General features: G+C 45.8%; 4 protein-coding genes and 1 pseudogene across 17 annotated transcripts; 3 read left to right on the top strand and 2 right to left on the bottom strand.

The window, feature by feature from the left end:
• The first annotated feature begins 57,765 nt into the window (after positions 1–57,765).
• CUX2 (cut like homeobox 2) lies at positions 57,766–336,408 on the top strand. Its single transcript, XM_055549878.1, has 22 exons — positions 57,766–57,869; positions 234,434–234,544; positions 238,154–238,201; positions 278,069–278,147; positions 298,317–298,451; positions 301,516–301,639; positions 304,076–304,152; positions 305,030–305,096; positions 306,847–306,895; positions 310,567–310,671; positions 316,033–316,224; positions 316,325–316,383; positions 317,087–317,135; positions 317,229–317,328; positions 318,394–319,068; positions 320,008–320,109; positions 324,697–325,481; positions 326,257–326,416; positions 328,556–328,828; positions 330,077–330,265; positions 331,415–331,688; positions 335,254–336,408. The coding sequence occupies exons 1-22, from the start codon at positions 57,807–57,809 to the stop codon at positions 336,044–336,046; spliced, it is 4,509 nt and encodes a 1,502-aa protein (XP_055405853.1). The 5' UTR covers positions 57,766–57,806; the 3' UTR covers positions 336,047–336,408.
• Positions 336,409–344,270: 7,862 nt separating this feature from the next.
• Positions 344,271–353,509, bottom strand: PHETA1 (PH domain containing endocytic trafficking adaptor 1). 3 transcript variants are annotated; one of them, XR_008703473.1, is made up of 5 exons: positions 353,250–353,509; positions 351,862–351,944; positions 350,640–350,784; positions 345,888–346,003; positions 344,271–344,942 (listed from the first exon to the last, which is right to left on the bottom strand). XR_008703473.1 is itself a non-coding variant. In XM_055550305.1 (4 exons), exon 4 carries the CDS (start codon positions 348,718–348,720, stop codon positions 347,986–347,988), a length of 735 nt encoding a protein of 244 aa, XP_055406280.1. In that variant the 5' UTR covers positions 348,721–348,736; positions 350,640–350,784; positions 351,862–351,944; positions 353,250–353,509; the 3' UTR covers positions 346,070–347,985. The 3 variants fall into 3 exon arrangements, 2 of the variants coding, with proteins under 2 accessions (XP_055406280.1, XP_055406281.1); XM_055550305.1 differs by lacking the exons at positions 344,271–344,942; positions 345,888–346,003 and adding an exon at positions 346,070–348,736; XM_055550306.1 differs by lacking the exons at positions 344,271–344,942; positions 345,888–346,003 and adding an exon at positions 346,070–348,736 and having other exon boundaries at positions 350,640–351,321.
• Positions 353,510–383,344: 29,835 nt separating this feature from the next.
• On the top strand, positions 383,345–421,381 carry SH2B3 (SH2B adaptor protein 3). 4 transcript variants are annotated; one of them, XM_055549751.1, is made up of 8 exons: positions 383,345–383,696; positions 393,616–394,428; positions 416,541–416,642; positions 416,701–416,813; positions 416,898–416,992; positions 417,093–417,307; positions 417,399–417,570; positions 417,697–421,381. In XM_055549751.1, the coding sequence occupies exons 2-8, from the start codon at positions 393,643–393,645 to the stop codon at positions 417,990–417,992; spliced, it is 1,779 nt and encodes a 592-aa protein (XP_055405726.1). In that variant the 5' UTR covers positions 383,345–383,696; positions 393,616–393,642; the 3' UTR covers positions 417,993–421,381. The 4 variants fall into 4 exon arrangements, with proteins under 4 accessions (XP_055405726.1, XP_055405727.1, XP_055405724.1 ...); XM_055549752.1 differs by having other exon boundaries at positions 416,722–416,813; XM_055549749.1 differs by having other exon boundaries at positions 417,399–421,381.
• Positions 421,382–421,573: 192 nt separating this feature from the next.
• ATXN2 (ataxin 2) lies at positions 421,574–523,555 on the bottom strand. 9 transcript variants are annotated; one of them, XM_055549748.1, is made up of 25 exons: positions 523,412–523,555; positions 493,431–493,467; positions 491,224–491,283; positions 490,682–490,753; positions 489,970–490,120; positions 469,041–469,165; positions 466,769–466,860; positions 465,810–466,007; positions 464,183–464,361; positions 462,115–462,324; positions 459,485–459,667; positions 457,399–457,596; positions 456,666–456,773; positions 456,307–456,377; positions 450,129–450,430; positions 449,125–449,188; positions 448,355–448,507; positions 447,534–447,600; positions 435,157–435,341; positions 434,690–434,822; positions 430,730–430,783; positions 426,145–426,290; positions 425,411–425,638; positions 423,050–423,218; positions 421,574–422,194 (listed from the first exon to the last, which is right to left on the bottom strand). In XM_055549748.1, exons 3-25 carry the CDS (start codon positions 491,254–491,256, stop codon positions 422,166–422,168), a joined length of 3,150 nt encoding a protein of 1,049 aa, XP_055405723.1. In that variant the 5' UTR covers positions 491,257–491,283; positions 493,431–493,467; positions 523,412–523,555; the 3' UTR covers positions 421,574–422,165. The 9 variants fall into 9 exon arrangements, with proteins under 9 accessions (XP_055405723.1, XP_055405714.1, XP_055405716.1 ...); XM_055549739.1 differs by lacking the exon at positions 523,412–523,555 and adding an exon at positions 522,654–523,099; XM_055549741.1 differs by lacking the exon at positions 523,412–523,555 and adding an exon at positions 522,654–523,098 and having other exon boundaries at positions 447,540–447,600.
• Positions 469,385–483,562, top strand: LOC129630278 (E3 SUMO-protein ligase NSE2-like; annotated as a pseudogene).
• Positions 523,556–555,339: the final 31,784 nt, after the last annotated feature.

The following is a 555,339-nucleotide window of genomic DNA, read 5'->3' on the forward strand; positions in this document are numbered from 1 at the left end:
ATAGCATTAAGTCAGCCTGTCTTAACTGTCTCATATTGTCAGATGGCACCATTAAGTGGCAAAAAAAGAGATTAGGTGCCTGTGACAGTCATTGCCAGTGGGCGTACCTCTGCCCACACTGGGGTCATCTGCGCACAGATTTGGTACAAGTGTTTCTTCCAAATGCCTGCCTAAGGGGCTTTTTCCCATGCATGGGACAGGCCAGAGGCTGGGGAGCTGATGCTGCTCTCAACTAACAAGGGAAAAGGGGTGGTAAATAAATACTCCAGCTTCTCATCCCAGTGAGACAACTCTGAGCTGTGATCTGCCTTGGGGGTGGGGGCACCAAATTAAGACAGAGACTCTCTTTCAGGCTTTCTCAGACCTCTAGATTTTCTTTATATCATTGTTCATATCTAGTTGCCATTGTTTGCTTCAATGTTTGTTCTCCCTGTTACTCTAGGGGCAGAGACTGCATTTATCTAGCTTATTCTCCATTGTATCCACAGTGCCTGTCGCCTCATACTTAATTAACATTTGTGATGTTAACATTGTAAGATTCTCCTGGCTTCCCTTCCCGCCAGCTATGAGATCGTTAGCAAAACACTAACACGTCTCAACTTCATCCATCCAGTCATTTATAGCAGGTGGACAGTAATATGTCTTGTCTACTTCATGGAGTTGCGTGTGTGTGCTCAGTTGTGTCTGACTCTTTGAGACCCCATGGACTGAATACTGGAGTGGGTTGCCATTTCCTCCTCTAGGGGATCTTCCTGACCCAGGGATCGAACCTATGTCTCCTGTGTCTCCCTCGTTGGCAGGCAGATTCTTTACAACTGGCAAGCCCTCATGGAGTTGCTTGCAGTGGAGATTAGATAAAAGAATCATGGGGAGAGACTTCTTTGGTGGTCCAGTGGTTTAGAATCTGCCTTCCAATGCAGGGGACACAGGTTTGATCCCTGGTTGAGGAAGTAAAATCCCACATGTTGCAGGGCAACTAACCCCTACCCCGCAATGAAGACCCCAAACAGCCAAAATGTGAAAAAAGAAAAGAGTCATGGAGGAAAATCTTAATAAATTCTGAAATGCTAAGTAAAATAATGACCCTACTAGGTCAGAATTTCTAAAAGTATCACCTTGCTCTTTTTTATATGTTAATTTCACATGGTACCCCAAAGCAATTTTATTTGAAAAACTGTGTATTTACTTGAATTAAAGTAGGGGGGAAAAAGCAGCCCATCAAACTCAAATGTATTAATTGGGGTGTATTTGGCTCCAAATAACTGAAAACTCAACCAACAGTCACTTAATTTTTTTTAAATCACCAAGATTTTTGGGTAGCTGCAGCCCAAGGCTAGTGTAGCTATCCAAGGCTATTGTGAAAGATCCAGGCTCCTTCTAACTTCCTGCTTTCTTCGTTGGCATGGGGGCTTTTATGCTCATGGCCTCAAAATGGTTGCTGTACTCTAGGCATTGCACCCTGATTCCAGGCGGGAAGAAGGGAAAGATGAGAGAGAAAAGGCTGTACCAGTTGAGTCTGTTTAACACCACCACCATAACACCACCACTACCACCATCCGTTTTTCAATTAGGAAAGCAAAAAGCTTTCTGGGAACTCTACTGAACAGACCTACATTTCATGGGCCTGAGTTAAGTTCCCTGACCACTCTTAGCTGCATGAGAATCAAAGGAAGAATTTTTAGCTGGCGCATTACTTGCCTGACAAAATTAACAAGGGCACTGTGACTTCAGAAATTGCTTAGTAAAATAAAATGAATCGGCCTAAAGAAAAATATCAAACAATAATACTACTGGAACCAAATCTGAGAAACTTCTACTCCCTTTGCTCCATCCCTCTCTTCTTTATTGCTCAGAATTATACTTTTGACTTTTTTCCTTCTGGCTATGATGCCTGGGAACCCCTTGAGAACAGGACTGCTTTATTCAACCTTATGCTTGTATCCCCAGCACCCAGCACATTGCCCAGCACCAAGCAGTGTGAAACACATACTAATATTCATTGTTTCATTTATTTGTTCTTACTTATTTTTCTTAACAGGCTGCTAAAACACTTGGACCAATTCTTACAGCTTTCTTAAAATAAAAATCAATCAAAATATTATATTGAGTGAAAGAAGCCTTACACGAGAGTCCATGTCATATGATTCTGTATATCTGAGGTTCCAGAATAGGCTAAACTAACCTATATTAAGAAAAATCGGGACAGCAGTATCTTCTTAGGAAAGCAAATGTGGGAATTGACTAGGAGGTGACATGAGAGAGCTTTGTGGGTTTGGTGATGATCTTTACCTTGATAAAGGTTTAGGTTACATGGTTTAGACATTTGCCACAACTCATGAAATACACACAAAAGATCTGTGCATTTCACTATATTTCAATTTCATCTAAAAAAGAGAAAACATATATTGAACTCTAGTTCATGGTACATAAGTTTGAAGTGTTTACAGATGGAATGTATGGTGACTGCAACTTTGAAAAAAAAAAAAGGATGGACTCATAGACAGAAAGATGGAGAGATTGACAGCAATATAATTAAACAAACATAACGTAATTGTAGAATGTGGGAGGTGAGTACATGAGTGTTTTTTGTATAGGTGGTATCTTTCATAATAAAATTTTGGAAAAGAAAGACCAAAAAACCACTGACAATAGCAAAATGAGATTGAAGAAGTATTCGATTGTTAGGGCTGCCATAACAAAGTACCGCCAACTGGATGACTTCTTACACGGTAGTTCAAGGCTCCAAGCATGAGGGTCCCAGTGAATAAGGTGAAAGCCAATGGCCTTTTATGACCCAGCCTCAGAAAATCAGAGAGCATCACTTCCTGCAGACTCCATGGGGCCAAGCAGTCACCAACCCATGCAGATTTAAGTGGAGAGGACAGAAAGCCTCCATCTCAAAGTGAAAACCTTCTAAGAATTTGCAGTCATGTTTTAAAACCACCATACCCATGTAGAGAGACAACATCTTCTCTCATCAAGGAGAAGGAGAAAGAAGTTTCTGATCTCTCTGTTGACAAAAAGAAAAATGAAACTGAGTCCTTATTCAGAGAACACACTGCTCTGTTTTTGTCCCAGGCAGTGAGGTCTTCCTCTGGCACACGCCAGAGCTGGGAGAGCCGGTGGATCCTGGGTGGTCACCACACTGGACACCGGACACCACTGCAGCTGATTCTCCACCTCGGCTCCATCCATGTCCCTGACCTCTTGACTTTGGGTGTCCTACCCACCCATCTGCACGGTCCTTCCCATTGCTGCTCAGCCCAGCCTCCGCCCTCGGTCGCAGGACTGAACAAACTCTCTCACTTGGGGACAATGGAGGCCTTTGTTATCTTTCCCTTCTTCGAGTGGGCCACTGTCTGTATGAGAATCCAGATTACCCTTGTTGGTGGCGCTGGTGATTACCTCTGAGAATCTGTTCGTACAGGCCTCTCCAGGCAGGCTGGGGGTGAATCGGGGGCTGCACAAAGCCAAGAATGTTATCACGGTGAACCAGGACAGGCCCTGCTTGGCTCTGTTGCAGAAAACACACTTCACTCATGCAGAACACGCCAAATTGAAAAGATTGTGGGTTAATCAAATCCTTTTCTCCTCTGTTTTTATCAAACTCAAGAGGGGCTGGCCTATTAATTAGAAACGCTTTTTCATGTAAAACACGGGTGCTTTGGAGATAAGGAAGGAAGACCCTTGATTCTGCAGTCACAGTGATGTTTCAGTTATTTCATTACAAGGCACCACATTCACCACCAGCCCCATGGACACAGCGCAGACCTCCCATCGCTCTCATGGAAAAACTCCCTGAGACTCAGAAAGTTTCCTTGCCAGCAGACAAGGGCGGGAGACTTTCTTTTTCTGAAGTCACGAGGCATGGAAGACCTCACATTTCTATACGCTGCTACCAGAAAAATTTATCAGGCTTTGCTTCTGTGTTATCTAACTACAGTAGCCACTAATCTCATGAGGTAATTTAAATTAATTGAAATTAAAAATTCAGTTTTCCAGTCCCACTAGCCACATTTCAAGTGCTCGACACAGAGGCCAATGTCTTCTGTATTGGACGGCGTCACTACAGAAGGTTCAATTGTACTGCACTGCTTCTTTCAACAAGCTCCCAAAGCGTCCTGTTTGTCATTTGGGAAAAATAAGAAAAGAATGGTCATGTCCTCTACTAGAAAAAAAAAACAGACCCTTACTGTATTTCTGTAGTGACACTTGTCAGTGCTTCCTGGCCAGCACTATCCCCCTTCTTTCGGAAGAAGCACCTTGCTTTTCCTTTGGGAGTCACCGCTCTCCTACTACCCCATCTCGTGTGGTTCAAGCCGGGTTGACTTCACTGCCCAGCCTGAGGGGCGGGACTGACACCTGACCAATATTTCTTTTTCTTGTCCTTGGTGATCAATTCAGTCGTGTTGGCCATTAGGAATAAACTCTGAGACTTTGGTCGGAATCTGTCTGAAATTGTTCCTTCTTCCTGTTGGGGATATGTGCCAGGAACCGCAGGCAGCCATCATATCTTATCTGGGGAGAGCTGGCCTGAAAATAACTTCATTGCGGAAGAAGGCAGAGAGGGTAAGGGAGAGTCTTGGTGACAGAGTAGGCCTCTTAGATACAGCTGTGTTTGATGGCAGATCTAGCCCTGAGCTTCCCAGTAACATGAAGCTGTTGCTATTAAAACCTTGGTGCTGATGAGTCCTCCAAAGCCTCTTCCACATCTTCATGTTTAGTCCTGTGAACTGGGATTCTGTTGCTTACAACCAAAAGAATTCTGATTAACATATGCTCCGAGAATGGCAATCCGTTCACAAAGGAAAATGAAACTGTGTTTTCTCTGCTGATACTTTTCTGTTCTTACTGTTATTAAAAGCCACTTCATGGGATAGGAGGGGTCCATTTCCCAATGAGCCTCTTCCTGTTACTACCTGACTCCAGGGAGGCTCTTCCTGGATCATGAAGCTCCCTGACTTAGGAGAGCCAGTTCCACAGGCCAAGACTGCCACAACCAGATTCCCTCTTTGTTGAGAATTTGGATGAAGTTGAAACAAGGACTGATTGAGTTGATGGTGTGGTCCTCTTAGCGGGAGCACTAGACTGAAAGGCCATGCACTTTGCCTGCTGAGAACTCTCCAGTTGTTCTGCTCTCACTCTGCCTGAGGCCCGTGTTCTTTTAATAAACCACCCTTAACCTGAGACAGTTCAAGTTGGTCTCTATTTCTGACAACCAAATATGCCTGATTAAGAGTATCAAAAGCCTGCAAGGGGTTTTATTTGGACCAAGCCACTCTACTTCCAAGAATTTACTTCCAGAAAATTATCTATCTATCTATCTATCGATATAGATATACACACAAAGGTTTAGCTATGAGGATATTAAGAGCAGTGTTCTATTAGAAATTGGGATGAACCTAGATACAGTAATAGAGGGTCAGTCAAATAGATTCAGAAACACAATTTTTAGGCAAATATTTACTGAGGGAATGAATGACATACTAGATGACCATAAATTTACATTGGATAAATATACCTTGGGCTTCCCTGGTGGCTCAGACGCTAAAGAATCTGCCTGCAATGCATAAGATGTGGGTTCAATCCCTGGGTCTGATCCCTGGGTCAGGAACATCCCCTGGAGAAGGAAATGGCAACCCATTGCAGTATTATTGCCTGGAGAATTCTATTAACAAGGAATGTATTGGGACTTCCCTGATGGTCCAGTAGCTAAGACTCCATGCTCCTAATGCAGGGGGCCTGGGTTCAATCCCTGGTCAGGGAACATAGCACATACCACAGCTAAAAGTTTGCATGCTGCAACTAAGACCCAGCACAGCCAAATAAATAAATAAATATTTTTTAAAAAACAAAGAATAGAGTTGTAATATATTAAATGAGAAAACATGTTAAGAAATTACATACCCTGTATGATCTCATTAAAAAGAAAATCATCATATATGCGTATACACATAAAGAAGGGTTTGGAAGAGTCAGTAGCTTCAAGGTGTTAATAATAATAGTTTTTGGGTAGGTGCAACTGTAGTTTGGGGGGGTTGTTTTTAATGTTTTCTTCTTCTTGCTTATTTGCTTCATTTTCATTTTGATTTTTAGTAATGAACATTGCTGTCCTTGCAAGATAACCCCACACCAGGTCTGGTTAAGATCTTTTCTTTAGATGTAAGCATGCTGTGGAAAGTCATTGAAAGAGCTAACACTGGGAAATGACATGTTACAATATTTTTAAAAAGACTTTCTTTCAGAGTTAACAAAATGAGATATTATTAGCCAGAGTGGCTAGGGAAATTGCTTTAAAAAACCCACAGGCACAATTTTTGACTTGACAGTGCTTTGCAGACATTCTGGAGCCTTTTTTTGAAAAAATTCATTATGCTGACACTAACTATCAAACCCCATTCCCTTTAAGCTCAGCTGTGTTGTAGCTGAAAACTTGCTCAGTATGTTTACTCCACACAGAACCCAATTTTCCAAATCTCTGCAAATTTGCCCTTAACAGTAAAATACTGGGTACAGAGCATCTACCCACTCCACCCAAATTATCCCCCTTGGCATGTGCTAACAGTCTGATGCTGTGATTATTGTTACGATGAAAAAGACTGGCGCCATGTCTTATTTGTAAGCTTTTCTGGAGGAACCCTGAGAGTTTTCTGTTTTCAACTTGTTGATGTCACAGATTGGGGTCACTGGGCAATTCATTCACCCTCTGCAACAGTCAGGATGAGACTGGATTATGTTGCAGTAACAAACATCTCCTAAATCTCCATGGCTTACCACAATGTAAGTTTATTTCTCACTTATATTACATGCAATCATGGGCAGGCTGTGCCTCTGTTCCATATTATCCTCTTGTTGAGATTCAGGTCGGCAGAGTGACCTCTGTCTGGAACGTCACTGGTCGCATGGCAGGAGGAATGGAGAACATGGTGAATCATGTGTTTCCTCTTACCTTCTGCTGAAAAGAAAACTGAACTCATCATCTTCCCATCCCTTTCAGTTCAGTTCAGTTCATGCACTCAGTCATGTCTGACTCTGAGACCCCATGAACCACAGCACGCCAGGCCTCCCTGTCCATTACCAACTCCCGGAGTCCACGCAAACCCATGTCCGTTGAGTCCGTGATGCCATCCAACCATCTCATCCTCTGTCATCGCCTTCTTCCTCATGCCTTCAATCTTTCCCAGCATCAGGATCTTTTCTAGTGAGTCAGTTCTTTGTATCAGGTGGCCAAAGTATTGGAGTTTCAGCTTTAGCATCAATCCTTCCAATGACTATTCAGGGCTGATTTCCTTTAGGACTGATTTCCTTTACTCTCCCTCTATTGACTGTCTTTTAAGCATTCTTAATTTAATGGCTCCGCAGGTAAAGAATCCGCCTGCAATGCAGGAATCCCAAGAGACACAGGTTCCATCCCTGGGTTAGGAAGATCCCCTGGAGAAGGAAGTTGCAACCCACTCCAGTATTCTTGCTTGGAAAACCCCATGGACAGAGGAGCCTGGCAGGCTACAGTCCAAAGAGTCGCAAAAGCCAGACCCGACTGAGCGACTAAGCACACACACACAGTATGAACGTGAATAATGATAATGAAAATAATTATACTAAATCTTACTGATTGGGACCTCCCTGGCAGTCCAGTGGCTAAGAAGGCTAAGACTTTGCACTCCCAACGCAGGGGGCCTGGGTTCAATCCCTGGTCAGATGTGGATCTAGATCCCCCATGCCGCAGCTAAGAGTTTGCATGCTGCAACTGCAAAGGAAGATCAAAGATCTCGCATGCTGCAACTGAGACCTGACACAGCTAAATAAATAAAAATAAATCTCATTAATTGAGGACCTGCTGAATTACACATGTTATGATGACACCTTATGGGCCTAACCTCATTTAATTCTACACAGTTCAGTTCAGTTGCTCAGTCATGTCCAACTCTTTGCAACCCCATGGACTGCGACGCGCCAGGCTTCCCTGTCCATCACCAACTCCCAGAGCATGTTCAAACTCATGTCCATAGAGTTGGTGATGCCATCCAACCATCTCATCCTCTGTCGTCCCCTTTTCCTCCTGCCTTCAATCGTTCTCAGCATCAGGGTCTTCTCTAATGAGTCAGTTCTTTGCATCAGGTGGCCAAACTATTGGAGTTTCAGCTTTAGCATCAGTCCTTCCAGTAAAGATTCAGGAATGATTTCCTTTAGGATGGACTGGTTGGATGTCCTTGCAGTCCAAGGGACTCTCAAGAGTCAACACCGCAGTTCAAAAGCATCAATTCTTCGGTGCTCAGCTTCCTTTACAGTCCAACTCTCATATCCATATATGACTACTGGAAAAACCATAGCTCTAACTAGATGGACCTTTGTCAGCAAAGTAATGCCCTGCTTTTTAATATTCTGTCTAGGTTGGTCATAGCTTTTCTTCCAAGGAGCAGCAATTTCATGGCTGCAGTCACCATCTACTGTAGTGATTTTGGAGCCCAAAAAATAAGTCTGTCACTGTTTACATTGTTTCCCCATCTATTTGCCATGAAGTGATGGGACCGGATGCCATGATCTTAGTTTCTTGAATGTTGAGTTTTAAACCAGCTTTTCATTCTCCTCTTTCACCCTCATCAAGAGGCTCTTCAGTTCCTCTTCACTTCCTGCCATAAGGGTGGTGTCATCTGCATATGTGACGTTATTGATATTTCTTCCAACAATCTTGATTCCAGCTTGTGCTTCACCCAGCCCAGCATTTTGCATGATGTACTCTGTATATAAGCTAAATAAGCAGGGTGACAATATACAGCCTTGATGTACTCCTTTCTCGATTTGAAACCAGTCTGTTGTTCCATGTCTGGTTCTAACTGTTGCTTCCTGATTTGCATACAGATTTCTCAGGAGGCAGGTAAGGTGGTCTGGTATTCCTATCTCTTGAAGAATTTTCCACAGTGTTGTGATCCACACAGTCAAAGGCTTTGGTGTAATCAATAAAGCAGAAGTAGATGTTTTTCTGGAATTCTCTTGCTTTTTCTATGATCCAATGGATGTTGGCAATTTGATCTCTAAACCAGAGATCAAACCCTACACAACAGGTGTTTTATTATCACCAATTCAAATGCAGGAGTTGGTGGTGGACAGAGGAGCCTGGAGTGCTATGGTCCATGGGGTCGCAGAGTTGGACACAACTGAGTGACTGAACTGAACTGAACTGAATTCAAATACAAGAAGCTGGAAACTTTGTGAGATTAAGAGACTTGCTTAAAATGAACAGCTTGTATGTAGGGGAAGCTGGGATTCAAGTTCAGGTGATCTCACTCCAGACCCCATGTTCCCAATTACCAAGCTTTTGTGCTCTTCTTTTTATCAACTCCTCTCTCTTCCTTGACCTCTGTCCCCAGTGATCATATTATTTATGACACCTATCATCTAGTTCTCTTACTGTCTCAAGCCCCATTATTCTCTGCTAGGACTATTGCAGTATCCTTTTAACTGGTTTCACAGCCTTTAGGCTCTGCTTTGTCTTGGTCACACTACCATATTTCTCTTTGGAAAGCATGAGTTTGATCATGTTCCCCTTCAGCTCAGAAAACCCTAACAGTTCTCCCACTGCCTACTACTACAAACTGTAGCTTGGCATCTAAACCTTCCATGTCTGACTCCAGCTTAATGGAATCCCAGTTTGTTCTTCCTATGTTCCAACTACATGGGACTAATTGTGCTGAGAACATTCTTTACATTATGTTCATTCTTAGGGGTTCTCACCCCCTTCCCCACAATTCCCACTGAAACTCTCCTTTACTGTTACTTGAGTATGAGTCTTAGCTTTCCTTCTGGATGATGAGCACTAATGGGGGAGTAATATCACGATGGGGGAGGGCAGTCTATAAAAGTAACCTAATAGTGTTCCTTAAAAACAAGTTGGCAGGAGCAAAGAACAATACTTCTCTTCCAATAAAGCAAAGCCAGTAGTACAAAAGACAGCAGAAAATAGATTTTAGCACTAACTCGCATAGGAAAGAGACTAACTGTCGTGTGTTTTTTAAAATTCAGGTATAATGCATGTAAAGAGCACATATCTTAAGTGTCCAGTTCACTGCATGTTGGCCGAGGTATATGCCTGCGTAATGACCCACTGATCTCAAGATTCTGAACATGCCCATCATCCCAGAAGGTTCCCTCATGTTACCCCTTAATACTCACCCCCACCTCATCAGAGAAAATCATTATTTTAACCTTGATTCATTTTGCCTGTTCTTACCCTTCGCATAAGTGAATTCATAGAGTAGCTGGCTTCTTTCTTTCAACATAATGTCTGTCTCGCATGGTTTTGATTACTGCATAAAGCATAAAATAATTTGCACATACTTAAAAGAAAGACAGTTATTAAAATTATGTTTTTCCCCAAGAAAGGACACAGAGGACTCAAACCAACCTAAAGACACTTAATCCTGCCCTCCATGGCATGATGATGCAGGGGTGGAAGGAACCAGAAATTTGGGCTTAATTTAACCCCAGGGCAAATAGCACGTTACAGCTTTGCCAGAGAAGGTTAAGGGTGGGAACTGGGTGGAGGAAAGAGAGGGAACAGAGGAAAGAAGATGTATCAGTCAGGGTTCTTTAGAGAAACAGAACTGGTCAATGTATACAAGATTTATCGTGATGAATCGGTTCACACCATAATGGAGGCTGAGAAGTCCCACAGTCTGCTGTCTGCAAGCTGGAAACCCAGGCATGTCAGGGGTCTAATTCAGTCTGAATCTGAGGGCCTGAGAACCTGGGAAGCCAATGGTTTAAATCTAGTTGGAAGACAGGAAAAGATGGAAAGAGTTGTCCTAACTCAGCAGTCAGGCAGGAAGCAAAAAAGGGAATAAATTCTTCCTTCCTCCACCTTTTGTTCTGTTTAGACCCTCAAAGGATTGGACAATGCCCACCCACATTTGGGGGGGCTATCAATTTATTGGGGCTTCCCAGGTGGCTTAGTGGGTAAAGAATCTGCCTGCAGTGTAGGAGACGCAGGCAGACATGGGTTCAATTACTGGGTTGGGAAGATCCTCTAGAGGAGGGCATGGCAACCCTCTCCAGTATTCATCCCTGGAAAATACCATGGACAGAGGAACCCAGTGGGCTACAGTCTATAGGGTCGCAAATAGCTGGACACGACTGAAGCGACGGAGCACACGCATGCACGCACATCAGTTTATTGAGTCCACTGATTCAGATCCTAATCTCATCCTGAAACACCCTCACAGACGCACTCAGAGATAATGCTTAATCAGACAAGTTGACACATAAAATTAATCATCACAGAGGGGTTTGTAATTTGGTGTGTAAGGTTTAAATGCAAGTGTGGTCCAAAGACTTAGAAGGAAACATTTTCTTTATCTGAGCCACCAACTCATGCAGATTCAATAAAGGAGGGAAATCCCAGCTATAACTAGAACCACTAGGATCCAGGATGAACTCCGGAGGAAAAGAGGAACAAGACTTGCAAAGCAGATGCCCCCGACCCTGCCTTGTCTGAGCCTGCTTAGTTATTGCAAGCCTGGCAAAAGGCCATGTCTCCCATCCTGCTCACTAGCTCTTTCTTAAGTATAAATGATGGTATTTCAGAGTCGAAATTACCGAGGAGGGACAAAGTGCAAAGCCCGGGTTAGTTTTCCAGCTAATTTCGAGTGATTGTGTCTGGAGGGTAATTATCATTAGCTTTGCAGAAACTCATTGTATTTCTTTACTGTAAAGCCAGCTTTCTGCAGATCTGGAAGCTTCAATGGGAAACGCAACCCGGCATTCAGATGGGCGAAGGATGCCATACTCAGGGCCCAGTCTGGTGATGCACACAGAGTAGGTCCTCACTAAGAGCTTCTGGAGTGGGAGAGAGAGAAAGGGACAAAGAGAAATGAGAAATAGATGGTGGAGGGAAGGAAGGTGTTGGAGGGGCGGAGAAGGAAGGGGGAGAAAATGCAGGGACAGACGTGAGGAAGAAATGGGGTAGAGAAGGCAGAGGGTCACGAGCCCAGAGGCAGAGCCAGGAGCGCTGGGCCAGTGGCTGCTCCCACCTCCACCCCTCAGAAGCGCAGACCTCTTCTGCCTTTTGGTAGGGCTGGCAATGCTCTCACTTTCCCCTGAAGAAGTTCCCAGAATGAAGAAGACGTCCTGGTCCAAATCACTTTGAGACCTGGAGCAGGTCATTCCCTTCCCTGAGCCTTTGTTTTCTCATTTGTAAGCTGGACATCAGGGGGCCCAGCTCCTCATTCTCCTCAATTTCCTTTTATCGTTGGACCACCTTTGTTGTCTAGTTGCTCAGTCATGTCTGATTCTTTGCGACCCCATGAATGGCAGCACACCAGGCTTCCCTGTCCTTCACTATCTCCCAGAGTTTGCTCAAGCTCATGTCCATTGAGTCGGTGATGCCAGCCAACCATCTCATCCTCTGTCGTCCCCTTCTCCTGCTGCCCTCAGTCTTTCCCAGCATCAGTCTTTTCCAGTGAGTTGGCTCTTCACATCAGGTGGCCAAAGTATTGGAGCTTCAGCTTCAGCATCAGTCCTTCCAATGAACATTCAGGGTTGATTTCCTTTAGGACTGACTGGTTTGATCTTCTTGCAGTCCAAGGGACTCTCAAGAGTTCTCCAGCACCACAGTTTGAAAGCATCAATTCTTCGGCGTTCAGCCTTCTTTATGGTCCAACTCTCACATCTGTACATGACCAGTGGAAAAACCATAACTTTGATTATACAGATCTTTGTCAGCAAAACGTGCACAGTTCCTGCTGGCCCCCGCAGGTACCTGGGGCCTGGACCTGTCATCTAGAGTTTTCATGGTGCTTTTTATTCTCTACTGGATGTGGACATGGGTGTCAAGGTGTTATTTCTGAGCTCCACAGAGATTGCGCACCTGATTCCTGATGATACACACGGTATCTTGGGACATGTGGAAGTAGTCAAGGCTATAGGTGGTGTGTGTAAATTGTCCTCGGCACCTTTCATCGTCCACTAAGGCACTGGCCGACCCCCACCCCTTCATCATCGACAGACTGGTGCTCTGCATAGCACTGGAGCAAGTGTCGATCAGGCTTTCATCCCCTTGAGAAGGGATCCTCTTCTGTCCCGTGGCATGGTTAGACCTCAGGCATAAAGAACTAAGGAAGGAGGGAATTTCCTGGTGATCCAGTGGTTAGGACTCCATGTTTTCACTGCCAGCCTGAGGGCTCAGTTTCAGTCCCTGGTCTGGGAACTAAGATCCCACAGGCCTCTTGGTGCAGCCAAACAAAAACAAAACAAATATAAAAAACAAACAAAACAATGAAGGGACCACATTAAAAAAACTACAATCCCCAGCATGCACCCTGTGTCTGTTCCTCCCTTACCTGTAGTACTCCTGGAAGCTGTTCCTCTCAGGATACAAAATGCTGTTGACATTCTTCCCTCCCTCCCTTCCATCCCCCACCCCCACCCCCCCAACATATTGCCTTCTGGAAACTTCAGTCTCTAAATGGTAGAAGTACAGGCCAGCAAAAAGGAAAGTACTTTGCCTACAGAAGTGTCCCATTCCGTGGAGAAAACCCCCTCCCCTCTCACCACCCCATTTTCTGACTGGCACAGACTGTGGGTCTCAGAGTCCTGGGTTGTAAGTGGGGAGGGGGGGTTGAGTATTTTCCTATCTCCTTTTACCCTGGAGGAGTGCCCTATTTCAGAAGATAAAACTTGAATAGGTTCCCGATTGTTTATCTCAACCCAGCTCCATCTGCCTTGTATTTATGGAAATTCCTCCCAGATTCTGGCAACAGGCGCCTGTCAGTCTTGGGTGTCAGCACTGTGAGCTTTGGATTTTGCTGCCTTCTTAGGTATTTTAGTGGAAAGCTGGGAAAATATGTCTCAGGGGCTGCTACTCTGGTGCCAGAGTAAATCAACCACACCCAGCCTCTTCCTTTTACAGCTTCACCTACTTTTTCACTCATTCACTCATTTAATCAACAAACATTTATGGAGCACCTTAATTGTGCTGGGTACCATGCCAGGCACTGGGAACAAGAGGGTAAATGAAAGCTTCTCCTTGCTCTTGAAAAGGACTATCTTTGGGAGGAAGCAGATTCATAATCATAGCATACGAGTGGTGGGTGATGCTGAGACCTGTTTAAACAAGAGAGGTTAGGGGACCTACTCAAGGATGCACAGTGAATTGGAGCGAGATCCAGAGAAGAGGCCAGTTCTCCTGGTTCTCCAGTTCCTTTCTGCCTCCTCCTCTCTGTCACCTTGAGTTTCCTTCTTCAGCTCCCTCCCCTGCCAGGATAACCCTAGCTTCTCCCTTCCTTATAGATATTTATACTTTATCCCTAGTTTTCACCCCAGCCCTGACCTTTTCACCCTAGAGCTCCTTCCAGGTTATGAACATGTCTCACAACTAGAGAAGTTGTCCAGTGATCTCTATTCCCCTCCTCCCCATTTGGTGGCCTGAGGCTTGACCCATTTGCTTTTCTCCATTGACCAGGAAGCCCTTAGAGCACACAGAGTGAAGCCTGTGGCTTCAGTATCCACAGAATTTGACTCCAACTCCTACTCTGCCACTCTTTGCTGTGTGCCCTTGATCAAGTTGCTTACTGTCTCTGAACTTCCTGTCTTCACCTGTAAAATGGGAATAATAACACTGATCTGTCTATTGAGATGTTTAAATAAGCTCTTTTAAATACCCATTAAGAACTGTGCCTGGCTTATAGTGAGTGCCCAATAAATGATACCTGCTATTCTTGCTATTGTTATTATTGATAGTATTCCCCCTGTTAGATTGTATTCTCCTTGAGGGCAGGGACTGTGTCTTTTCCGGTCTGCCTCCCTAGCACCAATAAAGTAAATCATTGATGAGTGTTCATTCAGTGATTTGATTGACACATCCAAGTCTAGCTGATGATCGGGTGGCACCATTAATTGTAAGAAAGAAAACTTGAATATGAAGTTGTAATCCAATGATTCCCAAAGGGAGATCCCTAAAGCCCTATTTCTGTATCTTGATATGGAGAAAAAAGGGTCACATCAGTTTAGGAAACCCTGAATCCTGTATCCCTTTCTGGGAAAGTCAAATGAAACTTAGGATGTTAAAGGCTCTGACAATTCCTGCATAAAAGAAACCTTTGATTCTCCTGTTGCCCAAACTTAACTGACCCATGAACTCTTTTTTCATGATATGTCTATTGTCAACCCACTGACTTTGTGTACTGGAGGACACTTTCTAAGAGCCCCAGTGCACACCATTCATGAATCTGCCACCCTGCCACCCTCCCACAGCTGCTACCCTGAAGGAATACACCAATCTAGTTGGTTTCCAGAATTTCTGAAGGGGCTAAGTGCACATTCTATATACCCTCCATGGGACACTGCTATGAAATGCTCTGCCAGCTTCCCTAAACAACAGGATAGTCATCAATGTGTATGTTTTTAAAACTCTCCATTTATTGTACAAACAACAATGCATAATTGGCTTTCTATAATGACAGAAGGGAGAGAGTTCATATACGCTCACCAAAGATTACTTGAAACAATGGGACATTAGCAACTGACCCAAACCTTACAGTCATCACAGTCTCTTTAAAAACATGAGACACATTCGAGTTCCTGGAAGAATGGTATTTTCCTTGTTTGGTAAGAAATGTGACATGGAATCTACATATTTATTCTTTGTGATAAATGTTATGGTCAGATGAGATCTGAAGACGCCCAGAATTCCCTTTTAGCATGTAAAGTGGAATCTAGAGAGAGGCTCGTCTCACCTTCCTCTCCTTCAACCTACGGGCATCTCCAGCCCAACCAAGCACTGTGCTGTTTACAGCCTGTTCCATATTCTCTTCTAAATCTCTGCGTTTGCCATCGCTGTTCCCCTTGCCTTGAACTCCTTTTCCCTCACCAATAATAATAACAACATCAACCACCATCTGTTGATCACTTACCACAGGCCAGGTTCTGCTAAGAGCTTTATGACTATTACCTGATTTAATCATTCTGGCAACCCTATGAGGTGGAAGTTTATTACCTCCAATTGACTGAGGAGGAAACTGAGGTGCCACGAGGTTATGTAATCAGCTTCTCTTCACACAGCAAGGCAGGGATGGGCTAGGATTTGATCCCAGGAAGTTGAGGTCCAGATTCCCTACATTTGCCCTTAAGTGCCCGGAGTTGATTTTTTGCTTTTATTGACATGAAATTCAAGTAATGCAAGATACCATTAGAAAGTGTATGATTCAGGGACTCCTGTGGTGGTCCAGTGGCTAAGACTTCAAGCCCCCAATGCAGGAGGCCTGGGTTTGATCCCTGGTTGGGGAACTGGATCCCACACGCTGCAACAAGGAGTTCATATGTTGCAATGAAGAACACACGCAGCCAAATAAATAAAATTAAAAAGACAACAAACAAGCAAAGTGTATGGCTCTGTGGCATGAACATCATGTGGCATGATGTTGTGCAACTGTTGCCTCTAATTCTAAAATATTTTCATCACCCCAAAAGGAACACCTGTATCCATTAAGCACTCACTCCCCATTCTCCCCCCTCCCCGAGCTCCTGGCAACCTCCAGCCTGAATTCTCCTCGCTATTATGCCTGCCTTTTCCAGCACCCAGGTATGTTTTTGGAACAACACACTGCTCTTTCCTCACACACAAAACAGCCTGGACTCAAGCTCCTGGAGGGGAGCAACTGTGTCTCCCTCACTAATCCACTCCCAGCCATCAGCTCTGAGTCTGGTACATACTTGTGGAAGCTCCGCCTCATTTTCTATTGTTGGTTGTTTTTTTTACCATCTATTGGATTTCTTGAGGCCCTACTACGTACCACTATGCAAATGCTCAGAATAATTCTGTGAGGGGGCAGGAAAGATAATGCCGATCACAGGGAACAGAGGCTGAGAAAGTTTAAACTATCTTCTCTCCTTGCTCTGTGCCTTTGTAATTGCTCTTCCCCTGTCTTGAAAACCCTTCCACCAGAGTCTTCCATGCTCAATGTCCTTGCCATCCCTCTCCTGTCTGTTTGGCTTTGCTCCTGTGTTAGAAAAGCAAAAATCCAACACACGAAGGGAATTCACACATTTGTCTTCCATAAGGCCACCTGGGCTTGCTCAGACACCCACCTTTCTCTGATCTTGGCTGGGAGTCTTTCAGTTCCAGGAGCCTTCTGCTAATCGAAAGCCCTGGTCTACAGTTTGTGCATCTTTGATGAATAAAAAATGGGGAAATGAATTAATTATTACTTAATAAATTCAGTTTGGTTGACAAAAATCTTTCAAAACATAAGGCCCCCACGTTGGAACCTGCCCAGATGTCCATCAACGGGTAGCTGGTGAAATAGATGATGCCTTCTAACAGGGGCATGCCAGGTGGGGAGACCCACAGGCACTAACACGGAAGAATGGACAAGATGTAGTATTAGAAGGGAAAAGAAAACAGCAGAAGCATTTTGGATGGCACAAACTCATTCTTGAGTATAGAGAAGAAATGCACAGGTGGGTGAATATAAATATAGATGTATTCATGGAGAAAATTCTGAAAGAAAACCAGGATTTTTTTTTGTTATGGTAAAATATACATAAGATAAAATTTACCATCTCAGCCATTTTTAAGTGTACAGTTCTTTAAAAAATTTTTTAATTTATTTATTTTTGGTTGTGCTGGGTCTTTGTTGCTGTGCAGGCTTTCTCTAGTTGCAGAGAGTAGGGGCTCCTCCCTTGTTGCAGAGCCTGGGCTCTAGGGCACACGGGCTTCAGTAGTTGTGGCGCATGGGCTTAGTTGTTTCATGGCATGTAGAATCTTCCCAGATCAGGGACTGAATCTGTGTCTCCTGCACTGGCAGGCAGATTCTTTATTCCTGAGCCACCAGGGAAGCCCAAGTGTACATTTGGTATCAAATACATTCCCAGTGTTGCTACTATAACCACTATCCATCTCTGGTACTCTTTTCATCTGCAAACTGAAACTCTGGACGCCTTAAACATTAACTTCCTACTACTTGCTTCCTCCCAGCCCCTGGCAACCCACCAATTTATTTTGTGTCTCTATGAGTTTGACTATTTGAAGTACCTCTTTTTTTTTTTTCCAAGTAAGAAGAGCATGTCATTTTATTAAGTGTTGGTAGATTTCCCTCCCACATTTTTTTTAAACACCATGCATAACTCTCACCAAGACAGGGACTTTGCAGACTAAATTATTCTCTTATAAGTGAAATTATACAGTATTTGTCTTTTTGTAACTGGCTCATTTCATTCAGTATTGTGTCCTCAAAGTTCATTCATGTCTGTGTCAGGATTTCCTCCCTTTTAAGGCATCAGGATTTCCTCCTTTTTAAGGCAATAATATTCCATTGTGTGGATAGACCACATATTGCTTGTCCATTCAGCCATTGGTGGACACCTGGGTTGCTTTTAGCTACTGTGAATGATGCTGCAAGGGACAGGATTTAAAAAAAGAAAAAAAACCCAGCATATTTTTAGCGAAACTAATCTCTGGGCAAGAGGGTGGAATTATGGGGAAATTTTACTTCCTTTCCCTCACTACACACAATTTAATTTTAAAACGTATTAAAATGTATAAAATCTAGGGAAAGCCCTGATCCTCATATACATCTTAGAGAAGTGTAACCACAGTTTGGGGTATGTTCTCCCCCAGGTTTTTCTTTGCACAGGTGAACATATAATATGCACATAAATACTCTTAGAAAGTGAAAACTGAATTGCAGAATTACATAGTTTGCTCTGTCTGTGGAGTGCTATATCATGGGCATCCTTTCAAGTCAGTTCACATGGGTCTATTTCATTCTTTGTAACTGCTTCCTACTCTTCTGTTGCCTATATGCTCCAAGTGTATTTAACCAATCCTCTATTGTGGACACTGAACACTAAATTTAGGTTGTTTTTAGCTTTTTCCTGTTATATCTATGGTGGTAAATATCCTTGAATGAATAACGTTGCACAGGTGAGCGTAACTGCTTGCAAGATAAATTCCCAAAAGCAGAATTGCTTCTCCAAAGAGTATATACTTTAAAAAAATTTTTGGCAATACTGCACATGGCATGTGAGTTCTTACTTCCCCAACCAGGGATTGAACCAGTGCCCCCTGCAGTGGAAGTATGGAGTCTTAACACTGGAGCTTCAGGGAAGTCCCTCCAAAGGGTGTATACTTTTGAAATGCGGGTGGGTATTGCCAAGTTGTCTTCCAAACTAGTTGAAAGAATCACCCCATCAACAGTGGAGACAGGAATATTTTCCACACATCCTCAACCAAACCCAGATAACCACCCTTGTGTTAATTTTTTAAAGATGAAGCTTATTACAGCCACCTTCAGTTATGAGGGCAGTTGGATTATTTCCAAGTTTACTGGTCAGTTGTTTTTCTTCTCTGAGTATTTATATGTTTTGCCCACTTCTTAAGTGGGAGCCTTTTCTGTTTCCTTAAGGCTTTCGCTTTCACTACACTGTGTCATCTTTTTTTTTTTTTTATTACAACCAGCAAGTTCAAGTGTACAATCCTTTATCTGAGACCCTTGGGGAAGATGTGTTTCCGAATTCAGAATCCGTTTGGCTCTGGGAAAGGAATCAGGGTCCATGCTCCTTATCTAGCACTGTCAGCAAGGTCTGGGGCAGCCCCCCTATAATCAAACACATTAATACTTCTGCTGTGAAAGTATAAATGTTCCCACAAAGTGGGATGAGTAAGGAATATAAATAGATTTGAAATCTCTGGTCAAATCTGGTTTTGCTACTAAATGTGTTAGCAATAAAAACTCACAGTTTTCAGAGCTTTGTGGACTTTAAAATTTTGTTTAATGGATTGTGGACCTGTATCACTTTTGTGTACAGGGAGAAAAAAAATAAAGATAACTTTAAAATTAAATAAATAAGGCTCACACAGGGAAGTTAACGTCAAGTGACAAGGTCTGAATTCTTTCTTCCATCTCTAGGCTTTGAGAGGATTTGGGCAGGTGGGACAAGATAGGGATGTTTACACTTAGCCTGAGCTCTTAGAGACAGGGTTACATCCACCTCTGTTGCTGTCAGCTTTAGCTAGCTAGCTTCAGCCCTCTCCCTTGCACACACTTATTCCTTTTCTGACAGGAAAGGGCCCTAACCCTTCCATGTATCCCCGGTTGCTGATATGGACCCAGCCAGGACCGCCTTCCCAGTAGCCCCTTCTCGTCTGACTGCTTCACACAGCTTCCTTTGCTCCACGCCCAAATGCAGGTGAAATTAACTCAGTCCCACGGAGCATCCCAGCATGGAGTCTTCTCATCTCCCACCCCTAAGTCAGTGATTTCCACGAGGAGGGCCTGATGCTAATTCTTCTCCCAATATATAAAAACCAGGTGCTTCCAGGAACTGTAAATATGAATCTACTTTAGGCTTTTAGAGCTACTGTGGAATTGAATAATCATAAAGGATACTTCTTCCGTGGAAATTTATGCCCTCCTTGCACCCCCACTCCCGGTGCCCAACCGATAAAAAAACCGTATTTTACCAAAATATATCTCCCATCAGCAGTCCTGGAACACCTCACTAACCGACTATATTTATTGGGAAATGATTCACATTAATTTCAGGCGTCATCCTAATATTATATTTATGACAGACTGTGTGAGCGCCAGCAAGGGCCCTCGCCTCGTTCCTGGCATACATTCTGTTTCTGCAAATACATATTGTAAACACTGCCTGGAGAGATAGAATCATAAAACCAAAATAGGTTATCTTTGGAAAATCTGTTAATCCTAATCAAATAAGACAACTGCTTGCCTGATTTGAGAAGCTGAGAGGCTTAATCCAAGGTTTGTGAGGTTTTTTTTTCTCTTAGAACTTTCTTATTCCAATTCTCCCCCCACCTCTAAGATGTGATGCAACTTTTTAATGCTGGAGGGGGGGGGAACCCTCATAGTGATGAAGGAGGCTGGGCTTAGAAATCCTGCCAAGTGAATAGTTGCTTGTTGTGCAAAAGGAGAAACTAAAGGCAGAGAAGAGACCAGGGGCAGGAGAAGGTGGAAGAAAGTTTGTTCAGAATCTATTTTATGTGACCTGACACAGCAAGACATGAGTATGGACTCAGAGAGAGAAAATGCAACGTGCCTGCCTATAGAGATACTCTTACTTTGGACAAGCCAGAGGAAGAGGAGCAAGGCCATTCTTTGAGGCCTCTGGGAGGGAAAGCCTGGAGGGCTTTTAAGAATTGAGAGGTCTAATATTTAACCTTCAGTTGTGTACACAGTGTGATGTGGCCACACATACACCATTGAAGCTGTTATGTCCAGTAAAAGCCACCATACAGGACAATCTTGAGTGGGAGGTGTTCTGGGGGAAAGCAACAAAGGGCTTTGTTCCACTTTGGGATTGCTGTTGTTTGAAGTAGCTGTTTGCACCTGCCCTCATCCATTCCTACATCTGGGAACAGAAACCCCTCCCCTCTTTCACCAAAGCCTAAGCACTTGGGTGAAGTCTACTTCACTCTTGGCCCCAGGGATGGGCACATGACTTAGTGCTGACCAATCAGAGCATTTTTATCTCCCTAGATCAGAGGATTCATTCCTGATAATCATGTGACTCAGGCCCACCAATCAGAGCATTTTATTCTCTTGAACACAATGATTGGTGTCAGACCTGACCAATCAGAGCATGCTGTCCTTCTGACTACAGTGATTGCTTCCCAGATTGACACATGACCTACCATTAGCTAATATGAACAGCCCATCTCCCTGGTTCCAGATACTGTTACAGTAAAGGGCAAAGCTCAAAGCTAGGTTGAAGAAAGCCACTCCAGTATTTCTGCTGGAATTCTGGGGAAGGAAAAGACCAGTTCTCTTTAGACCAGGACTTTTGAGGGATGGGATGTAAGCTTGAGTGCCTGGCAGCCATTTTGTCACTGTGAGGGAGAGCCCGTCTGAGAACAAAGACCATAGAGGAAAGCTGAGTGGAGTGATAAGGAAAGCTAGATTCCTGATGATAAAGATGATGACAATAAGTTTAATGCTAATGATGAACAACTCATGCTGTGCTTACCATGTCAAGCTCTAGAAACTATACCTAGAGTGGTCATTTATTCCTCTTAACAAGTCTATGTTCTGGATGCTTTTAGTACTTCCATTTAACAGATGAGAAAATGAAGGCAGAGTGGCCACCCAGTCAGAAGTAGAGCCAGAATTTGGACCCAAGTAATTTGACTCCAGAGACATCATTTTACGGACAAAGGTTTGTGTCATCAAAGCTATGGTTTTTCCAGTAGTCATATACAGATGAGAGGGTTGGCCCATCAAGAAGTCTGTGCTGAAGGATTGGTGCTTTCTAATTGTGGTGCTGTAGAAGATTCTTGAGAGTCCCTTGGACTGCAAGGAGATCAAACCAGTCAATCCTAAAGGAAATCATCCCTGAATATTCACTGAAAGGACTGATGCTGAAGCTGAAACTCCAGTACTTTGGCCCCATAATGATAAGAGCTGACTCATTGGAAAAGACCCTGATGCTGGAAAAGATTAAAGGCAAAAGGAGAAGAGGACTGCAGAGGATAAGATGGTTGGATAACATCACTGACTCAGTGAACACAAATCTGAGCAAACTCCAGGAGATAGTGGAGGACAGAGGAGCCTGGCGTGCTATAGTCCATGGGGTTGCAAAGACACAGTTTAGCGAATGAACAACAGCAATTTGGCTCCAGAGTCCCTGTTCATAACTGCTGTGTATCATTCAGCAAACATTTATTGAGCCCCTACTGTATGCCAGGCTGTGTGAGGACGTGGTGATGCATGATCCCTGATCCCTAATCTCCAGGAGCTCAGAGTCAGGGAGGGATGTCAGGAAAGCAGACAAGCCCATCCACTGGGTGTAACCAAGCTGTGACTGAGGTAATAGCTGCCCTCAGCCTGGACTGCTACACCACCTGCATCGATTTGCAGAGAAACTCACAACCTTAAGGAGAGCAGCTCCAGCCCTAACAGGCCTTCAAAAATGTCAAGGGTATTTTTAGCCTGGAGAGTTGGTTCATCCGGTGACAGATTGGAGAAACAAGCCTGTGCTCTGGGGAGATGTAATGTGAAGCCACAAGAAACTCCATTTCAGGAGAGAGGTTGGGCTCAGGGAGGCCTGGGGGCTTCAGGGAGACACAGAGAGGAGAGCCAGGTTGCTGGATACCTGGAACTGGGGTGGAGGAGTCATACATGGAGAGCTTGGGCCTGGAACCTCCCCTGGTCCACTCCCAGGAAGGTATGAAGATCTTTCAGAAAGTGCTAGCTTAGCAGGTATACACGGGGGAGTAGCACTCACAGTGAGATGGCCAGGGGGGCACAGAACTCGGGGAGGGCCCTTTAGTCATTCAACAAAGCCACATGCTAATTCACCAGAGCCTGACATACTGTCAGTGCTCAAAATATTTTGTTGAACAAATGAGCACCCAGTCTATGAGCAAACATCCATGCTGGTTCGGGGCTGTACCAGGAGCCAGGGGTACAAATGAGAAGGCACAACCTCTACCCTGTGTTAGATGGGAGGAGAAAGTTATAGAATTGTGTGGTCAGATCTACAGCAGTTTGGTAACCCCAATGGACTGTGGAAACTCCACAGAAGGCACTTAGCAAGGTCATGGAAGCCTTCCTAGAGGAGGTCACCCTTGAATTGGAGGCTTGAAACATAATCTGAAGTAAACCAGGTAGAGAAAGCAATGAAGTACAAAGCCATAGAGCTGTATCAAGCCAAAAAAATAAAATAATAAAAGAACAGCTCCCTTTTACTGACCCCTCCATGAGGGCCAGTCACTGTGCTATGCTTGTAAAGGTTGGGTTTTATTTAATCTTCCCAACAACCATAGGAGGAAAGGAAATCTTCCAATTTGCAGAGAGGAAACCTGGCCCCCAAACGTTGAGAGCATGGACTCTGGGGCCAGGTGGCCCAGACTTGAATCCTCACTTTTTCACTAACCAGCTGTGTCACTGGGGCGGTGACTTTCTCTCGCCGGTCCTCAACTCCCTACCTGTAAAATGGAGATAATAACCATACCTACCTTGTTTAAGGTTGTTGTAGAAATCCCATGAATTGCTACAGGTCAAGTACTTGAAAGATTGCTTGGCATAAGGTCATTGTTCAGTAAGTGTTGCATGAATAAATGGGGAAATGAATGAATGGAAATTAGGGCTAGAAGAAGTATAATAACCTTCTACGGCCACATAGAAAGTAACATCAGAATTTGGACCCAGGTCTGACTCTGGATTCTAAGCCTCTGTTCTTTGTTGCCAACTTGGGGTTTAGTAAAATTAGGGAGGAAATTTGCAATCCCTGAGACTCTCATGGATGGACGGAGTGAATATCATGTGCCAAGAACTGGCCTGAGCGCTTTACATGCAGCAGCCCCTCACTTGGCCCTCATGACAACCCCACTGGGCACATCCTAATACTTTTCTGATTTTATAGATGAAGATATTGAGGGTTGGAGTGGCTATGAGACTTGGCTGAGCTGCACAGCTAGCAAGTGGCCACCCTGGGATTTGAACCCAGCTTTTATGGCCAATTCATGATCCAGTTACACACAAGCCATAAAGAAACTGATAAATGATTGTACTCGAGGTGACTCACTTGCATTTCTAGTTTAGTTCTCACTCCAGCCTTATGAAGAAAGTGGTGGATTGTCAGTCCCATGTTAAAGAGGAGGAAGCTAAGGATCAGAGAGGCTGATTAACTTGCCTAAGTCCACACAGCTGGTTGGCAACCATGCCTTCACTGAGGAGCAGAAGGGTTGTTGCAGCTTATCAGACCAGCAGCCTCCCTACCTGAACAATCCACAGGGCCCAGCCCTCCATTGTATTAATACAAACTGCTTCACTGGATCCAGCTACACCCAGAGGCTCCCTGCCCCATTCCTCCTCTCACTGCCGTGGCTGACCCCACCAGCCATGCGTGCTCTGCGTTCTCAGTCCTCAAATGCAGGTGCTTGCAGCCACCACAAGTCATCTGTTTGCTGGTGCCCACCTCCTCAGTCTGTTGTAAAACCAATGTCAGTTAATTTGAGGCTGATTCCCAGGTACATGGCCCACACTGAATATGGTTCCATGCTGGCCAGAGAGCCTCTGTGCCTGTTGACAGAGCTCTGGGGCTTATGTCACTTTCAGGGTCCCACATCTGGTGGCCACAGCTGGCAGGCCCGAGGGAAGAAATCCCCTTCGCCTTGTCTGTCTCCTCTTCCAAAACATTCCCCTGCTGTCCATCTTGCTGACACTGTCACAATCCAGGCCTGCGTGGTCCCTTACCTGGATGGCTGCTGCAGCCAGCTCCCTGGGCTCCTGCTGGGATGCGCCCTACACACACACACACACACACACACACACACACACACACACATACACACTCAAAGACAACTCACCACCCACACATGAGCCCTGCTTAAAACCCACCAGTGCCATAGAGACCCAGAGAGTTGAAAAACAGATACTCAAACAAATACATGAGTACACATGTTCATAGGAACACTATGCACTGTAGCCAAAGGTGGGAACAACCCACACGTCCATCAATAGATGAATAGATAAACCAATTGCAGCCTATCCATACAGTGAAATATTATTCAGCTGTAAGAAGGAGTGATAGATGCGGCACCGTAGATAAACCTCGCAAACATTATGTGGAGTGATTGACAGAAACCAGACACAAGAGGCCACATATCTGATTCTATGTATGTGAACTGTCCAGAACAGGTAAATTCATAGAGACAGAAAGCTGACTGGTGGTTGCCAGGGGCTGGTGGGGAGAAGGGAATGGGGAGTGATTGTTAATGGGTGTGGAGTTTCCACTTGAAGTAATGAAAATGTTCTGGAACTAGATAGAGGTGGTTATATAACATTGTGAATGTATTAAATAACACTACCATTCACTTTTACGTGGCCAAGTGTGTGTGTATGTAAAACTCTCACCTTTAAAAAAGTTTTTGACTATTGATTAAAATATTTACTGTTCTAAACCATTTTCGTGCTCACACATGCTCAGTCCTGTCCGACTCTTTGTGACCCCATGGACTGTAGCCCACCAGGCTCCTCTGTTCATGGGATTTTTTTCAGGCAAGACTACTAGAGTGGGTTGCCATTTCCTCCTCCAGGGGATCTTCCCAACCGAGGGATCGATCCTGCGTCTCCTGCGCTGGCAGGTGGATTTTAACCACTGAGCCAGCTGGGAAGCCCTGAACCATTTTCATCACCCGCAAAAGAAACATATTTGTTTGAATATCTGCTTTCCAGTTCTTTAGGATGGGTACTTAGGTGTGGAGTTGCCAGGTTGTATGGTAACTTTATGTTTAAAGTTTTAAGAAACTGCCAGACCATTTTCCACAGTGGCTGCACAATTTTGCATTCCCACCAGCAGTGTATAAGGGCAGAGAGAGGTTTTGAGGCTTGAATGCAATAATACATGTACAGGGTTTCACTCAATATGTACAGGTACACATTGAAACACAATAAATGCTCCAAAAATATGAGCAATTATGATTATTCTTATTAACCATCATTACTATGTACCTTCTCTAGGCCAGGGCCTGGTGTAGGTACCGGTGGTACAGCTGCTGCTGCTGCTAAGTCGCTTCAGTCGTGTCCGACTCTGTGTGACCCCATAGACGGCAGCCCACCAGGCTCCCCCATCCCTGGGATTCTCCAGGCAAGAACACTGGAGTGGGTTGCCATTTCCTCTCCAATGCATGAAAGTGAAAAGTGAAAGGGAAATCGTTCAGTCGTGTTTCACTCTTTGCGACCCCATGGACTGCAGCCTACCAGGCTCCTCCGTCCATGGGATTTTCCAGGCAAGAGTACTGGAGTGGGGTGCCATTGCCTTCTCCTATTGGTGGTACAGAGATGAATGCAAAATGATTCCTACTTTCAAGGAGCCCCTGTTCACCTGAATGACTTTTCATCAGGCTGTTCCGAGTAACTAGTTTGATTAACAACAATAATAATAGCTACAAATGTAATGACTGCTTATAACGTGCCTGGCATTATGCCAAGTTCTTTATTCACTTCCTTCCTGTGGTTCTCACAACAACAAGGGAGTAAGCAATATTAAGACAATATTACTATCCCCTTCTACAGATGAGAAGACTCAGAGTGGGGTGGGTGTTCCCAAGCACCACGACCAGCATCCAGCAGCGATTAAATGCGAAGCCTGTGTCCTTACCCACTGCCCTTCCTGGACTCAAATGTGAATCTGTTTCCTTTCCATTCTGCCAAAATCCTGAAATTAACCCAGGTTTTCCTTGCACTGACCTACCTGGATTCTAGCTGTAGATGCCAGCGTGGCAGGGGCATCCAGTGGGCAACTTCTGGGCACAAGTTTCAAGTGTTGGTCAGGGCCTGAAAGGACAATCTTTCTTGCAGTTCAAGGGGCCACTTTTGAGGGCTAAGCCAGGCAGCATCTGGGCCTCTGATACCCCAAGAACAAGTACCAAGTTGGATTTGCTTTTTCCTCCCAGGCTGCAGGTCTTTCCCTCAAAATCTGGCCGCTGCTTGGTGGCCCTGCTGCCTCAAGTATTCATGGTCCCTTGTGAGACCCGCACCAGCGGTTTGTGTCCAGAAGAGCAACACCTGGTCTGGCTTCCATGTTGTCCACAGCTCTGATTCTACAAGGGACTGGGAGGGCCTCTTTCTGCAGGATGCTAGTCTGTATGGATTGTTGAGTGGGTTTCCATGAACCAGTGGGTTTTCTGTGAATCCCCAGGGCCTCCCAGAGCAGCTGGTGGCTCCCCTGGCAGTGCCAGGTAGGGGAGACTGAAGTGATCATCCTCAAGTCCACCTGCCCAGGCCTGCAAGGCCAGACAGAAACTAGAGGCAGGGACTACAGGCCCAGGGAGAGGAGGAGGCACTGAACAGCATAGAAATCACTCTGAGTCTCTGAAGACCCCAGGAATTCCCTCTCCTCTCTCCTGTATTTCCTTGAAATGACCGTCCCCATACTTGGCAGGTTAAACATTTACTATCCTGTGTCCCTAAAACAGGCTTCCTTGGTGGTTCAGATGGTAAAGAATCTGCCAGCAATGCAGGAGACCTGTGTTTGATCCCTGGGTCGGGAGGATCCCCTGAAGAAGAGAATGGATACCACCCTGGCGTGTTCCAGGGACTAAAGAGACTGGTGGCTACAGTCCATGGGGTCGCAAAGAGCTGGACATGACTGAGTCACTAAAACAGCCATTTGAGTACCCCACGTCACAGTATTTTGCCATATCCACAAACCACCATTATTGTCACTTATTTTATACTTTTCTTGAAATTGACTCACTTTTTTTTTTACTTTAAATACGTGTTTTGAAGAAAGAAATTTTATTTTGCAACTGTAAATGAAACATTAAAGTTTTCCTTTGCAGAAACAAAATGGAACATAAAAGTAAATATGTACCTCCCACACAGATTTCTTACTAATTACAAAGGGAAAAAATTAGAGTGGAGAAACCTGACAGATACCACCCTATCCAAGAAGTCAGAGTTTACAACACCAGAAACAGGACAAACAGCCATCAGGGGCCTCCTGATACGATGCACTGAGAAGGGTACAGCATTACTTCAGTGCTGTTCTGGCCAAAAGTATGTAACTTGAATCTTCATTGTTTATTTATTTTTGGCTGCGCTGGGTCTTCATCGCTGCGTGTGGACTCTTAGTTGCAGCGAGGGGAAGCTGCTCTCTAGTTGCACACGCTTCTCGTTGCGGTGGCTTCTCTTGTTGGGGAGCACGGGCTCCAGGTGCATGGGCTCAGTAGTTGTGGTGCACGGATTTTGTTGCCCTGTGGTATCTTCCCAGACCAGGGATCAAACCCATGTCCCCTGTATCCACAGGCAGATTCTTAACCATTGGAACACCAGGGAAATCCCCATAACTTGAATCTAATCCGAGGAAACACCAGACAAACCCAAACTGAGAGATGGTCTCCAAAATGGACTCTTCAAAAATATCAGCCTTGAGAAAGACAAAAGAAGGCTGAAGTACAAGTCCAGGTTAAAGGAAGCTAAAAGAAGGGACAGTTAATTTCAATGTGTGATCCTGGATAAGATGGAAAAATGGATAAGATGGATAGAATGGAAAATGGAAAATGGAAAGATGGATAAGAATGGAAAAATCATGATTATAAACTACGGTTCAATTTTATGTCACTATTTCATTTGGTGAAATTTCAACACGGAATCTTAAAACTCGGATTCTAGATCCGTATTACTGCTAAGTTTCCTGCGTGTGACGGTTGTATGATAGTTACGAATGAGAATGACCTTGTTCTTAGGAGACAAACACTGATCTCTTGTGTGTAAAGGACTGTGCTGGTGATTGCATTAACTCTCAAATGGTTCAGGGGGAAACATATATATAGAAAGATATATATACACATACAGACGGAGAGAAAAATAAAGCAAATGTGGCAAAATGTCAACATTTGGCAAATCTGGAGAAGTTCAGAGAGTTCACGGTACTCTTCTTATAACTCTTCTGTTGTAATTTTTTTCCAAATAAAAAGTTTTGAAAAATGTCCATCTGCAGAGAGCAACAGCAACTCACATATCACTGAGGGAGAGGTCCCACACTTTGGGAAATGGAACTCAGGGCAGTTTCTCCTTCTCTAAGTCTCTCCGTATTGTAGTTCTTTCCTTCAGCCTCCTCCTGGGTAGGTTCAGTTCAGTTCAGTTCAGTCACTCAGTCGTGTCCAACTCTTCACAACCGACCCTGTGAGAAGGTTTATCTGCCTACTTATCCCCTCTTTAGGGATTCGGGACTCACATTAGCGTGTTAAAGGCTCTGAAAAGTGGTGAGTGCTTTTTGTTGGTGAGGGTCTGTGTCTGTTGTGCTCCTGCCATGTCTATGGGCTGTAGGAGATAGATGCTGTCGTTATACCTATTTAACAGATGAAGGAACTGAGGCCTAAAGAGACAAAGTCACTTATCCAAAGTTTCCTCAGAAGCCAGAGAACAGGGATTAGATACCTCCCTGAATTACCCCAATGTACTCGAAGCCACCCCTGGTGGCTCAGAGGGTAACGAACCTGCCTTCAACACAGAAGACCTGGGTTCAATCCCTGGGTCGAGAAGATCCCCTGGAGAAGGAAATGGCAACCTGCTCCAGTATTCTTGCCTGGAGAATTCCATGGACAGAGAAGTCTGGCAGGCTACAGTCCATGGGGTCACAAAGAGTCGGACCACTGAGTGACCACACACTTCACACTTTACATAGAATTACTGGAGACAGTCTGGTGGCTGAGATCTAGAGGGATTTGGGGTTCAAATCCCAGCTCTACCACTCTGCTAGCTGTGTGATCTGGAACAAGACACTTGATGATTAAATAAATCAGTATATGGAAAGTACGTAGTCTTTGACGTAATACCTGGGATTAACAGAGACTCAGAGAGGCTAAGTGACTTGGCGAAGGACACACAGAAAGTGGTAGGTTCAAGGTTTGAACTCTGGGAGACCCCAGAGCCCCAGCTGTGATCCTGTGTCCTGCTGACCCTGAGCTCTGGGTTTAGCTCACCTGCTTCTGGTCCCTTTTTGCCCCCCATAACGTAGCTCCCTTCCAGCTTCTCCTGCCGCAGTCAAAGCCTACATTTTCCTGGTCTGGGTGCAGCTCCAGTCAGTCCTCATGAGGCCTTCTGGGCCCTTTGCTTGGATCTCCAGCTCATATCCCACACCCAGCCTTGGTAGGGAAGGTGAACACACCTTACCTGCCACCAAAGGAGTCTTAACTGCTGCAGAAGTCAACAATCCACAAACCAGAGGGTTACCAGAATGTTCCTCAGGCTCACCCACCTGCCTTCCTTCACAGGAACTAGGCTACACTAAAGCGAGCATGGGAAATATTTATTCAGCCAAAGAGAATAAAACAACAACAACAACAACAAACAGGGTTGGAATCCATTTCAGCCTAACCGATATTTTACACAATTGGTTACGTTTGACTAAACTAATACATATGTATGGAGACTGGCGCATTTCCATTCAAAGCAATGTAAATTACCTTTGACCAATATATTTTCCTGGAAATCAATGCATTTTAACACGAGATAATATTTATGAAATTGAATTTTTTATTGAAGCTAATGCAATTCTATTCTATTTTATGCATTTTTATTAAACTAATGCATTTTAAATTAATCCATTGTATATTAAGTACAACAGACATTGGTACTTACAGTAAAATAATATATGCCCACTGAAATCAATACAGTTTCAAAACCTGGTGTTTTCCATTTAACTGAAGGATGTCAAGAATACGCAGCAACGAGTTCGGGGCCTATGAATGTAAAAATTGTCTTTTCTTTTTTTCCCCCAAAACCATTATCATGTAAAAAATATTGTGCCTCAGGATATGGCCAGAAGCCCAAAGATTTAGATTTAATTCATGATTATAACAGCCAACTCAATCAAACATCCCACTTGACTGACTTTTTGACCAAGAGGACTGGTGATTCTTAATCATGAAGTGTGACACAAATCACTTGTCACTACTAATAAAATACTGAAGTTTGCAAATAATTTACTTTGGAAAAAAAAAAAAAAAGCTTGTGTTTTGAATCAGTCTAGCTCCTGGCAGGAAAAGATAATGCACTCAAACTGGTATTTCAAGAAGTGTTGAATAAAGAGACTAATTACTAAGGTGAGGGCAGGTTTAGAAAAACAATGGAGCCACACCCTGAGACTAGTAACCTTAAGGAGCTATTACCCAGTGGGCATTACCAGGCAGTTGGCAGAGAGAAAGAAGCTGTGGCCATCACTAGAGAAACAGCCTCCCTCAGCAGTACCACAGAGAAGGAGCGAGGGGGATAAATACTCAACTTCTCTATCTTCCCTCTTGAGCTCCTGTTGATAATATACTTCCCATTGGCCAAATCAACCAAAAGCCAGAGGAAAAGAAAGATGGTTGTTGCAGTCCTGAGGCATCACAGAATAAGCTGGAGACAGATTAAGAAGGGTGAATATGGTAAGGAAATGGAAGATACCAGCACAGCTCCTGAGTGCTTACTGGACACGAAGTATATTCTCATTTAATTCTTGCAACACCCTCTGAGGAAGGTACTACTATTATCCCCATTTCCATGATGGGAAAATTGAGGCTCAGAGAGATAAAGCAGGAGAGCTAAGGTTTGGAGAGAGGTCCATCTAACTTTGTGGAGTAAGGGGACAGTTTCTGGAAAAGATCTTTCTCTTTAATTTAAGAATACAAGATTCTCTTTTGCATAATCTTATCCCTTTCCTTACTGCTTGAGACTGTGACATGAGGACCTGATATCTGGAGCTGTGGAAGCTATCTTGTGACCATGACAGGAGACATTACCTACACACTGAGTAGGGCAAGGCAGAAAGAGCAGAGGGGTCTGAGTTCTTATTGATATTAAGTCCTTAAACCAAGTCCTGGGGCTTCCCAGGTGGCGCTAGTGGTAAAGAACCTGCCTGCCAATGAAGCAAACATAAGAGACACGGTTTCATTCACTGAGTCAGGAATATCCCCTGGAGGAGGGCGTGGTAACCCATTCCACTATTCTTGCCTGGAGAATCCCCATGGACAGAGGACCCTGGCAGGCTACAGTCCATAGGGTCCCAAAGAGTCGGACATGACTGAGTGACTGAGAATAGTCCAGAACCTCCTACCTTAGGCTTCCTGGTAATTAACAATAAATACTCATCTTTTAGGCTTCACATGTGGCTCAGTGGGAAAGAATCTGCCTGGCAGTGCAGGAGATGCAAGAGACACAGTTTTGATCCCTGGATTAGAAAGATACCCTGGAGTAGGAAATGGCAACCCATTCCAATATTCTTGTCTGGAAAACTCCATGGACAGATGAGCCTGGTGGGTTACAGTCCATAGGGTCACAAAGAGTCAGACATGACTGAGCATGCATGCATGTTTACTCAGCTTTTAAACCATTGTTTTTTAAGTTTACTGTTACTTGTAGCTAGAAGCATTCCTTATATATCATTACACGTACATTGCTTGAAGTTTTAACAATGAGTATTATCTTTCTGAAAAACACAAAATCAAATAATAAATAACCTTTTAACCACAACCGTCCTCCAACTCCACCAAACCGGTCATGGGATTTTCTTTTTTCCTTCAGGACAAGACCCAGATGCACATGATTTTTTAAGGCTGAATTCACAGACCTATTTTATTACATTTTTTTACTTTTTTTTTTCATTATGCACGTTTAGGTGGCAGAACAGCTCAAGCGTATTCATACCCATATTCCCTGTTGTTGAGGATGCTGTTTGCAGCTCTCACGAGGCACAACACTGCTATTGTTGCATTTCCTGTGAGAGTCCCTTATAAGCCTGCTCTCTCCCCACTTCATCAGCTCTAAGTCTGTTCAAGGAGACTTTCAGAGTTCCCAGATCCAACCACAGAACCCCAGGGACCTGGGCGTGAGCGTAGGGGTGGGTCTCAGGGCATTTCCCTAGACCTTGCAGTTGACAACCAGCGTCTTCCTTCTATGAGAGGAGAATGTTGTTCTAAATTTCCATCTTGCTCCTTTCTCTTTGAATATAGACTCAGGAGATTCTAAGAACCTCAAGGGTTTGGGACATTTATTCATCTTGCAAGGATTTAGAGTGATGAGATGTCTTAATTTCACTCATTCACCCATTGCTTTGGCTCAACTGAGCCTCCACTTTCTCATCTTGAAAATGGGAATGATGCTAGGATTTACCTCAAAGGATTGTGAGGGGAAAAGTTTAAACATGTGGACTGACTGGCACAGAGTAGAGACTATCTTGTGAGTAACAAAAGTAACATCGTTTTCTCTTTGAGAGTCCATAAAAGTTCTTAGTGCATTCATCCACATTACAGCCACCTTCCTTAGTGGTGGCTATCCTTATCATAGAGAAATCTAGGTCATTATAATGTCTCAACTTTGGATGAGTGTCTATTTTATGAATTCCTCCATAGCACTGATTAGCCAAGGAAGCTGATGGGAATTAAGACCGTAGGCCTTAAGATCAGAAAGACCTGATTCAAAGGGTTCAAACCTCACCCTCACTTCACAGCTGTGTGATCTTGGGTAAGTCACTTTGCCTCTCTGGGCCTCTCAGCTTCCTCATTTGGATAATGAAACTAATAATGTCTGTCTTACAGACTGGTCTGAAGATTAAATTAGGTTAGACATGAAAAGCTCTGAACCCAGGGCACAAGAGCATCTGCCGTATCTCTTTATAGCTGTCATTTTTTTTCTCTTGGCATGCATGGAAATAGCTATGGAGAGATAGATGTAAAGTTCTGTGGTCTACGTGCTAGTCTGTTTCCAGAGACAGATGGATAGAGGAAGAAAGTGCAAAGAGGTTATTGATTGAGTTAGAATTTTCTTTTCTTAAATGAAAGTGATCTCAAATTTACAGAAAAGATAGAAGAGATTCATCATTAATATTTTAATACTGTTTCTAGATTCCAAACTCTCTGTGGGCTGAGACCCAGCTAATGAACTTCAATATTCTGCACAGGGCCTGGCATTCAGTAGGTAACCAGTCAACAATGATTGCTCTAAATTCACGGCTGTATTAGTCAGTTCAGGCTACCATAACAAAATACCATAACCTGGGGGGATTAAACAACTATTTTCTCATAGTTGAACACTGGAAGTCTAAGATCGGAGTGCTATCATGTTTAGGATCTGGTGAGGGCTCTTGACCTGGTTTACAGATGGCCATCTTTTTGCTGTGTCCTAGTATGGCAGAGAGAGGGAAAGGAGAGAGAGAGAGAAGGCAGAGGGGCGTGTGCTCTGATGTCTCTTCTTATAAAGGTATCGATACCATCATGGAGGCCCTAGCCTCATCACCTAATCTAAACCTAGTTACCTCCCAAAGGTACCATTCCAAATACCCTCACACTAGGAGTGATGTCTCAAGGGTCCAGATCTGACCTGGAGCAAGGAGAGTTCTCTCCCTGGATTTCTGATGGAACCTTTGGAAAGAGGCTGTCTCTTTGCCCTGGGGATGTTACCCTGGGAGGACAGACACCTGGGCTGCCAGAAGCCATCTTAGCCACCTTGCAGAGAAGCCTGTCTGAGAACAAAGCCAAAAGAGAAGGAGAATGATAATGTCTAAAATTCAACCTCAGAGGCTCTTGTTCCAGCTGTACTCAAAGCTCATCATACCATTAAATAAACTAATAAGCCATTTTTGGCTTAAGCCAAAATGAGAGACGGAGAAGGCAATGGCATCCCACTCCAGTACTCTTGCCTGGAAAATCCCATGGATGGAGGAGCCTGGAAGGCTGCAGTCCATGGGGTCGCTGAGGGTCGGACATGACTGAGCAACTTCACTTTCACTTTCCACTTTCATGCATTGGAGAAGGAAATGGCAACCCACTCCAGTGTTCTTGCCTGGAGAATCCCAGGGATGGGGAAGCCTGGTGGGCTGCTGTCTATGGGGTCACACAGAGTCGGACACGACTGAAGTGACTTAGCAATAGTAATAGCAAAATGAGAGAACTTCCTGTGACGTCTGTCATGTGGCGTCTCTGCCGCCATCTTGCTTTGCCCTGTGGGGAAAACCCAGAGGCCAGCAGAGTGGAGCCGTGGAAACTGCCTGCCTCCAGACTTAAACTGCGAATTACAAGAATTACCTGTTTTGAGATCTTCTCCATCTCAGAACTCCCTGGTATGTGAGAAAATAATTGTCTCTCTCAAACAATTTTGAGTCAAGACTTCTGTAACCCTCAAAACCATTTGAATAGTACACTCTGATTTTATAGATGAAAGAAAAAATTTCAGAGAGAGGAAGTTGCTTTCTCTGATATATTGTCAACATTATTGTGGTTGCAGATGACCAAAATTTAACTGGAATAGCTTAAGAAAAGAAAATGGGATTTATAGACTCAAGTAAATTCAGAGTACAGAAGTGGATAAGTGTCCCTCAACTGGTGAATGGAGATAGACTGGTGAATGGATACATACAATGTATTTATTCCTCAGCAATAGAAAGGAACAATTACTGATGTGCCAACAACATGGACAGCATATTAAAAAGCAGAGACATTACTTTGTCAACAAAGTCAAGGCTATGGTTTTTCCAATAGTCATGTATGGATGTGAGAGTTGGATTATAAAGAAAGCTGAGCACTGAAGAATTGATGCTTTTGAACTGTGGTGTTGGAGAAGGCTCCTGAGAGTCCCTTGGACTTCAATAAGAGCCAAGCAGTCCATCCTAAAGGAGATCAGTCCTGGGTGTTCATTGGAAGGACTGATGTTGAAGCTGAAACTCCAATACTTTGGCCACCTGATGCGAAGAGCTGACTCATTTGAAAAGACTCTGATGCTGGGAAAGATTGGGGGCAGGAGGAGAAGGGGACGACAGAGGATGAGATGGTTGGATGGCATCACCGACTAAATGGACATGGGTTTGGGTGGACTCCGGGAGTTGGTGATGGACAGGGAGGCCTGGTGTGCTGCAGTCCATGGGGCCGCAAAGAGTCGGACATGACTGAGCGACTGAACTGAACTGAACTTAACATGGATGAACCTTAAATGCATTATGCTAAGCGAGAGAAGCCACACTAACCCTGGTGGGCTACAGTTTGTAAGGTTGCAAAGAATGGGACACGATCGAAGTGACTTAGCATGCACACACACACACACACACTTTAAAAAAGAAAGTGTTAGTCTCTCAGTCTTGTCCCATTCTTTGCGACCCCATGGACTGTAGCTCCCCAGGTTCCTCTGTCCATGGAATTCTCCAGGCAAAAATACTGAAGTGCATAGCCTCTCCCTTCTCCAGGGGATCTTCCTGACCCAGAGATTGAACCCAAGTCTTCTGCACTGTGGGCAGATTCTTTACCATCTGAGCCATCAGGGAAGCCCATATTTTAAATTAGGAATCTTATTATGGGATGGGAAGTTACTGCTTAATGGGTACAGAGTTTTTGTTTGGGGGCTGAAGATTTTGGAAAAAGACAGTGATGATGGTTGCACAGCATTGTGATTATAATTAATGTCACTGAACTGTATATTTAGAAATGGCTAAAATGACATTTTATGTTAAATATATATATTTTGTAATATTTATTTTGGGCTGTGTTGGGTCTTCCTTGGGGCTTGTGGGCTCTTCCCTGTAGCATGTGAGTTTCTCAGTCATCGTAGGCTTAGTCCTCACGCCGTGTTTGCAGCTACTAATTGTGGCTTAGTCATTATGGCGCAAAGCTTAGTTGCTCCATAGCACGTGGGATCTTAGTTCCCTGACTAGGGATCGAACCCACATCCCCTGCATTGGAAGGCAGATTCTTAATCCCTGGACCACCAGGGAAGTCCCTTAGAGTTTACCACAACTTTTTTCTAAGTGCAACCAAAGAAGTCTGATCTTAGATTTCAGGCATGTCTGGGTCCAGGATTCTGTTAATCTCTCAGGCTTTTTCCCCCCATCTTGGCTTTATTTCCATCAGGCTTTCCCCAGGTGGTGACAAAAATGGCCTTAGGCAGTCCCAAGTATACCTCCTCTCAGCTCAGCAACAAGAGCAGGTGGGAAGTGATTCTTTCCCAGTAGTTCCTGAATCTCACAGTTGAGTTTCACTGACTTGCCTTAGGACATGAGCTAAGGACATAACCAATCACTGGGGCAAAAAGGTTGGAGTGACCTAATTGGCCAGTCTGGGTCACATGCCCATTCCCAGAGCTGGGGGAGTAGCCCCACCTAAACCCTTTGGAGGGAGAGTTGGAAGGGATGAAAAGAAAGAAAACCAAGGGGCTTTGCCAGCAGCCCCCACACCCAAGTTAAATGTTGAATGGCCCAGCCCCAATTCTCTGCCCGACATTTAGGCAGGCTGTGCCATTCTGTCCTTACTTCTCTCCAGCAAAGCCCACGTAGGTACAACATACACTCATCATTCCATCCCTGGGTTTGCATAAAAACCCACGTCCATGAAGTAGCAACTGCAATGTTTTTCAATCACACAGCAAAGATATTTAAAAATATCACCCATATGTGTTTTAAATACAGGCAAATAGCTGGCAAGGCAGCCGGCTTCACACCCGCGTGCCATTCTGAGTTATAATCTTCGCGCTTCCAACTCTCAAAATCACACGTTGAAGGCCAGACAAGCCCGGAACACTGCTGAGGCTTTTCATCTACCTAGAATCTTCCTGACTGCTCAACCTAGATTTCTTTCCTGGTAGAGGGAACATCTATGATCCTGGGAAGGAATTTAAGGGACTCTGGACTTGAGTTTAATTATTTGCCCTCCACTTAGAATACAAAAATGGAACCATGAAGTTTTAGTGAAGTTTAGGAAGTTTCCCAAACTCTTTCATGAACCCATCCTCACAGTCCAGCCCACACCAGCTCTCTCACTGCCCTCCTCCACCTTCCCATAGTGTCATCTATCGGATATTGAAACCGTTTACCTCAGACTGGGACTTGAACCCATGTGCTGGGACTCGAACACAGCCAAAACCCAGTTTGGGACTCAAACCCATGTGGTTGGGATTTGAACCCAGCCAAAACCCTGCTTGGGACTTGAACCCATGTGGCTGGGACTCAAAACCAGCCAAAACCCATTTTGGGACTTGAACCCACATAGCTGGGACTCAAACCCAGCCAAAACCCATGGTACCTGGTTTCAGGACCTAATGAAGCTCAGGTTCTTGATGTCTCTTTGCAGAAAGAAGTAAGTGAGAGACAAAGTGATAGGTAATAAGTGGATTTATTCAGATTTAGAGAGAGGCATACTCTATGGCACCCCACTCCAGTACTCTTGCCTGGAAAATCCCATGGGCAAAGGAGCCTGGTAGGCTGCAGTCCTTGGGGTTGCTAGGAGTCAGACACGACTGAGCGACTTCACTTTCCCTTTTCACTTTCATGCATTGGAGAAGGAAATGGCAACCCACTCCAGTGTTCTTGCCTGGAGAATCCCAGGGACAGGGGAGCCTGGTGGGCTGCCGTCTCTAGGGTCGCACAGAGTTGGACACGACTGAAGTGACTTAGCATACTCTACAGACAGAGTGGGGGTCATTGTAGAGGACAAGTGCAGCCTTGAAATGTGGTGTGGTTAGTTTTTATAGGCTGGATAATTTCATATGCTAATGAGTGGGAGGATTATTCCAACTATTTTTGAGAAGGGGTGGAGATTTCCAGGATTTGGGCCACCGCCCACTCCTTGGTCTTTTAACAGTGCTTCAGAACTGTCATGGCACCTCTGGGTGTGTCATTTCACTTGCTGATTGAGGATCAAGGTCTAGTCTTGACTGCCATTTTGGTCCCATGTGATTCTAATTGGTTTATGTTGTGTCCTCGGGCTATGTCATTCTTTCAAAAGTTGTGCCCTTCTCCTTTCCCTCCTGTTACACTATTAGCCTTTAAAATCCAGCCTTGCTTATAGGCCTTCTTATAACTTGCGACTCCTCACATTTTCTCACCTTCCAGATTTATACTTTCCTTTAATATCCAAACTAATGCCCTTCTGCAATACATATAATTCCAACTCAAAGTGGCTAATATTATAATAAATTTTATCTTTTATAGGAAGTGCAGAGGTAGACAAGTCCAAGTTTGGTGTGATCAGTGGCTATGTGACATCAATTCTCTACCCTGGCTTTTTTTGTGTGGCTTTTACCTGCAGCTTCCCTGGTGGCTCAGAGGGTAAAGCGTCTGCCTGCAATGCGGGAGACCCAGGTTTGAATCCTGGGTCGGGAAGATCCCCTGGAGAAGGCAATGGCAATCCACTCCAGCACTATTGCCTGGAAAATCCCATGGACGGAAGAGCCTGATAGGCTACAGTCCATGGGGTCGCAAAGAGTCGGACACGACTGAGCGACTTCACTTTCACTACCTCCCATTACAACCCTAAAATGGCTGACCCTGCACCAGGTATCACATCTAGGCACAGAGACATCTACAGAAGCATTTCAGCAGATCTCCCCTCACATCTCATTGGCTATAACTTAGTCACATGTCCACTCCTAGTCTGAGCACCAGCAAGGGCAATAGGAGGAAGAGGACCAAGAAGAATAGGAAGAAGAGGGAGGAGGAAGAGGAAGAGGAGGAGGAGGAAGTGTAGGAGAAGGAGGAAGGGAAAGGACAGGTCATGGGAGGAGGAGATTTCTGAGAAATCTTGGGAAGCTTTTATAATCTCTTTATAATTTCTCTTGGGATTGGTGCACATTTCATTCTTGCTGTCTCTAAACCCTCCCTCCCCTGCTCTGGTGGCTCCTTGCTTTGTCATAGCACTGCATAGGCTTGACTAAGGTGCTTTTAGTCTCACTAGCCTTGTTCCAAACCTCTGGAGTATGAAAGTGTTTATTTTCAAGTTTGTAGCAAACTCATTAGGCTGAAAAATCTGCCCAGGATTGGTGCAATGTGTAGACTTAAAGTAACAACAACAACAAAAAAACAAAATTCAGTGCTTGATGTGAATGGTCGTCCATTTTCTGTAGAAGTGTCAGTGTGCCGGGTCACGTGGCGCTGCCCAAGCTCTGCAGGTGATATAAGGTATGTGGTACTCTAAACCTCTGAGAATTTCTGAATTCCTAAATACACCTGGCCCTAAGGGGGTTGGATAAAGTGAGTTATGAAGTTTGATGATTATCATGACCATCTTCATTTTATAGATAAGGAAAATGAAACTCAGTTCCAGTGGCTTGCCCAGATTTACATAGTGAATGTGACCTGGGTTTAAATTCTGAGTGTCTAATATCAAAGCCAAGGCCATCACCCAACATAATGCTTAAGTCCATCCCATCCTTAGACACGATTTTTCCTGTCTCCATGCACCATCTATTATTATTTACTTAATATTTTTCTCTAGCCTGGCTCACTTTTTACTTAAATACATGTTTGGGAGAATGGCATTGAAACATGTAAAATATCGTGTATGAAACGAGTTGCCAGTCCAGGTTCGATGCACGATATTGGATGCTTGGGGCTGGTGCACTGGGACAACCCAGAGGGGTGGTATGGGGAGGGAGGAGGGAGGAGGGTTCAGGATGGGGAACACATGTATACCTGTGGCGGATTCATTTTGATATTTGGCAAAACTAATATGATTATGTAAAGTTTAAAAATAAAATTAAATTTAAAAAATACATGTTTTTGTAAAAGGAATCTTTCTATCACTACTCTAAAGGAAAACTAGCATCTCTTGCCATAAATAGAAAATAACTACGTATAAGTAAATACATTTAGGGTAAAGTAATGAATTAAATTCTTGCCTGCCAGAGGAACTGAGCCTGAGAGATTTTTTTCAGGGACAGAAGCATTATAGACATGATAACAACTAAGTGGAGCTTGTCTTTGGAGCAGTCAGAAAGCTTGAGGGACAAGCTTCTTTGTGGGCTTCCTGCCCATGGAATTTGAAGTTTGTAGAATGTTCCACATATGCTCTAGAGACATCTGGAAGCTCACGTACCACACTGTGGAAGATACAGAGCTGTGCATACCTGGCAGCTGCCCTGCTTACAGCCCCCTGCTGGGTCCCTGCATGTGCTGTCTGCCTGCTCCCTATGGTTGACAGGCCCCACCCTCTGTGACCTAGGCTTGGCCAGTCAGCCTTTTCCCTTGACCTCATAAAGATATGCTTCCAGAACACTGGGGCCATGGTTTCAGACTTGTGGACAGAGTAAAAGGAGCAAAATCAAGCCAACATCCAGATAGAAGCAGATGGAAGGCCGCAAAAGAGAGTCTAGGCTGTGCTGAGGGCCTAGCCTGGGGTGTTTCCAACCAAACTCCTGCCCTTTTGGGATATGGGAGCCAACAAATCCATTCTTTTCATTAAGTTCATCCAATTGAAAAAGCCATGACTGGTTCACGTTGACAGTATTGTCTGATCAACAAGCACCCGACTTGAGGATGCCACAGGGATTTACCAAGGAGGTGTGTGATGGTTGGTTTGATGTGTCAAATTATTGACTAGATGATAGTGCCAATTATTCAGACATTAATCTGGGTGATGTGAAGACAGTTTATAAGTGTGATTGAAGTCTATAATCAATTGACTTTAAGTCATCTATATAATCTGTGTGGGCCTGATTCAGTCAGTTTTAAAGGTCTTAAGGGCAAAACTGAGACTTCCTCAAAGACATGGAAAAATAGAACTAGTTTTTGGTGGATTTGACCATCCCAACCCCTTGTGGAAGAAGGGAGGAGGGGAGATTGTAGAGGAGATCAAGGTGGGGATAACTGGGTGGAGGAAAAGACAATATCTTGGAAAAGTGGGGTTCCTTCCTCTCCATTCTACCCTACCTTGGAGAAAGAAGGTTGTCACATGGAGTTCTAGAAAGGGATCCCTTTAGGCAGGGCCACTCTTGGATATTTAAGTTTTTGTTTTGCAGAAACACCAGCTTGCCAAACAGGTTGATATTCAAGACTATCAGAGCCTGTGGGCCTGGGAATTCTTCATTTTCCTGAACCTCCTTTCCTTGCAGGGCCACCATCAGGGTCTGAGGTCATAGCAAATGCACGTGGTGCTGAGTGGGTTCTCAAGGATTGTTGAAGACGACTGCTGATCATTTGATAAGTGCCAATCTCCATGCATCATGTTTGGTTTTTCCTTTATTTCTTGAAGACAAATTTTATTTGGCAAGAGCATATGTCAGTTTTCTTAAAGCAAGATGCCCCCTGAGGTCCCCTAAAATATGTGTTGAGGGCAAGGGAGAAGAAGCTACTTTGCTAGTGATTGCTCATTTTTGCAGCCAGTACCCATGCATATGGAGGTACTGGTGCTTTTGCAGTCCCTGCCCACCATCACACCATAGACAAAGACTCTGGCGATACAAGGAATGGGCTCTGAATGCAGGAGCCCTTGCCTGGGATCCCCATGGCTTAGACACAGCATGAACTGCTCCATCTCTGGGGTCTAGCAGTGGTTTGAGGAAACAAGGTTCAGATGCACTCTGTCCTCAGTACCCACAGACCCTTCTTCCACCTTCCCCCCATTGCTCTAGAGCATCTTTTCCCACTCCAAGGTCTGATTTCAGGGAGCTCACAGTCTAAGGTCCAGAAAGTCACAGCCAGGTGAGAGCACAAAGCCCCATGGTGTACAGGTTGGGTGACTGTGGGGGAAAATCAAGGTTGGTGAAACAAAGGGCTGGCTCAGGAAGGGGTGCAGGGACTAGCCTGCCAGTGAGGTAGCATGGGATGCACTTGCTGCTGCAGCAAATAGACCCCCGTGTACAGTGGCTCAGCATGAGAGACGTGTTTCACAGCCATGGCACAATCTTTGGCAGGTGTTCCTAGATGGTGGAGGCTGTCCTCCACGTGTGATCCAGGAAGCCAGGCTCCTCCCTACCTTGAGTCTTACATCCTCCTCTTAGGGCCAGTTGGCCAGGCATGTTTCTTCCCTGGCAAAGGCAACAGGGCAAGGTACATATCTTGAGAAGTGGGCTCAGAACTGGATGCCAACACTTCCAGCTCATCCTTTTGGCCAAAGCAGGTTATGTGGCCAGACCCAAGCTCTAGCATGAGGGGCATATGCCATGCCCACATTGAGGTGGACTCTGCTAAGTCACATGGCACTGTTCATGGATAGAGGGAAAGGTGGAGAGTTGGGATCAGTGACACCATCAGCCATAGGTAGATTATTATCCCTCCTGTTTTCAAGAGGAGGATGATAATGTCTGGAGAGGTTAAGCACCTGAATTTAAGCCACACAGCCAGGCAGCCACGAATTCAGGATTAAAACCCCAAGGCGGTTAACCCCCTGAGTCCTGTCTCCTGCCAACACCATGCCACATTAGAACTTAACTCTGCTACCGGTAGCATCATTGGGCAGCCATTTCCCAGTGACTGACTTTTAAATAAAATATAGAGTACACAATTTCCTGTGTCTAATCTGTCTTTTACATTCGTCTCTTGTCTGGGCCACCATCTGTCCCTCCACTCTGCGGTGACGCGTCAGCAGTAGGGTGAGGCCTTGCCAGCCAGGTTCTCTCCACCTTCATGCCACTTAGCAACCCCAGCAGATGCAAGTTTTCTGACACAGGATCCCATGATTAGCGGATGCTCTTTAATTAGCTTTATTTCCATTGTGTTTATTGCCTCCCTGAGATTATCTTAAACTTATAGCCCTCCAGAATACACAGGATGCATATGTGGCCATTTGCCTCCCTGGGGATCGGGAGGAATGGGACTGTCAGTGACTCTCATGGGGGTGGACTTGGCCTCTAAAGCCAGACTTCATCTTGTACAGAAGTTTCCAGACTAAAGAGAGGCTACAAGGTCAGAGCAGATAGGACAGCTCAGTAGGAGTAGGGAGTAGAGAAATTCAGAGCACGCTGCCCGGATTTTTAATCAACTCTCTGGTTCTTTAATCCTAGGCAAGTTACATCATCTCTGGCCTCAGTGTCCTTATCTGTGTTGTTGTTCATTGTTCGGTTGCCGTCATGTCCAACTCTTTGCAACCGCATGGACTGCAGCACTCCAGGGCTTCCCTGTCTTTAACTATCTCCTGGAGTTTGCTCAAACTCATGTCCATTGAGTCAATGATGCCATCCAACCATCTCTTCCTCTGTCTCACCCTTCTCTTCGTGACCTCAATCTTTCCCAGAATCAGGGTCTTTTCTAATGAGTCAGTTCTTCACATCAGGTGGCCAAAGTATTAGAACTTCTGCTTCAGCATCAGTCCTTCCAATGAACATTCGGGGTTGATTTCCTTTAGGATTGACTGGTTTGATCTCTTTGCAGTCCATGGGGCTCAAGAGTCTTCTCCAGCACCACAGCTTGGAAGCATCAATTCTTTGGTGCTCAGCCTTCTTTACAGTTCAACTCTCGCATCCATATATGACTACTGGAAAAACCATAGTTTTGACTACATGGACCTTTGTCGGCAAAGTGATGTCTCTGCTTTTTAACACATTGTCTAGGTTTGTCATAGCTTTTCTTACAAAAAGCAAGTGCCTTTTAATTTCATGGCTGCAGTCACCATTCGTAATGATTTTGGAGCCCAAGAAAATAAAGTCTGCCACTCTTTCCTTTCTTCCCCCATCTATTTGCCATGAAGTGATGGGACTGGATGCCATGATCTTAGTTTTTTGAATGTTGAGTTTTAAGCAAGCTTTTCACTCTCCTCTTTCACCTTCAGTTCAGTTCAGTACAGTTGCTCACTTGTGTATGACTCTTTGTGACCCCATGGACTGCAGCACACCAGGCCTCCCTGTCCATCACCAACTCCTGGAGTTTACTCAGACTCAGGTCCATTGAGTTGGTGATGCCATCCAACCATCTCATCCTCTGACATCCCCTTCTCCTCCTGCCCCCAATCTCTCCCAGCTTCAGGGTCTTTTCAAATGAGTCAGCTCTTCGCATCAGGTGGCCAAAGTATTGGAGTTTCAGTTTCAACATCAGTCCTTCCAATGAATATTCAGGACTGCTTTCTTTTAGGATGGACTGGTTGGATCTCCTTGCAGTCCAAGGGACTCTCAAGAGTCTTCTCCAACACCACAGTTCAAAAGCATCAATTCTTTGGTGCTCAGTTTTCTTTACAGTCCAACTCTCACATCCATACATGACTCCTGGAAAAACCACAGCCTTGACTAGAGAGACCTTTGTTGGCAAAGTAATGTCTCTGCTTTTTAATATGCTGTTTAGATTGGTCACAACTTTTCTTCCAAGGAGTAAGCGTCTTTTAATTTCATGGCTGCAGTCACCATCTGCAGTGATTTTGGAGCCCAAAAAATAAAGTCAACCACTGTGTCCACCGTTTCCCCATCTATTTCCCATGAAGTGATGGGACCAGATGCCATGATCTTAGTTTTCTGAATGTTGAGCTTTAAGCCAACTTTTTTACTCTCCTCTTGCACTTTCATCAAGAGGCTCTTTAGTTCTTCTTCACTTTCTGCCATAAAGGTGGTGTCATCTGCATATCTGAGGTTATTGATATTTCTCCCGGCAATCTTGATTCCAGCTTGTGCTTCTTCCAGTCCAGCGTTTCTCATGATGTACTCTGCATATAAGTTAAATAAGCAGGGTGACAATATGCAGCCTTGATGTACTCCTTTCCCGATTTGGAACCAGTCTGTTGTTCCATGTTCACTTCTAACTTGCTTCCTGACCTGCATACAGATTTCTCAAGACGCAGATCAGGTGGTCTGGTATTCCCATCTCTTGAAGAATTTTCCACAGTTTGTTGTGATATGCACAGTCAAAGGCTTTGGCATAGTCAATAAAGCAGAAGTAGATGCTTTTCTGGAACTCTCTTGCTTTTTCAATGATCCAACGGATGTTGGCCATTTGATCTCTGGCTCCTCTGCCTTTTCTAAAGCCAGCTTGAACATCTGGAAGTTCATGGTTCACGTACTGTTGAAGCCTGGCTTGGAGAATTTTGAGCATTACTTTACCAGCGTGTGAGATGAGTGCAATTGTGCGGTAGTTTGAGCATTCTTTGGCATTGCCTTTCTTTGGGATTGGAATGAAAACTGACCTTTTCCAGTCCTATGGCCACTGCTGGGTTTTCAAAATTTGCGGCATGTTGAATATAGCACTTTCACAGCATCATCTTTTAGGATTTGAAATAGCTCAACTGGAATTCCATCATCTCTACTAGCTTTGTTGGTAGTGATGCTTCCTAAGGCCCACTTGACTTCGCACTCCAGGATGTCTGGCTCTAGGTGAGTGATCACACCATCGTGATAATCTAGGTCGTGAAGATCTTTTTTGTATAGTTCTCTGTGTGTTCTTGCCACCTCTTATTATCTTCTGCTTCTGTTAGGTCCATACCATTTCAGTCCTTTCATCTTCATCAGTCCTCCTCTGTAAAATGGAAATAATATTAGTGCCTACTTCATGGAGTTGTTATGATGTTAAATGAGTTAATTCTTAGTCCTTAGAACAGTGCCTGGCACACAAGGATTAAGTTCCAATTAATTATAATTGTATAGCTATTATACTGGGCTTCTGAGGAACATCTGTTGCCCACCCCTCCAAGTATCACTTGTTTTTCCCAAACATAAACACGGATGATAGCAGTCTGCATTTATAAAGTGCTTACTGACAGATGGTGCTAGTGGTAAAGAACCCACCTGTCAATGCAGGAGACATAAGAGACACGGGTTTGATCCCTGGGTTGGGAAAATCCCTTAAAGGAGGGCATGACAACCTACTCCAGTATTCTTGTCTGGGAAATCTCATGGACAGGAGCCTGGCAGACTACAGTCCAGATGGCGAAGAGTCAGACACGACTGAAGTGACTTAGCATAGCACACAGCATCCTGATGCCAGGTTTGTTGCATGCACTGTCTCATTTAATTCTCACTGCAACACCAAAAGGCCCCCATTGTAACAGATGGGGAAACTGACGTTCAGAGAGGTGGAGTGCCTTGCCCCACATCTAAAAAGTGGTGGGGCCAGGATTTGAATCAGAATTTGAACTGGAGTCCCTCTGACTCCTGCCCTGCTTCTTGTTGTGCCTAAACTGTACCTGTATTTGGTCTGAGAAAAATGGAGAGAATAACTGACTTTGCTTCCTTGATATCATTGCTGCTTCCAGCCACTCTGCTAGGGCCTTTGCCCCACTTCCGAGTTGGTGAAGCAGGTTTGGGAGGTGGAAGTGACTTGCCCAAGGACACGTGTGTAAGAAGAGGACAGCCAGGAGTTGCTGCTCCATTTGAACTCATGTCTGACTTCAAACTCGATTTAGGTGTCTGACCCTGAGATAGCAGTTGATTCTGTGTCCACAAGTGGCAGAGCAGTGATTCAGACCCCTGACTCTGGACCCAGTGTTCTTTCCTCTGCCTTTGGCCAAAGAAATTGCTGTCCAGAGAGGAAGAGAGGAGGAAAGAAGAGAAATTTGAGGAACCAGAGGTGTCCCCAAAGTCTAGTTTTGGGCTCACTCACTTATTGCCAGTCAGCTTGGGTGTTGCCCAGAGCCATATTCTGGTCCCAGGGGCGCTCAGGCTTGGAACTGGGGTTGATGTATACACAAAGTCTCCACCAGGTGGGGCTTTAGCTAAAGGCCGTACTCCAGGAGGCCCCAGGAGAAACCTTGCTGTCCTACCCTGGGAAGTACCACTGGGCACACGCACCGTGTATCTGTATGGTACACTCGTCCACGTGCACATGCAGGCTGTGCAAACCTGTGTGTGAGTATACAAGTGTGTTCCAGAAAATCTGTTTCTGGCTTGTGTGAATAGATGTGTGCACTGGCATGTAGACATGTGTGTGTGCGTGCCCATGTGCAGTGTGAGTGCAGGTGTGTACACACATGTGCAACTATGTACATGTGTGTGTATGCAAAAGAGGGTATGGCACATACAGTAGTCGGTTAGACCCTGGCCTGAAGTCCTCAGGATCATTTTAAAGTCTCTTTCTCAGACTGGAGGCAGGGGGCTGGAACAGATGACCTCTCAGGGTCCTTGATGCCTGGCACATTTGCCAAAGATCCTGATGGACACCAAGGATTTGCAGCAAGAAAGGTCACGGTAGGAGGGCCAGATTTATTTCCTGGGTCAGGGAGTGTTTGAATCAGAGGGGTTTTGCTCCCCCTAGATGCTGAGTTCTTTAGTCCACAAAGGTTTCTGAGACTGGAGGAATGGGGACCCGGCCTTCAAAAGAGAGCTTCTAGAACCTTCATTCTGGACTCCCAGAGCTCTGGACAGTGTGGCTGGAGACTGTGGGTACAAGGAGAGTTGACTCTTGGATCCAACCCTGACTCAGCTCTTCACCACTGAAGTGAATTCAAAGCCCGTCAGAGGAATTAGAGGCAGCTGAGAAAGGGAAGAGGGTGGCGTTCAGGGTTGAGAACCTAAGCCCCAGCATCAAGCAGAACAGGATTTGACCCCCAGCTGTGTTGCTTACAGGCTGGATGACCTTGGGCTAGTCACTTGCCCTCTCTGAGCCCCCATTTCCTCAGCTATTAGAGGAAGGAAATGGCCATACTTACCTCCAAGTGCTGTTACGAGGAGGAAATTAGATAATGGGCAGAGTGAGCCTGGCTTGTGGAAAACAGGCCATAAACGGAAACATTATCATTATTTTTTCGATCCTATGGGGCCAAGTGGATAATTTTTTTGGTTCATGGGAGCCAAGGGCTAGGAAATCAGAAGCTCCAAGGAGGCTGAGGGAGTGGTATCTGAGGGACTGGCTGCCAAGGTGGCAAACACAGACCCTGTTGGTTCTGATTTGTCTCAATGGCATCTTCTAGAAGCACCTTCATTCACTTCCCTCCTGCCCTAAACTTAAACAGCAGAAAAAACTAGAGCTAGGGTTAAGGCTTTTGCAGCAAAGCTACCAAAAAGTACAGGTTTTCCCACCCAGCCTCCAAACCATGCTCAGCCATTTTCCTGTTGAGTGAACTTGGGTGAGCTAGTCTGTCTCATTGAGGCTCAGTTTGCTCATCTGTAAAATGGACGTAGACACGATAGATTGTGAAATTTGCCTAGAATGTTGGTGAAGCCCCCAGTGTATAATAGGCACTGTTATGACGATGATGACAACGTGATGATTGGACAGGGTGAAAAGAGAAGTGTAAGCATTCACATCTCCCCATCTTACCAAAGGAGAAAAAGAACTCTCTTGTCTTTTTGTTTGGCTACTGGATGGTATTTTGCTGATTAGATGAAATGTGAGAACCACAGATTTGAAAAAGAGGGAGAAACTAGAGCAGGAGAGGGGATGGAAATGGAGGAGAGAGAGAAAGAACTAGGGAAGATAGGACCTGAGAGTGCACGATGAGTGAGAGAAGATGGATGAGCCATTTAAGATGAGAGACATTAAAAATAGAAATTGGAGTGGTTGCTTTAATGAAGGGAACTTTGGGAAAGAAAGAAGCAAAAAGGATTTTAAGGCATTAAGCTCTTCATGCCCCACCCCTTAAGAAAGCCTGCTTTTCATTGAAGCTGTAAGGGTCCAGTCTGTGGAGTTTTATTTGGGTGGATGGATGGTGCTGGAGGTCTTTGATGCTCTTTTTCGGGCACAGGGAAGATCCATGGCTGTCCTTGACAGTTCAGAGACCTGGAAGCCAGTGGAGGAATCGGTGCCCTCATGGGCATGAAGCCAAGTAGGGCCACTTGAACTAGATATGTGGGATCTAGGAGAGATGGAGAACCAAATGGGTGCCCTCAATTCTGTGGTGATTATCTCAGGTGACTTAGATCACATCCACTTTGCACACCTTGCTGCTGAAATAGGGGTGCAGAATTAGAAGGCAGATTTCTGCCCTGGGGCCAGCTTCTCAGGGGCTTAGGGAAGCTGTGTACCTGAAGAAGAACCTGTGCCATTGGGGAGCAGAGTTCTCGAAACTCTAATTAGCTAATGTTTCTAAGTCTCTTGGAAGCTGCCAGGTGCCAAGTGGTTTTTCATTCTGGGGATAACAATGTGCAGTCCTGGTTCTGGCCAGGACTAAAAGGTTCCCTGGGTTATTACGTGACCAGAGCTATTGGGATACTTAAAAAAAAGCAACAACAGACAGACATAGCAAAGTAAAGTCAGCTTAATAAGGATATAATTTTCATTTCAGATGTTCTGTGCTTTTGGAAGAAGGGGAATGGGTTGAGTTTCTTTAAATTCATAAGAGTGCAGATCCCCCCACCTGGAGTTGTCCTTTGTATATAGTGTGAGGTAGGGATCTGATTCTGTTTTTCCATCTGCATAGCCAGTTGGCCCAGCACCATATTGAAAATGAAGTCTGTCCTTCCCCTACTGGTTTATAATGCCAGTTTTGTCATCTGTTTTGTGAGCTCATTCTATATCGGTGTGAATTTGTGTCAAAACTTTTAATTTTGTCAACTGAGTCTATTTGTCTGTCCTTCTGCTCCCTGTCTTTATTATAACAGCTTTATGATAAGTCTTAATATATGATAAGAAAAGTTCCCTCATCTTGTTGCTGCTAAGTCGCTTCAGTTGTGTCCGACTCTGTGCGACCCCATAGACAGCAGCCCACCAGGCTCCCCCGTCCCTGGGGTTCTCCAGGCAAGAACACTGGAATGGGTTGCCATTTCCTTCTCCAATGCATGAAAGTGAAAAGTGAAAGTGAAGTCGCTCAGTCATGTCTGACTCTTAGCAACCCCATGGACTGCAGCCCACCAGGCTCCTCGGTCCATGGGATTTTCCAGGCAAGAGTACTGGAGTGGGGTGCCATTGCCTTCTCCCTCATCTTACTATTCTTCAAATTTACCCCAGCTATTCTTGGCCTTTGCATCTTTGTAAGAATTTTAAGATGGGCTTGTCAAGTTCTATGAAAAACCTTATTGGAATTTTGATTTGAATGGTCTTAAATTTATGGATTAATTTGGAGAGAAATGACATCTTTACCATATTACATCTTCCAGCCCATGAACTTGGGCTGTCTTTCTATTTAATCAGATCTTCTTTCATAGATATCTCAAGTGAATGTGGTATTGTGGGATGTGTATCAGAGGCCCAGGAAAAAACAGATCCCCTCCACTCCAACTGAAGTAAGATTCCTGATGAAACAAATAATTTGTACTCATAAAGGAAATGATGATGTTGATGTGGAAATTATGAGACCTCTAAAATCATTTTTCAGAGCTAATGTCTGTTTACCAATTGATATCTAATTTTCCTTAACTTTTTTCTTTGTCACATTTTTAGCAAATATTTGTTAATACTGTTGGCATAATCTGCTTATGTTCACTTTACCATATATCCTAAACATCTCTTCATTCAACACACATACACACAACTCTTATCTTTCTGTCTCCCCTCTTTTTCTACTTTATTTTTAAATTACTTTAGACTATTTATTATTTATTTCTTTTTGGCTGTGCTAGCTCTTCGTTGCTATGCACAGGCTTTCTCTAGTTGCGGCGAGTGGGGGCTACTCTCTAGTTGCGCTGTGCCGGCTTCTCGTCGCAGTGACTGCTCTCGTCGCGGAGCACAGGCTCTAGGGTGCGAGGGCTCAGTAGTTGTGGTGCATGGGCTTAATGGCCTTGCAGCATGTGGAAGCTTCCTGGACCAGGAATCAAATTTGTGTCCCCTGAATTGGCAGGCAGATTTTTAGCCACTAGACCTCCAGGGAAGTCCCCTCATCTTTCTTAATAATTGAATAATATTCTCTGGTAGATGTACTGGTCAGTGTGTGCGTGTGTGCGTGTGTGCTGTAAGTTGCTTCAGTCATGTCACACTCTTTGCAATCCTATGGCCTGTAGCCTGCAAGGCTCCTCTGTGCATGAAATTTTACAGGCAAGAATACTGGGGTGGGTTGCCATTTCCTTCAGGGGATCTTCCAGTGATTTGATTTCTGATCTGGGGATCAAGCCAGTGTCTCCTGAATTGGCAGGTGGATTGATCAGGGTCCCAGACAAAAAAAAAAAAAAATCACCTGAAATTTTTCATTTACAGAGGTGTGTGTTAGGGAATGTTAAGGCACCCAGATGCTGGCAAGAGAGAGCCACTTATACCTCAGATCTGAAGAGATGTGAGGAGAGAGAAGTTACTGGGGCCTGTGACAGCAGGGGAGGGACAGCCTGACGGGGTGGTGACTGTGGAAGGCCCAGCCACTGCCGGGACTGCAGTGAGATAGGGAGGGAGTAAACATCCCAGCCTTTCTCTGGGCCTTCTTTTCTCTTACCAGGGCCTCCCACTGTCCAAACCCAACTAGAAGCCAGGGAGCAAGGAAGCCTGGGAGGTGTAGTCCGTAGGGGTCAGAGTCCTGGGACACTGGGCAGGGCAAGAGGAGAGTGAGGGGGAAAGGGAACAGAAGGAGAATAATTAGCACAGCAAGAATGCACTATCGTTTGTCTCTAACATGTGAGGGGAATCGGGCCCAGGGAGCCTGTCCCTCTTGTTCCTCTCCAGTTTAACTAGTAATTGAGAGTTGGCACATAGTTAAGGCTACAGCCCTTGTTTTCTGGGCATCTGCCTTTCCTCTCCATAAGAGGCAGGGCGGGCTCAGAGGCAATGAGCCCCCAGGCTAGTGTGAGTGAGCTCAGGGATCAGTGCTGGTTCCGCCACCTTCACAACCATGTGACCACGAGCCAGCCACTGCCTCTCTCAGGGCCTCATTCTTTCCATCTGCAATGTGGGAATGCAGATCTCTGTCCTGTTCATTGTGAGGCCAATAATAATGAAAGCTGCTAAATGCAGCATGTTTATGTAGTTTTACATAGATTGACTCACTTAATCTTTATCACTTTGTACGATTATTAGCACTATTGTACACATGAGGAAAATGAGGCACAGAGAGGTAAACTAACTGGCTTAAGGTCACAGAGCTTGTAAGTGGCCTGCTGGAATTCACATCTAGACAGTCTGGCTCCAGAGTCACTCTCCTAACCCCAGTGTTATTTTAAATGATTTATTTATAAAGCATCCAACAGCCTGTGCTGTGTGTGCTTAGTCGCTCAGTCGTGTCTGATTCTTTGCAACCCCATGGACTGCAGCCTGTCAGGCTCCTCTGTCCATGGGGATTCTCCAGGCGAAAATACTGGAGTGGGTTGCCATGCCCTCCAGGGCATCATTCCAATCCAGGGATTGAACCCAGTTGCCCCGCATTGCAGGCAGATTCTTTACCCTCTGAGCCACCAGGGAAACCCAAGAACGCTGAAATGGATAGCCTATCCCTTCTCCAGGGGATCTTCCCATCCCAGGGATTGAACTGGGGTCTCTTCTTTGCAGGTGGATTCTTTACTAGCTGGGCTACCACGGAAGTCCATCCAACAGCCGTTAGTAGGTGCTTAATAGTGGTGATGGTTGACAGCACTGTGTCGAGTGTTATGCACCTAAGGGACTGCTGGCTTGGTTCTACAGCCAGTCACTTCAGCCTCTGGATCTGAGACCTACCCATGCGCCAGTTTCCAGGGACACACCCTTGCAGGTGTCAGCGGGACACCCCCATATCCCTTACTCCTCTCCCAGGGCTGTTGAAAACTTCCAGATGAATTTGGAGTCTCTACTTTAGTCTTTCTTCCTACCCGACAACTGTGGTGGGCAACGTGGAGCTACTGAAGGACATTTTCTTTTGTTTCAGCTTTGATGCTGGGGATTTCGCATATCATTATGTTCATGGCTAAGGACCTGCCATTATCTTCTTCCCTGGGATTCTTGCACAGTTTATGAATTTCCTAAAGGATCTGGCTCTCTTCTCTGCTTGTGCTTTCGGGATAGGCTGCTCAAAGCCACCCTCTGCTTCTTCTGGGATGGGGAAAGGATGTCTTCTTTGCCATTGTAATACTCATCCTGATGTGTGGGTCTTTTTTGAATCAGGAATAAACCAGCAACCTGCTTAAGTTGTTGTATATCTGTGTATTTGTGTGTTTGTGGCAGGGAGAGTGTGCTAAGAACACAAAAAAAGAGCTTTTCACAAAAATATTTAATATTTTATTACTTTAGTTCCCAAATCCAAGGCTGATTGTTTGCTGAAAAAGTCTGAGTTTGCTGGTCTTTCATTAAGGACCATCCATAATAATATCATTTCCTTGGCTAACTCCATTCAGGGGTAAACACTTAACTGCTTAATTCATTATTGCTGAGCCTGAGACGGTAACAGATGCCTTTGGAACATAAGCCCCCACATCTAATAAGGCACAGGCTCACGATGCGCTTGGAATATGGTGGGGAGAGACGGCTGAAATTTATTTTGTGAATAAAGCAATAAGCCACTAAGCAAAGCTAATATGTTTCAGCCCAGACAGAAAGACACGATCATTCAGTATTTATGTAGCAACCCTTTCCTCAGTGGGACTGCAAGTTTCTACCATTAAAATTGTCGGAATTCTTCAGAGACCCACTGCATTAAGTCATTTAAAAATATCACAGACTTAAAACAATCTGAATTATTGGATTTTCTCGCTGCTCCTCAGTAAGCATGTTTGCTGTGGCAATTTCCTGCTCGGTCAAAGGTGCAGCCTACGTCAGTCAGGAAAGTAGAAAAGTTCCATGCAGAATTTTTATTTGGAAGTCCAATAGTCCCTAACAGTTGAGACAAAGTCAGACATAAATTTAATTTATTGTTTTTTCTTTTAACTTTGTCTTTTGACATAATTTCAGATTCCCAGAAAGGTTGCAAAGAAAGTGCCAAGAATTTCTCTGTACACTTCCTCTGGAGTCCTCAAATGTTAACATTTTGCAACATTTGCTATATCATTCTTTCTATACAGATAGATTTTGATAAATAGATGCGTATTGTTTTTGTCTGTACTATTTGAGAGCTAGTTGCAGGCATGATGGCTTTCCCTTTACTCCTGAATAATATTCTCTCTGAAGGATATGTTATTATATAGCCATAGTGCAATGATTAAAATCAGGAAATTAACATTGATACAATACCATTATCTAATCTGTTGATTTATTCTAACTTCGCCATTGGCTCCAGTTAATGCACTTTCTAGTAAAAGAAAACCCAGGATCATATATTTTAATCGCTTGTCAAATCTTGTTTGCTTTCTTTAATCTAGAATAGTTCCCCAGTCTGTGTGTGTTTCATGTGACATTGACATTTTTAAAGAGACTAGCTGTTTATTTTCTAGAATTACCCCTCCATTTGGGTTTATCTGATATTTCTTCACAATTAGATTCAGATTATGCACAAATACCACAGAAGTGGTGGTGTATCCTTCTCCGTACATCATATCAGGAGGTATATGATGTCAGTTCCATGACTGCAAAGTCAGATATAAATTTACACTTGATCTTAGCCAAAAGGCCGAAAAGCGATCAGATGTAAATTTAAAAAATCTTTCATCAAAACCTTGATTTGTTAAAAATTGCTTTGAAAGGTTTCACACTCACTCCAGATTTTCAACTACAGGTCTTTAAAAAACAGACTCAAAGACAAGGAAGCTGCAAGCTTTACAGATGCTCAGGAGAAAATGTAGCCATTAAAAAAAATTGCCATGCGATAGTTATGAAATTTCCCTAAATTCATTTTGCAGAATGAGAGCTGTAATTTAAACGTGAAGTTATCGAGAGCTGAGATAAACCACACATCACGTGCAATTTAATCTGGCAAGGAAACAGGCCACTCGGAATTGCTAACTAGGCCTAATTCATTACATCTTGGTGAACGCTGCACTTCTGGTCTTATGAGTCTTTCAACTTGTGCATTAATATATTTACCCAGGCCTTATGGAAAATGTATGGGGATGGTAACAGAAATACTGTATCCTAGTTTAAATCACATTACATTTTTTAAACAGCTCGAGTGATTGCTTAGAAAGATCACACCTTCTTCTGAAGCATTTATGAAACAATTATTTACATTACATTAAAAACTTTAATTGCCTTGAAGCACGTGTTCCAAGACACAAATATTGGAAAATCATCAAAAATATCCATCACGATTCTTTCTTCTTTACAACTCTTCTAAACTTTATCTTTTTTATAACCCTCTGTATTGATCTATTGTCCCAGACCAAGAGTGATGTCAGAAGTCCAAGCTGGGTCATAAAAAGAGAATATAATTTCCATTTGCTGTCTATAAAAGCAAATCTTTTGCCCAGAGAAAAAGCGGGGGAATGTCTCCTTTTTGGGGTGGGGGTGGGGCAGAGGCTAGGGTAGGATTGGTAGGGGGAAATGTCAGAAAGGGTGACTGCTGGGTCAGGAGAAGTGTTAGTTATCAAGGGGGTTGGGAGGTCTGAAGTTCCTCCTGGGTGGTGGGCGTAGGACCTTGGGAGGAGACTGGGGACTTCTCCCTTGCAGAGGCAAGATGATGGAAAAAATGTAAAAGAAATCTAGCCACCCGTGCTGTCCAGCGTCTGAAAAATTGCAGAAGACCAGAATTTCCCTCCAGCTGGGTTAAAGACTCTCTCCCAAAAGACAATCATAATAAAGGAGGCCCATACTGGGAAGGAGCCTGGGGTCCCCAGCTAGGCTAAGGACCCCAGAATGATGATTGTAATGATCCAGAGCTAGGCTAGGCCCCCTCAACATATAACGATACAAGCGAACCCACTGTGGGAGGAGAAACCATTCCAGAGGTTTGGCTAAGAACCCTCTCCAGTAATGGGAACAGTAAAACGACCTCCCATTCTAAAGTTGTGAGGAGCCCATGTAACTGTACTAAAGGCTCCTGAAAATAGTAACAAGAATCTCTATTGCAGAGGATCCCCGGAAAGAACCCAGTGCTATGACCAAGACAAGACATCGCCTCTTAATAATATAACTCTACAATGGCGTGGACCCTGCGCACGGCAGTGGTGACATTTCCGACAACTCAGTGGCGCCCCCGGGCGGCTGCCACCCGCCCACTGGCCGGCTCCCAACAACCCGCCGGCAGGGTAGTCTACGCAGCTCTAGCTGGCGGCTGATACCCTCGGATGCGAAGCTTAGCTGGCTGGCGAAGGAGCGGCGGCAGCCCGAGGCACGTGTTGTGTGCTCCGATTGCAAAAGAAAAAAAAAAATGCATTGCAAACTATTAACTTTTTTTTTTTTTAAGTATGCATTGCTGGGGATGGGGGATAGACAGGTGCGAGGCGAGGGTAGGCGCCCCACGTACCCGCCGCCTCCTGCCCCCGCAAACTTCCCTTTGCATTGATCAGCACGTTACGTCAGTATTGATAAGTTTGCAAAAAGCCAAAGTCAAGTGCAATCGCGCGGCACACCGACCCCGGACTTGGGGGGGGATATGCAGCGAGCGCTCCGCGGGCCCGGGAGCCGGCTGCAGGCAGGGCAGCGGCGGCGCCAGCGCCTCTCGGAGACGCTGCCTCCCCCCCACTCCTCTCCTCCCACCCCATCCCCGGCCGCCTCCCCCGGGCGGGCGCCGAGCTCCCCGCCCCGCGCCCTCCTTCCGCGCCCTCCGGGGGTCGGGGGGGGGGGGCGCACGGCTCCCGGGCCCGGCGGCGGCGGCGCGGCGGCGCCGAGGGGCAGCGGGTGGCAGGAGGCCGGGGGGCGCCCGAGGGGCCCCGGGAGGTGGCGCACAGGGCCCGGACTGCCGGCGGCGGCCCCGGGGCTGGGGGGAGTCCAGCCCGGATATTGAGTGCAGCCATTGAGAAAAGCCAAACTCTTGTGTGTGTGCGTCTCGAATAGCCCCCAAGATGGCCGCCAATGTGGGATCGATGTTTCAATATTGGAAGCGATTTGATCTACGGCGACTCCAGGTTAGTGCGGGCAGCACCGGCCGCGCGGCCGTGGGGAGCCCTCGGGCGCGCCCTGGGCGCACTGGGGAGGTCCCCGGGAGGGCGGTCGGGAGCCCTGGGGAGGCGGGCGGCGGCTGCTGGGGCTCGCAGGGGCTCGACTGCCCGCTGCCTATCGATAGGTATTAGGAATTGATCTCGCCGCTGCTCTTTGTTCGGTTCAATCATCGATTAGCCGCTGCGACCATGGAGAAGCGCTAGTGAGCCCATGGCCCGGGGAGCGAGCCGGCGGGTGAGCGGCGGAGTGAGGCGCGAGGAAGGCAGGGTCTGCGGTCCCAGGCAGGGGGCTGCAGGCGGGACCTCGGGCAACCCCCCTTGCGCCGCACTTTGCGCGCCTCCCAACTTCGCGGCGCCCGGGGAGGCCGTGAAGCGCGCCGCGTGCCTGTCCGCGCCCGGCTGGGGCTCGGGCGAGGGAGGGAGGGAGCTAGCGGGCTGGGAGGAGGAGGAGGCGTGGGGGGGAGGCATCCGGGGTTGGCTAGGAGGCGGCTCCGCGCCCCGCCGCCCGCCAGCACCTCCGCCGCCGCCGCCCGCCTAGCTGCGCAGCCCGGACGCGCCGCCACCCGGGGGCCGCTGCTGCCGCCCCAGCCGCTGCAGCCACCGCCGCCGGACTGGCCGCCTGCACCGGCAGACCTCTCCTCGTGCCGGGTTCTCGGGGTTCGTTTTTGCCTCTTGCTTTATCCCCCTCGCCAACCTCTTTCCAAGTCTAGGTGGGGACGGGCGGTGGAGATGGGCCCGGGGCGCGCGCAAGTTTGCGCTCCTGCCTCAGGGGCCTTGGAGAGCCAGGAGCTGTGCAGAGCAGGTGACTTCGGGCTCTCGGGCCCACTGGAACTTTTAAATAGGAGATTCCCTCGCTGTTTTCTGCCTCCTGCTTTTCCTCTCCGCCACTCCTCTTTCCTCCTCTCTCTAGTCTCTTCTTTCTCTTTTCCCTCTCCCTCCCTGGGGCGACTCCCTTCCAAACTCCAGCACTTTATCCCCGTTCCACCTTTTTCTGGGAGTCTGTGTGTCTCCTCCAGATTTGGGGGTTATTCTTGCTGACCCAATAGGAGACTGGGCCGCGGGATGGAATCTCACAGAGAACTGCGCACAGAAGGCACAACGCTAGCCTCTGTCCTTTCCCAGGTGCCCCAGGATGCTCCTGACAAGCCCCCAAACCCAGGAGTCTCACCGAGGTGCGGTGGGAACAAGGGGCGGGGAAGTGGTGCTGGTTACCGGGCGATTAAAGCATCCTGCCTTGGCCTTGACATTCTTGGAAGAAGGGAGAGCATCAGTCTGGAGATAAAAAGGGACCCGCTTTTTTTTTTTTAAATCCGCCTGCAAATCTCGTTAAGTTTCTTCTGATAAGTGGTTCCAGTGCCCTCCTCCTCCTGGTGGCTTCCCAACCCCCCTCCTTTCTAACCCCTCGCTCCCCGCAGGCCCCCTCCTTCAAAGCCAGTGAGCTGGAGAGAAAATCGGGGCACTCAGGCATGCAGTTAATAACTGCAAGTGCCTTGCAATTCCAGGTCCTCACTCGAGTTGGGGCTACAGTTTGGTGGCCATCTGAGGCGGGCAGGGCTGTGAGCTGTGGTTGCTGTTTTAAATGATGCTAAAGTGGCCTTTCTGGAAGAGTGGGGGATGGGGGAGGGGGAGAGAGAGAGAGAATGGGAGAGAGAGAGTTGGGCAGCCACATTGGGCTTGGCACGAAGGCCAATGGTAATCGTATTCCCTGCTAATGTTTGTAAATGAGACCCGGGCACGGCTGGGGGACAGCGTCTTTATTTATGATTGATGTTCTGTAACATAAGGAATGACAAGAACGTGGCAGACAAGAGGAGAGGAACCAGAAGGGCTGGCGAAAGCCCTTTGCAGGGTCCTATTGTTATTCTGGGCTGGAGAAAATTTCCGCGGCGATATTTACAGCGCTGGTATTTGCTCCCGGTTGGCCGGAATGTCAGTTAACACAATTTTCATTAGATAACTCGTTTTCAATTCGGGGAGCTTGGGCTGCAACCGGGAGGTGGAGTGAGACCTGGGCTGGGTGCTGAGGGGTGGGTGCGGCTCCCAGGGGGCTGATTTCTGAGCTGGAGTGGAGGGGGTGTTGAACCTCAAGTCTCTCCTGTCTCAGGCTCAGGGGTCTTTTGTGGAGCTGTTGAGGTCACCCAGATCTTGATTTCAGTTGGACTCCCATTGATCTGGGAACCCTTTGTTAGGGTTTTAGAAGATGCTGAGGTGAAAAGGCAAATTTGAACTGGAAAGGATGAAGATGGGGGTGGTGGAAAGCCTTGTTCAGGTGATGGGAAAATAGAGCTAGGACCTCTCCCCGCACAGGCTGTATACTTAGGGTGCAGGAGGGAGGGATATGTTCATTAAAACAATGGCTGGTGTGTTTGGCACAAAAGGAGAGGGCTCTGGGGAAAGGGTTAACCTCATTTACATGGATATTAAGTGGGGGGGGGTGTCCCTTTGGGAGTTTGAAAAGCTGTACACTTTAAGAGAACAGACGTACATGTGGCAGCAGTGTACAAACATTGAGGCCCTCACATCTGCCGTGGTCTCTACCCTTGTCCTGAAGTGTTCAGATTTTCCCCTGCCCAACAGGCCTGTGCCCCCCACCCAGCCCCATATTCTCACTGATGGCATTTTTGTTGGAAACGGATTATGAGCCTAAGCACTTTCGCCTCGGATCATCTCTTGTGCATAACGCTAATGACTCCTGTGCCACACTTTTATTTTCATTTTTTCCCCTTCCCAATTTCCGTTTACAGGGGAGATAGCTAGAAAGGAAAACTTCAGCTGGCTCGTTCCAAGATCTGGGTAGGAAAGGTGGGCCCCCACTGCAGGCCCCGTGCAGGCCAAGAGCTTTGGGCTCACTTGTCCCGTGGCCCCGGATGTTTGTTGAGTGTGAGGAGGTGGGTATAGCTTCAATTCAGTGGTTTCATGCAGCCTGGTCGCTGAGTGTTGGAGTGGCCAAGGCAGCAAAGGCAGCCCATGTCCCCAAGCCAGACCATGCTACCAACGCCACTCCGATACTGGCAAGAAAGGTGACCTTGTACTGGCCCATGCACAGCCCTCTGGAAGTATATATTTTTCAAATATAGAAGCAGTCTGGTTATTATTCCTTCCAGTGCCATCTCTGGACACAGTGGGGCTGTTTTCCTAGGATGGAAGTCTGTCAGCAGTCTGAATGATGGTGAAGATGCTGTGACAGTGGGTACCCGGCTCCAGGATCCCTGAAACTGCTTCCCTCTTTCTTTGCTGCTGCTTTTTGTCTCGGCTGCTGGCAGTCCAGGAAACGAGAAGAAATAAAATTCTATCCCAAAGTTAATGCTAGGCATATTTCATTTGGTTATAAGATTGCTTTATGGTGAACATTACTAATGCAGTATTTTTTTATGGCTTTTCTGTGTATAGTCGTCGTAACCGTATTCATACCTTTATGATTTTCTTTTTCTGCTTTACTTTGCCACTTTTTTTAATGATGCTCTGGGTCCAGTCTCTCGTGATATCTTTTTTTTTTTTTCCTTCAAAGAGTGTTAATCAAGCTAACAAGAGTTGGTGCTCAGTCTGAATGCACATCTGTTTCTTGGGAAGAAAGAGGTTGGCTGGAAGGATCACACTGTACGAACTTGGGAGGAAAAGGCAAATTCTGCTTGGGGTGTGAGCCTTTAGGGAGGAAAACTGATGGGTCCTCAAATGAGATAAGCTGGACTTTTTGTAAGGAGTTTTGGAGAAACTTCTAGGAAGGCTCAATTTCTTGGCGTACGGGAGATGGGACTTGATGGAATGTTTTTCTCAGCTCAAAGTTTAGAAAAGAGCGTGGATGTGATTAAAATATTATAACCTTATGATATTCTGAAGTGCATAAATTTTACATATCAGCCACAGAGAGTTTAGACATCCATTAGAGCCTCTGACAGCTTGACTTATCTAAATGTGCTATCATTTAACAATGTGTCAAAATTCCTCTTTCTTTAGATGACAGCAGTAAATAAGCTATCAGCCCTGTTGGCGGAATCCTAACTTTGGAAACTTCGCTGTAATAGAATTGCTGCCGGGGTGGGGAGCATATGAGCAGACCAGGCTTGGTGTGGCCCAGGCCCAGGCCCGTGAGATGGACTGGCATTAGGCGAAGGCTGTGGGAGCTTGGAGCGGGAGGAGAGGGAGCAGCAGGAGACAGAGGGATGAGGGGAGATTTCTAGCGGCAGCTCTGTGAATACGACCAAACCATTGGCCAGCCCCCTGGACCCTTCCAGATCCAACCAGTGGGTGACCCCATTCCATCTGCCTCTCCAATTCATTGCAAGCCACACCCTGTGAGCCTGTTTTGCAGAAGGAGCTAGAAACAGGTGTTGAGAATTTATATAAAGAACCCAGCAGTCTTTTCTGGGCATCCCAAAATTCTGAATTTCTCAACTCAACAGAAATTGCTTCCCAAAGATGGGCCTCTCTTTGAATGCTGGAAGAAAAATGAGCAACGTCTCATCCTTGACCGCTTTTGCTGTTGGAGGTCTCGAAGTTTCTTTTATTAATACCTGAATTCACTGTAGAAAATTGAGAAACCACGGACAAGCCTAAAGAAGCAAATAAGCGTCTCGGTGGGTTATTTCAGATGAGCACGGTGCTATTTTGACCAGAGGGAACAGCTTTTCTGATGATGGTGGTGCTTTTTTTTTTCTTTCCTTTTTCTTTCTTTCTTTCTTCTTTTTTTAAACTCTTCTGTTAAAGGGAGGATTCTGTCTTCGAACTTGACATTCTGTTGTGGTAACCTTTCTTCCGTCAGATAGAATTTCAAATGTGAGCACCTCAGCAGGTGCTAAATTTGATCCTGGATGATGGTCGAGGTGGCTGTCCCAGAACTATGGTTTTCTCTGTTGCTTTCTGAAAGGGCTGAATTTCTGGGGGCTTCCAGTTATCTAACTCAGACTGAGCCTGGCAGAGGTTGAGTGTGGGAAGGGGACTGAGGTAGTTGGCTGCCTTTGTTTCTGGCTTAGGAAATCAGGGTTCAGTCTTCTATTTGATTTTTCTGTCTGGGGGATGCTCTTTCTTAATGACAGTGGCTTATATCAAAGGTGTCAGGGAAGGTGGAAGTAGTAGGCAGAGGGGAAGGGCCCCAAGAGCAGCTAAGAAGTACAGTCTCTAGCACTCCTGGGTGAATCCCCTAACATTCCAAGTCTCCCATTTCTTAATCCTTCACATAGACTGGTTATGCTCATCTGGTTCGCTGTACTTGGTTGCTGTAAAGGGAAGGATGCTGACATACTTTGTGTGCCAGTTAAATGTATTGCCTTTTCATGGCCTCAGGGCCCATCTTGGCAGTGATGAGGAGCCATTGGTCTCTTGAGCAGAATTTTGAGACAAAATCATGCCTGGAATGGAGTTCTCGGTTTCTAAGCCTAGAGGATCTCTTCAGAAAATGGTTTGTGATGTTTTGTAGGATATGAACAATCAGTTCCTATCATACTTAATTTAAAAATCCAGAGTCCTTTCCCCTGATTGTAAGACTCCAGGTAGTCGAGCCCCCCCCCCCCCCCCCCACCATTATCCTTCTGACTTCGTCTCCAGCGTCTCTCCCCTCCTTGCTCTGTTCTAGTCACAGTGGTCTTTTGGTCCCTCAGACTCGTCAAGCACATTCTTACCTCAGGGACTTTGCACTTGCAGTTCCCTCTGCCTGGGACTCTTTCTCCTGATCTTCCCATGGCTGGCTCCTTTGTGGTCTCACCCCAAACAGCTGAAGAAGCTTCCACTACCCTTTAATGTGCACATGTGCTTCCTCTTCTTTAAGGATGGTGTTTCCCTGAAGGTTTCAACCTCATGACCTTCCCTAGGCTCTTTAGAAACCATCTAGGTCAGCCATCAGGGTTGGCAAACTTTTTCTGTGAAGAGGCAGATAATAATATGCTTTAGGCTTTGTGAACCACGTGGTCTATGTTGCAAGCACTCAGTTCTGCCACCGTGGCATGCAAATAGCCACAGACAAGAAAAAGAATGTGAATGGTTGTGTTCCAGTAAAACTTTACAAAAACAGGTGAAGAGCTGGATTTGGCCTGAAGGCCATAGTTTGCTGAGTCTGGTCTACAGGTCTATAATGATGGCGGTAGCATGGCTGAAGTGTTTCACTTTCCAGTTAAGAGTGTTAAGGTAGATCACATGTAGTTCCAGAAACTTGTTTTCTACCCTTTCCCTCAAGAGGGAAGTAGGAGGAGCCAAGATGGTGAGGTGCCCCTGTCTAGCTTCCAGGCCTGGCTCCATCACCTATTGGCTATGTGATTTTTGGATGGGTCGCTTAACCTCTCTAAGCCTTATTTCCTTGTCTCTAAATGGAACTAATAGGAATCTCCACCTTTTAGATTGTTCTTAAAGATTAAAGCACTTTAAGTGTGAAAGTGCTTAGCACAGTTTGGGACACAGTTAGTGTCCCATAAGTGTTTTACTTCTTATTGTTGTTGGTATTTTTAGAGAGTAAGAGAGGAGTGAGAAAACCAGAGGAGCAGTGGGTCCTGGAATTTGCTGGCCTTGCAAGCTTGTTTTAGAGATTACTGGGCACTTTTTCTCTTCTCTTTTCCTCCATTGGGGGCTTACTATATTAATATATTACTAATATTATATGTGATGTCTTATATCTTGGGAGCTCAGACTACAGAGGTTGCAGGCTGGGAGCTATGTCTGGACCACGGATGTATCTGTCCAGATAAGTGCAATATTTAAAACCACTTTTTTAAATATAAGCTTCTCAGCATTTAAAACACAGAAGATGTTACCTAAGAAATTCAGATATCCAGTATCCTGTACAAATCCGACACTCTGGCCGCGCTCGGCAGGGAATGGAGACCTAGCAAGGGCACAACAGAGGGAACAGTGGTGCAGAGACCCTGGGCTGAGGGTCTGCAGTGGCTCAGACAGCTCCAGGGGCCATGAGGCGGGTACCTGTCAAGGCCACTGGCTGCCATTCTCCAAGTGCCAAATGTCAGACGAGGCTGCATTTTCAGAAGAACCGAAAGGCCCTGACCAGCTTCATGAAGATACATGATTGGCCTGCCGTCTCTGCTTTTCCTCAGTAGCTCAGTCACCCTCAGAGTGGGCCGGTGGCTGCCCCCTCCTTCCTCGTCCTTTCCCTATGCATCCCCTCTGCCATCCTTCAGCCGAATGAAACAGCAGTTCCAAGATATGCATTTGCCATTAAAAAGAAAGAAAGAGAAAAAAATCAATCCTCCAACCTCTTTGGCCTGAGCTGGTTGTCTGCCCCAGAAGCCTGGAGCCGAGCAGTGCTTAAGACTCTCTGAGCCGCCGTCGCTCAAACTCGACGGGGTAAGTGGCTCCCCGGGAACCATTATGGTCGATTGACTTGTCCAGCCAGCTGTTTGGAGTGTGGGTGCTGCAGACAGAGAGACCACAGGGGTCACCAGCACAGCCAGGTCGAGTGCAGATTTGCTCAAGTGAGGCAGTCACTCAGAGGCACTCAGGGGCTGGGGGCACCTATTTGAGGTGTTGGTCCATTATGGATGTCCATGGGCTCCAGGGATCTGAGGTGTCTAGTGTGGGTGGCAAAATCAAGCCCTGCAGTCTCCCACTCCCAAAGATATTTAGTGAGGACTTGGGGGCTGCCTGGCTGTATCCCAGCTCTGCCACTTACCAGCTATGTGACCTTGGGCAAATCACTTAACCTTTTTGAGCCTCGGTTTTCTCTCTCGTGTAAAATAGGGATGATAGTAGTATCTGCCTCCTTAAGGATTGTGGATTAAGTGAGTTAGTGCATGTAAACTGTGAAATCTGTGCCTAGCACATAGATGTGCTATATAATGTTAATAATAATAACTGCTGTTGTCCTATACTTTGAAAATGTATTGGTTTAGCCAAAAAAATTCATTCAGGGTTTTCCATAAGATGGTACAGAAAAACATGAACAAACTTTTTGGCCAACCCAATATATTCACCACTCACAGTATAACTAAAAATTGTGTAAATTATAATAAGTAAATATCATAAATACTATCAGTTCAGTTCAGTCGCTCAGTTGTGTCCGATTCTTTGTGACCCCATGAATCGCAGCACACCAGGCCTCCCTGTCCATCACCAACTCCTGGAGTTCACTGAGACTCACATCCATCGAGTCAGTGATGCCATCCAGCCATCTCATCCTCTGTCGTCCCCTTCTCCTCTTGCCCCCAATCCCTCCCAGCATCAGAGTCTTTTCCAATGAGTCAACTCTTCGCATGAGGTGGCCAAAGGACTGGAGTTTCAGCTTTAGCATCATTCCTTCCAAAGAAATCCCAGGGCTGATCTCCTTCAGAATGGACTGGTTGGATCTCCTTGCAGTCCAAGGGACTCTCAAGAGTCTTCTCCGACACCACATTAAATAATAATAACATGCTGGCAATATCATGGTGAACAGGAAGACAAAGTGCCAGTCCTCACTTAGCCCACAGACAGTGGGGGGGGTGGATGCATATATTACTGGACAACCAGGTGTGTAGTCACACACGGACATTTGATTCTGAGATAGCTTGTGGCAAAAAAACTGCCTGAGTCTGAGCATCAAGGGAGCCTTCCTGGAAGAAGTGACCCTTTAGCCAAGGTGTCAAGGACAAGGTCAGGGAAAAGCATGCCTGGGAATAGCGTGTGCTAATACCTTGAGGTGGGTGGAAAAACAGTGCGTGCAAGAAACTGGAGGAAGGCAGTGAAGCTGGTCACAGATTCTGAGCGGCTATTGTGGTGGTGATCTAGTCGCTAAGTTGTGTCTGACTCTTGCAACCCCATGGACTGCAGCCTACCAGGCTCCTCTGTCCATGGGATTTCCCAGGCAAGAATACTGGAGTGGGTTGCCATTTCCTTTTCCAGAGGATCTTCCTGACCCAGGGATCGAACCCAGGTCTCCTGCACTGCGGGAAATTTCTTTACCAACTGAGCCAGGAAGCCTTGTTGGACCCACCTTTGTCCTCACTCTTGGCATCTGTCAGTTGGGAGGAAGGATGAAGTATAAAATAAGATTATGTAGCACATGTGTGGCCTGGAGTGAATCTATCTCAATGAGTACTTTGTAAAATACTCAAACACCATATCAGCCTTTGTTATTCAGTCGCTAAGTCCTATCTGTCTCATTGTGACCCCATGGACTACAGCACGCCAGTCTCCTCTGTCCTCCACTATCTCCCAGAGTTTGCTCAATTCCTGTCTGTTGAGTTGGCGATGCTATCTAACCATCTCATCCTCTGCCAGCCCCTTCTCCCTTTGCCTTTAGCATTTCCTAGCATCATAGTCTTTTCCAATGTATTGGCTCTTTTTATCAAGTGGCCTAAGTATTGGAGCTTCAGCTTCAGCAACAGTCCTTCCAGTGAATATTCGGGGTTGATTTCCTTTCGGATTGACTGGTTTGATCTCCTTGCAGTCCAGGGGACTCTCAAGAGTCTTGTCCAGCACCACAACTTGAAAGCATCAATTCTTCCATGCTCAGCCTTCTTTATGATTCAACTCTCACATTGTACATGACTACTGGAAAAACCATGGCTTTGACTATACAGACCTTTGTTGGCAAAGTGATATCTCTGCTTAATATACTGTCTAGGTTTCTCATAGCTTTCCTTCCAAGCCTTAAGTATTGCTTTAATTTTTTTAACAAGGTATTCAGCCCAATTCTTGCTCTGTTGCAAAATATGCCCAGTTCCCCAACTTCTGTTTATCTTGGAATCATGGCACTGGGCCATCAGGATGCAAATCCCAGTTCTGCTTCTTCCTAGCTGTGTCCCTTGGGTAAGTTAGTTCCTCTTTCTAAGACTTGGTTTTCTCAGCTGTCAGGTGGATATAATAATGGTACCTCCCAGTGGTGGCCCTGAGAAAGCACCTTGCAGATCTTTGTCTATAGGGAGTGTGATGGGCAGGTGGCACCAGATCCTGCCCTTGAAGATCACCCGCAACTGCCACAGCCAGGGACTGAGTGTAACAGGGACTAAGAGCAGACTGGTTCCTGGGACACATGGGATTCATTTGTAGGCTCTGGACTCCTCTGCAGTCTAGGGTGCTTCCACTAACCAGCCAACCTTACCAACTTTTCTTCCTTCTTCTCTCACTCACGCCCTCCCTCCCTCCCTCCCTCCCTCTCTCTATTCTGGCTCCCTCCTGCAGGGTGTGGGTATTGATCCTGATAAACCTCTTTGTCTTGTAATCCTGCCTTTGTATCTTCTTCTCAGAGGACCATGCTTTCCTACAGGAAAGATGAAATGAGATTTGGACATCTACCCAAGGCACCTAGTGCATAGAGAGTGCCCAGTTGAGGTATCTTTTATGTCTTGTTGGGAGCCTGGGTGGTATCACTCTCAGCGTTGCCTCTTTCTGGTTGCCTGTTCTTACCTGGGCCCACTGTGTGATTAGGTCCTCCATTCCCTTTTGTATCCCTTCATTATGTTTTGCTGTCATTTCCTGACACGCCTCCCCTTTTTATTCAAGCAGTCTGGCCTCCTCACTGTTCCTTGAACACACCAAACATATTCCAGCCTCGGGGCCTTTGTACTTGCTGTTCTCATTGCATTTCCCAGACATCTCCATAGTGTGTCTCAGTCCATTCAGTCCTCTATTTAAATATTACGTCTTCAGAGAGGTCCTCCCTAAGCTTCCAAAATGCCTCCCCGCCCCCTGCCCTGTTTACTGCTATCTGCTTTACCTGATGTGATAATATGTATGTATTTGTTCATTTGTTTACCATCTGTATTCCTTCCTGGGCTTCCCTGATAGCTCAGATGGTAAAGAATCTGCCTGCAATTTAGGAGACCAGGGTTCAGTCCCTGGGTCGGGAAGATCCCTTGGAGAAGAGAATGACAACCGATTCTAGTATTCTTGCCTGGAGAATTCCATGGACAGAGGAGCCTGGTGGGCTACAGTTTATGAGGTCGCAAAGAATTGGACATGACTGAGCGACTAACACACACATATTCCTCCCTGAGGAGGGCAAGGACGTAGTAAGTTCTTAATAAATATTTGGATAATGGAGTGGATGAATAGCACAGGAAGGGTGAGGTGGGAGCAACTGCCTTGACTCTACCTTGGGAGGCAGTCCTGGGAGACCCAGCTCCTCCCAGACCCCCAGCTTCTTCACCCATCACTGACTCTTGAAATTCTCTCACTCTATGATTGGGAATTGGGCACAGGCCTCAGACTCGCAGTGAACAAGGGTTTATCTTTAGCTCTGTGAGTCTTGCTTTAGAAACTGGTGACCCCAATTCCGGCCTGGGAAGTAGCTCCCATCCTAATTAATAAATCCATTAATTAATTACTGGGGCAGGCTGTGGACCGTTAGCAGTGATTTGGTGGCCTCAGTCACAGACAACTCAAAGCAGGTTCCTGCAGTCTGTGAGATGGCTGTTGTGGGGGGCACAAGATAGCCAGTTAACATGTTTTAGGATCCAGGTGACATCCTTCTCCCAAAGCCTGGTTCATGGGTCCATATGATCAGCCCAGCAGGCATCAAAGAGGGATCAAGGTCTCTGGACAGCGTCACTAGAGTTGGGGGGATTTCCTGCTCAGCTTCCCCTGGGACTTCTAGTTTATAATCAGGCGGGAAGTCAGGATTGGAGTCTCCCCTTCCCTTTTATGGCTAAGATAGCCTCAGTTTTTCTGTCTAAAATAGAGCTTCCTGCAGTTGTTGAGACAGATTATTCATTCATTCACTTAATGAACATTGTTCAGCACCTGCTATGTGTCACGTGCAGTGTAAAGTGCTGGGAGTGCAGCAGTAAACAAAACAGACCAAGTTCTTGCCCTCATAAAGCTTCTCTTTTATAATCACTTGGAGATAGAAGTACTTTTCTCCAAGTCTGTGAGAGGTAAAAAATGACAAACCAATACAGACATAGCCTAGGACTGGGCATGCTGTAAGCCTTCCCAAAATGGTGACTGTTGTTAATCATGATCTTTATTAACAGCAGTAATAATAACTATGATGATGATGATTCTGTGAGGTAATTCCCATTGAATTTCAGTTACCCTGGGAGCAGTACCTGAAATGATTTGAGCATGGGTTTTGGACCCCGGCCTTGCTGTTTCCTAACTGGGATGCCTTGGGTGATTCACTGGATTTCTCAAAGTGTTAGTTTCCTTATCTGTAAAATGTGAATTAAATACAGCCTTTACCTCATAGAGACCTTATGGGGGTGTTGATGCAGTGACTGGTAACTGACTGTGGCTCAGATCATGAACTCCTTTTTGCCAAATTCAGACTTAAATTGAAAGAAGGGAAAACCACTAGACCATTCAGGTATGACCTAAATCAAATCCCTTATGATTATATAGTGGAAGTGAGAAATAGATTCAAGGGATTAGATCTGATAGACAGAGTGCCTGAAGAACTGTGGGCAGAGGCTCGTGACATTGAACAGGAGGCAGAGATCAAGACCATCCCTAAGAAGAAGAAATGCAAAGTCAAAATGGTTGTCTGAGGTGGCCTTACAAATAGCTTTGAAAACAAGAGAAGTGAAAGGCAAAGGAGAAAAGGAAAGATATACCCATTTGAATGCAGAGTTCCAAAGAATAGCAAGGAGGGATAAGAAAGCCTTCTTCCATAATCAGTGCAAAGAACTAGAGGAAAACAATAGAATGGGAAAGACTAGAGATCTCTTCAAGAAAATAGAGATACCTAGGGAACATTTCATGCAAAAATGGGCTCAATAAAGGACAGAAATGGTAGGGACCTAACAGAAGCAGAAGATATTAAGAAGAGGTGGCAAGAATACACAGAAAAACTATACAAAAAAGATCTTCATGACCCAGATAATCACGATGGTGTGATCACTGATCTAGAGCCAGACATCCTGGAGTGCGAAGTCAAGTGAGCCTTAGGAAGCATCAGTATGAACAAAGCTAGTGGAGATGATGGAATTCCAGTTGAGCTATTTCAAATCCTGGAAGATGATGCTGTGAAAGTGCTGCACTCAATATGCCAGCAAATTTGGAAAACTCAGCAGTGGCCACAGGACTGGAAAAGGTCAGTTTTCATTCCAATCCCAAAGAAAGGCAATACCAAAGAATGCTCAAACTATGGCACTCATCTCACATGCTAGCAAAGTAATGCTCAAAATTCTCCAAGCCAGGCTTCAACAGTACGTGAACTGTGAACTTCCAGATGTTCAAGCTGGATTTAGAAAAGGCAGAGGAACCAGAGATCAAATAGCCAACATCCGTTGGATCATTGAAAAAGCAAGCGAGTTCCAGAAAAATATCTATTTCTGCCTTATTGACTATGCCAAAGCCTTTGACTGTGTGGATCACAACAAACTGCGGGAAATTCTTCCAGAGATGGGAATACCAGACCACCTGACCTGCCTCTTGAGAAACCTGTATGCAGGTCAGGAAGCAACAGTTAGAACTGGACATGGAACAACAGACTGGTTCCAAATGAGGAAAGGAGTACGTCAAGGCTGTACATTGTCACCCTGCTTATTTAACTTCTATGCAGAGTACATCATGAGAAACGCTGGACTGGAAGAAGCACAAGCTGGAATCGAGATTGCCAGGAGAAATATCAATAACCTCAGATATGCAGATGACACCACCCTTATGGCAGAAAGTGAAGAAGAACTAAAGAGCCTCTTGATGAAAGTGAAAGTGGAGAGTGAAAAAGTTGGCTTAAAGCTTAACATTCAGAAAACTAAGATCATGGCATCTGGTCCCATCACTTCATGGCAAATAGATGGGGAAACAATGGAAACAGTGAGAGACTTTATATTTTGGGGCTCCAAAATCACTGCAAATGATGATTGCAGCCATAAAATTAAAAAATGCTTGTTCCTTGGAAGAAAAGTTATGACTAACCTAGACAGCATATTCAAAAGCAGAGACATTACTTTGCCAACAAAGGTCCATCTAGTCAAGGCTATAGTTTTTCCAGTGGTCATGTATGGATGTGAGAGTTGGACTGTAAAGAAAGCTGAGTGCTGAAGAATTGATGCTTTTGAACTGTGGTGTTGGAGAAGAATCTTGAGAGTCCCTTGGACAGCAAGGAGATCCAACCAGTCCATCCTAAAGGAAATCAGTCTTGAATATTCATTGGAAGGACTGATGCTGAAGCTGAAACTCCAATACTTTGGCCACCTGATGTGAAGAACTGACTCATTGGAAAAGACCCTGATGCTGGGAAAGATTGAAGGCAGGAGGAGAAGGGGACAACAGAGGATGAGATGGTTGGATGGCATCACTGACTCAATGGACATGAGTTTGAGTGAACTCTGGGAGTTGGTGATGGACAGGGAGGCATGCTGCAGTCCGTGGGGTCACAGAGTGTTGGACACGACTGAGTGACTGAAGTGAACTGATGCAGTGAAGCATGGAAAGCTCTTAGCACGGAGCATGGTCATTCCTAGGAAACGAGAGCATCTATTATTGCTTTTATTATCATTGTCATCATCATTGTTTTTTTATTCACCTCCTGGTCATCACTAGCCAGCAGTAAGGTCGACCAGATCCTTGCAGAGAGACAGTGGATGGGAGGTCAGGCCTCTCCAAATACCGCTTGGCTGGCTGAAGCAAGACCAGGCCTAGTGTTTGCTTTGGAACATCAGAAGGAAGCTCTCTGCGCAGAAATCCTGACAGTTTTTTAACAAATAGTTCTTTCAACCTTTAATGCATGCTGAACAGTGTTTAGAGCCCTTGACGAATATTATCTCATTTAATTCTCACAACCATAGCACAAGAAAACTACTACTATCCTGCTTTTACAGTTGAGCAGACTGAGGCACAGAAGGTTAAGTTCAAGGCCATATTGTCAGCAAGCAGCAGAGCTTGAATTCTAATCCAGGACTCAGGTCCATTGGGCACTCAATGTTCCTGCTCTTGACTCACTAGGGGCCAGAGGTACCTCTTCGGGAGCCCATCTCCCAACTCCCTGCCCCGCTCTCAGGGTTCCCCACCTATAGTCATTATGCTTGTGCTTTCCTCTTTATTTTTAAACATCTTAAAACACCTCATCATTGTCAACTCATGGAAATGAATCCAGACTCACAAGCATGAGAGACATGGGGTAGGGTGGCAGGTGGGAGGTTATTAATAACACAGGAAAGATTCCTGTCTCCTGTCCTGGAAAATGAGCACCACCCAGCCATCCATCCCTGGCCCACCCGCCGGAGTCCAGAACTGCGTGGTGCGCCCTGTCGTTGGGCCGCAAAATGAAATTCTCCGTCCGGGCTGATAATAAGCAGGTATTGATTGCTGCCTTGGTCATTATCAAGATTTATTTAGTCGATATGGCTTCCTCGGTCAATAAATCGTGTCGTTGATAAAGAAAGAAGGGGATAGACTTGTAGGCTTTATTAAAAAAGTTTTTTAGATTTTTTTTTTTTTGAACTGTTAAATCTAGCCCTCTTTCGTTGGCTGTATCACCCATACTCTACATTTCATATTTGGCTCCATAAGCTCTTTCCTTTCATGGTGAAACTTAACTCATCACTCTGGTTTCTGGAAGGCAAGACTTGGGGCCACAGCTGCTTCTGAAATAGCCTCTGACACTCAGATATCTGTCTCCTCACTCTTCTGGCTTCCCCTCAGTGCTGGGCTGGGAGTCTACGCCCCGGTTTGTCAATACCCCATTCTCTCCTTTTATCCTCACAACAACCTTTTGCAGTAGGTACTAGTGTTGCCCCACTTTACAGATGAGGAAATGGAGACTGGATTGTTGGGGAGTATCCAGTGCCACAAAGCACTCGAATCTAGTCTGGCCAGTCTTTTCTCTGAACCTGACATATGTTCAGCAAGTAGCAAATACTTGTCTAGTATGTGCTATGGGCCCAGCACAGTGTTAGGTGCTGGATCAGAGAGGGTAAGCTAGACAGATTAATGTGTACTTACTGAGATAGAAAGAATGGAGGAATGAAATGACCAAATGTTACTAAAATCAAGATGAAGAGGCATCTGTTTATTTAGGGTCGTTACTGAGTAGGTAACATTTAGGCTGAAGCCTGAAAAATGAGGAGCCAGTCAGCAAAGTTCAGGTGGAAGAGACTTTGTAGCTACAGGAACAGTGGCGTGCAAAGGCCCTGAGGTGGGAATCCCCTTGGCACATCTAGGAACTGAAGGAAGGCCAGTATGGCTGGGACAGGATGGTCAGGGAAGGGAAGGTAGGAGACGAGATGAGGTCTGAGTGGGAGGTAGACCCTGTAGACCGTGGTAGGGGATGGATTCAGCTGGATTATATTCTCAGGAAAGGGAGACGACATTGAGGGTTTCAAGCAGTGGAGAAACAGGATCCAGAGTGTGCTTGGTTCCCTCTGGGTTCAGCCTGATAGAGAACAGTGAAGGAAGGGAGGGAACGTTTGGAAAAGAGATAAAAGAGAGCTTCTTTGACAGTCTGATGTGTTATCTCTGTCCAGAGAGGGTCTTAGTGGTGAGAAGCCTTTGGGTGTGTACAAGTGTATTGAAGACTACATCATTCAAGGAGGGGAGGGTGGGAGAAGGTTTCCATGGGGACATTCCTGATGCCCCAGCCAAGTGGTAGTTGTGCTTCCTTAGGAAGGGAGTGGTTATTTCCCTTGTGCAGATGGCCAGCTGGTGTTTTAGAGGCCTCTCGTGGCAGGTACACATGGCCAAGGGGTATTGTATTACCCTCCTCAAAAATGGAACAGGTTCAAGGTGGTGCAGCAGGGCTTGAGTTATATTCTCAGAAGGGCTCTTTGCACACTAGCCTTGTGGGTCTGGTTTCTAGCATGTCTTCAAATGTTGCTTAATAGTAAGGACCATGAAAAGATGAGGTGACTAAAATGGTGTAGATATCAGAGTACAGGCCACATGAGGGTGCTCTGTCCGACCAGGTCCTGGCTGTCATATGTGGGGATTCTGTTGGGTAGGAGAGGGGTTGGATGTCTACCTGGGGTATTATTGGGAATGTGGGCTGGAGTACACAATAAATAGAAATTTTCTTCCCTTTTTGTCTGTGGCCACCCACACATTGGAAGTCTGGCAAGGTTGGTTGTCCAGTTATCTGCCATCATCCGTTCATTCATAGATTTGCTCACTTACCCATTTTTATCCACCCACTGAGTGGTTTATCCAGCTATCTACTTTCTGTTCCTGCTGACTTCATCCATCCATCCATCCAGTCATCCATCCATATATCTAATTATCCATCCTTCCATCTATCCATTCATTTACTTAGCCAGCCAGCAACCCATCATGCCCCATCACTCCTCCCTGGACTTTGGTCTCCCAATTTGCTTACCTGTACTGACTCTGGGAATCATGCTGGTAGTAGCTCAGTGGTAAAGAATCTGCCTGCCGGTGCAGGAGACATAAGAGACATGAGTTCAATCCCTGGGTCGGGAAGATCCCCTGGAGCAGGAAATGGCAACCCACTCCAGTATTCTTCTTAGGAGAATCCCATGGACAGAGAGGAGCCTGGCAGGCCGCAGTCCATGGGATCACAAAGAGTTGGACACGACTGAAGTGACTTAGCATGCATGCACAGACTCTGACCTACCCTACTCCTTTTGACATGTGGAAGTTAGTGGGATTATTAGGAACTGGTTCCCTATTGCCTTTGGAGAAGAAGCCCTAGCATGACCTGGGCTCAGCACAACTGGCCTCCACCCTCCATACCTGGTCTATAGTAGTGCACGTCTTCTTCTTGATCTTCTGTCTAGATGTTCTATCCACGGTTGAAAGTAGGTTACTGAAGTCTCTACTATTGTTGAATTATCTGCTTCTTCCCTCCTTCCTGTCAGTTTTGCTCTCTGTGTTTTGGTGCTCTTTCTATTAGTACATAACTTACTGGAATCACCTTCCGAATTATACTAGCTTCATTCTAGTGCGTCCTCTGCTCTCGACCTTGATCTTGAGCCGTGTTCTCAGGGCCCTCCATGTTCCAGACTCACATGTCTGTCTGCATTTTCCTCTGCACCGCCCCTCCCTGCGCATTGCTGCTCCCCTAGCTTGGGACACTGTTCCCTCTCATCCCCTGTCGCCTCCTCCCTGGCCCTGGGAACTTGCTCAGGGTCACTTCCTCAGGGCAGCTTCCCCACTCTCCCTCGAAATGGTGGGGTCCATCTTTACTGCACTTAACATGATAGGTATCACACACAGCTCTAATTAACTACTGCCTCCTTCTGTGAACTCTTAGCTCCATGAGGGCACAGAGCAGCTTGTCCTCGGAATCTGGCAGCTGAGGGCTGAGCACATACACAATAGCCTCAAAAAGTACCAGTCAGGTGAATAAACGGGTGGATGTGAATGTCACGTGATTGTATTTCTGTGTGTGCAACTTTGTCTTTTTTGTGTATTTTTGAGTGTATGTTTGCGGGTCTTTGCACATTTGCATGTGTGCCTGTCCTTGTGTCTATTAGCATGTTTCTGTCTGTCTGTGTCTTCATGTCTTTCTGAGTGTCTTTGAACATGTGTCTATGTATCTGCATCTACATATGGGTGACTTGTGTGTACACTCATGTGTGTGTCATTGTCCATGCAGGCACCTTAGTGTGTATCCCAAGCAGCAGCTCCTTTTGGTCTCCTTGCCATGCAGTTATTTTTTGACTAGTTTGGTATAGCATTTAATGATTTCCCCAAAGCTCAGCACAGCCCCAAAGCTCACAAGTATTGATCTTGCTGCATTGGCGGTAACTCGGGGTAATGCAGGGTCAGCCGGCAGGTCCTTCTCAGAGCTGGCGGCTGCACCCGCCTTTCTCCCTAGCCCCAACTTGATCCCTCAGGAGGAAGAACGTCAGGTTGCTATCTCAGTTCAGGGGCAGAGTGGGGCTTCTGACAGACAGGTTGTCTCCTCTCTTGCCTGTGTGCTGAAGCCATGCCTCATGCCTCAGTTTCCTCCCCTGTGAAATGGGGAAAGCAATAATAGTCACCTCATAGGGGTAGAGGAAATGAGGTAATCTATGTGAAGGGCTCAGTTTGGAGCCTAGCATGTACCAAGCGTTCCGTAAATGTTATTCTATCCCTTGCGTCACTCCTGCTCCCTATTACCTCTCTCCTCAGTAGTGGGAGTGATCATTTCAGGCTATGGAGGCAGAGAACTAAGGACTCTCTTCCTTCAAGGGGGTGCTTTCCATATGGCTTCTCTGGGGCTGTCCGAGGGCTGCACACCTGCTCCAATGAGAGTGACCTGCTAACCCACAAGTGCCCAGAGAAGTCTAGAGGCTCCACATAAACATACAGCCTTTCCCCAGTAGAGATGGGATTATGCCCCAGGAGTTTCTACAGCTTCAGAAAATCTACCAGCTGCTTACATAGTCTCCAGCCTCAGCTTTCTGTCTTGCTCTCCAAACTCCTGTATCCTTTCTATCCCCAAACTACCACGCTCCTTATACTTTGCAGCCTTTGCGTTTGCTGTTCTCTGCCTGAGATACTGTTCCCCTTGTTTTTTGCTGGCCCCAGCCCTCCTTCCCTGACTCAGTGCTGAGTTGGGCACCCTCTGTCTCCTGCTTGGACATCCCTGGCCTGGGCTGCTTTTCTAGGCCACCGGTTGATTCCCTGGTGCCTTGCTGGTCTCCCTCATCAGATGGTGAACTCATTACTCTATATTAGCTTCAGTAACTAGTGTGGCAGTTGGTGAATGCTGAATATTTGGTGCCCAGATCAGAGGTCACAATGTAAAAACTGAGGTTCCTGGTTTCTCTTCAGCAGAAGAGCCAGCATGCCTGGGCCTGCATTTCAGACAGGGCAGCAGTCAGCTGAGATGTGTAATGGGGATGGGAATGGAGAGGGTTTCCCATTTTGCACAGCCCCCACTGGGCCCAGTTGTCCCATTGATGCTGTTTGTGCAGCCTCCATAGGCATAGGCTTCACTCTAGGGACCAGCTGTGCTGAAATAGTGACTGTTGTGGAGGTGATTCTGCCCTGTCTGGCCTCAGTGCAACCATTCTGGAAAATGGGCAGAATTTACGTGACTATTAGGGATGAAAGGAGTGCTGAAGGTTTTTGTCGGGTTTTTTTTGTATTTTTTTGTTTTTGGTTTTAAATTTAACAATTTATCAGAGGTGGCTCTGTGTCAGGCCCAGCTCTTAGGTACTTCCTAATAAATATCATTTAAGGACTTTCCTGGTAATTCAGTGGCTAAGACACCATGCTCTTAATGCAGGGTGCCCAGGTTCAATCCCTGGGTAGAGAAATAGATCCCACATGCTGCAACTAAAGAGTTCACATGCTACAACCAAGATCAAAGATCCCATGTGCCACAAGTAGATCAAGCACAGCAAAATAAATAAATAAAAGTAAATATTAAAAAGAAAACCATCATTTAAATGAGGTAATTTCCATAACAGCTCTGTGAGGTAGACACTATTAATGCTCCCGTTTCGCAGAGGGGAAAGGTGAGGCACAAAAGAGGTCAAGTTACTGGCCCAGGGTCGCTGAGCAGGGTCAGTCTGACTCCAGAGTTCCTCCTACGTTTGTAGGTTCTCCTGCCGCTTGGTATTCCTGTGAATACCCAAAGCAGGGACTGTACAATTGGGAAGGGACTACATGCAGATTTGCCTTGCAAAGGTCTTATGTGCTGATGTTTTGTTCACAATGAACAGTGCCGGCTGGCAGGAGTGGAGGCAAGGGCCAGGATTCCGGGGAGTGGGCACTGATAAGCAGCCAGGATGTCAGGGTGCCAGGAGTCAAGGTCAGAGCTGGTGACCGTGCAGGGACTCCTGAGAGGAGCCAGGCCTGTTTTCTGCCCTTCACATCCTGGGGTAGCTGGACGCGGGGCCCCTTTGGCCAGCAGCCTGTGAGCCTCGCTGAACCAGTGCTGCCCTGGGAGGGTGTTCTCAGCCTCTGCAAGCAAGGGGGTTGGTCCCACAGCCCGTGGCCTACTTTGCAAAATTCATCTCTGGAAAAAAATTACTCTCTGAGCAGAGCAGAGCATCTTGGCATCTCGTGGTGGGTGAGGCCTTCTGAGGCCTTCTGCCTCCCCAGAGCAGGGAGGAGAGAAACCCAGGCCCAGCTCCTGCTTCCCTCTTGGCTTCCAAGGCGGGTACTCCGGGGGAGGCAGCTCCCCCTGCCCCCCTCCCCTGAGTCCCTAGAGCCAGCCCAGCTGCCATCAGTGCATGTTCCCTTGCATCCTGCCCAAGATAGCCTGTTTAGTGGGTTGGGGCTGGCCCAGCTGCCAGCAGGTAAGTGGGCTCGGGCCAGGGCATAATTTGTTTCTCTGGGATATATTGATGAGCTGCCCTAATTAAGCACCTTGCTAATGAGAATCAAACCACTTCACCGGAGTCTGGTGGATCAGAGCCTGAACCAGCCATGGGTCCTAGGCAGAGCACTCAGTTGTGTGGGTCTCAGTTTGTTTTCCATACCATGGTGCTTCCTGTCTTATCTCCCCTCCACGCTAGACCCTGTGGTCTGCCGAGTCCTTCCTGTCCCTGCACACAGCAGGTGCTTAGGGATCCCAGGGGCTGTTGAAAGGGGTGGAAGTATTAAGTCACTCAGCCGTGTTCAATTCTTTGCAATCCCATGGACTGTAGCCCCCCAGGCTCCTCTGTCCATGGAATTCTCCAGGCACAAATACTGGAGTGGGTAGCCATTTCCTTCTCTAGGGGATCCTCTCAGACCAGGGATCAAGACCAGGGATATGAACTCATGTCTCCCGCATTGCAGGCAGATAGATTCTTTACCTTCTCAGCCACCAGGGAAGCAAGCACCCAGGGGCTGTTGATATGAACTCATGTCTCCTGCATTGCAGGCAGATAGATTCTTTACCTTCTCAGCCACCAGGGAAGCAAGCACCCAGGGGCTGTTGAGAGTTGACTAAAGAGACATTGCTGCTGCTGCTGCTAAGTTGCTTCAGTCGTGTCCGACTCTGTGCGATCCCATGGACAGCAGCCCACTAGGCTCTTCTGTCCCTGGGATTCTCCAGGCAGAACACTGGAGTGGGTTGCCATTTCCTTCTCCAATGCATGAAAGTGAAAAGTGAAAGGGAAGTCACTCAGTCCTGCTCGACTCTTAGTGACCCCATGGACTGCAGCCTACCAGGCTCCTCTGTCCATGGGATTTTCCAGGCAAGAGTACTGGAGTGGGGTGCCATAGGTAGAGGTTAATTATGGCTTTCTTTGCGAGAAGTTCTTGTCACTAGCGGTCAGATCCACTGATCTGTTTCTCGTCCTGGGCCTCTTCACTAGGTCTGTGAGGAAAGAGAGATTTTGGGGATGAGGATAGTACTTAAAATGTGTGATTTATGTTACTGTATCAGTTATTTACTGCTGTGTAACAAACCACCCCAAAACTTACTGGGTAAAATAACTGTTTATATTGTGAGTCAGAATCTTGAGAGTCAGGAATTAGGACAGAGCCCAGCTGAGTCAGGTTGTTTCTGCTCTGTGTTATCTGGAGCTTCAGCTGGGAACATTCACAGTTTGGGGGTAACTCAACAAGTCACACATCTAGCAGTTGATGCTGGCTGTCAGCTGAGACCTCAGCTACCAGCCAGAGCACCAATGTGTAGCCTCTTCATATGGTCTCTCTGTGTGGACTACGTTGGGCTTCCTCACAGCATGGTGGCCAGAGTCCAAGGGTGAATGTCCTGAAGAGAGTTAGGTGAAGAGAAGGTGTTTTCCTAATCTAGCCTTGGAAGTTGCTGGTGTCATTTCCATCTTCTCTGTTGGTCAAGGCAGCTACCAGAGACCACCCAGGTTCCAAACGAGGGGATGTAGACCACGCCGCTTGATGGGAGGAGCGTCAGGATCACAGTGTGGGAAGAACATGAGGGATATTGTGGTAGCCATCTTTAGGAAAACAGTCTGCTCTGGTAAGGGTGGTGGTGGTGGTGAGTCCGCACCGAGTGTGATAGGCCATGAAGAGAGACAGGAGGTTGTGTAAGGGAGGCAGGTGTTACAGAGATGAAAGAGTGAGGGGAGTGGCTGTGACGGGAAGTAGTTGAACAGGGAGATCTGAGTTGGCCAGAGTCTGCCATGGTGGAAGTGGGCCTGATGGTAATGGTGCTCAAGAGACTGGCAGGGCCATCTTTCCTGGCTCTCTGAGCTACCCCCCTTGAAGGCCTCGGGGCGACCAGGCTGATTCTAACATGGGGACCCAGGCCTCGGGCAGCCCAGGCCAACATCCTCCTTAACCGGCCCTGTCTTGTCTCCCCACCCCTGCCCCTGCCATCTTTCTCTCTTCCTGTGGGTCCCCAGGCTCCCCATTCCCTCTAGCAGCCTCCACTTTTTCCAGAAAGAGCGACTCCCACCTCAACAGCCTGGAAGCCCTCCAACTACCGTACTTTTCTTCAAATAAAAGCAGCTAATTAACATTATTCTTTAATTATTGCCTTTATCAACAAGGGGTCTGATTTGTACCAGCAGGATAGTTGCCGTCCCTTAAACTACCCAAGTGAATGCTTCAGTTCCTGGTGCTTTTGAAATGAATTTGATGTCATCTGCCCAGAGTCACTTAATGGGAACGCCTGGGTAATGACTGAACGCGCTAACTCCGTTAGCAGCCCTGGAAGCATGTAATTTGGCCCCTCAGGCAACAGCACTTTTGAAATCTCTGGATAGTTTTGAACTCTCTGTTCTTAATTAAATATGCAATTTTTCACGGTAACCAGGTTAATTCTTTTGTGTTGTGTTGTAATACTGTTAGGAATTTTCATAGTTCTTATTAAACATTATTCAGGCATTGTGAATTCCATAATTAAAAAAAATGAAAAGAACAAAGCTTGATTCACTCCTTTCTTTTCCCTGGCTAATTTATCAAATGAATTTTGCAAATTTTTCTTTCTGTCCCCAGACAGTGTGGCAAGTGTTTTAAAGGGGAAGGATTTAATTGCCCTGTAGGGATTGGCTGGTTATGAAGGATTTGGCTGTTTGATTAGTAAACCCAGTTGGGAATGGTCTAATGCTCCGTGATCTTAAAAATTGTCTGATTGTACCCTCTCCAAGGAGGCTTCTCTTTTCGTTATGTAGAGCATCAACTTCACACAAGTGTGGTTATTAGGTAGTAAAGAAGGGGAGAGAAAAAGATCTGATTTTATTTTAAATTGGGGATCTTGGGAGATTTTTTACCCCCCATTTCCCTGGCTGGGGAGGAAGGGAGAACATAGTAGAGGAACAGAGAGAGAGAGAGAGAGAGAGCGGGATGGAGCAATTCTCAGATTGCAGGTCCAAGAGAAGGTAGAGGAGGGCAGCCAAGAGGGTGGGGCCCCACCCGAGGGAGCATTTTGCTGCATCCTTGCAGATAAGGGCACCTGCCATGCTCGCCAGCTGGAGAGGTGCTTATAAGCCAAGGAGGCCCCTCTGCAGGGTTTTTGGGGCAGGAGGGTTACTTTTCCATTTCTGGAACCGGACCTGGTTTCTGACAAATATTTGCAGACCTCCACTGAGCATGGTGGGTTTGTGAGTGGGAGAGGACCGTGCCCTGCAAATGTCCTGATAAGGCCAGGGCCCTTCTGATGAGGGGCTGCTAGGAAGAGATAGCCGGGCCCTCCTAGTGATGGGAGTAGGACCACTGGCTGATTCCTGGACCCTTTTGATTTCAGTGAGGGTCTCATTTATGCCTCGGCTATCTTCATCTGCAAAATGAGGCAAGTTATTTCCAACCTCTTCTTTCTTTGCTGGATTTCCACTCCGCCCACCTGCCCCCCACTCATGGCTCTCTGCATCCTAGAGGTGGGGAAGTGGCAGATGAATTTAAGAGGTAACAGAGGTCAGATCACACAGGGCCTTCAGGGCCACAGAATGGAGCTGGATTTTTTTTTTTTTTTTTTTTTTAAGTGCAAAGCTCCTTAGATATTGAAGGAAGAAAGGGATGATTTGGATGGGATATTACCAAAGAGAAAGTGGGTAGAGGGGGCCTTTGTGCCAGAAAGGGGGCTCTGCCCGGTAGCCCCTCTGTCCCCTGACTGCCTCCTACCCAGATTTAGCATCTTTAGCCCTGAGCTCTGGGAAACTCCCCACCTTGAGGTCACCCTCCAGCTGGTCTGACAGTTGGAGCTGGGGTAGAAGACGCTGGTCACGCCTTCAAGGGTGCTTGAGGGCCTGTGCTGTAGTGGGTTTAAGCAGATGGTTCAGGTTTTCAAGAGAAGCCAGAAACTTGGGTTTTATGAACATTCCTTTAAGATGTAAATGCAGGGAAGAAATTGAAAATAATTAAATGCTGGGCACACAACAGGTTTGCCTGTTCATAAATATAAAATTGGACCTGTGGGCCCTGGGTCTTCAAGTCTATCTCACTGCTTAAGGAGGTTCTAAACTAGTGAAAAGAAACATTTTAGTAGCCTATTTATGAAGTGCTTTTCCAGCACCAAGTGCCCTGCTGAGCCCCTGACAAATCTGAGCTCATTTAACCCTCCCAATTGGAGGAAGCAGGTTGACTCTTCCCTCAGATGGGCAAGACTGAGGGTTGGAGAGGTGTTGCCTGGGGTAAGAATTCCAGGCATCAGTCCCAGTTCACATGGTTTTTTTGGTTAGTAACAGGACTCTGTGTAGAAGGCATGCATCCCCAGGAAACCATGGTGGGGAAGTGGCAGTGACTTAGGTCACATGGTGATGCCCTTGCTTGATTCTGAAGTTAAAACCAAGAGTTGAGGGCCCTGAGCTCTACCTTGAGTAAGCTTTATTGAAAAGTGAAATCAGGTCTCCACACCCTCTCCTCCACTTAAAAGCTTTCAATGACTCCCTGTTGCTTAAGGGATGAAGTCCAAATTTATACCTTGGCTTACAGCACCTGTTGTGGTTACCTCCTCCCACGTGCATCTGCCTCCACCATTTCATCTCTTACCACCTGGTCACCAGCTCCCCAACCAGACTTAAATTCTTATCAGCTCCACAAATGCCTTCCGCTTTCTTACCTCCAGCCTTTGCATATACTGTTCTCCTGCCAGGAATTCTCTTGTCATCACTCTGCCTGACAAATTTCCCTCATCCTTCACATCTCCAAGCTGGGAGGCTTTCCTGAACCTTCTGGCAGGATCAGGGGGCTTCCCCCATAATTATTACATCCCAGTTCATTGGGATTGCTTGCCTTGTCTGTTTTAAGACCCACAAGGGCAGCGTTTGTGTCTGTCTTGTTGACTCTTGTCTCGTGCACAGAGCTTGGCACATCTTAGATGCTCAATAAATATCTGTTGATGGCACAACACTTTTGCTGCTCCCAGGAAGTCTTGGGGAGCAACTCCTAAACTTTCAGGACCTCACTGAGAAGCAGGGGTTAAATTTGATGTGAAGATACTGAAAGGAGCAAATTCTACTTCCCTCAGACCCATCCTGGCCCAGCCCACTCTGGGAGGCTCCGTTGGAGCCTGTGGCCTCTGTGCAGTGTGGACAGGACAAGGCTGCTTCTCCGAGAGCCAGGGCAGGAGTTAGGCTGCTGCGGCTGCTGTCAGGAGCAGAGAGGCTTGATGCCTGCTCCCCCTTTTCTCCCTGTTACCCACTTGATCCTCCAGATGGCCAAGGGTGTCAGTGATAAAGATGAAGGGAAATGACACGGTAACGTTTCCTCCAACCAGAGGAGCTCGAGGCCTTAGAAAGAAAGCAGGTGATGACACCTGCTATTTCTCTGCCTTGGGGCCTCCCCTACTTGGAGGTGGCTCTGGGATTTTCCTCACTGTAGCTGTGTGGAAGCCAAGCTCTGGTTGGTAAGACTGCTTGGAAAGCCACAGGCCCACGGCATCCTCAGCCATAGGCACAGACGCATGCACTTACATGCACGCATATGCACATACACTCACTGGCCCGTACACACACACACACACATATGCACACACTCATTGCCAGTTCTGCATCTCTAAGATCCCGGCACACATGTGTACATATACTCACTGGTGCATACACACACACACACACACACACACACACACTCCTTGCCAGTTCTGCATCTCTAGGATCCCTGCACACGTGTACATACACTCACTGGTGTGTGTATACACACACACACACACACACACACACACACACACTCCTCCCCAGTTCTGCATCCCTAGGATCCCTGCATGCAGTGGCACCACGTCTTCTTTTTCCTGCCTTCTCTGCCTTCTTTTTCCTGTTTTCCTTCCTGAGTTGTTAGAGGACCAAGAGGAGCTGAAGAAAGCTTTTTTGGTTTGTGGGGTAGGGAGGAAGGCATTGACCACAGAGGATTATCAGGGAATCCTGTGACTGAAAGGAAAAGAAGGGATTTTAAAAATTAATTTCATCTTATAAAAGCCATATTGCCACGTGGAGGATTTTAGAATGAGAAAAGGAGAGGAAGAAGATGCCAGCAACACAGGGTCCCCTTAGCGCTTCAGTGTGCCTCCGTCTGCTTGTCCTGGTTTGCCATCAGAAGAATGGCTACTTCTGTTTTGTGGTCTTTTCATTTAACACTGGCATTGGCCTTTTCCACATCATCATTGTCTTCAGATCAAGTGTTTTACTGGTCTAATATTCCATGAAGTGAATGGATCACTCTTTCCTCAGCCAGACCATGTCCCTGGGCATCTCTAGGTGTTTTTTAAAACACTCCAGTGATGGGAAAAAAATTGCATTTCTGGTTTCATGTCTTTGGCTCTTTTCTCAAGACCAAGAATCTGGCTCCAAAGTCAAGTAGTCCTGGGTTCAAATTCTGTCCTTGTCAGTGAGACTTCAGGCCAGTGCTCTCTCCTCTGTGCCTCAGCTTCTCTGTCTCTCAGAGCCTCAAAGCCTCTCTCAGGAAGTATTGTTGGATTAGATCAGTGAATTGGCCTGGAAGCATTTAACAGAGGACTAACACAGAGCAAGCTCGTGTGCAGCCCATAGCAAGTCTGTTTGGTACCCTCTTCTTCCTCCAGCACTTGTGCCAGCGTGCAGGGGCTTCTCACTTAACCCTTTTCAGATGAATGTGATGGACACGTTCACGTGTATGTATTTTTCTGCCTGTGCTGGTGTGTATGTTTCTGTTGAAGACTCTGCTGTAGAAATATAGATGTACACACACACACACACACACAAACACTCTAAATGCTCAGCCAAACCAAGGAAAGGGTACGGGGCTGTTCTGGTTGAGTATCCACAAACATTTTATTGTGATTAAATATTTATTTGGTGCTTGTAATGTGATCGTGACACTTTGCAGTAGATAAGACAGGGCCTTGTAGAAAAGGCTTGAAAAGCTATGAGGTCTAGCTCAGTGAAGAAACAGCCAAAGGAAGTAGTAGGGGAGGGGCTGGGGTGCAGGAATTTATTCACTCAATCAGTCATCTGTGTTTATCCAGCACCTACTATGTGCCAGGTCCAGGCTATGCCCTTGTGATGCCCTGGTGATCAGCACTGACATGTTGTCTGCCCTGATGGCACTGTTGGTCTCTACGGTGCTTAGAAGTGAAATCCCTCAAGAGACTGACATTAATCAAATAATCACACATATTTGAAATTGCAAACCCTGTAAAAGGCTGTGGAGGAAATGATCTAGGAATGATGATACTGTATAACAGATTTAATCCGGAAGTTAAGGAAGGACTCCTGAGTTAGCCAAGTGAAGAGGGGCCATGGTCATCCAGGCAGAAGAAGGGAGCAAAGGCAAAGGTCCTCGGGTGGGAAGACATACCTCTGGTTCTGAGAAGTGTGGCTGAAGTGGGGTAGACAGGATTGACTCAAATGGGGCTCGTAGACCCTGCTGAGGTCTTTATTCTGAAACAGAGGGTAACTGTGACTGGGTGAAGTGGGTATTGGAGGGGTGAAAGAGGAGAATTGGAGGGGTTTAAGGGCCTCAGGGCCAGGGTGGGGGAGTGCCTAGATAAGGAGACTAAGCTGCACCCACCACTCTCCCCTGGCTGGAAAGTGCATGCCTGGCCTTTTCAGGCATCCAGAAAATATCAGTGTACAGGATGGAACAGGTCAAGGCAGGGACAGGAATAGAGTGATTTTTCTGGGCAGATGGGGAGAGGAGCAGGAGAGGCCTCACCACATTCAAATATATGCTTTCTTTTTGCCACTTATATTTACCTAGGGGCTTGTGAAAAGAGAGATCCAAAAGAAAAAAAAAATCCACCAGATCCAACATTGCTTCAGGCATGCAGCCTGAGGGAACAAGTATTTTTTTCTCCAATATTTGTGCATGTTTGAGTGTGTGAAATGCTGTGCTGAAACTCTACGTCCTTCCAGAATAGGGAGCTCTGGGGCCTTTGAGGCTGTCAGGAGGTGGGCACCGTCACTCCCCACATTTCTGATGAGGGCTGGCATAGCGGGGCCCGCCCTCTGCAAAATGGTAGGCTTCTGTTTTCCATCTGCTTTGTGTTCCAGTAACTCAAGCATGGCCCGCCTCGGGGGCTGGAGGTTCCCAGGCAGGCTGGTCTCCGGAATGGTTCAATTCCCGAATGAGAGATTCGGAGGCAGGGAGTCCAGGGGATTTGGCGGTTGCCCCTGCATAGTGATATTCTGTGCCTCACACATTCTTATTAGCATCGTAATCACTCCAAAATACTGATTCATTATCGCACTCCAAGCTGCAGACTGAGGCAATGGGGTTTAATAGTTCCATATGAGCCATTCTGGGCTGTTGAGTAAATATTGCTCATTCTGAAAAATTGGGTAAATGTGTGTTTACGCTGGAGATGAGCAAAGCAGCAGCCAAGTAGGTAGTTGGTGTCTGGGCTGGCACCAGGCAAGGTGGTGGGGGACAGGATAATGCTCACACTCCGAGAAGTGTCCTATTCATGCCTGGCTGGCCTTAAAATATTTTTCTGGACATGAAGATAGGAATTGGGAGGGAGCTTTGCTCTGAAATGAGAGTAGAAGTACCCTCATGTTTATTGTGCATGTAGAAATGGCTCCAGGGTAGATAGGAAGGACCCCAGGCCCTCCAAACTTGTATAGATAAGTAATTGGTTTCAGAACTGGATGGCTGCTTACTACATGCAGCAGGAGGCAGGAGTTAAAGCGTGCAGGTGAGTGGGTTCCACTCTGAGGTTCCTGTTCTGCCACTTGTTAATTGTGGGACCCCAGGCAAGTTACTTGACCCTTCTGTAACCTCAGTTTTCTCATCTGTAAAATGGGGATGATAAAAAGTACTTCCTCAAAGGATTGTGTGGGATTTAAACAAGCATATTCTTACAAATTTCAAATGGTGCTTAACATCATGCACAAGAAATGTTAGTTATTAACAGGGTTCTGGTGTGGTGCGGCAAGAAGGTTTGCATTTGGATCTGGCTATCTGTGGGGTTCTTCGGCTTTGAGAATCTGATGAAAGCTATATATCCTCTCTTCAGGAACACTGTTGATTGAGACACATAGCATTTTGATGTAGTTTCAGGAGATTGTTGGGTTCTCCATATTTAGCTGGGTACTGCAAGTTATGAGCTCCCAGCCCCTACTGTGGATCACCAAGTGAGTCAGATGCTCTAGAACCTTCTAGAACTGGGTTTTGGCTAAAGCCTAGGTTTCATCCTGGCTCTGTTTCATATTTGCTGTATAAAGTTAGGAAGATGAAGAAACATTTTGAGCCTCAGTCTCATACTTGATGTGGAGTTCTTCATGTGAAAAGGATTTGGACCATGTAAAAACACTTGGCCCAAAGCCTGGCACACAGTGGATCTCACACTTGATTGACCTCAGAGTTGCTAAATGTAAGCTCTGCCCCTCTGTTACATTTATAATCTGTATATTACAATTCCTTTATCTGAAGTTCTTATATCTGATTCTGCTAGTTGTGTCTATTTATTCTCACACATAGTAGACTGTTTCCCTGTGTGTTTTGTAATTTCGGATTTTAAGCTCATCTTTAAGAGAATTGAATCTCTGGGAATTTGTGTGGTCTGGGTTACCTCTAAAGTAGAAGTTGGCCAGCTTTTTCTGTAAAAGGCCAGGTAACAAATATTCTTAATATTGTGGGTTCTGATGCAACAACTCAGCTTTGCTGTTGTGCAACAGAAGCAACCAGAAATAAGTAACTGAATGGATGTGGCTGGATTTGGCCTGCAGGCAGGTGGGATTTGGCCCTGCGGGTCATAGTTGGCTCACTCCTGCTCTAGAGATTTTGTATTCACTTTTGCTTAATGTCCAGGGGTATTACTAGAGGGAGATTACTTTTTGTATATTAATTGCTTGATCGACAGCAATGGTTCTCCAAGTGTGGTCCTTGGACTAAAAGCATCTGAGAACTTAGACATGAAAATTCTTGGTCCTATCCCTGATCTTCTGAATTAGGAATTCTGGGGGTAGAGCCTGGAAATCTGTGTGTCCAGCTGATGCTGGTGTACACAAGTCTGAGAACTTGAAGGGTAGTATAAAACTGACCTGTAAACCCGTATGAGGGCAGACCTTTGGTTACAAATTACCAGGGAAAACTGCTTTTTTGGTTTTCTAATCTAGAAACAGGGCCAAGACAGATCAAATCCCATTGTTCTCTTCTTTCTGCGTTAGTGGATAGATATGTTCTGACCCACTCTTACTGAGGGTGAAGATCTATGGGCTAAAATGGGCATCTGTCCCACCCTTTCATTGTCAGGGGCACTAAGTGTTAGTTCACATACTTAGCAGTCTGACTTTCAGTTTCCTCTTTAGCTTTGGCCCTTGAGAATTTCTCTTAACTTTCTCACTGAACTGACCTATATATTTAAAGGGGTGTTGGTATGTTTCATCCATTATTTCTGGATATTTTGTAGTGCGAGCATTTCAGGTTATCTTGTCTCCATGTTACCAGACACGAAGTCCTTCCAGTGTCGTGGAAGATTGAGTTTCTCCTCTGGGATCCTTCTTTAGAACGCCTGGCAGCGCCTCTGCTTCTCAGGTGATCTGACACTTGTCACTTGCCCTGGACTCAAGGCCCACTTTGTCACTCCGTGGTCACAGGGAGAATCACTCTCTGGTCAGAGACCAGAGGCCAAACATCCCCTGGGGAGCTTCTCCATCCTAACTTTTTCCAGGGTTTGGCTCCAGTTCAGCCAATATTTGTTGATCACCCACTGGTGGCAGGCTCTGGGTGAGTGATGGAAGGGGGTTCAGCTCTGTACAGGTGACAAATATCTCGGTGCTAGAGGGTACCATTCTGTGGTCATTGTACCTGGGGGCCTGCCTCTGTCCCCTTGTCGTTCTTTAAGGGAGCTTGACTCTTTTAAGTGTTCTTCTCTGAGGGTCAGAATGGGGTCAGTATTAAGAATGCTAACTTTGAATTATTAGAGAAATGCAAATAAAAACTGCAGTGAGGTTGGGACTTCCCTGGTGGTCCAGTGGTTAAGAATCCGCTTTACAATGCAGGGGATGTGGATTTGATCCCTGGTCAGGGAGCCAGGATCCCACCTGGTGCAAGGGCCACTAAGCCTGTGTGCCTCAACTACGGAGCCCAAGTGCTCTAGAGCCCGTGTGCTGCAACTAGAGAAAACCCTACACACTGCAACGAAGAGCCCGCTTACCACAACTAAGATGCAGCCAAATCAGTTCAGTTCAGTTCAGTTGCTCAGTCGTGTCCGAATCCCTGCAACCCCATGAACCGCAGCACGTCAGGCCTCCCTGTCCATCACCAACTCCTGGAGTTTACCCAAAATCATACCATTGAGTCGGTGATGCCATCCAACCATCTCATCCTCTGTCGTCCCCTTCTCCTCCTGCCCTCAATCTTTCCCAGCATCACGGTCTTTTCAAATGAGTCAGCTCTTCACATCAGGCGGCCAAAGTATGGAACAACAGACTGGTTCCAAATAGGAAAAGGAGTACGTCAAGGCTGTGTATTGTCACCCTGCTTATTTAACTTATATGCAGAGTACATCATGAGAAACGTTGGGCTTGATGAAGCACAAGCTGGAATCAAGAATGCCAGGAGAAATATCAATAACCTCAGATATGCAGATGACACCAACCTTATGGCAAAAAGTGAAGAAGAACTAAAGAGCCTCTTGATGAAAGTGAAAGAGGAGAGTGAAAAAGTTGGCTTAAACCTCAACATTCAGAAAACTAAGATCATGGCATCAGGTCCCATCACTTCATGGCAGCCAAATAAATAAACATTTTTTAAAAATTACAGTGAGGTAATTATCAGGAGAAATATCAATAACCTCAGATACGCAGATGATACCACCCTTATGGCAGAAAGTGAAGAAGAACTAAAGAGCCTCTTGATGAAAGTGAAAGAGGAGAGTGAAAAAGTTAGCTTAAAGCTCAACATTCAGAAAACTAAGATCATGGCATCTGGTCCCATCACTTCATGGCAAATAGATGGGGAAACAATGGAAACAGTGATGGACTTTATTTTGGGGGGCTCCAAAATCACTGCAGATGGTGGCTGCAGCCATGAAATTAAAAGACGCTTGCTCCTTGGAAGAAAAGCTATGACCAACCTAGACGGCATATTAAAGAGCAGAGACATTACTTTGCTAACAAAGGTCCGTCTAGTCAGAGCTATGGTTTTTCCAGTAGTCATGTATGGATGTGAGAGTTGGACTGTAAAGAAAGCTGAGTGCTGAAGAACTGATGCTTTTGAACTGTGGTGTTGGAGCAGACTCTTGAGAGTCCCTTGGACTGCAAGGAGATCCAACCAGTCCATTCTAAAGGAAATCAGTCCTAAATATACATTGGAAGGACTGATGCTGAAGCTGAAACTCCAATACTTTGGCCACCTGCTGCAAAGAACTGACTCATTTGAAAAGGCCCTGATGCTGGGAAAGATTGAAGGCAGGAGGAGAAGGGGACGACAGAGGATGAGGTGGTTGGATGGCATCACTGACTTGACAGACATGAATTTGAGCAAGCTCTGGGAGTTGGTGAAGGACAGGAAGCCTGGTATGCTGCAGTCTATGGGGTCACAAAGAGTGAAGCACGACTGAGCAACTGAACTGAATGAGGTACTCTCTCACACCAGTCAGAATGGCCATCATTAAAAAGTCTGCAAATAAATGTTAGATAGGGTGTGGAGAAAAGGGAACCCTCAATGGTGTTGGTGGAAATATAAATTGTTACATTACTGTGGAAACAGTATGGAGGATCCTCAAAAAAAAGAAAAATAGAGTTGCTGTATGATCCTGCAGTCCCACTTCTGGGCATATATCTGCACAAAACTTTGATTCAAAAAGATACATGCACCCCAGTGTTCATTGTAGCACTGTTTAAAATAGCCAAGACATAGAAATAACGTAAATGTCCATCTACTGATGAATGGATAAAGAAGATGTGGTACATATATACAATGACATACTACTGAGTCATAAAGAAGAATGAAATAATGCCATTGGTAGCAACACAGATGGACCTCGAGATTATCTTACCAAGTAAAGTAAGAAAGAGGAAGACAAGTACCATATGATATCACTTATATGTGGAATCTCAAATATGACCCAAATGAAACAGAAAAAGATTCACAGACATAGAGAACAGACTTGTTGCCAAGGGAGAGGAGAAGGGGCAGAAGGATGGATTGGGCGTTTTGGATTAGCAGATGCAAACTATTATACAGAGAATGGAGAAACAAAAAGAATAAAGCACAGGAAACCATATTCAATATCCTGTGATAAGCCATAGTGGGAAAGATTTTTTTAAGGTATATCTATGTATAACAATCACTTTGTTGTACAGTGGAAATTAACAACATTGTAAATCAACTATACTTCAATTTTTAAAAAAGAATACTAGCTTTGAAATCTACCAGAATCAGTTTCAACAACCTGCTCTGCCTCTTACAAGCTGTGTGTGTGATCCTGGGCGAGGCTCTTTGCCTCTCTGAGCATCAGCTTCTCTGACCGTAAAATGGGTTGACAGAGGGTTGCTGTAAGGATCAAATGAGATTATTCATGGAAGGCACTTGGCAGAGCACTTGGTACCTTGTGAGTGCCCAGTGGATTTTGGCCCAGTGTTTGTGATCCAAATGGCTGTCGTGAGTCTGTCTCTCATGATAATGGACTAGAAGTCAGGCTGGGGAGAGGTCAGTCAGGTGCTCATTGACATGACAAAATCAGGCAACAGTCAGGCATCACTGCTCAGCGTGCAGCAGATACACCTTGGGGTATCTGCCCGGCTGCTCCCCATTCCTGTGATGACCTTCTTCTTGCTTCCTGCCTCCTCCCCTCAGTCATGTGACTCAATCTGGAGAGGAGGGGGAGCTGCCAATCAGAATACTCCATCCCCCCTGACTAAGGTGACTGGTCACTACTCAGGGGTATGTCACATGACTCAAGCTGGGCCAATCAAAGAGTGCCCCCCGGATTTTTCAACTGAAGCAGAGAAGGGAGTCTCTGTTTTCTCTCTAGCTGAGCTGCTAGAAGGAAGGAAGCCTAGAGCTGCCTGTAGCCAGGATTGCTGACAGCCTCATGGGGACAGAGTGAAGCCAGCCTGTAAGGAGAGGCTGAGTCAGGATATGGAGAGAGACAGACTCTGGTTGAATCGTCCCAGAGGCCACCTTCTCTATCTCTTAGTAGTTTGATTACAGGAGCCCACTCGTGTTTTTTGTTTGTTTTTTGGATTTTGGGGGAGATGGGAATGTTACACTCTTTGACTTAATTTCTGCTGCCTGCAACCAGAAATACCCTCCAAAACAGTTCTGCCTGTGCAATGTTCTGGGAACTCTTGGCCACTCCATTCTCCATGGCCAGATTTCTACAAGGTGAACCGGACATGTGCCACATCTGCCACCCGGCCTGGTGCTGACCTGCCCGGTGGTGCAGGATGTTCCCTGTTGTTTGAAAAACATCACGCAGAGCAGGAGCGGACAGGGAGGCCACACGGTGTGCCTGGACACAGCTCTGGGCAGAACTGCACTGATCGCAGGGTTTTTCTGCAGGAACTTTTGGAGAGGGGCTGGGCAGCGCCCCAGCCATGGTTGTGTCAGTAAACTACCCACAGAGATAAGCTCCCAGGTGGAGCATCAGTAGATGTAGGCTGTTCCTTCCACCGGGTCGCAGATTGTCTTCAGAGAATCCCTTGGGGACCCCCTAGCAGGCACAAGTCACCTTCCCTCCTCGATAGTCACATGTAAGCCCAGCAAGTCTGGCTCATTGAGAATGGATTTTGCTTACTCTTTACACGTGGCCCACAGACTCCCACAAAGTCCCATACATACATCTTCCTAAGCCCACCACACCTGCTAACATTCAGCACAGTTCTCCCCCCTCATCCTTGATCTCAAAAAAGATCATCTTGAAAAAGATTGTTTTGTGTGCAGTTTACCCAAATGCCACTTTTTCTCATTTTTGCCAGAGTTGCTCTTTTTCCCCCCCTTCCTTTGATTTCTTTCTTGGATTTGCTCTTGGGTTGGCTTCCTTAAACCAAAATAACTCTCACAATGCACGGGGAGAGCGCTTCCTGTGGGTGAATGACATCTGTATGAAAAGACCACAAAGCTGCCGATTTCTGTCCTTTGAAGATGCTTGTCAGCCAGTGCCGCGGTGGAGTGTCAGACGTCACCCGGGGTGACTATGAAGACACCGGCAACAGCTTTTTTTCCAGAAAGCCTTCAGCCTGAACTTTAGGCTCTCTGGGGACCCAGGAGCAGCATCCATTTTCTGAAGAGATGAAAGGCGATGCTGGTTGGAGCAGCTGGTATTTTCCACTGCGTTCCCAGCAGGGCCCTGCAGCAGTGCTGTGTAGCTCACCTGCTCTGCCTTTCCTGGTTCAACTCTGTCCCCTTCTCTCCTGACTTGTGTGCCTCCTCGGGGGTCTGGTAGCTCCGGGCAGACCCCTGAGAGGAGAGGAGAAGGGGTGCTGACATGGCATCGTGGCTCTCCTATGGGAGAGTAGGGGGGAATCTCATGTTTAAGGATGTAGCTCTGGTGGGGACATACAGTTTTTCAAGGCAGGAGCCTGCTGTGCCCCTCTTTGCCTGACAGAGTAGTAAAGCTATCCTTTTCTATTTCACCCCTGCCGCCCCCCCCAAAAAAGAATTAGCTCTAGAGTCAGGCCTGGTCTGAGTTTGTGTCTCAGCTCTGCCATCCTCACTGAGCCAACCTCGTCAATTCTCTGAGCCTCACAGTTTTCCCGTCTGTCCAGTGGGGTCACTGGGTTTAGTGAAGACAATACACGTAAAGCACTCCCTGTGTGCTGCCTGGCACGTAGCAAGTACTTAGTGATGTTTAGTGCTGCGCACCTCTCCAGATTCACCCTGGCTGACCCTCCCTGATGGCTCATCATCGCTCTTTAAGACTTCCTGGTTGATAGCCCCTCTACCCCAAAGTTGGTCAAAATAAAACTTGGTTTATTTATGTAGTGATGGTTTTTCCAGTAGTCATGTAGAGATGTGAGAGTTGGATCTTAAAGAAGTCTGAGTGCCAAAGAATTGGTGCTTTCGAGTTGTGGTGCTGGAGAAGACTCATGAGAGTCCCCTGGACTGCAAGGAGATCAAACCAGTCAATCCTAAAGGAGATCAACCCTGAATATTCATTGGAAGGACTGATGCTGAAGCTCCAATACTTTGGCCACCTGATGCCAAGAGTCAATTCATTGGAAAAGACCCTGATGCTGGGAAATAATTGAAGGCAAAAGGAGAAGGGGGTGGCAGAGGATGAGATGGTTAGATGGCATCACTGACTCAATGGACTTGAGTTTGAGCAAGCTCCGGGAGATGGTAGAGGACAGAGGAGCCTGGCATGCTGTAGTCCATGGGGTCACAAAGAGACACAACGTAGCGACTGAACAACAGCAAATTTTGTTCTTACTGTGTCTATGTTCCTGTCAAAAGCAAGTCCCCTGACACTCTTCTCCCAGCCACTTTACCCCTGTACATTTTTGTTTCCTCATCCATCGTTCTGTCATAGTACAGTGCTGATTGCAGTATCTAATTCGGGGAATGGCAAACTTCCATGAGCATGGGGGCAGGCAGGTAACATCAGTGATGGGTTCAGCCCCGGGTAAGCAGGAGGAGGTTTGGTAGGGGAGCAGGAGTGCCAGACTGCTGGGGATATCTGGCCCTGCTTCAGGGGTTTCAAATTGTTTAAAACGCTGGGCTGGACAGATGAAATACCCGACTGCTGGCTGGCTGTGGCCCAGACCTGGGTTATAGTTCCATCTGCTCCCTGCCCTCACCACGACTGTGAGCTCCTTGAGGGCAAAGAGGCCTCTTCCCACCTCCCCCTACTGCCACCCCAAGGGTCCCATGCTGGGGATGGCACATGGCAGGGGTCAGCAAATTCCTGATGAATAAACAGCATATGCTGTTGACCTACTCATTTATTAAAAAATAAATAAATAAAGTATGTTCAATGTGGAAATTGTAGGAAGAACACATAAGCAAAAAGAAGAAAATGAAAATCACCTGTTTCTGAGATAAATCTGTATCATGATTTCTTTAGATTTTGTTTTTTATAACAAACATACAGAAAAGGACATGGGTCATACATGTTCAGCTCAATGACTTGTCACAAACATGGAACCATCACTCAGATTAAGAAATGGAACTTCCCTGTCCCCTACCCCAGAAGCCCCATCTAGCCATTCCCAGCCACTGCCAGCCATGTCCCAGGGTGAGCCATCCTGACTCCTAACAGCACGTGTTGGTTTTCTCTGTTTGTGAACTTCGTGTGAAAGGAATCACCCAGCATGCGCTCTTTTCTGTATGGCTTCTTTCACTAACATTATGTTCTTGAGATTCATCCACATTGTTGTGTGTGGCTGCAGCTCATTCATTCTCGTTCTCATCTAGCATTCCATTGTGTGAGGAGACCACAATTTATTCATCCATTCTCCTGTTGATGGGCATTTGGGTGGCTTCCAATTTGGGGCTCCTACTAACAGCTCTTGTAGGAACGTTGGTGCCTGAGTGTCTCTCTTGGTTGAACTGGCACACGTGTTTTTCTTGAGTGTAAATCAAATTTCTAGATCTTGACACAGTTGACATACGGGTCTGGATGATTCTTTGTGGTGGGGGCTGTCCTGGGCATCGGAGGATGCTTAGTAGCATCCCTGGCCTCTGCCCACTAGGTGCCAGTAGCATTCCCCAAGTTGTGACAATCAAAAGGGTACCCAGTGTCCCCTCAGGGGTAGGCAAAATTGCCTCTGGTGGAGACCCAAAGTTTATATCAAGGAATGGATTGTTGGGTTACAGGGAATTATTTGCATAGCTTCAGTATAGTATATGCCAGCATTTTCCCCAAAGTGGTTGTTTCAGTTTATACTTCTGCCTGCTGCATGTGACCTAACCATTTCTAATACCTGTATTATAATTAATATATAAACTTTATGTAATGAAATCAGGTATAAGTATTATTCCACCTTATAATAGATTGCATGAGTTAGGTCTTTTGTATCTTTTATTATTTATTTTTCCATTAGAGAACAGTAAGATGATTAAATCCGTACTTACCTCTGGAATCTAACTTTTGTTCAGTCCCTGGCTCTGCCTCTCTCTAGCCATGTGGCTTTGACTGAGTGACTTTACCTCTTTGTGCCTCAGTTTCCTCTTTTGTCAAACAGGAACAATAATACTGGCCTCTGTTGTTGGAAGATTACACTAATTCATTAATGTGAGGCAGGTGGAAGAGGGCCTTGCACGTGGCAAGTGCTATGTTGATGACTGCTATCCATTTAGTGGCTATAAATATTTCCTTGTGTGGATGAGCTATGGTTTATGTCAGTTCTTTGGTGTGGAATGGTAAATGGTTTTCTGTTTGGGTTGCCAGATTTTGCAAAAACTAAAAAATGGTAATACTTAGTTACATTTGAATTTCAGATAAACAATTAATTTTTAATCTAAGTATATTCTGTACAGGGCTTCCAGGGTGACATAGTGGTAAAAAAATCTGCCTGCCAATGCAGGAGATATGGATTCAATCTCTGGGTCGGGAAGGTCCCGTGGAGGAGGAAATGGCAACCCACTCTAGTATTTCTGCCTGGAAAATTCCATGGACAGAGGAACCTGACGGGCTACAGTCCATGAGGTCGCAAAGAGTAGAACATGATTGAGCACGAACACACGGTACCGGGTATACCCTGTGCAGGGACTTTCCTGGTGGTCCGGTAGTTAAGAATCTGCCTTCCAGAACAGGGGAAGTGGGTTTGAGTCCTGGTTGAGGAGTGTTCTTTGGAAGGAATGATGCTAAAGCTGAAACTCCAGTACTTTGGCCACCTCATGCGAAGAGCTGACTCATTGGAAAAGACTCTGATGCTGGGAGGGATTGGGGCAGGAGGAAGAGGGGACGACAGAGGATGAGATGGCTGGATGGCATCACCGACTCTATGGACATGACTTTGAGTGAACTCGTGTTGGTGATGGACAGGGAGGCCTGGCGTGCTGCGATTCATGGGGTCGCAAAGAGTCGGACATGACTGAGCGACTGAATTGAACTGAGGAACTAAGAGCCCACATGCTATGGGGCAACTAAACCCACGTGCCGCAAACTACAGAGCCCACGTGCTCTGGAGCCTGCATGCCACAGAGAAGATCCCGTGTGCCCCAGCAAAGACCTGACACAACATAAATAAATATTTTTTAAAGTATATCCTGTGCAATATTTGATGTTTTTATACTTTAAAAAATTGTTGTTTATCTGAATTCAAATTGATCCGGTGTCCTGTTTTTCATCTAGCTATCCTCTTTAATTTCGGGTCTTTTCTCTTTTGAGCATCCCAGTGATTAGCATTCTGGAAGCTGCATCTTTGCACACAGATAACGTTTCCCAAACTTGGCTTCTCAACTGAATCACCTGGGGGCTTGTTAAAGTGCAGAATCCTGGCCCCACCCTACATCTCTTGAAACCGAGTCCCCAAGGCTGGGTTGCATCTGAATTTTTAACCAAGGCCCCAGGTGACTCAGAACCTAGACTTTGGGGTAAACTCCTGCTCAGTGATATTTCTGATGTGCTATGTGGAAGGAAGGTGGGGCAGCGAAAACTTCCTTGCTGCTCCCCTCCTGGTCAACTTTCTCCTGCAGGGGAAGATAAAGGTTTGGCCTTGACCGACCTTTCCTGGGACACCCCTGCCTGAGGCCTCCAGCCTGGGCAGGGGATTGAGGGGGCGTCTCCACTTCTGGCTGCCCAGCTCAGAGCCCGCCCCAGCTTTACAGGAAGCGGAGCTGAACTTTGGCAGCCGGAGAGAAAGGTGGGGGGATTGGGCACCAGGACCAGCTGCATTGATTTCTGTCTGCACTTCTTGGAAGCCCTGTCATGAGGAAAACAGGCAGCGGGTAAACAGTAGACGGCAGCCCCGGCAGCAGGGCGGGCCTGGCTGGCCTGAAAACCTGTCTCAGCTCCAAGTGTCTGCTAGATTCTGACTGTCGCTGTTGGGGGCACCAGTGCCCCTTGGCCTCAGACCTGAGGCCTCCTGAGACTCTACCATCTGTCCAGGTAAGGTCCGACCTGGCCAAGGGGCAGGGCCTGGATTCAGAACTGCACCCCTCGCCATGGCCCTGCCAGACCAGAGCCTCAGGGACTCATGGTCCATTCATTCCATCCCCATGGGCCTTCAGAGGATGCCAGGCCAGGTCTGAGGGCAGGAGGAGATGTCCGCCACCAGCTCCTGACCCTGCCCTCAGCCTGGCGTGCAGCAGCTGCTCTCCCCAACTTTGGAGGACCGCTCTGATTTCTTTTTCATCCCAGCTGCTGTTGGGCACTCGAGAGCCGCCAGGCCGCAGCCATCTGGGCAGGCCAACCCTGTCTGCTCAACTCAAAGCCACGAAAATTACAGCTCAGACAAGATCAATATGATCACATCCTGGGGCCTTCAGAGGATGCTTTTGCTTTGAGAAGAGGTCAGAAGGGGTCTCAGATTTATAAATATATTATTATTTAAGAGAGGATTCCTGGTGGTCTGTAAGAGTTTGTTGGCTGGGGAGACAGCTTCTCTCTGGCCTCCTGGATGCTCTCTGGAACAGGGCCAAAGTGTCCAGGCTGCTTAGGAGGGGGTAGGCTGGGGGCTTACGCTAGCAACAAGGGGGTCTTCAGAGTTTGGGTTTGGTTCTGGAGTGGGAGATGTTCACCTTCCTTGTATGTCCATTTGGTGCTGACATCTTGTGCTGGACACATGTTTTCTGGAAAAGAACTCATCAAGCAAATATGTTTAACTAGTGCTTCATTTTTCTTCCTTTCATTAAGTGCTTGTTGTAGTCTGGGTATTGTTCTAAAGGCTAAGGGAATAGTATTGTTATGAAGTCAGATGGGGGCCTTGTCTTTTGGAATTTATATTGTCATTTGTTTACTCTTACTAGTGAGGAACCCAGGAATCAGAGAGGTGGAGTGACTCGCCCAGGACCATTCAGCAAGAGGCCCCTGCCAGGTTCAATTCTCACTAGTAAACAAACAAAATAATCTCTTGATTAAGTGGGAAACTGAGTCTGAATAATGCTGATGATGATAATCAGCATTAATCGGGGCTTACTGTTGCCAGGAACTGCGCTAATAAGTGAATTCCAAAAGATCTGTATTACTGACATCTCATCTTTTTAAAGTTTTGAAAGCTGAAGTTTAGAGAGATGAATTCACTTTCCCAAAGTTAGAAAGCCAGCAAGTTGCAGGGCTTGAAGTTTAACCCAGGACCTGGGCCTTCAAGCTTAAACACATTTTATAGGTACTTTCTGGGCTTCCCACTAAGCTTGATGTGCTGGAGAGGAAGGTTACATTTGCTCATTATATGAAGGTCCAGCATTTGGGTTGGGATAGTGCAGTTGACGGAGAAGGCAATGGCACCCCACTCCAGTACTCCTGCCTGGAAAATCCCATGGACGGAGGAGCCTGGTAGGCTGCAATCCATGGGGTCGCTGAGGGTCAGACACGACTGAGCGACTTCACTTTCACTTTTCACTTTCATGGCAACCCACTCCAGTGTTCTTGCCTGGAGAATCCCAGGGATGGTGGAGCCTGGTGGGCTGCCGTCTGTGGGGTCGCACAGAGTCGGACACGGCTGAAGAGACTTAGCAGTAGCAGCAGCAGTACAGTTGAGGAGGGTGCTGATTCACTACTGACACCCGGCGTAATAATAGTAATAATATTAACAACAAAAACAACAGATTCCATTTGTTGTGCATTTGAGTAATTCCCATGTGCCTTCCTTATAAAGGGCTTCCTTGATAGGTCAGTTGGTAAAGAATTTGCCTGCAATGCAGGAGACCCTGGTTTGATTCCTGGGTCTGGAAGATCCACTGGAGAAGGGAAAGGCTACCTGCTCCAGTATTCTGGCCTGGAGAATTCCATGGTCTCTATAGTCCATGGGGTTGCTAAGAGTCAGACACGACTGAGCGACTTTCACTTCCTTATAAAGGTTACCTTAAAATACATAGCTGGATTTAAAATACATGGCCGTTTTGTTATTCCCATTTGGTGGGTGAGAAGTTGAGTCACTTTCTCAAACTCACATAGGCAGGAAATACAGAGCTGAGATTGGAACCTTGTTTGCCTGTGTGGCCCACAGAGTCTTGCTGGTTCTCCCAGCAGCTGCTTCGAGGAGCCCATGATGTTGTCTACGCTCTGCGGGGGACTACTTGTTCATGGAAGTGACTGGCCTCAGTCTCCTTTGTCAGACGGTCCAGATGTCTTCTCCCAGTTTGCTGTCTTCTTCCAGCCCTGCCTGGGACTCTTACATTTTCCCTTGTAAATCCTTTCTAATCAGGTCAACTGTGGAACACGGGCCCCCAAATAACACCAAGTACAGCCTTTGCTGCTGCTGGATTTCCTGCTTGCTTAGCAATATGGAAACTTTGGCGTGGGTATGTGTCCTTTTAAAAAATCCTTTATTTGCTCTGCTCTTGTTTTTATAAGATATGGTTCTTAATGAAGCTTTAATTCAAGGTCAAAGAGTCCAGAAGTTGGTGAGAGAGTCCATGGCCCCTGTGGGTCCTGCTAGACACATAAACAGCCAATGGCTGGCTTTTTTCATCTCCTCCTTTAAACAGTCCCATTGCAACAGAGCTCTTCCTTGCACGAGGAGGTAAAATATTTGAACTGACTGTATTGCCTGTTCCTAACTGTTTGCAAAATGTAGCCAGGCTCCCCTTGTCTTTGTTTATTTTTTCCTTTCCTGTAGTTCAAAGAAAATAATTTATTAACTTGGGAATTAGGGATAATATCGTTCCCCAGCCCTGCAGCTCCCTGAGGCCTGAGCTAGCCTGCCTGCCCTGCTTGGGAAGTTGAGACAGGCTTTTCCGTCAAAGGCACAGCCATGGCAAAGCCCAGGTGGACAGGGCTAATGTATTCGCAGTCATGATACGAAAAACCCCAGTGTCTGGAACCTAGCCCCTGGGGACCGGTGGGGCCACGCCATCGACCTGAACCCACTGGACTGCGCCCTCGTCTAAATCCATCAGGCTCGCCAGCCCTGGTCTTGGACCACTGAATAATTTACGGTCCTGCAGAGCGGCAAGCAGCAGGTCACTGGAGTTCATGGGTTAATAACAGGTTTGGTTTTCGATGTCAGCAGCTCTCTTGATAACGTATGAAAGAATCCTATTCTGTTGATTAGATTTTGAAATGGATCAATTTTTAATCAGCCAAACACCTGACTCACTCAATAAGAGTTGCATTGTGGAGACAGGATGGAGGCCGGCTTTATTTACAAGAGTGTTTGTTTTTTGGGGGCCATACGCAAATTCCCACCCAGGTCCCTCCTCCTGGAAGAATTGACCGGATTATCTCCCACCTCAAATGGCAGCCTTTGATTCACCTTCTGATTAGTTGGGAAATCCATGGATCTGTTTAAGAGATAAGAACAGCAGCTAAAGGTTTGATTTAGTCATCTGTGGTTATTGATGGGAAAAGCATTTATTTGCCAATGGAGAAATTTTGCTTAATGTAACAGCACAGAAGAAGGGAGGACAAAGGGAGTCCTGGCAGTAACCCGGGGGTGGCAGAGGTGTTTTACCACTGGGAGTGGCTGAGGTTTTCAGCCCTATCCTCTATAAGATTTTCAAAACAATACTATGAAAGTGGGCCAGGAAGCAGCTTGAATGCATGGAAGGTTCATTGTGAAGGGTGTTGCTTCTGGCCATTTTATTCATTCAGCGAACAGTTTAGCCCACACTGTGTGCCAGGTACTGCACTGGGCATCAGGGATGAAGCTGTTATTGAGACAGACAGGATTCCTGCCCACAAAGAGTATATATTCTGGTCTAGGGGAGGGGGACGCAGGCAGTGAAGGAAAAACAAGGCATATAATTATGAAACATGCAGAATTTTGTGAGAAAACGCTGAGGAAAAATAACAAGAACATTGCATTTCGATGGTGATCAAGCAAAGTCTCTCTGAGTAAAGAGAAATCAGAAATGGGAAGAGAGCACCAGGTGGGAGGGGCAAGAAGGGTTCAGGCCTGTAGACTTGTGTGCTGGATAACCAGATAAGGACACGTGGTGGATGAATGGGTGACAGGAGGGAGGGAGACAGAAGAGAAGACTGGACAGGCAAACAGAGGCTGGATTAGGTGGGAGGAAGACTGGGTTTATCTGCAGTGCCGTGGGGAGCTCTGGAAAAGTCCTGAGCAAAGGAGTGGCTTGTTCAAGTTTTACTTTATAAAGGGTCAAGCTGAGGTTAGAGGACTATAGGAAATGCAGTCTATTGTAGCCATCCAGTGAGTGGTGATGAGGGCATGGACTAGGGACGCAAACTGGGGAGAAGGGGACAGATTCAGCAATTCTGGTCTGTGACCAGGTGGCTAAGGAAGAGGAGATGGTGCATGGGCCAGCTGGGGCCCCAACCTGTAGCCCCAAGCTGGTGGTGGCCTGGTCCCCGGGGGAGTGGAGGGATTCTCTGTCATGGAACCTTGCTTGTCTGTGAACTGGTCTTCCAGACTTCCCTTCAGACTGGAACAGCTAGAAACAGGGTGGCACAGAAGTTGGGTCCTTGGGCTGAGAAATCAGATAGATGTGAGGGCTTCCAGTCTGAACACTGCCTTCTGCAAGCCAGTTACCTCAGACAAATTGCTCTTTGCACATACAAGCAAGTGAGAATAATTGTTGGTATAGAACTTTCCAGAAGAACTTATAAGACATTGCTAACAGTAGTTGGTTTCCCCTGGCAGGGGCACATGGGCTGAGTGGGAGATTCACGTTCTCCTCTATACCATCTCGTAGCCTCTAAGTTTATGCCACAGGCGTGTGGTACTTGGTCAGAATAGTCATGCTATTTGTGATGCGCTGTGACATTCACCGGATGGACCTACAGTGGCATTTGGAGCAATGACTGGTGTTCCCACCCCCTCTTTTACAGAAAGGCTCGGAGAGGACCTGTCACTCGCCTGCAGTCACATAGCTGTACCTGGTGGCTTTAGCCCCTTCTCAGGCCCCAACGCCTCTCTTCCCTGCTCAGCCCCTCTTACCTGTTGCTGTTGGTTGAGGTAGTAGATTTGGTCAGTCTCTGAGAAGCTGGATTTTCCTGACACGAGTAGCAATTTCTCATTCCCCAGTGCTCTGCTCCAGGAACCATCGATTGGGCAGCTTTATTTATTAGCTTAATCGCCGCACATCCCTCAGCGACACTGTTCTTGCACTTGCATTGTCGGGGAGGCAGAAGGGCCTACATGCACACCTGTGTGTGCGCTCAAGGCTGGGAGCGTCCACGTGGATTTGGGACTGTAGGAGGAAGCCTGACTCACTTCCCATCTCTGCTAGGTGACAGGCAGGCTCTCACAAGCATCTTAATTTAGGCCCAAGTCATTGCTCACCGAGGGATCTCAGTGGAAAGAACAATCTGACTTAGCGACAGAAGTCCTTGATGGTAGTCCTGGCACATCCACTTGCTTGCTGTGTGACCTTTCGCCAGCCTGTTCTCTGGGCCTCACTTCTTCATGATGGAAATGATGGTGATCTCTGGCCTTCTTGTCGCTTTTCTCTCTTCTCACGTGTCAGCATAGCTTGCTCCTTCACTTTAGTCTTCACTCAAAAGTTACCTTTGTCTCAAAAGGTACCTTCTCTGGCTACCCTAAGTAAAATTTCACCTCACATACACACACACACACCATTCTTCTCTTCCATGCTATATAGTTTTTTCTTCCTTAGCACTTAACATGCTCTTAACTATTTGCCTTGTTCACCGGTTTCTTCCTTTTAAAATGGTTGCCCCGGCAGTGCAGAGGTTTTTCTGCTCGCTGCTGTCTTCCTAGCAGCTAAAATGGGACTTGGCACGTAGTAGGTGCTCAGCAAATATCTGTTGAAGGAATTGAATGAAATGAATCAGCGTGAGGCCCTCAGAACAGTGCCTGGTACACAGTAAGTACTCAACAAACTGCGGGTAAGTTTTTCCTCACCTTTAAAATGGAGACACTGTTGATAATAACTATCACAGCGTTGCTGTGAAGATTCAGTGATGTGGGTGTTGAGTTCTTGGTACAGCTCCCAACGCAGTAATTCTTCAATAAATGGGATCTATTATAGTTGTAGTTATAAGTACTAAATGAATAATAAAGGTGCCTTGGTAATGGCAGCATTTTTGAGAAGTGGATTTAGTGTCTACGACCCAACCACCAGCCCTAGCCACAACCCTGTGATCAGTCCTGATTAGCTCCTGCAGTTGTGGGGTCACCAGGGGTCACGATCCTCCAGTTTGCCTTTGGCTGTCATCTGCCCAGAGAGTAATACCCTCCTGGACTCTAGCTTTCTCAGGGAGGTGTCCCAAATTGTTCCAAGCAAAGTTCGTGTGATTTCATTTTTTAAAAAAAATTATGGAAAGTGCTCTTTAAGAAGAGAAAGACTGATGATACTTACTGTCCCAGGGAAACATGCTCAGCACATGGTTATGTGGCTAAAAACTGAAGCTGAGCAGCACACAGTGTGCAATTTTATTTCGTTTTTATATATAATTTTTGTAAATCAGAACAAGCAGAGCCTCCCCAGCCAGATGAATGAGACTTGTTCATGCTTAGACCTGGGTTTTGAGCTTCATCCCTAGAGTGTGTGAGGAACCCCATCCAGGACTCTTAATTGCAAGCAACAGAAACCCACTCGGCCTCCCACCAAGATTCGTTTAAGGAGGGACTTCTCTACCCACAAGAAGAAGATTCTGATGCTGACTTGCCAAAAAACCACAGCAGATGTCCACGGCAGTTGGGAGGGAATGGGATGGGATGGGGCAGGGATCCCCAAATGGAAATGAGGGGCGATTATTGGATGCAGTGAGAATTCATTCTGAGGTTAGGGCTGTTCTCTGTGTAACCTGAGGCAGAGGCAAAAGCAGATGAACAGAACTGATGTCGGTCTTTTGGGACTTTGCCGTGTCCTCTGACAAGCTTTCGCCTGCTGGTGATGTGTCTTTGTCCCCTGGGGGCTTCTGTCCACAACCTTAAGACCACTTCCTGAGAGTGGGCAGGCCAGAAGTACTGGGTAACTCTTGGGATCAGCCCTCAGTCTCAGGAGGTGTGTATACATGTTCCAGCTCCCTCACTCCTGAGAGGAAGAGTTCTCTTCTGCATTTACTTTGGGTAGTAGAGATTATAGGTGATTTTTGTGTTTGGCTTTCTTCAGGAGGTTTTTAGGTTTTCAGCTTGGAGAATGTTTTATCTTGTCATTTGAAATCAACCTACTGCACAAGAGCAGGACTGCCCCCGGGCAAGTTGGGGGCATCTGTACAGGGACAGCAGGTAGCTTGGTAGCATCTTTGTCTCTGATTACATTGTGGACAGAGCAGTTCAGGCTTCTGCATCGAGCTGAGGTGAAGGGAAAAGAGAAAAGAGGGAAAGTGGAAACCACAGTATATTGTAGGGCAAAAATAAAGGGGTTGGAAGCAGTCCAAATAAAAGGCTGATGGCCCTAACTGGTTGCATTTGGGGCATTTCCAGATTTGAAACTTTAGCCGGCAGGGGTGTTTGAGTACCTCCTGTGGGGGCACGTCCTGTGCATTGTAAGATGTTAAGCAGCATCGCTGGCCTCTGCCCACTGAATTGCCAGCTGCCTCCACCCTAAGTGTGGCAGTCAGTAATATCTCCAGATGTTGCCAGGTATGCCCTGGGGGACACGGTCAACCTCAGTTGAGAACAACTGTGTCAGATTGGGTGGGAACACGGGGCAGCCAGCATGCTGGTGATTAGTGATGTAGCCCAGAAGTAGGGCAGGAATGAGGAAGGAGGGTGCAGGTGTGAGAGGCCTTTGAGAACAAGAACCAGAAGGCCAGGGAATTGGAAGGTCAAGGAGACCATGGAGGGGAGAGATGTTGGATCCTGGACTTCCAGGGGATAGTGTCCAAGGCTCAGGAGCTGACCGGTCCATGGGACTGGAGCAGATGGAAGAGGAAGCAGAACCTTTTGGGGTGAAGGACTCTGGGGGGCCCCCAGGGTCAATGCATCTTGTGATATGTCCAGGGCTTAACTCAAAGAGAGACCTTGGTAAGAGGAGGGTGTTGTTGTTGAATGAATGAATGAGTTAATAAATAAGCCAAATGGGCATTTTTTCTAAAAAAGACTGAGATTCGTGAACCTAGGAAACCATTTTCTCTGTTATTTAATGAGCACCTACTATGTGCGCAAAGGTGGGTCCTGGGCACCTATAAATTATAGCGCAGAAGAGGAGGGGTCGCTGAACAAGCAAATAGATAATATATGATTACAGATGGCACTCTCTGCCAGAAAGGGAATTCATGTATTGGGAGCCAAGTTTGAGGCTGGGGCCCAGCGATCACTCAAGCTGCTGTCAACAGGGCAGCCCACATTTGGTCCAGAGAACATATTCATTCAAGATGACTTTGGTGGGGACAGGGTGACGGGCCACCCTTTGGCACAGAAGAACAGGGAGAGCAGACCAGACAACAGGGCAATGTCATCGAATACTGAAGTGAGGATAATCAGGGAAGGCTTCTTTGAGGAGGTGACATTTGAGCCAGGAATGGAAAGTTGAGTAGACCTTTGCAAGGGGAAGGGTGAGGTAACAGCAGAGGCATCATGACTGCTTGACAGAGGTTGGGGTTTATGGAGCAGATAGAGCCTTGACTCACCTCCTGGAGCTTCCCTCCAGGCCTCGAGTAGTGAGGACCCAATTAATGAGGTGGGGTGGTTGGTAGCGTCTGGGGTAGTGGCCATTCTCACAGCCCTGATATAAAGGTTGTCTGCTCCCTTTTCTCCTATTCCCGCCAGTCCCTGTTTCCAGGGGAGCAGGCTGGGAGGCCCACAGATGCCCTCCGCAGCCCTCATACCTTGGCAGTTGGCAACCTGTGGATATTTTGTGAGTGTGAGTTTAGTTTCTTCAGTGCGCATCACTGGATAGAGCAAACTTAACTTTTTCTTTTTTTTAAGGCCAATTAAAAAAAAAATTCTTTTTTTCCAGAGCAGGCCACCAGCTATTACGGAAATAGTAAACAGGAATCGGTGCCAGGGCATAAGTGGTCGGTTTTAATTAGAACATTAAAGTATTTTAACGCTTACACTTTATATTTTTGCGAACTTGATTATATAGCATTTTAAATACCTGTGAACGTTTTAAGGACTCTCAGCAATGAATTATTTGCAGTTTCACAGGAAACTTCTATTTTAAAAGCAAACGGTATGAGAGTGGCTCCAAAGGCTTGGCAGCGGTGAGTGCACTGTATAATGAGGAACCACGTGGCGGGTGGGTTGGCAGATGGCCTGCTGGGCCTGCCATCACCCAGCTTCCCTGACCACCCCTTTCTGGAAAGGCTCCTGTTGGGCGGAAGGGATTTGGGGAGGCCTCAAGATGTCGTCAGGGTCCCCATGCCTCCCCACCCCCAGTCTTGAGGATTCTTCTGGAAGGCAGTTGAGGGGTGTCTCCCCCTCTTTTTCACTCTTTGCCACTGAAGCATCTTCAGGAGGCTCCTGGTTTCAGCTTTTACCCACTCTGGGCTTCTTCCTACCCGGCATCCAAAGAGGGCATCTTAAAACACAAATCAGTGCCATTGTCCAGTTGCTCAGAAGCTTCCCAGGGGAAAGTCAGCGTCTCCATCAGAGTCACCAGGCCATGGGCAACGAGACCTAGCCGTCTTTTCGTCATGTCACCACAGCGCAGACACATGGGTCTTCTCATTATCCTTCTATCTCTTAATGTTTATTGAGCACCTGCTATGTGCCGGGCATTGTTTTGGATGCCAGTGAGTCCCTACTTCATGGAGCTTCCCCACTAGTCAGGGGAGACTGGTGTTGGAGAAACACATGAATACCAGGTGTGAGAGGAGGGGAAGGAAAGTAAACCAGGGCAGAGGATGGGGATGCTGGGGGGTGCTGCTTTTGATGGGGGCAATGAAGACAGTTTTCTCTCAAGAGGTGATATTTAAAGGCCTGAATGAAGTGAGGGAGCAGGCCAGTGGTGTGCTGGAGTTGGCTTGTGCAGTCTCACGAGAGAGCCAGTTATACCCATCTGCTCCCAGCTCCTTGTTCAGTGATATGTGGTTGGTAGCTTGAAGTCAGCCAGGGTCAGAGTATTTACTCCATGGAAATGGGCAAATGCAACCAATTCGAGCTTTCTTTCCAGAGATCTGGTTGTTAAGCATTTACCAGCACACATCTGGAGCATGTCATGCAGAAGGCTGTGGGAAGGGGTTCTGGGCATTCCCTGAAGGGGGAGTATGTTAGGAAGGTTTGAGGAACATCTTGGAAGAGAGTAAGGATGGGACTGAGGGAGCGAGAAGGGGAGCATGAGAGAAGATAAAGCTAGAGACTTCCCTGAGTGCTTCTAGTTTCTGAAATCCTCTAGGCTTGTTTGTGCCCCAGAATCTGTGCACCTGCCATTCCTTCTACCTAGGATGCTCTTCCCTTGGCTGGTTCCTTTGGCTTCTTTGTCCCCACAGAGAAGCTTTCTCTGACCATTTTTGCTAAAGCATGTTTTCCTCCTTTATTCTTCTATCAGCACCCTTTAGTTCTCTTCCCAGCGTTTGTCTCAATTTATAATTGTGTATCGGTTGTTTATTGTGTTGGGGTCTATCTACCCCCACCGAAGGGTAAGGTCTGAGAGGTGGTGTTGCTCCCCTCTGTCTCCCCACCTCCGAACAAGGGCCTGCACAAAATAGATGCTCAGTTCCTTGCTGTCAAGTGTGGGAATGTTGATAGAAATCCTTTTCTGTGCCAGGCATTGGTTTGGGAGATGTCTTAACCACATGAGATCAGAAATTGAGGAACAGAAGCACAGATGGAGAAGCCAGAGGTTCCTAGCTTGTGCCCAGCCTTATTCCAGCAGCATAATTCCTGGGTTCCTTCTCCTTAACCCGGAAGCAGCACAGCAGCATGTTGGGGCCTCTCTGACAACAGGCACAGTAATCGTCCCCTGGCTTCCAATCCCCTTGTCGGTGAGCAAAAACAACCTTTCTGCAACTGCTGAAGATATTGGTGACACTGGAGGTTAAATATTCCTACTATATCATGGCTGGCATTTTTATTGTCACAAGAGCAATGGATGTCAGGAGTTCAGGACTTAAGATGGAGTTTATCTCATGACAGAGGAAATGCTGAGTCCACTGGCGTCTGGAATCGGGTGGCCAAAGGTGCATTGAGGACGGAAACACTGTGATCACAGGGAATGAGTTCAGCTGACCTGATTATTTCTTTTTATAATGATGAGAGCTTAGAACATATCGATTGAGGTGATCAGCATTTAGGTCTTTCATAGTTAGTAAGGAACTGTTCAATTTATATTGGAAACCATCACTGCCCAGGGCCTTTAATGAGGTTTGTGGTGCCCGGGAGAGGAGGACAGTTAACATCACAGAAGTGGGTGCAGGACCAAGAGAGGAAGAATGCTCCTTTTTTAGCCATCAAATCACTTTCCTGTGCCCTGCTCAGCGGTTTATAGGCCCTTTGGCAAGTTCCTTAGCTCTTGTAACCTCAGTTTCTTCTTCTGTAAAATGGGCTAGTAGTGCCATTATCTCCAGGAGTAGTTATGGTTTGTGAGGATTAAAAGTGATAATGTGTGTGCAGTAAATATTCTCAGGAAATGTTGCTCACTGTTAATTCAAGCTGTCAGGTGATGGTGTCGGTGCTTCTGAAGGCCATTTGAAATGGGAACATCGTAGGCTCATTTCAGGATGACAGGGAGCTTTCTGAAGAAAACGCCCTGAATGAAGAGTTGCCACAGGGTGTTCTTGCTCCTTGGCTTGTCACTTCATCTTCAGGCAGTGCAGGTTTAACCAGAAGATAATGCATTTTCCTTGAGAAAATGCACTCGAGTGTTTGACACTTGACCTAACTCATGGGAGCATGTGCTAATTTTATCATTAATCAGAGAATTCTATCCATATCTGTATGTATTGCTGTAGAGTGGACTTCACTCCAAGTTGTCTGCACAATTATTCAGTTCTGTGTTACCTGAGAGGCTTCCCTGGTGGCTCAGACGGTAAAGAGTCTGTGTGCAATGCAGGAGACCCGAATTCGATCCCTGGGTTGGGAAGATCCCCTGGAGAAGGAAACGGCAGCCCACTCCAGTATTCTTGCCTGGAAAATCTCATGGATGGCGGAGCCTGGTAGGCTACTGTCTGTGGGGTCGCAAAGAGTCGGACACAAGTTACCTGAGAGGGTAGGAGCCTTTGTCAGCCTCTTTTGCTGCTCTGTCCTCAGCACCTAGAACAGCTCCTACACATAGTGCTGCTACGGCTGCTAAGTCGCTTCAGTCGTGTCCGACTCTATGCGACCCCATAGACGGCAGCGCACCAGGCTCTGCCGTCCCTGGGATTCTCTAGGCAAGAACACTGGAGTGGGTTGCCATTTCCTTCTCCAATGCATGAAAGTGAAAAGTGAAAGTGAAGTCGCTCAGTCGTGTCGGACTCTTAGTGACCCCATGGACTGCAGCCCACCAGGCTCCTCCATCCATGGGATTTTCCAGGCAAGAGTACTGGAGTGGGGTGCCATCGCCTTCTCCGACACATAGGAGGTGCTCAATAAAATATTGGTTGAATCAATGAAATTATATGTCTGTAGGGGTTTAAAAATATTTAATATTTCCTCTGGGAAAGGCCATATCCCAGAGAAATGGAAACTTAAGTTCACACAAAAACCTGTACATAAATGTTCACAGCGGCAGTATTCATAATAGCCCCGAAGTGAAAGTAACCCAGATGTTCTTCAGCTGGTCAGCAGTTGCACAAACTATGGTGGATCCATATCATGGAACACTACTCAGCAATAAAATACACCAGACACGGTACACTAACAACTTGGATAAATCTTGAAGGAATTATGCTGAGTAAAAAAAGCCAGTCTCAAAAAAGATGACATACTAGATGATTCCATTTATATAGCATTCTTGAGAAGACAAAAATGGATAACAGACTAGGGATGGAAACAGGGAGGGAAGTAGGTGTGATGATAAAAGGGCAGTGAGTGTGAGGGCCCTTTCTGGTGATAGAAATGTTGTGTATGTTGACTGTATCAATGTCAATGTCTTGGTTGTGATTTTGTATTGTTACTTTGTGAGTTATTACCAACGGGAAAAGTGGATGAAAGATATGGGAGATCTCTCTGCATTCTTTGTTATAGCTGCATTAATCTACAATTATCTCACAATAAGAAGTTCAGCGTTAAAAAATGAGGGACTGAAAGCCCTTCGTTAATCATGAGAGATACAGTGGGCTGAACCCTTATTCTGTGATACATTAACTCAGGTTTACACAAGCAGCTTCATGAAGTAGACGGATGTGACGTCACCATTTTATGGGGAGGAAAACAAGCTCAGAGAGGTTAGGGGACTTGTCTGAAGACTCACAGCTGGCAAGTGGTGGAGGTGAGACACAAAACCTGGGGGTGTCTGGCCCCAAACCCTGAGTTTTTTCCTCTAGACACGCATCCCTGAGTCTCTGCTGTTTGGATGCTGGCAGAGCCAGGAAGCTCGCTTCCCTCATGCAGAGTCGCCTGATGTCTGACCCCTTAGGTGGGCACCGCAGGTGACCGCTAAAGTGACTGACAACTCGGTAGGGGAGAGGTGGCTGGGAGTAAGCCTAGGCTTCCCACCTGGCTGCTCCTAAGTGATCTGCTGACCTCAGGAGTCACGACCCCCTCCCCTCCCCACTCCTTTGGCTTATGTGAGGACCTTGGAGTGTTGGTTTCATTATACCCATTTTACAGGTGGGGAGACTGAGGCACAGGATGGAAAAGGAACTGGGGTTGTTCCAGGTGGAGGTGTGGTCCTTCCCACCTCTAGCATCCTGTGGTGGTGATTATAGTTCCTTTGACTTGTCTTGCTCAGCTGCTGTTTTCAGGGTGATGTGGCACAGGTTCTGTGGTGAGGTGCACGGTGCTGAGATGGAGTCCTTGCCCTGAAAATCTCCAGGCTGTGGCCTGGGGTGAGTGATTTCTCTTTTCCAAGCCTCACTTTCCTCATCTGAGAAATGGGGATAATGAGGACTAAATAAGAAAACTGATAACACTTTGCAGGAAACAAAAATCGCTGGCAGCATCTGAGGTCTGATTGGAGACTCTTACCTAACTGCCCTGATGTTCAGAGCTCTGAGCAGAGTATGTTGAAAGGAGCAAAGCCCTTTCCTGAGTTATATGCCCTGACATGGCTTCTTGGGGCATGTGATCGCCTGTGCTCAAGTTCTGCTTAGCTCTTGGTTTCCTGAGCAGGATGGTGTGTGCTGTAATAGAGGACATCCAGAGGGGCTGGGAGGCTTTCTGCCACAGACAGCACCTAAGCTGAGAGCTGAAAGATGACTAGGCTTTGCTAGGGGAGTGGAGGCAGAGGACAGAAGGACATTCCAGGGAGAGGGAACAATGGGTGCAAAGGCTCAGAGGTTAGAGCAGGTGCATTTGGGGAACTGTAACCAGGATGGTAATACTTGAACATTAAACAAGCAGAACCCAGTCACTCTGGCCCTGCATCTCTTTTTCTATTAAGACAGAGTAGGCTAGAGGAGATCCAACCAGTCCATCCTAAAGAAGATCAGTCCTGAGGGTTCATTGGAAGGACTGATGTTGAAGCTGAAACTCCAATACTTTAGCCGCCTGATGTGAAGAACTGACTCATTTGAAAAGACCCTGATGCTCGGAAAGATTGAAGGCAGGAGGAGAAGGGGACTACAGAGGATGAGATGGTTGTCCATCACCAACTCAATAGACATGAGTTTGGGTAGACTCCGGGAGTTGGTGATGGACAGCGAGGCCTGGTGTGCTGCGGTCCAGGGGGTCACAAAGAGTTGGACATGACTGAACGACTGAACTGAACTGAGGCTAAAGGGATCCCAGGGAGATTCGTAAGTGAGTGAGGAATTGGACTTCATCTTGAGGGTGATGGGGAGCCGTGGAGGGTTTTGAGCAGAGGAGTGGTGCAGATAGACTTACAGTTGAGAAGGGTAGTTCTGGGCGGTGTGTGGAGCAGAGCAGGGCAGAGGCGAGCCCCAGGTGGAGGCTACTATAGCATCTTGGTGGGCAATCATGGGGGACTAGAGCAGAGTTGTGGGAGTGGACGTGGATAGAAGGGGCTGAATTTAGAACATTGGTCAATGTCTGGTGTGGAAGGGACAGAACTTGGCAAGGGGCCCAATGAGGGAGCACCATGAGTGAGCTAGATTTCTGATTTGGGTTCTCAGCTGGGCCACGTCGGGGAGGCCCCTTTACCTCTCATGGTCTCCTCTGTAACTTGGGATGATTTCCACGTTCCCCATCTCTTGGCTCCAGTGAGGGTCAAATGGAAAGCTCCTTGAGCCAGCACCTTGCAGTGAACAGCAAAGCCCCCGAACTCCCACCCCCACTCAGAGCTCATGAAAATTCCCAGGGGGACAAGGCACCTGGCATTAAAGATATAACTCCTTTATTTTGTCCAGTGGTTTTTCAAAGATGCCACAGTCTAATCTGTGCTGGATACTGTCTACTGGTTTTCTTTCCTTTTAATTGTAAAAGACTGGTTTGGGGTTCTCTCCCTTCTCTCACTTATCTCGGAAGAGGTGCTGAGAAACAGTGCCAAACCGAAGGTTCCAGAACAAGCGCCAGTACTTATGGAGCTCCTGCTGTGTGCAACAGCCTCTCCACGTGTTACCGCCTTCTTTATCTTCTGGGTTAGAGGCACGGGTGACGGAGTCCAACAAGCTGGGGTCTGTATCTGGCTGTGCCGTGTCCTAGCTAATTGGAGCCACTCCCAGCCTCTCTTTGCACACCTGTTGCCAAAGGAGTCACTGAGCCCACTCCAGCCAGAGGCAAGGCGACTGGTACAGTGCTGATACAGAGGATGGCCTCAGGAAGAGGCAATTGGCAATAAATAATTCCGGGAGGTTGGCCTCGGTGTTGCTGTTCAGGGGAAGGAAGTGATATTTACAGCCTGAAAGCTGCCAAGGCAAATTTCCTGACTCAGCCATGCCCTTTTCATGAAGGTCTGGAGGAGACGTAGCTGGGGTCATTGCTTGCCAAGGTCAAGTGTAACTGGATGGCCTGTACTCCCAGTCCAACCCCTCCAGTACAGGGGGGAACTCCATGGGGCCATCAAGGGGTACAGGCCTGGGCCACCTCATCTCGGTTGTCCAACTGACAGGGCCCATTTTGATTTTTCACCCCAGCTGGCTTGGAACTTTCCAAAAGCCCAGATAATTGTCACTCATGGTTCTGCATAATTTGCATAGAATAGCACTGGATTAGTTTCCTAAGGCTGCCGTGACAAATTACCAGCAACTAGCTTAAAACAACAAAAATTCATTGTTTCACAGTTCGGGAGGCCAGAAATGTGAAATCAAGGTATCGGCAGGGCCGTACTCCCCCCAGGGGCTCTCAGGGAGCTTTGCATGATGCCGGCAGTCCTCGGTGCTCTTGGCTTGCAGCTGTGTCGCGCGTTTCACCCTCTTTGTCACACAGTTGGCCTCTCTCTCTGTGTCCTCTCCTCTTCTTTTAAGGACAGTAGTCCTTGGATTTGGGGCTCACCCTAATCCAATATGATCTCATCTTTCTATTAATAATTACATCTGCAAAAACCCTGTTTCTCAGTAAGGTCATAATCAGAGGTTCTGGCCATAGTCTGGGCATGACTCAGTGCGTGAGGATGGGGAACGCTGCACTATTCAACTCAGTACCAGCCTTTTTGGAAAATGTTGCAAGCACACGTCCTTTTCACTCTGAGCTTTGTTAGGAGTTCTTTGGGGATGTGGAAAGGGGGTGTGGGGCTGATTCCCCCAACCATGGGCAGGAAAAAGGGCTCCAAGTGTTACTCCTAAATGCTACCGGAAAAAAACCTGAGACTTGAAGTCTTTACTGTGGTTGAGAGGAGAGACAGAGGTTTCTGAACAGGGCTGAACTAAGGTCTGGGGTGGTTGTTCCCTTGGTCCTTGACAACTTGCTCTTCCCTGAGCCTCAGTTTTTCTCTCTATAAGTTGGGGATAATATCAGTACCTTCACTGCTTGTGAAAATACCACATAAGGATTTTAGTGCTCAAGGCTTGTGAGTCCAGGGTCTCATTGTTTGGACAGAGAAGCGGGCTGAGAAGACATTCCTGGCATGAAGTGACAAGCTGAGAAGAAGGGCTAATGTGTTGCTGCTCCCAGAACAGTGCTCCCTCCTGTCATATCCAGCCTGGGTTCCTGCCAGTGATTGGATTTAGAAGGGTCTGAGCCCATTATAGTAAAACTAATGAGTATGTATTTAGACGCTAATCTTCACAGTGATCCTGTGAATCAGAGATTGCTGCAGTCCCCATTTTACAGAGAAGGAAACTGAGACTCAGGAGGTTGAAGTTGCTTGCCCAGGGGCACACGGCTGTAGGTGGTAGAGCTAGGATTCAGATGCAGGTATGTCCAAGTCCCACTTCTCTGATTCCATCTCCCTTCCTTAGGCTCCTCCATGCTGCGGTTGCCCCATCTGTGAAATGGCATCTTCTCTGAGTTCCTGACTCCAGCAGAACAGTGCTGAGTACGAAGCCCAGAGCATTATATAAACCCTGGTTTCGAGGGTGTCTCAGCTTCCATCTCCTGTCCCTCACACCACAGCGACTTGAGATTTTTACATAGACGGGAGCTGTGTGTGGGGTGGTGAGCAAGTGAATGTGTGTGTGTGTGTGTGTGTTTGCAACAAATATTTTATAATAGACAAGCCTTGTCTGCCACTTCTAAAAGTAGTTAAAAAAAAAAACCCACTTTGACAAAAGTAAAAATAACCCAAAGCCTGAGTCACCAAAGTCACTGAACTCAGCCAGAAGGGGCTGCTCTGAGCTGTGGCTACTTCTGCCTGCCCAGGGGCAGCGGGGCAGCGGCCAGAAGTTTGGGGGATGGACCATGGGCTTTCAGGGGAAAAGTCCCAGTGGGTAGTTTGTGGGTGTAATGACTGTCCGTCCACTTTTTTTTTTCTTTTCTACAGGAGGAAATGTCTCCTAAAAAATGCTCCTTATTCTCTCTTAAAAGTGACTTGACAACTGATAATTTTGCCCTAGTGACGGGCACCTTAGAGCTTTTATTTCTTGGAGGCCAAACATTGATGTTGTGTGAAATGGGAGCCTGGCGGAGCCTTTGTGCGGATCTCAGGCTTCCTGAAAAATTTATTTACTGTGACTGTGATCTGCAGGAGCGAATTGATGTTTATCTATAGTTGTTCTCGCCAGCCAGGAGGGGGAAAAAATGCATAGCTGCACTTTCCTCGGAAGCCTTGGAAGGCTGTTTAAATAAGTATCTAATAGCGAACTTTCAATAGCAGACAGGCAGCTTGATGGACATGGTGCAGTGTGTATTAACCATAAGCAGGCTTAATCTTTCCCCCGTGTTTTAGGAGAAACTTTATAACCTTCTGGCCAAGGAATTCATGAGAACCAGGTATTTGAAGCTGAGCAAAATTACCCTGGCCATGCCAGTGGCAGAATCGATAATTCTGAGAGACACACGAAGGAGGGGAAGCAGAGGCTGCGGTGGGTCCCATGCAAGCAGCCCCGGCCACCTCCTATGGCTAGAAGGTCAGGAGAAGTATAAGGGGGTCTGAATTGGCAGGGGAAGGTCAGGATCGTGCCATAAACCTGGCTTTTTCATCAGGTAAGTAACTTCTGCCGCTCCTTCCAGCTTGGAAGGTTGGTGAGGACAGAGAACAGGGATATGTGTCTTACTGCTGGGCTCTGGCAACAGTGCCTGACCCTTGGTGGCACCCATCATTTTAAATGATAAAAAGGATTTACGTGATTGCCCAGTGAGTGTCTGTCTTACCCTTTAGAACCAGAAGTTCTGTGCAGCTTGGAGAGCATCTTGTTTAGCCATGAGGTCTCTCTTGATCTCTAGGAAAAGGGAGACTCTCTGTGTTATCAGTTCAGTTCAGTCGTTCAGCTAATAGATCATTCAACCATCACAGTCGTTCAACTGTCCGACTCTTTGCAACCCCATGAACCGCAGCATGCCAGGCCTCCCTGTCCATCACCAACTCCCGCACCAAACCCATGTCCATTGAGTCGGTGATGCCATCTAACCATCTCATCCTCTGTTGTCCCCTTCTCCTCCTGCCCTCAATCTTTCCCAGCATCAGGGTCTTTTCCAATGAGTCAGCTCTTCACATCAGGTGTCCAAAGTATTGGAGTTTCAGCTTCAACATCAGTCCCTCCAATGAACACCCAGGACTGATCTCCTTTAGGATGGACTGGTTGGATCTCCTTGCAGTCCAAGGGACTCTCAAGAGTCTTCTCCAACACCACAGTTCAAAAGCATCAATTCTTCGGCGCTCAGCTTTCTTTATAGTCCAACTCTCACATCCATACACGACCACTGGAAAAACCATAGTTTTGACTAGACGGACCTTTGTTGGCAAAGTACTGTTTCTGCTTTTTAATATGCTGTCTAGGTTGGTCATAACTTTCCTTCCAAGGAGTAAGCGTCTTTTTAATTTCATGGCTGCAATCACCATCTGCAGTGATTTTGGAGCCCCCAAAAATAAAGTCTGACACTGTTTCCGCTGTTTCCCCATCTATTTGCCATGAAGTGATGGGACCAGATGCCATGATCTTAGTTTTCTGAATGTTGAGCTTTAAGCTAACTTTTTCACTCTCCTCTTTCACTTTCATCAAGAGGCTCTTTAGTTCTTCTTCACTTTCTGCCATAAGGGTGGTGCCATCTGCATATCTGACGTTATTGATATTTCTCCTGGCAATCTTAATTCCAGCTTGTGCTTCCTCCAGCCCAACGTTTCTCATGATGTACTCTGCATATAAGTTAAATAAGCAGGGTGACAATATACAGCCTTGACGTAGTCCTTTTCCTATTTGGAACCAGTCTGTTGTTCCATGTCCAGTTCTAACTGTTGCTTCCTGACCTGCATATAGGTTTCTCATGAGGCAGGTCAGGTGGTCTGGTAGTCCCATCTCTTTCAGAATTTTCCACAGTTTACTGTGATCCACACAGTCAAAGGCTTTGGCATAGTCAATAAAGCAGAAATAGATGTTTTTCTGGAACTCGCTTGCTTTTTTGATGATCCAGCGGATGTTGGCAATTTCATCTCTGGTTCCTCTGCCTTTTCTAAAACCAGCTTGAACATCTGGAAGTTTGCAGTTCACATATTGCTGAAGCCTGGCTTGGAGAATTTTAAGCATCACTTTACTAGCGTGTGAGATGAGTGCAATTGTGCGGTAGTTTGAGCATTCTTTGGCATTGCCTTTCTTTGGGATTGGAATGAAAACTGACCTTTTGCAGTTCTGCGGCCACAGCTGAGTTTTCCAAATTTGCTGGCATATTGAGTGCAGCACTTTCACAGCGTTATCTTTCAGGATTTGAAACAGCTCAACTGGAATTCCATCACCTCCACTAGCTTTGTTCGTAGTGATGCTTTCTAAGGCCCATTTGACTTCACATTCCAGGATGTCTGGCTCTAGGTGAGTGATCACACCATCGTGATTATCTGGGTCATGAAGATCTTTTTTGTACAGTTCTTCTGTGTATTCTTGCCACCTCTTCTTAATATCTTCTGCTTCTGTTAGGTCCCTACCATTTCTGTCCTTTATTGAGCCCATATTTGCATGAAATGTTCCCTTGGTATTTCTGATTTTCTTGAAGTGATCTCTAGTCTTTCCCATTCTGTTGTTTTCCTGTATTTCTTTGCATTGATCACTGAGGAAAGCTTTCTTATCCCTGCTTGCTATTCTTTGGAATTCTGCATTCAAATGGGTATATCTTTCTTTTTCTCCTTTGCTTTTCACTTCTTTTTTTTTCACAGCTATTTGTAAGGCCTCCTCAGAGAGCCATTTTGCTTTTTTGCATTTCTTTTTCTTGGGGATGGTCTTGATTCCTGTCCCCTGGACAGTGCCACAAACCTCTGTCTGTAGTTCATCAGGCACTCTGTCTATCAGATCTAGTCCCTTAAATCTATTTCTCACTTCCACTGTATAGTCATAAGGGATTTGATTTAGGTCATACCTGAATGGTCTAGTGGTTTTCTCCACTTTCTTCAATTTCAGTCTGAATTTGGCAGTAAGGTCTCCTTTATAGCTCCCTACCTGACCCTCACCACCGTTGAGAGTGAGGGAGCTTTCAGTGTCTGTTGTCCCCACTTTAGCTGGTCAGCTGCAAAGGCCCTGAGAGTCTCATGTTCACCATAGTCTCCCCAGCCCCAGATGCTCCCTGGAGTTTCTTAAAGGCTCAGCAGCTGTTTGTTGAATGACTGGCATGGATTTTTCTGGGAAGGAAACAGCTGTGGTTAAGACCATGAAGGTCAGGTAACCATGGGATTAAATTCTGGTCTGTTATCTGCTGGTATGTCTTCAGGCACATGGCTTGCCTTCTCTGGATCTTTGTTTCCTGGTCTGTAAAATAGGATAACAGAGGAAGTTCATTCATCATTTTAAATGTTTCCTCGTTCGTAAAATAAGTGTAACAGTGCTCCCTTCCTGAAGGGCCGTGCTGCTGCTGCTAAGTCGCTTCAGTCATGTCTGACTCTGTGCGACCCCATAGACAGCAGCCCACCAGGCTCTGCCATCCCTGGGATTCTCCAGGTAAGAACACTGGAGTGGGTCCATACTGAGGCGTAAATGAGAGAATGCTGGTGGAGAACCCAGCTTACGGTCCCACATAAAGCTAATGTTCAGTAAGTTAGAGCTGCTATTATTGTAGTTAATGTTTTATTGATAGTACCACTTTTATTATTATTTTGCTCTCCAAGGCTCGAGGAAACTCACAGTCTCTTCATCTGTTTTGTCTGCTTTGAACACTGTTGCTCCCTTCCAAGATCTTGAAGCCATGGTAGGGGACACACTATTCCAGACCTGTGCAGTCAGGAAATGCTTGTTTAAAGTGGTCGGCACTGAAAACTGGAGGGAGCCCCCAACAACCACGGCAACTCTGGCAAATCTGTTATGTGCCGGAGCTGTGAGCTGCCCCCAGGGCGCAGGCCCTGAGCCCCCACCCCACCCTTTCCTCCGGCAAGGGCACAGGTGTGAAAGTGTTCGTTGCCCAGTTGTGTCCAGCTGTTTGCGACCCCACGGACTGTAGCCCGCCAGGCTCCTCTGTCCATGGAATTCTCCAGGCAAGAATATTGGAGTGGGGACTTCCCTGGTGGTCCAGTGGCTAAGACTCCGTGCTTCCAATGCAGGGGGCCCTGGTTCGATCCCTGGTTGGGGAACCAGATCCCACATGCCGCAACTGAGAGTTCACATGCCACAGATGAGACCTGGTACAGCCCAATAAATGAATACATAACAATAAATATAAAAAGATTTTGGAATGAGTAGCCATTCCCTTCTCCAGGAGGTCTTCCTGACCCAAGGCTCTAACCCAGGTCTCCTGCATTGCAGGCAGATTCTTTACCTTCTCAGCCACCAAGGAAGCCCAAGGGCACAGGGACCAGGAAGTTTCACATTCCCCATAACCAAATAGAGCTTGCAGTGAATCAGGGGCAGGAGACAGTTCAAGGGGATTGGCCTCACCTGATTAGAGGGTCTCGTGGATGAGTGACAGCCTCTGAGTTACCCGAGCCACTGAGCCGCGCCTCAGCGTGGAGGGCCAGGAGCGGCCTGGCGCTCAGAACATTATCGTCACCAGAGTCGGTTTACACTCCTGTAGCCCAGAGGGTCTAAAGTGGAGCCTGTCTAGTGGGCATTGGAGGCGATTGGGACTATGGTCTCAAGTTCCCTAACTGCCTAGGCCAAGGTTCTTTGTCCACTCTCGGCCTCTGTCCTCCCCTCTGTCCTATCTTCCTGTTCTTCAGAAGCCAGTTGGCTTTGCCCCAGATATCATCATAATGACCCGCATGGGTGGAATAGAGTGGGAGGTCAGACCCCTTGCTAGATTCTTCCTACGTAGAATCTCAGAAGCTTGTATAACTTATACCCATTTTCAAGATGAGAAAACTGAGACTCAGAAAGATAAAGTCACTTGCCTGAGGCCACACAGCATTCCTGTCATCTGTCCCTCTTCTCTGATGTGTTAAGTCCCCACTTCCCAGTAGTGTCTCTGGCCTCCTCTCTTCTTCCAGAAAGTGCTGGAAGCCAGCTCAACCACTGGGTGGGTGTGTGATTGGAGCTGGAATTGTCCAGAGGAGTTGGAGGGTAGCAAAGATCTTAGCCTCAGAGAGTAAGTCTCTTTCCTCAAGATAGTGTTAAATCCTCAAAGTGGGATCTTGCCAACCCATCAGGCAGAACCCAGCACTCTTAGGGACCCTGTGCTGGGAGTTTTTTCTGTCCCTTTCTAAGGATCCCACCTCTCTTTAAAAGGACACAGAGCCTGCCTCATGCTAACACTGTCCTGACTACTGACAGGAGCTCAAGGAAGGTCATGCGGGGGCCTCAGACCCTTGAGACCCACAAGGTGGCCTTGGAATGAAGACCCACACTGTTTCAGGCTGAGCGTGTACTCGGATACTCAGAAGCCTGTCTAGAGATGGTGAGCCCTGTCATCTCCCCCAATGCCTGTGTCATTTTTGGGAGGAGGACCTTCCCTCCACTGCTCACATGCTAATCCTCAAGCCTTCCACCTTCCGACTGGAGCACAGGGAGTTGGGGAGGAAGCTGAAGCATCTGGATCTTTCCTTTTGGCTTGATTTATTAGAAGCAAACTAATACAAGAGCTTAGAGCAAGGCACCAGGCCACAGAGGGAGCTTGAAGAATATATTCATCACAGCAGTAATCACTAATACATATTAATGTGTCTACGCCAGGCCACATCTGGGAGCCCCTAGATAAATAAGATGGGACTCCTGCTCTCAAGAGAGTCACCAGGGAGAGAAGACCACCCATGATGGCGCAAGATGGAGGTTTCTATGGCACCAGGTACATGCTGAGCAGGGGCGCAGAGTTGGGAGGTGGGAAGGAGCCACAGAGAAACTCTTTGCCACGAGTCTGGAAGGATGAGCTTCCCAGGCAGGGAATTAGGGTTGCCATGTTATCAACCGGGATACAGCATCAGACACAGGGAACAGCATGGCGTTGGCACAGAGTGTGAGACCTGGAGACACTGGGGACTGGCGACTCATTCAGTTGGTCTGCCTGGAGCTGGTGGTGTATGTCAGATCAGGCAGGACCTCCTGGGCTACCACGCAGAGTTTGGACTTTTCCTGGAGATGCTGGGTGAGGATTTAGGGGTTTAATTCTGAGAGCTGCAGGAGGCCACAGAGAGGTTTGAGCCTGGAGTGGCAGTGACAAAAGCAGTTACCTTTTGCAAGGAGCCCTCAGGCCACTGTGGAGAGGAGGGATTGTGAGAGGGTAAGGGCAGAGCCAGGGAGACGGGAGGGGCAGCTGCAGTGTCCAGACCTATGTCAGGGTGGGACTGGGCCAGGCCGTGGCACTGGGACCACCCAGGAGAGCACTGATGTGGGGCAATTCAGAAGGCCCAGAGGGAAGGCTCTGAGGCTGCTGTGAGCCATCTGCTGACATTTCTCTCTTCATTCCACGTTTTTTGAGGCTGGTGGGCTTTGATTGCTAATATAGTAATGTGGAAACATTTGGGAATGGCTGGAGAGGGCTGTACTACCAGCCCCGGGGCAGAGTAGGTAAGAGCTGGGAGCCAGACAGAGCCCGTGTCATATCCTATCTCTAGCAAGGACTTACTTGGGTCTGCCTTTCCTGGTTTCTCTCTTTGGTTGTAGAAGAGGAAAACCACGAACCATGGCTCAGCCAGCACAAGCCCTTTGTTCCTTTACTCACTCAGGAGTCACCTATTAGGCTAATGCCATGCCCGGTGCAGGGAGACCTGGAGGGACACGGCAGACTGCCCCCTGCCCTGGGGGAGCCCCTAGTTCCCATAGCAGGGGGTGACAGATCCAGGTTCAGGTGGGTGGAACCAGCTTGGGAAGAGCCATCCTTTAAGCAGGGAGCCTAGGAGCTTCCCTTGTGGCTCAGCTGGTAAAGAATCCACCTGCAATGCCAGAGACCTGGGTTCGATTCCTGGGTCGGGAAGATCCCCTGGAGAAGGGAAAGGCTACTCACTCCAGTGTTCTGCCTGGAGAATTCCATGGACTGTATAGTCCATGGGGTCATGAAGAGTCAGACACGACTCTTCATGTCATGTAGGAGCCTGTGGGAGCTGAGGACAGGTACTCAACACAGTCTGGGAGGTCAAAGAACCTTCTGGAAGGAAGCCACCGACTTTATAGCTCAATGAAGGCAGAAACTGGGCGGCCCCATTCAGCATGGGATCCCTAGGCCCCCAGCAGTATGGTGGGGAGTGACTTGGAAGTTGAGACCTGAAGGAGCAGCAGGTACAGCTCTGGCAAAGAGACAGGGAAGTGTTCTAGGAGGAGGAAACAGCTTGATCAAAGGCTCAGAGGTGGCTTTGCAGAAAACACCTGTTCAGAGTGCCTGGGGCCTTAAGGGTGAGCAGGATGGGGTGAGAGCTGAGACTGGATGCTGAATTTGGGGGTCTTGGCCTCTGAGCTCATAAAAATGGCTCACTCTTTCACAAACTAGTCTGTGGTTTCCCTTCTCCCTGAAGTCCTTGCCAAGCCTGGAAATCGGGACTGGGTCACTCTGGGAGGTGTGAGGTGAGACTTGAGTTTGCAGGCAGGGTGAGTTGTGGGGTGGGAGGGTGAAGACATCAAGCCTGGTTCACTTCGAGCCCCCCCACCCCCACCAATTTGTCAATGGGCAGACCCACCATTTGAAAGCTGCCTTCCTCGTGTGTGGTGCTCATATTAGATGGCACGACTGGATCCACAGGGATCCTGGCTGGAGTGAGACAGAATTCCAGAGGATGTTTGAGGGTGTAGTGTGTCTCTTTGCTTTATTGGGTGTAGCCTCAGTGAGCTCCTGCAAGGATGATGTGAAATAAAAGCCAGGTGGCCAACAGGCCCCTGGGTCAGCACCCATCATGCAGGGTGACCTGTAGGCTTAGGGCATAAGGCCTGGGAGCCTGCGTCTGTCTTCTTGCTGCCCAGTGGGGCCGGAAAGTGGCCCCAGCAGGCGAGGTACCGTCTGGCTGGATCGAGAGCCAAAGAGGTAATGCTAATGTCTTTTAAAATTAGAATGAAAATGTTTATTGCAGAGAGCAGAACCTGCGTCAGCGCGGAGTCCTGTGGGAAGGGGACTGCTTTATCGCAGCCTTTCGGTTTTATTTTTGCACATTCGCTCTTTATTTGCTGGTGGTGCTACTTGACAGGCCCTTGGAGTGGGCTCAGGCTGCCGGGCTGGGCTGGAACGACAGCGCTGCTGCCGGGGTCTGGATACCCCTGCCCAGGGCGAGTGCTCGGACCTGCCATCGGGTAGGAGGACCTGTGGACGTGAGAGCAGGAGGCGGTGACTTTGTTCCTACGCCTGAGCCTGTATATGCATCCAGCCAGGTGTGTGTGGCGGGTGTGGCCCTCCGTGTGTCTTTTTCTGTGTGTATTGTGGCTTTTCGGGGGTTGTCCACATGTGAGACGGGGTTCTACTATGTGTGTGTTCTTGAGTTGTGTGTCTTTGGGAGGTGGTCATGGGTGTGGTGGGGTCTGGGCTTGTTTCTCTGTGGTCCTGCCTGCGTTTTCTGTCTGTGCGTGGATGTATCTGAGCATCTTGGGGAGGACACAGGTGCGTGACTGTGGGTCTGTGTGTGTCCAGACAGCCATGTGTGTGCATGTGTGAGTATGAGCGTGTGTGTAATGGGAGTGTGCGAGCATGCATTTTGAACACGTGCACATGAATAGGAGAGCATGTCTCATGGGGGAGTATGTTGTGTGAGAGCATGTTATGTGAGCGTGTATGTTGCATGTGAAAGCATGTTGATGTGACCACCCCATAGCATGTAGCGTATGAGCCCTGCTGTGTGTGCACACATGTGAAAGAATGTAACGTGTCGAGTGCACACGTGTTGCGTGTGAGTGTGTGTGCTGCTTTCCCATCCTCTCCCGTTTGGAGTCCCTGGCAGAGCTGTCTTTGGGTGGCTCAGCCTGTCACGAAGCTCCCTGGGTTGGAGCGCACAGCCGGCCAGCACTGCCCACAGGCCGCCGGACTCCCACGCGGCCCTGACTCCGGTCAGAGACTCGGGAAGCCTGCAGATGTCTCTGAGGAGAGTGCTCTTTTGAACCCACCTGCTCCCTCTGAGGTTTTGTTGAGCTTTACCCCTGCAGCTTGGGCCATATGAGCAACCGGTGCTTTGTTTCTGGGTGCTGCTTTCTAAATATACAGTTATTTTATGAAACAGAATGTGCTTTTTCAAGGCATGCCTGCCCCTGGCAATGAGAAGCCCTGGTTGACAGTCGTTGATCTGGCCTGGGGGGAGGCTGGCGCCCCAGGCTTTGTTCCCCACAGCTGGGTGGTGGGGGGTCTGGCCTGGAGGTGATCAGGGTTCCCATATATGCCCCAGCAGCCCTGAACCCTGCCACCCAGAGCGCTCGACCTCCCATAATCACTTCTCTAAGGCAGAAAAGCCACCCCCTGAGGGAACCTGGTGGCCACTGAGCTTTTCCACGGGGCCAGAGGAACGGCTTTTTAATCCCTGTCTCCATCCAACTCACCACCTTGTCACTGGAATTTGTCTTTTGTGGATCATGTTCTGCAGGGAACAGTGGCTGGTATGAGAGAGCTGCATTTTACAAAGTAGAAACCAGATGCTGTGCAAAATTCAGTATAATCAGGAAGCAGTCCGAAATGTAGTTCAGGAGCCGGGCTTCGAATGCTGTGCGGCCTTGAGTGTGTTGCTCAGCTTCTCTGAGCCTCAGTCTTATCATCTGAGGAATTTTGACAGTGCCAGCCTCAGGACTGTCTCTCAGTTGTTACCTTGGGGCCTTTCTTGAGCACAGCGGTTTTGCCTGGGCTGACAGCTGAGTTCAGTGTGTCCTGCTTTGCATTGTGATCGTGGGCAAGTCATTCTGTCTGTGCCTCAGTTTTCTTACTTGTAATTGGACTAATAATAGTACCTACTGCACGGGATGTTCTGAGGGTTAAATTTCTTACTTTACATAAAAGGTTGGATTAAGTGCTATAGAGAGTGAGCTATTATTGTTATTTCTAGAATGCCTGAACCCAGATTAAAATATCCCATCAGCACACAATATCATCATTTTTTTTGCTTTTTTAAACATAACTTGTAACCCACTCTCTCTGCAGCTTTGCCCACTCTGTGCCAACAGGCAGCTGCTGTGTGCCAGGCATCTGGCTGGGAGTGCCCAGGGCATTATGGCATGGGTTATGGGGTGGGTGTTCTGCATGGGTGGGCTGGGTCAAATGCTGTGCTGTCGCTCCTCCAACAATTTGGCAAGGCGGGCACAGACTCGGTTAAGTCACCCTGGGCAGCAGCCAGGGGCGAGAGCCAACCGGCAAGAGAGCCACCTGGCAGTTCTCCCTGCCAGGGTGGATCCAGCAGGCTTGGGCTTGTGGTGGCTGTGGGCACCCAAAACTGTTTTGTGCACTTGTCAGAAGGTGACTGACATTTGAGCATTGGCGGCAGACAGCAGCAGGGAGAGCCGAATACAGAGGAATATTTTCCCTGGGGCCTGGCACATGGTGCCCTGAGCCCACCCACCTTAAACCATGTAAGGGGCACACTAATGATGAAATACTCCATCTAGCTGGGCAAAGCCTGTCACATGAGTAAGGACGTGTCCTAAAACACTGTGGGCATTATTTCATCTAGTGTACTAGAAACCTTTGAAGGAAGTCCTGCTTATTCCTGCTTTTCAAAGGAAAAAGCTGAGGCCCAGAGATGTTTTGGAATCTTCCAGATCTGGGTAGAAATTCTGGTTCCTTCAGTTGCTGCATGACTTCAGGCCAGTTACTTAACGTCTCTGAGCCTCCAGTTCCCCACTTCTTAGGTTTATAGCAAGGGTTCAAAGGAACAGTACAGTTAAAACATTTAGCCTGGAATCTGGTGTGGTAAATGATTTTCTAAGAAGGTTGTTATTACTATGATTATTATTTCATCTTTTTGCAAGAGAACGTTCCTTACCAGTTTAACAGAGATATTGACAAGGTTCAAATTTGGTGTCTTGGTGTCTGCAAGAAGGGATTATTTTTAGGAAGAGGAAAACATTTTCTGTGTTTTCCCATATATTATATCATACAGTGTTTGTATTTATCTGATTTAGGGCTTCCCTTGTAGCTCAGTTGGTAAAGACTCTGCCTGCAATGCAGGAGACCCAGGTTCGATTCCTGGGTTGGGAAGATTCCTTGGAGAAGGAAATGACAACCCACTCCAGTATTTTGCCTGGAGAATCCATGGACAGAGGAGCCTGGCGGGCTATACAGTCCATGGGGTTACAAGAGTTGGACACAATTTATCGACTAAACCACCACCACAAAACATTTTATTATTATTGGCAGCAGATAAGTTTGCAAGTTTCCTGTCTAGTGGGAGCACCACTCTTTATCGTCAGGGTCTTACCTGCTTGTGTGGGTAGAGCCTCTTTGTTTCATGGAAAAGAAACTCCCCAGGGCAGATGCTTTGAGCAAAAGGTCTGTTGTGTAGCAGTTGCTCAACAAACACTCTTTGGATGGGTGGGTGGATCATGCTCCGGAATTTACTGCAGCTAAGAGGGTGATTCCCTGGTGGCTCAGACGGTAAAGCATCTGCCTACAATGCGAGAGACCCAGGTTCGATCCCTGGGTCGGAAAGGTCCTCTGGAGAAGGCAATGGCACCCCACTCCAGTACTCTTGCCTGGAAAATCCCATGGACGGAGGAGCATGGTAGGCTACAGTCCATGGAGTCACTAAGAGTCGTACACGACTGTGCCACTTCACAAGAGGGTGATTGGATTCAGGCACAATCTGGCCACTTGCCATAGACAGTGGGCCCAGATCTAGGCACTTCCCCTTCAGGGATGCATACTTTGCAGAGCTGTGGATACCTGGAACATTTCCTGAAGTTAATCACTTAACTGTGATTGTGATGGCCAGAGGGAGGATAATAGAAATATACAAGGCAGTGAATGTGACTTCAGCAGACAGGTAAGCATTGACTGTGGGGGGAACTTCATTCATTCAGTGAATATTTCTGTGCTCAGTGCTGGGATGCAGAGAGATGCCTTGTGGAATCAAACGAAAGAAAAGAACTAATGCGTGAGTTTTGAATAGACTTCTCAGGGACTCATGTCACAGCGAGGTAGAATTTGGGGCCACTGTCTCTAGCAATGGGCAAGATTCTTGTGTTTGTATGAGAGAAACTCACCTGGAGCTAGCTTAAACCAAAAAGGATTTTTATTGGCTCACATGACCTGAAAGTTCCAGGTCTGCTGGCTTCAGGCATGGCTATATCCAGCAGCTCAGATGGTATCTCATCCTGCTCATCTCCTAGCTCAGTTTTCCTCTGTGTGGGTAGGCTTTGTTCTTAGCCAGCATTCTCCGCTGACAGCTCTCTTTCACCAGCATGGAAACACTCAGGGAAAGAAAGCTCCTTTTCTCTCATAGCTCTAGCAAAAGTCACAGGATTTACTTTGCTTGGCCCAACTTGGATCCTTGCACTTACTTGCCCAAGCTGTTCTGACCACCTGGAGTGCTCTCCTGTCTTCTGTCTATCCCAAACCTACCTACCCTTCAAGTCCTGCTTGAGCTCCATAGCTTCTGTCTCTAGTCTTTATTTTCCTTTTTCCTTTATCGTTTTTTTGTCAATTTTTTTTCTCTCTTGGAGAAAATCATCTTTTTTCCTGTTTTGTATGTAATTCAACTGCCTCCTGGCTGCATCCTATTCACATCAAGTAGGCCAGAATCTCTGACAGGCCAGTTTCATTTCTTACCTTTCTCTCTCCTGCTCTGTACATAATATAAAAAACATAAGAGGTACCTAATAACTAAGTGGTTGTTAGTGGGTTTGGGACATTAAGGATTTAATTTAGAAGCCAAATAAATGCTAGGATGGCTCATGGAAAGTCATGGGTCAATGGGGTCCAAAGGGAACCTCAGGATTAATCTTGCCGAACTATTCATTTGTAACTGGGGTCCTAAGACTTGGAGCTGTCAGGCCAGTGAGGAGGTAGGAAAGGGGGAAGGATCTCAGTTCAGAAGCTGGGCTTTCCCAGGTTCAAATCCCAGCTCCGTGCCCTTCAGGCTGTGTGACGCGGGCCAAGTTTCCTCGCCTCTCTGTGCTACTCATTCCTTGTCTCTAACATGAGATCATTCACACAGTGGGTTTAAGGAAACGGCCTGGGACAGCAAGCGCTTATTGATTGTTCACCATTATTGTTACCACCATGCTGTGTTCAGAGTCAGCAGCTAGAGAAGGGGATTATGAACTCCATTCCTATTTACTAGAGAAGGAAATAGCAGCCCAGTGAGCTTCAGAGACACCCTCAGGATCACCCACCCCACTCACCTTGATTCCCACTTCAACCTTTGCTCTCCACGTTAGCTGTTCTTTCTGAGACCATATGCGCTTGCAGCCCCCTGGCCCTCAGAGAATGCTGGTCCCTCTTTAGAAGGGAGGGGTGAGGGGCCCCGTGTCTCGCACAGAAGGTGAGCGGGACTCCGTCTTTGCGTCTCTCCTGGCTGGGCTCTTGCTGCCATGTCTTGTGACCTCCTCTCCTCTAGGTAGCCATCGTGCAGTCGCTGCCCACACAAGGATCATGGGGTCCCCACTGGGCTCAGGGCTTGTTGCTCCTGCCTGCTGCCCTGTGCCCTCCCGTGTAAAGGTGCATTGTCTGGTCTTCTCTCTGGCAGTCTTATTTACTTCCACTTCCTCAGAAATATTTGGGGGTGATTAAAAAGAATATGTTCTTATAACTGTAATGAAATGGGGTTCGGGGGTTTGGGAATGATTGACTGTGGCCTTGGGGGCCAGTGCCAGTTGATTTGATAACTGACTTGATAGGCAACAGAATATTGATTTCTCTCCTCCTCCTCCCAGGAAGGTGACTCAGCGAAGGGAAGATGTTTTGAAATTTAGGAGAGGGCTATTCAGGGAAGCCAGAAAGAAGCTCTCTGTGTGTGTGTGTGTGTGTCTGTACATGTGTGTGCATGCATGCATGCAGCTCTGCTGCCCCCTCCATTCCGTCAAGGTGGGGCATGCAGGTTCCCACCTCTTCACCTGCCTCTTGTGCTCATCTAGAGAAGGGTGAGGTCTTTAAGCTGCACAGACCCAAATTCAAGCCTGCGTCTGTCCCCTCCTAGCTAGGTTACCTTGTGTGAGCGGCTTTACCCCTCCGTGACTCAGTTTCCTTGTCTGTAAAGTAGGGAGAACCTTGTGTGAGTGGCTTTACCTCTCCGTGACTCAGTTTCCTTGTCTGTAAAGTAAGGAGAACATAGCCTGCTGCATGAGGTTATTCAGAGGATCAGTTGAGAATTTCTCCCGGTGATGATGGCAGCTCTGATTGCAGTGCTGATATTAATTACTAATCTGTACTACTTGCTGATAGAGGAGCAAAATGTCCTGGGAGTGTCAAGGAGAGGATGATGATGGATTTTGATGGAGGCATTCCTGGAAGACTTCCAAGAGAAGGGCCCTGAATGACAAAAACTCTGACCTGTGGCAGAAAGGGGAGGGGGTAGGAGACATTCTTCTATTTCAGAAATTCACAGGCTCAAAGGCAGGGAGATGTGGAAGCCTCTGGCAGGATGGAGGACCAGCTACTGTCCAGCGTGGAGGGGAGGGAACTGGGAGGGGCAAGGTTGTGACAGAAGGGGAGCTATTGGGCTTTGTTTGGCTGGCGTCTGTGTGTGTTCTCAGTCGCTCAGTCATGTCCGACTTTTTGCGACCCTGTGGTCTGTAGCCCACCAGACTCCTGTACCCATGGGATTTTTGGGGTGAGAATCCTGGAATAGGTTGCCATTTCCTCCTCCAGCGGATCTTCCCAACCCAGGAATCGGACCCGTGTCTCTTGCGTTGGCAGGTGGATTCTTTACCACTGAGCCACCTGGGAAGCCCATTTGGCCAACAACTCAGGTAAAATGGTAGATGGACGAGCTTTGTGCATCAGGGCCCATTTGTTGTTTGAAATTCAGAAGCAAGTATAATACATCTCACCTCCTCCCTGGGCTGAGAACTAATTCTGAGCCAGACGGTGGGCTAAGTGTTGACTTACACCATCTCATTGAATCTGGACCCTATCCCCATTTTATGGGTGAGGAAACAGTCTCTTTGTAACATCTACTGGTGCACCCAAATGTGCAGTCTTCTGTGTCATTCACTCCTTCCTTTGAATCACCCACAGGGCCTGGTGAGACCAGGCAAGCCTCCTCTTCTGTGGCCAGGCCTACAGTCCCCTCACCAGCCCACCCTCTTGATGTGGGTCATGCAAGTCCTCGGGCCACATGGAGTTTCTCCTTTGTAGAAACCTTTTTGACACTTGATTGGAGCACATACATCTTTCCTCAGATTCCTTGCCTAATTCAATCAGGTGAAGATGTCATGTAGACGTCAGTTACAATTCTTTTCTCCATGTTCCCAGCTCAGTTCTTTTGTTGCCTTGGGGTGTTCCGTGGAGCTGCAGGATTTACCTGGGCAGGCCTGATGTTGCAGCTGCCACCTTATTTACAACATCCTCCCTGGCTCAGGGGAGTTTGGAGGGGTGGGGGCGTCTGCGTGGCAGGCGAAATGCCCATTCTCCAGGCGGGGGCCAGAGAGTGCAGGGAGCAGAAAGGTCTGGGGTGGGACCCGCAGATCTCAGCGAGAAAACAAATGCCTGGTATTAAAAATAGGAAAGGATGAAAAGCAAATAAGAGGTCTTAAGGCACAAAATCCCTCTGTGCCAGGCAGTGCCCAAGGCAGTGACAACGCAGAGTTGTCCAAGGCAGGTGGGTCCCTGATTTTGGGGGCACTTAACCTGGGCCGACTTCCTGCACGGAGTCCATGCACTTCAAGGCTAAATTTAACTCCAGGAATCTTTGTCAAGCACCCTCAAGGTGCACCCAGTGAAATGAAGAAGCCAGTGATTCTAGAAGTTCCCACAAGGTGAGAAACAAGGGGGAATTTAGATGGGAGTAGCATCCACTATCAAACTTGCTGTCCAAACTGGACCCTTAAAAGTGGCCTAGTGAGTCTCACAGCATTGACCCATTTCACATATGGAGGAACTGAGGCAGAGAGCATTAGGTACCTGCCTACAATCTGAGGAAGTGGTCAAACCAGGATCTGAGTCCAGGGCCCTCTGACCTCAAAACGTCTTCTTTCATTTTCACATGGGAAAACTGAGGCCCAGAGAGAGGTTGGGACTTTTTTGCCTTTCAGCAGTGGAACTTGTCTATATCTGCAACTATGGTTATCTCACGACTTGGTCAGGAGAGGGTTAATTAAGTTGGCTGTAAAGCCACAAAACAAATAGAGGAAACTAGGAGACAAAGCATAATTAAGTGCCTAACACCCTGGCATAGCTGATGGGCAAGTTCTCCCTGGTCCCTGTTTCAGGAGGCACCTGGGGGTCTGAAGCGGGATTAAGCTTTGTACTGGATTCCTCAGCTCATGAGGCCACTTTCATGTTAGTTTCTTTGCTCTCTGAAACATGGGCACAGTGACCCTATTTTGTTTATTTGTTTGTTTTCTGGCTGTGCCACACGTGCAGCCTATGGGATCTCAGTTCTCTGACCAGGGATCGAACCTGTACCTCCTGCAATGGAAGCATGCATGAGTCTTCACCACTGGACTTCCAGGGAAGTTCATGGTAACCGTGTTTGAGGGAATGTTTATGTGCCTGGCCCCCTGAGTTGGACTGAACCAGGAGAGGGGAGTGAGAGGCCAGGAAGGAGGTTGGTGTGAGATCTAATGAGGCCCACCAGTTGCCTAAAACTTGACTGCTGTCATGGAAATGTCTCCTGCCTTGTGGGACAGTGAAACCTGCAGAGGCTAGATGTCCTGGTACTGGATTTTGTCTTGTGCTCTAAGGCCAGTGACTTCTTTCTTTTGTCTCTTATTTCTTCATCTTTAAAACAAATGCTAACCAAGGCTTCTTCTGTGGACTTAGGCAAATTCATTGCATGCCTCTTTGGCCCAGAAAGAGTTTCGAGATCAGTTAGCAATGTCTGCTGTAGTTGCTGAAGGAGGTGGTGGTGGTGTGTATGCCATTCGTCTATTTATCCATTCAATGGGCATTTTTTGATTGCTAACTCTGTGACAGACACTGGGGACAGAGCAGGAAACAAAGCAGGTATGGCTCTATCCCCCGGAGATTTCAGACTGATGATGGAGAGAGAGGAGGCAGAGTAAAGCTGTGTAAGAGTAGAAATTTTGTGTGCTTGGATCACTGCTGGGTTCTCAACATGTAATTTTTATCTGGCGCACCTGTGCCTTCAGGTATTTATTGACTGGATAGATGAATGAATGAGCTAACCACAGATGAATATGTAACTACAAAAAAAACCCAATAAAACCTATATGGGAAAAGAAGGAGATGGTGAAGAAAGTATGGTGATTCCCTGTGATAGGAAAGTGCCACATGCCCAGAGGGCTCACAAGCCAGGGAGAGAGATTGCATTCAGCAAAGAAGCAGTAGTGAATTTATAATTCTAAGAGCTGTGAAGTAAGACATGTTCTGAAATGTTGTCTGAAGGGAGCCTTTGGAGGTGGGGTAGTTGGGGAATATTTAAAAATATTATTCTTTAATTTTTATTTTTAAATAATTTCAAAAAGATTTTTTAAAAGTTACATCAATAATACAGAGAATTCCCCATACTCCCTTCAACCAGATAAACATTTACATAATATAACATAAATATTCAACATAATGTTGAATGAACAGTTACAAGATAAGGATATTAACACTGATACAACACTATCATCTAATATACCGATATCACTCAAATTTTTCCCATTGCTTCTTAGTGTCCTTTTCTGGTTTAGAGTCTAGTCCTGGATCATGCACTGCATTTAGTGGTCATGTTCCTTAACTGCAGATTAAAGTGCATGAACCCAATTCAGTCTAAGCAGAGTGAATCTTGTGACTTTTGCGAGAGCTACGGAAGCAGTTGCTTTCCTTCCCAGGGAGTTGCTGTGCTGGTGAAAGAGAGCTACCAAGTGAGAACTCTGGCTGAAAACAGAGCCCATCCACAGAAGGAAAGCTGAGCCAGGAGATGAGTAGGATGAGATAATATCATTTGATCTGCTGGATACAGCCATGCCTGAAGTTGGTGACCTGGAACTTTCAGGTCACATGAACCAATAAAAGTCCTTTTTGGATTAAGCTGGTTTTTATTCATTGAATTATGCATTCAGTGACTATTTCTGTGCTCAGTGCTGGGATGTGGGGGGACTCCCTATGGGACTAAGTGAAGGAGACCTGTTTGATGCACAAATCTCAAATACACTTTTCAGGGACTGTGTCATGGTGAAGAAGAATCTGGGATCCCTCTACTATAACGCACTGTGCTCTTGTGGTTGCTTGACCTTGACACTTGTGATTAGAACTGACCTTTCGTTTTGTAGAGTGTCCCTCAGTTTGGGAATGCAGGATGTTTACTCATGATTAGCTTCAGGTTATGCATTTTGGCAGAAATGCTATAGGAGTGATGTTGTGTCTTTCTCCATGCATCGAATCAGGAGGCACGTGGTGACCATCTGTCCCATTACTGTTAATAGTGATGTTAACTTTGGTCGTTTAATTTAAGGTCGTATCTTCTGGGATTCTCCACTGTGAAGTTATGTTTTTCTTTTGTAATTAATAGGCATCTTGTGGGGAACCACTTTAAGACAATATAAATACTCTGCTGCTCATTATTCTTTTGCCTGCCTGTTCTAGCATCCATCACTGCTTCTTGCCTGAAACGGTTATTCCTGTGGTGTTTGCCCAGTGGTGATGTCCTGTCTCCACCATTACTTCTACGTACTAGTTGAAGAGCCGTTCTTTCTCCTCTACTTACATTTATCTGGTCAGTTGTTAATTCCTATCAATATGGATTGATCAATTCATATTTTATTCTGGGTCCCTTCCTTTTTCTTTGTCCCCCGTTTCTGCCCCCCCCCCTCCTCACTGTCTCTCCCTCTCTTTCCTTCTTTGATTCTTGCTGAAGAAGCCTTTCATCTGTGGAATTTCTCTCCAGTGGATCTAGCTGAGCATGTCCCTGTAGGGTCAGTTAGCACTCTCCTCCATTCTCTGGTGAACTGATGGCAGTTCCAGAGCCTTGATCAGGTTTTGGTTCAATATTTCTAGCAAGACCACATCATGGGTGCTGGTATGCCCTTCTGTCAGAAGGTGCAGGAAGTCTGGCTGCCTCCTTTTCTGTCACTGAGATTGATCCATGGGGTTAGGAGTTCCCAGCCCGATCCATCCATTGTCAGATTCTCCATCAGCTCTTCATCCAGCTGAGTTTTGCAGACACTAATAATCATTGCCTGTATCCATTAATTTATTAGGGGTTGAAAAATGCTGATACATTGACTCTGTCCCTCTTTTATTTCTTAGAAGTTTTCTCTACTGAGAAACCACCCCTCTTCAATTATTTGCTCGCCCTGAAGGCAAATGTGTCTAGGAAAGGGAGGATAATGCTCAATTCTTTCTCTTTATTTGCCAGTATTTAAAACCTGGTATCCCCCAAAAGTACCCAATAAGGGTGTTTTTTGTTTTTTTTTTTATATCATTGTAAACCCATGGATACAAGTATCACTAGAGTGTCTTCATCTGTTTCAGTTACGTTTCTTCAGCTCAGATTGTCCTGTTTCTGGTGAGTGGGGACCTCTGCAGGTTGACTCCTGAATCCTTTGGACTCCTCCAGTAGTCTTGGACCATCTCCTTGCTTTCCGAGAAGATTTCCAGATTGACTGTGTACATTTCACACTTCAGCTTTGGACTCACATGTTGCTCCAGGGAGGGATCCCTTTACTAGGAAATAGTATTTAGAGACCACAGTCTGGGTGCCAGATGTGGCACCCAGAATGAAGGTACAGAACATCTCAAAATAATACACCTCAGGACATTTTCAGTGTCTACAGTGGATGGGATTGTGGGGAAGGAGGCAAAGGACTGATTTTTAACCTTGGGTGTCCCAGGTTAATGACCTGCTAGGAGCCATTTATCCACTTTTATTCCTTTCCCCCAATTTCTTCATGTAGAAAACCAGGGTGAATCTCCACTATCTTCAGTCCATCCCCTTATTGGGATTGGCGTTTTCTTGGGGAAGGTCTTTGAAGTCAGAGAACCCCTAGAAGAGTGAAGCCACTTGTGGTCCATCAATCCCTGTTTGGGGCCTGCCACACTTTATTCAACCACCAATGTGATACAGCTTAGCAAAAGGTGGGGAGTGTCACTGCTGTTTGCCTTGTAGCATCTTTTGAAAGCGAGTAATAAGAGAGTTCACCAAGGGACCATCAAATCCAGACCAGACAAATGACAGATAATATCCCTTCATCAGAGCAACTTAAAAATTAATACGGGCCTCTGAGTGTTACCCCTGCCTTTATCTGAGCAGCCTGCATGTCTGTGTTTGAGATTAAAACTCACATTTCATTTTTATATGCTGTGCTTAATCCAATAATGATTTCATGTTACAAACAGCAATAATATCTTTCAGCATAGTTAATCAGAATAGACTTAATGCTGTCACTATTTATTAACCTTTGTTGAAAAGCAAGAAGTTTCTCTCTAATCTGTGATTGTTGGTCTTGTCAGGCTCTATCAAGTGAAAAAACAGTTTTGGCATTCATTAAAATGGTGCGAATCCTGAAATGACAATTGGGGCCGGATGGTATTTGGTGCATGAAATCATCCTTGCGTTCACCAGGATAACTGAGAAGGCTGGTGGAGGGGAGCGACGAAGGAGGAACCCACACATTCAAAAGACTGTTTCATCCCTGAGTTCCCCTTAGATAAGTTGAGAGAATGGGGCAGAGGATGGGGTACAGGTGAGGGGAGGAGTTGGGTCTGTTGATGCCTCTTGCCAAAGAAACTCACTGGTGGTTCAAGGTGGTGGCTTTGAACATGGATCCCAGACCCCTCATCACTTTCCCAACCCTGTAACTGGTTAATGACCCACTGGGAGCCATTTACTCACTTTCACTCTTTCCCCCACAACTTTTTTTTCTTTTTCATTTAGAAACCTATGGTGGGTCTCCCCTATCTCCGTGGCCCATGTTGAGTTGGAGACCAATTGAAGGAGTCCCTCAAAACAGCATGGTGGCTGCCAGATGTCAGCATGAGGTTCACATTTCCACTTCAATGGAATCCTTTTGGCAAGAGATCTCAGTTGGTTGTCCTCAAACTTTAGAGTGCATAGGACTCTCCTGGAGAGCTTCTCTGATTCCTGGTGAGTCCGTAGACCCTGAGTGTCCTAAGGATTCTGCATTTCTAATGAGTGCCCAGGTGATGCTGGTGCTGTTGGTCTAGGGGCCACCCTGGATAGTACTGAGAGCTTCATGGTTTCGGGTTTTCTGAACCCTGTCAGGATGTCATGGTTTGAGCAGTGGCCCAGTGACCTCGGCTGGCAGTCTTGTTGGAAGGTTTTTTTCTGAGGGCTGTAATAGTTCTGGGCAGGGCTGGGCATCTTGGCTTAGGGCAGCCCAGCAAAAAGTATTTCTCCTACTTTCACCTTTCAAATATGGCAATGGTTCTTCCTCATAGTCACATCTCTGAAACCGACCTCCTGATCCAGTGCTTCTCAAACTTTAACATGAACATACGTCACTTTGAATTCTTGTTTAAATGCAAAGACTTGGATGGGGCCCAACAGTGCAGCATTTCTAACAGACTCCTGGAGATGGTGATCCACTTAGTGAACCACACTGAGTAGCAAGGCTCTGTTGAATAACAAGAAAATCCAACCGTACGGTTGGTCAATTCCTGTATCTTCCTGGGCTTGAATTATAGAAATTGAGTCTCGCTAAATCCACCAACTCCCCTAAAGGGAAATTTACTTTTAAAAAAAAAAATAAAAGGTTTCAACTTGCGGAAGCCTCCTCCAAAGGAAAAGTGGCTCTCCCGAGAGACATCCTTTGCTCATTTTCACCTCAAGGAATCTCTAGATGTCTTTCTCAGGAAGTCCCTTTTGGGTCTTTACCTTACAAAGGTGATTCAGAGAAAAATCTAATCCTGGGTATTGGATATCTGGTAGATATCTGGTATTGAGAGGCATGGAGGAATATCCCACTAAGTAAATCAGTAGTTATTCAGGGCTGGGTGGGGATGGCAGAGGTTGCCAATTGATCTCTCCACTCATAGGAAGGAGAGACCACTAGGGCGTCGAGCAGCATGATGAGTTTTGCCCACGTAAATGGGGAGGTGAGCAGGTGTTGTTAATTATTTAGGAAGCATTAAGCAGTCTGGGTGGGTGGGTTTTATGCTCTGTTTGGTAATAAAGGTTGCTGCAGAAAGGAATTTTAAAATTCAGTATTCTCATTTGCCTCATCTTGCAAAGAAGCCGAACCTTGGTTTGACTGGTGGGAGCATCTGGAATTAATGAACCAGGCTCTTACAGTGCAGAAATCAATGTTTGCTGCATTAATTGCATGATGCTGAAACCCCGCTTTTTAAATTTCTGACTCGCAGAACCACAGCCTAAGAAATCTTTCTTAAGCGGCGTTCTGGGGCTTTGCTGTTGCCTTTATCTGTCTGGACATGGGGAAAGAACTGCTTCTTCACTGTGACTTGTGACATGGGTACAAGCAGGCCTGGGGGAAACTTAGCCTAAGCTGTGTGCTTTGGAGGCCCCAAAGGGGCAGAACTTGAAGACTGGTTCCCTCTCGAGTAGCTGGACCCTGTCTGGACCTCCATCTCCTGAGAGTTTCCAGTTCATCATTTTCTTTAGGTTAAAATAAGCAATAAGAAAGGTTGGACAGATGTCCCTTGCCTCTCTTGCTTTTCCTACATGATAACCCTTTTCGAACGTAGACGCTTTGATCTGAGATGTAATTTGGCCACCATCTCCTTAAGTGCTAGGGCATTGAACCTCATCAGCCTACCCACCCTGGCTGCATGTGCATTTCTGTGGACCCAGCCTCAGCACTAGACACTTTGAGTGGTGACATTTTCACCACATTTGGGGAAATGAATAGGAGTTTCCCAAGGAAGAAGGATTCCAGGCAGAGGAAACAGTGTGAATTGAAAGCCTTGAGGCCTGGAACCCTGAAGTTTCTAACAGCTAGAGTGGGCCAGGGAGCCAGGGAGCACGGGTGGGTAGAGAGTACTTTCTGGGAGGAGCCTGGGAAGGTGTTTTGAGACCTTGGACATCTAGCTGAGAACTTTTGATTCTCTCCAGTAAGTGGTAGGGAACCTGGCAAAATGCTTAAGCAGGAAATGAGATGACTGGTGAAATTTTATTTTTAATGTACATAGAGGAATTTTGTTTTATTTGTATAGTTCTGTGAGCTATGACCATAATCAGAATATGGAACAGTTAACCCATCCCCTGAAGTTCTTTTATGCTCCTCCCTTACATTTAAACCTTTCCTCCTCCCCTATACCTGAAAACCCCTGCTCTGCCCTGTGTCTCTAAAGTTTGCCTTTTTCAGAATGTCATATAAATGGAATGATGCAACACATGTTGTTGTTCATTAGTTAAGCCGTGTCTGACTCTTTGCAACCCTGTGGACTGCAGCACACCAGGCTCCCCTGTCCTTCACTGTCTGTCTCCTTGAGTTTGCTCAAACTCATGTTCATTGAGTTCGTGATGTTTTCTAACATCTCATCCTCTGCCACCAACTTCTCCTTTTGCCTTCAATCTTTCCCAGCATCGGGGTCCTTTCCAGTAAGTCGGATCTTCGCATCAGGTGGCCAGAGTATTGGAACTTCAGCATCAGTCCTTCCAATGAATATTCAGAGTTGATTTTCTTTAGAATTAACTGGTTTGATATCCATACAGTTCAAGGGACTGTCAAGAGTCTTCTCCAGCACCATAGTTTGAAAGCATCGGTTCTTTGGCACTCAATCTTCTTAATCCAACTCTCACATCTGTACATGACTGTTTCAAGGAGCAAGCGTCTTTTAATTTCATGGTTCCAGTCACTCCTCAGTGATTTTGGAGCCCAAGAAAATAAAATCTGTCACTATTTCCTGTTCTATTTGCCATGAAGTGATGGGACTGGATGCCATGATTTTAGTTTTTGAATGTTGAATTTCAAGCCAGCTTTTTCACTCTCCTCTCTCAGCCTCATCAAGAAGCTCTTTAGTTCCTCTTCACTTTCTGCCATTAGAATTCTATCACCTGCATATGTGAGGCTGTTGATATTTCTCCCAGCAGTCTTGATTCCAACTTGTGATTCATCTAGCCTGGAATTTCATATGATGTACTCTGCATATAAGTTAAATAAGCAGAATGAAGATTTACAGCCTTGTCATACTCCGTCTCCAATTTTGAACCAATCAATTTTTCCATGTCCAGTTCTAACTGTTGTTTCTTGACCTGGATTCAGGCTTCTTGGGAGGCAGGTAAGGTGGTCTAGTATTCCCATCTCTTTAAGGATTTTCCAGTTTGTTGTGATCCACACATTCAAAGGCTTTAGTGTAGTCATTGAAGCAGAAGTAGATGTTTTTTTGGAATTATCTTGCTTTCTCTGTGATCCAACGAGTGTTGAGAATTTGATCTCTGGTTCCTGTGCCTTTTCTAAACCCAGTGTGTACATCCAGAAGTTCTCTGTTCACATACTGTTAAAAAGTCTAGCTGAAGAATTTTGAGCAAACCTTACTAGCATGTGAAATGAGCGCAGTTGTACAGTAGTTTGAGCATTCTTTGACACTGCCCTTCTCTGGGATTGGAATGAAAACTGACCTTTTCCAGTCCTGTGGCCACTGCTGAGTTTTCCAAATTTGCTGGCATATTGCGTGCAACACTTTAACAGCACTTCTAGGATTTGAAATAGCTCAGCTGGAATTCTGTCACCTCCACTTGCTTTGTTTCTAGTAATGCTCCTAAGGCCCACTTGATTTCACTCTCCAGGATGTCTGGCTGTAGGTAAGTAACCACCATTGTGATTATCCAGGTCATTAGACCTTTTTTGTATAGTTCTTCTGTGTGTTCTTGCCACCCCCTCTTAATCTCTTCTGCTTCTGTTAGGTCCTTACCATTTCTGTCCTTTATTGTGCCCATCCTTGAATGAAATGTTCCTTTATATCTCCAGTTTTCTTGCTGAGATCTCTAGTTTTTCCCATTCTGTTGTTTCCCTCTATTTCTTTGCATTGTTCACTTAAGAAGGCCTTCTGATCTCTCCTTGCTATTCTCTGAAACTCTGCATTCAGTTGGTCATATCTTTCCATATCTTTCCCTTTCTCCCTTGCCTTTTGCTTCTCTTTATTTCTTCAGCTATTTGTGAAAACCTCTTCAGACAACCACGTTGCCTTCGTGCATTTCTTTTTCTCGGGGATGGTTTTAGTCACTGTACAATGTTATAAACCTCCATCCATAGTTCTTCAGACACTCAGACTACCAGGTCTAATCCCTTGAATGTATTGGTCACCTCCACTGTATAATCATAAGGGATTTGATTTAGGTCATACCTGAATGGCTTAGTGGTTTTGCCTACTTTCTTCAGTTTAAGCCTGAGTTTTGCAATAAGGAGTTCATGATCTGAGCCACAGTCAGCTCCAGGTCTTGTTTATGCTAACTGTATAGAACTTCTCCATCTTCAGCTGCAAAGAACATAATCAATCTGATTTTAGTATTGATCATCTGGTGATGTCCATTTGTAGAGTTGTCTCTTGGGTTGTTGGAAAAGAGTGTTTGCTATGACTAGCATGTTTTCTTGATAAAACTCTGTTAGCCTTTGCCCTGCTTCATTTTGTACTCCAAGGCCAAACTTGCCTGTTACTCCAGGTGTTTCTTGACTTCCTACTTTTGCATTCCAATCACCTAGGATTAAAAGGACATCTTTTTTTGGTGTTAGTTCTAGAAGGTCTAGGGGCTTCCCTTGTGGCTCAGCTGATAAAGAATTCACCTGCAATGTGGGAGACCTGGGTTCAATCCCTGGGTTGGGAATATCCCCTGGAGAAGGGAAAGGCTACCCACTCCAGTATTCTGGCCTGGAAAATTTCATGGACCTGTAGTCCACGGCGTGACAAAGAGTAGGACATGACTGAACAAGTTTCACTTTCACTCTCTAGAAGGTCTTGTAGGTCTTTATAGAACCTGTCAACTTTAACTTCTTTAGCATCAGTGGTCGAGGCATAGACTTGGATTAGTGTGATATTGAATGGTTTGCCTTGGAAATGAACTAAGATCGTTCTGTTGTTTTTGAGGTTGCACCCAAGTACTGCATTTCGGACTCTTTTGTTGACTATGAGGTTACTCCATTTCTTCTAAGGGATTCTTGCCCACAATAGTAGATATAATGGTCATCTGAATTAAATTTGCCCACTCTCATCTATTTTAGTTCTCTGGTTCCTAAGATGTCCATATCCACTCTTGTCATCTCCTGCTTCAGCACGTCCAATTTACCTTGATTCATGGACCTAACATTCCGGGTTTCTATGCAATATTGTTCTTTACAGCATTGGACTTTACTTTCACCACCAGACACATCCACAACTGAGCCTCGATTCTGCTTTGGCCTAGTGCTTCCTTCTATCTGGAGCTATGGCTGCTGCTGCTGCTGAGTCACTTCAGTCGTGTCCGACTCTCTGGAGCTATTAATAATAGCTAACAGCCTCCGCTCTTCCCTGATAGCATATTGGACACCTTTCGACCTGGGAGGGGCTCATCTTCTGGTGTTACATCTTTTTGTCTTTTCATACTGTCTGTGAGATTCTTGCAGCAGGAATACTAGAGTGGTTTGCCATGAACCCCATGAAAAGTATGAGTGTGAACATATATGTGTACGTGTGTGTGTGTGTGTGTGTGTGCGTGCATGTGCACACTCAGTCGCTCAGTCGTGTCTGACTCTTTGTGATTCCATAGACTGTAACCCACCAGGCTCCTCTGTCCATGGAATTTTCCAAGCAGGAATACTGGAGTGGGTTGCCATTTCCTTCATATATATATATATATGTTTTAAAATCAAGCTTCTTTGATTTAGCATAATGAGTTTGAAATTTTTTTTATGCTGTTGCTTGTGTTAGTACTTTGCTGTTTTTCATTGCTGGATAGTATTCCATCGCATGGTTATATCACGGTGTATTCATTCACCTATTCATAGATGTTTGAGTTGTTTGGAGTTTCTGGCAGCTGTCAGTAAAACTGCTATAAACATTTCATGTAGGTTTTTGTGTGATCATAGTTTTTATCTCTCTAGGGTAAATACCTAGGGGTGGGATTTCTGAAACATTCAGTAAGTGTATGTTTAACTTTTTAAGAAGCTGCCAGACTTTTTTCTAAAGTGGCTGTGCCAATCTCCATTTCCATCATCAGTGTAGAAGACTTTCAGCTGTTTTCCGTGTTCCCTAACACTTGATACTATCCAGTTCGTTTTCGTCTTTTCAACTTTGGCCATTCTAATTGGTGTGTGGTAGTATTTCATTTCAGAGAGGGCAATGGCACCCCACTCCAGTACTCTTGCCTGGAAAATCCCATGGACGGAGGAGCCTGGAAGGCTGCAGTCCATGGGGTCGCTAGGAGTTGGACACGACTGAGCAACTTCACTTTCACTTTTCACTTTCATGCATTGGAGAAGGAAATGGCAACCCACTCCAGTATTCTTGCCTGGACAGTCCCATGGACGGGGGAGCCTGGTGGGCTGCCGTCTCTGGGGTCGCACAGAGTCGGACATGACTGAAGCAACTTAGAAGCAGTGTTTCATTTTCATTTCTCTAATAGTTAACGACTTTGAGCATCTTTTCACGTTCTTGCTTGACAACTTTATATCTGATTTGGTCATGTGTCTATTAAATATCTTGCCCATTTTTAAATTGGGTTGTTTGTCTCATTGTTGAGTTGTGAGAGTTCTCTGCATTTTCTAGAGTTAAATCTTTTGTCAGATATGTGGTTTGGAATTATTTTCTCGCAGTCTGTGGCTTGTCTTTTCATCTCTTGAAGTGCAGGTTTTTTAATAAGGCTCACTGCAGCAGTTGGTGTTTTGAACTCTGCCACTGTCTCCTCACTCACCACGCTCCAGCTATGCTGGCCTTGTTTCAGTTTTTAAAAAAATCAAGCTTTTTCCTTCTCTGGGACTCATGCTGTCCTCTCTGCCTGGAATACTCTTTCTTCCTTTGTTGTTCAGTTGCTCAGTCATGTCCGACTCTTTGAAACCCCCTGGACTACGGCCCTCCAGGCCTCCCGTCCTTCACTGTCTCCTGGAGTTTGCTCAAGCCCATGTTTGTATCCTGTCTAATAAATCTTTGCCTACCCCCAAATCTTGAATCTATTCTTATGTTTTCTTTTAGAAGTCTTGTTCTTTTAGCTTTTATGTTTAGGTCTCTGATACACCTCAAAACAATTTTTTTTTTGTACAGTGTGAGGTAGGGATTTGGGGCTCATTTTTCTTATATGGATATCCAGTTGTTCTAGCAAAATTTATTTTAAAAATTTCCTTTTTCCCTTTGGTGCCCTTTTTCAAAAATCAAATGAGCATCTGTGTGAGTCTGTTTCTGGACCAGTGATCAGTATGTCTATCCTTACAGCAGTACCATACTTTATTAATTACTGTGTCTTCATAGTAAGCTTTGAAGTTGGATAGATTGTCCTCTAACCTTGTTTTTCTGCTTTAAGATTTCTTTGGATGTTATATGTCCTTTGAATTTCTGTATCAGTTTTAGAATTGGCTTATTATTTTCTACAAAAACAAAACCCCGAAACTCCTGGGATTTTGATTGGCACCCTATTGAATCTATAGATCAGTTTGTATTAGAGAATGAAATTTCTTAACACTATGGAGTCTCCCAATCCATAAACACAGTTTTCTGTCCCTCACTGTTTCTCTGGCTTACTCCTATTCATCTTTCAGGTGTCAGCTTAAGTGCCATCTCCTCAAGAAGTCTTTGTTGCCTCCTGACTAGATGATATAGCCCCTATTATAGCCTCTGGTGACCCTGCTGTCTTCCTTCTTGGTACTTTCCACAGTGGTAATAATTATTTGTGAGATAAGCTGTGTCATAATTATTTTGTGTCCTAAGTTCCATAAGGACAGGGATCAGGTCTGCCTCCTTCGCAAGCTGACACACAGTAAGTTTTCAGTAAAGATTTGTAAGTGGATGAGTGAACGATGTCCTGTTCTTTTGGCAGAGATCTTCAGGTCATTGCCTGTTGTCAGTCACAGTTCAGTGCACACCGTGGTCTCTGCTGCTAATGGAGAAACCCTGGCCTAATCCTCCCACTCATTTCTTGGCCTTCTGCCTAACTTTTAGTTCCTGCTGACTTGCAGTATGTGTTGAGAACTCCTGTTCACTTGACAGGTAGATGTGTGTAATTGTGATTTTTAAAAATAAAATAATTCATCTAGAGTGAGTTTTAGGTAATAATTATAATACAGAGGATTAATTTATTTGGGGGGTGGGGGGAAGGTGTTGCTTTCACAGCATCAGTTGGAACATTTGAAAAACCAGTGGCAGAATCTTGATTGAATTAGGCTGTGCTCATAATTAGGAAATGCCAAAGCCTACCAAACGTTGAAAAGTGGTGAGGACAAAGTGATGAAATTAAGTCTTTTTCCCCCCCCCTTAAAGTTTAAGAAGTCGGCAGTTGAGGGGCATTGTGTTGTTAACTAATTGGCTTGTGGATATTACTTGGGTATATAGATTTTCTTTCTGCATTTTGCTCATAAGTCAATATATAGGTCCCACTGTTGATTAAATCCCCAGAGTAAGCATTGCTAAGAAAGGTTTTAGGAAGAACTTTCTGAGGAGTGAGATTGATGGCACAAGTTGCCAAGGCATGTTGCAAAATGTTGGTGATTCAGAGCAAGGTGAGAGAGAAAAAGAAGTTGCTCAAAAATGATAGAGTCCTGGGCAGGGGCCCTAAAAGAGGAGACCGGAGATATTGTTTACTCTGAATTTGATCTGGAGGTGGCTAATACAATCAAAACAAAAACTTGACTGGAATCCTTGGGAGTGTGAAGAAGAGCAATGGAAATAACCTAACTTTATCACAGTCAGAGACTCTAATTTCCTCCAGTGATGATAGTTTGGTTTTTTTTTTTTTTAATATACAGTGTACACTCTCATTATAGCTGTGCAGCTGCCTGGTCAAGCAGGAGCAAATATGATCATTGTTATTATTTCCATATCACAGATCAGCAAACCAAGGCTCAAAGAACTGATGTGGTCGGCCTGAAATTGCAGAGTTAGCAAGTAGCAGATTCAAGCATAGGTCTTTGGACAATTAATACCATGCTTTGTTCCCTATACCTTGCCAATCCGTCAGTACTGGCTAAAGTGTTCTTCTTTGAGGTATATGATCTAGATTAAGAGTTTGGGGGTGACATTTGCAATTTGGGGGACAATGGAGGTATTCTTAATAGAAGTCACAAATACCATTTATTTAGCAATGTATCAGTCAGTATAGGCTATATTATACTATAGTAACAAAAGATCCCTTAAATTTCAAAGATTTAACACAACAAAGCCTACTTCTTGCTCAATGACAAGTCCCACTGGCTACATGTCCATTGCAGATGGGCAGTGTTCTCTGCTCATCACAGTTATTCAGGCACCCAGGCTAATGGAGCAGCTATCCGCTCTAACATTGATTCACAATGTTGGAAGGATAGACTGCTCAGAGGGTCTTGTGGCAACAACAAAACTCCATCCTGGAAAGTGACACATCACTTCTGCTTCCAGCTCATTGGCCCAAACTGGTCATTTGATCTCATTGAACCACAAGTAGCCGAGTGTGCAAGCATGCACTGCCTTCTGCACGGAAGGGAGGGAGCCAGAAATATTTGACAAACAGCATTAATGATTGCCACCAGCACCCAATAAACAAGTAATCGATCTGATTCTATGCAAACCTGTACAATAATAATGAGAACTAACATTAATTGATTATTGACCACATCCCATGTATTGTTTACCTAGAAGAGCACTTTCAACCCCTCCAATCACCCATCAGGTATATATATATATATATACCTGGAGATATAATAATTATCTCCATTTTCCAGATAGGAGAACTGAAGTTGCTAGCTTAAGGCCACACAGCTAGCAAGTTGTAGAGCAGTATTTGCATCCAGGCCACCTTGGGTACACAGCCCATATTACAGTAACCCCATTTAATAGAATGAAAAATCTGAGGTTCAGGGAACCAACCAGCCAAGGTCATCCTGTCAGGAAGCAGCAAGCCTCAGTTCCTTTACCTTACTGTATTTTCCATGTAAATTCTGTTAGTAACTCCCAGCCAACACTTGGCCTTCTGAGTCCTGAAGTGACTAACGGGCATACCTCTTTTTATTGAACATAACTTTATTGTGCTTCACAGATATTGCATTTCTTTTTTACCGATTGAAGGTTTGCGGCAACTCTGCATTGAATGTGGTTACTGATGCCATTTTTCCAGTAGCATTATTTTAAGATTAAGGTGTGTGCATTTTTTAAGACATAATGCTGTTGCACATTCAGTAGACTACAGTATAGTATAGATATAATTTATATGTATTGGGAAGGCAAAAAATTTGTGTGACTTTATTATGATACTTGCTTTATTGTGGCAGTCTGAAACCAAACCTACAGTATCTCCAAGGTGTGCCTATCCTGTGGTAGAACCAACTGTACCAGCTCATGAGAACCAATTGTTAAATTTCCATGTAAAATAAGAATTAAATGTTAAATAAGAATAAAATGTTAAATAATAATTAAATAATTTCATGCTTAAATTATTAAGAATTAAACTACATAACCTAAGTACAGTTAAAGAAATTATATTTATTTCAAACCCAGTTTCAGTACTCAAAAACTTGTCACTTCCTAATCATTTTACTCTATTTTAGTATTACATACTCTTGAGGTTATTTACCTCTCTCGTATCTGTATGCTGGAAATACTGTGTAATGTATTGTGTTGTTTATGCTCTATTGCTTCAGTCATGTCCAATTCTTTGTGACCCCATGGACTGTAGCTCATGGGCTTCTCTGCCCATGGGGTTCTCCAAGGAAGAATACTGGAGTGGGTAACCATGCCTCCCTCCAGGGGATCTTCCCAACTCAGGGATCGAACCCACATCTCTTACAGTCTCCTGCATTGGCAGGCAGGTTCTGTACCACTGGCACCACCTGTCTTACTACTGTACGTATCTTCCTAGCCCCGCTCTCAGTGATGTCTAGTTGGTAGGCTGAAGTTGGCCATGGTGGAAGTATTTATGCCATAGAAACTAGCCGTCACCACCTTTCAGGGTTTTTTCCCCCTGGAGAGCTGGTTGTTAAGCATTTACTGGTGCACCACAGCTTGTAACCCACCTGCTTTCCTAATTGGGTGGCCGCATCAGAGTCAGTCCAGGACCAGCTGGCCCGCCGCATGGATCCAGCTAGTTTCAGAGGTGGGCCATCTTCTGTGCAGCTACTGCCTTGGATGAACCATCTGCATTCATCCTTGAAAACTTAGCACCAAGCTGATATCTCTTTTCAAGCAAGGATCCTCAACTATGTTTTCCCATTGAAATCACCTAAGAGAGATTTTTAAAAACACAGATTTTTTTTTTTTTTTTTCCTCCAGGACCCACTGCCAGAGGGTCTGATGTCATTGGTCTGGTGAGTAGGCCTGGGCATGAGGGTTTTAAAAAGCTTTCCAGTGATAGCCAAGCAAGACCTACAGCTGTAAGCAAACTCAGTGTGTGAAAAACTTGGGCCACCGAAGAAGGCAGATTGGGGGTTTAATTCTCAAAAACTTTGTCAGTTTTTTCAACAATGTTCTGTGAAGAACACTTTAAGGCAGATTATGGGAAGCTTTTTCTTTACAGGGCCAGATAGTAAATACTTTTTTACTTTGTGGACATCCCGTCTGTGTCGCAGTACTCAGCTGTGCCAGGGTACTGTGAGAGCAGCTGTAAAGAAGATTTTAAAGAATGAACATGCCTGTGTTCCAGGAAAATCTATTCACAGAACAAGGTGAGCTGGGATTGGCCCATGGACCATAGCTTGCCATCTCTCATTTATGGTGTTCCTTTAATCCAGAAAGTGTTCTTCTTAGAATCTCTGCATACAATCACCTGGAATGTTCCCATGGAGCTGGTAGGTTGTGTTGGTCTATTGAGTACCCCTCCCTCCTACCCCATCCCCCCAATTTTTCAGACAGTCCTCACTCATCTGATAGGGAAAATCCACCATTGCTAGACTGAGTTCCTTGAAGGTAAGGCACCCCTCGGTCTTGTTCTCTTGCCATAGTGCCCAACCCTTGGATCTCATTTAACATATATTTGTCTGATGAACAAATTGATCAAATAAATGGCATTTATTATTGTTTTTCTCTTTTAAAAACTGTTTTATGGAGCATTTCAAATGTCCACAAAGAATAGTGTGGAGGATCTCCACGTACCCATCACCCAGCTCCAACACTGAACTGAAGTTCTTTGCTGGCTTGTGCTTCTCTGAATTTCATAAAAACAAGGGGCTGTCTCCCTTTTTCTAAGTACTGCCATATGCCCTGGTGCCATGAACAGGGTCAAACACATAGTAGGTGCTCAGGAGAACATGTGTTGGATAAACGAATAAATGAATGACAAGCTGGTGCATTTAGATGTGCTTTATAAGACTTCCTGCAGGTTCATTAGCTTTTGCATAGACTTGGAAATATCATGGGTTAGATTGTGACTTCTTCAATTTAAAACCACAAATAGCCATGGTTCAGCATCTGCAGGGAACATCAGAGTCCCTGAAGATCTTCTTAACCCTGTTGGTTCCCAGGCCCCCTGCCAGGTGTGTGCTGAGCAGACAGGGGAATGGGGAAGCCTGGTAGAGTCTTGCAGGTGAAGGATAATCTAGTTCTCAGCCATCCCAGCCCCGCCCAGCACCCCTTTAGACACCTATTCTCCAGTGTCCTATTAGGGAAGAGAATGACCCCAAAAAAAGGAAAAAAAAAAAAAAACCTGGTCTTATTTAAACCCCTTTAAAGTTACCAGGCTGCTGGAGATTAGCTTAGAGAAAATATGTCGGGGTCTGCTTTGATTTGCAATTTGAGGGAAATGTGGGAAACGTGTTTTTGCTTCCTCAGAGAGGATTATGTTGCCTGGCAGGTTGGGTCTTTGTCACTTTTGATTTTAGAATACTTACTCATGCTTCCAGTAATGAACAAAAACCAAACCCCACTGAAACCAGCCCAGGAGGTCCTGCTGTTTCAGAAGCCCAAAGGGGTTCTTGTTCCACTGAATTCTTCTCTCTGGATTCCTGCCTGTTGCCTGCCAGACTTTTCAGGGTTCTGCTTCTTGGGCTGCGTCCACACTGGTATTTCACGTTGAACATTAAAAAAAATACATTGGTATCTTATATTTTTGAGATGAATCGTTCATTACCATATTGATTAAACATGTCATAAAGGTTATTTATAAATAACGTTTATAAAGTACCCAGTAGTCCTCAACCAGGGAAGCGGTGAACTCAATCAAATTTCAGATTTAGTAAACAAGAACTCCAATACTTTTGTCACCTGATGTGAAGAGCTGACTCATTGGAAAAGACCCTGATGCTGGGAAAGATTGAGGGCAGGAGGAGAAGGGGACAACAGAGGATGAGATAGTTGGATGGCATCACCGATTCAATAGACATGGCTTTGGGTGGACTCCTGGAGTTGGTGATGGACAGGGAGGCCTGGCGTGCTGCGGTTCATGGGGTCACAAAGAGTCAGACTCAACTGAGTGACTGAACTGAACTGAGCTGAAACAAGATCATGGCACAAATAAATGTGTTTCCTTTAAACAATTCCTTCTTGCTTTATTTTATCTACTAATTGATCTGTTAAGAGAGGCAGGATTTTAAGATAGTTTCTCACATTGGAAAACATCTGTGTGATTACCCATGAATGCTTTCATCATAGGTGTCATATAGGTGTGAATCAGATACCCCTTAAATGGAGAGGCATTTGGGGTGAGGTCTGGCCTTCCCAAATTCTTAGGTTTGTGTGTGACACAACTCTGGCTGTGAACCCCTCCCACTGATTTATAAAATATATGTGCAGTTTCCAAGTGTTACATGTTCCTCAAAAACAAATCACTCCTAGGTGGTTAAATCTTGTTTCCACAGCTAATATTAAAACACCATCCTCCATCCTGCCTGCAGTCCCCTGCTGGAAGTTTCTGGTTCCACTGCCTGAGTGCTCTGTGGTCTAAATATAGCCATTTAAAAAGAAGATTATGGCCCGTCCACTTGGGACTGCTAAAAAGCCTTTCACGATAACTCTTGAAATCCTGATGCCTTTAATCCTTAACTTTAATTTAAAATAAAGAAATCTTCTCAACTCATATTCCATTTTCCACATTCTCTCCCCCGACCCTTGTCCTCTCCTACAAATCTTTTAATTGCCAACCCCTTCCATGAGTGAGGAATAAGACTCTTTACAAGTAGCTTCTGGAGCAAGAATGGGCTGCGCTGTTTTAATTTCTTGCAAGGATGTTTTTATAGAAGAAAATCAAGTCAACACTCAAGAGTATACACAGCCCTTTACTGAGATGGGAAGAATTAATCAGGCCAGAAAGTTCGGAATATAAAAAGGGAGGTGGGGGGGAGGGAAGGATGTTTTATCAAACCAAACTGCTCTGGGAGATGCAAAGATAAAAGGATTTCCCTCTCCTAGTGCCTTAAATATTGGCAGGCAGTAGGGTCAAGATTTTTTCTTTTGTTGTTATGGAAAGCCATACAGATAATTAATGCTGTTGAAAGAAGATTGTTCAGTTGGCGTCTGCGAGACTGGCCCCCTAGTCTGGGATCTTCTGGAAAGAAACAAGTCAGGGAAAAAGTTATGCACTGGGGGAGATCCTGGCAATTTACACCAGCAATAAATAACGTTGAGAGAGCAAACAGCCACTGGCTAGCTCCTTGTGGCTGCAGATATTTGATATGGGGACACAAGTCAGTGCGTGCAGTGAACTTTAGATGCAATGGAAGACCCATCAGCCCGCCTCCCACCCCACCCTACTGTCCCAGACTACTTCTTTTAAGCAATAATTATTAAAGAAAGGAAGTTGCAGCAAAGCCCAGGAAGGTTATGCATTGGCTTTGATATTTACAGTTTTATTTCTTCCTAGAGAGCTTCTGCTTTAATTTAATGGGCAGGAAATGTTTGGTCCCTTCCTTGAATGTCAGATGTAGCCATGGGGTCTGGAAGCCCTGGCCAGCCTTGCTGGACCCCCGGGCATCTTCTGTGCCTCTAGCTGACCCAGTCCTGAAGGAGCTGAGGAAACTCCGCGACCTTGGAGTGACAACAGAAACAGTTAACATTTACCCCTTAGGATGCGTCAGATCGTTTATATTTCGTATGTGAAGTGAAAGTCGCTCAGTCGTGTCCGACTCTTTGTGACCCCATGCCAGTCCAGAATACTGGAGTGCATAGCCTTTCCCTTCTCCAGGGGATCTTCCCAACCCAGGGATCGAACCCAGGTCTCCCTCATTGCAGGCAGATTCTTTACCAGCTGAGCCACAAGGGAAGCCCTGTATTTCATATGCATTAGCACATTTAATCCCCATAAAACCCATGGAGGGTAGTAAGATTTTTGTTCCCATTTTACAGACAAGGAAACTGAGGCTCGATGGGGTGAGGCTTACATAGCTAGCAAATGTCAAACTGGGATTTGAACCTGGGTGATTTGGCTCTAGTCAGCACTTTTTTAAAAATCAAAGTGAAATTCACATAACATAAAATTAACTATTTTTACATGAACAATTCAGTGCCATTTAATACATTCACAATGTTATATAACCACGATCTCTATCTGGCTCCAAAACATTTCCATCACCCTCAAAATAAACGCTGTACCTACTGGTAATTACTCCCCATTCCTCTCCCCACTCCCAACCCCTGGCAACCAGAGATCTACTTTCGGTCTCTGTGGATTTTCTTATTCTGGACGTTTCCTGCACATGGAATCCTATAATATGTGCTCTTTTGTGTCTGACTTCTTTCATTTGGCGTCATGTCTCCACAGTTCATCCGTGTTTTCAGTCCAGTGCAGTTCAGTCGCTCAGTTGTGTCCGACTCTTTGCGACCCCATGAATCGCAGCACACCAGGCCTTCCTGTCCATCACCAACTCCCGGAGTTCACTCAGACTCACGTCCATCGAGTCGGTGATGCCATCCAGCCATCTCATCCTCTGTCGTCCCCTTCTCCTCCTGCCCCCAATCCCTCCCAGCACCAGGGTCTTTTCCAATGAGTCAACTCTTCGCATGAGGTGGCCAAAGTACTGGCGTTTCAGCTTTAGCGTCATTCCTTCCAAAGAAATCCCAGGGCTGATCTCCTTTAGAATGGACTGGTTGGATCTCCTTGCAGTCCAAGGGACTCTCAAGAGTCTTCTCCAACACCACAGTTCAAAAGCATCAATTCTTCGGCGCTCAGCCTTCTTCACAGTCCAACTCTCACATCCATACATGACCACAGGAAAAACCATAGCCTTGACTAGATGAAACTTTGTTGGCAAAGTAATGTCTCTGCTTTTGAATATGCTATCTAGGTTGGACATAAGCCTGTGTCCATGCTTCGTTCCTTTTTATGGCTGAGTCATGTTCCATTGTATGGATATATCACATTTTATTTATCCATTCATCTGCTGGTGGACACTTCAGTTGTTTCTTCCTTTTGGCTATTATGAATAGTGCTGCTGTGCATGTATTTATTTGAACACCTATTTTCAGTTCTTTGAGATCTATACCTAGGAGTGGAATTGCTGGGTCATATGGGAATTCTGTATTTAATGTTTTGAGGGACTGCTAGCCTGTTCAGAGTTGACACTTAACCCCACACTCTACAGTAACTGGATCCCCCAATACCTCTCAAGTTGTGCTGTGTGTTTGGAAGGGAGCTATTGTTGCCATGCCTTAGAGCACTTCTAGCTTTTCATCCTGAAATCAAGGAACATTCATCCTTTCATTCAGCAAATGTATTTTGTGTCCTAGGTTTGTGGTAGACACTGTGCCAGACCTGGGAGTACATTGGTGAACACACTCATGGTCTCTGCATTTAGGTCTCCTAGTCTAGAGGGGAGGGGAAAGATGTGAAGCCGGAAGTGAAAGCTCAGACTCCTGCAGGTGCCTTGAGGGTAGGATTAATGATGGAGGCAGAGCAGAGGCAGGGCTGTAAGGAGTGGTGAAAACTGCAACTAACTAGAGAGTGGATGCCCAGTCTAAATGTTCTAAGTGATGATGATTGCCAGGTAGGAATGCAAGCACAGTGTCATCAGAACTTCCTGTTTTTTAAAAAGAAACTGAAATTTTGAATTTTTATAAAATCCCTGATATTTAAGATACAGAAACTAAACAAAACACATCTATAGAGGGCAAATGAGCCACTAGGTCATGAACCGTGTTAGTCACAGTTCTACAGAGAGTGTGTGTGTGTGTGTGTAAAGAGATATATTATAAAAAATTGGCTCACATGATTATGAAGGCTAAGTCCCAAGATCTGCAGTTGGCAAGCAGAAGAACCCATGGTTTAAGTTCCAGTCTGAAAGCTGGCAGGCTCAAGACCCAAGAAGAACCAGTGTTTCAGTTTGGATCCAAAAGCATTAAAAAAAAAAAAGTCCCAGCTCAATTGTTTTGCTGGAGGAGTTCCCCTTCTCTAGGAGGAGGGTCAACTTTTTGTTCTGTTTGTTCATGCCTTCAACTGATTGAATGAGGCCCACTCATATTGGGGAGGGCAATCGCTTTACTTGGTTTACCAATTCAAATATTAATCTCATCCCAAAATACTCTCACAGCCACACCAGAACAATGTCTGACCAAATATGTGGGCACTCTGTAGCCCAAATTGACACATAAAATTAACCATCACTCATCCACCCCTTGTGAACTCGGCATCCATATGCATTTCCTTAAACCATACTTAATCTTTAAATAAAGAAGATAACAAGGTCCTGATTTCAGCTAACACATTACAGCTAGCCTGTGAACAACCAAAAATGCACTAACCTTTCCCCAAGAAGAGGAGATAAAGTCCTTGACTGATGCTTACTCTTCTTTGGTTCTGGGGCCCCACTCAAAATCAGCAGCTTTTCAGGTCACTTGGTAAGTGGGCTGAGTAACGTGCCCAAATGAGAACAGTGTGCCTCCAAAGTCTAAAGAGATCCTCTAGGCATTGTGCCCATTTATTTGGTTGTAAGAGAGAACAAATCCAACAACGTATCCTTCATCTTCAGTTCAGTTCAGTTCAGTCGCTCAGTTGTGTCCGACTCATTGCGACCCCATGAATCGCAGCACACCAGGCCTCCCTGTCCATCACCAACTCCCGGAGTTCACTCAAACTCAAGTCCATCGAGTCGGTGATGCCATCCAGCCATCTCATCCTCTGTTGTCCCCTTCTCCTCCTGTCCCCAATCCCTCCCAGCATCAGAGTCTTTTCCAATGAGTCAACTCTTCGCATGAGGTGGCCAAAGTACTGGAGTTTCAGCTTTAGCATCATTCCTTCCAAAGAAATCCCAGGGCTGATCTCCTTTAGGATGGACTGGTTGGATCTCCTTGTAGTCCAAGGGACTCTCAAGAGTCTTCACCAACACCACAGTTCAAAAGCATCAATTCTTTGGTGCTCAGCTTTCTTCACAGTCCAACTTTCACATCCATACATGACCACTGGGAAAACCATAGCCTTGACTAGACAGACCTTTGTTGGCAAAGTAATGTCTCTGCTTTTGAATATGCTGTCTAGGTTGGTCATAACTTTCCTTCCAAGGGGCAACTGTTTTAATTTCATGGCTGCAATCAGCATCTGCACTGTTTGCACTGTTTCCCCATCTATTTCCCATGAAGTGATGGGACCAGATGCCATGATCTTCATTTTCTGAATGTTGAGCTTTAAGCCAACTTTTTCACTCTCCTCTTGCACTTTCATCAAGAGACTTTTTAGTTCCTCTTCACTCTCTGCCATAAGGGTGGTGTCATCTGCATATCTGAGGTTATTGATATTTCTCCCAGCAATCTTGATTCCAGCTTGTGCTCCTTCCAGCCCATCGTTTCTCATGATGTACTCTGCATATAAGTTAAATAAGCAGGGTGACAATATACAGCCTTGACTTACTCCTTTTCCTATTTGGAACCAGTCTGTTGTTCCATATCCAGTTCTAACTGTTGCTTCCTGACCTGCATATAGGTTTCTCAAGAGGCAGGTCAGGTGGTCTGGTATTCCCATCTCTTGAAGAATTTTCCACAGTTTATTGTGATCCACACAGTCAAAGGCTTTGGCATAGTCAATAAAGCAGAAATAGATGTTTTTCTGGAACTTGCTTGCTTTTTTGATGATCCAGCGGATGTTGGCAATTTGATCTCTGGTTCCTCTGCCTTTTCTAAAACCAGCTTGAACATCCGGAAGTTCACGGTTCACGTACTGTTGAAGCCTGGCTTGGAGAATTTTGAGCATTACTTTACTAGCATGTGAGATGAGTGCAATTGTGCGGTAGTTTGAGCATTCTTTGACATTGCCTTTCTTTGAGATTGGAATGAAAACTGACCTTTTCCAGTCCTGTGGCCACTGCTGGGTTTTCAAAATTTGCTGGCATATTGAGTGCAGCACTTTCACAGCATCATCTTCCAGGATTTGAAATAGCTCAATTGGAATTCCATCACCTCCACTAGCTTTGTTCATAGTGATGCTAGAAAGACCTACTTGACTTCACATTTCAGGATGTCTGGCTCTAGGTGAGTGATCACACCATCGTGATTATCATGGTCATGAAGGGATATATCAAAGTGCTGCACGCAACTGGACCCCTGGAAGTTTCACTGAGGTAGAAGGCCCCTGAATTTTTGTCAGATTTATTTCCCACTTTCTGACACACAGTCTTACCAAGAAGTCTAGAATAGTGGCTACTTCTTGCTCAGTATGTCCAGTCAGCATAATGTCAGCATAATGTCCAGTCCATAACCAGCATGTTATCTTATGGAAGGGAAAGAGACTCAGGATCCCTGGGAACTAAATTATGATGAAGGGCCGGAGAGTTGATTTACCCCTGAGGTAGAACAGTGAAGGTATATTGCTGGCCTTTCCAGCTGAAAGCAAACTGCTTCTAGTGGACCTATTGATAGATATGGAGAAAAAAATCATTTGCCAGATCAATAGCTGCATTCCTGGGACCAGGGGATGCGTTGATGTGCTCAAACAATGAAACTACATCTGGTCGAGCAGCTGCAGTTGAAGTCATCGCCTAGTTAAGCTTACAGTAATCCACTATTATTCTCCAAGATCCATCTGTCTTCAGTCAGTTCAGTTCAGTCGCTCAGACGTGTCCGACTCTTTGCGACCCCGTGGACTGCAGCATGCCAGGCTTCCCTGTCCATCACCAGCTCCTGGAGCTTGCTCAAACTCATGCCCATCGAGTCCGTTATGCCATCCAACCATCTTATCCTCTGTCGTCCCCGTCTCCTCCCACCCTCAATCTCTCCCAGCATCATGGTCTTTTCAAATGAGTCAGCTCTTCACATCAGGTGGCCAAATTGGAGTTTCAGCTTCAACATCAGTCCTTCCAATGAACACCCAGGACTGATCTCCTTTAGGATGGACTGGTTGGATCTCTTTGCAGTCCAAGGGACTCTCAAGAGTCTTCTCCAATACCACAATTCAAAAGCATCAATTCTTCAGTGCTCAGCTTTCTTTATAGTCCAACTCTCACATGACTACTGGAAAGACCATAGCTTTGACTAGACGGACCTTTGTTGGCAACAGGCCAAATAAGCAAATTGAATGGGGATGTGGCAGGATCACCACTCCTGCATCTTTGAAGTCCTTGATGGTGGCGCTGATCTCTGCAGTCCCTCTGAAAGCCAGTATTGCTCTTGGTTTACTGTCTTCCTAGGTCGAGGCAGTGCTAGTGGCTTCTACTTGGCCTTTCCAACCATAATTGCCCTCACTTCACAGGTCAGGGAGCCAGTATGGAGATTCTGTAATTATGTGTTCCAGAAACTGGGGAAATAACCACAAGATGGGTTCCAAGACCCACTGGGCCCACTGTGAGGCAAACCTGAACTAAAGCTCCATTAATCACCTGACCTCCATAAGTTGTGCCCAAAAGGTTTGATTATTTCCTTTACTCTAGTGCAAAGTCACCCTGGTAAAAAGCCACTGGTCCCTTTGGAGAAGGCTTGGAGAAGGATTTCATGGTGTAAAATTTCATGGCATAAATTTTCCATAGCATACCAGAGTCCTTCCTCAAGGGAACCTGGCCTCCCCTGCATTTGAAGGGCTCTGGGTCTGAGAACTGATTGAGGGGCCATCACTCTTTTTTTTTTTATGATCAGGTTAGATTTTTATTCACATGATCTAGAACTTTCTGCTTATCCAGATCGCTTGAGAATTTGGTAGATTTCCTGTTTGTTTCACTTCTGGGAACATCATTATCTCGAGCAAGCGCCATAGGTCTGGGTGAGCCAGACTGTTCTGATTGTGGTTCTTCCTCTGCTGCCCGTTCTGATACGGTGCCCACCTTGCCTTTGGCTGTTGAGTGCCACCGCCTGGCCCCACCACCCCGGGATCCAATTACTCCCATTGTACTGAGGTTTCCCAATTCTGTGACTGCAGTTCTCACTGTAAGGTCTGGCCCACAGAGAAGAGCAATCGCAGAGACTGCCAGGGCTCCCCGTGCAGACTTGTTTCTCACAGTTTCGGTGAAAGGTCTGTCTTCTAGATGCACACCCCTCCCAATCAGTGTGGGTAAGTAGGTCTTAAATGACAGAAATCCATTCTAACATTCCAATATCCCCACGCCTTTGAATCCTTTCCTCTCCAGTAAAACCCGAGGTAGGTCTAGTACTTCCAACTCACTCACCGTGGGCCACATCTTTGTCCATATTTCAACCAACCAACCAGCTCCCTGAGCTGCAACATTAAATGCAGAAGATCTGCTTAGTGAGTCCATACCAATAAATTCTGCCTGATCCAACTTTATCTCCCTTCCACCATAAACCCACATTCTTAATATCCACTGTCATATATATTCCCAAGATTTCTTTCTGTATAACTTAGAAAGCTCAAGTAGTTCTTTTGGAATGTAGCGCACCTCCTCTCAGGTCACACTTGAGAAGGTAAGGTACCTCACCTTAGTGGCTGCTGGGATGTAAGTCTGGTTGTAGCCCTAGAAGCAAAGAGGCAGGGGTGGTTCCTGAGGAGAATCAGCTTTGTCTTGAATGGCCACTGCCTCAGGGATGACCATTACAGTTTCTTCGGGCAATGCTGCGTTGATCCCCTCAGATAGCACATGGAGAATCCACTCCCGCTGTGGGTTCAGGAGTCCTCTTTCACTGGCAAAGAAGCCTCGTCAGAATGTAGGGGTTCAGTATCCCCAAATCATCAAGGTCTTCCCCTGCATCCCTATTCTGACCTGCAGGATCTCATTCTTTCCTAATCAATGCCCTTGCTTGTTAGAGCAGACACTCTACAGGCTGGCAGTTCAACTTCCGTTGTAATTCAGCCAGTTGCAAGATGAGCTTCCAGGTTTGATTTTCAGCAGTCTCAGCCCTACTGCTACAGGTGATAAGGGTCTCCTTCAAGGCACACAGAAAAGCTTTCAGATCATTTATGTGTCACTTGAGCTGGGAGTTCAAATCCCTGAACTCATCCTTTTCTTTCCCCACTTTGTCCAGTGACATCAGGAGTAACAGGCTGACCTTATTATTTATTTATTTTAATTGGAGGACAATCACTTCACAACACCATGGTGGCCCCTGCCATGCATCAACGCGGATCACAAGCTAACCTTGTTGTACTAGTTTGCCAAAATTATTTGAAAGCATCATAGATCCAGTCACTCAGATACTTACTTGCTCTCAGTGGTTGGTTAGGAGGACCCAGTGGTGGTATTTTGCATATTTCTATGAACAGTTCACACCATGGACTGTCAGTACTCTTTACTGGAAATAAAGTCATTAGCGACCTTATACCTAATTGGATTAGTGAGCCAGTTCCAGAAACCCCAGGATCAATTCAGAAAACTCATCCTTAAAATTCTTTTCCTTTAGTCCCACTCTCAGTGGTACACCAAAACCTGCATTAGTCAGGGTTTTTCAAAGAAATAGAACCTCTGTGTTTGTGTGTGTGTGTGTGTGTGTGTGTGTGTGTGTGTGTGTGTACACAAAGAGCTTTATTATAAGGAATTGGCTCCTATGATTATGGAGACCAAGAAGTCCCACAAGCTGGCGTCTCAGGAGAGCTGATGGTGTAGTTGAACCAAATATGTACTTGGAGGAATGTGACTCTGGTATAGTTGTGAAGAAGACACTCAGGGAGATCAACCACATTCTGCCTGAAGAGGTCAGGGAAGACTTCTTGGAGGAGGTGACTCAAGCTGTGTCATGAAGGATGGAAAAGTGTTTTCCAGGAAAACTGGCAAGAGGTATATTTTCCAAAAATAAAGTAATGGGGAAGTTTATGAAGCCCTCATCACATGCACACATCGTCCCTTTCAATTGATGCAGCAGTGCCGTGAGGTTGCCATTTTAAAGGGGGGCTTGGAAGGCTCAGGAAGTTAAGAGAGATTTATCTGAGGTAATGCCAGCCAGGATCCTGACCTCTGGGAGCCTGGTTCCAGGGCCCAGCACTGTTTTTCAGGGTGCTCGTCTCCCAGGAAAAGAACCACTGCCTTTGAAGGCAGTGCGGAATTTATAGGCTCTTACTCTTAAAATCCCAGGTGGGTGGAGTGGGCCGTCCAAGAATCCTCTATTTAAAGGGCAGTGTGGGCGGAGGGAGGTGCAACTCAGGGCCAGAGGTGAGAGATGGTCCAAGGTGGTCCCATTGTCTCCTCTGTTCTGCTGATGTTATTGTTATAAAATTGGATTAATGTCAGTCAGTTTGGGGGAGGGAAAGGTCTGAAACGGAAGATGCCAAAGCATTACTAGAGATTGTCCCTATGTCAGGAGAGTTTTTAAAACTTTTTATTATGGAAAATTTCAAACATTATAGAATAGAAAAATACAATGAGCTCCCTTTTTCTGATCTCTCAGCTCCAGCAACTGTCAGCATCCTGCTATTCTGGTCTAATTTATCCACTGCGCCCCTCTATTTTTTTTTTTTCTACATTATCCTGAAGAAAACCTCAGAGAGGTTGTTGCACTTGTCAATGGTGGTGGGATTTTGAGTAATCATTATTTTTTACCCATCTGGATTTCCTAGTTTGTATACAGAGATTTGTAATTTTTAACCTGACTTTAAAAATTGCTGCATTTTTTCTCTGGGCACTTCTATTTCCTCATCTATAAAATGGGGCTGCTCACAGGGGTCAGTGAGCTCGTCTCTGTAGCATGCTAGCTGCATGGCTGCCACAGCATAGGTGTTGCTGTTTAGATTATTTTTAGTGAGGTGTAATTTTTAAGGTCAAGAGTCTACTTTTGGGCTCTTGCCCACAGTTTGAGCTGCTTTGCTCAGACCTGTTGTCCGCCTGCCCTGTAGGCTGAACCCACACTGACTGTGGCTGTTATGTTATACATCACATGGTGAGAGCCCAGCCTGTGTGCTATGGGCTGGGAGACCCTGAGTTTCTCAGTGTCCATGTCTGTATGTCAGGGTTGTCAGGGCACCCATCCTAGAGCTGGCCGTTTTGCACAAATGGAATGAATTGGTGTGAATAAAGGCATAGTACAGTGCTTGACATACACTAAGTGTCTGGTCAGTGTTGATTGGCATCCTGTCTCCAGAATTTGCTTAGGGGTGAGCATGAAGCCAGGGAGGTGCAGGGCCATCCACCCCCCCCACCCTTGATGATGGCTACTGGTCAGTAGAACAAGTTCTGGCCGTAATACCATCAGGTAACCAGGGACCAGCCCTGATGTGGGGGTTTGGGCAAGTGTCCAAAACCTCTCTGGGTGCCCTGTGAAAGGCTCATTTGTGAATTGTAGAAATCTGCAGAAGTTGGGGCTCCAGCTGTTGGGACTCCTACATCCTCTCCCCCTTTACCCTGAGCAGCGGCCACGGCCAGGCAGGAGGGGCTTGGCTTGAGTGAGGACCAGCAGATGCCAGTCTCGCTCTGCGCACAGATGTATCTGCCAGTTTCTGATGGGGAGAAGCGATCTGGGAGTCGCTCACTTCATTGATAATTAAATTCAAATTAAGAGAGATTTGCATTTATCAAAAGGCTGTTTGACAAGGTGTCACTGTTTCCATCCAGCACCCGGGCGCTGGGGAGCCAGCAAGGGGAGGGGCAGCTACGTGGGGGTGGGGAAAGGGTAGGGATAGGGCCATGGGGAGGGGAGAGGGAAGAACAGCAGAGAGGCTGCCTGTCGGCTCTTCATTGTTACCAAGGGTAGTGACTCTGTAGTAAATGGGATGAAGTGCTGTGTGGCCTCAGTCAGACTGCTTAACCTTCCTGAACCTCAGTTTCCCCACAGCAGCCCCCAGGGTCTCCCTTCCAGGAAATGGACTGCTACCATTCGGCTTTGGGTTAGGCAAAGAATCCCCAACCCTGCCATCCTTCTCTTCTGAAGTTTAGGAAGGAGGAGGGCCATAGATCTATGAGGGATGTTGGTGTGGTACCTCCAGATCCCTTTACCAGACAGCACTGCCAGCTGCTGTGAGTTGGCTGATAGTAGCTCCCACCTGCCCCCCTTTTCCCCGGGAGTCTCAGCCCCAAGGAGCTGTCTGCCCAGAGAGGTTACATCCCACCCCACTCTCAGGGCACCCCACAGCCTTTGAATGACTGATTCAAGGGACCAGCAGCCTGGTCTCCTTCCCTCAAGGCAGGACCTCCCTGTGGTGCCACTCACCTGCCAGAGCTCTCCCTGGGATCAGGCCGATTCTGGACTCTTGGTGAGTCCATCTCTCCACTCTTCTTCTGCCCTTCAGCCCCTGCCTGCTTCCCTCACTTCCTCCAGCTTCCTCCTGAGCACCTTCCCTCCATGAGTCTCCAGCACAGGAATCCCCATCTCAGGTTCTTCCTGTCGATCACCCGAACCAAACCAAAACCCAGCCTGGACTCAAGTCCCATTTTTTGATGCTGTGTGATCTCCAGCAGGTTGTCAGCCTTCCTGAGTCACAGGATCCTCGGGGAAGCGGGGAGGGAGAACAGCAGGGGGATAAAAGGGTCAAGACTGGGAGATGACCTTCCTTCTTGTCAGCTGGAGGCTCTAGAGACAAAAAGGATCGTGCTGGTCCGACTGGTGCATATACTTGGTACAAGAAGAAAGGAAGGGACTTGGCGAGCAGAAAGAAGAGGGGCATGTGCTGGGGACATTTTCTGCCTTCCTCACCTGAGATGGACTGCAGAGAGTGGATGTGCAGGGTCAGTGAGGGAAGAATAGCAAGTGGCGTTGGTGACCAGCAGAACTCATGGGCAGAGGTGGGGGTGAGATACCCAGAAATGGTCCATGGGGCTGGAGCATCGAGTCAGGACAGGTCTAGGTCTCGATGGGAGAGGAAGGTGGATAGAACCATGAGTTCGTGGTGAGGGGACCAGACTATCTCGAGTGTAGTAGCAGCCACAAATGGGTTTTGAGTAGGGAGTAAAAACGGCAACTGGGGTTTAGATTTTAGAGTGGTATTTGGAGTTTAGGCACCTTCTTGGTACAGGTGTCTCTCCTCCTCTTCAAAAGTGATATGGTTAAGTGAACAGGTTCTGGACACAGACACCTGTGCCTGCCACTTGTTTGTCTGACAGCCTTGGTTAAGTTTTGCCCTTCTCTAAGCCTCAGTTTCCCCATCTGTAAAATGGGCATGATGTCTTCTCCTTGGCAAGCCAGATGATGATACAAATGACTAACATTTGTTGAGCTGCTGCAGGGGGAAGAGTTTAGGAGGGCCCAGCATGGAGGTAGAGCTCAAGGAGAAACCAGGCCCATGATCCAGACAAGAGCTTGTGAAAAGCCCAGTGAGCATGACTGTGGGGATAGTGGAGAAGCAGCAGGGGGTGGGGCAGGATTCAAGAAACATCTAGGAAGCAGAATGGTGGGCATTCAGTGTGGGAGATCTGGGTTCGATCCCTGGGTTGGGAAGATCCCCCGGAGAAAGGAAAGTCTACCCACTCCAGTATTCTGGTCGAGAGAATTCCGTGGACTGTATAGTCCATGGGGTCACAGAGTCAGACACCACTGAGCAACTTTCACTTTTTTCACGTGGAGGAGAAAGGAGTGATTCAGAATGATCCCTGGGTTGAGGGCCTGGGGGGGTGGGGGAGGGGATGGAGTTCCTCCTAAGATGCAAGAATTTCCTTTTCCCCCTTGGGGCCCCACGTGAAGAGGTCAGTGCTCATGCTCGGGAAGATTGCAATCCTCATTTGCTGTGTGACTCTTGATAAGTCATTTTCTATCTCTGTTCCTTAGTTTGCTCATCTAAAAAAAAATCACAACAGTCCCTCTTGCTACTAAGAGTCAAAGCATCTGTATCATGGGCTGGATAAGTTGCTTTGTTACCACCGCAGATAGTTCTATAAGGAAATGAGGTCTGGCTGCAGCAAGAAACACCAAAGTCAGACTCCAGAAGGAGCAGTCGGTATAGTGAATCTCTGGACAGTCATGAAATTTGCCTCCTGGGAGACCCAATGATCCAGGAAAGGAGCCCTGGGACAACAGGTTCGAGAAATGAGCTTATGTTCAGAAATACTGGCAGTTGAGGCCTTGGCTTGAGGTAGTTGCTTTTCTAGTTCTGCACTGGGGCAAGGCCTCCTGGATCTTCAGAAAGTGCTCTTCTAAGGTAGTGAGGGTCCTTGGCTTAGTCTGATTAAACTCTCCACCTCCTCTCAGAGCCAGCCAGTTGCTTCCCCTTCCTTGGGAGGCTTTTGTATTGTGGCATAGAAAACCTGATGTAAGGAAATCTATTATACAAAGTGTATGAACAAAGAGATGATTATATGCATCGCACAGACTTGTCCGTTCCTTCCACAGGGCTGATCCTCCCAAGGTCATTTCAAACAGGATAAGATTTCAGAAGAGCAATTTTCCCCCAAGAAACTGTCTATTATATCAAAAATGTGGGCCCACCTTCAGTCTGCCCAAGGATTCTTCATTCTTGCAGGTCCTAGATGTTAAAATCAGACAGCCCTGAGTTCAAATTCCAGCTCTGCCCTGAACTAGCTTTGTGACCTTGGGTGAGTCACTTAACCTCTCTGGAAAATGGAGATGGGTATGGAGTGGTTGAGAGAAGCGATGATATCGTCACGGGCCCTGACCCAGAGTAAATGTCAGTATTTGTCACGTCTAATAACTTCAGTGTTCTTCTTCATCCCTATTCTGGTTCAGCTTCCTATCCTTCACCTTGTTCCTTATAGAAATTTTTCCAATGTTGAGGTCTTTTGTGTTGGCTGTGCTTTCAAAAGCAGCACAAGAGTTGGGGTGAGCTGGAAACTGATTTAACAGTTTTGCAAAGTGTCCACATAAGGCTACATAGGGGCCCAGTTCTGGGCAAAGGAGAGGGAACAGCAGATCCAGGAGTCCGTTGATGGGGGGACAGCTGACCTGGAGGTGAGTCTCACTTTTTTGCTCACTGGAGGTGAGCATCACTACTGTAGATGGAGCTGACAGCAAAGAAATTTTTGGAGTTTTACTCATTTTCTTTATTTTTTAAAAAAATGAGTTATAGTACTACCTGTCAAATCAAGAACTCCTTCTTGATATTTAAAAAAAAAAATGTAGATGGAGGGTAGTTTTATTTTCCTGGTCATGGCAAAGACAGGTCTTCCGAAGCAGTCAGCGTCTAACTTTGTGGCTGGGTGCATCTTCCTCTTTTATATTAATAGGTTTCTTCCAGTTGACGTTCTCCATTTACACACTGGAAAAAATGCTGCAGCTAAATATAGCCCTAGCCCAGGGGCTAGGCTGAGGGGGCGTCTGATGGTAGGGGAACAAGGAGGGCAGGACTGGGGTTTTTTGCATAATTGGAATTGGGAGGATCACTGAGGCACTCTTGTGCAGAAAGAGGTCCTTAATGTGACCTCAAAAGGTGTGTGACCACAGACAGGTTGCACCACCTCTCTTGAGCGTCAGTGTTCCGCTCTATAAAGTAGTGTCCTATCTCGCTATGATGCTCCCGGTTTGACTTTTCAGTGTCTCGGTTTTCCCATGTAAGGAAGGTGCCTGAGCAGTGAGTGGGCTCAGGTGACACCCGCAGGACTCATTTCTCTGGCTTCATTTTTGTGCATCTCACGGGTCGAGAGGAGTGGGCACATGAAAGGAGATCTTTGTTGATCACCAAGTCTAGATTTCTTAGACCCTTAGAGTTAGGACTATAATTTAAGTCCATATCTTAGGTACAAATTAGGGGCTTATGGGCTTATTAGTTCAACATCCCTCCTCCTCCCGCAACGTGCATTTCTTAGTAGAGGTATCCCTTCTTTTCCCTTCAAAGGAGACAGTCTTTTGTGGTTGTTAAGTGAGCAGTCTGTGAACACAGATACCCATGCCCGCCACCTATTTGGTAACCTGGGTAAATGTTTCCCCTCTCCAAACCTCAGTTTCCCCATCTGTAAAAGAGGCATGATGCCATCTCCTTGGGCTAAGTGAGATGATAATAAAAATGACATTTTCTGAGCACTTATTCTCTGTCTGGCCCCATGCTAAGCATCATCTTAGTATCAAAGTATCTTAATAACAAGCTTGTGATATGAGTACTGGTTTTATCCCCATATTACAGGTAGGGAAAGCTGAGGCTCAGAGAGGTAAAAAGTGACTTCCGCCAGATCATACAGCAAGTAGGTATGAGAACCAGGGCTTAACCCCAGCACTGGGCAATTTCAAAGCCTGTGCTCTTGAGCCCCCAAGTTATGTGACCTCCTGAGAAATGTCAGGGTCTCAGTTCCATGCCTGATACCCAGTAAATGTCAGCTGTAGTGACCATGACAACAGCGAGGATACTTGAGCAACTTGTTTGGGGGCAAGGGGAGATGGAATATAGGATGGATTTCCTGGCGAGTTCTATCATGGATTCATACATTTCCATCAGATTTCCATGGGAAGGCTCACGCTGAGATGAGCCACATGCAAAGTACAGCCTTCTCATCCAAAATAAAAGGGGTATATTTATATATATACACACATGCTCACACTTTGGTATCTCAGAAACCAGGCAGAATATTGTAAAGCAATGTACAAAGGCATAAAATATCGTCCCAATTTAATCCATCTATCTAGTGTTCCATCTAATTACTATATTAGAAAAGTCTTCAGACCATGTATTGAACATTATAAATGGGAATAAAATGATTCTGGTAATGGCTTAATAAAACAGGTGAGGTAGCTCCGTCTGTCTGCCTGTATCCTTGGACCATGGCCAGATTGATTTGTCAGGGAAGGAAAAAAAAAAGAAAGAAATGGGCTTGTATTGTTGCACTTTGGAGATTGTCTCCATTAGGGGCCTTTGATTTTATTCTTGTTTTTCCTTATGAGAAGTGGTTATCGGTTCCTTTTGTTAACAGCAAAATATGTAGAACTGATGGAAAAACTGACAGCAGCCGTTTCATATTTTATAAAGCTGCTCCCGGCTTGTAATTTGCTGGTTAGGATGAATTGAGGAACCCTGAAACTCCTGGTGAATTTGCAGCTGATGACTGCAGTCTCATGTGTAACCATTTGAGATTTAGCTACTCTCAGAAGCTACGGCTGGGGGAGGCAGAGGAAGATCAGGGTCCAGAAAGTACATATCAGCGGTTTGGGGCTGGGGTAGATCAGTCAGATCTACTCCAGGTGTGCGCCGTATCATCTTCCTCCATGTGCCTAGAGAGGTGTTTGCTCTTTTGGAATCTCTGAGGCCTTCTGTATCCATCAAAAAACAACTGCTCCTTCTCCCCCACTCCAGATACTCAGTGTCTTTGATACCTTCTGTCCCGTGTCCCCATCTGCTTTCCTTAAGAGCTGCCATTGCTACTGAGAGTTGACGCATCCATTCAGCTGATGCCTGAATTTGTTCCTGCCTTTGGAGCCGATGGGGCTTCCTCAGTGGCTCAGCAGGTGAAGAATCTGCCTGCAATACAAGAGACATAGGAGATGCAGATTTGATCCCTGGATTGGGAAGATCCCCTGGAGGAGGGTATGGCAACCCACTCCAGTATTCTTGCCTGGAGAACCCCATGGACAGAAGAGCCTGATGGGCTACAGTCCATAGGGCCGCAAAGAGTCGGACACAGCTGAGCACTTGCACGGTTGGAGCTGATACCCAGCAACCTGCGACTTGGGGCTTGTCAGGCCACACGACCCACAGGTGGATATCCTCCCCCACTTCTGAGACACTGTGCCGTGATTGAGTAAATACAGCTCTTCCCCCAAGTGCCCTGGCTTTTTCCAGCCCCACACTTTAATTTCTTCCTCCGAGTAGACTAATATGCGGGTGTCGGAGGTTAAATTCCAGCACACCGAGGAGTGCCCATCCTTCATGGAGCTTGAGCATTTGCACCAGGCGTCGTCCACGTTGTCGTGGCTACACGGGCCCAGGACCCCAGAGACGGGAGTGCAGAATTAATGGCAGTCCCGAGTAAAGGATTCCTGTCTTGGCGAGGTTGATGGATTACATTGATGTACCATTTGTCATACTGTAATTGTTCTGGCAAATGTAATACCCACTAGTATAAACATTGTACTGCTTTGCTAATAAAACCCAAAATAGGAAGAGAAAGGATGATTCAGTGTTATGCTCACTTAAAGAGACAATGCCTCCTTTCCAAGTTTGAGCCCACTTCTTCCGGAGGCCTTGGCGCCTGATGCCTTCTCCATCGATGTGCGTGCGAATGCTAAGCACCTATCCAGCACCTGCCTTCTGGCATGTGTGGCCTGGGACGTGTGTGCAGACATTTTCTTCGCTGCTCTCAGGACTCAGTTTCACTCTACATCACGATCAGGAGATTTGTGATTCCCCTTCTTAGGGGTTTGATCCACTCAGGCTGGGGATGTCTAGTCATTGCTCAAAACCTCTTAGCACTTCTCCAGTACCTGTTTGCTGTCCCTGATGGAGTCCGTTTCTGTCCGAGTTGACTCAGCCTTTGTGGCTGTAGAATGGCCACAGCCTCCGAGAACGCTTCTCTGACCAGTTTCACCTTCTCTGAACTCTCATGTCTCACCACTGCCTGGTGCCCATTCTGCCTTGTGATCCTTCACTGTTGAATCGTGAGGTACTTGAAGGCCAGACTGGGGCCTGAATATCTCCCCATCCCCACCCTGTTTATGCCCACAATGGTACTTGGGACACAGAAGGTGCTTAATAAATACTCAGTGAATTACTGACTTACTGGTTCCTCACTGGGCATGAGAGGATTACTTTAAGGAACCCCTAGACGTCCACACTGCTTCATCTTGAGCCATCCTTAAATTTCACTCTGCAGAAAGACAACACTCATAATGGGGACTTTGTGTACCACCCTCTTCTGAGCTTTGCCTGGAACACCTTGAAGTCATACCCCAACCCCGTTCATCTCTGAAGTCCCATCATCCAGCTTGAAATCTCTGAATACTTAAAAGACAATGAATGAATTTTGTGTGTGTGTGTATGCCTCTTTGCAGCACTGACTTAGTTGCCCTGCAGCAGGTGGGTTCTTAGTTCCCTGACCAGGGATCAAACCCACATGCTCTGCACTAGAAGACAAATTCTTAACCACTGGACCACCAGGAAAGTCCCTGAATGAATGATTGAATGTCCCCCCTTATCCCCATCCCCATGGGTTGAGCTATGCTTGAATCTTGTTTCACCGGGTAGAGTTGTTGAAGGCAGCAGTTCGGGGCAAAATTCTTGGGCCTGTGCAAAGATCTTTATCCAACAGCCTGTGTGTGCAGGGAAACATGGGCCATGGAAGCGGCTCTTTCTCTTGACTCTGAGTAAACTGGGTACTGAGTTCGTTGGTCACAACTTTTCACCTGTGGGAAGTTTCCATGCCCCTGGGATGCACAGAGCAGAATCTTCTGCTGGGATCTAGGGGAAGGATGATATCAGGAGGAAAGTCTTAGGGGCAGCATGGCACCCATCTTTAATCCTGCTTCCTGATCTCGAGTTTGAGTTCCTGCTTTCCCAAGAGATCTTCTGAGCCACACACTTTTTTCTCTTTGACCACCCCAGCTGCCTTCTGCCAGATTATCAGGACATGAGGGCAGAAGGGCCCACATAGGATCTCTGATCTCATAGAATGTTTGGTCAGGCTTTGCTGGGTCCAGTATGGGTTCCCTGTGCTCTGTCCAGAACCCCGTACCATTGTGGGACCCAGCCAGTGACCCCAGTGCCCTCTGAGGGTCTACTCCTTTAAGGAACTCGCCCAGCTACAAATAACTGGAAACAGCCAACAGTGCCTTGAACTCATTAGGTTTACTAATTTATTTTTGAATAGATGTTATTTTTAGAGACATTTTAGATTCAGAGCAAAATCAAACAGAAAGTACAGAGAGTTCCCGTATCCCCTTTGACGCCACATATGCCAATTCTCCCATATCAACATCTCACGCCAGAGTGTTACATTTGTTATAGTAGATAACCTACAGGGACACAGCATCCCCCGAAGTCCATTTTCCATTAGGGTTTACTCTAGATGTTGTCCTTTCTGTGAGTTTGGACAAGTGTGTAATGATGTACGTGTATCCACCAATATGGTATCATAGAGAGTACTTTCACTCCCTGTAAACATTCTGCGCTCTATCTCTTCATCCCTCCCCACCTTCCAACCCCCGGCAGCCACTGACCTTTTTACTGCCTCCAAAAGTTTTGCCTTTTCCAGAATATCATGTAGTATGTAAACTTTTCAGATTGGCTTCTTTCTCTTAGTCATATGCATTTCAAGTTTCCTCCTGGCTTCACGGCTCATTTCATTTTAGCACTGAATAATATTCCATTGTTTGGATATGCCACAGTTTATCTGTCCACTCACCTACTGAAGGACATTTCAGAGTTTGTTTTTCTCACATAATAAAGTTCACAGGTAGGCAACCCTTCTGTCTTTCCATTCCGCCATCTTGGCTTTCATTTTTATAGCCGAAAGCTGTCTGTTCCACCTCCAGGTCTCATGTCTCCAGGCCAAGAAGGAATAAGAAAGGAAAGCCAAAGAGGCAGAGGGCAAAAGGTTTACTTCCAGTGAGGATTTTACTCTTTAATTTAGGAAAGCAAAGCCCTCCTGAGGGATATCTAATCTTCATTGCATTGTCCAGAACTCTCAGTGGCCACTTGTAGCTGCAAGGGAGGCGAGGAAATCAGACCCTACAGCTTTTATTTTGTCCCCAGCCTCTGGTAGAAGATGGTGTTATGGGTTGAATTATGTCCTCTCAATTAGGGGTTGGGGTCCTAACCCCTAATGCTTCAGAATGTAGTTGTATTTGAAGATAGGTAATTATTTTTACCTTTAAAGATAATTAAGTTAAAATAAGGTCACTGGGGTGAGCCCTCATCCAATGTAACTGGTGTCCTTATAAGAAGAGGAGATTAGGCTACAGACCTCTGTGTACAGAGGGAAGACCATATGAAGACAAGGGAAAGATGGCCATTTACAAGTCAAGGAGAATGGCCTCAGAAGAAACAAACTCCTCCAGCACCTGTCTGCAACTTCCAGCCTCCAGAACCGTGAGAAAGTAATTTCTGTCATTTAAGCTGTCCCATTTGCTGTACTTTATTATGGCTGCCCTAGCAAACTAATGCAGATGGTGAGGGAGATGGGGACTGGAATAGTCTGGGGTAGCTGCGGGTAGCTTCTTTCATTACCCCGTGTTCCAGAGAGTCAGCAGAGGCAGAGAGGGTCAGCACCAAGTCTAGTGCTGCGTGGTAGTGTGACAGTCAGAGTTCTGCCTCCAGAGTCAGACCTCCCAAGTACCCGTCAGTGAGTGAATGGATAAACAAAATTGGTATATCCATATGATGGAACTTCTTGTTCAGCCTTCAAGAGGAAGGAAGTTCTGTCACATGCTGCAACATGACTGAATCTTGAGGACTTCATACTAAGTGAAGTAAGCTAGTCACAAAGGGACAAATACTGTATGATTCCGCTGTATCCTTCTCTATGATTGGCGCTTAGAAGAGTCACATTCATAGGGATAGGAAGTAGAAGGGTGGTTGCCGGGGGTTGGGGAGTTAGTGTTCAATAGGTACTGAGTTCTGTTCTGCAAGATGAAAGAGTTCTGAAGATGGATGGTAGTAACGGTTGCACAACAATATGAATGTACTTAATGCCACTAACTCTACACTAAAACATGGTTCGAATGGTAAATTTTGTGTTATATGTATTTTACCACAATAAAAAAAAAAACACCACTTTTGCTGCTGCCACAATTAATACTGATAATAATAATGGTAATTATATGAGTAATAATAAGTGGTGGTGCATTGCATACTTGACACAGATTATCTCCTGTAATCCTCCTAAGAACCCTAAGTAGACACTGTTAATTAGTCAATAAAGACACTAATAGAACTGAGGTTCAGAGAGGTTAAGTCATTTGTCCAAGGTCACATAGCTTGCTAATCGCTTAACTGAGCCACGAACACAGGTCTGTCCAAAACTCAGTCTCTCAGTCATATGACCCAGACTTTAATTAAAGCAAGGTTGAACTTGACACTGTTGACATTTTGAGCCGAATAGTTCTTTGTTGTGGTGGGGAGAGAAGTCCCCTGCATTGAAGAATGTTTTATAGCCTCCCTGGTCTCCATTAGGTCCCAGAAGCACACACCCTTCCCCTAATGAGATAACCAGAAGTGTCTCCAGACATCAACAAGTGTCCCCCAGGAGGCAAATCACCCCCAGTTAGACCCACTGGTCTAACTGGTGGCCTCCTGGCAGTGCAGAGGATGTTAGGGAGTTGCTGTCAAACCCACCAAGGTGGATTTGCCAGCCTGCAGATAACAGATGTCCATGCTGCTGCTGCTCCTAAGCTTGTGAGTGTTCACATTCTAAAGCCACATCAATCCATGGAAATCAGCTTGTGCTTGAAAGGTTGTTTGAGGGAAGTGGGGGCACAGTGCTTTTATTTCCCCCCACAGGAGTACTTCCACCCCTCACACCACCTCACCCTTAAAATGTCCAGATTGAACATCCAGTTTAGCATAAGGTTGGGCACACCCTTAACTTATAGCTTGAATAGTGTTCATTTAAAAGATGGTTCATAGTATTAGCAAAAATTGTCCATGCAGGTTTAGGCAATTTCATGGTCCATACACGTGGTAGAATTGTATCTTTCAGTTTAAGATGTCCAGGACACTGTTGGGTGAATAGAAAAGCAGGTAGTAGAATGGGATCCCATTTCAAGAAATATTCTATCCATGAATGTACATGTTAGTTGACAAGTAGAGAAAAACCCAAAAGAGTAGATCCTAGGGTTTTCCAGTGGTTTTGTTCATAGCCGTAGCCTCAGTGCCCCAGCACACAGTAGGTGCTTAATTATTATTTGTTTGATAGCTGAATACAAAGTGGAAAGACAGGGCTGTCAAACTTTTCACTTTGTATGCTTCTCTGTTGTTTTAAATTTTTTATAATGAGCATAAATTAACTTTGTGGTTAAAGAAAAAAAAAAAAAACTCTTCTCCCAAAGAAAGGAAATTAACAACAGGAGAGTGGTGCCTTGAACTGCCCAGCTCTTCCTTCTACAGAGCTCACAACCCATGTGCTTGTCTTGCCACAGCCACGCAAAGAAATGAGGCTGGTGTTTTATGGTCCTTGTTCAATCATGCATTGATAACATTGGACTCCTGAAGAAAGCTGCTTCTTTATTTATTTCTCTTGCTTTGGTTTTTCCCCTGGGCTTTTGGAGAAGGGAAAAAACCCAACAGACAGTGAGCATAAACAGGAAGGCAGTTTAGGGAAGGGAGTAGGGGTTAGAAAGATTGTCTTGGTGCTGCCGTAGGAGGGAGGCAGAGGACTGGCCTAAATGCCCTTTTGGGGAGGAGGGAGCTCCCACTCCTGTGACTTCCTCCTTTGTGGCTTCTAGATCCTTCCAGAGCTGCCCAAGCAGTGGGAAGAGCCTGGGGGCATGTGAAGGTCAGAGAGTAAAAATAAGGGACTAGATTATTGGGGAGCACAATCACAAGGAAGAGGGTGTGTGTCATCTTTTCTTTGCAGTGATGAAGCGGGGAGAAGGTGCCCCCACCCCTGATTTCTGAACACCCCGAAGGCCTTTGAGTTTGTACAATTGCAACTCAAATGTTTTTTAAAGTTTACAACTGACCCGATTCATAGAAAAAGATAAACACCCTTCCTATGTTTGGAGTCATATGTAATTTTTATCTCTTGACCTTTAAATGTAAGCAGCAGTAAAATGAAGAACTATTGCAGTCATTTAACACTCTGGCTGTACTAACTGGTTCCTGCCTGAGAACCGTGGTTTTAAATTGGCTAATGCAGAATACTTGCAGAGCTAATAATAATTCAGATTACTCCTGTCAGCTATTCCGGATTCATGGGTAATTTAGTAGTTGAATAAATTTTTAAAAAAATTCATTCGTTACCATGCACTGTTATGAATCAGTAGATGGTTTACCATTGGCAGCAGTAACTGTAAGAAGATTTAAATTGCTACTGAAAAGGATTTGAGTGAAGGTAATGTTTTATAATGTTCTAAGCCATATGCACTACTTTCAGGCCTCATCAGTTTTACATTGATTCCTAGTGAAGTGTTTAATTGCATCATGAATGCAATATAATTCAGTTCTTTCTGCTAATATGGTATATATCTCAAAGTGATATACAGCACTGACAGGGAGAATTCGCAGTTCCATCCAGATTTGGGAGGGCAGTGAGAGTTGGGGGCCTACTGGGTGCACGGAGGGCGGGTGGCGGGGGAGGGGCAGAAGGCTGTAGCTTGGTGCCATCTTGCTGAGGCTGGGGGAGTGTCATGAGCATGTGTGGAGAGTGGTGGACTCTGTCTGTCACCCGCTCTCAGCGCTGCCATTCAGCTAGAGAGGGGTCTGGTGCTGTTGGCCTCCCCCTGGCGGGTGTGAGGTCTCTTGGCTGGCTGAGAAGTTGCAGAAGGCTGGCCAGACCCACTCCCACCATCACATGCTGACGGGCTGTGTGAGGCCATCTCACTGGATGTTTCTGAGTGGTTCTCAAGAACTGGGCTTTCTGTTCCCATTTGTCTGTCAGTTAGGAGATACTTCTTGAGCACTTAAAAATTGGTGGTGGAGGGAACTAGGGCAAAGTTTCTTCTCTTTTTTGCATCTCATGAAGCAACCCCGGGGGCAGGGATACTCCTTCTGGGGTAAGCCACTGCATTCTATTGTAAGAGGTATCCTGGCTACCATCCTTCGTGTGAAGCGTGAATATGAAGCAAAACTCATTCTTGTTGGCTTTCATTCATTTATCACTTACTTATTCCTTCAACAGATATGAGTCAGGGAGTGTTCTGGCTTCTGGAGATACAGCAGAGGACAGACGTGCTGCCCTCGTGGAGCCTCTCTTTTATTGGCAAACAGACCGTAAGCAGATTATATAATTCAGAACACAGATGAGCCTCAGATACTACTATTGACTGTATTCCAGTAGGATCCACTTGATACCTTAATTCCACATTTTTTTCGGTCTATCTCGGTACATTCATTTGCTCAACTGCCATAATAAAGTACCACAGACAGGGCAGCATAAACAATAGAAATTTATTTTCCTCACAGTTATGAAGGCTACAAGTTCAAGATCAAGGTATTGGCAAAGTTGATTTCTTCCAAGGTCTTTCTCCTTGCCTAGGAGAAGGCCAGTTTCAGCTTCATGTTCACAAAGCATTGTCCTTCTCTGCATGTCTGTGTTCAGATTTCTGCGTTTTATAAAGACACCAGTCATATTGGATTAGAAACCACCCTAATGACCTCATTTTAGAGCCTGTCTCCAAATAAGGTCATATGCTGAGGTCCTGAGGATTAGGACTCCCAACATATGAATTTGGGGAACACAATTCAGCCTATAACAACTGGTGTAGAGAGAGTGTGCACGTGTGTATGTGCGCAGGTGTATGTGTGTGATTGTGGCTGGGTGCGTGAGGGTGCTCAGTGAAGGGAACAAAACAGTACTAAAGAAAAACAGTACTAAATGCCTGTAATCAGAAGGCTTTTTCTGTCAGCCCCCATGAATGATGTGAAAGTCAGACCTGCTTGTCACATCAGTCCCTTCTCCAGCAGGACCTTAAAATCAGAGTTCATGCATTTTCAGATATCTGATTGTCGTGCAGCCACAAAACAGACGCCCGGGACTTGGAGCCCCCCCTCAGCCTGGCGCCTTGATGTAATCAGAGCCTCCTTTTTATCCCTCCTCTCGAGGAAGGCCAGCCGGGCCACCTTTTTGATCATCGTAACCTTGATGCAGAAGAATAATTTATCCATGCCCCCGGACGAGGAAATTGCAAAATATTATTTATGAAGGCAAGCCAGTGCATCGTAATTCTAGCCCTGCATTTCTGGATGTGACTGACCAGGATTGGGAGATGCAGTGATGTCTGATAGTAAAATGGAACAGCATACCTGTGAGATGGAGGTGGGGGGGCCACAGGAGTCAGGGGTCCTGCCAAGGGAGATTCCAGGGAATGAGAATTGTTCTGGAAGCTGATTCAGACTGCCCTTCTGTGGACTCCCAGGTCAGAAGTGGGAGGAGAAGAGTCTCTAGAAAGACAGAGGAGGTTGCTGGGAGAGGAGCTATTGAACAGCGACTTGGACAGGGAGACCTCCTTTTGAGGATTGTGGCTTTTGTTTTGAGGACTTGGGAAGTTGTAAAGTACAGTGTTTATGAGCCCTGGCTTTAATTCCTGGCTCCCTCACTTTGTATGTGACATTGAGGAAGTTAGGTCAGTTTTCTCAACTTCAGTGTGTTCAGCTGTACAATGGGAATAATAAAAAACCTACCGAAGAGTGGCCTCAAGATTAACATGAGATAATGCAGGTAACTGTCTGGTCAGTTGACCAAGTAGGTTGAATGCAGCTCTAGAATCAGATAGCCTGGCCTGGCACGCCAGTTGTGCTCCTCACTGGCTGTGTAGCCTTGGATGAATCACTTTACCTCTCTGGGCCTCCATTTTCCTCACCTGTCAAATGGGTATAAAAAAGTTCCTACCTCAGAAGATTGTCTTCAGGGTTAAATGAATGAATGGGAGGGAAGTTTAACAGTACTTGTCATGTAGTAAATACTCAGCTAAATGTTGGCCATTAGTATAGCTTCCTAGGCCATAGTTTTTGGCAGTCTTCCTTCTGAGAAACCATTCTCCACCTTGACTTGGATTTAGAAGCATCGTCTGCCAGTCCTGTTGAACACACTGCATTTAGAAATCCAAATGGATTTGCACTGCTTGTGATTTAAAACATGCTTCTGAGCATTGAGAAGTCCCTCCTGAGGTGACACCATGTGTGTTCCCAGGGAAACCATCTACACCACAGGGTAGATGGCATACCCCAACCTCTCTGACTGCCCCTGGTGCCTGACTCCAGGAAACACCACCACACTCTCTCGGGCACCAGCCAGAAAGTTCAGCACAGTAAATGCTTTGTAGCCTCTCAGCAGTTTGGGGTTCTACCGAATTAGTGTTTGGTATTGAATTAGTATTCATTTTCTCTAATATGATGTAAAAGTATAATCGCATTAGTGACTTTTATAGCACATTAGATTATACATTTGGAACACGTCCCTGCCTGAAGCAACTTAAAAAAAAAACTCACCAACAACAATAACAAGTGAATGGTCTTCCACCCAGGCTCACAAGCACTGGCTCTTCCAGCTGGGCTGCAGCAACAGGGATAGAAAATTCTCCTTTCTTTGCCTGCTGGTCCCTACAGAGAAAGAATTTTCATTCCACTGCCCTGATTTGTGAAGCATTGAATTTAAGACCTTAATAGTCTTTCCAAATGAATGTTTCTTTAATCCCGGGGCAGAAACGTAGGTTGTGGCTGAGATGTAATTAATAGTACTAATTACTCTTCTCTCCCTTCATCTTCTTTCCCTCCTGCTGTCATCCCCGTTCCCCAAGAAACCTGGCGGGAGCTCGAGAAATGTTCACCTTTTTGCTCCAAGATGTCCCTAGACAAGGAAACCCATCAGTGAGCCCAGAGCTCACCCGCATCTGGGCTCCCAGTTTCTAAATATTTTCCCTCATCTTCCCAGTGGTTCTTCTGGTTCTGGGACTCCTGGGCTTTCTAGAAGTTTAGATTTTCTGGAACTTCTTTCTAGCCATCATTGTGACTCAATCAGTTGTGAAAAGTAACATACCAAGGAAGCAATAGAGCTTGGCCTGACTTTCCTAAGGATCTTTCTCTGCATTGACAGCCTCCTTGATGCACGGGTTAAAACATGGATGGAGTTCCCCACAGACTGCCCAAGGTCCCTGCCACTGAATACCCAGTGCTGAGGGATCCTGTCAGCAGCTGTGTCAGGCCCAAAGCTCTGCCTCACCAAAACATTTTCCACTGCAAAGAGTAAAGAACTAAAAAGTTTATTGCATGTAATGAAAGGAAATCGGCTGGTCTGGAAGCTCAAAAGGATTTATTTGTACACTGTCTCATTCCCAGATAATTGGAGGTGGGTAGACCTGCCCAGACAGGCTTTGAAAGCAGGGTGCATCTTGCATGCCATCTCTGAGAACTCAGTGGTGGCTGCTTGAAGCGCCACATTGAGGATTCTTAGACCACATTCTGAGTCAGTGAGAGTTTCATTCAGTGTACAGACATCGGATGTGCCAGGCAGTTCTGTAGGCACTAGGCCCTCTACCTTGAACTGAGCAGCCAAACTCCTTCCTGTAAGGAAATTCACATGCTAATCAGGAGAGGCTGACGGTAGTTACCAACAAAGTCAGCTTATGCAGGGCTTGAGCACAGGATAGCGTTGGCATCCTCTTCTCATTGTGGTGGAAGCCGTGGAGGATTTTCAGTAGCAAAGTGCTACAGTCTGGTTTATGGAGTTTTACAAATATTTATTTATTTGTTTGACTGTGTTGGGTCTTAGATGCAGCATGCAGGTTCCTTTGTTGTAAGCTCTTCGTTGTTGGTGCTTGGGCTCCTCTAGTCGTGGCACACAGTCTTTGTTGCCCTGCTGCTTAGGGGATCTCAGTTCCCCGAAAAAAGTGAAAGTGTTAGTCGCTCTGTGGTGTCCGACTCTTTGCGATCCTATGAACTGTAGCCCACCAGTCTTCTCTGTCCATGGGATTTCCCAGGCAAGAATACTGGAGTGGATTGCCATTCCCTTCTCCAGGGGATCTTCCTAACCCAAGGATTGAACCCAGGTCTCCCAAATTGCAAGAAGACTCTTTACTGTCTGAGCCACCAGGGAAGTTCACCAGGGATCAAACCCGCATCCCCTACATTGCAAGCTGGATTCTTTTTTTTTTTTTTTTTTTTTTTTTTTTAATTTTATTTTATTTTTAAACTTTACATAACTGTATTAGATTTGCCAAATATCAAAATGAATCCGCCACAGGTATACATGTGTTCCCCATCCTGAACCCTCCTCCCTCCTCCCTCCCCATTCCATCCCTCTGGGTCGTCCCAGTGCACCAGCCCCAAGCATCCTTGACCACTGGACCACCAGGGAAGTCCCTGGTTTGTGTTTAAAAGATTGAAGCTTTAAAAAAAATCACTCTGGGTAAAGAGCCTTGAGAAGAAACGGAATGGTGGAGGGTGAAGGATGGGTAAGAATTGATTTTATTTGAACTCAACTATAGAAGTGTAGGAGGCTTCCATGGTGGCTCAGACAGTAAAGAATCTGCCTGCAATGTGGGAGACCAAGGTTCTATCTCTGGGTCAAGAAGATCCCCTGGAGAAGGGAATGGTAACCCACTCCAGTATTCTTGCCTAGGGAATCCCATGGACAGAGGAGCATGATGGGCTACAGTCCATGGGATTGCAAAGAGTTGGACATGACTGAAGCAATTTAGCATGCACTTAGAAGTCTAACTGACTAGATTCACTAGTGGTTAAATTGCAGAGTAGGAGTGGGCAGTCCATGAATAGTGTCCGCCACAGGAAAGAGCCAGTTGCCATATACATGCTATATATTTGGCATCTCTGCATTGTAAGTCATTTTTAGGCTCACAGGAAGGAACTGGGGAGGATGAAAGCTCACTCAGAATGGTAATCTGTGCCTTCAACAACAGCTACAGATTTTCTAAGAGATGCATTTCAAATATTCAGTGACTGTTCATGGAGATACGGGTGGGATGTGGTGTAGGATGCCACATTATCTCAACCTGAGATTGTCCAGGGATCAGTACAGCAAATGGGATCCTCAGAAGACCAAGTTAGACCAAATCCCTATAGATATGCACAAAGGACCAACATGATTCCATGGAGATGCAATCAAGGAGGTTCAAAGTGAAGAAGCAAGGAAGACGGCCATCAGTGGAACAGGGTAAAGGTCCATAGAATCAAAGCTGTGGTTTTTTCCAGGAGTCATGTATGGATGCGAGAGTTGGACCATTAAGAAGGCTGAATGCTGAAGAATTGATGTTTTTGAGCTATGGTGTTGGAGAAGACTCTTAAGAGTCCCTAGGACTGCAAGGAGATCAAACCAGTCCATCCTAAAGGAAATCAGTCTTGAATATTCATTAGAAGGACTGATGCTGAAGCTGAAGCTCTAATACTTTGATCACCTGATATGAAGATCCAACTCATTAGAAAAGGCCCTGATGCTGGGAATGATTAAAGGCAGGAAGAGAAGGGGATGACAGAGGATGAGATGGTGGGATAGCTTCACTGATGGACATGAGTTTGAGCAAGCTCTGGGAGGTGGTGAAGGGAAGCCTGGTGTGCTGCAGTCCATGAGGTCACAAAGAGTTGGACACAACTGAGCGACTGAACAAAAACAGTAGAGAAACAGTTTTCGGTTATGTCAGGTGAAAATAGGGTCAGAGACAATCCCCTCTTTTTCCCATCCTGTAAATGGGAAGGACTTGTCAGGGTTAAGGGGTGGACAGATAACCAACTGGAAGCAGCTTTGTGTTTTTTCGGTTATGTTTTTTCCTTCTTTAAACCCCTGTCTTCTCTAAGAAGGCCAGATACTTGGAAAAATGACATCATCGTGTGACTGGGTAGGGTGGAAAGTTGACTGGAGTTGGGAAGGGAGCCAGACAGGAGGACGAAAGAGTGGTTTTGAAAGCCTGCAGTACTCGCGTGAGCAAGTGGCAAGACTGCAGTGGAGGCCCTGTGAATCTTACTACAAAATTTTAAAGGTTCTTCAGGATGAGGGAAACTTTTTGAGATTATGATTTCGGACAGGGCTATATGTATAATTTATAATTTTATTTATTTATTTTTATTATATATATATTTTTTTAATTTTATTTTTAAACTTTACATAATTGTATTAGTTTTGCCAAATATCAAAAAAAAAAAGTCTGAGGACATACTTTGGGATTATAGACCAGTCTGCTCAGCTTCCATTCCTACAAAGAGTCTATGAAAAAAACTGTCAAATTATGAGCCAAAATCTCTGCCCTTGTCCCCTTGGTTCTGTGGCTTTAGGAACATCCAGCCCTTAATAAAGTTAATTTCCTTCACTGATGGGTGGGCTGGTGGTGAAGATAGAGGGCTCGGGAAATGAGACCCACATGAGGTTTCCACCCAGCCCCTTCCCCCTCAGGCCTGGGGAGGGCTGTGTGGACCCCTGGCTCTTGAATCCACCTAGTGTTCAGATCCCTCACCCCGACACAGGAGGGCGTAGACAGGCACCCACCTGGAAGTGCAGCATCTCTTGCCAGGATGCTGGGCCAGCCTAGAGAACCACTGGAGTAGCCCACTTTAAAATATTAATTTTCAAAGATGCATTATTCCATAAGCAAGATACATATAATTTTTTTAAAGGGAGGCATTAAAGATGAGGCTAAAATGAACAATAAGTCTCTTGGACTTTCAGCTTCCTCCTGGCTGTTCCACATTTGTTTTTCCAAGGCATTTTAACCCATAGACAAGCATGCACGTGCAACCACCTTTTTAAAATAGGGAAAGGATTGTGGGATTATTTCTTCCTTTTTTTTCTTTTCAGTACTTATTGAGTGCCTACTATAATGATGAGAGCTGAGAATACAGTGATGGAGAAAAGAAAATTGTCCCAAACCTCCTGGCATGGACAGTTTGGGAAGGGCTGGGGTGGACAGCCACCAAGCGCGTAAATCAATAAGATAAAAGAACCACATATTGTACTCCTACAAAGAAAACGGTGTGCTGTGGCAGAGGAGTAGGGGAAGGGGGTTATTAAGTGGACCTTGAAGGCTGAGGAGTCAGCCATAGAAAGAGGGGTGCATGTCTGGGTGTGACGTGTGGTGGAAAGGCTTGCTCTGTGGTCTGAGAGCCCCTGTGACCAGAGCGTGGAGGCGTTGTGAGGTACGTATGGAGAGCAGGAAAGCACTCAGGTTTGCAGGCCTCCTTTCCCAAACGAAGGGGCCTGGAATTTTGACCAGAAAGCGATGAAGTACATAGAAAAACAATGCAGTCCCTTCATACTGTCAGGGCTCCCCGTGAAACAGTGTTATGGGGGTAAGCAGATGGCGCAGAGGAGGCTGGGTGATGGCAGAGGACAGCTTGACCTTCCCTAGAAGTGAAGCTGATGGGACCCGCTGGTGGATGATTTAATGTGGCAGACTGTGATGAAAGGATCTGGGTAGATTTCGTGCCATTTCATCCTTCTGCTCTCAGTAAAAGTCTCTGTTCGCACCCAACCCAAAGTGTCCCAATGACCCGCCAAGGGCAGGAGATGCACTTGATCTTTGGGGCTGCCCCAGGAACTTCCTAGGCAAGGTTTTACAAATTAATGAGAAACACCAGTGGTTCATGTGCTCCTCAGAAGTCTGTGGCCAGACCTGTTAAGAGCCCATTGCGAGATGCAGGTTTATCACTAGAGCCCCCAGTGGGCAGGGGCCAAAGCTTTTGTTGTACTCAGGTGGCTTTAAAGCCAGCTATGGGTTTCCTTGTCCACTGGAGAGCCCAGTGGTTTTCAGGGGCAGCTCTGTCCATCAGAGCGTTGACAGGACAGCCCCGAATAGCTTGTGAGCAGAGGGAACTCCATGTGAGATTCACTGCTTGCTTCAGCAAATATATGCACGTGTGTATGTTTCCTGAACCAGTTTGTTGGTAAGATTACACTCTTGATTTAGAATCCTACCTACTGAAACTTCCAGAAGACCCTTGTTTGGTTAGCAAAGCTGTTAGAGTGTGGAATTTGCCGAATTCAGGTTTTGGCTCTCCTGCTTTCTGGCTGTCAGACCTTAAGCTTGACTGCTCTTGATCACTTCACACCTCAGTTTCCCCACCTCACAGGATTGTAGCAAACAAGCTTGAAGCAGACGAGCTTGGGACTGTACCTGGCATAAGTACATACTCGGTATATGTTGGCTAAGTGTTGTTATTGTTGTTTTTGCTGCCTAAAAGAGGTTTTTCTGGAAATGGCCAGATAGTGAAAAGTTCATGCTTATGGGCCACATCATCTCTCTTTCAACTATTAAGCCCTGCTGTTGGACAGTATGTACGTGAATGGATGTAGTTATGTTCTAGTAAAACTTCCCCATGGTTTATGTATGAACACGAGGGGAAGGTGTGATCTTAGAGCTGCCGGCAGCCGTTTCCTGCATTACTGGGGAGCTGGCTGTGGTAGGAGAGAGGAGGACGACAGCTCAGAAGGAAGCAGATCCAAAAGAGAGCATCATACCCTGCCAATAGCATTTCGAACTGCTGGATCCAGCCGTGCCTGAAGCTACACCAGCAATATTTGGGTGTATGAGCATTCGTTTCCCTTTTATTCTTAAGCCACTTTGAGTCTACTGCTTACAACCAAGTGAAAGTCGCTGAGTCGTGTCCGACTCTTTGCAACCCCATGGACTATACAGTCCATGGACTTCTCCAGGCCAGAATACTGGAGTGGGTAGCCTTTCCCTTCTCCAGGGGATCTTCCCAACCCAACTGAGCTATAAGGGAAGCCCTTACAACCAAGAGTCCTTAATAATATAAGCTTTCTCTCTGTTCATGCCCCTCTGCCCCAGACAGATATAGTTTCTTGCTTCCTTATATCTGCTGATTCCTGCTCACTCCTGCCTGCCCGGGGGCAAGTCCTTGATACCACCCAATGACATCCCTAGGGTCCAGCATATAGCTGTATGCCATACCTTCTTTTCCTGTGGGAGTGTAGTTTCTCTTTCTCTTTCAAGAAAGGTTGTATTACCTTGATCAGGTAGGTAACTTCATTTCCATGAACCTTAGTCCTCTCTTCTATAAAATGAAGTTAATCATGGGACCTGTTGCATCAGATAAGATCAGTCACTTAGTCGTGTCCGACTTTTTGCGACCCCATGAATCGCAGCACGCCAGGCCTCCCTGTCCATCACCAACTCCCGGAGTTCACTCAGACTCACGTCCATCGAGTCAGCGATGCCATCCAGCCATCTCATCCTCTGTCGTCCCCTTCTCCTCCTGCCCCCAGTCCCTCGCAGCATCAGAGTCTTTTCCAATGAGTCAACTCTTTGCATGAAGTGGCCAAAGTACTGGAGTTTCAGCTTTAGCATTCCTTCCAAAGAAGTCCCAGGGCTGATCTCCTTCAGAATGGACTGGTTGGATCTCCTTGCAGGCCAAGGGACTCTCAAGAGTCTTCTCCAACACCACAGTTCAAAAGCATCAATTCTTCGGCGCTCAGCCTTCTTCACAGTCCAACTCTCACATCCATACATGACCACAGGAAAAACCATAGTCTTGACTAGACGAACCTTTGTTGGCAAAGTAATGTCTCTGCTTTTGAATATGCTATCTAGGTTGGTCATAACTTTCCTTCCAAGGAGTAAGCGTCTTTTAATTTCATGGCTGCAGTCACCATCTGCAGTGATTTTGGAGCCCAGAAAAATAAAGTCTGACACTGTTTCCGCTGTTTCCCCATCTATTTGCCATGACGTGGTGGGACTGGATGCCATGATCTTCGTTTTCTAAATGTTGATCTTTAAGCCAACTTTTTCACTCTCAACTTTCACTTTCATCAAGAGGCTTTTGAGTTCCTCTTCACTTTCTGCCATAAGGGTGGTGTCATCTGCATATCTGAGGTTATTGATATTTTTCCCGGCAATCTTGATTCCAGCTTGTGTTTCTTCCAGTCCAGCGTTTCTCATGATGTACTCTGCATATAAGTTAAATAAACAGGGTGACAATATACAGCCTTGACGAACTCCTTTTCCTATTTGGAACCAGTCTGTTGTTCCATGTCCAGTTCTAACTGTTGCTTCCTGACCTGCATACAAATTTCTCAAGAGGCAGATCAGGTGCATAGGGTGGGTTAAAAGGGTTAATATTAATAAAGTGCTTAGAATAGTCCCTGGCTCACAGTGACTACTCCCTATATATCCACTAACATTTCTACCCGGAAATTGAGTTCACAGACTCTGTAGGCACTTCTCTGTCACAAGAAGGAGTCCATCAGCTCCCTGAGGCAGATACTGGGTCTTTTCATAGTCCCATCATCACCCCAGGCCTGGTATTGAGTGGGTACATGGTGTTTGTTGGATAAGAGTTAGAATAAGCCAATCATAGAAAGTGACCATGAAGGAGCCACATGAACTGAGAAAACTCCAAGGTTTTTGTGGTTGAGTCAGGCTGTATAATTACTTTGAAGATTTATAAAACCTTGAGAACGCAGGTGAAGACTAAGGGTCCTACAAGCAATCTGGGGATCTGATGTTTGGAATTCAGACCTTCACTATTTTAAAGTGGTTGACCTGTTTAAAGTGGAATCCTGTTAGAAAGGCAGGACATGGCCCCACGCTGGACCTGAGTCAGAATCTTTGCTTTGATAAGACCCTGGGTGATTCTTGTGCACATTCAAGATGGAGAAGCAGAGGGGATGCGCAGGCGCTGCCAACAGGGCCCCTGTGTCATAGGGGGCTGTTTATGGAGGTGAGGGCACAGGGGATTTGGGCCTATTGGCTATTTCATTAAAAAAAAACAAACTTGTAGTTCCGGCTGTCTGGAGTGGGGAGAAGATGCGTCCTTCCACTGCTTGGGAAAAGAGGAGTAAGTGGGAAGGTCACAGAGGACCACAGCTGAAGGGACAGAAGGAGCTTCTTCAGAGCCAAACCAGGGTGACCTGCCCCAGAAAGTGACCTCTGAGCGGCGACTGAACAGAGGTAAACCCACCCAGGTCTGCGTGTGAAGCCTTGTGCCACCGCAGCTTGCTCACTGTATCAGTTCAGTCGCTCAGTCGTGTCCGATTCTTTGCGAGCCCATGAATCACAGCACGCCAGGCCTCCCTGTCCATCACCAACTCCCGGAGTCCACCCAAACCCACGTCCATTGAGTTGGTGATGCCATCCAGCCATCTCATCCTCTGTCGTCCCCTTCTCCTCCTGCCCCCAATCCCTTCCAGCATCAGAGTCTTTTCCAGTGAGTCAACTCTTCACATGAGGTGGCCAAAGTATTGGAGTTTCAGCTTTAGCATCAGTCCTTCCATTGAACACCCAGGACTGATCTCCTTTAAGATGGACTGGTTGGATCTCCTTGCAGTCCAAGGGATATAGCTTTGGGCATGGAAGTAAGTGTCTCTGAGCCTTGCTATTCTTGTCTAGAAAATGGGGCTAGAGTAGAACTGACCTAACAGGGACATAGAGAGGGTAAAGACAGTGGTGACCAGAGCTGGCTGGTAAGGACCGTTAGCCTCCCTCCAGCTCCAGGGGTAGTGACATCGCAGTGGGAGCTTGCAGCTGATCATGGTAGGAGAATTTATACCGGGAATGTATCAGAACTTTGCCTTTTTTCCTGGAAAGCTAGTTTTTAAGCATACCACTGTTTACCCCCTGGAGAAGGAAATGGCAACACACCCCAGTATTCTTGCCTGGGAAAATCCCATGGACAGGAGCCTGGTGGGCTACAGTCCATGGGGTCGCAAAGAGTCGGACATGACTGAACGACTAAGCACATCACTGGTTAAATGACAAGATGTATTTAATTTGCTAAGTCCAATGCTTGGTAGGGGTGGTTACTAATTACTGTATTCTATTACAGTTATATTAAATATAGGACTACAGTATTCCTGAAGTATATAAAATGTAGTGTATATACTGTAGTATATAAAAATGATTTCCATGATTGGACTTGCCATGTGTTGACTCCAACTTTTATTTTAACTGCTTGAGGACCTTTTCTGCTAATCCCCTGGTCCTTGGCCCCATTCTGGACAGCCAGTATTGTCAGTTAGCTGAGATATCCTTGGGTATCTTACAGAATTAGAGCATTTATTGAGCATGGACTAAACACCAGGTGCTGGGCAGGCACTTCTAATACATGATCTCATTTAATCCCCCTAACAACTCTTATGCGGTGCAAACTGTTATGAACCCTATTGTGTGGATGATGCAGGTGGGACTCAGAGAGGTCATGACTTCCCCCAGGTTGCACTGTTGCTCAGCAGAGAGGCTGGGCTTTAAATCCATGCATTTTGACCCCAGAGGTTGCTCTGTCATCAGGTGGATCCACAGAGGGGGCGAGTGTTTGGGTCTTTGTGCTGTGAACCTTATTCCTTGCTGGGAGGCTTTGGGGATGAAGGGTGGGCAGTGGGCAGGGTCAGGAAGCCCTGACGGTATCCCATCATCTGCTTGATGGACGGCAGCAGTCCGATTTTTCTGGGACGTGTGCCGGCCTCATTCTGATTGGCAAGGGGATGTCTCAGTTGGAAAGGAATCTTGGCCACGTGCCTCTTGGCAGCAGCCTTCGGCTGGCACGTGGAGTGCCGTTTGGAGGTGGCAGGAATTATTCGGCAGCCCTGCCTGGGATGGTTCAGAGTGGGCTGGGGGCTCTGCCAGTCTCTCAGACAGCCTGGCAGAGAGAGCATGAAAGGGGGCGTTGTCACTGGAGATCCACAGTCAGCTTCTGTGCTGTTTTCCCTGCCCCCGTCTCTGTTTCTTGCAGTCCCTCAGTCTTTCTTTCTGCAAGGACGTGAGGAGCCAGTAACTTGACAGGTGGTTTCACAGCGAGGAAGTAGTGTCTCCTGTCTCCCGTGGGCCCCCATGCCCCCAGCTCTACTAAAACCTGGGGGCTTTTGCTACCACAGTTCCCAGTTTCCATCAAGACAAAGTTCAGACTCCTCGGTGTCACTTGAAGATCTCTTGTGATATGACCCCTGACCCCTGGTACTGCATCTTGTCTCCCAGGGAGATGATACAGGAGAGATTGTATCATGCTCAACTTTTAATTTTTTCACAGTGTTAGCCCAGAGCTCACTCAAATGTGTGGATGAACCTAACACACTGGGATTTGCAGTCATTGCCACCACTGTGTCTTAAGGAAAATTCATCATGAGCCAAGTAGTGTGCCAGCTTCTAAGTTTTTTCTACTCCTATCTCATTTACTCCTTGCAGCAGCCTCATAGAAAGGCCCTGTTTTCTCCCCATTTTAAAGAAACTGAGGCACGGAAAAATTAAATTCTGTGTCCCAAGATCACTCAGCTAGGACACGGTGGTGATAGATTTGAATCCAAGTCAGCGTAGAGCCTGGGCTGACTTGAGCGGGCTTTTCCTTAAACCGCTTCCCGACAGCCTGTCACCAGCTCAGTGTCACTCTCAACAAGGACCCCCCCAACCCCCCGCCATGCTCCCTGTGGCTTTGTCAGCATAACACCCTGGTTTGCTGGCTCCTCACATTGCTCTGGCTCTACTGCATCCACACATCCTTGATGAATTAACCTTGGCAACACCGACCTTGTCTTGTCACACCAGAGAGGTTAGAGCTGCAGAGAACTGGGTTGCAGATGGTATCCTTTCTCTGCAGATCCCAGGGCTGCTTGAATGTTTAGGAGGAAAGCTGGAGTGTTTCTTACGGGGCAGAGGGTGTTTAGAAACAGGATTGACCCCCTACATTGGTTCCTTCCAAATGGGGACCCTCCCCTTCCACTCCCAGGCCTCATCCAGTCTGTGGAGGGTGGTGGCCCTCATGACTCTGCTCATCAGGGCCTGATTGTCTCAGCACGTCCCCGAATTGCTCAACAGCAGACCAACATTCCTGCACTGATGTAGAAGAGAGTCCGATTGTGTTAGCAATTCTGCATCAGACTGTGTCATATTTGGATTGGATTGTATTAGTAGTTGTCTCCACTAATGTGATGAGAGAGTTGCTAATCTGAGAAGACTCCTGCATTGTATTAGGGAAAACAAATATTAATGTGATTGGATGGGAAGTGGCTAATAAGAAACAAAGTTACTAATATGACATGATGGATCAGTGGGAGGAATTTGGGTCAGGTGCTTGAACTTTTCTGGAATGTTCAGTGAGGGGGAAGGGGAGCAAAATGGCAAGAGCTTCATGTTTCAGTCTCTCAGAGTTAAGGCTCCGTACCTGAGCCAGACCCTCTCTCCTGTACTGGGTTGAATAGTGTCCCCTTAAAGTTCACATCTGCCCCAAAACCTCAGAATATGACCTTATTTGAAAATAGGGTCTTTGCAGATATGATTAGTTGAGATCAGACTGGATTAGTGTGGGCCGTCAGTCTAATAACTAGTGTCCTCATCGGCCACGTGAAGAGACACAGACACGCAGGAAGAATGTGCCCTGTGGTGATGGAGGCAGAGACTGAAGCGATGCCCTTGCAGGCAGAGCAACACCAAGACTGCCGGCAACCAGAAACTGGGAGAGGCGAGGGAGGCTCCTCCCCCTGGAGCCTTCAGAAGGCAGCCTGGCCCTGTCCACACCTCGACTGGGACCTCTGGGCTCCAGAGCTGTGAGAGAACATGTTTCTGTTGTTTGAAGCCCCCAAGCTGGTGCTACTTTGTGCCTGCAGCCCCAGGACACTAATCCGCCCCCACTTCCCATCACATCACAGACAAGGAGGAACAGGTCCGGCAGTACCCGTTGAACTAAAGACGGCAGATCAGCTCTTGGGCAGTCTTCCAGCCCCAGCAGTCGGTCTGGCTGCTCGACCAGACCTGAGAATGAGGATTTTCTCCCTTCCTCCGTTTTGTTCTTTGTTTAAAAGGAGGAAACCTCCTCAGTCACAGGGTGGTTGGCATATGGGCTCCACAGCCTGCTTCGCGGCACGTTAATACGTGATTAAAGGGGTCTTAAAATGCCCATTAGTCCCCCTCTGGTATCTAATAGCGCTTTTGGATTTAGAACAGAGCATTATTTACTCATTAGCTGATAATAGACCCAAGTACACACTGCACGCACTGGGACAGTTACTGGAATATGGGTTCCACACAGAAATGCAGTTCTGCTCGTGTGAATGTGGCAGGACAACATGGTCTGGAGGCCACAAGTTGGCCCCTGGGCCTTGCTAGAGACCATCGGTAGCAGCTGCTGCAGACAGAGGCAAATCCCAGGTACAGGCCTGCACACGTGAATGAATGTCCCAGCGGAAGGGGTGTTGTGGGTGTAGAATTTGAGGTACCCGCCTCCAAGAGTGGAAGTGCCAGCAATAGCCCCCCACAGTGGTGAGAGATGGCAGCAAAGCCTCGGACCCGAGTCTCCCAGGATGAGATTATTAATAACACGACAGCCGCCACCGGGATCACAGGGGTAGGATGACTCGCCCAGGACACGCAGCTGGTAAGACACTCGACGACAGGACCAGGCCCTTTTCAGCATTCCTCTGTACCCACTGCAGAAACTTCTCACTGATTCCAGGCTTCTCTTTCTCTGATGAAAAGTGGAACTTTGACATCATTTCCTCTAATGTTTAGTTGGTTGAAAAGATGAAATATAGCAGGTTGTCTATCTTCAGTGCGTGGATCCTTAACTTTAGGCGGAGTGTGATGGGAAGGCCTGGGGAGAGGGAACAGAAATGGACAGGAGCATAAATGCCATGAGACTCATTTGGGCATCTCTCAAGAAGCAGGAGGAAGCCCTGGGAGGGATCAAGGAGTGACAAGATCAGGCCTGTGTTTGGGATAAGTGACTCCACTGGAGGTCTGGGTATCAGTGGTGAAGAGGACGAGACAGGGAGAGAACAGGGAGAGGTTCCATGGTCGCCCCAGTGAAGCCACCTGGGTCTGAACCAGCAGATGGCATTGGTATCAGAAGGAGGGAATGGGTGCCGGCAATACCCCCAGCAGATAGCAAAGTTGGGGCAGCTCCCAGTTTGATGGACAGTGTATCTGGGGGCGGCAGAGGGAAGGAGACAGGCAAAAAAGTCTCCATTTTGACCTTGCCCATGCCTTGACTTTGGCAGGCCTGAACTTGGAGTGGTTTTGCAAACGAAATGCATGAGCCTTTTACGATGAGGTTACCATGAGTGGCACAATGTAAGCTTGCAGTACAACCACCCCACCCCCCCGGCCAAAAAAAAAGGACCACCAAAAAACCCTCATCTTTAACCTCAAAATCACCTAGGATATTCTGAGATGTGCCTGAGAAGGAAAGAGGGGCTTCTGGTATGAGGGTGAGGGAGTCTCTCTGGCCTATTTGCAAGCAGCTGGAAACATCTTGCCTCTGGGTTTCTGGGGTGTGCAGGGAACCCTCACCCCAACCGCAGCCAGGCAGTTTTGTGGGTCCTGTTTATTAGGAAGACATAACAGCGAAAGGGTGAAGTGCCCTCTCTGGTAAATTGTTTCAGCATGTGGACAGTGATATCAAAGAAGTCAGAGGTGTCCCCAACGACGCAGCCACCATGAGAGGTCTCGTGTCACCTTTATCTGTTGCCCGAGCGAAGTATGGGGCTTCCCTGTGGAGGAATAGCAGGGTCCCTCTCCTCTTCCCGGGGAAGGAGCCGAGGAGAAAGCAGTGCTGGGCTGACTGACCTTCTGTCCATCCCCGACTCTAGACACGTGAGTCTCCACCTCCACCAGATAAATAAAAATAAGCAAGTAAATAAACAGCTTCCCAACGGGCATGTGGCACATGTACGCGAGTCTGTGCCTGTGTGTGTGTGTGTGTTTTAATAAAGCTCACCATGAGCCAGATATCAATTTCTGTCAGAGAGACTCAGAGCATCTGAACCAGAACTAAATAAAAATAAACATTAAACAATTATTGGAATTTAGGTTTATTTAAAAAATCAGCAGGGTTGAGGGAACAAGGCACCCATTAGTGAGGCAGAACTATCGGGCCTTTTAACAACCCGCTGGTTCTTGGCTGCCAGGGAGATTTGGGCCGTACAAGCCATGGAAACTCCGGATCCTATTGATTAAAGATGATGCGGTAACAGGCCAATTATATCGTCGTGGCTGCTCGCGGCGCTGGCCGACGCTGGCTACCCATTTGTCTTTATGGAAACAGCTTTGTTTGGGGGGCTCTGCAAGGGCAGCTTGGTGTCCCTATCCTGGTCGATAGGTCCAGTCCACCTGAGGTCTCTGCAGTTGCTGGAGGCTCCAAAGCCCAAGCTGTCTCAGAGTCTTTGAGTTTTTCTTCTCTACATCCGTAGTTCATAAGGAACCTGCGTCTTGTCGACTGAATCAATGCAAATAACCAGTGAGCGTTTCTCAACTTTTCAGTAATAATTGATCCTCCCAGAACTGATATTGTTTAGAACTCATAAGTAAGGAGAGCAGCAGTGAGCCAGATGTCTGCGTTAAGAAGAAAATAATTGTTCTGAGTTATAGGAAAGGAAGGAAATGATTTCTCTTCCAGGTTTAGCTCAAGGAAGAGCAGAGCAAACTGCCCTGAAGCACCAAGAAGCTTCCAGCAAACCTCAGGGCTTAGTAGAGACTCACTCTTTCAACCCAGAGATTCGGATGACAGCAAGCCTAGGATCTCCAAGCTGTCGGGCAGATTTTCTCCTTGCAGTTTTATCAGTCTCCAGGTTTTTATTTGGAAACTTTCTACACAGCTAGTCGCTGTTGGGGAAGGAGAGAAAGAAGATTTGCTCTTCTTCTTACTGGGTGTTTGGGCTTAGCTACTGAGCTGTTCATCCCCTGGATGGGAATCTTCCCTCTGCTGTTTTTGTTCTTTCTTCCTTCCTTCCTCCCTCCTTTCTTTCCTGTTCATTTCCATGCATCACTGTGACTGGCTCCTGACTTGACCAGGAGAAAGTCAGGTCAAGATGAGGATGCTCTCTGGATTGGCATATGGAGAAGTGGATTCCTAGGGTTACTTTATGAACATCTGTCTCTCTTTCGTTCATTTGTTCCTCTGTGCATGCATTCATCCTTTCAGCAAATACATAGTTACTGGTCACCTGCTTTCTGCCAGACACAGTTAGGTGTTGAGAGCACATTAGTATTTTTCTTCATGGAATGTCTAGCCTAGCTGTGAAGAGACATAGACATGAAACAATTTATTATTACATCATAGTTGCAATCATGCTTCCTAGAAATGAGGAATATGAAGTGGGGGCAAATGACACTAAGAACTAGACCTGACTTGGGTTGGTGGTCCTTGCAGTAGCATTGTCTGGGCTGAAACTTGGCATAGGGGTGGATCTGAGCTAGGCCAGTGGTCCTCAGACATAAGTGTGCGTTAGAATCACCTGGAGGACTGGTTAAAAACATCTTGCTGGGTGCCCAAAACTCCCCCAAAGTTTCTGACTCACCAGATCTGAAGTTGGTGGAAGAATTTTCGTTTCTAAAAAGTTCCCAAATGACACTGCTGCTGATGGTCCAAGGACCACACTTGGGGAACCTCCGAACTGAGCAAGGAACCAAAAGGAGGGGGCATGCAGGTCGTGGGAATTGCAAGTGCAAAGGCCCTGTGGCCAGTGTGTTTGACGGTTTCCAGTCACAGAATACGGAGAAGGCAATGGCACCCCACTCCAGTACTCTTGCCTGGAAAATCCCATGGGCAAAGGAGCCTGGTAGGATGCAGTCCATGGGGTCGCGAAGAGTCGGACACGACTGAGCGACCTCACTTTCACTTTTCACTTGCATGCACTGGAGAAGGAAATGGCAACCCACTCCAGTGTTCTTGCCTGGAGAATCCCAGGGACGGGGAGCCTGATAGGCTGCCGTCTATGGGGTCGCACAGAGTCGGACACGACTGAAGTGACTTAGCAGCTGCAGCAGTCACAGAATAAAGGGACAGAAGGGCAGGAGTAAAGTAAAGGGGACTATCCGGGGAAATGCACTGGAGGAGACAGCCAAGTCCTGACCAAATAGGTCTTGCAGGCTGAGCTGGAAAGTTTGGATTCTATCTGAGATTGGTTGGGGAGCCTGGGGAAGTTTTAAGCGGGAAAGTGTCAGCAACCAGTTTGTATCTTGAAACACTCTCTCTAGCTGCCTGGGGTGGAAAGAGATGGTAGAAGGGTGGCAGGCATGGAGCCAGGAGACCCTCTGAGGAGGCTACTGCAGCCAACTGGGTGGGAGTCGGCAGTAGCTGGACCAGACGGGTGGCAGTGGGCATGGAGGGGCATAGACAGATGGACACGTCTGAGAATGAGTCTAGGCACCCACTGTCTGGAAAGCCACTCTCTTGGAAAGTAACTGTTGAACTGATCCATTTGGACCCACCCATCAATCACTGAAACCTGATCTGTTACCTGAAAAGTTATATCCACCTCAAATAGACTATCTGCAGCCCCGTGGCTAGATACACAACAAATATAATAATCAGCTGGTTATGAACATCTTCTAGGTTACCCATCTGTTAGCCCATTGGATTTTCCAAATACCCTGTGCAAAAGGTGGGGTTGTACCCATTTTGCAGATGGGGGAAACTGAGGTTCAGAAATGGCAGTAGGTACTCCCAAGCTCACCTAGCTGAGCTAAAGGAAAGACAGGATTCTCACCTGGCCCCAGAATACCCTCTGGGGAGCAGACAAAATGAGCTGGGATCCCTCCATCCCCAACCTTAGACAGCGACCAGATTTCCCTTTAAGAAGTACCAGTGGCCTCCCCCAAGATGATAGTGCCGGTCCACCAGAAATATTAAGTAAATGTGACACCACCCTTATGGCAGATAGTGAAGAGAAACTAAAAAACTGGACCCATCACTTCATGGGAAATAGATGGGGAAACAGTCTTTATTTTTGGAGGCTCCAAAATCACTGCAGATGGTGACTGCAGCCATGAAATTAAAAGACACTTACTCCTTGGAAGGAATGTTATGACCAACCTAGATAGCATATTAAAAAGCAGAGACATTACTTTGCCAACAAAGGTCCGTCTGAGAGTTGGACTGTGAAGAAAGCTGAGCGCCGAAGAATTGATGCTTTTGAACTGTGGTGTTGGAGAAGACTCTTGAGAGTCCCTTGGACTGCAAGGAGATCCAACCAGTCCATCCTAAAGGAGATCAGTCCTGGGTGTTCATTAGAAGGACTGATGTCGAAGCTGAAACTCCAATACTTTGGCCACCTCATGCGAAGAGTTGACTCATTGGAAAAGACCCTGATGCTGGGAGGGATTGGGGGCAGGAGGAGAAGGGGATGACGGGGGATGAGTTGGCTGGATGGCATCACTGACTCGATGAACATGGGTTTGGGTGGACTCCGGGAGTTGATGATGGACAGGGAGGCCTGACGTGCTGCAATTCATGGGGTGGCAAAGAGTTGGACAGGACTGAGCGACTGAACTGAACTGAATATTAATAGAAGGAATTGTCGTTTTTATGTTTTGGAAGTCAAAAATGTTCAGATAACAACAGTTTCCTATGGTTCCACCTAAAACAAAGTATGAGGGGAAATGTTTCATTTCTAGAAAATTCTGGTGCAGCATGAGGACTTGGAGTTGTAACATAGTCTAAATTGTCTCTGAAAGCAGCTTCCCACACACAGGGAAGCTGATGAGGGGGCCGTACAGGGATGCAGCATCTTAGAATCAGTCTATAATGCAATCAATTTTGTATATCCCTGGTGAAACAGCAACATTTATTTAACGTCTTTTATAGAGCAGCTGAGTTTTATCACAAATCACATTCCATTTCTATTCAGCTGGGACTCCTTGAAGGCTAAAATGCACTTACTTTTCTCAGAGGAAATTTACCAATTCCTCAATAAAGACCCATTTGCCTCTGTATGTAAAATTGACACATTTATTGAATATTAAACATTTAAGGTTGCCCCCCCTCCGTAGTTCCCCCACTCCCTCACCCACACCTTGTTCCACCCTTCCACAAAGCTTCGTGATCATTAGGGAGACTTCCTCAAAGTGGTGAGAAATGCGTTTTTATGTGCAGAAACAGCCCACATTTAAATTCGGGTCTTTCTTATCGTTGGGAAATGGTGAAGTTACATCATAAATTTATAGAGTGAAATCCAGTGCCTCCCAGCCGCATGCTTCCCCATCTCTTTGTGGCAGGCTTGGCAGTCTTGGTCACAAGGCAAGATGTGTAGGGTTTGCGACAAAAGTTTTTTTGTCTGCACTTGTAACGTTTGCGGAAGGCAGGGGCAGTCTCCCAACAATAAATTGTGCTAATTAGCATGAGGGCCTATTAATAAAGCACGTTTTCTTTAATCCGTGCTCCTGAATGGTCGGGGACATCAATTAAAGTGTGCACTTGGGACAATGTCTTTTCACTGCTGGTTGCAGTGTTTTTGAGTGAAAAAAAATGAACAGGGGACTGGGCGGCTTATGGAACGTGTTTTTGTGTCCTTAACATGAGAGAGGGCTGAACTGTTGAACTTAGATCTCCAGTGTTGGGTCCAGGTTTTCTAACCAATTCTAAATCAAAGCAGTGACAATGTGGGGGCGGGGGGAGGCTGTGCTTTGTCTTAAGAGAATTGTTGACTTCGAGGAGTTATCTTCCTAATGAGCTTTGCAATCAGACCGACTCAGGTTCAAATCCTGACTTCCCTTCTTTCTAGGTTTTGTGACCGCAGACAAGCGATTTTACTTCTTTGAGCTTCGGGCAGGGTTAAATGAGATAATCCATGGAAGGTTCCAGAAGGAACCTCAGACTTCATTGTTACTCTCCTGGGGATTTTATCCCGTGTTAAGTTTGGACAGGAAAGGGTTGGTCATTGTGTCTATCTCCCTGATCCAGGCTTTATCTTCTTTTCACAAAGCCCTCCATTTGACCAGTTTACTCTAGGGCACATTCGGGGTCAGAGAGCTCACTCTGATCATCAAGGCTGTCTGCCCTTTGTCAACCTAAGATATATTCCTGTGTAACATGCTTTGCCCACAGATCTGAGATCTTCTCCCATTCTTCAAATATGTAACAACTCTCCCCTCCCCGAATCTTCTATAATCGAGGGTGAATGTCCCCGGCTCATTGCAGATCTGAATTTTTCAACCTCACACTATTTTGGCATTCTGGACTGGGGGTTTCTGTTGTGGGGGCCGTCCTATAGGTTGTAAGATGTTTAGCCCTGGCACTTGCCTCTTTCCACTCCATGCCAGTGGCACTTGCCCAGATGTGACAATTCAAAAGTATCTCTGGGCATTGCCAAATGTTCCCCAAGGGACAGAATCACCCCCAGTTGAGAACCACTGTTCAAGCGCTTTGGGTCCTCTTCATCCTGGTTCCTTCAGCCACTTGTGACACCTCAGCTGAGAAGCTTCCACATCCTCTCATTTCTGTCCCCTCTGGCATGCCAGTATCCCTATGGCTTATGTCCCTGGAATTTGGGGGCACCTGTTGGGAGCAGGACCCACATTTACCTGGCACAAGCTAGACCTGCCGAGATTTTGAGAAACTAAAACAAAATTGCCCGTTTTTTCTTCTGTAGCTGTCTCCAGAAAAGGCAGACACCGCCATGACTGGAGGGTAGCTGGGGCTTCCTTGTTGGAATCTCTGTTTTGAGAACAGGAATGATGAGGTCTGAGTTTATCTTTAAACTCAAGAGTAGCTTTCATCTGAACAGGTAGAGTAACTTTGCAGAACGGGAGGTCAGTGAAGGTGTCTTGAGTGGGGCTGGCTCCAGATCTGGATTAGCACTCTGCCTTTGCTGCTGATTGTCTGAGTGACTGTACCTCCCTGAGCCTCAGTTTTCTCATCTGTTTCTTGGGGATAAAAATTGTACCTGCTCAAAGGGTTGTTACCATGGTTTCAAAGAATCAATGCATGGCGAAATGGCCAACATATTGTGATCAACTAGTAAATTATAGCTACTATTTTGTCCTGTTATTATTGTTTGCAAATAAGAAACACATCCAAAATATGAGAACAATTCAGCCAAGGTCAACCAGCAGCTCAGTGTAAAAACACTGGGTCAAGTATCTTTTTTTCTGAACATCCCAGGGTTTTTGCAAAGGTTTGTGCATACAGAGGAAGAGTTTCAAAAATGATCCATTTTATGTGATTCTCACCCCATTAACGGCCCACGGTTTAGCCAGAATATCCTCTTTTCACTTTCATTTAAAAAACCAGCCAGTGTAATAAATCTTGTCCTGAAATCTCGGCAGCACATCTTGGCTGGAGTGTATGATAAATCTAATATACTGTGGCCTCTCTGTATAAGAGACCTCTGCACAGATCTGTATTTTTGGCAGACAGCCCCGTGGCCTGGCAGGATTATAGTTTGCTCTTGGTTTGACAAGTCCAGCCCTCTGATGGGGTCGTCTTTGTTCCAAAGCTTCCTTGGCTTAAAACATGACCCTGTTCCTTCTTCTTAATCTTTCTTTACCTTCTTCTTCCCCCATTTGGCCCTCATAATATAGACTTAGCTACTACTTCCTTCTTACATTTAAAACAGGGAATATGGCTTAGAACTAGGACTGAATTTGAAGAAGACACAGCTGGAATGGGGGAGGGGAAGACCACTGGAAACCCAGCAGGTACCTGGGTTCTTTTCATGGGCTGTTGGGGCACCCTGTGATTCTGCCGTGTGTGGACTGTATCAACTTTGGAGATCCTGGGAGGGCAAGAATCCCTTTTTAGATCATTCAGCAAATATTTTTTAAGCACCTACTATGTGGCCAGATATAAGGAGATAAACAAGACAGAGTTGAGGTTCAACGGGAGGAGCAGACAATTTATAAGATAGTCACTTAAAATGCCAACAAAGGTCCGTGTAGTCAAAGTTGTGGTTTTTCCAGAAGTCATGTATGGGTGTGAGAATTGGACCATAAAGAAGGCTGAGTGCTGAAGAATTGATGCTTTCAAATCGTGGTGCTGGAGAAGACTCTTGAGAGTCCCTTGGACTGCAAAGAGATCAAACCAGTTGATCTTAAAGAAATCAGACCTGAATATGTATTGGAAAGACTAATGCTGAAGCTCCAATACTTTGTCCACCTGATGCTAAGAGCTGATTCATTCGTAAAGACCCGGATGCTGGGAAAGATTGAAGGCACAAGGAGAAGGGGGCAGCAGAGGATGAGATGGTTAGCATCACTAACTCAATGGACATGAGCATGGTGGAGAACAGAGCAGTCTGGTGTGCTGCAGAGGTCTCAAAGAGTCAGACATGACTTAGCAACTGAACAACAAAAGCTTGAATTCAGATTATTGACACCTATGCTGAGGGCTCTGATGGGGAAACGCAGAAGCTGTGGGAGCCCCGAGGGATGGTCGTGAAGAAGGAGCATCTTAGAGCTCACTGGAGGCTGAGGGAAGAGCCCAGACTCTGAGACAGGGAAGGACAGCAAGGTGGTCAGTGGTCAGCCCAGGGCCGGGGGAGACTGAAAGCGAGGCTAGGCAAAGACCATGCAGTGGAGTCTTCCTGCTCAGAGCTGTGGGCAGCCAATGAAGGGAGTTTGGAAGGAAGAGTTTATGTCTTAAAGGCTCCTCTGGTTACTGCACAGAGGGTAGACAGGGCAGTGGTGGAAACCAGAGAGCCTCGGCAAGAGCCACAGACTTCCCTCCTCATTTCAGAGCCCCAGGGGGAGCCCATTTGAGGCCCCTGGGAGGCCAGAAAGAGCCGCCAAAGTCTTCAAGAACTTTGGAAGGGGTTCTAGCCCTAGCTCCCCTGTTGACCAGCTTAAATCCCTTCTCCTCTCTGAGCCTCAGTTTTTTCACCTGTAAAATGGAAGTAATAACACCACGAACCTGGGTGGGGTTTTATAACGCTAAATCAAGAGAATACGTGCAGAGCACTCGGAGCAGGAAAGTTTCTGGCACTCAGTAAGCACTCAGGAAATGTTGATGATAGACTCTGCGTACTAGCTGGTGACCCAGGGGAAGACTGACTCTACTTCTTTGAGCCTTAGTTTCCTACTCAGCAAAATGGGAATAATAATTATCCTGTTGGGTTAAATTAGGACAGTGGCTGGCACAGAGTTTGGACTGATAGGTTAGCTGTTACTGCTGTTACGCTCATTGTTGTTATTACCCTCTTGCCTGTGGTTCTTTGTATCATGTGGCTGATCGTCAGGTGCCGGGGGTGGATTTTATCCTGGTTCTGAAGCCCACCTCCTTAGCTGTGCCTTCTCAACCATTCCCCTCCACCTTGTGTGTTCCGCATTCCAGACCCTCTCTTGGGCCCCGCTACTCAGACAAAATTCCAGCCCCCAAAGTCCCCCAGCTTCAGCACGGGCCTGCCACCCACTTGCCCAGTTGTGCCGGGACCTTCTGGTTCGTTGACCTTTCTCTCTTTGGACAGTGAGCTCATCCGAACGAAGGGGGTCGTCAGGAACCCTCGTCTGCACTTAGCAAGCAGGGCCCTTTCTGTGCCTGGCAACATCTTTTCCCCCTCACAGCAGACCCAGGAGGGCAGATATCTTCAACCCCACTTGACCGATGGCAAATTGGAGACACAAAGGGCAACGGGCAGTGCCCACAATCTTTCTGGCTACTCTTCACTGGCAGAAGCATTCACTCCCTTCCCCTACTTTCACGGAGGCCAAAATGCCACCTTCTACTACGTCCCTCCTCCAGCTCACGACGTGAACAGACCCTTTTAGAGGAAGGGAAACAAATCTCGTAGTCCTTTGAGCATCACTTCTCTCAGCACCGGAGTCTGCAGACCTCTACCAAAGAAGCCATGACATATGACATTCAAATCTTGGGCTCTGAAATGAACTTCCAGCTGCCAGCTATCCCTGCAAAAGAGAATCTGGGCCTTCACAACAGGCCAAGTAATAACTTCTTCAGGTTTGTGTCTGCGTGGAAATATAAAAGGATAGGTTCGAGGGAGCCCTAGTATGGAAAACGCTGCCTTTGGCTGACATAGTCCCAGCCGGCATATTTCTAGAACTTTCTTCATCTCTGTCTTATGGGACCCAGCACAAAGGGCCCGTGAGGGTCTGATGGGATTGAGGCTTCCCAGGTCTCTTCTCTGCTGGCCCTTTTGGTCTGCAGCTAAGGTGGCTTCATGCTGGGGTCACGGTGAACACTTGAATCCTCAGGGGGAACACTTGAGTCCTCACGGGGACCCCGAGGCTGCCCCCTCTCATGGAAGTGAAAAGGCCAGTGGGCAAGTCTCCTCCATGTTATTGAGGGAAGAAATATGGCTTAGAACCCTTTCTGTAAAAATAACCTCCCTGGCTCCTCCTTTATGGGTGAGGGAAAGTGCTTAAAATGCTTAGAGGGAATAAACAGCTTTTAATGAAGTTACATTGCCACATAATGGGTATCATAAAATTGCCTTCATACTACAGGGTCCCAGGATGGCATTTATTATCGACTGTGCCGGAATAGTCTTTGCAGAGCTCCGGCAGCTGCAGAGAGAAGAATGCAAAAGTCTCCTTAAATTACCTGATTGAAATAACCGGTGGAATATTCCACGGGGCCGCCGCGTGCCAGGGAAGCCGCCTTTGGGGTGGTCTGTCAGAGGCAGTTTGCGCATTCTGAAGAACACAGGAGTTTCATTGCAGCAAAACAGATGTTCATCTTGTTTCTCTATCGGCTGTTTGATGAGAAATTTATTGCTGTTCCGCTGGGCAGGAGCCCCTCTCGGCTGTGGAGTCTATTAGGCAAGCCAGCAGCTGGCGGGAAGCCAAGGTGAGGCTGTTTTGATGAAACCCATGAAAAGCCTTGGCTTGGAGGCGCCGGTAATAATGCACTGGCTAGACTCTCCTGATTGGGCGATTGATTGGCCTGATTTGATTTATTGATCAATACCCTCAAATTTGGCGTCTGAGAAGCTGCACTAATCTTTAACTGTTGTGAACATCTCTACCTGCTGGAGAATTAGACCCTGATAAGGAATGTATGAAAGAAATCGGGGCTTATCTTAATCACACACCGGGCCCCAGCCCTGCCCGCACCAGCGAGGGCCCCAGTGCATTGCGCCCCATCGCCAGGCAGGCCGGCGCAGATCTATAAATTGATGGAATTCAAAGCCTCCAGCATCGATTACCGTTATAACAAACAGTGGTGCACAGAATGTCTGATTATTTTTAGACAAAGATTCTGTTCTCTCAGCAGCAATTTTGCTGAGGCTGTCACTGTGTCAGATGTCTACTGTTGATTGCAATTAGATGCAATACAAAAAAAAAATTAAACTATCTGTATCCTTAGTCTTATTTCCAGTTATTAAATCTCTCTCTTTGTTTGCTGTTTCCTCATGATATCTACAGCTGGATGAAATACTTGGTTGGCAGGAGAAATCCTTGCAATTCAGCAGGGTGCAGCGGCCCACTGGTTCACTGGATGATGTCCGATGGGGCATGCATAACCCTGGGAGGAGGGGAACTGAAGGGGGGCCTTTGTGGACATCTGTGTAAAAGTGTGTAGGGTGAGGGCCTGATGTAAAGATGTTTCAGGGCAGGGTGTGGGCATCAAAACCAATCCCCCTAATGCTCCAGAACGCCTGTGTTTCCAGTCTTCCTGTTTCCTTCCACATCCAGGAGGACCTAATCAGGGATGCACCCCTGTTTTGAGGTGGAGGGGGGTTGGGAGTAGAGGAGGTTATCCAAGCAACTGAGCTCAAAGGTTGGCGCCACTTGGAATAATTAATTCCTCCAAACAGAGACCGCACTTGGGACCCCTTCCGCACTCAATCATACCTGAAGAGCAGGCTCCAGGTAATTGTGGCTATGAACAAATTAGGCATTCCCTTTTACATGCAGCCCGGCGGCCAGCATCCTGGCATTGTGCACATACATCCATCATCTTGGCGCTCTCCAGTGATCTCTAGTCTCAGAGCCATTAGCCCCAGCGTCCTTGATGGTGGAACAGCTGTAAACTCGAGACTATCCGTGGGGTAGCCGAGACCAAACATTCATTATGCACTGGGAGGGAGATGGAGACTCAGGTGACAGAGCCAAGGCCTCCCAGTTTCCAGAAGCCAGCTCCACTTGGAATTGGCAACTGCCAGCTAATTTTAGAATGATGAGAGTGGAGGATGGAGAAGGAGGCAGTGGCAGCTTTGACTTTGGGGTCAGCCAAGAGGGTCCTGCGGCAATCAGGCAGTCATGGCAAAAGTGGGCAAGGGGCTTAGCCCCTGATCCCATCCAGGAGCAGATGTTCAAAAGCACCCGCAGGGATGCTGGTGGAGGTGACTCCAGGTTCCTCAATGGGAGGGAAGGGGTCAGTCTTGTTCAGTAATTATCAGAATAACACCTGTCATTTGTTCACTGCCAGCTGCCCAGATCCTGTGTGAAAGAAGCACTTTCACCAGCACCTTCCTTCTTCAAGATGCCCAGTTGCTAATAATTATACCTATTTGATAGATGCAGAAACTGAGGTTCCCAGACATTAAGTGAGTTGATCTTGGTCATACAGCTAAGAAGTGGTGAGGCTGGAAGTCAAGTTTAGGTTGGTTTCTGGAGTCTGGACTCTCAGCACCAATGGACAGCACTCAGTAAATATTGAATGAATGACTGGATGGTATACATGCACCTCCAGGAGGGGCTCACCTGGGCTCCTGGATAGCCCAGGATGTCTCAACCAAGATATCTCTTCAGGGGACAAATAGAGAAATTTGAATGACTTCCATGGGCCAGCCTGATGATTGGGCCTCCAGGGCTGCTCATGGCAGCTCCTGTTTCACCCTCATGAGCACAGAGCTGTGCTCAGCCCAGTCCTCTCAGTTAGAGGAGTCAGTTTTGAGGTCACCAAGAAGCATCCAGGCCAGGAAGACTTAGGGTTGTGGGGTCAAGCCAAAGGGTGAAGCAGTAATAGGGTCCCAGGAGGCAGGGTAAGCCCATTGATGGCCTGACTGGCAGCCAGACAGCCTCAGGCCAGGAGAGCTTGGTGGTTAAGAGTTTGAACCCTGAAGTTGGGGGGACCTTGGTTCAAATCCCAGGGTCGTTACATTTTTAGCACTGTGTGACCTTGGGTAAGCAGTTGGACCCAAGGCCTCACTCTCCCAATCTGCAGATAGCTACTGATAATAGTACCTCCCTCTCAAAGTGACCATGAGGATAAAAAGTGAGGTGGTATGCATCAGACCATACCCAGTGCCTGGCATGTCCTGTTTGTCTGCAATGATCATTGGTCTAAGACATTTGGGGACACCTGCACCCCTGGTGAACGTCTGTGACTAACAGGGTCATTCGGCTCAAGGAGAATTCCTGGCCAGGGCGAGAGGTGTCAGGTGACCTCTCTGAAATCACAGGGCAAGTCCCCGGCATTCTTGACATCTTCCTTGTCACCCATTGTCACCCCCTTCAAGACACACTTCAGTTGTGCGTGTCCCTTCTCCCTTCCCCTTTCCCATCCCTGCCATCCTGATCCTCTGATAAAAGTGTGGCTGGTAGTCACGGGATGGCTGTGGGGAGAAGCGAATCCCTCCTGTGGTTGTCGGGAGCGACAATCAATGCAAGCTGGAGAGCAAGCTTGGCAGCGTCTATCACACAGATGTGCCTCCTGTGACTTGGCCCTGCTTCATCGCAGAACTTGGTCTTTAGATACACCCACACGAGGGGTGCCTAGAGGAAGCCTCCGTGTGCTGCTGGAGCGTCAGGAGTAATAACCAAGCCTGGAGATAACCTAAGTGTCCGTGAGCGGGGGATCAGGTACATAAAATATGGTATCTCCACACAGACAGATACTCCGTGGCTGTCAAAAAGAGGACAGGTAGTCTTTATAATAAAAGGAGAAAGCAAAATAAATTCAGCAATGTATGGCAAAACCAATACAATATTGTAAAGTAATTAACCTCCAATTAAAATAAATAAATTTATACATTTTTTTAAATGACATGGTTGCAGAACATGGTATGTAGTATACTGTATGTGAATAAAGCAAAAGATGAGATAGATCGTTTGCTCACATATTTGCTTGAGTATGAATGGAATGTCTTTGAAAGGACATAATAATGGAGAAAGAAGACTTATTAATGTTAAATCTTTCTATTCTATTGCAGTTTTTAACGTATGTATGCATGTATTTGTGCTTCTCTGATGGCTTAGCAGTAAGGAATCCTCCTGCCAATGCAAGAGACGCGTGTTTGATTCCCTGGGTTGGGAAAATCCCCTGGAGAAGGAAACGGCAACCCACTCCAGTATTCTGGCCTGGAGAATCCCATGGACAGAGGAGCCTGGAGGGCTTTGGTCCACAGAGTTGCGAAGAGTCGGATGCAACTCAGCAACTAAACAACAGTAAACAACATGTATTAACTTAGTAGTATAAAAATTTCACTACTTAAAAATACTGGTATAATGGAAGAACTTGGATTCTTGGAATCAGATTCGGGAGCAAATATGTGTTCAGTTACTTGCTAAAATAAGCTGACCTGAGCTAAACAGCAGCAATTCTCTGTGCCTCAGTTTTTTGGTGTTTTTTCTTGTCTGTAAAATGGTGACATTAACGTGGCCAGTAACAAGCGTTGGCGAGATTGGGCAGGTAAACAGTAGCCTAGTCTGTGCCATCCATGGTTATCAGTGGTTGTTGCTATCAGTGTGACACTGCAAGGAGACACTGTCATGGCAGTGCTGGGCCCAGAGCCCTCCGTGACGGCCCAGCCCTGGCCTCAGCGACAGGACCCCGACAATGTCAGTGGCAGGGGCCTCCACACTCAGTAATGCCCTTGAACTCCTTAGCCTGCAAGGCTCGGTGATGGATCCCTCTCCAGAGGCCTAGCTCGCAGCTGCAGTAATGGGTCCTGATCACCAGCTCGGCCCGTGGAGGAGGGCCGGGGCTGGGGCTGATACCTGCCCGCCACAGTGCCCATCCTGGCTGCTGCTCATGCTGTCGGGGCAGTTAGGGGTTATATGTTCTCTTTTTCCCTCTTCTTCCCTGTCTCCCTCTCTCTGAATTTCCCCCTTGTTTCCTCTGTGTCTCTTGGTTTTTCTTCTCCCCCATTCTTTCTCATTTGCTATGTTTTCTTTTTTTCTTTTTGTCCTCGTATTTGCTCCTCCCTACATCAGCTAAGAGTTGCTGTTGTGTCACTGTGAAGGCCCAGTCTGGTGACACTTGCGGGGAGCAACTGTGTGCACTGGGCTAGTGCCAGGGATAAAAGGAGGACAGGTGGCAGACGCAGGCCCTGCCTTACGGGGGTGGACGTTCCAGTGGGGACCCAGATGCAGAGGACATGTCAAGAGGAGCTCGACGGGAAAGACAAAAAGGATGCTGTTAGACCGTCGTCTCAGAGAGGCTTCAGTGAACCTGAGCAGTGTTGGGGGCTCCCAGAAGCAGTGACACTGAAGCTGAGACCCAAAGGGTGAGTTAGGTAGTGGGGCTGGGAGGGGAAGGCCACGCCCCAGGCAGAGGGAATGACATGAGCAGAGGTGTTGTGGCTAGACAGGACCAAGTGAACTGAGCAAATCCCAGCCAGGCGCGAATTCACTGTAAGAGAGGTGGGGACTCTGTGGACTGAGCCTCGTGGCTGTGTAGAATAAGGAGATGGAATTTGGAGTCAAGAGTCCCTGGATTTGCCTCCCAGCCCCAACACCCACAAACTCTGTGACCTTGGGTAGCCTTGCTCTCTCTGAGCCTGTTTTCTCCTCTGTAAAATGGAAATAGTGGTCTTGTGTACAGACAGGGTCCCTGAAAGGTATACATGCATTAATATACATAAATGTGCTGAGGACATGCCGGCGCAGGGCCTGGGCTATCTAGGTGTTCACTTGTATTTCACTCTTGGTAACATTATCTGTTCTCCCTGCTTCCTGCCACAGGCATTTTTGGTGCCCTTAGGTAGGAATCTATATTCACACAGCAGCCAGCAGGATTCTGTGAAACCTGTCTCAGACCCTGTGCTTCCTTGGCTCACTAGGCCTCCTCAGGCATGTTCCAGCTGCCTGAGGGCCTTTGCACTTCCTTTTCCCTCTCAGTTAAAGGCTCTTTCCCCACTCATGCGTTTGTGCGTGCTGAGTCGCTTCAGTGTGTCTGACTCTTTGCCACCCTATGAACTGTAGCCCACCAGGCTCCTCTGTCCATGGGATTTCCCAGGTAAGAACACTGGAGTAGGTTGCCATGCCTTCCTCCAGGGAATCTTCCTGACCCAGGGATCGAACCTGCAACTCCTGCACTGCAGGCAGATTCTTTATCGCTGAGCCACCGGGGAAGCCCTTCCCTATATATCGTTGTTCAGTCGCTCAATTGTGTCCGACTCTTTGCAACCCCATGGACTGTAGCACGCCAGGCTTCCCCATGCTTCACCATCTCCCAGAGTTTGCTCAAACTCATGTCCATTGAGTTGGTGATGTCATCCAACTAGCTCATCCTTTGTCATCCCCTTCTCCTCCTGCCTTCAGTCTTTCCCAGCATCAGGGTCTTTTCCAATGAGTCAGCTCTTTGCATCCCCATTTATACTCTCAGCCAGAGAAGACTCAGGGAGGGTATGTAGAGAATGGATTGATTCTCCGGCTTCTTTAGGGCTTTGCCCAAAAGTCACCTATCCTATGACAGGTCTCCTGGCTGCTCTGTTGAAATTGCAGCCTATCCCCAATACCCCCTTATCTTCTTCTCTGCTTTATTTTCTCTCTCCCTGTCTTCAAACTTAAACACATTTCAGTGGCTCCCATTGCTCTTAGGGTATAAAGATCCAAGTGGGAATTGGGGTGCCTGGAAGCCCACCAGCCCTAGGTACCCCCAGTTCTGAGAGGAGCCCCCCAGGTCAATGGTACCTGGAGTTGGTCTTGTCTGCAAGACAGGCTGAGGTGAGTCATTTGAGTCATCAGTCTTCTACACAATATCTGCACTGGGATTTGGCTATAAGCAGTTTTGATGGCCCACTCTCCAAGGGACTGAGGACTAGCTTGCTTCCTAACCACTGGGCTTAACCTTCAGAGGTCCATCCCAGAGCTGGGATGATAAGAGTGGGCCTGCATCGTGGCTGTGTGATCTTGTACGAGGCACACACCCTCTCTGACTCTTCTTTGGCTGAGAGTATAAAATGAACAGAGTCATCACACCTGGCAGACATTAATTGGTATTGCCTCCTGGCAGTCTTCATAGGCCCTGCTGAGAGCTTTGGCCACATGCTTCCCTAGTGCCCGAGCTCCCCCACATGGTGCTGCTGAGTTTTGTGTCTGTTCAGAGAAGTGGTCGAGGCTAATGGCTAAATGCTAGGGTGATGGAACCAGGCTGTGCATGCTAAGTCGCTTCAGTCACGTCTGATTCTTTGCAACTCCATGGACTGTAGCCCGCCAGGCTCCTCTGTCCATGGAATTCTCCAGGCAAGAACACTGGAATAGGTTGCCATGCCCTTCTCCAGGGGATCTTCCCAACCTAGGGATTGAACCCATGTGTCTTATGTCTCCTGTATTGGCAGACAGGTTCTTTACCACCAGAGCCACCTGGGAAGCCCAGAACGAGGCTCAGTTCAGTTCAGTCGCTCAGTCGTGTCCGACTCTTTGTGACCCTATGGACTGAAACACGCCAGGCTTACCTGTCCATCACCAACTCCCGGAGCTTGCCCAAATTCATGTCCATTGAGTCGGTGATACCATCCAACCATCTCATCCTTTGTCGTCCCCTTCTCCTCCTGCCCTCAATCTTTCCCAGCAACAGGGTCTTTTCTAATAGTCAGTTCTTCACATTAGGTGGCCAAAGTATTGGAGTGTCAGCTTCAGCATCAGTCCTTCCAATGAATATTCAGGACTGATTTCCTTTAGGATGGACTGGTTTGATGTCCTCTCAGTACAAGGGACTCTCAAGAGTCTTCTCCAACACCACAGTTCAAAAGCATCAGTTTTTCAGCACTCAGCTTTCTTTATAGTCCAACTCTCACATCTGTACATGACTACTGGGAAAACCACAGCCTTGATTAGACAGAACTTTGTCGGCAAAGTATTGTCTCTGATTTTTAATATGCTGTCTAGGTTGGTCATAGCTTTTCTTCCAAGGAGCAAGCATCTTTTAACTTCATGGCTGCAGTCACCATCTGCAGTGATTTTGGAGCCCAGGAAAATAAAGTCTGTCACTGGTTCCTTTGTTTCCCCATCTATTTGCCATGAAGTGATGAACCAGATGCCTTGTTCTTTGTTTTTTGAATGTTGAGTTTTAAGCCAGCTTTTTCACTCTCTTCTTTTGCTTTCATCAAGAGGCTCTTTAGTCTTCGCTTTCTGCCATAAGGGTGGTGTCATCTCCGTATCCGAGGTTATTAATGTTTCTCCCAGCAATCTTGGTTCCAGCTTGTGTTTCAACCAGCCCAGCATTTTGCATGATGTGCTCTGCATATAAGTTAAATAAGCAGGGTGACGATATACAGACTTGACTTCCTTCTTTCTCAATTTGGAACTAGTCTGTTGTTCCATGTCCAGTTCTAATTGTTACTTCTTGACCTGCATATGGTTTCTCAGGAGGCAGGTAAGGTAGTCTTGTTTCCCATTTCTTGAAGAATTTTCCACAGTTTGTTGTGATCCACATAGTCAAAGGCTTTGACATAGTCGATAAAGCAAAAGTAAATGTTTTTCTGGAACTTTCCTGCTTTTTCAATGATCCAGCAGATGTTGGCCATTTGATCTCTGGTTCCTCTGACTTTCTAAATCCAGCTTGAACATTGGAACTTCTCGATTCACGTACTGTTGAAACCTGACTTGGAGAATTTTGAGTATTACTTTGCTAGCATGTGAGAAGAGTACAATTGTGAGGTAGTTTGAGCATTTTTTGTCCTTGCTTTCTTTGGGATTGGAATGAAAACTGACCTTTTCCAGTCCTGTGGCCACTGCTAAGTTTTCCAAATTTGCTGGCATACTGAGTGCAGCACTTTCATACCATCATCTTTTAGGATTTGAAATAGCTCAACTGGAATTCCATCACCTCCACTAGCTTTGTTCATAGTGATGCTTCCTAAGGCCCACTTGACTTCACATTCCAGGATGTCTGGCTCTAGGTGAGTGATCACACCATCGTGGTTATCTGGGTTGTGAAGATCTTTATTATATAATTCTTCTGTGTATTCTTGCCACCTCTTCTTGATATCTTCTGCTTCTGTTAGGTCCATATCATTTCTGTCCTTTATTGTGCCCATCTTTGCATGAAATGTTCCCTTGGTATCTCTAATTTTCTTGAAGACATCCCTAGTCTTTCTCATTCTATTGTTTTCCTCTGTTTCTTTGCACTGATCACTATCTGGGTTCAAATCCCATCTCTGCCTCTCACTTGCTGTGTATTCTTAGGCAAGCCACTTGACCTCACTTACTTTAGCTTCCTTGTGAAACAGGGAGTGTAATATCACCCTAGAGAGTAGAGGATTAAATGAAAAGAGTGCCTGGCACTGAGTAGGTGTTTGGAATGAGTGAGTGTTGTCAAGGTTTACAGGGTAACTTAGCACTCCTCAGGGGCCCTCAGCTGCAGTGATCTATTTCTATCATTCCTTCCTGTTTACTAGCTGGAATGTCTCTATTGAGAGAAACTTCTCTGCTGTTTGGCCACTCCTGGGTGCAGATTGCAGGAAAGACAAAAATGCAAGTTTGATTCTTTTATTTATCAGATTTCAAAGCAATGAGTTGGTTCCCCAGCATCCTCCAATGTGACCAGTAAAAAGTTTTCTGTTTTTAGTGTTACTATGAACTCCTGTTATTATGAATCCATCCACTTGGATATATTTCAGTCCTTTGCAGTTACTTTCCTTCTTAATGCTCAGATTGTCTTGCTATTGAGAACCTTTCAAATTAGCCCTGGGAGCCTTGATGGGTCCCTCATCTGCCCCAAGGGAATCACAGTCCGTTTTCAGTTTCCATGAAGTAGGTGGGTAGGGCAGGTGTTGGCAACGTTAGCAGTCATCCCACCCTGTAAGACAGCCCACTCTTTCCAGGGCTGAGCCGTTAGAGGAGGCTGAAAGCCATTTCCAGTCCTCCTCAGAAGGCCCAGGTGACCCCCAGACCTCTCACTGGGCTCCCCGCAACGGCCACATCACCCCCACTTCCCAGGGCAAAGCTGCCCTTTGCTCAGGTTGGCTGAGGGGCCTAGGTCCAACAGCGCTGGGTGAGTACAGTTGCTGGTCACCCCACAACTTAAAAGCCATCGATCCAGTATTTTCCTGAGTATTTTTAAACTTGGCCTTTCTGTCTCCTTTTCCTGTGTCCCTCAAGGACATACTTTCAAAACTTTAAGTGGGCCAATAAGACTGTGGCCCAGCCATTAAAATCAGTGACAGCTGAATGTCAAGAGGTGCCTGGGATGCTTGGTAAACATGCCTTTGGGTGCTTGAGCTCCTCTCTTGCAAGTATTTATTGATCACCTACTGTGTGCAGTTTTCTGAGTGGATATTCCACCTCAGTAAATAGGCTGCTGGGACTTCTCTGGCAGTCCGTTGGTTAAGACTGTGCTCCCAACGCAGGGGACACAGATTTGATCCCTGGTTGGGGAAATAAGATCCCCCATGCCTCGCAGTGGTGCCAGTGGTAAAGAAGCCATCTGCCAGTACAGGAAACATAAGAGGCGAGGGTTTGATCCCCCCCTGGGTCCGGAAGATCCCTTGGAGGAGGGCATGGCAACACACTCCAGTATTCTTGCCTCGAGAATCCCATGGACAGAAAACCCTGGCGGGCTACAGCCCATAGGGTCATAAAGAGTCAGGCAAGATTGGAGCGATTTAGCATGCATGCACGCACATGATGTGTGGTGCGGCCAGGAAAAAGAAATAAAAATAAGAATACTTTAAAAACAAATAAATAGGTTACTATCATGAAGTATCCACAACATTAAAAATAAAAAGCAGGTGAGAAATGGTGGAGAAAGAAGAGGATTGTGGAATATGGGGAGGGAAAGCAGTGGAAGAGGAGGCAAGCTGTTTCCCTTCTGCCCAAGGAGACAGGCATCTGTATGCCAGGTGCTGTCATAGGCCAGGCCTCAGGGGCAGCAGAAAGTCTGCTGAGTTTTCAGCCTGGGAGTAGTGGGAACTGCTTCATGTTTGTCGAAGTACCCTTAGGTGCCAAGGCAGAACTGATCATAGGGAAGGAGGGGCAGAAGTAGACCCATGACTGACTACTGCATCAGTGCCAGCAAGCAGTGATGGGGGCTTGGTGGCAGCAGAGGTGGCAAGACATGGGTAGATTCAAGAGTATCTTGCAGAGTCTTTTTTAAATTATGTATTTATTTGGCTGCACCAGGTGTTAGTTGCTGCGTGGGGGATCTTCGCGCTTCTTGCTGCATGTGGGCTTTTTTTAGCTGTGGCATGCAAACTCTTAGTTGCTGCATGTGGCATCTAGTTCCCGGACCAGGGATTGAACCCGGACCCCCTGCATTGGCAGCACAGAGTCTCAGCCACTGGACCACCAGGGAAGCCCCAAGAGTATTTTGGATGGAAGAAAAATAGCTGATCCTCCTTCTCCTGTCTCTCCCTCTTCCTTCTTCCCTCCCCCACCGAACATCCACTCAGACAAGTGTACAAATTGTAAGGGTGCCCCTCGATGACTTGCCACAACTGAACACACCGGTGGAACCAGCACTGAGATCAAGAAACAGAACGTTCCTCCACCCAGAAACATCTCCTGTACTCCTTCCACTGCCCCGCTCCCATGCAAGCACTCTCCTGACTTCTCCCTTGCATGGGTTTGTCTTGTCTGTTTCTGTACCTTATATAAATGGCATCTCACACTGTGTACGCTTCTGCATGTGGCTTCTTCTGCTCGACGTTACTTTTATAAGATTTATCCATACTGTTGTTTGTTGTTGAAGTTCATTCATACTCCTGGCTGTGCTATAGTATTCCCATTGAGTGAATATATTGCAAATTTACTTATCCATTCTACTGTTAATGGGCATTTGGGTTGTTCCCAGTTTGGGGCTATTATGAATAGTACTTCTACAAACATGGCAAACCAGTGCTTCTCAAACTTTAATGTACTCATGAATCACTGGAGATCTTGTTACACTGTGGACCCCCGGTTTAGTAGGTCTGGGTGGGGCTTGGGGGTCCCAAATTCTCAGGTGATGCCAGTGCTGCTGGCCCATGACCATGCTTTGAATAGTGAGGCTCTATTCTGGTGAACATATTTCTCTGGGGCTGGTGCCCAGGAGTGGCATAGCTGGCTACAGGGCAACATATGTTTAACTTCGGCAGACACTGCCAAGTAGCTTTCCCAGATGTTAACGGACACCCCACCAGTAGTCTGTGTGTTCCAGTTGCCCCGTATCCTTACCAGCACTTGGTATTATCTTTCGTTTCAGCCATTCTGGTGAGGATGTAGAACTGTCTCCTGATTTAACTTTGCATTTCCCTCATGACAGTGAGGTTGAACATCTTCTCATGTGCTCTTTGCTATTAGGCTCTCCTCTTTGGGGAGGCACTGGTTTCAAGCCTCTTGCTCACTTTTCTATTGGGTCATTTATCCTTTTCTCATTGAGGTTCTAGGATTTCCAGATTCTAGATATGATCCTTTATTAGGTAAATCGCACAAACCTTCTCCCAGTCTGTGACTTTACCTGTTCACTTTTATTTTACCTGTTCTTTTTAATGCAGTTTATCACTTAGGAATGCAGAGGGTTAAGGGCAGAGATTCCCACTTTGCCTGTCATAACCAACTTAGAGTCTCTTACTGGAAGGATCATCTCTTGAGCTTCTTGTTCATTTACACACTCACACTCTTGTCACTGGCCTTCCTAGGTCAGGGAACTGTTGCCATGTTCATGGTGGACACTCCTCCTCCACCACCCCTGCCCATGACCCCAGCTGCTCAAACCAGGGTGTCCACTTAACCCTGATAGTCCTTTGACATCTTTCCCCACTCTGATGTTTTTTGGCTACTACATTAGTTCATCTTTCTTGGGCCTCTAGAGAGCTGTCTGGCATTACTAGAAGATCCACAGATCCCTTGTATCTTCATGAAGACGCACCTCTGAGGGTGGCTGATCCCAGGCCCGCAGCCGGGAGGAGTGGAGGCGGTAGGAAGACAGGTGTGCCGCCCATGTCCCTGTGCTCCTGTGTGGCAGCCTGAAATAACTCTTCATCTGCTTCACCCCCTGCACTTATAGCACCCCCAGAGCCCAGAGCCCCAGCTTTTATCTAACATGTGCCTTGTGAGAGAATGCATGGTGGGATTTTCCAGAAGCTACAGGGTCTGTGACAATGTTATCACCCCAATGGCTAATGGAGTGTGTTTTTGTATATTCTTGTGCTTTAAAATTTTCTCAATTGGGGGAATTCCCTGGTCTGCCTTTCCACTGCAGAGGACATGGATTCGATCCCTGGTTGGGGAACTGAAATCCTGCATGCGGTGCGGCCAAAAAAATAAATAAAAAATAAAATTTTCTCAGTTTTAATTTTGAACATGGTAAATATTGATTGCTATAACCTATAACCTTTGGCTTCCCTGGTCAGGGAGACCTGGGTTCGATCCCTGGGTCGGGAATATCCCCTGGAGAAGGAAATGGCAACCCACTCCGGTACTCTTGCCTGGAAAATCCCATGGACAGAGAAGCCTGGTAGGCTACAGTCCATGGGGTCACAAAGAGTCAGACACAACTGAGCGACTTCACTTTCACTTTCATAACCTATGTAGACAAAGCTCTTTGAGGGCCTCAATCATTTTTAAGTGTACAGAAAGGTCCTGAGACGACAGAATTTGAGAAGTGCTGTGTTAAATTAAAAATGAAGGTGTGGATGAGTGAACGAGTGTGCGCTAAGGAACTTGGACCTGGGTTGTCTTTAAAGGATGGTGCTTGGAGAACAGTGCCCTGGTAGTTCTGTGGAGAGTGGATGAGAGGAGGGAAGAGAGAGGCAGGAGTGGGAGAGAGGCGGGTATGGAGTTACCCAGGCCTCTGACCAGTGCCTACAAATACCCTCAGACCCAGCAAAAGTGTCCCTGGCGCAGCCAACGACTGACTGTTCCAAGGTATTTTCTACAGTGGAACAATTTGAAATAATTAGAACTTTACAAAATGTCTTTAAACACTCTGATAATGGGCATAAGAAAACACTTGTGAAGTGTAATCAGTTATTAGCAGCTGATCAATTATCCTCATGGATAGCTGTTGGGGGGGAAGAGGAGAAGCAATAAGAAGCCCCTTGATTAACTAATTTGAATATCTTTGGAGAACAAATTCCGAAATTTCTTTCTATTTTCTCTCCCGCTATTGTAACGGCCCGCACATCTGCTGGATAAAGGCGGGATGCAAATGGTAATGAGCACTCTGCTGTGAACAGGCTCCCTTGTTTGGGATCCTGGGAGGAAGGAACTGGAGGTGTGGGGGTGGTGCGCCAGCCAGGCTGGGGGACCTCGTGCTGGCTAGAGGGCAGTCAGCTCTGCCCCCTCTCCTCAGGGCTTTGAGGGCTGGGGGAGCTGGTTCCAGTGGGCAGTGGGCACCCATCTGGGAAGAACACAGGTCCTCCTGAAGATCTGGGCCAGGGGAGTCCCAGGATGGAGTGACCAGTGAGAGAAACCTATATTCTGGAGTCTGCTGTCAGCCTCCTCACCCTCTCTGGGACCTATTTATAAGAGGTGGGAGTGATGAACTGGCATGTTAAGGACCCCTCACCTCCAGGGGTCTCTGGTGCCACAGGACATCGTGGATATGTTGTACCATTGGCCACCTAGCTTACAATTGGCTCTTGGTTAAAGCAAGGCTCTAGAGCCAGACTCCTGGCTGGAATCCAGCCCTGCCACCTCAGCTGTGTGACCTTGGGCAAATGACTTAATCTCTCTGTACCCCAAGGTGCTCCTCTGTAAAAAAGGCAATAATAGCAGTGCCTGCCTCACAGTGTTGTTTAGCATGGGTCAGGCGCATGATAAGTGCACTGCAAATGTGAGCCATCCTTGTTATTATTATTCTCTTCATCCCTTGTAATTAACAGGCTAGACTGGAGTTTGCAAACTGGCAGGCCAGGGTCCAAATCCCCCAGTAAATCTGTTTTGTTTGGCACAGACTGCATTGTTAAATTTTTATCTGAATTTGTTGCCAACAATTAAAAATCAGGAGCTTTTCAAATTAAAAATCTGGATTTGGGCTTTTCTGTAGAATCAAACCCTCCAGCCTTGCTGAGCCCACAGTTCTCTGTGGCACCAATGAGCCAGAGCTGAGTATAGCTGCTCCCTTTCTCTGGGACATTTGTCTCCCACCCCTTCTCCCACCCCTGCTATCACCCTGAACCTCACCGTAAGCTCTGTGAGGTCTGCTGGGAACAGGTCCCTGATGTAGGTGCTTGAAGCATATTGAATGAATGTGCGTTCAAAGAAGGGTTTGACTTTATGGGGCAGGTCCATTTTGAGAAGACCATCAGCACCTGGTGGTCCTGCCAGAGAGAGCGCAGCAAACTCCAGCCTTGGTATGTCTGCCCTTTGGGTCTCCCCTTCCCGGGTCCCCCCAGCTCCTAAAGAAAGTCCTGTATCTCTACTGTTCCCCCTCTCCCCTCCCCCCTTTTGTCCTTTCCTCTCCATCCCTCCACATGAAATGTTCTGGAAACACACACACACACACACACACACAGGAGTGTTGAAATGCCAACCCTGAGGACCCAGTCTGAGGCCTGAGGCACCAGGGAAAACCACATACTGTTCCATGGTCTGTACCTGCATCCACTGGTCCATGTCCTTTTCAACCAAACAAGACCTTTATTTTAAAGCTGTTCCAAAAAAAAAAAAAAGTATCTGAAACCACTTTAAAATTCCTCACTCCTCCTGCCCAGCAACTTTTTTTTCCCCCTCCCCTGACTGTTCTATTGCTTAAAAATGGCTTAACCAATTTGGATTATTTTTAGAAAAATGCCTGGCATGTTGGCTGACAACCTGTATTCTAAGTTTCAACCTGATGCAGAAAAGACAGAGTTTATAAACCCCTCGGGGGAAAAAAAAGAAACACACTAAACATTGCTTTAGAATTGAAATCATCTAAAACTGACCTCATGGATCCTGGCCAACAGATTGTCAGGTGACACAAGGAACTGGCACCGGGCACCAGCCACTAACTTGAGGTTTCAAGGACACAGAATGGAGTTTGTTGTTCTGTGCTCCCACTAGCATCGCTGGGAGAACTGGGTGCAGCATCCTCTGGACCGTGAGAGGCAGGGCAGACAGACCCAGGTTTGAACCCTGGTTTCACCATGCTGCATCCTTGAGCCAGGGAGGCACATTCTCTGAGCCCTCGGGTTTGCCGTCTGTGATTCGGGAATACTTACAACCACTTCAGGTAAAATGCTGATCACAGAGCCTGATACCCAGTGACACCCAGGTGAAGTGAAAGTCGCTCAGTCGTGTCCAACTCTTTGCAACCCCATGGACTATACAGTCCATGGAATTCTCCAGACCAGGATACTGGAGTGGGTAGCCTTTCCCTTCTCCAGGGGATCTTTGTAACCCAGGGATTGAACCCAGGTCCCCCGCATTGCAGGCGGATTCTTTACCAGCTGAGCTATCAGGGAAGCCCAATGACTTGACACCTAGTTCCTTGCCTATAAGTGTTCCTTTTTGTCATGATGGTCCAGTGCAAAGGTGAAGAGGGCTCTGGAAAGAAAGTTAGCGTGAGCTTTATGTGGTAGCTGAACACAGCTTTCCCTACCTCCTGATTTCTTCCTTTTGGCTGCTCTAGGTCTTCATTGCTGCCTGAGGGCATTCTCTAGTTGTGGAGAGTGGGGCTGCTCTTTGCTGTGGTGCTCAGGCTTCTCATTTTGATGGCTTATCTTGTTGCGGAGCACAGGCTTCAAGGCGGTGGGCTGGCATTTGGGATCTTCCCAGACCAGGGATTGAACCTGTGTTCCCTGCATTGGCAGGTGGATTCTTAACCACTGGACCACCAGGGAAGCCCCTTGACTTTTTTTTAAGCACCTTTATTGAGGTATAACTTATATACAATAAAATTTACCTATTATATGAGTACAAGTCAGTGGTTTTTAGTATTTATGGGGCTGTGCAACTATCACCATAATCCAATTTTTAGAACATTTCCATTGCCCCAGAAAGATCTTTTTTATTCCACTCCTAGCCCCAGGACTTCATGGATCTACTTTCTATATCTATAGAAGAATGGTCATAAATCCCCTAACGTGGTATCTGCCTCTTAGTCTGGGCAAAAAAGTATCATCTTCTTTTATTGTTATCTTTATTGTTGTTGTTATTCTGTCCAGTCCCCAAGGCTGTATAAATGCCTTGTAAGCCCTGACTCCATGCCTTCATCCGTGAAAGATAAGGTGCTGGACTCAGCACCACGCAAGCAGTGACCTTGTCTCCTGCAGCTGCTGCTGGATCTCAAGTGCCTGGGACAGTGCCTGGCGCAGAATAGGCACTCAGCTGCTTATTTGACGAATGAATGAATGAAGGAATGAATGCCATCAGCTTTGTTGATGAGCGGGATGTAAGCAGCATGAGGTTTTCTGGAAAGAAAAACAGTCTAATTTAGAAAGTGTGGTTTGACAATAGCATCAGGTTCAATGTCAACAGCGACCTGTTTTGTGTGAGGGAAGAGCTGGCTTTCCGCTCCTTTGAACACATTGCTTCATCTCAGCAGGAACTGGTCTGGGCTGGTCGGCAGTCACCGAAGTGGGTGTGGAATGGATGAGCATCGGCCGAGTCAGCCAGACCAGGACCATCTCCCACCACCAGCCCCGACCAGGTCCACGTGAAGGGACCCCCACAACTTAGGTTTACACAGTTAAGAATATGGCTTTAAAATGTGAATGAATTTTCATCCAAGTAATGCTCAGCGGTAAAGAATCCACCTGCCAATGCAGGAGACACAGGGTCAATCCCTGGGTCAGAAAGATACCCTAGAGAAGGAAATGGCAACGCACTCTAGTGTCCTTGCGTGGGAAATCCCATGGACAGAGGAGCCTGGCGGGCTACAATCCATGGGGTCACAAAGAGTCAACCATGGCTTAGCAACTAAACAACAACAGGCTCTGAGCTATCAGGACATGCTAACTTGTCAGGCAGCAATTGCAGCCTCCCCGGGGTGGTGGGAGAACACCCCAAACTGTCCTCTGGTGGGGAACTCACTAGTTCCATCTCATTAATCCTGAATTTTCTCCCACCCTTACTTTTCTGTTTTCATTCCTCTTTATTCTCATTCTTTCTTTCCTCTTTATTCTCACTCATTCCTGCCTCCAAAGTAAGATATTAATATTTCTATTCTTAAGGAATTGTTATTTTTGTTTTATTTGTGTGAAGCATTTGTAGCTATCAAAGTCTCTTCATGTGCCTTATATTCATTTGATGTGCACAGAAATTCAATGAAGTGAATACTCATTCAAAAAGTATCTATTAAGCTTTCCTCTACACCAGGCATGGACCCAGATGCTGAAAACACAGAGAACAAGAGAGACACAAGTCCTGCCCTCCTGGAGCTTTTAGTTTTAGTTCGTCTATGTAAATGCTGATGGATGCTCTGTCAAACAGGAGCAAGGAGGGGGTGGATGTCCTCTAGAGTTTGGGGTAGGGGCAAGCATGACCCCCACTAAGGGAGTGCCAGAGTTGGGAGAATGGGAAGGGATTGCAGATAAAGGAAACTGGGCGGATGCCCCAAGGGGTGGAAGAGAGGCTGGCATGTTGAGGGACAGGAGCCGTCAGAGTGTCTGGAATGCTTAGGTTTGGGGAGAGATGTCGAGCACACCTAAACTGGAACCTTGAGCAGTGGCTGCACCCTGTAGGCTGTCGGGGAGACTGGATTCCACCCTTAAGCCCAAGGCAAATAAATCATGGAAGAGTTTCAAGCTAGGAAGAGGCAGGAGCTGATTCATGTTTTGAACAGCACACTCCAGCTGCTGCCTGGAAATTGGACTGTAGCAGGTAAGGGCGGGAGCTGGGAGGAAAGCAAAGAGGCCCCGCAAATAGTCCAGTCGAGGGATGATGGCAGCTTGGACGAAGGCGGCGGCAGGGGCGGTTATTATTTCTGGACAGTTAGAGGTATTTAAGAGTAAGATGTGCCTGGGATTCATTTTCTTCTTCTTATTATTATCCTCCTGCTGCCAGTGGGGAAACGGAGGCTTGGGGAGGGGCAGTGTCTTGGCCAGATCAGAGCTCACAAAAGAAACAGGGAAGCTTGGACCCAGGGCTGCAGAGCCGCTGCCCTCCCTGGAATCTGCACTGTTCCTCAGTCCTATCTCTAGGTAGCTCAGCCTGAAGTCCAGCCTGCATCTCCAGCTGAGACGTTGCTCACGAGCGTCATCCCCATTTTACAAATCAGGAAACTGAGGCTCAGGCATTAAGATCTTCCAGCTAGAGAGAGTGGAAGAATCAGGATTGGAACCCAGCCCGCATTCCTCAGTCTTTCCATAGGCCCGTAGACTGGGAAAATGAGTATCCTGTGTCCTGGGCCTCTTTAGGCTCTGCAGAAAGAAAGTCTCTGGTCCAGGATAGGCCATTTTGTCATTCTCCAGTTTTCCCTTAGTCAATAAATACAGTAAAATTCAATTCTGTTCAGACTCTGTGTGTCCGTAGGTAGGGGGAAATTCTGTTATGCTTCCAAATGCAGAGATGAACGTCTCCTTGGATCTGGGGAGAGAACATTTGGAGAGAAGGGTCTCGCTTGTGTTGTTTTGGGACGTGGCCTTTCATGGTTTGGGGAGAGGAAAGGACATCCCCTTTTGCAGAAAGGGTTAGTGTCTTGTCCTTGAACTTTCCTGGTCAGGGCAGTACCTGGTCAGGTAGGCCTTTCTGTCCATCACTTTATTTACTGTGCCACCAAGGCAGACAGAGGGCCTGGGTACAGCTTCAGGTAATTAAAGTCAGCTCTGTGGGAAATGCACTTAATGTGGGTGATGAACATTTTAATAAAATGTATGTAGACAAAAAGGGCTGTTGATTCAAAAATGAAATGTAGTCTTCCTCTTCCTCTCCCTCCTCCCTTCCCTCCATTTCACTGGAAGCAGAAGAATTGTATATCAAGGACCTTACACAATTTGGTGTGAAATAAGACGTGCACCCTGGAAAGGAAGCAGCCAATTAGACTTTTTATGGAGATGTTGGTGATAGGCTGGGACAAGGGACTTAGGCGTGGGGTCATCTGTTTAGTATGAGGCTACTAGGGACCCACAGGAGACCCTGCCTGGGCAACCCCTATTCAGTGTGGGACTTCTTCCTGGAGATGGCATCACTCAGCAGATGTCCTCCAACGCTAGAAAGGAGAGCCGCGGTGTAGGAGTTGCATCCAAGTGAGGACTGGTCTTAAGGGGTGTGTCCCCATGGATTAGGAACAGCAGCAGAAAGGGGAGCTTTTTGTGTGAACTCTGGCTCCCTTTTCCTCCTCGTGACCCCTACAAACTATTTGTCCTTAAAAATGTTTATCTTCACGCTTACAAACTAGTTTGCACAGGGCATTTGTTAAACACTAATTCCTCCCATTTGTTCAGGGAGAATTTGCAGCTACAGATTTCTCAGGTCCTCTCAGTAACTGCTCCGACAGCCTGGCTCTTATTTAACCAATGAAACTGTGGGCAGTAGGAGGACTGGCACTTGCCAACATCAACAGCAAATCAGGGGACAAGTGGTGGAGGACCCGAGGACTCCTGGGGTGGAGCCCTCCTTGGCCTGCCCCGCTGCCCCTCATTTGAGGGTTTTCCTCTTTCTATCTTACCCTCAACCTTCTCTGATTGGGACTTCCCTGGTGGTCCAGTGGGTAAGGCTCCGTGCTCCCAGTGCAGGGGGCCCAGGTTTGATCCCTGGTCGGGGAACTAGATCCTACCTGCCATAACTAAGAAGCCCAAATGCCACACAGAGATCCTGTGAGCCTCAACTAAGACCCAGTGCAGGCAAAAGAAATATTTATTTTTTTTGAGTTTGAAAGTCTTTTTTAGAAAAACAACTTCTCTGGCTGATCCTCCCAGTTGCCAAATGGCATTAGTTTCTTTCCAGTGGGTCCCTAAAATCCACCCCCTGTCTCTCCTGCCTGTTGCCCCCACTTACCTTCACCCACTTGATGCATAGCAGGAGGTGGTATTTCTGTTCCCCGGGCCTCCAGGCTCATTCCCCTGCCCCTGAGGTTTCCCAGAGCTGCCCGAAGCAAGCGCCTCTCTTCTGCTCAGTAGTCCTCTGTGGCTACCAATTCCTTCTTGCCTTGATCTCATGGCTTTCCAACCCAAATCCACATGAATTCCTACTGTGCGTCTAGGTGGTCAGCCACTCCCCCGCCTCCACGCCTTTGCCCACAGCTCCTTCCTCCTCCAGTGCTTCTCCCAGGTGCTGGCACCATATTCTCCTGTTAGCTGAAGCCCTCTCCCAGTGCACTTCCCCCAGGACACGTCACGAACCGTATGTGTGATCATCCTCTTCCACCACTGAGCTGCTCGAGGCCTCTAGACCCTCATCTAGCACACAGCAGACGCTTTCTTCTCCACTTGGATTGTATACCTTAGCCCTGTACAGTGGTAAATTTTTCCAGAGCTTTCTAAGGTTCCCACAGAGCTGCTTCCAATGCTCAGTCTGCTCCTCCACTTCAAAAAAAGAGGCTATTCTGAGAAATGATGTTAGAATGGCACAGAGTTTGGCATTGGTGCCATGGTTTGGAGAACAGGGGACCAGGATACAAGGCCCAGGTCTGCCTTTGCCTGACTGTTATCTTGGATGAGTATTACCATCTCTCTGAGGCTTGATTTCCCTTCCTGCAAAAGGGGTTAAAAGAGGAGCTAGGCCAATAGGCCAACCATGAAAAGTTACCACTTAGTTCCTGGGATATGATGCGTAAGCACCACTGTGGCACCTAGCAAGGGCGTGGCACATAGTAGGTGTTCAGTAAACACTGAAATGAGTGACTGAGTGATTCCTCGATGTGACCCCTCCCCCTTTTTAACAAAGGAGAGGGAAGAGCACAGAGAGGAGCTGCCCGGCCAGCTCACTCAGCTGGACCGGTTGTGTGAGCCCTGAGAGGAGATAGCGGGCTCCCTGGCCGCAGCGGCCACCAGAGTGGGGGCGGGGCTACCTTATTTTCCCAGCGCTGCAAGGTTTTGCATCTGAGAACTCCAGGATATAAAGCAGCAATCAAGGGCCGGAGGAAGTGATCGGATGTGGCTCCCGGGTTTGTGGCGAGATAATTAGGCGTTTGATTGGCATCCTCTCTCAAGGACAGCCACCTCCAGGTCCCGCCTGCAGCAGGAACTGGCTTATTTTCCTGGCTGATGCTTGCGGGTGGGGGTGGGACCTTGGAAATGGGGGTGCAAGTGCTGAGGGGAGAGGCCTGGGGCCGGGCTTGGCCAGCATGTCTTTCATTTTTCCTTTATTCATACATTCATTCTTTCATTCAACAAACGTTGATCACCTACTGTGTACCAAGCATCAGGGATACAGCAGGGACCCAAACAAACAAAGTCTATGTCCTTCTGGAGTTGACACTCAAGGCAATAAATAAATAGGGCATTTAAGTAATGCATTGATGACAACTGCCATTTAGAGAAATAAGCAGAGAGAAGAGCGGGTGAGGTAGGAGGAGGTGCTTGCTTGCTTTTTTAAATAGGATGGTAGGTGAGAAGATGGTATAAGAGCTGAGACTCGGAGGAGGCAAGAAAAAGACCCATGTGGAATGAAAAAAATACAGTATTTCAGACAGAGGGAACAACCACTACAAAGGCCCTGTGGCAGGAATGTACTACATGTGTTCAGGAGCCAGCAAAGATCCTGTGTGGCTGGCGAATGACTGAGGAGAGTAGAAGGAAGTGAGGACAGAAATAAGTCCTGTGGGCCCTTGACATTGAGATGAGCAGTTTGGCCTTGATGCTGAGTCAGGGGAGAGCTATGGAAGGGTTTTGAGCAGAGGAGGGGCAGGATGTGACTTGGGGTTAACAGTATGCCTGTGTGCTGGTGGGGAGGGCTGTACAGGCGAGGGCCGCAGTGGGGCACCCGCTGCGGAGGCACCTCTGGTCACCCAGATGGTAGCGGCAGAGAGGGTGAGAAGTGGTGAATCAAGCCGCCAGGGTTTGCTGGTGAGAGCAGCGTCCACGCGGCAGCCCTGGGCTCAGCCCAGTACCAGGGCAGGGAGGGTTGCTGCCTCCTCAGGGCCCAGGGCTGGCCGTGGCCTCTGAGCACCCAAGCACCTCCTGCACCCTGGATCCCCTGCTGGCCACAGGCCTGTCACCCCGCCTGCACCCCCGAGAGGGAAGACATGCCATGACTCCATGTTACAGCGGTAAATCCTCAGTGCAGAGAGGCCAGGGGTCTGCCCAGACTCAGAGAACCAGTAAGTAAGAACGTCTGGACTCAAACCCACTCTGCCTGCCCAGCGTGGGCTCTGGGCTGCCTCCAGCTACAACCAAATTGACAATGAAACCAGAACTTTGGGAGCCTCGAGGGAAGTCTGGTGGGCCACAGTTTTAATTATCTGTGTGCCCTACGGGACGGAATACTCCGTGCAGGCAGGACTTGGGTCTGACTTGTTTGGGGCAACATTGTAGACATTTAAATTATCATTGAGTAACTGCACGAGTGGACGGATGGAGGGATGGACAGGTGGACAGACAGACAGATCAGGCCCAGCCGTGCTCCTGGTCTTCAGGCCACATGAGTCCTTGTCTGGAACACACTGGTCAGGAAAAGGTTGCCCCATGAGCATCTGGAGGAAAGAATCCAAAAGAAAGTGTGATCTTGGCAAGTGGCTTTGTTTCTCCACAGGTACCACGTGTAAAATGATACCTGCATCGCAGGACCATTCATTTGCTCCCTCAGCAGATGTTTCTAGAGCATCCACTGCATGCCAAGCACTGCTGGGAAAACTAAATGAACCTTTGTATGCCAGTTAACATGGACCTAGAAAACCCTCTGTGGGACAGTTATTATACCGTTGTTATTATCACTGCACTGGGAGTTTGCTTAGAAGTTGTTGGCAGCCTCACCCACACACCCAGGCCTCATGGTTTGGCCACAGTCCTGTCAATGGGCTCTGTGACCCAAGTGTGAACTGTCTGTCACCCCAGCCCAGCTGATGGAATTCAGTAAAGCCAGCTTGGCTAAGAGCTGTTATTCATAGGCACCGCCCCTTGCCCTGGCTGTCAGATAATTGGCCCAATACATCTTGGCATCTGAAATTTACATACGATACAGGGAGTGATGGATGACTCTGGTAACCCAGTCTGTCTCTCAGCCGAGGCTCAGTTATCCATCTCAGCAGGCTACAGAGCCATCCGTCTTGTCTCCTTGCTCATGGCCAGCCAGCATATGCCCTTTGTCCCAGGTCATCCCTCAGCCCCCTAGGGCTACCTCTAGGGCCTACCTCTAGGGCCACTCTGAAGGCGACATTCCCATCATGCCCAACAGCATCCCCAGAAACCCTCCTCAGTGTTAGCCTGAGACTCTGATGGCAAAGCCCAGAATGGTTCCATGGACCTGAGATGCAGCGTGGGTTGTTTGGCCCCTCATAGAGGACCCCACCTTGCTCCTGCCACAGAGCGCTTCTCATGCTTATATCTACTAACAGCCATTCACTCTCAAGTGTTTTTTGAGTGCCTTCATGCAACTGGTGTTTAGTTAGAACTGGTGGCTACAGTTGTGAACAGGATGGGCACAGTCCTCACCCATAAGGACTGAGATACCATTGAAAAGAGTATGAGCACTGAAGATCCTAGACACTGTGCCAAGCACTTTACCTACTTACAGTCTGGTTCTCAAGAGATTTTCTCAGTAACTCTTTGGGCACAAATTTTTATCCCCGTTTTATAGACACTGAAACTAAGGTTGAATATCTTGTCATACTGCTAGTGAGGGAGTCAGAGCCAGAATTTGGACACAGATCTGTGGTCCCTGAATATTATCATTGTTCCCCAGACAGACCAGGCTGTTTCAGGGCTTCCAACACATATCATTCATTCATTCATTTGACCAACAAGCATTTCTAAAGTGCCTACTGTGTAAAAAATAGAAACTATTCTAGGCACTGAGGATAAGAAGCACCATAATCTCTGTCTTGCTATCTTGGAGTTTTCATTCTAGTAAATAAAACACACAGTGTGTTTGATAGTGACACCTGTTAAGAAAAACACTAAAGGCAGGAACGAAGAGTCCAGTTAGGGGGCTCTCACAATAATCTCATTTCCTCTGTGTGGGATGCTTAGCTTCTTAACCAGCTCATCCCCTGAACTCAGGTCACATGTTCCCACCTTGGTGACTCTTTATGCCAATCCCAGCAAGTCACCTTGCTCTCTGTGCCCCCATCACACTTTATTTGTACTTTTCATGTTGTACTTAGACACACGGAGTTGGAATTGACCTGTCACCTCCACGGCACTGTACATCCCTCAAGGACAAGGGCTGTATTGGTTAATTTCTGTTACTAGTCCCTCGCACTGTGCCTGGGACAGAGCCGATTTGGATGGATGATTAGATGGGAATGGATGGATGGATAAATAGATGGATGGGTAGATGGGTGTGTGATTAGATGGATGGATGGATGATGGACTGATGGCTGGTTGGGTGTGAGTGATTGGATAGATGGATGTTGGATGATCAGTTGGATAGATGATCAGTTGGAAGATAGATGATCTGTTAGATAGATGGATGAATGGATGGAAGAGTGAAATGAGTGGATAAATGAATGGTTGGTTGGGTGATAGGATGGATGTTGGATAAAGGGCTTCCAGCCTGGGTAACATACTAGGCCCTAGCAGCCCCGGCCCAAGTTGGGAACCACATAACGACTGGATTTAACTAGTAGAAGTAGGTAAAACACGTACCTCTCCCTTGCCCCATCAGTTTCCATACCCACACAGAGGCAGTTCAGGGCGTAAGTCAGGGTTTCACTCTTCTCCACCTCTGCTCTGGAGGTGATGTCTTAATTGGATGTCCTTTGTCCCTTTTACCAGAACTACTTATGCCCTAACTTGTCTTATTTGGTTTCAGAGATCTTGGAGGATATAGACAGTATCTGATTCATTGTTTTCATTTCTCTTATCTAATGCCCAGCACACTGGAGATCATGGGTGGGTGGGTGGATGGATGGATGAATGTACGACATCTCTAGTTTAATCTCCCCCCAGTAAAGAGAAAGCAGAGCTCCAGGTTTGTGTTGGGGGCAGTTGGTGACTGTATTGAAAGTCATAATCACTGGTCATCCTTTTTTTCCAGACTTGGCCTGGAGTCTCAACTGCCACTTCATCCATATCTCCTTACAGGAGATAATATACATAAATTGCCTAGCACATTCCATAAATACTAGCATATATATAGACGGCGTACATTTTAGCCATGAGCTATTTTCTATAAGGAATGTCTGTTTAAAGTTTCATGTGGAGAAAAGGCTCTAGGGCTTTAAAAATAAAATCTGGTGGCAGATATCAGAAAGGAATAACAGGGGCACAAAGGTGATGCCCAGACTTGGAGAGGAGGATCCAGGAAGCCTTCCTGGAAGAGGGGACATTTAAGCCAAGGCACAAAGAATGAGAAAGATCAACTGCAAAGAAAGAGTGAGGTCATCAGAGCTGAAGGAATTAAGTGTGTTGAGCCAAGAAGTTGGGAGACCCTGCTGCCTTTGGGTTTATGCAAGGAATTCCGTCTGGTTGGGAAGGAAACAAAGAGATGGGAAGATGGGGGAAGGACTAGGGACCCAGTGGCACCCAGATGGGCAGTGTGGTGATTGTCCTAGAGCAGTGGAGAGCCAGAGATAGATTTTGAGCAGGGGAGGGACATGTTGAAGAACCGTTTCAATCCCTTCAAAGTAAAGGAGTAAGTGAGGTCCTTGCTTCCTTAACCCCTAATCCCTAACAATCACTGAGTCATTTTTAGAAGATCTCTTCGCAGAGTTGGTATTAGGGGCATATTGTCTGAGTGTAGGGGTGTCTTTAGAGCTGAGAAGAGTGTGAGCACATGCTGGGGGGACTAATATGCATATGCAGGGGTCCCCAACTTCCGGGCTGAGGACCAGTCTCTCCTGTCTGATCAGTGGCAGCATTAGATTAGAAAGAAAGTGCATAATAAGTGTAACGTGCTTGAATCATCCCGAAACTATCTCCATGCCCTGGTCCATGGGAAAATTATCTTCCTTGAAATCGGTCCCTGGTGCCAAAAAAAGTTGGGGACTGCTGTTTTAAAGGATATATATATATTTTAATTTATTTGGCTGCGTCGGGTCTTAGTTGCGTCATGCAAAATCTTTTGTTGTGGCATATGGGCTCTCTCATCGCAGTAACCCAGTTACTCCGCAGCAGGTGGAATCTTAGTTCCCCAACCAGGAACCAAACCCACATCCGCTGCCCTGCAAGTTGGGCCACTAGGGAAGCCCCTGTGTGTCTTACGTGTGTCTCCCCTATAGGAGCATAGCATCTAGCTCAAAGCTTTATGCCCCACTGACACTTCAGGTCAAGATCCTGTGTTAAATTTCTTTCAAAACTAGTTATTCTTGTAAGATTCCAGATTCTTCCTGGTTGGGGAAACACAGTTGAACAGAGACTGTTTCCTTGCTGGCCCCGTAGATAACCACCAGTTTTCCTTCACCACCCAAGAGCCATCCTTCCCTCTGAGGAAAACCAGCCTCTTAACCAGCTGTGCAGCCTGGGCAGGTAATGTAAGGTTTTTTGCCTTAGTTTCCTCATCTCTAAAATGGGAGAATCAGATTCAATTCATGTTAGCTGAAGTGTCAGACATACCTCCACTGACGGGACATGGGATGACCACAGGTAGGCCTGACACGGGGAGAAGGCAATGGCACCCCACTCCAGTACTCTTGCCTGGAAAATCCCATGGGCGGAGGAGCCTGGTAGGCTGCAGTCCATGGGGTTGCTAAGAGTCGGACATGACTGAGCGACTTCACTTTCACTTTTCACTTTTATGCATCGAAGAAGGAAATGGCAACCCACTCCAGTGTTCTTGCCTGGAGAATCCCAGGGACGGGGGAGCCTGGTGGGCTGCCGTCTATGGGGTCGCACAGAGTCGGACACGACTGAAGTGACTTAACAGCAGCAGACCTGACACGAGAAGGGATCGGCTTGTGTCAGGAGCAGCGGTCATCCCTTCTCTGTGGTCATCCATTCCTTCTCATTCGAACAAGAAGAAAGTCTTTCCCTTTAACACTTCCCTAGCACTTGCCAACCTCCGTTTATAACAAAGACAAACAGCAATGCTTTGTTTTCATTGTACTTTTAAAGACTACCATCTGTTCATGGCATCGGGTCCTCTAGTGATAAAAAGAATTTCCTTTTCAAATGTACTTATTTAGGATAAAAAAAAAAAAAGAAGCAGTTGTTATGTAAAGGTCAAAAACAGGCGAAATTTATGATGCTAGGTCAGAATGATGGTTACATTTAGGGAGTACTAACTAGGAGAGGGCACGGAGAGCCTTCCAAGGTGCTCGGAACGTAAATATTCTGTGTATCTATCTGAACAAGGTATATAAGGGTGTAAGAAATTTGAGCTTAAAATTGAATTTAGAGTTATGCAAAAACAAAGAAATGAATCAGTTTGAATGTAAATACCAAGGACTTTGTTTAATTCATGTGGAATATCAATATGGCAGAATGCATGCAGAGTGGTGTGTATGGTTGAAGTTCAGGCAGTGATGAACTGGACAGCCTCAAAACTTCCTTCTGGCTCATATGTTCCAAGACCCTGCGTGCCTGGGAAGCTCCAAGGTTGCCCAGCAAGGCGATGGCAGATCCTCTCAGAGTTAGGAGCACTTCCCAGACAGTGGGCGTTTCGCGTAGACAAGCAGCAGAGACGTAGGTTCCATTAGAAGAGCCCTTCTTCCCTTACCCCAGCCTCTTCCTGCTGCTCCTAGTCCTGGATGCAGCTCAGCCCCGGCTTCCTTTCTTTCTGCACACTGGCCCGAGCCTCAGCTGCATCTATCATCTGCTCCAAGCTCATTAAAATTATTTCTTTTTAGTTGCAAATGGGCTGTTTATGATGATCATTATTTGAATGGTCTGCGCCGGGCTCCGGGCTGTCTGTCTGCTGCTGATGGCCGGTTAATCAGATGAGTCTTCTCCCCGCCTGGGCCTGGCCCAAAGTCTGGGGCTGTGTTAATCATGGCTCCCCTAGGGCTGGGGGCTGGGGGCCGGGTGGCAGAGGATCCCAAGTTCTGCTTGGTCATCAAAGAGGCCCTGCAAGCTGTGTATGTGCCTGGGAGTTCAGACACTTATTTCTAAAACTCAACTTCAGACGGGTGCTGGTTTATGTTTATGAGAGTTTTTTATATTCCTTCAAAATAAATACAGGGCTTTGAGCTTTTTTTAATTTAAATACGTTTATTTTAAAAGACTTATCAATTCTCTCATTGGCCGTCTTGCTTTGTTAATGTTTAAGTAGTCTTGTCTTTTAGGGTGGGAGGGAGTGGGTTTTTTTATTTTCTTTGCCTGTTAGAGTAAAACTTGGCAATACTGTGTCATCCTTTTATTTGGGGGCAGGGGTGTGATGCTGGGAAAGATTGAAGGCACAGGGAGAAGAGGATGACAGAGTATGAGGTGATTGGACGGCATCACCAATTCAGTGGACATGAACTTGGACAAACTCCAGGAGTTGGTGAGGGGCAGGGTGGCCTGGCATGATGCAGTCCATGGGGTCGCAAAGAATCAGACACGACTTGACAAGAACAACAAGGGGTGTGAGGTTTTTACCAACCTGTGAAATCCAGAACTAGTAGAATCACCGATCTAGGGGATTGTTCTCTGAGCTCTCAGTTTATCTAAGTTTAATATCAACCAACACTTGTTGAACAGTTAGTAATGTGCTTGATGCTGTACATGTTTATAACATTTAAAAACAGCTCCCTGAACATCCCCCAGCTAGTGAGGAAGGAACAGAAGCCCAGTGAAGAGCAGGACATTTTAATTTTGCCTTTATAATCCTCCAAGGAGATAATTCACGCCTGAATTATTAGGACTATAATTTGTTTCTTAGTCCCTGCTTGAATCAACTTACAACATGTTAATGTGTCCAGCACATGAGATGATGTATATAAGGAGCTTTAGCATGTTGCCTGGTACGTGTAATGACCTAGTAAGTGATAGTTATGATTATATTTGGGCTTCCCAGGTGACGCTAGTGGCAGGAGACATAAGAGACACGAGTTTGAACCCTGGGTTGGGAAAATCCTCTGGAGGAGGGCATGGCAACCCTCTCCAGTATTCTTGCCTGGGAAAATCCCATGGACAGAGGAGCCTGGTGGGCTACGGTCCATCAGGTTGCCAAGAGTTGGACACAACTGAAGCGACTTAGTACAAAGCGCGATGATTATTTACTATTGTTGTTGTTGTTAGTGTACTTACCATAGAAAAGCGTCAAGAATTAAGGGTTGAAAGATGAACATAGATGTAAGGCAATGTTGAGAAGAACGTGGACATCAGACACATCATCTGCTCCTCTAGGGATGAACAGCAAAGACACCAAGAGCTGGGCTTGCCTGGGGATGGAGTTGGAGGCCTGCTGATGTTCCACATCCAGTCTCACTCTGCTCTGTCTACAGTGTGGATGCAGCAGACAGATTCGTACCCACTGGCAGCCTGGGAGGTTGGGGAGGAGGGGGCTAGTGCACTTGCATGGCGTCATTGTCTGGTACAGCACATCAGACAGTTGGACTTATCCTGCTCTGAGATTTCTTTTTGGAACCTGGGTTTGATGTTTTAAATAAGGAGTCAAAGATCAACCCCCCGTGAGGTTGCTGGGATGCTGGGAGAGTTAGTATCCCAGAGATAAGAACATGGTATCAGATATATCATCATTCTAAATTGTGTGATGTTAACCCAAGTCTCAGTTCTGTTTGTCCTGTAGCAATGTAAAAATCACACCTTTATCTTCAAGACAGATGAGAAAAACTAAGAAAAACTGTGAGCATCCTGCCACAACTCCAGTTGACCATGACATTCTGGTTCCTTCCCTCCTGCCAAGTGAGGGTCTGTCCACCTGGCTGCACCACCTAGTTGGGTTTTGTCTACCTTTGATCAGTCTTATTGCTGCAAACACAGATCTTTCCCTAGTCATTTGATATTTTGGTCACAGTCACCTGGTCTCTTCATTGGAAACTGCAGTTATTTTTAAATGATGATAAACCAGAAATCTCCTTATTTTCTCTATCACCTTGGTAGACTGTCAGAAATTGTTGCTGTTTTCTCTCTCTCCTCTCCCATGACACCTTGTTCCTTACCTGGCTCAATAATTCAATGGGACGTTTGGACTAGAAGTCCCTGTACCTTGGAGTTGGTGCACCCAGTGCTCTGGCATAGAGTTGATTTCAGCACCTTGGAGAGCACCACACTTCCAAGTCTCTTGCCCCTCTATTTTAATGACTTTTTTTTTTTTGCCTGGACCTTCTCCCTTCTGGAGAAGGCAATGGCACCCCACTCCAGTACTCTTGCCTGGAAAATCCCATGGATGGAGGAGCCTGGTAGGCTGCAGTCCATGGGGTCACTAAGAGTCGGACACGACTGAGCGATTTCACTTTCACTTTTCACTTTCATGCATTGGAGAAGGAAATGGCAACCCACTCCAGTGTGCCTGGAGAATCCCAGGGACGGGGGAGCCTGGTGGGCTGCCGTCTATGGGGTCGCACAGATTCAGACACGACTGAAGCGACTTAGCAGTCTCCCTTCTAGTCTCATGATTCTCCAAAGAAGTTAGACATTTCTCCAGAAATAGAAAGTCCTTCCCTGATTTCTCCCAAAAGCTCCATAGGCAGAGGCACTTATTCTGGGTTTAGGGTAGACGCTCCAGCCTCCAGTGGGTATGAGGTTTATGGCGCTATGGTGAACTGCTATTGAGCAGATTTACCGACTTTCAGACATGATATAAGACAATTACCATGCATTTTTTCTCTTAGAGGGAAAAGGATTTGCAGCGGGTTAATAGTACTTTTATTTCATTATCTAATGGTAAAAGTGTTTCATTGTGTGTGCAAGATGAATGCGTATTAGCGATGACAAATGGGGTCTTTCAACACGGTACCAGGCCTCGTCATACATATGTTAGATTAAAGAGTTCACCCTCGAAATACACTCTCGCATCTGTGTGTGTGTTTTTAATAAATCTGATTGCAGAAATTTATTGCATCACCGGATTTAGGAAATTATGGGGCTTGATTGCTGCAAATATAATCGGGTGATATATACAGAAATGCTCCTCGAGTTATGGTCCAGAAAAAAGCCCATCTCGGGATGGTGCAAGAAAGCAGCAGACCACATAAACAGAGCATTTCTTGAATTATGCAAATGAAATCCATGACAACTCATGGTGAATTGCACTCCCCTTGTGAAACTGCCACCGTTAAAGTGAAGAAAGCTGCGAGAGGGGTGATCAAATATACATGTACGACCAGCAGACATTGTCTGTCATGTGTGAGCTGGAGCGTCCCCCACTTCCATCCCTCACTCTTTTTTTCCCCTCCTTGGTGCATCCTGTAAAAACCTGGTCTGAAACCTTCATTGCACATAAGCAGGCAAGGCTGCTTCCAATCCTTTGCTCTGAATCCAGCAGTCTTCAATGAAATATTTCTTATACTTGAAGTGAACCTTAAATGATTTACTGCAGGATACACAAAAGGTCATCTTGCTTCTTATTGGCACCTTCATTTTTCCAAAATCTACTGAAATTAAAAAGCCATCTATATCTTAAAAGGCGTATTTATGAACCCTTAAGTGTGAGTAAGTCATAGTTGGAACAGTTCCCACCTCTGATATATGAAAGCTGTCGACAGCACTTTCTTACACTATAATATGCCCATACAATATGCCGCACTTTACTATTTTGACACGGTTTGGAGATGTTTTCTACAGTTACTGACAAGCTTATGCCATCACTCCCTTGGAAATTTAAGAGGTGGGGCAGAGGCGTAAGGAAGAAATGAAAAAAAACAACTCCACCCAACTTTATAGGAGAGTATTGATCTGGCCTGACTTCTGACAAGCAAAAAAGCTGTCCTGGATTTTTTTCGGTTGCATCCCCAGTTTCGTAAATTATTCATTTGTGCCAGGAGTCAATATCCTGTCTTTTCTCAGCTTTTTTGTAAGTTAAGAAAACTTGTTTGGAATGCTGTTTTGTACAATGATTAAAAAGGAAAAGGAGGAAAAAAAATCTTTTTCTTTTCTCTCTCTCCTTTTTTTTTTTTTTTTATTGTTCCAGAAGGAGCTTAATTCCGTCGCTTCCGAGCTGTCTGCACGGCAGGAGGAGAGTGAACATTCTCATAAACATTTAATTGAACTCCGCCGGGAATTTAAGAAAAATGTACCTGAGGTACAGTATAGTTGCTGTTATAGAATTAACTCAGTAGGAATGCAGATTTTTCTCCGTTCAAACTATATTTTGAAAACTATAGACATAAGTGACTAACAAGAAAAGAAGCTAATTAGCCACAAAGAAAAATTACAACCCTCAACATCTCCGCGTTTCTTCATATAGTGGCACTCAGCAGTGCTGTCTAGAGTAAGAGCAAGACGCTTCTCCATGGAAGTCATTGTTTTTGAGGGCTCTGTACAACATCCATTTTCTCCCCACATTAACGTCCAAGTCAGATGCTTGGCCTTGACAGCAAAGACAATTTGTCTCGAGTTCCTGATTTTGTTTTGCTTTCCCCTTGGCGTCTGGAAGATGGTGGCTGTAGACTGTCACCCTCTCCAGCCCTTCCCTTAATCTCCCAAGTCTGAAAGTGGCACCCATCCCCCGTAAGTGTGCCTCATTCTTCACCCCTTCCTTTGCAACTCCAGCCACCAGCGTTGTCTTTCTCAGCTGCTATGAGGGAGGTCCAGTTAATGACCAGCCCCCACACTGTAAGAGTCCCGCAGGGGAAAAGACAAGAATGGACACATTTCTTTCTTCACAGGGGTGAATGTGTGAATTTTTTTTTCCTCTTCTATCAGGCCCCCTGTTGCTCCTCAATTTTTTTTTTGTTTTTTAATGATGGAAATAAACGCAAATAGGAAGAAGAAAACCTCCTGACTCCATATAATGTTAGCAGGGATGTGACACGTCAGAGCCATGAAAACGGGAAACAGGTACCTGGCCCATTCCCAAAGCCAGCCGTGCCTCTCTGTGGTCAGCAGAGGGTGGAGCTCTCTGTCTCAGCCCACTCAGCTCTCTGCCCACTCAGGTGGCCTGGATCTTGGAGGAGAACCAAACAGGGCCTGCCATTCCAAAGGTATTAATGTTAGACTTAGACATGTTGATTCCATTCTGCCTGTTGGAATCACCTAGGAGTCCTGTTGCCATCTTGCTGATGGAGGAGGGGGCCACGGAAAGATGGAGAAGAAGCAGGCTACCCAGAAATCAGGCAACATAAACTCAGAGGGGTCGGTCTCTTAGCTGTGAAATCCTCCTCACATGTCATAAATATCTTTGGTTCTTCAAGGCAAGAGTGGGAAGTAGGTTCCCGTTAGGACTTGTCCCTGGAGCAAGTCTGGGGGGAATCAGGTTTGAGAGCTGAGAGAGAGTGCGCTTGGAAGGGGCGGGAATCTCAGATCTGCGTGTCTCCCATGTTACAGCTTTAGAGAGACCAAGTCGAGTCCTGGGAGCTAAGAAGGCATGGGGAGATTCTGAGCATCCTTCCTTCCCCTCTTAGAACAGAGAACAGCTTGGTCTTTAAACCAGTTTTTCTGCCCAGAGTGAGAGAACCAGAAGCTTTGTCTCTGAGTCCAGTCTCTGGGAAGCAGAGATGAAATGGCCACAAATCTCCACAGCCCACCATTTAGACCTCCTTCCCCCAGGCCACGTGGGAGCCCCCAGGTGATAGGGGAAATCCAGGCCAGGTTTTAAGCCTCTGAGTTCAGCTTACATAATTTTAATACTGCATAATTATGCAATTATGTAATTAGGAGGAATAAGTTTCCATTCCTATTATAGTCGCGCCTCTGAAAATTCTCATTTTTGGAACTAGTCTCTCCTGATGGGGGAGAGTCATGCCAAGACTTTATTTAAGAACATCATCTGGCTGGTACCCAGCTCACCTCCTGCTGGCGCCTGGGCTTGGTTTCCCCCAGGGGTTAAGCAGACAGAAAGGGTGGTGGGCGTCTAGAAAGAGTTGGCACTGGTCCAAAGTCCCACCGACCTCACCACGGTTCTCATATTTGAATCCCCTAAATTCATATGAGTGGGGGTTTGTGAACAGAGCCTGTTTGGAGAATCTGTTGACCTGCATTGTAATTCCAACTGTGCCACTCACTTGCTTTGGGACCTTCAACAGTCAGCCCCTCTCAGAGCCCCTGTGTCCCTTTCTGTAAATTCAGAGGAGAAAAGCCCCTTCCAATACTTACGTTTCCTGAAACCCAGACCAGAGGTTTTCTGTTGATGTGTTTTATTTGGTCTGTAAGAGTCTCTCCAATTTTACAGTAAATTATCAACATTTAGCATCTCTGATTTCACCCCAAAATTCGGATTTCCAATCTCTTTTGAGACCATTTGGTAGAGCTGGCCACACAGAGGCTCCACCCCTACGCAGCAGTCATCAGAAACAGCCGAGCAGCTGCCACCCCCTTACAAAGGCGCTGTGTCCTCCTGAGATTTGCCACAGGCCACCCAGCCTGCCTCCCTCCTGTCCTCTTCCTCCAGCCTCTGTGGGCATTTGAGTTTACAACCCGCAACCTGGGTCTACAGAAGTTTCCTTCGCCAAGCTCAGCCCGTGCACTTACAGTTCCTTCTGGTCAAATAAATTCCCTAGGTTCACACGCACTCCCCACATCTCTCCTGTAGATCCCCAGCACACATCAGTAGTCAGTGGCTCTGAGAAGCGCTGGGGGAGGGGGGGGGTCCCAGAACAGTGAGGACACGTTCCCAGGAACCAGAAGAAGGGTTGTTTCCAGAAGCAACACCATCCTATTTCACAGTTGAGGGATTTATTCTTCACCTGACATACGTATCTGGTGCATCCTTCCCTTTCCTGCTTTTCTCTGCTACCCGCTCCCTCTCCATTCTCTCGAGCCCCCCTCAGGTTCTCCTCCCACAGGGGTTTCTTGTGGACCATAGATGACAGTGGTTAGAGGAGTCACCAGTGGGTCTCAGAGAAAACTGGAGCATTTATAGTCAAGTTCTTGGGACCCTCCATTCTAAAAGACCTTCCTCTTGCATGCTGGAGAGAACTCATGGGAGTCCACCAGGGGCATCCTTGGGGCTGGGAACCTCAAAGGCCCTTGAGGAAGGCATGAAATTACGGTCCCAAAATAAGAGGCTCCCTTCTGAAGATAGCCCGGTGGCGTAGAGTTAACAAACATTTACAGAGCCCTTCTTCTGAGCTGGGTCCCATGACAGGTGACCCCACCAAGCCCCCAGAAACCCCATCTTCTGGTGAGGAAGGGGTGACAGTACAGGGCACTGTTGCTAAAATGCCAAATGCAGTTTTTGCTAGAGAGGGCAACTGAGTGGGAAAGCAGAAATGGCAACCTCCAGAGACATCTCCCGAGCAGCGCCTGGAGGGCAGAGGTTTTCTTGAAGGGATGTTGGTAACATGACCCAGGGCATGGAGCCTCTCCAGCCCCAGGTCCAAAGAATGACCCATGATGAGCCACCAATCGCATGAGGTACTTTGCATAAAACAGCATTCCGTGATCAGATCCACTTGGGAAATGCTACTTCCTCTCCCTCTTCCAGAAATTCCCAGTGTGCACCGTGTAAAAGGCTCCCAAGGGTCCTGCAGGGAAGAAACCTGATGTTGGGCTTGATGTGTTCCGATCAGACCTGGCCGAGCCCCTTTGTGTGTGTTTGGGTCTGTCTGTAGGTGTATATATGAGGAACCCTTATGAAATCTCATGGAGCGCAAGTCCCATGGGACACACTTGCTGATTTGGGGGACAACAGTGAGCTACAGGCAGGGGCTACTTGACACCACAGTGAACTCTCCGCTCATCTCTTTTACAGGAAATCAGAGAGATGGTGGCTCCTGTATTAAAAAGCTTCCAAGCTGAGGTAAGACCCAAGGCCTGTGGCATGTCATGAAAATACCCCCCGGCTGTCTCTCCTATCCCACCTGGGGTTCTCAGAGGTTTCCAGCAGCAGAGAAACTTCCCTGCCCCCATTGTAGACTGCCCATGCCCTCCAGATCAGCCATAGTATCATGATAAGAAAGGGTGCTCTTTTTCCGTTTGATGGGATTGCTGCCTGCTCTGACATCCTCTCTACCACCCACCCTCGGAGTATATGAAATCTACTGCTTTCACATCCTTTCCTGCCCATCGGGCCCTCGTTCCTTTGGCAGCAGCTGAGCTGTCCTCAGCCAGTTGTTTCTCTGGCTTTCCTGGAGCCCTGGGAAGGAGCTGGACCTCCCCCGTGTCTCCTCTTTGCTTGACTTGGTGACCAGGATTCTGGGAATGTCCACTCATCTGGCTGACGTAGGAGGTTGGCAAGGAAAAGAATGGAGTTACACTGAGTCAGAGCAGTGGAAGAGCAGGGCCATTTCTCCAACATTCTGTCTTCAGGGGGCTCTTCTCGGTTTTCCCCTGGATTCAGGCAGGACGCTGAAAGGATTGGCCCTTAAGCACTCGCCAGCGGAGATGCATTTTTAAGTCTGTCGTCCGCCAAGTGCCACATTACTTTAAATCTGTCTCTTCAGAACCGAGTAAGCACATAAGGCAATATTAAAGTAAACAATAACTGGATTTACACAAATGTCGCTGATTTCCATATTTTTCATCCTTTCATTTTATTACTGAGTTGACTGATGTGCTTATTTATTTATAGGGCCATCCGGTATTGATTCATTTGGTTGTGAGGTGCCTGAGCCGGAAGAGGGTGGAAAAAACCCAGAAAGAAGACCAATAATGTTAGGAATGTGTTGTCATGGCTTTGTGTTTTGTTTTTGTTTTTTTTTTTTAAAGAAAGGTCCCCATCTGCCAGCTCACGGTCCTGTGAGAAGCATTCAGCACACAAGCGCTCTTGGGCAGCTGATCCTTTGGTCCAGCCTCAAGACAGGCATTGAGTGTTTCAAGTAGAGCATTACTTTCTCGGCCGTTCCCCTTGCTTGGGTGGGCATGGCAAAGCTTCTCTTAACCACTTAGAGCCTCAGTTTCCCTATCTGTTAAAGGAGAATAAAAGCACTACAGATCTTTTCATGTTGTTCTGAAGATTAGATGAAATACAATGAAAGGAAAGAATTTAATGTAATTCCTGATGCATCGAGAGCTTCTCGGGAGTGAAGAGCACAGACTCTGGAGTCAACCTAGATTTGAATCCTGCTTCTACCAGTTTCTAGCTGTTTGACCTTAAGCAGGTTGCTTGTGCCTCTATGCACAAGTTACTTGTGTCTCTGTGCCTCTGTGTCACACTCTACAAAATTGGATAATAATTATACCTATTCCATAGGGTTGTGAATGAAGAACAAAGTTAATACTCACGGAGTGTTCAGAACATTACTTTGTGTGTTAAAAGCCTTACTATTTTATTTCTGTTATCAGTCACCTTCAACATAGGTTTCTTTGGCCTCCACTATGCCTGGCTTAGAATCTGCCTCTTTCCTAACTAGGTGTTCAAGGCTTTTTATCCAAAAGAAGGGGGTTTTCTGTCCCTAGAGGAAGCCAGCATGACTTACATCATCTTTCGATGGGAGTAAGAGTTAGACATTAGATTTTGGCAGTGGTCAGAGAAGACCCAAGTGTAGTATAGTGGAAAGTACATGTGAATCAGACTCAGATGGGCCTGGCTTGAATCTTACGCTAGTTGTGTGGCCTGGGGGAAGTTCCTTAACCTCTCTGAGCTGCAGTTTTCCTCCTTTGATAAAGGCGACTAATAGGAGGGCTTCTGAGAACTGAGCAGGGTGGAGGCAGTTGACATGGTGTCCGGCACACAGTTGGTGCTCAGTAAGTGCAGGAGGAGAGAGTCTTAGGGCGGCCAGAAGAGACAAAGCTGAATTCTCATTTCCAAATCCATGTGGCATGTGGAATAGACACCATTTTAATAGCTGGCAATCTTCAAAGAACTTCGTTAATTTTTTTAAAAGGGTTTTCCATCGTCCCTTTAATGTACCAAAAAGACTACATTTGTCTGGAGTTTTATTCCTGAAACCCCTGCTTTCTTCATGATCTATTGACTAATCCATCGCGGCCGCCATGTCCCTCCCAGTGCCTCAGGGGAGAAGCGCTGGCAAAGAAAGGTGTTAATAAAAAGCATCTTCTTCGTCCAGAACAAACTGCACACACACAGGCCGTTTATAATCCAAATTTGATTTTCATTTTAATTTTTTTAATGAGGGTTCATCCTTTATGCTGCTTCCCTCTTGCAATCCACCAGGCTCTGGGCTCAGAGCTGCAGATTCCCAAGTGGGCATTAATCACCTCCCAGGAATATTCCCTGAGGCGAACACCTTCCAGAGTCACATAAACTAACCCATAAAACGCCAAGGCTGAATATCGTACCCGTCATTCCTTCTCCCCAAGTGCGGGCCTCTTGTTGAAATATAACACGTTCAAGTTCATTCCTTAATTTCACTCCACCAGCCCTGGTGTATACAGAATACAGGCATCCTTTTATCTTTTCATACTATGTATGCGGGGGTCTTATTTTCTTTTTCTTTCTTTTTTTTTTTCCCCCCACCGTGCTGGTGGTGGGAGGGAGGCGGAGAGGAAGTGAATTTGCCCTGCTGTGAATTGAGGAAGCTTTCCCTCTCCGCCTTGATTGCTTAAAGGACAGTCTTGATTCCCCCTGCTCAGGGAAACAAAGACAGCCAGAGAAGGTGGCTTAATGGAGACAGCTTGAAATGGCCAAAGTTTGAATATCCTTGTGCGCAGAGAAAAGAGCAAGACGAAAGCCCCGCTAATTACAAAAGTTGCTTTATGAAAGATAATTCAAAGCAATAATTTAGCAAACATAATCAAGTCGCACAGATGGGGTTGTTGATGGATGGATTGCAACATGCAATTAGCAGTTCTCGCAGTTACATATCATTAACCCTCCGAGCACAAAAATTATTTTCTCATTATTAGTTGAAAAGGTAAAATTAAGCTGACTAGACAGTAAAGGAACAAACTACAATTAATTACCTTCATTTATTACAGTCATTATTTTAAACTTATTTTTACTTGGAGAGAGAGACGAAAACATCTAAATTAAAAGTTTTGTTATGCTAAATCAGAGGTGAAACTTTGCTAAGGCGTGTGTGCAGTGGCCCAGCCAGAAGATGGCAAGGCCACTGCTGTGAGAGGTTTTTTTTATCCCCTGCTTCCTTCCTCTTCCCCCATGAAGGAGATGTGGCCTGCATGGTGGAAAACCCCTTCCATCGAGGTAGAACAGACTTGTTCACCTGGGCCTGATTGAAACACAGCAGTTTGGAAACCAAAGAGGCAGAGACAGCCTCTGACCCCCATGGGAAGCAAGAGAGTAGTGGTCAGACACCCAGGGTCTGAGTCCCACCCGACACTGCTTGTGTGACTTTGGCCAGTGACTTCATATCTCTGAGCCGCTATTTCCTGCTACGTGGGGACAGCTGTTCGGATCGCATAAGGTTCAGTGAGATTCACTGTCAAGTGGCCAGCAAGTCGTTTGCTCTCACTGTGGTGTGTGTGTCTGGTTGCTCGGGCCTGAGGATGTTGTCTCCCTGTCCTCTCAGGATCAGAGGGAGCTTGTGTGGCGTGACCGCCTTTTAGGAGCTTGGTGAGGGAGTCGAGACGCCACCTACCAAGAGATGGAACAGGGAGTTGGGCAAGCGTTTGTGCCAGAACTTGAAGGGCCACCCTTCTCCTTGGCACCTCCAAGGCCCACTCAACAAATATTTATAATGTCCCTAGGAGGTCAGTGCCTGTGACTGAACCAGCGTGTAGGGGTCACGTCCCGCCTAGAGATCCCCTTCGTTTGCTGAACTTCAGGTTCACACTGTCCCTAACAGTGGCTGCACGTCTGTGCTGTATCCTGGCGTTCCCCCATCAGGAGGCGGAGCCTGTGTCTCCATCCTCTGAATATGGGCCTTTAGAATAGTTTCCACTTGAACCAATAGATGTGACAGAGGTGACCCTGTGCCTATAACAACAGAGGCCTCAGCCAGCCTGGGGTTTCTACCTCCTGCCTCCTCCAGCCCAGCCTTCCTGTAAGAAATGTGACCACCCGGAGGCTCCCTGTGGTGAGAAGCCAGCCTGCATGGAGAGCCCCTGAGGGATGAGTCTTCACATGGTAGAGAGATGGGCCAGGGACACCAAGGCACCAGACGCAAGTCAAGGAACCATGCTGGCCATCAGCTGCCATCTTGCCATGACTGCCTGAGAGATGACAAGAAAGAACCACCCCACTGAGCCTGGTCAACCCCCAGGACCATGAAGATTAAGAAGTTGTTATGAGCCCTTTGCATTTGGGGGTGGGTGGTTACACAACAGTAGATAATCAGAACGCCCAGATTCAGAGTGCCAATTCTTCCCTCCCCACTGCTCCTCAACTCTCATCTCCCTCTCTCCTCTTCTTTTCTTCCACTTTCTTCTCTATTTTCTTCTGTACCTCCGCCCCCAGCCCCTCTCCTTCAGCCTTTGCCAGATTTTAGCCTTCTCATTTTCCCCCAGCACCAGGTCCTTAGATCACCAACTCCATGCAGAGCACGGCCTTCTGCCCTCCCGATGCCCGAGGGCATCCCAAGGCAGAAGCCAGGGCACACAGGCAGCATGTAGCCTCCTCAGTTTCGAGCCTAGCATTGCCCTCCAGGGGCCCGGGTGGAAGTGTCAGCAGTTCTGAGCTTTCGTCTCTTCTCCTCTGTATTTCTTCCCATGGAATTGGGGTGCATCTACAAGGCAAACCCCAGTGGCTAAAGGAAGTCTAGAGCAGACGCAGTTGAAGTTCTGTCTGTGGAGGAGCAGAAGGGTTATGTTGAAATAGGAATTTGCAAGAAAGCAAAAGAGGAGGCCTTGCTGCCTTCCCTGTGGGTGGTTAGGTGGCAAAGCATGGCACGATGCCCACCAACCTGGCACTCCTGTCCTGAGTGGATGGGTGTTGGTTGGATGAGTGGATGATTCAGTCAACAAATAAATATATATACCCTTCATTGAGTGAGTTACCCTTTACTGTGCCTTCTCTAAAATGGGGTGATTGCACTTGGACAGCCTGATGCGTGTGGGTTTCAGGGTGCCACCCTGGTCAGAGATGTAACAAGTCATAGTCTCCTGTGTTCTGAGGCATTCCAGACTCTTTCCCACAGGTCTCATGTAGCCAGAGGTGCCAAACAGTCTACCAAGGGGAGTTCCCTCACTTTCAAGTGGGCAGAGGACTGGAAGTTCCTTCTTTTGCCCATATCCACCTGCCAGGATGCTAGTGATTGATCAGACCCAGGTTGGACCAACAGGGCACCAGAGGAGAGAGAGGCCAGGATATCTGCTGCGTGGCCTCTGATGTGAACATCACTGAGACTCAGTTGCTTACTCTTGTCGTCAGTCAGGAGCCAGGCTTGTCCCTGAAGCAGGGCCTTGCCTTTGCTGGAGGAGCCTGCTGACGTGGCCTTGAGTGCACACCCACCGTGTGGTGTGCACTCTCTAGTGATTATTTTGTGTGTTCTTCATGATATTTCTGTTAAGGGAAGGTTCTATGATTAGCTCCACTTTACGGATGAGGTTCCGGGGAGACGACTGACACCCATTTAGTACCTGAGACAGGATGAGACCCGAGGTGGGCATGACTTCAGGCTCAGGAGGGTGGTGTGGGCTGGAGAAGGCACTCAGGGCAGAAACCCCTGGCCACCTGGCCCCTCCCAGCCTCTCCCCTCAGCCAGTAGACAGCCTGGCTTATTCCCACCTCAGGCGACGTGTCTGCTATTCTCTTACCTGGAATGTTTTCCCAGTACTGTCTCTTGACCCAGTTAACTCCTTTCAAGTATCAGATCCTCCCAAGAGTGAGGAAGCTGTCCCTGGTTGACCCCAACCCCTAGTCAGGCTTGGACTCCCATCTTTCCCAGCACGGCTCCCCACACTCACCCAGGATGCCGCGTAGCAGAAGTCATGTTTGTGGGTGTCTCATCATTCAGGGCCCCGGGGCTCCTTGGCTGTGACTCTGCCTGAGTGGGAGCCACAGGCAGCTTTAGAGCAGAGGAGGGCCCGGCTGTGACTCCGGTTGTAACAGGATCCCTCAGCCTCCTGATCACCTCCGCATGGTGGGGGTAGGGCTGGCCTCTCAAAAATGACAGAGAGGAGGAGACTATATGCCTCGCATGCCCCACCTGAGCCCCTGCCCAAGCTCTGCTCTCTGCCCACGTCCTGTGCCCAGAACCAGAAGTCATCATCGGCCTCCCCCACCTTCTGTCCCGGCCCCAGACTCTGAGGACGCCCTGCTGCGCCCTCACAGGCAGATGTGGGTGAGGAAGGGGTTCTGACCAGCATGAGGTCCCTAGTCCCTGTTCCTGAAGCTGAGCTGCCTAAGTGGGGCCTGGAGCGCACGTCCTCACAGTTCAGATCTCCTGAGACGGGCTCGGCCCTGAGCCCCCAACCCAGCCCTGCATGCCGTGTCCTAACTTGGTCCCTGTGCTCCCCTCCTGTTCTGCATTTGCCTGCAGAACTCTTGCCCTTCCCTTTGAGTTGAAATTTAATTACAAGATCTTTTTTTTTTTTTGCCTTTTGCCTTTTAACATTGTTTGCTATTTCAGCTGTCTTTGATGTCATGATTCTCTTACTCCCGAGGTAACCCTTTCTGTGTCGCTCCCAGCACTGGCATGCCATCTCTTTGTAAGTGGGGCCCCCTTGGGGCCACACAGACGTTAGACACATGCAGTCCTGACCAGCCAGCAAAGCCAGAGAGAAGCGGCCTCGCTGACCAGCGGGACCCAGCAGGAAAGATAAGCAGTGGGAACAAGTGTGGGTTTGGAGCTAGATTGGCACAGGCTTGCATCCTAACCCATCTGTTTGCCCGCTGTGATCCTGGGCAGGCCACTTAAACTCTCTGGGCCTCAACTTCCTTGGCTTTTAAATGGAGATAATAATAATACCTACCTCATAGGGTCGATGTGAGGGTTAAATGAGTTGACCCTTGAAAAGTTCCAGGAACAAAGCCCAGCACATAGTGAGTGCTTTTTGGACATTAGTCAGCACTCCCAGCTGATGCGCTGAAATTATTCCTCCCACTTCTCCCCAAGCCCCATGAGGAAGCATCTGCTCTCGCCCGTTCTCAGGTAAGGGAAGTGAGGCTCAGCACCCGGCACATGGTGGTGGGTGGTGACTCAGGCTGGGATACCAGCCAGCAGAGCTCACCGTGCATTGAGCCATGCATCGCCACGTCTCATTATAGCAAGGGAGGCACCACTGATGCCATCCCCTCTGACAGGTAAGACGTTGCAGCTCAGAGAGGTTAAGCTGCTTGCCCCAGCTCACACAGCTCTTCACCAGCAGAGCAGAGGGTGGAAGACGCAGACCTCAGCTTGTAGGGCTGAGTGGATCTCCTCAGGGAGCTTCGTGAGTACAGAAGGAGCTGAGAACACTATAGATTTTTGTAGAATTGATCAGTTCTACACTGATGCTCTGAATTGGACACTTACAGGTAGTTAGGGGTTAGAAAAGAGACCTCTTTTTTCAGCCAGATCTGTGCCTTTTAGATATGTCTTTGCTGAGTTTTTTCCAGGCACAATCCACCAGGGAAGCCCAGCCCATTGCAGAGAGCTGGATTCAGACCCAAGTCTGCGTACCCAGCCCAGGACTTGGCATATAGCAAGTGCTCAATAAACAGGGTGTCACTTGCAAGATTCAGTGAGGATTTCCGTCCACCCTTCCTGTTCCCGGCTCACATGCATGTGTGTGCACACCCACTCCCCACCCCTTCTTCTGGTGACATAACAACTTTGATGATGCACGTTTTCTGGGCTCCCATAACCTGGTCTGGCCCCTCTGGCTTCGCCCTGCCCAGCTTGGGGTAAAACTTATAACGAGCTGAACATCCTTCTGAATTTAATATTAAGAACCCACCAAAGCATCATTGAACCTGTCACACCATATTACAACCAAATTAAGAACCAGCAGCAATCCTCTTTCATTCAGTATCATATGCCTTATAAAGTAAATTATTAATGCTTTTTTCCCCCCAGTTAAGCAGTTATTTGCAGTTGTTCCGGGTATTTCTCATTAGAAATAACATCATCTAAAGAACGATATTGATTGATTTTTTTAATCTTGGAATCATGGACGTGAGCCACATATTTATATGACATTCCCTTTAACTAGAATTCTCATGCTTTATTTTTATATTATTGATCTTTTTGACACGAATTGCTTTTTGGCCTTGTGCAAACGTTGTAAGCTTTCCGCCTGCAGAGGAATGGGCCGGCGTCTGGGCCGAGCTGGGAAGAGTGATCGCTCCAGCGGCATGGCGGTAACATTCCCGCACATTTAACAACAATTAGTCTGTGCTGATGCCATGGTAGGCTTTCGTGTATGAAAATTTACAAGCCTTTTAATGGACTGCATTATGGAAGGCCATGCGGGGCCAGTCGGTGGGGAGATGAGGCCGCTGGGCGCGCATCCATCTCGTGGTACTGTCAGCCGAGCATCTCTTAGCGCTTGTGTCTGCTGGGTGCCAGTGGCGGGCAGAGCGACGCTCCTGCAGCAGCCAGCCTGTCCCCTCGGGGCATGAGTGCCCACTCCTGTGGTCACTCGGACATCCATTCAGTAGATGTTTCTTGAACATCTGCTGTGTGCCAGGCATGGTATTCAAGGGCTAAGGTGGTGAACTTCACTGACTCACATGCTCAGGAAATATTGACAGGTGAGCGCCATTGTGTGCCAAGAACCGTGCTAAGCACTGAAGCTAAGAGGTGAGCACAGATCATTCTTCTGGCTCCTGTAATGTAGAGCAGAAATGACAGAAGCTTCGATCCACACAGACCTGGGTTCCAATCGCAGCTCTCTCCTTGACCAATGGTCTGAGTGAACCTCAGTTTCCTTGGCTGTGAACTGGGAATGGCAACTGCCCCTGCCACACAGGTAGGCTGGGAGGGTTCATGCAGGTAGAGAGCTTGAATGGTTTTGTGTGGCGTAAACCTCCCAGAATCAGGAGCGTTGCATCATGCTTTAGAGTTGGTATGCCTTCCCCTGCAGCCAGAGCCCTAGAGTACACATCATGCCCACCCCTGCTTCCCTTCCAGTTCCACTGAGACCTTCAGTCTTGCAGACGTTTATTCCGCACCTGCTGTATACCAGGGTGAGTTCCAGGCTCCAGGGATGAGGCTGTGAGCAGCTGTAGATACCCCTGATGTCCCCAGGGCCCACACAGCTGAATGAGAGAAACAGCCAGACACACGCTCCTCAGGGTCAGCAACGATCACTGTTACGATTGAATTTCATGTGAGTTTCATCCTTTAACCCTTTGTTATTCAGAGCATGGGGCCAGCAGCATCCACATCATCTGGAAGTGTGGTAGAAATGGAGTTTCATTGGCCCCCACCCTACCTCCCAGATCCCCGGAGTCAGAATTCAGTTTAACAAGGTCCCCTTGTAAGTCAACTATATTTCAAAAAAAAAAAAAAGCCTCAATAATTTGGTGATTTGTGATTCATGTGCTCATTAAAGTTTGAGATGCTCAAACTGCCCATTGAAATCTCCTGAGGACTTTAAAAAATATTGAGACCTGGGTCCCTCCCCACAGTGGCTGGCATTCTGTCTGGTGTGAGGCTTGGACATCACGATTTTAAAAGCTTCTGCTGGTGATTCTAATATTTGAGATGCTCTTGCCCTACACCATCCTTATGGCAGAAAGTGAAGAGGAACTAAAAAGCCTCTTGATGAAAGTGAAAGTGGAGAGTGAAAAAGTTGGCTTAAAGCTCAACATTCAGAAAACAAAGATCATGGCATCCGGTCCCATCACTTCATGGGAAATAGATGGGGAAACAGTGGAAACAGTGTCAGACTTTATTTTTCTGGGCTCCAAAATCACTGCAGATGGTGATTTCAGCCATGAAATTAAAAGACGCTTACTCCTTGGAAGGAAAGTTATGACCAACCTAGATAGCATGTTCAAAAGCAGAGACATTACTTTGCCAACAAAGTTTCATCTAGTCAAGGCTATGGTTTTTCCTGTGGTCATGTATGGATGTGAGAGTTGGACTGTGAAGAAGGCTGAGTGCCGAAGAATTGATGCTTTTGAACTGTGGTGTTGGAGAAGACTCTTGAGAGTCCCTTGGACTGCAAGGAGATCCAACCAGTCCATTCTGAAGGAGATCAGCCCTGGGATTTCTTTGGAAGGAATGATGCTAAAGCTGAAACTCCAGTACTTTGGCCACCTCATGCAAAGAGTTGACTCATTGGAAAAGACTCTGATGCTGGGAGGGATTGGGGGCAAGAGGAGAAGGGGACGACAGGATGAGATGGCTGGATGGCATCACTGACTGGATGGACGTGAGTCTGAGTGAACTCCGGGAGTTGGTGATGGACAGGGAGGCCTGGCGTGCTGCGATTCATGGGGTCGCAAAGAGTCGGACACAACTGAGTGACTGATCTGATCTGATCTGATCTGCCCTAGAAGCTCACCATCTAGTGGAGGAGACGGATACATGGAAATAACCAGTCGTGTGCTGGTAAATGTAGAGTCCTGACTTCCGTGGTGTAAATACTCCCTCCGGGAACAATTTCAGGCTGGCAACATGGAGTTGGGAAAAGATATTCAGTAGCATCTCAGGTAGCGTTTCCACCACAGACATAATAGCTGTGCATAACCTCAGAGCCCCAAGAGTAGTAATATATCACCATATAATTAGGAAGTGATGAGTTCTGAATATGTATTCCCTCTTTTTTTCAAATCTTTTGTGTTAAAATACACATAACATTTATTACCACCTTAACCATCTTTAACTTATCAGTTCAGTGATATTAAGTACATTCACACTATTCTACAACCATCACCACTATCTATCTCCAGAACTTTTTTCATCTTCCCAAGCTGAAACTCTGTTCCCATTCAACAGTAGCTCCGCATTCCCCGCCCTTGGCAGCCACAATTTTAAACTTCCCGTCTCTGTGAATCTGACTGCTCCAGGTACTCGATAGAAGTGGAATCATCCAGTATTTGTCTTTTTGTGACTGGCTTACTTCACTCAGAGTGTCCTCAAGATTCATCCAGATTGTAGTACCATCATTTTAAATGTAATTTATGTATTCTAATTGTAGGTTTATACGATTTAAATTTTTAATTAGGGCCATGTTTGTAAAAGTCCAGCTTGTATAAGTCCAGAAAATTTAACAATCGGCTTTGGCAAGCTGCTAGAGGTAAGCCCCAGCACACCACTAGACGTGCACGTGAAAACAGAGAGACAAACGGCAAGCTTTAGGACAGGGGTCAGCTAACTCTGGCCCTCAGGCCAAAGCCTGTTTTTATAAAGCTTTATTGGAACACAGCCATGCCCATTCATTCATATATTGTCCATGGCTGCTTTCCCACCACAGCTGCAGAGCTGAGTCATTACAGCAATCTGTATGGCCTGCAAAGCCAAAGCTATTTATTATCTGGCCCTTTACAGAAGTCTGCTGGCTCCTGCTTTTAGGTTTACAGGGAGTGGGGGAAAATTATCATTCATTCATTCGGTTACTCTGTCAGTATATACAGAGCACTTATTCTAGGCACAGGAGCAAATAAGACAGTCCATTCCTTTCCAGAGCTGACCTTCTGGGAGAAGACAGATGTAATTCAGGCCCTCGCACAGCAAGTAAATATACAATTATCGTCTGTAGCAGTGGCCGTGACACAAGCTCCATGGGGTTATGAGAGCATCCTGGGATGTCAGGGAGGGCTTCCAGGAGGAAAGGACTATGAACTAAAGCATGAAGCAGAACATTCTAGCCACAGGAGGGGTGGAATGGCATGCCATGTAAAAGGAGCAGTGTGTGCTAATGCCCTGAGGGAGAAGGGAAGTGAGAATTTCAGGGCCGAAAGCCCGGGAGAGGTGGCCAGAGTCCCTAAGGCCCTCACCTGTGCCCTGGCTTCTACCCAACCCCCATCTACCCTGCCAAGTGCAGGATCACTTTGAGCCAGGCTTACCCTGGTACACTGGCCCCAACTGCCTCCCCACCCTCAAAGACCACCTCACCTCCTAAATCCCCTCCATCTTTCTTCGTCCTGGCCTTAGACCCCACAGTGTGACAGACAAAAGTCTTCTATTTAGTTCCTTCTTGAGGCTTATAAACTCCTGCCCTCTAATACAATTCTTCTCAGCACAACTACAAAATAACAACACTTAATTAAAACGTAAAGCCAAATATTCGTGGATCAGCCAAATCCTATGTCCTGGAACTAAGCAGAGGCCCCGCCCTGAAATTCGGGGACTGAGACACAGGTGGGGTCAGAGGGTGGGCGGGCTTTCCATTTCCTGAGCACCTGCATGGTACCATACTCGAGGCTGGTGATCTGACATCTGGGATGTTTGGGGATATATCTGGAGAATCCTAAGGAAAATTGAAACTCAAGCGGAGACACAGATCAAATAGCTGAGAAGTAGACGAGGCAGGATTCAAACCCATCGCGTCTGCAGTAGCCACGGTAGTTCATTCCTGTGACGACATCACACATAGCAAGAGATTATTTCTCAGTCACATCACAGTCTAGTGCTGGTTAATGACCAAAGGGGCTCTGCTGCACGCGGCCATTCAGGGATCCAGGTATCTCCTGTCTTCCGCCTCTGCCTTCACTGCATTCCAGAGTCCCTTCACTTACACAGTACATGGGGAAAGTTCTCAAGGGCCAGACCTGGAACCGGCCACATCGTTTTTACCCACACTTCCTTGACCAGCACTCATTTATAAGGCCATGTCCAATTTCAAGGGAAGCTGGAAATAGAGTCTAACGTGTGCCCAAGAAGGTATTAAAAGGAAAAGAAAAAACAGGGCTAGGTGAGTACATAACCCTGTGTCCCGCACAGTGGACTCCCTAATGGGTGAAGTAACTACCTCATTAGCTATTGGAGGGTGGGATGGGGTCAGGAAAATAGTAGGGTGAGTACATTTTGGACAAAAGAGTAGGAAATGAATTTCAAGGAATCGGTCAAGTCCAGGAAGCAGCAAAGCAAGGGCAGGGAAGAACTTTTAACGATCTGGTAGGTGTTATAAAGCTCCTATTATATATATATCTCTATGCTGGCCTGGCTAAGAGAAGAAATAAGCTTTGTCCAACAAGGAGGCCAAGCCACCCATTGAGAGCCCACATCCGCAGTCAACTAAGAAAAAAAGCAAATGTGAAGTTAGAGCAAAATGTCCCACATGTGCCAAGAAGAAAGTGATTACTTTATCAGCAAGCAATCAGGGAAGACTTCCAGGAGGTGAAATCCCAGCCCAGGTTAGGAAGACTTGGACAGGATGAAACACAGAGAACAAAGTGTGGGGGTGAGAGCGCAAGTTGTCCTGGTGTCAGGCAGACCTGGGTTTGAGCCCCAGTTTGAACACTGACTGGATGTGATCTTACGTCACTTCCCTTCTTTCCGACTCTGTTTCCTCAATAAAATGGTACCTAGTATACAGGCAATGGCACCCCACTCCGGTACTCTTGCCTGGAAAATCCCATGGACAGAGGAGCCTAGTGGGCTGCAGTCCATGGGGTCGCTAGGAGTCGGACACGACTGAGCGAATTCACTTTCATGCATTGGAGAAGGAAATGGCAACCCACTCCAGTGTTCTTGCCTGGAGAATCCCAGGGACGGGGGAGCCTGGTGGGCTGTCATCTCTGGGGTCGCACAGAGTCGGACATGACTGAAGCAACTTAGCAGCAGCATACGGGCTTATTGTGAGGATTAACTGAGATAGTCATGTTTGGAGTGTTTATTAGCTCAGTGCATTACACTCAGAAGGCTTAAAATGAATAGTTATTCGCCAGTGACTGTTTGGTGAGCTGTGCCATGCTTCTGGAGTTACGATACGTAGGGAGGTAAGGGAGAGGAAGAAGCAAGGAAACACAGCTGGGCTGGCCAGGGGGGCTTCGAATGCAGTGTTAAGTCTGTACTTTGTCTTGTGGGTAGATGAGGTGACATGGATTCTCTTGATGTATGAGGACAGCCTAACCAGGAGGCTTTTCTAGAAGGATCCCTCTGGAGGTGAGTTGGGTCGGAGAGGGTCGACTTGGAAGTCAGGGTCTGGAACACTTGAGACACGTGGCAATCATCGTGTCCTGACTTGAGGCAGAAGCAGAGGTGTGGCAAAGAGAAGGCTGATTCAAAAGAGTCCTTCAGGTGGCCGAGGGAGATAGAAGGCCAGGGTATCAGGCTCCAGGGGCCAGTGGGGTTGACATTGTTAGCAGAAGAGTCAGAAGCAGAAGTGGTTTCTTGAAGACAAGCCCTGTTGGTTTAGACACCTAACCTCCAGGAGCCAGGGAGGCCTTGGCTCAACCCCAGCATTCTAAGCACTTTACAGATATCAATTTATCATTCCCTGTGACCATCCTATAAGATAAATGTTGTTTTAGCAATATTTTACAAGTGAGAAGAATGAGGCACAGAGAGGTTGGATAACTTGCCCAAGGTCACACAGCCAGTAAGGGGCAAAGACAAGATTTGAACCCAGGCAGTCTGGGTTCAGAGTCCTTACCCTTAATCGTTATTTATTAAGCACCTACTGTGTGGCAGGCCCTGGGGATCCAGTAGTGAACAAGAGCTACTTTGCCCCAGGCTCCAAGAATCCCACTCAATTCCAGAAAGGTGGCTCTGTTTACAGATGCAGATGTTCTGGCCCAAAGATACTCAGATGCCGAGCAAGGCCACGCAGCCAATTGGCGGCAGAACACCTCTCTTTCTTCCAGGCTTTATGTGCTTCCTACAACGCCCCATGTCCACAGGGTAGGGACACTTTGACAATATAACCAGTCAATTATAATAATATTTTTCTCTCGGAATGTTTAAAAGAAAAAAAAAGTTGGCTTGCTAAGGTATAATCATGGCTCAGAGGCCAACCTGACATTAGTTATTAATTAGGCCATTATGCATTCCACAGTGATAATTGCTTTGCTGCAAAGTCACCAAGCATGAAACGGACCCAGCACAGAAACGCAATCTATCAATCTGAGAAGTCGCAGCCCAGTTGCGTTCTCTCACCTTGAGTCGGGTGTACACCGGAGAGGGAAACAAAAAGAAATTAATGATACATCAATAGGCAACAGCTAGCTGGTCCCAGCCCGATCCTGCCCTGGGATGATCACATCCCTGGGCACAGGGATGGCGTTCAAGTGAAGTTTATCAGTGAAAATGCCTATTTCTCTTTGATCTTCTAGCCAGTGCAAATCTGTTCATCCCCTTTCCTTTTTTTTTTTTTTTTTCTTTTTCCATCTTGGGGGAGGAAAAAAGCCATCTGTTTGCCTCGCCTGTTGCTTTTGCAATGAGTAGGGTGAGGGTATAGCAGCTGCCAGGGCTGCCCAGGTGTTGTGAGCAACACAGCATCTCTGCCTGTGTTCTGTCTCAGTCTGGGTTCTGTCTCTGGCCTTGGTGGGGCAAGAAAGGAGACCTGCCCTGAGCCTCCAAGTGAGAGGCATCAGTATCGAGGACAACTGGAGTTCCATCTTAAGAGAAGACCTTGGGGTACAAGAGATAAAAATCCACCCAAGTTAGCCTACATAAGAAACATTTATTATAATATTAATTATCTGATATTAATGGGGTATCTGTTGTGTGCCAGATGCACAGTTATGTCATTTAATCCTCTGTCTTGTAAGAGAAGTTTTGGTATATGGGGAAACTAAGGCTCATCAAGATAAGGTGTCTTGCCGAAGCTCCCACCACTAGTGGTAGGATTGAGATTCAAACCCAAGCTCATGAACACAGCACTCTGCTGAGACCACGTGAGAAGCTGGAGGAAGCACAGCTGGGCTTCCAGAGGGTGGGACAAGGAACCAGAACAGCTCAGAAGCAAAGAGGGTGCTTCTACAAGGGGTGAGAGTCCTTGTTCTGCCCTCTCTCCGGGCCAGCTTTCTCACACATGGTAGATGGAAGTGCCTGCCCGTGACAGCCATCTCAGTCTCCGCGTGCACCCTGCTGTCACTGGAGCTAATTACCACATAGACAAATAAAAATCAGCCAGTCTCAGATTTAAACTTTTAGGATAACAAAGATGAGTGGCCTAGCCCAGTGTCTGCCCCTGGTGCATCAGCCATGGACAGGAAGATGTCTGCAAACATCAGCTGCTAAGGCCGATCTCAGAAAGAAAGAAGGTGACTGACTCGCCACCTAATTCCCCTTCTTATCATTTGTCCATTCACACAGCCCTGATTCTCCCTCTCATCTAACCTTTTCAATTGGCCGCTTCACATCCTGGAGTTATTGCCAGGTTCCTGCAGACATTTGGAATTTTGCTCCTGGAAGAGTGATTCTTACAGAGAGGGTTGACACCATCTGTATCTACCTCAGGATTTAGAAAGCTGCAAAGGTGTACAGATCTCAACCAGCCCCATCGTCTGTATTTGGCCCAGAGGTCAAGATAAAGAAATTCATGCTGCTGAGAATGGATTGTCTCCAGTTTTTGCTCATTGAAGCCAGGCTCTGGCCCCATCTTGTTTCATTCTCCCACAAGACTTGCCGGCGCCAAGACCTTATGTTAGGCTACACGTTCTCTGTGAAAAGAGAATCAAAACCAGTAAGTCAAGTTCCAGTGGCTAAGAGCATTCTCGATCCAAAAAAGATGTCAACCAAGACTGCCTGAAGACTTGCCACATTGGCTCAGCTCCTCCGTGGAGCCTTCAAGTGAAGTTTATCAGTGAAGTTTATCCAACCCGTGTTTCAGTCTTTGGCCAAGCCCTTGAGGGGCAGATAGAGCAGTCTGCTGCTTCTGTGATCGTCAGAGCTTGGGATGGCCAACTTCCCTGGACCATCCCTTGGAATTAAGCTGTCACCCTGAATGTTTGCGATGCTTAAGCATACTTAGCCGAACAAACTTTTAGGGAGTTCTCAGGAACTGACTCATAGTGTGAAGTAGGACTTAGATGCCTCTGTTATAATTGTTCCCCTTTCAAGGTATAAGGTGGGGAGACCCTGACATTTTGAAAAGTAGTAAGAAGACCGTGTTCTTCCATCCATATTTTCGTCTCTTGATGGGGACAAACATAATCATTTCAACAGATGTTTGTTTGGCTTCTACTACATGCCAGATGCTATTCTAAGTAGTGAACAAAATATTCTAGCAGGATATGATAAGTCAGTAACAACCTGCTGTTTGAGGACCTGCTCACTTTGACATGGACCCAGCTCTATTCTATATCTGGCCTAATCCTAGTCTTATATAGTTACTATTGTTATCCCCATTTTACAGAGGAGAAAACTCAGAAAGGTTAGGTGACTGATCCTGAGTCACAACAGCAAGTAAGTCACAGAACTGAACCCAGTTGATACCCTTCTAGACCAGGGATTAGCAAAGTATAGCCCCTGGGTCAAATCCAGCTCCCTTCCCGTTTTTGTAAATAAAGTTTTATTGGCACACAGCCACACACTGTGGCTGCTTTCACTCTACAAGGACAGAGTTGAATAGTTATGATAGACCATATGGTCCACGTAGCCAAAAATATTTAATCTCTGGCCCTTTACAGAAAAGGCAAGATCAAACCTATAAATTTTGAGTGGTCGAATTTGACTTAGAGAATGGGTATCTTCCAACAGTCATTTCTTTCATTTGTTCTCCCTTCTTCCTTTCCTCCTCTATTCTTTTTATTATGGACAAATTCAAATATGATATGTGAGAGTTAAAGAAAATAAAATAATGAGCCATGTGATCCAGTTTCAATGACTGTTCACGCATAGCCACTTCCTTTTTGCACCCCGGGATTATTCTGAAGCAAACCCAAGTCATTGTATCATTTCACCTATAAATATTTCTGTGTGTGTTGTTGTTTAGTCGCTAAGTCATGTCCAACTCTCTTATAGCCCCACGGGCTGTAGTCCATCAGGCTTCTTTGTGCATGAGATTTTCCAGGCAAGAATATTGGAGTCGGTTGCCATTGCCTTCTCTGAAGGCATTGGAGTGCCATTGACACTCCAGTACTCTTGCCTGGCAAATCCCATGGACGGAGGAGCCTGGTGGGCTGCAGTCCATGAGGTCGCTAGGAGTCAGACACGTCTGAGCGACTTCACTTTCACTTTTCACTTTCATGCATTGGAGAAGGAAATGGCAACCCACTCCAGTGTTCTTGCCTGGAGAATCCCAGGGACGGGGGAGCCTGGTGGGCTGCCGTCTCTGGGGTCACACACAGTCGGACAAGACTGAAGTGACTTAGCAGCAGCAGCAGCAGCCATTTCCTTCTCTAGGGGATCTTCCTGACCCAGTGGTTGAACCCGCATCTTCTGCATTACAGGCAGATTCTTTACCACTGAGCCACCTGGAAGCCATTTTAGTCTATATGTCTAAAAAATAAGGAATCTCTTTATAAACATAACCACAGTATCATCCAAAAAATTTTAACACATTTCTTTTTTTAACTGAGATATATTTGATATATAATATTATCTTGGTTTCAGGTATAGAGCATCAGTTCAGTTCAGTCGCTCAGTCATGTCCGGCTCTCTGCAACCCCATGGACTGCAGCATGCCAGGCCTCCCTGTCCATCACCAACTCCCGGAGTTTACCCAAACTCATGTCCATTGAGTCGGTGATGCCATCCAACCATCTCAACTTCTGTCGTCCCCTTCTCCTCTCGCCCTCAATCTTTCCCAGCATCAGGGTCTTTTCAAATGAGTCAGCTCTTTGCATCAGGTGGCCAAAGTATTGGCATTTCAGCTACAATATCAGTCCTTCCAGTGAACATCCAGGACTGATTTCCTTTAGGATAGACTGGTTGGATCTCCTTGCAGTCCAAGGGACTCTCAAGAGTCTTCTCCAACACCACAGTTCAAAAGCATCAATTCTTTAGTGTTCAGCTTTTTTTATAGTCCAACTCTCACATCCATACATGACTACTGGAAAAACCATAGCCTTGACTAGATGGACCTTTGTTGGCAAAGTAATATCTCTCTTTTTTAATATGCTGTCTAGGTTGGTCATAACTTTTCTTTGAAGCCATAAGCATCTTTTTATTTCATGGCTGCAGTCACCATCTGCAGTGATTTTGGAGCTCAAAAAATAAAGTCTGACACTGTTTCCACTGTTTCTCCATCTATTTGCCATGAAGTGATGGGACCGGATGCCATGATCTTTGTTTTCTGAATGTGGAGCTTTAAGCCAACTTTTTCACTCTCCTCTTTCACTTTCATCAAGAGGCTCTTTAGTTCTTCTTCACTTTCTGCCATAAGGGTGGTGTCATCTGCATATCTGAGGTTATTGATATTTCTCCCAGCAATCTTGATTCCAGCTTGCGCTTCATCCAGCCCAGCATTTCTCATGATGTACTTTGCATATAAGTTAAATAAGCAGGGTGACAATATACAGTCTTGACGTACTCCTTTACCTATTTGGAACCAGTCTGTTGTTCCATGTCCGGTTCTAACTGTTGCTTCCTGACCTGCATACGGGTTTCTCAAGAGGCAGGTCAGGTGGTCTGGTATTCCCATCTCTTTCACAACTTTCCACAGTTTATTGTGATCCACACAGTCAAAAGCTTTGGCATAGTCAATAAAGCAGAAATAGATGTTTTTCTGGAACTCTCGTGCTTTTTCGATGATCCAGTGGATGTTGGCAATTTGATCTCTGGTTCCTCTGCCTTTTATAAAACTAGTAGGAAAAGGTGTAGAGCATAATGATTCAATATTTGTATATATTGCAAAATGATCACCACAATAAGTCTACTTAACATTCCTACCACACATAGTTGCACTTTTTTGTCTTAAGAGTAGTTTCTTAATACCTGGTACTCAGGCAATGCTTCAGTGTCCCTTATTGGCCCCTAAGTTCTTTAATCATTTTTTTTGGTGTATACCAGGATGGTAGTCATGTACGGATGTGAGAGTTGGACTATGAACAAGGCTGGATGCTGAAGAATTGATGCCTTCAAATTGTGGTGTTGGAGAAGACTCTGGAGAGTCCCTTAGACAGCAAAGAGATCAATCTTAAAGGAGATCAACTCTGAATATATATTGGAAGGAATGAAGCTGAAGCTCCAATACCTGATTAAAAGAGCTGGCACATTGGAAAAGACACTGATGCTAGGAAGGATTGAAGGCAGGAGGAGAAGGGGACAACGGAGGATGAGATGGTTGAATGACATCATTGACTCAGTTGACATCAGTTTGAGCCAACTTCAGGAGATAGTGAAGGACAGGGAAGCCTGATGTACTGTAGTCCTTGGAGTTGCAAAGAATCAGACGCAACTGAACAACAAGGATTCACACAGTCCACACATTGAGACGGACTGATGTGGCTCTGAAATATGGTGACCAACTGGTTCGGCCCTGGACTGAGGGTTACCTGAGATGCAAGCTTTGGGTTTTAAAACTGAGAAGATCTTCAGGTACAAAACTTCATGGTAAGACTGGAAAAGTCCAAGACAAATTAGGACAATTTGGCCATACTATCTCTGCTACACATTCTAATCTGTAAACATCCTGGCCATCTTTTTTCCCCCCTCTGATCTCTGTGTGGAAATAACTGGGCTCTTTTTCCTAAAAACATTCCTCTGATTACAGCTGATTGCACCAGGGCCAACATAGTCTCAAGAGAGATCAACAGTATTCAGTATCTCAAGAGTTTGAGTTTGGGACTAGTCAGTCAAGGAAGCCAAAAGCTGGCCTTTAGAGAGCAGGGCCAGGAGACTTGCCCCTTGGAGAGGAACCACCCTTCTTGCTCTGGACTATTCTGGTTCCTTGTCCCACCCTCTGGAAGCCCAGCTGCCCTTTCTCTGGCCTCTCATGTGGTCGCAGGAGAATACTGTGTTCAGGAACTTGGGTTCAAATCCCAGCCCACCACTCACTGTGGGACCATGGGCAAGTCACCTCACCTGTAGCTGGGATTTGCTGACTGTGTCACTGTGGTGTGGTTTGACCTGGTCCTCTGTCCCCTGTATTTGCCATGCATGGGCAATTGGATCTAGAGGCTTGATCATATTCAGGTTCGATGTTTGGGGCAAGTCTATTCATAGGTGGTGCTGAGTGTTTCCATCACAAGGTGTATAATGTGCCTCCCAGTCAATTTCAAGCTGGGGGTGGGGTCAGTGGAGGCAGGGACCAACCTGATCAGTGACAAGCAAGTATGGCTACCTAGGGACTCCTAAACCTCTGTCCCTCGTATGTCAGGAAACCATAGATGATGTCCTCTGATAGTTAACCTTCATCATTAATAATAGAAGCGGAAACAGAGATTTCATAGCTGTGCAAGGTAATTAAATGACTTACATGAATCCACTCACCCTTGATTATTTCCACATTTCCCACCAAACATATGCCTCTCCTTCGTTTGCTGCCATCCTGAGCTCTCAGCTGGGAGGATGAGGGCTGTGGGGCTTTGCAAGGGGGCTGCCTATCTTTGAGAAACAGCCAAGAAAACGGGGTTCCCCATCACTGCATTCACCCTGTAGGGCTTTCCTGAGGATTTGGAGACTTAATGTGTATAAAGCACTTAAAGCAGCGCCTGGCACACTTTAAGCACTCAGTAAATATTTACTATTATTACTATTTTCTTTTTTTTAATGCTGTTGTTACATAGGAACAGAGGCCTCTGTGGCCCCGTTTTCTAATTTTTCTGGCGAGCTGGAAATCTCAATTTTATGTAAAATCTCCTGATCTCTAAATGTTGGCTAAAGATAAACATTTTTTAAAACATGAACAAAGTACATAACGAGATGTGGACCATGGGCCCATGTTCACAGCCTTGGGCTTAGAGAGGGTGCGGTAAGCATTGTCTGATTATACCAGATTGCTGCCTCTTTTATATGTATTCAGTTTATTTCTTCATTTATTCATTTTTGTTGATGCTGGGTCTTGGTTGCTGTGTGAGCTTTCCTCTAGTTGCAGTGTGAGGGCTTCTCATTGTGGTGGTTTCTGTTGCAGAGCACAGGCTGTAGGGTGCACAGGCTTCTGTAGTTGTGGCTCCCAGGCTCTGGAGCACAGGCTCAGTAGTCATGGCACACGGGCTTCATTGGTCCCCGGCATGTGGGATGTTCCCAGGTCAGGGATGGAACCCACGACTCCCGCTTTGGCAGGTGGATTCTTTACCACTGAGCCACCAGGGAAGCCCCATGATTACACCAAATTGTCTCTGACCCCAGCACATGCCACCCTGTGTCCCTCCTCTGCAGCTCAACAATCTGCTCATCCTTTGCAAGCCAGACTTGCCACCCTGTTGAAGCCCTCCTCTAGCCAGTGCCCCTGCGGAATGAACCGCTCCCTCCTTGACTCCCCCTCCTCAAAATGCTGCTTGCCTTCTGTCCTTTCCTGTGGTCTATGTCTCTCTTCCTCGGGGACTGATGAGCTGGGGCTGTGGTTTATTCTTCTTCACGTAGTGCTTAGCACATTGAGGATCATAATAATTAATAATAGTAAAACTAGCATCAATTAAGTGTTTGTTGGCCAGGCAGTGTGCTAAGCAGTGTTTATGTATATCACCTTTAATCCTTATTGTCATCCTCAATATGGAAACAAAGGCTCAGAGAAGGCCAGTGGCTGCCCAGGGTCACAAAGAAGTGGGGGAACTGGGAATGGAGTTCGACTGGAATTGAATCAGCCCACTGGAGGAAGCTGAGCCTCTGGCCCCTGGCTGTACACACTGGTCAGCAGACAGGAGCACCCTGAGTGTCCGGGTGCAGGTCTCACAGAGCTGTCTTGAGCCACACTCCACAGAGACACCCAGACATGATGATGCTATATTTAAAAGCCTGGGCAGGTGGTGCTTCTGTGGCATTTGGGTGGCCGCCTCTCCATAAAGGGCATGCATGCTCTTTTAACTCAGCTCTTCTGGGCTGGCATTTCAGAGAACTTCCCAGGATGATCTCAAGAGGAGAGACTGCAGCTACCTGGGACCCCTGCAGGGCTCCCTGCTGGGGCAAGGATGCTGCGGCCTGTGTCCAAGAGAGCTGGGGCAGTGAGAACTCAGAGGCCAGGTCAGGGTCTTGAGCCAGCTCATGGGAGGGCCTGGCGCACAGACTCCTGGACTGACCTGTGTTTCAGAGACCGGTTGTTGCCAGGCTGGCTGGGGTGGTTCTTGGCGTTGCTAACCCTCAACCCACACTCTGGTGATTTGGCTCCAATCATCATGTTCCAGCAAGGGCTTTCCTTATGGCTCAGAGGGTAAAGAATCTGCCCACAATGCAGGAGACCCAGGTTCGATCCCTGGGTTGGGAAGATCCCCTGGAGAAGGGAATGGCAATCCACTCCAGTGTTCTTGCCTAGAGAATCCCATGGACAGAGGAACCTGGCGGGCTACAGTCCATGGGGTCACAAAGAGTTGGACAAGATTCAGTGACTAACACTCATGTTCCAGCAGTTTGCACCTTTCACATTCCCTTCAGTAATTCCAATTTCTAACACCCTCAGATCCCTTTGCCCAGAAATCCAAGAACTGTCTGTGGATGGCTTGGCCAACCTCACTCCATGTTTAACACTGAACAAAGCATATCTTAATTGCTGGAGTCTCTACACATAAGCTGGATTTGGTGTCCCTAATGTCTAGGTGGGGAAACTGAGGCACAGAGAGGCCACGGAAGGATATTCACTCATCATTAAGTGCTGGTGGGTGCTTCACCTCCGTGATTTGATCCTCCTGGCAGCTTGTCACATCATTGTACCCATTTTATAGTTGAGAAAGCTGAGGCACTGAAGGCTCAGTGACTTGTCCAAAGTCACACACCCAGAGATGCAAGTTTTAGACATAGGTTACTCAGAAGCCGATTCCAAAGCTTGTGTGCTTTCCAGCCCTTCCTCGAATCTGCGAGCCTTTATTAAGCTCCAGCTGTGTGCATCCCCTTGCTGTCCTCCCGCCCTCACTCTCCCCTTTCCTCTGTGACCCAGTTGGTGCTGCCATTCCCATCAGAACACGACAGCCAAGCCCTGCAGGTCTTTCTCCACTGTGCCTGTGAGTTTCTCATCACTCTGCAAGGCACAGAATCCTCCAGATGCTCTGAATGGCCCCTTTCTGTGGTCCGAGGTAGACTTGAGTTGGGAGGGCCTGACCATTTTTATTCGGGGTGGAGGGCTCACAAAGGATCTTGTTGCTATTTGGAAAGGCACTTTGGCAGCCACGTGGGGCTGCCTGGAAGCAAGAGTAGGACCAGTGCAGGACACCCTGCTTATCACTCCTGTTTCTCATAAGCCTGTGAAATCCCTATTTGAAGGATGAAGTTGAGGGAGGGGCTGGTGGAACTCAAGAAGAATGTGGAGAAACCAAAGCAAAGTGAAAAGCGGTTCCGGTCTAGGCCAGAGTGAGGCCGCCAGTGCCCAAGGGTCCTACACCCGTACTGCAGCTGCACGGGAGGCCGGGGCGAACTGCCAACCCCAGGCCTATCTTAATGGGAGACTGCTGCTTGGCCCCAGGCGGCAGTTGTCGGTGAAAATGTGGGCCCAGGCCGGCCAGATCCTCTGATTTTCCAAGAAAATCCAGCAATTTGGATCTCTTCTGGTTTTGAAATGCTGGCTCCATATATATGCACACATTTTCATGCTCACAGTACTTTATGGAGGTGTAATTTGCATACGGTAAAATGTGCAAATCTTAAGTGTATAACTTGATGAATTTTTATGGCTCAAATATTTTTAAAACACTGGAGGGTCCAAGAAAACATGCCCATGGTATGTATCTGGACCTGGACCCCTGTTGCGCCGTCCGACACCTGTGATCAAGGCAGGATGCTCACGTAGTGTCCCAGGGATGAGGGGCAGGCTTTTGGAGAGAACCCAGCGATGATCCCATTGCCACTGTGGCTGAGGGCGCATGCTCTGGGGTCCAGGGCATGAATCCTAGCTCTGCCCCTTGCTGTGTGACTTTGGGCAAGGTAGATTTCTCTAATGTCTTGTTTTCCCCACCAGTAAAATCAGGCAGATAATGATACTGACTTCACAGGGCTGGTGTGTAGATTGAATGTGTTAATGTAATCAACACTGAGAGCTTGCCTGGTACCTAGTACCTGCCCTATGCTGCTGCTGCTGCTAAGTCACTTCAGTCGTGTCCGACTCTGTGCGACCCCATAGACAGCAGCCCACCAGGCTCCCTGGGATTCTCCAGGCAAGAACACTGGAGTGGGTTGCCATTTCCTTCTCCAATGCATGAAAGTGAAAAGTGAAAGTGAAGTCGCTCAGTCACGTCCAACTCCTAGCGACCCCATGGACTGCAGCCCATCAGGCCCCTCCGTCCATGGGATTTTCCAGGCAAGAGTACTGGAGTGGGTTGCCATTACCTGCCCTATACAATAGACTATTTTTTTTGAGCAGTTTTAGATTTAGAGAGAATTTGAGCAAGAGGTAGAGAGCTCTCTACCCCAATTTCCCCTATTAACATCTTGCATTAGTTCACTGCATTTGTTACAGTTGATGAACCAATGTTGATATACTATTATTAACTGAAGTCCATGGTTGACATCAGGAGGTCACTTTTTCTATTGTACAGTCTTCCTTGAGAAACTCATAATGTGTACCCACCATCCCAGTATGATGCAGAATAATTTCACTGTTGTTTGAAATCAGGAATTGTTAGTTGTCACTGCTATTGCAAAGAAAAGACTGGCTGTGGTTTATGAATACCTTCTGGTGGGCATGCAGGAGCCCCATTCCTTGGTCTGCCTCCTAGGAAAACACAGCATATTCAGGCCTGAGAGGGGGACGTTTTAGGGATGAACCTGAGTCTGTTCTAATTTACCAAAAACAGAAGCTACGCTCCCATTTCAAGTGGAAAGTTGCATGAATCCAGGCCCAAATTCTCTGCTGCACAGCTGGCTCTGAATCCAAAGACGCGGTTCACACCCTGCCTCGACCCCTTCCTGTGTGACTTGGAACCACCGTATCAGCGTCTCTGGGCCCCTCAAACAAGAACAGTCCTCCCTGCCAGAGCCCCCTCTGGGAGTGTGTGGAAGCTCAGATTCACTAATTCCTGTGGAAGGTCTTTGTAAATTATAAAAAGCTCTAGATTAAAATTGGAAGGTATTATGATTATAATCAGTTATATAGAAAAACTGTGCTGTTGTCGAAACAGGCCTGGCTGTCAAAGGCTGAGGCACAGAATTCAGTTGCATACAGGGGCTTCGTGGCAGTCGTCCGTGGCTTGGCCCTCTAGGATGAGGTAGCCAGAACGTCAGGCACACAGCTAGAGCCTGCCTGGACCAGCAAGGTCCAAGCTGGGGCACCCACCCCTGGGTTGCTTCTGTTCTCGGAGCCTGCCAGCTGAATGCCAATCAGCATGGAGCCATGTTTGTGATGCCGGGAGCTCCCAAAAACAGTAAATTGGACACAGATGCTCCCAGTGCCCATGAGAATGAATCTCAATCATCTGACTTCATATGCCGGCCACACCCTGGGCAGGATGGGAAACCTAACTTCTGCCCTGCCCTCATGTGTAAACGACTTTAATAGCTTTTCAACTCATTATATGAGCACATAGTTGATTTTTTTTTTTAATACCCCAAAGCAAAATGTATTTGTAAGGCACTAAAGAAAGCCTCCTGTCCCTTTCATGCTGGGAGCCCTCGGAAGAGAAGTGAAATTGTGTATTCGCTGCTAAAAAAAGCTCTGGCTTATACAATTTTAACAATAGAAAAATGATCTTTGTGCTTCAGTGCATGGATGCTTAAAGGAAAACAGGCAGTCTGTTCAGGTGGCTGGTGAATTACAAATGAGTGGTTCGCCTTTGTTTTGAGTGACAAGCAATTTAAATGCAGTCTTATGTGGAGGCCTGGAAATTCTTTTCCCCAGAAGAGAGAGAAAGAGCATGAGAGGAACAGGGAAAGAAAAAAAAAAAAAGCTTCCTTTTTTTGAACTGAGAGATTATATTAGTTGCCGCTGAGCAGAGGTGAGAAGTTAGAACTTCATTTGATAATTATAAAATCAGTAGTTTGTGATTGGACGTAATTGATGATTATACTGTTGCTAATAGCAGGCCTGCCAGCATGCACTTGTGGGACATTTCATTTTTGCACCGCTTCCAAGCCGTGAAAGCCAGCCCGGCGAGGGGCACTGCTCGTGAGATCTCGGAGCCTGACATAAATGCATTCAGGGGCCCGTATTATGTTGGATAAAAAGTGTTCATTAATGCCGACATTTGAAAACACTTTGCTCTGTGCCTTATTTTTAGCCTGGGAATAATTACAAATATTAAAATAAAATTGCACGGTGTTTCTCTTTCCTGCCTCATGCTCTCCCAGCAGACCCACCCCTCGGTCCAAGCCTGGGTGGGTTTCCGAGGCCTTCCACTGCTTTTGATTAAAATCCCAGTGAGGTGGAGACCAATGTATGGAAAGGAGAGTGTCTGCCTGTCTTTCTGCTTAGGTGAGTTTGAGTAAGGGACTGTAAACCCAGCACCTTCATTTTACAGATGGGGAAGCTGAGGCTCAGAAAGGGGGCATGACTTGCCCAAAGGTGAACAAGGACCCAAGGCCCCAGCTGAAACCAGAACCCAGGCCTGCCCACTGCCAAGTCCAGCATTGCCTGTTTCCCACACTGCTGTCTGCTTCCCTGAGATGCTGGGACCTCTCAGGCAGATCCTAGGCCTGTGTGCCCTCACTCTATGAGTGACTCCATCAGAGAGCTGGCACGAGATCTCCACAGAGCCCTCCAGGTTGCAGCATAATCTGGGCTACTTGCAGGGCGTCATTCTTCATCATCTTTCTAGGCACGGGTTTTTATTTAAGTTTGTAGCTCAGAAGGATTCACTCCGAGAGCCTCTTTAACTCCTTCCTTATCTCATTCATTCATTTTTTCACTCAGTCTGTGGATTTAGTGCCCACTCCTGATTTGCCTCTGAGGGAGGAGAAAATCACAGCATCAGTTGTTGAAGATCATCCAGTTGTTCACACTCCAGACCATGAAATGTCCTCATTTCCTCTCTTCCTCTCACCGTCCCCCCGTATCTACACTGTATTTTGAGAAACAGATCCTGTGGCTGGACCTTCAGGATGGATCCTGAACCCCAGGACTTCCCCCCACCTCCACTGACTCCACCCTCTCGGAAATGCCATCCTTCTCGCCTGGACTGTTAAAGTAGCCACCTCCCTGGTCACCCTGCTCCCACCCCAGCCCCCTCAGTCCATTGTGCATACAGTAGCCTGGGGGATCCTACTGAAACATTTGTAGACCATGTCCCTCACCTGCTGTAAACCCTCCTGTGGCTCTTCATTCCTTTCCAGGGAAAAAGTCCTAGTTCTCACAGTGACCTCCAAAGCTCTGCCCTCTACCCTTTGATCCCTGACTTCTTCTCCTCTTCCCCTACCTTCTCCCACTGCACTGGCCTCTTTGCTGCTACTCAAACAAGCCAAACATACTCCTGCCCCAGGGCCTTTGCACCCGCTATTCTGTCTCCTAGAATACTCTTCCCTTGAGATGGCTGAATGACACTCTCCCTCCTCTTCTACAAGTCTGCTCAACTGTCCTCTTCTCCCAAGGCCTTCCCTGGCCCTACTAGGCAGGACACACATCCCTACCCCAGACTCCTATCCCCTCCCAGCTTTGTTTTCTTCCCTTGCACTTGATCAGATTCTCACTTACTCACTTTCTGTATCATGATTTCTTCTATTGCTTGCCTCAGCCTTCAGAGTATCAGCTCTGCAAGGGTATAGGTTTGGGTCAGTCTGAGGTGGTGAATGCCCAGTGCCTAGAACAGCCCCCATCCCTCAAAGATGCTCAATAAATAGATGAGAAAATGAATTTATTGGACATCAGTTATGTGTCAGACACTGTGTTAACACTTTACATGCATTATTTTATTTCACTTTTTTAAATGCCAAAAAAGTTGGGCCCAATTTGGTGATATATGTGCTGTTACTTTTCTCTATTGTTTTTATTTCTCTACTTTTAATAGCTGCATATGAAATTAAGTCAAGTAATCCTTGACTAAATATTGAAATTGTTAAAAAGAAAAATGACAACCCCCCCCCCAGTCCTAGCTGTCTAGATGCTCACGATCTGGTTAGGAAAATAGAACAACATCCAGATGAGAAGTTAGCCTGAGCACGGGAGTGTCATCCGATGCTGACGATGGGTGAATGCGTGGCGTCCAGAGGAGGTCAGGACAAAGCATCAACTCTCCCTTAACTAGAACAGGAGCCCCGATCAGGATGCCTGGTACTTCTCCAGACATCTCTAAAGAGCGTCCCCCACTGCTATCAGTTCCTCTCCAGCCTGAGGATCACCCTGAAGGATGACACATAGACAGTGACAGTCGTTCTTCAGCAGACATTTATTGAACACCTCCTGTGTGCAAGGCTGTGTGAACAGACAGATCCACTCTCCCCTGATGGGACTATGACCTAAAGAACTGACAAACCCAGCCATGAGATGGCAGCTTTTGGAGCTAGATGAGCAGCTCTGGCTACCATAGCAGAGTGCCACAGACCAGGTAGTTTAAACAATAGAATTTTATTTTCTCACAGTTCTAGAAGCAGGGAAGTCCAAGATCAAGGTGCTGGCAGGGTTGGCTTCTGGTGAAAGTTCTCTCCTTGGTTTGCAGATGGCTGCCTTCTTACCGCGATCCTCTGCTTCTGCATCCCTGGTGTCTCTTCCTATAAAGACACCAATCCTGTTGCATTCAAGCCCCACCAGTATGACTTCATTTAACCTCAGTTACCCCTTTAAAGGCCTTATCGCCAAATACAGTCACATTCGGGGTACACAATTCAGTCCTCCCACCTCTTGGCAGTTTTGTGTGGATTGAGTGAGTTAATTGCATAAAGCACTCTATGTGTTTGAGGGTCTTAGGGAGAGGGGGTAAGATATGCCTCTGGGGCATGTGCATAGTGGGTGCTCAGTAAGTACCACCTGCTGTTGTAGTTACTGAACTCCTGCCTGTGTCCATTACTGTCGCAGGCTGAGGCTTTGGGGAAGGATCTAGAAGCTGGACCTACAGCCCTGGAAGAGGGGATTTCAGAGCTCAAGCTTGAATTTGAATTAGTGTACTACATCTGACGATTCAAAATGCATTTGTGATTTATACCTGAGTATTTGAAACAGTGACAGGTGGCCAAATGTGTTAATTTTATTCCATCCCATCAGGCTCTAGAAGTGGCTTCTGCCAGCTCCTGAGCCTCAGCTAAGATGGGGTCTCTCTGGGACCCTCCCTGACCCTGCCCTGGGAATGCCCCTGAGATCTCAGAAGGCCAGAGAGGATCCCTGCCTTCTGTCCTGTCCAGGCAGGAGCTGAGTAAGCCCAGCTCAACAACAACTACCAAAAACAAGAACCAAACTCTTATTTCTTATTTAAACCCCAACATTAAATTGTAATTTTCATTTGCTCAGCCACATCAATGATGTATGGGAGAGTGAGAGTTAGTGCCCGCCTGGGAACAAGGCCCCCAGCAAACTCACTCTGTGAGGCAGAGGAGTCAGGTCCTGCTGAAAGCCCCCAGGCACTAACCTCTCTGTCCACTGCCCATCTGCAAACCCAGCTGGCTCCTCCAGCTCTCTGATATTCCAGGCCCTCATCTGGGAGATTCAGTCCCCAGTGAGGGTTGGAAGCATGGGCTTTGGCGGCTTCCTGAGCTGGGTCTGCATCCCAACTCCCACATGGTGTGGTCTTCGCCCTTCTGTACCTTGATATCTTCATCTGTTAAATGGGCCATAACACCCCCATCGACCTGGCTTGTGAGGATTAAATGAGTTACTATGTGTCAGATACTCAGTAGTCATTGTTACTGTTGATGATAATAATTCTCATATCAGCCAAACAAGGTAATTGATAATCACCTTTTACAAGTTGTAGGACATCAGAATTTTATTGTGAGTAAAAGGGATTTATCGCATAGGGTAAGATGTGCACCTTCTTCTCATCCTGGGCTGGAATCTTTACAGTCCAAAATACATGTATTTCTCTCAACACCCAAGAAGCTCTTCACCTGGTTGTAGACTGCTCTCGTGGTGTGCCTCCCTGAGTCTGCTCCTTGCTCTTGGCTAAATACATCCCCACGCGCCTCCCTACCTTCAGCCCCGACTGTGTCCTGGATCAGGATTTTATCTCCTAATCGTCTCTCCGGTCAGTTCTTTTCTCCCCGTCTCCACCCCACCCTGGGCCTGGACCATCACCTGCCCCAGGCCCTGAGCACTCACCACAAGCCCCTTCCCCTCTTGCACATCTGAGCCAGTCTCGCCGCAGCCTCGTGGTGGCCAGGGTTTCCTCCTGCTCCTCTGCACGGCCTGCAATCCCTCCTCCATTTTTCCCTGTGTTCCCTGCACTGTGCTCCACACCCCTCCTCCTTTCACTCTGAGCCCTCCTTCCATCTGCTTCCATGTCTGTGCCTCCCTTGCCCTCCGTGAACCCTCCTCCTGTCTGCTCCCCTCAGTGTCTGTGAGCCCCCAGCTCTCTGCTCCCCTTGCTCTCTGTGCCCCTCACTCTTTGCATATCCTCACTCTCTATGGCCACTTCCTCCTTGTCTCCCCTCAGTCTTCCTTTTTTATCTATTTTTATGTATTTATTTATGTGGCTGCATTGAGTCTTGGTTGCAACATGCCGGCTCTTTGATCTTCGTTGCGGCACGCAGCGTCTTTTATTGTTGTCGTTCACAGACTCTCTCGTTGCGGTTTGGGGCTCAGTAGTTGCAGTGCACGGGCTTAGTTGCTCCACGGCATGTGGGATCTTACTTCCTGACCAAGGATCAAACCCATATCCGCGGCGTTGCAAGGCAGATACTTTACCGTTGGACCACCAGTGAAGTCCCTTCCCCTCATTCTTGCTCTTCTTTGCTCGCCATGTGCCCCCAGATCTTCACTCCCCAGAAGGAGAACCAGGCCTCCAAGGGTGTTAAAGGACATGCTCCCGCCCACCTCTCCCCCACCCTGGGCTGACGCCTTTCCTCCTCAAATCTCCTTCCTCTGCCTCCTCCTCAAAGGCACTGACTCTGAGACCCTCTGAATACTCACCTCTCGACTGCCCGTCACTCGTCAGTTTCTTCCAGAATTCCTGCAGCATCAGATTCCCCCTGTCTCTCAGAACCACCACGGCCCACCGTCCCCAGAGCCCAGGACCCAGGGGTAGAGGGCAGCTGTTATCACACTGTGTTTAACGGAACCCTAGTTTTATTCTCTGATGCAAATGTTCCGAGACCAAATGTATTTGGGAAAGTACTGGGCTACGCCAAGCTGAAGAACGCTTTCTCCTGTAGCTCTTGTCAGAGCATCCAGTGTACTAGTGGATTTGCACAGTTCACAGAGAAGGCAGGTGGGTCCAGGCTTGATCACACATCCCTGTTTTCACACCCAGGGCACTATGCAACACCCTTTGAGAAACAATGGTTTCTAGTTGCAGTTCTGGGCCCTGGAATGAGAGGATGCAGGACGTGGATTCCAGCCCCATCAATAACTAGTTCTTCCCACCTTGGCCGAGTGACTTGGCTTCCCCGAACCTCAGTTTCTTCCTCTGTAGAGTGGGAGCGGTAACCGTGCTCACATCTCACGGCTGTCTGCAAAGATTCCAAAGAGAAGGCACTGGACACGGAATAAGGATTTAGTATCTGGGAACTCTGACTGTTCATTGTGACCAGCTTGGCACGGAGCCATTCTCAGTAGCCAGTAGATGTCACTGCCATCTCAGACAGCTCATGAAAGCACAGCCTCGGGGGTCCCCAAACTTGCCGTTTTTTAGCCACCTGACAGACAAGTGCTCGGCAGCTAGAACAGGCTTTTGCTTCTCTGGCTTAATCAGTTCTACACCTGTTACTTCCAGACTCAGGACCAAACACGTTTTCACCCCTTCTATTTCATCGGGTGGTGTGAATGCTGCCTGCTTCATCAAAAGACGCTGAGCTATTTCTGATGGTGACCTTCTTGGTGTCTGTAGCTAGCCGCCACCTCATCCTCCTCCTCTTCCTCCCCCAGATGGCCTTCAGAGATCTGCCTGTCACAAGCCAGATCTGTCTTTCTGGACCCTTTCCTCCTGCCCTTCTGCACGAGGGGACCCAGCCATGAGGCAGAAACACGTGGCCTTTTATTTATGCTGAGCTCACCTGTTCTCAGCATGTGGGTGAAATGCATTAGAGTTGCAGCTCTTGGAAAAGATATCTTGTATGGTTGAGAAAATAATTATTTGCTTTATTAGAAAGCTCTCTTTCCATTTTCCATGGTACTCTTTGCCATGTATTAGTTAGCGCATTCCTCCCCCAACAGCCTCTTAGGCAAATGGAGATTATTCTTCCCACTTGGTAGATGAACAAACTGAGGCCAAGAGATTCTTCATGACATTGGGCTCAGCACCGGATCAGACTCTGATACCATCAGACCTGGCCTTCTAGAAACAGTTAGGGTCATAACTCTAAAACCAGACTGAATGAGGCAGAACTTCCAAATGATCACTGTCTTCAAGAGTCATATTTACTATGGGAGGCCCTAAATTTAAACTAACTCAAAGTTAGTGCCATTCCAGGATGTTTTTTGATCTCTGCTTTTGAGTGTATTGTCCAGTCATTAGGTGAACCTCTAAAACAGGTATCAGCAATATTTTCTATTAAGGGCCAGAGGGCAAATATTTTCTATTAAGGGCCAGAGGGCAAATATTTTCTATTAAGGGCCAGAGAGCAAATATTTTCAGTGTTGCAGCCAGAGTCTCTATCACAACTATGCAACTCCACCACTGTGGCTGTAAAGCAGCTAAGTGGTGACCGTCTCAGTGTCTGTAGCTACAGTCATTCATAATGATTGTAGCTGTGTTCCAATAAAACTTTATTTAAACAGATGAAGGGTCACATTTGGCCCAAGGGTCATAGGTTTTCTAACCTTTAATCTAAAACAACGCTGTCCAGTAAAAAGTAGAATGCAAGCCACACAAGTAATTTAAATTTTTCTTGTAGCTACATTTTAAAAAGTAAAAAGAAATAGGTGAGTTCAACTTTAATAGTATATTCTATTTGACCCAACATGTCCACAGTATTTCTTGCTCCTTGGAAGGAAAACTATGACAAACCAGGACAGCATATTAAAAAGCAGAGACATTACTTTGCCAACAAAGGTCCATCTAATCAAAGCTATGGTTTTTCCAGTAGTCATGTATGGATGTGAAGGTTGGATCATAAAGAAAGCTGAGCACTAAAGAATTGATGCTTTTAAACTGTGGTGTTGAAGAAGACTCTTGAGAGTTCCTTGAACTGCAAGGAGATCAAACCAGTCAATCCTAAAGGAAATCAGTCCTGAATATTCATTGGAAGGACTGATGCTGAAGCTCCAATACTTTGTCCACCTGATCCAGAGAGCCCACTCTTTGGAAAAGATCCTGATGCTGGGAAAGATTGAAGGCAGAAAGAGAAGGGGACAGCAGAAGATGAGATGGGTAGATAGCATCATCAACTCAATGGATGTGAATTTAAGCAAACACTGGGAGACAATGAAAGGCAACGGAGCCTGCCATGCTGCAGTCCATGGGGTCACAAAGAGTCGGACACAACTTAGCGACTGAACAAAATCAAAAAGTCCACAATATTGGGCTTCTTTGGTGACCCAGTGGTGAAGAATCTGCTTGATAATGCAGGAGCCTAGGGTTCAATCCCTGGATCGGGAGGATCCCCTGGAGTAGGAAATGACAACGCACTCCAGTATTCTTCACCGGGATAATCCCATGGACAGAAGAGCCTGACAGGCTACAGTCCATAGGGTTGCAAAGAACTGGACACGACTAAGCAACTGAGTGCACACGCACATCCACAATACTATCATTTCAACATGAAATCAATATAAAAATTACTGAGGTATTTTACATTCTTTTTTTTTTTTTTTTTTCATTCTAAAACCTAGAAATCCCGTATTTTACACATACAGCCTATCTGAATTTGAATAGTCACATTTCAAGTGCTCACTGGCCACGTGGGCTAGTGCTTACTGTGTTGAACAGCATAGCTTTTGTGGGGCAGGCTGACATCCTAAGGAGACAGCTGCGCAGATCATCAGTACACAACTGATAAGCACCATGAATGGACAGTAGGGGGTGCTGTGGGTTTGCATGCTGCGTTGCTTAGGCGTGTCCGATTCTTTGCAACCCTGTGGGCCATAGCCACCAGGCTCCTATCCATGGGATTCTCCAGGCAAGAATACTGAAGTGGGTTGCCATGCCCCTTCCAGGGGATCTTGGTGCTATGGGGCATGGACCGGGAAATAATAACAGAACCTTCTGGCACGCGCCTCTACTTCTGCCCTGAATTCCTTTTTAGAAGTCAACTTTGTTGTTCAGTTGCTCAGTCACGTCCATCTCTTTGCTACCCCATGGACTGCAGCACACCAGGCTTCCCTGTCCTTCACTATCTCCCAGAGTTTGCTCAAACTTATGCCCATTGAGTTAATGATGCCCTCCAACCATCTTGTCCTCTGTCGTCCCCTTCTCCTCCTGCCCTCAGTCTTTCCCAGCATCAGGGTCTTTTCTAATGAGTCAGCTCTTTGCATCAGGTAGCCAAAGTATTGGCGCTTCTAATGTATCAAAGTATCAGTATTCTAATGTATTGTAATCAGTATTCTATTGTATCAAAGTATCAGTCCTTCTCATGAATATTCAGGATTGATTTCCTTTAGGATTGACTGTTTGACCTCCTTGCAGTCCAAGGAAAGTCAATAGAGCTTATTTTTTTAATATTTATTTAGTTAGTTGCACCAGGTTTTAGTTGCAGCACGTGAGAACTTTAGTTGCGGCACGTGGGATCTAGTTCCCTGTCCAGGGATCAAACCCAGGCCTCCTACCCTGGGAGTGTGACGTCTTAGGGCTTGCTTCGGCAGCACATTACTAAAATGTGAGTGTGGAGTCTTAGCCACTGGACCACCAGCAAAGTCCCTCAATAGAGCATTCTTATGCCTTTCCCCAAGCTCCAGCTACTACACATGTTTAGCACAGACAACCATAAAATGAAGCATTCAGATTTTCTCCTGACTGATCTTTGATGATTCTCCATCTAGGGTTCTGGAGATGAGTTGCTTTTGTTTCTCAGGGCTTTTCTTGGACACCAGGTCAGCAGCACAGCAGTCCCTGACCTGGTACGGCCGTAGGTAGCATCTCAAGGCATCAGCATCCAAATGGGGCCCGAGTGACTGTCCCCACTGGCTGGGGTGGTTTTTCTGTCCAAGAGAAAGGGGCCCACCTCTGGATTCAGAATAGTAATTTCAGCCGCCAGACCTGGTGTGAATCTCACTCTGCCATTTACTTACTGAGTGACCTTGGGAAAGATACTTAACCTCACTGGGCCTTGGTTTCCTCATCTGTGATATGGGGATAATGACAGAAGCTACCTCCAGTGATTGGTGTGTCCATGGAGAGAGATGATTATGAATAGTAAGAGCATGTGGTACATGGTGGGCTTGCCAGGCGGTTCAGTGGTAAAGAATCCTCCTGCCAGTGCAGGGGATGCGGGTTAGATCCCTGGGTGGGAAGATTCTGTGGAAAAGGAAGTGGCAACCCACTCCAGTATTCTTGCCTGGAGAATCCCCATGGACAGAGGAGGCTGGCAGGCTACAGTCCCTGGGGTTGCAGAGAGTCGGACACAACTGAGTGAGCATGCGCACACGGTACATGGTAAACTCTGAATATCATATTATTATGATGATTGTTATTTGGGCGTCAGGGATGTCCCTCCAAACTCTGAATTAGTTGCCCCCTCCTCGCATTACTCTGGAGACGCCAGCATTTGCATCACCTCCTCCTGTGTTCCTTTTTGTCGTAGCTGTGTCTCCCACTCAGCTGTGAGTCCCCAGAGCAGAAACTGTGCCTTGTACATCTTAGCAAGAATGAAAACCTTCCCTTTGCCTAGATTCTAGAACATTCGTTCTGTCCATCACCAGCTTCCCCTAATGGAGAGAGAATTCCTGATGTTCCTTCCACCCATCAAACTGGGTCAGTCTCACCACACTTACACACTCTCAAGACCCCTGTGCTTTTCCTTTGAAGCGTTTAGCACATGTAATTAATGAATTATCTGGGGAATCTGCTTTAATGTTGGTCTTCCTGCTGAACCGTGAGTCCCATGGGGTGGGGCTGGAGGCTGCACTGTTCGTCACTGAGCTCTCAGTTCACAGTGCATGGCACATAGTGGGTGCTCAGGAAATGCTTGTTGAATGAATGAGACTGTCATTCACTCTGGAAGGTAAGCGATCAGAGACTTCTCAGAATAACAAGAGAGCTTAAAGAGCTTTTGTAACTGACCTTTTTAAAATCACTTGCTCAACATCCACCATACATTTCTCACCACCTCTCTTAAATAACAAATTCTCAGTGGACCTTGTAAAACCTTCAAGCTGTGCTGTCCAATAGAAATATAATATGATCCACGGATGTACTTTTACATTTTCTAATACTTACATTTTAAAAAGTAAAAGGAAACAGGTGAAATGAATTTTAATAATATATTTTGTTTAACCCAGCATGCCCCCAAATTTATCACTTCAGCATGCAGTCAACATAAGGATAGCCGATAGCGATCGTACAGTCTCTTTTTTTGAACTATGTCCAAAATCCAGTGCATATTTTGTACTCACAATACATCTGGATTTGAACTCACCACATTTCCAGTGTGTGGTACCCACATGAGGCTCTTGCCTGCCACACTGGAAGCTGTAGAGAAACCACTGTGGTTTTCAAATTCTTCGCAGAGTATATACCACTGTGTGAGGAGGCGAGACTTTTCTCACACCTAAGAAAAGATGAACACAGGTGAAGGTGATCATGCAGCACTGGGAAGAACCTATCCCCATAAGAGACAAGAAGGAAGGGTTGATCATACCAAGAGGTGACATGCCTGTGGGGCTTGATGCCTGTGGGGCTTAATGCCTGCCAGAAATTTTGCAGCCACCTTTACATTGTGCTAATTCACTTGATCTTCTAGCAGAACTTTGAGGGAGGCTGTCCTCTTATTATCCCTATTTTACAGATAGGGAAGTAGAAGCACAGGAATTAAAGTGACCCACTTGATCAAGGACAGATAATAAGTGGTGGAGCTGGGATGTGAACCCAGGCAGCCTGGCTCCAGGACCTGTGCCTCGGTTGGTCACCTCTGTGAGCAGACTGTCTAAGAATTGGCCCCTGACGTTTCTCCATGTCACAGACAGGACCTAGAGCCTCCTACTCACTTGGATTTGTTCAGTTCAGTTCAGTTCAGTCGCTCAGTCGTGTCCGACTCTTTGCGACCCCATGAATCGCAGCACTCCAGGCCTCCCTGTCCATCACCAGCTCCCGGAGTTCACTGAGACTCACGTCCATCGAGTCAGTGATGCCATCCAGCCATCTCATCCTCTGTCATCCCCTTCTCCTCCTGCCCCCAATCCCTCCCAGCATCAGAGTCTTTTCCAATGAGTCAACTCTTCACATGAGGTGGCCAACATACTAGAGTTTCAGCTTTAGCATCATTCCTTCCAAAGAAATCCCAGGGCTGATCTCCTTCAGAATGGACTAGTTGAATCTCCTTGCAGTCCAAGGGACTCTCATGAGTCTTCTCCAACACCACAGATCAAAAGCATCAATTCTTTGGCACTCAGCCTTCTTCACAGTCCAACTCTCACATCCATACATGACCACAGGAAAAACTATAGCCTTGACTAGATGGACCTTTGGATTTGTTGCCTCAACTAATTATGTGGAGCCCTTCTGTGCACCAGACCACACGCTCACAGAGCTCACTTGTGAGTGAAAGTTGCTCAGTCCTGTCCGACTCTTGGCAACCCCATGGACTGTATAGTCCATGGAATTCTCCAGGCCAGAATACTGGAGTGGGTAGCCTATCCCTTCTCCAGGGGATCTTCCCAACCCAGGAATCGAACTGGGGTCTCCTGCATTGCAGATGGATTCTTTACCAGCTGAGCTATGAGAGAAGCTCTCTTGGAGGGGTGGAATTCAGTAACAGACACTCCCTCAGATGGCATCACTGGCATTTGTAGGAAAAGCCCAGCTCTGAAAGAGGGCATTGACAAATAGACGCTCTGACAGATTCATCATTTAGGAAGTTGGCACCAGAGGGAGAGGGATATCAGTGTCAGGGAGAATAAAGCTCCGTTCCAGTCCAAAGGGGGATGCCCAGCCTGGTGTGTCCTTGAGGAGATAGGGATGCTGTCCTGTGGGTGCCAGGAGCTCAGCCCAGCAGTATGCCAGGGAGCCCCGGGACTATGCCGAGGGGACTGTCCACCAAGAGCCAGCATCAGGTTAGCTGCGAGGCCAGAGCTCAGAATTCACAGCCAGGAACGGAGGGAGGAGATGATGCTAAGCCCCAGAAATACACCTTATGGAGTCTCACTGGCAGGACAAAAAAAATGCCTATAAGCAAGAGAACAAGTACATGAAGGTAGCTCCTCACCACTGGTCATCCAGTCACTGGTGTGTTCATCAGTCAGGAAGCATTCATTGAGCACCTTTGGTATGCTAGGAACTGTTTGACATAACTGTCATTCAACATCTGTTGAAACTGTATCTTACTAGAGAGTCAACAATTTCTCTTTAATTAGCAGTGTCAAGAAATATGCCCCAGATGTGTCCCTCTTTCCCATAAAACATGGGTCATATTTGAATCTCCAACATTGCCTGTTAATATCAGTAATAATAGTAAGAGCTGTTAATAACCTCCTGTGTGCCAGGCCCTGTGCTAAGTACTTATATACAGCTTCATTTAACCCTCATACCCGGCCTGGCAAGTAGTTTCTGTTATTTACCCCATTTTACAGATGGGGAAACTGAGGATCAGAGCGGGGCAGTGACTTGCCCAGCGTCACACAGCCAGATGCAGTGGAGCTGGGACTTGAACCCAGACTTTCTACTCCATACTTGGAACCTTCATTCCCCTTCTTCCTCCCCTCAATCCCATGTTTGCGCATGTGGAGAATGATCACATTTGCTTATAGACTCCGATGCCATGGTCACACGTGATTCTTTCTCTTGTTGTTTCCAAAGGTGGTGGCTCTTAGTAAGAGAAGTCAGGAGGCCGAAGCCGCTTTCCTGAGTGTTTACAAGCAATTAATTGAAGCACCAGGTAAGACTTGCTTGGGCTCCATAATTGAATAAAAAACAAAAAGAAACAGCCATGAGGACTGTTACACAGGCACCTTCTCTCTGGGTTCTGGGGACAGGCCAAGACTCCTGGGCAAGGCCAGGCCCTGCCATGGGTAGGAGTTGTGGAGACTGAGGGGGTCTACACCCAGTCTGGTGTGATGTGTCCCCACCCGACTTGTCTATCTTACCACACTGCCTTCCAACAACAGCCAGGGAGCTTTGGGGAGCTCCTAGTGAGATCTCCCACCCGGGTCTTCTTGAGGAGCCGAGGGTCTTGACCACCAGAGCCCCCATCCACTTCCACCAAGAGCAGAAGGCACCCAGTGCTCCCTGGCAGCAGAGGGCGCTGGAGGAAAGACTGCAGATGTTTCCACCAACATGGCATGGCCAACCTCAAAAACTTGATGTTCAGCCAAAACCAAACCCACACAGCACATACTGTATGAGTCTATTTACATAAAAGATGAAGACACGCAAAAATTAATGGCAGCGCTATTCACAGTGGCCGAAGGGGGAGACAACCCAGATGTCCATCAGTGAATGAATGAACAAAATGCGGTTTACTCATCCAGTGGAATATTATTTAGCCATCAAAAGGGATGAGTCGCAGACACATGCCACAGTGTGGATGAACCTTAAAAATATAATGCTGAGTGAATGGAGCCAGATACAAAAGGTCACACAATTTATGATTCCATTTATATGAAGGATCCAAAATAGGCAAATCTGGAAAGACAGAAATCAGATTAGTGGCCAGCAGTCTGAAGGGAGGAGAGAATGGGACTGAATGCTTAAAGGGTGTAAGGTTTACCTTTTAGGGGGATAAAAATGTTCTCAGACTAGATAGAGGAGGTAGTTGACCAACATCATGGATGTACTAACTGGCACTGCATGGCTCACTTAAACATGGTAAATTTTGCATCACAGAATTTCACCTAAAAAAAGGCACTAATGCTGTGAGAAGTCAAGAGAGTGGTTTTTCTTGGGTGGGGCGATAGTTCCTGGAAGGGGCCTTTGGGCACTAGATATGTTTTTTGATCTGGGTGTGGATTACAGAGATTTGATCAACTGGAGAACCTTCAACTGTGTCCCTGTGCATATGAGATATACTTCTGCAGACAGTTTCCCGTTTTTAAAATGGCCCATCCTCTGCAACTTCTTTATTTATTGACCTAGAAATGGGAACCCAGAATGTAGTGATTTGCTTAATAATGGTGGAGCTGGGAGAAGGCCCCACTCTGCTAACCCTCTCCACCCAGACAGCCACTCTATCCATTCCCAGTACTCTGCACAGCTGCAGGAATTAGTGAGGTCAGGGGTGACTGGGGCTGGGGGTTTATGAAGAAGAATGTGAGGTCCCACTCTAGGCTGAGCCACGGAGAAGGCAAAGTCGTTTCTAGTTGATGCCAAGGTCGTTTGTAAGATCTCTATGATGGGGATGGGAAAGTCTCTCATTCCATCTGTCTTGGGCAACTGGGGTGGTGTAAATAGTGTCCTCCCCAAATGTTTGTCCACGCTGAACCTCTCAGTGTGACCTTATTTGGAAGCAGGGTCTCTGCAGATGTCATTAGTTAAGGATCTTGAGATGAGACATCCTGGACTTAGGGAGGACCCTAAATCTGATGATGGGTCTCCTTATAAGAAGAAGAAAAGGAGTTTTAAGAACACAGAGAAGAGGGCCATGTGAAGACAGCGCAGAGGCTGGAGTGATGCAGTTGCCAGCCAAGGTGTGCCTGAGACCACCAGGAGCTGGAAGAGGCCAGGAAGGAGCCTCCACTGGAGACTTCAGAAGGAGCACAGCCCTGACAGCACCTTGATTTTGGACTTCTGGCCTCCAGAGCTGAGAGAGTAAACTTCTGTGGCCTTAAGCCACCTTAGTCAGTGGTGCTTTGTTATGGCAGCCCCAGGAAACGAATACAGCATCAGTGATGTGACGCTTCCCTCTGAAAGCACGTGGACTGGGTGAGGAGGGAAGTCTTCTAGCCTGTTCTACTCAAAGTGCGACCCAGGGGCCAGCAGCATTGGGTTCACCTGGAGCTGATTACAAATACAGAACCTCGGGCCACTGAAGCCTCTGCATTTTGACAAACTCCCCAGGAGATCTGAGAACACATCACAGAGAGGCACTGGCCAGGTATAGACGTTGCACCAGCTCCACCCTCTGCACGTTACGGGCCCCGAGGGAACAGGCCCGGCCAGTCTCAGTCACCCTGGCACCGATGCCGCACAGTCAGGGAGAGATGGAACGACTCAGCTCTGGGCACATTCAAAAACTATTTCCAGAACATCTGTTCCATGTCACAACTTGGATACTCGTGAGAGGCTATGCTAGTTTCACATGGTTCCTGGAACAAACTGCCACAAACCAGGAGGCTTAAAACAACAGATTCTTATTCTCTCTCAGTTCTGGAGATCAGAAATCTGAAAACAAGGTGTGTGGGCATGGCTGTGCTCCCTCTGAAGGCTCTAGGGGAGGATCCTTCCTGGCCTTTCCCAGCTTCCGGTGGCTCCAGGTGTCCCTTGGCTTGTGGACGCATCACTCGTCTCAGCCTTTATGTTCACACGGCCTTCTTCCCTGTGTGTCTCTATCCCAAATCCCCCTCTCCGTTCTCTTACAAGACTGGTCATTGGATTTAGGGGAAAAGGCAAGCCACTCCAGTACTCTTGCCTGGAAAATTCCATGGACAGAGGAGCATGGTGGGCTACAGTCCATAGGGTTGCAAAGAGCTGGACATGACTAAGTGACTGAACACACACAGAGAGAATCCAGGATGGTCGCACCTTGAAATCCTTAATTACATTTGCAAAAGACCTTTCTTCCGAAAACAGGTCACATTTGCAGGTTCCAGGCATTAAGATACAGATGTTTGTTTTGGAGTCACCATTCAGCCCACGGCAGTGGCACCTGGAGACTCGACTCACTCTTCTCCAGTGCCGCGCGCCGCCCTGCTTCTGCACCCGCAGGAAGGCAGCCTGGCCACATTGGTTTTCTCAGTCAAAATGCTTGGGTGGCAAGAGTGGCCGAAACCAGACAGCACAGCCCTCCAGGCTCTGTGCCTCCCCGCGTAGGGACCTGACCCCCCGTGGCTTGAGGCCAGGGCAGCTGTGTCTGCAGCCCCGGTCATTGTCACCCTTACTCAGAACCACAGCAGGCACATGGCGGAGAGTCCAAGAGGCTGTCCCATTCCTTGCAGCCTTTTTGCTTATGATGTCTCTACCCTTATCAGAACTGTCTAGGAAAAAATTTTGGAAAATGACACCCTCTTATTTCCCACTCTTTCCTTTGGGTTGCACAGTCTCAGTGGTGAATGATGTTGGAAGATGACCGGTATGGACTCCAAAGATACCTCCCACAAATCCACACTAAGATCCACACGCCCAACTACTCCACTGTGCCTCGTAGTACCTCTCATGTAGCACCAGGGGGCAGCACTGAGACGGCTTGTGTTTCCAGGTTCAGATCCCAGTTCAAGTCCTGCCTGTACCACTTACTCACTGGTTTACTGTAGACGAATTAACTCACTTCGGAGCTTCACACTTCTCTTCTATAAATTGGGAGAAATTTATGAGAGCCTGCCTCATACAGTCGCTGGGAGGCTTCCACGTGCATGGCACCTGGTGGCACGGGCTAAGTGTTGACTGCTGTCATCACTGTGTGTCCCTCAGACAAGGGCAACTCTCCAAGCCTGGGGCTGATTTACCCTGAATGTGTGTACTCGGGATCCAGTACACGGTAACCGCCTAGTAACTGTTTGTTGATTGAACTAGAAAAAAGATTCAGATGCAGAAAAAGGGAAAAGAGCTATTTAAATGAAAAGGTACTTTTTTCAACTAGTGCTTTCTGTTTGTCACGTGTCACCTACTCAGATGGCATTTATTGAGTGCCTGCTGTGTGAACAGGGACCACGACACTGGAAACATGGCCATGCGTCTACCGAGGCAGACACGGGCCCCGCCCTCAGGGAACTTGCATTCTGGTGGCAGAGGTGAACAGACCATCAGGCCAATAACCTGTTGTCTCAAATCCAGGGGAGCGTTTGGGTAAGGAGGGGCTTACATCCCCCCCCTTGGAAAAAGAGCATCATTTCTGGGATTCACGATGGGGCCCTCATCTTTCTGAAAGTATGTCTATTAACACACGAGTCCAGAACCGCAGTGCCAGTCAGGGACCGTGGGAGCTCCCCAGATTGGCCTGGAACTTCCTGGAAGGTTCTTGTGCCCTCTTGCCCCTCTCCCCAAAGGGTCGTTCCAAGCCTGGTGCTGACTCCACGTGTCTGACTTTGCAACTCGACTCCCCAGAAATGGAGGGGCCAGGGGGGGGACGTACATCCCCAGCTGTCACCGAGTTAGAGAGAAGGAGCCTTAACTGATGGAGACATACCGTAGGAACAGCCCCTTCAGGGCTCTAATTCATTTTCAAGACATTTAAGAATAACAAAATGTTTTAATGATTTCTTAGGGGAATTAGGAAGACATATTTTTGTTCTCATTAAATTTTATCCTCAGACACAAGAACCAAATGTCAGATGTGTTGTTGGTGCTCAGAGCTTCCCTGCTCACTGTCCCCGCCATACACACCCCGCCCCAACCCCCTCCATAAAAATAACACTCCTGGAAAATTTGCCAGGATGCACACTCTCCTGTTTTTATATTTCTTGACAGGCAAATTATTTGTCGAAATACTTCCTCCTCCCCCTCCCCGCACCCCCGCTGCCACCAAGCCACACAAGTCCTGATTCGACATTTTTGTTTTGAGTGACTGCTGCCAACACAAATCTTTGGCAGAGAATGCGATATAGTGTGATTGCTCAGCAAGTATTTTGATAAGTGTGCAGCCTGTATGTCTGTAATTACGAAAGAAAACCGTAAATCTTTTGGATATTGTTCACACAGATGTGGCGTGAAGTGAGAAAAAAAAGCAGTAAAACGTGTTAAAAGCATAATTAATGTCATTGTTGTGGAGGATGATTTGATTTAAACCTTTCTGACTTCTGTACCCGTGATGGCTGCTTTCTTTATCGCGCTCATAGTCACTAGGTACCGACCCGAGCTTCAGAGACAGCTAACTTACTGAGTGATTAGTTAACAGTGAAAAAAAGGGGAAAATTTTAAATGAAAACAAGGAAAGAGGGAGTAAGAGGGCAGGCAGAGGAACACTGCTGAGGAGATAAGAGAGGTGAGTGCTCCTCCCAATTTTTTTTTTTTCCTCTGGCTTTACTTTGGTGTTTTTTAGACTGATGCAGGAAATGGCAACCGACTCCAGTGTTCTTGCCTGGAGAGTCCCAGGGACGGGGGAGCCTGGTGGGCGGCCATCTGTGGGGTCGCACAGAGTTGGACACGACTAAAGTGACTTAGCAGCAGCAGCAGCAGGAAATGGCAACTCCTGGCACGAGTTTGTCTCTCTGCTCCTTCTTTCAAGAGGCAAGGCTGGACAGCTTAGTTGATGGAGCTGGTAGCATCGGACTCGGTGGGGTGGGACTCTCAGCTTGGTGTTTTTGAGCTGTGTGACCTTGGGCAGGGACCTGAACTTCTCTGTGCTCTGGTTTCTGTGTGTTTAGCCAAGGGATAATAGAACCTGCTAATCCATCGCCGTGAGGATCCTATACCTGTGCATGAAAGCATTTGGCAGGGTTTGATAATCAGCAGCCCATTGCAAAGCTGACATCAGGGTATAAGTTACACATGTCACACGCGTTGGCTGTGGATTTCATTCAGCTCTGTCAGTTGTCAAGGATGTGGGGTGAGAGATTTAGGGAACAGAGTTGATGAATGTGCAGTAGGAAAATACTTTCCAATGTTTAAGATCTTCAAATTTTTCTCTGCAGTTATAAAAGTTGCATATGCCTACTGTCAAATTTCAAAAGTACACAAAATAGAAGGGAGGCAGGGGAAACCATACTAGAAAAGCAGTGGTAATGTTTTGTTGTTTTTCTATCTGATCTTTTCCCCATGTACTTTTTCAAAACAGTCATTCATTCTGCACGTACCATTTGCAGTTCTGATTCCTTTCACTCACTACAAGCATCTGTATTTCCCTGTGTGATTACAAATTCTGAGTAACTTTGGTTCATCTTGTGTAATAGTCTCTTGCGTGGCTGTATTATAATTTACTGAACCTCATTCCCAACACTGGGCATTTGGGGTTCTTGGGGATGCATGGCATATTGGTACTATGCTGTAGTTCTGAGAGTAAGGAAGAAAACTTGGGAAGGAACATGTATCCACATATTGACCACAAACCCAGGAATAGTCAGAAAGACTAAGAATTCCTTTTTCTTCTTGTTGATTTATTTTGTACTCCTTCATTTCTTAGTTACACTAAATATCTTTTCATATGTGGGTGAACCATGATTTTATGAATCACTGGTTTGCATATACTTAGCCCATTTTTCTAACAGAGAAATCACTTTCTTATTGATTTGTGGACACTCTGTGTATTAGGGATATTAACCTTTGTCCTGGTAAACGTGTTTCATAGCTTCTCCCCTAGTTTACCTTTTGTTTCTTAACTTTGTACACTATGTCTCTTGTATATGGTACATGGTAGGCATTCAAAAAATATTTGCAGAAAGCAGGAAATCTTACCAGACCTTTGCTTTATGGCTTCTTGATTTATTGTCATATTAAAAAAAAAAACTCTTCTTGCCTGAAGGTTATATAGTTTTTTAAAGTACTTTTGTGATCTGAATTTTTAGAAATTTGAATCTTTGAAGCATCTGAAATATATGTTGATGAAAGCAGTGAGGGAGGTTAAGAATTTAGCGTTGTGTCTATCCCAAATGGCTAGCTCTACTGCCATCTAGTGGATAAGCCACCTTCGCAGATAAAGGCAAAATAGATTTTAATGTAACAAGAGATCCGTCATTGTCTCTGGCACCCCTCACCTCCTTCTCTTCCTCCCAGTACATACATCTGCCCAGTTGGTCCTCTAGGGGTCAAGGGAGCACAGACAGGTAACATAAAAGAGTATTTAACCCATAAAAAATGCAGAGTTTAATGATGACAGATTTTCCCAAAGATGATACTTAACTTCAGAAGGCATTGTCCCCCACCCTTGTTTTCTGCCATTTCTTCTGCCAGGAGTGCCCCCTGCCCTGGCCTCCCGTCTTACTCTCACTACCCCTGACAGCTAAGGGTTGAAAGATGATTAGAGGAGAGCATCCAGCGTGATGCTGGTACCCAGTGGGCGCTCAGTGAATGGCTGTGCCCTTTCAGAAGAGATGACAGGAGTTTCAGCTGTGGCTTTTCATCAGCTCATTCTCTGAGCATCTACTGTGTGCTGAGCCCTGTGGAAACTCAAACCTGAGTCCTACCCTGCCCTCAGAGTCAAGCAGGGACCATGTGACCCCAAGACCGAGAGCCAAATCCAGCAGGAAAAGGGCTCAAAGGTGGGAAGGCCAGGAGGGGTGCTGCAGGGAGAGCAGCCTTTGGATTTGGTTTTAAATGATGAGCTACCCTCCTTGCAGGTTGGTTTCTTGGGTGCTTCTTCTGTGTCAGGCAGTGCACTCAGCCCCTTACAGAAAGGAGTTCACTTATCCCGACTGCCCCCATGGAGGTACGTATTGCCATCCTGCCCTACTGTGCAACTGAAGCAGTGCAGACTCAAGAAGGTCAAGCCACTTGCCCAGGGTCACACAGCTGACAGGTAGTGAACACTGAATCTTCATCCCTGACTCCAAACGCGGATGCAGGATTAATTTTAAAATTGAAAGGGCTGTAAGGGATTTCCTGGAGGTCCAGTAGTTAAGACTCCATGCTCCCAATACAGGGAGGCAGGAGTTCGATCCCTGGTTGGGGAACTGAGATCCCACATGCCGCACTGTGTGGCCCCCCCCAAAATTGAAGGAATTGGGACAAAACCATTAGAGATTTGACATCCAAAGAGAGTGAAAAACAGCTAATGGTCTCTGCTGCCTGTAGGTTGAGAAGTTCTAGGCTGAGAGGGTGGGCCCCTTGCAGAAGTGCAGGTGCATCAGCTGGAGGAAGATCGTTAACCCTCACAGACAAGTATGCCTGGTCTTCCCAGCCCAGGGCTCCAAAGGCTGGTATTATACTTTCATTGAGGGGAAACTGAGTCACAGAGCTCTTAATTTCAGGGGGCAGAACCATGCCAGGAGGGGCAGTCACAGGACTCCAGGCTGCAGCACCCTCTCACTGAGTTGGGGCCACTCCCCATTCTGCCATCTTGTATCCTATATCACACCCGACTCCTCCGATCCTCAGTTTCCCCACTTGTGAAATACAGATGCTCTCACCTCATTGTAGGCCCACTGGGTGGATTCAGTGGGGATAGAGGACACTTAACACGGTGCCTGGCACAGAGGAGTGGCCCTGTGCAATTCATTCTGCAAACACTGAGCTCCCGCTGTTTGCCAGGTACTCTACCCAGCACCAGAGCCAAAATGCTAAATAAAACACTATGCCGGCCTGCCTGGAACTTCCTGTGCAGCCCAGTCTATGGAAACTTTATTTTTCTTACAATGGACATGAGTCTGAGTCCCAGCTCTGCTGCTTCCTGGCTAGGTAGCCTTTGAGTGAGTAGCTCTACCTCTCTGCGCCTCTGTTTTCTCCTCTGGAAATGCACACTTACCTCCTGGTGCCTCTGGGAGGATTAAGTGAGGTAAAGCGTGTGAATTCCTAAGCTGGCTGTCTAGCACACAGTAAATGCTCAGGAGACCAGTGGCTGCTGTTGCTGTTGCCCATGGTGTTACTATCACACCACCTACCAGCGCCAAGAAGGAAGACCCACTCCAGCCCCCTCTGTCCATGCTCAAGCTAGGAGACCTTGAAGCAGCTGGCCCTGGCGGTAGAGGGAAAAGAGGGTGGCGGGACCCCTGGCCTCCATTTGCATACAAGGGCTGGGCAACCCATCTGCTGTCAAAAAGTTAGGATTAAAGGATCAAAGGGAGGCTCACTGCCTCCGTTGGTAGCCTGAGCCTCCCGCCCACGCAGGCGCCTGGAGCCAGGGCCCAGATGGGAGAAGGCTTCTGTCTCAGAGAGACTTTGGAGGGGCACACGCATACTTCTGCATATATGTGTTTCTAAACAGCCTCTCGGACAGCTTTTGCGGCTCCCGTTTCCTAAAAAAGCTCTCAAGGCCACTTTCCTTCAGATGGACACAGTGGGAGGAATGAGACCGCTCTTCTTAGATTCACCATTCTACCCCCACAACCTCGTAGACACTTAAAAAAAAAAAAAAAAACCAACAGCATCAGCTAGTGGTAGAAGATGGAATAGAGGGTATTCTGTTCGTCTCCTCCTACAGTGGCTTTGGAAAGCCTGGTGTGGGATTAAAATATTATAAATCTACTGGCAGTATTCTCTAGGGGTTTAGATCCAACGTAACCAAAATGAATTAGTCATTTTATTAAGCAGTTTATGCATAAAGAGCAAGCTGATGGCTGTAAGACAAAGGCACGCCGCTTCTCGATGACGCTCCCCCTCCCCGCCTGCCCGTCAGGACCTGCCACCTCGGATGGTTCATATTTGATCTTCTGTGTCTGCCAGCGTGCTCAATTAATCCAAAGGATTTGTAGTCAGACCCTTCTGATTTGGGGTTCCCTGTTTGGGGCTTTTTTAATTCAGGTTGAATCTAAAGCCGTTTGATTCTTGCTGCCACTGCCCTTGTCTATGTATCGACATGGTATGTTGCAGGAGTGAAGTGGGGGAAATCAAGTCCCGCTCACGGCTCCGGGCAGCCTCGTGTCTCTGCTGAAAGGTTTTCAGCGGAAGTGCTGAGCCCGGAAGCAACCTGGGCTCCTAGGCTCCAGACGAGGTGCTGTGGGGATGTTCTGTCACATCTGACACTAGATACGAGACTTGCCAGACCCCGGACGAGGAGTGGCACAGGTCGCTTTGGAGACTAGGGGCCCGCGGGACCCAGTGCTTCCCCAGGCAGAGCCACCCGACAGAGGGCGCAGTCACGGTGTACGCGGCACAACGTAAACTGAACGCACTGCACACCAGGTATCACCTTTCTCCTTCCTTCTAGATAAAGTCACAGTCAGGTGCAAAACATCTTAAATGCCTACAGAACCTGTGAATCTTTCCTTTTAACCATGAAAGAGCTAGCTTCAAGCTGGCAATGGGGGTGTAACTAGAATTAACAGCACCCTTGGTTTTTCCTTTGTATTTATTTTTATGGGTGAAAGCGCCTTGTTTATAACACAGAATTCAATGATCTATTTACAATAGTGAGATACATATTCCTTTAAAATACATTTAAGTTAAAAACATTGAATCACATAAGGACAAGTGTCATATTGGTAATCTTCAGGGGAGCAGGTGGATGCAGCTGAAATCGTGACGTGAGGACCCCAGCATCTGGCTCTTGGGCCACATGGGGCTCAAATCCAGCTCCACCTTTTTCAACAAGAGGCTTCCCTCTGCTGGGCTGAGGTTTTCTTATCTTGGAAGTGGGGATGATAGCGATGTCTCCTGTGGTTGTTTTGATGGTTAAATGAGATATAAATACATGCAAAGTACCTGGCATTTGTCGGGGTGCAGTGTGGGGGCGGGGATGAAGAAATGTCAGTTCCCTGGAGCTTTTGGCTCAAGATGCTGGGTGGTCATCTCATCTACTCTTTACCCCGGCTTCCTGGATTTGGGTGCCCCGTCTGCTCCAGAATGAATGGTTGCTAAAGTTAGGGGGCTGAAGACCAGAAACTAGCCAGCTCTGAACCCAGTCACCACCCACCAGCATCCAACGGCCTACAGGGTGGAGAAGCGAAGCTGGCACCAAGAATTGCCCAGGCATCGGCAGCCTCTCCGAGCCCCACATCTTCATCTGTAAAATGGGCCCGTTGCTGTGAGGATGAGGCTAAGTTGTGTTTATGGGACAGTAACTCGGTGGGGGATGGGTCAGGACCATCTGCCACCCTTTCTTTGTCTGATGGGGGCTGTTTCTCCTGGTATTTCTCTCTCAGCCTGCTGCTGGCTTCCTCATTTCCCTCAGGGCTCTGCTCAGATGTCTCCACCTTCACAAAGCCTTCCCTGACCTGCTGCCTCAATTAACATCCTCCCCTCAGGGCACATCTCTGGCCAAGCTCTCTCCTGACCCTGCTTTGTGTTCCTTCTCAGCCCCCTTAGAGCCTTTGATTTACCTGTCCTTTGTTTATCTCTCCTCTCTAGAATGTCAGCCCCAGGAAGGCAGGAATTTCCTCTTACTGCAGTTCAGTCGTTCAGTCGTGTCCGACTCTCTGTGACCCCATGAACAGCAGGACGCCAGGCCTCCCTGTCCATCACCAACTCCCAGAGTTTACCCAAACTCATGTCCATTGAGTTGGTGATGTCATCTAACCATCTCATCCTCTGTCGTCCCCTTCTCCTCTCACCTTCAATCTTTCCCAACATCAGGATCTTTTCAAATAAGTCAGCTCTTCGCATCAGTGACCAAAATATTGGAGTTTCAGCTTCAACATCAGTCCTTCCAGTGAACATCCAGGACTGATTTCCTTTGGACTGGTTGGATCTCCTTGCAGTCCAAGGGACTCTCAAGAGTCTTCTCCAACACCACAGTTCAAAAGCATCGATTCTTCTGTGCTCATCTTTCTTTATAGTCCAACTCTCACATCCATACATGACCACTAGAAAAACCATAGCCTTGATTAGACAGACCTTTATTGGCAAAGTAATGTCTCTGCTTTTTAATATGCTGTCTAGGTTGGTCATAACTTTCCTTCCAAGGAATAAGAGTCTTTTAATTTCATGGCTGCAATCACAACCTGCAGTGACTTTTGAGCCCAGAAAAATAAAGTCAGCCACTGTTCCCCCATCTATTTGCCATGAAGTGATGGGACCAGATGCCATAATCTTAGTTTTCTGAATGTTGAGCATTAAGCCAACTTTTTCACTCTCCTCTTTCACTTTCATCAAGAGGCTCTTTAGTTCTTCTTTGCTTTCTGCCATAAGGGTGGTGTCATCTGCATATCTGAGGTTATTGATATTTCTCCCAGCAATTCCAGCTTGTGCTTTATCCAGCCCAGCGTTTCTCATGATGTACTCTACATATAAGTTAAATAAGCAGGGTGACAATATACAGCCTTGACATACTCCTTTTCCTATTTGGAACCAGTCTGTTGTTCCATGTCCAGTTCTAACTGTTGCTTCCTGACCTGCATACAAGTTTCCCAAGAGGCAGGTCAGGTGGTCTGTATTCCCATCTCTTTCAGAATTTTCCAGTTTATTGTGATCCACACAGTTACTGCTGTATCTCCAGGGTTCAGAAACTTCCCTGGCACTAAGTAGGGGCTCAGGAAATATCTGGCAACTGAAGAAATGGTATCTGATACGTAGTAGGTGCTCAGTATAAGCAAACTGATGAATAAATGGCTGAATTAGGGACTGTATTAGTTTCCTCCTGCTGTTGTAACAAATGACCTCTGATTTAGATGCTCAAAACAAGTCACATTTATTGAGCACCTACTGTGTGAAAGGCCCAAGCAGAAAGGAGGTGGTGAGAAGTGAAAACTGAATGCCTCCTGGCCCCTGTGACTATCAGGCTCTCTGAGAAACCTCTTCCCAACATTTTTAAGATTTGCTGTCATTTCTCTCTTTTTCACTTTGTAAGAGCAGCCAGTGACGTACAGCTGATGCATCAGCTCATACCTCTCAGACAAAGTAAGCAGGAAGCCCTTGGATGTGCTGGCTCCCCCGGCTGAGGATTTCACCTGTGCCTAACTTGGCAGAATCTTCCAGTCATCTGAATGCTAGGAATTTTTTTTTTCTTCCCTAACTCAATCCCCAGCAACGTAGCTCAGGTGTCCGTGGATATCTTCCCAGATAGGGGCGTTGGGAAGAAATGAGTTTACTCACACACCATAAAGTCTAGGAATTCTGTAGAGAAGAAATCAAGAGTGGAGTATGCCTGGGGAGAGAAGTGATCACCGTTGCTGTGTGGTTTCCAGAGCAGGGACCACACTCAACCCACAGCCCAGTTTCTTAGCAATGGGAGAGGACGCACATGCAGGAGAATCAGAGGTCCATGCTCTTACATCCTCTTATGAAGCAGCTTGTCTTCCTGGAAGGCTGGTGAAATGGGTGCACCAGGAGGGGAGTAGGTTAGGCTTGAGTAAGGACTTCCTTCCAAGGAAACTTGGAGTCTAGCAACTCCTTAGTCCTGCTCTCTCGCAGTTGGTATCCAGCAGCCAGTTACCATGTGTTATGGATTGAATTGTGTGCCCCCAAAAGGTACATTGAAGTCCTAACCCCTGATGCCTGTGAATGTGACCTTATTTGGGACTAGAGACTTTGCAGATGTGATCATGATAAGGGAAGGTCCTTAGGGTGATACCCTAATCCAGTGGGCTCAGTCACTTCAGTCGTGTCTGACTCTTTGCAACCCTATGCACTGTAGCCTGCCAGGCTCCCCTCTCTCTTCTTATAAGGACAATGTGACTGCTGTCCTTATAGAAAGAGGAGAGAGACACAGAGAAGAGGGCCAGGTGATGACAGGCAGACATTGAAGTGACGCTACTACAAACCGAGAAATGCCTCAGATTGCCAGCAACACCAGAAGCTAGGAGAAAGTGTGGAGCAGATCAGAAAAGCGTGGCTCTGCCGACCCCTTGATTTTGGACTTCAGGCCTCCAGGGCACACACAATGCCTTCATTTTCTAGGACTACCCATAGACTGGATGGTTTAAAGCAGTGGAAATTTATTCTCTCAGTTTTGGAGCCCAGTAGCCAAAAATCAAGATGCTGGCAGGGTTGGTTCCTTTTGAAGACACACAGGGAGAATAGGTTCCAGTCCTCGCTCCTAGCTTCTGTGGTGGCCAACCAGCCTGGGCACTCCTTGACTCGCAGACACGTCATGTCAGTCTCCGCCTCTGTCTTCAGGGCCTTCCCTGCATGTCACCTCTCTGTGTCCTCTCTTTTTGTAAAGACACCGGTCACTGGATTAGTCGGCCCTAATCCAGTTGACCTCATCTTAACTTGATTTCATCTGCAAAGACCCTGTTTCTTTCTTTTTTTTAATTTAGCTGCACCAGATCTCAGTTGCAGCATGGGGGATCTTCAGTCTTCCTTGCGGCATGCGAACTTTTAGTTGCAGCATGTGGGATCTAGTTCCCTGATCAGGGATCAAACCTGCGTACCCACCACACATTCACTCCAGGAACACAAAATCTCAGCCGCTGGACCCACCAGAGAAGTCCCAGACCCGGTTTCTAAATAAAGTCACATTCGCAAGTGCTGAATGGACATGAATTTGGGGGAACACTATTCAGCCTAGAACACCACACCCCATCAGTTCTTCCTGTCTGCCTCTTGAGTCTGAGCACTCCACCCTGCCTCTCCTGCTGTCATCCTGGTCCCAGCATCTCGCGGCCTGGACTATTCAGCAGTCTCCTGTCTGGCTCCCGCTACAGCCCATTTTCACACAGCAACTTGGATGAGCCTTTCAAAAAGGCAAATTAGAACTTGTCGCTTCCTAATGCTCTGAAGATCTATTCCATCCCCATCCATATTATCTGACTGGAACTTAAGCTACACAGAGACAAGGCCACTACTGTGCCCCCCTCAGAGAGATGCTCACCTTGCTGAGTGAAGCAGGTGCATGGACTCATAGGTCCCCCTGAAGTGAGCTGTGCCCACTTCAGACTCACCACTGTGGCATAAAGCAATACCTCAGCATGGGCTCCACACCCACAGACTCTGGACTCTATCTGCAACCTCACAGGGGAGGCACTGTGACTATCCCCATTTTACAGACCAGGAAACTGAGGGCTCTGAGAGGTGAAAGAGTAATCACATGTTGGTTTGGTCCTCTGGAAGCATACAGATGCCAAGATGGCATTAGATGTGCAAGAGGTTTTTGGGGGAAGATGCCTGGGAAGGATGGAGAGGGAGAGGAAAAGGCCAGGAGAGCCTTCACATGGCGATGCTGGTTTGACGCCTGGGAAGGGAGGGGAGAGGAAGGAGGGTTGGTGGGAGGAATCTCACACCGCAGAGCAGATCTCGAAACAGTCCATAGCCAAGCTAATGGGAGCCCCAAAGCAGGATACACTAGTCTGCTCAGGCTGCTGTAAGAAAACACCACAAACCAGGTGACTTAAACAACAAGGTTTTATTACTCACAGTTCTGGAGGCTGGAAGTCTTAAGATCGAGGTGCCAGCCTGGCTGGTTTCTGGTGAGAGCTCTTTTCCTGGCTTGCAGATGCCTTCTGCATCAAAGCAGGCTGAGGCTTTGCTCTGATCCCACACTGCCACAAGGCATAGAATTAGGGCAACACTCACTTAGAGTCTGTTAGGGGTCAGGCACTGTCCCAGAAGCTCGGTGCGCTCATGCATCCCTGAACAGCCCTCTGCGGTAGGTCCTGTTGTTATTCCCGTTTTACTGCCGGCGAAACTGAGGCTCAGCAGACCTATGTGGCTTTCCCTGAGGCTGTCACAGCCAGGATTTGACCGTCAGCCTCCCAGCCTGTCCCCCTCCCTCTTTTATCTGTGAGAGGCTGTGGGAATTTGGAGGATTCACAACATCCAAACCTCGAGTGTCAAGTTCATCTGGAAAGCTGTTTATTAATCACCCTGAGCATCCCAGCTCCAAGGAATAGGCCCAGGGCCAAAAGCACTCACTTGGCAGGACCTTGCCCCCTATCTGCTGACATCCGGTGCTGATTGAGCGTGTGCCTGGGGTCGACTCATCAGAGAGACTTGAAAGCGGAGCTCAGAGAAGTCAGATGCTTTGTCCCAGGTCCCCCAGCCAGCCGCTGGCAAGGCCGAGAACAGAGCTCTCAGTGTTGCGCACCTCGGGGCAGCTTGGTCCACTGCCGAGAGTCACCAGGCTCTCTGGTTCAGACTCCACCCCTGCCACTTCTGAGCTAACGTTCTTAGGCACATAGAATCTCCTCTCTGGGCCTTCATTTCCTTGTCTAAAAAAGTGGAAATAGCAGCAGCTACCTTTATCAGGCCTCACCTTGGGAAGTGATTTCCACGCGCCTCCCCCCGGCCCCCCGCCATGCCTGTTTCCCCATCTGTAGACTAGGAGCACAACAGCCCTGCCTAACACTGTTGTGGTGAAGATGGAATGAACTCTAATCCATGTAAAGTGGTCTGGCTGTTAGGACTCAGCCACTGCCTGACTTTGGCCGTCATCTGAACCTCCCCTCGCTTTCTCTCTCCAACCGGGGATCCAGGGAAGCACAGTGTGGGGAGAAGAGGCCCAAAGGCCCATCTTGGCCCTACCACCCCCTCACTTTCAGACTTCAGGGAAGTCACGGGACTCTGCTTTTCCCCACTGTGCTCTGGGGTTGTGGGGTGGGGGAGGTTGGACAATGGACAGATTGTCCCTCTTTGGATGACTCTTTCTAAGCTGGAGCCTTTCAGTCCCTGCTGCTGCTGCTGCTGCTAAGTCGCTTCAGTCGTGTCCGACTCTGTGCGACCCCATAGACGGCAGCCCACCAGGCTCCCCCGTCCCTGGATTCTCCAGGCAAGAACACTGGAGTGGGTTGCCATTTCCTTCTCCAATGCACGAAAGTGAAAAGTGAAAGTGAAGTCACTCAGTTGTGTCCGACCCTCAGCAACCCCATGGGCTGCAGCCTTCCAGGCTCCTCCGTCCATGGGATTTTCCAGGCAAGAGTACTGGAGTGGGGTGCCATTGCCTTCTCCGTTCAGTCCCTGAGTGGAGTTCAAAGCAGGACTGTTGGACTCTGAGTGTCCCAGACACTGATGAGAGTATATGAAGCTTCGCCATGTCCTGAGTCTCCTGGAGTTTGGCCACAGACCGCTGCTGCTGGAACACCGCGGGGCCGGATGCGCTGCCCCTCTCAGGATAATAACAGCAGCCCGCTCTGTGCCCAGCCCTAGTCTCCACCCGGCACTGTGCAGATCTCATTCTCTCATCCAGTCCTCGCAGCCCCATCGTACAGATCAGAAAATAGAGGCTTAGAGAGGTTTCCTAACTGTCCAAAGGTCACATGGCCAGTTTGGAGCTGGAGCTGACACCAGCAGTCCTTAAATCACACTGCCTCTCCCAATAATCGTTTTCAGTCTTCCCAGTAGTAACTTCTGAGAGGCAGAAACTGTTTCATTTCCCCACTTTTTAGTGGGAAAACTGAGGCTCAAGACCAGTGCTGGACTTCAGGTTCTGAGAGTGTCGTCACCCAGTATTCTTGCCCGGAGAATCCCATGGACAGAGGAACCTGGCTGGCTACAGTCCATGGGGTCGCAAAAAGTCAGACACAACTGAGCGATTAACTTTCTCTTACACTTTTTTTCTACCCTGTACGGGCAAATGAAGGCAAAGAGACAGAGCCCGGGAACCCGCTGGCCCCGTAGAGTGTCACTGCCCCCCTCACACTCCTCGAGCCTCTCCGGGGTCACTTGAGGTCAGTTTCCCCTGGACAGCGAGTATCGGGCAACAAAGAATGACCACAGGGCCTCCGAGCAGAACAAACCTCCATTTCTGATCCCTGGAAACGAGGTAAATGACATCCCTTCTCACCCAAGCGGCGTTTTTTGCTTGGACAGGCTCCTGGCCAGCCAGCCCCTGAGCCATGAGCTGGATCTGTTCCACCTCCTGGAACCAGAGCGAGCCCTCCATGCCCGCTCCCGAGCTGCAGCCTCTGTGTTTATCTAACCTCCCTGACCCTGGCAAGCGCTTGTCGCCTGTTTCTTCTTTTCTCAAAAACCAGGACACAATAGGAAGCGTTTCCTTGAACTTATTAAAAAATCCAGACTTGTAAATTAATTTGTCCATGTTGTACAAAGGCAGTGCAGATGGACTCATTAGCATGCACACAACAAATAATTATAGATGAATTTTTAGCTGGCCTGCCTAATGCGCTTGCTGGGTTAATTATGTCAATGTATAATTACATCAGCCCGGGGAGACATAATGGCATACCCCGCTGAGCAGGCCCTGCCTAATGACGGGGCGTGGGGGGAGTGCTGACAGAGGAAAGACGGCAGCGGCGTTCCCGTGCACCTGCTTACCTCGACACAAACGCCCATTGTCCGAGCCTCCCACCACCTCGACAGGCGGGAGGAGAGGGAGAAAATGCAGAGGTGGCCTTGTTCCAGCCGGACCTGAAGGCCCCCGAGTACAGGCTCTACCCTGTTTCTCCCACCAGCAGATATTTATTGGGTTGGACTGTGGATCAGGCGTCATTCACCCACAAGGGGTCCAGTGGAGCAAAAGGAGATGCGGGCCCAGCCCTGCCTCGTGTGGAGTTTGCAGTCCAGCGGGTATTCACTAGGTGCACTTGTAAATCATTGAAATTGGAAGTGCAGCGACTGCTGTGAAAGAGAGGTGCAGACAGCTGGGAGAGCACATATCGGAAAACCAGCTAACTGGTCAGGGAAGGCTTCCTGGAAGAACTGGCATTTGAATTGCTAAGACGAGTAAGCATCAACTAGCTGAAAGGGACAGAGGAGAGCAGAAGGCTCCTGGCTGTACAAAGCCTCTGGGATGGGAAGGTGCATACGAGGGACTGAGAGAAGAAGGTCAGTATTGTTGGCACTCAGAAAGGCAGGGGGAATAGCAAGGGCTTCCATGTGTTCTGAGCTGACCAAGGTCAAGGTACCATGTTGAGGACTTTACATGAATCTTCATCACAGGCTCATGAAGTCGGTACTTTTGTGGTGAGGCACAGAGAGGCAGCACCACTTGCCAAGGTCACACAGCAATCCTGAGAGGCAAAATATGGATTAGATTTGGACCAGGGATGTCTGACTCCAGGGTCCACACCAGCAGAGAGTAGTGGCCAAGCAGATGCTAGTGGGAGATCCCAGAGGAGGAACCAGAAAGAGAGAGGGCTCTTGGGCATTAGAAAACATTGTGGAACAGACCAGGCCCCTTGGCCTGAAGCGAAGAGGCCCTGGCTTTCTTGGGGCCCCATGAATACCTACCTACACATGGCTGTTGTTGTTTAGTCAGTAAGTTGTGTCCAACCCTTTTGTGACCTCATGGTCTCTAGCGTGCCAGGCTCCACTGTCCATGGGATTTTCCAGGCAAGAATACTGGAATGGGTTGCCACTTCCTTCTCCAGGGGATTTTCTCAGCCCAGGGATTGAACCCACGTCTCCTGGCTTAGCAGTCATGTTCTTTACCCCTGAGCCACCAGGGAAGCCCCTTCCTACACGTGGCTACTGGGGTTGAAATATCCAGAGCACCAGCACAGGAAGTTTTTGTGGCATTAGAGAAAGAGATCCAGACTGGAGTCTCTCCTCCATGCTTCAGCAAATCGCCACTTCTCTGAGCCTTAGTTTCCTCATCTGTGAAAACAAGTTAGATCTAAGCCAGCCTCCAGGGGATGCTGGTGCATCGTGGGATTGGTTCCCAGGGACTGGCTTTGTAACCTGGAAGATGCTCCACCAACCACCTGCCCCAGGTGGAGAGCTGCTGGAAGAAGAGGTGGTTGGACTCTACATCTGAAGGAAGAGGAAGTGCTTGCTAGCTGACAGCAATAGGGACAGAATTCCTGGTGGAAAGACCTGCAGTCCTCAATTGTTTTTTGCTGTTGGGACATTTGGAGACATCTTATATCCAGGTTTATATTTGGTCCCCAGAAAAAAAAATCATTTAATCAACCATAAGTGTTCACGAAAGATGGTGTGTTGTCCCAGATCTGTTGAAAAGCACTGCAAGGATTATATGTGCAAGGATGCTATTAGGGAACCTTGGGTGAAGGAGAATAGGGAGAGAGTGAGAAGTGGGGAACTGGGTGAAAGCCTAAGGAAGGAAGTCCTGAGTGAGGTTGTGGGCCGGTCCTCAGAGCAGTTTCATATCCCCCAAGCAGGTCTGCCCCCATCCCCGCTGCCTTGTCTGGGAAGTTCCCTGAGAAAGAAGCACTTGGACTTGTGAATTTCAGAGCGTGCCTGCTGGGATCCTTGCTAAGTGACGCTCCCTCTGATTGGAGCAAGATGCCATCTCATGGCTACCACCGATGGCATCTAGAATCAGCAGAATGCAGTTATTGTAACAATTATTGTTATTATTCCCAGCTGGGCAGGACATCCACATCCATGGGAACAGCACAGGCTCTTCAGAGCAGGTGCCTGGAGAAGCTCTACTCCCTCATAAAGCAGAAAGTGCACAATGCTCCCATAAGCCAACAGAGAGATTCCAGACGGCTGCGATGGATGGTTCCTCCCACATAAGCTCCCTGGCCCGCAGAGCTCCCCCTACCACTGTCCTCCTTTCTCTGTGCAGACCCCGTGCCTGTGTTTGAGGTGGCACGCAGCCCAGACGACAGACTGCAGCCCCCCAGCTTCGACCCCAGTGGGCCCCTGCGGCGAGAGTTCCACGCTTCGTGGAAGAGACACCCTGAGCTCGTCGGCACCAAAGGTACTGATAAGGCTCTCACAGAATGTCCATAATAAGCAAATGGGCTGTGAATCTTTGGCAGCCAAACTCTGCCACCCCTGTGGGGGGAAGAGGGGCAGGGAACTCAACTGTATCATTTTAGAAGTGGGATGGGTTAAGGTACACTTCTGCTGAAACAGGCTAACCCCAAATTTCAGAGGCTTAATGTATTTGAAGAGAGGAGAACTTTCAGGGGATGGTCCACACGGTCATTCAGGGACCCAGGTTGTGGTCGTCAACACTCAACATCCACAGTCACAAGTGCATGTTTGACATCTGATCAAGAGGCAGAGAAAGAATGTGGAGGATCACACTGAGATTTGTGGGGTCCAGACCTCGGAGCGGCAAGCATCACCTTGGCCACATCCCATTGGTCAAAGCTCAGTCACGTGGCTGTACGCTGCTGCAAAGGAGGCTGGGAAATGTAGTCTGTGCCCAGGAGTGGGGGGCGGGGGGAAAGGGTGTAGGAGCACAACACTGTCTCAGCTCCAAATGAGACAAGTAATAGAGTCTTTAGGTGTACATATGTTGTGATAAAATGTTTAAAAGCAAGAGAATGATGAACAAAATTCAGCATGGTGATTACCTCTGGAAGGTAAGATGTAAGGTAAGAAGTCTCCATAGGGAGAGCAAATAGTAGCAGGTGAAAGCCATTAGTAACCATCCCAGTCTTGGGTGTTCATTGACCTGCATGCCAGGCGCTGTGGTAGGCACTAGGGACCCAGCCAGGAATAAAACAGAAAAAAATCTCTGCCCTCATCATGTTGACCTTCTAGAGGGAGGAACTGATTGCCAACAAATAAATTAGTAAAATATAGTATGTCAGTTGGTGAAGAGTCTTTGGGAAAAAAATAAGCAGAGAATTGAGAAAGAGTCGGGTTAAAGGCTTCTTGTCTAAGGAATGAATGAGTAGGGTTTACCTCAGGTCTGTAAGCTTTTTCTGAAAAGGGCTAGAAAGTAATTACCTTGGATGTTGCAGGTCATGTAGTTTCTGTCACAACTACATAACGCTGGGTGAAAGCAGCCATAGATAACATGTGAATTATTACATATTAATTTGGGGGCATGGCTCTATGCTAGTAAAACTTTATTGAAAAAACAGGTAACGAGCCAGATTTGGCATGTAGTGAAGACAAAATGGGCTGAGGCCTGTCAAACGAAAGCATGACACAAAGTCACTTTTCAGGAAACAACCACTTTCACACTCCCCCATTTCTCAACATCCTCCCTTCACCCCTCTCCCCCACATTGCATAGTGAGCACCTGCTGCAAGCCTGGCCCTAGGCAGGGTCTTCTGGGGAAGACTTACAGTGACTTAAAATAACAGCATTTTGCCAGCTCTAGTCCTGCGCCTGGAATACCCTTCCAGCTACCCTGACAAGCCAGGACTTGGCAGTTCTTCAGCCCCTGCTCATAGGTATGCCTCTATGAAGCCTCTGAGGTTCCCCAGCAAAGCTGTCACCGCTTCCTCTGAGGTCTGAACTTCCTTCTCTAAGAATAATATTAATAGTAGTTGTGGAAACTGCCTCTTGAGAGCATTTGCTCTGTGTGGTGTGCTTTTCACACAGCAGCTCACTGGCCCCATTTTACAGATGGGGAAACTTGAGTCACAGAAGCAACAGGTAGCCAAGTAGGGAATCAGAACAAAAAATTTTGACCTTGGCCCTGGGCTGTGTTTCTTCTTGAGGACCCTTATTATTCTGCATCATGATGGTCAAACCTTGCTTTTCTGTTCACTGCTGTGGCCTCCACATCTAGAACATTCCCAGACCATGTGTGCACCCGTGTTATGTGTGTCTTATGAGCTGACCGCTCTGCCAGCCTCTCAGGGGACTCACTCTACAAACCGCCCAGCTCTACACTCACCCTCCTGTGCCAGGCTCACAGTAGAAACTTTATAACCAGGACAGAATTTAACTGAGTCACGTGGACCCATGGTTGGGAGACCAAATTTTGGAGCTCTTGAGCCACTCATCCTCGATAGCTGGCCCCTGGGCATCCCTCTCTCCGTGAATTTAGTGCCAAAGGCACACACTGATCTCCAAATGAGCCCCCATGGCGTTCACAAAGATGGACCTGATGTGGGCCCTGCCCCAGGGCACCTGCAGATGAGGGGTAATGACTGAACATCTGAGTGTGTGCCATCAGTCATGGGGAAGGGAAAACAGCGTGGCAGGTCCTCAGTAGGTTAAATCTGGAGTTCCCCTGTGACCCCACCATTCCACTCCACGGGATATACCCTAAAAAACTGAAAACAAGTGCTCAGACAAAACTTGCACACAAATGTTTATAGCAGCACTGTTCACAGTAGCCAAATGATAGAAATAATCTAAATGCCCACCAGTGGATGAATGGGAAAAAAGCAAAATATGATATATCCATAAAATGGAATATTATCTGGCCATAAAAAAGGAATGAAGCACTGACCCATGGTCCAACTTGAATGAAGCGCGAAGACATGTTGAGTGAAAGAATCAAGTCACAAAAGGACATACGTTATGATTCCAGTGATGGGAGATATCCAAAATACACAAATCCATAGCAACAGAAAGCAGAACAATTGTCAGCCGGGGAAGGGAGTAGGGAGTGTCTGCTTAATGGGGACAAGTTTCATTTTGGGGTGATGACAGCGTCCTGGAATTACTGATAATGATTGCACAGTATTTTTGACTATACTATGTGTCACTAAATTGTGTATTTTTAAATGGTTAAAATGGTCAATTTTATGTGTATTTTACCATGCTTTTTTAAAATCATACAGAAGGCCAAGGAGGCAGGGACAGGTCTGAGAGGGCAAAGGAACCTCTGGGTGTGCCACCCAGGGCCCACACGATGGGAGTCTGACTCTCTTATGCAGGTGTTCGCCAAGGCTGCAAGCCAGCCAACCATGGCGACAGCGGGTCTGACAGTTGTGCTGTCTCCAGTGCTGAGTTTGGGAAATTGATTCTCCTCCCAGAACCATTGATCGATCTGGTTTGCAGAAAGCGACTCTGGTCGTCATGCCGCTCTCAGCAATGGGCAGTTTTCCCTCTTCTTCTTCCTTCAGAGCAGAGAGAGGGGACGTCACCAGCCGGGCCCACGCTGACCGAGGCGAGCCGCCTCCCAGGCATTCCCAGCAAAGCCCTCCTGACAGAAACTTTGCTGCAGAGAAATGAGGCAGAGAAACAAAAGTGAGTTGGGAAGGATGGGCGGGCCCCTGCTGCTCCACCTGGCTGGGAGAGGGGGCCTGGAAAGTCACCCCTGCCAGGGCCCATGGGGAATCCAGATTCAGTCTGAAGATGGAGATGCCGGCCTGGGTTCACATCACGTATCAGCAGCTCAGTGACCCGCCCTGGGCCGGTCACATCGCCTCACTGAGCCGCAGTTTCCCCATCTGAAAACTGGGGCTAATGGTGGTATGTTAGTCATGGTTCCCCAGAGAAACAGAACCAGTAGGATTTTTTTTTTTAATTAAGAGTTGTATTTCCAGGACCTAACTCACTTGATTGAAGCTAGCAAGTCTGAATTGGGAGAGCTGGCCAGCAGGCTGGAAACTGTCAAGTAGAAGTCAGTGCTGGCTGCCATCTTGAGACAAAATTCCTTCTTCAGTTTTGTTCTTAAAACTGTCAACAACAACAAAAATTAAAAAAAATTTTAAAGGGGGATTTCCCGGGCAGTCCAGTGGTTAAAATTCTGAGCTTCCACTGCATGGGGCACAGGTTTGATCCTTGGTTGGGGAACTAAAACTAAGATCCCACATGCTGTACAGAATGCCAAAATTTTTTTTAATTAAAAAAAAAAAAAAAAAACTTTTAAGACCTTCAACTGATTAGATGAGGCCCACCCCTGTTATTGCATATAGTTTCCTTTACTTAACATCAACTGATTGTAGATGTTAACCCCATCTACAGAATCCCTTCACAGCAATACTTGTATTAGTGTGTGATTGCATAACTGGGTACTATAGCCCAGCCAAATGGACATATAACACTGACTGTATCAACTCCTAGTCTGCCCTGAGAGTGAATGAAATGAAATGGCGCCTCTGAATGCTTAGCTCAGTGCTCACACAGCTGCTGCTGCTGCTGCTGCCACTTCAGTCGTGTCTGACTCTGTGTGACCCCACAGACGGCAGCCCACCAGGCTGCCCCATTCCTGGGATTCTCCAGGCAAGAACACTGGAGTGGGTTGCCTTTACAGTTAGTGCACTTTTGGTAAAATATGCACTCTTAGGGTCTTTCTAGGACAGTTTCATGATCATTCCATATATCTTTTCTGTTATTCACTTATTTTTTTCATCCCACATATTTATGGAACCACCAGCTGTGTGCCAGGCACTGTTCTAGGGAACAGCTGTGAACAAAATGTTCAACACTCTCTGCCCTCCTGGAGTTTACTTTCGCATGAGGAAGACACAAAAAAGATAAATAAGTAGTGTACTAGGTGATAAAGGTTGTAACAACAGATAAAACAGAAGAGGGAGCAGAAGAGACAGGCTGAAGTTTTCAATAGAGTGTTAGAGGAAGTCTCACTGAGAAGGTGTTCTTGTTCAGTTGCTCAGTTGTGTCCAACTTTTTGCGACCCCATGGACCGCAGCACACCAGGCTTCTCTGTCTTTCACTATCTTGCAGAATTTGCTCAAATTCACATACATTGATTTGGCAGTGCCATCCAACCATCTCACCCTCTGCTGCCCCCTTCTCCTCCTGCCCACCGTCTTTCCCAGCATCAGGGTCTTTTCCAATGAACTGGCTATCGCATCAGGTGGCAAAAGTATTGGAGCTTCAGCTTCAACATCAGTCCTTCTGATGAATATTCAGGGTTGATTTCCTATAGAATAGAGTGAGCAAAGCCCTAAGGAGTTGAGGGAGTCTTGCAGGCATATGGGGCAAGGAACAGTCAGTGCAAACGTCCTGAGGCAGGAACGTGCCTGATGTGTTTGAATGGCAAGGAGGGGAGAGGGCAGGATAAGATCAGCGTAAACAAGGCTCCTTCCCTGGACTCACTGAGCCAGAATAAGGTAAAGCTCAGGCTTCACATAATCCTTCCCCCAAGGTAGTGAGAAGTCCTCTTTCTCTGCTGAGATGCTTGCCTCACACCTGAGTTAGGCCACCGTGGGCTGGCAGGGCTTCCCAAACTCCTGCCACAGACAGGGAAAAAATTGCCTCTCCAGGGGACAATAATAGTAAACAGTGGTATTGGGGGAACTCTGGGGGCTGGGCACCACGCTGAACGTGCCTCATAGTACCCACGGAGGCAGACTCCATCACAACCCCATTTTTATTATTTATTTACTTTTGGCCATGTTGGATGTTTGTTGCTTTGCACTGGCTTTCTCTGCTTGCAGCGAGTGTGGGCTACTCTTCACGGTGGTACTTGGGCTTCTCACTGCAACAAACCCCATTTTATAGATGAGGAAATTGAGGGCCAGAGAGGCAGGGTCACTGGAAGCTTAACTGGGCATCAGCTCTAATGGAGGCCACACTGTCAGCAAAAGAGCAGGGCAGCCAGGTGCCTGCGTGTCATGTCTCAGGACTCATTAAAAAGACCCAGGTGCAGATTACAGGGAGTGGGTGAGGGTATAGGAAGCCAGGAGGGGCTGGTCCACACGCCAGGTGTTTTCACAGGGGCCTTCAAGAAGTACAGATCACTTTGGCAGCCAGACTGGGGGAAGCCGAGGAGAAGATCAAGGTCCTACATTCAGGTATGTATCTGGCACGTGTCCCCTGCCCTCACATCACCCCGGCCAGTCAGTCCAGGAGGTCCAGTGGGAAGAGGAGGGGGCAATGAGACTAAGAAGACTCAGAGGGCAAGAAAGGCGTTTGGGAAGGGAGAGGAAAGACCTGCATGACCCCATGGGGACTGGAGCTCCAATTCCAGGGGTCATACTACTATGGAGAGAGGGTTTAAGACAGAATTAAATCAGGGGCGGCAAATGCAGTGCCCACTGGGGCTGGACAAGCACCCAAGCCAGCTGGATCAGAGAGTACAGTAGGGAGGAGGGGAGGGGTCTGGGTCAAACTGGAGAACCCAGGCCTCATCTAAAGAGGTGGCCCCTGCTGAGTCTCAGCCAGGCACTGCCCAGTACAGCCAGTCCCTTCCGCTCTCCTCAAGAAATCAGAAATCTGGAATTCTGTGAGAAATCCTTATTTATCATGCATGTACCTATTGACTTTGTTGTTCATCCTTGTCCCCCTCACTTCCAGGCAGGACCTCAGGGTGGGTGAGCTCATGGAAGGATGGCCCCACCTAGGTCCTGGAGTGACCTCAACGTGTTAGGGGCTCATACCCCGGGTTCTGGGACCAGCCACCCCCTCCACTTACCTGGGTCCCCTGAGCTTCATGGACTCCCAGAGAATGATGTCATCTGCCCTCCCTTCCCTGGCCACTCCACAGCCCTCCCACCAGCTTGAAGCCCTTCTAGGAGCAGGAAACTCACTAACTGCTGTCGCCAGTTCCCAGAGGAAAATCTTTGCTCACTACCCCAAGCCTCATTCTGCCTTCTGGGCTCTACAGAAGGGGAGAGAGTTCCACCTCCCTGGGGACGGAGGACCTCACCCTGGCGCTCTAATTTTTCTCAGCGTTAAAGGCCACGCAGACAGAGCTGCTGGAGCTGCGGCGGAAATACGACGAGGAGGCAGCATCCAAGTAAGTGAGCGCCTCGCTGAGGTGCGCCTCCTCCCTCTGACCCTCCCAGACCTGCCTCCTCTTTCTGACTCTCCTCCCTCTGATTCTGCCTGAGGCGCTCATTTCACACCCTGTGTTCCACACTCGCACACAGCTGTTCCCCAGCCGTTCGTGGTGCCATCCACGCACCACACACTATAAAGGACACTGTGGGTTGCCAGCTCAGCCCGCTCGACTGCTCAGAGGCTTCTTGTCCCATCCTCCCGGCGCTGTCCCCACTCCCCAACTTCACAATCCAACCCCCAGGGCCAAGCGTCATCTTCAGTTATTCTGTACTAGATATCACTTAATCCTCAAACACAAATATTTAGCACCTACTGTTTACCCACTGCCATGCTGGGTCCCTGGAGGAAACATCAGAACATGGCCCTGTCCTCAGTCAAGGAGAAGAGACAGATACTAGCTGATGTACAGGAATAAATTCTTTCACGTGCAGACACTGCTGAGCACTTACTGTTTGCCTGACACTGTTGGGGGCACATAGTAAATGCGATGAAGGGAAAAACTGGGAGAGCAGCAAGAGAGAATGACAGGGAGAGGTGGGTCCTGCTATCCAGGGTAGTCAGGGAGGACTTCTCTAAGGAGATGACCTTCAGAGCGAGACCTCAAAAACAAGAAGGTGATGGCCACATGAAGAAAGCTGGGCAAGGTACTCTGGGCAGTGGGAAAGCTTGTGCAAAAAAAGGCCTTGAAGCAGAACATGCATGAATCACGAGTGTGACTTTTAGTCACCACATGTTCCCCGCAGACCACCCCCTACCCCACACTAGACAGAGGGGCAGCCGAGGTGGATAAGGCCTGTCCTGATCCTCTGCTGCTGCTGCTAAGTCGCTTCAGTCGTGTCCGACTCTGTGCGACCCCATAGACGGCAGCCCATCAGGCTCCCCTGTCTCTGGGATTCTCCAGGCAAGAAGACTGGAGTGGGTTGCCATTTCCTTCTCCAATGCATGAAAGTGAAAAGTGAAAGTGAAGTTGCTCAGTCATGTTCGACTCCTAGCGACCCCATGGACTGCAGCCCACCAGGCCCCTCCATCCATGGGATTTTCCAGGCAAGAGTACTGGAGTGGGGTGCCATTGCCTTCTCCCCTGATCCTCTAGGCCCTGCCAACCCAGAGGTGTGGGGAGGCAGCAAAATAAATGAGGGGAGTTGAGGGAGGCCTCCTAGGAGAACAGTGCAGCTGGGTTTACAGCTCAGGACCTGGGGACTTCCCTGGTGGTCCATCGGTTAAGACTTCACCTCTCAGTGCAGGGTTGTGGGTTCAATCCCTGGTCAGGGAGCTTATATTCCACATGGCCCACCGTCAAAAAACAATATAAAACAGAAGCAGCGTTGTAACAAATTCAACAAAGACTTTAAAAACGGTCCACATCAAAAAAAAGTCTTAAATAAACAGAAATAAAGCTCAAGCCCTGTCCTCTTGAGGAAGGCCTCAACAGAACCAAAGGCTGGAGGTGTAATTCGGTGACGGCATCAGAGGGTGGACCCCCGGTGGGGGATGAGGGGTCAGGCTGCCTGGAAGGGGCCCAGTGCTAAGGCCCCATTTTCATTTCCCCGCAGCCTGACCTCTTCAGTAGGAAGGATGGAAGGCAGCCTCTTCACAGCCTCCATCGCAAGACCCTTGGGTTGGCAGGGGTTGGGGAGTTTCAGGAAGGGCAGGGGCCCTGGCACCTGCCAGAATCGCTTCCTCAGGGCCTCATCTTTCTGTCTCAGGGCAGATGAAGTCGGCCTGATCATGACCAACCTGGAGAAAGCTAATCAGGTGAGGAGACGTTTGCCGTTTGCCGGGGCTCACCGACCCAGGGTGGGGGGAATCCCAGGCTGGGCGGAGCGGAGGGAGCTGAGCTCAGTCAGTATTCACTGAACCACATCCCGTGCTGAGCGCTGGGGCTAGGAGATGTCAGGGGCACCCGGCCCCTGAGTTCCCAGACAGACAGAACGCTCAGAAATAGGGTGATGCAGGCAGCAGTGGTTGAGGAAGGGGCACCTGACCCAGACAGGTGAAGACATCCCAGAGAAAGGGTCATTGAACTGAGACCTGATGAGTAACTGGAGCCTGCAGAGGGATGGATTCCAGGCACAGGATGGCCCTGGCAAAGGCCAAGAAGCAGCCTGCAGAGCACAACGAGCGCCTTTCCCCGTGGAAGAAAGGGAGAGCAGGGACCAGGAGTCCAAGCCCGTCCCCAGGCTAAGCTGGGACACGGGTCTCTCCCAGCCGGACTAAGTGAGGAGCCGTGTTCCGCAGAGCCAGGGGCAGTGACAAGGGACAAGCCTGGGGCTGCGTGGGCCCCAACCTTCCCTGGGGCTCCCACATCCTCATCCCAGCCCGAATCCCTGGAAGTCCTTCAGCGTCTCTGAGTCTCAGTTTTCGCATTTATAAATGGGGTTCCCACATCCGACCTCCCTCTGGCTTCAGATGCGTTGCCATCTGGGGGGCTGGGTTGGGCGGGACTTTGAAAGGAGGTAGGATCTGGCCATGAGGGTTCAGTCTGGAGTCCCACAGGCCCACCACACCTCTTCCTCAGTGCCCTGCGACTCAAGCAGCCAGGGCCGTGGCCAGGAGGGGTCAGCAGTGTGACAGGGCAGGCGGTCATCTCCCTGGGGGTGGTGGAGGGAGGCCTCCTAGAAGGGGCACTTTGAGCTGGGTTCTAAAGCCCAGGCGCTGCCCTCCCGAGGAATGGAAGAGGGCACAGCAGAGGCAAAGGTCCAGATGCAGGGCTGTGGGGGCCCAAGGACGGGGTGCTCCCTCCTAGAGGAAAGTTGGGCAAGAATAACATTTTTTAGATTGATTTTTTAAGTAGGTAATCCATTTACTTAGTTCAAAACTGAAAAAGCTCCATGAGGGCATAGTCCGGAAACTCCATCTCCCCTCCCTGAACTCGCCCCCAGACCCCCTCTCTTCAGCAGCCTCCGTTACCATGTCTGGGGTCTCCTCCCAGAGAGGCATTCACAAGCCCATGAATATCTGCTTTTACCCCTTTTTAAACAGAAACAACAGTTACTAAGTGCACCCTTCTGAACCTTGCTTTTTCTGTGTACGTATCTTAGAGCTTGTTTCGGATCCGAGTATAAGGCAGTTCCTCCAGTTGGACAGCTGTGTCATGTTATACTACACGGACGCGTCATCAACTAACCCAGGGGAAGGCAAACTTTCTGTAAAAGACCTGAGAGTATATTTCAGCCTTGCAAGTCACTGTCAAAACTATTCAAAACTTTGCTGTGGTAGAGTGACAGCATAGACAATGTGGAAGGGAATGGGCGTGGCTGTGTTCCAATAAAACTTTATTTACATAAACAGGCAGCAGGCTGCATTTTGCCAACTTCTGATCTAACTCATACCCTTTTGGTGGTATTTCCAGTACTTTAACCATCATCCTTAATACTGCAGGGAATAACCTTGTACAGATATCATTTCATACATACCCAAGCCGCTACACAGGGCAGGTTCCTAGAAGTGGAACTGTTGGGTGAAAGAGCCGGGTGCTTATAATTTGGCAGATGTGGCCAGACTGCCTTCCATGGGTTAACCAGTTTACACCCCCTTCAGCAAGATGAGAGAGCCTGTGTTCTCATAGCCTCACCAGCACCATGTGGCATCCAACTTTTGGATTTCTGCCAAACAGGCTTAAGAAGAGAGATCTTAGAGTAGTCTGAATAGGAAGCATTTTTGATAATGTTTCTTTTTTCTGAGTATAAAACAAAACCTGCGCATTATAGAGTATTGAGAAAAAAGGACATGTTACCGTGTTAGTCTTTAATATCTGTATTTATTAATACTATCTTAAATGTGAGCAAGAGGATTCTGGAGCAGGTCATTATTACTTGCATGGTAAAAACCATGCCAGTTTTCCCCAGCTGTTCCCCTGGGGTGATGAGTCGAGACCCAGATATCCTGCATGTACTGGGGTTTGTGCTGTAGGCAAGGAACCCCCCCCTAAATATGAATCTGGGTGGTTGTATAGGAGAGGGACCTTCTGAGAAAGGGAGAGAAATCTGCTCTCAAGTATCCTGATGAACAGAAGGGCGAGTATCCTGGGTTTCTAGCCTTGGGAATGTAAATACTTCTCTCCAGGGGAAGATAAGACTAGTCATCTTTACAACCCAGAGGATGTCTTCATGGTCTGCGTCTCGTGCCCCCTTGAAATGTCAACAGGCATCTCCAAGGAGGTGAATCTTTGGAGTTCTCACTAGCTGATCAGTCATGTATTGATATTTACAAGGCTTGTCTTTTAGCCCAGATCTCGGGTCTCAGTCCCATTTACTCAGAAAGCCCTAACTGTGTGGAAACATAAAAATGTTTTCTCTACGATCCCACACACATCCAAATCCTTTCCCCAAACAAAGCTGACTCCTAACTAGAACTATTTTTGAAACAAGGCAGGATACCATAAATAAACAAATCATTTTAAAGATAAATCAACAAAACATGTGCATAAATGTGTGTGAGTCTCTGTGCACATATAGTGGGCACAGCATACTGATTGCTGCCATCAGTGTATAAGTTAAACTTAATCACTTGACCTGCGTCACCAGCTGGGGGTCCAAACACAGCTGTAGCTCTTTTCATTTTAATAGCACTTCAAGATCCCATCCACCCTGTTGTTGTTAGTAAAGGAATCCAGTTACTGACATATTTGTATGTGTCAGGCATCAGGGTGGGATACCTAATGAATCATATTTTACCACATCACTTACTTGCAGAACAGACTTATGAGGAAGTTGCTCTTATCATCCCCATTTTGCAGACAGGGAAACTGAGGCCAAGGATATGAAATTTCTCACCCAAGGTCACACAACCAGAAAGAGACAAAGTACAGATGTCTTTCCAGGCCACAAGTCCACATTGTTAACATTTGAAAGCTTCCTTCCAGGCTTTTTTCTTATAAATTTTTGAAAAGTTAAGATTCAGTTTAGTCAGCTGTGGCATACTGAGTTTTAGATGAATTTCAGTGCTCCTCCGCAGTAGTTGTATTTCATGGCCTCCATTTCACAGAAGGAAAACTGAGACCCAGAGAGGGGAAGTAACTTGCCCAGGGACCTGCAACAGCTTGTGGGCTTTGGAGCCAACCTCTGCAGACAACATATGGCACAGGAGCTGGGGACAAGCTGTGGCCTTTTGACTAGCCAAGCCTGAAGTTTACTTGGTAGACAGAAGTGGCCTGGGAACATGCAAAAACTTGCCAGACTCATCAAGACAGCACCTCCCTTCCTGCCCTAGTGGAGTGGGAACGTTCTAGCTCCACCTGGAGTCCCAAACACACCAGGGGAACCCAGAGCCAACTCAGGGGCCCAGGACTCAGAAAGAGGACCCCAGGTCCTCAGACCTGCCTTCCCAGCTGTCTGAGACGGTGCAGGGGAACAGTGGAGGGCCAGGGTGGGATCCAGTGTGGCCCCCTCACCTCTTAACCACACCTGCCCCAATTTCCTCCCCAGCGAGCCGAGGCTGCCCAGCGGGAGGTGGAAAGTCTTCGGGAACAACTCGCCTCTGTCAACAGCTCCATCCGCCTGGCCTGCTGCTCTCCTCAGGGACCCAGTGGGGTAAGGATGGTGGCAGAGCCAGAGGGAGAAGTTGGGAAAGGCCGTGTTTGTGGATTGGAATATGTGGGTGACATTTTGTGGGTGGACTGTGTGCATCTTCATGAAATTGTGCACATGAATGTGTCTGGGCCTCTGTGCATACAGTGGGCATAACATCTTTATTACCAAAGTCAGTGTGTAGTTAAGTATAATTATCAATGCTATGATTTGCTTCGCCTGCTGAGGGTCAAACACAGCCACAGCTCTTTTTTTCAAGCTCAAGCTTCGTATAGCTTGAGTCCATATACTTTGGAGTTTAGTCAGGTCAGAGAGGATCATTCGTATGCCAGAGGCCCAGCTGGAGCAGGGTAGGTTGATCAGTAGAGCAGCCGTGCAGTTTTGATGGCTGCCACCAGGTGTCGGTGTTGACCCCCTGGTCTCGACCGGCTTGGTGGATGTGTAGGGCCACATACCAAGATCTGAGGTGGACACTCATATCAGGGTGATTCTGACAAGTTACAACCAGCCACATGTTACAAAGAATCAGTCTATTGTCATCAACCCTGAGATTCCTGTGTTAAGCCAGTTAGGGCATCTTTCTCATTCCTCTTAAGTTGGTGCCCCTTTAAGGTCCTGGGGACATTTCCTGCCAAGGGATTTTAATCAACACCACCCCCACCTACCCTTCTGTCATATAAGAGTCTTCATTGTTCCTCTCCCAGAAAGCCTGACTTCCTTATGTAAATTGGTCCTCCTTCTTTCCAGATTCCTGCTTATCAAGGAATAAGATTCATGTTGTTGATGTTGTTGAATCACCAAATTGTGTCTGATTCTTTGTGACCCATGGTCTGCAGCACACCTGACTTCCCTGTGCCTCACCATCTCCCAGAGTTTGCCCAGGTTCATGTCCACAGAATCGGTGATGCCATCCAACCATCTCATCCTCTGTGGCCCCCTTCTCCTCCTCCCTCAATCCTTCCCAGCATCAGGGACTTTTCCAATGAGTTGGCTCTTCACATCAAGTGGCCAAACTATTGGAGCTTCAGCATCAATCCTTCCAATGAGTATTCAGGGTTGATTTCCTTTAGGATTGACTGGTTTGATCTCCTTGCAGTCCAAGGAACTTTCGAGAGTCTTCTCCAGCACCACATTTCAAAAGCATCAATTCTTCAGCGTTCAGCCTTCTTTATGGTCCAGCTCATGCAATTCACGATTGCTACCATAATAACAGGTCTGCTTCGGGGTGATTTGCCGTCTCCATCCATGAACCTGAAGAGGCCACAGAATTTTCATTTCACCTGACACCCTGATACACAGACCTGTGTGTCTGTATATTTCTATTTAAGTATTTGAATGCGTCTCTCTGAACGTGTGTTACTGTGTATGTGTGTGTGTGACCTCTGGGCAAATAACTGTATCCTTAATCTAACGGGGCCTAGTTTCCTCATCTGTACAAATAAGATCTGCTTTATGGGGTTATTGAGAGGATTACCTGGTGTTTGGTTTATAATCTATGCTCAGTAAACATTCAATGTGATGTTATTATTAGTAGTGTGTTTGGGGCATGTCCAGGGTGTTTTTGCCCGTGAGAGCATGTGGCGTCTGAGCACATACATGTCTCTATGTGTGATGATGATGTGTCTCCTGTGTATCTCTGTGTGTGTGTGCTTGTCCACACAAGTACCCCCGCCGGTACATGTGTCAGTGTGTGCTGTGTCCATAGGGGTGTCCATCTGTCCCCGTGTCCCAGGAGACTGTGTGTATGTTATCAGCATGCTTGATGTCTGCACGACCCAGAGAGTGAAGTCCAGAGAGACTGAGAGTGCGAGAGAGCTCATGAGGATGCCTCAGAGAGAATTTGCCAGTGGTTCTTAATTAACCCCCGTGGAACCCAGCAAATGCCTGTGCTAATCAACCACAGGAAACTTTGCTGGTTTGGGGGGGTGAGCTTTTCTGAGCACAACAGTGGCGCTCGATGCTAATTAATTTAATGTGTTAATGGCATCCGCTTCCTGTTTTAATTGGCATTTATCTCCATGGAAGAATAGCTGGGGTTGGTAGTGGTCGGTTGTTGTTTTTTTTCCCCCTTTGTAATGCTGCTTAGATTCGTTTGTAACTGAGCTCAAGGACAGCCTGACTTCAGGTCCTCTCAAACAGAAACCTCTTTATCTTCATCCAGGGCCATTTCCTAAAACCTAAAGAGGCCATGGGGCCTGGTGGCAAATTAGGGTGAGGAAGGAACCACCCTAATGTGACTCGTGGGTGCAAGGTCTCAGGTCTAATCCTGTGGTTCCCCTGGGATGGGAACGTCCCCCGCTGGGGTGGGACCTGGGCCTGATTTAGAAACCCAAACCTTTTTCTGTGCTGTTCTGCGGCCAGGAACACCCTATCACTACCAATTCCTCATCCAAGTGACTACTTCTGTTTTTTATTCCTTTTTAACAAATGTTTTATTGAAGTATAACATCCACAAGGGAAAATGTGCATAAGTGTACAGCATTTGGAATTTTTCAAAGTGAACACACCCCTTAACCAGCATCCAGATCAACAAGTAAAACATTTCGGCACCTGGAAGCCTCCCTTGTGCCCCCATCCAGGTGCCACTCCCCCGGGGGAGCCCCTCTCCAGACTTCTAACAGCGCACATGAGTTTTGCCTGTTTTGAAACCTGATATTTTTTTTCTTAGGAAATCTTCTTTCTTGTTTAATTTTTAAATTATGAAAGTATGATAACATTAACAGGAGACTTGGAAAATACAGAACAAAGTTACAGATAGCTCCACATATATATTACAGTTTTTTTTAAGTAGATAAATTAAGATTTTTAGTTAGAGTTTCAATATCAAACTCTCAAATATTGATAGAATGAAAGCAGAAAGTGGAAGCATACAGTAGACCTGAAAAGCACTGTGAACCAATACAACATACTCAAGATTTATACAGTTTTCACACAACAGCAGGATACAAATTCTATTCAAGTTCCTATAGACTATAAACCAAGAGACACAGGAAAATATCCAGGGACATAAAGTGCAAAAATTCCATCATCTAAAGGTATTGAAATCATACAGAGTCTGTTCTCTTATCACTGTGGCATTATGTTAGAAATCAATATCAAAAGGTATTTGAAAATAACCCTCATATTTTCAAGTGCAATGTGACATTTACCAAGAGAGATCTTTGACTTAGCCATTGAAAGCCTCAGTAAAGTTAAAAGACTGAAAAAACACAGAGGGTGATGGCAGAGAAGAAAGCATTTAAATGAGAAATGGGTATCAAAATGAGAAATTAATATCAAAGATTTTTTTAAAAGCTCTGTGTATTTAGAAATTAAAATGTCCACTTTTAAATGATAGGTGTTGATAACTGATCTTAATAGAATCACACACACACTTCGGTGTCTGGCTTCTTTGGGTCTATGTTATAGCTGGGAGAGTTATCCATGCTGTGTTACAATAGATTATTCATTTCTGTTGCTGTCGAGTGTTCCATTGTCTGAGTGTTCCACAGCCTGTCCATCCATGTTCTGGGGGTTTCTGGTTTGGTGCTGTGTCAGAGAAGGCTGCTGTGAACATGCGTGTCCTCTGTCTTCGTGCACAAGTCCCTGCGTTTCTCCTGCATATATTCCAGTGACTGAGAGCACCGAGATTTAGGGCACCATATGTTCACCTTTAGTAGATTTGTTGTTCAGGTGCCCAGTCGTGTCTGACTCTTTGCAACCCCTTGTGCTGCACCACGCCAGGCCTCCCTGTCCCTCACCGTCTCCCAAAGTTTGCCCAAGTTCATGTCCATTGCTTCAGTGATGCTATCCAGCTATCTCATCCTCTGATGTCCTCTTCTCCTTCTGTCCTCAATCTTTCCCAGCATCAGGAATTTTTTCAATGAGTCAGCTGTTTGCTTCAGATGACCAAACTACTGGAGTTTCAGCTTCAGCATCAGTCCTTCCAACGAGTATTCAGGGTCGCTTTCCCTTAAGATTGACTGGCTTGATCTCCTTGCAGTCCAGGGAGCTCTCTGGAGTCTTCTCCAGCGCCACAGTTCGAAGGCATCAATTCTTCAGCGCTCTGCCTTTCTTACGATCCAGCTGTCACAACTGTACGTGCCCACTGGGAGGACCGCAGCCTTCACTATACGGACCTTTGTCGGCGGAGTGATGTCTCTGCTTTTCAACGCACTATCTAGGCTTGTCATAGCTTTCCTGCCAAGAAGCGAACGTCTTCTGATTGCATGGCTGCAGTCACCATCCGCAGTGATTTTAGAGCCCAAGAAAAGGAAATCGGTCACTATTTGCACCCTTTCCCCTTCTATTTGCCATGAAGTAATGGGACCAGATGCCATGATCTTAGTCTTTTTAATATTCAGTTTTAAGCCAGCTATTTCTCTCTCTTCCTTCACCCTCAACAAGGGGCTTAGTTCCTCTTTGCTTTCTGTCATTAGAGTGGTATCATCTGCATATATGAGGTTGTTGATGTTTCTCCCATCTCTCTGGATTCCAGCTTCTAACTCATCCAGCCCGACATTTCTCATGATCTGCTCAGCATATAGATTAAACAAACAGGGTGACAGCAGACAGCCCTGTCGTACTCCTTTCTTGATCTTGAACCAATCAGTTTTTCCATACAGGGTTCTAACTGTTGCTTCTTGACCCGCATACAGGTTTCTCAGGAGACAGATAAGGTAATCTGGTATTCCCATCTCTTTAAGAGCGTTCCACATTTTATTATGAGCCACACAGTCAACGGCTTTGGCATAGTTGATGAAACAGAGTTGGATGTTTCTCTGGAACTCCCTAGCTTTCTCTGTGATCCAGCGCATGTTGGCAATTTGATCTCTGGTTCCTCTTCCTTTTCGAAACCCAGCTTGGACATCTGGAAGTTCTTGGTTCGCATAATGCTGAATCCTAGCATGCAAGATTTTAAGCATGACCTTACTAGCATGGGAGATGAGTGCAGTTGTCCAGTGGTTAGCACATTCTTTAGTGCTACCCTTCTTGGGAATTGGGATGAGGACTGACCTTCTCCAGTCCTGTGGCCATGGCTGGGTCTTCCAGATTTGCTGACATACTGAATGCAGCACCTTAATAGGTGTTTAGTAGATGCTGCCAAGCAGTCTTCCAGATCACTAACTTGTTCTTGAACTTCATTGCTGCTTAGACATACCTTCCTCCAAAGCACTTCCTCTGAGCAGTCCTTCTTCCTCCTAATTTCATTTCAAGAAGAGAGGGACAGACATACAGGCACGTGGGACCAGCTGAGCAAAGGCTCAGAAGTGGGAAGGGCCTGATTTGGGGTGGGGGGGACTGAATCACTCTAGGGGAGCACAGCAGTCCTGCAGCCCCCTGCCCCACCCCTCCTGGCCCCTCCAAGCCCCTCTTTGTGCCCAGGATAAGGTGAACTTCGCGCTGTGCTCGGGCCCTCGGCTGGAGGCTGCCCTGGCCTCCAAGGACCGGGAGATCCTGCGGCTGCTGAAGGATGTGCAGCATCTCCAGAGCTCCCTGCAGGAGCTGGAGGAGACCTCCGCCCACCAGATTGCGGACCTGGAGCGGCAGCTCACCGCCAAGTCCGAGGCCATCGAGGTAGGTCTCGCAGGAGGAGGCGGGCAGATGGGAGATGGGGTGGGCATCCCCCAGAAGAAGGACGTGGACCAGCCTCCCCCATCTGTGTTTGTTCTTCTAGAAGCTAGAAGAGAAGCTCCAGGCACAGTCTGACTATGAAGAAATTAAAACAGAGCTGAGGTATTGTGTCAGGTGGAGCCCCTCACACCGCCAGGCCCTCTTCCCTGGCAGGAGGCTGCCTGGGAAGATTGCCAGGGGCCCTCAGCAAAGCTCATCACCTTCCTCCCTCCCACCAGATCCCGCTTTGTGGTACCCTGTCTCCTGTCCACTGGCACCCTGGCTATCATGCCCAGTGCTTTGTCATCAAGAGCTGCCCGTGGGGAAACAGCCTTGTTGGTGCTGTTGCAGGGCAGGGTGGGGGTGAAGCAGGGGGAGGAGTGAAAGTGGAAATTAGTCGCACAGTTGTGTCCAACTCTTCGAAACCCCATGGACTATATAGCCCACCAGGCTCCTCTGTCCATGGGATTCTCCAAGCAAGAATACTGGAGTGGGTTGCCATCTCCTTCTCCAGGGGATCTTCCCGACCCAGGGATAGAACCCTGTTCTCCTGCATTGCAGGCGGATTCTTTACCAGCTGAGCCACTGTGGGGCAGGGGGTGATTCCTTAATCAGACCAGCTCAAGCTGCACCTCTCCAAGGGGAGCAGACCATTTCACAAGCCGCTGCTTCGGGCCTGTTGTCCACTGAGTCCCATGTTGTGTGAGACCCAGGGGTGGGGTGGGTGCTCTTCGGGAAGAGGAGCAGGTGGTATACCTCTCACAAGGCCTCCCCCTGGCCTGAGGACCCGGCTGGCCTCACACACTGTCTGCACTTTCTCTGGCAGCATCCTGAAAGCCATGAAGCTGGCTTCCAACACCTGCAGCCTCCCCCAGGTGAGGGTCCCCACCAGCGTCCCTACCGGGCAGGCTGCCCTCAAGAGCTCTGCAGCAGCCATGCCCTCTCAGCCCTGCTTCTTGTCTCCTCAGGGCATGGCCAAGCCCGAAGACTCACTGCTCCTGGCAAAGGAGGCCTTCTTCCCTGCGCAGAAATTCCTTCTGGAAAAGCCTGGTCTTTTGGCCAGCCCTGGTAGGGGAGGCGGGATGCTCTCGGGGCTGAGGGGCTGGGGTGGGAGCTGTCTGTGGGTCTCCAGCCTCCTCCACACCCTCAGACCACTGCCTTTAACACAAAGGGCAGGAAGATGATGGGTAAAAGGCGGGCATGTTGATTGAGCGCCTGCTGCCTACCTGGGGCTGAGCTGGTGGCCGTCCACGGCTAAGCCAGCGGGCGACTGTCCCCTAAGGTGGGACACATGGAGACACCCAGCTCACTCAGGCCTTCCCAAGGTCCCCGGAGGGATCCCTCATGCCCCAGCCTTCGTGAGCAGCAGGGAGAGGTCACAGGGCGTTCACACCAACCCTTACTGCAGACTGCTGGGAAAGGCTTGTCTCCCCCAGATCGCCCCTTCTCCCCACACAGTGGCCTCATGACCTTTCAGCCATGTGGCCTCAGCCACATGTGTGTGCTGTCTCCATTTCCCCATCTGTGAAATGGGCAGTTACCAGCCCTAGTAGGTGCTGTGTGGGCAGATGCGAACACATAGACAAGGCGCACGGGGCGAGCACTTAGGAAGTGGGCTGTCCTCTCCGGGATGGGGATTAACCCTCCCCGGGCAAAGTGCTGGGCCCGTAACAGATGCGCGGTTAATGCGCTTGGCGCTGGGAGGGTCACCCCGGAACTGGAATCTGGCCCAGGCCTTGCAGAACGGGGACTAGAGAAGCGGGAGGGGAGCGCGTGGCAGAAACACCAGTGTCGGTGCCTCACGCCGTCGGACGCCTATAGCGCTTCCCCCCTCCCCTCCTGCCCTTTCTCCGCTTCCTCTCCTTCCAAATCTCTCCCTTTTTGTATGTCTCTCTGCCTCTCACTGTCTCTCTGCCTCCCTCTCTATCTCTCTGAACCTCTGTCGCTTCGTCTTTCACTCTGTCTCTGCCTATCTCTTCTTCTCCCATGCTATTTCTCTCCATCTGTCTGTCTCCCTATCTCTGTTTCTCTCTGTGTCTCTCTGCCTCTCTCTTCCCATCACTGTCTACTTCTCTGTCTTTCTGTCTGTCTCTCCTCTCTTCCTCTGTCTGTCTGTCTGTCTCGGTGTTCTAGAGGAGGACCCTTCGGAGGATGATTCCATCAAGGACTCTCTGGGCACGGAGCAGTCCTACCCATCCCCTCCACAGCTCCCACCGCCACCAGGGCCCGAAGACCCCCTGTCCCCCAGCCCAGGGCAGCCCTTGCTGGGCCCCAGCCTGGGCCCCGATGGCCCTCGGACTTTCTCGCTGTCCCCCTTCCCCAGCCTGGCTTCAACGGAGAGACTGACAGGGGACACGCTGCTGTCCAAGCACATGATGCCCCCAACTGCCTTCAAGGGGGAAGCGGGAGGCCTGCTAGTGTTCCCCCCAGCCTTCTATAGCGCCAAGCCCCCCACGACCCCTGCTACCCCAGCCCCTGGCCCTGAGCCGCCTGGGGGTCCTGAGCCAGCAGAGGGGGGCGGGGGCGGCGTGGCCACGGCAGGGGCTGGAGCAGAGGAGGAGCAGCTGGACACGGCGGAGATCGCCTTCCAGGTGAAGGAGCAGCTGCTCAAACACAACATCGGGCAGCGGGTGTTCGGCCACTATGTGCTGGGGCTGTCCCAGGGCTCAGTCAGTGAGATCCTGGCCCGGCCCAAGCCCTGGCGCAAGCTCACGGTGAAGGGCAAGGAGCCCTTCATCAAGATGAAGCAGTTCCTGTCGGACGAGCAGAACGTGCTGGCCTTGAGGACCATCCAGGTGCGGCAGCGAGGTGGGTGCTGGCCGAGGGCCCGTCCACAGAGCCGTCTCCCCAGGCCAGCCCCAGGCGTGGGGCTGTTGAGGGCTGAGAACACGGCTCACAGTTCAGAGCCTGAGTCTGCCACCTCCCAGCTGTGTGACCTGGGGCAAATGACTTTGCCTCTCTGTGCCTCAGTAAAATAAGGGAAACCATCTGTAAAATAAGGGAAACCATCCTCAATCCCTCCTGGGGCTCCCTGTCCCATAGACCTGGGTGCTGCCGTGGTGTAGTTCAGGCGGATAATGGTGGGGAAAGGCCGGGCCCCTGGGGCTGCCTTGGCAGGTACCCTGTAAGCACTTCCAAGCCTCAGTTTACCCATCCATAAGATGACCGGGGTGAACCCCCCAACCTTGACAGACTCAGTTTTTAGAGTAATCCATGTGAAGGCCCCAAGTTTTGACCCCACAGACACCTGAGTTTGTGTCCCAGCTTTGCCATTCATCCACTTAGTGACCTCAAGCAGCTCTCTTTAGCTGCTCTATGCCTCAGTTTCCCCATCTGTCAGGCTCCTGAAGAGAGTTAAATGAGCATAAAGCATGTAATAACTCCCTGAGAATTGTTAGCTATTTTCTTTCCTTTTTTTTGGCCACACCTTGGGGCATGTGGGATGTTAGTTCCCCGACCAGTGATCGAACTTGCATCCTCTGCAGTGGAAGCACAGAGTCTTAACCACTGGACCACCAAGGAAGTCCCAAGATGATCGTTCACTTTGATGGTGGCTGCCCTCATTGAGTTTTGTTGTTATTTCAAGCTGAGTCTCTTGTGGGTCCACAGTTTGTCACACGGACTCACAGTCTGGCTCTCACTCTCCCGGCCCTGGGAGGAAGACACCAGCGTGTCACCCTGCCCAGCACCAGGTACTGACCCCCAACATGCAGGTCCCCACAACAGACACCTCCTTTCCTCCCCCAGGCAGTATCACCCCAAGAATCCGCACGCCAGAGACCGGCTCGGATGACGCCATCAAGAGCATCCTAGAGCAGGCCAAGAAGGAGATCGAGTCACAGAAGGGGGGTGAGTGTGGCCACAGCAGGTGAGGCCTGAGGCCTCCAGGGCCTGTCCTGAGCAGGAGGCGAGGCTGTGTCCACCCCAGAGGGGATTCCAAGCAGGTCTGAACCGCTTTTCCTTTTTCACAATCTGCAGCCAATGAGATCTAGGCCTGGAAAGTACCGGATCCATTATCCAGTATGGGAGCTATAAGCCATTTAACTACAGTTAAGTGAAATTACGGAGAAGGCGATGGCACCCCACTCCAGTACTCTTGCCTGGAAAATCCCATGGCCGGAGGAGCCTGGTGGGCTGCAGTCCATGGGGTCGTGAAGAGTCAGACACGACTGAGAGACTTCACTTTCATGCATTGGAGAAGGAAATGGCAACCCACGCCAGTGTTCTTGCCTGGAGAATCCCAGGGATGGGGGAGCCTGGTGGGCTGCCGTCTATGGGGTCGCACAGAGTCAGACACGACTGAAGCGACTTAGCAGCAGCAGCAAGTGAAATTAAAACCTCAGTTCTTCAGCCACAGCAGCCACATCGCACAGGTGACCCCAAGGCCGAGTTCTGTTGGGGATGCTGCTCTGTGTTGTTTCCGGAGGCCCCGTGATCAGTATTCACCAGGCGCTTGTCAGGCACCTCGACCTGAGCCTCACCATCTGACCATCCACCTCACCCTCCCTGCACTTGTACTTTCTGGTTCCCAATGAGATGCTGCTCCCCCAGCTTCCTCCCACCTCTCCAACCGTACCTCCTCCACTTTCCCAGTGGGTGCCCACTCAGAACTCAGTGATTGAAAACAACACAGATTGATCTTACAGTTCTGGAAATCGGAAGTCCAAAATCAGCCTCACTGGGCTACAGTCACGGTGTCAGCAGGGCTGCATTCTTTCTGGAGGCAACGGAAAAAATCCGTTCCCTTATCTTTTTCAGCTTCTAGAGGCTGTCCAGATTTTCTGCCTCCTGGCACCTTCCTTCATCTTAGCGTTGTAGCATCTTTAGTCTCTCTCTGTCTCTGTCTCTCATCTTTCTGCCTCCCTCTCATAAACGCCATTGTGATTTTGTGGGGCCCACCCAGATAACCCAGGATAATACCCTCATCTCAAAATTCTTAACTCTGATCATATCTAAAAATTCCCTTTTGCCATGTGAGGTAACATATTCACAGGTCCCGGAGGTTGGGATATGGATATCTTTGGGGGACCGTTATTTAGCCTGTCACAGTGTGCTTTCTCCATCAGCCCCTTATGGGGCTCCCCCAGAACTCCACCCCAGGCCTCCTGACTTTCTTATTCTTCTTCGATGAGTTAATCTGCTCCTGGAAGTTTCAACAACCCTAACCCTAACCCCGTCCAGGGGTTACTTAAGTTTTTTCAAGCTTGTCCATCCCGCGTCCCACCTGCCACCAGCCTAGTGAGCCAGCGTCATCACTTGCTGGGACTATTACAGTAGCCTCTTTACTGGTCTTGCCAGTGACCAGTCTTGCTGGTCCTGCTTTACTGGCCTAGACCCCACTCCAGCTCATTCTCCCCCCAGAGGCCACAGGGATCCTTCAAGAGAACCACATATTCATGTCACTATTTGAAATCCTTCCATGGCTCCCTATTACCCTCAGGATAAAATCCTAATTCCCCAACAAGGGCTACAGACCCTAGAATAGTCTTCAGACTCCTCCTGACCCCTCCATGCCTCTCACCTGAACTGTTTTTGCTCATGACCATCCTCACTCCTGTTTCTGTGCCCCTAAGGCCATCTTCACCCCAGCCACCTTTCTGTCCGGCTCCTGCTCCTACTTTACAACTCAACTCAGAAGTCATCTCCTCCAGGAACCCCCATCCCCATCCTGGTGGATTGGAATCCACCCCTCCTCGGATCCCCTGTAATGACCTGTGTTATTCGGTGCAATGGAGCCTGAGTGCCTTGGCTGCCAATTTTGCCTCTGCTATTTATTAAACAGTGTGACCTCTGGCAAATTACTTAGCCTCTCTGTGCCTTCATTTTCTCATCTTTAAAATAGGTGCAGTATTTGTATTCCCTTCTCAAGGTTGTGTGAGGATCAAATGACATCAGGCATGGCACGCACTCAGCTGGGGTCTAGTATGTAGAAGGTGTCCCGGGAAAGTTAGCCGTCCTCATTACATTATCACTATGTCTCCATTGTTGCATTTATTCATGTTACAAATGACTCTGCTGATGTGGCTGTCCCTCCAAGTGGGGGATTCTTGCAACCAGGGACCTATCACGTCCCTGCACCCAGCATAATGTAGTACAGCCAGCGCAGACCACAGCTGACTCAACTGGACACCGGCTTCAGCACTCCCACTCCATTTTACAGTATCTGCTCCCCCCTGGTGGTGACTTGGGGCAAGTGTCCCTATTCCCAAGTCTGCTGCTGGAAGCTACGAATTTCCCACGGACCCCTCTTTTCCTGGTCCCTGGAAAGGACAGAGAGAGGTTAACCCTGCTGGGATGCTGCACTGCCCCACCCAGATAATCTGCTGAGCCCCGACTGTGTGCACACTTAGTTATGTCTTCTTGGTCAATTCTGGTAGCAAAAGAGAGGCAGTCATTCAGTAAACATTAAATGCCTACTGTGTGCTGGACAGAGGTTACACACATAGATGAGACACAGTATTGGGGTGAAAAGAACCATGAGAAACAGTCTCATCTAACTCTCCCACTAAAAAGGACAGCTGAGGCCAAAGAGAGGGGGACATACTCACAGTTATTCCGAGACCAGAGGAGAACACAGGCCTCCTGACTCCCTGCACAGTGCTCTCCCACTGGGAGGTCTGCATCAAGGTAGCAAAGAAATTAAAAAGACATCACAGAGGGAAACCTTTGCTCGAGTGGCCCAGGCAGGAGGTTTCCATTTAGGGTCTGTGAAAAGTTCAGCAAGAGGAAGAGTGCCAGGTTACCCCCCGATGTCCCTCACAGAAGTGAAGACTAAGCAGAGAGCAGTTAGCATCCCTCTGGGAAGGAAGTGAACGTGGCTGACAATGACCTGCGAACTCTGCTTTTGGGGATCAAAGGAAATATTCAGAATGGGAACAAAAATGTATATAGAAGCTATGTCTTTATTGTTGTTCCCAACAGTGACAAAGTAGAAACCTAAGTGTCCAGCAGTGGGGGGCTGGGTAACTAAAGCCAAGAGTATTTCTTCAATGGCATATGCAGCCATTAAAGATAGAAGAACTTCAAATCGTAGGAAGAAACACTCATGTTGAGACTAAGTGGGAGCAAGCCAGGCCACACTGCCATGTATCAAGTGTGGCCATCCCATGCATGTAGTTAGAAAACAGATTGGAAGGGAAGACTTGGGAAAATTTCATGTGATTACCACTGGGGGAAAGATCAGAGGGGATTCTCATTTTCATCTTAAGTTTTTGTGCATTGTTAGCTTTTTTTTTTTAACAGAGGGGGATTTTTTTGGCCATGCTCGCTCTCTGTTGCTTTGCGTGGGCTTTCTCTAGTTGTGGTGAGCAGGGGCTGCTCTTTGTTGCGGTGGCTTCCCTGTTTCGGAGCACAGGTTTGAGGGTGCTCGGGCTCAGTAGTTGTGGCACCCAGGCTTTGATGCCCCACGGCATGTGGAGTCTTCCCAGACCAGGGTTCAAACCCGTGCCCCCCGCGTTGGCAGGCGGATTCTTACCCACTTCCACCAGGGATGTCTGCTTTTTTTGAGGTAAAATTCACATAACATGAATTTAACCATTTTAGAGTGAAGAATTCAGTGGCCTTTAGTTCCTTCACAATGTTTTGCAGCAACTGTCTCTGTCTAGTTCCCAAACATCTTCATCACCCCCAAAAGGAAACACTGTACCCGTTAGTAGTCGCTCCCCACGCCTCACCTCCCCTGAGCCCCACGGAGGCCCCAGTCTGTTTTCTGTGTCTGTGGCTCTCCTTGTTCTGGATAGTTCATATGAGCGGAAACTGTCCAATAGGTGGCCTCTTGTGCCTGGCTTCTTTCACTTCACGTAATGTTTTCAAGTTTCCTCCATATGGTATCAGTGCTTCATTCCTTTTATGACTGAATAGTATTCCATTGCTCTATTGCTTTTTAATTGGCAAAGCAATAGAAATTATTTTTAATGGCGCTATGAGGATCCACCGGGGTGCAGACTACTCAGTGAGATAGTAAAGGAAGGGCTGTGTTGACCTAGGTTGGTTCAGGGGTGGGGAGAGACCCCAGTGTAGGAAAGGCCACTAAGAGAGCAGAGGGAAGCCCGGTCCTGCTGTTCCTTTGTGTTGACCACTTGTAGAATTTTCACCAAGTAATGTATTGCTTATTTGGGTTGCTCTGCCGCTCAATAGAAAGCAGGTTATACTGTGTGTCCTTTCTGGGACTTGCTTTTATTTGCATAGGTGGATCACAGCATGTGTAAAAACAGCTGTCTTCTTCTAACCTTACAGTATCCCCATGAGCGCTTTTTCCACATAAGCTAAAATCTGTGTCCACCTGGTTTTTATCCCCAGACACAGAGGTTGCCCCCAACATGTCGCTGGTATAAATTCTGTGCTGTGAACGTCTTTGTCCTTCAAACCATGCCCTGTCCACGGGCCTCCAGCCTCCCTGTCCCCGGGCCTCCAGCCTCCCTGTCCCCTTTCCCACAGGCGAGCCCAAGAACTCAGCAGCCCCACTGAGCATCACCAACGGCACAGCCCCCGCCAGCACCACCTCGGAAGACGCCATCAAGAACATTCTGGAGCAAGCACGCCGCGAGATGCAAGCGCAGCAGCAGGCCCTGCTGGAGATGGAGGCCGGCGCCCGGGGCCGCTCGGTACCTCCCTCGCCCCCAGAGCGGCCCTCACTGGCCGCCATGAGCCAGAACGGGGCCCCGACGCTCGTCAAGCAGGAGGACAGCGGTGTCGGCAGCGGGGGGACGAGCAGCAGCGGCACGCAGACCTCCCTCACGGTCCTGTCCCCGGCCGCCTTCGTGCAGAGCATCATCCGGAAGGTTAAGTCGGAGATCGGCGACGCCGGCTATTTCGACCACCACTGGGCCTCGGACCGCGGCCTGCTCAGCCGCCCCTACGCCTCTGTCTCGCCCTCACTCTCCTCCTCCTCCAGCTACTCCGGCCAGCCCAATGGGCGGGCCTGGCCCCGTGGGGACGAGGCCCCCGCAGTCCCCGAGGACGAAGCGGCCGGGAGCGAGGACGAGCCCCCCAGGGTGGGCGAGCTCAAGGCCGAGGGGGGCGGTCCTGAAGGGGGCGGCGGCGGGCGGCTGGCCTACTACCCAGCCTATGTGCCCCGCACGCTGAAGCCCACCGTGCCGCCCCTGACCCCCGAGCAATACGAGCTCTACATGTACCGCGAGGTGGACACCCTGGAGCTGACGCGCCAGGTCAAGGAGAAGCTGGCCAAGAATGGAATCTGCCAGAGGATCTTCGGGGAGAAGGTGAAAGTGGTGGGGTTCGCCCCAGAGGTTCAGGGAGCCTGGGGAGCAAGGACACCTTTGCCGTGTCCATGGCCTGGAAAGAAGGGTGTGTGTGAGTGTGTGTAAGTGACCAAGAACTGAGCAGAAGCAGGATTCAGACCCAGATCTGAGTGACCCCCAAAGCCCTTTTTCCTGTCCCTGGGCAGTGGGGAAAGGGGAGCCACGGACAAGGCTGGTGTTCAGTTCTGCGGTTTTTAAAGCTGTGAAAAGCTTCCATCTGGTTAGTTAATAGCCGCCTACCCCCCTTCTCCAGTAACCTCCATCCCTCCCATGGTCCATTCCACTTAAGTGTTAAGGCTCAGCCCAGCTCGGAGGAATGGGAAATACAACATAGGAAGGCTTCCTGGAGGAGGAGGCACTTAAGGGGTCTTAAGAGTCCAAGGACGATTTTTAGATGGGCTTCCCTTGTGGCTCAGCTGGTAAAAAATCTGCCTGCAATGCGGGAGACCTGGGTTCAATCCCTGGGTTGGGAAGACCCCCTGGAGAAGGGAAAGGCTACGCACTCCAGTATTATGGCCTGGAGAATTCCATGGACTGTAAGGAAATCTGGAAGGGCACTGCAGGTGGAGGGCACAGCACAGGCACACAGCAGGCATATGGAGAGTGAAGATCACTTGAAGGCAGCCCTCTCCTCTTGGAACAGGAGTGAGCAGTGGGCCCTAATGGTCTGGGGAAGAGAGGTGGAGGGGATGGCCAGGACCTGCTGACCCAGCCTTCCCGCCCTGCCCATCCCCAGGTGCTGGGCCTGTCACAGGGCAGCGTGAGTGACATGCTGTCCCGGCCGAAGCCGTGGAGCAAGCTGACGCAGAAGGGACGGGAGCCCTTTATCCGCATGCAGCTGTGGCTCTCGGACCAGCTTGGCCAGGCCGTGGGCCAGCAGCCCGGCGCCTCCCAGGGTGAGTACAGATGGGGCCCCGAACCACCGAGAGCCCTCACTCTTCCAGTCTGTGCAGTGGCTTCACTGCCCACGTCTCCCTTCTCCTGCCCCTCCCCGCTGCTGCCCTGAAAGGGCCCCTGCTCCCCTTTCATCCTTCCCTCAGCCAGACTGACCTCTAGGTGGCGCCAGAGTGGCTAGATTGAGCGGGAGTAGGGGTGGGGGCGGTGCCCACCTTACCATCCCATGTCAGAAGTCTGCTGATTGATCTCTTTCCCAGCAATCCAGCTTGCAGCCTCAGAATCCTTCTTCGCACAGAGCCTTTGGGTTTATATTAACAAATTTCCATCAGGCACCAGTTAAATACATTGAGGAAGAAGTACCTTTTTCCACTTGACTGGAAGGTGCCCTGTGGACCAGCACAGGAATTTCTAAACACGCCCCTCCCCATTAGGGACACCTCCCCAGGCATGTCCCCTGCCCTCCCCGGACTGTCCAGCAGCTCAGCTCACGCTGGAAAGTCCAGTGAGTGGGTGACTCTTGATTCCTCAGGAGGTGACCCCATTATCTCATGGAGTCCTCTTTATGGCCCTGAGCAGGTAGTTGCAAGTATAGCACCGCTTGTATTATGGCCCCATTTCACAGATTCAGGAACTGAGGTTCCATAAAGCCACCCTATCCAAGATATCTTCTAAAAAGTGGTTTTCTAACATGCTGCTGCTGCTGCTAAGGTGCTTGTTATGTCTGACTCTGTGCGATCCCATAGACGGCAGCCCACCAGGCTCCCCCATCCCTGGAATTCTCCAGGCAAGAACGCTGGAGTGGGTTGCCATTTCCTTCTCTAATGCACGGAAGTGAAGTTGCTCAGTCGTGTCCGACTCTTAGCAACCCCATGGACTGCAGCCTACCAGGCTCCTCCATCCATGGGATTTTCCAGGCAAGAGTACTGGAGTGGGGTACCATTGCCTTCTCCGTTTTCTAACATATATGTACACAAAATGTCTTATGAAAAATGTGGTTTTACTTTTTAAGGTAATTACCATTTTGTTATAGTGAGACTATTAAAGCTGTACTCGCACAGCAACTGTCAAGTATATATATAAAATAGGATTGTTAACTTCAGTCACCATGCTGTGTATCAAATCCCAGAACTTACTCATCTTATATGCATCTTTTTATTACATTATTATTGATTGCTGTGGGGACTCACTGTATTTTACTTAGCTAACTCTGGCAGTTGGACTTGTCAGTCATTGCCAAATCCTTTTTTTTCCTCTTAACTTTTAATTTTGATGTAATTTCTAACTTACCAAAGTGTTGAAGCAATAGAACCAACTTCCTATATCCTACATACTGATTCACCAGTTGTTAATTTTGCCATATTTGTGCTCTTTCTCTCAACTATTTAAGAGATTAATTGAAGATATCATGTCCCTTTACCCCTAAATATTTCAAAGTATTTAGCAAGAATGAGAAATTTTACATTAATACAATACTACTATGTAACCCACCATCTATATTCCAAGTTTCTTCAGTTGTCCTAATAATCACCTTTATATAATTTTATCTTTCCCTGTCCAGGTCAAATTCAGGATCACTTGTACTTAGTCATCATGTCTCTTTAGTCTCTTTCAATTTGGACAGTTCTTCTGCCTCTCTCTAAAGTTTTTTAGTTTTGACGTTTGTGAAAACTGGAAGCCAGTTATGTTATAGACTGATGCTCAGTTCAGCTTCGTCTGATGTTTCCTTGTGGCTAGACTCAAGCTGTGCACTTCGGGCAGGAATGTCCCAGAAATGTTGCTCTGTCCTTCTCAGTCCATCATATGAGGAGTCACCAGCTGTTGATTTGTCCTGTGCTAACTTCAATCACTAGATTGAGTTGGTGTTGGCAGATAGCTGTACTTGCAAAGTTACTGTTTTTCCCTTTGTACTTAATAAGTATCCTGTGGGGAGATACTTTGGGACTAGGTGGATATCTTTTTCCTCCTCCAACTTTCATCTACTGGTTTTCACAGCCAGGATGGTCCCTGCCTGAGATTTTACTGCGGTAGTTGCAAAATGGGTTGTCGCCAACTCTTGGCTGTAACAAACAAGCCTGCCCAAACCATGCATGTCTATGCCAGATTGCAGTAACTGCCTTTTCTGTCTCTGCCGCCCACAGTCAGTCCCACTGAACCAAGGTCCTCGCCATCCCCACCCCCTAGTCCCACGGAGCCACCGGAGAAGAGCTCCCAGGAGCCCCTGAGTCTGACACTGGAGAGCAGCAAGGAGAACCAGCAGCCAGAGGGACGCTCCAGCTCATCACTGAGTGGGAAGATTTACTCGGGCAGCCAGACCACAGGGGGCATCCAGGAGATTGTGGCCATGTCCCCCGAGCTGGACACGTACTCCATCACCAAGAGGGTCAAAGAGGTCCTCACAGACAACAACCTAGGTACAGGGTACTGGGAGTCAGGGGTGCTGCCTCTTGCCCTGCTTGGCTCCCCCTTGCCTTAAGGAAAGAGCCATGGTGAGATCCCAGGCACTGGGGTCCCTTCTGCAGGTGCTGCTCAGCCCTGGGCCACCCAGGGCCCCCTGGGAGGCATCTGACTCTGAACTGGGTCTCTAGAGTGGACAGCAGGGAGGTCAGTATGCTGTCCTCCTAAAGTGCTTAACCCACAACTTTCAAAACTTCCTTCCAGGAGGACTTAGAGAATCCCAGGAAGATTCGCAGTTATTCTGAGTTATTCTCAGATAACTCAGTCCTCATCTAATGCTGGGGGCCCAAGAGAGAAATCTGGATTCTTTAATTTTTTGAATTACAAACTCCTCCACGTCTCAGATGGGAGTCAAGTCATGCACACAAACCTCAACTTTTCACTACAATTTTTATAATAAAAATAAGGTATCACTATTTGAAAATGCCAAACAATACAGGAAAAAAAAAAGTTAAAGTGTAAACAAATAAAATCTCCCCTAACCTCCCAGTCATACGCCACAGTTTTTCTGTATCTTTGATATTTTCTGAACACATACAGAATTGTATGTTCACCTAGTTTCTTCTCTTCTTTTTTCTAGATAGATGAAATTACACACAGGCTGTCCTTCCACTTGCTTTTTAAAAACTAACACTGTTCTGCAGACCCTCTTCAGCCTTAGAATGAATAGCCCACCTGCAGTCTTTGTCACTGTTGAAAAATTTTCAGGCCATGGATGCCCCACATTTTTTATGCAGCTAATGAGCATTTTGCTTGTTCCCAATTTCCTGCTGCCTCTGAAACCACATCCACATGCGTCTTTGTGCCCTTGGGCAAGTACATCTGGAGGAGAAATCCCAGGCAGTGGGATTGCTGGATTAGAGGGTTTGCACATTAAAATTTTGATAGAATCTGTCAAATTACTCTCCGACAAGGTGATACTTATTTGTGTACATGAAGTTTGCAGACAATGTCAGGGATCCCCTAGGAGTGAATAACATCTAAATCATGACAGCATTTTTGTTTGGCAGCTATCTGCCTGCCCCCACCTCCTGTTTTGCAGAAAGTTCCCCAGATGCACACAGGTGTGGGTCCCCCGATGTGTCTGGTCCTCCCTGCTGAGTTAGTGGAGACATTCCCTGGTTTCTGCCTGCCCCTTGTCTCTCCCGGGAGCACCTGTGCCCAGCCTGGGGTAACAGGTCGTCCCCCTCCTCCCCTGTCCCCAGGGCAGCGGCTCTTCGGGGAGAGCATCCTAGGGCTGACCCAGGGCTCCGTGTCTGACCTTCTCTCCCGACCCAAGCCCTGGCACAAGCTGAGCCTGAAGGGCCGGGAGCCCTTTGTGCGCATGCAGCTGTGGCTCAACGACCCCCACAACGTGGAGAAGCTGAGAGACATGAAGAAGCTGGAGAAGAAAGGTAAGCCCTGGAAACTCTGGGTCTGGCCTCAGGTTTTCCCATTGGAACCGTATCTGGTTCTAACCTAAATAAACCCAGGGTCCCAGTGGTCCAGTCTTAGCCTAGTGTAGGCTGCAAGAAATAGCCATTCCACAGAACGTGAGCCATTAAAATGTTTAATACTTTTCCCCTGAAAATTCCAATACACCGTCTCTCTCAGCGTCCTTCCACAAACCCATAGCCACTCCAGAGTCTCCTGCATATTCCCCAAGCCCCCTCTCTCTCTGATCTCTCCATCCTCTGCATCAGAATCCTATTATATTACCCCCTTTGCCCATCACCTGGATTCTATGCAACAAAGCACAGAATTGACCCAGCAAATGATAACTCCCCCTTTAACAAGACCGGACAAGAAATCACAGGTTCGTTGGGAACTTGTCCTGCCGCTTGCTGGCTGTGTGATCTTGGGCAAGTTACTTCCCTTCTCTGTGCCTCATTCCACTTCATCTGAAAGTAAGAGTCATAGCGTCTACCTCAGGGCATTGGTGTGAGGATTAAATGGGACCCAATACCTTACTTCCTCCATTCTGAGGTGGGCTTCCCCCCCAACGCACACACATTTTGATGATTTGAGGCTGAGATGCATCATGCAATTACTACGTTCATTTAAAATTAACGTCCTGGAGCCTGGCAGGGGCCAAGGACGAAAGACTCTGCACCACTTTCTGCATCTGTACCACCTCCCCACTGAACCCACAAACTCCACAGATGGCTCCAGAGAAAGCTGTGAAAACAGGAAAGAAAAATCTTAAAACTAAGATTACTTCCCCCTGCCCTCCAAAACACTGGTGAAATTCAGGGACACTTCTGACAATCGAGAATGCTGCAGAACCCCCTTTTTGGAGTACTTCCTGTCTGCGAGGGCAGCCCTCCACACATGTTAACAGTTAGCGTGTTAATGATCAGGTGTGGGCAGGCGAGCGTCTCCCATCTCACGAGGAGGGCGTGGAAGGAGAAAAGGCTGAGGCCGGGCCGGGGTCCCCACGTTTGGGGCACAGGGGCTCTAAGGACAGCTGGCTGGTGCTCAGTTCAGCTTGAGACCCCTCCTCGGTTAAGGGGAGCCTCTAGTTGGCCCCTCTCAGCCCTCCCTCCCTCCCTCCCCCACCCCAGCCTACCTGAAACGCAGGTACGGCCTCATCAGCACTGGCTCAGACAGTGAGTCTCCAGCCACCCGCTCCGAGTGCCCCAGCCCCTGCCTGCAGCCCCAAGACCTGAGCCTCCTGCAGATCAAGAAGCCCCGAGTGGTGCTGGCCCCCGAAGAGAAGGAGGCGCTGAGGAAGGCCTACCAGCTGGAGCCCTACCCCTCCCAGCAGACCATTGAGCTCCTCTCCTTCCAGCTCAACCTCAAGACCAACACCGTCATCAACTGGTTCCACAACTACAGGTAGGGATGGGGGGCAGGGTGCCTGGTGGCCCCTGGGAGGGTGGGCAGGGGTCTCAGCCGGCACCCTCTGCTTCCTCATCCCAGGGCCTGGAGGGAGCCCATCATGGCCTCTGGGAAACGAGGTGGCCATATTTCTAGGTGTTTAGCTTTATAACGTAGGCAAACCCGGATGTAAATTCCAGCTTGACAGTTTTCATCTTGTGCGGCCTGGGCAAGTGACTTCACCTCCCAGAGCCTCAGTCTTGTAACCTGTAAAATGAGAATTATAATGGGGTCTACTTCATAGAGTTGCCTTGAGGATTTGATGCGGCTAACATACTTACGGAAAATAACCGGGCACATAGGAGGCGGTAGGTGCTGACGACAGTATTGTCGCTACCTTTGTTGTGACTTCACCAGCGTGCTCCGCGTCTGCCTCTACAAAGGGACAGGGGATTGTGTTTGGGGCACAGGCCTGAGGCACCCTAACTACCCACTGAGTCTTGTGTCAGTGCCCTGGTCTGGGGCTCCTGGCCTTTCCCACTCCTGAGGGGGAAGGAAACCCTTGTGGCAGCCCCTCAGGCTCTACCCACCTCAGGGAGTGGGTGATCCCCAAGGAAAGTGGTGCATCCTTCCACTCACCAGTCCCTCATCCTCGGAGCAGCTGACCTGCAGGGGGCTGGCTGCCTCGGGGCACTGACTGGGTGCACGGTTCCCAAGGAGACCGCAGAAGGGCTTCCTGAGAACCCTGAAGAGAAGGCTTGATGCGATTTCAAGGGCCATCCCTCTGAGGCACTCCCCACCAAGCCTCCTGAGCAAGAAATGTCTCTGATGCCTCTGTGGTGCCAGAGAAGAGAGTCTCTTGATCCCTGAGAGAAGAGGAGGGAGGAACCTAGAAGGATGGAACACCTGAAATCTCTCTCCAGAGCCCAGGCATGGGCATCACACAGACCCGAGTTCAAATCCCACCTTGGCTGTGTGTTGTTGGGCAAATCACTGTACCTTTCTGAGTCTCATCCCTATTTTACAGATAAGGAACTTAAAATTTATTCCACAACGCTGAATTGAGGATCAAATGAAAAACTACAGGCATGAACACATTGTAAAATACTGCTTTATAGCTTGCTCAGACCCAGAACCTGCCAAACGGCAGATGATACAGGTCCTTAAAGCCTCACACCCTCCTTCGCTTCCAGACATTCTCTCCCCTCTTGTTTCCCACAGGAATGTATCCCTCCATTATAATCCAGCATATTCATTTCAGTTAATAGTTGCCATGTATGCACAGGGAGCCAGGGTCGGGAGATACGGGGGTTCAGAGCCATCATCCCTGCTCTTAGAGAGTTTAAGATCACAAACCAGATAATTTCATGACAACCTAATAAATTCTGTGAAAACAAGAAGGAATAAGGAACTAAGGGAAAAGGGAATTCTACCTAGGGGAAATTTAGATAGAGAGATGGCATTTCAGCTGGACTTTGAAGGAGTAGGGAGAATTCCACTCCCCAAAAAAAACACTCTCAAAGAGCTATAATTATAGAAGAATACATTGCTTCATTTAGTAAATGTTTATTGAGCATCTTCTCTGTCCCAGGTACCAAAGAGAATGAGGTAAAGTCCTTAGCATCTCTCACAGACCAGCAGGGATGGTCACTATTAAATGAGTTCTTATAGTAATGTATCATTACACACTGCAGTGAGCTCTGGGAAAAGTGAACAATAGGATGTTTTGAGAAAAACTTACTTGGAAGGACCTGCTATAGATTAGGGAGTCAAGAATTGATGAAAAAGACTAATTTTTACTATGGTATAAATGACTATTAGCCAGATATTTATATTTGATCCACAGTTTGGAAGTTCTAATGATAAAGCTTCAGGCAAGTGAGCCATCCCCAAAACACCCAGCACTCCCCTGGTCCCACCAACTCTTCCCTCCAGAGGGAACTAAAGGAGAAGACAGGGCCTCCTGAGAGGTGGGCAAGGCCACCTTTGTGGAAGGATTAGGAACTGAGAGACGAAAGTGAACCCGATCACCGCTGATAGTCTCTCCGGGCTCAGGATCCTGGGATGGAGCCCCATCCCCGACCTGGGCAGGGAGGCAGGAGAGTGTAGGCAGACAGCTGGGTTCCGAGCCCAACTGCACTGCTTGCCGGCTCTGTGACCACGGCAGTCCCTGTGCCTGTCTGAGCCTTGTCATCTTTGTTGGTGGGCATGAGACTAGTCTCCCCCTCATAAGGTCATTATGAAAAATAGTCTGCACAAAGTGCTTGGTCCAGCATCTGGTACGTGATAAGCACTAATCATTATGATCTTTATCAATGAAATTTATAAATTTATTTTATATCAGTAACATGTACTTTATTATTATAAATACTAATATAATATATGATGTCATCAATTAAAGAAGGATACAGCATTGAAGATACTTAAAAAGTCCTATCACTCTATGATCTTGGACAACTGACTTGACCTCTCTGGACCTTGTGCTATTAGGGAAATAATTAATGAAGTTAAACCCATCCTAGCCTTTCCTGCCCTAAAACATAATAAATGAGACCACGTTTCCCTCTGACAAAAGGGAGGCCACTGAAGTGAAGAGAGGATGGGTTCTGGACTGGAATTCAGTGTACCCAGGTTCTGGGCCCAGCTCTACCTCTGTGTGCCTTGGTGACTTAGACAAGTTATTCTCTGCTTTTGACTTTGAGAAATGCTCTAGAGCACCACTGTCCAATAGAAATACAACAAAAGCCACATATATAATATAAAATTTTCTAGTAGCCACGTTGAAGAAAAATTTAAAAATAAAACTAAACAAAAAGAGACAGATGAAATTAATGTAATAGTACCCACTCCAGTATTCTTGCCTAGAGAATCCCAAGGACAGAGGAGCCTAGTGGGCTATAGTCCCTAGGGTTGCAAAGAGTCAGACATGACCAAGCACACACGCATATTTTATTTAGCCCAGGATATACAAATGCAGGGCTTCCCTTGTAGCTCAGTGGGTAAAGAATCTGCCTGCAGTACAGGAGACCCAGGTTCAATCCCTGGGTTGGGAAGATCCCCTGGAGAAGGAAATGGCAACCCACTCCAGCATCCTTGCCTGGAAAATCTCATGGACACAGGAGGCTGGTGGGCTGCAGTCCATGGGGTCGCAAAGAGTCGGGCACGACTGAGCAACTAACACTTTTACAAATGCAACCATTTCCACATGCAGTCAGTATAACAACTGTTAACAATGAGAGAGCCACGTGTGACCAGTGGCTGCTGCACTAGACCGCACAGGGCTGGACTGCGAGCTCTGGAATCCAACAGTCCTGAGTTCAAGTCCTGGTTCTGCCACTTACCAGCTGTGAAACTGGGGCATATCACCCAGCATCTCTGAGCCTGTTTCCTCCTCTGGAGTGGGGATGATGATAGCCCACCATCTGGAGTTGTTGAGAGGGCTTACTAGGATGCTGCATGTGAAGAAGCTTATGCATAGTGAGCCCCCCGGGGAAGTGGCTGGGGTCACAGGGCCACTCACTGGGTTTGACTCCAGGGTTAGCTGTCCACTCCAGCACCTTGCTCACCACCATCTCTGCCCCAGGTCCCGGATGCGCCGGGAGATGTTGGTGGAGGGGACCCAAGAGGAACCAGACCTCGACCCCAGTGGGGGTCCTGGCATCCTACTGCCAGCCCATTCCCACCCAGACCCCACCCCACAGAGCCCCGACTCAGAGGCCGAGGACCAGAAGCCTACGGTGAAGGAACTAAAGCTTCAGGAGGCTCCCGAGGAGAGCGTCACCCACCTGACCTCCCAGGACAAGACTCCAGTGAGGATTAAGCAGGAACAGACTGAGGAGGCTGAGGAACAAGCCGGCAGCCAGGACTCAAAGGAGCCGGACAAAGGCCAAGGCTCCCCCCAAGAGGTGCATCCTGACCCTCTGGGTGATGATGGACTCCCCAAAGCAGCCCCAGGGCTCCTCCTCCCAGGCGGGACCACCCCGGCCTGCCCCTCGCTGCACCCTCTCCCGGAGGGTGAGGGTGGGGAGCGGCTACACCCGGATCCCCTAAGCTTTAAGTCAGCCTCAGAGTCCTCCCGCTGCAGCCTGGAGGTGTCGCTGAACTCGCCCTCAGCAGCCTCCTCGCCGGGCCTCATGATGTCCGTGTCGCCTGTCCCTTCCTCCTCAGCCCCCATCTCCCCATCCCCACCCAGCACCCTCCCTGCCAAGGTGCTGAGTGCCAGCCCTACCACCGACACAACTGGGGCCTTGCACCCCAGCACCAAGGTGAACCCCAACTTGCAGCGGCGGCACGAGAAGATGGCCAACCTGAACAGCATCATCTACCGGCTGGAGCGGGCTGCCAATCGGGAGGAGGCCCTGGAGTGGGAGTTCTGAAGGTGGAGGCGAGGGGCGCACCCGGTGGCCACCGACTCTCCCAGACAGGACAGGGCCCCGGAAGGGAGGCGCTCGCGCAGCCCTCACCGCGTGGACAGCAGCGTTAGGGTCCCGCCGTTTTCCGCTTTTGTTGTAATCCAAGCTCTATGAAGTCATGAGTGAGCAGGTAGGGCCGGGGCTCCTGCTGCCTCTTTACAGCTCCCCCTGCCCCAGGGAGCACCATCTTCTCCCTGCTGGCCTCTCTACCAGACGCAGAAGCAAAGTGGAGCCACATTTTCACTTGGAAGCTCCAAACTCTTTTAGAAAAATAAATATTTATAGACCACTTTTAGATATTTTAATAAAGGATCCTTTGGAATTTATTCCCAGCTAATGCTGTTTTGATATTAACAGAGAGTTATAAAATCAGGATGCTGTCACAACTGTTGCGAAGTATACACTGAAGTTGTGTCGTTTTTTTGCCACTAGATGAGATTAAAAGGAGACAATTGTTCAAAGCCATCACAAAACACTATAAGACTGACCAAAATTTAGATAACCTTTGAACTGCATTGTTTTTTTTTCCACGTCTGTCTGTGAGACACATTGCATTGCTACTGCCCTTCCAGAAACCATGTTGAAAAGAGCAAGTCCAAAAGACTCTAAAGGAAAACTTCGATGCCATGAGGGTGTGTTTCATTCTGGTGGTCTGTTTTGCAACCTGGATAACACAATGTCCTGCGCTGTTGTAAGTGTTGTAGAGACGTGGGCTGTAGCCAACCATCCTCTCTGAGCTGTAACATGGTACAAAACAAACTGCTTACACTCCCTCTCGTCAGGAACCTGTGGACCACAGCGGGTGGATCTCCATCTCATCCACCTGTAAGGCAAGACGTGCTTCCAGATCCTTTGGAAAGCCTGGTACCAGGGCGAGAGTTTAGAGGGTGGCGCTTGAACCAGAGTGACGCCATTCCTCAACCTGAATTGTGGCCACAGCACGGGAAGTTTCCCTACTGGCTTTCCAGAGCAAGACTGTGGCTGCCATCTTCCTCTCCTTGTGTTTTAAGAAAATAACAGTGTTGGTCATCCCACAAGCACCCAGCTCAGCACCCCACACCAAAAAATGGGTTCATCAAACTAGAGACCCCCAACTCCCCTCTCATCATCTTCCTTCTCAAGTTGACCTTGGTGCTTTCTGGAAAGCGTCTGCACCTCCAGGTTTGTGCAGAATGAAGCTCAAAGGTTTGAGTTCACTGCAGCATGACCACCACATCCGTCTCCAAGTCCAGCCTCCTGTCTCCTAACACATGACCTTTTTGAGAACAAAGACTCAGCACCCCAATTCAGAGAAGCCCTCCCTCTGGTGTCTTTATCACCTTGGTTTTTAGAGGGAGAGCTCCCAATCTGGATGGACCAGTCACCATATTGTGTCACCAACGCAGCAGCACCCCTGTCCTAGCTGTATAACTAGGGCCTCAGTCTCTCCGTCTGTAAAATGGGGCTATCACAGCAGCCATATCAGCTCCATCCAGAATGACAATGAAAAGGTGGTCGTCATGGTGCCAACCCAGTACCAGAGGTAGAGATGGTTGACAGGGATTTCAAGGATGGACCAATATCTTGAAACCCAGGCCGGCAAATTCCAGTGAGCAGAAGGGATCAGTTAAGGGCCGTTCAGAAATCTCAGCTCTCATGCACCCAGCCCAGGCTGCAGTCTCCACACCAGTCATAAAGAACAACGCAGACCCTGCTGGAAAACCTCCTTTTCCATACACCCAGGCTATGCATTGAAGAGTTTTCCACTGTATACATTTTTATCCAGATGAAGGTATTTTTATATTTTGACAATAGGAAACAGTGACCAATTTTCAGAGTAATCAAATCTGGAACAAATGAAAACATCTCCTTTTAGCCACCACCGCCCTGTCCCAACTAAGGCAATCGTGGGAGACACACCACTTTTCACTGTTGAAAGCTACACAACACTGAAATCCAGGCTTACATGCAGACTGCAGTTCTTAAAGGACTAAATCTGGCTTTTATGTGACGGGATTTGATTAAGCACTTAGCATATAGTCTTTTGAACATGGAAAATCCTGTTGTACTTAAAGCTAGCAGACCTGTGAACAACTTTGTCGGGTTCACGTCCTGTAACGGTAAACAGAACAAAACCCCACAAAACCGTTGCTATGAGAGAGTGATGAACTTTGTTTAAATTAAAAAAAAAAAAACAAAAGGAACACGTTCTGTAATAAACGCGTCACTCAATACAGAATTGTATAATAGTGTCTGGCTGTTCTGTTTGCTTTGTTCTGGAGTTGGGGCTGCAGATTGGGGGTCAGATCTGCCCTTGCGTATTTTACAAAATGGTATTTTTAAAAACTGGTTTTTAAAATTCATTCGCCACCATTAAAATATGAGGGCTTGTCAGGTAAAAACCATGATTTTTTTTTTTTTGCATGTATATGTTCTTTTTAAATTTCCATGTAATACTGGGGTATAGCTGATTAACAGTGTTGTGTTATTTTTAGGTGCACGGCAAAGTCAGTTATACGTGTGTCTATTCTTTTTCAAATTGTTTTCCCACTTAGGTTATTATGGAGTATTGAGCAGAGTTCCCCATGCTATTCAGTAGGTTCTTGTTGGTTATCTCTTTTAAATATAGCAGTGTGTACATTCAGTCCCAAACTCCCAGTCTGTCTCTCCCCACTCCCTTCCCCTCTGGTAATCATAAGTTCATTCTCTAAGTCTATATGTCTCTGTTTTGTAAATAAGTTCAATTATATCATTTTTTTAGATTCTGCATATAAGTGATACATGTCTTTCTCTGTCTGGCTTGCTTCACTTAGCATAATAATCTCCAGGTCTACGCATGTTGCTGCGAATGGCATCATTTCATTCCTTTTTATGGATGAGTAATATTTCATTGTATATATGCACCACAGTTTATCTAGTCATCTGTTGGGCGTTTAGGTTGTTCCCATGTCTTGGCTATTGTCAACAGCATTGCAACAAACATTGGAGTGCTTGTATCCATTTGAACCATGTTTTTCTCTGGATATATGCCCAGGAGTGGGATTGCTGGATAATGTGGTAGCTCTGTTTTTTAGTTTCTTAAGGAATCTCCACACTGTTCTCCATAGTGGCTGCACCGATTTACATTCCCACCAACAGTGTAGGAAGGCGCCCTTTTCTCCACACTCTCTCCAGCGTTTATTGTTTGTAGACTTTTTGGTGATGGCCATTCTGACTAGTGTGAGGTGATATCTCCTTGTAGTTTTGATTTGCATTTTCCCAATAATTAATGACATTGAGCATCTTTTCATGTGCCTGTTGGCCATCTGTATGTCTTCTTTGGAGAAATATCTACTTAGGTCTTCTGCCCGTTTTTTGATTGGGTTGGTTGTTTTTCTGATACTGAACTGTATGAGCTGTTTGTAAATTTTGGAAATTAATCCCTTGTTGGTAGTCCTTCACAGATATTTTCTCTTGTGGGTTATCTTTTCATTTTGTTTATGGTTTCCTTTGCTATGCAAAAGCTTTTAATTAGGTCCCATTTGTTTATTTTTGTTTTTATTTCCATTACTCTAGGAGAGGATTCAAAAGAGATATTGCTGTAATTTATGTCAGTGTTCTGCCTATGTCTTCTCCTAAGAGTTTTATAGTGTCTGGTCTTACACTTAGGTCTTTGATCCATTTTGAGTTTATTTTTGTGTATAGTGTTAAAGAATGTTCTAATTCCATTAAAACTCATGGTTACTGGGCCCAGGTCCCAACATGACAACAGCTAGTTGAGGAGTGGCCGCCCCTGTTAGGACACATGAACACGGTTCGCCTCTGTCTGTACCTGTGCCAGCTGCCTGGGTCCGGTGGACATCTTGGCTGTGACTGTGCTGTGGGCTCCAACAGAGGAAGATGGAAGGACTGGAATCCACTTTCCACTCATTGCAACAGGTGGAAGCTGCTTAGATGCTGGGTCTAGATCTGAGGAGCCAAGACTGTGCCCTGCCCCAGTTGGAGGCCACAGGCCATGGCCCTGAGACCAGTCAGTATATCAGCTGTGCCCACCTCAGTGGGGTGTGTGAGTGGCAGGTGCCTCCGGCTTCCTGATGAAAAAATGCTATGAAGGGCTCCCTGGTCACCAGCACAGCAGTGCCTGAGTCCTAGCTGTATAACTAGGGCCTCAGTCTCCTCATCTGTAAAATGGGGGTATCACAGCAGCCAACTCAAAAGGTCATTATCAGAAATAACGATGCGTGTAAAGCACATAAGACAGTGTGTGGCATGTCAGAGCTCAGTACTGCTTACTGTTTTCATGAGCAGGGGCTGGGTTCCTTTATCCCGTGATGGTGAGTCTCTATGCGTCACGCTGCAGGAGGTTTGTTTTTTCCTCAACCAGTAATGTCAGGCGAGTTTCCGAAGTAGCACTGAATATTACTCACCCGGGAGGCAAGGGCATGTGGCATCCCAAGACAGACCTTTCCTCTTTGTCTGGAAACCTTCTGATCACCCCAGTTTTTCCACACATCCTTGCAGGGAGAATTAAATGATTAGTGACCTCCCCCTTGGTTAGGATAATTAATTGCTCCAAAGTAAAGTGAAGGACAGGCCCTGTGGACACTCGTTTGCAGCTCTGGGGGTCAGAAGTCAGAAATCCCCACAGTGTGGCAGCAGGGGTGGAGGAGGGGCAGGCTGGAGGAGGAAGCCTCATCTGATGGCACACACACACGTGACCTGAGAGCCTGTGGGAGTAGATGCCCTTGGGGTCTGGGAACCAGAGCTCCCTCCAGACAATCAGCTTTGGTGTGGACACTGTGTCTGCAGTTGCTACCCATCTGGAGTGGAAAATTCAGCAAAAACACAGAAATGTGGAATTCTGAACTAAGGACCATGGGAAAGCAGGAGTGGAGAGACCAGGGAGAAATGAGAGGGCAGGGAAGGCCTTGCAGGCAGAGGCAGGTTTAGATCAGGGGACAGAGGAGAGGAGAGAGCGGAGCTGGGGGGCGGTTTGGTGACAGTTCATTCAGGTAATAAGTTTGGATTGAGTACCTGCTGTGTGCTTAGTGCTTAAACGGTGGAAACCCCATGAGAGCATGAGTAGTGGGGTCCAGGAAGGCTCCCTGGAGGAGGAGGCATTTCAGCTGACCCCTGAAAGACAATTAGAGTTGGAAGAGAAGCATAAGAGGCGGGCAGAAGGAATAGCTGGCAAGACATGGGACAGGGACATAGGGAAACAAAAGCAAAGGAAGCTGGAATTTGAGGTGAGGATGGAGAGAGGAAGAGGGACAAGGTAAGATCTTGAAGCCCCCCGCGGCATGCTGGGAAATAGGCCTTTCTCCTGAGGGCACTGAGGAGCCATGGGCAGTATGAGGCAGGGGGATGTTATGGTCAGACTTGCACTTCCAGGTTAGGAGGTTCCATCTGCCAGAGGAGATGGCAGGGCCCACTCCTAGTGCTGGCCTGACCTCAGGTTTCTGCAGCCCTTGCTTCCCACTTCTTCCTCTTCCCACCTTCTCTTCCTCCTAGTTGAGCTGCTGTGTTGGGCCAGCAGCCCCACTTCCCATCATCTCCTGGTGAGTGAGAAAGCCAGACTGTACCTGGTTGTTTGGCCCATGACAGTTGGCATGACCTTTCTAGAAATCACTCTCAAGGCCAAGAGCTCCACAGCTCAGGTATTGAGTGTGTGCCTCTTCACAGGTACCCAGAGGGTAGAGCCACCCCTCTAAACCCTAGAACTGTAGGGATCACCCTTGGCCAACAGTGGGAGGGGTAAAACAGTTAATTTCTTTAATGGTCTGTGACATTCTCCAGCCCCCTAGGGTATAGTTATTGATAAAAAAGCAATGGCTTTGAAATCATCCTCGCCTGGATTAAACTCTATTATTAGGTGACCTGAGGACCCTTTAATGACTCAGTTTCCTTATCTGCAAAATGGACAGGATCATAATAGTATCTACCTGTATTTGTTGTCTCTTACTAACAACCAAAACTTAGTGGCTTAAAATAATAAACATTTATCTCACAGTCTCTGTGGGTCAGGAATGTGGGAGTGGCTTCACTGGGTGGTTGTGGCTCCTTGGTCTCTTCTGAGGTTGCAGTTAAAGCTGTTGGCCATGGCTGCAGTCATCCGAAGGCTGTTCTGGGGCTAGAGAATCCACTGGCAAGAAGGTGGGCTCAGACGGTGAGTGAACAGGTGCTAGCCCTTGCTTGGGCATTGCAGTTCCTCTGCAAGTGGCCCTCTCCAGGGGCTGCTTGAGTGCTCTCATGACATGCCAGCTGAGAGTGAGCCAGGCAGAAGTTGGAGTGTCTCCTATTACAACCTAGACTTGGAAACCCCGCTGTCGCTTCCATAGTATCCTCTCAGCTACACAGCTTTGCCATTATTCGTTGTGGAAAGGGACTTCACAAGGGTGTGGACCCCAGGAGGCAAGGATCAGCAGGGGCCATCAGAGAGGCTGCCTACCATCCTGCCTTATAAGTTTCTTTGAAGATCAAATGAACATTTCTTAAGCTGTGGTTCTAAAATCCCTTGTTTCCTACTCAAAGTGCAGATTCCTAGGTCCTGCTGCAACCTCCTGACCCCAAATTCCAGGGCCCAGGAATCTGCATTTTAAGGAACCACACCCACATCCTCCCCTCCCCCCCCCCAGTTGACTTAGACATCATAGATCTTCCCCCCCCCCACACACACACATCATAGATCTTAGTAAATGGGAGGCAGTTCTAATTCATTTTGCTTTGTTTGTGTGTCAGATCTGGGTGTCTGGGCGTAGTCAGTTAACTGTTGAGTTGAAAGAAATCATGATCCACTTAAAGGTGTGCAGTTTATTGGGAAGATCCAGAGTAAACCTTGGGAAACCCAGAGGCAAGAAATTCAGCCAGGTTTCAGGACACTAGAAGGAAATGGCACTCCACTCCAACACTCTTGCCTAGAAAATTCCATGGATGGAGGAGTCTGGTAGGCTACAGTCCATGGGGTTGCAAAGAGTCGGACATGACTGAGCAACTTCACTTTCACTTTCTTTCACTTTATCTTGAGCCATTCTGTTCTCTGCCTAAGGCCACCTCATATCCAATTTGGTCTGTCATACCCACCTATTCAAAATTCCTAGGACCCTGATTGGTTCAGCTGGTATCTCAGGACCAACTCCTGCCCAAGCAGCTGTAGTCAGGATCACATGAGCTGAATGGGCACGGGAGGCAATTTTTTTAACTGTGCTGGGTCTTCGTTGCCACACGCGTGCTTTCTCTAGTTGCGGCGCCCGGACTTGATTGCAGTTGCCCTGAAGCATGTGGGATCTGAGTTCCCTGACCCGGGATCGAACCTGCATCCTCTGCATTGCAGGACTGATCCTTAACCACTGGACCACCAGCGAAGTCCCGGGAGGCAATTCTGGACGTATCTGTGCCGGGCACTGTGCCAGGCCTCAGGGGTACATGGGAGGCAGACCTGTCCCTGCTCTATAAGGACCTGCAGTTTTGGGGGGTCTGAGTGCCCCGCTATTCCTTGGCCCCATAACTAGAGAAACAATGACAACAGAGCCCCTGGACAATGAGTGGCAGCAGCCCAGGTGCTCTCAGAGCTGCACCTGGCAAGAACAGATGCAGCCGTGGCCCCAAGCACAGGTAGACCAAGCCAAGCCAAGGCAGCTCTGAGCCCTCTGTCAGGAGTGGGCATCCATTTTGAAACCCTAAGTAAAAAATAGTTCGTGGGCTCCCCTTTAAAGTCTTGATCAGAAAATGCAAAACCTGCAGCTGGACTTCAGCAGTCTCTCGTTGTACCGCCGTGGAAGAGTTATTTTGGATGCTGCAATCTTAGAAATTGGGATGAGTAGCAGGGCCTTTTCTTTAACAAACTTTGCGTAAGGTGATCTAGGGAGGGGTGTTGGTGAAGGGGGGTGGCGCTGGACAGTTGGCTCCAGATCTAGCCAGAGTAGAGACAAAACAGCCCTGTTAAGGAAGATAAAAGATACTGGGCCAGAAGTGGGGGGAGGGAAGGGCTATTCACTCCATATTTGTTCACTTGGAAGAGGAGAGATAAAAGGCATCCAGGGAAAGGATGAGGGGGAAAAGTGGCCCTTTTCCTCTCCCAGAGAATCCCACTCGAGCCCTAACCTTCACCCCAGTAAGCTGACAACATCCTTTCTGGGGCTGGCTACCCAGAGCCATGCACCTTAAAAGGAGAAGCTGCTATCACTCAAGCTGTCCATTAGGAAGCCTCTGACTACAAATAATGAAAAAGCCTCTCTCCCAAAGTTTTAAACATTTATTACCTCAAACAACAAGACTTCTAGAAAAAGGGCAGGTTCTTGGGTCCATGATTCAGTGCTTCAGGGATATTTTCAATGTGCGCTAAACTCAGCAGGGCATCTTTTCCTTGACCTCCTTCATGATCACAAGATGGCTGCCACAGCTCCAGGCTTCAGACATAGCTTACTCCCAGAGCTCTTTGTGTCTTTTTAGAAGCAAGAACACCCTTCCACTCACATCTCATTGGCCAAAATGGAGTCACACAGCCATTCTTTAACATCTATACACATGAAAAGGGATCACCACCCCAAATCTTGTCATCCAGCACCATACATTTGGCCCTATTCACTCATTTCACCTACCACCCCAACACACAGCCATTCTTTAGCAGGTCAAGTTTAGCCAGTGCCTGCAAATGAAATGGGAGTAGCACAACTGAATTTGACTAATCATTTGGGGTGGATGGATGTTGGGCAGGGAGCCATAACTTCTGACCTGATTGCTCTCCTTAAGGTTCCCATCCCTGCCCCCAGGCGGCTTCTCAGAATATTCCTTTTGAACACATAGAATATCCCCCAAAGACTGTTGCAGTGAAGACAGCTTCCTTGACTTTGCCATGGTCCTGGGATGTTGTGGTCTTCTTAGGCACGTGCCCTGTACACCTCCCCTGAGTCAAAAGGAAACACGGTTAGCAGGTGGACACTGAGTGACGTGTCACCCCTTCCACTTTCATTGGCTTCATGGAAATGTTCCTAAGAAGCCTGCAGGTGAGGGCTTCCCTCCCTGGGACCCTCTCTCTTGGAGCCGCCTCTCCTGCTGTTTCCTCCATTCTGTGCCCCAGGCCCTGCAGTGGCTGTGGTCACAAATGCCACAGGCAGCATCCCGACTCAGCCCCCATCTGTCAGCTGTGGTACCAGGAAGGAATTACTCAGCATATCCTGGATGCTCACGAGAAGCATGATTCCCTGACCTTAGTATTTTTCTTGTTCTTTGAACTTGCTCTGCAGACTGAGAACTGCAGGTTACTCATCCTAAGCCACATTTTCCTGGATGCACGTGATTTTTCCAGACTGTCAAGAGGCATGTGACCCAGCTCTGAATCCACGTTAAAAGGACCTAAGGGCTAGTCTATCATGCTGGATGACCTTGGGCCAGCCCCTTCCAGTCTGTGAATCCCCCATCAGCCCAGCAACCATACAGATAACAGATACAGAAACACAGCATAAACAGGGCCGCCATCTGCCCTTTGTTCACAGCAGACATCACTAGTCAGTCACAGGCTATTTCCCTCTGAATTAGTGCTCATGCCAGAATCCTCCTCCCTCTGGGCCCTGATCAGTGAGGAGAGACAGGGGTGGCTCTCCCCTTTGGGGTCCCTCCCAGGTGTCAGGCCTTCAGCCCACAGTTGACCTTCTTTCTAAACCTCACCTTCCTCCCTGCCTTCTTCTGCCTTCCCCTCTGAAAAGGAACTTGGGGACTCCATTGCCTCATGTTCCTCTCAAAGACTCTTGTCTTCTTCCACAGGCTTCCGGAGGTTTACATCCCTTCTCTGATACTTTTGAGCTGTGTGAACCTGGCTGATTTCTTAACCTCTCTGAGCCAGTTTCCTCACCTGTAAAAGGGGGCCAGTATCTGCCATAAGATGTGGTTAGAATGTTCCTGACAGAGCATCAGCCAGGGAGCACTCAGCACACACTCGTCACTTCTCTTTAGGGCTTGCTCCTGGCTCTGCCAGGCCAGTCAATCCAGGGTTTAGATGGGGCAAAAAAAAAAAGAAAATGATATCACCAGCCATTACTTGATAAACTTTTTATTTATTTCATTTTAGCCTCTATTTCCCTCTCCCAGGATGCTTGATATCTCTCCCCTGCCCAACTCTGGAGGTAGCCTGACCCTGTGTTGGGCTTTGGCGGGGAGAGGGGAGACTGTACCTTTAGAGCTTGTAAACCTACACCAGGACTGGGGCCAACGCCTCACCACACCAGCTGGGTCTGGCCAGGACATGGGCACCTAACAGTTCCTAACACACCCTGAGACCCCAGAGCCTATAGACTAGAGCTGCCAACCCTGCCCACCACTCAAGACTTGGGGAAGGGGGGATGGGAAGCATACCAAGACCCCCAGAGGCACCTGCAGGTGAGCAGGGCTCACTAGGGAGAAGGCAGAGAGCCAGGTGAGATTCTTGAGGTTCCTCTGTCCTCAGCCAAGGCTCCTTGCCCACCCCCCACCCCCCACCCTGGGGCAGTGCCAACTGCCCCCCACCGCCACTGGCCAAGCCCAGAACCAGGGCACCCTATCCCTTCACCAGCCAACAAGAAACAAAAACAGTGAAAATACCAAACTTTGTTGCTAGGAGAAAAAAAGACACCCTGAAGTATTAAAAAGTAAATTAAAACTGAAACTCCAGTCAACTGAGCCAGCAGTGAGCTGGTGATTGCAGACACACATACAGCACCCATTCTTTCCCAACCCCAAGGTCTCCAAAGGCAGCAGAAAGGGGCAAAGGGCCGAGTCAATGTCACCAAGAGGGAGCCTCTGGGGAAATAAAGATTAGGGGAGAGGTGTCCGGGGGGGGGGGTCCCGATTTTGAGGCACTGAGGACTGTAAATATGACCCAGCTTGAGGGCCAGGGGTGTCCCAGCCCCTGGAGATTCTCCCTGGATGAAGAATGGCCACTGTGGTGAGTGAATAACAGTAAAACCAGAAGTTGGGCGTGGGGCAAAGCAAGACCTGGTCTCCCTCAGAATGCTGCTGGGCGAGAGTGGGGCTGAGTTGGTGAGCACGGAGACAGGCTGTGATGGTGAGAGAGGGTTCTGGAAGCCAGACATGGTTTGGCAGCTGCGGCTTTGCCCCTATCAGATTGGCATCTGGACCCTTTCTGGGCTGTGAGTCAGCTCATGGCCCCTCCTCGCCAGAGGCACCTGCTGGGAAGTCAGCTGAGGCCACGGCTGCCTGGTCCAGGACTGGACAAGGTCAGGCGGGCTCCTGCGAGGCACCGCCCCAGGCCAGGGGTGGGAGAGCTGGCTCTGGGAGAAGACAGAGGATGTGGTTAAGGAGTGTTGGGAGAGGGTGAGAGCTGCCACAGGCACACAGACATGGCCCAAGGCCAGAGGGTCTACTGCCCCGGGGCATCACCCCAAGGCCTGGCTGAGGCCCCAGGAATAGTCCTGCCTGGGCCTCACTCCAGGCCAGAAGCCCGGTGCGGGTCATACATGAAAACCCACACTGGTGCTGCCTTTCTGCACCTGCTGCTTATGGAGGCAGGAAGGTGGCTGGCAGCCAGGCAGCTCCTCCAGCGGGCCTTGGAGGAAAAGGAGGTCAGGCCCAGGTGTGGTGTAGCACAGCCTGGCCTCCTGACCACGTGGGGCCCAGTCTGGACCAGCGCTGACTGCTCATGTGCCTTCCAGCCCATAGAGCCTCACAGGTCCCAGTCGCCCCTGTCAAGGCCTGTTGCCAGCAACAAACCTCTGCTCGGTGATTCAGGACAGGCCACCAAGGCACCTGCTGGGCTGGGTTTGGGGCTACAGCTCCCACAAAACCAGCTCTCTGGCTGCTTGAGGATCATCTAGGGCCTGGATCCTCCTGAGAATCGGGCACGGTGGCCTCCTCAAGGCTAGGCTCTCTCTGAATTACAGAGGTCCCAAAACATCCCTCAGAACCCAGCATCTTCTTAGCGCCTTGAGTTTCCGAACGCAGACCCGGCAGGGACCTCAGGGCTGGCACTGATGGCGATTTCCCTCACGACCCGGTCCCCCAGCTTCTGAGGGCTGGGCCTGGCTGCTGAGCCACTGGCTCCTCAGCGCCCTGACCTCCTGGCCGTACCACTCGTGCAGCTGGGCGAAGGAGGCGGAATCTAGAGGCCCGTTGGGCGCCGAGGCCCGCCGGCGGGGCGGCAGCGGCGGGGGCTCGGGGCCGGGCCGGGAGCCAGGGTTGGCCCTGACAGAGGCGGAGGTGGCGGGGGTCTCGGCGTTCCAGACGGCACAGCCATTCTCCTTGGACGGGAGCGATGGGAGCGCGCGGGGCGGGTGGGCCGGGGGTGGGCCGCCGCTCGCGCGCACGGCCGCCAGCTGCTGCTCCAGCTCACGCACCACCACCCGCAGGTAGTCGAAGCTGGCCCGCGACAGTGCCTTCACCCAGCCCTCCATGTCGGCCTGGCTCTCGGCCACCAGCACGTAGGTGCGGGCCCGCGACCCGGCGAAGCGCACGGCGAAGGCGAACTCCTCGGCGGCCTCCACCAGCTCCACGGCGCAGCCCTCCAGGATGATGACGCCCACGGGCTCGCGGCTGGCCGCGTCCTCGAAGTAGAAGAGCATGTTGCCGCGCAGCACGAACCAGCGGCGGTGGTAGGCCGCGTGCCGGCCGCCCTTCTTGTACAGGAAGCCCGCGTTGTCGGCCGGGGTGTTGCAGGTGGCGTAGAAGGCCAGGCTGCGCTCGTTCAGCTTCATGGCGCGCGCACGGGACCTGTTGTCCCCCAACCAGGGCAGCGGTTATTCATGCGGCCGCCGCCTCGGATGACCTCACACAACGCTGGCTGCCACAGCACTCATCACCACCCCCAACCCCCGCCACCCCCATTTCACAGATGAGGAAACTGAGGCTCAAAGAGCAGACGCAGCCTGCCCGGGCTCACACAGCTCTTCAGGAGCAGAAAGTGGACTCGAACCCGGGTCTGGCTGGCCCCAGAAGTCAGGCTGGTTAACTCTCCCTCCATCCTACCTCCCCCAAATGATGGTGAGGATTCTTAGGACATTGCCAAGCATTTTATATATATGAACTCATTTAATCTCGAAACAAACTTTAAGTGGCCGGACTAGCCTTACCCGTTTGCCAGGTGGGGAAACAAAGTACAGAGAGGTTAGTCCACTGGTCCAAGGCCACAAAGCAAGTTGGGCTGAGAGCTGAAATCCACACCCAGGCCTCAGTTTCAGGCACTGCTAATTCTATCACCCTTGGGTACCAGGCCAGCTGACCTTTTGTGGTCAGATTCCATCTCTGCTGATGTCAGCTTTGATTTGCTCTTCCATGAAATAGGGATGTGAACAGAATCTATTTCAGAGGACAGTAGGGACTTCATTCATCAAACATTTATTAAGCACCTAGTGTGTGCCAGGCACTGTTCTAGGCATTAGGTATAGAGCAGTAAACAAGACAGAGAGGGTCGCTGCCCTCCTGGTGCTGATATGCTGGTGCCATGTGAAGGGAGTAGACAATTAACAAACAGGTAAGGTACGTCTGTCAGATAGGCTTAAGTGGTGTGGAAAATATAAGACAGGGAGGGGAGATCAGAAGTACTAAGGACAAGAGGAGTGTTTGATTTTAAAAGAAAAGCTGTACTGAGAAGGTGACATTTGAGCAGAGACCTGAAGGAGGTGAGGGACTGAGCCCCTGGGACATGCCAGGCAGAAAGAATAGCAAGTGCAAAGGCCCTGAGGTAGGAAGCTGCTAGTGCACTTGAGGTTGTTGGTGAGGCTGGAGCAGAGTGAGGAAGGGGAGAGGCAGGGGATGCAGTCAGAGTGGCATAAAAGATTGTTACAAAATCCAGACAAAGGGCCCAGGACTTGGTTCACTCTTGTAAGTGAGAGAGGCTGGAGGGAGAGCACTGTGCACCCATGTGCAGCAGAGGAATCTAACTCTCTGCACTTGGCCACAGTGATTTTACTACTCCCCCCCAAGGAGTATATGATGGCCAGGTAGGACTTAGGTGGCATATGAGTCTCCAGTGTGGCTACACCCTCCCTTGGGGTTTTCCATGGCCACGCTACAAATGCATCTTGAGCTCCTGCTTTAAAACCTCACTCTACGTAGGACAGTGGCCACATTGTTCAAGAAGCAAAGTATATAAAGTCGCTGGAGTGCAGTAGGTGCTCAGTTAATGTTCGTTCCCCAGTGGGCAGTGCCTTACTCAGGACCTGGAGGAATGACGCTTTCCCGGAAAGGAGGCTCTCTCTCCTCCGGTTCAGCCAGAGCAGCCCGTTACAGTGGGGCCCCGACAGGCGACCTGACCCAGGGCAGAAGAGGCAGTTGCTCCATCCCCAATCCACCTCATCTCACCAGCCTACACAGTCAAGAAGGGCTTCCTGGAAGAGGCAACATGAGCCATGATCTCGTGCTGATTATCAGCCTGTCCTGACCTAGTAAGTTGATCTGACCAAGGCCACAGCCCCTGAATACTCAAGGTATTTAATCTCTGCTCTGCCTCCCTGAGCTATGTGACTTCAGACTTAGGCCTCCCCTCTCTTGAGCTTCAGTTTCTTTCTCTGCAAAGTGGGAGGGATTCCTACCAACTCCGCAGCAAGGCCCATGTGGACCCCAGCCCCATTTCACACAGGAACCACCCATCGTACTCACCCCATTTCCCTCCTACCTCTCAGGCCACAGCTCACTTCCCTGCTCTCTGCCCAGTTCTGGTTTTGACTTGCTCTTCTTTGGGTTCAAATGTCAGCTCTGGAGTGTCCGAGCTATGTGACCCTGGGCAAGCTTTAAGCCTCTCTGGGCCTCTGTTTCTGCATCTGTAAAATGGAATAATAGCACCTAAGTCAGGGTTGTTGAGACGATGACATAATGACTATGTAGAAGTGCTGAGCACAGTGCCAGGCACAGTCCGTGCTAAGCTCTGGTAGCTGATGATGTTCTTCTCAGCCTCCCCAAATGCTCCCCTCGGGGCTGTCTTGGTGAAAGACTATTGGATTCCCCCCACCTCCACATCTGGTCACTCTCATCAGGTCACCTTGATCCCCCCTCCAACCTCTTCCAAATCAGGGGCCTAATATCTGCTCACTGCCATCTCCCTTTCTAGCTCCCCCGCACCCCCACCATCGTGGCTTGCCTGGACAGCTACAGTAGCCTCTTCACTGGTCTCCCTGCCTCCACCAATGCCTGTTCCTTATTGGTGTTCTTTAGGGTAAGATCTGGAGAAGGCAATGGCACCCCATTCCAGTACTCTTGCCTGGAAAATCCCATGGACGGAGGAGCCTGGTGGGCTGCAGTCCATGGGGTCACGAAGAGTCAGACACGACTGAGCGACTTCACTTTCACTTTTCACTTTCCTGCATTGGAGAAGGAAATGGCAACCCACTCCAGTGTTCTTGCCTGGAGAATCCCAGGGACGGAGGAGCCTGTGGGCTGCCGTCTATGGGGTCGCACAGAGTCGGACACGACTGAAGTGACTTAGCAGTAGCAGCAGCAGGGTAAGATCTTAACTTCTTCCTAGGCCCCGCCCCTGGCCCTATGGAGGGATCCTATAAACTAAGCCCAATCACGCCCCTTCCCTACTCTAAACCCACCCATGGCTCCCTGTCTCATAAAATCCATTCTTCTCCAGGTCTTCCAGGTTCCCTTTCCCTCTCTCTTTCCCCCTCGCTCCAGCCACCTTGGCCTCCTTGCTGTTCCACAAACACACCAGGCATATTCCCATCTCACGGCTTTTGCCCTGGCTGTTCCCTCTACCTGGAACGCCTTTCCCTTATCTTCAGATGGCCAAGTTTCAGCTAGATCATCACCTCCTCAAGGAGGAGAAGGTATCTGTACACAAGAGAACCACCAGCCCCCTCCCCACATCACTCTCCCACACCCCAGCCTGAAATTACCTGGGTCATTTTTGCCTGCTCGAGGAGGGCAAAGATTCTTTGTTGGAATTCCAGTGCCTGGCATGTAGCGGGTGCTCAAAGACCTATAGAATGAGTCAAGCGATTATCTACTTAAACCTCTCAACGGTCCCAGGAGGAGTCTTTTCCTCATCCCACATTCATAGATGTGGAAGCTGAGGCACAGAGAGCTTAAATAACTTGCCCAAAGGTACAATTCTGTGCCTAGAATGGCATGCTCTGGGCAGTCAGCCCAAGGAGGTAGAGTCTCACCACCCATTAAGGCCAAATGAAGAGCAGTTTCCCTCAAACTCAGCAGCTGCCCCCTTCCCCTCCAACCCTGAGCCCAAAGTCATCAGCCAACACAGGACCTCTCTCTGCCCATGGCCCTGCCTCCTCCAGCCTAGCCAGGAAGGAAGTGAAGGAAAACAGCAGGGGCACAGGCTCCAGCCTCTGGGAGGGCCTGGTCCCCAATTTATCTCCTCACACTCCAAGAAGTTCAGAGTCCGCTGCGGGCACTGCTGCTGATTCAACAGTCCCGGGCAATGCAAGAAGCTAGAGAGGACCATCCCAGACCCTCTCTGGTCCCCACGCCTCCTCCAGTCCAGGCTTCGTGGGCTTTGAGAACACAGCCTTGTGTATAAAATGAGTATATTAATAGCCATCCCTCTCAGAATTGAAAATATTAATTTTGAAGAGACAGCTTGCAAAATGCTGAGCAGGTAGTGAGCACACAGTCAGAAGCTATCCCAAGGGCAAATAATTAGCTCCTGGTCTCCAGGGACACAGATGGCCCAGAACCCAGGAGTCTGGGGAAACTGAGGCATGGCATTTTTATTTTTTATTTTTTGCCACTCATTTCAAGGAAAGAAGCCAGGTCCTGGGGTTGGATCCAACTGCCCCAAGTGTCACCTAGCAGTGGACATGCTGGAGAGGGTGTGGCAGGCACGGGCAGAAAAACATGTGTTGAACAACTGTCCAGCGCTGCCCTGGGCAGGGGCCTCAAGGATGCCAGGACCACCATCCCAGGCCATTGCTCCTACTTGCTCTCTCTCCTTTTATGTGTGGTGTGTTCCTTAAAAGACAGCCTGAGCCCTGGATGAGGTGGTCGGTGGCAGAATGTGGGAGCCAAGTGGAGCTCTCTAGTCCGCAGAGTTGCCTCAGCGGCGGAGATCTTTTATGGGGCTGGAGGGTCACCGGCCAAGTTCGCCCAAGCAGCTGGAGTCCCTGACGGGAAAATTACCGCTGGCTTGGAATCACAAAAGGACAGATCCCCAGCAGAGGTCTCTCCAAACTGCCTGGGGGACCCCGAGGCCCACGGCGGTCCGAGCCCTGTCCCGCGTTCCTTGCAGATCCGCCCCAAGTTTCCCCCCGCGCCAGGCCGGCCTTACCTCTCGGCACGGCCTAGGGCGATGGCAGCAGCGGCGGGACCGGAGGCGCGGAGCCAGGGGGTGGCCGGGCCATGGCCCGGGACCCGCTCGGTTGTGGCGGCGGCCGCGGCAGTGCTTTGTCCCCCGGGCTGCCGAGCCGGCGCAGCCGCGGGAGAGCGCGGACCCGACAGAAGGAGGCGAAGGCAACCGGACCGTCCGAGACCCAAAGACGCTCTTCTTAACCCTTCCCAACCTTCCCGTGCCGGACCCGCCCCAGCTTTCGTCCCTCGCTCCAGGATTGGACACCCCGGATCCGGCACACACCCCCGGATTCGCCACGCCCTGTGGGCCCGCCCCCGGAACCACTCTTAAAGGAACAGCAACTGGTTTAGGAATTCCCAGTGTCCTATTCGGGGTAGAAGGTTAGAACCCGGAGACTCAACGCGCTTCCAGGGCTTAGGTACAGGGGGCGGCGGATTGCTCTGGAAAAAGCCTCTGTTGGCTAAATAAAGCTCTAGGCTTGAGTGTTCAAACTCCTCCTTGGCTAGCAAATTTAACGCTCAGCTACATTTGGAAAATAACCCTGCAGAAAACGTGTGATTTAATTTATTGAAAAAAAAGTTGAATAGGACATTTCAGGCGTCAGGACAGTCAATATAGGACTATTCAGCAATACATGAACCGTGAACTTCCTGATGTTCAAGCTGGTTTTAGAAAAGGCAGAGGAACCAGAGATCAAATTGCCAACATCCACTGGATCATGGAAAAAGCAAGAGAGTTCCAGAAAAACATCTATTTCTGCTTTATTGACTACGCCAAAGCCTTTGACTGTGTGGATCACAATAAACTGTGGAAAATTCTGAAAGAGATGGGAATCCCAGACCACCTGACCTGCCTCTTGAGAAATCTGTATGCAGGTCAGGAAGCAACAGTTAGAACTGGACATGGAACAACAGAGTGGTTCCAAATAGGAAAAGGAGTACGTCAAGGCTGCATATTATCACCCTGCTTATTTAACTTCTATGCAGAGTACATCATGAGAAACGCTGGACTGGAAGAAACACAAGCTGGAATCAAGATTGCTGGGAGAAATATCAATAACCTCAGATATGCAGATGACACCACCCTTATGGCAGAAAGCAAAGAAGAACTAAAGAGCCTCTTGATGAAAGTGAAAGAGGAGAGTGAAAAAGTTGGCTTAAAGCTCAACATTCAGAAAACGAAGATCATGGCATCCAGTCCCATCACTTTATGGGAAATAGATGGGGAAACCGTGGAAACAGTGTCAGACTTTATTTTTGGGGGCTCCAAAATCACTGCAGATGGTGACTGCAGCCATGAAATTAAAAGACGCTTACTCCTTGGAAGGAAAGTTATGACCAACCTAGATACCATATTGAAAAGCAGAGAAAAAAAGAAAAAAGAAAAGCAGAGACATTACTTTGCCAACAAAGGTCTGTCTAGTCAAGGCTATGGTTTTTCCTGTGGTCATGTATGGATGTGAAAGTTGGACTGTGAAGAAGGCTGAGCACAGAAGAATTGATGCTTTTGAACTGTGGTGTTGGAGAAGACTCTTGAGAGTCCCTTGGACTGCAAGGAGATCCAACCAGTCCATTCTGAAGGAGATCAGCCCTGGGATTTCTTTGGAGGGAATGATGCTGAAGCTGAAACTCCAGTACTTTGGCCACCTCATGTGAAGAGTTGACTCATTGGAAAAGACTCTGATGCTGGGAGAGGTTGGGGGCAGGAGGAGAAGGGGATGACAGAGGATGAGATGGCTGGATGGCATCACTGACTCAATGGACGTGAGTCTGAGTGAACTCTGGGAGTTGGTGATGGACAGGGAGGCCTGGCATGCTGCGATTCAGGGGGTCACAAAGAGTTGGACACGACTGAGCGACTGAACTGAACTATATAGACAGGATGAGTGACACCCCTACCCCTGGCCCCAGGTGAAGAAGAAAAGTTTTGGAGTTAGGCAGCCTTGGGTTCAAGTCCTCATAAGTCATGTTTAATCACTGTGAGGCCTTAGAGAAATCCATACATTTCTCTAGCCTTCTGCTTCCTCATCCGTCCAGTGAAGACAGTCATAGTATATAAAGTGCATAGCACAGAGCAGATGCTCTCAACGAATAGGAATTGCTGTTCTTTTTGTTCCATCCAAAGTAACACAATTCCACTTCCCTAGAGCTCTCTGTACTTCCTGCCCTTGCTACCTCCTCCCCACTATATGGGCTTCAATCACTGTCCAGTCCTAGCCTGAGAGCGGAAGAGAAACAGGATAGACCAGGATGAGCTATTCACTCTGCAACCTCTCACTAAGCACCTGTGTGTGCCCAGGCACTGTGCCAGGTGCTGTTCCAAGTCAATCAACAAACAAGATCTAGAAGTAATTCTCTCTAGGAAGACTATAAGCCATGGCAGTGGTCTGGAAAGACTGTGAGTGCAACTTAAACAAGGTTGTCAGGGAAAGCTTCTCTGAAGGTGTCCCAGGCAGAGGGAAGAGCAGGTGCAAAGGCCCTGGAGGTAGGACCATCTGAGAATATTTGTAGAACATCACTCCCGCTCTCACTTCCTTCAGGTCTCTTTGGATCATGAAAATGATTTTGCTTTTACTCTAAGAGGAATGGAGGAGAGCCATGGGAGGGTTTTGAGCAGAGGAAGGACATGATCTCTCTCTTAGGTTCAACGCAATTCCTAGCAGCTTTGGGGAGAATGGGTTTCCCAGGTGGTGCAGTGGTAAAGAATCCACCTGCCTATGCAGGAGACTCAAGAGACATGGGTTCGATTCCTGGGTCGGGAAGATCCCCTGGAGTAGGAAATGGCAACCCACCCCAGTGTTCTTGCCTGGGAAATCCCATGGACAGAGGAACCCAGTGGGCTACAGTCCATGGGGTTGCAAAGAGTTGGACATGACTGAGCATGCATGCACACATCATGGGGAGAATGAACGGTTGGGAGCAAGGATAGAGGCCAGCTGACGAGGCAGGAGACTGTTGCAGCAGGCCAGGTGAGTGATGATAGTAGCGAAGAGTAGAGAAGGGGCAGTGGAGGTGGAGATAAGTGGCTGAATTCTAGAGCCTGCCTAATAGTGAAGCCACGGCAGAGAAAAGTAGGGCCCGAGACCCACAGTACAAGGGAAAACAGATACATTTTGATGTCTGATATTATCTGAATCCCTGGATCCAGCTGTACCTGATGGTGCCATAATTTTTTAGTCAGGAAGGGCAAACTGGAATTTCCCCAAATCTGGATATTCACCAGATAAGGAAAATGTCAGGCACATGGGCATTTGGGCCTTAGTGTGGGGAAAATTTCCCAGAAGTCTGTGATTCTTGGCTCTCAGATCCCCTCATGCTGATGTCAAGGGTTGACATGGGAAAAAAGGCAGAAATCTGAGAGCAAAAGCCTGGCTTTTTTTTTTTTTAAGAATCTTTATCATTTTATTTTTTTAATTGAGGTGAAATTCTCATTTAAAAAATTAGGCACTTTAAAGTGAACATAATGTATAACATGGTGTATAACATGGTTGATGACACTGTATTATATGACTGAAATTTACTGAGTAGAATTTAAATGCTCTCACACACAGTACACATATACAAATATGGGAGGTGATGGACATGTTAGTTAATGAGATGGGAGGAATCCTTCCATGATGTCTATGTATTTTATATCATCACAATGTGTACTTTAATTATCTTACAATTTTATTTGCCAATTATACTTCAACAAAGCTGAAGATGAAAAAAAGATACAGCTCGCAAATTTAAAGTCACCAGGAAAAAAGTAAAGTGAACAATTCAGTGCCATTAGATATGTTCACAATTTTGTGCAACGACCACATGTGCCTAGTTCCAAAACACTTCTGTCCCTCCAGAGTACAACTCCACACCCGTTAGCAGTCACTGCCCGTTCCCTGCTGCTCCCAGCCCCTGGCGTCCACCAACCTACTTTCTGTCGTTATGGGTTTACCTGTTCTGGATATTTCATATAATTGGAGTCATACAGTGTGTGCCTTCTGTGCCTGGCTTCTTTCAGTTAGCATCATGTTTTCATCTTTTGCTCACTACGTTGCTGTGTTTATCAGTACTTCATTCCTTTAGGATTGAACAGTATTCCATCGTATGGATGTCCCACTTTTGGGTTTCCCTTTCATCCATAGCACACATTAGGTTGTCTTCACCTTTTGCTTACTATGAATAGGGACAGTGATTCAGAAGAACTGGAAAGGGGAATTTAAGGACCAGAACTGGGCTGTGGCTACCGTAACCAATCCTGGTGATTTTACCTGAAAACCACGTCTCAAGTCCATCACTTCTCCTTCTCGGCCACCACTTCCCCTTCCCAAGCCACTATCATCTCTCTCACCAGGATGTGGGCAGTGGCCCTGTCTCGGGTCTTCCGTCTGTCACTCCAACCTCCATGCCCCCTGAATCCATTTCACATTGAGGGATTGTAGTATTGAATAAAACTCAAGTCAAATCAAGTCGTGGCACTTCATTGCTCAGAGCCTTTCCATGGCTCCCCCCGGCCTCAGGAGGGAGTCCAGACTCCTGCCCGTGAATGACAAGGCCCTGGAGTCCTGGTCTCTACCTCCCCCTCCAGCCTTCTCATGCAGTTTCCTGTTCCCACTCCCTCAACATCTGTCATCTGCTTCCCCTGTTCCCAGAATGCATCTCGCTCTAGGCCTTTGCATGTGCTGGTCCCCTTCCAGGGCTAATGCTTCAATTCTTCACCCAGCCCTTGCCCCTTCCAGGAGAGCATATGACCACCCCAACACCACCCTGCTTAGTCCAATGCCTTTGCTTCCTCCAGTCACTCTTTCAACCAATATTTATTGAGCACTACTTTTTCTGAGGCATCAGGGATACAACCTAAAAAGACACAAGTACATGTTCATAGCAGCACTGTTCACAGTAGCCAAAAGTGGGAAACAACTCAAATGTCCACCAACAGATGAGTAAATAAATGAGACATGGTACACCCATACAATGGAATGTTACACAGCCATAAAAAAGGAATGGAGTACTGATGCATTTGCTTCAATGTGGACAAATCTTAAAAACATGATGCTGAGTGAATATACTGTGTGATTTCACTTGTATGAATTATCCAGAATAGATACGTCCATAAAAAAAGAATGCAGAGGGGTGGTTGCCAGGGGCTGGGGGCAGGGGAGAATGGGAATTGACTGCTTAGTGGGTGCAGAGTTTTATTGGGGGCCAATGAAAATGTCTTGGAGTCAGATCGAGATGATGGTTGCACAACAAGATGAATGTATGAAATGCCACTGAATTGTTCGCTTTAAAAGGGTTCATTTCATGTCATGTGAATTTCATCTCAATAAATTGTCTTTTGAAAATGCCAGACAAGGGCTCCTGCCCTCCGTTACCAGAGAGGGGAAGAGATAAAGCAACATTTGTATAGTACATTAGGTAAGGTTAGGACCCAAGGGGAAAATGAAGTGAGGGAAGAGCATATGAATTGTGAATGAGGATGGTGGAACTGCCATTTCAACCAGGCAGGGGAGACCTCCTGGAAAAGGTGTTTTGAGTAAAGACCTGAGGGAAGTAAGGGCACAAGCCATGCAGATATCCAGAGGGAACACCATTCCTGGCAGAGGGAACAGCAAATGCAAAGGCTCAGAAGCAAAACAAAAAACATATCAAGGAGGCCAGTACGGCTAGAGCAAAGAGAGAGCGAGAGGAGAAGTGAGACCAGGGAAGCCTGTGGGCTTTTCTCAGGAGGCTGAGGAAAGGAGGTGAGGTGCAAAAGCACAGGAGGTGGAAGAATAGAAGAACCGGGAGAGCCAACTGCAGGTAGGGCACCTGGGTTTGATGGCTCTGTGTAAACTGTAATCTCTTTTCCCACCCACCCCCCACATGAGAAGATTCTGTCTCAGAATGTTGTCTGCTTTGTTCACGGCTGCACCTCGACCTCCCGACACAGCGTTTGGCACAGAGAAGGTGCTGGGTGACTGGAACGTGGCTCAGCCTGAACCAGTCCTCCCAGGCAGGTGCCCATAGCACCCACCATCTTGCATCCATATCTGGTGTCCCAACCCTTTCCGCTGATCCCCCACTTCGCCACCCGTAGGGGAAGACAGTGGTCCAAGTTGGGGTCTGAGGCAGAGTTTCCTTCCACACTGACTGCCCCACCCCAGAAACGGGCAGGACCAGCCAGCCCCAAGAAGGAACTGAAATTGTTCTCCACCACAAACATGCCAGCCCAGGCCACATGCTGGGATGATCACAGGGGAGGGGGAATGATGGAAAGGGCTGTGATCCTCTGACTTCAGGAACCGCCCCATTCCTCTGTTGGGACAAAACCTGTGTCCTGCCAGCCCAGAGCCTGGGTCCTGAGTACCGTCCAGTTTTGCCAAAGGCATGGAAACCTGGGAGTTCTTTTTCTTTTTATTTTTTTTAACGTTTATATATTTATTTATCTGGCTGCCTCAGGTCTTAGTTGTCTCCTGTGGGCTCTTTCCTCGTGGCGCGAGGGGTCAGTAGGTGCGGTGCGCAGACTCAGTTGCTCCATGGCATGTGGGATCTTAGCTTTCCGATCAGGAATTGAACCTGTGTTCCCGGCATCGCAAGGTAGATCCTTAACTACTGGACCACCAGGGAAGTCCCGACCCAGGAGTTCTTGCCAGTTCATTCCCTGGAGTCAAAGGGAGGATTTGAGAGCCCTGCCTTAAAAGGTGGCATCGCCAACTCTTCTTCCCCTCTATCATTGATGGGGCCTCTCACACCCCCCCCTCCCCAAACAGATCCCCCAGTTCCTGAATGCTTTCTTCCAAGGAGCATTTTAAACCTTCTCTGAGTTTCCCCTGTTCCTTATTAATAACTAAGATGTATTGCATTCTGTAAAGAGCAATATTGCATAGGAACCTGGAATGTCAGGTCCATGAATCAAGGCAAATTGCTGCTACTGCTGCTGCTAAGTCGCTTCAGTCGTGTCCGACTCTGTGCGACCCCATAGACGGCAGCCCACCAGGCTCCCCGGTCCCTGGGATTCTCCAGGCAAGAACACTGGAGTGGGTTGCCATTTCCTTCTCCAATGCATCAAAGTGAAAAGTGAAAGTGAAGTCGCTCAGTCATATCCGAGGCAAATTGGAAGTGGTAAACAAGAGATGGCAAGAGTGAATGTCGACATTCTAGGAATCAGTGAACTAAAATGGACTGGAATGGGTGATTTAACTCAGATGACCATTATATCTACTACTGCGGGCAGGAATCCCTCAGAAGAAATGGAGTAGCCAAAATGGTCAACAAGAGTCCAAAATGCAGTACTTGGATGCAATCTCAAAAACGACAGAATGATCTCTGTTCATTTCCAAGGCAAACCATTCAATATCACAGTAATCCAAGTCTATGCCCCAACCAGTAACACTGAAGAAGCTGAAGTTGAACGGTTCTATGAAGACCTACAAGACCTTTTAGAACTAACACCCAAAAAAGATGTCCTTTTCATTATCGGGGACTGCAATGCAAAAGTAGGAAGTCAAGAAACACCTGGAGTAACAGGCAAATTTGGCCTTGGAATACGGAATGAAGCAGGGCAAAGACTAATAGAGTTTTGCCAAGAAAATGCACTGGTCATAGCAAACACCCTCTTCCAACAACACAAGAGAAGACTCTATACATGGACATCACCAGATGGTCAACGCCGAAATCAGACTGATTATATTCTTTGCAGCCAAAGATGGAGAAGCTCTATACAGTCAGCAAAAACAAGACCAGGAGCTGACTGTGGCTCACATCATGAACTCCTTATTGCCAAATTCAGACTTAAATTGAAGAAAGTAGGGAAAACCACTAGACCATTCAGGTATGACCTAAATCAAATCCCTTATGATTATACAGTGGAAGTGAGAAATAGATTTAAGGGCCTAGATCTGATAGATAGAGTGCCTGATGAACTATGGACTGAGGTTCGTGACATTGTACAGGAGACAGGGATCAAGACCATCGCCATGGAAAAGAAATGCAAAAAAGCAAAATGGCTGTCTGGGGAGGCCTTACAAATAGCTGTGAAAAGAAGAGAAGCAAAAAGCAAAGGAGAAAAGGAAAGATGTAAGCATCTGAATGCAGAGTTCCAAAGAATAGCAAGAAGAGATAAGAAAGTGTTCCTCAGCGATCATTGCAAAGAAATAAAGGAAAACAACAGAATGGGAAAGACTAGAGATCTCTTCAAGAAAATTAGATACACCAAGGGAACATTTCATGCAAAGACAGGCTTGATAAAGGACAGAAATGGTATGGACCTAACAGAAGCAGAAGATATCAAGAAGAGGTGGCAAGAATACACAGAAGAACTGTACAAAAAAGATCTTCACGACCCAGATAATCACGATGGTGTGATCACTGACCTAGAGCCAGACATCCTGGAATGTGAAATCAAGTGGGCCTTAGGATGCATCACTACGAACAAAGCTAGTGGAGGTGATGGAATTCCAGTTGAGCTATTCCAAATCCTGAAAGATGATGCTGTGAAAGTGCTGCACTCAATATGCCAGCAAATTTGGAAAACTCAGCAGTGGCCACAGGACTGGAAAAGGTCAGTTTTCATTCAGATCCCAAAGAAAGGCAATGCCAAAGAATGCTCAAACTACCGCACAATTGCACTCATCTCACACGCTAGTAAAGTAATGCTCAAAATTCTCCAAGCCCGGCTTCAGCAATATGTGAACCGTGAGCTTCCTGATGTTCAAGCTGGTTTTAGAAAAGGCAGAGGAACCAGAGATCAAATTGCCAACATCCGCTGGATCATGGAAAATGCAAGAGAGTTCCAGAAAAACATCTATTTCTGCTTTATTGACTACGCCAAAGCCTTTGACTGTGTGGATCACAATAAACTGTGGAAAATTCTGAAAGGGATGGGAATCCCAGACCACCTGACCTGCCTCTTGAGAAACCTGTATGCAGGTCAGGAAGCAACAGTTAGAACTGGACATGGAACAACAGAGTGGTTCCAAATAGGAAAAGGAGTACGTCAAGGCTGCATATTATCACCCTGCTTATTTAACTTCTATGCAGAGTACATCATGAGAAACGCTGGACTGGAAGAAACACAAGCTGGAATCAAGATTGCCAGGAGAAATATCAATAACCTCAGATATGTAGATGACACCACTCTTATGGCAGAAAGTGAAGAGGAACTAAAAAGCCTCTTGATGAAAGTGAAAGTGGAGAGTGAAAAAGTTGGCTTAAAGCTCAACATTCAGAAAACGAAGATCATGGCATCCAGTCCCATCACTTCATGGGAAATAGATGGAGAAACAGTGGAAACAGTGTCAGACTTTATTTTTTGGGGCTCCAAGATCACTGCAGATGGTGATTTCAGCCATGAAATTAAGACGCTTACTCCTTGGAAGGAAAGTTATGTCCAACCTAGATAGCATATTCAAAAGCAGAGACATTACTTTGCCAACAAAGGTCTGTCTAGTCAAGGCTAAGGTTTTTCCTGTGGTCATGTATGGATGTGAGAGTTGGACTGTGAAGAAGGCTGAGCACCGAAGAATTGATGCTTTTGAACTGTGGTGTTGGAGAAGACTCTTGAGAGTCCCTTGGACTGCAGGGAGATCCAACCAGTCCATTCTGAAGGAGATCAGCCCTGGGATTTCTTTGGAAGGAATGATGCTAAAGCTGAAACTCCAGTACTTTGGCCACCTCATGCGAAGAGTTGACTCATTGGAAAAGACTCTGATGCTGGGAGGGGTTGGGGGCAGGAGGAGAAGGGGAAGACAGAGGATGAGATGGCTGGATGGCATCACTGACTCGATGGACGTGAGTCTGAGTGAACTCCGGGAGTTGGTGATGGACAGGGAGGTCTGGCGTGCTGCGATTCATGGGGTGGCAAAGAGTCGGACACGACTGAGCGACTGAACTGAACTAAACTGATTGCATTCTGGCCCAGGGCCACGTTCCTTTTGCACAATCTTCAAACCAAGGCTCAGAGAGGGGAGTGATGTGCTTACGGTCAACAGGAAGGGGCAGAACTGAGACTACAACCCAAGCCTATTGGATTCCAAAACCCATATTCCTAACCACCTCATCACCTCTGGTTCAAGTTCAAAGAAACCTGTCCCAGTACTTCCTTAGCAAAACGCAGACTGATAGCCCCTTCTAAGATATAAATCACACCCCCTCCTAGAATGCCCAAATGACTGCCTTTGACGTGTGCGTGTGAATCGCTCAGTCGTTTCTTACTCTGTGACCCCATGGACTGTAGCCCTGCCAAGCTCCTCATGGGATTTTCCAGGCAAGAATACTGGAGTGGGCTGCCATTTCCTTTTCCAGTTAGATGTGTATATGTATATATATTTTCTGGTCAGGTGTGGCTGAAAGGAGGAGGGCTGACGGCTATGTCCCCGAGCCACATCCAGGACTACAGAAGTGTAGCGGGAGACTTTGCACTGGCCTGACTCATAAAGCAATTTGCGACCACGCTTTGAGCCAGAAGTTAATGGAGTTAATGTTCACAAGTGGATTCCAATCTCCACTCTGCCATTTCCAAGCTGTGTGACCTTTAGCAAATCACTTCACCTCTCTGTGCCTTGGTTTCCTCATCTGTAAACCAGAAGAAATAACAGTGACCCATCTTATAAGGTGTTATGAGAGATTTCAAGAATACTAGCTAATGTTTACTAAGCACTTGCTGTGTGTTTTGCGTCTGATGAAAATGCTAAGAAGTAGGAACAGTTTTACCATCCCCATTTTACAAATTTTAAAATAGCTTACCTGAATTCACACAGTGAACAAGTGGGTTTTAATTCAGGCAGTCTGGAATTGGAGTCTATGCCTCGCTGCCCCTCTGGGTAATAATATAAAGCTCTTAGAACAGTACCATTCTATAGTAAGTGCTTAATAACTATTAGGTATTATCTTCTTCTGCTCACAAGTTTTGGTTGGCAGTTCAGACATCTTTGAGTAATCGAAAATCTTAAAACAGCTAAGTCTTTATCTAGGAAATGTGTCATTTGGGGTAAGGAAATCAAAATATAGGGCCTTTGGGGAAATAGGTGTATAGGAAATGTTCTGGTGCTCCAAACAACCCAGGACCATTTCCTAGTAACTATTTCAGGCATGGGTGGCCCATGAGGGACCTACGGATGATATACTTCTCTGGAGGACAAACAGGTGTTTGGCAGGACTCTCTTAGTTGCCAAGTGGCTAAAAACTGCACACAAACAGGTTTCAGCCAAAGAGAAAATTAACTGACACATGGCTGAGGAGCCTGAGTAATTGCTTTCAGGTATGGCTGGCTCTAGGTGCAGAGCCATTATCATCAGGACTCAGTTTCTCCCAGTCTCTGGGTTTTGCTCTATTCTGAGTAGATTAATTCTCGGGCAATGTAGTGCCTGAAAGCTCTGAACTTCTGTCCTCACAGCTCCAGACGAATAGAACAAGTCCTTCTCTTATCAGATCATTCTACACAAACCTGAAACTGATTTTCACTGGGCTTGTGGGTTGACCTGTCTGTCTTTGCACCAGTCCTTAGAGACAGGAGAGAAAGCTCAGCCCCAGGGAACATCCTGAGCCAAGATTGCAAGGACCTGATTTTACTGTGACAAGGGGAGGTCGGGCAGCCATGCTGAGGGCAATCATAGGAAACCATCTCAGCAATGAAGGGAGACCAGCTTGGGGAAAATGGAAATATGAGGCTCTGCTGCTCTCTACACCCCTCTGCCCTCAGCTTCCTACTTCTATGTCTCAAAGTGTTGCCAAGTACTTCGCTCTCTCCTCTTCTGATCTCAGTGCCTCCTCTCCTCGGCCCTTTGGCTCCTGCTGCCTCAGAGGGGTGAAGTAACTTGCCTGAGGTCATACGGCCCCAGAGTCCAGCTCTTGGCCAGGGGAATAGCCTGAGACACTCCCCTCAGGCACCCTCAGCCCAGTGCCAGATGCTGAAGGGAAGTGATGCAGCCGCCTGAGGCTCCAGAGACAACCCCTTTCAATCTGGACGGTAAATAGTCCTGAGAGCCCTCATAGCAGAGGACACTGCAGCCTCCTTAGCCAGCAGTCTAGGCCTTCAAGGTTACTCCTACTTCTTGACGCCATTTTCTTCTTGCCCGCTAGCCATTTTCTGCTCCTGTCTGTGTATCTCAAGGTCTTAGGCCCCAGAGAGGACCTGCTTGCCCTGCGGCCACTTTTGAGCCTAGCATCCCTGCTGGACAACCTTCCTGGGGCTCCTTTAGGCTCACCCTGAGGCCAGGCTCACTCACCAGATGTGGCTACATGTCACATGGCCACCGCACATTGACCGTGATCATGGAGCCAGCCTGGCTGATCTGCTGGTGTACAGTGGCCCACACTCTCGTAGACCCTCTGTGGGACCGTCCCCAGCTTCTGCCAGGTCAGGGATAGGAATGCAACTTGGGTGGGAAGCCTCGAGCAGCCCATTTTGGGGTCAAAACCAGCCTGGGGGTAGGACAGGAGAAGTAAAGAGCCCATTTCCAAACTCCCTCCAAATCCTCACTTCTTTAGCTAACCGTTTTTTTTTTGTTTTTTTTTTTTCTTTAACTTTTTTTTTTTCAGGTTCAGGTCAGTCGCTCAGTCGTGTCCAACTCTTTGCCACCCCATGAATCGCAGCACGCCAGACCTCCCTGTCCATCACCAACTCCCGGAGTTCACTCAGACTCACGTCCATCGAGTCAGTGATGCCATCCAGCCATCTCATCCTCTGTCTTCCCCTTCTCCTCCTGCCCCCAACCCCTCCCAGCATCAGAGTCTTTTCCAATGAGTCAACTCTTCGCATGAGGTGGCCAAAGTACTGGAGTTTCAGCTTCAGCATCATTCCCTCCAAAGAAATCCTGGGGCTGATCTCCTTCAGAACGGACTGGTTGGATCTCTTTGCAGTCCAAGGGACTCTCAAGAGTCTTCTCCAACACCACAGTTCAAAAGCATTAATTCTTCGGCGCTCAACCTTCTTCACAGTCCAACTCTCACATCCATACATGACAACAGGAAAAACCACAGCCTTGACTAGACGGAACTTTGTTGGCAAAATAATGTCTCTGCTTTTGAATATGCTATCTAGGTGGTCAGGAGTTGGTGATGGAGAGGGAGGCTTGGCATGCTGCGATTCATGGGGTCACAAAGAGTCGGACACGACTGAGCGACTGATCTAATCGGATCTGATCTAGGTTGGTCATAACTTTCCTTCCAAGGAGTAAGCATTTTTTAATTTCATGGCTGCAGTCACCATCTGCAGTGATTTTGGAGCCAAGAAAAATAAAGTCTGACACTGTTTCCACTGTTTCCCCATCTATTTCCCATGAAGTGATGGGACCGGATGCCATGATCTTCATTTTCTGAATGTTGAGCCTTAAGCCAATGTTTTCACTCTCCTCTTTCACTTTCATCAAGAGGCTTTTTAGTTCCTCTTCACATTCTGCCATAAGGGTGGTGTCATCTGCATATCTCAGGTTATTGATATTTCTCCCGGCAATATTGATTCCAGCTTGTGCTTCCTCCAGCCCAGTGTTTCTCATGATGTACTCTGCATAGAAGTTAAATAAACAGGGTGACAATATACAGCCTTGACGAACTCCTTTTCCTATTTGGAACCACTCTGTTGTTCCATGTCCAGTTCTAACTGTTGCTTCCTGACCTGCATACAGATTTCTCAAGAGGCAGGTCAGGTGGTCTGGGATTCCCATCTCTTTCAGAATTTTCCACAGTTTATTGTGATCCACACAGTCAAAGGCTTTGGCATAGTCAGTAAAGCAGAAATAGATGTTTTTCTGGAACTCTCTTGCTTTTTCCATGATCCAGTGGATGTTGGCAATTTGATCTCTGGTTCCTCTGCCTTTTCTAAAACCAGCTTGAACATCTGGAAGTTCATGGTTCATGTACTGCTGAAGCCTGGCTTGGAGAATTTTGAACATTACTTTACTAGCATGTGAGATGAGTGCAATTGTGCGGTAGTTTGAGCATTCTTTGGCATTGCCTTTGTTTGGGACTGGAATGAAAACTGACCTTTTCCAGTCCTGTGGCCACTGCTGAGTTTTCCAAATTTGCTGGCATATTGAGTGCAGCACTTTCACAGCATCGTCTTTTTAAAATTGAGATGAAATTCACATAACATAAAATTAACCACCTTAAAGTACAACTCAGCGGCACTTGGGCTTCCCTGGTGGCTCAGTGAAGAATCCACCTGCAGTGCAGGAGACCTGAGTTTGATCCCTGGATTGGGAAGATGCCCTGGAGGAGGGCATGGCAACCCACTGCAGTATTCTTGCCTGGAGAATCCCCATGGACAGAGGAGCCTGGTGGGCTACAGTCCATGGGGTCGCAGAGAGTCAGACAGGACTGAGCAACTCTAAGCACAGCACATGGCACGGCGGCACTTGTCCATTTGGTGTGGTGCAACCACCACCTCTATATCTAGTTCCAGAACATTCTCATCACCCCAGAAGGAGACCCAGACCTATTAGTACCCATAGCAGTTGCTCTCCAAGTTCTCTCTTCTCCTAGGCCCTGGCAACCACGGAGTCTGTGTTCCGTCTCTATGAATTTACCTACTCTGGATAGTTCATGTAAATGGAATCATAGCCAAATGGAATCACAGTGTGATCCTTTGTGTCTGGCTTCTTTCACTCAGCATATTACTTCAAGGGTCGTCCACACTGTAGCATGCATCAGTCAGATCAGATCAGTCGCTCAGTTGTGTCCGACTCTTTGCAACCCCATGAATCGCAGCACGCCAGGCCTCCCTGTCCATCACCAACTCCCGGAGTTCACTCAGACTCACGTCCATCGAGTCAGTGATGCCATCCAGCCATCTCATCCTCTGTCTTCCCCTTCTCCTCCTGCCCCCAATCCCTCCCAGCATCAGAGTCTTTTCCAATGAATCAACTCTTCACATGAGGTGGCCAAAGTACTGGAGTTTCAGCTTTAGCATCATTCCTTCCAAAGAAATCCCAGGGCTGATCTCCTTCAGTATGGACTGGTTGGATCTCCTTGCAGTCCAAGGGACTCTCAAGAGTCTTCTCCAACACCACAGTTCAAAAGCATCAATTCTTCGGCACTCAGCCTTCTTCACAGTCCAACTCTCACATCCATACATGACCACAGGAAAAACCATAGCCTTGACTAGACGAACCTTTGTTGGCAAAGTAATGTCTCTGCTTTTGAATATGCTATCTAGGTTGGACATAACTTTCCTTCCAAGGAGTAAGCGTCTTTTAATATCATGGCTGCAGTCACCATCTGCAGTGATTTTGGAGCCAAGAAAAATAAAGTCTGACACTGTTTCCACTGTTTCCCCATCTATTTCCCATGAAGTGATGGGACTGGATGCCATGATCTTCGTTTTCTGAATGTTGAGCTTCAAGCCAACTTTTTCACTCTCCTATTTCACTTTCATCAAGAGGCTTTTTAGTTCCTCTTCACTTTCTGCCATAAGGATAGTGTCATCTGCATATCTGAGGTTATTGATATTTCTCCTGGCAATCTTCATTCCAGCTTGTGCTTCTTCCAGCCCAGCGTTTCTCATGATGTACTCTGCATAGAAGTTAAATAAGCAGGGTGACAATATACAGCCTTGACATACTCCTTTTCCTATTTGGAACCACTCTGTTATTCCATGTCCAGTTCTAACTGTTGCTTCCTGACCTGCATACAGGTTTCTCAAGAAGCAGGTCAGGTGGTCTGGGATTCCCATCTCTTTCAGAATTTTCAACAGTTTATTGTGATCCACACAGTCAAAGGCTTTGGCGTAGTCAATAAAGCAGAAATAGATGTTTTTCTGGAACTCTCTTGCATTTTCCATGATCCAGCGGATGTTGGCAATTTGATCTCTGGTTCCTCTGCCTTTTCTAAAACCAGCTTGAACATCAGGAAGCTCACGGTTCACATATTGCTGAAGCTGGGCTTGGAGAATTTTGAGCATTACTTTACTAGCGTGTGAGATGAGTGCAATTGTGCGGTAGTTTGAGCATTCTTTGGCATTGCCTTTCTTTGGGATCTGAATGAAAACTGACCTTTTCCAGTCCTGTGGCCACTGCTGAGTTTTCCAAATTTGCTGGCATATTGAGTGCAGCACTTTCACAGCATCATCTTTCAGGATTTGGAATAGCTCAACTGGAATTCCATCACCTCCACTAGCTTTGTTCGTAGTGATGCATCCTAAGGCCCACTTGACTTCACATTCCAGGATGTCTGGCTCTAGGTCAGTGATCACACCATCGTGATTATCTGGGTCGTGAAGATCTTTTTTGTACAGTTCTTCTGTGTATTCTTGCCACCTCTTCTTGATATCTTCTGCTTCTGTTAGGTCCATACCATTTCTGTCCTTTATCAAGCCTGTCTTTGCATGAAATGTTCCCTTGGTGTATCTAATTTTCTTGAAGAGATCTCTAGTCTTTCCCATTCTGTTGTTTTCCTTTATTTCTTTGCAATGATCGCTGAGGAACACTTTCTTATCTCTTCTTGCTATTCTTTGGAACTCTGCATTCAGATGCTTACATCTTTCCTTTTCTCCTTTGCTTTTTGCTTCTCTTCTTTTCACAGCTATTTGTAAGGCCTCCCCAGACAGCCATTTTGCTTTTTTGCATTTCTTTTCCATGGCGATGGTCTTGATCCCTGTCTCCTGTACAATGTCACGAACCTCAGTCCATAGTTCATCAGGCACTCTATCTATCAGATCTAGGCCCTTAAATCTATTTCTCACTTCCACTGTATAATCATAAGGGATTTGATTTAGGTCATACCTGAATGGTCTAGTGGTTTTCCCTACTTTCTTCAATTTAAGTCTGAATTTGGCAATAAGGAGTTCATGATGTGAGCCACAGTCAGCTCCTGGTCTTGTTTTTGCTGACTGTATAGAGCTTCTCCATCTTTGGCTGCAAAGAATATAATCAATCTGATTTCGGCGTTGACCATCTGGTGATGTCCATGTATAGAGTCTTCTCTTGTGTTGTTGGAAGAGGGTGTTTGCTATGACCAGTGCATTTTCTTGGCAAAACTCTATTAGTCTTTGCCCTGCTTCATTCCGTATTCCAAGGCCAAATTTGCCTGTTACTCCAGGTGTTTCTTGACTTCCTACTTTTGCATTGCAGTCCCCGATAATGAAAAGGACATCTTTTTTGGGTGTTAGTTCTAAAAGGTCTTGTAGGTCTTCATAGAACCGTTCAACTTCAGCTTCTTCAGTGTTACTGGTTGGGGCATAGACTTGGATTACTGTGATATTGAATGGTTTGCCTTGGAAATGAACAGAGATCATTCTGTCGTTTTTGAGATTGCATCCAAGTACTGCATTTTGGACTCTTTTGTTGACCATGATGGCTACTCCATTTCTTCTGAGAGATTCTTGCCTGCAGTAGTAGATATAATGGTCATCTGAGTTAAATTCACCCATTCCAGTCCATTTCAGTTCGCTCATTCCTAGAATGTCGACATTCACTCTTGCCATCTTTTGTTTGACCACTTCCAATTTGCCTTGATTCATGGACCTGACATTCCAGGTTCCTATGCAATATTGCTCTTTACAGCATCGCTCCTTGCTTCTATCACCAGTTACATCCACAGCTGGGTATTCTTTTTGCTTTGGCTCCATCCCTTCATTCTTTCTGAAGTTATTTCTCTACTGATCTCCAGTAGCATATTGGGCACCTACTGACCTGGGGAGTTTCTCTTTCAGTATCCTATCATTTTGCCTTTTCATACTGTTCATGGGGTTCTCAAGGCAAGAATACTGAAATGGTTTGCCATTCCCTTCTCCAGTGGACCACATTCTGTCAGATCTCCCCACCATGACCTTCCCATCTTGGGTTGCCCCACAGGCATGGCTTAGTTTCATTGAGTTAGACAAGGCTGTGGTCCTAGTGTGATTAGATTGACCAGTTTTCTGTGAGTATGGTTTCAGTGTGTCTGCCCTCTGATGCCCTCTTGCAATACCTACTGTCTTACTTGGGCTTCTCTTACCTTGGGCGTGGGGTATCTCTTCATGGCTGCTCCAGCAAAGCGCAGCCATTGCTCCTTACCTTGGACGAGGGGTATCTCCTCACCGCCACGCTTCCTGCCCTTCAACGTGGGGTAGCTCCTCAGTACTTCATTCCTTTTCTAAATTTAGTTTTAATTGATTTATTTTATATTGAAGTATAATTGCTTCCCTGGTAGCTCAGCTGGTAAAGAATTTGCCTGCAATGCAGGAGACCCCAGTTCGATTCCTAGGTTGGGAAGATCCTCTGGAGAAGGGATAGGGCTACCCATTCCAGTATTCTTGGGCTTCCCTGGTGGCTCAGCTGATAAAGAATCCACTTACAATGCAGGAGACCTGGGTTGGGAAGATCCCCTGAAGATGGGAAAGGCTATCCACTCCAGTATTCTGGCCTGGAGAATGCCATGGACTGTCCATGGGGTCGCAAAGAGTCGGACACAACTGAATGACTTTCACTTTCACTTCATACTTTAGTTAATATGTTGATGCTACTTTTAATGTATTAAGCTGTTCTCAGTCATCTACTCCTCAGGGTAAAGGAAGGACTGAGACAGGTTTAGCTAATAATAATCAGCATCATTGAGTGTCCTGTGTTAAGCTCTTTACACACAGAATTTCACTGAATCTTCACAAGTACATTTTGCAGATGAGGAAACTGAGGCTTAGAGAGATCAAGCCGGCATGAAGGTAACAGAACCAAGGCTCCCATTGAAAGTGTGTGCTTTGGAATCAACCACCATCCACTGATGATCATGACGTACCTATTGTTTATCTCAGACCATGCTTCGAGTGCCTAATGCCTGCTAGGTCAGAGCTGCGAGCCAGAGATTCAGAGATAAGCATAACACCAGCCTCATGCCCCAGGAGCTCAAAGCCTGGAAGGTACACAGACGAATGAGAATGCGCCCTAACAGACGAGACTTCGGTCTCAGAGGCTTGATACAGAGGAAGCCAAAGGGAGGCCAGAAGTCGCAGTGCCCAGGGAACCAGAGTTAACCAGACAGAGGTCACATTTCAGGTGGTTTCCTTTGGTTTGTTTTCGTTTTGGCCACATCATGCAGCATGCAGGGTCTTAATTCCCCAACTAGGAATGGAACCCATGCCCCCTGCAATGGAAGGCACCAGGGAATTCTCTTTTGGGGGATTGTTTATTTGTTTTTTTCAGGTGATTTTGAAGGACATATATATATGAGTTTGCCAAGCAGAGGAAAGGGAAAGGGAGTGGTAGGCAGTGAGAATAGTCTGGGCAAAGGTCTGAAAACATGAAGCAGGAGACAGAAAAAAGTCTGGTATGGCCAGAGAGTCTGGAGTTTTATAGATATTGTGGCTAGAGGAGGTCGTCAGGAATGAGAAAGGGCTTGGGATGTCAGGCTGAGGTGCTTGAATTTTACTCAGAAGCTAATAGGAGCCATGGAGGGTTTAGAGCAGGACACAAACATGACACATAATCAGGTTTGCGCCTTGGAAATGAATAATGATAATAATTGCATATTTTGAGCACCTATTGTGTGGCAGGAACGTCTACATTAATTATTTTACTTAGTTTTCAGTACAATCCTGTGAGGTAGGTTCACGCTTTATCTGTATTTTACAGATTTGAGGAAACCAAGGCTCAGTGAGCACAAGTCACTTGCCCAGAGTGACCCAGCACTAAAGGAAGAAGCCACAAATTAAACTATGCCCCACACCCGTGCTCTAGACCTTCGTGGCCATTTGACAGTGGATTGGAGGCATCAAATCTGAGGCCTGGGAGGCTTCCGGGAAGGCTTGGGGGGAACCCAAGGGCCACTCTTGGGAGGAGGGGTGCAGGAGGTGGACTGCGGCGCGCCCGCCACCATCCAGGCCACCAGGGGGCGCCAGAGCCTCGCGCAAACGCGCGGCTGCCCGCCGGGCCGCAGCCTGGGATTCCCGCCAAGCTCGCGCCTGGGAAGTTCCGGCGCCCCACGCTGATCCCCGGGCAGGGGTGGGGATCGCTGGAGTAACTAGGTTGTAAGTCCTCTGCGGAGCCATTAGGTCCTTTAATTACCGGGATTGGAAGTGAATAATTATCTGCGGGGCCTCAGGCCACTGAGTCACTTCCCCTCAGAAACCAGATTCCCCGGGCGGAAGAGGGGGCGGCTTACAACTCCCTGGGCTGGGCTGGGCTGGGCTGGGCTGGGGACCCTTGGGGTGGACGTGGGTCGCGCAGCCGGCGCTGAACATTTGGGTCACGGTCTGAATTCTGCAGCCTGAGTGTCAATCAGTGCAGGGCCACTTACGGGCTAGGGTCCTGCGCCTCTCTGTCCCTCAGTTTCCTCCTCTGTCAGAGGGACGGATCGTTCAATTCATAGAAAGCCTTCAAAATGGTGCCTGGCACATAATGCTGTCATAATAGTTCATTCTGTTTTTACTGTCACTGTTATTATTACGTGGGTAGCATAGGCAGTTAAGAGCTGAGGTTCTGCAATCAGATAGCCCTGAGTCTAGTCCAGATGCTTCAATTACTTGCCAGTTGTGTGGCTTTTTTTTCACTGCCTTATGCCTCAGATTCATCATCTGAAAAATAGGGAAATTCATAGCACACCATTCACAGTGCGGAGGGGGTGGAGGGATAAAATATTGCCTGTGATGGTCTCAGCTGGACATGCACTTCCGGAAATGGAGTCCAGATTATAAAAACTGCTCATCCTTTTTTTAGGCAAGGGCTTGGAGCAGTCTTAGTCTGGAAGGCACTGGGAGGACTGAAAAGGGAACTAAATCTTTGGGAAGGAAGCAGAGGGTGTAGATGGCATCAGGCACCTGGGCTCAACCGATTAGACCCTAGCCCAGGAATCTAGCCCTGAGTTCTGACAGCCCAGGAGGAAAGAGGAAGAAGCCAGTTGCATAATTCTTTTCTGGCCAGGGATACCCTTTCCTGAACCTCCCAGTGTCAGCTGGACACTGATGGGTGGGGATCATGGTGGTTGGACAACGCTAGAGCTGTCTTGAGCTCTGTATTAGTTTACTATTGCTATATATTAAACTACTCCCCAACTTAGTGGCTTGAAACGGTAAACATTTATTATTTCATATGATTACAAGAATTTCGGAGCTGTTTAGCTGAGTGTGTCTGGCTCAAGATCTTTCATGAGATTATAGTCAAAACAGGGGCTTGAGCTCCCTTCATGTGAAGGCTTGACTTGGGGTTAGAGGATCTATTTCCAAAATGGTGTACTCACATGGCTGTTGCCTGGGGGTCTCTGTGTTTTCCTGGCTCTTGGCAGGAGGCCTCAGTTCCTCACCATGTGGGCCAGCCAGTAAAGCTGTTTGAGTGGCCTCATGAGGTGCTGGAAGGGAAAGAAGCAGGGCAGAGACAGAGCATGACAGCAGTGGGGAGGAGCCTGTCCTAGGTTTGGTGGGCAGGGGCCTCCAGGGAGTGAATGAATTGAGGGATGGAAACATCTGGTAGAAGGACATTCTGGGCAGAGGAAATAGCCAGTGCAGAGGCTCTGAAGTGGCAACATGATGGAATATTTGAGGAACAATGAGGAGCTCAGTGTGGTCCAGTTATCCTTGGATAACAATCAGATACAGAGCATTCACTGGGTGCCCACTAGGGACTCCCTACATAATTTAACTTTCCTTTCAGTCAGTTCAGTTCAGTTCAGTCGCTCAGTCGTGTCCAACTCTTTGCGACCCCATGAATCGCAGCACGCCAGGCCTCCCTGTCCATCACCAACTCCCGGAGTTCACTCAAACTCATGCCCATCGAGTCGGTGATGCCATCCAGCCATCTCATCCTCTGTCGTCCCCTTCTCCTCCTGCCCCCAATCCCTCCCAGCATCAGAGTCTTTTCCAATGAGTCAACTCTTCGCATGAGGTAGCCAAAGTATTGGAGTTTCAGCTTCAGCATCAGTCCTTCCAATGAACACCCAGGACTGATCTCCTTTAGGATGGACTGGTTGGATCTCCCTGCAGTCCAAGGGACTCTCAAGAGTCTTCTCCAACACCACAGTTCAAAAGCATCAATTCTTCGGCGCTCAGCTTTCTTCACAGTCCAACTCTCACATCCATACATGACCACTGGAAAAACCACAGCCTTGACTAGACATACCTTTGTTGGCAAGATAATATCTCTGCTGTTCAATATAGTATCTAGGTTGGTCATAACTTTCCTTCCAAAGAGTAAGCGTCTTTTAATTTCATGGCTGCAATCACCATCTGCAGTGATTTTGGAGCCCCCAAAAATAAAGTCTGACACTGTTTCCCCATCTATTTCCCATGAAGTGATGGGACCAGATGCCATGATCTTCGTTTTCTGAATGTTGAGCTTTAAGCCAACTTTTTCACTCTCCACTTTCACTTTCATCAAGAGGCTTTTTAGTTCCTCTTCACTTTCTGCCATAAGGGTGGTGTCATCTGCATATCTGAGGTTATTGATATTTCTCCTGGCAATCTTGATTCCAGCTTGTGTTTCTTCCAGCTCAGCGTTTCTCATGATGTACTCTGCATATAAGTTAAATAAGCAGGGTGAGAATATGCAGCCTTGACGTACTCCTTTTCCTATTTGGAACCACTCTGTTGTTCCATGTCCAGTTCTAACTGTTGCTTCCTGACCTGCATACAGATTTCTCAAGAGGCAGGTCAGGTGGTCTGGTATTCCCATCTCTTTCAGAATTTTCCACAGTTTATTGTTATCCACACAGTCAAAGGTTTTGGCATAGTCAATAAAGATGAAAGTCAGAAACAGATGTTTTTCTGGAACTCTCTTGCTTTTTCCATGATCCAGCGGATGTTGGCAATTTGATCTCTGGTTCCTCTGCCTTTTCTAAAACCAGCTTAAACATCTGGAAGTTCATGTTTCACGTACTGCTGAAGCCTGGCTTGGAGAATTTTAAGCATTACTTTACTAGCGTGTGAGATGAGTGCAATTGTGCGGTAGTTTGAGCATTCTTTGGCATTGCCTTTCTTTGGGACTGGAATGAAAACTGACCTTTTCCAGTCCTGTGGCCACTGCTGAGTTTTCCAAATTTGCTGGCATATTGAGTGCAGCACTTTCACAGATCATCTTTCAGGATTTGAAATAGCTCAACTGGAATTCCATCATCTCCACTAGCTTTGTTTGTAGTGATGCTTTCTAAGGCCCACTTGACTTCACATTCCAGGATGTCTGGCTCTAGGTGTGTGATCACACCATCATGATTATCTGGGTCATGAAGCTCTTTTTTGTACAGTTCTTCCTTTACCCATTACTATTATATGCATTTTACAGAATGGGGACACTGAGGCTCAGAAAATGGGAGTCTGTTGCTCGAGGTAACACAGTAGTGCTGAGATGAAAACCCAGACCTGGAGAACTCCAGCACCAGCTTTCTTAGTCAGTTTTGGAGGGACATGAACATTCAGTCCATTGCATTCTACTCCTGGTTTCCCAAAATGCATGTCCTTCACACATGCAAAATGTGTTCAAGAGCTCCCAAAGTCTTAACTCCTTCCAACATCAACCCAAAAGTCTATAGCCCAAAGCCTCACCTAAACATTATGAGTGAAACTTGAAGTACAATTCATTTCGAGGCAAGTTCCTTTCCAGCTGTGAAATCAAACCTGTTACGTGTTTTCAAGACACAGTGCTGAGGACTTCCCTGGCGGTCCAGTGGTTAAGACTTTGTTCTCCCAATGCAGGGTGCATAGGTTCAATCCCTGGTCAGGGAACTATTAATAGATCCTACATGCGACAAATAAGACTTGGTATAGCCAAATAAATTAACAAATAAATATTTAAAAAGATGCAGTGGTGAGACAGGCACAGGACAGACACTCATATTACAAAAGGGCGAATAGGAAAGAAAGGTCCCCAGCAAATCCAAAACCTTAAGGCTCCAAAATAATCCTCTTTGGCTAGATACTCTACCTTCCAGGCATCCTGGGTCTGTGTGTGGGGGGAGCGATGCCTTCTGGACACACAGGGTGGCTTTCTTGCCCCTGAAAGCCTTGCTGGGCAGGAGCTGGGCCCCAAGACTCTGTGTTGCTCCCATCGCTTTGCCAGAGGCTCCTGGACTGGAACTTCACGCAGGTGGCTCTACCTGCCTGGTGGCCCTCTGGCTGGATGGTGCTCCTGCAGCTCCTCCAATGTCCTGGTAGAGGCAGTCATGCCCCCCACCGCCTCCAACTCCCACCCACCACACACACAGCTTGGCGGGTTGCAGTGTGGCTGCTAGAGCCCTGTGGAGCAGCACGGATCCACCCACCTTGTGTGGAGAGCAGAGTCCTGCAGGGGAGGCCCCTCCTCTGAAGTCCTCCTCCCACCCAATCCCTCGCCCTCTGGACCTGTGATGAGAGGACAGCCCTGATGAGCTCCAAAATGCCTGCGGGGTCATTCTTCCAGTGACTTGGATGGGTCTCTGCAGCAAACTTCTTTTCTTTCTGGGTCCTCATCAGAATCGCCCTGAATGGTGGTTTCACAGGCAGTGTAGGCTTTTCCTAGCATGCACCTGCAAGCTCTTTCAGTGTCTACCGATCACCCAGTTCCAAAGCTGCTTGCACATTTTTAGGTATTGGTTACAGCAGAACCCCCACTTCTTGGTACCTGTGTTCTCTGTTCAGGCTGCTATAACAAAATACCATAAATTGAGTGCCTTATAAACTACAGTCATTTATTTCTAGTGACTGGTGAGAGACAGGTTTCTGCTTCAAAAGTGGGGTTTTCTAGCTGTAAGCTCACAAGGCAGAAGCAGAGATGGCTCTCTGCTGGGTCTCTTTACAGGGGCACTGATCCCATTCATATGGTCTCTGCTCTCCAGATGTAATCACCTCTAAAGGCCCCACCTCCTAACACAATTTCCTTGGGGGAGGTTAGGATTTCAGCCTGAAAGTGGGGGCATACATACATTCAGGCAATTGCACCAGTCACTACCCAACTAGGGAGCAGCCAGCCACTCAGGTCTCTTCCCCATCTGCAGCTCAGACTTCGTGCTCAGTAGGAAGGGGACAGTTCTGCAGAAGCATGTTTTACAGATGTTTAAGGCGGGGCAACAGTCTTGACTCTCAAACTTCAGTGATCTCATGTGTAAATTGGGTGTGAGGGTCTGTCACCTGCAGGGCTTGTCTCTGTGGCCACCACTCTTCACAATCTGTGAGGGACATTTGACTTACATCCCATTGTAGATTATAATCAACACTATTGGGCTTCCCTGGTAGCTCAGCTGGTAAAGAATCCGCCTGCAATGCAGGAGACCCTGGTTCGATTCCTGCGTTGGGAAGATACCCTGGAGAAGGTATAGGCTACCCACTCCAGTATTCCTGGGCTTCCCTGGTGGCTCAGCTGGTAAAGAACCTGCCTGCAATGCGGGAGACCTGGGTTTGGTCCCTGGGTCGGGAAGATCCCCTGGAGGAGGACATGGCAACCCATCCAAGTATTCTTGCCTAGAGAATCCCCATGGACAGAGGAGCCTGGCAGGCTACAGTCCATGGAGTCGCCAAAAGTCAGATACGACTGAGCGACTAAATACAGCACAGCACACTGAGCACATGCCATGTGGAAGTGCCAGCCAATCTCTCAAGCTCTTAACACGTCAAATTCCCCCCCACAACCTAATGAGATCAGCCCTGTAATTGTTCCCATTTTACAGATGAAGAAACTGAGGCTTAGAGGCTAAGTGATCCCACAGCTAAACAGATGCTGAACTCTAAATTCTAAACCTCTCTGAGTGACCCCCTAGAGCCTTTATTCTTAATTATGGGCTTCCCCCAAACAATGGCTTCCTGCCCTAGAAGTGGGGAGAAACTCTGATGAGGGTCAATGATTTAACTTTTCAGTGCTTCAGTTCCTTCATCATAAAATAGAGATAATAATAATAATAGTACTTACCTGAGGGCTGATGTGAGAGTTAAGATATGTGAAACATTCAGAGCTGGTACAGTAGCCACTCACCACGTGTGGCTATTTAAATTTCAGTTCATTCAATTCAGTTCGGTCACTCAGTCATGTCCACCTGTGCAACCCCATGGACTGCAGCACGCCAAACTTCCCTGTCCATCACGAACTCCCAAAGCTTGCTCAAGCTTATTTCCATAGAGTCGGTGATGCCACTCAACCATTTCATCCTCTGTCATCCGCTTCTCCTCCTGCCTTCAATCTTTCCCAGCATCAGGGTCTTTTCTAATGAGTCAGTACTTCGCATCAGGAGACTAAAGTATTGGAGCTTCAGCTTCAGCATCAGTCCTTCCAATGAATATTCAGGACTGATTTCCTTTAGGATGGACTGGTCGGATGTCCATGCAGTTAATTCATTAACATGAAATAAAGTTACAGATTCATTTCTTCAGTGACCCTAGTCACATTTCAGGTACTCAGTAGTAGCCTTATGTGGCGACCATACTGGACAGCACAGATAAAACATTTCCATCACCACAGAAAGTTCCATTTGTTGGCACTGGTAGAGAACAATACGTGTCATGAAATAAGCCTCAAAAGCTGTTAATCATGGGAGAAGGAAATGGCAACCCACTCCAGTATTCTTGCCTGGAAAAGTCCATGGACTGAGGAGCCTGACAGGCTGCAGTCCATGGAATTACATGACAGAGCACACGTGCATGAGGAGGGTGGAGGGAGATGGGTTGGTAGCAATAAACTGTTATAACTAAAAAACAAACAAAAAACCTTGTTAATCATGTCATAATTAATCCTAGATCATTAGTTATTATAATTATAGTATGTTATATATATATTTATACCTATTCTAGCCTATTATTTTTATACTTATATTAACATGTAATCTACTTATTAAGTGGTTATTGTTAGTCTAGAACTGTTAACATGACAATATTATATTATATTTATTATTAATCTTATTACTATCCTATTGTTTGATGTTTATTATTATTAATCCTACCACCATTATTTTCTTTATAATTTCGTTTATATGTTTTTGGCTGTGCTGGGTGGGTCTTTGTTGATGCGCGAGTTTTCTTCTGGTCCTGGCAAGCGAGGCTCCTGTCTAGTTGCAGTGCAGGGGCTTTTCATTGCGGTAGTTTCTCACGTTGCGGAGCACAGACCGGCTCTAGAGCCTGGCCAGCTCAGTAGCTGCAGTTCGGCCTCTAGAGCACAGGCTCAGGAGTTGTGGCTCAGGGGATTAGTTGCTCCATGGACTGTGGGGTCTTCCCGGATCAGGGATCTAATGGGTGTCTCCTGCACTGGCAAGCAGATTCTTTAACACTGAGCCACCAGGGAAGCTCCCCCATTATTATTATTACTATAAGCTACCATTAATACTATTAATCCTAGACCTGTTATTACTATATTTATTATTACTACTAATATCTTATTGCTATTTTATATGTGCAATTAATCTTGTAATAATTAACCATGTATTATTATTAGCTAGACTTCATAACTGTTATTACATTGTTATATTTATTGTTATCGATCCTTTTATTATTAACCCCGTACTGGTTAAATTTTGTTATTAGTATCAGTTGTTAATATCACTATCAGTGGTCCGATTAAGTATTTACTAATAGTTGTCGATTACTCTTTTGTTACTCTTATTAATCCTGAGAGTATCCGAGCCCCGAAGCTCGGCAGGCAGTCGGTGCGCTCCGGCTCAGCATTTTTCACTGTCAGAAGGAAGGGCTGTCGGCTCCCCCAAGACCGCTTTGCTTGTTTCCGGGGAATTCGAATAAACCTCTTATTCCCTTTGGGCCCCAGTGACCTGTGAAGTGGGAGGAGCCGAGGCCGGCCAGCCTGCCTGCGGAGAAGATGAAATCGCTGCTCTAAGCCGTGATGCTCTGAAATCTAGGGCAAGGCGGTGGAGGGGTATTCGCTGAAAACCCTTTGCCTTTCTAAGGAAAAACAAAAACGAAGTGAGAAGTCTCAACCGCGGAGAGCACTGAAACAAGAAACTGGACTCTGCAGGGGACGCGTGGCGAGAAGAAATTAAACGAGAAAGGAAACCACTTGGGGCCTCAGAGAAATCTGGCGCGAGGGAAGGCTTGCACTGTGATTAAAAAGGGGAAGAACCACAAGTCTCCATTTAAGTCAGCAAAGCTGCCGTGAGAGGGAAAGTGCTTGTGGCTGGCAGATTTCAGCAACCATTTGACAACTGCTGTGTACCTGGCTGCTCTGTTGGCACCATCTGGCAGCTGTGTGACTGCAGGCAAGTAATTGCTCTCCGTGGACCTCAGTCTCCCCATACGTAAGAAACAGATGATAACATGGGGTGATCGGGTTAGGCTTCCCTGATGACTTACTCCCTTTGTCCCACATCATCAGCTGCTGTGTGAACATCACTGGGGCACCTCCTTATGGGCTGCCAGCTGCAAACTTTGCAGCTCAAATGCAACAGGTCCTTCTGTGCAAAACCCTCCATGGCTCTATTGCTCCCAGGATAATTCCCAGACCTGCCACCAGGACCTTTAAGTCTCCATGTGAGGGGCTGCCTTCATCTCGTCCTGTCAGTCCAGGCAGCACCACTGCTTTTTTGACTTCCCTTGAATACATCAAGTTTATTCCCACATCAGGATCTTTCCACTTACTGTTCTTTATCATGCCTGGATCCTTCTTGTTGTGAGGTGGAGGAGAGGGCTGGTCTCATTCCAAATATTAGTTCCTTAGAAGGTCCTCCAAGCGTCCAGTCTCAGAGAGCCTGGGAAGCACTCTTCATCCTGTTACTGTTCTGTCATCTTCATAATACATTATCCCACTTTCTATTTATTCGTGTTCTACATCCCCTCACCAGAATGTCAGCTGAGGACAAGGGATGCCCATGAAGGCAGGGATATTTGTCTGTCTCATTCAGTGCTGTGTCCCCAGCACTCTGAACAATGCCTGACATACATATTTATGGAAAGCACATGTCTGTGGCCAGTTCCTTCAAGGTTATTGAACTCTAAGGATCCTACAGCAGACAGGCCCCCTTCCGCCATCTGGTGAAATCTGGAAATCCCCATCTTCTGGGGGAACCCCTTCCTGTAGCACCAACGGCAAGACTCAGGCCTGATTGTTGAACAAACACCAGCAGTGTTTCCCCTTGGGCAAAGCCCCTTGCTAAGTGCTTTAATGCATTAACTCATTTAATCTTCACAACAACCCTGGGTTATGGGTACTCTTATTATTTCCATTTCATAGGTGAGGAAATTGAGGTGTGGAGAAGTGAAGTCATTTGCCCAAGGTTAGTAAGAGGGGGAGGCAGGGGAATGGAAGAGTGTGTTGTCTGGAAAGAGTCCATGTGGCCCCTGCAAGCTGGGGGTGTGAGCGACTTGTTTCCTGTTGTGGGAGGGAGAGAAGAGCAGACATTCCTCTCTCCCCTCCTTCCCATGTGTTAGAGGAAGGGCTGGCTGGGTGTATGCTCCCCCTCAGACTAGTGCGGACCCCACTGTGAACCTCACCCCACCTATGGCTCAGATAAAATGAAAGTAGCTCCAGGGAGAGCAGAGAAGGAGGCCCAGAGGCCATGGGAGCCAGCGATTCAGGAGGGCTTCCTGGAGAAGGATGCCCTCCTGGAGTTGGGAAATGGATGGGCCCATAGAGGCCCGTCTACAGGGCCACGGGTTACGACAGGGGTAGAGCTGAGGGTGGCGCTATGGGGGGTCGGCTCAGTAGAGTTGCGGATAGTCGGGGCTGGGCGGGGTTGGGATCCTTCCCCGGGTGATGATGAAAGCTGCGGTCGCTATTGCACTGACCGGCCCGGCGCGCGTAGATAAGGCCCGGGCAGGAGGGAGTCTGCAGGGTCGCGCCCCCTCGAGGCCAGGAGCCTTGGCCTGGCCCCGCCTTCAGACCCCGCCTTTCCTTCATCCGACCCCGCCCCCACAGCGTGGAGGCTCCCGTGGTGGTCGCTGGCGCTCCCTGGGCGGGGCCAGGGTTGCCCCGCCCCTCCTGCCATTCGTTCCCTGCTTTAGGCTGTGCGATACGCCATAGGGTGGGCGAGCTGCGGGCGTGGTTTCACAAGGGCCCGCCTCTCCGGGCTTGCGTTTGAGACCCCAGGACTCTGTCAGTTGCGGAGAAATCGGGCTGGTGGGCGGGGCATGGACCAGCCCCGCCCCTCGAGCCCTGTTTTTCCCGCCCCCCCACAGCCTCCGGCCAAGTCCGGCTCTCGGGGGGGCGGGCGGGGGCGGGGCCTCGCGTGGCCCGGCCCCGCCCAGGCCCCGCCCAGGCCCCGCCCCTCTTGTAGTCGCCCTCCCCCGCCGGGCTCCGCTAGCACAGCCGGTTCCTCTTTACATAACGGCGCGGGGCGGCATGGGCTCGGGCCACCGCCTCCGCCCGGCCGCCCGCCCGGACTGTCGCGGCCCGCGGTGGCGACGTCGGAGACAGCAAAGTTTCCCCGGTGGCGGCCCGGAGGCGCATCCTCCCGCAACTGTCAAGCGCTGGCGGCGGAAATGATGAGGCGCTGGCCATTTTCCGAGCCCGGGTTTCCTGCCTGAGCCCCGCTCGAGCGAGCCGCGAGCCAGGAGCCGGCGCGCGGGAGAGAACGCGCCCGGGGCGGGGGCCCGCCCGCCCCCTCGGGATTTCGGGGGGCCGGGGGCGCGCGACGCCATGGGCCGGCCGGGCCCGGACCCCCTCTCTCTCAGGTAAGCACGCCTTTCCCAGGGCTCTCCTCCTCCGGGGCTGGGAGGGCTTCAATGGGGAACGGGGAGGCCCCGTGTCCCGTTCTGCCCAGTGTCTGCGCACTCCCGCAACTGCCTAAAATATTGTCCTGCTGCTCACTCAGATGGGGGTGTTCAGGGGTGACCGTTCCCCAGCTCCTGCGACACCCTCTCAGCCGACACCCACACACGTGTTGGGGATGTAGTGGGGGTAGCTGAGGCAGTGGGGGAGGCGCTGGGAGAGGGTTTGGCTAATACTCCCAGCTGCCTCTTATTGTAGCCTAGCCAGTCAAATTGTGCCTAGAGAGGAGGGGTTGGGGGGTCACTGCTTTGGTACCTTGAAAGTGAAAGTAGTCAAACTGAGCCCGTGAGAATGGAAGCGTCCTCTTGGAGTGGGGCACAGGCCTCTCCCTGCTCTCCCAGGCCAGGCCATGTGGCTAAGAGGGTAGCACTCACCGCCCCCCACCCCCAGCATTCCAGAAACCCCTCTCCCCATTCTCTGCCTCAGGGAGGTGGGGTGGCCCAGGTGCCCCCATGCTGCAGAATCTGGGGGTTCAAAAGGGTTAGGGCTTTCAGAGCTCAGTTCTCTTTGGACTGGTACCTTCCCACCTGGACATGGGGCTCCAGGGGAATCCTTCCACCCAAAATAAACAGGGAAACAAGTCATTGGCCTAATAGGTCAGCAGGACTGGAAGGTATTTCAGAGGCCCTTAATGCCTGGTGCAGAAATCCCCTCCCTTCCCTCATTCTGTTTCTGGGGGTTTTTGGGACATTGGGGACTGCATTTGAGGAACTGGGGAGGGGGGCCTGCCTGCCATTCCACTTTTTTTCCTTGAGTTTCCTCATTCTCCTGTTTCTCTTCCCCATTCCCGGGCCACAATGATGTAGGTAAGGAGTTCACTGCATGCAGCTGGAGGCGTCCAGGGAGGGGAATGGCCAGGCTGGACTAAGTGGGAGGAAGTGAAATTGGGCTCCAGGAGGGGGGTTTCTGAACAGAGGGCCGGGCAAAACGAAGTCTGGAGGGCCAAGGACCAGCTTTGGGAGCAGGAGGGGCGGAGATCTGCCCTGGGAGATGAGCTTCCTCCGACACCCAGCAGCTGCCCTGCTCAGCTGGGGCAGCCAGTCCGTTCCCATTTACAGTCCAATCCCTAGGGCCCCTGCCAGGGCGGCGGGCATAGGCATCTCCAGAGTTGTGGGTGCGAGTTGTGTCTGAATTTCCCATCACTGACCTGGCTGCCAGAGCGGAAACAGCCCTGGAGGCCCCCTGGGGCCAAGGGACCCAGGCGTAGTGGGGGGAGAGCGGACTGAGACCCCTTGTCAGGCTGGGGTCAGCAGATGAGAGGCCAGGGCCCTTTGGGGAAGTTGGATGGGTTTTTAATACACTTTTTCTGAGCTTTTTCCCACAACCCCCCTCTGGGAGGGAAAATCCTTTGGAGCCAAAGGGTGAACATTCCTAGAACTCGTGTGAGTCTCTGTGGGCTGTGGAGGAGCCAGCTGGGAAGGGGCTGGACTAAAGCATCAGCTTCTGGCGTCTGAGTTCCTTCAGGGCTCAGCAGTGACAGAGGAGGGTCGTGGAAGCTTAGGTTCCATACCCCCACTGCTTTTTCCCAGCCGAGAGCATGAGCAAGTGACACTTGTGAGCCTTGGTTTCCCCTGTGTGAAATGAGGTAATAATAGGTTTGTGGTAGGCATATAATGAGCCTGGCATGGAAAGGTTCAATTACAGGTGGCGGTGATTTTCCTCATTACCATCATTAGTGTTATTGTTACTGGCTGTGGAATGTTTGTTCATCAGTATCCCTTGAGCACCACCTGCGTGAGCAGCTCTGGGGTTTCCTGAGTTCTGGGAGAAGAATTCTGGAGTTCCTGGACAGGGTGAGATGTTGGTGAATCCCGGCTCTTATGGCCTTGCTTAACAACCCCCTGCCTCAGTTTCTTCATCTGTCAAGTGGGTGTGATATTAGTACCTACTTCTTTAGGGTCATTGGAACCATAAATGAGTGAATTCGGGAGGAAGAATAGTAATAAGGAAGAGATGATTGTTATCTTGTTGTGTGTGCCTTGCTTGTTTTCCTTCTCCTTCCCCTCCCCCATTCTTCTGAATCCTGGGCTTGATCCTTCTCCATTAAACAGAACTTTGTAACACAAATTCGTTCCTGTAGAACTACTGCAATACAGCAGTAGCCTGGGCCCGGCAGGTGCTGGGGAGCCCTGCAGCAGTTCAGCTTGTAGGCGCCGTTGGGTGTCTGGGTCCGGCTGTGCCACCTCCTGGATGGAGCTTCCTTGAGGGCAGAGGGGGCAGTGTTGGAGGCACTTGGAGGGACGTTCCAGCTGCCCGTCCCCCGCACTGCCCACCCTGAGTGGGAGAGACAGAGCACATAAAGCACTCAGTGCTGGCCTTGGCACTCAATTAATAATAGACACTGTTGTTGTTATTGTTGTTATTATTCAAATGAGAGGACTTCTCTGTTCAGTTCTTGCTTCTCCCAGTAGCAGCATGGATTTTGGAACCAAATCTGAGCTTTGCCAGCTTCTAGCTGTGAAGCCTTGGACAAGTTACCTGACCTCTCGGGACCTCAACTGCCCAGTGGGGGTTCCAGCTTCTCTCGGGTATATGATCCTGTATGTGAGTTCATATGTGAAGGGTATGAGCCTGGCACAGAGCAGGGACTCACACTGTGTTGAGTATAATTGCTATGGCTGTGTGACCTTAGGCTTGTCCCTTAACCTCTCTGAGCTGTGGATTTCCTTGTCTATGAATGAGAGCACTAATAGGTTTGTTTTGAGAAGAGGCAGGCACAGTGCCTGGCATGCAGTCAGTGCTTAATAAGAGCTATTGCTGTTAATGCCTGAGAGGGAGACTGGCACTTAATTGCCAGGTTTCCTGGGAAAATGGTCCCTGGGGGCCGTGGGGTGGTCAGCATCTTTGGCGGGGCAGAACAGGAAGCTGCTTCCATCTGGCAGACAAAAGAAGCCTGCCTCAGAGAGTCCAGAGGTGTAATACAAGTTGCTTGTTCCCAGCCAGACCCTGTTCCCAGCTGCCCTCCCTCCCTGAGGAAACTGAGGCCAGCAGGCTGCCCAGGGGAAGTGACTCAGCTAGGGTCACTGGCTGAGTCAGGCCTAATTGGACCCAGGAGTCCTGTGCCCCAGCTCCCTGGCTTCCGGGGCCTGAGGTCCCTTGGGGACTGGGCAGGTCCAAACCGCAGCTGGACACCACTGACTTGGGCCCCCAGAAACCTGGATGACCAGCATTCTTCAGTGGGGACTCTGGGGTCCCAAAGATCATCCCTGGGCCGCTCAGTCCTTCCTGACCGCAGGGGCAAGGGGCACTTCCCCAGGAGAGCAAGTCCTCCTGGTGTCTCCCGGCTCCGCCCCGTCCGGAAACCCAGCAGCTGAGCAGATGGCTGGAAGATTTTTCCTCCCACGCCACCCTGTCAGGGGTCGGCTAGGGGGGCCGGGCTGCAGGCTTCCTCGTGAACCAGGCAACGGAGCCCCTGGGGGCCTGCCCGGATGTGGGCCCCCACCCCACTGGCTGGGGTGTAGCGGGGGAGAGCCTGCCACTGCCCTGCATGTCCCCAGGGAGGCCTGGGGGGAGGAAGCCTGTGCCCGGCTCATTGGGAGCAGACTCACAGGGCGCCTGAGGGGGAGGCCTTGGCCCTGAGGGGCTGGGGGCCTGGAAATGCGATTAGGGGAGATGGACACAAAAGAGGATCATTGGCACAAAATCGGTCCTTTGAGAGCTGGCACTCCTGTCATGTCACTGGAAGAGAGTCCCAGAGAGGATGATGAGTGTGGAGAGAGGCACACAGGAGTGGGAGGGCTTGAGGGCTCCCATCCTGATATCCTGAAGAGGCAACACCATCTGGGGGCCTTGGGACATGTGAAGCTGACAGGCTGCCCTGCCATCTCTCCTCCACCCAGGGGCACTTAAAGGGAGAAGTCCTATCCTGGGATGGGGGTGGCTTAGAAGTTCTGCTTATTCTTGGGGGGTGGGGATGGGCCTGGCTCTCCCCACCTCCCGAAGCCTAGCTGGGCTGTTGGCCGGGGTGTCAGGCGGGGGTGGGGGCAGAGGAAGCCAGAGGACATTTCCTGTTCTGGCAGACTGCGCTGGTGTGATAAATGTCCTCGGGCACTCGGTGACCCCAGAGAGAGTGCCTCAGGGCTCCCTGGCTGCCCAGTGGTCTAGGAGAGACCCCACTTCTCAGCCTCCCTAGGGCCCCTGCTCTGAACCTCCAATAGGTTCCTCTACAGTCTGACCCAGCCTGAGTGGTGTAAAAGGGCAGTGGGCCTCCTGCCAGGCTGTGTGTTGGAATCCCCTCAACTCTCTGGGCCTTCTTGGACAGGGGGGATCTGGGCTCCCAGAGAAAGTCGGTGCTGCAGGCAGGAAAGGCAGAAATGCTTCCAGCAGCCTGGAATGAACCTGGAGGGCTCCTTGGAGGAGACGTCTTCCTCAGCCGGTGTAAGACTTCCTGCCTGAACATCTGTGAGCTGTAGACCTGGGTGCGGATGGAGGCTCTGAACTGGCTCATTTTAAGTTCACTTGACACAATTTAAAATATTCTCCCTGAGCCTTGGCAGGTGAAATTCCCACAGGTGGGTAAGGGCCTTCTCTGCACCTGGGCCTGATAATGAAGCAGGAAATATTAGCTTCCCCGGATTCTATTATTACCCGGGGTGATGGGACATAGGAGAGGCTTTGAGCCTCAGTCTCTGGGGTCCTGAGGCTTCGGTAGGATGCATTGCTATCTGCCTGAACAAGGGGTCCCCGCCAAGCACTGGCTGAGCCTTCAGAGCCCGCCCCAGGTTGCCCTTAGCAGGGATGCTGTGGACACTCTTGTTTTAAACTTGGGGGCCTGAAAGGCAGACCCACCTCCCCTCCCCGGCGATGTGAGCCCCAGGATGGGCACAGAAGTAGCTGCCCCCACCTCTGTGGGTGTGCGGTGGGGAATTGGGTGGGGCGCCAGAATGCAGTCCGATGTCACTGTTCTTGTTGCCTCATCCTCGTCCCTTACCCTGCTGGGGGGTTTGGGGAGATCTTGGATCCCTACTTCCTATCCAGCAGAACTCCCTGTCCTCAAAGCCCTGGATGAGGAGGTGGGAGGGACCCCAGGACTTGCAGGCCCTCTGTGACAGCTATTCATCCCTTTGGTTGCCCAGACTCCTAGATGCTCCCATGGGTGGGGAGGGGATTGGAGGGGAAAAAAATGCCCCAAAGACCCCTCTCCTCGAACCTGCTAGCTGAAGCCTGGGGGGCTCCTGGGAACCCACAGGTCATTAGTAGTTGCTTTTCCTGCCAAGAGCTTCTAGGCCCTGTTCCCAGGGTTGGCGTGATCTGATCAGTTGCTCTTCCTCTGTGTCTGGCACATAGTAAACACTCAGTAAATGCTACCTCCTGGGCCAGGGCCCAAAGAGGGGACCACCTTCCTGTGGCCTGGCTGCCTGCCCTGGCCAGGAAAGCTCCCAGGCATGGCCCCCTCCCCAACACAGGCCACAGCTGAGTGCTCTGGCTGGTGGCTTCCTGCCCAGAGCTCCTGCCGGAGCTGCCTAAGCAATGCTTCTCCCCTGAGAAGGCCTTGTGTTCAGGCTTCTGTGACCCACCCCCCCTGCCCTGCCCCCTTCCTGGCCCAGCCAGTGAAGCCTGTGAGACGCTGCCTGTGGCTTCTTACAGCAGGCGGCTTTGACATTCTCTGGAGCTGGTACCCCTCTTTTTGAACAATAATAACAGCAATAGCCACTTGTTTCTTTGAGCCCTGTGCCGAGGACCCCACAGATATCAGTTCTTAGAATGCTCCTAGTGAATGTCCAGAGAAAAACATGAACCCATTTTACAGATGGGGAGGGGAGCCCTCTCTTCTGCAGCACACAGCAAGGAAGTGGCAGAATGAGGATGTGAACCCAGATTTGGTTGGTATCTCCACTGTGGTGAGCTCATTTGTGGTGGTGGGTTTCTCGAAGCCCCTCAGCCATTTTTTTGTCAGTCCATGAAGGTCAGGGGCATGATTGCAAGAGTATGACTGTCAAACAGCAGCCTGCCTCAACCCTGAGAATTCACCACTTCATGCAACTTTAGCATTTCTGGAGTTGCTGTTCTGACATGCCCTATGGAGTGGGCCGGAGTGCCGTGGCCCTTGGCTGCTGGGGCAGATGCTGAGGGAGGTGAACGGTGAGCAGTATTGCTCACTATAGCTGGTGCTCCCTGCAACTGAACAGGCTTTTAATCCCAGCTGTGCCCCTCATGGGCCTTGTGACCTTGGACAGACCATTCCTCCCCCACCTTGGCTTTCTCATCCATCAAATGGGCATAATTCTGGGACTGCCCCTGCTGATGGGGAATAAACAAGTGAAAAAATGCAAAGTATTTAGTACAAAGCAGGGCACATAGCGTGAAATAGCGTCATTTATTGTTGTTTTTAAAATTTTCACCCTGTGGCTATTTTCCAACCACTTGTTTAGAGTCGCTGGGGCCTCCTGACTCCAGCAGGACCTGAGGGAGTGAAGTCACTCAGTCGTGTCCGACTCTGTGACCCCATGGACTGTAGCCTACCAGGCTCCTCCATCCATGGGATTTTCCAGGCAAGAGTACTGGAGTGGGTTGCCATTTCCTTTTCCAGGGGATCTTCCCGACCCAGGAATCGAACCTAGGTCTCCCGCATTGTAGGCAGATGCTGTACTGTCTGAACCACCAGGAGGACCTGAGTGAGGCCTTTCTGTCTTCTCCTCTGGACACTCGTTCACTGGGCACTAAGTCTTCCTTGTAGTGTGCGTTTGGGCACTGATCAGGTGTTTTGTGGGGGGCTTCTGTGTGGGGTTTGCATTGATCGCTAGCCACGGGAGATCTGTGCTTCAGTTTAACCACCTGTAAAATGGGAGCAATTATTGACCCTACCTGCTAGTGCTGTTGTTAAGCCTGGGAAAGTTAATGTTTTGCAAAAGCAGTTAGAAAAATGCCTGATGTTTAGCAAGTATTGAGTACACACCACTCTTCCTGTGGGGAACTGGAGTAGGGGGCCCAGTGAGGAGGGCTGCTGGCCCCTGCCTGAGTGGTGAGGGAGCTTGGGGTGGGCACAGCTGTTCCAAGAAGGCTCTTCCCAGGGTTGGTCCTGCAGCTGGGCTTCAGGTCTCTGATGTATAGGGTCGGACAGGGTCAGGTGTTCCAGACAAAGGGACAGGCCTGGGTGCCCAGGCAGTGGGTTGGCCCAGCAAGAAGTGCTCATCAGTGAATGCTGGCCACCACACACCTGCTGGAGGAGCCAGAGGTTGCAAATCCAGCCAGCTTCTTGTATTCCTACCTTCATTCATTCAGCAGGTGTTTATTGGGCTTCTGCTGCATGCTAGGACTTGGGGTTGGAGCTGGAAGTGACTCCTGGCATTGTGGAGTTCACAGTCTGGTGGGGGAGAGAGTCACTCATTAAATAATCACAGTGATTGAATGAGAGCACGTGTGCTGAAAGACAAGTTCAGGACTCAGTCACCAGTGAGCTCAAGGAAGGCTTCTGAGTGAGACTGGGAGCAGGCAGGGCACAGGGACACCTGATGCAGTGGCCCAGCAGCAGCCAGTGTGAGGGCCGATCACACAAGGTCTTGTGGATGGGACAGGCACTCGGGTCTGGAATCTGGTTCCCCAACCTGTGAGCACAGTGCTGTATCAAGGTGGGGTGGCCAAGGGGTTAGCCAAGGACAGGTTACCCATACTTTCAGGTAAAACGCTCTCCTTCAGTGACAGGGTGGTTTTCTTGGAGTGTGGTGGCCAAGGACACATGTGGCCCCTCTTCCTTCCCTTCTGCCCACTGTGTACAAAGTGCCTCCTGTGTGTAGCTGCCGAGGGCCCTGTAATGTGCAAAGTCGTCAAGTGTTTGCACAGCACCCTCCCAGCTAAAGCAGTGGCACCCACTCCATGCCTTCTGGGCTATGCTGCTGTGATCGGCTGCAGGGTCACCACCAGGACATGGAGATGTAGAATGGGGTGGGGCAGAAAGAACCCCAGTTTCTAGGTTCAGAGTCTCACCTTGAGTCCCCTTACAAGGACTCCTTTCAAGGTCTTAGAAGGTGGATACTGTGCTGCTCCCCATTTGACAGATGAAGAAACTAGGGTTCAGAGAGGTCCGATGAGAGGCACACAGACAGTACTTTTGTGTGTTTGTGTATAATGTAGCTCCAGGAGAGCAGGAATTTCTGTCTGGTTCGCTCCTGTATCCTCAGGGCCTAGCACAGTGCCTGGCACACAGTAGGTCCTCAGTAATATCAGGGTGGGGTGAGTAGGCATCCATGAGTGTGTGGTCCTCAGCAGGGGCCCAGGCCCAACCTGGCTCGGTTGGAAGGAAGGACAGTACTGATGGTAAGGAGAGAGGGCCAGGGTTCAGCACCGTGGACAGCAGAGGGTAGGGGGCTTCTGCACTTTGATTGTGTAGGAGCCCCAGTTGCGATGAACAGGCAAGGGTCACCTGTCCCAACATTCCCCCATCAGAGCAGGAAGTACCTTTGTACCCCTTATGAGTCTTGTTAATTTATTCCTTTTTATCTTTTATGTTTATTTTTATTACACCAATAATACACTCTTATTGTAACATTGATTACAAGACTTATTAGGCTTTCCTTAGGTTCCAAAGCCTTTCCATTTAATTCAGTGAATCCTCATAACACTTCTATGAGGTAGGTGCAACATGTTCCCCATTTTACAGATGGGGCAAGCAAGGCAGAAAGACATCAACGAACCCAGGGTAACAACTAGTAAGCAGTGGGATTTGAATCTAGGCTCCAGGCGCCATGTTCTTAACCAGATTTTCTAGAGACAAGCAATAAATCTTCCTTGGTTACTTCCCCTCTTGCACCCCAACTTCTGACTCTTCCCCACAGGTCACTACTATCGCTGCATGGGTTTGCTCCAGCCACATCTTTCTTGCCCATCACTTAAATACATTTATGTACACATAAGAATTGGTAGTTTTGCTTTGTATGTTCATGTAAATGGGATCATGAATGGTTTGTATTGCTCAGTGGTTTGCTTTTTCCCTTGATGCTGTGCCCTGGAGACGTCCCAAGATGGTAGCATCGATCTTCTTCCTTTTGGAATATGCTGTAGCACATTCTGGCCTGCAGACGTATCCCAGTTTGTTTCACAAGTCTCTGACTGATAGGCGTTTAGGTTGTATTCGTTGTTATTAGTCGCTCAGTCGTGTGAGACTCTTTGCTACCCCATAGACTGTAGTGCACCAGGCTCCTCTGTCCATGGGATTTCCCGGACAAGAATATTGGAGAGGGTTGCCATTTCTTTTCCAGGGGATCTTCCCGACTGCTGCATTCGAAAGAGGATTCTTTCCTGCTGAGTCACCTAGGAAGCCCTTAGGTTGAATTTACCTTTTCCCTGGCTCAAACGGTAAAGAATCAGCCTGTGATGTGGGAGACCTGGGTTCGATCCCTGGGTTAGGAAGATCCCCTGGAGAAGAGAATGGCAACCCATTCCAGTATTCTTGCTGGGAAATCCCATGGACAGAGGCGACAGGCAGGCTGCAATCCATGGGGTCACAAAGTCTCACATGACTGAGCAACTAAGCACAGCACTTTTTCCCTATTATAAATGTTGGGGCAGGAAACACCTGGAAGGGGATTGTCCTGTACATGTCTCTCTGCTCAGGTGGGAAACTTTCTCTTGAATACTTACAAGGGGAATTACTAGGTCTGAAAAGGATCCTCCCAAGCTGCCGGCCCAAAAGGCTGTACTCCCCCAGTACCCGCAACATTGTAGGGGAGTGCTCATTTTGCTGCATTTCACCAGCACTGGGTATTAAGGTAATTTTTGCTTTTTGAGGTAGTGCCTGGTGACCAGCATCTCTGGCAGTGGTATTGTGGTGGTCTGCCCAGCCGTCCACTCCCTCCTCTGTTGCGCACTCCCCACCGTGTCTTTCAGCCTGGCCACTCCACCTCGGTCTCCGCCATGAATGGGCCCACCCTGCAGTCCTCCTCGGCCTCGTCTGCGTCCTCGGCCTCCACCTCGGCGGCGGCCGCCCCGTCCCCGCGGGGCTGGAGCGAGTTCTGCGAGCTGCACGCAGTGGCTGCGGCCCGGGAGCTGGCCCGGCAGTACTGGCTCTTCGCCCGCGAGCACCCGCACCACGCGCCGCTGCGTGCCGAGCTCGTGTCGCTGCAGTTCACCGACCTCTTCCAGCGCTACTTCTGCCGCGAAGTGCGCGAGGGCCGGGCGCCCGGGCCGCCGGCACCCCGGGCCGCCCCCGCCGCCCCCGCGCGCGACTACCGTGAGACGGGCCGCGGGTCCCCGGCCAAGGCCGAGGCGGCCCCTGCCGAGCCGGGCGCCGGCCCTGCCGCCCCGGCCCCCGCGCCCGCCCCCGGCCTGCCCAAGGCCCGCAGCTCCGAGGAGCTGGCCCCGCCGCGACCGGCCGCCACCTGCTCGCTCCGGCATCTGCGCCACAGCCTCCGCCACATCTTCCGCCACCGCTCGGCCGGCGAGCTGCCCGCGGGCCCCGTCGCCACCAACGGGGACGCCGGCGAGGCCCCGGCCAGGCCCGGCCTGGCCAGGAAGCTCCTGCCCTGGAGCCTGGCCCGGGAGCCGCCGCCCGAGGCACTCAAGGAGGCGACGCTGCGGTACAGCCTTGCCGACGAGGCCTCCATGGACAGCGGGGCACGCTGGCAGCGGGGGCGGCTGGCGCTGCGGCGCTCGGGCCCCGACGGCGCAGACCGCCTGCTAGAGCTCTTCGACCCGCCCAAGGTAAGACCCCGCGCACGTGGCTCAGGGTGGTGACACTTTCCCAGCAGGTAGCTGCAGAGTGCCCAGGGGACTTTTAAAAAGTAAACTGTTCCCTCAGAGAATCATTTCCCATTTTTAGGTAGTACAGAGCTCCCTTAGACGCCACACTCAGCTTTGCTTCGTGTTTCTCTGTTACAATGCCATGCACATTCGTCGTATAATTAAGGAATAAACGTTGGAACATGACTGTTAACTGGACTCTGAGGGTCCTTTGGATTCCCCTGGTTTTCCCCTAAGGTCCCTTTTTTGCCTCAGGACACCAAGTTCAATGTAGTCGTCATGTGTTCTTAGGCACCTCTTGGCTGTTCTTCAGCCTTGTTTCCAGCGGCCTTGGCAGTTTTCAGCAGCACTGGTCAGGGATTTTGTAGAATATCCAGTGACACTGTACATGGGCATCATGTGGGCCGGTGGCAGCCTGGTTCAGGGTCCTTGAAAAGCCTGACCCAGGTTGACCCTGACAAATAGGAGGATTTCTCCTAAGGAGTTAAAAACTGTGGTGGAATTCCTTAGAGGCCTTCCATGCTTTGTGAATGTCTTACTTTCTTTGAAGTTTAGATTTTTTTTTTTTGGTCTTTTGGGACACAGTTCCAGTGGTGCGGTTGAGGCTGAAGGCTCGTTGTCTTCTGGACACCAGCAGGACTCCATCTTTGACCAGATGTGTCAAGCTGATGGGATCCCGTGGCCTGTAATTCCCTTCTCTTTGTGGTTCTGTTATGTCCTAGGCCCTTAGTCTAGAGAGTGAGCAAAGCAGATCCCAGCCCTGGGGCGCGGGGGGCGGGGTGGGGGGGTTCACCGTCTGGGTGGAGGAGACCAACAATTACTCATTCATTCAAAAAATACTTGTTGAGCAACTGCTCAGCACTAGTTGCTGGGGAAGCTGGTGTCCTGGTGGGGCTATTGAAGGAGTAACATGACCAATGAACTTGGAATTATAAATTGTATCTTGTGTTCTGAAAGAAAGAAATGGAACCTCTGGGAGGAGGTCCTAATTTGGGGGTGGGATGGGATGTTGTTAAGGAAGCCCCTTGTGTGAAGTACCTTTCCTTTTTAAACTTCTCTGTGGAGTCATACTCACATGCTGAGCCGTGTGAAGTGCGTCTGAAACTTCACAAGGATCTCTGTGTTTGTACACCCAGTGGCCCAGTGCCCTGGGGGGCTCCCTCACACCTCTTCCACATCAGCACCCACCCTCCCCCACATTGACTCATGCCCCTATGGATTGCATTTCTCTGTTTTGAACTTCATATAAATGGAATTGCACAGTCTGTGTGTGCGTGCTAAGTTGCTTCATTTGTGTCTGACTCTGTGGGACCCCATGGACTGCAGCCTGCCAGGCTCTGTCCATGGGATTCTCTAGGCAGGAATACTGGAGTGGGTTGCCATGCCCTCCTCCAGGGGATCTTTCTGACCCAGGGATGGAACCCCCATCTGTTACATCTAACCTGCCTTGGCAGGCGGGTTCTTTCCCACTGGGGCAACCTAGGAAGACCGGAATCGCACAGTAAATTGGTTTTTATGTCTGGCCTCTTTCACCCAGTATGTTCTAGACATTTGCTCGTGCTCTTGGATGTACTAGAGTTTGTTTCTTTTTATGGCTGAGTAAATCCAGTCTGTTGTATGGATGTCCTTCAATTTGTTTCTCTGTTTACCGATTGGTGGATATTTGGATTGTTTCTGCTTTGGGACTTTTACAAATCATGCTGTAATGAAATTTGTTCTGAGGTCTTTGTATGGACATATGCTTCCATTTCCCTCAGCCCCCTCACACCAGATCCAAGTTCATTGGTAGATTCCTAGAAGTGCTAGGTCATATGGTAAGTGCACGTTTAACTTTGTAAGAAACTTCTAAATTTTTTTACAAATTGACAGCACAGTTTTGCATCCTCATCAGCAGTGTATGAGTCTTTTTTTTCTTTTCTTCAATGGATGTATACTGGTATCTCAAATTGCGGCTTTAATTTGTATTTCCCTGACTTATGAAGTTGAGTACCTTATCATGTGTTTATTGGCCATTGGGACTGGCTCTTTTTTCAAGTGTTTGTCATTTTTATTGAATTGTCTGTCTGTTTCATATTGATTTATAGTTTTTATATACCCTGAACGCAGTTTCTTTGTCCGTATCATCTTCTGCACTGTGCTTATCTTTTTACTCTTTTAATGGAATCCTTTTGTGAACCTAAGTTCTTGATTTTAATGTAGTCTAAAGTTTATCGATTGCTTTCGTTTATGGTTAGTGCTTTTTCTGTCCCATTAAAGGAATCTTTGCCTACCAAGGGTCATGAAGATCTTTCTTGTCTTGTCTTCTAAAAGCTTTATTGTTTGGGCCGAATCATATTGACAGGCCTTCACAAGATCCACCCTGAACTGCGGTGTGAGGTGGGGGTCACAGCTCTTCCAGGCCTGGTGCTGCATGCTGATGTGACCTTCTTTTTCCCGTTGGGTCTCATGGGATGCTACTGTCAGCCTGAATCTAGTGTCCATCTGTGTGCTTCTGGACCTGCTGTTCCATTGGCCTGTGTGTCTATCCTATGCCAACACCACACTGTCTTAATCACCAAAGTTTAACTGTGAATCTTGAGGTAACTTTTTTTTCCCCCAACTGTGCTGTGAGGCTTGTGGGAATCTTAGTTCCACAACCAGAGATTGAACCCCGTTAGTGAAAGCATAGAGTCCTAAGCACTGGGCTGCCATTGAGGAGGTGACTTGTGAACTGAGATCTTTTGTTTTTTGGCTGCACTGGGTCTTTGTTACAGTGAATGGGCTTCTAGTTGAGGTTCTCAGACTTCAGAGTGCACGGTCTCAGTAGTTGTGGCGTCAGGGTTAGTTGCTCTGTGGCATGTGGGATCTTGGTTCACAGACCAGGAATTGAACCTACATCTCCTGCATTAGCAGGCAGATTCTTAACCATTGGACCGCCAGGGAAGTCCCTGAACTAAGATCTTACTGAGATAAGAATCTCTGGGTTTCGGGAACAGCATAGGGAAAAGGCACGGAGATGGGAAAGCATTTTGCATGTTTTTAAGAGAGCAGCACAGAAACGTGGTGGGGTCACAGAAGGGGAAGATGGCTCACAGGGGAGAAGGTCCTGTGAAGAGTTAGTATTTTATTCCAGATGTAACATGAAGCTTTTGGAAAGTGCAGATAAAAACTTTACTCATTGTTTTAAAAAGTCTCAAGGCTCTGACACCATGAAAAGCAAATAACATCCCAGATACATGGTCTTACCTGCATGATAATGTGCGATTCCCTGTAAAACTTTTAAGAACTGCTGCTGCTTAAAACAAACCGTCTTAGAAAACCCAGTGCCAGGAGTCAGGCGGACCCAAGTTCAAACAATGAATTAGCTTCTTTCTCAGCTGCAGATACTTAGGCAGGTGGTGTCACCTCTCAGGGCCTCAGCTTCCTCCTCTATTGAGCTGAGCTTCTCAGAGTTCGCACTTTGCATGGCTGTTGTGTTACCTGGGAGGGCGCCTCTGCTGAGTGCCCAGTACGGGGAAGGCTTGGCGTTTCTGGTGTTTCTTGTTGTTGTGGTTGTCGTAGTGAAATGATTTGGGGACTTATTATTTGGTAATAAGTCAGTGCAGATTTATTTACTGCTTTGGGCCCTTGGTACCTGGCTGGGATGCACGATCAAGGCTCCTATTCTTCAGGAGCCCAGGGTCAGAGCACCCGTCAGAGTCCTTAGGGCTCAGAAGTGGTGTCTGGCCCCGGAGAAGTGGGACCTGGGGGTGGCAGCTGGGTCCCTGGGCTCGCCCCTCCCCCCAGGCCACCTGGGCCTCTTTCATAGGCTTGATAGTTGCTGTGTGACCTGGGTGTCCCCCACAAAGTAAGCAGCCCTGGTGGGGCATCTCCCACGCCCTCCACAGGGTGTGTGAGCAGGTCCTAGCTCTGTCCACTGCTGACAGCTTCCCTTCGGGATTAGAACAGCCTGAGGCTCTTCTGAATGTTTCCTGGAGTGACTTGGAGCATCTAGTCTAGGCTGAAGATACCTAGACTAGAAGTCTTGAGTGTGCCTGCCTAGTGGGCAGCCTTGACCTCTGACCTCTGACCCTGGAGTTGTCTATGGGAACAACTTCTTAATTTATTTTTTAATTGGAAGAAAGTTGTTTTACAATGTTGTCTTGCTCTCTGCCATACAACACAAATCAGCCATAATTATACATATATCAGCTCCCTCTTGAGCCTCTCTCTCCTATCCCCCACCCTACCCCTATGGGAGAAACTTTAAACAAAGGCAGTGACTTCCCTGATGGTCCAGTGGTTAGGACTCTGTGGTTCCAGTGCAGAGGGTGCAGCTTCCATCTCTGGCAGGTGAACTAAGATCTCACATGCCAGGGCAGCTCAGAGAGTCAAGAAAGGCAAAGGAGGGTGTGACAGCAAAGGCTTGAGCTCTGGATTCACACCTGAGCTCTGTCACTTGGAAGGTGCTCAGGCAGAAGAGGCTTGGAGGACGAGAACTGAGAGAGGGCACTACCCAGGGACCTCACTCGGGGCGTGCGCCCCCGCTTCCCCCCGGAAGTCTGAGGCCAGGTGGTCGGCAGCTCATGGGTCTGCCTCCCCTGGAGTTGGGTCAGAGCTCCGCCTCTGACCAGTGCCCCTGACCCTGGGCCGGTCAATTCTCCACTCACAGCCTCAGTCTAGTTGTCTGTAAAGTAGGCGTGATGGCAACAGCCAGGGCTCAAGGGTCACCATGAGGGCTGCGGTGGGAGGGAGCCGGCCATTACAGGCGGTGTGTAAGCGGAGGCCACAGGCTGCTGCAGTGGGCCTTCAGAGGGGGTGGGAGGAGACAAGCGTAGTTCGTTCCCAAAGTCCAAAGTCTAGTTTCAGTGGCATCGCTGCAGGTGGACAGGGGGCGGGACAGCCCTTCCTTCTGTGCGCTGACCCTCAGGGGAGGCTGGGGATTATCCCTGGGGGGTGGTCATCAGAGCCCCTTGGCAGGAAGTGACATCTAGGATGAGCGAAGGTGCTGCTCCTGGAAGATTGGGTAAAGGAGTCCCATGCTGAGGAAACGGCAAGTGGGAAGGCCCTTGGGTGGGCATGAGCCAGGAGACTTGGAGGAACAGCCAGGCAGCCAGGGGCTGGAGTAGAGGGCAGAAGGAGGGGTGAGGCTGGAAAGGCGACCGGGCTGGGTTGGGCGGCGCCTGAGGGAGCACAGTGAGGATGTTAGGTTTCACACTGAGAGCAGTGGGAGCACGTGAAGGATTTAGGGCCAAGGACGGGTGCGACACTTGCTCAGCAGTGGGAATGGGCTGGAGAAACCCTCTGGGGCTGCCTGTGGTCTTCCGGTGTCTGGGAGGATGTGGCATGATTCTTCTCCTAGAAGACCCTCTTGTCCTGTGGCACCTCCCTCCCCTTAGGCATTTCTGAGCTCAGGCTGGGGGTTGCTGAGGAAGCAGTATGTTTCCTTAAGTAAACATTATTACTCACCAGGCATTGCCCTAAACACTTGACCCTCAAGTCCTTCCCATGAGGTCAAGCTTATCGGCCCATTTGACAGATGGGAAAACCAAGGCCGGGAGAGGCAAAGAAACTTAGGAGCATGCTGCTAAGGAGATCTGAGCCCTGATCCCAACGGGTCCCTACTCCTGAGCCCCCAGCCACACTGCTGAACGGCCCTCCTCCAGCCACGGGGTGCAGAGCACCAGCTCCTGGCCAGACCAGGCCTAAGATGTGCCATCCTCGGCAGTTACAAACAAGAAAGATGGATTGATTGCCAATATTTACAAACCGTAAAATGGAGAGGTTTCCTATAAGAGCCCAACTTCTGGTTTCTCATACGAATTGGTGGATTTGGCAGTGCTGGGCCAGGCTCACTCGGAGTGCACCCCAGCCTGGCCCCTGCGGAAGGAGAGCCTGACTGGGGTGAGGGGTGGGTCCCAAGGTCAGGGAGCAATTACAGGGGTTGGGGTTGGCTACCCTGGAGGGCAGGGCTCTCGTAGGAGCTGGGATCCATTTTCAGTGGAGCGCATCTGGGCAGGCCATGGCCTCAGGGCCAGCCCTTTGCTGTTTCCAGTCTCAGTTTCCCCACATGTCCAGGCCTGGTTTGGCTGAGGGGGTCTCAGAGTCTGACCAGCTTTGCCCGGTCTGAGGGCTGAGCCTTAGTTTCTCTCATCTGTACTGTGGGAGTATTGATGGACTTCTGTTAATAGTAGGTGCTGTTGAAAAACGCCCTTCTGGGCAGCATCTGTTTGGCACTTGTTATATACTAAGCATTTAACTGTCTGGGCTTCATTTACCCCTCACAGCAGCCCTGTGAGGGGGCTGCAGCAATTACCCCTATATCACAGATGGGGAAATTGAGTTTAGGAGAGGGGAGGTGACTTGTCCACAGTCACACAGCTCAGAGCATGGGAGACGTGATGGGGAATTGGGCATTCGGGCTGCACCTGGTGCCCAGTGTGTCTCCAGAGTATCTACTGTTATCATGGGTGGCGGAGCTGGTGGTGTTTAGCCAGGGGCCCTACCCAGGTGGGTGGGGGTTGGCGGGGGGGGGGGGGGGGGCGGGGTGTCTGTTTTGAGTTCTCAGACCTGAAAAGGCTCCCCATGGCCATCTTGTCCAGTGCCACCAATTTACAGCTGGGCAGATTGAGGCCCGGACTCCCCTGGGTCCCTCTTGCACAGCGTGCCCTGCTGTTGGCCTCTGCTGCTCAGCCCAGAGAAGCCGTTGAGCAAGGAGGTGGGGGATCCTAGGGGACTCGGCCCACAGCCCTGAGCTCCCTCCTGCACTGCCAGCCCTCCTAGCTCCAAGAGGAAGTGGGTCAGTTGGCAGTGGCTGGACCGACTGGTCCTTAGGGTGGCAGGGGGCCATCGGGCAGTGTGGTTCAGAGTTGTTCCCTCCTCTGCTTCTTCTGAGCTGTCCTTGGGCAAGTGACAGGGCCTCAGTTTCCTCGTCTGTAAAATGGGGGTGGTCCTGGCACCCATACGTGTCGTGAGCTGTGGATCCTGCAGGTGCTGACTGGGTGGGCGGGGGACCTGGCTGGGAGCAGTCAGTGCTCCTGGCGAGGAGCCTGGATGATGAAGGGGCTGAGAGTCTTGAGCACAGCCTGGGGGTGAGGGCATTGCCCAACTAGCCCTTCAACCTCCCCTGTCTCCGCTGTGCCTGCCTCCTGGGTGGGGAAACTGAGGCCCCAAGATGCAGAAGGAGCCACCGCTGGACCCTGGGGGCCGAGCCCAGAGCCCGTGCCCAAGTGTGGGAAAGAGGAAGCAGAGAGAGAGGGACGTCCGCCGGGGGCCGGCGGTTTCCTCTCGGAGGCAGGAGTGCGAGGAGGAAGAGGAGGGCTGGGCAGGAAGCGGCCACGCGGGTGGGAGGGGCAGCCTCCTGGGGGCTCGGACAGACCTGGGCCCGAGTCCCGTCCCTGCCCTTCTGCACTGTGCGGCCTTGGGAAGGGCACTTGGCCCTCCCTGTGCTTCATTTTCCTCAAGTACAAAGAGCTGAGTGGTGGCACACACAGCAGGGCGATGGTGAACCAACCGCTGTCCCCGTGGCGGCGAGAGCTGGCCCCGTGCAGGGGCTCTCAGCCAGGCTTAGCTGCTGCAGCTGCTACTTGTTACTAGTCATTTTCAGCACGGTGGGCACTGCATTTGACACATCCCATGCAGTCACCACAAACACTGGAAGGCGGAGACAGAGAGGACACTGTCTCTTAAGAGGAAACAGGCATGGAGAGATATAGAGACTTGCCCAAGGCCACACAGCTGGCAGGTGGAAGAGCAGGAATGCAGTCTGCTGTGGGCCTGCCAAGGTCAGGGGCTTGTGTCAACCCCCAAACAGGCACAGAGACCACCCACTGTAGCCCAGCAGACCCTTGTGGGCCCAGACAGAGCCCCAATGATTCCCGGGGAGACAGGCGTGTAGAAGGCCAGTGCATCCCCAATCCCACCTTCCCAGGAGGACCAGGCGTCAAAGGCTTCTGGGGTGAGATGGGGTTTCTGTCCTCACTCTGCTGGGGCTGCTGTGACCCAGGTGATTCCCCGTGCCTCTCTGAGCTGTGAAACGGGCAACCAAGGGGCTTGATCCGGGCCTTCCAGGGCTGGTGGGGGAAGGAAGGAAGGGGTGGTGGTAGGCAGGGCTCCCGTGGGGCCCCCAACCGCACACACAGCCGCCCCGTCTGCCCCTTATTGGGGTTTTGTGTAACATCATTTTTTGAAAAGTACTTTGCCGCTTAGAAGAAACCCCCAACCACGCTGAAACCACGGGCAGATGGTATCGGTGTGCTTCCTTTCAGCTCAAATTCTGTGAATCCCGAGACTGGAAAGTGCCCCTGAATCCATCAGGGGGAGGGCGGCAAATGGCAGTCATTTATCATCCCTCCATCCCCTTGCTCCTCGGGCCTGTGGCTGTTGTCAGCTTCCTGGAAGTTGCTCTTGGTTTTCCTTTGTTGGGGGACCGCGTGTGGAGACACAGAACTATGGAGTCTGCGCTGTGGACTTGGTGGCCAGGGGGCAGGGCACATGGACAGGTTTGGGTTCAGATCGTGGCTCTTGCGTCCTTGTTATGTGGCTTTGGGCTGAAAACCTGGCCTGTTTTGGCTTTGGTTTCCCATTCTGGAGAATGGGATGTCAGTCCTGCCCTCGCTGGGTGACTGAGTCAAAACCTGGCTCCTGGAGGGCCTGGCATGAGGTGTGAGGTGTTTCCTTCCCGAGGGGCAGCGGAAGGGGCTTCCTGTGTGGGAAGTCACAGACCCCCGAGCTGGGTCCCCAGAGGCCCTCCCTGGGATAGGCCACCACCTGGCTGCCACTCCCAGTGGCCCGAACTGGGCAAAGCGGACAGCGCGGACAGCCAGTTGGGCCTGCTGGAAATCCCCCACCCACTTCTTTGTGAATGGAAAAGGAAACCAAAATGCACACCAGAGATCTCTGCATTCTGAGCACTGGCCCTCACTGGGGGTGGGGGCAGGGTGGCTTCCTTCCCCAAGGCAGGAGGGGCCGCCTCAGCTTCCTTTCTGGGGCACACACCCCTTTTTCTCTCTCCCCTCCGAGCTGGGGTGGAGGCCACCGTTGCCCTTGGGCCATGGACCCCACTGACTGCTCAGTCTCTGGAACCGATGGATGACGGCAGATAGGGGCGGGGGCCAGCACAGCAAGACCTGGCCTCTGGGTCCTCCCTCCCTGTGTCTGAACCCCCTCCTTCCCAGGCCGGACGCAAATCCTGACTGCGGTCCAGTCTGAAGTCCACAGCACAGCAGAGAGAACCTCTCTCCAGGGAACCGTCTGGAACGGGAGGACAGACCGTGGTGTCTCTTTTCAGATCTGCATGTAATCTAGGAAACTGTCTACCTTACCGAGGGCCCCCACGTTTGAGTTCCTGGTGTTTCTGGTTTTGTTTTAAAGCTCAGGGCAGAAACAATAGAAAAGTCACCGAAAGACCACCCATAATCCAACTACCCAGAGAAAACAAGCATTTCAATCCCAGTCGATGTCTCTGTCCTCTCTTGTATTTCTTTCTCCAGCTTTTCCCCCAAATTGCAGCTCCATCAGCATTCACTAATTCTTCATTCAGTAGTTATAGAGGGAGCCCCTTCTGTGTGCCCAGCATGCTGGCAACGGGCAGAAACTTTTGGACAAAACCCCAAGCCCTTGTGGGACTGACACATTCATTCTACTTTTTTGTTTTCACTTAAGATATGTTGAACATTTTTATGTTCAGAAATTTTTAAGAATGTCTTAATGGCTGCACAATATTTCATTTACATAGGCCATGATATATTTATCTGTGATTATCCAGACTGGTGTTTCAACCATTTCTAATTTTTTTGCTCAAGTAGATAGATACCCTTGTGACAAACATCTTGTACATCTCTAATTACTTCCTTAGGCTACATTCCTAGAGGCGAAGTGCTGGCTGGAAGGCTTCATGAGCGCTTCTCATGTGTTTTCTCTTAAAGCTTTATTGAAATATAGTTTACAGATTATAAAATTAACCTGTTTAAAAGGGTACAGTGGTTTTTAGTATATATACAGGGTTGTACCACAGTCTCCATGGTTTACAGGCCACTTTCTCATCTCACCACCCCTCATCTCAAAAAGAGACTTTGTAGCCATCAGCAATCACTCCTCATCCCTCCCCTCCCCCGGCCCCAGGTAGCCACTCGTCTCTTCTGTCTCCCTAGGTTGGCTTAGTCTGTTCTTTTCATGTACACAGAACCAGTGTGTGGTCTTTCATGACTGTCTTCTTTCGCTCAGCATCATGTGTTCAAGGCTTGTCCATGTTGGAGCTCGTGCCAGTATTTTGTTCCTTTTTATTGCCCACTGATTTCCCATTGTATGGCTAGATGGCATTTTGTATGTCCATTTCTCAGTGGATGGACATTAGGTTGTCTTCACTTTGGGGTGATTATGAAAAGCGCTGCTGCAGACATTTGTGAGCTAAGTTTTCGTGTGGACGTATTTCTTTTTTTTCCCTGGGTATGTACCTAGGAGTAGAACTGTTGGATCAAATGTAACTCCCTTTAAACATTTTGAGGAGCTGCTAAACTGTTTTCCAGACTACTGCACCATTTTATATTCCCACCAGTAATGTATGAAGATTCTAACTTCACATCCTCACCAACACTTTTTACTATAGCTGTTTTTAATTGTAGCCATCCTACAATGGTTTTGAATAGTTGAATGGTTTTGATTTACATTTCCCTGATGGCTAATGAGGTTGAGCATCTTTTCATGTGCTCAGGAGCTATTTCTAATGTTTCTGATACATCCTTTCCAAAGAGCCTTCTAGAAAAGCTATACTCATTTAAATATCTTCAAATAGTGGTGCTTACATTGGGTATTTAAAAATGTTTGCCAACTACCAGGTGAAGTGGTTATCTTGTCCTGATTATGAACAGAATGGGCCATTTCTCTTTTTAAAGAACTTTGAGATATACTTCACATGACATAAAATTCACCATGTTAAAGTGCAATTAGTTGTTTTTAGCATATTCACTGTGTATGCAGCCATCATCACTGTCTAATCCCAGAACATTGCACCACCTTGTTTCATCACCTCACTCGGAAACCCAGTACCTGTTAGCATTGGTCCCCAGCCCTTAGCAGCCATTAATCCTGCTTTCTGTCCCTGCGGATTTTGACTGTCTCTTATGTTTCTTGGCCGTAGACATTTTCTGTGACTTACAGGCCATTAACTCTCTGTGTGCCTCTCTTGCACTGCCTGCCTCTTCCCTGCTAACCTGCAGGAGCTCTGTACATGGATCCTGGTGCTCTGTCACACACTGCAAATATTTCCTTTGCTATTTGACTTTTCAACTGGTTCTGAGTTTCTCAGCCTATGAAGGTTTTTAAGTCTGGGCAGTGACATATGGTTGATTTTTTTCCTTCATGATTTTGTTCTTTGCTTTTTCTGCTTAGGGCTGGGATCAGATAATTACTCAGGTTCTTTCATTCCACTTTTGTCTCGGTGTTATGTTTCACATTTAATTATTTAATCCAACTGGCTTTTATTCTTTGTGGCTGGTGCAATTTCCTGTTGTTCTTTGGTGTCAGTGAGGTGCTGTGTGTAAAGGCATATCACTGAACAGGGGCTAAGGATAATGACGAGAACTCTTGGCAGACTGAGCTGGGAAGGGTGGAGACTGCGGCCTCAATGGGCCCCGCCGACTCTGGGGCTCCTGGCTGGCGCCCTGGTTCCCTGTCAGCCTGGCCTGAGGCTCTGCTCAGCTGACTCGGAGCCTCCACAGCAGCCCTACAGCCCCCTTGAGCTCCAGAGGTCCTCGCTTTCACCTCTTTTTCTGAATCATCATTCTTCGAAGGCAGGCGGTAGCCACCGTCCGGGGCTTTTGGGGATCTTGGTGGTGACGAGCCCCCCTCCCTCCACTGCACGCCCCTATCGGAGGCCAGTGACAGAGGTTATTTGTTGTTGCTTAACCACATCTTTTTCCACCCTCGCTGGGTGTAGAGCTGACAGGGGCCCCAGGGTGCAGCTGAGGGCTGTGCTGCTGGGGTAAGGGGCTTCCCCCACCTGGCTGGCTCCACCATGGGGCTGGGAGGCAGGCACAGCGCAAAAGGCCCTGGGGGGTGGCCAGGCAGCTCTGGGTCCCCTCTGCTTTCCCCCCAAGAACACAGAGCACACCCTCCCATGCAGTGGGAAGACCTGGGGCAGTGGCTGGTTGCACGCCAGGTGGGACCCTCCTGCTCGAGGCCTGGGTGGGTGGTGGGGCCTCTGGGAGCCATGGCTTCCCCTTTTGTCGGGGGGCTGACACAGCCTAGTGTTCCAGGCCCGGGTGTCCTGGCCTTGTGGTGGCCAGAGGGGCACCACGTGAGGAAGGCAATGTTGGCGTGAAGGTGGGTGGGGACAGGGTGCGGGGCTCTTGCGGCTCTGCAGCCACGTAGGGCAGGGAGGAATCCTGACGGGATGCTCAGAGCAGGAAGTGGTCGCTCAACGCGTGGGCTGGTGGCAGCTGGTTTGCAGCCGGCAAGGGGCGGGGTGCAGGGGGCTTCTGACTGGGCCCCCAGTGGGCCCAGGCCTAGGTGCCCGCTCGGTACTCCCAGAGACCCTGCTCTGTCCTCCAGCAGGAAACTGACAGGGGAGCTGACGCAGGCTAGCCACTGAGCAGCTCCACATTCTGGAAAGTGGTTGGTTCTACTCTGCTGGAAGTTTTGGCCAGGAGTGGTGCCCTGTGTAGAGGAAAGGTACAGCCCGCAGCCTGGCTTGTGACGGTGTGGAGCTGGGCCCTCTGTTCCCACCTCTGCAAGGCCCCACCCCAGGACTGGCCTCCCCAGGCCAGGTCATGGGTGGACCGCTGTCACCCTGAGGGGGAGGCAAGGCGAGGTCAGCTGGTGAGATGCCCATAGGTCCATAAGCACCTTGGTTCCCTAGTGCATCCATGCCCATGAGGGGGTGTGGGGAGGGTGATTTCCAGGAGTGGTCTCTCTTCAGCCACAGGCCACTCCCTCACCCCCAATCCTGGGTGGTTCCCCAAGGCTAGCCTAAGAGTAGAAGTGCATGCTCATCTCCACACTTGGCCACTCAGTATGAAGCTGGACAGCCGCATCTCAGGGTTTGGATGGCTGTCAGGGGGATCCGAGACTGGTTCTGTGAATACTGGGGGGTGGGGAGCTCTCTCTCCCCACAGGGACCTCCGTCTCTGGGAGGCAGGTTGCTCCAGCATCTGAGAGGAGCTTTGTGTCCCTGTCACTGTGATTCTGTGTGTGGGGTGGTCTCCATCTCTCTGAAAGGGGGCTTTATGTCCGTGTCACTGTGAGTCTGCATTTCTAACATGTGGAGGGGACCTTGCAGGCTTGCAGGGGAGCTCATTGCAGGTGGGGCTTTAGACAAGCCCCCAGCCCATGCTTCCTGCTTAGACGGTAAAGCATCTGCCTACAATGCGGGAGACCCGGGTTCAATCCCTGGGTCGGGAAGATCTCCTGGAGAAGGATATGGTAACCCACTCCAGTATTCTTGTCTGGAAAATCCCATGGACCAAGAAGCCTGGTAGGCTACCTGCCATGGGGTCACAAAAGAGTCGGACACGACTGAGCGACTTCACTTTCACTTTCCAGCCCATGTCTTTCTCAACACCTCTAGCTAGTTACCCCTCCTACAGGGCCTTCTTGGGGCCTCTCCGGGTCCAGAAGTAGAGGGGGCACAGGCCCCCACACTCATGCTTGGTCACTAAGGGTGTGATCTGGGGGTGCCACCTGCCCAGGGGAGGGAGGCGAAATGATGGGGACTCTGGGCAGGGGGGACATATTATATTATATATTGGGGGGACATCTCCCTATGTCAGTGCCGGCTCAGGAAAAGCTCCGTCTCTGGCACTGGTGGGCTCTCACTTGGCAGAAAGGGGAAGTCGACTTGATCTTTGTGGTTTTTATAGAAGCATCTCCCGTCCCTTTCCTGCTCTCTTATGGGGAGACGGAAGCTTGAGACAACAGGGCCAGACCAAGGAGGAGACCTGGGAGACTCCTGTGTACTCCAGGCAACTGACAGGTTGCACATACAGAAGCCCTGGGCATGTGCCTCATCACCATCTCCATTTTACAGACGAGGAAACAAAAGCACAGAGAAGTGAAGTGATTTGCTCAGGGTCCCATGAAGAAAAAGTAGCTGGAAGCAAGCATTCAAAGGGGGTGTGTGTGTGTGTGTGTCCCCCAGGTTGGGGGCAGAGGAAGGAAATGACCTGCGCCCTGTAGTTCAGCTAAACATTTGTTGAGCTCATTGCTTTCAGTTTGCCCCCAAGGGAGCAGGGGAACAAGGGGGTGAGATAACTCGCCACACCTCCACATCTGCCTCTGCTTCCCAGACATCTGAGGGCTGGGGCCCCAGGCATCTACCCTCACCCATTGATCTGACAGACTCACTCTCGACCTCCTCCAGGCTGGACCTGGTGCTGGGCCCCAGCTGGAAACAAGGCTTGGTGCCCTGTCCCCACCCCCAGAGCAACTCCCAGTCAGATGGTGGGGGCAGCAGCACCATCAGGAAATTATGGCCTGGTCTGATAAGCCCCGTGCCGCGGGAGAGGCACAGGAGTTGCACTGACCACAACGTAGCGATCAGAGAAGGCTCCCTGAAGGAGAGAAGGTTTTCTCTCCTGAGACCAGCAGTTTAGATCAGGTCTGGTGGTGTGTGAGCTGGATGGCAGCGGTGCTGTGGGCTCGGGGACTACATAGACAAGGGTCTGAGCCCCAGCTCCACTTGGCTGCTCTCCATGGCTGGGGGTAACAGAATTTTGCTGGTCAGGGCTCCCATTCCTCCATCTGTATCGTCGGCTTGACCTGTGTTCTGTGAGGCGTCCAGGGCCTTCCTCTCAGCCAGGGCTCTCCCTGAGCTGGCTCAAGGCCCTGGAGGCCCAACCTGTGTCCTCCATCCTTGCCTCCCTGAGTCCCTGCCATTCCCCTAGAGTCCTCGAGAGGGTGGGGGTCTGCGTTGGGGGCCGTATCCTGTGCCTACAGATCCCAACACACATGATACTTGGCAGACAAGGGGCCTGTGATGAATATTTGTTGAGGACTAAAGTTGAACATCTACAACCTCCCAGCCCTGTGCTCAATCCTGGGGGTGTGACAACACCAGGTTCCCCAGAGCACGTTTCACAGGTGGATAAGGCAGTGGAGGAAGTGAAGTGAAGGGGGTTCTGGGATGGTGACTGTGTGTGTCTGGATACAGTGGTCAGACAAGGCCTTCCCGAGGCAGCAATCCTTGAGCTGAGACCTGAGTCCAAGAAGTGCCAGATCTGTAAAGATGCAGGGAACCTGCCTTTCAGCTGGAGAGAACAGCAGGTGCAAAGGCCCCGAGGTGGGAGCGTGCTTGGTACATTGAAGGCAGAGTGGAGGCCAGTGTGGCGGAACAGGGTGAAAAAGAAGGTAGGTGAGGTTAAGGAGGTAACAGGAATGAGGTTCGGCAGTATCTCATGGGCCACGGTGAGGACCAGCAAGGTGGGGCCTACAGGTATTTTTTAAAAAATATATTTAACTGTATGAGCTCTTAGTTGCAGTGTATGGGATCTAGTTCCCTAACCAGGAATCAAACCCGGGCCCTCTGATTGGAAGCATGGAATCCTAGTCCTGGAGCAACAGGGAAGTCCCTTTTAAAAAATTTTCTCCATTTATGCAGGCCGTCAGTGCCCAGTCATAGTAACAGCACATGGAGTATTCGATGGTCTTCAGTGCCAGCATGTGAGATACTTGGTTGCAGCCACGTGGGATCTAGTTGCTAGACCAGGGATCGAACCTGGGCCCTCTGCATTGGGAGTGCAGAATGTTAGCCACTGACCACCAGGGAAGCCCCCACAAGAGTTTTGAGCAGAGGAGAGGGATGAGAAGTCGTTGGATTCGGGATGTGTCTGGGAGGAGTGCTAACAGGACTGCTGGACAACAAACTCAGTTTTCATGCTGCCCGTCCCATGGTTCAAAGATGTCACCTTTTTGTGATGCCTCACCTTATTGGGGCTCCCTGTGAGCACCCCTGCTTTGCTCGCAGGAGCTGCTTATGACTAGAATCCAGAGCCCTCTCCCCCACCCCGCTACGAACTGCTGAGAACTGGAATCCAGGCCAGCTCGTTCTCAAGCCCTTGCCCCCAGGGTCCAGCACTGTGTGTTCTGTGGGGCAGGCTGTGTCCCCTGCCCTCCCCATCTCTTGTGCCTGGGGAGGGGGTGTGGCTCCTTGCCCAGCCTTCCCCCCAAATGTGCTGTTTCAGATGCACCCAGGATAAACATGGATCCCAGGCTGACCTCCAAAGGATCCAGGCCCCTGGCTGTAATGCAGGAGGCTCTCTTAGCCTTGGCTGCTCATTTGTGAAGTGGGGAATAAAACACCAGCCATGCGTGGGCTCCTGGGGGGGCGTCAGGGGAGGCGCCCACCATGTTCCTCCAACAAGACAGGTGGCTCAGAGCAGGATGCTCTCAGAGGATCACGGGAGATGATGTCAGGGTTGCCTCCACCCTGGAGCGGTGACCTTCCAATTTCCTTGGTCCTGGTACCTCCATTCCTCAAGATGATGCTCTTTTCTGCAGTATTTGCAATTTCTGGAAATGATGCAGACCTGTGAATTCAACAGTTCAAATGTCCTGGATGGACAGACCAGGCCCCAGTGCCTGGCACACAGGAGGTGCTCATTAAAGGGTGGAATGAGGGGGCCTGTTGGTACTGTTTCTTGCCACAGACAACTCCCCTGCCGTCTTGTGGATGTGGCTGCACTTACTGGTCCCTGGCTGTTGGCTCCTGCCATACTCTTGGCTTCCAGTGTCTTTTTCTTCCCCCTTCTCCACTCTGCAGAGCACTCAGCAAACATTTAAAGCCGGTGACTGTGCCCTGTGGAAGGCACGAGATGGGAAGGGAGCAGGGAGGCTGCCTCGGGCTCACGGACTCAGTGTGTGTGGACAGCCATGAAAAGCTGAAAGTTTCCTCAGGAGAGCGGTTTGCTTCTGAGCAGACCAGGTATTCCTAAGACTGACTTCCCAAGACCCTGTGCTCATCCCCGCCCTGTGACATCCCCTGGGACCTTTCCATATCCTCCCCCCCTCGCCCCGGCAGTGCCCATACACATGGTACTGCCACATTTTCTTGGAGGGTACAGGGGCACCATTAGCCCACTTTACAGAAGTGGAGACTGAGGCCAGGAGAGGCAAGTCAGTTGTCCATGAAGGGTGAGGCAGAGTTGGGACTGAAGGCCAGGAGCGTCTAATTCCAAAAACTCAGGATGGGGAGGCTGCTTGCAGTGGTTGTGCAGACCCAACAGGGGTTTCTGAGCTGGACACTTGGTGGCCACTGGGTGGGGAACACATGGGTTCAGGTTTCTCTGCTCCAACTCTTCTCGGACACGACTGAAGTGACTCAGCAGCAGCAGCTCTTCTCAGAGCCTTTAATGGCTGCTGCGCACGGGATCCATGCATAAGTGGCTGCCTTTTCTTGGAGAATGCCTCTTTGCACTGGCTGCTGGGAAGCTCAGATACAAATCTGTGGCAAGTGAAACTCAGGTCTGTGTTCTAGTGGTTGTCTGCAAACAGGTGCAGACAACTGGTCCCTGGCTGTTGGCTCCTGCCATACTCTTGGCTTCCAGTGTCTTTTTCTTCCCCCTTCTCCACTCTGCAGAGCGCTCAGCAAACATTTAAAGCCGGTGACTGTGCCCTGTGGAAGGCACGAGATGGGAAGGTGCAGGGAGCTGAGTTCAGCATTCCCATTCTGGGTATCCCTGGAATCTGAAAGAGACAGGACATTTTCTCTTTTTTTAAGGCTGTTTGGATACAATTCAGTTCAGTTGCCAGGCCTTGATTCCAGCTTGTGCTTCTTCCAGCCCAGTGTTTCTCATGATGTACTCCGCATATAAGTTAAATAAGCAGGATACAATATTATAGGATACAATAAGAGGTGATTAAGCCTTTCTCAGAATGGTGTTTCATCCATTTGTTCATCCATTGGTCCAAGCAGCATCCGTTCTGGGCTCTTGCCTGAGGAGGGGGAACTCAGTTATCCAGGACTTAGGTTCAGTCACTCAGTTGTGTCTGACTCTTTGCAACCCCATGAATCACAGCATGTCAGGCCTCCCTGTCCATCACCAACTCCCAGAGTTTACTCAAACTCATGTCCATTGAGTTGGTGATGCCACCCAACCATCTCATCCTCTGTCGTCCCCTTCTCCTGCCTTCAATCTTTCCCAGCATCAGGGTCTTTTCCAATGAGTCAGTTCTTCACATGAGGTGTCCAAAGTATTGGAGTTTCAGCTTCAGCATCAGTCCTACCAATGAATATTCAGGACTGATTTCCTTTAGGATGGACTGGTTGGATGTCCTTGCAGTCCAAGGGACTCTCAAGAGTCTTCTCCAACACCACAGTTCAAAAGCATCAATTCTTCAGTGCTCAGCTTTCTTTATAGTCCAACTTTCACATCCATACATGACTATTGGAAAAACCATAGCCTTAACTAGATGGACCTTTGTTGGCAAAGTAATGTCTCTGCTTTTTAATACGCTTTCTAGGTTGGTTGTAACTTTCCTTCCAAGGAGCAAGCATCTTTTAATTTCATGGCTGCAGTCACCATCTGCAGTGATTTTGGAGCCCAAGAAAATAAAGTCTGTCACTGTTTCTCCATCTATTTCCCATGAAGTGATGGGACCAGATGCCATGATTAAGCTTAGTTTTCTGAATGGATCTAGAATTTCCTTCGAGCCTTTGTTTTCAGGCCCCCAGCAAAGACCCACTGTCCTCTGCCTGGAGGTCAGCAGGATCTTGCTAACTGTCCGCGTATCACCAAAGAGGACACTGAGGTTGCAGTCACTGCCATGCCCAAGATTCCACATGTAGGTGGTGGAGCTGGGGCTTGTCCCATCTTGGCTCCAGGCCATGGGGCTGCTAACTCGAGGGCGTTGAGTGCTGTGGCAGAGGAATGGGGCTTGAACCTTGACCTTCAGCTGTATATTGCGTCCTACCTCCTGTGCCACGGTTGCTCTTTACAGGAGAGGAGTGAGGGTCCTAAAGCCCTGGGAGAGAGAAGACTGCTCAGAGGCTGGTGTGGGTCTCTCCTGAAGGTTTTCCCTGGAAGAATAAAGATCCCTAGGGTGGGTGGAATAAGGCCACTGTGAGGATACGGCATGCCCACACCCTGGGGTGCCCTGTGCCAGGGTCTTTACTGTTTGGATGTTGTCTCCACCCATGCCCGCCCCCCCCCCCCAAATTCCCATGGAAGAGACGGGTTAAGAGCTGGGTCTGGCCCAACTGGCTGGCTGGCTTCTGCCCAAGTATTTAATGTGAGTGCCAGACCCACATAGGCAGCTGCCCACCTCCACAGCCCCACCTCAGAATAAACTGATTACTTCAGCCCCATGGGGACCCCTGCACGGCATGCGTGCCTGTGCTTCCCTACCTCAGGGCCTTGGCCTAGGACCTCTCGGCACCTGGGAGACTCACTGCCTGCACACCCATATGTCCTGGCCCCTACCGTGTCCTGCCCATTGGGTATCTGTCCCTTTCTAGGGCAGAAGCTGGGTGATACTGTGTGTACTTTGTCCCTGCTGGGATCCTGTGAGTGTGAACGAGAATGGGGCATAGCAGAGTGCAAGCAGGCGCCTTGGAGCACTCTGGATGGCTGTGCATGCCCAAGCGCAGGGAGTGGCAGCAGACTGAGGGGAAAGCAAGGCCTCCAGAGAGGCCAGATGTTTCCAGTCACAGCCAGATTCGAGGCCCGAACGCCCCCCCCCACCCCCAACTCCTGCCATGGGAGAAATTGCTCCTCCAATCTGGGTGGAGCCTCTGCCCCCCCTCCAAAAGTAGGTGGACACTGGGGGAGCTGGGTTCAGCCCCTGGCTCAGCCTCTAGAGTTTATGACTCTGGGCCACAGAGAAGGGACCAAAGACTGCATGTTGGGCTCAGCCAGCAGGCGGAGGGCAATTGGGCCAAGTTTTACCATCGCCTCTGCAGCCAGGGTTGGCTGCCGTGGCTGAAGAGGGGGAATCCTTTCTTCACCACTGCCTGTCAGGTCAGCAGTTGCTCAGCTGCTGGGGGTGGAGCTGGCACTGAGAGCCCCACATTCAGAGTGAAACCCATGGCGCCGCCAGTTATCTTGGCACTCACTCTGGGGGCAGGGCCCAGGGAGGAACTGAAAAGGTGACAAGGCCCATTCCCTTCTTGGCCTGGTCTACTTCCTCCCGGTGATCCTGCGGATCCAGAGCCAGGCAGGGCCAACCACACATGCAGGCACAGGAACGAGCCCTCTGTGCTATTCTGTAGCCAGGAAATAGACATGGAAAGGCTGGCTGGCTGAGTGTGCCGCTGGGGGTATGGGGGCCCTGCTTCCCTGTGCTCTGGCATGTCCAGTGTCCATGCGGGAGCTGGGTGGGGCTCCCTGGCTGAGGAACTGGGTAGTAGGGGACATACAAGAAGAACTGGAAGGGTGACAATGCCCTGGCTGGTGGCCACTTAGGGTGGGATTTACTAGTTGTGTAGCTTCTCAGAGTGCATTCCCACCGTTCTCCATCCCAGACGGGTGTGGGCCTGGACCAGGAAGAGCCTCTCTCCTAATAGGCTGCCCAGTCTTGCACTCACCATCCTTCTGCCAGAATCCTGGCACCTGTTTATCTGAAGCTCAGTTGAGTGTATGGCTTTGGGATGGACTCTGGCATACCCGTCTGGGCACAGGCTGGATGCTGTGCCTAGAACTCACCTTTGTTTCTGCCTCTTGTTTCCTCCTCCTCACCCGGTGCTGGCTTGACGGTGTGTGCATGCGCGCATAACTAGTTGTGTCCCACTCTTGCAACCTCATGGCCTGTATGTAGCCCACTAGGCTCCTCTGTCCATGGAATTTCCCAGGCAAGAATATTGGAGTGGGTTGCCATTTCCTTCTCCAGGGGATCTTCCTGACCCAGAGTTGAAACCCAAGGTCTCTTGCATCTCCTGCATTGGCAAGTGGGTTCTCTACCACCTGAGCCACCAGGGAAGCCCTGGTTTGGTGGGGGCTGTGGTTATTTTCAGGCGCACCTCACTGTCTCTTAAAACAGCTGCTGAACGGAGGAGGGCACAGTTGGGTCTCGGCTGCCCCTTCCCCACATCTTATCTTCCTCAGGCCTCTGCTGAAAGCCACCATTGATCATGTCATGACTCGAGGGAAACAATCTTAGCCATTTTATCACAGGAGGAAGTGGAGGGGTGCTCTCCCTTCTGAGAAAGTGATGAGAGCTCCTGGGCCCTGGGAACAGACATGTGTAGGGTCAGCCAGGTTCAGTCAGGACCCTTTTGATGACTAAAGAGTAGGGGGTCATCTCCCACCCATTCTGAACCCCATGTGTGTTGAATGTCATGGAAGACTTCTGGGGCCTGCAGTTCTCTGGTTGGCTGTAACTAGGGCCAGCCATGCCAGGATGTGTTCCTTTGGGCACACTGGCAAAAGAGCCCCAAGAGCCCATAGCTAAGCTACTTTGCCAACTCCCACCATGCCACCTCACCTGCGCCTCCTCCTGAGACTTGGAGGCAGAACAGAGTAGTCAGGTGAATGCTTTGAATGGGGGTTCACAACCTGATCTCTGCTTCCTCAGGCAAATTACTATCTCCAAAATTTGAGTTTCGTCTTTTTAAGATGTGGTGGTAATATCTGCTTCCCGGGCTGCTGTTGGGCTGGGAGAGGTCCGTCCTGGTGGGGAGCCAGTGGAGGGGAGGAGAGGAGCTAAAGCCAATGTGAAAGGCCTGGGCCCTCGGCATGGTCAGCCAGCACCATAGAGGAAACTTGGGTTGGGATACCCTCACCTTCCCTTTCTGGGTTTGCTGTGATGAGGTGATCAGCAGCGATTGTGACTGGCCAGAAGAATGGGTTGGGGGGTTTGCTCCACCAGTGGGAAGAGAAACAGGTGTCAGCCAGCAAATAGGTCAGAGCTAGAATGTCCACAGGTCAAGGTGAAGCAGAGACTGGCCCTCAGGCCCCGTTGGGTGCTGGGGAACTCAGTGTCTATGTCTGGGTGGGGGAGATAGTGCTGTGGTTACAGGCAGAGAATCCCCTGCAGGTTTCTGCTGGGAAGAATGCTAGAACCTACTCCAGGATCAGGGTGCCCACTGAGCAAGCTAGGCCCCTGGGGAGACTGCAGAAAAGAGCAGAGGCCTGGATGGGTGAAGAGCCATCAGGGACAGGCCCTGAATGTCTGCATTGGTCTCCTAGAGCTCAAAGTCCAAGCTACAAGCAGCCTGCTCCAGTATCCTGGAGATCCGGCGATGCACACGTCTTGAGATGCCTGACAACCTATACACCTTTGTGCTAAAGGTGAGTGGCAGCTTTCCACACGTGGGGAACAGACACAGACCTCAGGAATTGCACACAGCTGTCCCTTCCTTCCTGCCAGGTGAAGGACCGGACAGATATCATCTTTGAGGTGGGAGATGAACAGCAGCTGAATTCATGGATGGCTGAGCTCCGGGCATGCACAGGCCAAGGGTGAGACCCAAGGGCTCGATCTTGAAACAGCTTTTCCTGCTACTCCTGAGCTACCCAGTCCTTAACCCCCATCTTCTCTTGCAGACTCGAGACCACAGACCCAGAGCCACACTTTCCCTCAGCCACAGAACCTGGCATGGCTGACTCTCCAAGGGGAAGCACAGATTCCTTGAATCAAGGTGAGGGGTCAGGGCCTCTGTCCTCCAGTACATCGGGACCCAGCCCAGGGCATTAAAGCGCCCACAGAGGGTCACCATCACCCATCTCCTTTTCTACCAGGTGGTTCTCCTGGGGTGCTGCTGGATCCAGCCTGCCAGAAAACAGATCACTTCCTGTCCTGCTACCCCTGGTTCCACGGTCCCATCTCCCGGGTGAAGGCAGCTCAGCTGGTCCAGCTGCAAGGTCCTGATGCTCACGGAGTGTTCCTGGTGCGGCAGAGCGAGACGCGGCGCGGGGAGTATGTGCTCACGTTCAACTTCCAGGGCATCGCCAAGGTACGGGGCAAGGCGGCTGGGGCTGCACCCCGGCCAAATTAAAGGCCCCGAGGGGCCAGGGCCTGAGCCTACCTTTCTTCTTTCCCTCTAGCACCTGCGCCTGTCGCTGACGGAGCGGGGCCAGTGCCGAGTGCAGCACCTCCACTTCCCCTCAGTCGTGGATATGCTCCACCACTTCCAGCGCTCGCCCATCCCCCTCGAGTGCGGGGCTGCCTGTGACGTCCGGCTGTCCAGCTACGTGGTTGTCGTCTCCCAGCCACCAGGTGTGACCCTGATGCCCCTTGATAAAGGGGGTGGGGACCAAGACCTCCTGTTGTGTTCTTCCAGCACCTGCCTCCACCCTGATAAGACTGACAGTGTGGTCTCTCTCTCGGTCACTTGTCCCCCAGGTTCCTCCAACACTGTTCTGTTCCCTTTCTCCCTCTCTCGCTGGGATTCAGAGCTGGGCCTTCCCCACCTTAGCACTTCTGGCTGTCCACGGGGGCTTGGCTCAGAGGGTCTTCCAGGCCGATCCTCTCCCCCAGAGCAGATCTTCCACCTGGTGCCTTCGCCCGAGGAACTGGCCAACAGCCTGCGGCACCTGGAGCCCGAGCCCGCCAGTCGAGCCCGGGACTCGGACTATGAAATGGACTCCTCCTCCCGGAGCCGCCTACGGGCCATAGACAATCAGTACACGCCTCTCTGATGGGCCTCACGCTGCCCGGAGGAGCACAAGCAAGCAGAGATGTGAACTTGTGAATGTAACTTTCTTTCCTTCCTTCCAGAGAGAGATGCAAGGGCCACTTTAACTGCTCATTCCAGTTTGGATGTGACCCTTCTATTAGGCCTGTTAAAGGGCCTCCTATAAGTTCCATTCTTACCTGGCTTTCTCCTTATTGTTTACAGTTGTAGTTCTTGTTCTCGGATGTTCCTAGGACCAGGCCCCATCACTCTTTGAGAGGTGGCGGGTGGAGGGGGAGGGCCGGAGTTGGCAGTGGAAACTTGTTTTCTTTTTCACTGACACTGTCTGTCCCAACTGACAGACTTTCTACCTGGGGAGGGGGCCCATCAGGAAGCCCAAAACACTAACAAGCCCTGGATTGTCCTGTGGTTTTTTTCCCACTGTAGCTTCAGTCCATGCGGTAGGTCTGCTGTACCCAAGCCACAGGTGACCATACCTATCCTGCTTCAACTCTCAGCTTTAGGACAAAAGTTCTGGCAGATGGACAAGCTAAAGGTCAAAAATGATTTTAAACATTTTTACCTCAGATTAATTTTTCAAAGAATTCAGGTTTCAAAATTAAACCATTGCTTATTTCATTGCACTGTTTAAACTAATACCCATGCAATTTTTATAGTCAGAGACAGCTATGCAAACCTACTGACCAGGTTCCTGGTTCAAGCCAGTATGCCTGGCTTCCTTGTCTGTTACATTGTCAGGACAGTCACCTGTTGCTGAGGAGACACTGTCCTTCCTAAATGTAGAGAATTGAAGTGTGTCACTCTTTCAAGGACATTCCAAGCAATTATTGAAAGAGGAGGGTGGCCAGGAACAGTTCCACCCTGGTGCCTTATGAAAAAAAACTGAATTCTGGTTTACAGTAGCTTTATGGTGAGAGTTAAACTGAAGTGAGGGAGGGGCAAGGAAGAAAAGGGCTGCTGGGCCCTTTCTAGTAAATCTTTCACCAACAAGGCTGGCTTAGAGCCTCCAAGCATCTAAAGGCTTATTAAATTATTCCACAAGGTTTTAGGCTCATTCTTGAGCCAAAATGGAAGCTAGGAAGCTGGTGCCACAGCTAATGAGAAACTCCTTTAACAGCCCACAATCAGTGTTCTGTTCCAGCAGTGACCACTGCTTCATCTAAGACTATGTGTGCATGGATACACAGGCACCCATAACCTCTACCATCCCCAGAGGTCCTGCAGTCGAATCTCCATCTGTACTTGCCTTTCACAAGTGACACAATTCATAGGGGGCTAGCTCCTCCCACAACTTTCATGCAGAGGCTCAGAAACAAGAGAGGCAGTGACCCAGCGAGTCAGCTGCTTCTGGTGCCAGGAGAGCCATTCAGTATAGCTGCCAGGCTCACCCAAGTGGCTTCTAGGAAACTGGGAGTTTTATTAGCACAGCTTAACATTTACAGATATATCAATCAAAGGCTAAAATTAAACCTTGGCCTAGACTAACTACTGCCTGCCTTATCTGGGGTGAGGGGTGTGTCTGTTCCAGCCATTCTCTGTACTTCAGGAGGTCAGACTTTAGGAGGGGCAGGGAGGTAAGCAGCCACCTCGCTTCACTACTTTTAAAACCAACACTCCTGGCAGTCCAGCAGTTAGGACTCTGGACTTCCACTGCTGGGTGCACGGGTTCAATCTCTTGTTAGGGAGCTAAGATCCCTCAAAAAATGTATATAAAACTAACACTCCTGGGTGGTTTCACAGATGGTAATGCATATCCAACCCTAATCTATGGTTGTGGTCCATTTCTAAGGGCCACATTTTCTACACATCAAGCATTACTGAGTAATGAATGCTAAGCACAGCGCAGACCAGGAGGGTAAACGTAGAGATATGACATCTATAAGCCTGGGGCACTCATTTCCTAACAGCCTCTCAACATACAAGTCTCAGGTAGTGCCAAGAGGCTAGCCAGGCCCAGCAAGCTCGCAGCTCTGACTGACTGGCTGCAAAGTACAAGCTCAGATTCCGTGACATAGTCACCCACTTCCAGGCAGCTTCAGTGTAAAGTGTTCAAGAAAAACATTTCTTGACTAAATGTGTCTGAGTTACCCGGACAGTTCAAATATATTCCAACAAAAAGGCCCCTTGTGGCCTAGGAAGAAGTGACACTAAGCCAATGCCTTTCCTTTCTGCTAGAGCAGGTTGAGCTGGAGAAAGGGGGAGCAGTGGGGCCCAGGGTGTGCTGCCCTCACAGGCAGTGAGGCAGCAACCCTGATAGCTGCAGCCAGCCCACGTTCCACCACCCTCTTTCCAGCCCCAATGTGACCACTGCTGCAGGCAAGAGGCCATGCCGGCAGCCTCTGCTGAGAGCCAGGCTCCGAGTGCCAAACGGACACTGAGTATCATCAGCCTTTTGGTTATCTCTAATGACAGATGACAAGGATGGCCTGACTGCTCCCAGCACCATCACTTCCTTTACCTGACGTTAATGAACTTTTACAAACTAACAGTCACCAGCACCAAAGAATTAAGTCAACTAACCTGCCTTGAATTTTAGACCAGCAATCCATATGGCTTTATCTGGCATAAATCTTCTGCCTTTGATCATTTCTGGACCGTGTAGGAAAAAGGAATAGCAAATCATTAAAATCTTAAGCCAGAGAACACTATTTTTACATAACAGTTTCTTAACCTAAAATCAAGGCCTTGAACGCTTCCCTAAGGGTTGCCTGAGATTCCTTCATGCTGTTATTCAGGGTTAAGTTTGCATCACAAATATCATGTGAGTGCTAACATCTCCTACAAGCTAGAGGAACTTGATAGTTGATTATCCACTGCCTCTTAACAAGGACACATCTGACACCCAGTGTTTAGCTGGAATAAACAGCACATTGTAATGACAACACAGAATGGATTCATCTTATATCATTATAGGCAGAAGGTCTATTTGGCCAATTTTTATGTATTGTTTATGTACTGTATAAGTAACTTATTCTTGAATACAAATTTTGCTATAATGTACAAATTGCTACATGTGAATTAAAACAAAGGTTTTGGAATCTTGATTAGTTAACTGCAGTATTTAAAGGTTCTATTATGACTGCAATCTCTGAAAAATAGGTATTTTTCCAGTTTATCCTCCTCCCACAAAACCAAGACACCTAACAAATGCTTAGGGTTTATCTTGTGCATTGCTGCATCCTTTCAGCCCTCTGGATTCCTTTATTATAACTGTGAGTGTGTGTCTCCTGCCCCCTACTGGTAAAACACAGATGCCTGAATCAGGACAACCTCTGACTTATCTGGGTTCCGGAGATATTAAAAAGGAAGCTTACAGAATCAACGTCAGGCTGAGGACGGGGACCTTCGGTGCTGCCCAACTCTGGCCAGCCTTCCTCCTTCTGAAGCAGACCTCTAGCCACCACAGAGAACATCTCTCAGTCTTGTCTTTCTAGAGATACCTTGAACCAGAACTAAAGGTGAAGAAGAAAAATCATTTGACAGCTAACCTTCAAGGGTATTAAGAAAGCAGTCAGCCCTCCTGCCCTGATACTCAGTATCCTATAATGGAAATAGCTCATACAAACACACATTAACTTGGTATCAGTTTTTAAAACTTTTTTTATTTTTTAATTTTTTTTAAGTTTTTATTTTATATTATCTACAAAGTAAAAGTTTTTCCCTTAACTTAAAAGTTGAACCACTGCAGACAGTGATTACTTCATCAAACTTGATTTATAAATAATAATCCGTCAGTTTGACGGTAAGAATTTACTGAACCTTTGTCAAGTTTAGTAAAAGGGCGTTCCAAGTCTTGATTTTTTTTTTTTTTTTTAGCGGTAATAGCAGCAAGAATCACTCTTGTTACTTCTTTTGCTAGCTGATGTGTTGTTCATGACTTTCAAGGGTCATTAAAAAATAAATAACTTCCAGTTTCAGCAAGCAGAGCTGGGGTACTTGCGGGACTCGGAAACAGCATATGGAATTATGGAACAGCCCACAAGTTCCTAAATGCCTCTACTCGGTCCAAATATCTTCCACTGCAAGTGAACTGTTAGCATTCCTATTGGATGTTACAAGAAATCAACATATATTTTTTCAAAACAAAATAATGAAATTCTAGTTTTCTGTGCTTCCAGTTGGTAGAAGCAGTAGAAGGGAGGAGGGAATTTGGCCTTTCGGTTCCTCCAGGGCAGCCTTACAACTGCTGTTGGTGGTGGGCTTGTACTGTAAAAAAGAAAAGTGAATATTTAAACAGAAAACTGGCAACACTTGCACATTAGCCTAGTGTTTCTGCAGCACATGACTGTAAGCTATCCTTGTGCTAGCTGAACAAGACTCAAAATTTAATTCACTCTGTACCCTTCCAACCCCCCAGCATCTGTACCAAAATGGGGAGAGGTAGGTGGGTGGGTAGAAACAGACCAGTCAGACATAAAACCATTTCAGATAAAACTCCCAGAAGAGTTGTTGTTCATGGGGTACAAAAAAGGCCTTAACATATCCCCTCCCCAAATAATAGCCAAGCACCAGTGCTGCTTTCAGAGTAACAGGTTAGACTGTGAAATCTCGCCATGGCCGCTGCCATCAAGTACTAGCGCACAATCACAGGCATTCTCTCCCTGGCAGGGCATAGACTGGAGCTAATTCTATACTCAAAACCAATCCATACACAGCACTTTCTCATCAGTAGTAGTCTCCAGAGCTACAGTCAAACTCTGCCATGGTGGTAACCCCCCACATGTCAGACTGTTGGGACTCAGGAAGGAAAACACTGCCCTGTCCAGCCTAGCGTAACAAGGAAGGCCAACTGAGTCCTAAGCATGCATCAGCTACACAGAATGCTGCTGCTGCTTCTCATCAAGCCAGATCCTATATACCATCAGAACACACACAGCCTAGGCTCCCGGAAGCCTCAGGCCCTGACACTGAACTGATCATCACAGTCCCTACTGTGCACACACTGACGGGTCTTGCTAGTTCTCAGATGCGGGGCTTGAAGCGCTGGCCCTGCCTGCCATTCGACCTGTGCGAGCAGAATGCTTTGGGGTGCCCGGCGGCCCCTGCACACACACGCCTCACCTGAAGGGTGCGTCATATAAGGGAAATGCGCTGTTGTCGAGACTGGAATGGGCTGTAGTGCACTTTGAGCGAGGGCGGCCTGGGGACCGCCGGGTGGCTGTGTCGTCATTAGCATCATTGGCGCATGGGCAGTTGGATGAGAAGGAACCATTCCTGACTGTACATGAGCCTGAAACAGAGAGCTCTTTTACGCATACAGGCAACATCTCCAGCTTAAACAACATGTCAACTGTGTTCCTTTCACTGGGTTGGGGCTCTCAGGAAAAGGCAACAGTGGGCCCTCAGGGCCCTTTCTTTTCTCTGGGGACATTCCCTACTGGATCCATTAGTTGACCTATAGACATGCTTCACCTTTTGGCAGATTCTGGAAGGCTGAGGGGGCAGGCACCCAACGAGCCTTGGTAAAAGTCAGGGCTGCCGTGTCCTAGGCTTCAGCATTTCTGATGACTGGATTCTATGTATGGGGCAAGGTCTTCACAAAGGTATGAAGATCCCTGATCCAAGCGCAGCTTTTTCAAACTAATAGGAGGCTACATGCAATGATGCTTCTAGACTCTGGCTTCCATGTGGGGCCTGAATTATCCCTTTCAGGTAAGAAAGCAGATTATTACATTGTAAGTGGGAACTGTTAACTCCTGTTCTATATTCTCTTTGCTCCTCCCCTGCTTCTCGCCTGCTCACCAGCACACCTCCGTGAAGAATGAGTCAAGGCAGTGAGAAAGACTCTCAGGCCCCTTTGCTCTGCTGAAAGATCCGCCAATAAAGCAGCAGCAGGAGGAGTTGCAGTGAATGGCTCCAGTGAGGTGGGGAGGGGTAATCTGAAATCATCTGGGCCAACCCAGTGTCCCTGTACCAAGTGATAGTGAGTTCAACCACATCTCCCTGTCAAGTTGGAAAGGTTTTAGCCCAAACAGCTGGATCCCAGCTCTGCAAAGATTTGCAGAGCGAGGAGGACGAGTCCTCAATTCCTCCTCCAATACTGTGCACCATGATAAGCCTTGAAGGAAACCCTGTTTTGACTCTAACACGTTCAAGTAGACCCAGGGCACATCTGGACTTCCCTGAAGATGTTAACCTTTCTGTTCTTGCAGCACAAAAACACAAAAGTGAGGTTTTAGGAACCCCAACTTAGATATAAATTCACATAACTACTTAGCCACCAGCCTCTGCTAGACATCTACCAGCCCCCCGGTCTCACAAAGCTCCTGATTCAGCCAAACCATGCTGCCCCACACTTGACCAAACCAGCTCCCCTCCCCACCATCAAAAGCAACTCATCCACTGCAGTGCACCACACTACAGAACCTGCCCGTTTGCTGGGGAGGATGCCCAGACTTCCCAGAGCTGTGGAACTCTAGTTACAAGGTCACCTTCTGAGAGTTAGCTCCAACTGAGCAGCATCTCCAGCCCCACCATGCCAGAGCCTCAGGGGTGCACTGCTTGACATGAAATGGAGTTCAGTGAGGCAGTTTAAGCTGAGACCTGCCTAAGAGAGTTCTGTTATGAAAGCAGCAAAAAGAGACATCAAATACAGCCGATCCACCCTTAACAGCTCCAGGGAGGGCCTCAAAGGACAGTGTTAAAAGTCCAACTTCAGTGCAGCTCCTTCTCCTCATTAAGACAATTCAAATTGGCCCTGGATCGCACTGGACTTTAGTCAGCAGCAACACACCTTTCAACCTTTAGAAACTTATGCTAGAGGTGAGCCCCAAGTGCTTCCAGATCTGCTCTTTAAGAAAAATGGGAACACCTGGGCGCTTCCAGCTTCAAATCACACACCACCAATATACAAGGCCAAGTCCTTTCAAGAAGTACAACGTATGGTCAAAGCAGATTTAGGAATAGCCAGGGAAACAAATGGAGAGATTTCTTAGGAACTCAGGTGACTAACATTCAAGTGGACAGTCCCAGGGCAGTCATCTCAGAGTTGAGAATTTGTAAAATCCCATCTTGTTTGCCAGACCTGTGTGTGTGTGTGTGAGAGAGAGAGAGGTGTGGGGGGAGTATGTGTACATATACGTGTATATATAGCAACGAGAAAGCTATATAAACAGAAACAGAGCAATGCAGACACAGTAAGGAAATAACTAGGTTGCATTCCAGAGTCAAAGGTATTTTTAAGGCCTCAGTTGGGAAATGTCAAAAGACTGACCAATCAGCAACTTCACTGATCCCATTACAAAACCACACAAACATTCATTTAAGGCCAGATCACATGTATTTGAGTGGAAAAGAAGAGACAAGCAGATGGCATCACACACAGGGGTTCCTAGCTTGAAGAACATCTGGCTCTTTGCTGCTTATCTGATAACTTTCGTATCCTACTTGGTCTTCACAAAAAGTTGGCTAAAGTAGGTTTACCTGAGGTACATGGGCCATGTGGGGTGGATTGGTGTAAGCCGGCTGAACATGAGAAGGATGAATGGTAAAGACGGTCTGCTGTGCTGCTGGGAAACTATTCTGTGGAGACTGTGTATTGGAGGCAGGTGTCATGGAAGGTGGGGTTGGCGCAAGCCCCGCATGGTAAATGGCAGACTGCTGCTGTGGACTGGCCAGATGGAGAGCCTGAGCGGCCTGGTGCTGATGGTGCTGCAAAGTGACAGCAAAGAGTACAGATTAACAGACATTCTTTTCTGGGATACAAGCCTGATTGTCAGACTGCAAGCACTCAACCAAGCAGTGGGAACCAAGAGTACTGCTCCAGGGAACTGAAGCAAAGAGCTCCAGATGCCAAAGAGCTCCTTAAGTGCCTTCTTAAAAAGCACAACTAAAGAAACTAATAGGAAAACAAACAAAATCATATCACATAAACATTAGAAATGAGGGTTTTAAAAAAGTTCCAAGCAAATTCCTTGTTAGAATTTTCTATATTGGTAAAAATTTCAGAACTTACCCAACCACCTTATTCTCAATATGTACCTTAAGGTGATTAAAACTGGGGGCACAGCCTGCAAAGCTGTATGCTGGCTCCCAGGTGAGGCAGGGCTGCTAAGTGTTTTGATCACGTGGTACCTAGCATCTTGCCTGGCACTGGAAAAAACACTCAGTAAACAGAACGATGCAGCAATTCTGGTGAAGGCCTCCGAGTGTCTTACCTGAACAGGACTGGGTGCAGGATGGCTCCCACCATGTTGGCTTTGCTGCTGTCCGGTGGGCGTAGCTGAAGGCTGAGGATGTGGAGGATGTGGGTGCAGGGTAGCATTAGGGTGCGCATACTGCTGAGCAAGGGAGCCAGTGGAAACTAAAGTGAAATAAAAAGGAGTGTGTATAACTGATGTGTGTGGTAGTCTTCATTGCACTTCTATGCCTCATCAACTTTCAGCTCAACAGCTTTCTTGATGCTCAATGCCTAACCCATCTCTATATTTGACTCCATTTAATCCATCCACTTCTTGAGAAAAAAAAAAAAAAAAAAAGTCAAGTTACTGCTTACCAATCAGACTAGCATTTTATTCAAATAACATACATACTATATCTAAATCTAATCAGTTTAAATTTACTTTTATAACAGTCACTAGGTTTTCCTGAAAAAGCAACTTAAAAGCACAAACAGAAATAATTCAATCTCTAACACACACACACACACACACACACACACACACTCTGTAGCTCAAGGCCATCATCTGGCTAACCTCACCATGCTACTGCCCTGGAGCTGGCGCAGTGTCCTATGGGCACAGATGGTATCAGAGCTGCAGTAAGGGGCTGGATAAGGTGTGTGCCAAGGTCAGGGCTCTATCTTCAGGGCCAAATGACCACAATCTCTCTCAGCTGATTACAGAAGCCACTTTGCTGCTCAGTTTGTTCCCTGGGCCTCCCCACTCAAGATCTCTCACCTTTGTTTTATAATTTAGGATTACCTAAACTATGTATTTAGGAAAACTGAACTCTCTTCAAAGCATCACAGCCTTTAGAAAAAATTTTACTAGTTAGGGTAACTTCAAAGGAAATATCATGATTTAGTTTAAGTAAAAATGTGTTCATTGAAGGTAAGAATGCAAAGCCAATTCTTTTAACTGTCAGCACTGACCATACGTTGGCACAGAACAGGGAGATCAGATATTTGTTCATGTCATCCCAATACAGCAATCTGAGAATCAAAAGCACAAGACAGGTTCACTGCTTCTGGTGACTACTAATACAGCACACTGATACAAATCTAACCATGATGTGGCTATGAGCTGAGGACAGTCTTCTCAAGACATACCTCTTAGAAGTCAATGTGTGACTTCCAGCCTTCTCTCAAATCAATCCTGAAATCCCTGAGAAGCTATGCCCATACACAGAAACAATTTCAAAATACTTCCTCATGTTCTTCATATGATGTTACGCACAGGAACTGATAGGGAGAAGCAAGCACCTTTGGGATCAGGCACCCTGACTCCAGTAGTCTAGTAGGCCGGCTGCTGAGAGTCACCAGCAGAGATGGCTCTGGGTGAATCCCATGTAAATGTTATGCAGAAGGTTAGGCATATGAAACAGTTCTGTAATACTTGACATTGTAGGGCCAGGGGCTACCAACATTCCAGCCCAACTGGTCATCTCAACTGCATAGGTACCCTTTAAAGAGAGAAGGAGAGGCAAAGAGCCAGCGCTAGGATCACCTGTGCATCCACGGCTAACACCTAGTGGGAGTATATACTAAGTTAACATCTAGATTAGATTCAACAAAGCACTTCTGTTTATACACTGGGAAAATCCCCTAACTATAACAGTTAACATACATTGGAACATATTAACAAGAAAAACTGGCAACATATTCTCTGGGTGTTTTTTTTTTTTTAACAAGCCAGTAACTGATACCTGGGAGGTGGAAAAAAATAATGTACTAACAGCTTTCTTGAGTTTCACAATCCCATGAATTTATGAAAATAGTGTCTTTTTCCCTACTTCATTGGCTTATTAAAAGGCCATTCATCGTCATTTAAATTAACTTGCAGATCTCCACAAATTGTCTAGGCACTTAGTCTAAAAGACTTGACATAAATTTTGAACCTCTGCTCTTGTAAATCTTAAACTGGAAAGCAATTCCTGAATCCAAATTCTTATTTATAAAGTTTCATAGAGGTAGACTATAGAATCTCATAGTGTTTCTACTTATTTAAGCATATTTATTCAAGAAATTTTTGTACTGAAAATTTAACTTTCCTTTCTAATTACTCTGTAAGCAAAGTAATAAGAAAATAAAAAGTAACATCAACCAACTCTAGCTGGGTGCTACTTGATTTTCACACATTAAAAAAAAAAAAAAAAAAAGAATGGCCATTACAAAGAATAATTATGCCCATGAAGTCTCATAATTAACTAATTATCCACCAATTAGAAAAATGTTAAAACCTTGAAATTACTTTGAGAAAAATAAAGACAAGTATTTTTTATCATGCATTTTTAAAAGGCACCCCTGGATTTATTTGCCAATACTAAAAGGCTATCTATATCTCATTTACATTCATAGCACAAATACTTCAAGTAGTCCGAGCTGAATGTGTAAAAAAACCCATCTTCTCCCTATCTGAACATCAATAAACTACAATGCATTATAAGAAAAATTAAGCAGATTTAAACAGACATCATAGGCTGGAAATAAAATGTAAGCATGTCTGATTAGAAATATCTTCCTCTGTTTATCATCTTTCTGAAAAGATGCTTGCTAAGCAAGTACCTTATCCAGGAATTCTTTTCCCCTTCAAATACGAAAATTGAGTAGCTAATTGGGGAAAATATAGAAACTAGACTTTAATAATAATAACAAAAATATACTTTGGTTCCTTGAAAGCTCACTTCAGAAAGTAACAAACACAGCTAGGGTAGAAAGGAAATTTTTAAAAGAGGAGGAGGGGTTGGGGTGGGGGGTAGAGAGAGAGAGAAAGGAACCAAGTTAGAGTAAATGAGGAAAATAAGAGAATTAGGGAAAGGGAAAAGCGGAGAGTGAAAGGCAGAAAATTCTGGGCTTTCTTAAACTAAATCTATCATTTAACTGCTATTATTATACATACTCATTAGCTAAAGATTCCAGAGAGGTTAAAAATAAAGTGATTTTTCTTAAAAATTCTGATTTAGCTCTCCACCAGATAACCACAGTCCAAAAAGTTTTCTAGGCCATAACTGATCCTACTGAAGCCAACTGAGTCCCCAGAGCTGTGCATTTAATTTCTAACTAGGTTTTCTCATTTTTGGCCTTGGATGCACAAGTCATGAGAGATCACCAGCACGGCAAAACTTCAAAAATGAAACAAAATCTCCCAACTTTTAGTTTTGATGGTAAAATCAAAAGCAAAGAAGTGAAGGAAAGTGGAAAACTTTAAAAGGGGAATAAAAGGCAACTAGACCAAAAAAAAAAAGGGCAAAAAGCTTATTTAGAAGGAGGTGGGGTATAAAGCAGCAAATTAAATCACAAACTGCAGCCCCGCTATTAGTTTCTTTTAAAAAATACTGATATTCTCTTTTAGGGAAACTTGTGCTAAGGCAGTTAATGCTTAGGTGTGATGATTAAGCTTTTAGCTACTTACCAGGAAACTGACTCCAAATCTACTAACAGAGACAGTAAGATGGTGAGGATAACTACATTTGAGACCTCAAACTGAGTACATTAGAATTACTGACACTGTCTTTTATATACTATACCACATACAGAATTCCCCTTCAATAGTTATATACACAGCAAGACTCCTTTTTAAAGAGCATCTATTAAAGGATTAAATTTGTTAACATTTCCTAGCACCAAATAAATAATATGTACGCACTTATTTTTGGATACCAAGGCACAATTAATGTCAAAATGTTTTCTCAATGCTTTTTAAAATTTGCCACCTAGTATATTCAGACATTCAGTTATTCCAAAATAATTTAAAATTTAGTCTCTATGATAACATTTTAATCCTTAATAGTCTTGAGAAAACAGTATTTCACATAAAGTGACCACATACTACACTATCATCCGTTTCTGCAAGTTAGTGACTTCCCCGTCCAAATACCAAAAGTCCATGAATAAGCCTTAAGATTTCCCTACAAATAGAGAAAACAAACCTTCCAAGTTCATTTCTAAAAGAAATCCCTGCTCAGACTTTCTCTATTTAAGAGCAATCATCTACCTTTCCACTGCTGAGAGGGGCTGGTGTTACCCAAGGTAATCTCTGGTGGCTGCTAGATCATGTTTTCCTGCTTAAGCTCAAGACATCCATGAGGTGTCTGCTACCTGAATATTTTAAACCTGTAGTCATGCAAAGATTGAAAATACAGGAACGCTTCTCCTCTAGTATTTCAACCCTACTCAAATACAAATCCTTGTAAGTATAAATTTTTTCTTACCAGGATATATATTTAAAAAAAAAATTGTATATTTTACACTTGTGGCTTGTTTTGCTTTGCTATGAAAAAAAGCTGTTCAGAAGATTTTCTCTGAACAAGGAATGTATTAGGCATTCCGAAACAGTCACATATTTGCTTGGTATGCAAAAATTTATTTCTGAAACAAGTCAATTTTTAAATTAACTCCAGCTTTCTTAAGCTGGGTTATACTTCCTTTTTAAAAACTCTGAATTATTTTCAGATATATGTATTTTTTAATGATTTTGTCTGGCACAAGGAAAAGATTGCTCAACAAGTCTACTCCCTTAACATGTATTCTTTAAAAAGTGTTTTACTGTTCAAATTAAAATTAGTATAAAAAACCCAACTCACTGGCAAAGTAGAAAGAAGGGCTTGTCTCCTTGTTGTATGGTAATTTGGGACATGCTGAATTTAGGAAATAGAAAGGTTAATTAGCCTTTTAAGGTGTGCATTTTCCTGATTTTCTGGAAAGGTTGACATATTTAGTAATTTCTTTTTGTATTCATGCATAATTCATTTTTCTTATTTTATAAGAGATGACAAGCACTTTAAACATTACTACAAAATTAAGTAAGATGGAGCTGAAGTGAAAGACACTTTTCTTCTGTATTGGGCTGTCGAGTTCCACTTGCTCATTTGCTTAAACGAAAGGAATAAAGTCATTATCTAATAAAAAGACCAACATTGCATTCCATTGAACAACTCTAATATAAAAAATATACCAATATAAAACAATATTTACCAAATTTCATTCAAAAGACTAGTCCAATTTTGCCAATCATTACTAATAGAAATGTCACCTTACAGCTTGTTCTGTAAGGTGTTTACTACGCATCTGGTAATGGATCCAAAAATTGAGAAACATAGTAATATTAATATTAAACAAGAGTGTGATATCATTTCTTATTAAACTGTCTACATAAAGGGGTGTGCGTGGGTGCATAAGTACACTTGGAAGGATATGCACCAAAACATTAACAGGAGGTTGTAAGGGAGAAGATTAATAGGTGCACTTTACATCTTTCTGCCTACTGTACTTTCGAATTTATCTGCATTAAACTACCAAAAATAAACCCAAAGAAAAAGATTCTGGATTTAACGCTTCCTGATGGCTTTAGTTAGCAGAGAAAGTTTCATTATTACTATTTCTAAAAGGGAAAACAAAACAAGATGAATGAAACAAAATCAGATGAATTTTAAGACTAGATGTTAAGGAAACAAAAAGTAACTTATTTGGAGAAAGAGGGCAGACGCAGTGATGAAAGTGAAATTAAGGTCAAAGAGATGAAGTTTGTGATCAAAGTCTCTTCTAAGATAGCTAGAAAGAATACAAGGTCAACAAACTTAGAATATATTTCTCCTAGTACCTTAAATAAATGTTCAAGGATTTGTTAGCATACTTACAGTTAATATGCCAAAAAATTTTAAAACAATAACCAGCCTTTCATTTTGTAGTCATTTCTATTCTCAAAGGCTCTTGCTATGACCATAATGATTAATAAATGACAAAAAGGTAACATAACAACTGTCATCAACATCTGGGTGCATATTTTTTGTTTGCATTAAAAAAAAAATCTAGATAGGATATAGCTTAAAAAAAATAATACATACTAAAAATATCTAGTTCCTTTTGGAATATAAAATATAAACTGTTTAAGAGAAATGAGTATAAAATTAGCATTTCCATGCAAATTTTATCTTACAGTTTAAAATAATGTACTTAAAAATTTGTATTCTTTACAGACAAAACAAAATGTACAAAAATTTGTAAAAGTTTAAAGTCTGTCTTAAAAATCTGTAAGATCTAAAATAAATCACTGATGAATTAATAAACTTGCTACAGCAGATTAAATTATGGTTTATTGCAGTAAATAACAAAATAATTCATTTCCTGGTGTCCTCTTCAGCGTATGAAGTGTCCAAAAGAGAACCAAAAATAATCATACCGAATCTAGGTACAGCGTTGCCCCTAGCCTACCCTCATCAACAGACATCAATAAAACTCAATCTGTGTAAATCGTAGGAGAGTAATTCAGATATGGTTGAGCCAACTTTCTCCTGGCATCAAATAAGTAGCTTTGATGACTAGTTCATTCTAAGTTTCACTGGACATTAGGTCTAGTATTTTGTTTCTTTGCAGTATTTTTCTGTTTACCCACATCTGAATGGACTTCAGAGTCTGAGACCAGCTGCTTTTCAAATGGAAGTATTTTGGAAAGTAGTTATAAAACCATTAGTGCCTCAAATATAGTATTTACTGTACTGTACTGGATGTTTCAAACCAATGAATATCCATTCAAAAGACAAAGCCAGGCTGGCAGTGAGTGAATACATTGAGGAGAAAGATTCTGCTCAACAGTATTACTACAGTATCTCAAAAGGCATGGGCATACAAATAGCTAGTCTCTAAAAGCAACGGAAATTTTAGCTCAAAAGTTTCAGATCTTATTCCAAAGGGAGTATGCCAGAAAATGGGAAGAAAGAAATGTTTTTTCCACTTGTTATATCATGATGTATTCAGGAATGTATGTATAAACAATCATTATGAACTTTTCACCTAAGACTTTAGCAAACTGGAAAACTGTTGAGATATATACAAATTGTGTAAAACTTAGTGTGATAAATCAGTGATGCCTTTTCACACATAATTAGTTCAGGTTAAGACAACCCAATCGGAGAAGGCAATGGCACCCCACTCCAGCAGTCTTGCCTGAAAAACCCCATGGATGGAGGAGCCTGGTGGGCTGCAGTCCATGGGGTCACAAAAAGTTGGACACGACTGAGCGACTTCCCTTTTGCTTTTCATTTTCCTGCATTGGAGAAGGAAATGACAACCCACTCCAGTGTTCTTGCCTGGAAAATCCCAGGGACGGGGGAGCCTGGTGGGCTGCCGTCTATGGGGTTGCACAGAGTCGGACACAACTGAAGCGACTTAGCAGCAGCAAGACAATCCAATGACAGGAGATCATAACTAAAATCATAAACCAAATTAGTCTGTCAACCTTTCAATTAAATTATGGATGGGTTTCTTGAAAGGTTTTCAAAATGTTACAAGCACATCATTTAAATTTAAAGAGTATAATCAACAATAAAAGATTTTAAGTGTGGAAAAATAAGATCTGAAAAGTATTTTATATTAAAAAAAAGTCACATAAAATTTCTATGATTAGTGAACCAGTGGGAAAGGAGCATGGCTCCAAAAAGTAAACATTAGAAGTGAGTTTTGGGTGACAAGAAGAATGGTTGTTGCTGCCTACATCCTATTCCTGTTAACCTACAAAAAGTTATAAACTGTAATCTAAAGTTAAAAAAACTGCAAGTCTTTACATTCTTAGTCATTCAAAAAGTTTAAAGAGGTTTTAAAAAGAAAAGGTCCATGCAGCTGCATGTAATATTAATTTCATTCTCACAGGGGTGGTTCTCTTTTCAACTGTACAAATAAATTTAAATTTCTCTTTTCCCACTCCAAAACAAACTGAAATGCCAATGGGAAAACTTAAATGACAGTAAAGGAGTTCTCAGAAATGTTCAAAACAAAATTCAGATCTCAATAAAACTGGTACTATTAATAATTAAAGGTGTATTTTGAAAAATATGAGATAACTAATTAATTCTATTCTACAAAATATAAGGTGGGAATTTTAAATTCTCAACATTGAAAATGGTATTATTTTAGTACTTTATAGACAGCTGCAAAGTTGACTTGTACAAAGTTCTCTGGCCACAAAACTAAGATGGCAATTTTAGCTTAGTAGTCTTATATATATTGTTTAATTTTATATAGAATACTTTTATCATTGCATACTGATTACACTTACAGTATGACTCTGTCTAAAGCAGATCTAGTATGACACAATTTCGACCACTTAAAATACAGCATAATGAAGAAACACAGTAGTATTATAACAAATAGCAATCAAAAATATGCAATGTCAGTGGCCCCCAGAGTAAAGAGTGAGGGAGAATGTTTTCTTGCTAGAGAGTGCTTTCATTATGGAAAAACCTTCCTGCATGCCTTAGGAAGAGTATACCAAATGATGTTACTGATGAGGAAGAGAAGGAAGATACCTTTCTCTACAAAAGATGCCTTCTGTTACACACATTATTACATTTTTAGTTAAAGAGAGAAATTTCAAGAACAGAAGCAGAAATGATTTGCCAAGACTTACAGACTAGGTCAGAAAGAACCAGATTCTTTTTTTTTTTTTAAGATTCTTGACCCTCAATGTCGTAAAAGGCAGAGTTATTCTTAAACAGAAGTTTAAAACACATTAAGACACACACTGAGAAAAAACAAAAAGTGTTTCCTACCATACATCGCATGTGTCTGCTCATGAGCCCCGTACTGAGTCGCTGAAGAGGACACTAAACCAGGCTGGGCATGTGTTGGTGGTGCCATCATTCTAGCATTACCCTGTATTACAGGACTATAGACATGAGGATGCTGTGTTTAAATAAAAAATTAAGAAAAAACATTAAAGTTATCAGATATAATCAAGTAGATTTTAGTTATGTCTTAACTTCATGGTTTGCAGGTTTCCAAAACTTATAAATTCTAAATACAGAATTTAGAAAATTCTAAATCAGTATGTTTTTGGCTATTTTCTTTGAAACACCTATACTGATCAGCACCTTTCTGTTAAAAGGGGCCCCCAAATCCTTAGCTGTCTACCCCTACCATAGCACGTAACACAAGATATAAGGAAAACCCCTTTATCACACTGAAACTTACTTAAATGGAACAACAGTTAAGAGTTATTAGGTCATATCAGGCTTACCTGAGACTGATAATGTGGCACATGCTGAACAAGAGGCTGATTTGGAAACTGCTGAGGACTGTAGGCGACATACTGTGTGGAATAAGCTGGTGGGGTGGCCACAATTGGTGGGCCTGCTGCTGAGGCTGGGTGCATCATGGTACTCTGATGGTGTTGGTCTTGCCGTTGTTGCGGCATATTTGGTACTGCAGGAAAAAATGATGTAATATTAGAAAATAGCATCTCCTTAGCATAAAATACATGAACTGGTCCATAAGGCTCTGCATGATTTGACATTTCTGCCTGTCTCTCAAATGCCATGCTATTCCGCACCCATCCCTCTTCCGTCACTACGGGCTGTTTTCCTATCATCTATGCTATTCCTCAGCCTCAATCACCAATTCCCGACTGTCAGGTTGGAAAATTTTTACTTGTCCTTGAGGGGGTCAGCTTGAAAGCCACATTCTCAGAGACACTCTGCAATGACCCACAGAGTTGATCAAGTCCCTGTAATTATAAGACTCTTACAGCACTAGGAAACATTTCCCATATTATTTCTCAGATCATCCCTGTTTGATACACTAAATTATGCCATGGCTAGAGAAGGGCAGTGGCTTTTACTCAAAGAAAAACAAAAATACAACAAAAAAAGTGAAAAGAGACCCAACACTAATCTTAACTCCATTTTTAAAAATTTTCCACCACTGAATTCTTGCTCATTCTCAAACATAGTTATCATATGCTATCATGTTGCAGGTTTCTAAATAAGAGTTCTTGCCTATAATCTGCCCCATTAAAGCTCTCATTAACAGTTTAGGTCAACTGCCATCTCTGTAATGTCTTTCCCAGTCCCCCACAAAACAGCAAGCTGCACGCTGTGTACCTTTTTCTCACATGTTTATTACAGCACTGACTGTTGCCTGTGATGGGTTTATGGTGCTATGTTAACTAAATCACTCAAGGGAAAAAGCTGTAAACCACCAATTCCACAGGACACAAAGAATGTGTAACTTCATTATGTTCACAAAATCATCAGAACGAATTGCCAGGGTAGAGATAAATTTTCTTAAAAACATCTGAATTTTTTGCTAAACACTTGACTGTTGCTGATATGTAGGAAAGCTGGTTATATATACTTATTATCTGGTTAGAAAAGCAAGCCTGAAAACAGAGGAAACTAGTAAGAATATTTATCTGAATTCAGTCTTGAGATTCCCTCACATTGAAAAAGCATATCCTTCAAGAAAGAAAAACCATCCCAAACTCAAATATCATATGAAAGTTTGTCTATTTCTTTTTATATTTATAATCACTTTTTTTTCTTCCCAAAAGCGAGTCAACTTTATGGATTTCTAAAAGAAAAATTCTAACTATAAAAACAATGAATACAATCCTAAATCTGTACAGAGGCAGGCCTGGTTTTATGGTCGTGTCCCAATCCCTACAGTTTGAATCTACCTTAATCTTAAACCACAGTTTAGATTGGCCATACTTTAGCCATTTCCTTTTGTCAATGGTTTTCAACTGGGAACAATTTTGCCTTTCAAAGGGCATTGGCAATGTCTGGAGACATTTTCGGTTGTCACAGTTAAGGAAGGAGAGGACGCTACTAGTATCTAAATGGGTAGAGGCCAGGGACGCTAATCAACGTCCTATAATACTCAGATCCCACCCTATTTAACCACCCTCCCCCCTCAAGAATATCTGTCCCCAAATGTTCCTGACTTCAGCATATTTTCAAACAAAACCCTTTCTCACAGGATGCAAAAATGAGAACTGCATCATGCACCAAGAAGACAAAGAGGTAGTTTGGTGCAAAAAGGTACTACTATCATGAAGGAAAGATATGCCCTATATGATCTATGGCTGTATTTCAGAAGCAAGTCCTTAATTTTCTGTTATTTGACGGAGTAAAGTAGCAGGATATAAAGTTAACATAAAGACAGCCAATAGCCTTCATATACCACACTTCATAAATTTACTTCATGAGTAACTACTTAGAAGATACAATGGAAAGATGAACCCAGTTTACATTAACAATAAAAAAAGAAACTACCTGAGGCAAAAACTGAAAAAACACTACTGAAGACAGAGAAACAGATTTAAACAAGCAGAAAGGCATAATTTGTTTGTGGATAAGAAGACAAGATAAAGATAACAATGCTCCCCTAAGTTAATGTCTCAAGAATATATTTATAAATTTAATGTGGTTCAAATGTTAACATCCAGGAGTTCATACTAACAGAACAACAGACTCTCATCAGTCACGGAGATAATAGGAAACCAACTCATTATTTTGAAAATTGCTTTGAAATGATGGGCAGTTCAGTAACCTTTCTTTAACAAGCTGTACCTCACTGTAACCAAATAGCTTAACAAGGTAAGTTTTTCTTTATAGAAATAATCCAGTTAACAACTGAAGAAGAGATGATAGAATGAGAATGTCATCATTTTGCAATCCTTAGTGAAATAATGAATCTAGCGCTAGACAGTCACTGCCAGTGCTGCTAAAACAAACAGAGAAGAGCTGGTATGAAATGTTATCCTGGATATATAAGGCAGCCAAGTTACTCCTACTATCAAAGAAAGAAAAAAAAGGAGATCAGACACTGACTTCTAATAAAACTACACACACCATCTATGAAACATTCCATGTAAAAATTAAAAAAAAAAATACAACCTAAACTTAACAAGTCTTTCTTATTTATATACTATCAGAGACCTACAGCGGACAGAGGATCACTTTAACCAATACCACAGGGATCCAATCCATGAAGTTCAGATGGTGGGAAAGAATACAGGCCAAACAAACTGGATTTAAATAAGATGTCAAGGGGAAAACCTGAGGGGGAAACTATAAATAAAAAGAGTTAATATTAAGACAGAGATAGCAATCAAATGAGAAGTGTGGATTTTGGATTGTGGCTCAACAAGCCAACTATTAAGAAAAAATTTTAAGGCAGTAAGAAAAACGTGCTTAGATATTTGATAGCAAGAAATAATTTATAATTTATTTTAGGTAATGGTACCTTAACTATGGTTTTAAAAAAGAAACAGTCCACAACTCTTAAAGATACATACAAAAGTATTGATTAGTGAAATGACAATGGTACCTAGGGTAACAGTGTAAGGGTATAAATGAACAAAACTTGTCTAAATTTTTGTAATAAAAATTTACAACATAAAATAACTTTAAAAATGGCTTAAACATGAAAAACAAATGCAACTTGTAAACCTCACTTGAATCCTAACTGGAACAAATTAACTGTAAAAAATACGTATTTTAACAAAAGCCACAGAAATTTGAGGATATCAGGGAACTCCTGGTTAACTCTTTCTGGTGTAATAATGGCATTCTAGGTTTTTTTTTTTTTGCATTAGAAAAGGACTTTAATATGGAAGTGAGACAACAGCAGGCAGATGAGCAGAGGATGACAAGTTTCTGGGCTCTAAAAACTGGGAAACTTTTGGAGAACTGTAGTGTTTTATGTTTGTTTTTACAAGACTCTTTAAGAATTATAAAATACTTACAAATAAAATAGTGTATCTAGGATATGCTTCAAAACAATCTGAGGAGGGGAGAGGTGTTGTAGATGAAACAAAAGTGACCATGAGTTTCTAACTGCTAAACCTGAGTGATGAGTACTTTTACACTGATGTACTATTCAAACTGCTTATATGTATATGTTTGAAATTCTCAATAAAAAGGTTTTTAAAAAGTCAACTGATTTTTTAGTAGTCAACCTGAATATCAAGTTCATATGGAAAAATAACTGAAAGAAAAGTCAAAAACACTTGAGGGAAAAAAAAAATCAATATTGGGAGCGGATGGGTGGGAAAGTAGTCTATCTAAAGACAGACAATTTAACAGAATGGAAGAGAAAATCCAGATAAAGATTTAACTACACATGGATACTTAATATAGGATGAAAATGGCATTTCGTAGCAGTCTGTTTTCTGACCTTAATGGAATGAAAAAATAAACAAATATCAATACATCCTAAATAACCAAATATTTGGAGATTACAAACACATTACTAAGATTTAAAGCCCTTTGGTTAAAGAAATCGTAAGACAGAAAATATTCTGAATGAAAATACAACACATCAAGTTTTAGGGATGCAGCTAAAGCAATGATTACAAATGTATAGCTAATGCAATACAGGGGACGCAGGTTTGATCTCCAGTCAGGGAACAAAGATCCCATATGTAGTGAAGCAACTAAGCCCGTACACAACAACCACTGAGCTGGTACACTCCGACTAGAGAGTCTAAAATGAAAGATCCTGCATGAGTAAATGAAGATCCCATGTGCTGCAACTAAGACCCAAGGCAGTCAAATAAATTAATAAAATTTCTTAAAAAAAAAAAAAAAATCAGTAATTATCAAAGAAATGCACATTAAAATCACAATGCGGTAACAGATCAGACAGGCTAAAACTAAAAAAACAGACAATACCAAAAATGGCAAGGATGTAGAGTAACCATAACGCTCATTCATGGCTGATAAGCTGAAATGTAAAATGACACAACCACTTTGGAAAACAATTTATCAGTTTCTTATTAATTTAAAATTGCACTTACCATACAACTAAACAACTAATTCTAGATATTTAACCCAGAGAAATGAACACAAATGTTGACACAAACATTAGTTCACAAATGCTCCTCAAAGCTTTATGAAAACAACCAAAGACTGAAAATAATCCAAATATCCATGAACTGGTAATGGGTAAACCAACCATGGTATAAGCATAAAAATGGAATGCTGTTCAGCAATAAAAAGGAAAATGATGCAGATGATAATATGAAATATTCTCAAATCAGCTAGACACACAAAAATACAACACACAATTCTACTTACTAAAAAATATCTAGAAAAGTCAAAAAGTAAGAGAAAGTAGATCAGTGGCTGCCTGCAATGGGTGGTACTGGAGTAGTTCTCATCAAAAAGTACACTTAAAAGTACACTTATTTTATTGTATGTAAACTATAGAATAACAAAACTGGTTAAAAATTTTGGAGAGCTATTTGGAACAAGATAAACTGGATCCATACCTTATACTGTATATATGGCAACTTCCAAATGAATCAGAATATCCCTGTTTGGGAATTAAGATCTCATATGCCCCAGGCAAAAAAAAAATGTGTTAAGGAGGGACTTCCCTGGTGGTCCAGTAGTTAAGAATCTGCATTGCAATGCAGGAGACATGGGTTCAACCCCGGGCCTGCAAACTAAGATCCCACAAGCTGCAGGGCAACAAAGAGGCTGCCCGCTGCAACTAAGACCCAATACAGCCAAATAAATATACAAATATTTTTTTAAAAAAAGTCTAAGGAAAATCCTGATACAGTAATATAGGTAGTTTCTAGGAAATACGATGTCTTCAAACAAAAAACCCCATGGGTGCAGTGCAGTACATACAGTATGCTTCACTTTGCATACGAGGGAAGAAAAGTAAATGTCAACAAGGATGCCAAGACAATTTAATGAGGAAAAAACACTTTTCAAACAATGGTGCCAGGATAACTGGATATACACAGGCAAGAATCAATGTGGACTCTATCCTTGTGCATGCGTGCTTGCTCAGTCACTTCAGTTGTGCCCAACTCTGTGTAACCCTATGGACTGTAGCCCTCCAGTCTCCTCTGTCCAAGGGATTTTCCAGGCAAGAAAACTGGAGCAGACTGCCATTTCCTTGTCCAGGGGATCTTTGTGACCCAGGGATTGAACTCACATCTCTTATGTCTACCTGCAATGGTAGGTGGATTCTTTACCACTAGTGCCATCTGGAAAATTACCTCAGAATGTATCACTAACCTAAATGTTAGAGCTGAACTCTTAGAAGGAATCTTGGTAAATCTCTATGATCTTGAGTCAGGAAATGGTTTCTTAGTATGACACCAAAAGCAAAAGTGACAATCCAAAATACAAATAAACTGAGGTTCCATCACAATGAAAAACCTCTGTGCTGCAAAGCCCACCATCAAGTAAAAAAAAAAAAACAAAAACCCATAAAATGGAGAAAATATCTGTAAATCTTATATCTGATAGAAGATCTGTATATAGAATATATAGAGAACTCTTACAAGTCAGTGATTAAAAGGCAAATAATTTAATTAAAACTAGGTCAAATATCTGAATAAACAATTCTCCAGAGATAGTATGCAAATGGTCAATGAAAAGATGCTCAACATCATCAGTCACTAGGGAAATACTCATCAAAATCATAATGAAGTACTATTTTATAACCACAAGGATTATAACAGACAATAACAAGTGCTGGGGGAGATGTAGAGAAATTGGGATTCTCGTATACTACTGGTAGGAATAAAAAGTGGTATAGTCACTTTGGAAAACAGAGCGGCACACTGTGAACACAGTAATTCCGCTCCAAGAGAAATGAAAACCTAAGTCCACATACAAACTGTACAATGTTCAGCATCACTCATAATAATCAAAAAGTGGAACAATCCAAAGAATCATCAACTGATGAATGGATAAGTGAAATGTTACTGGTATCTATACACCCATAAAAAGAAATGAAGTGTATATTGATAGATGTTCCAACATGGATGAACCTTGAAAACATGCTAAATGAAAGAAGCCAGTCACAAAAGACTCCATACAAGATGATTTCATTCACATGAAATATCCAGAACAGGCAATCTACAGAGAAAATGTATTAGCATGTCTAGGATATAAGTGTGTACATGCATGGCGTGGGAGGAAAATAGTTACTAAAGGATATGGGGTTTCTTTCTGGAGTGATAAAAATGTTTTAAAATTGACTGGTGATGATTGGACAGCTCTGAGAATATCTTAAAAACCACTAAACTTATATACTTCAAGGGGATGAATTTTATGGCTTTCGAATTACAGTTGACCCTTGAAAAATACAAGTTTGAACTGTGTGGGTCCACTTACACAGTTTTTTCCCCATAGTAAATACTACAGCACTAAACCATCCACTGTTGGATGATTTGTAACTATGAACATGCAGGACTGACTATAAATTATACTCAGTTTCTGACTGCACAGAGGGTCAGTACCCTTAACTCCTGAGTTGTTCAAAGGTCAACTATATAAATGAGAGGTCAACAATCCAAATAGAGCCATTTTAAAAACAGAACATCTGCAAAGAAACAACTGTAAAAATAGACACTGTAAGGATAAACAGAAATTAATTTTAAAGCATCAGCTGCTAATGGTGGAAGGGACAATCCACTTAATGGGATGGAAAGTACAAATTAAGAGACTGGGATGAAAACAAGACTTTTCTAAACAACCTTTTTATGTAATTTTCACTTTGAGAATAAATATTTGACACATAAAAAATAAAATAATAAAAAAATTTATCATTACAAATGTTAACAAGTTCAATCAGGTTAACCTACCTAGGTGTCTAATTGTTGACGTAACTCATTGACTACACAAAATGTTATTTTTGAAGTATCATGGGTAGCAATTCCTGACTCTGAAAACTGACACTTAAAAGAATTCTTAGTGAGATACTAAAGAAATCTTAAATTTTATCTTGTAGAGCAATAGACAACAAATATTCTGAAAACATCTTATATACATTATAGGAAAATGTAAGTAAGCCAGGCTCTAAGATGGCCCCCAATGATTCCGCCTCCTGGTTTTCACACCCTTATATTAATATAGTCCCTTCCACATGTACCAGATTTGCTCCACATAATCAACAGCAAATGACAGAAATGAAGCTAGGTTACTTCAAAGGTTAGATTGTAAAACAAACTGTGGCTTCCATTTAGGTTGTTTCTCATTATGGGAAAAGCCAGATGACATTTTATGACCAGAACTATCCTGCCAACAGCTCTGAATCTGGAAGCAGACCCACCAGCTCCAGGTTAGATAACTCCTGCTCTGCTGCTGCTGCTGCTGCTAAGTCGCCTCAGTCGAGTCCAACTCTGTGCGATCCCATAGACAGCAGCCCACCAGGCTCCCCTGTCCCTGGGATTCTCCAGGCAAGAACACTGGAGTGGGGTGCCATTTCCTTCTCCAATGCATGAAAGTGAAAAGTGAAAGGGAAGTCCCTCAGTTGTGTCCAACTCTTCGTAACCCCATGGACTGTAGCTTACCAGGCTCCTCCATCCATGGGATTTTCCAGGCAAGAGTACTGGAGTGGGGTGCCATTGCCTTCTCCAAACTCCTGCTCTAGCCAACATCTTTTTGCAACTGCTAAAGAGATTCTGGTAGGCTGCAGTCCATGGGGTCGCTAAGAGTCAGACACGACTGAGTGACTTCACTTTCATGTATTGGCAAAGGAAATGGCAACCCACTCCAGTGCTCTTGCCTGGAGAATCCCAGGGATGGGGGAGCCTGTTGGGCTGCCATCCATGGGGTCGCACAGAGTCGGACACGACTGAAGTGACTTAGCAGCAGCAAGAGACTCTAAGGAAGAACCACCTAGTTAAAAGGCTCCTGGATTGCTGACATTCAGAAAACATGTGAAATAAAATATGTTTGCTGTTTTAGGCAGCTAGGCTTTGTGATAATTTGTTAAAAGACAGATATTATTAATTCAATAGCAATGAGCATACCCAACGACCAGAAAATGGTTTCTAAACACTATTTCCCAGCAAAGAAAATGAGGGTTGCTTGCAGGATTACTGATCCAGGTCTTTTGTTAGAAGATTAGCCTGAGACACCTTATTCATAGCAGAAATGAAGTTATCAGAGACAAATAAGTAGTACCAAAAGGAGACATGAGCCAATGTAAAGCGACTATCATTGATCAAAGATGGGACAATGAGAGAAGCGGAAAAAAAAAAAAATTAATTGAAATACAATGGATATGTAAAAAATTATACAAGAATATATATAATACATATATATTAACAATATATAAAATTTTACATGTATTCATAACTTTTCTGTACAAACTATTTCAAGATACCCAAACAGCCCTGGTTAAAAGGAAGTCCCTTACTGAAAGACTCTAGCTAGTAAGTGGAGAAGCAATGCTAGAAATTCAGAAATCACTGTTTTCAAACTCCTAATTAAAGTGATTTCCAAAGTATGGTTCTGTACCAACAGGATCACTTGGGAATTGTGTTTTTGTTTTTTTAATAAATTGCACTAGAAAAGTAAATTCTCAGGCTATACCCCAAATCTACTGAACTGGAAATTCTGGGGATAGGCCCAAGCAATTGGTGTTTATTTTTTTTTTAAACAAACTCTCCAAGTGATTCTAATGTACACTAGAATTTGAGAACCACAGCCCTAAAGAAGAGGCTTCTCAGATGGCGCTAGTGATAAAAAGCCCATCTGCCAATAAAGGAGACCTAAGAACTGCAGGTTTGATCCCTGGGTCAGGAAGATTCCCTGGAGGAGGGCATGGCAACCCCCTCCAGTATCCTTGTCTGGAAAATACCATGGACAGAGGAGCCTCGAGGGCTATAGTCCATAGGGTCACAAAGAGTTGGACAAGACAGCACAGAGCCCTAATGAAAAGATGCTGTTAAGTATCAATCATCAATAAATAAGATGACAGACTTGACAGAAAACTTTACAATTGGAGAGGGGAGGATCAGGCTATCATCACTTGAGCCTTTAATAAATCTTACCATAATTCAAAGTAGGACCAGATACTGTACCTCTTAAATGATCCAACATAGAGCACTCACAAATATCTATCAAGTATTCTTTTTTTAAATATAAATTTATTTAAATTGGAGGCTAATTACTTTACAATATTGTATTGGTTTTGTGATACATCAACATGAATCCACCACAGGTGTACACGTGTTCCCCATCCTGAACCCCCCTCCCACCTCCCTCTCCGTACCAACTCTCTGGGTCATCCCAGTGCACCAGCCCCAAGCATTCTGTATCCTGCATCAAACCTGGACTGGCGATTCGTTTCATATATAATATACATGTTTCAATGCCATTCTCCCAAATCATCCCACCCTCTCCCACAAAGTCCAAAAGACTGTTCTATACATCTGTGTCTCTTTTGCTGTCTCGCATACAGGATTATCGTTACCATCTTTATAAATTCCATATATATGCGTTAGTATACTATATTGGTGTCTTTCTTCCTGGCTTACTTCACTCTGTATAATAGGCTCCAGTTTCATCCACCTCACTAGAACTGATTCAAATGTATTCTTTTTAACGGCTGAGTAATACTCCATTGTGTATATGTAACACAGCTTTCTTATCCATTCATCTGCTGATGGACAACATCTAGGTTGCTTCCATGTCCTGGCTATTATAAACAGTGCTGCGATGAACATTGGGATACACGTGTCTCTTTCGATTCTGGTTTCCTCAGTGTGTATGCCCAGTCTATCAAGTATTCTTTCCTCTTCCCATAAAAGTTACACCTGAATGTAATCAATGACATCACAAGAAGAGAGAAATCTAGAATATATGATATATTACATAACAATCGGTTTCTGTCACAAAGCAACAGCAGAGGTAAAAATAGGGGAAAACAAAGACGTGTAACCAATGTAATAATGTGAAGATCTTATTTTGATCCACACTCAAAACAAACCAACTATAAAAATATATTCCTGTCTCAATCAGGGTAATCTTATTATGATGGTTATTAGATGATAAAAAGGAAGTAGTTTATTTTTATAAAGTGTGATAATGGCACTCTGGCTACCTAATAAAAATATCCATCTTTTTAATATGATACACCCAAAGTGTGTAGAAATGAAACAGCAGGCCCTCAGAATAAGATTAACCCACAAGATAACTTTAAATGATCTAAGGTAGAATTCTTCCAATAGGTTCCAGTGTTCTAAAGGAAAGACAAAGGCTATCATATATTCTGTTTTTTTGGCTGCTTTGTGAGGCTTGCCAGATCTCAGTTCCCAAGCCAGGGATTGAACCCAGGCCCTGCCACTGAAAGTGCCAAGTCCTAACTAAGTAATGGACCACCAGGCAATTTTCCCTCATACATGTTTTTTTAAAAACAGAATTTTAATTACTAACAGGCACAAAACTGCAATTGCTTCCAACACTGAGGAAAGCTTATTAATTTAAGAAGTGAAAATTTTTAAAGTTACCAGATGATCCAACAGTCCCAATCTTGGGCATATATCTGAAGAAAACTCTAATTCAAAAAGATACATGTACCCCAATGTTCACTGCAGCATTTTATTAAGGAGGGGAAACAAGAGCTACTACCTATCTATCTAGTTGCGCCATGTGCATGGCATGTGGAATCTTAGTTCCCCAACCAGGGACTGAACCCAGAGTCATGGTAGTGAAAGCACAAGTTTTAAACCAATGTACAGCCAGGGAAGTCCCAGAAGTAACTTAAATGTCCATGAACAGGTGGATAAAGAGTGTTTTGATAAAGGGTGAATGGATAAAGAAAATATTATGCATATGCAATAGAATACTACTCAGCTATAAAAAAGAATGAAATAATGCTATCTGTGGTAACATGGATGAATCTAGAGATTATCATACTAACAGTGAAGTCAGAGAAGGACATTTGTGATATCATGTACGAGAGTCTAATGTAATGATACAAATGAACTTATCTACAAAACAGACCCAGACAGAAAACAAACTTAATGACTACTGAAGAGGAAAGTGGTGGGAGAGTGGTGGAGATGGCAGAATAAATTAGGGGCTTGGGACTGGCAGATACAAACTACTATATATTAAACAAACAAACAACAATGCCCTACTATATAGCATAGGGAACCAAAGCCAGTCTCTTGCAATAAACTATAATAGGGAAAAAAAGTGAAATTTTTGTGATGGAGGTAATTATTGGGCACTGAGAAGTGACTTTATTATACAAACCATTCTACTTTCTATTCTCAATAAAATGACAGAAACGACTGCTCTTAATTACCTAAATGGCAAAAGGGGGAACCCTTTAATGTTTTTCAACATTAAAGTATTTCTTTTTAAGATAAGTATTTTTTTTTTTTTTTCAATGAAGTCTCTTCTGCACAAACACAGAGTACTAGATCATGCAACACTCTCATTTTAAAGATGAGGAAACATTTCTCTAATAGCATTTTGACAATTTCTGAAGTGAGCCATCTCTGCTCACAAAGAAATTTTAAATTTTTTGGAGAAATTACGTATTATATAAGAATGTGAGCAAACAGTTAATTCAGCAAACCATCTTTACATATTTAACATTGAATATTTCAAAATTCAATTATTTTTTGTGAAGAGGATCTTGAAATTCACAACTTGTGAGTATTTCTCCTCCCGTTTTTGTTCATAAAATCCATTTAAATACCTGATGTAACGTTGAACATCCAAAAGTCAATGAAGTTTTATGAAAAGTCAAAACTGAACCACAGATATTCACTCATTATAAAATGAGTTATTTCATTCATGCAGCATGCAGACTACAAGCAAACACAGGCAGGATTATTCTCACCTTTACCTGCTCTATATGTCTTGGCTTGATTGACTGGCATGGGCGTCATAGGTATAGGATACAGAGGCTTAAGGAAATAAAAAGAAAATGAAGATTAAGCTCTCAAGATATTAGGAATGTATCTTACCACTTTCTCTTAGTTGTATATTGCTAGAGAGCCAGCTCTAAAGTTTCCTGATTCTTAATAGTCATTAAAAAGATAAAGTCACACCCACAGCTAAAAGGACAAATCCCAAACTACAGTAAATCTAAATCATCTTTCTGACCAGAAAACATTTTCATAGTTAGGTCCTTATACCAACAATATACCACACTGCATGCCTCCACTTTTTAGAGAAAAATTGGGGGGGTGGGGGGGAGAGGGTGACTCACCATACAGCATGTGGGATTTTAGTTCCCTGTGTGTGTGCTTATTTGCTCAGTCATGTCTGACTCTGTGACCCCACGGACTGCAGTCTACTAGGCTCCTCTGTACATGGGGATTCTCTAGGCAAGAATACTGGAGTGGGCTGCCATACGCTCCTCCAGGGGATCTTCCCAACCCAGGGATTGAACCCTAATCTCCCTCACTGCAGGAGGATTTTTTACTGTCTGAGCCACCAGGGAAGCACCTTAGTTCCCTGACCAGGGATCAAACCCAGGTCCCTTGCAGTGGAAGCACAGAGGTCTAACCAATGGACCCCCAGGGAAGTCTCATGGCTCCACTTTTAAATATCTCTGTTACACCATCACTGTAAGTCACTGCGCACCTACAGAATACTTGGTGTCAAACATAAATAACTTACAGAGGATAAACGAACAAGTCAAATTCTATGACTTACTTGCACGCCCGGGCTCACAGGGACCGGATACATCATATTTGGTGCAAAACAAACAGGCTGAGTATAAACTGGAGTTGGCTGCTGATGACCCACCATAGATGGGCTAGGTTGTGCTTGAGGACGAGGCGAAGTTGGGGTGGTAGAAGGCTTTGGCTACAAAAACAAAAATCAACTATCTTAAGGTGAAAAGGTAACTATTACTACAATCTGAGGACTGGTTTCCCCCATCTTTCTCAGTTTTACTCACTGTTAATTAGTATCTCTTAATGAAAGTTATCTCACAGAAAATAAACCTGCAAGTGTTTAAAATAAAAAAAAGAAATACTTGGTAGAAAGTTAATGTAAATGTTATATCAATTAATCAACAATGCTATTAAAAATAGCAGTGATGATCTTTAAGAACTGGAAAAAAGTGTTTTTAAAAATTAAAAAATAATCTTTTAAAAAACGTATCTTTCAAAGTCAGTAAAATAATAACAGTATATCTATGAACCTGAGAGCCTAGCAGGCCAACCATCTTCAAATTCTGAGTCAGAAAGATTAAAAAATTTGCCTCGGACTACATTATTAATTGATAAAACTAGATTTTTTTCTTATGGTTCAAAAATATATATTAATTACCACATAATAAAAAGGAACTTTAACTAGAAGTTGTTTCAGCATACTGTAACTGAATTTAGATGAAAGGTATGGGAAAAGAAGTATTACTACTACTAATTTTTTTTTTTTTTAAGAGACTAGATTTACTACAAAGAGAGAGAGAAACTTACCTGAGAAAAAGAACGAGGGTTGAACTCCTTTGCATTGGGATTCAACGTTGATTTCCTCACTTGCCTACACCAGAAAAAAATAAAGGCCAGTGAAATCTGCATGGAACTTATGCCACTATAGTCTTTTATACCTGACAGTTTTTTAAAAACTGCTAAATTTAAGTAATTCTCACTAGAAGATCATTCTCTTCCTTAAAACACACACATACATACTTCCCACTGCTTAATCTGATAATTGCTAGTCAAAAAAAGACAATTTTTTAAAAAGTGAAATATGCAAAGCTTTTGAGCAACCAACAAAAACAACCTGAAGACAGTAGCCCCTTCTAAAATATATTTAAAAGCAATCCTTAATAAATCAAGTCTCTAACATATAGTAATTTTTTTCTGTGACAGTGTTTCCTATACAAAGTATCTTGGGAAAAATCATGACCATAATAAAAACTTTTGCCTCAAATCAAGAATAAGTGCTCCCTGACGTATCAACAAGCTGCATTCCAAAAGTTCAGCTGTTTAACAGCGTTGTAGAGAATGCAGAACAAATCAGCCAATGGTGGTGTGATTAGATTCTAAGACTGACCCACAAAAGCCCCACTTAATTGATAAGGGGCACCAGAATTTTCTCTCTTCTTGGCAGTGGCAGTTCTTAGCTCTAGCAGCACAGCAAGGAGGTGGGTACTGACTAGCATACAGGGGGTATCAGTCCCAAACCCAGTAATTTTCCAACTCCCTGTATATTTATAAATTAGCTGTGCTTAATTTATGCACAGTTGTTTTTTTTTTTTTTTTGCCAAGGGATGGAAAAACATGGGAGGAGGGAAGAAGAGTATAGGGTGCAATGACTTAACTGACTTAAAATGTTATTTGTTAAGACCAGTTGTATTTAAGTTGAGGGTTACATATAAAGCAGTCTAAAAGTCTAGATAAATTCTGGAGTTGGAAGGTCCTGGACACCTTAAGGAAAAGTGAAGCAAAAGGGTGTGCTAAATTCCAGGTTTACTCACTCAGCTGCGTCTTTCTTCTCCTCTTTATCTTCTTTCTCTTGTTTACATCCTGGACTGGAAGTCTGAACCCCTTGGGATGTGACCTCAGGTCCCCTCTTGTGCTCCGTGTTACTGAGGACTGAAGGGGAAATGCTGGGGCTGCTCGGCTTGCTGCTGCCACTGGTGCAGTTGCTGCTATTTTCAATGAAAGAATCCTTAGCATTTGGTTCAATTTTGTCTTTGATCAAATCTCTTGATTTTTCTCCCTCTCTATTTTTGTTTAGCAGCTGATCCATAGATTCAGAAGTAGAACTTGGCTGTAACTAAATAAAGGAAATAATTATACTTAAATATTTTAAATAACTCTAGTAATCATTTTTTTTCCCCGTGAGCACAAACTAGTATTTGTAAGCATGAAATATTCTGAGTAACACTCTGTTCATACTTTACAAGTAATGTTTTCATTATAAGGCAACAATAATGAAATGTCTATACAACCTAACTATAGTCATGTAAGCACTCAAATGTCCTAGCCTGAAAACTCTGTACTGAGTGCATACCATGTGTCAGAAATTGTGCGTGCTGGAATAGTTCCTATCCTCCCAAAGCTTTCCCTCTGGATGAGATCAGACACTAACCAACTAGCGTAAATGGGGATTCCAGAGGAAAAAGCAACTCATGGAAAGAGAAGGCTTCTCAATGAAAATGTCATCTGAAGTGGCAAAGATATTGGGGGTCTGGGGAGAGTTTCAAAAAGGGAGTAATACACTAAGTAAAAGAAAAGAAACTGCACATTTAAAGACCCAAAGGAAAGGAAGAAGATGGCCCTATGTGAAATAGAAAAGTACTGGTAACTGGAGCAAGAATGGACACAAAGTGAGTCAAGAAATGATAAGCTCACCCAAGAGGAACAAGATGATAAAAGGACTTGAAAGCTATGCTCAGGATTCTAGCTTTTAATTCTCAGGATAATGAGAAATCACTGAAGAATTTTAAGCAAGATTTACAGTTCACAAAGATGAGTGTAGCAGCCCTGTGGAAAATGAACTGGAGGAAGCTGAGTAAGGGTATAGAGAGACTTGTTATGCATGTTGGACTAAGACTTGGGCTTGACCTTGAGAAGTGGTGGGTTGGAAATTCTGAAGTAAGTCGATTCAGAGGGAGACCTGACTAGACATGCAGGTCAGTTAAGACTTCATAACCTATAAGGTATAGGAAACCACGAAACAGAAGCACCACCAACAAGAGCCGAAGACAAACACGTTGGTAACATAAGTGATGGGGTTTTTAAGTTTGCAGACTAGAAGCAAGCATTGCTACTATTGTCTGATAATGACTTAAGATGCCCTACTCCACAGAAGAAAGAAAACAGGGATAGCTCAAGGCAAAGAGAAGGAAAAGGGAATCATTAGGTCCCAACGGTGGAAATGAGAATAAATCCAAGCAACAGCCCAAGGCAGTAAGAATAAGCTAAAGAGCAACTGCACAGAAAAAGAGGCTGCAAGACTAGAGAGGGACAAACTATCTCCTGAGCCTCAAGAAAGGCAGACCAACGTCAAAATCTCACTACTGGGAGCCTTGGTGTCCTGGCAAGCAGTACCACACATCTCAGGGACTTCTCAAGTTTCACTGCATCACTAATATAGTTACAGAGCCTCAAGCAGTTGAAGGCAGAAAGTGATAACAACATTTGGACACAGTCAGAATTTAAGTCACAATACAGGTACTTAATGTTTTGCCAAGGCTATACATTTGCAATAGTTTGAAATCAGAGAGCGTGATACTTCTAGCTTGTTTTTTCTAGAGATTTCTTTGGTTATTCAGGGTCTTTTGTGATTCCATACAATTTCTACTTTTGTGTTTTTTCTGTGAAAAAAATCCATTGGAATTTTGATAGGATTGCACTGAATCTGTAGATTGCTTTGGACAATGGGTATTTTATGGGAAAAGTAAAATTCTTATGTGACTCAGTAAAAAACCCATGGTTGCCAGTGTAATTTTGCTTTATCTATATTTTGGTAATAATTAATATTTACTGAGTATATACTATGAGTCAAGAATGGTATTAAAACCGTTTATAGGCAGTATCTCATTAATTCTCACAAGAACACAATGAAGTAGGTTCTACAATTATCCCATTTGGGCTCAGGGGAATCTAGATAACATGCCTCAATGTTGTACTGAGGACAAGATATAAACATAGATCATATACTTATCTCCAAAATCCACACCATTAAGCTGTAACAGATTGAATTACTAGCAATTCTTTTACACAAATAAAGCTATCAGCACCCTGCACAGAGCTAAAGTAGAGCTTCTTGATGGCTCTCTGAGCAGAGGAGCCCCAGAACTGTAGGATACTCCTATTTCTGTCTGAGTGAAGGACCACAGATTTTGTGAACCATCATAGTTTACGGCCATGTGCACACCATGAGAGTGGCTATGATGATTCATTCATTGAACACTGCAGCACACAGAATGCATTAGCTACTGTCCAAACCACTGCTGGAGGATGAAACACACAGATGGTTAGCCCTATCTTACTAGCCATGTGACATGGGGTAAGTTAATTTATCTTTGCCTCAGTTTCCTGATATACACATTTCAGAAACACACAGAACCTGCTTCAAAATGATGACAATAAAGGATTTATTACATAAGCTCTTAGAACAGTCTCTGATACATAGGAAATAATAGTTAAACTAATAACATTCCTTTATCTAAAGATAATTATAAAGCCCATCCTCAGACATTCTTTTACAATCATTTCTTTGCTTTCTAGTATTCACTTACAGACCAGACAGTTATTTATAAGAGACTTAATAATGCTTTTGAATTTTCAGGTCCCCCCAAATATTGAGAAGTCCCAAAGAAATAAGTTCTAAAGCTGCAACTACACAGAACTTTAAAGAGTCAGGTATTAAAGGTTTATAGAAAGTTGTGAACTGATAATATGAAGAGCCAAAATGTTTTCTATTAAATGACGAAACAATAAACTTAAAAAAATACACTAACACTAGTATAGACGGTATGGTACTGGCAAAAAGGACAGACATATAAAGATCTATGCAGGAAAAGTGAGTATAATTATACACTCCCAACTTTGTGGTTAAATGATTTTCAACAAAGGTGCAAAGTCACTTCAATTCAATCCAACTGAATGTCTTTTCAAAAGATGGTGCTGGGACAACTGATATCCATTGGTAAAAGACTGAATTTGAAACCCTATCAAAACTATGTTTTAAAAATCACTCAAAATATAAATTGGTGCAGCCACTATGGAGAACAGTATGGAGGTTCCTTAAAAAAACCAAAACTGAGTTATGATATGAATCAGCAATCCTACTCCTGGGTATGTATCCAGAAAAGATAAAAACTCTAATTCAAAAAGATATGTACACCCCAATGTTCATCAGCAGCACTATTTACAATAACCACGACACATAAGCAACCTAGATATACATATCAACACATAAATGGATAAAGATGTGTGCTGTGTATACACACACAATCAGCCATAAAAAAAGAATATGTCATTTGGATAAACATGTGTGCTGTGTATACACACACAATCAGCCATAAAAGAAGAATATGTCATTTGTATTATTTGCAACATGGCTGGACCTAGAGATTATCATACTAAGTGAAGTAAGTCAGGCAGAAAAAGGTAAATATATGACATGGAATCTAAAAAAACGACAAACAAACAAACATACTTATATTACAGAAATAAACGCACAGAAAATAACTCATTGTTATAAAAGGGGAAGGGTGGGGATATATAAGGAGTTTGAGATTAATAGATATAACGCTACAAAAATGAAATACAAAAAATACATGGAACTACTGTATGGCATAGGGAACTACATTCAGTATCAAGAAATAACCTACAATGGAAAAGAATCTGAGAAAGAATACACACACACGTAACTGAACCACTTTGCTACACACCTGAAACTAACACAACACTGTAAATCAGCTACACTTCAACTTAAAAAATTAACTCAAAATGGAATCCAGCTCTAAGTGACACTTTTAGAAGAAAACAACAGTAAATCTTTATGACTATGGATTAGGCAATGGTTTATTAGATATGACAACAAAAGCACAAGGAACAGAAGAAAAAAAAACAATATGAATTGGACTGCATCAAAATTATAAATTTTGTGCTTCAAGGGTCAATAGCAAGAAAGTGAACAGACAACCCACAGAAAGGAAGAAATTGCAAACCCCACATTTGATGCAAGACTTGTACACAGAATAAACAGAGAACTTTCACAATTCAATAAAAAGATAACTCAATTTTTAAAATGGGCAAAGATCTGAATAAACATTTCTCCAAAGAAGACATACAAATGAGCAATCAACACATATATAAAAAGATGCTCAATAGCATCAGCTGTCAGAAAAATGCAAGTCAAAACCACAATCAAAACAACAAATAGTAACAAGTGCTGGTAAAGATGTGGAGACAGGAACCCTCATATACTGCCAGTGGGAATGTAACATAGTGCAGCTGCTTTGGCGAAGAATCAAGTTTTCCTCAAAAGGTGAAGGACAGAGGTACCAGACAAAACAGAAATTCCACTCTTAGGTATATACTCAGAAGTGAAAACATATGGTCACACAAAAACTGTATACTAATATTCACAGCAGCATTATTCACTATAGTCAAAAAGAACCCAAAGACACATCAACTGATGATAAATGAATAAATAAAATATGATCTATCCACACAATGGGGTATTATTCATAAAAGTATAGAAGTACTAACATAGGCTACATGGACAAATCTTGAAAACATGATGGTAAGTGAAAAAGCCACTCACAAAAGGCCATTTATTGCATGGTTCCATGCACATGAAGTGTCCACAAGAGGCAATCCATGAAGAAAAAGATCAGTGGTTACTGGGGGGTACGGGCGTGGGAGGGGGTGGAAGTGTTTGAAAGCAAATGAGCACTGACTGCTAAGGGCTTATGTGATGGTTGTATAAACTGTGTGAATATACCAAAACCCACTAAACTTATACTTTAAATGGATAAATTGTATGATATATAAATTATACTTTAATAAAACTGTTTAAAAAAAAAGTACTATCTCATATACTTCAAAGTAAAAATTTTCCTTCCTTCATAACATAATAAATTCATGCAAGTGTACTATAAGAACAGAATGAAGGCTTGACTGTAAAAAAAAAAAATACTGACAAAATACAAGTAAATGGGCAAGGACATAACATTTATATCAAACTGAAGATTAAACAAAATAATACCATCTGTGGTTTAGGGATGTATTCACATGCAGTGTAAAGAACCGCAAGGAAAGAAACCCTTCACTAGGCAGGAGATGCAGCTGAGGAGGGCAACTACACAGGAGACTGTTTGTTGGAATGCTTGACATATCAAGCTGGTAGTGGGCATCTGGGCAGTCAGTCATTGTTCTTTGTATTGTGTCTATGCATTAACTATAGCTTAAAAAATTAAATTTACAACTGTTAAGAGCATTAAAGTAGAATAAATGTGTTAAAAGTATGAAGTAATATTTAAATTTAATATTTTGAATGGTGCCAATAAGTTAGGAATGATGCTACTGGCAAAAACTTAAATTTTTAGGAAGCCAGAACACAGGCTAGGAAAAGGCTGGTTTTGCCTTTGATCCATTCAACTTTTATCAGCCTCTGAAAAAAAAAGGGGGCTGAATTAATCAGATTTTTCCCCATTAACATGATGTTTCAGGATGATTTCTTGATTTGGTCTCAAAATATACCTTGATATGTACAGTATGTTATAGTAAATGCTAGGCAAAAGAATGAACAGTCATCCAGGAGAGATCAGATCCAGCAAGTCTTTAGAGAAATGATACTGCAGAAAGATTTCTATCACAATCCATTTGTGCACGAGTATAAATCTGCAACCAGGGTCCAATTGTCATCAAATAATATAATCAAATGAGTATCAAATAACAACTTATGTTGACTTCCAATATCAGAAGTACATTCTCTTTCATTTAGTATCTGTTGTTCTTATCAAATCTCATGATTTTAATTACCTCACAAAAAGCATAGGCAAAGACAACTATGAGAATGTTTAGCTTTCTATAAACATGGTTTGATTATTCTGGGTGTATATATAATGCATTTTTTAGTACATTAAAAAAAATTTTTTTTAATTCTAATTCATTAGTCAATACTATACTTACCCTAAAATCATTCTTAAATTTCTTTAAATCATCAATCTGTTTTCTATGTTCAGAAACAATTGGTGATATACCTGCAAAATTAAGGAAGTGTTAGATCTAAAATAATTTTAAGCTAAAGATTAGAAATAAATCTGGATCTAACTTAAAATTCTTTTAGGATAGGATGCTAGAAATGAAAATAAATTCTATTATTAAAATAATTAAAAACTCAACATATTAATTACAGATTTTGACATGTTAAATTACACATTTAAATATGTACAATCCTAAGAAAAAGTATTGACCAAAAAATACTCAATACTGGGCATGAGATTAAGACATATTCTCTCTTATTTCTAAAGACTTTTTAAAGCTCTAACCTTTATTTTCAGCTTTTGAGAAGCTGGATGATGTCTCACTGGGCTTCATATTTTCTTTATTCCCTGCAGGAGAGTTTTGCCTCTGATCTTGAAGCCTGGAATCTTTAGCTAGAAAATGATATTTTACAAAAACTCAAGTTAGATAAAAGCTATAAAAGTAAAATGAGAAAATATTCAACAATTTTGATCCTTTTTGTTTTTACAAAAGAACATTTCATTTAAATAGAGGCTTTCCAACTTTGCAGACATATGAAACATGAACTTAATTATATTGATATTTACTACCCAGGAATGTAAACTATCTTAACAACACACATTGAAGAATAACAGATGAGATTAGTAGTATTACTTAAACAACTAACTGCATTTATATAAAATTTTAAATGTGCCCTCAAATACACTGTTGTTCTAGTTTAGTCGCTAAGTCATGTCTGACTCTTTTGAGACCCCATGGATCCCCCCGCCTGCCAGGCTCCTCCATCCAAGGGATTCTTCAGGCAAGAATACTGAAGTGGGTTGCCATTTCCTTCTCCAGGGGATCTTCCTGATCCAGGGATCGAATCCGTTATCTCCTGCACTGACAGGCGGGTTCTTTCCTACTTAGTTACTAGGAAGTCACCCTCAAATACATACCTAAGAATAAAACAACACAGACACTTTTCGTAAACTGTTAAACCTCTAACACACAACTTCATAAAAGACACTGTGGATCTGGAAGCCCTTTCTTACATACCCTCAAGAGATGGGGTAACAGCTCTGTTGGATGCAGGACTGGCAGGTGTAGGAGATGCAGCTGGTACAGGCATAGCAACAGCTTCAGCTGGGATAATACCAGCTTGGGGAGAAGCAAGAACTGGCCCACTAGGAGTATTTCCAATACTATTCTGTCTGGGAGACCTGGGTCTGTGTGTTTTAGGGGATAATCTTGGAACTACAAGAAAGAGAAAAGTTACCCATTATATTCTCAAGCTAAATGTCACTTCTTCAAAACAGTGTCTCTGAAGATCTAGGTAAAAGAGTTCTATCTGACCTCCTCCCCCAATTACTCTTTATCCCATCGTTCTGTTTTCTTTTCCAAAGTCTCAGGAATAGAGGTGATGATGGAGACAACAAATATCTCAAAAATGAAAGCAATTATTACTAATACCTATGTCCAACAGTAGTTTTCTAACTAAATATATTAATTTTAAAACAAAGTATTTGAAATGAATTTAGAAACTGGATTTCTAAGGTAGGAAAAATGCTACTTTTTAGGATAAAAATAACAACACTCTCTACTAAAAAGTAAGACTGTCTCTTTAAAGTAGGACAGTGTTGGGGGGATCCCTAAGAAGTAGACTTCTTTGTTCCTCCTTCAAATAATAAACTTGAACATCTTTTAGCAGTTTGCAGCCAATCCTATATACTCCTTAACACATCAAAATTTATGTTGCAGTAATTAAGGAAATCAGGAACTCACTTTAGCTGAGACAGATAATCCAAGGTGGGGTTCGTATTTCAATGACTTCGAAATAAGTATCTAACAGGTTTCATATTTCATTACAAACCTATTCAGATTCCAAAGATCTAGAGAAAATGGTTCAATTTATTTCACTTTAGTGGTTCTTTACTTTTTTATGTCAAAAGGATCATGGAAGAAAGTATTACTTAACAACTATCTTTTTTCTAATTAATATAGAGTAAACCTCTAACACCATTTTGTGCATATCTCTTAACAACTGTGATTTTACTCTTTTACTTCTATAATGCTGTTACTTTCAAAATTCATTTCCGGGTCATCTGAGTAATGTCAAATAATGATACAATGAAGAAATAAATATTTTAGAAATTCTATTTTTTTGTTAATTATTTCCTTGTAATTGAAGACCAAAGAAGAAAATAGAAAATTAAAAGGAATTTACAGTAAACTTAAACCTAAAATTATATATGAAGGTGAGCAATGTGTATTAACTAAAGATATTTAATGGAGTTGGATATATTTTTGTTTGTTTAAAGATTTTTTTCTTTTAAAAGTCCCATGCATTGATTAACAGAGTTTATGACCAAAAAACACACAATCATTACATGCTCAAACTCTAGTTATCATGGAAGCAATACATTAAGTAGCAAAAGCAGTTTTAACCTAATTCTAAGATCCTGTCAAAGTATATTTTTTACACTTTCATAGCTTCCATTAGCACATTCTTCGGGCTAATCACAGAAAATTTGGGCTCCTGTGTTTGTTATTACTTACAAGTGAAATATGGTCAGGAATTAGTGCCATATATAGATACTAAAGAAACCCACAGGACCTAGGCCCAGAATATTGCCTGGCATAAACTAGGATATCAACAAAAATGTATGGGAAGAATGGGGGGTGGGGGAAAGAAATACATAGCACTGTAAGCCCAAAATATTAATAAATGTTTGTGAAAGAATCAATGAACAAGGCTGCTAAGAAGACATGAAATATGATCCCTCCAAATGTTGTTTATGTACTATATTTGCCTTCCATTTGAGTGGAACTTTAGAAAACTATAAAGTATATTCATATTTATGAACCCCATATGAATCTCACCTAAAACCAGAGAATAGACTAGGGAAAAATTACTTTACTCACTGAGAAAACTGAAATTCAGGATGATCACATGATTTGCCCTTAACATATGGTGAATAACTGGTAGAGCCCAAAATAAAAATAGTTTTCTCAATTCCTGGTTACTCCACTATTTTTTATACACATAGACTTCCTCACATAGAGCTCAAGCTCAGCCCTTTTCACATCCAGTAGAATAACAAAATGAACACTGTTATTATGCTCCAAGCCAAGTGTCACCTACCTCCGCTGACCACGGATGACCATGTGCCCCCTGCAGGACTGGTCCTTGCTGTTGGAGGAGCAGCTGCTTCACTTGGTGGGGTATGGGATACAAATTCTAGGCCACTGGAAATGGAACCCCTTCCAGCAGAAACTCTGTGATTTCGAGGGTGTCGCTGGGCCTTTGGGGACATCCTTGGAGGCCCTAAGAAAGGAACAGTGAACATCACATAAATGCCACAATGTCCATCAGTACTACTTTTCTGCTAAATACACATAGCCCATTCTTTCTCTTTCCCTTCCTCCCTTTCCCACACACACACACACACACACACACACACACACACACATTCTCCCACTTTCTCTTTCATTCCTTCTTGGTTTAAAAAAAAGAAAATAAGCACCATACATATTTTTGGCCATACTTTTTCAGAATTATTTTGTGGAATGCCATAAAATTTTATAAATAAATTTTATTTTGTTCCCTTTTATTTTTTAAAAAAAGGGTAGGATGCAGTTGGTGGTAAGAAATCAAACAATAAGATGTCACAGCTCTTCAAAGATCTTAGCAATTTGTTTAATCTATATCCATTATTTGTAGGTATATAAAAATAAGTATGACAAAATGTTTATAAAGTTATAGCTATATGATGAAATAAATTTTTAACATACACTTTTGGCTTTCTCCCTCAAATTTGCTGTATTACTTCTAAGACTAGGAAAAAAAATTACTGAAAAAACTACTGATACACCTTTGTAGTAGCTAAAAAAAAACAAAAACAAAAACCAGTCCTCACCTGTAGAGTGTCTCAGACTAAACAGGCTGTGAACTGAAAATTCTATGGCTAAGGCACTGGTTTGTATACTAGAGTAATTTACATCTGGGGAAGAAATTTGCACTATATGAATCATCAAAATCCCACATCAATCAATTCTGTCACATTAGTGATTTCTGTTTATAAAGAAGTCTACTATGCATTGAAGCAAAAGTGTCAGGTGAAAACAGTAAATACAATGACTCTTACAACAGAAACCTGACAGTGGTAACACTTGGCAAACTCATTCTTAATGCCAAAGCCAATGCTCCTCACCCCCTTTTTTTTTTTTTTTTGCCCATGCTACGTTGGAGTGTGAGATCTTAGTTTCCTGACCAGGGATTGAACTTGTACCCCCTGCAGTGGAAACCAGAGTCTTAACCACTGGGCCATCAGGTAAGTCCCTTGCCAAGCTCTTTAGGATGTCAAATTAATTTGTGTCCTCAGTAAGAATACAATCATGAGCACAGTCTTACAAAGAGTGTTACTATAATTTTTAACTGGAGATATAATTTATATTGAAGATGAGTTAAGAACTGGGTATTTAAATATTCATACATATTTTTTACATCCTTTTACAGGAAAAGACCAAGAAAGATGGCTGACACAGCTCAGTGAAATCAAACTTTAAAAAGTTCAGTTTTTGGCAACATGTGAAATACTTATAGAAAGAAAATTTATTCTAAACACAGAAAACCACTGTATTTCATAGTTTTATTTTGAGGTTCACATTTTAAAAATGCTTCAGTGTCACCTAACTATATGACTAGAAAACACTAATTCTAATTAGTTAAAAAGAAAAACTGAATAATGTAGCCTCCCTGAACATGCAAAAGGTAAACTTTTATGTGAATCTGTACATCTAACAGTGGTGAACAAGCTCACATTCAGTAATGTGAATTTTATCTAACACATTCTCATGATATGAACATCACTTACACAAACAACAGACCACAACAAAATATGTCAACAGAATTTAACTTCTCATTTACAGGCCACCATCATAGGCACTTGAGTAAGGAAGTCACCTTGAAAATCAGCCTAACATGTTGTTCAAGATTAGCTGCTTCAGTCAAGATCACATGACCTCGCTGCCTGGACGGCAACAATTTATTAAAAAGCAGCCAATACAGTTTTCTTCAGGGAAGCATTTTCTGCCAGAAAGTTGTATTCATCTCAATATAAGTGATATCAACTGTAATTACAATGAATGAGAATTACAGGATTTTATTCTTTTTTTTCTTTTGATAGGGTAAACAAAAACAAAACAAAAAACCCCTAAAGATTCATACATTGTTTTCTACAATAACAATTTTATCTTAGATTAAGAATTTCCTCTAAAGACTTTCACTACAAAATATTACAAAACTAATTAAAAAAAAATCCCAAACACAAAATCAAACTCTATATTGTAATTTAAGGGTAAACACACCAAGGCAGCCATATGCAATGTCCCTCTCAAAAAGGACCATTAAACCACCACTCCTACCTAAGGTTAACAAGCAGATTCACTAGTATGAAGAAGGTTCACTGTTTACCATTAACCACTGTGTACACTGTAAAGTGGGAGGGAGAAGGCCCTGGGCTGTAAAAGAGCTTCATTACCAGGCAGAGACAAACCCCCATTCTCACAATTCAGGATAGTTCATAGCTTCATACAGCATTTATCAAATTTCTAATAAACAAAAGGTTAATAGAAATAGTTTTAATAAACTAAAGTTAAAACACAGAAATTATAGGTTATTAAATAATGAAGAGGAAACTATTTTGTAATTATAAACTCACATAGGAGTTAAACAAAGACAAACAAAAACATGAACAAATTGTGGTATTGTACCTTCTGAAGACATGCGTTTAGGCATAGTAGAGACAGGAGCTGGAGAACCATGAGCAGAGGGGTGAGACGGGGGTCTGGATGGCCGCGAGGGGGGCCTGGAGGGCGGCCGTGTAGGGGTGGCTGCCCGAGGTGGAAGAGAGTTGGGACCTGACTGGTAGCGAGAAGGTGGGCGAGAGGAAGGAGATGGGCAAGGCGATGGCCAGGGAACACCTGACAGAACAAATGATATGAAGGAAAGTATAAAAACTAAAGAAAAAAATGAGGGAAAAAAGTAAACAGAAAAAAAGTAAAATGACAAAAATGATTTCTTGTACATTTTAACCCTTTGAGGACAGTCATTTGATTTGTGATAAGTTTTAGCATAACTTAACTGACATAAATTCACATTTTACTTTAACCTCCTTAAAATTAAGTCTGTTTAAATGAATACACGTTCCCAAAGGGTTAATTAGGATCTACACATACTATTGAAGAAGACAGTTAAGACTTTGCCTATTCACCTGCTTCTATAACTGTTTTTTGGAAAATCAATTGTTAAAAGGAGAATAACATACACTAGGTAATTTCACACAGTAAATCACAAAACTCAGGGATAAGATTATTTCTTATTTAGTTTTATCTTTTGAAACAGCTATTATAATCCCATTAAAAATACTAGTTTCTTATAACTGGTTTTCTTCTAGTCTATACCTAAATATAAGGTTGAGTTTGAAATAACATTAAGCAGGTACATTTAAGTAGAACATTACTTTTACTATTTTCCAGAGTCACAGGAGTGAGAGATTAATATTCACTGCCTTTTCAAAAAACATATTTTAACCTTATCAAGTTAGAAAAAGAAGGTGTATCTTCTAAATAACTTATGCAGTGAAACATTTAAGAGACTGCGTAATAAACAATCCAACTACAAAGCAGTCATCACCAAATAAACTGACACTGAGGGATATGCACAGGTCAAAATACAGCTAACATGTAACATGACATCACTTACCTTAATCTTAGGAAACAGTCCAGGTCTCCTCTCCATAGGGTTCCACACACTTGAGTATCATACATTTCCCAGCCCCTTTCAGGTTTTTTACTTTTAAAATTCTGTTCATAAACAACTAAAATTCTTTACTCAGTGAGCAAAGAAATCTCACCCCAATACAAAGTATAGAAAATACTCAAGAGTGTTCATTTGGAGAGGAATTCTGGAGAAAGACTCAATGAAAACAAATGAAATTGGAAACTTAGTGTTCTCTATTTGTCTAACTTTCCAAACTTAAATACCTAAAATTGAATGCCCACTGTTCCCCCCCGGTTAGTATCTAAAACACCACCAATATTTTAATTACCATAGTTCCATACAGTCTATGGTACTGCTGTTTCCAGTATCCCTGACTTGTATGAGAGAGCCATGACCCATGAGCCATATTTAACCTAGATCTGGAGGGAGAATAGGGGAAAAAAAAAAATCTTCCTACTAAAGATGCAAGTTTGCATATTTTAGTTAAACTAAACTATAATATCTGCCTTTATATTGAATTTTTATTTTTTTAAGCACTTTTTCCCCACCATCTTCACATGACTGTTGGCCATGTCTTGTACTGCAAGGTACCTCAAATCCTCTTGAAGTAAGCAGAATATAAATATATAAACAAACAGTTCATAAAAATGAATTTATATTAACCACTGAGCATTTCACACAGATTTGGATTTTCCATGTAAACTATGTCTAAATAATTTTATCGTCCAGTGTTTTTAAAATTGAGAACCTACCCAGTTTCCAATTTCTTTATATGTGGAGTGTTTTTTTGCCAAGTGAATGTCTTTGGTTAAATTTAGCATTTTACCTTAATACATGAGTATTTCATCATGTTAAATTCTGTATATGCCAACAACATACTAATTTTTACAATTTTACTAATTTGATATCCACAAAGGCAAATTTTAAATATTTACTGAAAACTACTCCACAGAAATCATTAAAAGGTATGCATCCTCTTATCAACTAAGTAAAACTGTGAATATTCAGAAAATTATATCTTTGATCAATGAGATTGACAAATTTGGTCAAAATACTTGCCTCCATTAACTACTCTTTGGTCTGAACCAGAATTCGGGTTGAAATCTGAAGTGTGAGAGGTGGATCTTGATGGCATGGAGCCCGATCCAGGCTGGCCCATACGTGGTGAATTCTGACGCCCACTTCCCCAGGATATGACTTCTCTATTTCTTTGTCCAGGAGGAATATATTTATTTTCCCTGGAAATGAGAGATCCTCTAAATCATTTTATCCTAATAGATACCAGACCAATGAAACTTATCTAAAAGCAATTTAGGCAGAAGGGAACGCTTGTTATTAAAAGGTTAAAAACAAACCAAATGGCCTCACTTCCAGACACCCTTATTCTTCCATTTTACTCTAAGCTCTAGGTCTGGCCTTTCTTTTCCCTCAGATTTTCCCCCTAAGGACAAAATAAAACAAACATGTATTCATTCATTCTTGTCCTACTTGATCTCCTTATGGCTGTTTCTATCAATCATCATCTGTCTTCTTGAAACTCTTCTTCCTTGGTTTTCTCTGCAATCTCTTCTCTTTGTAGCTGTTCATTAGTTTTTCATGGTTTTCACATCAATCCCCCAAATCCACACTGTCAGCCTCACAGTCTCAGTATCTCTCACTGAACACTTAAATTCAAATCACGATTCCTAAACTGCAAGTGCCTTTAGGACAGAATGTGTATCTTATTCTACCGGGTATGTAGCAGGTGGTTCTCACAACACATATTTATGAATAAATTCATGAAAGATCTGTGAGCCCTTCGAATGCAATAAATTGCACAAATGGACTCACTGTACCTCCCCTCAAGCTTGCTTGGTGTTTTCTGTCTCTAATACCGGTACAACCACCAATCTGTTTAGTTATCAAATAAACTCAGGATCACCCCTGGTTTTTCTAACCTTTCTATCACTGGTCCTGGTCTCATTCTCACACTTGAACTATTTCAATACAATAACTGGCCTCTATGTCTCAGCCAGTTCTCAATGTCACCAGAGTTGGTTCATCCCATACCCTGCCTACAAGGTGCTCTTTAACATGACACACACAGAGTCTCACTCCTTTGGTTCCTATCACCAGCTACTACCACTGCAATGTCAACATACACCCTGTATTCCAGACATACAAAACAAGGTTTTTCCTCAATTGGACAAGTTCTTTCACCTGTCTTCACCATGCAAGGAATTCCTGTTTTATGCTTCTGTGAGTGACAGACAGATCTACTATCCTATCATAAAACATCACCTCATTTGTTAGGTATACTCTGATCCCACAAGGTTACGCTTGTTCCTTTTCCCTTGCATATTCCTAGTACTCTGATCACACCTCTAAACTAGGAAATCATACTGAACTGTAATTATGTTATATGCACCCCTCCCCCAACCTGTTCATTTGTCTTTAACAAGCTCTTCCAGACCTTGGCTTGCTCGTCACTGTATTTCCACCACTTGGCTCCACAGAAGTGATGTTCAGAAACTATTTTCCAAGAGTACTATAATCTTTTTACTAACAGAACCTGAAACCAACTCCATTTGCATTCTCTACCTAAGCTAAGTTAAAGGAAGATGAAATATAATAATAATAATACACCTTCTCACACAGACCTTGAGTTGTGTATCCAAAATACTGCATCATGATTTCCTTTAAATACCTAGTGTTTATGTTGTGGCCCTCACGTTCACTGGAATTTCTCTGAACTGCTGTGTATTTTTCTTCTTCACTCCTATCATCATTTTCCAGGGCCACCCGGGCTTTATACTGGGCACTTGATTCAATTTCTTCTGCTAACTGGTTTGCCCTTGCTTCTCGTTTTAAAAATTCTTCTGAGTTATCCCTTTCTAAGGGCACCCTGAAACAAATGAAAAGAAAAAGCAAAGTGTGTATTTTAAAGTAACAGTTTACATATCTGTCACAATCAACTATTAAGGCATTTGTTTAAAATGCTGGTAAAAACTGTAAAAGAGCTATAGTCATCTACTTATAAATCAAAATTTGAATTTTCTTATTCCTTTTTCCTTAGAGTAATATAACATTTCCAAAACTGGTTAAATTACCCATTTCCCCATAACCTCTGCATTTGTCAATTTAGTTTTTACAGTGCAAAAAAAACACAAAATTTATTTAGAACAAAAAAATCAGAGTATAAATAAGCTACATTTAATCCCTATTTTAATGGGAGTTTATCAGTGTAAGAAGTAACAATAATATATAGTCACATAATTGTTTAACTTAAAATCCAACAGAGGACTTCACTGGTGGTCCAGTGGCTAGGACTCCATGCTCCCAAAGCAGGCGGCCTGGGTTCGATCCCTGGTCAGGGAACTAGATCCCAAGTGCTGCAACTAAGACTTTGAGCAGCCAAATAAATAAATATTAAAAAATAAAACAAGTTAAAAAAAAAAGTCTAACAGAAACATTTATTCAACATAATTTAAGCTGCTGCTGCTGTTGCTGCTGCTAAGTTGCTTCAGTCGTGTCCGACTCTGTGCGACCCCATAGATGGCAGACCACCAGGCTCCCTTGTCCCTGGGATTTTTCAGGCAAGAATTCTGGAGTGGTTGCAAATCAAAGGCAAATGCACTAAAACAAAAGCAAGCTTTAAAAACTTACGTATATGAAGACAGACTGCTATCGTATGTAGACACTACACCATAATTTTCTTCATTATATCGAAACATATCGTTGGGATCCCATCCATTAGACTAGAAGAGAACAAAACTCATTTTTCAAAATAACAAAATATTGTCTTCTTTAATGCAGTTATAATCAAGATCTACATTAACAATTATCTATCATACTATTCAAGCAAAACCTAGCAAAAGTAAAAAATATGCAAAAATTTGCTTTAAAAACGTCTTAAGGAAAAACTTCTCTTCTACATATCAGCCTCTACAAGTTGGTAAATAACTACAGCTGAACTTTGAACAATTCGGGGGGTGGGGTGTCAGGTGTACCAACTCCCTGCACAAGTGTAAAACCTGTAGATTCAACCAACCTTGAATCGTGCAGTACTGTAGTATTTACTATTGCAAAACCTAAGTGTATAAATGTACCAGCATGGTTCAAACCTGTGTTGTTCAAGGTTCAATTGTGTTTGAAACAGTTATTTGAGATGTTTTAAGTTCAGAACATTTTAGTTACTTCATAAACTATCAATCTCAGATCAGGGTTCTCTCCTTTTCCCACTCCTTACAGTGATCTTTCTACAAGGTATTTTACCTGAAACCTCTTTGAGTGAACTGATCATCAGGTCCAATTGATAAAAAGCAGTAAAATACAGCACATAATCATTATCCATGTCAGCAGAGAGCACAGCATCATCTGAGCAATGTTGATGGCAATTTCAGGACAAAACCTTGCCTCTAAAATCACCCATCCACTGTGGCTCCTTCTGTGCTGCTTCAGATAGAACTGTAATACAAATCTACCAATCAACTACTTCAGCCTAATATATGGGAGCAGGAAATCAGTTACCTATAGAAACTTTAAAATCTGCTCTTTTAGTATATGCTCCATGTGAAAAATTTAAAGTGTGCAGAAACATATCCAGTGAAAAGTAATACTGCCAATCCCAGTGTGTATAGATAACCACCATTAACAACTTCTTGGGCATAATTCCAGACATTCTTTGTGCATATGTAAGAATGTGATTATCATCATCAGCTCTCTTTTACAGACATTCAAATAGGATCTTCTTGTTCTGCAGCTTGCTTTTTCTTTTAATAAGTTCTAGGTATCTTCCCAGAACACCTTTCTTTCAAGAGGACATATACTACTTCAACTGAATGGAGGTATAATAAATTACACATGTCCTACTGACGGACAGTAAGGATATTTCCTATTTTTCACTACTAGAAAAAAATGCTGTGAAAAACATCCTAATATAATTATTTGAATGTCTTATGAATACATTCACAGAGATAGCATTGCTGAACCAAACTATATGTTTTAAATTTTGAAAACATTGCCAGAATGTGCTCTAGAAGGTGTCTATCAATTCAACTGCTTCACTATCAATTTTAAAAAAAGAGACAGAGAATGCTTGCTTCTCTTTATCCTCCAGAGGTGATGTGCTACAAAAACCTGAGAAACTTCACATTAAGTAATATGTGGTTCTTTAAAAAGTTTGGAAACTATTGTATGGTGTCTATGAATTTCCAGTTTTACAACTGGACAATGATTTTAACATCAAACACAGGTTTGTTAAATAAGATTTCTCTGTAAGATTCAATGAAAGATTCATCTCATTCAAATTTTATTGCCTAAACACTCATTTTTGGCAAGAAACTTTGCTTGTATCTCCAGAGTTTAGAAACAGAATTTAAAGAATCCTAATGACAGAGTCATTATTAAGCATTGATTTACAGATGATGTGTTATGGGAAAAGTAAAAATAATATGTCAAGAGGCTTTTGGAAATAGCCTTTTCCTCCTAATTTTAAGATAAAGAAACTTACTTTTTGCTGTAATTCTAATGTAACCTAATGATATAGCTTAATAATGAGTACCTCTTTGACAGACAAGAATCCTAAAAGTCACACTTTTACATCACTTCTTGCTAAAGACAACAAACAAGTCACCATTTTCCTCAGACTGCCCTATTCTGCAGGACATTCAAAACTAAATACGCAGGCGTTTCTAGTTTCCCACGGTTTCTAATCTAAATTTTTAAGTTGTTTATTAGGATTCACTTTAAAGACATACAAATACTTCATATGCATCCCCAAGAAACATTTTTCTGTATATACTGCCTAGGGTGAAGTCTCTACACAATAAAACAGCTTATTTAAATACAGTCACAACAGCATACTTAAAACCAAATGATAGGATGTCATACCGTATCACGGGACCATACTGTTACTAATTGAAAAGATTTTGCTTACAACATCATTTTCCAAAGCCTCCAGTTCGTCATTGGTAGTGAGTTCACCTGCATCCCAAGGCTCCAGGTCCTTTTCTTTGTGTTCACCATTCACTTTAGCACTGATAGCAGAGTCAGTAAAAGCATCTGCAAAGGATGGTTTTGGATGAAAGATCATACAACCAGACACTGGGCTACAAGAATACACACATGAATTATCAACAAAAATGCTAAAAAAAGTATTATGAAAAGTGACTTTCTAATATAGAAAAAACAGCATTCATTAACAGTATGCTTTCAGCTGTGTAATGCTTCTAATGCTTTTATCTTCAAAACACTTAACTTGTTCACTAAGTGGCATCGTAGATGACTACTGAAGGAAGGTATGTTTTACACATATAATTTTAAGCCACATGAAATGTTATAATGTATTCACACGAGTCATAAAAATATATTTAAGTATATTAAAAAATAATTAGTTTGTGTTTCAGAATTGATCCAGAAATTTTCTATGAATTCATCTAAAGATCTCTCATGTTTAATTGACACATTAGATATGCACTCAGAGCTGCTGCAGCCAAACAGACGCAGATCTTTTAACTTTCCAAATCCATGTCCACATGCAGGGGTCAATATTCTAACATACCCTTGCCATTAATAACAAAAGTCATTCTAAGTGACCCATCTCCACACAGAACCCTATTTCCCCATAGCCACTCTGTTACAAAATTCAGGCCCCACTGTGTTATCTGTCCTCAGAAAGGCCTACCTAGACTTTCTGTCAACACTTTCTCACCTGTCTATCCTCTCTCCTCTTCTGCTAATGTTACTGAGGAGCACTAGCTTGTGAAAGCAGCATGGCATGGCATCGGTATGCTCACTGGCAGGATCTATCTATCCCATGGCTGCTGTCCAGCAAAGAAACTGTTTCTCCAGTTCAAAGTCAGGACTCAGCTAAATAAAAGTCTACTTGGGCAATGACAATGTTAGAAAATGCTTTGGAGATACAAGCTTACATTTAGATGTCTGGGCCTAAAGGGTATCCCCCACCACACAAGGCTGTGGAGTAATACTTCTGCTGACCTGGCTGTGCCAGAGTACTGGCTCCCAGTCAAAAAAATCAACACTTGTGTCTTCTTCAAAAGAGACAATTCCAGGGGGATTTTTGATTTGGTACTGTTTCTATCAATGTCAGTGGCTACCCAATGGGCATGGCGATAGTGAAATAAGAAACTTGAGCCGGCATGGCACTCTAAGTCTAGCTAGCTCTTACCTCCTCTCATCTCAAACTAGGGGTGGTTAAGTGCATGTGGGTGTGTGTTCACGCACACTACATAATAAAAGCATAATTGCACATATGGGCTTAGCTACCAGCCCTATCAGGCAGCATGGCTCCTGCTGCCAGCAATTATACAAGCCAAGAGCATGCCAAGGGGGATTCCTAGAGCAGCAGGTCTCAGCTGAGAGTGGGATCAGCACTCATTGGAAGATGACTGCATTTTGGGAAGTTCTCTTAGGGGTTCTAACAGACTGATATTATCTTCACAATGCCATCCTCAGCTGTAAGTCACTGAAAGACCCTACAAATTTGAAGTTCTATTCTATGTCACCTTAAAGTTATGCAAATTCTAGGTAAAATTAATTTTGCCTTAAGAGTATTTTCAAGAATGTGAAATGCTCCAAGAAAAACATCAAACAATAACTCACAATAGGTGGCTGAAATTCCCTATTTTAATTCTCACACAATTAGAACAGAAAACTAAGACTACGTAGAAATCACAAATCAGTCATACAAGCAGCAAGGGGATTAATTCTCATTTAAGAGCCTGTTAATGTTTTAATCACACTAGTTGTTGAAAAGCATATATTTAAATAAATAAGGCATTTACGCAGATGGAAACCCAGAAATAAAGACAATACTTTTTTATTCTAGAAATTAAAATCCAGAACAACAGAAGGTTTAAAAAAAAAAGAAACAGAAACAGATCCACATAAATGGACTTATTGTTATTGCAGGGTGTTTGTGTGTGTCAAAGTATTTAGAAAAGACTAAGGACTGAGTCAGCAGTCCTCAAATTGAAAAAATGAAATATACAATAGAAACAGCTTAAATATACTTCTACTGGTATTATTTTAAACAAAAATCACAAGGGATCCTTGAAGAGGGAACCAAGGTGAAAAAGCAAGAGTCTAAAACTTCACTGAACCAAGTTTTACTCTGCTAATTACAATTTAGGTCGTATTAAGAGGCCATTATTAAACTACCTATCTTTAAAAAAAAATACTACATTTTTATCTTAAATCAACCTTATAAATGAATTAACTGTTCACACAGTGGTTCTTAGCATCCCATTTTTCTTTCAGGACAGAAAAGGTGTGGGAGGGAAAACACAAAAGTATGTTTGTATTGGTGAGGAATGATATTCCTTGATTCAAAAATTTCTCCCAAAGAAAAAGTCTCTGTATAAACATGAGTAAATATTTTAGGGAAAGATGTGCGTAAGATGTACAAAGTGGAGAATCAGCAAAATGAGGCTATCGTGTCAAGACGGCAGGATAAAGCCTGGTCATATTAATAATACCATATTTCGGGTCAACATTCTATCATTAGTTAGAAGGAAGCCAGACCTGGGTATTCATTCTATATTCTTACCAATATCTATTACTATTAAGTCCTGAATAGTTATTTTATTAATAGCTGCATTTGGATTTTTGAAAAGAACCACTGTTGGTATGAAACAGTACAATGTTAGTGCTAGGATTTCTGCAAATATAATTTAATTAAAATTGTGCAAATTTTGCAATGCCATAAAGTCATAGTGTATTAATTTCCCATTATCCTCTATGGTAAGAAGCAAAAGCATTAAAAAAGCTGGATGCAAGAAAATGTGACTGTGAGAAAAATGTTAACCTGTTTCTGAAAGAACTACAGGCATAAAAAGAAAAGAATAAAAGTGATCAGATGAGATAATAAAAGATGACAAAGATGTGCTTCATTCCCTGCCTGATGGAATCCAATTTAGGGAAAGGGGAGAAAGGGCATAATACTGTCCCTGCCTCCAAACGTTCCCTTCCTTTTCTGAGCCAGTGGTGCCACCTGGTGGTGATCAGAAAGAAATGTCTCAACCAATGTGCAGCCTCTGTTCCTCAGCCCCATGCCCAGGAAATGAGCTCTTTTTCCCTCCATCTCAGTCAATTATGACTCTGAAAAAAAATCAAAGTTGCCTGAGAATTTTTAAATGGCCAGAAAAGTGGTGAAAAAGTAACACTTATTTTAAGCTAAAAAAAATAAATTTAAATTGACTAAAACTACAAAATGACATAAAACTAGATGAGATTAAAAAACCATTATCAGACTTGACATCAGAAGCCCTCAAATGTGCTTTCAGAGAAGCCTTCACCAAAATCCTCAGCTACTCATGTCATCTCTCAATTAAAAGTGCTTTTCTTCAAACACTAAAATTTCAGATAAAAAACTTATTTCAATGATATTGTTCTGATAGATCAATTATTAATATTGTGACCTTTTTCAACGACTTTAAAAACATATTTTCTCATCATATACCATGAGTTTTATATGGACCAATCTATACACAACAGAGTATCAGTTACAGTGGGTGCTATCCTAGCAACTAAGAGACCAGAGAGTTGGACACAACTGAGCAACCGACACTTTCACTTCAAAAGGCATTCTAATACAGATTAGCATGCATGTGTCCTAAGTCGTGTCCAACTCTTTGCGACCCCATAGACTGTAGCCCACCAGGCTTCTCTGTCTACAAATCTTCCAGACAAGAATACTGGAGTGGGTTGCCATTTCCTTCTCCAGGGGATCTTCTTGACCCAGGGATCGAACCTGCGTCTCCTACATCTGCTGCATTGGCAGGAGGATTCTTTACCACTGAGCCACCTTGGAGGCCCAATACAGACTAGAGTAACATAAAAAATAATATTTTTCTGAACTGTACACAAATCCAAGGGTTTCCCCAGGAGAAATGGAATTTGAGGCCAGAAGAAGATTACATTTTTGTTTTATATTCTTCTGTTCTGTATGAGTATTTATACTATGAATACATACTAAATCATGTATTTTATTATACAGCTATTAAAAAACACAGTATTAAAGAAAAGGATAAACAAAAAAGATGGGCATAGTGAACACACTAAGGGCTCAGGGTGTGTGGAACAGAACAACAAAAGCAAGGTGACAAGTGGAGGCACTGTCCTAGGCAAGAGAGAGAAAAAAGAAAAGACTGCAGAGAAATGGGACACAGGGAGTCTCTAGATTAGTGAATTCTTAACCTTTATTCTTTGATCTATGGATCCCTTCAGCATATGGGGAGCTTACAAATTTAAATGCAAAAAATACATAGAAAACCACAGGAGACCAATTATAATGATGTTTCCCTGATGGCTCAGATGGTAAAGAATCCACCTACAATGTGGGAGACCTGGGTTTGATCCCTGAGTTGGGAAGATCCTCTGGAGGAGGGCATGGCAACCCAATCCAATACTCTTGTTTGGAGAATCCCCATGGACAGAGGAGGCTGGCAGGCTACAGTCCATGGGGTCGTAATGCAATATAATGAAATGCAGTTATCAAAATCTGAAAAACCCAATCTGTGCCACAGTTAATATATATGGTTCTTTACTGATGCATTAAACAGTAAGATCTAACAGCAAATCTAATACCTACTATAATTTTAGAGGTAATAAGCATAAAAATATTCAAATCTATACAAATGGTATGAAATTAACTGAATTCTATAGGTGCTGAAGTCACAGATAATGCAGTGGTTTGTTGTCTACATTAATAATGGAAGGAAACACTAAATTTCAATAAAAATTTAATGAAAATAAAGATGTACTATTTTTTTCTATCCAAGTTCATGAATGCTCTGAATCTTCATGAACCATGGGGAATCCATGGAACCAGGTTAAGAACACTGGCTATGTGTTCTTAAAAGCAGGAAAAAACAGAAAAAGTATTCTGCTGTGGATAAAGGAAATGAGGTACACAGAGTAATGACTGCAGGGGATAATCATCAGGTTGCAGAAACAGGTTAGAAAAGGGTCTGGCAGAGCCTAAGCTCTGGCAAGAGCTAGAAACTCTACATTCCTAACTAACTGGCACCACAAAGGTATTTTCCCAGTCACATTCCTTTTCCTAATTAAAGCAGTAGAGAGTTTAAAAATAGAAGGCCAGGGAAGGGTCAGAGAACCCTGTGAGGGGCAAGAAAAGAAGAAGTAGGTGTAAATGTGAAGGTGGCCATAGTCAAGAGTAGTAGATTTTGGAAAAGAAGCAGTTACGAGTGATGACAAAGTCATGAAAGCAGGTTGCTAAAATAAGATGGAAATTAACAGTATTGAAGTAACAGAGCTAAATTTTCACAGGAATAGTGTTCGTTCCAAATGATGAAACTGAAAATAAATTTTTCAAAATCTACCATTTGCAAACTAATATCTGAAGATATAAGGGTCTAAGTCATAAAACTATGTGAAACGTAAACGCATTCCAAGTGTATATAACCCCTCTGTTCTAAATATCAAGTTATATTGCATAATAAATCACACAACAGCACTTGCCTATAAATCAGACAAAAATGCAGAAGTGGATAATGTCATTCTAAATATACACAACTATTTTCTAATCATAATTTTGGGCCTATTAAGCAGAACTATTTAACAATTAAAATGTTGGAAGTGGTTTATTTGATACACCATGTGACAGGAGTTAAAGAACCACAAAATTCAAGTCTTTGAAGTTAAATCCACTGAGGTCAGTTAAATCTCAACTTTAAAAAGAAACGTAAGGAGAGAATGAATCAGGAAGAACTAATACTGTAAAACATTCGAAACAAAACACAAGGCCATCCTGACTTCACACGGGATAGGGTCAGGACAGGAAACTAGGATCTGTCTCTGCAGCACACTTCCCACCCCCTCAACCTCAAACAGACAACACAGCCTTCCATGCTTATAATCGGTTCCTGTCCCAGAAGCTAAAATCCTCAATCAAACACCTGTCTTTAAAAGCTTTAATCTTCGGAGGGACTTCCCTGACAGGTCAGTGATTAGGACACTGTGTTTCCACTGCAGGGGCTGCATGTCCCATCTCTGGTTGGGACATGCACCCCCTAAGATTCCACATGCTGCAGGACACAAGTCTTTTGGGCAAATAAAATAAAAGCCAACAGTGACAAAACCATGACTTTCTATAAGATGGAGACGTAACAATAAAGGTGAACACATTGGCAAGCAAACACCTAACAACACCCTGCAGAACAGGACGGACAAACACAACAAAATTAACTAAGAACAACAGGCCAAACACCTGCACCATGCATTTTATTCAAAATTCTGAATAATTCTTAAAATAATTTCTTACCTTGGTAGAAAAGAATGTCATTTTTCCAAACTGAACTACCTAATCATATCTTTGCCTTTAGGGCACTTGAACAAGCAAAATGAGTTTTGTGACCCAAAAGTAGAAAGGGCTTCATTTTTACCCTGGTCAACACAAAAATCTGTGAATCTCTAAGGTGTGATATCTTTTAATCATGTGATTTCAAATTGAACCAAAGTTGATTTCATACTATTCTTCACAGATACAAATTTAAATCCAAAAATTTGTGGCAGGAATACACAGAAGAACTGTACAAAAAAGATCTTCACGACCCAGATAATCACGATGGTGTTATCACTCACCTAGAGCCAGACACGTGGAATGTGAAGTCAAGTGGGCCTTAGGATGCATCACTACGAACAAAGCTAGTGGAGGTGATGGAATTCCAGTTGAGCTATTCCAAATCCTGAAAGATGATGCTGTGAAAGTGCTGCACTCAATATGCCAGCAAATTTGGAAAACTCAGCAGGGGCCACAGGACTGGAAAAGGCCAGTTTTCATTCCAATCCCAAAGAAAGGCAATGTCAAAGAATGCTCAAACTACCGCACAATTGCACTCATCTCACGCACTCGTAAAGTAATGCTCAAAATTCTCCAAGCCAGGCTTCAGCAATATGTGAACCATGAACTTCCTGATGTTCAAGCTGGTTTTAGAAAAGGCAGAGGAACCAGAGATCAAATTGCCAACATCCGCTGGATCGTGGAAAAAGCAAGAGAGTTCCAGAAAAACATCTATTTCTGCTTTATTCACTATGCCAAAGCCTTTGACTGTGTGGATCACAATAAACGGTGGAAAATTCTTCAAGCGATGGGAATCCCAGACCACCTGACCTGCCTCTTGAGAAACCTGTATGCAGGTCAGGAAGCAACAGTTAGAACTGGACATGGAACAACAGACTGGTTGCAAATAGGAAAAGGAGTACATCAAGGCTGTATATTGTCACCCTGCTTATTTAACTTATATGCAGAGTACATCAAGAGAAACGTTGGGCCGGAAGAAGCACAAGCTGGAATCAAGATTGCCGGGAGAAATATCAATAACCTCAGATATGCAGATGATACTACCCTTATGGCAGAAAAGTGAAGAGGAACTAAAAAGCCTCGTGATGAAAGTGAAAGTTGAGAGTGAAAAAGTTGGCTTAAAGCTCAACATTCAGGAAACAAAGATCATGGCATCCGGTCCCATCACTTCATGGGAAATAGATGGGGAAGCAGTGCAAACAATGTCAGACTTTATTTTTTGGGCTCCAAAATCACTGCAGATGGTGACTACACCCATGAAATTAAAAGACACTTACTCCTTGAAAGGAAAGTTATGACCAACCTAGATAGCATATTCAAAAGCAGAGACATTACTTTGCCAACAAAGGTCCGTCTAGTCAAGGCTATGGTTTTCCAGTGGTCATGTATGGATGTGAGAGTTGGACTGTGAAGAAGGCTGAACGCCGAAGAATTGATGCTTTTGAACTGTGGTGCTGGATAAGACTCTTGAGAGTCCCTTGGACTGCAAGGAGATCCAACCAGTCCATTCTGAAGGAGATCAGCCCTGGGATTTCTTTGGAAGGAATGATGCTAAAGCTGAAACTCCAGTACTTTGGCCACCTCATGCTAAGAGTTGACTCATTGGAAAAGACTCTGATGCTGGAGGGATTGGGGGCAGGAGGAGAAGGGGACGACAGAGGATGAGATGGCTGGATGGCATCACTGACTCGATGGACCTGAGTCTGAGTGAACTCCGGGAGTTGGTGATGGACAGGGAGGCCTGGCGTGCTGCGATTCATGGGGTCGCAAAGAGTCAGACATGACTGAGCAACTGAACTGAACTGATGTATACATTTCTAACATATAGAGCAACTAATCCAACTTAATTTTTTTAAAAGACTTTCAAAATAGCCCATACGCATATTTTAATACTTTACTCCTTCACCTGTGCTTCCAACTTTTCTCACTTGTACCAGAATCATCTGGGCCTTGTTTAAAAGTAAAACTTGGGATTTTGTTTTCTGTATTTCAAAAGGGTATTAAAATGCCTACTAGAAGTAACGTTTTGTCAGAAAAATATACTCTGAATATGTTATGTTATAGGAAAGTTGCTTTTAGTTTGGCTAGGAATAACTGCTTTCTTGAGTTTCCTGGATATGAATGATAGTTACCAGTTAATGTCTGTGTAAGAAAAACAAAACCTACTTGTTTTTCTTTGGTTTGGGTGTAGTGTGTATAAAAATATATAAAACTTCAAAAATATCAGTTCAAAGAATAAGCATATGTTGAGTACCTACTATGGATCCGTAAGGCATTATGCTAAGATACAACAGGGCATACACATCCCTAGGTTCTATAAACATAATTTCTTTCTTTTTTTTTTTTATAAACATAATTTCTAAACTCCAGAAAGTTATAAAGCTTTGAGAGAGACAAAATACACTACTTTGTAAAGCTGAATATTCAATACATGATGTAAGACAACTGATTCTCCTACTGTGCTCCATGAAATCCAATTTCTTATAGGTATCTCAGCAGACAGCAAAAGCTGAATAAATATGATTCTAGCATAAATTCCCAATCCCCTCCCCGACCACTACTTTGTAAGTGGGACTCAGCATGAGACATCCTTGGGAACAGGGGGGTGCAAACTACTCTGTGCTGAAAATAAAATAGAAAGTATAGAAGTCATTGACATAGACAATAAAAAAGACAACCACAGTGAGCAGGAAAGGTCACGGAAGACTCCAAAGAGGAAAGGAGATTTGAGCTTGGTCTTGAAGAAGTATCTAAAATTCTAGTTAGGAAGAAAAGTCTTTATTCAGAGCGGAGAATAAATCCAGCAGTGAGATAACTGAGCTCAAAGATGAAGATATGAATGGCTAGCATGCAGAAAATGCCACTTAGGTCAAGAAGCAAATTAATATTGGGGAATAATGAGAGGTGAGGTTGAAAAAGAAAAGTTTCATTGAGGAGGGCCCTGAATGCCAAGGTATAGCATCTCAACTTTCTTCTATAAGCAACAGTGGTCACTGTAGATTTTTTAACACAGGATGAAATGTCTGACAACAAAACTATATAGCCTAGAGCAATAGTTATTTTGACTGTGATCTTCATAATAAGTTTCTGAGTCCTATAACTCAAAGAAAATTTACCACTCAAGGAAGAAGGAACGGTAAAGCTTTAGCAAGAGAACCAAGGTGGAGACTATCAGAACAGCTTAAGTAGGCAAGAGAGCTCAAAGGTATCAGCCTCAAAAGTACAAATACAGGAGAGGAAAAGCAGCAGTAATGAGCTCTAAGAAACACAGTAACCCCCTGAAAAAGTTCTTTCCTGAGCAACAAGCAACTCCAAGGAAAAGTAGATATACTATATCTATTTTCAGTCTAAACATCACTCCTTGTGCAAAAAATTAATTAAAAATCTTAAGAGATTCTATGGTTTTCTAGTTAGAATCAAACCAAACCACCCAAAGCATTTTCTTTTGTTCTTTTCTGAGATCTGACCCAGATACCCCTTTGACCAAAGTCTGGAAAGAATAAACTGATGCAGAAAAGCAAATACCAAAGTTCTGTTCTTGTTAAAAATATAATTTGCAAATTAATTTATGTTTCTGTTCCTCTGAAGGAGACCAACAGAAAAGCCTAGAATATGACTAAAAAATAGGACAGACATCTCAATCAGTACACCATTCAGAACATGCACAGGACAACAGGGCTTCCACAATAAACAACCATACAAATCCTTTCGATACTACAATATACTAGATCACAAGTCTGAATAAAGCACTTGAACCCAGTAGCTCATTTAGGCAGCACCAGCTTGTACCAGACTGCATCAATAATGAAGAAACCTCATATTCTTCCTATACAAAATGAAATATTAAATTTTATCATACTATGATGATATGAGATATGAGATAAATATCCCTGAGAGAAAATACATCCTACTAAATATTAAGTTCTGGTGACTTCCCTGGTGGTCCAGTGGTTAAGACTCTGGCTTCCACTGTAAGGGGCATGGGATTAATCCCTGGTTGGGGCATTAAAATCCCACATGCTGTTCAGTGTAGCCATAAATGAATAAGTAGTAGTTCTTATTTTCCCTACTAATAAACTGCTTGTGACATGAAAAAATTGGGATTCCCTAGTTAAAACTCTGGCAAAATATTTTTAAGAAAATATTTCACCTTAGTTTTACTAGGCCCATTATATAACATAAAAGGCACTATAATTAGGAATTTAACATTTGAAAAGTAATCTTCTTAAAACATTAAATTAGCTAAATTAAGTTGAACTGAAATGGATATCTGACTTCAAAATATCAACCAAGTTATTAGGGAAAAAAAATTTAAACCTACAAACCAGATTCCTTTGAAAGATCTGAATGAAGATCAGTAGTCAAGACTCCATTGGACCAAATGCACACCAAATTCTATAGCAAACCCAGGTTAATGTAACTTACAGAAGAACAAGGGAAAAATGGAAGGCAACTTTGTGAGGCTTGTTGTATTTAAAAAAACAAGGTGTTAGATGCCACAGAATGTTACATTTCTAATTGATAGAAATCAATTAGAGATAACACTATCTCCAAAACAGAGAAGATAAATTCTAACAAAAACCTCAACAGAAAGATACACTTGGTGCAGTGATATCCAGAGGTGAACACTTTGTTTTCAGCTTCCCCATTAAGCTCCTGGTTCAGAACTCCCTTTTGAGGGGTGAACAGAACCTTTAGTTTGTGCTGTCCAAAAGAATGAAATCATCTAATTTTGTTTGAGCAGTTTTTAAAAATAAAAGGTACTGTTTTCATCTCAAAAGTTAAAGAGAAAGGAAAAGGGAAAGAAAGGGCTTTTGCAGAAAATGTAGCAGAAAAAAATCTCACGTAAATTCAAAAATATTTAAGAATTAAAAAACAAAATGTGGGAACTGTATTTCCAATACTATTAGGCAATACAGTAGTCTTTTTACAACAACTAACTCTTAAGCCTATAACAAAAGTGTTTGGAAATAGGTTAAGAAAAAGCTAATTCCAATTCTTAAACATCTATACAAACACCATTCTGTGTCCTTGGCAGATAAACATTTTACAGATTCAGACTGTTCTTTTCTAATAAATTAGAAGAACTGTTCAAGTGCACATGCTCACTTAAAACTCTTTGTGAGGCCTGATCCAGGTAAAAAAAAAGCAACAATTTCTATTTATAGTCAGATGGAACAGAAATTAAAGGTGGAGACAATTCATCCACATTCTTTCATTGCCTGGCTTTATTACTAGTTTTAATATATTTGCTATTCATAAGATTCCATTGAGACTGTGCAGGCCAAGAGAAAAAACAAAACTAAAACCAGACAGTAACTGAGTATTCTAGCCTTACACACAATACTATCAAGTAAATGGTCTTCCTGAAAACGTCCTGGACTTGTCTGAATTACCTACTAGGAGATTGCTGGCACAAATAAGAGACCTATAAATTCATGGAACATGATAGAGAACTCAGAAATAAATCCACACATCTATAGATAATTAATCTTCAACAAAGGAGGCAAGACTATACAACAAAGAAAAGCCGGTCTCCTCAGCAAGTGGTATTGGGAAAGCTGGACAGCTGCATGTAAATCAATGAAGTTAGAACACTCCCTCACACCATACACAAAATTAAACTCAAAATGGCTCAAAAACTAAATGTAAGACATAACATCATAAAACTCCTAGAAAAGAACACAGGCAAAACATTCTAACATAAATCATAGCAACGTTTTTCTTAGGTCAGTCTCCCAAGGCAATATAAATAAAAGCAAAAATAAACAAATGGAACCTAATCAAACCTTTAAGTTTTTGCACAGCAAAGGAAACCACAAGCAGAACGAAAAGACAACCCCTAGGAAGGGAGAAATTTGCAATGAGATTGACAAGGTCTGCATTTCCAAAATATACAAGTAGCTCAACACAACTTAGTATCAAAAAAACAAATAACCAAACAAAAAATGGGCAGAAGATCTTAATAGGCATTTTCCCAAAGAAGACATACAGATGGCCAATAGGCACGCAAAGATGCTGAACATCACTAATTACTAGAGAAATGCAAATCAAAACTATAATGAGCAACCACCTCACACTGGTCAGAACGGCCATCATCAAAAAGTCTACCAATAAAAAACGCTGGAGAGGATGTGCAGAAAAGGGAGCCCTCCTACACAGTTGCTGGGAATGTAACTGGTGCAGCCACTACGGAGAACAGATGTAGGTTCCTTTCAAGGAATATAGAAGAGTTATAAATATAGAAGAGTTATAAACATGAAGAATACAGCAGATACTTTGTGTATGCTCCAAAAACATACAAAGAAATAACATGCAATACTTCCCTATTATGTACCTCAAACTACCCTATGTATTAAGTTTTCCATCACCTGTTCCACTATACCTGTTTAACTTTTTTAATCTCAATCTCTGTACCACCTCCATACTGGCCTCAGTAAATGCTGATTCATCTCCATTTACTACTTGGACCCAGCATAAATACATCCTTCTCTAACTTGCCTACAGCAAGGCTGAGGCAGTAAACCTTATAATGGTACAGTTTTAAGAGAAGACTATTAGAACACGGATTGACTTAGAAAACCTACTTCCTTAAAAACAAAAAACAAACCTACTCCCAATGGCCATAGGCCCAAGACAATCAGCTTCCTAGACAGCCATAAGAACACTTGCCTCTATCACCCCACCTGCCTACCTACCACAGGGTCTATCCTCCCTCCTGCCAAAAAGGCAGGCTGTCAATCCCCATCACTTGCCCAGTGTTAGAGCTGCCTGCCTGCCTGTCCAATGTTAGCACTTGCTGCTCAGCTACAGAACCTCCTGCACTCCTTACTCCAAGATGCCTACTCAGCTGCAAGGCTGTGTGGCCAGCCCACCACACTGGAGTGCCAGACATGAATGAATCTGAAACACATTGGATTCCTCAGAATCTAAGGCTTTGCAGGCCATATGCTGCTCTGGGACCTGCCTCTTCCTGGACTGACGTGGCATTCCTAATGTCATGCACTTCAGAAAAGATTCCACTGTTATTCAGAGGACCTCACCCTATCAGACACATAGGATGATCACATGAAAACAGAACAGTTCAACACCAGAATAAAATAATCCAGACAATTTTATTTCTCACTGTTCTCTCATTACCCATTCACAACCCGAATTACTCCAACTACTACGACAGACACAAGTCTTTATGTCTCTGAACTTTATTTGGGATTTAATGCCACCAATTTCAACTTTCTGACATGGGAAGGGAATTAAGGATGGAGCTGGGGTCTGGGTGTGGGAAGTCTGGGCACAACCAGATGCAGCTACATTGGGCAGCCACGTAATAATTTCAAGATGCAGGGGTAATTCCACTTCAAGTTCAGGTTCAACTGGTTTTATATCCTTCAGGAGTGGAGAATCTGCACTCTCCTCCTTGAAAAACTTTCAATCCTGCATCAGCTTTGGAAAGGATAGCTTCTAGCGTTCCTTTGGATCTCATGGAAACTTATACTTAAGTGAGTAGTGAGTACAGTATGGATAAAGCAATGGTTGAATTTGCAATGATGGATCGGGAACTAAACCATTATTTAAAGGCTGTACAATAAACCATGTAAAAGAAGAATGTCCAGAAAAAATATCCAATCTAAAATTATTAATGAAGTTGTTTTTGGCTTTACAGAATAAGAATTCTGATGTAGACTTTCAAAATAATGAAAAATCTGTACAATTCAAACAACAGCTGAAAGAACTAAAGAAGCAATATGGTCTTCAAGCAGACAGGATGATGGCACAAAAGGAGCTGATGAAGATGATTGTGACTCAAAGTCAGACCGACTTCATCTGCCCCATTTACACACTTGGAAATGAAGAAACCAGTGAAAAATAAAGCACGTGGCCACACCTACGAAGAAGAAGCCATTGCTGGCATGATAGAGTCTAAGCACAAAAGGAAGAAAAAGGCCTGTTGCCTGAAAATTGGCTGTAGCCACACAGATGTGAGAATGTCTGATCTCAGCCAGGAAGAGGTGCTGAGAAGGGCAACTGAGAGCCACAACAAGAAAAACATTGCCAATCTAACTAGGAAACCCCTGCAGGCAACTCCACAGCCTACCTCCTACCCCAGTCATCTGTAGAGAGTGATGCTTGTCCAAGTACTTTGGCTGGCTTTGTAGCACACTTTAGGGTAAAAAATCAAAGGTTTTAGTATATTTGAAAGCATTTTTCTATGTCCCAATACACATTCAAACCTACTATATTGTTTAAGTGTTCTATAATTTTAAATAAAACTTTGATTATCAACTTTCCATTTTTCCTGAATTCTTTCACATGCTTTGGTATCTCCAACTCTAAAAATGCCTAGAGCAGAGCTAGGATTCACATGGAGTACGTGAATTTCCTAGGAAATACCACAGAATTAAATGTAAAAGTCTCTGTGTAAAGGTATACAGCATCCCTAAGTTCTCAAAAGGGACCAAGAATATGAATTTCTTTGTACTGTCTATAGCAATTAGCACAGCAATGAATACATTCCAGAGCACAAAAAGTATTCGTTGCCTGGCTGTAGACATTAAGACTATTTATACGTTTCCTGTTCTTTGCATGAAACAGTGCTCCTTTAAAAATATGTGAAGGCTCTAATTTCATTCATTCAAAAGACATTTATATTGAGACCATACTATGTGACAGAACACTATACTAGACGTCAAGGATGAAAAACATACAGCACACAAGGAACTCAAAGCATAATGGAGGAGACAGAAACATCTAAATATAATACAACACACTATAAGGGAAGTAGAGACACTCGAGAGGAGGCATGTATGTGGTTGGCAGCTGATATTATGAGAGTATATAAGTGACTACATGTGTTAAGAACAGTTAGCAAAGAACACAGGAATTCCCTAGTGGTCCAGTGGTCAGGATTCGGCATTTTCACTGCCGTGGCCCAGGTTTAATTCCCGGTCAGGGAACTAAGATTTTACATGCTTCAGGCAACTAAGCCCAAAACACTGCAACTACTGAGCCCACACGCCCCAACTAGAGAGAAGCCCATGTACCACAATGAAAGGAGCCATGTCCTGCAACTAAAATCTGACACAACCAAATAAATGGTTAAAAAAAAAAAAAAAGACAACAATGGGATGCAGAGCCAGCAGAAAATGAGAGTCAACAAGTTTGGGTAAGAAAGGAATACAGAATAGTAATTAGAAGAATTCAAGATAACCAATTTTCTCATTTATTATTTTTTACTTATTGTAACAAAGGAGCTGACAAGCAAAAGTCATTCTTAAGACTAAATCTAACCTGACATAAGGAATCATGTGAAATTACACAGTACTAGATGAGAGTCAAAGGATGAGTGTTACAACAAAATACATTGTCTTATTTCACTGAAGCCAGTACAATATGTATTTTTGAATAACCGTAACAGCTGATATGCAGTAGGGAAAATGATCTAGGTTTTAGACTTGGCAAACTTTTCCTATAAAGGGGCAGACGGTAAATTTTTTTTTTAGTTTTCAAAGTCATATAGTCTCTAATACAATTATTCAACTTTATCACTACAACATTAAAGCAGCCAGAGACAATGCATGAACGAAATAGGCCTAACTGTGTTTCAATAAAACATTATTTACTGATGAGTTGATTTGGTCCATGAGCCTTAAGTCTGCTGATCCTTGTTCTACGGGCTGAGAACAGTACAAAAGGAAGTAGAAGAGAAGCCATAGAACTAAAATACAGTTGAGTTAGGGTATTAAATTTAAAAAAAAATGAATAAAGGAACTGTAAGAAGAGAAGAGGAAAAAAAGAGATGAGAAAGGGATGTTGGAAAAAGACAGGAAAACCATGTAAAAATCAAGTAGCAATAATATGCCAATTCCAAGGTAAACAGATACAAAGGCAGCTGAATGCTCTAAAAACAGATGCAAAATGAGAAGAGGAAAATGAGAGCATCCCAGGATCCGTCTGCACTGGAATTCACATAAAACACACACTAATTCTCCAGTGATAATTTGACAGTCTCTTCTAGTTGTGCTTGTACAAAAGGAACAGCCTGCAAGATCAAACTTGTTCTTCCTTTTGCCCGAAAGTCAAACTGGAATATATACAACATTCAAGAGATCAGATGAAACTTATTCACTATACCCTAAGATATCAATTACTGCTAGGCCTATTATTCACTTGAATATGTGTATGAAAGACAACTTTTAAACCTTATTAAAATCAATGTAGTTAGCATTAAAAACTTAAAAGCCACACGCATCTTACTAATTTTAAAGTTTCCCCCAAAATAAAGCCAGAGATTTAAAAAGGAAAAGAATTTTCAAACAATATAATAATCTTCATATTTCTACTGCCTGAGGCTTTTTTTTTTCCATTTTTGGTATTGTTTGTGGAGAAATTCTTTAAGGTAAATTCAGATTAATTCTGATTCAGCTCAGCTAAACAATAAATTAGACACACAATTTATGTCACTATAGGACAATGTTTAAGAATATGACTTGCGGTTAGATAGCACTTGGGTCTGTGTCCTCATTTCATCAAGTTAATTAATCCATGTCTCGGTTCCCTCACCTACAACATGGGGATAATAATCATACCCACTTTAGAAAGAAGCTATGATGATTAAATGAAAAAATGCACATGAAATACTTAGCATAGAGTCCAATACATAGAATTGGCACTTGAATTTTAGTTACATATTGCCAATTTAAGATTTTGACAGTACTATTTATTACAAGATAAAAACCCACAAAGGAAATAAATTTCCCTCTTCTTTTAGGAAGCTACAATGTAATACTAGTTTTGTTCTTATCACTCATTCATTTCTATTATTTCTAAAAGAAAAAAAAACCCTCAACCATCTACCCATTTAAAATGCAGAAAAGTAGTATAAAACTGATACCAACTGGGACTTTTCAAGATACTGTACAATTCTGAGACACTGTGAGGGAAGGAAAGAGTACAAGTTCTCAAGATCTCCAGAACACAGCCATTCCTAGGATCTTATCACATGAAATTCATGGCTCACATGCCCGACTACATCTCAGAATCAAACATTCAGAGCCTCACCCAGGCTAAATATCATGAAATCAGAATCTCTAAAAGTGAAAACTAGGTATTTTTTTAAACCCATGGGTGACTAGAATGTGAAACCAGCACTAAGAATCACTGCTTACATCCTACCTTCCTTTACTCAAGGAGATTAGAAATCTGAGTATGTGTTTAACACAAATAATGTTAATCTAAAAGCAGTACTAAATGACTTAATTTTCGTAATTAATAAATCATCATTTAACTTATATGCAGAGTGTATCATGTGAAATGCCAGGCTAGATGAATCACAAGCTGGAAAAAGATTGCCAGGAGAAGTATCAACAACCTCAGATACACAGATGATACCACTTAATGGAAGAAAAGTGATGACGAACTAAAGAACCTCTTGGTGACAGTGAAAGAGGAGAGCAAAAAAGCTGGCCTAAAACCCAGCATTCAAAAAAGTAAGATCATGGCATCCAGTCCTATCACTTCACGGCAAACAGATGGGGAAAATGTGGAAACAGTGTCAGATTTCATTTTCTTGGGCTCCAAGATCAATGTGGATGGTGACTGCAGCCACAAAATTAAAAGACACTTGCTCCTTGGAAGAATAGCTATGACAAAACTAGACAGTTTATTAAAAAGCAGAGACATCACTTTGCCAACAAAGGTCTATATAGTGAATGCTACGGTTTTTCCAGTAGTCATGTACGGATGTGAGAGTTGGACCACGAAGAAGGCTGAGTGCCGAAGAATTGATGCTTTTGAACTGTGGTGTTGGAGAAGGCTCTTGAGAGTCCCTTGGACTGCAAGGAGATCCAACCAGTCCATCCTGAAGGATATAAACCCTGAATATTCATTGGAAGGACTGATGCTGAAGCTCCAATACTTTGGCCATCTGATCAAAGAACTGACTCACTGGAAAAGACCCTGATATTGTCAAATACTGAGGGCAAGAGGAGAAGGGGGCGACAGAGGATGACATGGATAGCATCAATGACTCAATGGACATGAGTTTGAGCAAATTCAGGGAGATAGTGAAAGATAGGGAAGCCTGGGGTGCTGCAGTCCATGGGGTCGCAAAGAGTTGGACACGACTTAGCAACCGAACAACAACAATAAATCATGCCAATTATTCTTAAAGTTTTCTCTATAGTAATAGAATCTCTAAAACAATACTTTTATAGATGCAACTTCTGCCAGGATAGTGCTAAGAATCAGGACTAAGAGAACTGAAATCCTAAACACATGACTTGATACTATTTTCAGAACTCTATACACTGGACACAATTGTATAATTCACTAAACTCCTACAGTCCTTAAATAAAATACCTGAAATTACTCCACTACTCAATGTTCTCATCAAGTAAACTATTATGTATATAGTAAAATACATGCATCCCCTAATGAATATACCGAACACTATCAAAGCTATTGCTCTGATTTGGATTTTCTTGGCTTTCTACAATGAACACAATTTACCTAAGAAATAAAGGCATAATAAAATAATAAAAAAATAATAAAAATTTAAAGACTAACTTTTTAGTCTTGATTGATCTTTTACAAGGATCTTTTACATTGATCCTTTACAAGGATTCTTTATAAGGATCAATCTTTTACATTGATCTTTTACAACGATCAATGAATGGGACATTAATATCTTCAAGTAGTATTTATCCTTTCAAACTTAGGAAATGTCAATTGTCTTTAAGAATAATAAAAAAGCATGTTATGAATGGTTTCGAGCTAAATGGCCTGGTACCCAACAGATCAGGGAACATCTGTTGCAGCCAATACTTTTTTCCCAGAGCGCTAAGTGCTAAACTCAACTAAAATTTTATTTTTCCTTTTGATTTATGATCCAAGTCAATTTTAAAATTTAAAACAGTGAAATATTTCAACAGCTTAAGTATAAATAATTTTGTGCTCCTAGGCATAAGTAATGGAGAAGGCAATGGCACCCCACTCCAGTACTCTTGCCTGGAAAATCCCATGGATGGAGGAGCGTGGTAGGCTGTAGTCCATGGGGTTGCTAAGAGCTGGACACGACTGAGCGACTTCCCTTTCACTTTTCACTTTCATGCATTGGAGAAGGAAATGGCAACCTACTCCAGTATTCTTGCCTGGAGAATCCCAAGGACGGGGGAGCCTGGTGGACTTCCGTCTATGGGGTCGCACAGAGTCGGACACGACTGAAGCAACTTAGCAGGCATAAGTAAGATGAACTCCAAAGGCAATTACTAAAAAAGACTTGTTGGTACTTCCCTGGTGGTTCAGCGGTTAGGACTCTGCGCTTCCAGTGTCAGGGAACTAAGATCCCATGTGGCCTTAGCGGCCAAAAGACTTGTTTGCTTGTATGGGCCACTGAAGGACTCTTAGACAGAGTTGTGAATCAAAGACACAATATAAGAAGATACAAGATCAGAGCACAGTGCTTTCATCAACAATGCAAAAGCAGTTTCATAGTACCTAGAGCAGCTTGTTTCTGAAAAAGCAATCTATAAATAACTAAAGCTGAGAACCTTATTAAGAGGTCCAAGAGAAAGGCTTTAACTTTCTGGTGGCTTGTAATTTGAAATAACAGTGTAGAAGAAGTATCAGTGTAACAATGGAAACAGTTGGTATAGACTGAATGATGAAAACAAAAAATTGTTATAAGCTGCAACAGAAATGACTACAAAATTTCAATGCCACCGCTGCCCTCCCCAACAAAAAATCGTTTAAGAGTTTTAGAACCAGTTTCAAAATCACCCAAGAGAGGCTTTCAATGTGTTACTGAACACTCAGCATTGCAAAAATAGCCCAAGAGAGTTTTTCAATGTGTTATTGAACACTCAGCATTGCAGAGTATGCTCTCCAAATGAGTGACAGCAATTCCCACATTTTCTTCCTCAACAGACACCTGAAATAGACTAAATTTTAACATAACTACATCATTACTTTCATATTCTTAAAATAGTCCCATACTCTGAATATTTCTTCCAATATACATGTGCTAGTCACATTTTTCAACTTCATTTAGATAATCATTTTCCATCCATAGCTCTCTGCCTTTCTCCTTTATTTCCGTGCTTTTGACTTCTTTCCAGATTAAAAACCTATTTATAGAACAAGCATAGTAAAACATACATAGTAATATGTAAGTATTATTTATAATCATTATAAAACTAAAAATATGTAAGCTAAACATTTAAGTTGAACAGGACAAGAAATTTTTAGTTGAGTACTATTAGTAGCATTGACAGTAAAACTTCAGAAAATTCTTCACAAACTTCTTTTTAATAGAATACAGGTCTTCATTATTTATCCTACCCAAAGTACCAAGGAATATTCCTCTGAAGTTTTAAATATTTTCCAGCAAAAATGCATTTACATTCCTATTTGCCTTATTTCTTTTTAGAAATAAAAAGAGAAAAAGGAAAATTCTGCCATCAGTGTAGAATCTTTTCTTGAATAAATCTAATAAACCATGAAGCATATTTAGGAAATCAAAACTCACCTCTTCTTGCATAACTGGAGTCCATATCTTTAAACTGCACCACAACAAAGTCTGAACACTTGAACAAAATACTCTCCATTATTTCTTCACGTTTTGGCCCCGAACTGGATTCTGTACTTTTCTCATGTGCAGCATCAAGTACCAGATCACACTAAGGACGAAAAAAAAAAAATTAAAACATTTATAAAATAAAATCCAACAGGAATCCCTTTACACATCAAGGTACTATTTCTTATATGCCTTTGGTAAAAAATTATCTCAAGAGATCCTTATAATCATACTGTTTTCTCAGTAATATGATCTAGTATTCCAATATTCTAAAATTCTCTCATCTAAAAGTTGGTCTTTGCTTCCATGGTTTGCCTTAAGCACAACAGCAGTAAAGAGGAAAACAATAAACCACTAGGACCCCTCTTCTAGTCCATAATGCTTGCAAAGGCCAAAATATTTTAATAAGCACAAAGAGCAAGAAGCTGTTCTGATTATACAAGTATGTCTATAAAGTAATCAGTACTTGAAACCAAAGAGTAAAGTCATTCAAAGTGGTTTTAAGAAGTGCATTAAAGGTAATGTACTAAGCATGAAAATGTGATAAACGTAACTGTCTCATAACTATAAACTGCTAAATCAGAAACTAATGGACACATGGAAACATGCACACTAGTTGGTAATTCTCGGGGTTTTACATTATTTTTGAAAAAGTAAAAATTACCTTAGGACTGTATGTTTTAAAAACTCCTTCATATATACCTCCGTTTTTCACTTGTACTTCACATTTGGATCCCTAAAAACACATAATTAATTTATCAAAGAAACAGTGTGCTATGCAGTCATGGAAATAACTCCTTTCATTCTACTTTTTTCATTCAATGTATTAGGTAATCACTGACAGAATAAAAAATTTTAAAATATTAACAATACACTTAATTCTCAAAATTCTTCACGAGGTCCTGTTCAGTCTGCAGTATAAGTTTAAACTGAGAAATTTAGTATTTTTGACTCTAGCTTGAAAATGACAAAATAATGCACTAAAGACAATCAACTAGTAATATTATTTTGTACACAGCAGACTTAACAAGATTGCTTTTACAGTGAGTTACAATGACTTGAATAGAGTTCTAATTTGTTTTCTACATCATCCTGATTAAACATGATCTAAGAAATGTTACTTTTATCATTCATTCACATTTAACTTTAAGAAATTATTTTATTCCACTCACAAGGCAGTTTCTCCCCAATACTCTGAAAACTTACAACAACTGATGTAAGAATATGAACCATCCTCATATTTGCATAGATTCCATCAAAAGAAATCTGTAATATTAAGAAAAAACATTATTGGCACTCATTATTTATCTCTGTATATATTACAGTTAACACTTCTTCTGTTACAAAATGTTTAGTTAGCTTTATACCTCATACTCATTAAAGGAAGATTTGGTTTACTACAATCTTTTCCTCCTTACAATGTATAAGTTTGCAAAGGTGAAATCAATCATACCAATTAACAATGTTCTAACTATCTATGAAATTAAAAAAAAAAAAAAGCAAAATTGGACTTCCGTATATGAAGAAAGACAAAGTCATAGAACAGAAGACAGATCAGTGACTTAAGAGTAGGGATCACTACAAAGTGGCATGTGGGATTTCTGGAAGTAACAGAACTGTTCTATTATCGCGACCGTGGTGGTGGTTACACAATGTATACAACAAAACTCAAAGAATTGTACACTAAATAGGGTTAAATATACCTTATTAAATAAATAGGGGTGGAGGGGGAACCTCTGTAGAAGACCCTTGCCTATCTTTTCTCTTAGTAAATCTCAATCAATGATATTGCTCTAAGGTCTAATAAACCACATCACTTCTTACTACACACTACATAAGCATAAGTGTCCTGATTCTAAAGAAAATCTATATACAAAAAAGGCAAAGTCTCAAAAATTAGTGACAGCTTTGCATTTATTTCTTGCATTTTGTGGAATCTATATCTTCTGGCCTTTGTGCATAGTTCAATTTCACCGATAACGTTTCGACATTTAAAACCATTTTCCAAAGGAGAAAAATGAAAGAAATAAAAGATAGCACAGTATTTCTGAAAGAGATGGGAATACCAGACCACCTGACCTGCCTCTTGAGAAACCTATATGTAGGTCAGGAAGCAACAGTTAGAACTGGACATGGAACAACAGACTGGTTCCAAATCGGGAAAGGAGTACGTCAAGGCCGTATATTGTCACCCTGCTTATTTAACTTATATGCAGGGTACATCATGAGAAACGCTGGGCTGGAAGAAGCACAAGCTGGAATCAAGATTGCCGGGAGAAATATCAATAACCTCAGATATGCAGATGACACCACCCTTATGGCAGAAAGTGAAGAGGAACTAAAAAGCCTCTTGATGAAAGTGAAAGAGGAGAGTGAAAAGGTTGGCTTAAAGCTCAACATTCAGAAAACGAAGATCATGGCATCTGGTCCCACCACTTCATGGGAAATAGATGGGGAAACAGTGGAAACAGTGTCAGACTTTATTTTTTGGGGCTACAAAATCACTGCAGATGGTGACTGCAGCCATGAAATTAAAAGACGCTTACTCCTTGGAAGGAAAGTTATGACTAACCTAGATAGCATATTGAAAAGCAGAGACATTACTTTGCCAACAAAGGTCTGTCTAGTCAAGGCTATGGTTTTTCCTGTGGTCATATATGGATGTGAGAGTTGGACTGTGAAGAAAGCTGAGCGCCGAAGAATTGATGCTTTTGAACTGTGGTGTTGGAGAAAACTCTGAAGAGTCCCTTGGACTGCAAGGAAATCCAACCAGTCCATCCTAAAGGAAATCAGTCCTGAATATTCACTGGAAGGACTGATGCTAAAGCTAAAACTCCAGTACTTTGATCACCGCATGTGAAGAGTTGACTCAATGGAAAAGACTCTGATGCTGGGAGGGATTGGGGACAGAAGGAGAAGGGGACAACAGAGGATGAGATGGCTGGATGGCATCACTGACTCAAAGGACGTGAGTTTGAGTCAACTCTGGGAGTTGGTGTTGGACAGGGAGGCCTGGCGTGCTGCGATTCATGGGGTCGCAGAGTCGGACACGACTGAGCGACTGAACTGAACTAAACTTATTTCAAAATCAAAACCCCAAAGTTTTGCCAACTATGGTCCTAGCGTTCCATTCATCTCATTAATCATTTTTATTTGCCTTTAGTCATTTGTAAAACAAATGAGTTATTATTAAGTATGAAAAATCAAAATACTATTTACAATAGTTCTGCATTTCACACATCATAAAACAGTTATAGCTAATAATCTTATGCTAAGCAGTACTAATCTATAAAGGTTATCTGAGATATAAGGCAATTTGGGGCGGGGGGGGGCCTTGGCTTTTGGTCTGTGGGATTTAGAAATCACATTTCCGTTACCAATTTTTCCAAACAAGTAACATTGAAATTACTCACCGTGGATTGAGGCAGTCCTTTGCTACTGTTTCGGCCTCTGAAAAGATTAAATATTTATGAAATTCAACAAGCTAAGCAAGCTAAAATATTTTTTCAAATTTAAAATACCTTATAATCCCATCCAAAAAAAATACACTATCTGTGAGGAGGGATCATCCAATGTGAAGTATAAGGGCTACCTAAGCATGACGCTTGCTGTGCTTTCCAGGCTCAGAGGCCTGCAACAGGTATGGGTCAGAGAAGGGAGGAAGGAGGAAAGAATGTGACCATAATCAAAATCAAGTGAATAAAGTAAAAATTAAAACAACCTACTTACAGAAATAACCAATACCAAAAACAATAATCCCCTCTCCAAAAGTTAACCAATCACTCTGTCATAAAAAACTACTCAGGAGCAAAATACAGATTATATTCCCAATTTAACTGACACACTTGACTAATAACATCAAGATACCTCCATTTTCCCCTCACCTCTTAAAATAGGTACTGTGTTTACAACTGCAGAAAAACATTTGAAAATAAGTTAAATCATTCAAAGCATTTTCATTTTAAATACTAAGTGCTCCTGTTAGGATCTAAGTAGTAGTAATGAAGTCGCTCAGTTGTGTCCGACTCTGCGACCCCATGGATTATAGCCCACCAGGCTCCTCCATCCATGGGATTCTCCAGGCAAGAGTACTGGAGTGGGTTGCCATTTCCTTCTCCAGGGGATCTTCCTGACCCAGGGATCAAACCCAGATCACCCACATTGTAGGCAGACACTTTACCATCTGAGCCACCAGGGAAGTCCATCAGCAAACCAAACCACTCTCCCTGCCAAACCATCCCTCTGAAACAATGCAGTACACACCTATGTCAGTTGTCAAGTAATTTCCAGTAATGTGGAGTCTATTATCAAGTAAATTTAGAGAACAAAATATACTGTAAGGCTTGCTCCAATGGAAAAAATTAGCCCATTATGACTTTAAAAAAAAAAATAAATAAATAAAGTAAAATGTTATCCGCTCATAAGTATTACTCTTGAGGAACAGTATTGCAATCTCATTCTAATAAAATAATTACAACACTCAAAACCACAAATTTAAAAACATTCAAAGAGAAGCACAATTCAGGTGAAAAAGCCTAGCAGTATGAATGGTGCCAATTCCCGGAAAAGTAGGACTGATATTAGTACTCTGAGGTCAACTGGTTTTGTTTCTAACTCTCATCTACCTTTTCCCATCTAGAAAATAACGTCTTTGACCAAATAACCCAAGATTACTTCCATTTTTATCATTTCTGCCTCTCACACAACACAGATAAAGTCCTAAAGTTTAAGCAATTTGACCAATAATTCATCATTTATAAAACTTACTACAAACCAGACAATATATAGTAAGCACCACGTCAAATCTCTCACCCCTACTTTACAGGTGAGGAAATGGAAACAGTAGCTATATGTCTTGACCGAAGTCATCTAGTTTATGAGCAATAGAACAGATATTTAAACCAGGTGATCCAAAGTATAGACTCTGCATTTCTAGGTTATGCTCCTTCTCTGAAGTTGTATCACAAAAAATTAACTTGACAATAAAGCCTAGCCCAATCTCTGCCTCTTTCAAAAGCCATCTAAATGTATTATGTTTTTCTGTTTATTTGTAGTCGGTAGCCAAAGGCTATAAAATGTCTTAGTATTACCATTTTATCTTATCCTAGTGGTCGCTGAGATGCTACAGTTAAAAGATTTAAACAAATGACACTAATTAAGTGCCCTTAAATTTATGCAGTGTACCCACAAGGCTACTTAAAACAGTTTAAAACATAAAATTCTACCCACAAGGCTACTTAAAAGAGTTTAAAACATAAAATTTCGTGATAGAAATCACATTTTTTAAAAAATTGAGTACACACAGTTATATTTTTGACTAATAAAGAGCAACTGTTTTAACAATCCAGTTTACTCAGTAGAACAAACTGGTCAACAGGAAAATAATCAAAGACTCACAGTGGTATAAAGTGGTATAAAAGTATAGAAACTACTGATTTCCACTGCTCTACCGGGTGGCTGGACACCCAAAGGGGATGTTAGCATACAACAGTAGCATTCTCTGAAACCGATAAAAAGCCCACATTCATTCTTGTTTTTTTCTTTTTGAATCCACTCAGATTATGGTTGACTTTTAGTTTTTTTTCCTTTGGTATTTCAGGACAAGCATTCTAATATTTCATATAGTAAAAAAAAAAGAATCTCAAAAAAAAAACCCAACCAAGATATTTTAGTTCTAAATATAAGTATAATGCAACAGATCAGATTTAGCAAATCAATAATATCCAGGATTCTAAATGTTCAACCGTCATTGAACATGAGGTTAAAATGTGAATCAAAATACCAAATAAATATAAACAAATATACAAAATAATAATAAAGAGCTTATATTATTTCAAAATAATATAGTAGGGAGGAAACAGGGTTAAAAATGAAACAAGACTGGCATGAGTTGATAACTGCTAAAGCCAGGTGCAGTGGTATGCAGGGGTTCATTATATCATTCTTTTTACTTTTTAAAATTTCCTTAAGTTAAAAACGTCTTCTGACATGACACAAAGGGAGTCTGGATTCAATCAAGTGTATAGATCTTCCAATTTACAGAGACCACTGGGTAGTAGAGTAAATTAACTTATACCACGAGGTTACAAGTCAGTTAAATCCAGAATGTGGTAAATTTGACTCAACAGATGACACTTTGGCATGTCAAGAAAAAACAATGTAGAGGAAAAATTATTACACATTTAAAGATACACAAAAGCAAATGTGTCTTCCCAATTTCAAAACTTATCACAGAGATTTTCCCGGTGGTCCAGTGGTTAAGAATTCGCCTGCATGTAAAACAGATAGCTAGTGAGAAGCTAACACAGGGAGCTCAGCTCAGTGCTCTGTGACAACCTAGAGGGGTGGGGTTAGGGGTGTGGGAGGGAGGTTCAAGAGGGACGGGATATATGTACACTTACAGTTGATAGATGGGGAAACAGTGGAAATAGTGTCAGACTTTATTTTTGGGGGCTCCAAAATCACTGCAGATTGTGACTGCAGCCATGAAATTAAAAGACGCTTACTCCTTGGAAGGAAAGTTATGACCAACCTAGACAGCATATTGAAAAGCAGAGACATTACTTTGCCAGCAAAGGTCCGTCTAGTCAAGGCTATGGTTTTCCAGTGCTCATGTATGGATGTGAGAGTTGGACTGTGAAGAAGGCTGAGCGCCGAAGAATTGATGCTTTTGAACTGTGGTGTTGGAGAAGACTCTTGAGAGTCCCTTGGACTGCAAGGAGATCCAACCAGTCCATTCTGAAGGAGATCAGCCCTGGGATTTCTTTGGAAGGAATGATGCTAAAGCTGAAACTCTAGTACTTTGGCCACCTCACGTCAAGAGTTGACTTACTGGAAAAGACTCTGATGCTGGGAGGGATTGGGGGCAGGAGGAGAAGGGGACGACAGAGGATGAGATGGCTGGATGGCATCACTGACTCGATGGACCTGAGTCTGAGTGAACTCTGGGAGTTGGTGATGGACAGGGAGGCCTGGAGTGCTGCAATTCATGGGGTCGCAAAGAGTCAGGACACGACTGAGCAACTGAACTGAACTGAACAGTTGATTCACAATGTTGTACAGCAGAAACAAACAATATTGTAAAGCAATTATTTTTGAAAACAAATAAATATAAGCTTAAAAAAAGAGAGACTCTGCCTTGCAACACAGGGGGTTGCGGGTTTGGTCCTTGGTCCAGAAAGTAAGATTCGGCACACTGTGGGACAAAGCTAGCCTGCACACCAGAACTAGAGTCTGTGGGGCACAAGGGAAGATCCTACATGACACAATGAAGATCCTGAGTGCCACAACTTAGCCCTGACCCAGCCATATAAATAATTTTCAAAACTTATCACATAACTAAAGAAATCAAAATAGTATGGTACTGGCATTAAGGACAGCCATAAAAATCAATGGCATTGAATAGAGAGCCAAGAAATAAACCCTCATGTTAATGGGCAACTGATCTTTAACAAGGGGAACAAGATCATTCATGGAAAATCTCTTTAACAAGTGATGCTGGAAAAACTAGATACTCACATGCAAAAAAAGATGAACCTTTACCTTACACCATATATAAAAATGAACTAAAAAATGGGCCAAAGACCTAAATTTAAAAGCTAAAACCATGAAACTCTCAGAAAAAAACAAAGGGAAAATCTTTATGGCCTTGAATTTGGCAATAATTTATTAATTGTGACTTCAAAGGCATACAATATTAAAATATATATATATAGGATTTCATCAAAATTAAAAACTTTTGGGCAAAAAACAGTATCAGCATAAAAAGACAATCCACAGAATAATAGAAAATACTTGCATATATCTCATAAGGGGTTGGTTAATATCTAAACTACAGAGAGAACTCCTATAATTCAACATCAAAAAACAAATCTCCAAAGAAATTTATAAGTTGGCCAATAAGCATATGAAAAGATGCTAAACCTCACCATTAATTAGGAAAATTCAAATCAAAACCACAATGAGCTACCTCTTCACTCCCACTACAATGACTATTATAAATAACCAACCAAAAAAAAAAAAAAAAAAAAAAAAACCCCACAAAACCAAGAAAATAACAAGTGTTGACAAAAATGAGGAGAAATTGAAACCCTTGTACACTGCTTGTGGGAATGCAAAATTGTGCAGCTACTGTGGAAAATTGGAGAAGGCAATGGCACCCCACTCCAGTACTCTTGCCTGGAAAATCCCATGGACGGAGGAGCCTGGTGGGCTGCAGTCCAGGGGGTCGCTAAGAGTCAGACACGACTGAGCGACTTCACTTTCTCTTTTCACTTTCATGCATTGGAGGAAATGGCAACCCCACTCCAGTGTTCTTGCCTGGAGAATCTCAGGGATTGGGGAGCCTGGTGGGCTGCCGTCTATGGGGTCGCACAGAGTTGGACACGACTGAAGTGACTTAGCAGCAGCAGCAACTGTGGAAAATAGTATGGCAGTTCAAGGTGGGAAAAAAATCACATGTCCACTGATAAAGGGATAAACACAGTATGCTATCACCCATACAATGGAATATTATTCAAATGAAGTTCTGATACATTCTATAACATGAATGACTCTTGACAACGCGAAAAATAAGATATACACAAAATGCTTCTAATTATGTGAGGTACACAGAATACTCAAATTCACAGACACAGAATACTCAAATTCATAGATACAGAAGGGGCTGTGGGAAAGTTGGAATTGGAAGCAAATGCTTAATATGCATAGGTATAAATACATTGAAAATAAAAAGAAAAGACATAGCATGCAAACAAGAAAGCAAGAGTGGCTATTCTAATATTAAAAAAAGATACTAAAAAGGGACATTTTATAATCATAAAAAAGTCAATCCAACAGGAAGAAGAGTCATTCCTCCAGGACTCTGTGTACCCTTTTCACATGAAGTATTGGGCCACTGGAGATGAACTCTTAACAGAAATTATCTGTACAAACCTGATCTCTTTCAGAGCCTTGCTCCTTCACCTAGAGAGTGTGTCTCACATTCCATTCTCCTTGTCATACTATCAACCTGACAACCGAATTCCAACTAATAAATGTGGAAGGAATGATGGAATTAGAGGGATACTATTTAGTAACCACCATAGTAGTAACTGTTTCAGGCTGAAATCACCAATGAATGCCAGTTTAATAAAGTATCAATAGAAACAGGATACTTACAAAGTCACAAAGTAACTCATCACAAGATATTGATTAATGATAAAGTGAAAAATAACTTTATAGAAAAGGAACCCAGCATCATCAAGTGATTAAAATTAACAGCATGAGCAATGAGACAAACATACATCATGCACCTCCTCTCAGGCAATGAGAATACATGTTATCACTTCTGCAATATCTTTGCCAAAAATGTATATAATCTGAATCTAATCATGAGGAAACCTAAGACAAACCCTAATGGAGGGACATTCCACAAAATAACCTGTAATACTCAAAATTGTCAAATCATGAAAGACTAAGGAACTATACCAGATTAAAGGAGACCAACAAGGCATGACAATTGAACATAACATATATCCTGGATTAGTTCTTAGATCAGCTTTCTTTTGGAGTGCAGGGGGTGGGGGGAGCTGTAAAGAATAATACAAAACCAACTAGTAAAATCTGAATAAGACTGACAGATAATAATTTGGCAGAATATTAATTTCCTTATTTTGACAACTGTACTGTAGTTTTGTAAGAATATCCCTTTTAAGGGGCACCATGTCTCTCATGTTTAATAAAATTATTTAAATTTTACATTAAATACATATTTATACATTAATTTTAACAATAGAAAATGAAAAAATGGAGTGAGATGCTACTTGAGGAATACAGATGAAGGATACAGAAGAATTCTTTGTATAACTGTAACTTTTATTTATAAACAAATTTTTTTTAATTATTAACTATGAGCTATTTATTAACTTCTACTTTAGTGTCCAAAGTGTCTGTACAATTCTGTAATAAACTTGCCCAGCTTAAATGTTACCTTTTCAAGAAATCTTTCTTAGATTTATGTCATCCAATCAAACAAACAGTGCTCTCTTTGCTAGACTGAAATTTATCATAATCTGCCCTGTAGTTAACAGGGAACCTATCATGCCCACTAACTCAGGGCCATCACCTGACAATATGGTGGTGGTGGTTGTTCAGTCACTTTGCGACCCCATGGACTGCAGCACTCCAGGCTTCCCTGTCCTTCACTATTTCTCAAAGTTTGCTCAAACTCATGTCCATTGAGTTGGTGATGCCACCCAACAATCTCGTTCTCTGTCACCCTCTTCTCCTTCTGCCCTCAATCTTTCCCAGGACCACCGTCTTTTCCAATTGAGTCAGCTGTTCCTATCAGGTGGCCAGAGTGCTGGAGCTTCAGCATCAGTCCTTTCATTGAATATTCAGGGATGACATTCTTAAGGACTGACTGGTTTGATCTCCCTGCTGTCCAAGGGACTCTCAAGAATCTTCTCCTGCACCACACTTCGAAAGCATCAATTCTTCGGCACGCAGCCTTCTTTATGGTCCAACTCTCACATTCGTACATTTGGAAAAACCATAGCTCTGACTATAAGGACCTTTGTTGGCAAAGTGATGTCGTTTCTTTTATGCTATCTAGGTTTGTCATAGCTTTTCTTCTAAGGAGCAAGCATCTGTTAATTTCATGGCTGCAGTCACTGTCCACAGTGATTTTGAAGCCAAGAAAATAAAATCTGTTACCATTTCTACATTTCCCCCATCTAACTGCCATCTATTTGACAACATAGTGTTTTTGTGCAGACCAGAAAATGATGCCTCCTCCAGGAAGTCACAGTTCCACACTAGAAAAAACCGTGCAGTCAGTAGTCAATGCCTTTGTAAAAATTAAGAGGTATCAGAAACAAATGTAGTCCCAAAAGGCATATCATATAGCAAAGAAACTCCTAGATTTCAACACCCACTCATGCCCTTGGCCAGGAGCTCTTCGATAAAATTAAATCGGAATAACCAATACTGGCAGACAGGATCTTGTCCATCCTTGTACCATTTACCAAAATCAGCACAGAGGAACTGTGCCTCATATATGATATATACAATACATATTTTGTGAATAAGCCCAGTCAAAAAAGAAAGAAAAAAAATGAACATGAACACTTTCAAAGTAAAGATCTTCCCCCAATTTATGATGAGATTATGTCCTGAATAAACCCGCTGTATAAGGTGAAAGTAAAAAATACATGTATATACCTAGCCCACCTTAAAGGTACTCAAAGCATTTACATTAGTCTACAGCGGGGCTCAATCATCTATCACAAAGCCTATTATATAATAAAGTGTTGAACATCTCATGTACCTTACTGAACACTGCCCTGAAAGTGAAAACCAGAGTGATTCTATGGGTACAGAATGATTGTAAGTTCTTACCACTTGTAAATTGTGTGGCTGACTAGGAGCTCAGCTTGATGCCACTGACCAACACCATGAGAGAGTATTTTACCACATAAAGCTAACCTGGGAAAAGATCAAAATTCAAAGTAGGGTTTCTATTGAATGCTTACTGCTTTCACACCATCCTCAGTCAGGGATCATCTGTAATAATTATTTAAATCAAGTATCAGTGAACTACAGCCCACAATTTGTTCTTGTTTGGGCTTTTTGAGTAAATATGGTTTTAAGTTTTTAAAGGGTTTAAGGGAAAAAACAAAAAAAAGCCAAGAAAAATATGCAATAGAGAAATTATATGCCTCATAAAAGGGGTCAGTACAAGCAAAATCTGCTGACCTCTGAACTGAAAAATATGGCTGCTGTATCAATAACTGCAATTTAAAAATGAAGTCTACTGCTGTTTCACACAAATTAGTTCTTCTACAAGAAACTTCTTAATAGTACTACTTTTCACCAAAGTTTAATGTACACAATTGAGAAATGTCATGAAAGTATTGTTGCTCTCATTTAATTATTTTTAGGCTTTACAATGTAATTCAGTTGAGGGCGATTTATCTATTAAAAAAAAAATCAAGGTATTTTACTAATGTACATTTGACAATACTGTGAGCAAGTTTCAGAAAGATAAGGACTTTGTAGTGAAACTGTAGACTAAGACAGACTTGAGTCATAGTAACTTGTGAACTCTCATTTGAACAAACTGTAAAAGAAAAATAAGGTGATGAGACATTCGAATTGGAGGTTCTAGCTTATGCAATAATGCAAGAAAAAGAAATAAAAGGCACAATGTTTAAAAAAAAAAAAAAAAGGGCACAGTGTTTGGATAGAAAGGAAAACTGTCTTTAATAAATGACAACATGGCTATTTATGCACAGAATCTACCCAAAAAGACCCTACTAGAAGTAAGAGAGCTTGGCAAGGCTAACTCAAAATGGATTAATGACCTAATCACAAAAGGTTTAAATAAAATTAAAAAATATATATATTTCTCCCATCACTTGCCTATGACTATCATCAATCTGCTCTCTGTATCTATGAGATTATTCTTTTTTTCCTCTCTCTTTTTTTTTTTTAGCAAACTGAGGAGGTGGCAACTCTAAATTCAAATAGAACAACTGCCAGATTAACTCAGCCATGGGATCATCTAGATCAATGCTTCAAGAACTATCCCCACAAGAACTTATTTCAGCTTGCTGTAAACTGCTTGGGTTCAAATTCTGGCCCTATCACTTTCCAGCTCTGTGACCTTAACCTTTTGACTTCAGCTCTTTTTATCTTAACTTCAGAATCTACAAAATGGTGCTAAAAATAGTATGGTCTTAAAAAATAAAATAGTATCATCTCACAAGGTTGTGAAAATGATATTCCATATAAACAGTTTGGCTTAAGAACAATGCCTGGCACATTACTACATTCTTAATAATTATTACTTAGTACAATTATAGAATGGGAAAGACTAGAGATCTCTTCAAGAAAATTAGAGATACCAAGGGAACATTTCATGCAAAGATGGGCTCAATAAAGGACAGAAATGGTATGGACCTAACAGAAGCAGAAGATATTAAGAAGAGGTGTCAACAATACACAGAAGAATTGTACAAAAAAGATCTTCACAACCAGATAATCACGATGGTGTGATCACTCACACCCACCTAGAGCCAGACATCCTGGAATGTGAAGTCAGGTGGGCCTTAGGAAGCATCACTACGAACAAAGCTAGTGATGGAATTCCAGTTGAGCTATTTCAAATCCTGAAAGATGATGCTGTGAAAGTGCTGCACTCAATATGCCAGCAAATTTGGAAAACTCAGCAGTGGCCACAGGACTGGAAAAGGTCAATTTTCATTCCAATCCCAAAGAAAGGCAATGCCAAAGAATGCTCAAACTACCGCACAATTGCACTCATCTCACACACTAGTAAAGTAATGCTCAAAATTCTCCAAGCCAGGCTTCAGCAATACATGAACCATGAACTTCCAGATGTTCAAGCTGGTTTTAGAAAAGGCAAAGGAACCAGAGATCAAATTGCCAACATCCGCTGGATCGTGGAAAAAGCAAGAGAGTTCCAGAAAAACATCTATTTCTGCTTTATTGACTATGCCAAAGCCTTTGACTGTGTGGATCACAATAAACTGTGGAAAATTCTTCAAGAGATGGGAGTACCAGACCACCTGATCTGCCTCTTGAGAAACCTATATGCAGGTCAGGATGCAACAGTTAGAACTGGACATGGAACAAAGACTGGTTCCAAATAGGAAAAGGAGTATGTCAAGGCTGTATATTGTCACCCTGCTTATTTAATTTATATGCAGAGTACATCATGAGAAACGCTGAGCTGGAGGACGCACAAGCTGGAATCAAGATTGCCGGGAGAAATATCAATAACCTCAGATAAGCAGATGACACCACCCTTATGGCAGAAAGCAAAGAACTAAAGAGCCTCTTTATGAAAGTGAAAGAAGCGAGTGAAAAAGTTGGCTTAAAGCTCAACATTCAGAAAACAAAGATCATGGCATCTGCTCCCATCACTTCATGCAAATAGATGGGCAACAGTGGAAACAGTGGCTGACTTTATTTTTCTGGGCTCCAAAATCACTGCAGATGGCGATTGCAGCCATGAAATTAAAAGACACTTGCTCCTTGGAAGGAAAGTTATGATCAACCTAGACAGCATATTAAAAAGCAGAGATGGGGGGACTGGGATAAAATAAATAAATAAAAAGCAGAGACATTACTTTGCCAACAAAGGTCCATCTAGTCAAGGCTATGGTTTTTCCAGTAGTCATGTATGGGTGTGAGAGTTGGACTATAAAGAAAGCTGAGCGCCAAAGAATTGATGCTTTTGAACTGTGGTGCTGGAAAAGACTCTTGAGAGCCCCTTGGACTGCAAGGAGATCCAACCAGTCCATCCTAAAGGAGATCAGTCCTGAATATTCATTGGAAGGACTGATGATGAAGCTGAAACTCCAATACTTCGGCCACCTAATGCTGAGAGCTGACTCATTTGAAAAGACCCTGATGCTGGCAAAGATTGAGGGCAGGAGAAGGGGACGACGGGGGATGAGATGGTTGGATGGCATCACCAACACAATGGATATGGGTTTGGGTGGACTCCGGGAGTTGGTGATGGACAGGGAGACCTGGCGTGCTGCGGTTCATGGGGTCACAAAGAGTCGGACACGACTGAGCAACTGAAGTGAATACAATTATCTCCCTCATATTAGTTTTACTCAGAGGAAGGCTTGGCCACAAAGCCATGCACAATTAGATACACCTATGGCCTAGATACACCAAAAGTTACACGTACCTTGGATAAAATGGAATCCTGGGGGTTCAAGTTTAGTGCTGTCCAACAAAACTTTCTATAATGAATTTTTAAAAAACTTCTATATCTATGCTGCCCAATACAATAGCCACTAGGCACATGTGGCAGCTGAGCACTTGAAATATGGCTAGCATGACTGAGAAGCTGATTTTTCTTACATTTTAATTAACTTAATTCTAAATATAAATAGCAGGACATAACACTGGCAGTCCAGTGGTTGAGACTCTGCACAGCACTTCCACTGCAGGGAGCATGAGTTTGATCCCTTGTTGGGGAACTAAGATCCTGCATGCTGTCTGGTATGGCCGAAAATTAATTAAATTTAAAATGCAGGCCACACTAAAGAACTTTAATGTTAATAGCCATATGTAGATAGTGGCTGCCATACTGGACAATGCAGTCCTTTCTTTGAGCTTCTCCAGGAGTAGGTGTTATCTACTTTCCAAAGCATCCATTCCCTCTGACGTATACCAGGAGTGCTTCCTTATACTGAACTCAAGTCTCTCTCCCAATGGTTTTACCCATTGGTCATTTATATTTCCTGGGGCCTCAGAACAACTTTAATCCCCTTCAAAAGACACGTGCTAACGGGGAGGGGAGTAATGGGAAACAAGATGAGCCATTCACTGATAACTGTAGGGTCTTAAATTGTTCCTTTTATATATGTTGAAATTTTATTTTAAAAAATTCTCATTAAAAAAATTCTAATTAGCACTTATTTCAAGCTCACTTCATTTCTTCTCTGACTACAAAGACTTTCAAGTCTGTCTCCGTGCTTTAATACTTAATCTCCTCCAATTCTTCCACGCTGTGAACCAAATTTTTCAGCCAACAATCATGTTTATAAGCATCTGTGTACTTTGGCACAAACTTTTCCCTGCCTAGAACTTCCTCTTCTCTTCCACGGCCTCACTGGAAACTGCTTATCATTCCTCAAGATCCATCTCAACCCTCACTGCTTTTTAGAGTTTTCTTCTTCTCTACTCACCCAGTAGTCATATATGGATGTAAGAGTTGGACTATAAAGAAAGATGAGCGCCGAAGAAATGATGCTTTTGAACTGTGGTGTTGGAGAAGACTCTTGAGAGTCCCTTGCACTGCAAGGAGATACAACCAGTCCATCCTAAAGGAAATCAGTCCTGAATGTTCATTGGAAGGACTGATGCTGAAGCTGAAACTCCCAATACTTTGGCCACCTGATGCGAAGAACTGACTCACTGGAAAAGACTCTGATGCTGGAAGGGATTGAAGGCGGAAAGAGAAGGGGACGACAGGATGAGATGGTTGGATGGCATCACTGCCTCGATGGACATGAGTTTGAGTAAGCTCCAGGAGCTGGTGATGGACAGGGAGGACTGGCATCCTGCAGTCCATGGAGTCACAAAGAGTCGGACACGACTGAGTGACTGAACTGAACTGAACACCCAAAGCAGTCATTCACTCGCTTCTCAGTGCTACCAGTTTACACTCCCTACATGCCTGCCATTCCCAACTACACTCACTGGGTAACCTGGAAGCAGAGCTGCTCATTCATTATTTAACTATTCCAGTCTGATAGCTTCAAACTTTTAGTGACGTAATCAATAGTATGCATACCAGCTCAATGAAATGTTAAACTGTGTCTACTATTATATTAATAGTATTACCCTAAACCCATTAACAAGCAGTTTTCGGCCTTAACTTGCTCAAGTCGTTTTTACTTATTTCCAAACACACTAATAGTAACAGCTGAAAGTTACTAAGCACTTACCACATGCCAGGCACTGACTTAAGTATTTTTCACATGTAATTCATGTAATCCTCATCACTTCCATTTCATAGAGGAAGAAACTCAAGCACAAGTGAAATAACCTGCAGGGTGCTAAATAAATAGTGTGCAACTCTGGACAAGCCATTTAAAGTTCTTGCTCCTGTGTAAAATAAAGAGGATGAGTCATGATCTCAAATGCAAACTTCCAATTCTAAAATTCAGATTTGGAGGAGGAGTAGGTACACTGACTTGTGAAAAGAAACAGTGTTACTTTAGGCATTTACCAGTAAACAGTCTGAGGAGAAATGTGAATCTTTTCATTCTTAATAGTTTATAGGTAGCTACTATGGTAAAACATGGAACATGTTTTCAAATAAGAAAGCTAATATATTTAGGACAAGCTAAGTTCTGCAGGAGTTGATAAAATAAAGGAGAATTAGTTTCATGGAACATGTGAACCAGATCTTAGAGGCTAAGTATAAGAATGTGGAAAAGGAGAATAGTGATAGAAGAGCAGGCAGGAGTAGAGGCTGAGCTTGATACCTGCAGAGGCGATGAGAAAAGGAGACCATGCTGATTTAAATGGAGGTCATGTTCTGAAGAGTTAATGAAAAACATGACAGAAAGATAAAATGGGATTGGCAAACGTCCATGGTTCTGTGGCCTGTTTTTACAAGGCCCAGAGCTAAGAATGATTTTTACATTTAAAAAGGTAAAAAAAAAAAAAAAAGAAGAAGAAGCAAAAACGATAGTATGAGGCCTGTATCTTTCTTTATCTTTGTGCCCAGTCATTCTATGCTGCTGCTGCTGCTAAGTCACTTCAGTCGTGTCCGACTCTGTGTGACCCCACAGACGGCAGCCCACCAGGTTCCCCCGTCCCTGGGATTCTCCAGGCAAGAACACTGGAGTGGGTTGCCATTTCCTTCCCCGATGCATGAAAGTGAAAAGTGAAAGTGAAGTCGCTCAGTAGTGTCCGACTCTTAGCGACCCCCTGGACTGCAGCCCACCAGGCTCCTCCGTCCATGGGATTTTCCAGGCAAGAGTACTGGAGTGGGGTGCCACTGCCTTCTCCATGAGGCCTGTAGACCCAAAATATTTATTATTTGCCTTTTTACAGAAGATCTGCCAACCCCTGGGTTAGATTATGGCAAATATTGAGAGTGAAGAGGACCTCAGGCTTGGGAATAAGATGATTTTTGAACAGATGGTTGGCCCAAAAAAATAGAGTTTAAATCTAATAGCAAAAGGAAGGCTAGGTTAAACAGGTGTGAAAAATTAATGTGCTACAATACGAATAAAATATATGATAGCTAAAATGATTATCTGGCCCTCAGAAATAACTGCACCATAGCCAGAAACTTCTCTAAAAGCCACGGAACAGAGGAATCATTTCTTCAACTATTCAATCCCTTCTTTTTGAAGGACTTACATGTGCTGCTGAAGCTTCACTCAGTGTGTCCTTCTAGCCCCAGGGCTATACAGTCTCCAGTTTGACTAAGACAGAGTGGATAAGTTGGTTCTAGCACTAATTCTCCTACAGAAACATAAGTGGTGTTGGAATTCTTAGATCAAGTCAAAAATGCCTTCTTAACCCAGAACATAGTACGGTACTACTGAGTTCAAATTAATTATGGATAACAACTATCAATCACAAAATAGGCAGATGCAGAAAGCACCATTTATAACACTGCTTTCAAATTGTAAAATAAAAATCTTGAGTTTATCAGATTCATTTATCAAGAGAACTGCCAGGACTAAGGCATGGTTAATTGAAGCCATTTTATGGCTAATAATGACTAAATTGCCTTCTTCATTGATTTTTATCTGCTTTTGTTTTGCCATAGAGCTGAACTAGAAGCAGTGGGGCACAGTTATTAAAAGCAAAACTCTGAAGTCTTACAGGGTTAGAATCTCAGCTTTATCACTTCCTAGCCCTTGACCCTGGACAAGTTCCTTAATTTGTCTGAACCACCATTTCCTCATCTGTAAAGTGGATATGGCACTACCAACATGACAGGCTGGGCTGTTTTAAGGATTAAAAGATATATAAGTAATGCACTTGGCATGGTTCCTGAAACCTAATAGGCATGAAATAAATGGTAACTATCATAATATGAATAGAAAGCGTTCCACAAACTGTTTTCACATCATATATACATATCTATAGACTTTTTCCTTCAGAAAAATGGCTTCCATTTGGCTCACAAATGCTAGTTTTTTCTAACATGTTTTACAGAGGGAAAAAAGTGTTATAATAAATAGGAATTCTCATTTATTCTCTAACCTTTTAGATTGAGTTAAAAATATATAGACTTCCTATGTAACATTTACAGATTATGAATAACTAAATTCCTTATCTGTCACAAATGTAAATTCGTCATTTTCTTTTCCACTTTTCATCCCAAGGAGGTGGTTTACGTACATTCCTTCACTCAGTGAAGCTAGTGACTCAATTCCTGGTCAGTTAAAATAAGAAACTAATTGTAACATTCCTTAAATTCATCACCAGTTTTCTCCTATTCTCACTTGCATATACTTTTTCAGAGATCCTAAAAAAAAACAATAGTAAGTCATTGCATCTCTGCCACTTTCTAGCTAAGTTAAAACAGGTCACTTAGCTTCTCTGGGCCTTAGCTTCCTCACAGGTGAAATGGGAAGGCCCAACAGATTATCTAACAGGATTGTGTGATAATCAAATGAGGAAAAAAAGTGCATATATTATATATATATATATATATATATATATATATATATATGTAAAAGGTATGTATATGCCCCAGCAAAACAGGAAGCTCATTTTCCTCTCCCTTTCAATTATGACCCTAGTCGGCTTTCACAAGCTTAGACCAGGAGACTTCTCAAACATAGTGATTTCTGTTACTCATCAGTGGCTATCCCAAAAGCATTAAAAGGAATAAGACCCTTAGCAACATACCAGAATGCTAGTAAGAGGGCCGATCTTCTGAAAAAGCAATAAGCCTTTTTTCCCTTCATCTAAAAGACTTCCTTCCAATATTTTATAAGACAGAAGCATATTAATAGTAAGCATTAGCAACTCAAACATATTGTGGGGAATCAAAGGTTTGAACTTTCTGCCCTGTTTCCCTTAATAATAGTATATAGGCTCCAGGAAGGGAGAGACCGCCTCTGGCTTATTCACCACTGTATTCCCCAAAACCAAGCAAACACGAGGTACTCAAAGAGTTTAACTATGGTTTGCCTATAAAATAAATGCTATGTTCCATTGGAGGCGACAACTTTTCCTTGGTAGGGTAAATTCATCTGCTTAATAATGAAACCAATGTTCATAGAGTCAATAAATAATCTACCACTTACTAGGTATACAAAGTAGTACAAAGCACTTGTCCCTCTCCTCAAGATGCTCTAAATCTACAAGGCAGACAATGCAAATACAGAAGTTCCTTTACTTTCAAAGAAGTTAGATCCCAAATAGTTTGTTGTCACCAAAGATAAACAAATGGCATATGAAAAGATGTTCAATATCATTAGGCATAAGGAAATGGAGTCAAACCACAATGAAATATCACTACATAGCCACCAGAATAAGTGAAATTAAAAACTACCGTAACAAGTGTTGGGCTTCCCTGGTGACTTAGTAGTAAAGAATCTGCCTGCCAATGCAGGAGACTTGGGTTCGATCCCTTGATCGGGAAGATCCTCTGGAGAAAGAAATGGCAACCCCCTTCAGTATTCTTGCCTGGGAAATTCCATGGACTCAGAAGCCTGGCGCACTACAGTCCATGGAGTCACAAAACAGCCAGACACGACTTAGCAACTGAACAACAACAATACCAAGCATTGCCAAGAAATTAGAGAAGTTAGAAATCAGTTACTGGAACTATCCTGTTGGTCCAGTGGTTAAGAATTCACCTGCCAATAAAAGGGACACTGGTTCAATCCCTGGTCCAGAAAAATGCCACATGCCATGGGCAACTAAGCCCGTGCACCACAACTACTGAGCCCATGCTCTAGAGCACGTGCTCTGCAACAAGAAGTCACTGCAGTGAGAAGCCCATGCACTGTAACTAGAGAATAGCCCCACTTGCTCCAACTAAAGAAAACATATATGCAGCAACAAAGACCCAGCACAGCCAAAAATGAACTTTACAAATGAAAAAAAAAAAATCAGTTACTTTCGAAGTTTTGCAATTACTTTTAAAAATAAATAAACATTTGCCATACAACTTACCAATTCCTTTTCTATGTATTTAATCAAGAGAAATAAAATTGTTATGACCACACAAAACCTGTACATAAATATTCACAGCAGCTTTATTCATAATAGCCAAAAACTGCTAACAATTTAAAAGTCTATCATTTGATAAACAACCATTGTACTTGCACACAACAGAACACTACTCAACAAGAAAAAGGAAGAAACTGTTACATGCAGTTAACATGAATCTCAAAGTATTTTGTTAAGTGAGAGAAGGCAATCACAAAAGGCTGTATAAAGACAAAACTTTGTGGCTCAGCTGGTAAAGAATCCACCTGCAATGCGGGAGACCTGGGCTCAATCCCTTGGGTTGGAAAGATCCCCTGGAGAAGAGAAAGACACTCCAGTCTTCTGGCCTGGAGAATTCCATGGACTGTATGGTCCATGGGGTCGTAAAGAGCTGGACACAACTGAATTACTTTCACTTTCAAAATGTTAGGAAATAGATCAGTGATTGCCAGGTTTGGAGGAAGGGGACTGACTGAAATGAAGGAAAACTTTATGGGATGATACTATGATTGTGGTGGTAGTTTTATGACTATGTTTTTCAAAACTCTAGAACTGTACACTAAAAAGTGTTAGTCAGTCAGTCGTGTCCGACTCTTTGTGGCCCCATGAAAAGTAGCCCACCAGGCTCCTCCATCCATGGGATTCTCCAGGCAAGAATACTGGAGTGGGTTGCCATTTTCCTCTCCACACTAAAAAGGGTGAACTTTATTTTTTGTAAATTGTATTTCAGTATGTCTAATTAAAATACAATTTACTACAATAACTGTCAAGCAATTTAAGCTAATCCACAGCACACTGAGCAAAGAAATTTTAAAAATTTCTTCTGTTTATCCCTGTGATCCTAAGTCCAAAATGGACAGGAGAAAGTTTAAACACTTAAAGACCCAATATATGAACATTCTGTTTGGCATCTTTTCCCAAAAGACAATCACTTAATAATCTTTTCTGTTATCACTGGAGATGCCTTAGACTCTTTATTCAATGAACTGTGAACCTGTAGCACTGTTTGTAGGTCTAGAAAAATTTCAGCAATAGCATTTTAACTACTTTAGCCTTCTCCCAAATTAACACTACTACCTGCAAACTTCCAAGTTTTTCCATTTCATCCACTAATTCTCTTTAACTTCAGCTGATTATTACTGACTCAATAAGCATGGTACTTTCTGCTTTCTGTCCTTCAGAATAATTTGTCTCATCCCAAACTATCATTTCCTACTACTTATTTTTTTAAAATCTCTCATTTCTACCATAATTAAGTGCTTTCTTCTGACTGGAGCTATCAATCCTCACTGCTGCTGCTCTCTCTGAAAATGACAACTTTAACAACAACAAACTAAGCTCAAACACAATAAACACAGAGAAGTTTAAAATGACAAGGGTCACTGACTACAAAATGACCATAAACCCACTCCCCTCCCCAAAATGGAAAAAACAAAAAAGGCCCTCTATTGGTGGGATGAACCCACTTTTGTTCTGTGGTGTAGCTCTGCTTCTATTTTAGAGATCGTCCTAAGGAGAAAGCCTGCCAAGTGGAGGAGCTGCTGCACTTCAATACAAGGCACTGTATATGCTATGTCCCTGGTGGTCCAGTGGTTAAGAATCTGCCTTGAAATTCAAGGGTCATGGGTTCCATGCCTGGTAGGGGAACATAATGCCATGGAACATTATGAAGCCTTCGAGCCACAAATACTGAGCCCACACACTCTGGAGCACAAGTGCCACAACTAAGACTTGATGCAGCCAAATAAATAAATAAATAAATAAATATTAAAAAAAAAAAAACAAAACACACCCACCATACACTGAATACCACAGGAACAAAACTTGTCAAAAGCTACAGGGGCACAGGAAGAATCCCATTTTCCTAGGGCAAATATGGTGAAACACCATGCAAGAGAGAATCTGGGCTAAGCCTTCAAAAACCTATGCTTAGGAGGACAAGATAACTAGACTGACACAACTTGATTTACTCTAGAGAATACAGTATCCACAATCTGTGGAGGGACTTGACTAACAGACTATTCATTAATAGTCTGGATTTGATTCAGCTAGAAATGAGAGCCACTAAAAGTTTCTTAACAGAAACAGTACACAATTGAAGATGTTTAGGAGAGGTTTTTTTTTTTTTTTTTGAGGTGGTGACAAAGATTCTCATGGCTACGGAGTATCTGGCCATGAAGTAACCAATCAGGAAGTTTACTAAGCTACAGTCAGCAAATACCCTCTGGTGACCATGATAAAAAGACTCAATCCACCCCCTTTCTCTAGCTACATCTCTTCTCTAAAGCCAAATGAAATCTCAGAATCCTCCAAACAATACACCTATCAATCACAATTAACAGACAAAGTGAAACCTATTTGCCAGCCAGATTAAGGATCAAGAAAGGAAAAGCATGCCCAGTAGAAACAGAGGAACTTCACTTTGGATTCCAGTTCCTAAGTTAAAAGGACTAAAGAGACACTTTGCCACTTATATGTGTCAGAAAACAAAAAATAGCAAAGTCTAATTGGAACACATAGAGAAACTTTTTCTAGATAGGTAGATTTCTCCTTAGAATACTAAATTAGTATCAAATTTTGAAAACAATTCTGAAGAAACATATTATTAATACAAAGAAGAGGGAACAAGATTCTAAAGTCAGTTATGCAGCCAGCGATGAGAGAATATTCGCAAATAATGTCTGTGGCCTTAATTTCTTCAACAGTAAAGAAAATGAAAACTAAAAACTCACCAGAGTCACTTCCAACTCCAAATCTGTGTAATTCTAAAATACTGAGGGAATTACCTGGCTTATTAATGGTTAGGGCTTTATGCTTTCACTGCCAAGGACCCAGGTTTGACTCCTGGTCGCAGAAATAAGATCCCACAAATGCATGGGACTGACCCAAAAAGCATAAAATACTGACAGCTTAATATATGTCAATATATTAATATAATAAAAATGCAGAATCTCACTTTCTAAGGAAGGTATTCTTTCCCGCTTTAATAAGTACAGAAACTGAGCCTGAGAGTAACTTGCCCATTTGTTCACTCAACCATCTGACCACTTAAGTGTCAAGCATGGTTCAGAAGACTACTACACAATCGTGAACAAAGTGAAGTTGTGGTCCTCAGAACTTAAATTTTAGTCACGAGGGGATGAACTCCAATTCTAGTCCAGATTAGGATTATCAGATAAAAGATACGCAGTTAAATTTGGATTTCAGATAATAAATAATTTTGTTCCATGCAATTTGGGACCTATTTATACCAAAAAATTAGTGGTTGTTTATCAGAAATTCCAGTTGGGGGGGTATAAATTAGAAGTTTGGGACTGACACACACACACAACTATATATAAACTGGATAACCAGCAAGGGCCTACTGTACAGCACAGAGGACTATTCTCAATATTCTGTAATAATCTATGAGGGAAACAAATCTGAAAAAGAATACACATGCCTGAATCACTTTGCTGTACACCTCAAACTAACACAACATTGTAAATCAACTGTTTTTTTAAAAATAAATATGCAAGTTTAACTGGGTATTTTTATTTGCTAAATCTGGCAACTTTGGTGTAGATATTAACTGCAAAACACGTTCTCAATCCTTTTACTGTATCTCGGTGCCTCTAAATCAGTGACTGACTACACTAATGAAAAATTAGTTTAAATTGTAACACAGTATATATACAGTAATTGAAACAAGTTCCTTAAAACAATCCTCATCCTTAGAATAAGATACTACAGGGCATTGCACTTTTTCAAAATGTTTCTAAAAGGCCTGTCATAATCCACTAAAGTGATCTTACAACTTACTAAGTGTTCATCACCCACAGTTTGAAATACTCCTTTGAAAGATGAAAAAACAATTTAACCTTGTCTTATGAGTCACCATTAGGAGCACATCAATTAACTACATTATGCCATAAAATAGTAATGCCTCTGAGGTGTACAAAAGCATGGAGTTACCAATTTATAGTCAAAACACCCATGATGATAAACTTTTGAGGTCTTGTGTCTGTTTTTTATTATTTTCCCATCTCTTAACTTCCTATCATACTATTATTACTTCTCACTGCTACCAATGTTTGCCCCTAAAACATTCTACTTGCTGGCAATCTGTAAATCAAAAAAGCAAGCTAAAGGACTTGGCTAATGGGCCAGTGGTTAAGAATCCACCTGCCAATGCAGGGGAAACAGGTTCAACTCCTAGTCTGGAAGATTCCACATGCTGCAGGACATATAAACCCACGTGCCACAACTCCTGAGCCTGAGAGCTCTACAGCCAGTGCTCTGCAGAAGCCACTGCAATGATAAGCCCTTGCACAGTAACTAGCGAGCAGCCCCCGCTGGCCACAACTAGAGAAAGCCCGTGTGTAGCAATGAAGACCCAGCACAGCCAAAAATAAACAAAATTATACACACACACATGTAAATATACATATAAAAAGAACAAGCAAAGCAGAAGCATGTATGAAGTGAGAAGATGCCCTGAAGCACTCCCCTTTCTGTAATCGGCACAAGGTTCAACCTTTATGTTGAACCTTAAGTCTTTTCCCTTAAAAACCTTAAGTCTTTTCTCTACCTTATTTTCAAGTGTGTTTCGGAATGAAAATAGTTAACTACCCAAGGTCCACAAAAAATGTTTATGAGCTCCAAAAGAAGAATGTACAATTTGATTCAAAACAAGACTTTTCTTTTTAAAAACTAAGACTATAATCAGGATTACTCTAGATTATTTACAAAGATTACCTCTAAGAATATTTTTTAACATACGACTTATAAAAGGCACTATGAACAAAGTGGCAATCAAAAATATTTGACATTGACAACACTGGTAGATAGTCTCTCAAGGTAACACTTTCAAGAGGACAACATTCTGAAGTTCTGAAACTCAGTAAAAATAAGCCATGCACCACAAAACTGATGAGAATTACAAAGAGTCCATTATAGCATGCCATTTTATCCAGTTCCCTAAATGCTGCTAGCTACTAATCACGGCATGAAACTGATATTTTATAGCCACTTGACTCAACCTCAAGGCTTAAAGTATAAGCAAGCTACGTAAGAATTATTTTAAATTAAAAGAAATTTCAAATTTTCACATGAATACAATTACAAATAATTTTAAGCAAATAAAGCCTAAGATTAATAGTTGTGGTAAATTTTCATCAACGACCCAGATTTGTAACAATACTATACTACTAAAAATAACAAAACAAAGGATTTAGCATTTAAGCAGATTTTACACCACATATATACAGAATCACGTATTTTCTTAAAAAGATGAACAAACAGACCTTCTATTTTATCGAACCAAGATCAAGGTTACAAAAGATATCCTGAGAGGCAAAAACTGACTGTGGCTATGTTTTCTTTTAACTATACAGCATGATCTTGTTTATGTCTCTGTCTGCACTTATTGAAAGTGAGGGAGATATAACAAAATTTTACAAATATGTTGCGCTGGGCAAGTGCCCTAACCTCTCAAAAGTTAAAATTTCTTCCCTTCTAAGACAAGAGTTTCTATTATTTTGTTATGCTCTAAAATCTTGTTTTAGGGAAAAAAATATTTTAAAAGACAATATATACTCTTGAATCCAAAACAGTTTTCACAAAGTCTGAAAAGACATACACCAAATTTCTAACAGTGGTTATCTCAAAGAAAAGATTGTGAGAGATTTTAATTTAAAGAATTCAGGGGAATTCTCTGGGGTCCAGTGGCTAAGACTCCATGCTTGCAATGCAGGGGGCCTGGGTTCAATCTCTGGTCAAAGAACTAGATCCCATATATTGCAACTAAGACCTGGCACAGCCAACTAAATAAATAAATAGTGTTTAAATTTTTTTTAAATGCTAAATAAATGAGTTTGGACTTTAAAAAAAAAAATTCTCTGCACGCTTCTACAATTAAGTGTTTAAATGCACTTTTTTTAAAACACAGTTTTTCAAGTTATAAACAATAGAACTTTCAAATACAAACGAGGAAATACACAAGGACTTTCTCAATTTCAAGAAAGAATCTGATCTGGACAATGGTTTAAGTACATCTCTCATCTCTATTGTAAGCAGTGCAGACCACATTCTATACGTCTGTATGCCCCAAAGCAATGTGTGTGTGTGTGTGTGTGTGTGTGTGCATGCGCGCAATATATATATAAGAAAATTTTATAGTAGAAAATTATACTTTGAAGATACATAAAAAAAAATAAGACACAGCTCAACCAATTTCTAATCATAAATAATGTCAGCAAAGGTTATGGCATCAAAAATGTCTACATTACAAATTCTAGGCTTAGGTGCTACAACCTTTCAAAAGCTTCATGTTCACTGATGAGTAAATTTTCTGATGAATCTATCCTTATTTTTGAAGTCTAACATCTTAGGAGGCAAAAAGACTTCAAGAAGAAAGTGCAATCTACTCTTAATGACAGTCTTCCTTAAAAAGATCACTGTATGGACCTCTTAAAATGGTATGGTTAACAGTCATAGATGACCCAGATATATTAAAAAAAAAAAAAAAGGCAAGTACTTTCAATTAAAAAGATACAGTAGCAGGTAAACCTGTTAATAAACTGTATCTCCATCAAAGTCACAATCATTTAAAATAGCTACAAAGATAGGGTTTTCTTTAGGCTTAAACCTTTAATATGATATCAAAATACTATTACTATCTCATCAAAATAGAAAATTACAATTCTAGGGGAAAAAATTTTATAAAAGCTTAAAAATCCTTTTCAAGGTATAAAAGCACACTCTGCAATGATGAAAATAAGTGCTAACACAGCTGTAACGACTTAGGGAAAAAAAACTGCCTTAAGTTGAAACATATGTCTATTAAATAGCTATGATATGAGTTAACATCCCCTGTGTAAAAGTATAACTGTCTCTCTAATTAGAGAAACAGAGAAAATACAAATTTACATTTAACCAAAAGAGAAGCACGGTGACCAATAGCATGCACTGTGTTGCCTTTTCAGAATGCAAAATATATAAGCAACTATAGTCTTACTTTTACCTTTGTCAAAGATAACCCATTTGTTGTAGGTTTTTGCCAAATCTTAAAAAGTGTATTTGTACACCTGAAACTAACACAACACTGTAAATCAACTTGCTATTGTTCAGTCGCTCCATCATGTCCCACTCTTAGCGACCCCATGGACTGCAGCCTGCCAGGCTCCTCTGTCCTCTACTATCTCCTGGAGTTTGCTCAAATTCATATAGAGTCAGTGATACTATCTAACCAATAAAAAAAAATTTTAAGTGTATTTTTCTCTAGATATTTAAAATGAAAATTAAACTGATAAGGTAAAATTAAAAAGCCAACTAAAAAACAAAAATGTACCTCATTTAACAGCCATCTATATTATCTCTAGATTAATTTCAAATTTGACTACCATCAATATCCACATAAAAGAATGAATTAGCAAAGGATGATGCAGTTTAAACCTTATAAACTACAATTGGGGCCATACGATTAGTTAATCTTGATTAAAAGCAAATGGCTAACTACCACACCTTCAAAACTTTGTTCAAACGTTCTCTCTTCACCAAGGCCTCCCCTGATCCATTTAAAATTGCAACCCATTCTCTTCCCCCACACTCCATATCACACTCCCTTAACATGCCACATCAGAATGTAGAAGGGTTTCCTAAGTGGCTCAGTGGTAAAGAAGCTGCCTACCAATGCAGGAGATCAAGAGACAAGGGTACGATCCCTAGGTGGGGAACACTCTCTGGAGAAGGAAATGGCAGCGCATTCCAGTTTTCCAGCCTTGGAAATCCCATGGACAGGAGTCTGGCTACAGGCTATGGGGTCGCAAGAGTTGGACAGGACTTAGTGACTCAACAAATAAGCAATGGGAGAGAGCTATCTTTTCTTTTATAAATATCTCAAGCACCTACATCTCTATTGTACACAGATTTTCAATGAATGTATTGAACGAATGCAGTTTTCTTTAGGCTCTTCTATAAGAAATTTAAAGACATGAAAATCTTACCAATATTTAAAAGGAAACATGATAAATAATTACTATGAACTGCAGCATAATTTCTAAATCACAATGCCTTAAGAGAAGGAAGCAGTAAGCAAGTCCTAAACTGAAAATTACTAATAATTTTCATTCACACTTAATCCTTTATCCAAAGAAATTCTAATAATGTGCAAGTGCTCTGCCATGTTCGACTCTTTGTGACCCCATGGATTGTAGCCCGCCAGACTCCACTGTCCATGGGATTTCCCAGGCAAGAATACTGAAAAGGGTTGCCATTTCCTCCTTCAGGGGATCTTTCCAACTCAGGGATCAAACCCACTGTCTCCTGCGTCTCCTAACATTGCAGGCAGATTCTTTACCTTCTGAGCCAACGAGGAAGCCCGTTATTTAGAGTCTGGAATACAGTAATAGGACTGTAAACTCCTATCTATGTCTATGTACATACACACACACACACACATATTTCTTTTTTAAAACTGCGGAAGAGAATGTGGAACAGAGAGAGATAAGGTTTAACTAGTGATAATTCCCAAAAGTATTATAAACTTAAAAAAAAAAAGTTACCCAAAAATACTTAGATCATAAACTAGCAGCTGATTAAAAAATACTTTGAGATGAACAAGGAAGGTTAACCAAAACACAAAAAAGTTTTAGAATAAGGTCCTCAAACTGTCATTCCTCTAATGAGAATCATCAGCACAATAGTGTCCTCATGAGTATTAACAATTTTCAAGACATTTTCACATACATTATTAAATCCTCAGAGACACTGAATTCCAAGATAAACAGATAACAAAAGCACTAAATTGTGTATGCACTTGACAGTAAATCCAACTTTTCCCTTGAAAATCCCCCAAAGTTTAACAACCTACAAAGAAACCATTCTATACAAGAGCCACCTCTTTAACACACAAGTCTTCTGAAGAGAATTATGGCACTAGCAAGCATAAAAACTTGAAGCCTTTTGACCCAGTAAAACCACTCCTGGGAACCTTCTCTAAGAAAATAATTAGACCAAGGCAAAAAGCTGTTAATAAAAAGATGCTTACTGCACCACTATCTACAATAGCAAAAAATGTGGAAGAGCAAATCCCCACAACAGAATGGTTAAGCAAAAATTTAAGAAAATTCATAATGTGGTGTTAAAGAAGAAAAGAGCTGAATACAAAATAACATACACAATTACTAAAACTATATAAAAATCAAAGTGGCAAAAATAAGAATTGGATTAAGGTAAAATTATAATCAAACTTTCTAAGAGAAAACAGCCACCTTTAAAACATATGACAAAGAGAATTTTTGAAAGCCATGAAAATCCACTATTTACAACAGAAAAAAAGGTCAAATATGGTGAAATGTAGTACTATTTAAAGCAGACGTGAATTTCTAGACATTCAAGAATATTTTATTGTCTCTAAACATATAAACCCAAGGCTGCATTTTTTTTAAATTCACCTTTGGTCCCAGAAACACATATTAACTACTGATACACACAAGTGTAACTTGTAACTTAGTTTACAAAGACATTAGTAACAGTGATTCAAATTTGAAAGGAATTCTACAAGTACATCAAACATGTAAAAGAACAAAATTTCACACTATATGAATTCAACTCATTAAATGAAATGTCACACATTTATCAACAAAAATAAGGGCTATAATTCATGCCTCAAATAAAAGAACTTAAAACAAGAAACTAAATCTTAAATGTTTATAAAGTCTCAAGGAACAAAAAAAGATCTGTGGTAGGAAAACATTCCAAATAGTTTTGATCACTCAAGCCACTCTTGAACAAACTGTTATAATTTTTAAGCCTAAGAAAGCATATGCAACCTAAGTTTTAATTTTTAATTATTTGAACAAATTGAATACATCTGCCAGATTCCTTTTTCTTTTTTTTTTTTTAAGATTCTTGATGTGGATCATTTTTAAAGTCTTTATTGAATTGGTTACAACATTGCTTCTGTTTTATGTTTTGGTTTTTTTGGCCCCAAGTCATGTGGGATCTTAGCTCCCCAACCAGGGATGGAGCCTGCACCCCCTGCATTGGAAGGTTAAGTCTTAACCACTGGACCACCAGAGAAATCCCCAGACTCCTATCTGATCCCAAGAAGGAAAAAACAGTGCACCCTTTTTTATAAAAATTATGTTTAAATTTTTTCCTTTTTTTTTTTTTTTCCTATGGATGCCACGGAAAATGGGGAACTGAAGTTACAGAACCCTACATGGACAGAACTGGGAAAATAAGCATTTCCCCCCACTTTTTTGAACTAGTTTTGATAAGAAGCATCTGTAGATGCTTCAAAGGAGAACCTGGGAGGAAGGGTGGTGGGTAGGGTAGAAAGCAAGTGAATCAATGTTCCCGATTGCCCCGCATGGAGGCAGAATTCCTTAAAAAATCAGCTCCAAATCATTTTGATGGATAACTTCTGCCACAAATGGAAATTGTTTGGAAATCGACTGCTAAAAACCTTTTTTCAAAAAGAAAACTCTGCATGAAAAAATCCCCTTATCCCACCTTCTAAAGGCAGGAGATCTAAGGAGGACCCTTATCCGAGCCTGCCAACCCCGCCTAGGCCTAAGGGAAGTATGGCAGTGCCGGCAACATGGATGGGGCACAGGGGAAATGGACTTGCGTGCCCTTGGTGAGCTCTGGCGGCACTCCCCAAGTTAAGGACACTGGCCACAATGGAATGGAGTCTATTGACATTTGCTACTCCGTTTGAACACTAAGCATTTTCTTAGTTCGTGAAATACGGACAACCCCCCCACATACACACACACACCCACTCCAGAGCCAGACCCACGTCACTGAGACAACGCTGAGCCCCCAGTCTGTACCACAAACCTGGGTCATGGTGGGGAGTGGGTAAGACCAAGCAAGTAAACACCCGCATTTCTGCCTTCCGGAACCCCACCGTATCTCCTGCTGCGATTCCTCTCCTCTTGAAATTTATAAATTGGGGCAAGGGTTGAGGAAAAATACACAGCGTGCCCGCGCCCTGCCGCCGCCGCCACCACCACCCCCTCGGTCCCCAGTCCAGCCCTCGCCCACCACTATTCAAAGGGGCCTTCTCCGCGGCCTCGAACAGCAATGCGGCTCAGCCACCACCCGCGCCGGGGAGGCCTTGCGGGGGAAGGAGGGAGGCATGGAGGGGGCCGGACACTTCCCACCCCTTCCTTAGGTGGGGGAGGGCGGGACGCTGCGGGAGACTGCACTGAGCCCCACAATTTCAGAGCAGCTCTGGAGCCCCCGGCCGCCGCCTTAGACTTAAATGGGCAGGGGTGAGGGGGGTCCCCGTCCACTCACCTCAACCCGGTCCTTCGATCTCTCCCTGGGCAGGGAAGCGGGTGAGTGAGAAGACAGGACAGACCCTAATGATTCCCGATAAGCCCGCGGCTGCCCCTTTAACAGGCGGGGGGCCGGGGTGGGGGGACGATGCTGCCCTAACTTTCCCCCCTCCCTCGTTATTCCCAAACGGGGGAGTTGGCAAGTTTAGGCAGATAACCTAAAGACCCTTCCATGTTAACATTTAAAGGGGATGGGAGCTGTGCCCAAGCATCCTCGCGTTTGGGGGCGGAGGAACCTTAAAGAAGGTGATCAAGGACTGACAATCGCCGAGACCTGTGAACCCCTCCCAAACACTTAAATGGAGAAGGGGAGGCTGCCCAGTCCTTCCATCTTGACCGTTTGGCGGAAGGGGGTGGGGATGTTGTAAAAGCCTAGACATCGCCATTCCCAGAGGGATCCCGCGGCGCCCCCTCACCCGACCCCACCCCCACCCCCTAGGCTCTAGACGGGAGCCCCACCCCCACTGCAGGCCCCCAGTCCCGCCGGTCACGGGGCGGGGACCGCGGTGCGGGCCGCGGGGGAGGGGACTTCAGGCTCGAGCTGGTCCAGGCCCCGAGCCGAGGCGGCTGAGGCGCGACACCCACCTGCCCAGGCCCGGCCGCCCGCCGCCTGTGCTAGCCGCCGCCACTGAGGAGGAGGAGGAGGAAGCCGCGGCCGAGGACGACGAGACTGAGGACGGCGCGGCGGCTGGCGACGTGAGAAGGCCGCCGCCGCCGCCGCCGCCAGGCTTGCGGGCATTGGCGGCCGCGGGCTGCGGCTGCGGCTGCTGCTGCTGCTGCTGTTGCTGCTGAGGCTTCAGCGACATGGTGAGGGGCCCATACACCGGCCCGCACGCCGGGCGGGGACAGCCGGGAGCCGGGCGCGCCGAGGAGACGCCGGAGCGCGGCGGGGACGCGCGGGCGCCGAGCGGGGAGGCGCGGGTTGGCGCGGCCGGGGGGGCGCCCGGGCCGGCGAGGGGGAGAAGGAGGACGACGAACGGGCGGGGAGGCCCGCCGAAACCGAGAAGTCGCCGGGAGCCGGGCCGGGCCGCGCCGCCGTTGCTACCAAAACAGTCTGAGGAGGAGGGAGGAGAGCGCTGCCCGGAGGGAGGGGGACCGGGGCCGGGCGGGGGAGGGGCGGCGGATGGATACGGTCCCGGAGCCCCGCCGCCGCCGCCGCCCCGCCGCGCCGGCCGCGGGAGCGAGCGCCGCCCGGGCCACCTGGCCGCAGCGAAGCGACGAGGCTCGATAGCCGCCGCGGGGCCCCGAGGAGCTGCGGCCGTCGGGCGCATCGGGGGTCGGGCACAGAGGTGCCGCGTGGCGAGGCCGGGTGGGCGCGGAGGTATGGAGTGGGGACTCTTTACCGGAAGTCGGAAGGGTCGGACGGAAGCAGAACGTGAGGCGGCCCCGGGGCCGGGAGGGACACGTGAGGAGCGGGCGCCGCGCTGGGTCGCGTTCGCGGGGGTCGGGTGAGGCCCCGACCGCCGGCCCTACCCGGATCCGCCCTCCTCGAGGCGGGTCTGCCCTTCGGAGAGGGCGTGTCTGTCTTCGCCTGAAGGGCGGGCCTAGGGTAGAGGACTGAAGCGAAGCGTTTCTGCCCCGCCCCCCTCAAGTGTTCAACGTTCTTAGACTGCTAGGAAAATCCGTGTTCGGCCCCACCTGATGCAACTTCGAAAATGGACTGCGAGTGTCTTCAGGACGAGACTGTCTTGCTACCTATAAATCAGCTTGAACACAAGCATGCCATGGTTTTCTTTGTATCCCCGGCACCTCACACACCGTAGGCTCTCACTGTGTCAGCCAGGTGTCAAAGACAGGCCGTCCTGTCTTTCCTTGCCAAGACCTACCGGTTGGAATCGAACAACCTCCCGGGGCCACTCACATCTGGTTACCTTTCCCCCACTTTTTCAACCCCAGCAACACTAACCAGAAAACTCTTGGGTATCTGACCTTCATTTGAACCCAGCTTCCCTCACTTGAACTTCTTTTTCCTCATTCATGAGACTCAAAAGGAAATTGTACATGATTGGTAGAGCTATGGATAATGGGGTCTCCTTCGGTGTAGACAGAATAGACCTCACAAGAAATGTGCGAACTTTAGATCTTGGCCCCTTTAGAAGTTTTACTTTAACTTACCCTGGTAGCCAGCACAGTAGTCCCTGTTTCTTTTCTTTCTTTCTTTTTGTTTTTTAATGTGTTTCAATTAAACTGGAAGCAGATAACTTTTAGGGGAGAGTGACTAAAAGCTTTTTAGTTTTTTAAGAATTGAAATTACTTCAGGAAATGGTAGGGAAGAAACACGAAAAGTTTACCTCAGTCTTCCAGAATTGTCAGATAAAGGTAAAGATATTTTAAAAAATTTAGAAAATGATTAAGCTGTGAACTTACAGTAGCCAAATTGAAATTAATCTCTTAAGTGGGGTAAAAGTGGTTATCATATTCTACAAACATGTGAAAAGTGGGATATCAATTTTATCTTCCATCTGAGGTAAAAAGGAGGTTGAGACAGGAAAGAGCATTCTTTTAAACCAACAGTTGCAAAATCCTTTAAAAATTAAACCAAAGGAAACAGACTAAAAAAGCCGGATTTGGGGGAAGGGGAAATTGAAATACAGTCAACTTTCTCTGGTTTAATGATTTGACAGTTAGCCATATCTGAGACCAAGGTCCCAAAATTCAATGTTAGGACCAAATTCCAGACATGTGGGAGCAAAAAAGAAAGCGGAATAAGAAGACCTGAAGCTGAGGTAGCTGAACTTGATTTCATTTATGCTGAGAAAGCTCAGGTTTTCTTCTATTATTATTGAAACTATATTTTAATGGTTTTATTGAAGTGTGATTTACATACTATGGAATTCACCAATTCAGTGATTCTCAGTAATTTACACAGTTATACCACCGTCACAGTTAATTATGGAGCATTTCTATCTCCCAAGGGTCCTTTGTAAAAGGTACTCCTGGTTCCTATTCTCAGCACAAGCAGCCACTAATCTACTTTCTGTCTTTATCTACTGTGTACATTTCATATAAAGGGAATCTTACAGAAAGTGTTTTTTGCTTTCTTTCACTTGACAATGTTTTTGAGGCTTATCCAGTTCATAGCATGTCAGGGTTTTTATTCTTTATTATCACTGAGTCGTATTCCATTATATGGATATACAATTGGCCCTCCATATCCACGGGATTCATGCATTCTTGGATTCAACCAACCATGGATTGAAAGAAATTTTTTTTTTACAGGTTTTGTTTTGTTTCTTTGGCTGTGCCATGTGGCTTGTGGGATCTTAGTTCCCTGACCAGGCCCTGGCAGTGAAAGGGCCAAGCCCTTACCATTGGATTGCTAGGGAATCCCCCCTCCAAACAGAAAAAAAAAAAAAAAATTTAACTCCTGAAAGTTCCAAAAAGCAAAACTCGAATTGGCCAACTCTGGCAACTATTGCCTTAACATTCACATTGTATTAGGTATTATAAGTAATCAAGAGGTGATTTAAAATACTTTAAATCAGAAGTCTGTATTATAGGTTATATGCAAATACCACACCATTTTATATAGGGGACTTGAGCATGCTTGGGTTTTGATACCTATATGGTTCCTGGAACCAATCCCTTGAGGATACTGAAGGATGACTGTACCACATTTTGTGTATCTACTCACCAGTTGGTGGACATTTTGATTGTTTCAAGTTTGGGGCTATTATAAAGAATGCTGCTATGAACATTTGTAAACATATGTCTTCATGTGGACATATGTTTTTACTTCTCTTGAGCAGATGCCTAGTAATGGAATGTTGGATGATTTATTATATTTTTAAGGTAACTGTCAAACTCTTCCCCAAAGTGACTATGCCATTTTACATCCACATCTGCAGTGTTTGAGAGTTCATCATTAAAATTTGATTTCTTGGGAGTTCTCTGGCAGCTTAATGGTTAGAATTCCCGGCTTTCTCTGCCATGGCCTGGGTTCAATTCCTGGTCGGGGAACTGAGATCCTAAGGAACTGAGATCCTAAAAGCCATGAGGCTAGACCAAAAAAAATTTTTTTTTAATTTCTGCTTTTATATTAAAATAGAAACCAAAGGAACCTCTATTGTTGATTCTGTTCTACATAATTTCCTTGTTTTTCTTTGTGGAAGGAGGCTCACCATCCAAAATGAAGGACTAGCGCTTATTGCAAACCCTTTGTCTGAATTCTGGATCTCTGAAGACATGGTTATTTAACAACAACTGTGATGTCAGAAGGCTTTAGCTTTAGAAGAAAATGCCAGGATAATGCACCTGAAGACAAATGGTATGTGGGACTTCTCTGGTGGTCCAGTGGTAAGGACTCCATGTTTCCACTGCAGGGGACTTGGGTTTGATCCCTGGTCCGAGAACTAATCTTGGGGGACAAAAAAAAAGATAAAATAGTGTGGTAGGCAGCTGTTAAGGTGACCCCCTATGATCATGTATTCCTGGTGTTCAGACCCTGCAAAATCCCCTTCACTTGAATATGAAGGAGATTTAGTGGCTTCCTTCTAACAAAAAGTTGGAGAAAAATTATGGCTTTTCAGTTCCAAGATTAGATTACAAAAACTGTGGCTTTCGTATTGGATTGCCTGCTTTCACTTACTTTGAAGAAGGCTAGCTGCCATGTTGTGAGCTGCCCTATGGAGAGGCCTACATGGCAGGGAACTGATGGCCCCAGCCAGAGGGAGAACCTCATGGCCACCAACAAGCTTTGTGAGTGAGCTTGAAAGAGGATCATCCTCCAGTCAAGCCTTGATATGACTGTAGCCCTGGTCAGTCTACCTTATTAGACATTGTTAGAAACCCTGTGCTTGAGACACTCAGTTAAACTGTACCAGACTCCTTTAACTCTTTTGTTGTTTAAGTCACTAAGTTTTTCGATAATTTGTTATGCAGCAATAGCTAACTAATACACATGACCCCCCCCCCACGGGAAAAAAATTTCTCATTTCCTGTGATTTCCATGTGAATTCAGAATTCTTTAAAGACAAATGCTGAAGTCAGGAACTAGTAGTATATCCAGTAGAAGTTGAATGTTTAAATGTTTCCCCCTCCCCAGATGATTTTCAGGCAGCCATTTAAACAAAACCAACAAGTGTCATTGAGGAGCTGTCATCAAAGACAATGAAGAGTGTCGTCCTGAAAAAGTTCAGGTATAGAGAAATATTGCTCAAATATTTCAAAAATAGCTGTGGCCATTTCAACCACTATTTCAGAAATGAAAGAAGGGGACTTCCCTGGTGGTCCAATGGTTAAGAATCCACCTTGAAGTGTAGGAAACACAGATTCAATCCCTGGTCGGGGAACTAAAATCCCACATGCCTCAGGGCTACTGAGCCCACGTGCCACAGCTAGAGAGCCCACATGACGCAACTAAGACCTGATGCAGCCAAATAAATAATTTTAAAAGAAATGAAAGAAGTATCAAGTGAAAACCATATAAAGACTTTCAAACCTGGGAATCTAGTCCTGTGGATTCTATACTTGCTTTCTGATTTTCAGTGACCCTTCAGTGAGCCCCATGGCCCTTTAATTTTCAACATAGCAATGATTAATCAAGTCTGAGGATTTGGAGATGAAAAAGTGATGTAGCCATGTAAAGCAGAAATGAGAAGAGTGATTTGTGATCACTCGGTATAGCAGCACACATCAGATGATCCAGTATTTCCAGCAATTCATTTCCCTGCAATCATTTCTTTTCAGCTCTCTTCATTTGAACATGTTTAATGTATGATGATACATTATTCACTCAATACTCTTGATTTCACTTTCAAAAGCAGGAAGATTAATTCAAATCAAAACTAATGTGCACCCCCAAAATCCATCCTCTTCAAGTTTTTGCATAGACCAACCCTCATTTTAAAAAAAAAGAAAAAAAAGAGCAGATGTAATTTCAAAAATAGGACCATGGCTAATTAAACAAGTGTTTTTTCCTAACCATGGTTACTCAGAATTCTTAGAGGCTAATCTATTTGTAGACACTCCAGGAATCCCAAAAGGCTAAAGGCAATTAAAAAAGGAAAAAGTGTGTGGTGTGATGCTTCCAGGAGGGCATTATTTACACACCTTGTGTGCAAAGTAACGACTTTCCCATAGGTTTGAAAAAACTGAGAGGGGTGTGACAAAATAGTAGGGAACACAGCAACATTATTTGAAAAGCTTTTAAATGAGCCATTTCCTCCATACAAGCACACTTTTGCTTGTTAAGTTGCTCGTTTTGTTTTACCTTGTGGGACAGAATAATGATGCAGTGACATTATTCACAAGGCAAGAGCTGGATGCCAGCTGAAATAGACACAGAAGAAAGAATTCTTTATTTTTCACTGGAAATGCTTGTACTATGCAGAGCCAGAAATTTAAAGAAACTCAACCTTTGGTTTTTTCTGGTTCTCCCTTTTTCTTTTCATTTACCCTCCTTTGGGGAGGTGAATTTCGTGGACAGCCTGTTATTTCAGGGGCCACAGATTTATGGAAGGCGAAAGATGTGAGGTATGCACCATTTGGAGAATGCAGGAGGGGATTTAAAACGGATGCAGGCAGCACCGGTGACAGCTGAGCTGGCCCTTAGCATGCAGTCTAAGTTTGCTACCGGATACAGTGAGCCCTACAATGGAACCCTAGAGGGATCCAACTATAATTAATACTGACATTGCTGACCTATGATCTTAGAAGAGGGACTTGGATTCTCATTTGGAAGTAGAACAGATACTAACTGTCTTCCTTTCAAAATTATTTCTTTTCCATAAGGTAAGCTAGGGCTTGAGAATGATAATGATGTTAATAAATGTGGTCCCTTCTATAGCAAATACCATGTCCCAGCTCTGTCCTAGGTTCTTTCTATACAGTAACTTACTTAATCCTCACAGCAATCCATTGATTCTCATTGGAAGGGGAGAATTTTGCTTCACGCCCTAGAGGACACTGGTATTTTTGGATATCACAATTGAAGGGGAAACGCTCCTGGCATCTTGTGGGTAGTGACCAGGGATGCTGCTAAACACCCTACAATGCACAGGACAGCCCCAACCAGAGAATTATCCAGCCCTAAATGTCAGTAGCACTGAGGTTGGTTGACAAACCCTGAAGTCACCCTATGAAGCAGACAGGATTATTATATTCCCATTTGACAGATGAGGAGACTGAAGTATGGAGAATTTAAGTCACCTTGCCTGAAGTCAGACTCATTAAGTGACAGAGCTGGGATTTAAAACCAGCCAGTGTGTCTCCCAACATCTGGATTCTAAACCACTTTGCTATTTGAAATAGTGATGGCCCAAGTTGGCTGTCTTGGAAAAATAAACTAATTTCCTTGGTTTCATCAAATGCAAACTTCTAGAGAGCTGGCACCACAGATTACTGTCTGTTTCTTGATTAGAGAAATAACTGGCTATTGTAAAAGTCACCATCTGCAGGAGACAAGCTGGCAGTGCCTATCAAAACTGAAACTGCACCTTCCTCTTGATGCAACAAGGGTGAAAAGATGAATGTATAAGGATAATCACTGCAGTGTTGTTTGGAACAAAGAATAGAAACTCCATCAGTGGCAGACAGTTAAATGCCTTGTAGGGTACCCAAATACAGTGGAATACAGAACATTCTCAGCTGTTTAATGAAAGACGTAGATCTTTGCATTGATCTGAAAGGATCTTTAAGATCTATTGTTAAAAAAAAAGAAAAAAGGCCACTGTGAGGTGATGGATATGTTAATACACTGGACTGTAGTAATCATTTTGGAAAGTCTACATATGTAAAGTCATCTTGTTGTACACTTTAAATACATACAATTTTATTTGTCAATTATATCTCAAAAAAGCTGAGGGGAAGCCAAAGCCTGTTGTTAAGCCAAAAAGCAGAAAATTAAAAAATGAAACAAAATAATAAAACATAAATGTGTAATATATCTTGTATGATGTAGAAAGGGAAAGATATAAGCATCTGAATGCAGAGTTCCAAAGAATAGCAAGGAGAGATAAGAAAACCTTCCTCAGCAATCAATACAAAGAAATAGACGAAAACAATAGAATGGAAAAGACTAGAGATCTCTTCAAGAAAATTAGAGATTCCAAGGGAACATTTCATGCAAAGATGGGCCCAATAAAGGACAGAAATGGTATGGACCTAAAAGAAGCAGAAGATATTAAGAAGAGGTGGCAAGAATACACAGAAGAACTGTACAAAAAAGATCTTCACGACCCAGATAATCATGAAGGTGTGATCACTCACCTGGAGCCAGACATCCTGGAATGTGAAGTCAAGTGGGCCTTAGGAAGCATCACTACGAACAAAGCTAGTGGAGGTGATGGAATTCCAGTTGAGCTATTTCAAATCCTGAAAGATGATGCTGTGAAAGTGCTGCATTCAATATGCCAGCAAATTTGGAAAACTCAGCAGTGGCCACAGGACTGGAAAAGGTCAGTTTTCATTCAGATCCCAAAGAAAGGCAATGTCAAAGAATGCTCAAACTACCACACAATTGCACTCATCTCACACACTAGTAAAGTAATGCTCAAAATTCTCCAAGCCAGGCTTCAGCAGTATGTGAACCGTGAACTTGCAGATGTTCAAGCTGGTTTTAGAAAAGGCAGAGGAACCAGAGATCAAATTGCCAACATCTGCTGGATCATGGAAAAAGCAAGAGAGTTCCAAAAAAACATCTATTTCTGCTTTATTGACTATGCCAAAGCCTTTGACTGTGTGGATCACAATAAACTGTGGAAAATTCTGAAAGAGATGGGAATACCAGACCACCTGACTTGCCTCTTGAGAAACCTGTATGCAGGTCAGGAAGCAACAGTTAGAAATGAACATGGAACAACAGACTGGTTCCAAATTGGGAAAGGAGTACGTCAAGGCTGTATATTGTCACCCTGCTTATTTAACTTATATGCAGAGTACATCATGAGAAACGCTGGGCTGGAAGAAGCACAAGCTGGAATCAAGATTGCGGGGAGAAATATCAATAACCTCAGATATGCAGATGACACCACCCTTATGGCAGAAAGTGAAGAAGAACTAAAAAGCCTCTTGATGAAAGTGAAAGAGGAGAGTGAAAAAGTTGGCTTAAAGCTCAACATTCAGAAAACGAAGATCATGGCATCTGGCCCCATCACTTCATGGCAAATAGATGGGGAAACAGTGGAAACAGTGTCAGACTTTATTTTTTGGGGCTCCAAAATCACTGCAGATGGTGACCGCAGCCATGAAATTAAAAGACACTTACTCCTTGGAAGGAAAGTTATGACCAACCTAGATAGCATATTCAAAAGCAGAGATACTACCTTGTGAACAAAGGTCCATCTAGTCAAGGCTATGGTTTTTCCAGTAGTCATGTATGGATGTGAAAGTTGGACTGCGAAGAAAGCTGAGCGCCGAAGAATTGATGGTTTTGAACTGTGGTGTTGGAGAAGACTCTTGAGAGTCCCTTGGACTGCAAGGACATCCAGCCAGTCCATCCTAAAATCAGTCCTGAATATTTGTTGGAAGGACTGATGTTCAAGCTGAAACTCCAATACTTTGCCCCCCAGTGGGAAGAGCTGACTCATTTTAAAAGAACCTGATGCTGGGAAAGATTGAAGGTGGGAGAAGAAGGGGATGACAGAGGATGAGATGGTTGGGTGGCATCACCGACTCAATCGACATGAGTTTGAGTAAACTCCAGGAGTTGGTGATAGACAGGTAGGCCTGGTGTGCTGCAGTACATGGGGTCGAAAAGAGTCGGACGCGACTGAACGACTGAACTGAGCTGATCCCATTCTGCCATGTTGTACTGTTTTCTGCTTAAATGCCATATTGGTCAAATATAGGAGCTGTAGAAGCAGGTAGAACCCTTTACTCCTGCCACCTGTACAGAGTCCATCTGTATGTGGCAGGAACTTAATAAACCTAAGTTGGTTTATTTTGATAGAGACTTATTCTCAGTTTATTCACGTTTGCTTCTTTGAACCTGAAATGGCATATGCTTCCTATTCCTACTGACTGATGGCTACCAGCCATGGGCCATATTGATGGCCCTTAATGACCAACATCACTCCCTAATGACCCAAGCATTTCTAGGCAGTGAGGGGGGACCATTGATTGAACAGCCAGCCTTCCTTACCCACATATCGCCATCATATGTGGTTTGCACAGTTTGCATTCACTCACTGAATAAAGCTAACTTCTCTTCTAGTTAATAGCTGGATGTGGTCTTATAAGCACTGGAGCCAAGAAACCATGAGGGAGGGGCCTTTTGGGGGACTATTCTAAGTCACCAGCCTTCTGCAGGCTTGAAGGAGATCAGAGCTGAGGCCCTATGAGAGTTGGTTTCACTCTCCTTTGATCGAGGTTCTCTTCCATTGCATGTGTGGCTCATTTCTGTCATCAGAGGGTCAATACAGGACAAATCTTCATGCAGCAATAAGCTATTGATAGGCTTCTGGTATCCTGGAAATGACTCAGAAATCCTGTTACTGCAATTTCTTATGATGTAGACACATGATTTTTTTTTTTTAAGTCACATAATCCTTTTAAAGACATCTGGAGTATTTGTGTATCAGTCAGTATTCCCTGTGTAACAAACCACTCCCAACATAGTGTCTTGGAACAATAAACTTTTAGAAATTTCTTAAGACTGTATGGGTAGATGGACTTGCCTAGAGGTGTTGGTATAGTGGATAGGAATCTGCCTGCCAGTGCAGGGGATATGGGTTCAATCTCTGGTCCAGGAAGATTCCACATGCCATGGGCAAATAGGGCCCATGAGCCACAGCTGCTGAGCCAGCACACTGCCACTGCACCTACTGAAGATCAAGCGCCTAGAGCCCATGTTCCACAGCAGGAGAAGCCACCACAGTGGGAAGCCCAAGCAACACAACTAGAGAGAAGCCCCCACTCGCCCAGCAACAAAGAGCCAATGCAATCAAAAAATCAAACTAAAAAAAGACTGTACGGTTGACTGAATAACTCTTCCATTCTGGGCTGGTCTGACTGGGGTTGGATGGTCCAGGATGGCCTCACTGACATGTCTGGCAGTTGGCTCTATGTCAGCTGCAGATGATAAGGACAACTGGCCACATGTCTGTCGACTGTACTTCAGTTAAAAGAAGAAAAGTGAAATCATACAGATAAATAAAAATAAACACATAAAGTGTGTACAGTTCATTGGTTTTTAGTATATACGGAGTTGTATAACCATCACTAGAGTATCATTTTCTAACATTTCATTGTCCCCCAAAGAAATCTAATACACATTAGCAATCATTCCATCCCCCCACTTCCCCCAGTCCCTAGCAACCACTCGTTTACTTTCTGATATTGGGGCTATTTCTTTTTTATTGTGGTAAAATATATATAACAAAATTTGCCCTTTTAACCATTAAAAAGATGTCTTTGGCTGCACCAAGTCTCAGTTGCTGCACACGCAGTCGTTGTTGCAGCATGTGGGTTCTTAGTTCTCTGACCAGGGACCAAACCCAGGCCCTGTGTATTGGGAGCACAGAGTCTTAACCACTGGAGCCAAGTCCCCATTTTAACCATTTTTAAATGTGCAGTTCAGTGGCATCACATTATTGTCCAGCCATCACCACCATTTACCTCCAGCACTTTTTCATCATCTCAAACTGAACTCTGCCCGTTTGACACTAATTCCCCATTTCCTCCTCCCCTGGCCCCGAGTGACCACCAGTCTACTTTCCGTCTCTGATTCTGACTACTTTAAGACTTCATATAAGTGGAATAATACAGTATTTGTCCTTTCATATCTGGCTTCTTTTACTGTCTTCAAGGTTCATACGTGTTATAGAGGTGTCAAAATTTCCTTCTCTCTGTCACTCTCTATCTCTTTTTTTTTTTTTTTTTGGTCACACTGCAACATAGGGATTGAACCCACACCCCCTGCATTGGAAACAGAGTCTTAACCACCAGACTGCCAGGGAAGTCCCTTTCCTTCTCTTTTGAGGCTGAATAGTCCCCTAATGTGTAGGTAGATTATATTTTAACTAAGGCTATCTTATGCCAAGGTTTGAGAGTGGTTTTTCTAGACTGACCTCTAGTAATTAAGTCCTAGACTCATTCACACATCTCCATTTCCTTCCAAACAAAAAATCAGACTTAGTCTGAGCTTACGCCTTTGTATCCTGTGTGACTCTGGGGGAGAGTAAGGCGGGAGGGGTTCCAGGGAAGGGAGAGGTGGTAGGGTGTCAGGTGGCCTGTTCCTGCACGTCCCCTTCAGGGCCAGGCCCTCTGACCTTTGCCATTTGGGCCAGAGAGACTGTGGGTGTCCTGGCTTTCAAAATGTTTTGTTCCATGTTATACATGCAGACAGGAGTGACTCAGGTGAGAGGCCCACTCCCAATGGCCAAACACAGGCATGGCTGGTGCCAGCTGGGCCTCTTGAGAAAACCCTCCATAGCCAGGAACTGAGGAGGCAGGTTCAAAACTCTCAACCCCCAACCAAAGCCTGGTGTTCGTGAGCTGCCTCAGTTCCAGGAGCAACCTCCGTGAACTGCTTTTGAATAGGCTGCCCTGGGGATTGTGCAAGGAGGTTCACATATTGGCAGTTGTTCTTTGTAATAGTGACACCCTCATTCGCTTCCACTGGGTTCTCCTCACACTCACCTCTACACCCTTTATTCTACACTAGTGTTGGAGCAGAATGACCAAAAATATGCAAACCATAACCTGCCTTTTTCATTGCAAAGGATAAGGGAACATGAAATAACAGAACCATCCTCTACTAGGAATTCATCCAACAAATAACAAGGGTTGATCTTTTGATCTGTATTGATATGCTCTGCCAAGCTCTCTTCTAAGTGCTTCAGATAAATGATGTCATTTAATCTTTGCAATCCACTCTATTTTTTATTGTATAAAGTTTACCAAAAAAATTGACCTTCCTTTTTTTGGCCATACTGTGTGGCATACAGGATCCTAGTTCCTTGACCAGTGGAAGCATGGAGTCTTAACCATGGAGTCTTGGACCACCAAGGAAGTCCCCCCAAATTGACCATTTTAACCATATTTAAGTGTCCAGTTCATTGGCATCGAGTCCATTCACATTGTTTTATAACCATCAGTACTATCTGTTTCAAGGGCTTTTGCATCATCCCAAACTGATACCGTTACCCATTTCCCCCTCCCCCAAGCCCCTAACACCTACCACTCTTTCTGTCTCTATGAATTTGACTGCTCTAGGGACCTCACCATGCAGTATGTGACTTTCATCATGCTTCTTTCACTTTGATGATGTCTGTAAGGTTCATTCATGTTGTAGCATGTGTCAGAACTTCATTCCTTTTGAAGCCAAATAACATTCCATTGTGTATATATCATAGCCCACTCTTCCCCCATATTTCAGAGGCGAAAACTCAGTCACGAAGGTTAAGTAACTCACTCAAGGGGACAGCCAGCAAATAGTATAGTCTTGGTGTGAACACGGGTTGCTGAGTTTCAGATCTGAGTTCCTCTGTACCCATGGTACAAAGAGACATTTGCACCAAGATATTCCTTGCAGCATTGCAATAACCAAAACTGGGCACCACGTCAGTGCTCATCAGCAGAGGACCAGTTAGGCACAGTGTAAGATGCCCCAACAGCCAAATAGGATGCACACGTGGCAAATGATGCAACACCTCTATTTGGATAAATAAGGAAGGGTCTCCAAGACATTATCAAGAGGAAAAAATAAAATACAAGACAATGAGTGTGGGCTGCTGACATTAAGGTTTTTGATAATGTGGGGCAGGAAATAACATAAACATGCAGAGTACATCATGCGAAATGCTAGGCTGGATGACTCACAAGCTGGAATCAAGATTGCAGGGAGAAATATCAACAACCTCAGATATGCAGATGATACCACTCTAGGGAAGAGGAACTAAAGAGCCTCTTGATGAAGATGAAAGAGAAGAGTGAAAAAGCTGGCTTAAAATTCAACATTCAAAAAACTAAGATCATGACATCCAATTCTACCACTTCATGACAAATAGATGGGAAAAAAGTGAAAAGAGTGACAGATTTTATTTTCCTGGGCCCCAGAAATCACTGCGGACAGTGACTGCAGCCAAGAGATTAAAAGATGCTTCTTCCTTGGAAGAAAAGCTATGACCAACCTAGACAGTATATTAAACAGCAGAGATATCTCTTTGCAACAAAGGTCCATATAGTCAAAGCTATGGTTTTTCCAGTAGTCATGTATGGATGTGAGAGTTGGACCATAAAGAAAGCTGAGCACTGAAGCATTGATACTTTTGAATTGTAGTGCTGGAGAAGACTGTTGAGAGTCCCTTGGACTGCAGGAAGATCAAACCAGTCAATCCTAAAAGAGATTAACCCTGAATATTCACCAGAAGGATTGATGCTGAAACTGAAACCCCAATACTTCGGCCACCTGATTCAAAGAACTGACTCATTGGAAAAGACCCTGATGCTGGGAAAGATTGAAGGCAGGAGGAGAAAGGGACGACAGAGGATGAGATGGTTGAATGGCATCGTCAACTCAAGGGGCATGAATTTTAGCAAACTCTGGTAGATAGTGAAGGACAAGGAAGCCTGGTGTGCTGCAGTCCATAGGGCTGCAAAGAGTTGGACCCAGTTTAGCGACTGAACAACAACAGCAAACTCACATGTGCCTAGACTACCTCTGGAAGGCAACACGCTGATCACAGCAGTTGCTCCCTGGGAAAGAAGATTGGAACTTAGAAAAGGGGAGACTATAATTTACAGGGCACCCCTTGGAACTATTTGAATTACTTAAGTATTGCCTTTCCTTACAGCTTTATTGAGGTATAACTGACATAACAGACTGCGTATATTTAAGGTGTTTCATTTGATGACTTCTGGTACATCAGTTCAATTCAGTCGCTCAGTCGTGTCCAACTCTTTGCAGCCCCATGAATCGCAGCACGCCAGGCGTCCCTGTCCATCACCAACTCCTGGAGTTCACTCAAACTCATGTCCATTGAGGCAGTGATGCCATCCAGCCATCACATCCTCTGTCGTCCCCTTCTCCTCCTACCCCCAATCCCTCCCAGCATCAGTCTTTTCCAATGAGTTAACTCTTCGCATGAGGTGGCCAAAGTATTGGAGTTTCAGCTTTAGCATCGGTCCTTCCAATGAACACCCAGGACCAATTTCCTTCAGAATGGACTGGTTGGATCTCCTTGCAGTCCAAGGGACTCTCAAGAGTCTTCTCCAACACCACAGTTCAAAAGCATCAATTCTTCGGCACTCAGCCCTCTTCACAGTCCAACTTTCACATCCATACATGACTACTGGAAAAACCATAGCCTTGACTAGACGGACCTTTGTTGGCAAAGTAATGTCTCTGCTTTTTAATATGCTATCTAGGTTGGTCATAACTTTCCTTCCAAGGAGTAAGCGTCTTAATTTCATGGCTGCAATCACCATCTGCAGTGATTTTGGAGCCCCAAAAAATAAAGTCTGACACTGTTTCCACTGTTTCCCCATCTATTTGCCATGAAGTGATGGGACCAGATGCCATGATCTTAGTTTTCTGAATGGAAGCGAACTTTTTCACTCTCCTCTTTCACTTTTATCAAGAGGCTTTTTAGTTCTTCACTTTCTGCCATAAGGGTGGTGTCATCTGCACATCTGAGGTTATTGATATTTCTCCCTGCAATCTTGATTCCAGCTGGTGCTTCCTCCAGCCCAGCGTTTCTCATGATGTACTCTGCATATAAGTTAAATAAGCGGGGTGACAATATACAGCCTTGATGTACTCCTTTTCCTATTTGGAACCAGTCTATTGTTCCGTGTCCAGTTCTAACTGTTGCTTCCTGACCTGCATACAGGTTTCTCAAGAGGCAGGTCAGGTGGTCTGGTATTCCCATCTCTTTCAGAATTTTCCACAGTTTATTGTGTTCCACACAGCCAAAGGCTTTGGCATAGTCAATAAAGCAGAAATAGATGTTTTTCTGGAACTCTCTTGCTTTTTCCATGATCCAGCGGATGCTGGCTATTTGATCTCTGGTTCCTCTGCCTTTTCTAAAACCAGCTTGAACATCAGGAAGTTCACGGTTCACATATTGCTGAAGCCTGGCTTGGAGAATTTTGAGCATTACTTTACTAGCGTGTGAGATGAGTGCAGTTGTGTGGTAGTTTGAGCATTCTTTGGCATTGCCTTTCTTTGGGATTGAAATGAAAACTGACCTTTTCCAATGGCCACTGCTGAGTTTTCCAAATTTGCTGGCATATTGAATGCAGCACTTTCACAGCATCATCTTTCAGGATTTGAAATAGCTCAACTGGAATTCCATCACCTCCACTAGCTTTGTTCGTGGTGATGCTTTCTGAGGCCCACTTGACTTCACATTCCAGGATGTCTGGCTCCAGGTGAGTGATCACACCTTCATGATTATCTGGGTTGTGAAGATCTTTTTTGTACAGTTCTTCTGTGTATCTTGCCACCTCTTCTTTATATCTTCTGCTTCTGTTAGGTCCATACCATTTCTATCCTTTATTGGGCCCATCTTTGCATAAAATATTCCCTTCATATCTCTAATTTTGTTGAAGAGATCTCTAGTCTTTCCCATTCTGTTGTTTTCCTCTATTTCTTTGCACTGATCGCTGAGGAAGGCTTTCTTATCTCTCCTTGCTATTCTTTGAAACTCTGCATTCAGATGCTTATTTCTTTCCTTTTCTTCTTTGCTTTTCGCTTCTCTTCTTTTCACAGCTATTTGTAAGGCCTCCTCAGACAGCCATTTTGCTTTTTTGCATTTCTTTTCCATGGGGTTGGTCTTGATCCCTGTCTCCTGTACAATGTCACGAACCTCCATCCATAGTTCATCAAGCACTCTATCTATCAGATCTAGTGCCTTAAATATATTTCTCACTTCCACTGTATAATCATAAGGGATTTGATTGAAGTCATACCTGAATGGTCTAGTGGTTTTCCCCACTTTCTTCGATTTAAGTCTGAATTTGGCAATAAGGAGTTCATGGTCTGAGCCATAGTCAGCTCCCAATCTTTTTTTTTTTTTTGCTGACTGTGTAGAGCTTCTCCATCTTTGGCTGCTAGAATATAATCAGTCTGATTTCGGTGTTGACCATCTGGTGGTGTCCGTGTGTAGAGTCTTCTCTTGTGTTGTTGGAAGAGGGTGTTTGTTATGACCAGTGTGTTCTCTTGGCAAAACTCTATTAGCCTTTGCCGTGCTTCATTCCGTACTCCAAGGCCAAATTTGCCTGTTATTCCAGGTGTTTCTTGACTTCCTACTTTTGCATTCCAGTCCCCTATAATGAAAAGGACATCTTTTTTGGGTGTTAGTTCTAAAAGTCTTGTAGGTCTTCATAGAACCGTTCAACTTCAGCTTCTTCAGCGTTACTGGCTGGGGCATAGGCTTGGATTACCGTGCATCTGTAAAACATCACCTCAATCCAGATGTGAACATATTCACCAACCTTTAAAGTTTTCTTGTGCCCTTTGTAATCCATCCCACAGCCCACATATTACTTTTTTTTTTAAGTGAAAAAATTAGAAATAACAGCCCAAATGTCCATCAATGGATGAGTGGATAGACACAATGTGGTCTATCCATATAACAGAATAATATTCAGTCTTTAAAAGGGAGAAGTTCTGACATGTGGATGAATTTTTTTTAATTTATTAAGGTATAATTGGTTTATTATATGTTTGAACTGTACAGCATAGTGCTTCACAATTTTAAAGGTCGTACTCCATTTATAGTTACTATAAAATACCAGCTTTATTCCTTGTGCTGTACAATATATCTTTGTAGCTTATTTATTTTATATGTTAGTCCACAGGGATGAATCTTGAGGGCATCATGCTAACTGCAAGAAGACAGACCCCAAAGGACAAACACTGTGTGGTTCCACTTATGTGAAATGAATAAAGCAGTCAGATTCACAGGCAGAAAGCAGAATGGTGGGACTTCCCTGATGGTCCAGTGGTTAAGAATCTGCCTTGCAATGCAGGGGATTCGGGTTCAGTCCTTGGTTGGGGAAGATCCCACGTACTTCAGAGCAACTAAGATCGTGCACCCCTGCGACTGAGCCCGTGTGCCACAACCAGAGAGCCTGTGCGCTGTAACAAAAGTCCCTCATGCTGCAACTAAGACCTGACACAGCCAAAGAAAGAAATATTAAAAAAAAAAAACATAGAATGGTGGTTGCCAGGCACTGAGAAGATCAGGAAATGGGGAACTAGAGTTCAGTGTGTGCAGAGTTTCTATTTGGGGTGATGAAAAATTTTGGGAAATAGTCATGATGGTTGTACAAAACTTTGCATGTAATTAATGCCAATGAACTCTACACTTAAGTGGTTAAAAATGGAAGCTTTACTAAACACTTTATCACAATTTTTTAAAGTAGCAATAAATAATGAACTACTGTCAGAAGGCCTTGGGGCTGAGAGAATATGGGAAATGCTCTTAGATTATTACACAAACCCCAAGGGGTTCAAAGTCAAAGTTCAGTAGCCAGCTCATTCACAGGAAAATTATTTGTGCTTGTAAGTGTCCGCTGTCGTAATAGACGGTTTGCCTGTGTTGCATCTACATCCCGCCATCTCTAATCCACCGAGGGGCATCCCCAGTGCTCTGTAAGTCCTCTTCAGGCAATTAACATGTTGCAGTACCTCTCATCTCCACAAAGGCAATCCTGTCTTGACCACTCCCTTCCAGCCACCACCTCCTTTGTGCCTACACTGCTCTTCACTGGGTGGACAGTTGTCTGCCCCTCTCACCCATTCCTCCATTCCCCTTCTTTCTGAGCCCCACCGCTTCAAAGAAATGCTTTCACCAAGCATTTGGTGAAATGGCTGCTGCACTGCAAAAGCCAACGGCCGATTCGCACGCATCATCTGACTGGACTTACCAGCAGTTTTGTCCCAGTTGATCACTGCCTCCTTCTGGAGACACTTTGGTCAACCAGGCTCCTTGGCCTTGACTCTCACGTGATCCTCTCGATCCCTCACTGGTGGCTCCTACTCCATCCCTTTCACGAGTCCTTCCTCCCCTCCCTGACCCCTCAGCATAGACATACCCTCGGTTCAGCCCCCATACTCCCTCGATCATATCTCATCCAATCACTCTCAAGGCCTCAGGTACCACAAAGCCCCTGTAGATTCCCGTGTTGTTTCCTCCAGCCCTGACTCCTCCTGAGCTCTGGGCTGCCTACCTGACATCTCCCGCTGAGATTCCTAATGGATTTCTCACACTTAGCATGTTGCCAGAGCTCAGCCCCAGTTCCCCCACCTCCTGAAACTCTGCCTCCAATCTTCAGCTGCTCAGACATACCACCACCACCACCAACAGTGGACCGTCCTTGGCTCCTCTTTTCCTCACTCCCTGTCTCCAACGCATCAGTAGATCCTCTGGCTCCTCCTTCAGGGCCTGCTATTTCTTCCACCTCCATCACTCACATCCTAATCCAAGCCACCATTATCTCTCATCCTCGTGGTTGCTGGGGTCTCCTGACGTGTTTCCTTGCTTCCACTTCTGTTAACTCTATTTTCCAAATAATGTCCAGAGCAATACTTTAAAAACCCAAGCCATGGTGTGTGGTTCCCCTGCCAAAAATGTTCAGTTGGCTCCCATGTCAGAGTAAATGCCACATGGTTCACCTTCACTTCCAAGGTCTCCAGTATCCAAGCATTCACTACCTCCTCCATCTTCTGCTCCTTCCACTCTTCCTCTTGCTCACCCCAGCCCAGACACTCTGGCCTCCTTGAGTGTCTTCCAAAGTGCCAAGGTCACCCCTGCCTTGGCATGTGCCTCTCCCTCTGGCTGGAATGCCCTTCCCTTTGGTATACACATGGCTAAGCCCTTCATTCAGATCTTTGACCTCATTTTGGCTTTTTCTTACTGGAGAAGTCTTCCCTGAGCACCTGTTATATACAGTTGCACCTGCCTCATCACTCTGTACCCCCTTAACCTGCTACAGTGTTCTTCATACCATTTATCACTACTAAATATATATTAGGTCGTTTCTTTATCTTTTGCTGCCTCCCGCTAGAAAGTAAGCCCAGCAAGGGCAGGAACTTTCCTGCATCCATTTCCAGACCCTGGAATACTGCCTGACACTTTCCAGATGCTCAACAAATATTTTAGCAAGTTAATGAATGCTTAAATTATGGATTTTAAATGCAGTTATGTATGTGGTGTGTGTATATGGGTTGTGCTTTTTGAATGCACTCCCAAAGAACCAGAGAAATGCTTGACAAGGTTTAAAAAAAAAGTATATTTCTGTATCTATATCTACATCCATCTATCTATCTGTATAAATACAGAGAACACAGAGAGGTTAATGGAAATGGACCCAGATACAGCTATACCTGTATCTGCATCTATATCTATAGCTATCCATATTTATATAGATAAGCAGATAAATATATACTTTAGATACATCCGAGTCCATTTTCATTAAACTCTTCAGATCATGGTCAAATTAGTACAAATACATGTAACAGGTTGGCTTCTGGATTTTTTTCTGCTTTGTTCAGTTGTAACAAGATCACAGTTCTTTCCACTTCTCTGATAGTATTTAGGAACCTGGTTCAGAACTGTCAGTAGAAGTTTCCACTGTTTCTTTTGTTGGTTTTGTTTTTAAGTACACTGCAGTGAATTTAATCTTATAAGGGAATTTATTAAGCTATTTCCAACCTCAAATTATTCAAAACCCAAGTTTTATTGGAATGGATGAAAAATAGAAGTCTTGGTTTTTCTTCCTTGCATTTTTTTTCTTTTCAGAAAATGAAATGCAAGATTTTGACCCTGTTGAAATAGATAATTAGGAAATTGATCATCATGCATGGATGCTCAGTTGTATCAGACTCTTTGTGACCCCTGGACTGTAGCCCGCCAGGCTCCTCTGTCCATGGGATTTCCCAGGCAAGAATACTGGAGTGGGTTGCCATTTTCTACTCCAGGGGATTTCCCAACCCAGGAATCAAATCCATATTTCCTGAGTCTCTTGCAGTGCAAGCAGATTCTTTACCACCTGAGCCATGCTGCTAAGTTGCTTCAGTCATGTCCGAGTCTGTGCGACCCCATAGACGGCAGCCCACCAGGCTCCCCCGTCCCTGGGATTCTCCAGGCAAGAACACTGGAGTGGGTTGCCATTTCCTTCTCCAATGCATGATAGTGAAAAGTGAAAGTGAAGTCGCTCAGTCGTGTCCGACTCTTCCCATGGACTGCAGCCTACCAGGCTCCTCCGTCCATGGGGTTTTCCAGGCAAGAGTACTTGAGTGGGGTGCCATCACCTCTAAAATCCATCTATCTCGTCACTCTGTACTCACTAAGGTGACCACATTCAAAACAATGGAAAATAACAAGCATTGGCAAGGATATGGAGAAATTGGGACCCTTGTTCATTGCTAAGAATTGGTAAGAATCTAAGTGGTGGAGCTGTTTTAGAAAACAGCTTGACAGTTCCTCAAAAAATTAAACATAGAAGTACCATATGATCCAGCAATTTTGTTCCTAGGTATAACCCCCCAAAATTGAAAACAGGTACTCAAAATAATATGTGTTCACGCATGTTCATAACAGCACTCTTCACAATAACCAAAAGGTAGAAACATCTCAAAAGTCCATAATTGGGTGAATGGATAAACAAAATGTAATATCCATTCAATGGAATATTATTCTGTTATTAAAAACAAACTGATACATACCACCATGAATGAACCTCAAAAACATCATTCTAGGGAAAGAACTGAGACAAAAAAGACCGTAGACTGTATGATTCCACATGTATGAAATACCCAGAATAGAGAGATCCATAGAGACAGAAAGCGGATTGGTGATTGCCAGGGACTGGGCAGGACGGAAGGTTGGGTGGGGGGTGACGGCTAATGGGCACTGGGTTTTCTTTTGAGATAACAAATATGGTTTAGAATGAAACACAGGTGGAAGTTTTACAGCATTATACATGTACTAAATGCCACTGAACGGACTTCCCTGGTGGTCCAGTGGTTACGACTCTGAGCTACTACTGCAGGGGGCATGGGTTCTATTCCTGGCTGGGGAACTATGATCCCTGCACAGAGCATGGTGTGGCCAAAAAAAAAGGTTAATTTTATGTTTTGTGAATTTCACTTCAATTAAAAAAAAAAACCTGTCTTGGCTTCATGTTAGATCCTTTAATTTGCATAACCTTGACTTTCATTATGAAATAGTTAGCATTTTTGCAAAGACCTAGGATGAAAAGGATTGCATGTCTCTGTAGAGAACACAAATTACAACATTTCTAGGGCAGAGGGGACAAAACAGAGTTCCAAGTCAGAAAGGAAACTCCATTCATCTTATTCTCCTTCTCCTTCTGGTAAATATGTACTACTAAAGAATCTGGGACTTAATTAAGTATTAAATATAGTTCCTCTTTCTTTGAAACATCTTCCCTTCCTATCACAGTTGCTTACCCCCAGGGGACTGCCTATAACACTCACTGTTGGTTCCTCACCAGCATCTATTCTTTCCTTTCTCCCAGATTTCATTCAAGCATCTCCCTTCCCCCACACAGCTCTGAGCCTCCAGGAAGTTGTCCTCTACCCCAGAAGTGATTAATCTTACAATAATCCATTCCCCTTACCAGCGACTGGCTCAAATATAACCATGTGACCCAAATCTCTTGAATGATATATCAGGGGAAAGCTTACCAATGATAGTATAGTGGTTTAAAAAATATGTCTACATACTCTCTGACATGCCTCCCTTAAGTGGAGCTTAGTTCTAGTCCTCTTGTAACTGGGCTGGACCTAGTGACAGACTTCAAGGATGTGATGAAAATGATGATATGTCACTTTCAAGATTTAGTTATTTAAAAGACTGCAGCTTCTGTCTTGAGTTGTCTCTTCTTCAGACAACTTACTTGGTGGAAAGCCAGCTGCCATGGCAAGAGGGCACTCAGAAAACTTGTGGAGATACCCACATGGGAAGGAACCAAAGCCTCCTGCAACAGCCAGTGAGAAACTGAGGCCAACAAGCATGTGAGTGAGCTTGAGAACAGGTGTCACTCCAGTGCAGTACAACTCACACACCTTCTTCCCTATTGAAGGCAGGATGCGCTTTTAAGTGGCACAGAAATCCAGAACAAACTGGCGTTTGTTGTTCGGATGCTAAGTCACGTCCAACTCTTTGCAACCCCATGGACTGCAGCACACCAGGCATCCCTGTCCTTCACTGTCTCTCGGAATTTGCTCAAACTCATGTCCATTAAGTCAGTGATGTCATCCAACCATCTCATTCTCTCCTTCTCCTGCCCTCAATCTTCCCCAGCATCAGGGTCTTTTCCAGTGAATCAGCTGTTTGTATCAGGTGGCCAAAGTATTGGAGCTTCAGCTTCAGCATCAGTCCTTCCAATGAATACTCAAAGTTAATTTCCTTTAGGGTTGACTGGTTTGATCTCCTTGTTGTCCAAGGGACTCTTCAGAGTCTTCTCCAGCATCACAATTTGAAAGTATCCATTCTTTGGTGCTCAGCCTCTTTATGGTCCAACTCTCACATCTGTACATGACTACTGGAAAAACCACAGCTTTGACTATACGGACCTTTAGACTTGGGGTCTCAAACAGTGTCACTGGGACTTAGTCCTTCTCCATTTCTCAGCTCTGTTATCATCTGTGTTGACTCCACTCCCAGGCAGGTCCTCTTTCCATGGTAGCAAAGATGACCCCTTGTAGATCCAGGTTTTCATTCTGACCAGCTTGGCAATCCCCGAAGACAGGATTCTAGCAAAAGTCCTGGGGCTGAGATTCCTTAAAAAACTAGGAATAAAACCATGATATGACCCAGCAATCCTATTCCTAGGCATATACCCTGAGGAAACCAAAACTGAAAAAGACACATGTATCCCATTGTTCATTGCAGCACTATTTACAATAGCTAGAACATAAAAGCAACCTAGATGTCCATCGACAGATTAATGGATAAAGAAGTTGTGGTACATATACACAATGGAATATTATTCACCCATAAAAAGGAATGCATTTGAGTCAGTTCTAATGAGGTGGATGAACCTAAAACCTCTTATACAGAGTGAACTAAGTCAGAGAAAGATAAATATCATATTCTAACTCATATATATGGAATCTCGCAAAAGGTACTGAAGAATTTATATACAGGGCAGCAATGGAGAAACAGACATAGCGAATAGACTTATGGATGTGGGGAGAGGGGAAGTGACAGTGAGATGTATGGAAAGAGTAACATGGAAACTTACATTACCACATGTAAAATAGATAGCCAACGGGAATTTGCTGTATGGCTCAGGAAACTCAAACAGGGGCTCTGTATCAACCTAGAGGGGTGGGATGGGGAGGGAGATGGCAGGGAGTTTCACAAGGGAGGGGATATATGTATACCTATGGCTGATTCACGTTGAAGTTTGACAGAAAACAACAAGATTCTGTAAAGCAATTATCCTTCAATAAAAAAATTAATTAAAAAAGTCCTGGGGCCAATGCTCATTAGGCAGAACTGAGTCACGTGTTCTTTCATGAACCTATCACTGTGGCTGGGGGATTAGAACATCCTGACTGGCCAGGCATGAGTCACATGACTACTTTGAGAGTAGGAGCAGGCTATGGATGAAGAAGTGAGGGAAATACAGTTCCCCAAAGGAAAACTGCACTTAGGAGAAGAAAGTGAAAGCAACATATCTCCACCTAACTTTCCACATCTCTTGGTGCTTCCTGTAAACATGTCCAAGTCTCCTCCAACCTACAAACACGACAAAACATTCTCATCTCCCTTGAGCTTCTGCAGATCACTCTCCTTCCTCTGGTTGCCAGAATTCTAGTCTATATGGCCTGCTCCACTTCCTGACTTTTTGTACCCTCCTCAGTCCTGGATAACCAAGCCTCCAGCCCTGCCAGTCCACTCAAAGGGCTCCAGTGGCCATCAATGCCCCAATATCTAGTGTAGTGGTCTTCCTTCTGTCCCTATACTGTTTGGCCTCTTGCCTACGCACTATACCACTGACCACCATTTCCTGTTGCCCTGATAAGAGTGGTTTCTGGACATCTACCCAACTGGGCCTCTTCTGACCTCTCAGGATCTTCTTTTCCTGTTTCTTTCACTCCTGCCCAACTGCCATTGTTATCCAGGCTCTGTCTTAAGCCTTCATGTCATCTCACATCTACATTCTCTTCCGGGCATTCTTTTTTACACCCATTGGGTTGTTGTTCAGTCGCTCAGTCGTGTCTGACTCTTTGCGACCCCATGGACTGCAGCAGGCCAGGCTTCCCTGTTCTTCACCATCTCCCGGAGCTTGCTCAAACTCATGTCCATTGAGTCAGTGATGCCATCCAACCATCTCATCCTCTGTCATCCCCTTCTCCTCCCGCCTTCAATCTTTCCCAGCATCAGGATCTTTTCCAATGAGTGAGCTCTTCTCATCAGGTGGCCAAAGTATTGGAGCTTTGTTTCAGCATCAGTCCTTCCAAAGAACATTCAGGGTTGATATCCTTTAGGGTTGACTGGTTTGATCTCCTTGCAGTCCAAGGGACTCTCAAGAGTCTTCTCTAACACCACAGTTTTATACCCATAGCTTTGGCCACACATATACAGTGAGGAATCCCCAAATCTTTCCTGCTCTGAGCTCAGGGCTCATCCCATCAGCTGCCTGCCACTCATTTCCACTAGAATTCCTACAGAACCTTCAGACCTGCAAGTCCTTGGCCAGCATCACTTCACTCCCAAGTCCAGGTTGCCTGGGTTGAATGCCAGTTTTACTCTTTGATAGCCAGGTCTTCATGGACAAATTATCTCATTTTTCTTTATTATATATTTTTGACCCCACTATGTGGCATGTGGGATCTAGTTCCCTGACCAGGGATCTAAGCCATGCCCCCTGGATGGGAAGCACCAGTCTTAACCACTGGACCACTGAGAGGGAGCTCCTCACTCTTCTATTTCTTAGTTACCTCATCTATAAAATGGAGATGATAACAGTCCCTAACAAATAAGGTAACTTACACAGGTTCAAAGAGTTAGATTATGGACATCTTTGAGGGCCCACTACTCTACATGTCACCCAAACACATGGCACCCCTGCTCTATGCAGCTGGGCATCCCCTGCTGTTCTCAGGATCTACCAGGCACTTCCTCCCCTCTGTTCCTTTGCTCTCTGCTGAAGGACCCCAGCCTATCCCTTTCCACCTGCCAGTCTGTGCGCTTTAATGTCAAGGCTTGTCTCAAATTGCACTTCTTTTTTGTAGCTTCTCTTCACCCCCAAACCAAGTAGAACGAAGCACACCCTTTTTTTCCTGTCTCCAGAGCATAGCATTTTATGACAGTGAATCACAGTACCTGGTTTACATTATCAGATCACTTGTTTGATCACTTGATCTGATCACTTGAAGTCTTTGAAGACTTTGTTTGATAATATTTTTATTGCCCTGCCCCAGACTCCTAACACATAACTTGTAGCATTTAATGGAGTGCAAAAAATAATATTTGCTGAATCCAACAACTGCTAGTGAAATGCATTAAGATTTCTTAAGTTCCAGTTTGTAGAGGGTTGGCTTTATGATGGATGTCAGCTGTTTCATCTACCCAGTGGACATTCCTGAGCCCTTTGTTTGCATAACAGCTCCCAGCCTGCCTTCCTTTGGGAAACTCCCTTTCCCCACACAAGGTGGTGACAAGGCCCCACAGACCACAGCACCCTGGCACATGGCATAGGTCTGGCCAGTCAGAGCCAGAGTGGTCATCGCAGATAGGGGCGTGTGGTCCAGCCCAGGCCAAAGAGAATGAAATCCTGGGATTTTTCATGGAGGCTAGAGAGAAAAGGCACCCAAAAGTTGGTGTGAGCAGCGCCTGGGGCTCTCTGGGGCCCTGGGGCTCCCATCCCCCTCCACCTGGAAGAAACCCACCTGCAGGCAGAAAGCTCTGGGCAGTTAGTGAGATGGTAGTTGTGGAACAACAGTCCCAAAGGTCCACCCCTGAACTTGGCCTTGGGCTTCCCTGGTGGCTCTGATGGTGAAGAATCTGCCTGCAGTGCGGAAGACCTGGGTTCAATCCTTGGGTTGGGAATATCCCCTGGAGAAGGGAATGGCAACCCATTCCAGTATTCTTGCCTGGAGAATTCCATGGACAGAGGAGCCTGGTGGGCTACAGTCCATGGGGTCACAAAGAGTCGGACACGACTGAGCAACTAATGCTTTTCAGTGCTGGTTTTACCTCTGTAAGGCGTCATGATGTAACACTCCTCATGCTATGGAAACCCAGGAAGGTGACTTCTCACTGCCCTGAAGTGCCAGGCATCTCCTCCTTCCAGCTCTCCTGCCCTACTTTTGCGGAGGCGATACCGATGATACCGACAGGGTTAGCATTCAGAAGTCTGGAAAGCAGAGATGAGGAGAGAAAGTAGTGAATTCATCTCCCTGACAAATACTTTATGATCATCTGTGATGTAAGGGAAGGCCCTGAAGTGGCACTTCAGGGCACTGTATATTAATCAAGACTCTTTCAGTGACAGGAAATCAAGAGGACCTGGATTGAGAGAATAGATAAATAAGGGAATGGAATTTATTGGCTTACGTAACTGCGAAGTCCAGGAGTAGGGCTGACTTCAGGCACAGCTAATCCAGAGGCTCAGACAGTGACATCAGGGACTGGCCCCCCCCCCACCCCTTTGCTTTTTTCTGCATTGATTTTATTCTCACGTGGTCTCTTTCCACATGGGAGAAAAGATGGTCACCACCAGCCCCAAATGTATTTATTACCAGCAAAGAAGGAATGTGTGGTATATAGAGGGCAGTAAGTTTAGACAGAGAGTTGGAGACTCTTATCTATTAGAAATGCATTTGTCTACAAGTAATAGAACACCCTACTAGTGGGACGTACAAGGTCAAGGTTTGTTTATTGCATGTATTAGCTGTCTAAAGATAAGTAATTCCAAGGTTGGTTCTCCCTGCATGCTAGGGGCCCAGGTTCTTTCTCTCTTTCTGCTCTGCCATCCTCAGCATGTCAGCAACATTGTCCCTCTGGGTCACAAACTGGCTGCTGTGAAACCAAGTGTCATATCCTCACACAGAGGCATTCTCAGAAGGAAGGAAGGAATAAAGGAAGGAAAGAAGGAAGAGGGCAGGAGCAAAAACAGCTTTCTCATTTTCATGCTTTTCATTTCAAAGGGTAAAATCTTTTCCAGAAATCTCCAGCAAATTTCCTTCTCCATCTCACTGGCCAAAATCAAGTCCCATGACCATCTCTGACCAATCTCTTGCACAAGGGAATAGGATTGATACCATCAACTAGGAGCAATCATGATTCATCTCTTTGCTAAGAGAGCAGTATAGTTATCCAGATATTCACCTTGTTTGAGTTTCTGGGCTGGTGAGGCCTACTCCCAGTCTTGGGAGGTAAATCATGATTGTCCTCAAGGAGTTTGGGGGAGTCTCTTGGGAGGGCTTCTGCACCAGTTCTTTGGTGACGTTGTTGAGCTGCTCATCAACCAATCCAGAACTTGACCTGCCTCCATCCTTGTTTTGTGAAATAATTAATCTCTTACTGTGTAAGCCATTTTGAGTTGAGATTCTATTACTTGTAGCTGGAGGCATCCTCATTCTCCTGTAACTCAGACAGAATTTGCTCAAGACAACACTTTCCACACTGGTCTTAGAGCTCCAAAGACAGAGGGTGCAGGGTAGGCAAGGTCCATCTCAACCAAGGCCTTGTCCCCACAGCCTCTCCATGCCCAGTCAGTTATCCTGCCCTCTTCTGAATCCCACGGCATTTCTGTGCCTTCTTATTGCCCTTCCCAATTCATCTTCTTTTGAAAAAATATTTAGTTTTTATTTTTATTTATTTGGCTGCCTTGGGTCTTAGTTGCAACATATGGGATCTAGTTCCCTGAACAGGGATTGAACGTGCACCCCCTGCATTAGGAGCACAGAGTCTTAGCCACTGGACAACCAGGGAAGTCCCCTACTTGTGTATTTTAAAAGAGAAAGCTCTTACTATTGTTTTATAGCACTTAGAATACATAATTGTAAATAGGATAAGTAGAAATAAGTGGAGATGTGAGTTACATAACAAAAATTGGTATTGAATCTCTCAAATTGAATTTGACTTGTGATAATATAAAAGAAGAAATAAAGTTGGATATAGAATAAACAACAAGGTCCTATCGTATAATATTGCACCCTGCTGCTGCCAAGTCGCTTCAGTCGTGTCCGACTCTGTGCAACCCCAGAGACGGCAGCCCACCAGGCTCCCCCGTCCCTGGGATTCTCCAGGCAAGAACACTGGAGTGGGTTGCCATTTTCTTCTCCAAGGCATGAAGGTGAAAAGTGAAAGTGAGGGAACTATATTTAATACCTCGAGATAAACCATAATGGAAAAGTATTAAAAAATGCATATATGTATAAATGACTTCGCTGAACAGCAGAAATTAACACACCATGGTAAATCAACTATATTTCAATTAGAAAAAAAAAACAGAAAAAGCTTTTGGAAGACATTTGTACACACATCAGTCTATACCTACCAAATTAACACTGCTTTATATCCCTCAGTAGTTTATAAAAATCTTGTTCTAGGTTTTCTCTCTCTCCTATTTATTCTGTAATAAATTGAAGCCACAAATTAAGCTGATCCCTCCAGAATTTAAGGTTTCCAGTTAGCCTGTTTATGCCTGTCTGACTGTGCCTTTGGGGGCAGTAACTGAGTCTACACACTCAAAGAAAGGACTCCTTAGGGTCTAGATAGTTTTGTTCCAGAAGCAACTTTTCCAGCTAGGGAAGCTCCATGTAAATGAACTGAGATGTCAGCTTACTTGCTTGGTGTGGCCTGGGCCCAGAGCCCCCTGAATGAAGAGGGCCATGAGAGGCAATTTCCCAGAGTCTGCCCTTGGGTGGAATGGAGGGAAGTACTGGTGAAGTTTTCTCTCTCCTTTATCAGCTCTGGCTCAGGCCCGGCCTGAGTGGGAGAGAGCCAGAGAGAAGTCAGACAGTTCCATGAGGAGAGGGCAAGGCCTGCAGAGGGTGGGCGGACAGAACTGCAGTTCTCACACAAAAGTAGTCTTAAGTCAATACTCTGCTCTTTTCCCAAGGCAACCACAAAACAGGAATTGGGGGCCGTGTCCTTTGTCCCCAATTTCCAACATTAGGGGAGCAGTGGAGAGGAGTGGCAAGGAGCCCAGATTTGGGGGTCAAACAGTGCTGAGATGGGGAGCTGCCCTTATCACGTGTATCAGCTATGTTACCTCATGTCAATGCTGAAATGTCCCCCGCTGAGCCCTGGTTTCCTGATTTGTAAAATGGGGTAACTACCTACTTTACAGGCGGGCGCTGAGTACATGGAAAGCACCCGACACAGCAACTGTAATTTGGTACATGGTTTGGAATTAAACAAATGCGAGCTTGCCTTGGAACCAAACACCTCAGCAAAGACAGGACTTTCTTCCGCTTCTGATTCTTGGCAAGAGCAAAGTGACTCTGTCAGCTCTGGGTCCTACCAAAGAAAACAGATTTGGGGTCTGCCCCTCTGGATTTCTATTTGGGGTAACCAGGGCTGGAAAAGAGGTCTCTCAGAGGGGTGTTGTTTTAGTTTAATGTTTTTTTTTTTCCTTTTTTTTTCCTACCATGATTCATTTTATTTATTTATTTTTTAAATTTTATTTTAAACTTAACAATGTTTTAGGTTTTTCCCTGTCTACTTGGGTTCACAGGAGCCAACAATAATCCAATCAGGATTCTTTGACATTAATTACCTCCCTTTGTACAAGAATATTATCTCAGCAGGTGAAAAGTGTTTGAACAGAGTTCACCAAAAAGGCAGCCCTTTGCCGAGGACTGCATGGTGTGGGTCATCTTTGGGGGATTATTCTGTTTCTGAAAAGCAGCAGGATGTCTTTATTTACATAAAACTGTGAGAGGCCCTGGGATTGCAGGGAGAGGAGATCCCGGCAAACAGGAGGAAAAGGAGCAGGAGAGAGCCTTCGCCTGACTCTGGTCAAACAGACCCAGGAATCTAGCCAAACAGAAAGTGCAGGATTGGCAGTGACCGAGCAATCCTGCAGAGACTTTTAGGAAAGATTCTGGGCCACAGCACGGGGCCTCCTAGGCTGGGCCAGGAGAATCTGGCGGCAGCCCCCGGCCCCGGGCCTTTTCCCACGTAATTGAAGTTGAATGTGCTGGGGGTGGGGAGGGCTGCCGGAGGCTGCAGAAATCTCAGTGTCCGCAGTTGGCCTTGTTTGGGATCAAAGCCAGTCAGTGTTGATTTTGCGCAGCATAGAAACAAATGCAACCGAAAGGCTGTTTTCCTGGGGCGTGCGTTTCGAAAGCAGGCTTTTCATTTGTTTCCCCAAGGACAGGTGGAGTGGGGAGGTGGGGGAGTCATGACGTGGCTCTTCTGTTGCGGTCACTTTGGCGAGCGGTTTTGGGCTCAGAGTTTCCAAGCATGCATAAACTAATCAGGATGTGTGAGTGGACACGGCTACGATGAGGGCTAGGTTCTTCACAAAAGATAATTCCAGGAGAATGCTGCTGCAGGACCCGCTGGCTTTGTGTGTTAAGTTCCAATTTGCTGTCCGCTGGAGTGTCTCCAAGCCAGCAACTCTCTTGATTCCTTCTGAAAATTTCCATTTCTTCTTCTTCACTTCTAGGTCTTTCTCTGTGATCTGTTCTTCTGCCCAGAAATTAGTTTGCGTTCCTTCTTTTCCATTTAGCACCTCAGCCTGCTGGTGTTAAGCACAATGGTAATGATGTAAGTGATACAAGCAAGTTTCTCAAGTGGTGGAAACACCTTCTCTTAATGGCACTCGCCTTCTCTTGGCCCTCCAGGGAAAAGTCTGAACTTTTAGCCCGTTGGGCCACAACCAAAGAATGAAGAATTTAGAATCAGGAATCCATATAGCTGGAGGGATCTCAGTTGTTCTTTTTAAATGAGGAAACAAATCAAGTAGAAGGTTTGTTCTGGGACTTGCAGTTTCTTCCCAGCAGAAGATGGCAAAAGACGTCTCCACAGAGGGCAAGTCAGAACTGTTTTTCCGATTCAGTGCCATAGACTCACTTTTTTTTTTTGTCTGCACGGGAACTTGTTGCAGCAAGCGCTATCTTTTAGTTGTGGCTTGTGGGACCTAGTTCCCTGACCAGGGATCGAACCCAGGCCCCCTGCATTGAGAGTGCAGAGCCTTGGCACTGGACCACCAAGGAAGTCCCTCACTCTGATTTTTGTTGATTCAGCTGTGTTGTGCTAGGGTAGATTCATCCTAGGTGTCAAACACCTTCATGGTCCAAGATCTTGCTGGTGAGTTCACCCTTTGATGGACCCTCCCTTTCCCCAGTCCCAGACAAACCTCTCTTATTTCAAGATATGCTGGATCTGAAAGGAGTTTTGGATTGAGAATTTAGAACAGTCTGAAAAGAAGCAAAGCTGATTTAGTTCATGTTGTGTCCTTGGTAATTAGCCTTGTGAGGTGAACTTGATAACCACTACACTACGGAAACGGTAATTAGCCTCAGAGTAACAAATGTCTGCACCAGCGCAGCCCCGTTCTAGTGAGAAGTTTCTGCCCCAAAGAAGTTCAATATTAGGCCCCCAAGGCCACAGTCATTGTGTATAACACAGCAGACTGTTCATCTCTTCCTGGCCTTAAGGCAGAAAGAATTCAAAATCCAGATTAAAAACCAACTGCAGACCACCTTTCAGGCTCTTATAAGCTTCCAGAATTATAGTGAGAGGCTGCTCAATGTCCTGGAAAGGTACACTAGCTAAAATGGTTCTGAAATAGTTTTCGCCTCTGAAAGTCCAGCTTTCAAAATTCATGTCTGATAGAAACTGTTGTCCTAAATGACAGCATTCTGGGGAGGGCACGTAAGTTTCAGGGAAGCAAGAAAAAGGGTTACCATCAGGTGGTAAATGGTTACCACTACCTTCAGAAAATGAGAAGAGAGTGTAAAGGAGTTATGACATTAATCAGGATAAAGAGACCACACTCTCTCCCCCCGCCCCCCAAAAAAGTAAAAAGTCTTATATAACTTCCCTGAAGTGCCCTACTGCACGAATGCAAAGCATGCTTTTTGCCTGCTGCAGGCTGACCACAGTACTGCCTTGGGGGGAGATAACTTCACATCGCAGAGGAGATTGGGCTTTGGCTCTGGGGTAGAACTCAGGGTTCCTCAGAGGACAGGCTATTATGACTTTACTCTGTCATTTAAAAATCTTAACTTTAAAAGCTGCATCTGTTGGTGTAGCCACTACAGAGAATTCTAGGACTCCCATTTCAGGAATTTTCACAGGCAAGAATGAAGACTGGCCAGCAGCAGAGGCCTGCCAGAGAACACTCGGTGGCTTCCTAAACTTGCTTCAGATGCCGGCCAGGT

The sequence above is a fragment of the Bubalus kerabau genome, chromosome 16 (assembly GCF_029407905.1).
Source record: "Bubalus kerabau isolate K-KA32 ecotype Philippines breed swamp buffalo chromosome 16, PCC_UOA_SB_1v2, whole genome shotgun sequence".
NCBI lineage: Eukaryota > Metazoa > Chordata > Mammalia > Artiodactyla > Bovidae > Bubalus > Bubalus kerabau.

Excerpts from the sequence above, each read along its gene's own strand:
- SH2B3 (XM_055549749.1), top strand. The coding sequence starts at position 393,643 with ATGAATGGGCCCACCCTGCAGTCCTCCTCGGCCTCGTCTGCGTCCTCG. Across the intron at positions 394,429-416,540 it reads AGCTCTTCGACCCGCCCAAG|AGCTCAAAGTCCAAGCTACA; the intron begins GTAAGACCCCGC and ends TTGGTCTCCTAG. Across the intron at positions 417,308-417,398 it reads ACTTCCAGGGCATCGCCAAG|CACCTGCGCCTGTCGCTGAC; the intron begins GTACGGGGCAAG and ends CTTTCCCTCTAG.
- PHETA1 (XM_055550305.1), bottom strand. The coding sequence starts at position 348,720 with ATGAAGCTGAACGAGCGCAGCCTGGCCTTCTACGCCACCTGCAACACC.
- ATXN2 (XM_055549739.1), bottom strand. The coding sequence starts at position 522,874 with ATGTCGCTGAAGCCTCAGCAGCAACAGCAGCAGCAGCAGCAGCCGCAG. Across the intron at positions 456,774-457,398 it reads TGTTACCCCATCTCTTGAGG|CTAAAGATTCCAGGCTTCAA; the intron begins GTATGTAAGAAA and ends ATCATTTTCTAG. Across the intron at positions 447,601-448,354 it reads CTGTGAGCCCGGGCGTGCAA|CCTCTGTATCCTATACCTAT; the intron begins GTAAGTCATAGA and ends TATTTCCTTAAG.
- CUX2 (XM_055549878.1), top strand. The coding sequence starts at position 57,807 with ATGGCCGCCAATGTGGGATCGATGTTTCAATATTGGAAGCGATTTGAT. Across the intron at positions 317,136-317,228 it reads ACACCTGCAGCCTCCCCCAG|GGCATGGCCAAGCCCGAAGA; the intron begins GTGAGGGTCCCC and ends TTGTCTCCTCAG. Across the intron at positions 319,069-320,007 it reads CATCCAGGTGCGGCAGCGAG|GCAGTATCACCCCAAGAATC; the intron begins GTGGGTGCTGGC and ends TTCCTCCCCCAG.